Genomic DNA, 575,585 nt, shown 5'->3' with positions numbered 1-575,585 from the left:
TTTTTCACTTTTCAGCACAGATGCCTCAGGACAGGTCATGTGCGGATAACAAGGTGGTGCTGAGCTGTTTCTGACCACTTAATGCAGCTGTTCAGTAATGGATAGGATTAGTATCTTCACTTTTCAAAGTGTTTCACCAGAATCTACTAACTAGAGTACTTTTAGCTGCTTTTAGGAATTTAACTACAAAACCAGAGTACCCTAACTTCCAGTCCCATATCCTGAGCCACTTTCGAGCCACTTCCAAGCTCAAGCCACCTTTGTTAGAATGCATATACTTTTACATTTGCACATCCAGACTAGAACAGCAGAGCCTTTGGATTTTTAATGGCTTGGAGTGCTTTCTTTATTGGTTATATATTTTTTATTGCAACTGATATTTAAGCATTTGCAGGTTTCCTATTTGGATATAAAATAGAAGCTGTCAATACATAGCACACATGAAAACCAAGTATTGCTATAGCCAGGCTGGAGGGGGGGTGGTGAAGATGGAGTTTATCATCTTTATATTGGGATATGTCAGCAAACGCTGCAGCTCTGGTGGGTGAAAGGAAGGTCCCTTAGAGCAATTCTGTGTTAGGTTGTAGGGAAGGGCAATAGCACGGTGTATCTTTAAGGTTAGCCAAACTTTCCTTTGTAAGATCTCAATTTTTGCTGCTTATTGCTGTGACAGACTAACATTTGCACTGACATTTTTGTGCTGGAAAGAGTCAGGGTTTTTAATCTGTTTTTAATTTAAGGTAAAATTTGCTGAACATTTTTCAGACTAAAAGGAAGGATGTGTACTTTGTTATTCTAATGTTAAAGAAGGTTTTCTGTCCTTCCCACAAACAGATCTCAAGCTTACATACCCTAGAGAAACAGGTTGGACTGTGGGGACCAAGGAAGAATGGCCTTTGTTAAGTGAATATGTTCATCCATCCCTACCTAATTCCATCCAAATTTGGTCAAGTTATAAATCTTTAAGGGATCTTTGTGTATGTTCAGCACCCTGTGCAGCTTGCTCACACTTAATGGCTGAGCTCTCTGAAGATCATCTTCAAGTATGTTTGAGCCCCTTACAGACCATGGGTCACTCTGTGGGTTTATTTCAAGGGAAAAGAGTTTTAAAAGGTACTCACAGCCACAGTGGGTTCCAGGAGTAGGGTCATGTCTGTCTGCCCATCACAAACACCCTGCAATAGCACAGCTGCACACAGAACTCACATCTCTCCTGCTAAAAACATGTGTTTGTGCATGCTGGGGAAGTGTATTCCTTCTCCTTAAATAAATCTAGGCCCATCCCCCAGACAAAATCAAACCCTACTGAAATCTCCCCACAGACTCACAATCCATCCTTCCTGCCCCTTCCTTCATCATCAGCCCTTCAAGAGAAGGAACATTTAAAAGCAGGATAAAATAAAAGCTTTGAGGATCTGCTGAAGAGGTAGCGGGTCCTGCTTTGTAAATGAAATAGGACTGCTGCTGGAAGGACAGCACGGAGTACCTGATAATGCACCGAGGCCATTGAAGCAGGCAGATTTCAACTGTTTGATTTAGAAATATTAGAATACAATGTCAGTATATTTGTGTGTCTCATCAAACAATTTTAGATAAAAATTCAGTGAGAGATACAGAAGTACTAAATGCAAACAATTTAAGAAATACATATTTTGCAGTATCTAGAAGCAAAATATCTGAGGATCTTAACACAGAGGAGGAAAAAAGCCCCAAAGAAGAAACAAATTAGCAAATTCACAGGTCTCCCACCTCATAACAGGCTGTTCTCAGCATTGTGCTCCCTGATATTTGTTTGAATTCCATTTAAAAGAAGATGCTTCTCACTTCCCTTAGCAGCTAATGTGCAGCCTGCCAGGCCGTTAGCAATTTGCTATCCTTTGATCCCCATCTACCTTTAGTATAATTTTTTATTCTTTTTTTCTTAATTTAATATTATTTATCTAATATCTTATTTATCTTATTATATTTATCTTATTATTTCTAATTATTTGTTGCCCCGGGAATACATCCTTCTACAGCAGAGGGGTTGAAACTCATTGCTACAAGTGCTCTGCTGAGTAAGGGCATGTTTACAGAGCTATATGCTACCTGTATTCAGAGGCAAGCACAAGCTTCCCCACTTAGCCTTGTTGCAGCCTGGTTCACAGGAACTATCATGATTTAGTGTTTCACAATATAGTCTAAAAATATTTTGGCAGATCTTTACCCCCATTTAACACCACAGCATTCTTGCTCATATTGCTATCGACTCCTTTGAGTCATGCTCAGTTAAAATAAACCTTAGTCATCTCTCATTCTGTATAAACAAGCTCAGGCTATTTAGCAAACCAGATGCTGCTGTCTCTAGATGTCATGGGGAGCAGTGGGTATTGCTTTAGATAATGCTTTGTCAGAATTAATGCACACCAGCTAGCACAGTTCAAGCAGGGGCAGCAGCCCCAGGCAGGACACGGTCAAAGGTGTACACAATGCTGCAAGTGGAAGCCAGTAACCATCCATAAGGTCCCAAAGGCACAGGAAAGGCTTTAGGAATAGATTTTAGCCCATAAACGCATCCTTCTTATATGTATCCTGGGCTGCATCAAAAGTGTGACCAGCAGTCAAAGGGGGCAATTCTCCACCTCTGCTTTCGTGAGACTCCACTTGTAGCACTGTGTGCTGTTCTGGTGTCTTCAATATAAGAACGTGGAGCTGTTGGAACAAGTCCAGAGGAGGGGCATGAGGATGATGAGAGGACTGTGAGGTGAGGTGTCCAGGGCAGAGTTGGACATGTACAAGGACATAGCTGCTGCACCTAGGAAATCTCCAGGTGCGGCAGGCAGCTACCTCCCACTTGAAGGGACAGCTCAGCTGGACAGATCATGGATTGCAAGTCCTGGATGAGGAACTAAAAATCCACTAAAGTCCTATTTTGATCATGCAGCGCATCCAGTCGAATGGAAACCAAACCTACAAGCTTCCAGATAACACTAGGTTCAGAAATTAGTATTCAGGAACTTGATTTCACAACAAATGTAGTAAGAAATATACTTAGACAGGGGCAGTTTCATGCTTTCATTTGTAGCCCAGAGCACGCTGTACTGGAAGGTTAATGAAAATAATAGAATCATAGAATAGTTAGGGTTGGAAAGGACCTTAAGATCATCTAGTTCCAACCCCCCTGCCATAGGCAGGGACCCCTCACACTAAACCATATCACCCAAGGCTTTATCCAACCTGGTCTTGAACACTGCCAGGGATGGAGCATTCACAACCTCCCTGGGCAACCCATTCCAGCACCTCACCACCCTCACAGTAAAGAATTTCTTCCTTATATCCAGTCTAAACTTCCCCTGTTTAAGTTTTAACCCATTACCCCTTGTCCTATCACTACAGGCCCTAATGAATAGTCCCTCCCCAGCATCCCTGTAGGCCCCCTTCAGATACTGGAAGGCTGCTATGAGGTCTCCATGCAGCCTTCTCTTTTCCAGGCTGAACAGCCCCAACTTTCTCAGCCTGTCTTCATACAGGAGGTGCTCCAGTTCCCTGATCATCCTCGTGGCCTCCTCTGGACTTGTTCCAACAGTTCCATGTCCTTTTTATGTTGAGGACACCAGAACTGCACACAATACTCCAAGTGAGGTCTCACAGGAGCAGAGTAGAGGGGCAGGATCACCTCCTTTGACCTGCTGGTCAAGCTCCTTTTGATGCAGCCCAGGATACAGTTGGCTTTCTGGGCTGCAAGTGCACACTGCCGGCGCATGTTCATTTTCTAAAAAATATTCTTTCTTCTTCAATATTCAGAATGTAAGGAGATGAGAGAGGATGAGACTGACCCTATGCAGGAGAACAGATTAGATAGGCTCAGCTTTAAAACAACAGTTTTCCTCATCAGAATCAGAAATCTGAACATGTCTTGATCTTGTGCAATCAGAGGGGGTAGCTATAGACTTAAATCAGGCCACACATTGAGCACCTTACATATGGATTTCCAGAGCTAACACTAAGATCTTGTTTGAAAAGCTGTGTTTACAGCTGCCCCAGCCTGCTAGAATAAAGGGCTTTTGAACATTACTCATTTTAATCCCTGCATTTTCTGCACTCAGCTTTAAAGATTATTGTTGCAAATAAACTCTTCAGAAAATCCTGTCATTTAAATATGCCCTGGGTAGAACAACACCAAAATCAACTGTAAGAAACAGCGCTTCAAAAAAATCACTCTGTAGATAGTCACGAATAAAAGAAGATTGTGATTTACAAGAAATCTACAACCCCTCCTCCTGTTAATCTGTTCCATATTTGAGGATTGAGCATGAATTACAGTTGAAAAATATCCCGAGGGATTACTTAATATACAGCCTAATCCAGCCATCCACCCCCTGCAAAGTACAACCTCATGCGGTTTTGCTTCATTAAGAGTTTCTCTGCAGCTCCAATGTCCCGGCTCAGTTTCACCTCCTGCAAACAGGTCTGAGCATGAAGAAATGGCTTCTGTGGCCAGAACTGTGCAGAAATATGTAATTCTCTACAAGCGTAATTGCACAAGCTGAGCTAATGGAAAAAGCGTACTTTGTCCGGCTACCTTCTAGGCATGGCTGGAGTTACCCCTTCTGCAATCTGAATGGGTGATGTGGTCTTGTATCTCTGGCTTTGCTTTGGCATGTTTTATTTTTCTTAACCCTTAATTTACAGAATCAGATCTGGATAACAGCTTTGCTCCAACTCCAAAGGTTTGCCACTTCTCCTGTTCAACAGCTTTTGTCCTGCTATGAAAGGTGGTCTCATTTCCACTAGACCTTGCCTACCAGTGGGGATGTTACAGTGTCCTTTATCCTCAGTTTATGCCAAAATGTATCTTCACTTTGAAAAGTCATCAGGCTCAGGGCTTCCAGAGATCCTGTCAAAAGATTAATCCTCCCCTTCTAAGCACTGATTACCACAGTACACGAGGCTACAAGCAGCTATAAAATAGCACAGCTCTACAAACCTACACCATCAAGATACAACTCCTTGACGGTATCTTCTATGGGGAGCTTGGGGTGGAAGAGAAATGGTCATAAACTGTAGCTGTGAGTGAATTTGTGCATGAAGAAAAAGCATGGATATATGAAGAATTGTAAAGATTGTAAAGATCATAAAGCTCAGTTAACCCTGACCAGCATGAAAAGGCTGTGTTCCCTCTGAGAGAGTGTGAACTTGCTGAGATAGAACCATAGAATCATAGAATAGTTAGGGTTGGAAAGGACCTTAAGATCATCCAGTTCCAACCCCCCTGCCATGGGCAGGGACACCTCACACTAAACCATGTCACCCAAGGCTTCATCCAACCTGGTCTTGAACACTGCCAGGGATGGAGCATTCGCTACCTCCCTGGTCAACCCATTCCAGTACCTCACCACCATCACAGTAAAGAATTTCTTCCTTATATACAATCTAAACTTCCCCTGTTTAAGTTTCAACCTGTTACCCCTTGTCCTATAACTACAGTCCCTAATGAATAGTCCCTCACCAGCATCCCTGTAGGCCCCCTTCAGATACTGGAAGACTGCTATGGTGTCTCCATGCAGCCTTCTCTTCTCCAGGCTGAACAGCCCCAACTTTCTCAGCCTGTCTTCATATGGGAGGTGCTCCAGTCCCCTGATCATCTTCGTTGCCCTCCTCTGGACTTGTTCCAACAGTTCCATGTCCTTTCTATGTTGAGGACACCAGAACTGCACACAATACTCCAAGTGAGGTCTCACAGGAGCAGAGTAGAGGGGCAGGATCACCTCCTTCGACCTGCTGGTCACGCTTCTTTTGATGCAGCCCAGGATACGGTTGGCTTTCTGGGCTGCAAGCACACACTGAAGCTGGCTCATGTTCATTTTCTCATCGACCAACACCCCCAAGTCCTTCACCGCAGGGCTGCTCCGAATTTCCTTTTTGCCCAACCTGTAGCTGTGCCTGGGATTGCTCCAACCCAGGTGTAGGACCTTGCACTTGGCATGGAGATAGCTTAAAGCTTTATCACTTGGGCCATCATACAAAGCACTCCAGATGACCAGAAATGGGCCACTGGGAGGAGCAGAGAATTACCAGCATTGGGCAAGATCCTGCTCCTTGGCTTGAGGGCTGACACCACAGCTTCTTTATCTCCATTTCACTAAAACATTGCTTTCTACACCTCCTATCCTTGTCTTTCACTCACTGGTTTTCTTGTCCAAGGCCAATCCTCTATGCCCTATCCCAAACAGCATCTCTAATCTAACACAGATACAGCTCATCATACAACTAATTAAATATACAAGCACTTATTATAAATACAGCTCCACCTCACTCTGAAGTTCCTAGTCTTGGTCAGTATGTACAAGTTATGTCATATTCTGCATTCTGAACAAGAAATACAGATTTCTTAAATGAAACAATGAAACAGTAACTTGCAAATTGTAACTAGGGAACACTAGGAATTTCAGTGCTAATCTTTTATCTGCAGCAGAAAATCCAGCGTTGAAACCTTGTTTGTTAAGACTTGAAGAGCGATATTCCACTAGAGATAAGGGATATGTAGATTTTATTATTATTTTTATTTTAACAATGAAACAGTATAAAAGTTACACAATCCCCAAAAATTGCCCCCTTTCCACCAAGGAGCAATGCACCAGATGATAACACTAATCCATAAAGGAGAGTAGCCAACAAAGCCACAAGCACAGCCAACATACCCTAGAGAACTGAAAAGTCAAGAAACTCCAGAGAAGGCTTACAGAGGAAGGAGTGATGACTTCCAAGGGGTTGGACACACAGATGGACTTGCAGGTCATGCAATAAGAGCAGCCTTTGAAGCACAGTGAGGAATTCTGACCAGTCACCAGTTGCTGTGCCAGCACGAATCTGCTGGTCCAACAGCCGTGGCTTGGCTTGGTTATTCATGCACTGTCTGTAATTCAAGACCAGCAGGTTGGCCTCCATCACTATAGTGCATGGATTTCCATCTTTTTGGAAAGAAAGCTATAATTTAGGAAGAATTTAAACATTTCGATCTTTTGGGGGCTAGGGAAATTGGTTGATTTTTTTGGAAGGAAAAAAAATGAATTCTTACTTCTTATTCTTTACAATTGGGGTATAAAACCTATTTCAAGTGAGTGAACAACTCATCCCTGAATTTCAAGTGAAACCCACAGAAAATCCATTCTGAAAGCAAGCTATGAGCCCAGCTACAATGTGGATTAGGGTCTTCTAAGTACTAGACTGAGCAGGTACTGGACTGAGCAGGTAGTGACAATCACAGCTACCCCTGCATCGAAATGCATTCAGTTGTGGAGAAAAAACTGAGAGCAAACTGGCCTGTTTGGGTTTGGATGCTGCAGAGAGAAGCCGCTGTGCAGTGAAGGGTTTTGGGCTACACAAATGATGTTTGACTTGAATTTTACATATAACTGTTTGAGACTTCTAAAAGAACTCCAGTTTGTTTGCAAAGCTTGGTTTATATTCCTGCTTACGATTTATCATCTTCTGCTTTTGATTCCTTACAACATCTGTGTCCTTTTTCCAGACCCCCCTGCATGGTTTTATTCATTAAAGCTTTCAGAGTTTTGTTTTTGTTCTAATGTTTTTGCCTTCTAAGTTGTTTTCATTATGATGTACACCACACTGAGTGCTCTAGCAGCCTGCGAGGGATGTTTTCTAAGAAGAATAAATTATGGGCATTAATAAAACAAAGCACAGAGCTTTTGAACATTTGGTTTCAACGTGGAAGGATTCTCTTTCATATGAGAATCATGTTAAGGATTTATTTCTAGGGGGACTTTTTCTGTTATTAAGATCTAACAAAGCAGTATTTTACTAAAGGCTTTTTGTTTTTTCCTTGCCTACTCTTGTCATGGTTATTGCAAAGCTCTTCTGCTGTTTCTCATTTCACTGCAAGGTACCAATGTGCATATGAAAGGTACACTGTGCAGGGTTCGCTTTCAAGTTTTCAGCTAAATGGGGGATGGGAAGTTTTGGGGGTTTTGTTTGAGCTTCTTTTGTGGAGAGGGAAGGAGTTACAATACAGAAACCAGGGGCAAAATAGTCCTTTAAAATAAATCCAGATCTCCCCTCTGTACAAACAAATATACAAATTACGGCGAATTGGTTGGCTGTGTTCACAACTGGGTTAGTACAAAAAACAAGAACACTATAAGCAGGAGTTACAACATTTCTTTGGACCTCCTTGAAAAGTCTTCCTTTCAGTAGGCTCAGTCCTGCAACATAAGCAATTTAGCTCTCATGAGTACTCCTATTGACTAAAAGCAGGACCTGGATTTACAGGGTCACCTAAACCAACAGAAGAGTTTTGAATGCAACATTTTCCCATAAGTCACTTCCCATTATACGCTTTTGCCACCTGGACTCCATCTCCTTAAATCTGCTTTATTGGTCCCATATGTCTTTATTCAGTGAAGTGCTCAAGCTTTGATGGAATAGAAGGGATGTAAGCGAGCACTGAACAGCTTTCCTGAACCGGTGCTGCAGTCGCGCTCCTGATTAATGCCTCCTTTCATATAGCTGTGTCCCTGCACTGCATGCACGGAACAGCCTCCCATTTGTAGTTCCCAAGCACGCTGGCTTTCTCTTCCAAACCCACTTACAAAATCCACGGTATCCCAGCTGCCTCTAGCTTGTAGCTTTGTCCTTTACACGATGGAAGCACCAATTGCCAAGTACCATTGAGTGCTCAACACCACCAAGTGCTTAAACTCCCGCAGGGTTCCATCCCTTCTGGTTTCCTAGAGCAGCCTCACCTGCAGCCCAGCAGGTCTGGGGGCTGGCAGCAGCCTTGCCCCCTCCTTGTACTAACTCTGGTCACCACAGCATATAATTTATGTTCCCAGAAGATGGAAACACATTTATATACACACACACTTTTGGCTGGATTTGGTTTCTGGCTATTAGCAAGCTGACTTGCCCCATCTAGATGAGCCTCTGGGCTGGTGCACAGGAATCCCTGGAAATCGGAGAAGGATGGGAGAACAGACCACTGTGTCCTGCAGTACTGGATGAGCTGACGCTAGAATCATACCCTAATTAGGAAGGAGACAACATCAGCTCCATATATTCTTCCTGCACCCTATCTCTATGCACCTTTTTGTTTGCATGTCACAATGCAGAAATAGGAGAAAACACTTTGGTGCAGATTTCATAAAAGCAATGGCAATTTTTGTACCTGAATAGATTTTCAGCAGCACCTACATGTATTTTAAAGCTAATGTATATTAGCTATACACCTACTTTTACGTTAAAGATACAGTTTGATTACATCATGCTCAAGATCAAAAAGTGGGGGCTGGGAACCATAAACTCTGCAATGTTTGACTTTAGCTCCAGAGAAAACATCTGAAGACTTTTATGGGTATTTGCATTTCTCAGTGACAGGAATCAAGGTAAAAGCATCTTGATTGTTTCTTTTTATTGCTTTCCAGCCATGGTACAAAACTGAGAATCTGTTAATTGCTTCGGACACTGATGGGGTCGGATTGGCAGCAACAAGCAGCTCTGAGCCTTTTCCTTGTAACTGCTGTCATGAAAAAACTCCCATGTTTCCTTCCTCACTACGTCTCACACAGAGATTTACGGCTGTGCTTTAACCACGTGCCAATGAGCCAGTCAAGATTTACAGCAGCAAATTTGGAGGCTTATCTGCAACAGAATTTTCCCACTGATTTATATTCCAGGTCGTAATTTATAATAAGTGCTTGTATATTTAATTAGTTGTATGATGAGATGAAATACTACAGAACAGTGCCCTAAATGAAGGAGGCAAATCAATGGCTCTGTACCTCTTCCTAGGAGGGTGAGGAGTAAACAGGACCTGATGAATGAGATCAGATTTCTTAGCTGCATCATGCTGCTCACAAGCAGCACCAAATAAATGTATGGGAACACCAAGAAGTGGATGCTTATTTGCATGTCCTGAGGCTTTCCTTCAGTTCTTGCAGGATCTCTTACCATCAATGCTACTTCTGTCAATTTCTTTTCAACTGGACTCTCAGATTCACCAGCAGAGACAAGGACCTATACAGTGAATTTAAGCTGGTGGTTGTGTTGACTTTTTTAGCCACCTTTTACTAAACAAGGGGTTTGAAAGCCATTTCTCCAGCACAGGACTATGAGGCTGGAACAACGAGAGGCAATGGGTTTGTGAGGGGATGACAAAGAAAAGGCCTGGGGCAGGTGAGAGTATAACACCCATATTTTCTTTACATGCCATCTCTTGTCTCTCGGTGCTGTGTTCCTGGACAGCTGTCAGTGATTTAATGAAATACATGCCAGGAATGGGGACAGCAAAGCAAAGAGTCCCTGAAGATTGCCTAAGCCGTACAGTTTCCTGTTACCAAAGCTTAGGTCTTCTCCCAGCTTATTACTTCTCAGCCAACAAAAGCTCAAAGCCAGCTCCTCCCTCTCATCTTTTGGCATGTGCCCAGAGCATAATCTTCCTCCACATTTCAGATGTCAAACCTTTCATTAGGGCTTTGAGCATTTTCAGTTTTAGTTGTTGTAACCTCTTCTGCAACATATCCACGTAGCCAAAAGGGCTTATACAACTCATCCACCAAAGCAACTTGCCAGGCTCAGTTGAGCTCAGTTTCCAGTTCCAGTTGGAGTTTGCTGTTATGGATCTCAATATTGAAATAAGCATATGTCAGACTCCATTAATGAAGAGCTGTTGAGCTGACGCAGAAAACTCAAAAGGCTCTCTCTCCATCACAGCATGATCCCAGGTTAGATTCATTTGGTCCATCTCTAAAGTTGACAAACTATGCTCTGGTCCATTATTCGTAGCACCAGTGCTGATATCGCCCTTTTTGGCTCAAAAGGTAAAAACACTTCCAGGCTCGGCCTGAAATGACTCTTATGATCCCACCTATAAATTCATTACTTCAAAGAGAGAGAAGCATTTAATAGAAGAAGCCCAGGGAAGCCTGACCCAAATGAACAGGTGTCACCATCCGTCCTTCTTCCACTTTCCCCTGTCTCACTGACAGCCACTGCCATATAATGTTTAGCATATGAAGATCTTGGTGCAAAACCTGTATTTTACCTTTTACAAAGTGTTCATAGCACCTTCAGAAAACATGTAATTACTACCAAAGTGGGATTTCACTGTTTGAACTCTCAGTCCTCACACATATTCCAGGGGACCAATATGAACTGCAAAAGTAAAGTAGAAAATATACTTTAAAAGTCAGCTTTCCAAGGTGCTTTCCTGCCTTTTAAAGGATTCACAGAGCACAATGCCAATTTTTTTCCTTCTCAAGTTACCTGCAAGACAATCAGAAGTTTTCAAAGCACAACAAACAGCCAAGGTAGGTATAAAAAGCCCCACATGAACAGGAGAAATAAGACAAGCGCTCCATTTTTATAACTCATTAGTGAAGCATGTACTCTCCAGCAGACTTCACCCCTCTATTAATTCAGCTCGTTCTTTACCAATAGGTAAAACCAGCAGGATCAACACGAACTGTGCAAATAAGAGCAGCAATAATATAACTTGCAAATGGTTCCAAGAAGGTGTCTCCTCTCCCTTGCAAAGCAACAGTCTTCACTCTCTGATCCCTTATGCTTTCGCCATTCACCTAAGGTTGGAAGTAAGATGAAATTGTTGAATCAGAGGCTGGGGAGCACGCCAGGCTTCTGAGCCTGGGCTGTGAAAGGCCCCCTCTGTCCATTGCAGAGCTTTACAGGGACTGCAGACAGCAGACCTGAGACAGCCTTTCAGTCCTGTCTTTATCAGTCAAATCTCCTCTTGTGCTCCACAGGAACCCCCTGGAGAGGCTTCACCCCCCTGATTGTGCTGGCAAGATGGGGCTCAGCAGTGCATCCCCAGCCAGCCAGACCCCCAGGCTGCCAAATGTTCCCTTCACACAGCCAGTTGGCTCTCGAGTAGCACTGTCTTCCCTCTGCTCGCAGGACTGCTCTTTCTTACACCAGTTTCAATGTATGGAAAAATGAGATACCTGTCAGGAGAAGAAATTAAGCCCCTTTCAGTTTTATTACATTCCTTCCATTTTATAGGTAGGCTGTTTCTTTCTCATTTGCTTTGCAAAAGACATTATAATGACAACTAACCAGTCAAAATAGTTTGCTTTTGATTCCTTTGGATGAATTGCCTTAGAGAGGTTGTGTCTGAAGTAGAAGAGATTAGTACTGTATTTACTAACACACCGCAGACTCAGTGAGAGAAGGGGGGAATAATCCCTCAAAAAAAGGCTGTTTGTTATAAAACCCACCACAAGTAATCAATATACCCCAAAAGAGCAAAGGCAGCAATGGAGCAAACCCTTAATGTGAACCAGACTGAATAGCATGAAACAATCAGCTTGATGGGTGAAGTAGTGATTTGGCAAATGTCCTGACGCTCCTTGCCATGGGATTTCCGGACAGTCATGGTGAAAGTAAGTAAACATGCCTCATCATTAGCAACAGGCATAGCAGTAATGCACAGCTGGATCTTTCATTCGAAATAGGGATTCCTTCCTTTACCTGATACTAAAGCTTCCCCTCTGCATGGTGCCACAAAGCAGCTTGGATACAAACTTCATACCAAAAATGCACTTCCATCAAAACACTTTTGAGCTGGAGGTGCAATGATGTGATGGCTGAGTTCATACTTCATTACAAAACCCAGGGGTTCTCTGAATGAATCCATATCCATAATGAATGTTTGAGGAAGCAATCCAGATGCTGGCACTTTCTGGCTCTCAATCTCATGCTCAATCTATTATACTACGAAATTCTGTGTTTCTGTGACAGGATTAGCCAGGCCTTTCTGGGGAGTTTTAAGCCAAATCGATTTTCTCACCCAGAAAATAAGAGGGTTAAAACATGTAATGGGCTTTCAGCATTCACAATGGAAATGCTAATTACTGTTCTCCAATAGCAACTGAATCTTGAGTTTTTCTGTTTATATTTCATTGAAGGAACTCCTCCCATCCCTGGGGTCCATGAACTGTGTGTGCAGAACTGAGAGAGGCAGAAAAGGGATGTCTCATTTTTTTCAAGAGAGGGATTCGGTCCCTCTGGGAAAGGCAATAAAATACACAAAATCACTTTATACTAATCCAGTGTTCCTTTAATCTCTTCAAGCTCAGAGGATATCCTAAAGCCAAGCCCTTCTCTCTGATTAGCTGCAAAGAGATGTGAGTGTTTTTGGTGACACCAAATTTGGGGGGGATTTGAGACAATCCCCTAGACTGGAAATCAACAGCAAAGATTGTATACAAAGGTTTGGATTGTTGGATAAAGCACCAGGGCCCAAGGGGAACATTCCCGCATTAAATGCTGCATTTGATTCCAAAATTTGACATCTCCAAGATGCTCCAGAGCTTTCCAGAAAACAAGACCATCACTCAAAGTGTGACAGGGGCTTCCAACTGTTTCAACATCTTCTCCAACAAGCACTAATGCTAAGCTTTAAACACTGAACACTGGGGTTTGATGCAGCTCCAGGAAAGTGCTTTGCTAAGCTTCGGAGAGGATGTGCTAAATTTGGAACGTTGTCCAAAGAGAAAACCAATTATTTTCACCAGAAGTCCATCTAATGTTTTGCAATGACGTTAAAGCAGGCAGATATAACAAGGGATGGCAAGGTGCCACTGACATGAATTTTGCTTCATCCCAGCTCCAAAGTCATTGTCAAATACAAATAGCGGTCAAATACTGAGGAGACACATGGTATTCAACACGTAGCACAAGGCTGAAGGGAGCTTGCAGTATGGCTGAACAACAACCAGCTTTAGCATGCTCTTAGGGGTATCAGCATGGTCACCTAAATGCAAAATGTATCACCCAAAAGGTACTAAAGTCACACAAACCAGGTTAGATGCCCAATCCTACTGGAGTATGTACTCTGGCAAGACATGATTCACGGCTCTACTGCTCTAACTCCAGTGTGTCCTGTTTATTCAGGTGCCTTCTGCACAGGGACTGGTGCTGTACACCATTGTTTCAGACTGCATCATCCACAGTGACAAACAGAAGTTCTTACAACACCCGTGCTCCATCTGCTCCACACCGAGAACACCCTGCAAACCAAGGTTGGGAGCTGCTCCAGATCACAAATGTTGAGCCAGCTTGCTCTTGTCAAAGCCATTTTGCAATGCTAAATGCTGCCAAGAAGAAGGGGCACAGCACCACACCCTTGCTGTTTGTATGCTGCATAGATGCACATTGGGTCTGCAGGACCAGCTAAATCTTCCAGGTGCTGCCAGTGATACCAACAGCAACACAGAGCAGCCCAGCATGGTCACTGTATAAACATTTCTGACTTCTTTATGGAGCACCATTCAAAACTGTTCTCTGCGCAAGATAATCACAGAATCATAGAATGGTTTGGGTTGGAAAGGACCTTAAGATCATCCAGTTCCAACCCCCCTGCCATGGGCAGGGACACCTCACACTAAACCATGTCACCCAAGGCTCTGTCCAACCTGGGCTTGAACACTGCCAGGGATGGAGCATTCACAGCTTCCCTGGGCAACCTATTCCAGTGCCTCACCACCCTAATAGTAAAGAATTTCTTCCTTATATCTAACCTGAACTTCCCCTGTTTAAGTTTAAACCCATTACCCCTTGTTCTGCTGCTAGTCCCTGATGAAGAGCTCCTCTCCAGCATCTGAACTCAAGAGATGTTTTTACAATAGTGTCCAAGCAATTTCCAAAATACTGTGACAACACTCATTTGAGGTAAAGCAGCATTACCACCATTTTCACATGAAACACAGAGACATCAGCTAACAACACCCACTAATCTCAAGAGTCTGCTTTAAGATTTCAGGAATCCCAGTTTCTAGATTTCATAGCATTATGTAGAACTACTACTACAGTCTGTAACAGGCACTACCAGAGGCTTGCCGTACTGGATGTGTACATCTCCAGATGGAGCCACCAAGATTCTGCAGTTCTCCTCATTAGAGCTGTGCACTTCAAGCTGAGTACTGAACAGAGAAATTAAAAATGACCTTTTCTGAAAATGATAGCTGAAATGACCTGCCATCTTCCCATAGCAATCCTGTGTATGGAGACACAGAAACATGACTCATCTCTGCAGAACAAGACTGAGATCATTTGAGCATGACCTGATTTCTGCTGCAGTTCATTCCCCACTCAAGACACTGCTTTGGGATCATCCCATCATACTTTGATGCCACGGGGCTGAGTACAGTTGCCAAGATGGTCTTATGTCCCTGAATCATATTATTCAGTGTACTTTGTGATTTTTGTCAATGCCCACCTTCTCCGCCTTGTTGCTGTTCCCTCTTGGATCTTCCTTTGTCTTTATTCTCTGTCACCAGTTTGTCGTTCCAGTTCTTGAACACAGAAACTCACAAGGCTTCAATTTCACCAAGCTGGAGTCTCTTCTGGAAATTGGGCAAAGACTTGTAAACCACGTGGATGGTTTGGCCAGTTCTCACATCCACTGAAAACTGCGAGTCTTTTCATGATCTCAGGCAGATGTTAGTGGATGATTCAAGGAGCAGATACACACAGTTGCCAGCCACTGAGCTGAAGAAGTCCAAGAGAGAGTCCAAGAGATTATGAAGTTGAGCAGAACGGAGTTATCCCAAAACTTGTAGCTTGTGCTCAGTTCCCTTGGGAACACAGCACACACTGAGCAACGGATTCCAAAATATTAAGAAATAAGCTAGCGTGTAAGAAAAATAAGGATCTCCTGTTGAATTAAGGAGTTAGGTCATTAATGCTTGTTCATGTTACATTACTCACACTTGAGAGACAAATAACTATCTGTTGCCTCACTAACCCACATATTTATTTGAACAAGTATTTCCCAAGAAGTAGGGAGAGAGAACCATTTCAACAGAAAAGTTCTATATTATGGTCTTATCATAACAAGCCACTTCACAGTACGCTGATGTATATCGTATACAAGCATCCATTGTAAAAAGCAATTAAGTGTATCTCATGTTACGGTGCTGACATGTTCGTTATTCACAGCGGTCATTAGCTCACAACGGGGCCTCTCATTTCCATATGCCTTACTGAGGTTTTGCTATATTTCAGAAATCAAACCTTAGTATGAGCATTATTAGCTCAGAAGGACATGAGCGGTGCCATATAACGTCAATTTATATTGAAATCCTGCAGTCATTCAGAGCTAGTTTTGTATAAAAAAGTCTACAGTCTGAATGGAAAGGACATAGGACATGATTAGCTCAACTTCACACACTCTGTATGTTTAACATAAGGCTGTTCTTCTAAAAAGGAAAAAAAAATACCTAATCCTAAACAAAACTGCCTATTTTCCTCAAGGCTGAAAGTGCTGCTCTGGTGCCTGTTTACAGTCTGGCCTGTGAACAGTGTTGGACACCAGCAGTGCGTGGAGGTGAAGCTCTGCTTATGCTTTGATCAGATACGGAGGTCATTGCTGATGAAGTGCCAGCGTGACCCTCTGCACAGCAAGCTGAACAGGGCCAGGCAGCATCACTGCCCCTCTGCCCATCACACCAAAGCTGTGCTGGGCAGGACACTCCATCTAGGCAGGAGGAAACACCAGAGAGAGTCAAAGCCTCTGAAAAAGTGAATCTACAAGCTCTGGGAGTATACAGTGGCTGGTTAGCAGCCTGCTCTCAGCAACAGTGTGCTCTTGCTAGGTTCTCAATTAACACCAAGGGATACAGCACTCAAGGGCAATGGGCAAAAACTAAGCAACCGTTCTACATTATCAGTGTCTTGGTTTCATTTTATAAATGCATTTGCCTCCAATTCAATTACTGAACTTTTATTGAAAAGAGTGCTGTTTTCAACTGCCCTCTCCACACCATTTTATTTAGGGGTTTTCATATCTCCTCCATCATAGCAGCAACCAAGCAATCACTTGAAATCCTTCCTCAATTCTCCTGCAATATAATTGCACTTCTCTCTTACATGAAGAGATGTAAGAAAAAGCTTTGTTCTCTCTCCTCCATTGTGTCTCCTCCTAGCTTGTAAGTGCTGAATGTTTTATTAAGCACTTGATTAAAGAAGATTTTCAGTGCTGTGGAAACATCTATTTTTAAAAATCTGTCTTAAAATTAAAGCCACTGGAAGTGTTCAGTATTTTGAGATCAGTTGAAGTACTCAACTAATAAACATATCAATTCCAACATTTAAAGATGACTGAATCCTTTGATAAAATCATTTGAGATAAACATTTTTTTTTCATACATACTGCTTCAAACACAAGGAAGATGCTTGCACACACTCTGCCACTTAAGATGCCCATAAGGGACAAGGAACATCCATGCCTATTCCTTAGAGAGGACAATTAAGCTGCAGTAGCCTGCTGGCCACCAAGCTGGAGCAGACCATGGAAAACCAAGAGACTCAAACCCCCAAGTCTAGGGTATCATATGCCAAAGATGCTTAAACCATCTACTTTGGTGGATGTCTTCAAGTGGTGTCCAAGCTTTAACTCTCAGGTGACTATTACATCAATGAACTGGAAGAAGACTTGAAGGTAAAGAAACAGCAGAGAAAAACAAGTGAAGACAGCCACAGCTCCATGGGTGAGCCCATAAAACCTAAAAGCAGTAGAGACTGCCGTAGTAAAGTGAGTGATAGAACTGATGTGAAACCTTCAATCTCTCCAAGTTTCCCTTCAATGTGGTGACAGATAATCTCAGCACCTCCTCTTCCTTTCTTCCTAACTCCAGTTTTTCACTGTACAGAAAAACTAGGAATTGACTAGAACTAGCAAAACAATAATGTACTGTCAAAAACTTTCATGACCACTAGATCAACTTCAAAAGCTGTGCTATTTCCAAACTGCTAAAAAGCCTTCTTCCCCCATATACTTCAGTTCAGCTCCTGGGTGGGAGATGAGCTGTGAAAAGACCAAAGTATTTTCTACAGGCTAAAGCAAAACTTAAAGCTTTAAATATTTAGCAAAATAAGTGACTGGGAGCTCAGCAGAACCAGCAGTGTAAGTAAAACAGACCTGGTACTGCTTGTCTATACCCTGTTGATGGGTGCTGAAGGAATACCATGGCCACCTTTCCATTGCTCTCACAGTGTCTCTTGGGCCCCACACTGAAGCTCACACCCAGGCAGATGCAGCAAGGCTTGGCATGAGCATTTCAACCCCCATGACAAACAGAGGGTTCCTCACAAGAAACAGCTTTTAAATCCTGAGTAAATCTGAGTCATCCCACTTATTCCTGCAAAGGTGGGGAGCAGATTAACTCCCAGAAGAGTCTTTTCTCCCTAAAATAAGTTACTGAAAACAGGAGCAGTCAACCAATCATGTCTCGAAGTGTGCTTTCATTCCTAACATGCCCTCAAGCTTTCTTCTTCAGTTCAGGGCATATGTTCATTTAGAAGTTTTATCAGTTACTTTAGCATATTTTACAGTATGATTTATTTATAAAATAAAGGAACATTCAGAAAATGAGAAGTGCATTATCAGAATGAAATGCTTCACATTAATACCCTTTTGAAACTCAATTCTGTGGATAGAAGTAAAATAGATTAGAATAAAATATAACAATAATAAATTAAAAATAATTAAAATAATTTAACCCCCCCATTTGACCTGACATGACCTTCGGGCTAATTTCTGAAGCATTTCTTTTGCCTTTTCTTGTTGAGACCATTGGTCTTTTAACACAGCATAGAAAAAAATAATGGCCAGTCGTGTCAGCTCATCTCACTCCAGCCTCACAGCATTGCCAAAATGAGTCTGATTCAAAACACTCTCTCAACCAATCCACAACAGAATTACAGCTCCCAAAGAGGCACAGATGTAAAATCTGGAATTCTCCCTATCGCATTGTTTTCTCCCCGTGCAGTCGCAAGGAGCAGCGGAGCCAAGGCTGCTGCTGCCAAAGAGGGTTTTGTTCTGCTTGCGCCTCCCTCCATCTCCCCGCTCCACCCTCAGCTCCACAAGCCGTGCATCAGCCTCACTGCCTACTCAGCCTCTACCCAAAAGCTTCAGCTCAGTAACATAGTGAGAACTACTATGAGTTTATTCACAGGTGAGAGGGTTGTAGGAGGGCATGGAAGAGGCTGGTTGGCACCCAGAAAATCCAACGTGGTCAGGGGCTGGGGGAGAAACAGATCAGCCCACAGCATGCCCACACAGCTTCACTTTCACTCAGAAATGAAAAAGTGTAGCCAAATATGCCTTCAATTTTTGCTGTCACTTCATGGTGTTACCATATCTAAGCACCATACCTACATGAAGCATTTTTTAGTAAAATACAAAGCCTTTTGAATCAAATCCTGACTCATCTACATTAACAGAGGTATGGTATAGAGGTAAACCTAATGGTATAGGTTTAATTGGCAAAAGTAATAATAACAGAAAACCTTGGAAGTGTGGTTAAAAAACTACACTTACGATATCAGGTGACTATGGAATAATGCAGATTTAAATAGTAGCTTAATGCACATGCAAACACTCATTATTTTAATTTAAAAATTATAAAACCAGGAAATATAGATATCATAAATATATTTATGCATATATATATAAAGATAAACATAAAAAAGTAATTATGTCCATCCAAAATATTTCTATTTACCTTGTGTATTCTAAGGACCCTCATGCAGTACTGATGCTCCAGTAAAAAGCAGGTTCTTAAGCTGCTGTGAATAAACAGTCCTAAGGAACTGAAAATAATGACATGACTAAAAATTCCTTATATTAAAATTTACAAAAATTATCATATTTCTATAAACATGAGATCCACCAAAACTAAACAGCTTTTATAGTCGCAAAAGCTACACAGTGTCAGTTGCCTTGTTAGTATTGACATGGGATGGCACAATCTGCGATGGAAAAGTGGAAACACCTCATCCAGTAACTCAGGAGAAGTTGCATCCTGCTGTCCTTCCTCTGCTGCAGCAGCACAAACTGACAGGGCTGGCAGTGAACCCATCTAGGCTAAAATAAATGCTGACTTGGACACCTAAGGAAAGCAGCTATATCCTAATCAGATAGAATCATAGAATGGTCAGATACTTGAGCTAGGATACTTGTCTATGAATCTAAGGGAAGCAGTAGTTACTTCCTAGATGATTTATGCTATAATTGTGCTGAGAAATACAGAAAAACCACACAAAAATAAAACCAAAAAGAAAATTCTGCATTAAAAATGCACATAGGTCTTCTAATAGTATGTGTTTGCCCTACGCTTATGTGTATTACAATGTTTCTAATGAAGACAATAAAGGAATTCATGTTAAAAACTAAATAGTGAAATAAATTCACCAGATTTTGACTGCCTTGCTATCTTAACAACATATGCATTTCTGCTTTATATGTGTAATGTGTATTCTTCCAGTATTTGGATGCTACCACACAAATATTTCTCCTTTTGTTTCAAGCACAGTGTACTGCAAATGAGAAGCTTTAACTGAAAATCAGAACCCAGTCCGGAATCAACCGCACAGGTTACAGCCAACCTGAGGTTTGAAGGTGTTGAGGATAAAAAGCTTAATTCACTGTCCAAATACAAAGTGTTAACTCAAATTGATGTCAGGTTATAACCTTGAAATAGTCATTGATTTTCAGTAGATGAAAAACCCAAGCTAAACTGCCATCAGTCAGATCTCTGGTAGGCAAAGACCTGTGTTACCTGAGCCTTCCAGATGTGCCCATCACATCCAGGGAGCCACCACAATGATTTCACTGACAGAAATGGAGGATCAAAGAAACCACAGAAACAAACTGCAGCAGCAAGTTACTGTGCTGTGGAGAGCAAAGCATCCCATTTACATCCTCTGCAGCCGTTTGCCAATCTGCTGCTTAAAACCCTGCAAGAAGAGAGCCTTCACATCATTGTCCAGTGCCTGTCAAAGTGTTTCCCATCTTAACATTAAACAAAAGTATTTTTTCTTGCCAATAAAGCTAATCTTTCCCACAGGAAATACCAAGAAGAACTGATAAACATTTTCTGTTGTAGCAATCGTTTCAGTATCAGAAGCGAGGGCTCCTTGCTCAGACTTCTTCCATTCTAGACCAGGAATACTGTGCTCCCTTTTATAATTATATATAATGTTGCCCATTGTTCTGATTTAGGGGAATTTCCCCACCTGTTTCTTAAAATGTGTTGCCCAAAACCACTGGCACTTAAGGATTACTTTCAAGTTTTATATTAAAAAATCCTGTTAATCCTTCAGTGAGTTTCACTTTTGTAACAATACCAAGTTGCGCATCTCTACATGACCAAATTCTTTTCCCCTGCCTACACCTTGCAAAACAGTGGGAATCCCTTGCTTTCACACACTTCCATTTTCTCCCAGTTCAGTATTTCACATTCATTCCAACTGAGTTTGACCTTTCTGTTGCTGGATCAGCCGTGTAACCACCTGAAGTATTCTGACTTTGGAGCACATGTGCCAGTTGGAGCTGCTGCCTGTCCACGTCATGATCCTTGCAGACCTCAAAATTCAGTTTGCATTCTATCGAACACATTAGTGGATGTTCTGAACCAGGATCATGCCACAGCCTCAGAAACTGCACTGGAAAGTCTTTTTAGAACTTTTTTGCCTCTCTAGTTTTCTATTAGCAGTGTCTTTGCCCTGTTGCCTTAGTGTATATTCAGTAGTTCATTTGAAGCCATACAGACAAATACCTGATGGTAGAGTTGCCACGTTACAGCTCTGCCTCAGTCCTGCGCCTGCATCACTGAACACCACGGTTCCCCTCAGCACAAGAGTGTAAATCCATGCCTCCAAAAGTAGGAACTCCACCAGCCTAAATTATCCATGACCTCATTTTTAAAACATAAATGCATCTGCCTTAGCTCTCCCAAACAATGCCAGCTTTCATTGCTTATTACCCCAGGTCTCCCACAAACACCTTTGGCACTGTTACCTCACTCCTTAGCCAAGGGAAAAACACCTACAACCATTTCCAACAAGCTGTTACTACAGCCTCCTCACACTCCTCTCCCTGCAATTCACAGCTGATGATGCTCACACAGCAGCTTGCTGGCTAAAAGAGGGTGGTAAACCAAGCTGCACACATGGTTAGTCTACCCCAAACATGCTCAGTACCTCATTCTACCTGTGCTTTTTGGGTGTTTTCCTGTTCCTGTGGTCTTTAGCTCATCTAAGTGCTAAGTAAGAGCTTGCAGTCATTGCTAGAGAGGAAACCCAGCACACCAAGGAGGGCTTCTCCTCATCTGCAGGAAGAGTTGCTGGTGTGGCAGCAGATGAGAAGCCATGATGCTGCCCACATTCATCACAACCAAATCCAGCCCGAGCTTCTCTTAATGTGTACTCCAAATACAATGATTAGCACAACTAGCCACAAAGTATTAAAGGGATACAGTGTCTAAATAACAAAGTGTATGTGTATTACAAAATACCTGGGTCTATCATCTTTCCATTCTAAAGATAATCTGGTATTACAAAAACTACAGGATTCAACAGAGGGTAAGTAATTTAAAAGTTTTTATTAACTTTAATGAAACAGAATATGGCTTAAAGAGTCTTCTTGGATCCCTGTTGAACTTTCTGCCTTTGTCCTAAGAAGGAGAATCAGCTCTCAAAGGAAGCTGGGAAATTTCTTTTAAAAATAGTTACCCCAAATAGAACCATTCCCTAGGAAGCTAAAGGTGAAGTGACCTCTGGGCAACAGAAGTCAACCAGTGCCTGGAAGTCAAACCCCTGCCTCCACATACAAATAGAGAGAACACATAAAAAGTGGCAGAGATTATTTATCTCTATTATCAAAATAACAAAAAAATTTGAGTTTTTAAAACATTTGCTGGGTGTAAATAGTACACTGCATAAACCACAGGTGAAGTAATTTAAATGCATCCACCATTCAAAGTCCCAGACCTGGCTTAACCTCCTAATGTATTTCTCCTGGGGATTCATGAGCTGATCACATAGAATGCTTCCAAAAAGCCCACCCCTTGACAGGAGGAAAGATGTGTTTTTCAATCTGTGAGGTTTATGGTTTTTAAAAATATGGGTTTTTTTATTATTATTTTTTTAATTTTAGCAAAGCCATCTTTCAAAAGTATATCCCAGCATCAAGCTTGAATAAAAAAAAAATCTACCTCTGTCAAAATAACTTGCAAACTTTATTGGAGTTTTAAAAGCCTGATTACAGGTCAAAACATGCATTAAGCATTTGGCTAAAATTCCAAAAACATAATTGCAGAGGGTCATTATATTCAAAGGGTCATGTCCATAATAAAAGCAGCTTTAGAGCAGTTTGGGATTTTTAAGAGTTTTCGTATGTGAAAAAGGCAAATGTTCTGTGTACTGTTTAATTAAAATCCTGACATTACAGCGCAATGGTTAAAGCAAGGAACAGCTCAACTGAAGACTACAGAAAATCCCTGTCTTCTCAGGAGGTCTACACTTGGTAATACAACACCACTCTGGAAACAGCACTTCACCAAAGGCCTGGCAATTGGCTTCTGCTTAAAACATACTCTGCCTCATAATGTTCTTCAAAGGATTAAAACATAATTGGTTCTGGCAGCACACATGGTCAGCATGATGTGCAGGGGGTTGCCAGTGGACACATGCCCTTACATAAAGGGCTGTTTTCTTTGTTTAAAATGGAAAAAAGAGTGGGAGGTGTGGAGAACAGTGAAATGCAAAATGACTCAAGAGTCATAAAACATACTTTTTGAATCAGATTATTTCAACAACCGCATATGCAAATAGAATGCTTCAAAAGAGGACAGTGGCAGAGCTTCTGAATTGCTAAAGCAATTCACATATTGTTATTTCCATAAAAAAAAGATAGACGCTATAGTTATATACATCCTTCTAAGTATTCAGAGAATATTTCAAGTTGAACTCCAGAGAAGCCATTGGTATCAGTCTGAAAGTGACGGGGAACGGATGGATCGTGCACTGGCTGGACTGTTAGAGAAAGCAAAAGGATCCTTTTCCTTTTCTTTACTGTCATGTTTATGTTTATGCTTATGCTTATGCTTGTGCTTCTTCTTCTTCTTCTTGTGCTCATGGTGGTGGTGGTGATGGTGGTCACTATGTTTTGAGGAGTTGGATTCTTTACTGAACACAGACAGAGGAGCTGCTGAGACAGGGTGCATGTTCACCTCTCCTGAAGACTGCTCTTTACCTAAAAGAACAGATATAGGGGGTTAATAAATGCTTAACTTGCATTGTTTTCAAGCAGAAGAAATTCTGAAATATTGGATAAAAACTACTTTATCATTTATATATCAATATCAAATATACAGATAATGTTATCATACTTGTACCATTCACATACTTGGTTTGTTTTTTCAGAAAAGGCTCTGAACATGCCAGGAAAGTTCCTGTACTACTGAGAATTTTGCAGTTATTCCCTCCTTCCTCAGAAGTATAAATGGATCCCAGACAATTAGCAACTATAAAGGCCTAAGAAACTACAAGTAATACTAGCTTCCAGAAATGCATTTTTAAACAGAGTCAGAAGGCCACTATATCATGAATAACAAAAAGATAGCTGCTTGTGAAAACTCTGGTATAAAGTGCTGGACTGGAACCACTGAAGTGCAGGTTTGGGATGTGAATGCCTTTTAGTCATGAGCTAAAGCTCCCTGCAAGAATATACAAACCTTTTGATACTGAACAAAAGTTCTCACAACCAGTTTAGCCTATTTGAATGATTATATGGTTTTATTCCTAAGCAAAAAGCAGATTCCAATAAAGGCAATCATTGTTATTAGTATATATTTCACAAATGCACTAGAACTATTTATATATTGAATAAGCCTTGTATGTGAATCTGAGAAAGGAAAATGTAATCCATGACTTCTCAATTTCTGAATGACTTTCTCATCCTGTCTTTGGCTCGTTTAGTATTTTATTATTTCACACAGACTGCAAAAGCTTCAACAGTATGGATGAAAGGGCAATAATCTAAGAATAACATTGTTAATGATGGGAAACGCTTGGAAGGTAGGAAGGCTGGAATTCCTTTAGGCAGAAATTGAATCAAATGACTCACATTGTAAGAATGTGCTTTAACTACTAGATAAATGTAGAAAAGCACCAACAGATTTTTGAGGGCAACTATTCCTTTTAAAATTGATTTTCTTCACAGATGCTTTAAATGTGTGTTTGTGTTTTGGGGTTTTTCTTCCCTACAGTTTTTGGTGAAAATATCCCTGTTAAATAACATGGAGTTACTTGATATAATTTGTGATTATCTTTTTCTGTATATTTGAAAATGGATGTTTTTTTTCCTGTACATCTTTTTGGTTGGTTGATTTCAATTCTTTAAAGGCAAGAAAGATTCATTTACGGTAATCATTCCTGGAAGTCTGAAGAGCCAGCTCCCTGTAGTATGACAAATAAGCACTGAGAAAGATTTCCATGCAATCTTTCTAGCCTTTTTCCAAAGATGAGGAATTGATTCACTGAAGCATATACATAGGACAGTTTCTAGACTGTAGAGCTGTGCTGGTTTTTGCTTTTAAACATGGCTGGAAAAACAAAATCTACATCTGTTTGCAGTGTTTAGAAGTCAATAAAATACAAAACATTTTTACAGTGAGAATAATCGATGACTTACTGTGGGACATGGTGGAATCCCTACTGCTTGAAGTCCTAAATAGCAAAAATTATGTCTTTCTAGAAATATGTTTGGACTCAACCACAAGATGTGAATATGGTGCAATATAAAATTCTGATGAGGTTATGAAGCAGGCTGTATTAGAGAACAATAGTTTCCTGTAGTTTAAAGTCCTATAAAGTCCCTACTATACAAGTATTTTAAACTTCCACTTGCCAACTTCAGTGGACAGTTAGTACAACTTTTTTTACACTGTCACCTGGAGCCGTTCTCAACACTACAGATAGCATACAAGTATTGCATTTGATGCAGAAAGGTACAAGATGCTTCACAATGTAACTATTTCTAATTATATTTCTTTTAAGGAAATCCTAGCTGTACCTAAATCTATCCAGTAGCGTGAGCTCAGTTCCTCAAAACCATGCAGCTTTTAGACAAGAGCATTTTCTTCAGCAGATGAAAGGATACAAAACCAGCCATTAATCCTAAAACAGATCAGTGGAAAAGAGTGTATCTGACTTGGGTCATTAGAAAAAGAATGATTGGAGGCTGCACCCCAGAAAACCAAAGCACATGGTATTTGACACCATTAAAATAGGTTACAGGTGTTAAAGGTAACCTGTGGCAGGGAAACAAACATAGCTTCTGTAACGCAGAAATAAAGGTCATGGCAAAAAGCCTGAAGACCAATCAGTGTTCATCCATAAAAAATGTAGAGAAGATTATCTAAGGTATGAAAGACATTCTCACATATTCCTAAGCTACAGGCACATGATACATTAAAACATTCAAGGAAAACTAAAGTCAACTTAAAAGAAAACAGAAAACCCACACACATGCCACAAACCCTTAATACTTCATAGCTCCATTAGTTCCAAATAATGGAGCTATTTTTCATGGAAACTGAACCTGTAAGTCTAGACACTACATCTGTAACAACCTCAAACCAAGGTTAAACCTCTGAGCTTTACAAACTTTAACTCAGTATAACTGGTCTAAGGACATGGACTTAAGTCTGCAGGGATGATGGAGCAGGAATGCCAAGTGCCAGCAAAGACCAAGGATGCAATCCAACACACCCTTCTTGCCTCTGTTGTCCTACATGGCATTTGTGCACATTTCCTGCTGTTCACTGAACTACCAACTCTGTTAAAGCATCAGTCTGCATTATCACTTCTTTACTTATTTCAGGTGGGTTATATATATATATGCATATATATATATATATATGTAAATATATATATAAATCTATTCTTTAAAACAGTTAAACACCTCTGACTGGAGCAATTTAGGGAGCAAAGAGAACAGTAACTTAAGCCAACACAACTGAAGGGCTGGTGATGAGTACGTAGGAACTGCAAGTCAGGAAGATCTTCAGGAAGGGGTGAGGTGGGATCCAGCTGCAACTCAAAGGCTGCTGAGGCTTAAGGAGACAGTCAACATTGGCAATATGCTACAAATAAGAAATAAAAGACCCAGCACCTGACAGTACACATACACTGTCTTCACAGAGGTAAATGATAGCTATAAGCTGTTGGTGTTTCAAATCCAAAAATAACTGTCCAGAAAATTTCCTCCTACTCCTAAAGACTGTTTTGAAATCAAGAATCAAATATATTGATCCTGGATAATGGCTCAGACAGGATGCATGCAGACTATCACACTCAGTTCTTTTAAAATGGACAGAGTTGTAAAAGCTCTATGAAAAACTTGCAATTTTTTACCTGTGAAATTCACCTTTAAACTTCTTGCAGAACACTTATTCTTCATTTTAATTTCTTTTTAATAAATACATACTTAGAGCCCATGCCAGGAAGCTGCCAAAGCAGGAAAGCAAAGCTAAGTGGGAATTGCTTTACAGAGCATTAATACTATCCTCATATCGCCAGGGGTAGAGCAGGACTGCTGCGTGGAGGCACGGAGCACTCCCTCTTCCTGCAGGGAACCCATTTCCTTCTGGCAGGGGGAGCACAACTGCAACCTCGGTTTCTCAAATCAAAGAAACCCACAATAAGTGAGGGTGAGCCCAGGAGCTTGCTTCTGAAGTGGTTGGGAGAATTCCTTGGAAGAAAATGCACTTGGATCTCCTTCTGTTTGGGATGTGGGGATTCCAATGTAATTATTGGCTTTGCAGTTTTCCAGCTAGCTGGGTAGGTGTTTAAAATTAGACAGGGTAACTATCCCATGGGAAAAAGATCTGAAACTGTCCTGGGGACCAATGTGAGAGAGAATAAATATGAAAAAATGTATCTTGTAATTTAGTTTTAGAATGAACGAAGGTTAGATCTTGATAAGTTTTAAAGTAACACTTTCTGTTGTAGTAAAAGCTGCTGCCAGATAATTCCAGCATCCTGCTTATCAGTTATCTAGGGTCAATTTTTCCCTTTTAAAGAACCATTGGTACATGAACACTGAACAACAATGTCTGGTAGTGTTCTACCTAATTTACTCTTGCTACTGAACTTGTACAATTTGGAAACACATAACTTGAGACTTTATCATGGCAACAGGCTTTCACAAGATCTTCCATATGGTTTCTCTGGTATTTATAGAATCATAAGAGTAGCTAGGGTTGGAAATGACCTTAAGATCATCCAGTTCCAACCCCCCTGCAATTGGCAGGGGCACCTCCCATTAAACCACGTCACCCAAGGCTCTGTCCAACCTGGCCTTGCACACCGCCAAGGATGGAGCATTCACAACTTCCTTGGGCAACCCATTCCAGTGCCTCACCACCCTAACAGGAAAGAACTTCTTCATTATACCCAATCTAAACTTCCCATGTTTAAGTTTCAACCCTTTACCCCTTGTCCTGCCACTACAGGCCCTAGTGAAGAGTTCCTCTCCAGCATCCTTGTAGGCCCCCTTCAGATACTGGAAGGCTGCTATGAGGTCTCCATGCAGCCTTCTCTTCTTCAGGCTGAACAGCCCCAACTTTCTCAGCCTATCTCTGATTTTGTGTGAAGAGGGCAGGACACCACAGACTTACAGTCTCTATTTCTTTGCATGTACAATCTATTTAAAACAGCTGACTTTTCCAAAGTGACACTGGCTAACAACAACCCCACGTGCACCCTGATTTATTCATGTGTCAGAGAGGGAGAAATCAACTTCACAGAACAAAGCACAGGCTAAGGCCCGTGGATCCAGTGTTTCAGACGAGGACAGGCTAGTGCGCCGGAACCTGACACCAGCCACCTCTGGGAAGAAGGGGACATCAGCACAAGCACATGAGCAATTTGTGTGTCTCCCCCAGAACCTAAAGAAAGGTTGCTAATGAGAACAGCAATGCACTTTGGTCAGCTCTGGCCTTAATCTGCTCTAAAGAGAGAACACTGGGAGATTTTAAGCTGAAAGGAGCTTAAAATTGTTTTGACAATTACCCTGTTTTTCCTTGTTTCTACTTTTCTTTTTTGGTATTGCCCTGGAAACATCCAAGACACACTATTTCTTAATTTAATGCTGTGTTTGTGCGTCTGTTGAACCACCAATGAAGCACATACAAAAAGTTACCAAGCATAAATAATTCCAGGCTTCCAGAGGGCAAGAGTGTCTCGTCATTTGTCTGAATGTAGGAGTAGACTTTTCAAATTACACATATATCTGAAAAAGATTTATCAGTTTTCTGTCTACCAGAATGATCTTTGAAGGACCATATAACATAACTTAAAGTTTGTGAGCGAGAAGTAAAGGTCTAGTTAAAATAAAAATAAAACCACCCAGAATTTTTCTCAGGATGTGCTGAACAAATCAGTTAATTTGGCTTCAACATAAAAAAAAAATAAAAATCGAACTACTTCAAATTTACAGATTCATTTGACTTCACATTTTTAGTGTGATTTATATCCAGATAGATAATTCCCTATACCTACACCAAAGGATAGCATCTGTGAAAGTACTGCATAGATGAGCTGGTGATTTAATCAAAATACAACTTTTAACACATAACTGTTTTATTAATTTCCTCAGTTGAATTTTGCTTCAAAACTACATTGCTTTGTCCTTATATTAAAATACTAGCTTAACTGTGGTGTTATTTTTATGACATATACTTGAATATTCTAGAAAATTCTAGAGTATTTCCTATTCTAGTGAAAAAAGAACATTTAAATTAGTAAGTCAATCCAGAATACACTGTGTGTCCAACGGCTTCAGGTAGTTCACATGAAAATTTAGTTGTTAGCCTTACCCATCTCCTAGGTTTAGAATCACAGAATCAACTAGGCTGGAAAAGACCTTTAAGATAATCAAGTCCAACCATTAACCCACAACTGCCATGATCACCACTAAACTCTATCACTGAGAGCCTCGTTTACACAGTTTTTGAACACTTCCAGGGACAGTGATTCCATTTGAGAGTGATCAGCTCTGTTTCTCAGAGACACACACACAGCTATACAACTAAGTTGCTTTTATTAAACCATGTACTTAACACACTGCAGCCACACACTGATGGAATTTCATTTATCCTGCCACTATCTGCAGGGCTTATGTTTCTATTAAAGCTGCTTTCATGCAGTTTAAGATAAAGCACTTGAAAACAACCTTGCTTGTGAAGTGCGCAATTAACCACATACTATTTCAGTGATGCAAAATTATCTATGCAACCTCAAAACTTGTGAGTCGGCAGTTTGGAAACAGTTATACTTTAGGTAATAAAGTCAACATATGTGTCTCGGATACTACCAAACAGATACTATAGTAGTATTATATGTTATTAAAGGATAGTCTAACAGAACAATTGTGACAATTTTTCCCTCATTAAAAATAGTAGCAACAATCCATCATCAGTATTGTCCTCATATCCACGAAGTGTTTCTTTATGTATTTATGTATTTGTGCTGATACTCTGTAACCCTTCTTGGCAAGAAGCCTCTTTGGCTGAGCTCTGATGTACTGGTGCTCTTATAGCTAACTCGGGTAGTTTCACTGAGCTCCAGAGGAGTGGGCTTTTCATACACCTCATACTGAACTCCTAGTATCTACTATACACTTGAAATGCAGTGATTAGCACCAGAAGCTCAGATATATTGTTGTAAATGCACTGGTTAAACATGACTGCAACAGTTTCCCTCTATACATTATTGCAGTATGTGCTACATCCAGTTTCAAATCATTCCAGAAACAATTCAATCCAGCTAAATCATTATTTCCTGAAACTGCAGACAGTAACTGTGATAAACAAGACCACAATCCTATCAAGAGGTAAGAGTTGGGACTAGGCCATTTAACCTCATGTACATCTACATGGTAAAAAGAGTGACCTACAAGGTCAGCAGTGGAGATTTCCAGTTTGATTATCCTGGAAAACAGCAAAGGATTAATGGAATGGCCAAAGGATTTTTCTGCTCTGCGTCTGAATGCTCAGCATGTGTCTTCAAAGCTCCTGAATGTGATCAGAGAAAGGACTGCCAGTGTACAAAAAGAACATTGCTGTATTTCTTTTTTGTTTTTTTTCTTTCGTAGAAATAAAGAGAGAATTGGACACTGTTCTGTATCAGCTACCTAAGTACCAAAAATAGTTGGGAAAATTCTAACTAAATGTTTATCAGTGATGATCTGTTGAGCCCTAAAGACATATAACTTCACAGGCAGACCACAAAGGCTACAGCTAGGCATTTATTTTGGAAGAAGAAAAGAACATGCCAATCAATAAACACTGACACACGCACCATAACTTTTTAGAAGTTAGTTCTGAACTGCTGTACTTTCAGATAAGCGAAATATTAAAGTAAATATAGAAGTGTTATCTTAATCAGATCCCACTAAAGTCAACAAGTCTTATTGTCTGAAATGAGAGTTTGAATCTACTGCTTATACAAAATCTGATCTTGAAATTCTTTTGATCTGAAGAGTAGGGAGTGTTACTACTATTCTTGGCGACTTAGGAGCAAAAAAAATCTGTTCTCACATTAGAAATGTGAACTTGCACAGCACTAGAGGTTCTAAAACGTCTGCCATGTTCCTAGCCCTTAGGGCAGATGAATAATCAACACAACAGCATTCTTCCAACAGCTCACAACTCTTTCTTTTAATAATGTCTTGAAAAATGTTCGGAATCTCCAGAATCTCTTATAACTACCAGAGTTCACAGTTCTATTATTGTAGACAGAATGGTTCAGTATGATTTAAAAGATTTTGTATATGAACTACAAAAGGTGGTATAATTCTAGTACTAAAACCTGTAATCCTGCATGAGTTGTAGTATAAGACTTCTTTTATTGCCCGTTTAGCATGTCTCAGCCCTAACCTTTCACATCCATGAGCAGAAGCACATAGGGAAGAAAAAAAACCCAAAAAGGCTTTAATGGAAAATGATCTTTTCCTGGCTATAGGGGGGTTACATTAACTTGAACAAACACAAATTATCATTCAGGGTGGTGGGGAGTATAAAAAAAAAAAAAACAAAACCAAAACCAATATAGATAAAGGAATACACAGTCACAGCAGGATTTAGACCCAAATGAACTTCCTCCTGGCAGCTGCTGTTCACAGGCTGTGTTTGGCTCATGACCTAACGCTTCATGTGACATGTAGGGACATAACCCACAGCTGTGAGAGGAAAACAGAGTATGGACTAAGAGCTTGCTGCCTTCCAAGTAAGAGTCACAGTATGGAGGCAGATACAAGATCTTACAGATTTACTAACAGCACTGAGACCATTTCAGAACCTGTTGTCAATCTATTTCACAATAAGCACTCACAGAAGTGGGCCCATCCTCCGTCATCACTGCAAAAACTCCAAGGCCCTCAGGAAACATTATCTGTGATTCCTTTGTAGAACAAAACACTCCTATGCATGAACAATTTTATTTACGTATGCTTTTATTTTTCCCCATCTGTTTCTTCTCAGAAGTATACAATTTCCTAAAGATTGAACTGTCTTTATTTACCCAGCCTGAAATTCATACATCTCTGCTTCTAAGAAAAATGCCATGAATAAGAAACAGGTGAAATTTTAGAAGCAAAGAATATCTGAAGTGGAACTGTTTCTTACTGCACAAACCAAAGAAAATGAAATTAATCTGAAGTGTTTCAAACTAATGCTTTTCAAAGGCTTATTACTGAAAATGAATTATGTGGCAAAGCCACAGCATTTGTCTCATTTATTACCTAAGAAAGAAAATGCATTCCCATGTGCTGAATGCCCGAATGGCAGAGGTGAGAAGGTCATTCAGCACACAAGTGAAACTCGAAGTAGCTTTTGTCTGCCATAGGTCTACAAAAGCAGCAGTCAACTGGCCATTACTCCACTCCTGATCAGGCCTTACCCTTTCTGAACTCTAGTGCAACCTTAATATGCAAGAGCTGGAGCACAGAGCTGGCGTACAGAGGGTCCCATAAGTCCTATTTGTGAAGTATTTGGCAGAGTTTTGTTTATGACTTTATATTCCATAGAGTGTTTAAGTCTGGTAAAAAAAAATTGTTGCAAAATACCATGTAAGAGTTATAAATACTAATCCTCAGTGGATCAGCTTTGCACTCGCGTGCCCTGGATGTGTCATTCTTTGCTATAACAGAAAATCTGATGGTTGCCCATAACACTGAGGACAAACCAAGCAGCTCTGAGAGGTTTAACTTAAAAGTTGAGCAGAATTAGGTTCCTAAGTTTGTAACAGCAACCTATATGCAGCCTTCCCCTTTACTTTGCTGAAATGCCTGTTTTTTAGGCAAAATGGTGTGAGTTTTGCTACACTACATATTTAACAGCAAATCCACCCTGGTGGACCTGGCTGTATAGGCACATGTCATTAACCAAAGGCCATCTGGAACCCAGAAACTAGACCTCCCTGTGTTTTATGTCCCCACATGAACTTGATTTGTTAGCTGAGCAATGACAGCAGTTACCTTTTATTAAAAAAAAAAACCAACAAAACCAAAACAAAACCTCATGGTGGCTACAGCATCTGCCAAGGAAGTAAAACTGTTAAGTCCTAAGCCCTAAGGGAGTATGAGTCTTCAGCTTCCATACCCCCAGCCAGCACCACGGCACCAGCCTCAGCAGGACACCAAGAACAGGAACATCCACCAGTGCTTCTCTTAAATAGGGCCACTAACTTGCCAGGTCCCAGGGGAAGCAGATGAGGTCACCTGTCAGATTACCTCAGGACCTATGGCACTTAAAACTTAATCAACGTTCCAGATCCTGCTGCTAAGATCTACTTGTATTTTAGATTAGGCAACCACTGGATAAAAACAGAAAAACAAGCAAGAGGGTAATTACTATGAATCCTACCTCTAAGGCCAAATACTTCACTTTTACATATTGCAATACTGCAACCTTAAAATCTTGTTTTGGATGCTGTTGTGGTTTAACACCAGCCATCAACTATGTCCCACACAGCTCCTCATTCACTCACCCCCACAATGGGATGAGGGACAGAATCAGAAGGGTAACAGTGAGAAAACTCACAGGCTGAGATTAAGACAGTTTAATTGGGAAAAGAAAAGCCACGCACTCAAGCAAAGGAAAAGAAGGAACTGATTCACTTCCCATGGGCAGGCAGGTGTTCAGCCACCTCCAGGAAAACAGGACTCCATCATGTGTTAATGGTTACTTGGGAAGACAAACGCCATCAATCAAAATGTCTCCCCTCCACTCTTCCCCTAGCTCTATATGCTGAACATGATGACATATGGTATGGAATAACCCTTGGGTGAGTTGGGGTCAGCTGTCCCAGCTGTGTCCCCTTCCAACAACTTGTGTACCCCCCATCTACTCATTGATGGGGCAGAATAAGAGGCAGGAAAGGCCTTGACTCTGTGTAAGCACTGCTCAGCAGTAACTAAAAGATCCCTGGTGTTATCACACTGTGTTCAGCACAAATTGAAAACACAGCCTAGTAATAGCTACTATGAAGAAAATTAACTCTATCCCAGCCAAAAGCAGCACAGCTGAGTACCTAAGGTCTCAAAAATGCTCGTTACACAGTCACAATACCTCAGCTTAGTGCCACTGGTATGTTCTGGAGCTAAACTTAAGAAACGAGGTTAAAATGTTTTGAGAAAAAGAGACTATCCACTGAATTTCTTTGCTCCTGGGCAGGTAAGACCATTCATGTTCATGAATGAAGTTCAGCATGCATTGAGGTTTCTAAAAAACACTGTTCTTTGAGAAATGATTTTGTAAAGTATTTTATTAAAAAAGATACAAAGAGAACTAGTAAAAGTGCTTGAAATTAAACCATTTTACTCATAGATGCAATCTTTTCAACTTTGAAACTTTCTAAGCATCTTTGAGGCCTGCATATTTTTCAAATACTGAAGCTGTTATAAATCACTTTGTCATTCTGAGTAGAGATTTTTTTTACCTTAACAATCTTGCTATTTTTTTTAATTAATTTTCAAAATTAGTTTTTTTAAGTAACAACTATGGCAAAGTAAGTTTGACCCAATTGCTTATGAAGCTCTATTTCAGCTTTATGTAGGTTTATTCTTTCCTGAGCTCTTCACTTTTATAAGCATGATACATACTTGTCTTACTTAGACAATGAAAATACATATGTATACAGTTATCTATAAATATACTGGAAGCTACAGAAATGTTCTTATGCATCCTTTACGCCTGGAAATCAGTTAACATCTAACACTTACCAATACTTTATGTTTGGGAACAATCAGTAGCAAAAAAAAACCCCACCATAAGTGACTGATATAGTTGGAAAAGTCATACTATCATTTTGGCAATAAATTTACTCATACCTGGTGTGGATGGTCTCTCCAACATATTCAAATGATGGTAAATAAAGGCTTGACTGTCATGAACTGTGTCCATATCAATTTCCTCCTCTTCTTGAGAGTTTGAGAACTAAGATATCAGGAAACAAAATATAAGCAGATGCTAATAACTTGCAAGAATATCACTAAATAGAACTTAAAATACTCTATTTTTGTGGTAAACTGGGGGTGAGAGGGAAAGGAAGTGATATCTACCACTGCGAAGGAATAAAAATTCAGTGAAATTAAAAAGGGTCAGTGTGTTTTCTTCATTCTAATTTACCATGAAGCTGTGTGAACAGGAGCATTAACTGTCAATTGTAGTTCTTTTCAGCCAATAAGGAATCTGATGGAAAACGATTTTGCAAAGTAAGCGTAACAACTACTGCACACATACACACAATGTGTCTTTTGTTTGAACACAGCTTTAAGGGAAGTCAGCAGAAGCCACTGCTGTTATTCTGAATATCCTACATATTGTGCAAGTTGAATTTCCATTTCTTACTCTGATTTTGAGTTTGACTTTACTGTCTTCATTCTTCTCTAGTATTTGCCCTGGCTCCAATGGAGACCCGAGTGGCATATCAGCCTTCCTCTTCACCCCCTGCTGATGACCAGAAATGCTGGATGCTGTTTCCTTAATAAGATGATCATCCTCCTGAAGCAGCATTAAAAGACCAAAATTAGAAGATAGCAAGAGCCATGTTTCAGCCTAAAAGAGACCTGATAGCTGAAAACACTTCTGGGTAAAGTGGGTGATTTGAACAAAGTTTTCCCTGTAGTTCTGGTAAAAAGTGTTTTCTAAAACCCTGTATGGATTTGTGCCAACCTCTCCTACAAACATAGTTTCTCTTTACTTCTATCCCTGCTCCTTCTGCATATCTACCATTGGCATCCTTTCTGTTCCTTCTCACAATCATGGTACTGTTGGTGCGCAACAACATTTGCTGTCTCTGAATAGGCTTTCTATAAATCTGTGCCTTGCAGACTCTCCTCAGTCCAAATCATAGTTGAAAAAATGTGATAGCCTCTGATTTACACATGGGATTTAGCTAAATCTTCTTTTAGTTAGCTTTAAAAGCTAATGCTTACTTTGTTGAATACAAATCATAACAAGCACTTATAACTTGGGTTGTTTTTTTTCTTGATTTCACAACAATATAATTAAAAAGTTAAACTTTTGTAAATTACTGCCTAGACTGTCCAGAAAAACAGGGTCAAATGAATATAAAATAGCAGGAGAGTCTACTGAGTTCTACATATAGTCAGTAAAACAGGAGATAGGTGTTATAAGCCCAATACACAAAATATAGAAGGAAAAATACCACAGAAGCAAACATAATTAAGAGCACACTAAAAACTAGATAAAAGCTGTATCACAGACTCTCAAGAGCATAAGCTGCTCCACTGAACTGCTCTTTCCTCTATCCTACAAAGGTCACACAAAAGTCCCACAAATTTGCCCTGAACAATTATAAGTCAATTTTATAAGATGGGTGACTTTTACCATCTTCAGCAAATTCAGTGCCACAAGTCTACGAGTACTGATTTTAACGTTTATGCTGTCAGCATATAGAGTCTGCTTTAAAGAATCTAGTTAATCTGATGTATTCTATCACATGTTAATTCATTTTCCTTCAAATATGTATTCCCCTTTTTTCAATCCTGTTATTTAATCCAACACATAACTGTTGTGAATCACTTTTGGATAAACTTTGGCTATGTGAAAGGCAATCTTTGGTTTATGCTTCTACTTCGATTTTTTTTAACAAAGAAAATCAGTTCCCTGAATTCCGGGGGAGTTATATATAAAATGGTAATCTTAAAGCAAGGGGTAGGAGAATGGAGATAAGGCATAGGAAAAGATACAAGGAATGAAGTATGAATTGAGGCTTATACTAATGCAGTGTTTTCACACTAGCGTACTGCTACTAAAAGAATTAGCCTCCTCCTCTTCCTCACAGATTTCTGTCCTGGACTGCCACAAGTATTTGTCTAAGTACATGACGATCTGGACCAAGAAACTGAATCAGCAGGAACTGTCTGTTCATAAAAAAAGATATTTTTCAACTGAATCCTGCCCTGATGCAGATCACTATGCAGCAACATTCTGCTATCACAAAGGAGAGCAGTATAGGAGGAAGAAGACTTACAAGTAAATTTTTTTATTAAGATTGGCTACAAAAAAAGCTTGGATGCTCACTGAACTGAAGCCTAAAAATCTGCCAACAAAATGTCTACTGCTAGTTAATTCTGATATTTATTAGCAGCAAATTGGGACTTATTATAAATTGTGTAAATATGTAGGATAGCTCTAATGATGTTTGACTCCATTATCATTTTCTCCCCCTACTGGAATTGGCCTGCAAGGTACTGTGATAACTGACACACTTGGTATACTTCTGAATATAAACGATATAGAAATCAACCATGTGACTGAACGTAATAGTAAATCATCCCATTCAGAAGAGTGGAAAGAGTTTCAAACATGCTGACCACGTGTTCACATTCTCTTTCAGGATTTACTCAGAAGCAGTTTCAATCAAATGTAGCTCTTGAATCTCATTATTTCCATGCCTATTGAGTTTTCCCCCTCATGATTAAATCTGTCCAACAAAAAGCCTTGGTCTTGCAGCAGTGGCAGTTATTCGTAAGAAAGGTAAGACCTGAATAAGCTCATAAAATGTATTTTTTAACTATGCAATGGATTCTGTGTTAGGACTGAAGTCTCCACAACCAGAAAGATATGAACCTTAATGTATATGATTTTTCAGAAGTTGTTACAAATCCTTCAGAGCACAATATTAAATAGTCCGATTTATGTGTTCACTGAAGATGTGGTAAAGTTCCAACTTTCACATTTCTTACTGTTGTTTAAAAAGAGGTATATCTATTTTAAGATGTAACAAATTTTTTGATAAAAGGGTTTGTTTTGGAAAATTGCATAACTTGCCCTTAAGCAATATTCTTAGTCTAATAAAAGAGTTTTCATCACAGCATCAAACATTTCTGTGAATTGCTTCATGTCTCACAAGCAATATATAAAAAGTTAAGTTTCATAAAGAACAGAAATAATGAGACTAGAAAAAAAAAGTAAAGGCTTGCATATGCTATGCAAAACAGTTAAAATGCTACGGTATATGCCAGCTTTTCAAATGGAAGGAATAAACAGTAACAAGGTATAAAGGTAGCTTAGCTAAAGCATGAGAAGTTGAACACAATACAAAATTAAACCAGCAAGCAACACAAGCACTCTGAGCCAGCTGAATGGGATGTATGCAGATGGTTTGTGCTTACGGTGTTCTGAAATCCTACTGACTGTCCGTGATTGTTAGTACTATTCACAGGTTCCTGATTATTTACAACCGATTCAGGGATAATCGTTGGATTAAGTACAGCCTTCTTTTCTTTCAGATTAAGAACAAGACCAAGCTCTGGTAATGGTAAACAAGAAGGTCTACTGAGGCCGAAGAGTGTGAAATAGAGATCCACAGCACCACATCGTAATCTCCAGTCATGTGAAGTTCCTAAAATCCAAAAGAGATTATTGTTAATACAGAGACAGTATCTTCCCCTCTCCCCTAAATAAAGCAGTTTAAGTGATCTGGATCCACCAGAGAATGACATTTCTGTGCTTAAGGTACACTTCCCCCAATATTCCTGCCTCTTAGTGACTGCAACTCAGCTGCCACAACCTGTTTAAAAGAAAGGCTCTAAGTTGTTTGGGTTGTAAGCTAAACATGTTTGCAGAACAAGAGTGGGAAACTAAGTGGTATACTAACATAATGAAAACTACAAGGAAAATATCCACATGGATTTTTAAGTTTCACTTGAAGTTTTACTATCAGGCAATTAAATAGAATATCTTGTTACCAAAATGGCTTCCAGCATCAATGGATTTGGGCACACTCACCTGTGTATTCCATGAAATACAGTAGTAGCCTTAAGTGTGACCTTCTGGAAACTACACTGATAAAGAATACAAATGAGCAATGCATAAACATGCTTTCTGATGTCACTACTATGTCATGCATTTCACTGGGTACAGTTTAATGTGGATTCATACTGGAGATATGGATTCTTACTGCACAAAGCAATGCTGCACTGATTTTATTTTTCACTGTAAACTGTGTACTGCTTTTGTTATCTTCACACACAAATGGTCAAAGCACGTTTGGCATCAATCACAACACAAAGACATCATACATCTGGTGCAATGCTGCAAATACAGTGATTCTGGTGTGAACTCAGCCCAGCTCTTGACTGATTGAAAGTTTATTGAACATATTGTTCCACAGCAGGAACAGAACTCTATCTAGTAAACAAGACACAGATGTGCCAATGCCATGTTAATGTGGCTGTGCAAGATTTAGCATAAAATAAAATTATAAGGTTTACCTCTGTAAATACTAAGTTTCAAGGGGCTATATAGTGTTTTGAGTGAGCTTAGCTGTACATACACTTAACTCAGTTAAACCTGAAAGCAACATGAATATTGATCTGGACATTTCTAACATTAAAATACTCTCTAAAGAATTACATATTCATAAATATTAAATTAAAAACTATTCTAATATTGAGTCAAATAATTGACTCAACTTCTTAAACCAGTACATCTTTCAATGTAAGATGAATTCCCACTCAGTATCTCTCTCCTAAGCTTAAATAAAATAGGTTGCAAACTTGTGCTGCAATCTTGGGAACTTGTGAGTGTTATTCACTTAATGCAGATTAACACAGAAGGAAAAAGAAAAAACAGATTATACATACTAAATAGTCTACTTTCCATTGCATGTGCTTATGTAAAATGAAAGCAACTCGTGATTGCAGGATCATGCAGTTTTAAACCTGGCTACTAACTTGTCTCACATTAACAAACATTTTTTCAAGGTACCCTGGAATGCTACAGTTATCCCTTACAGAAAATAAATTGAAACATTATGTCATCTTGATGCATAGAAATTTAAGTACTTAAAGCCCCATGAATCATAATAAGAATGTATACCCTATATGTTACTTGCAAAAAGAGGTAATGGTTATAAGAAACACTACACACACTCTTCTCTCAAGAAAAAGGAAAAACAAACTCTGATGGAAACACCAAAATTGTTTATTTTCTATGCCTGACACTTGGCAAATCCTCTGAAACTGAACTACTGGTGGTAGTTTCCCCACTTCAACCCCTGGAGTGTATCTGTAAACTTTCGAACACTAAAAATAATGGTACATGGAGAACAGACAGCCTTCAATGACCTAAAACAGCTATATAAACATTTATATGTAATCTATGTAGTAATGTGCCAGATGTTAAAGGGCAGTTTGTCAGCACTGGATAAAACTGCTTTAGTAATGAAAAACAGGTCAATGGTAAAGATGCAAGCCCTTCTCTCATCAGGATCTTTCCTAATCACACAAAGCAAATTGAGCCTTGAATTATAACATACTTCTAAAAATTTCGTTTAAATTACCTATACAAATGTTATCCTCTCAAAATCTGAGTTTAGTAAAAGAGGACAGACTATCTAATCCAAAGAAAATTATAAAGCAAAAGGTAGTACAGACACCATCATTTGAGGGAACATTTGCTTTGAACATCTGGGTCAAAGAATAACTCTATGCCAAAGTACATCAAAACATGCTACAGTAGTAGACAAAAGAATGAAAACCAAGGTTTGGTACCCTGTGTCACTGAGACAGTTCTGGAGGTACCTACATGATATTGAACCTCTGAGACTGAATTTTCAATTTTAACTACTGAAACTAAGAGAGCTCTTAGCATATTATAAGTCTAATGCTTATTTCAAAAAAACTTACAACAAAAAGGCAACAAAACAACCAATGAACCAAGAAATAAAAACGAACCTGAATTCATCAGTTTCCAAAGCTGATCTACCAAAGCTTCATTACATAAAGGGGACTCCATGTTCTTGGTAAAAGGTGGATTCTTAGTCAGCATATCCAGAATCTTATGCCTGAAAGAAAAAGAAAACATCTTTATCCAAATGAATACACTAAGAATACAAAGTCTGTTCAGTCTGCCATGTTCTTACAAGCTTATTCAACACAGGAACCTTAATCAATACAGGATTTCTTCAAAAATTTTAACCAGTGTTTTATGCTTGTCCTTCTGTCCACAATATGTATAGACTCAGATTTTCTTGCAAGCAAATATAAGCAAATAATAAAATTTAAAGATAAAAACCAAGGTGCAAAGCAGCAGGACTTATTAGACATTATTTTTAACAGTTAGGTACAAAACTGTGGCTTACATTATGCTCTTCTCTTTAGCAACAATTTTTTTGTACACTGACTTTACAATTACAAACAAGGAGCAAGTCTGGCAAATAAACCCCTTACGTACTGACACCAAAGAATTTTTAATCAACTTTAAACGTTTCTGATTGATGCAAAACATCAGGACCAAAACCAGTGACTTGCACATTTTTCTGGAAAGGAACACTGTCACCTCTGATGTTATGTTGGTGTATAGAGATTCTACACTTACATGTTTGCTTACAGTATTTACACACTGAGATGAAAGCAGACACATTTTTACACACTTTTTCTTTAAACTTGGCCTTGAAAACATTTTATGAATGAGAATAATTATTTGTTCAATTACTTCTTATTTTCAGTATTTTCCCTGTATAGCCAAGCTTTGCTGCCTTATGATTTGGAACAAGAAAAATATTACAGATCTATTTCCTTTTTCTTTCTTTTGGAGGAGGCTTACACAATTTTCACTCAATTCAAAATTTAAACTCCTCTTCAAAAAGATACAAATAAAATTAAATCTCCTTCCTAAACTGAAGCTAAACCTACCCTAATGAGTGCAAATGTACTTACTTTCATTAACAAAAATGACAGAAATAAAACCTAGAACAATCTTGCAGCTATGATCTTTGCAAAAAATCACCTATAGAGTAAAAGTAATACTATTTATTTTTGAAACTCAGTATTTTAATGGTGGCCATAAGAAAAAAGTGTCAGGGGAAAAAATAATTATCATGAATACCTGTATTCAAAGGTTTATAATGAATGTGCTAAAATATCTGCAATTGGTGAAAACAAAGCTGGAACAAGCAATCCTAGAAATTACACCATATTTTCACATGTTATCCTTTCACCCCATCTACAGTCTGACAATTGCTTTACACTTTTTGCTGGCAAAACACTGTGCACTATGCCTCAACCTTTGTCTTTTCTAAGTATCACAAAGCCCTTTTGCTACATGCAACATCAGATCTATTTATGAACAGGACGCAACCTCTAACTTCAGACTTACATCACAGAGGGTGAACATAAAGAAGGAAAGTAATATAATGGAGAGCAAGAAAAGAGTATATTAGTTTCGGAGGTGTGAATTGTTGAAACATCAAAACATGTTTCAATATATATTAACAAGAAAAAACTGTTTTGTGACGAAGTATTAAGCAGTTTAGCATTTGATCTGTTCTAGTAATTCCAGGCCAAGAATTTACTTAGCAGTTCCAGCCTTGTTAAATACTGGCTCTTTATTAACTCACTAACCTTATGTAGGGTACAGGATCATTCTGAACCATGGTAAGTAACCACTGTAGTTCTTCATAGCTCCTATCAACTGCAAATAAAAAGAAAATAAAATGCCTATAAAATGCATAAATTGGAAGGATTTTGATCAAGACAATCACAGGTTCCTGAATTTGAACACAAGCAGCTGGAATCATTGCAACTAAAGAGGAATTTCATTAATTATATTGTGAATTCAAGTAAAAAGTGGTTTACATGGAAATAGGAACATGCACAAAACCCCTTCATGCCTCAGTTGTTTGACAACCACTAACGTGACTATGAGCAGGTAACTCTGTTGCTTGTGAGTGTTGACTGAGATCACAGAGTAAATTATCATCTTGATAGTGTGTGCTTCCTAAAATGAACATATCCACATATCATTTCAATTAGCAAAAACATCCTATTTTCCATAGGTAATAGAGAACCTAAAATTCTCATGCGTAGGAATCTGTGAAAGATTATTATCTATAAACAGAACAGAAAGAGGACAGCTAGAGGGCTTACTCAAAACTGAAGCAAACTCCTCTCAGTAGCCTTCCTTAGTTTTTTAAATCAGTATACTTTGCAATTCAAATGGATTTTGAAACCTGCCAGCACATGCTTCTAGCAAATTGCTGCCTGTCACTGTTAGAAACAAAATCAGCTTGTTTAAAATTTAAATTAGATTAAAAAATTCCTTTGATTGTCCAAGTACCACTGCCAAACAGGAACCAACACAGGCTATCAGCAACACCACTTACACAAACCCTGTTCAGATGCAGAATGTATTAGCTCACGTTCTGCACCACTCAGACCACAGCTACACCATTCTGGATGATGCCACAATCTCAGATTTGACTTAAAACTCAATGAAATTTTTGAGAAGCTATGCCTAGGACATAAATTTAAGGGATTAGTGACTGCCTGTGCTCAAGTCCATACACAGCTGGTTTTACTGGCAGCTCCCTTCTCTGGGATAAAAGGCAGCTAGAATACGGCATATAAAAGTTGTTTTGTGTGTAAGAAAAATATTATTGTATATTGTATATAGTAGTATGATTCACAATCATAAGCAAGCTGTGATTATTTTGACTGCTAACAAAAGGGATTTTGAAATGTTTTTTGATTAGAAAATGAAACCTTTAAGCTGACAGTATTGGATGACAGAACCAAGAAACACCATACTTGTGGTTAACGGAAAGTGGGAAGTCTTTGCCTTTTAAAGTTATTTCTGCTTGAAATAAAGTAAGTCTCTCCTGCTATTTGCCTTATAGTGTAAATGAAGCCTGAGAGACTTTCAAAGCTTTGCTATTAATGCATTTAACCTGCTCTTCAAGTTTATGAAGCAACTACAGAACATTCTGGGGAGCAGTAACAAATCAAACCTGACCTTGGGCAAAACCGATCTTATTAGCCAGAAGAATCACAGAACCATACAACAGCCCAGGCTTGAAGGGACCTCAAAAGATCATCTAGTTCAACCTTTCACAGGGAAGATATAAGATTATCAAGCACCCTGTCCAACTGCATCTTGAAAACCTCCACTGATGGAGATACCACCACGTCCCTGGGGAGATTGTGCCACTGTATGATTGTTCTGTAAAAATGTCTTTCTTGTATCAACATGAAACCTTTCCTGGTGCAACTTTTACCTGTTGCACCTTATCTTCTCCATATGGCTCCTTGTGAAGATTAAGCCTCCATCCTCTGTAGCTGCCCTTTAAGAACCGGATTATTGTGGGGAGTTCCCCATACACCTTCTCTTCTCTAGGGAGAAAAGACCTTCAAAGTCTTCCCTCAGGGGCCAGGTCCTCCAGCCCTCTCATCATCTTTGTAGCCATCTCATCATCTTTGTGGCCCTCCTTTGGACTGTTTCAGTATGCCCACATCTTCCTTGAACTGTGGTGGCCAGAACAGGACACAGTACTGCAGATGCAATCTGACAAACAGGTGAGGAGAGCAGGATGATCACACCTCTATCTCCGCCAGTAATGCCTTTGTGGCTGCAGCCCAGGATCCGGTTTGCTTTCGTTACTGCAGTGTGCACTGATGGCTCACTGTCAGCTGGTTGTCCACCAGGACCCACAGGTCTCCTTCAATGTTGCTGCTCCCCGGCTACACAAATGCCAGCCTGTGCTGGGCTGTTTGGTTCTGTTGTCCCAGATGCAGCACCTTGCACTTGTCTTTGTTCTTCATACAGTTCCTGCTTGCCCACTCTTCCAGCCTGTCTGGGTCCCTCCATAGGATGGCTCTCCCTCCAGACGTGTCCAGCTCACCAACCAGTTCAGCGACCTCAGCAACCTTGGTGAGGCTGCTTTCAATGCCATTGTCCAGATCATTTATGAAGATGCTCCCTTGGGGACCCCACTTGTGACAGGCTGCCAGCCTGAGCAAAGACCATTTATCGCCATCCTCTGAGTGCAGCCCCTGACCCAATTTTCTACCCAGCTCACAGACCACCCATCTTGTCTTTGTCTTGCCAGTTTGTCTAGGAGAAGGCTATGGGAAAAGAAAGATGTGTGGATTTTTATACTTCTGGTAGACATAAAAACAAGTGATTGCTTTCTGAAGTAAAAATCCTCTTGACATTTTTCAGATTACAAGAGATGGTGCATCAATTCTCACTTACTCTCTGAGACCCTAAACAGTCATGACACTTTAGAACAGTTTGTTGTTCCCTCTTCTAAATATGCAACTGCTTGTATATATATAGCTAGTAATAGTCATACAACTTTCAGAAGTGAACTTTAAAAGGTTAATAAGCCCTGTTCACTTCGAGCCAGTTTACATCAACTGTCCAAGTCCTTATATGCTGCCTCAAGCATTTTACAGAGTCACCATGTCTCAAAAAAAGGCTTACTATTAAAGGCAAAGAAAACAACTTATTCAGTTCCATGGAGAGATTATTTCTTTTGAAGTAACTTAAAAAAGGGCAGTGCTATTCCTACCCTGAGAGCTGATAGAAAAACATGGGAGTTCCACAGTGCCCCAGAAAATACAGACTTTCCTTTTTATGGACATTACAAAATCTGTCAGCTTCCTTTACAAGAACTGCTAAAACGCCAGCTTTGGCACAAGTAAGAGGCATTTGATAGCTGCTGGTTTATGGCCAGTATGAACTGGAAACCAGGTAGCCAGGAACAATGAGAATCAGACCTCTTGGCAATAGACAGCAAATGATTTCTCCTTCCAAAGCCAGGTTTAGGCTCAGCGAGACAAGCGCTGCTGACTTCTATATGGGTAGCTGAAGAAGTCAGTCAGCACACTAAGCTTCCAGATTTATCCCTCCATCAAAGACTTGAAGTCTAACAGTAGAAGCTCATGTGGTTAGTACTGGAAGGTTGTACCTGAGAAATGATAAAATGACCACAGTAGGCTGTGTTGTGAACTGTAGTGACTCTATAGCAGATAGATATTTGCATCTGCTACCTCTGCATCAGAGAAAAAAGCCTTTGGCAAGGGGCAAGTCAGTTAGGTACAGTAATATACTAATCCATCATTTCCAGATCTCACAGTGAGCTCAGTCAGAAATTATGTTCAACTTAATCACCAATTTCTTCAAATAATCTTTCTACTACTTTTTACCATTCAAATTTTACTTTCCTTTAGACTATTTCAAGCAACTTATCCTATCTTGCTTATACAGCAACTCATTTGATCAGCTGATTTAAAGTTGCACTGTATTACTTTGCAGTACAAACACTTTCTTATCCAAGTTAATTATTAAATATAAACACCATCCATGAAAGGTCAAGAATTTTATGAGAAAACATTATTTCTATTAGTTTTTCTTTCCAAAAGGTAGGATGAATTAGTGAGGAGATTATTCTAAATGAAGCAAGCTGATGAGTAAGCTTTCCATTCTCCAGCAATCTTTCCACTAACACTCTGTGAAGGGAGGAACAATGCAAGTAGCCTAACAGAGACACAGATGCACAGCACCAGCAGAGTTCTGAATTCTAGCTGGGTATCATTCACAGAGTCACCAAATAGTGTATGTGCAGTGGGTTACGGATACAGAATGTGTGGTGAATTACAAGACTAAGGATCGAGCCCGAGACTGACACTCAGCGCACAGCCTCCCTTGAGGTTAGTAGTTTTTCGGTATGACAGTCTGGATTCAATTTGTAGGCATATGCCTCAATGCCAGATGCATTCACTCAAAGACTACAATCCTTAACACCTCCCACTGCCTATCTAGTTCGAGAAATCTTTGGACAGAATGACAACATTAAGATCAAAGTAATAAAGCCCTCATAAAAAATGAGAAAACAATTATTAGTGCTAAAAGCAAAAGAAACTTTCTGTTGCCCTGAAAATGAAAACATTATATAGTTTTTAACTGCCTCCAGCAAATCTGTCAGGATTGAATCTGAACTACAAATGGCATTTAAGAAAAATACCCAGTATTTTTTCAAGGACCTGCAACAGTCAACTACAATAAAGACAATACTAGAAGAATGGAAACATCTCACAAACATAAGCTGTGTGTAATAAATGGCAAAACAGAACCAGCCAATAATCTAAGTTTTCAAAAGATAACCATAAGATGCATGCAAAAAAGCAAAACCGATTATCAAGAACGTAAAGCAAAACCAAGAACTCTGACCAGCAATTATACCTGAACTCAACTGAATGAAAACCACAGAAAATGAAGTGTTAAAAAGAAATTACCAAAACCCCTTACCACCACTCACTGTGCTGTCTATTCATTATCTCAAAACTTAGGTAGCTGATTCAAACACTGAGAAACAATGATTACCACATCTTCATAAAACTTGTATTTGCTAGGACAAAGCACTAATAGAAATCTTAGCTTTCTACCAACACATCTGTCATCACAAAAACCTCCGGTGTACACTATTTCAACCTATTATTAATGAGGTATTACATTTTTCTACTATATCACGTGTTACAAAGTGTCAAAATACTGACAAAAAGTACCTTTTGTATAATCAACGACAGCATCCAGTGCTGCTATTCGAACATCTATGAAGTGCCCATATTCTGCATATGACTTGAAGAGTGCAGGATCACTTGGGACATGACCATTCTTTTGGAGCACCCGAATAGCTTTTAAACAGCTAGGTAAGGTAGAAAGAGGAAATTTACATTAGACTGATGAAATGCCAGCCAAGAAGAATAAAATTACTTTCTTCAAAATCAAATATTGCACTTTGCTAGAATTATATTATCAAATTAACATGCTAAAATTACTTTCACAACACTAACACATAGCTTTCATTAACTATGAATCAGGTAGAGACACAAACAGAATTCCCCATCATGTCAAATCTGTTGCTTGGTTTCAGTAGAACTAAACTAGCATACAGAGAACACACAGCTCAGATTACATTGTGTTATTGTTACAAGGCAAAACTTTCAAAAAGAGATTTCTCTTTCATACAGAAACTTCTTAAAGAGGCACAAGTATGATCACCTTATGCCTGCTATTAAAAGTCCATGCTGGTACAAATTAATGTTGAAAAAGAAAGCAATCAAAACAAACTTGCACTATCAGCTTTTGGAAACTGGAAGGTATCTGACCCATGATTAAGACCCACAAGCTAAAATCTCAAATATTAAGTATAGAAGCATGCATAAACCCCAAAAAAGTAGCATTAATGTGTCTGTTTCTCTTTATGTGCACAACTATTAAACCACACCTGACTGTAATGGTATGCCTGTAACTGGGAAGAAGCTTCTCCATATTCAGGAAACGAGTAATTTCCTCAAGAATTAGTCGAATGTCAGGATTTAAGTTATCCAACGTTCGGACTTCATTGTTCACGCTGACTGCAGGAGTTACAGAGTTGGCTAAGGCATCTATCAGCTCGGCACGATAGTAATTGTCTGAAAACTAGATAAAACCAGCATTTAAACACAAGTAAATATAATAATATATATTCTCTAAAAGAAAAGAAATGTTGAAGCACTACTACAGAACAAGCTCTTAAAATAAAAATCATGTGAGAAACTGCACAAGAAAAACAAATATAAATTCATTCTGAAAATGGACTGTAATTGAGCAATTAGGCAGTATCAATCATTAATCCTCATTCTGTTATAAAAGCATATTAATAGTAATACATTGCTTTATACAAATGTAAAAATCAGGCATGAAGATTTTCCACGTATGAAAAATTAAAGCCGTTACTCCTAAATGGGAGCATCTAAAACTACATCTCTGTTTCTATATTCCATGTCAAAGTTACCAAAGCTACTGAGTGCTTAGCACCTCAGAAAATCAGGCAGTTTATCTAGATAGCAACTTCATAGGCTTCTGAGGTGAACTAACAGGCTCACTGGTGCTTAGTGTGGAAATTCTTGCTTTTTCATTCACTCCTTTTACCTGGGCTCACCCTCAGGAAGTTCACCCCTTCCATTAAGCTGTCTGGTGTTATTTGTTGGTCTTGTTAGGGAGCAACAAGAAGTACAGAGCTAAAATTTTAAAACCAGGAAAAAGCACTGGACTTAAGTTATTAGTTAATTTAATCTAAACAAACACAATAGCTGTCAGATTCAGTAGAAGATTTCAAATACATGCGTGGAAGGGTTGTGTGGCAAAGTGAGGTGGGGTCTCTCCTTTGGTGGTAGGCAGATGTTAGAACAACTCATCACATTTTCTGACTACCGGTGCTTGCATTCATGTGTCTAACTTTCTACCTCTCTACCCTCTATCATCTCCTTATTTCAGTAGTAATATTGCAACAAGCATCTCGTTACAGTATGTGTTTCTACAGAGAAGAAAGTGAGGCTTAAGATGCTGCAGATTTGTTCCATTTAAGATTTTGCCAGCAATTGTAAACTCCCTCTGTAGCTAGGGAGATGGAATTTTGCATAATCTCAGGATCTTAAAGGTCATCTAATCATCCTTCGGAGGTGGTCTGTGTGGGAAGAAACTTTAGATGACAACACTTCCAACTCAGATGCTTCAATTTATTAATGTGGCTTTCAGCTGTTATTTAACTAAATGAAGACAATCCAGTTATGAAAGCTAGAGCTGACATTCAGAGCCCAGAACCCCAGAGTCCTATGTATTGTTAAAGAATGGTTATTTACTTTCCTTGCTCTTTCAAATATTCTTCTTGACATGAAAAAAAAAAATCAAAACAAAACCAACAAAACGAGTGCGTAACTATGCAGGCTACATGTCAGCCTCACGCACATTTTCTCAAAACACGTGTCTTTCAAATGAGAAACAGTAAAGTAAGAAAAGTATGTGTGTACATGAAGACAGGCAGTTCCTTTGTAAGTCAACAAGCACAAAGACCTTTGAAACATCCAAGAAATGCTGCCATAGAAATGTTACAGAACATTCTGTAACATTTACTGTTTAGCTTAGCGTATCACCTTTTCATCAGCTTTCCCAGCTAGATTTACATTAATAGCATAAACCATCATGCAGTATGTTAACCAAGAGCTTTTTCAACAAGTGAGGGATTCAAATTAACACATTCTTTACCTTATTCTTCCTGTTATCGTTGTACTTGATCAAATCCAAAATAAACATTAAAACCTCCTTAGGACAAAGGTTGTGAACATCTCTCAGAAGGGCCATGGCAACAGGCATAGTCTGTGTAAAAAAATTAACATTGTTCTTATATTAGCGAAATGATAGCTATAGCCTGAAATGAGCAATGAACAATTTAACAATAACGAATCTCTGAAAAGTTGTACAGAAGCGCTTTTTGAAAGTCATACACATGCTATAAAATATTCAGACCAAATGAACTGTGTAATTGTTTAATAGAGCAGAAAAAAACCCTGTACATCCACGAAAAGATTCTGAGGTCAAGGTAACAAATGAAAAAAAATGAAATACAGAAAATGATTCTGGAATTGTCTGAGACAGGAACTGAATTTGGGTATTTTCATGTGAATACAATTTCTAGGTTTCTCTTACCATCTAGAGGTATAGATCTAATACAGTCGGTGAAGCCAGAAGAGTTATTAGCCAGACAGGTATTAGCCTGATCAGGTTATTTATTTTAGAACGAGCTAAGCAGCCCTCTAGGCTCCACTCACACAGATTCAGGAGTGTTACTCTAGATAATAAACTTCAGACATGGGATTCAAAGGGAGAAAGGTGTAAGATTTAGTGTGAAAGAATGAACAATGACAAAAAGAGCAGAAAAATACCAAAGGGCCAAAAAAAGAGACATGGGGAGAAGGATGAAGCAGTTTTGGGCATTGTAAGAAAAAAAAAACCTGAGTTTTCTCCATACTGAGGAAAATGAAATCTGTTGAATAATAACTCAGTCATCCAATAATTATAAAATGAATCTTGAGAGAAAACCATTGTGACTAATTTTTGTGATTCACTGTACAAGCAACAGCTGTAGGTTCCAGTACATGAATCTGCATTAACATCAAAATAAGCTGCAGCAACACATGATATTGACAACTGATAGAGAGAGCAAGAAGGACTATGTAATGCCTTAAACTAAAAAGCCCACCAGTTTAAGGTAATATTTATGGGATTTTATTTGCAACATGGTATCATTGCCAGTAATGAATAAGAACAGCTTCTTAATTCACTTAAAAGACAAAAGGATTAGTTTTGTTAACATGCACTAAATTTTATTTAAGAATGAGCTTATAAATATTCACAAATAATTATTGTATGTATGTGATTTATTAACTGATATTTGACTAAGATGAAACAAACAGATGCCATATAAGAAAAAACTAGTTATTTTGCATTTTTATGAAGGGGTAAAGCAGGACTGTGCTGTCCATGTTCCTATAGTTGTCAACTACAGTTGAAAGTTTTGCATTCTGACATTTCTTTTAAAAGATTCAGTGGAAAAACCCAAATCTTACCTTTTGCAGAAAGTAGCTTTGAAAATTCATGAAGTTGTTGGTCTTCACAATGTTTGGACAAGTCTTACAACAAAACATTCGGGTAAAGAGTGACTTCATGGCTGGTGGTCCTGTCCATGTACTTACCATGGAATTTGCAATCTGTGTAATTAGGGGAAGGGAAATTGTATTAACATCACCACTGCAAATTTAGTTTGGCTGTAGAAGGATACACATTTCCCATAATCAAAAAGAATAATTGCCAAGAACATACTGTGCTTTAAAGAGATACATATTTTCATCAATGTATTATTTTACTTTAGCTAAGCTTTCACTGCCATCTTCAATATACCTTCTCTACAATAAAGGTAAATTTTATAAAAATTGTTCCATTTGGAAGATGTCTGCAAATAATTATCTTTCCACGATAAACTTCTGTTCTGAATTATTCTTTTATATTTTAGATGAAAATTCTGTGTTTGTTAAGCCAAGTTTTTTGACTCTACGGAAGCCAGTGATGGAAGAAGCTTTTGCAATACCAGCCTCCCAAATTTACCTTGCCAGTAACCTCAGCCTAGACTTTAAGTAGATCTCAGCCACCCTTAGACTAAGACCACCCCTAAAGTGAAAGGCAAGTCAGCCACCTCTAACTTCAATCATAATTCACAATAAGACCATGACTGAGACCAGTTTATTGTTATAGTCTGGTTTGGTGTAATGTGGGAAGGTTCCATCAAGAGAAAACTGCTCTTGTGCCTTGACAGCATCCTTGGTTTCATACATTTGCAAAATCTAGAAATGAACAACAGCATTTTCAAATTAAATCAACAGTAGTTAAGTCATCATCTCGTCAGTAAGTTCTACCCTTATAATGTGTTTTGACTCTGAATTTCTCTTTAAATACTGACAATCCAAATTTTCTACTTATTCTACTGATATACACTCTGAATTAAATGTGCTTGCACATTCTCCATACCACAACACAAGTAGCTTGTCTTGCATTATTTCTGCTTAAAAAGACTGAAGGTACATTTAGTTTCTGCATCCTTCAGTTCAGTATAGCATAAAAACCTGGATATAACTGTCATGCACAGCTATGAAACTTCTCAGTGTTGGGGGAGAGGGGGGCTAAGTTTGCGGAGTTGTTCTTTTTTAACACTTGTAGCACATCACCAATACTGCAGTGGATCTGAAAAGGGAAATAAGCCTCCCAGGAATTAATATTGTGACATTGTTTTCTCTTTGTGGGGTTATTTGTCGTGAACTACTCAGCAAAGTGCGTGTGTGCGCACACCCTTTCCCCTGCCTTCTTTATCAATGAGGACTGAGTATGTAACATAGACACTTTATGCCTGAGAGACTAGAGTGGTTTACAACAAAGTATATGGGATATTTAGAAATTGCAGTACATTCAGTTTTGCTTGTCACCTATCCTTCCTCTACATCAACATGTGTTCAACAAGAATGTTTTACAACAGTAGCCACAATCCAGCTAGAAGCTGCAAATCAACAAAAAAGAACTCTCCTCGAAAATAAACATGAGGGACTTTGCTTTTCTTTCACTGAAGAACACAAATCCTTAATACTTACAGGCTGCAAAAATTAAACTGAGTTAATGAAAACAGGAAGTGATTCTTACTAACTGGAACCACTAACAGAATGTATAACACTTCCCTCCTAGGTAACTTACATAAGCACATCTACAACTCCGTCCTACCATGCTCCTTCACCTTGAGTCAGTGTCACAGCCGTATTTTTTACTTAGCTGTCCTGGCTTCAGCAGTAGCAGTCATTTTTCTCCTTCTTAGTAGCTGGAGCAGTGCTGTGATTTTGACTTTTAGCCTGGGAACAGTGCTGATAACACCAATGTTTTTAGTTGTTGCTAAGTAATGTTTACTCTGATCAAGGACTTTCTGAGTCTCATGCTCTGCCACGGAGGAGGGGAAGATGGGAGGAAGCAGAGACAGGACACCCTACCCAAACTAACCAAAGAGGTATTCCATACCACAGCACATCATGCCCACCATATAAACTGGGGGCAGTTATCCAGAAGGGCAGGATCACTGCTGGGGTCGGGCTGGGTATCAGTCGGTGGGTGGTGAGCAGTTGTATTCTCTTTCCTTGTTATTTCCCTTATCATTATTATTGGTGGCAGCAGTAGTAGTTTGTGTTATACCTTAGTTACTGGACTGTTCTTATCTCAACCTGTGAGAGTTACATTCTTTCTATTCTCCCCGTCCCTCCAGGAGCAGTGGGAGAAAGGGGAGGAGTGAGAGAGAGACTGCGTGGCTGAGTTTAAACCATGACATTAGCTTTATAATATTTTTTCTGTAAGTCAACAACCTTCTTTGTAGACCCAAGATTATTCATATAACTGAGCAAAACCAGTTATGATTATCTGCAGCCCAACTGCCTGGTAATTAAAAATAAAGACCAAAAAACCCAAACCCTATTGTGTTTTCTAAACACTGCAACAACTGCTTTTTTAGTATCTACCTGTGAATATCTACTTCCAAATACTCCAAGTGAATTCATATGTGAAGTCAGATACTGACAGTACCAATACAAGTACATACACTGGCAGTATTACATCAGTATTTCATAATATTAAAACACTTTGTCACAAACATTTCTTGGACTTTGACTTTAAAAATATGGCCAAAGGATTTATTTCTAAATTTCAGAACAGGTGCTGAATTATTCTCAACAGGTAAACAGCAGAAAGCAAGCTATATGCCAATAATCTGAATTCCACAAGTGGTGAATAAGTATGCTTTTATGTGCACAAAATACATCAACAACATACCTTTTCACAAATTCTTCTGTTTCCACCCAGTTGTTTCATAAGGTTCTCTAATTTTCATTCTTAATGCTAATTTTGTGTCTAAAGAAAAAAGACCTTTTGATCTCAAGGCAATTATTTGGCTGTTAAATATTTAATTGCAGATCAACATGATGTTTATTTTGTGCCCCTATTCAATATGAAATGATATAAGGCAGCAATGTGAATTCATATTAGACAGATGAATTTCAGTAATTCAGAGTTCTCAACAGAAAGGCCAAGGAACTTCCCAGTAAAATAGAAAAAATATACTTTGGCTCTGAAAAAAATTAAACAGAAGTCTTTTATTTTTGCCACTTAATGAAATCTGGAAAAATCCCTTGTGGTTTTCATGTCTGACATCTCAATTTTGACAATTATGAAAGCCTTCTGCAGTCTCCACTTACAGACTAAAATAATACAGCTTTCCTTTCAAATCAGTCATGTTAAAAATACTTGGCAAACTCTTTTAAGAGGTTAAATATCAAGCCAATTTAAGAACTGTGATGAGTTTTGACCCATTTTCAAACGTTTACAATGTCTAGCAAATTTCTTCCTTTGCTCCCATTCACACTACCTCACCTTTGCAAGGCAGAAGCAAGCCATCATTCTCACTCGGTAGAAACACTGTTCCTGTTCTAGTATATCAGTCAGTGCAAGACGTGATGCTGGAGTGGGGAACTTTTCCAGTGCCAAAATAGCTTCTTCTTGTGCAACCACATCTCTCTCATATCGAAGCTGATACTGCCACATGAAATCAGACTGTTCAAATTCTACCTTCCTCAGTACTGACATATCAGGGTCTATTCTTATCCAGAGCAAAGGGGAATCAGCACTAAGAAAAACATGAAAAACATTAATAGCTTAGAACATTTCAAAACTGTAGAAATTCCATAGATGTATTAACTTGTTACAAGTTATTACATAAATATTTAGATTCAAAGAACCAAAAAACTAATCTAACTTAGAGGGGACTTCTGAAAGTCACCTTTACTGATCTCCTGCTTTCAGGATAGCAATTCTGTAGCCTCCAAGGGCAACCTGTCCAAGCCTCTAATACTTCGAAGTGGATACAGTGGTTTAGTATTTTTAACCTACAAATCTGAGTTCATGGTAAACTACTGTACGATCTCAATATATTTAATGCTATATCCTCAAACACCATAACTTTCTTAAGTGAGCAGCACTCCTACAGTTTAAGACTACAAAAAAAACCAAAGAAAAGCTGGTGGCAAACACCAGTATTTTTAATATATTTTTTAAATCGATAAATATGAAAGTGTTTTACAAACACACACATGATGGGATACTGAAGCTGACAAGGGATAACCATGCGAATGCACAAAACTGCCCAGCCAAATAGTAAAATTTAAAGAATCAACAGAGACGATTCAGGTTTTAGACCTACAGATAAAATTACTTAATTGTATTCCACCCAAACAAACATTTTATACTTTAGTATTCAAACAGCACCATGACAGCGGAAGTAATTTATGGGAGCAACAAGCACTAACTATGTAATAAAGTCTCTTACTCAGTTTTTCACATTAAATTGATAACAACAAAATACAGACATAGAATTAGGAGAGTTTGGAATAGCGAAAAAAGCATCACTGTAAATATAATGTGTGTTTATGTATACATCTGTAGAATATATAGAATTAATGTGAAGATAGTAGCTAGAGAAGAAAGGAGAGTGAAAAGTTCAAACACAGGACTTAGAAGAGTAAAAAAGAATAAACACTATCATATACGCTTGGAAGAGTCCAAACTGGACAAAAGAATGACAGTACTGGAGATTAGGTTATCAGATAAGTAACACAAGTGACTTGCATTAAATCCTATACCACTTGAAAGGTAGTTCCAAGATTATTCTTGAAGGCTCAACTTAGTGTAATGCAATGGCTACCTGAACATAACCAATATTTATGGTAACTGCTCTTAAATATAATTAAAAGACTATTTTACATATGCCAACTATCATATAGAAATTATAACAATAACTTGCCCAATGTAAATATCACTTATTATTTCTCATCATATTTCAGATGAGGTTAAATTTACAACAATCTCCAGCACTTTTAAGGTGACAAGCAATCAATCCTTCTTCAAAGACACACTATTAGTTTTCAAGAGCAGATAATTTACTTCCCTCAGCCAGAAAACAAGGTACCAACACCTTCAGTACTTCTGAGAACATCAGTGGTTCAAACTCTAGGAGGGTAAAGGAGGTTGAGCAAGAATCTGCTTCCCAAGTGCTAAACAATTCCAACCGAAATTAATGCCAGTATGAATTATAGTTACAAAGCATTTTATCACCTATTTTCAACCTAAAAGTATTCTTTTGTAATTAACCACAGATTTCAGGAACTTATGTGCCTTAGTGTCAGTTAAATGGTCTTCACTGAAGTTCAACAAAAATTGCTTGCTCTTTGTTTCAAGCAAATTCTTATTTACATTTTACCTATAAAGCCAGCAGAAAGGTATTAGATATATCTATGAAAGAATCAAGTAATTATATCACCTTATTACACCCAAGTTAATATTAAAAATCTGATTATAGCAGTTAATCCATACATTTACACTTCGCCAACATTTTCCCAGCTACAGAAGAAATGTCTCAAAGGCAAAGAAATGTGGCGTAGTCTTGAAATTTGCCAGTCATATAATGAAGTACATTACTATAAAGCCCTTAAAAATAGCATGCTTTAGACAAGGCAAACACGGCTCAGACTAACACTGAGGAACGCTAACAAGCTCCAACTTACTCCATAGCAGAAAGGTCCATGTCCACCTCTTCTCCATTCATCAGTGGAATCTTTTTCTTCTTATTTCTATTTAAAAAGAAAAAAATAGAAGTAAGTATTAATTACTATACTAGCAAACATATCTTTAGAAATGGAACTTAAGCCTGCAAAAGTTCTCTCTGTATTTCCCCACACTGAAAAATAATGCTCTCTCCAGCAAAAATATTCACAAAGTTGAGCTGTGCATCAGTTTTATTCAAATAATAATCACCAACATTTTAAATTGGCTTAAACTTGACTCCCATTAATTTTTCTAATTACATGTAAGCATACAACTTTGAGAAGCAGACATTAAAGTAGTTATTTAAATTAATAAGGAAGTTGAAAGAAACTATTTGGGAAGTGTGTTACTTTTCTTGCTCATTAGGTTTAGTAAACAGCCCTGGCACTACTAACAGAAAAGGTAAACTATACAAGTGCTCCTTGCATATATCTTCACTTGAAGTACTCCTCTGTCTCACATTAATCTTCTAATTTGTCTTTCCCATTCAGAGGCATTTTTATTTTGATTAATGAGAGTATTTATTTAATTTGTTCTATATAAATAAGTTCTTTAGGAAACTTTAATAAAAATACTTATAATTCAGAATTGCATATAAAATGGAAGGTTACTTGTTCATAAACAGTAGTAAATTCCATTTTCTTGCTTTACTTCACAGGCAAATCTTATTCAGTAAGATTAATAAAACATAAACACAAAATATAAAAAAACATATACTGACCTTCAAATTCACTACATGTTTTCATACATTTATATTAAAAATATTTGCAGTTTGTATTTTTGTTCTTACCTTCTGCTTTTAGAATGGCAAGGTATATCATGTTTAAGACTGTTTTCTTCAATCTGCAATGTATGGTTGAATGATCCATCAAGTTCCTGCACTGTCACTTTAAGAGGACCCTTCAAGTTCATGAGATTTTGTTATTAACATTAAAATTATGCTTATTAATGTATGTATCATACTTGCATGTGTAGGTAAAATATGGAAAATGGACCTTACCACATATTTCTGAGTCCCAGGAGATGTGTAGTCTTGTTTTATTTCCAACTCCAATACATTCCGTTTTCTATTAAATGCAAAGCTACCATAAAATTTTACCACTCCGCTCTGATCCCTATTTAGTAGTATAGGAATTCTAGTTGCACAATGCAATAGTTATAAACCAACAGAATGTTTTCACTCTTTACATTTCCTTTATGCTTCTTTATTCCTACAATTTCCCATCTCAAGAAAAACAGGAAATTAAAATACTGATGTTAATTAATGAACTTTTAAAGATTTTTTTTTCCTTACACAGTTCTCTAACATACAATCATGTATGTGCATTATTAACTTTTTTCCAAGCTATCGTCTTTTGGCTAGACACCTCAGACTGGCTCTGTTCACGGTGGCTGCCTTCATAAAGGTCTGTGACTTTGTTATGAAGTACAGCTTCAGACATTTTTAGTGGTTTCTTTAGCACAGCGTTTAAACTCAGCACCAACACAAGTACTTAACAGCATAAAATGGTACTATTTACGAGTAATACGATATTCTCCCTAATGATACAATGACCTGCTGTGGTCTTACAAGAAAATCTACTATCACAGGTTGCAACAGTGTTTGAGGCATGGTAGGGAGACTGAAACCATAGAATTAAACACCAGTTACAGTTAGCAGGACCAGGCCTGGGGCCGAAGTCCAGAAAAGCTGAAAAGTCCCAAAATCTGAGCTACAAGTCTTCCTTGATTACAGAACAAGATTCACCAGCTCAGACAGTAATGCTAGCATCTAGGTATAGCTGCAGTGTGAATATATGCACGTAGAGAACTCCTATCCTCCTCAAGTACTTGGCACAGCTACACATGGAAATTAAGAGTATGCAGATAAAACACTAACTTCTCATACTAGTTCATAAATATTAATTATGCAGTGGGTTTTAGTTAGATACTGTGTTGCATGAACATTAAGTCTGCCTAAATAAATAATGTCTAAATACTAATACCTACTTCTACTTTCTGTAAGAACAGCAAGGTATGGTTCTAGTTTGCAATCACATTAATTAAAACTACCAGTTAAACCTGTTAAATGGAACAAATTCAAATTAACCCCTATATCAATCCAAAATAAGAAACCCTATTTCTTGACTAATACCACTTAAATTTGAAAAATCAACACACAGAGCTTTAAACTGTAATCTTAACACAAGCTACCAAGCTATTAAATATCAGTGTATTTTAAGCTATCAGCCTGAGCTTTAGGTTTACTTATTTCATGGTGATTTACTGGAAATCACATCTTAAAATGCACCAGACTATAGCATTTTCCATGTCAGACTTCAGCATATTTCTATGGGCAGTGTCCTCTGGAATCTCTTTAGTATAATTTGGCCTTAAATTCCAGCAGAGTTCTTGTGCTTCTTTCAAAGTAGAACCTAAAATCATGAAATACCTTCAAGTAAAGAACATGTGAAAAAACCCCAGCATTCTCTAATTGACTGTGAAAGGAGTGTGAACCATATATATCTAATTCAAAGAATAACGAACCTAACTGCTTTAAGCAAATATATTTCATACCTTTCCTCACATTCCTTTAATAGTGCCAATTAAAAACCAAATTCATTCTCCATATTAACAATCCAGACCAAGAATAAAAAGGATACACCCACTGCTTTATTAAAGGTTGGATGTCTTTGCCAGAGACATTTGAGATAGATTTCAAAAACCCAGATGTGGAAACCAACATCTGACTCCACATGTGTGACTGGAACTTCTGAGATGAAGCAGTGCTGGCCAGACTCAACAACTTGTTGAAAACCTAAAATGATAAAAAGCTATTACTTTCACAAATACTTTAATATATAAAATATGCTTTTCTGTTTAGTTGCAGATGAATTGCAACTAAAGGCCAAAAAACTCATTCTTTGATAACTGACCTCAAAAGAAGTCTTTCAAAATAAAGACATTTAAGAAAATTATTTGCTTGACCATATCAGAAATTCTGATTTGCCAACACAAATGTATTTTTCTTTATGGCAAAGCACCCATGATCCTGAGAAAGCTCTGAAACCCCAGCTTCTGAACATACCAGATCCCCGACTAGATCTGCTTTTTAGAAATAAGAGAGTCATCGGGTTCTCTATTTTGCTATTCCTTTTTAAATATTGCAAAAAAATAATTCAGATTTATGTAAGGAAAGCTTTAAGAAAGGTGCATCTGCTGAGAACTACTTAAAATAGCTTTTACCACAGGCGCATACAAGTTTTCCTTAAAAAAACCCAAAACATGGCATTTCACGAAACATATATAATAAAGAAGAAAAACCTAAAACTCTACAGAAGTTTCTCATTTCAGAATAAAACTACAATTTGCTATTCAACCACTTCTTCTAATATAAAGATCAGTGCTCTTTCTAGCACTGAAAATTTATACAATGGAGAGAGCAAAAGCTGTATGCATTAAGAATTTCATTATCTATAATTTGGTTAGACTAGCTCACATCAACACCAGTTAGGGGCAGTAAAACAGGTCCTCAGTGTTAACAACCGATCGCAATCACTGAAAGCAACCTTAATATTAAAGAGGATATGTAATATATAAGAAGTATTGCAAGTTATGAGTAATAACAATAGCTAACCCATCCTAACACAAATGACCTACATTTTGTTTGTTCTCTCCTGCTAAAACTGAAAATACAAATTGAATACTATAATCTGTGCTGTTCCACCTTACACTTCACTTAATGAATACAAATGCAACTAAAGGCAAAAGCAATATATTCCACATAATCATTTAAATACCTACCTGCAACATGAACTCCATGCTAATCCTGTTCTCAATCAGTCTCATAACAAGATGTGCTTTACATTGGAACATCGTGTAATACTCCCAGGACAATGTATGAGGGTGTTTGATAGAAAAATGTAAATGTGATGCAGGGCTGAAAAATAATAATAAAAAAGCAGCTCTATTTTGCATTTTATGGAATGAAACTTTAAATATATCTTAGTAACCAAGATTATAGCTGCAACAACTATTTAGGATCTCTTCTTCTGCTTTAAAGTTATAAATTATGACATGCTTAAAACAGCCACACACTTTACATTCTGTGTGACACAGGTGTATGCACATGGCATACAGCCAGTGCTGAACAGAGAATAATGGCACATAATACATGCTATGCATTATTGGAAAGACAATGATAGCAGTAGCAACCTGAGCAAGGAAGTTTAGCAAGAAATTTGAGTCCAGAAATTAATCATAAATTGACATTACGAGAAGAGGGTAGATTTAGATTAGATACTAGGGAGAAATTCTTTACTGTGAGGGTGGTGAGGTCCTGGCACAGGTTTCCACAGAGAAGCTGTGGCTGCCCCATCCCTGCCAGTGTTCAAGGCCAGGCTGGATGGAGTTTGGAGCAATCTGATCTAGTGGAAGGTGTCCCTGCCCATGGCAGGCGAGTTGGAAAGAGATGATCTTGAAGGTCCTTTCCAGCACAAACCATTCTGTGATTCCCCCTGCTTCACTTCCATTAAAAGTGACTGTATGTGAAGAATATCTTATATTTAAATTAATAATTGTTGCAATTAAAGTAAACAGACTTTCACGTGAAGAGAAAAGGAATTGGTTTCTATTTTAGCAGCGAATTTTTGCTTTCAATACTTTGGCAAACTGCTGTCTTCTAAATCAGATAACATGCCAAGGAAGACTAGGCAGAGCACCGTGTTACAAGCTGCCACACTGTAACTTGAACTATCTGTGGTGCTTCTTCAGACATATCTTTCATGTCTGTAAGCAAAATATTTTAAATGGTTTAAGCTCATTTCATGTCAAAAGACAAAAAATGCTGAAACCCTAAAACTTTTAAAAACAGAACTGATTTCTGGATTCTGCACAAAAAGCCTTAATTTTGATAAGCTTTCATTTTCTTTACCAAGTTTGACATTTCAGAACACAAGCATTACGACCTACAGGTTATTTCCAAGCAGAAAAGCAGCTGTGATACAGAAATTCTTGAGAAAAATAAGACCTTCCTCCCTTCAATTATTTGAGAAATGGAGATAACTACAAGTTTGACTTCATTTTACTGATAAACCAAGTCTGTGGCTTTTTCTTTTTGATGTGCTATGGTATTTTCATCTAGTTCTTTTCAAAAGGAATTTGAGTTTTCCATTAATGAATAACAAACATCTGCAGAAAATGGACCCGCACCATGTCAGGTGAACTTCTTAGTGTGAATCCAGACATATTTCATGCTGGTTGGTGGAGAATCACAAATTGATCACTGTGACATAGAAAACGCTACCTTCTTAAAATTTCTCAGCTCAGGACTGGATTTTTCCCTGTGATTCTCACTTATAGATAACACAACTGAACCATTTCCAGATGGACCAGACACCTGATTTGTCCAAAGACTTTAGAAGAACACACTACAAGACAGAAGGAAATAATTCACAGATTGTAATGATCAAAGATAAGCACCATAAGCCTGATCTGTCATGCCAGCTACCTCACAAGGACTCTGGTCTTCCAGAACCTTCAAAGACCCATTAAGCTTTTTAAACTCTGACCAATTTTTCAATGCAGTTGAAAGACCTATGGCAGTAAGAACTGTTCTACCAGGACAGAACCACCACTTAGTTGCTTATCTGCAGCTCTTAAGATCTCACAGAACCAGCACTTAGTAGCTTATCTGCAGCACTTAAGATCTCAGGAGATGGCAAGAACCAAGGTAGCTGGAACACCTTGATGTTTTTTTCCATCTTTCTATTTACTGTAAGAATCACTTAACTTTACTCATGAATGTCCATTTAAACACCTTAAGACGATAAAAAAAAGTACTTCTAAATTTAATCAAGTACTACCCTGCTTAGGTATAACAGGTATATGAATAAGAAGGTACTTGGGTTTACTTCTTGCTGTTTCTAGTCGATAGGCAAGTGCTAAAGTTCTCCTTATCCTAATTGTCCTGTTATTTTGGATACTTCTCTGTTCCAAGGTAGAGATGGTTTAGCAACCATAAAAGAATTGAACTGCAATGAGGAAATGGAGGTTGTGGCTCAGACGTTATATAATAATTTGGTCTCAGTATAAAAACTATTTATCCAGCTTCAAATTATACAGTTGATTGACTCTGGTAAAATTCTTTTGTTAAAATTCACAACCAAGCCAGGACCCACATTCTTAGCCTTCTTAAACTGACTAAGTGTTGACTGATCTTGGTACTGGTTACATTATTTAAGTGCAAATCAAAACTTGAGACAAGTTTGCATTTGACCATTACATTTTGCAGCTTATTCAATATTAATATATTTCTTCCAATTCTATTTTTCTTCAATCACTATACTTCTGAAAGTTTTATTGAAATGAGAATTAAAATTAGCAACGTGGACCTAGAAACTTTATCAAAGTGAAAAGTGAACTAGCTCTTCCATGGAAATTCCTAATGCTCATGCTCTCAGACATAATCTTCTCGTTCAACATGAAACTCTCAATATGCTACTTTCATTTAAAATATATCTATATAAATTTCTTGAGCTTTGCAATTTTACGCAGGGGTGGTACCAGCACGAAGACAGAAGAGAACCAAAATCTGAGAGGGAAGAACACAAAATGAAAATATAACACAAAAACTTTTTCTAAAGCTTTCATCCTTACAGCAAAGAGTTAACATGCAGTTTCATCTCTTTCTTTCTCCCAAGGTCTGGGATTTTTTCTTTTGAAGTGCTCTGGAGAGCAGTGGTTTTGTTTCACCAGACTGGAACAGGAAGGATTTGTAAGACTGTGTTTTGCACAGAAGTTAAGTCATGTGTCTAAAAGTTTCTTTAATCCCAATGATTTATTTCTGTATCCTAATTCTAATTTAATTGAAAAAATAGGTTAGTAATTACCCTATTTCTTTCTTCATATGACTATTAATTGGGACTGCTGTAATTCAAATACACTTGGCAGGAAACCGTAACACAAAAACCAGAGCAAGGAAATGCAAAAATATATATGGGTGAGAAAGGCTGTAGACATCAACATGAAAATGCTTCCCCTAAATATAAATAACTTCCTAGAGTCAGGAACATGCACTTAATTTACATATAAGGGAACTTTGTAATCTGTAAGAAACAGCATATTGTAATTCATAGTTAAGTGATGTTATGCTTATTATTAACAAAACATAATACAATGAAGTAGTGAAATAGCTGTAGGAACACAGAGCATTTAACAGCGATACATCACAAATTTAAGAGCATTAGAAAAGGATTTTGTGAAATGTGTCCAATTTTAGAATACATATAATAAAACCAATAAATTTAGCAGTTACAAAAAGATTTTAAGTGAACTTCCTTTTTTAAACGTGCTCTTTTTCTCTAGTTTCATCTGATCCTATTAATGTGAATTTAGTTTCTCTGTATAGGGAAGTACGTTGCCAAGTTGTAATGCTGCAAATTAAAAAGTCTGCCAAGAACTAATTCAAATTCAGTTGTACTCCAAATTTTCCTTAAAAAACCCCAAACAACAGAAGATGACATCACCAACAGGGTGCCCTAATGACTGCTGCTGGCTATAACTTGCTTCTCAGAAGTAAATGTAACAAAAGCATCAAGGTTCTTGGTCTGCTTCACTACTTGCAAGAACACGTCATGAGCTATATCAAGATCCATCATGAGCAGACAAACAAAACTGAGTAATAGCTTGGCACGGATACACATACACAAGATGTATCTGTGATTGCCAGCACCAAGAAAACATGGTAGTTGTTGAGGATTCACCTGGCTGGGAAACCAGACAATATATCCCGTTCCTGGTTTGAGAAAACAATTTATTCTCTTTCATATCTCAAAAAGAGATCACTGTTCAGATTTAAATGAGTCAATTGCATATTCATTCAGTTCTAAATCCAGATTTTTAATTTTAAATTAACAAAATCTGTATTTGCACACACATATATACAAAAGAACCACTGCTGCAGACAATTTTGGTTGTATTTTCATAATACAAGGGCTTCTGCAGCAGTAAAGACATAAGAAATTTACTTATTCTCCCACCCCACTTACACATGCTCAACCTCACAGTGTTGCACATGCTGCTCAGGAGCTTCCAAAGAGAAACCCTTTGTGTGGCTTTGTCATAACTGGATTAAATTTAGCCAAGAAAAGAAAAACCCAGCAAATGGTTGTTGTTGAAATCTGGATCAACTTACCGATCAGATTTCTAGTAATACTTTTCTACCTCCAGCGGTTCACATACTACTCAGTGAGTAGTACGTATCACAAGAGGTTAAGGGGAAAATTCCTAAACTAGCATTACTGAATGCTACAGTTATCGGTGAAAATACAAATCCAGCCAGTTCACAGTTACCAATGGTACTTCACAGATGGCTGATCTAATACTTCTTTCTCCAACTGATTAAGAAATTAGGATAAGATTGCAAGATGGTAAATGAAAGCAAAAAGAAAAAAGAGCAAAGAAAAAGGAAATTGATGGTACTGTAAAAAGCCTAAAGATTACAGACTACGCCAGAAACAGGTCAAAATTCTGGCTCCATATTCCCTCATTCTCTTACTCTTAAGTAGCTGCATAAAAGCTTTAAAAACATTCATTATATTTCATTCCCTTCAAGATTTAAAGTGAAAGAAAAATAAAGCAAACGTAATACAATATATCCAAGATGTACTTTATGAGACTGGTAGTACATGCCCTGGGAAACTGAGTATCTTCAGCCTTTGGCCTTTTGTTACACAACACACTGAAGATATATATTAATGGCCCTATAAAAATAGACCCTGTAATGACTTGTGGCTTAAATAAACATACTTGTCTTTCTCTTTTCCTCCTCCGAATATTGGATGCAGTAAAACTCCACCAGTCTTCAGTTCATATGCCACTATTTGATCTAGCTCCTAAAAAATACAACATACACAAGCAAGCATGACTTTGAAAAGTAGATAAAACATTTAAAGAAGAAAAAGTAGATAAATCATTTAAAGGAAAGTTCTTCATGTCATTGTTTAAGCCATACCTCCTAACTAAACTTGTTTACAAACACAAAGAGCATTTTAAAAATCAGGGATGTTCCTCAGGATGGCAAATAGTAAACTAGTAGAAATTAGCAGTTAATACTTGTTCTGGGTCTGGATTGTGGATCAACCCCCAACAGTATTTAACAACATTATACTTTAAGAGTATTCTTGTTCAATAAGTAAATTATTTTTGATCAAAAGAAATAAAGGTGATCACCATTTCCTTGCAGTGGAAAGTAATACTGGGTATACCTACACAGTGGACAGCAGCCTATAGCAGTTCACCTTGACCCATGCCGAAGCCAGACAGAAGCCAGCTTTTAACTGGAACGAGTCTTAATTTTACATGAACACTTCAAGGCAGGATGTTCGCATAATTCACTATCACCCAACAGCTAATATGGTTTTTGAATCAAACTAGATCAGCATGAGCACAGGGGGAGGGAACTGATGGCTACCTGCAACCCAGTGTTAGTCACTGAATTCCCAAACCTTGATACATATCAGTATTTACTGATTCATATCAAATTTACACTTTTGATATATTGGTAAAACATTCAAAGCAGTAACAGCAGAACTGGAGACTGCAACAGTAACACCTCTTCGTTACGTGTGGAAGCACTTAGCTAACTCATATGGAAGAACATGAGCAATTAATATCCAGAAGCAATTTCTGCTGCAAGCAGCAGTGAACTCTCAAAATAGATGTTCTCCCAGTTCTGCTGCTCTCTAAAGCACCAACACCTTTAGTACAGACAGCATATGATTGCTGAGCTGAATATGCATCAGGCAGATAAGGATATGGTATTGAGACCCAATGTGTGTCAGGGATGTAAATGGAGCCCATGGAGTTAGGAATCTAGATTTTGGAATAGGAAGAGAATATGATGAAGGGAAGAAGATATACATCTTTCTGTGTATTAATGTTACTGGCAAAAAATGAGGAGTCACTGCTGCTAGCACTAGAAATTACATGTCTCAGAGCATTAAATTTGGAAATTCAAGATACAGACAGACATTTCTTCTCCAAAACCAGAAATCCCTTCAACAGGGGTCTTTTACTGTTTCATTATTTAATTTAGCACTTAAATACATATTAAAAGATACCTGATCCACTACTGATACAAGCTAACAATGGAGCCCCCTTCAGAGCTTTACGGGTGTACATCACAGTATAACAAATCCATCAAATACATCTCCTTATTAATCCCATATTCTAGGTATTTACAAAGTACTTTATTATTTTTTCTTTCTGTTTTTGCACAAAAGCCCAAATAACAAGAGCAAAACTACTTGCACAGAGAGACAATGAACATTATTCATAAAGCAGAGAGAAACATTTTAGTTAGTATGCTTGGTGGTTTTTCTTGCAGCAAGTAGTATCTCAGTTCTAAGTTTTGTCACTACTAAACATGTCTTTAGATTGCAATGCAAAACTATATTTATTACATTCTGGTTTTATAGTGCATCTTTTCTTTAATGTAAAATGTCTGAAAGATGTAGAAAATAGTACTATTATATTATTACCTGTTTAATCCAATGGCGATACTCATTAACACCAAAGGTTTTTTTCATCCAAAGGCCATAAATATAACCAGAGATTCCCTTTAGCACCCATTCATCTGACCTATAATAAGAAAGAAGCATGAATTACAGCACTTCAGAAGGTATTTTGTAAGGGATGGTATTTTTGACCAGCTCAAAATAGCCACAAATTTCAGTGAGTTATATAACTTCTCTAAGTCAATAGGAGTCTGATGAGCTGTGAACCAATTTATGGAACTTGGCACCTGGATGGGACCGATAAAACTGAAAAGCCAGTGAAAACTAAACTTCTACCACAGAAGCCCAGGTTAAAATACAAAACCAAACTATTTTAGCTGAAATAGTAACAATAAAACCATAAAAATGGACAATAAAGTTAAAACAACTGCTAATCTATATGATCTAATTTGTTAACAAACATATCAATGCAATGTAGATTTGGTCAGCAAGTAGACAAAATACCTATCTCACAATTTGGTGAACATCCATTTAGACACCTCTTCTGAAAGAGTTATGTTCAGAGAAAAGTAAGAACAAAGCCTACAAAATGATCATGAACTAGAAATCTAACCATAAGAATGACACATGATGATGTCACCTATAATGAAGTGCATAGACATAAAAAGAAGAGTCATTATGACGGAGAAAAAATTGGCTTCACCATGGAAGGAGGCTAGAAATAAGGAGAGCAAAATAAACAGTATAAACATCAATTTAAAAACATGTTGGTTGATTTTTTATTTAAGCCAAGGATACTCTGGGACATACACTTTTGCCATGAAATAAAAGTTCCTGATACAAAGCAAAAGGCTTTAAAATAAATACTGGCCAGAACTCCAAGAGGCAGCGGAAGCGGATTTTCTGGGAGATGTACCTATAGGCAGCTTACTACCACAGTGAATTTGCCCATTTTACACTAATTTCTGCATTACCCCCCCAGACTTCTTCACAATTAGTTTTGTGCCCACAAGTACTTCCTAGGCAAGCTACACTTCACCCAAAATATGACAGAAATTTACTGATGATACAAAAGATTCTCCCTTCTAAAACTTCCAGGTGCCAAAGCACACTACAGCATTCAGTAGCAATAATTTCTGAACAAAGACAAGCTCAGTCTCTGTCTTTAGAACCTTTATATCTCACATTCTCTCTTCAAACAGAAAAACAAACAAAAAAAGAAACCACCAACCACCTAACCTCATGGATTTTCATTTATTGAGTTGGCTTAATTATTTTTCATGTTTTCTTCTTCTACAGTTACTGTTTCATTTTCCCTTCTGATAAAATGCAACATGCGAATTAAAACTGGAGTTTCCCAGATTTTCCCAATTTTCTAGTGAGTTCAATAGTAAAATACTTACCAGGACATTCTGGATATAAAACATCCAAAGAACTGCTGGGCCAGGGCCTGTGCTAAGCATCTCCTTGTCAGTGGAGTTTCATCTATAATCATTGCGCTGTGCAAGAGATTTGTGCTGGAGTCCCGTAAAAAGAAAATAGCACAATATGATCACCAGCTCCAAAGAAACAAAATAGAGACTTTGCTTTAACAGCCAAAACAAATGAAGTAATTCCTTCACTGGTTTTCCAATGAGATAGTAACATCTTTTTGTAATACCCTTAATCCAGGCAGATCTCCTGCTATTATCATCTACATACAACTCTCTGTGTAGTAGTTTGTTTTAACAGGTGAAATTCCTTTGCATTCCTGGTACTCTACTCCAGCTGAAGAAAAAATAAAACTTAATCAAACTTCTTCACTTTTCTTAAATATTTCATACATAGTTTTTCCAATTCAGAAAGAAAACCACTGCCAATTTTTTCTTGAAGAAGATACAAATCCAACATCTTTGTAACAAACAAAATCAGAAATAGTGTTAAAAGTCTGTAATGTCAAAAACTCCTCAGCCTCTTCAAACTAAAGAACCCAAAACTCAGGCTACCAAAATAATAAGAGCTTCACATATTTCTCAATACTTTTGGATCGAGAGCTTCTGGGCTTTTGGATTTAAGAAGGTGCGATTTTCTCAAATACTAACCTGAAAATACTCATGGATGCATAAGCAGCTACTTCAACATAAGCTTCGTCTATAAAAACAGTCTTGAAACAGGAGTACGGATAGCGGCAGGTAAGAATCTCCTCATAAAACTCAAACACCTCATGAAGGTATGATGTGGTATGTTTGAGCAATGGGAGAAGTTGTGGTAAGCAAAAGTGAGTCACCTACAAGCAAAGGAAAATTTGGTACAAGACTGACAACTATATTTAAATCCATAAATATCAAGTATATTACCTAACAGCAAAAAATACCTGAACAAACAGAATTCCAAACCTACCCTAAACAGGAGGAGAAAAAAACCCCCAACCAAACAAAAACCCACAAACCCTCCCCCCCAAAGACAACAGAAATCTAGCTGCTATATATTTCACAGAAAAAAAAAGTACTTTCAAGCTGTGATAATGACTATCTATGACAGAAAAGTGCACCAGGATATTGTGAGAGCAACACCACGAAAATAATCTTAACAGACAACACATGATAACAATGTCTACCCAGAGGTGTGTATCATTTAAGAAATATGTGACATTTCTCTTTCATTTCGCAATCCAACATCTTTTAGAGATAATATTTTTCTTTTAGGCAGTAAAGAATCAGCTATTTTCAAATGAGTCAAGCAGTGCTACTGTTTAAAAGACTTGTTGCGTCTAAAACTGCAAATAACCTTTGATATTACTGTGTTTTCCACAGACTTATGATGTAGCCAATGATATTGCTTCAACAGTGACATGGGAACAAAGTTGAGACTGTACAGTTCAAGAAGTATCATCCAAGAGATCTCTATAGAAGTCAAACTGCACAAATTTATCATCTTGGGTTTTTCAAATAACAACTGATATTTTTAAAGTTATTACCCTTCACAAGTGAGTATGTCCCACCAATAAAAGTCAACAGAACACCATTCTGAGGACGAAAATCTGATTCTTGCCTTTGGATCAAGGAAAACATAGCTATTTACTGGTATATTCCTACCATATTTTCAGAGGAAGAATATACAGGCCAGTCTTTATGCTAAATTGGTACCTTTATCTGCCTGCCAAGTCCATCCTTACCCAATCTGAAACTACAGATGTAAATATAAATGGGTGGATTTCAACATTATGGCAACAATCTGTTAAGAATGAAAACTCAATGTCAAATTCAGCTCAGAAAACTACTCAAATGTGTAGCAAACATTTTAATCTACTACCAGCAACAGGATTGGTTTAAAGCTATTTTGAGAAAAATGCTTTTACCAACTCCAGCCAAACTAGCCCATAAATTTGGGCATAAGTGGAATTATTGCTGATTCAAAGGCTTTACTTTAAGATAAATTTAAATACAGACATTACAAGACAAGTTTACCATATAATTGTATTCATAGAGTTCGTATCTAGACATACGAACATTTGACCAATACATACTGGATGCAATAAAAACAATCACTAATTAGTTACAAAGAAAAAACAAGGCCTCTATGAAAATTATTACCTCATGCATATATGGATCAACAAGGATTTCAAAGGGTCCTATTGCCAAGGAGATGTTAGAAGCTGCAGTTGGAATAGTCAGCATGTAATGAAAAGTCTTCTTTCTCATATCATGGGTATATACAGTTTCCACCAAGTCTCCATTTGAAACAGCCACCATTGCAGCATCTACAGTATACTCAAGTTTCCAGGTACACAACTCAGAATATGAATCAACACAAGGAAACCAAAATCTAGGGAAGTCAAGATTGGTGAAAAATGGTTAACAATTATACTTAACAATAATACTCTCTTTTTCACAGCTGATTTTTCTCTCAAGTTCCAAACTATATTCTTAAATACTCTGAATCATAGAATCACAAAATAGTTAGGGCTGGAAAGGACCTTAAGATCATCTAGTTCCTACCCCCCTGCCATAGGCAGGTACACCTCCCACTAAACCATGTCACCCAAGGCTCTGTCCAACCTGGCCTTGAAAACCTGACTCCCACTGTATATCCATTTTATAAATAATTACAAGTTTCTTTGCCATTACTTCCTGCAGAGCTAGAAAGACTAGAAATCCTAATTACTAATCATTTAGATGCTACTTCACATCCTTTCAAGCTTCTTTTGAAAACAAATTAAGTTTTACTATGTTTCAAACTTACAAGAATTCAAAGAAATTATTTGCATTTCCTACACTTTGAGATTAAATAGGAAATACAGTCTAACATTCAAAAACAGTTTTCTTACCTTGTAGAATTTTGATAACCACATGAAAAGACATGAGCCCCTCTTTCTGCCATGCTGCCCTCCATGTTGGGTACCACAAAATGAAGGCCTCCTTTTGGCTGGTCCAAAGAAAAGTTTATATGCACCTTCAGAACTTTTAACTCTGCAACACCAAGAACAAAATGGGAGTAAACATATACATATTACATGTAATGTATTTCAGAATAATCATTTAGGTTTGGACTCTTGCTCTTTCAAGATTATGTGTTTTCTTCATAGAATCAGCAACCCATTCCAGTGCCTCACCACCCTAACAGTAAAGAACTTCTTCCTTATATCCAATCTAAACTTCTGCTGTTTAAGTTTCAACCAGTTACCCCTTGTCCTATCACTACAGTCCCTAATGAGTTCTCACAGACCTTCAGGTCCACTTACAAAACACAGCTCAAAAGCTTACAAAACTAAGACCTCTTAAGCTTTAACTTACAGGATATGAATTGAAAAGAGTTTTTATTAAGTAATAAAAACTGCAACTGCAGTTACAGTTCATCTTCCAACTCCCCATTAATAAAGAATTGATTATACCATACCCATGACCTCCTTTGTACCTTGCTGAAATAATTTTTCTACAAAAAAAACTGCATGTAATAGGCACATTCTTAAAATACATGTTATTGTCATTTGCAGTTTCTTAAAACCTCTTATTATAGTTTAAAATTTTCCTGTAACTTAAGTGTCTTTGCTTTGGTTTAGTTTCACAGAAATCTCACCTATGAATAGACTGGCAAGAAAAATCAAGCCTATGGTAAAATTTATCCAACAAGTCTCAACATATTTTGTCACTAAGCTTTAAAAAGAAAAATTATACCTGTTTGAATATTTTCCCTTCTAGGCTTGGAAGTAAGGCAACAGGAACTTAAAGCAAAGTTAAAATAAACAAGTGTCTTTCCCATTAAGGTGTATCTGACAACATTGTGTGAGTCAGCTTCATGATACAGTTGTTATTCTCTCACAGGTCGCACAAATGCATGGGAAAACCTGATACAATGATGTAAGAAAACAAAAAACTAACAAAATCCATGTAAGAAAAAGTCAACACTGAAGACTGATTTATTAAAGCACCTACTTGTTTCAGGATCCAGTGTACCAGTTTACAAAACAGGCTACTTTTCTCTACCAAATCAATTTAAAAATGACTGTTCTTCAAAGTGAGATGGGGAAAAAATAATATAGTTTGGTTGTTTTTTTTAAATACATATACAGACATATCCTTGTAAATTATTTTCTTGTTGGATCATATAAATTGTAAACAACTTCAATATCACAAGTTACCAAGTCAGTATACCCCATTACAGCTACTTCCTCATGTATACTTTTGGGCTTGTGATCACTCAAGAGTGTAGAGTGTTGAGAAACCTTGCAACCACTTCTCTACATTACTCAGAAGCATTACGGTATTTTTCAAGCTTCAACTCACCTCATCAGTGAGGAAAAAGGAAACATCATGTCACAAAACAATGTAATGTTACTTCTGTTTATGTAAATCTTTCTATGCAAACTGGTAGCTAACAACCTTGTGCATCTTAAATTAAGCTTTCAGTATAGTCTTTTTACTTTACCATCAACATGTTTCCACAGCTCTGAGGGAACTTTAATGCAGAGTTCTCCATTTCCAGCATCTGGGTCCACAGCACTGACTGCGGCAGCATAGGCATTGGAAAAATAGTTGAGATTCCTCCTGTCAGAAATACCCAGTTAATTCTTAAAGAACATGCTGAACTACAAAAAACAGCTTTATGATTTCTATACTGAATTTCATGGTGCATGTTCAACCAAGTATTCTGTTTTGGTTTTAAAGGAGTAAAGGGAAAAAGGAGGAGTAAAGATTAGATTTCAAACCCCAGAACTTAAACCCAGGCTCTTACAGAAAAGATCTGTAATCGAAAATCTTAAGCAGTAATAAATTAATAAATTAAATGAGAAAAGCTCAGTGTTATTTTCTTCCCAATAGGAGTAATATTTACAGTTATTGGACTAGAAAACGTTTTTTTATAAATTTTGGATTAAACTTGTATGCTTATTCTAAACATCTGTCTTGAAGACGTTCCTCCTCATATACTGCAGTTTTGCTTTCAAGTTGCTTTTCTAAATGTAGTGAGATTTTAGCCTGGCAACGGTATTCCCTTAGCTTGATGGATAGTAATAGTTCTATGCACTTGTAAATATCACATAATAGATGCTAGAGTTTCAGCCTTAACACAAAAACACAGAAATATGCATTATACTTTTAGTGTAATCAGGTTTGATTCAAGCTACTATATATTAGTTCCTACTTCACTGTGCATTTCATTCCAAAGTCATACCATTACTTCAGTTATGACTTAAATTAATTGCTACCTACCGCATATGTCCACTGTTAAAGTGGTTATGAGCAGGATGATATCTTATTATTTAATATGATTATGTTCAAATGCTGGAGGATGACCAGTCAAGTCCAAAACTAACTCTGCTTTTGCATCTTTACATGATAGCTTTCATATTTTTAAAAAATGGATTGTTAAACCATAGAATATGGGAGTAAAACCTTTCTTAATTTTAACCCTCCAGTACAGAGAGCTTTTCAAAAGCTTCCACAACTGAAGGGAAAGTGTTTGAATTACTCATCACAGTTTTTTCCAGAATTTAGGTATCACTGATTAATCCAAGCAATGTGGAGACAAAGCCACAATCTAGCATAAAGCTACCATAGAATCACAGAATAGTTTGGGTTGGAAGGGACCTTTAATGGCCACCTTCTCCAACCCTCCTGCCATGAGCAAGGACCTCTTCAACTAGATCAGGTTGCTCAAAGCCCTGTCCAGCCAATGTTGCCAGGGATGAGGCATCTACCATGTCTCTGAGCAACTTGTGCCAATGTTTCAACACCCTCTGAGAAAAAATAATTCTTTCATATTTCCAGCCTGAATCTGCCCTCTGGTAGTTTAAAGCCATTTAAATACCCCCTGTCCTATTGATACAGGCCCTGCTACAAAGTCTGTCCACATATTTCTTACAGGTCCCCCTGAAGTGTTGAAAGGCCACAATAAGGCCTCCCTAGAGCCTTCTCTTCTCCAGCCTGAACAAGCTCAGCTCTTTCAGCCTGTCTTCACCAGGGAGGTGCTTCAGCACTCTAATCTTCATGGCCTCCTCTGGACTAACCCCAACACGTCCACGTCCTTCTTACACTGGGGGTCCCAGAGCTGGGTGCAGTACTCCAGGTGGGGTCTCATGAGAGTAGAGGGGCAGGATCACCTTCTTTGACCTCCTGGCCACTCTCATTTGACACAGCCCAGGATACAGTTGGCTTTCTGGGCTATGAGCACACACTGCCGGCTCATGTCCAGCTTTTCATCCACCACTAACCCCAAGTCTTTCTACACAGGGCTGCTCTGAATCCATTCATTCCTCAGCCTGCATTGATACCAGGGCTTGTCCCAACCCAGGTGCAGGATTACTGCACCACAACGGAGTTAAGTTTTGGCTGCAGACTCCACTCTTCCATGGAATCTGAAGTCCACACAAAGCAGACATGATCTCATGTCGGGATTTTGCTTTCATCTAACCATTCTCTGTTCACCACCCACAGAGAAAACAGCATTCAACCCAAATTATAGTACCTTATTTGGAAGACTGAAGGGTAATTAACCATCCTATAAGTCTACGTATGTCAACCACCATGGTTATATTCCTAGCTTTTCACATCTAAAAAACTTTGCTAAAACACTGAAATATATTGAGAACATATTTTCATGCAGTTCTTCATCTTTGGCAACAATAGTGCACAAATTCCCTGGCACCACTACCAAGACTGAGAATGTTAGGAGCAGTAAACTTGTCTACTTTGCTTGGAAGCTTCTGAAAATCGGACGTGAATAGTAAGTAAGAGCATATGAGCATAGAAACACCCAAATCACAAGTTTTAATACATAATAATTTTTTCCCTTCAGCGACGGTTCAAGAACAATTCAAACCAAATTAAACTTCAGCTGATGTGTTGTCTCCCAGTCTCAGCCACACATTCCTACTCCATCACTCATTAAGAGGACCACTGTTCATCCGACCCTGTGGTGATGCAGCTGAAAGTGCCAAATGTCAAGGGGAATGAAAAAAGGGGCTTTTTTTCTTTGTAAACAGCTTTCAGTTGGTTTATTGGTTTAGCTCCCTGATCTGACATACTGAGAGGTCAAAGAAGTGTCGCTACCGAGGCACAGAAGACTATGAGTGGAATCATAACCACTCCAATCAATGCTGCTTTAAGTTGCCTTCAAATGGCATCCTAGGAAGTCAAAAGAAATACTATCAGGAAAATGTTCTTTAAGAAAAGACTGCATGACTAAGAACTAGCTTAGCAATTAAAGACACTGGCAAAAGAAAACAACAGTAACATTCTGTTAGACTGTAAAGCCTCAAAGTTTTTAATTTTAATCTAAATTGGTTCTGAAAATTCACTGTTATTGATAGGGGATCCCTTTCCAATACATCAGTGAAAATTTGTTCCAAATTTGGGGATCACGATGAGCTTGTGGTAACATTTTAAACATCAACAGGTTCATAGACAGGAAAAAGTTATGATTTTACAGCAAAAAAAAAAAAAGGTAGATTCCACAGGGCTTAGTATTTTATGGAAAACAGTCTATTCTGATATTTCTATTTTTGTGAAGTGTTCCAATTCAAATGGGTGATTCATTGTAAAAGGAATCCACTGAAGGCTTAGTACCACAGATTAATTTGTTTCATAGGTTGTACTATTCTCAATAAACTCGATACAGCCATTTTAACAAAAACAGAGTGCATGCCAAAAGTTACAGCCCAAGGAACAAAGATCTATTTTCCTAATGCTAAGTGTAGGTTGATAACAGATAATCTCCAGAGGTCCCTTCCAATCCCAAGCATTCTGTATGCAATGTGATTCATATTTTATCCTGATAGAGATACATTTTATTACCATAATTCACCCAAAACACAGTTAATTACAACTCAAATGGATGCTTGTTGATTGCCTGGAAACTAGCTGCAGCAGTGCTACTGAACTGTCACACAGCCCAAACTTACAGTTGATAAACCACTTTTTTCTTACTGTACTGAACATCAACTTGGCAAAATAAGTTATTTGATCCACATATAATTCATTATTCTTCATTACTTGTATTCATTTGCTATTTTACTGTGCTTCCCAGATACAACTAACACTTGATTTTCAAGTCCAACCCCCAAAATATATGATATAGCATATATCTAGCATATTTTAAATATATATATTTGTATGAAATATGCACACATGTAGGTAATTTATTAATAAGGCAATGATTTAAATCTTCGGCACACTGAAAAAACTAATTTTCATTCTTGCTAAAGGTTAAGGGCTTTGTCATCTCTTTCTTCAAAAGTTCTCTACACTTCTGTTTATTTCTAACAAAGTCCACCATGAATTTACAACCAGATAACATCATACCAGTGGAAATGAAAGCTATTTATTGAAGCACAACATATGCTCAGCCCATCAGTTATTTTTCTATTTTGTGTATATGCTAAAGGCTTGATCATTGATTTCTCAGAATATTGCAAGACATGTCCTGAAGGCTACCACACCTTACTGCTGCTTGTAACTGAAGCAACAAGTATGTTAGTGGATATGAAAACATCTTCATATTTTAATGTTCAAAAACTATAGGCTTAAAGTTCAAAAAGAAAAAATAAAGCTGAACTAGTGAATAAACAAATATAAACTGCCAAAGCTAAAACTACTCTGAATAGAGGACCTACACAGAGGAAACACAGGAAAGCATTATGTGTACATTAGCTACCTATAAACCTATCTTCCTTTACACATGAGTAATAATGTCATGCAATAGCTTCTCAACTGTACACCACAGTTATCACACACACACAAACAGGTGAAGCACATAACCAGTCAACAGCAGGATCATCACAAACTTCACTTACCAGAGATCAAACCACTGCACTGAAACTCCAAACATTTGCTGCAGCTATTTAACAGTTTACAATTTGCCTGTTTTAATGTAAATGGGGCTGAGATACAAGCAATTGTCTCAGTAGTCAGAATACACAGTGGGATTTCTAGATACCAGAGCCCAGAAAAATAAATACCACTTACATTATATTGACAAAATTGAGAATGCAACAATTTACAAGAAAAGAGGGAAGATGAGGAGAACGGAGGCAGCTGGAACATTCAACAGCAGTCCTACACCAAGACCCAAACAGGTAGTCTCCAGCATTATCTGCACTTTACAAGATTGCAGACTGTTCCTTAAAGTCTGAATCAGACGAGATTCTCTGCCACCTGGTGTACACATGGCAAAATGATGTGAACTGTTTTCTACCTTACAGCACTGTTCAGAGGTTTGCTCAGTCAGAGAGGAAGTAACTGCATTCTGTAAATTCATCCATCTATGCCAATATGCAAAAGCTATGATGTCCTGAAGCATCAGGAGGAAATGACAAGATGGAAGACTGATGTTATTTCTACATAAAACTTTAAAAGTCCTTTCAATTGTTACCTGAAATTATGGTTTTGGACTGACGAGTAAACTGGCAATGGTATCAAAGCTGAAAATATATTTCATGCACAAATTAAAGATTGCTAACATTTCTGACAAAATCTGCCCGTTTTTAATTCCCTTCTTACTGAGGAGTTTTGTCATTTAGCATAAGTGACAAGAGAAAACAGTTGTTTCACCTTACGCAATGCTGAAAACGTGAAACGACAGAGACCAAGTGCCCATGATTCTTGCATTAATAGATTATAAAACACAAAAGTATTATGTGAACTGAAAATTAGCTGAATATTCAAATTCAGAACACAAAGAGCTGATCTGACACCAGGGTGAGACAGAAACAATTCGGCTGGTGCTGCTTGGATTTCACAGAGAAAGCTCTCTTTAATCTTGACTTTCTCAAACCTCAAAAAACTGTTTTCTTTCATGCCAAAATTTGCACAACATAAACAATTACTCACTTCACTTGGCCTTCACTTCCTATGAGCAAACACTCTCTCAAGTCACAGATGCTGCAGCAAGTCTTCACAAAGAAATAATTATAGTGGCTTTAAATACAGAATTTTCTATTTTAATTGAATTCTCTTACTAAGGGAGTAAGAATTATTTAAAATATTTTAACTTTTATAAAAAAAAGGTAAGAAAGATTCAATTAAATTAATAACTTTTCCTACATACTTTATGTATTCTTTTAGAAATGAACATTTAAGTAAACCAAAAGCTTTATAAAAGCAAGAAAACGTTTATACACAAAACCTTAAAACTTCATTTTTTTTTTATTTGCTACACACCACAGGAAAGACTAAAGATGCAAACCATATTCTTTTAAATAAATAGGTTGCCAAGAACCATCTTAATTTCATACTTACTAGTTCAACAGACTACTGAAAAAAAACATGCAAAAGGTAACTATTTCTATAACATCAGAAACAAAACCTGACGGCTAATCTGTGTCTTGTTCAAAACAACTGATATATCTAATTCAGCTGCAAGGGTACAAAGGACATCATCACTAAACTTGCCATAGCAAATTAGAACTTGGAAGAGATGATAAGGTGATTTGATATAAAGACTACTACAAACCACTATGGTTTCCAGAAGCAGTTCTTCATGAAGAAAGGCAGAGGAAACCCACTGATGATTTTTTTAGGGTCCAATTCTAGAGTTTTTAGCATTTCTGTTTGTAATCCTGCCTTAAGAGCAGAGATGCTGTATTTAATCAAAACTTGGCTATTACCATCATGCTCAATACCCAGTTGTGACCAGGTATGTCCATGGAAAAAATACACATCTGATACTTTGTATACCATGGAATACTTTCTAAATCATGTAATACAACATACAGAAAAGAGGTATACCAGTTTCTCATTAAGAATATTTGGTGACCTCTGTCTTTCATAACTATGAATAACACAGGAATTATGAAATACAGAGACCTTCTATTAAGTTCTAACAGTGATGTGAAAACCTGCAGTAATAAAAACCACAGGCCACTACAGCCCTCTGAGAGACAGTATTTCACTTTGCATGCATTGTTCTCGAATTTCATTCACTGTTCTTAAAAACGGTAATATGGAAAAAGGATGCTGTTCCACTATACACTAGAATGCTAAACAAAACCTCACTTTCTCCACAAAATGACAGAATCCTCTCTCCTGATCCCTTTCTTAACATAATGGAGTACTCACTCTGATAATTTTAAATGCTGCACCTTCCTCACATCTTCCAGCAGTTATTCAGGATAAAGTTACTACAGAATCACAGAATGGCTGAGATTGGAAAGGACCTGTGGACATGATGTGGTCCAATCCCTCTGCTCGAGCAGGGCCACCTAAAGCCAGTTGCCCAGGAACATGTCTAGACGGTTTGTGGATCTCTCCAAGGATGGAGACTCCATAAATTCTCTGGGCAAACTGTCCCAGGCCTCAGTCACCCTCACAGTAAAACTCTTGCATAAGTGATGAATAAAGGAATACAGTGCCATATGCAAACAGTTCAAATCCAAGGATACATAATTTAGGATAAAAAGTAGTACCTGAATTTCAGTAACTCAACAACAATTCAATAATTTTAATACTCTAGTTTACAGTCAGAGAGACTAAGTCAGATTTAACCTGAAAGCTAAAATGGGCTAAGAAATACCTCAAAGGCTCTCTTCAATTAATGACTATTAAGGTAATGGATAGACAATCTCTTATAGATCCACTTCATTTGAGAATGCCACTGTTACTCGCAAATCTAACCAGCACAACTGTAAGAACTCTCTGGAGTTCGCTTCAGAATAAGACTAGCTAGTTCCTATCTGCCTTCATCAGCTATGTGAGCTAACAAAGTTGATGCCACCTCTAAAGCTGCTTACTAAGCCCTCTCCATCTTTTCAGCTAGCAAATCTCTTGGAGCAATCACTGTCCAAGAGGACACAACAAACAGCTGGAGGACGGCATCTTAATTTAGTAGTCTAATAATTAACCTGATACAGTCACATGATTTGCCTTCTTTTATTTGTTTCAAAGTAATAAGTTAATTATACATAAGGCTACCTAGACATACTGAATAAAATCAGAAGCAACTTTTACAAAAACTTGTTAGGAAAACATAAAATATTCCCCAAAACTTTGATACCATATGACTATTCTTATGCTTAAAAATAAGAAGCAAGAAAAACAATCATCCAATCTGACATTGCACATCATGAAAATCACTGAGACTACTACCGATATCCACCACTTTTTCACCATAAAAAAGTTTCACATACTTCTACAAAACTGTAATATAAAGAAATTCTAAAAAATAATAGCACAGAGTCAAAATTATTGCCAAAATTCTCTCCCAGAATTTAGTCCTGATACCAGAAGTTACCATTAGGAAATCACCAGCTAAAACTTGCCAGTACAGTAAAACAGGTCATGCTTGACAGCAACATAATACACTGTTATCTGCAAACTTTTAAAAACAACACTTACTGTTTTGACTCATGGTGACAAACCTCCAGTGTTGGATCATTGTAGATGAAAGCTGCTTCTAAATCATTGACTCTTACTCTGTAAATCCGGCACTGTTTACTGTTCAGCTTGATCCTATTCAAGTTTGCAACCGTGGGAAATATTGTCAGTTCCACATAACCCTATGAAAACACAAGCCAAAACCTGCTATAAAATCTTTAACAACTCACAAAGTGTATAAACTTATTAATGCATTTCAAAGGAAAATTGTCAGTAAGAAAAATATTTTTTCATTTTAAAAGGAAATTGGTTTGCCCTTTTAGAATAGTCTAGAAAACACTCTGTGTCATACCATTGAACAGGTGGATTTTCCTGGCTATGAAGCAAAATAAAATAAAAAAAGGCATCACCGACAATCATGAGACATGATTTAGTGCAAGGTGTCCCTGCCCATAGCAGGGGGGTTGGAACTAGAAGCTCCTTTCCAACCCTAACTATTCTATGATTCTGTGCCTGTTTTAGTGGTAATGACCTGGCTCTAATGACTAGACTTCAAGTTACTGGCATCACTATGTTCTTCATCATTATGTTTTCCATCACTATGTTTTGGTATCTCAGCTCAAGATGATTTTTAAACCTCGGCAGAATCCATTCAGTCAAGTACTGAAATTCAAAAAAAAGCCACAATGACTTCAGGCCTGAAATCATGGCAGTCTCTTCAAAGCCCCAGTGAACCCACATTCAAGCTACCAGAACTCTATAAACCCAACCCCTGACATCAGCTAACCCAGTGCTGAACAACAGTTTTGAATAGCAGATTGCTCTGTAACACTATTTACAATGCAATGCCTTCTTTCAGAAAGCTTTTCCTTACAGAGATTAAAGTGTTCACAAAGTACTTTATTTAAAAATGGTGTACCGAGGAGTGCCAGACTTCAAAGATTAGAAGATATAAAACATAAACAAGCTGAAGAACATAATTAGCTTGTGTGTGAAGTTATTTCCCCTAAAAGCATGAAGAAACCCCAGACATTTAATTTCTATTTTTACATTTTATTAAAAAATACTTACTACAACAGACTTTCTCTGAAAATTTATGTTGTTGATACAAACTACTTGGTGAGTTGTGCTGGAAAAAAATGAAAAAAAAATTAAATAAGTTTTACACAAACAAAAGCATTTAAAATAACATTTTAACACTTTTTTTTTAATAGAGACCTCATACAGGGTGTATGTACATATAGATAAATGCTGTGTATAGCATGTACTTCATAGAATCACAAAATGGTTTGGATTGGTTCTGTAAGTATTCACAACTGTCAAAATCTCTTACATGGTCCAAAATAAATAATGAATGGAAGCTGCACAGAAGGTCAGAAAAGTTTCAGTAAAATCAAATATAGCATCACACCAGGATTCTAGCGATACCGGAAGGTAACAGCATCACTTTCGAACATCATCTACCAGCACGTAAAAAACTTGTATTATTAAAGGCACAGAATCAAGTTCTAACACTTTACTGACATACAGTATTACAATTTGCAAGCAGCTATAATGCCTGCAATGAGATGCCTATAGAAAATTTACCTGGTGAATTGATTCTAAAGTCATTTATGCAAGCAGGTACTATACATAACACATTGCAGTACGGTCTTTTACAATTTCATATCATAAGAATTTCTTGCTTTAAATAATGGTTATATATTAACCAAGATAGGTATTTTAAACAAGTCAAATGCATTTGCTTAGATTTTGAATGACATATTAGAACTCCTGGTAAATAAAACTCAATTTTAAAAAGGAAGATAAAATAGTAATTCTAACCTTTATAAATCTCTGGAAGTTATTTTTATATCTTTTCTGTAGTAGGTGGCATTTTCACCACACTTTGCAGTAATGTTACTTCATTACTAAAGGTACAACATTGTCATGATTTATTTTTCATGCCACCATCTCACATTATATGTACATAATCATGTACCCTGTGCATTAAAAATCGACTTTGCTTCAGCCAGGCAAGCTCAATAAAAAACCTACGCGAGAATGATAACATATAGCATCCAAGATGGATTCAGATATTACCTACATGCTAATATGTATATGAGAACAAGAGTCATTCTATTTATAAATTGTGTTATGGATTTCTAAAGAAATCAAGGAGCCATAAACAGAAATACATAAATATCCATTGAAAACCCCAATCAACTGCTTTAGAATTTGGTTACAACCAAAACAATCCATGTGCAAAAATAACCATTTGTTTAACAAAGCTGCCTGTTGCAAACGCAATAATTTTTTACAAATACGTATATATAAGCCCTTAAGTCAAAAGGGTTTGACAGAGCAGTAGGGATAAGACACAGCAACACAGTCTGCTGTGTTGATAATGTGTGGAAATCTCTAAGGTTTGAAGAGCACAATGTACATATCTTTATCAAACTACATGGTTGACAGACTCACCATCCATGAGTGAGCTATTTACATAAAATACACCTACAACACACATTTTCTGAATGTAAACTATATCATAAGCAGCAGTTCCAGCCTCCTCAGATAAACAGTTATGGATCAGCCTGTGGCCTGTTTCAGTGTGAACTGGTCTCAAATATAGCAACTTAAAAATAAAATAATAAATGGATACTTATAATTTATAAGGTCTTGGGCTCTCAAATCCTTTGTCGCCTTTCTTCCTATTCATCCTGAACAGCAGCACTAGACACACACTGCTGACTGTCAGAATGGCATCAGCATCATCCTCGATCGATATGTCCTTTGATTTTCCCCAGTGTCAAGTCGTACTTCATCACTCATCTAGCCAGTGGATCTGCGGCTCCCACCAGTCAGGCATCTTCAGCTCGGATTAGCACCATAGTTACAGCACAAACCACATGCAGTTTTCTATTTAACCTTTTACGATAACAGAACGCTACCCCTCCCCAATGGGGGTACGGTACCAGTCCAGCGGCGCTGCGTGCTCCCTTTCCGGAGAGGCTACGACAAATAACCGGCTCAACGGACAGCGGAGATGGGCGCTACTCAGTCAGGAAGGCCGCGGCTGGGCAAGCACAGCCAAAGGGTCCCCGATCCGGGACAGCCGGCTGAGGTCGCACCCTCCGCTGGCAGGCAGGGCCAAGGGACGACTGTGGGATGGCCGAGGAGCGCAAGCTGAGCCGCAAAGCCCCCTGCGTCCCTGCCTTATTGTCGCTGCTGGCGGCGGCTGTGCCGGCGGCTCTCACTGCTCGGCTCGGCTCGGTAAGGTGCGGGTGGGGCCCGGCCAGCATGGAGGGCGGGAGCGGAGCACCGGCGCTGAGCGAAGTTCCCCCCTCAGGAACGCTCCCGCCCGGCCTCGCCGGCGGGCTCTCCCTCAGCGGCGGTCGCCATCTTGTGAGCAACCTTTGACACCTAGCAGTTGAAAGGTCACAGCCGATTTAAAGGAGCTTTAGTTCTTTAGGAACAGGAAACGCTCTGGATCCCTGTTTTCCAGACGGGTGGAATAACGGTGGCACAGGCAGCAGTGGCGGAAAATAGAAATAAAGAAGAAAATGCCCTCGCAAGAAAATCCAAGTCTCTCGGGGACGGGTCATATCCCTATGCGCATGCGCGCTGAGCGCCTCCAGCGCAGGGGCGGTAGGTGCGGGGCACCGGTGCACATGCGCAGGCCTTGCGTGGGGCGGGGCAGGGTTTCGCCGCCGGGGAGCGAGCCGGCGGTGTGAGCGGCTGGCGGCCGGCAAACGGCAGTCGTCATCTAGATCACCCTCTGGGGTTCCGTTCAGGTGCAGCAGTGCCTCAGCTCTCCCCGACGGTTGTGGCCGTAAAGCTGCTGTGAACTGGGACCTTCCGCCAGGCCTGCGTCTGGGCCCGCTGCTGACGGCTTAAACAAACGTGGGGTTCCCACCGCCTGCGGTTGCCAGCGTGAAGCTGTGGTCACCGACACTCGGGTTTACGTTAGCGCACACATAAACTACAGCCGAAGTGCTATGGGGCAGGGCTCGCATCCAACACGGGCTCACTGGAGGATACTAAGACACATCGTACAATTCATCATGTACACATCTTGAGTCCCACAGCCTCCTTCAAGAGAAACTGTCACATTATGGTCCTGAGGAGCGGCCTGTGGGGTGGGTGGCGAGCAAGCTGACCAGCCACAGCAAGACATAAGGGTGAATTGCTCCTTGTCTAGCTGATTATTTAGTAGTGTGACCCCCAGGGACCAGTATTGGGTCCAAGACTGTTTAATATTCTCATGAATTATCTGGACAATGAATCACCTGTACCTATGGTTGCCTAAAGTTTGGCAGCCATGAATGAAGTAGGGAAATAGACACTTTCAATGGATGAGTAGGAGAGGGTGGAAGAGTGGGCTAATAAGAACCTCATTAAGTTCAGCAAGTATGAGCATAAGGTCCTGCCCCTCAGTATTTCTTCTCACCCTGCATTAGGTATGCCAGCAGCTCCAAGGCTTTGATATACCTTACATGTAACTTCAGTACAGCAAATGCTTTTTGTATACAAGCCCCATACAATTAAGTTTTTTAAAAATATATGAAAAATGTCTAGTATTAAACTCTGGTTCACTGACATGTAAACAATTCCTTTAATGATTACAAGGCACTCCACATAATGACAGTATCATAAAAAAAATCCTATTTCATTACTTTACACAGTAATATTTCACCTAAGTTTTCAAGGCACATTTTGTATGTGCAGTTATTTGTCACAGCAAAGTAAAAAATCCTATTACAAAGTTTTGTAAGGTTTCTTTAAAAAGCAAAGGTAATCTTCTGTAAAACGAATTTTACCTCAGGTACATTCTAATGGCAGTTCAGAGGAAGCTCATAACAAGATGGACAACTGTTCACTCATACCTTCACTCTTGATTGCAGTTTGGTTTTTTGCAACATGTAAAAAGGCAGCCTGGCAAGTGTTAAAAGTACCAACAGCTTGTGCCAGTGTTATTCACAAATGTGACCATTAAAAGAACCACCTTCCAAAATTAGGATAAGTGCAGTCTCAAGAATAATTTGTTCACAAACTTGTCAAGGTCTGCAGTATTCAACATGTCAACACTGATATGCAATCTTAATCTTTAGGAATGCTGACTAATGGGCAAAAGGCGAAACATTCTATTTTGCTGTTGAAATCAACTGATTCAATTATCATCAAGGATGTTTTAATTTTTAGTGTCAGACTTCAGTTTATGGATATTTCTACGATAGATAACTGAAGTATGTATAAGAAGTAGTTCAACTCCTGGCATAACTACAGACAGAAAGGAAACAGAAGGGGAAACAAGGGAAGGAGAGGGCAAAGGCTGCTGACACTGTAGTTTCTTAGAAGAGGCAAATGCCCTCATGTTCTACTTAGCTGAGCAGAAAGCAGAATTCATTCAAGAGGCTTAGCTGCTTAAACTCAAGAACATTATATGATATTGGTTGACAACTCCTTTCCCCAGAAAGTAACAATAAATAACATTTGCTGTTACTCCATTCAGTATTCTCAGTTCTTAAAACAGTATTTGTTTGGAGATGGGTCTTCTAGAATTGTAAACTTTAACACCATTCTGCATTGAGCAACGAGCGTATTTTGTCAGAAGAACCCCAGTGGTCTGCTTCTCTGCACACAAGTCTCTATAGAGGAAATAAAGCAGATGACATTGGCATTAGAGATACTCTCATACAAAACAAATCCATGAAATACTTGTAAATATAACAAGAAACTGTATCAGGATATTGGAAGAAAAAAACCCACAAAACTGTAACTGTCACATAATGCTTCAAATTACCTCAAGTTTAGAACTTGGCTTTGACATTTAAGTTACTGGCAAAACTACATTATTTACTCCAGAAACAAAGATTTTGGTTTTTATAGGGAGTTGGTTGTTTTTTATTATTACTGTTCTCTAAAGGTTTTCTATCTAGCAAAACAGTTAGCTTTGAACTACTTAATTAGAGTAAATTTAGAGACACTCATTCCAGGAGTCTGATGCAGTTACTTCTGGGTTACCATCTAGATCTGCTCATGTGTACCCTGGCTGAGTATTCCAGACAGCACTGGAATGTGAGTCTTAAAAGAAGGAAGGACACAGCATAGGAAGCATATATAATTCTTGTGTTGTAAATCTGGAGACTGTTTACGGATGTCAGGAGGTTTATCCTTTAAGTGTGCCTCAATCAATAGGACCTGCCTCCAACAGTATGCAACTTTAAATCCAACAAATATAGCTACAGTTCCCATAGGTAGGGATTCTATTCATACAGAATCCATAGTCATTTACAATGGGAAGTATAGTGTCTGAGGCAATCATAGCTGACAAGTCAGCTATGCAAAAAGGGAAGAATATAACACTACTTTTAATAAATATATCCTATGATTCTATGATCTTTACTGTATGTAAGGGGTAATATCCGGTTCCGTCCACTTTTCCCGTATGCTGAATAAGCTGTTGAATCTTTCCTGATTTCCTTCAGGTAAGTCTTCTACTTTTAGCAGAAAGATGGTCTCTGGTCTTGAGCTTCTATCCACAAGAGCCAAGCCCTGTAGATCAGCATCAGAGAGGAAATGTTACATAAAGGCAAAACAATTAAAATTCCTTCTTCCTGGCAATAATCTGTGCAAGTTGCCCTTAAACATCCAGAGCCTTCTAAAACTGCACTGTGAAAGGCAAAGTGAAAAAGTATCATAAAGGTGCTGTCCTACAGGCAGTGTTTATCACTTCCTCTATGACAAGAAAAGAAGGGGAAATCCACTGAGTTCCAGCACCTCTTTGCCTCCTCAAGCAAAAGAATTTTCACAGTGCTTGCTACTCTGTTGGCTGCCACCCCAGTCTGCCCCACAACAGCTTCAGTTTCTGTTCTAGTTACATTTACAGATAGCAACAGCTAAAACTTTTCTCCGAACAGTGAAACATGCCAGACTCACAGAAAGTGCAGTTGTCCAGATTCCAGACCACTGGCACTCATAGAGGATGTGTATAAGCAGTACTTTAAAGCTGACACAAATAACACATCCACAACCATTAATTGATAAAATGTATGTATGACAGAAGGCAGGTAACGGCGTACTTGTGAAAGAACCCATACTTCATGTTTTTACCTGAAGCTGATCAAGCCTTGTTGTCATCCCTTCAGGGACACTTTGTTGCCAGACTTCTTGAAACTCTGATAAATTGAATTTAACTGCGTTTTGCAAAAGCATTTGTGCTATAGCTCTGCATATTTTATCTTCATGCATTTCAAAGTAAACCTCCCCTGCTGAGAAACAAAAAACAGGTTATCTTGGGTTTTCGCCTTTTGATAAAAGAACAGAATAAAGCCTCATGTTTTCATTCTGCTCTATAGTCTTCTACAAACCAAGTACTCTGTTTTTTCTTTTCCTCAGGGAGAATCTGACTATTACTTTGGACAAATGATCGTATCTTCTCATTCTCAAGTGCAAAATATTGTGTGTGTGCAGCACTGCCCCAGCTACAAGTATTAATTCATGTCAATAAATGTATTTGCCCTCCATCTTTTCAACTTGCACAGTAACACTTCTTCGTACATCTTTCATTCCTATTTCAGAATTACTTGTATTAAAGTGCTTGCTGCCTGCAGCTGCACAATTCAACAAAACTTTCATGTCCTTTATCACCTTTAAATTATCATTATTCCCTTCATCAACTCATTATATTTTGTTTCACACTGATTTGACTAAAATTCTCTGAATGACATCAGGCTTAAACACTTACTTTGACTTTTTCAGCCATCTTCCAGCAAACTTGTTTCTTGTACAACCTGTCTGAATATACTAAGATTATAATTTGTGTCACTCCAACTACTTTCTTTTCTCTTGAAAAGTTGAGTGCAACTCCTACTATAGCTAAAGGTGAGCTGAAAGCAACTGTGGGGAAGAAATGAGATTAAGGCACAGAAATATTCCGTCTGTATGTGGGATGGGCAATGGAGATTCAATCAATACAATCAGTGGGTCTTGTGGTGCAGTTCAAGGGACTAAAGGCAGATGTCTACTTCAGGCAGGCTTAATTCAGGGAGATCCATGTGCCAGTCACTATTTACAATAGCACAATTGCTATTTGTTTAATTGCTTAAACATCTGAGACCTCCTACAGGAGATTCCACCTATGTTTTACTGGTCATCTGTGTTTAGTCACAAAATTATACACCTAATAAATGACTCCCAGTACTTCTGTTAGTTTCTGATTTTTCCCCAGTGTCTCATACAGTTTAATAGTCCTTTTTCCTATGAAACTTTCTCTAACCATTTTACTCAGTTTCAGCTCACTCTTGACTCCCTCCTTTTATTGACATTGTAGCAAATTTATTTGTTTGGGCCATCCTCAGAATCTGCATTCACTCATCTATAACCATTTCCTTTATGCAAAATTAAAATACACATGCTTTCCCAAACTTACCATCGTCAAAATATTTCCTTCCATAGCTTAGAAGAATGTGTTCTATCATCTCTCTGGGGAAAAAAAAAAAGAAAAATATCAGAAATTAAGTTTTAAAACTGTTTGTTAGACACTATAGAAACAGTTACCAAGAAAATGAAGAAACAGGTATTGGGGGGCAGGGGTGTGTGTGTGTGTGTGTGTGTCAAGGATAATTGAGGATGTGACATCTTCATGCCTGAAATGAACAAATTCCTAAAAACTTAGAAGCAAAAGAGAACAAAAGGGGACAAAAAGGACAGATAGAAATTAATGCTGTGTGCTGTCATCAAAGGCCTCTTCCACCTTCTAGTTTTAAGTAACAGAGACTAAAAGGCATAAGGAGAATAAGGAAGAGGGACTCTTGCAGTGTCACTTCTTTGTAAATAGAAAGAATTGTTTCAGAAGTAGTGTGGCTGGCAAGGCCAGGGCAGTGATCATCCCCTGTACTCAGCACTGGTGATGTCACCTCAAATCCTGTGTTTCAGTTCTGGGTCCCCGACTATAAGAGAGACATTGAGCTGCTGGAGCAGGTTCAGAGAAGGACAGTGAAGGCGGTGAAGGGTCTGGAGCACAAGTGTGATGGGGAATGGCTGAGGGAAGTGGGGTTGTTTAGTCTGGAAAAGAGAAGGCTTGGGAGACTATCACTTCTACAACTACCTGAAAGGAGGTTGTCATGAGGTGGAGGTTGGTCTCTTTTTTCTCAGGTAAAAAGCAATATGACAGGAGGAAATGATCTTAAGTTGTGCCAAGAGAGGTTTAGATTGGTAATAGGAATTGTTTCCAGAGGGGTTATCAAGCATTAGAACAGGCTGCCCAGGGCAGTGATGGAATCACCATCCCTGGAGGTATTTAAAAACACATGCAGATGTGTCCCTTAGGAACATGGCTTAGTGGTGGACTTGGCAGTGCTCAGTTAACCTTTGGACTTGATGATCTTAAAGGTCTTTTTCCAACCTAAATTATTCTGTGATTCTACCGCAAGTCACAAATTTGGCAGTTAATTATCACTTACTGAATAGTAGGCATTTTTCTAGAACTCTGTCATAACATTACAGCATAACTGCAGACACTAATACTAAAGCAAGATTTCTTTTTCAGCCAAAGCCAAATAAATAGCAAATGCTACATAGTGTAAACTTTAAACCTGTTTGAATGGCAGTCTTCAATTATTTCATGACTCCAAACAGCAGTACAATAAATTCAACTCTTACAATCTGGATTTATTACAGCAGAAAACATGCCACATTTCATATGTATACAAGAAGTAAACTAAACTTTTTTGGCTAGCTATAGCTTCAGAACAAGTACTTCAAGTATCTACAGTTGTAAGACCATAATTCTAAGAAACAGTAATTATTGTAGTTAATGAATAATGATTGTAAACAACTTTAAGTACTAAATGTAAAGGCTTACGTGGGCTCTAGAGATCCAAGTTCCTCAAGGCAGGTACGTAAAGGAACCTTCTTTAAAGACCAGGACTCTGAGTCTATTAGCTGAATCACATGATTCAAGAGTTTCATCTCATAGTCAAATTCCAGAATTCTCCAATATCCTGCCAAATAGAAAACCACAAATCAAGACTTAGGAGAACATTAATACCTTAATTCTGTTCCCCTGTACATATATATTACAAGAGTCTGGACATTTAGATCACACCTTAACAAAGTACAGCAGCAACATTCTGTCTTTTTCAGGATTAAAACTTGGAAACAGAACAGAATAGTAAAAGCAGTTGTAAAGGAGAAAGAAGTTAAATAATCTCAATTATTCATAACTATGTAGATTAACTTCCACAATACCAAGACACTACAAATTCCATACAAAGATGAATCAGACCTGGAAAAAACCGTAATTCATCCAGGCATAGAACTGTATGAAAGGAAGTGGCTGCACTAGCCCTGAAAAGTGACAGCTCAGGTCCATCCTAGTACACAGAAACGTAGATGTGACAAAGCATAGATGAGGTACAAAGGTGCTGTGCAGCTGTACATGACAAGGAAAGGCTCCATGAGATCCTCTCCTACCTAACGGGACAGTACAAATGACCACAAGTCTTTCCAGTAGTGCTCACTGATGGAACAGGAGGCAAAAAAGCGCCAGCTGCAACAAGGGAAATCCCAGCTAGTTACTCCCTTGCAGAGGGTCTAACACAGGAACAGCCTGGACAAAGCTGTCCATACTTGGAAATACTCAGAACAGAACCAGCTAAGGTTGCATGCAGCCATGCCATAAAGGAGGGGTTTGGAGCTGGTAACCTCCAGAGCTCAATTCTGCCCTATATTATTCAGTGACTCCAGGACTACTGTCACCTTATGTCAAAGTGAGGGTTTGGATTTGGCCAAGTAAAGGATGAGTAGGACCTGTCCCAAGGTGAGACACTTGCTCTAGTCTTGCCTCACATGGTAGGAAGACCCCTGAGATAAAAAGTAGTCTGGCATGAAGAAAGAGCTATGAAAGGACTAGGGTTACCCAAGGATTAGCTATCTTTATAACTGCAGACACTGTAGAATTCTTCATCCATGAAGAGGGCAAGCAGCCAAAAAAATATTCATGCTATGGGTGGGATACTCTGATGGCAGTGTTTGTAGCAGTATAGAAGGAATTATCCTGGGAACTGCCAGACTGATCAGTGCCTGCTTGGTTTTATCCCTTAGATCAGCTTCACAGTAGAGGGGAACATAGGAGCTATGGAAGCAGACCTCAGTGCTTTGAAGTAACTTGAACCTTGAAAGACAAGGATGTTAAATGGGCCTCAGAAAAAGGAGACACATATTTTGGTTAAAAAAGCAGGGTTGGCTCCTCATAAGCAATAATATTCTTTAAAATAATACCTTCAATTTTGCGGGCATCTATCACCTGCAAATGGTGCAGTATTTCTTCTTCGCTTGCTTGAATCAGACTTAACAAATCTTCTGTTGTATACTGCAGTAAGAGGAAATAAAAGAAATAAACATGTTATCCTTATTCATGCTTTGCTTCAGCAAAGCATGCTAAATGTATTGTAAGATATAATGAAGAGTAATGTCCCCCTGCCTGCATACTCCAAGTTTTGTAGCATTTACCTCATTCTGAAACCTTTCCTGTAACTTACATTTTCTCAAAGAGTTATTCAGTATAAAAGCCAGTCTAACTACAGGGAAGTCTTTGTGCCATGCACAAGTAATACACCTGTATTCCTAGCGCACAAGTAGGCATCTTAAGTAAAGTATCCCAGGAAGACTGAAAAGTAAATGTGTTCTGTCTTTCTTAAATCACTTATTTTAACCTGTGAGATACAAAGAAAAGGCAAACCAAAAAGCATTCATCCCTTTTGGACAGATGTGAGAACTCCACCCTAGTACCTCCACTGAGGGAAAGACTCCTCCAGCATGACCTCAACAGATATGTGTTTTGGTGCCTGGTAACCAATTAGCAGACATGTAGCACAGCCCTACCCACAATATACACAGCTCCTTGCAGAACAGTTACTTGGAGAGATGAGAGGGTGCTGTAGATACTGTCTGTGGTAAAGTTTTAGGAGATATAGGAGGAACAGAAGGTATCATGAGGAATGAAGTAAAAGGAAAGAACAGACTTAAATCCATAGGAAACAGGGCTTCATAAATTCTTTTATTCACCTTGCAGCCTTTTAAATCAACTTTAATATTAAAATTTTGTTGATTATACTGTAAGAATAGTTCTATCAGAACAGAAAAAATTAGAGTTAAGTACCTGAGATCCATTAGACTATGGGAACACCTATGGAATAAATTAATACTAAGTTTGGAACAGCCACATGTTAAAAAAAACATTTAATAAATACAGGAAGGTCTCTGCTTTTTGCAGTACCATTCCTATTAAACATCATCAGGCTAAGCAGTATTGAACTCACAAGAGTATTTCAGCAAGGGACGACCATATTGTACAGTACTTAAACACTGCTAGTAACTGAGACTGAACATATCCCAAGAGTCATTTATTTTCAAATAACCACTGGCAGGATAAGAACAGTCTATATTTATCAGCTATATCTAGTTTTCTCCAGTAAGTTGATATAGGAAATACATTCTCCTTCAAAATAAACAGAGTCCTCAAACTAGGCACTAATGTCTGGGGAGACACTGACATGTTTTTATAATAGTTGTTCAGTATTAGCAATAAATATCATTCCATATGACACTCCCCCTCCACGTTTCTAGTCTTTGTTAGTGTTTGTACTTTCTGGACACTTTAACCCCTTTTCCCTCTGCCATCCCCTATTCTGTTGTATGTCCCTCTACACCTAGACCAGAGTAGACAGGAGAAGGCAGTGCTGGGGGAAAAAGATTCTGAAACTGTTCAGAAATTAGTCTGTTAATAGTTCAGAAAAAGAGAGGCAGCATTTCTCTCTAAGGGAGAAAAGTACCATCTATGTTTGTACATCCAAGCACAGATGGTTTGCTGGTATCAGCTTCAACCAAGCCTCAACATAAAATACTTTGCAGCAGCCATTTCTGGTTTTAAAGTCAAAACTAACAAAACACCAGGATTTTTATCAGCCTTTTATCTGAGATCACATGCTGCACAGTCCATGGCTTTCCATTACTCTTTAGATCCTAAACTGAATTTTCTGGAAACAGAAAAGGGCAGCAGGACAGGATTTTGTGTTTTCCTTTCTTTAGTGTCAGTCTTATTCTCTGCCACATGCCATCCTTATCATGCATCTCCTTTCATGTAGTATGCAACTCCTTGCTTCTGCTTCACATAATGAATTACTGACTAGCAAATGATTTCCACATGGGTATTTTCCTTTCTTGTAATGTCAGTCTTACTCTCTGCCACATATCACCCTTATCATGCATCTCCTTGCATCTAGTATGCAACTCCTTGCTTCTCCTTCACATAATGAATTACTGATTGGCAAATGGGTGTCCTTCACCCTCATACATGACACGTCAGACATTCAACCCAAGGAAGGAAAGACTGCATTACACCTTAGTGGCTATATAACTTTCAAGGAATTTAGAAAAGTTTCTAGAAACTGTCTTCAAGAAACTTCCCAATTGAAAAGGGAAATCCCCAGTCTCTTTCAGTGTCTTTCCTTTTCCTCTCTTTGCTAAAAACCCCAAAAGGTTGCTTACCTGCCACTCAGCAGAAGTGCTAGTAATCACCAATTTGTACAGACTTAAAAAAATTAACTCAAAGCAGCACTGTGAAACATGGGACGAAAGGCATTTTTCTAGTTAAGAATATATTTTCACTTTAATTTGTCCATTAAAAATTACAAGAAGGTAATTCACGTAGCTGACTGACCTTTGAAAATGTCGAAGCCTGATCTTTCTGACTATCTGGCCCTCCATAGGGATTTTGCATTAAAAGCTTTCTCAGTTTCTTCAGTTTTGGTCGGCATCTCCTTAATTCCCAATAGTTATTGGAGAAACCAGCGATCTACAAGAAAAAGTAAAGACTCTTAAAAACATTTTAATATAGCATTCGGATTCAAATGCTTACCAAAAAGTATCAGCAAAATGTGGTAATCTAGTCACTGAGAACAAGTGCTTCAGAAGGTAAAATACAAGAAGTTATAGAGAGTAAGAAAGCAGAGAATTAAAACAAACAAATAAAAGCCCAGAAAGACACACCTGTGAATGAATAATATTACAAGATGCTTGATCTGCATTCAGCTGTTCTGGAGTTTTGCAACCAGGAACAAACAGCAGCATATTTGAGGTATCCGCTATTTTCATGTCATAGGTTTTATCCTTACTGCACAACACTGCTTGTTCATCCTTTTCACCACGGATTACTAGGCTGGAACAGAAACAGCACAAAAATAAAAATGTATTTTTACCGCTCTTTCAGAATGAATACTATTAAACCTGTCTGATATTTTTTCTTATTTATAAATTGGTAAGGAAGTTATAAGCTGCAGTTCTACTTGGTAACAGCAGTCACAGTGTACCAAAATATAAAGATGTAATTGTCAATTAATCTAAAATATCTTAACTCTATGTTTTCTCTTTTCCTTTTCGAGTTTTCCCTCTCTGAAAGACAATTCAAGGTATTTAAGCAGATCAATTCTGAATCACCTCATCTGCCTGTTCACACAACCCTCCCAAGCACGGATTAAGTGTTGTTTAAAGCCTGAACTAGTTCAGTGATCTTTGAAATTAGATGACAACTACAGTTGTTCTTTAATGTGGACTGAAACTGGCTAAATATGAAACAATAAAGTAAACACAAATTCTGTCTTGTGCAGCACCTGCCAGATAATCCCTTCTCAATAACATACATGTTTTCTTGCAAATAATTCCAAGCAGGAAAGAAAACCATCTTCTAGAGCATTTCAGGACAAATAATACAAACCCCCCTCCCCAGCTCACATACCTGATTAAAAAGAGATTCTTAATGAGGACATTGTAATACCACAGTAGAGGAACGTTCAGGTCTTCCCAACTCTCTGAGGCTATTCTTGTTATAAAGAGTTCTACTATTGTCTCATTTAAGTGTTTTTATTATGTCACTGGCATTGCAGCAAAGGCAAGGTTTCTAAAACCGTATCAAAAACTTACCTAGAATCTGCTCTAGTCCAGAGTTAGATGCCAGGCAACCACCCCATGAAAAGCCTATGCTAACACTGTAGCTTCTTTGCTGTTTGTCTCAGAGGCACCCTGCCATCCACCCGACCTCAACAGCTCCAGCTGGAAAATCTCACTCATAGAATCATAGAATAGGGTTGGAAAGGACCTTAAGATCATCCCATGTGCAGGGACACCTCACACTAAACCATATCACCCAAGGCTTCATTCAACCTGGCCCTGAGCACTGTCAGGGATGGAGCATTCACAACCTTCCTGGGCAACCCATTCCAGTACCTCACCACCCCAACAGTAAAGTATTTCTTCCTTAGATCCAGTCTAAACCTCTGCTGTTTAAGTTTCAACCCGTTACCCCTTGTCCTATCACTACAGTCCCTAATGAAGAGTCCCTCCCCAGCATCCCTGTAGGCCGCCTTCAGATACTGGAAGGCTGCTGTGAAGTCTCCACGCAGCCTTCTCTTCTCCAGCCTGAACAGCCCCAACTTTCTCAGCCTGTCTTCATATGGGAGGTGCTCCAGTCCCCTGATCATCCTCGTGGCCCTCCTCTGGACTTGTTCCAACAGTTCCATGTCCTTTCTATGTTGAGGGACTTCTAAAGACATCATATCCTTTCCTAAACCAAAAGTGTTTGGCCCCTGTATTCATATACCTGATAAGAAACTCTTTTCAGTTTTGGCTAAATGTCTCCTTAGAAGCAATTTTTCCATACGTAAATAAATGAATAAACAGAACGCTTCTTAGGTGTTACTAGTGTAGTTTTCCGTGTAACAGAGCCAGGTTTAAGGGGCAGTTACATCGTTACGCAAACTCTTTTAGAGGAATAGAAGTCTGGAAAAGGCCACGTTTAAAAGCTGTCAGTTACAGATGGAACAGCACAGGCTGCAGCTCTGCCCCATCCTCACGCACAGAGGCCCGAACTCTAAGTGTGGAAAGCTCCCGCCTCCCGCCGCGGGGCGGGCTTGCCCCGGTCCCTCCGCCTAGCTCGGGTCGCTGTCCCGGCCACCGCGGCCGCTGGGCCCCAAGAGATGACGGGGTGGAAGCTGTCACCACCGGCAGGCCGCGCCGCAGCGGACAAGTACCTGCACCCCGCCTCGATCTCCGCGCAGAGGCCCGGTTCCAGCTGCAGCAGGCAGCACTCTCCGGCGGCCGCCTGCGGCCCGAAGCTGAGGCAATGCACGACCGGCAGCAGCTCCGCCGGGTTCACCTTGGCCGTCTGCAGCGTCGCGTCCACTTCCGCGCGGCTCCGCATGGCTCCGCCAGGCCGGCCCGTTCCGAACCCCGCGCTCAACGTTACCCCGCCCCACTCCGAGGCGGAGCCTGTCGCGGCAAGGGGCGGGACGGCGCGGGAGGCGGGCGCAGGCTTTGGGTTGATTCTCTGGTTGACTGCCATTCGCCTGGCCGTGTTCAGCGGGGCGGGCGGCAGCTCCCTGGTATAAAATACAACAAATCCAGGCCCAGTGTATGAGTCCCTACCCAGCTCTGATAGAGGCAGCACCTTCTGGGTACTTCTTTAACACCACTGCATGGGAGCAAGAGTGGAGAGAGGGAGGCCGGCTGCCCGAGCCACCGTTGTCGTGTGGAAGTGAGTGGAAGGCACCCACCAGCATCGCCCATCTCTGCTTCTCCTATCACCACAGCTGCGGGATAGCCTAACCGAGGGCAAGTACCTCGACAGCGATCGTTGGCACATGGTCCCTTAGGAAAGCCTCTGCGTAGTCCCCATGAAGGGGTTAGTGCTGTGGCCTGGCCTAGGGTATGGCAGGGGTGAGTAAAAACCACAGGCAGGTGTGATTAATCCTGAAACTGAAGAAGAAGCTGGCTGGGATACAGAAATTAAAGATGATGTGATTGAGGAATGTAACAAACATGGAGCAGTTATTCACATCTATGTAGACAAGAAATCAGCTCAGGTATGCCTGGTTCCTGACTTACTAGACTGGAGATGAGCTGCTGTGTGGTATATAAAACCACAACTAGTCTTTGACAGGCTGAGAAAATTGGGGCTGTTCAGCCTGGAGAAGAGAAGGCTGCATGGAGACCTCATAGCAGCCTTCCAGTATTTGAAGGGGGCTATAGGGATGCTGGGGAGGCACTATTCATTAGGGACTGCAGTGATAGGACAAGGGGTAACAGGTTGAAACTTAAACAGCAGGGATCTAGACTGGATATAAGGAAGAAATTCTTTACTGTAAGGGTGGTGAGGTACTGGAATGGGTTGCCCAGGGAGGTAGTGAATGCTCCATCCCTGGCAGTGTTCAAGACCAGGTTGGATGAAGCCTTGGGTGATATGGTTTAGTGTGAGGTGTCCCTGCCCATGGCAGGGGGGTTGGAACTAGATGATCTTAAGGTCCTTTCCAATCCTAACTATTCTATGATTCTATGTTTCTATGTTTATTACCATGGAAATAGTCTACAGCTCAGAGGTTCAAGAGGAAATCTACTGACATTCTTAAACCATAAGAGAAACATGAAGCAGAGGTTCAGAAGACAACAGCTGGGTACCACTGGGAATCAGTCCTCCGCAAGGATGCATCTTCCCTGTCTTGTCCGGTTCCCCCAAATGCCAGAGTTCTTGCTGCTAATGCACCTAGCTGCCCTAGCAGACAGCTAGGACTAACACAGGCTAACAGCTAACAAATAGGCATTAGCTAACAAATAATTACTTTGCACTCCAAAGTTGTGCCTATCAGTTGCTGAGTCTGTGTTTGGTATAAACCTGCACTGAATGATCCAGACAAGGAGGTTGGACCATATTCGTGCTGGAACCAGAAGCAGGAGCTGTTGGGATGGGGTTGGCTTGGCTCGGTACCAAGCCCAGCAGAGAGCAAAAGTTGCTGTATGTGACTGAATCAGGCATCTGCCTTCAGAAGGTCCTTGAAGAACTGGAACTGGCTTTGGAGAAAGCTTTGAAGTTACAAGGCAGTTACCTTTATCACATGTGCAGGGGCTTGTTCAAAGACAGCCATCTACTGTATCTTTGCACTTTATTTCAGTTATTGGAAGGTGGAAATAAGAGTTGTGTACCCAGGAAAACTGAGGTACTCTGACTTTAGCTGCTTCTGCTAATGTGTAGGTGCAAACTGATATGTGTACAACCTTATTTGAGACTGTTACATTTTACTTTAGTGTAAATCTGTACCTGAACCCCTCAGAGGTAAACCAGAAAAGTCACTGTTCTACCAAGTAAATGCTACTAGCTGCTTAAATAGTAGCTTCATTATGCTGGATTTAATTTGTACCTTAATCTGTGCAATTTTCCAGTGACCTTGCATGCCTGCTTCTTCTCCTTCCTCCTTTTCATTCTGTGGAATAAAAAAGTGAGATTCTGATACAGCCAAGGAACTGAATCCAAAACATGAATTCACAGGGTTTGTATCTGAAGAGCTCTGCCTCACAACAAAAACACAGTGAGAAGGAAAATCACTGAATGGTATTCAAGAGTTGGCACAGTTCTATGGTCAGGAATATTTGTACCAGTTACTAGTTTTTCCAACCAGTTTTGTTTGTCCTAGTAGTTCTGGTTGTAAATATTTCTTAGCTTGTTTCCTAAGGAGCAGAAGCATGTATGCTTGTGCTGCCTGCCATCTTTCTCTGCCTGTCCTTCACAACTCTGGAAGCTGCTGCTCAAGGTCAGGGAAATTTGGCAAGTAAAGTCCCTAGATGTTTTGTGGAAAGTGATGGCTGGACAATAACTTGGTGCCCTTACTTACGGGAAAGCAGCTCCGATCCATTCTGAGAGGCAGCAGGGAACAGGCCTATCAGCAAAAACATGGACATAAATCTATAGGAAACATGTTTCATTTCTCAGGAAACAGCTTGTATTATGCTTCTGTTTTTACCAAGAATTCTTTAGAGCAGTGACCTGACAAAAACTGCTTTGTGTAGGAACCCATGAAGTTAGTTTCGAGAGACACAGATGAATAATTAACAAATTTGGATTGCAGAGAAAATGAGGAGATTCTGAACTACCAATGATGCTGTCATTTTATAAGGAAATGCTATGGCAAGGGAGCTTGGTAGGATCTTGAAATTATTTTATAATGATCAAAGAAAGGAAGTTCAAATAGCTCCAAAGCTCCACAGCTTAGACATAAAACAATGAACCAGGAGATAACATATGTTATAACAGTGCACATTACCAGTATCAGGCTCTAGTTATCAGGCAGCAGGAAGATGACTTCCCATGTGTGATTTCAGTTCAAGTGGTTGGGAGCTTTACAGTAAAATGTAGTGAGAAAATTGGGCTACATGAAATGATGTGTTTAAATGTCAAAAATATACACAATAGAAACTTAGGAATGTCCTTCAAAGCATAATGAAGGTGGCTGTGAAAACAGAAAGATAATAGAGTGAGCACTAGGGAAACTGGCACAGCATCAGAGTTGAATAGGGTAACATGTTATCAGCCTGGTGATAATTGCACAGTTCACAGTTACAGTTCTTGGAGATTATTCCATAGGAGAGACACAGTTTGATTAAAGCCTCACAAGCTTTAGTTAAAAGATTTTTTTTTTCATCTAAAATGCCCTCTGCAATGTTGAAAATTAGCGTGTATGTTACATTTCCTCTTTGTCAGGGATTGTAGCAATAGGACAAGGGGTAATGGGTAAAACAGGGGAAGTTCAGGTTAGATATAAGGAATTTCTTCCCTGTGAGGGTGGTGAGGCACTGGAACAGGTCGCCCCAAAAGTGGTGAATGCTCCATCCCTAGCAGTGTTCATGGCTTTCACATAGCTTGAATAATAATTGTCTGGTCTGTTTCAAATGTAAGAACTGGAGAATACCACTGAAATTAACAGGTATTTATGGGTAACAGGAGAGAAGACATTTCTATACAACGCATTGTGGAACTTGTGAGGTGTGGTGAAAGTCAAAATGAGTGTGATCCACAAAAAAGTTAGACAAGTTCATAAAGGTTGCATGTGCTTGTCTGTGCTAATTACAGTGTTCAGGTTTTAGTTGTAGCTCAAGACCTTAAATAAACTCAGATCCCCTAAACCACCAGAGCACACACTCTTCTGCTCTCTGTTGGAGTTAGATATTGAGTTAGACTTATTTTTTTGTTTATTTTAATTTATTTTTTTAACTAATAGTTAAAATAGCAAAGCATTGGCTTGCATATTGTGTATTTCAGACACTGAATCATTTGTAATCTCATATCCCAGTAAAACCATCATACCTCATCATGCCAGCCAGCAAAGAACCACAAAACAGGAGATAATGAGTCCAAGATTCAAACAGGGAAAATTTTAGCCAGTTACTAGAATAGCCAGATAGCTCATCCACCGCAGATAAAATCTGTCTTGTCACTCTTAATAGGCCAACAGGGAGATACAAAACAGTTATATTCAAGTTAGGAGAAAATAGTTATAATCAAACCTAAATACTTGTGTAAACTCTACAATAGCTTGGATTATCTCAGTGACATAAAATTGGCCCTGTGCTAGAAACACTGGGGAAGAAACACTCGAAGCTGGAAAATACATGCCAAAATATCCAGGGCACAAACGCTATCAACACAGTTAGGAAATGACTGAGAATTCCATGGTACACAGGTGCAACAAGCAAAAGCAGATGCTCAATGCTTATGAGACAACTAACGCTTGGATACCCATTTCGTTGTTAGGTCATTTCTCTACAAGGGCAGCATATGTAATTGCAAACTAGCCAGAAATCAGCCATGTCACACAGGTGTAATTCATGATGAAGTGATAAGGTGGGGTAGATCTGAACAAGCTGGTATCCAGCTGTCATTCATAGCATTTTCCAGCTTCAGCCAGCCAGCCAGGACATTCTCAGTTATAGAGCACATCCTCACAATGTGCACACTGGTGCAGTGGGTGGGAAGGTGCTAAAATTTCTGTTAACGTTAGCATGAAAGAGCAGGGCATTGTCAATTATGGGGACACCATTCCCTTCTGGGCTTAGAGTATGTGACAGGTATGCATGTCATGTAATACATGAGTACATCATTAAGATCTTTTGGTCCATCTACATTTGCTGGATAGGTCTCCAGAGTGCTTCTACCACAGCAAATATTGTAATTCAGACTCAGCTGATCTTGCTAGTTGGCAAAATTAACAAGGATACTTTACTGTGGGCCCTAAAATTTAATCACATAACACACCTCCTGCTAAAATGATTTTAAACAGTATTATCATTAGTATCTAGGAAATGATTGTCTGTAGATAAATGGAATTAAATGTATTCTTTTTAAAATACTGTATAGAGTGTTTTGTGACTAATTTCAAGGATCAGTCTGGAGACCTTACTAATAGTGAAATCCTTAACATTAGTATGTGTCATCTGGCAAGTTATCTGCCATCCTGCTCCCCACTACAGCTAGGAGTCTGTCTAGTGATACATTCTTTTTAGCCCCAAACCATCTGTCTGACACAAAAGTGGATAAAACTGTGGACATGTCTGCAAGAAACACTTAGTAATACTTGATGAGGGGATAGATGGAAATCTTCTGAACAAAGGCCTATGCCTAAAGCATGAATGTTTCTGTGTCTGTTGGATTTTTTATATTTTTCTGTGGACATCCTAACCATCTGATTTTTTTCTCCTGCTGCTGAATATTACAGGTTGTCTTGAGGTCAGATATTTTTCCATTGTAATCACTGTGTCAGTGAGCAGCTGGAATTTTTTCTTACAGCTCTGTGAGTAATGATTAGTAGTGAGTGTATCACAAGGGATATCGTATGCTAAGCTATAGCTGGCATAACAGAGGTAACTTTCTATTCACTGGATATTTTGGCCTCTCAGATCTCCAATTACTCCTGACTCAGAAAATAAATTAATTGCCTTTACAGTTAGGAGAGATCTTTGTCCTTTCATCTTCTCCCACCTACCTGCTGGAGACTGGGTCATCAGTTTTGGTGCAGCCCTTACCTACTAGGATTGCCTTTCTCCAGGAAATTGTTTGTTAAGTGGGTGATGAGGCTGCTCTCATCATTAACTGCTTCAGAAGAGATGCTGTGTGAGGTTGAGGGGAGGTACCTCCCTCTGGAGATCTAAATGAGCTTCCTCAGTTTAATAATTTGAATGAGAGAAACATCAAAGGCAATTAAGAAACTTAGAAATCTTTGATTAAAAATTCTGTGCAAGTTTCATTCCTGGGGAAATGGGCACTGGGGTCTGACAAACTGGGTTATAAGAAAAGCAGAGGTGTAGCTGATGCTGTTCTGTGGTGGGCACATCCAGTAAGTGGTCTCTTGGGGTGCATCCAGGCCAGTTTTCTACACTACATACATCTTTAAGATTGACAATTCAGAGGGCTCCTCTCCAGAGAGAGGAGTCAGAGCAGCCAGGGAGGAAAGGTCTCATCTCTCTTCTGGTTGCTGTGGAGACAGGCAGCATCCCACTGTGAAGATGGTGTAATACAGAGGAGAAAAGCTCTGAGGGACATCACAAAGACAATTTACCCCTTCAACCTCCTACCTCAGCCTGGCTCTGTTGCTGCTGTCTTCCTTTCAGCTTCCCTTCACTTCCCGATTCTCTTCCCCTCTTCAGCTCAAGTCCCACTTCTGTTCTTAGTGGCACTCTCTTCTCTCCATTCCTTTTCTCTTCACAGCTCTTTACCATTTTATCCTCATTTTCTCTGTGTGAAAGCACCTTGGTGAAGTTTTCTTCCTGGACACAACTACAGACTTTTTCTGATTCTCTTCTTTCTGCTGAGATGTTGAGAGCAGGACAGTGTTTCCACTACAGTTCAGCCCTTGGCAATATTGTTACCTGGTTTTGTATTTTAAGAGATCTGTATTTGTTCTCGTGATAAAACCTTGCTACATTTCTCCTTCATCCCAGTTGTGTTTGTTGGTGCTTCCTTCGTTCACCAGTTCCTTTTGCACTCAGTTCCCCTGATGCACAGCTGCATCAAAACTCATTTTCCATAAAGAATTCTGGTTCTCTGTAGCACCAAACCCCCTTTCGCCTTGGTTCAGTGAAGGGACTGGTCATATCTGATCATTTTACTATGTCTCACCACAATGTGGTATCTGATTTATTTTAGAAGCATGCTCTACTGAGTTTGTCTCATTGCTTCAGCATTCGAAGAAATCCATAAATATTTTGAGTACACAAGAGTGACAAGCACTTCCTTGGAAGGTGCTTTCATAATAGTCAGGATTTTACTGACTTAAACTTTTCATTTTGACTAGATTAGGTACTTATCTTGGTGTTCATTGTGGAGGGAAACCTATGATGGAGTCAATTATGTTTGTGTTTGTAAACCAGTGCAGAGTTTATATTATCTACAGATTATTCCCTTATAAAATTATCATTAATTTGATTTAATAGTTTTTTTCTTCTGTCGAGCATCAATTCAGACCGATTTTCTAGTAGGCATTTTTATACTTAAATTCTTGAACGGACCACAGGGTGGCAGAGTGATTCAACACCTATCTACTGCAGTTTGTTATGAAGACATAGACAAGAGTTAGATGAGCCAGAATAGCTGCTGGCGGCAGTTATCCAGGTGAAGCTGAGCGATGCCATTGGTTTGCAATGTTTCTGATGCCTTGCAGCAGTGGTGCCATAACTGGCATGTGCCGTGCCTGCTGCTTCTGCTCCTGGGAGGCCTGTCAGCTGGAGGAGCAGCTTCTCTGACTGGTGCTCCTCATCTTCAGGATGTCTGTGTGCTGCACAGCCTCACCTAAGAACAGGATGTGATGTGCTTAAGGATGGCAACAATGCTGGAACCTCTCTTTTGGGGAATACTGTTTGGCAAAGACTGTTTTTCTTTATTAAAAGCCTCATCAATCATAGATTAGTATGATTCTGTATCTCATGGAAGCAGCTGTTTGGCACCCTGTCAAACTGCATCAGTTCCTGACACCAGAACCACATATCAACAGATCTGTGTGCACTACATGCTTGCATCCACCACCTACCCCAAACCCTGGCTGTGATGCTCACCCTAGAGCATGGAAGAGCCAGATCATCTGAGGTAGAGTGTGCTCCATCGTGGACAGTGTGGAAAGAGCAACAGTCAACAGAAACTCCATCTGAGAAGCAGGAATAAGTAACAAAGGACTAATGAGGAATACTGTCTTAGACTGAGTCTCAGCTGCCTCAGTGTTGCCTGTCAAAGGACAAAAAATAAGTGTCTGAGTGTTCAGAGCTGGTTATGGTGCAAAGTCCAACTGTGAGTTCAACCTACAGTGGTTTAAGCTGACCTTTTTGATCTTGCAATCAGACATCAGAGCTCATTAGCAGATATAGCTGGAGGACAGCTTAAGAAGCTGGCTTTTACCACTTAGATGTGATCTAGAAAGCAGTTCCTTCTCAGATCTTAATCACACTTCCCAGCTGACTCACACCTCCCAGCCTGTGCACTAAGATGGATACTACAAGTCCCAGACTATGACCTGGACTAAACATACAGTGTAGACACAGCTCGGGCTGAATGAATTCATAACTGCTATCAGTTAAATGTGGAATAAAGAGAAACCAAACAAAAAAAGAACTACTGGAAATACATAGGAAGTCTTCAAAGTTATATTTCAACTGGTTTTGCAGGTGCTTTTTGATGGGTAAATATTTTTGTGATGCTCAACATTAGAAATTATTGCAAAGGAATTAGAAAATATTCCAGGCACAGTAGGTAAGTAGAGGGACTCAAACAAATGTCATCACTGGCATTGGGTAATGCAAAATGCTGTTTTAGCAGAGCATACTGTTAACTTGAGTTACTGGGTCTACTAGTCTGATCTTCTATCTTCCTGAATCTGTTTGTTTCCATAAAATATTTATCTATTCACAGAAGCAAGCACTAAAACATGTACCCATCTCTTGGCTGTGCTTTAGCTGTCAGCCTGCACAGGAATCTCGCAATCTCTGTCTGGCCCTGTTAGTGTTTGAACATTTCATACAAAATGGAAAAGCTGAGTAAGGACAGGCTTAGAAAACTCCTTTCAGATTGTCTCTGGATATCTCAGAATCAAAATCCCTTTTTCTCTGCACTTCAGCTCACTATTATAACAATTACCAAGTCAGTGACACATGAAATGTAAGAATCTAAACAGATATGAGTCTCACCCTGGTGCTGAAATGTTGGACAGATTGTGATAAATTCCTCCTGTTATCTCACTAGGGTGCCTTTTGCAGGAACTTGGATGTTATAATAGAAAAAGAGAAGTTGAAAACATACCTTTTTTTTTTTTTTCTGAAAACTTGCTAACTTTTCCTGTGGTTTCTCACAAGACTAAAATTAGCTTGGCCAGATGCATTCAGTCCTTTGAATCACACAAGCACTGATTCTTCTGACCGGTTGGGGCAGACAACTTAAATTGTTTGAATTTAGAGCAGCAAATGAGCAGTAATGAATGTAATCTGTGCACTGCCAAGAATGGAAAACACTATTGTACATAGCCTGAAAAGAGGAGGAGAGACTGGACAATACCTGGTAGTTCCTCTGGTCCCCCTTGCCAGGCCTCTAGTGCTAAGGAAGTGAACCAATTGAAACACAAAGACAAGTGAGCTCTCTTTGCAAATAAGCATGGGAATATAGGGAAAAAATACTCATTTTCCATGAGTGTTGCAAGAGCTACTTAAATAAAAGGCCAATTTAGAAGCCAAAATCCTCCTTTCTATTTGTCTTCCTTAGTAAGAGAGGGACAAAGAAATTTTAAATTTGATGTTTACATAATGCTGTATACATTCTTATGTTCTTATACAAAAGATGGTAAGAAAACCAAGACTGTTAACCCATTGAGCAGCTCACCTGCTAATGCCTCTTCTCCCTGAAGTGCTTCACATCTTTTGCATGAGATGATCAATGCCTTAATGATTAATTTGTCATTTTCCTGTTTAGAAAGCTCTAGTCATGCCAACAAGAGAAAGACAAACAACCTTAGGAACAATGCTATAGGCGAAATAAGAAATATACACACTAGTATGTAAACCTTTCATGTGAATGTCTCATGCTAAAATAAGCATGCAGAAAATTAATTAATGAGATTAAAGAATTTATTTATCAAATCTCAAATTAATTTATCACATCAAAATTTAGGCTACAGATGCAATATTCTTTAAAGCAGTGAAATCAATATTCTTATTTCACTATGTAAACATTTAATATTTCACCACTTGGACATTTACCTAATGAAATAAGAAAATCCATAAAAATTGCTAGAATATTTTCTAAAACTAGTACACTAATACAAAAATGCCTGTTCATGCCTGTTGTCCCACAGAGCACCATGACCTTGGCGGTTCAAATGTGTAGCCTTATACCTTACTGCCTCCAGCATCATCAAAAGTCATTGGAAGACACTTGAGCTTCCCCTTATGCCTGTGGTACCAACTCTTTACCAGACCTATGCAGCTTTTGTTACTCTCCTGATGTTGTGAAGGATGAGTTTTAAAGTGTCTGAGGGCTCCGGTTCAAAGATCTGCCATGCTTTTGGCAGATGCCTCACTGTTGATAGCTGCCTTCATCTTACTTAACCCCAGCCATGCTAAGGTAAAACACATGTATTCATACCTAAAATAGACACCAACTCTTAAAATTGATCCTATATCTATAAAAAACGAAATCAATCTACTTCCCAGAGGTTATCTCAGAGGGATTTCTCTCTTTTGCTTCCAGGATTTCAGACTCTGCATATGCTGTCCCATCTCTTAAGGCTGCATCTCAGTCTTGGTGGCCATCCTCCTCTGGGAGGAAGGGTCAGTATGGCTTAATCTTTTGCTAGAGCTTATGTTCCATAGCAGTCTGTACACTAAAAACAAAATGCAAACCTCAAATCAGGTTATTTTATGTATCTCATTACTGGCCCTTGGCTGAAATGTTACTCTTTGGGGTTATGTTAATTAACTGTCTGGGGTGAGAGTGGGCTTGGAGTGACTGATACCCAATTCCCTCCTCTTAGGCACACTGTAACTGTAAGAAATTTCAGTGTGAACATGTGGAACAAATTACAAATGGGATATCACTGCACAGAGGCAAACACAGCCATGTATAACCATTAAACAATTCAGTACAGGAAATTGCACTGGCCTGCATTTTCCAAATTGCAAGATATGCAAGGAGAGATAGGCATTTCTGCAGTTCCATAAGAACTCTGAGTCAAGCCAATAGCTTGTCACTGCCCAAAGACAGCTTCTTCCCCTTTTCCTCTCCCTCCTTCTCCTTTGTTGTTCCTGCTCCAAGCTGCTGAGGCCCACTCCACCTCGGTGCCAGTTCTGGCTCTCATTGGACCCCACAGCCATCAGCACAGCTCTGCTCACTAGCCCAGAGGAAACTCCACTTTCTGGTACTCTTCTGCCTGTCAGTGAATTCAACTGCAGAAAGCAGAGGTCCTAAAAGTGGGAAAACCAGCACAACACACATTACAGGTTGTGCTCCCAGAGCTGAGAGGAATGGTGTATCTCCTTTTAGCAGTGGTAAATGGCTGAATCAGCCAAACCCAGGTGATGGAGCCAAGAGCTTACCCAGAAATGGTCTGCAGTGCACAGTAACATTCTCTTGAAATTGTCTTTCCTTCAGTCATGTGACAAAGTGCTTGATAAAAATTACTGTGTAAATTCTTTGTCCTAAAGATAAGGTCAGATGAGATGGTTCTTTCAATTCCCCTTTTGTTTCCAGCTTTGTGAATCCGTACTTTGTATGTTTGCAGTGTAAGTGGAATTAGAGGGTGTTTGCAAGTTGTCAGATTTAGTTTTAGTTTTACAGCAAGCAAGCTCAGGCTGTCCTGTTTACAGTCCTAAGGCGTCCTCTCTCCCTGGCCTCTCCCATGACTGAAATGAAGGCGTTTTTCTCCCTTTGTCATCCATGGATCTCTAGTGCTCTTTGAGACCTGCAGAGATTCTCCTCAGAATGCCTGTCCTGGGTTGAACCAAAGGTCTATCTAGTCCAATATTCATCTCAGTGGCTATAAAGAGATTCTTAGTGAACAGCAAGGAAAGCGTATATGAAACTTCTTGCAACTGCTTGCCTAGCTTCCAATTATTTTTAGAACAGAGAATTTCCTGAGCTGGATGTGGCTGCTGTCTGCTTAGTAATCCTCTGCAGATCTATTTTCCATATATTTGTCCATTTTTTCCTTGACTCCAAGGCTATTCTTTAACACCCAGAACCTCCTGTGGTAATAAATACCACAGGTCTACTATGGGCCATGCAAAGAATCTCCTTCTTCCCATTGTCTGCAGCCTGGTTCCTTCCAGGCCCAGCTGATTCCCTTGTAGTTCTTCTGTTGCTTCTGCAACTAGAATATTGGTCCTGAAAGGATGCCAATATTGCAGTTAAACATAGCAAGTTCCATGCCACAGGGTATGTGCAGGTAGAAATAAAGGCAATGAGTATGCAAACAAGGTGTATCTTTTACATGATAACCATTGTTGGACTGCTACAGAAGGTGCCTCCTGGACTTTTTTTAAAAAGCTGGGTTTATTTCCCCATGAAGAATGTTGACAAACAGTGCTCATGACCTTGTGATTTACTTTCCATTGCCGAGACCAGATGTTCTTCAGCCCTCAAGTATTCTGCATCCGCTGTCACCTGGAGACAAAGAGGTGAGATGGGCAGGGGACCGACGCTTGAAAATACCCCCTGGGAAACGGGCGAGCGGAAACCCGGGCAGCAGGAGGGCAGCCGCAGTTTCTGAAGGGGGAAATCCGGACCAAGAGCTCCCTCTCTGCCCCCTCGTATCGCTAACGCTACCTGGCAAGGCGCGGCGCTCACTGCTGAGCGGGCGCCGTAGCAGCCGCATCCCTCCGGACCCGACAGCGCTCACCCGCGGGGCCGGCCCCTCGGTCCAGAGCGCACCTTTCCCCGCTCCGCCTGGCACTGCGGGAGGGGAGCACTGCGCTCTGCGGCCGCTTCCTGCTCCCTGCCCGGCCCGGGGAGCGGCGGCAGCCCCTGGCCCTCAGCTCCCGGCGGGGAGCCGGCCCCTTCCCGCGGGGGGCGGCAGCGCCAACCCTGCCGTGTGACAGCCGGGGGGGGACGCTGCTGCCTCGGCGAGCCCGGCTGCGGCAGCCGCGGCTGCAGCCATGTGTTTCTCCGCCTGCCCGTGACACAATAACACGGGAAGCGGCGCGGGGGGGATCCGAGCCTGCCGAGGGGACAAGTGACCTGTCCCGCTCAGGTGAGCGGAGCGGCGGTGGAGGCTGCAGCTGCGCCCCCAGACCCGGCCACAAGCTCTGCAGCCGCCGGGGCCAGGCGGGAGGTGGCAGCGCGGGGGGCAGCGGGTCCCGGCCCCCCTCACCCGCGGTGCTGTGCTCGCAGGCCGGCGGCGATGGAGGAGGGCATGAGCAGCATGCAGCAGAAAGCGGCGGAGCTGGAGCACATGGCCGAGGTCCTGCTCACCGGCGAGCAGCTCCGGTAAGCGGTGACTGCCCCTCTCTTCGGCGGGGAACGCGGGGCTCGGCAGCAGCCCCCGTGAAGGCGGGAGGGGGAGCTGCGGGCGGAGGGTGAGGGTCTCTGCTCTCCGGCTTCCCTTGCACCGGAGCACCTGCCCTGCTTCCAGCGCGTCCCCGCTCTCCGACCCCGCTCTCCGCAGCGAGGAGGGGGAGGAGGAAAAGGAAGAGGAAGAGGGGAGGTGGCAGCCGGCGCTGCGAGCCCGGGGAGGTAAGTGAGCGCCTCGGGGGTCCTATACCCCGGGCACCTTCGCTCCCCTGCCTGGGGCTGGAGGCGTCCAGAGGAGAGGCTGCTGCATCCCTAACGACATCAGACGCTGCAGAAGGAGAGTTGCATCTTTAAAGATCAACCCCCCTCAGAGAAACCAGCAGCAATGAAGTGTTTGAACACTCCAGCAAGGACGGAGCGGAGTGCGGGGAAGTTGCCCGGCCCGCAGCCGTGCGGGCAATGCCCTTGCAGAGGTGCATCTTCTCCCCAGGGCTCTGGTTTGTTTTGCTTCAGCTGGTCCCAGCAGATGGACGGGGATCCCCACTGTCAGTGCCAGCAGTAATTAACAGTGTGTGTGACTGGAGATGTGCGCAGCGCAGAAACCTGTCACAAAAATGCCTGACTCCATTAATTTTTAGTTTCAGTGATGTATTTAGTGTGCCATCTGCACCCGTACACCACAGGGGAGAAAAAGAAATCTTAAGGCTTTCAGTCTGTTGACGGAACATCCTGTGATTCGGGAAGAAAAGTCTTACTATTATTGTGTGATATGCATGTAACTAGAGAGTGCATGAATACTTTCTCAGTAGTTTTTGTTTGATTTTTCTTTGAACTTTTTGTTCAAACGGCAGATAAACAAATGATAGAAATTATGCTTGATTTGGAATGTGCCGTCACTGCTGTTAGTACAGACACTGTTACTGTCTCATAGAATCATAGGATCATAGAACAGTTAGGGCTGGAAAGGATCTTAAGGTCATCTAGTTCCAACCCCCCTGCCATGGGCAGGGACACCTCACACTAAACCATATCACCCAAGGATTCGTCCAGCCTGGCCTTGAACACTGCCAGGGATGGAGCATTCACAGCCTCCCTAGGCAACCCATTCCAGTACCTCACCACCCTTACAGTAAAGAACTTCTTTATATCCAATCTAAACCTCTGCTGTTTAAGTTTCAACCCATTACCCCTTGTCCTATCATTACAGTCCCTAATGAACAGTCCCTCACCAGCATCCCTGTAGGCCCCCTTCAGATACTGGAAGGCTGCTATGAGGTCTCCATGCAGCCTTCTCTTCTCCAGGCTGAACAGCCCCAACTTTCTCAGCCTGTCCTCATATGAGAGGTGCTCCAGTCCCCTGATCATCCTTATGGCCTCCTCTGGACTTGTTCCAACAGTTCCATGTCCTTTTTATGTTGTGGGCACCAGAACTGCACACAATACTCCAAGTGAGGTCTCATGAGAGCAGAGTAGCGGGGCAGGATCACCTCCTTCAACCTGCTGGTCACACTCCTTTTGATGCAGCCCAGGATACGGTTGGCTTTCTGGGCTGCAAGCACACACTGAAGCTGGGTCATGTTCATTTTCTCATAGACCAACACCCTCAAGTCCTTCTCCATGAGGTAAAGACCACTGACACCTTGTGGTGCACACCAGGACTTCTGTTTGGGGAGTAAACACTAGTTTAATGGCCTGGCTTCAATACACACCAGTGTCTGCTCCAAGCTTGAGATTCTTCTTCAGAGTAGCCTGAAGTGAAACCTAGAGTGGACTGGCAAGCAGGCTCTGTGTGGTGGGCTTAGCGCAGCTCATCAGGTCCAACCGTTATTCCCCATTCTGTGAAGTTACCTATGGACATTCCTTTGCAACTCTCTAGGAAGTGGCCTAGACCTTTTTGGACTCTGGTTTCATTAACAACTCAGCCTACATAATGTCTAGCTATTCCTGATCAATGAGATCCACTCTCCCCCGACCCTTTTCCTGTTCCCCACTCCCGGCTGTGTGATCCCTCTCCTCCGTTGTGTCTACTCCTGTACTTTTTGCACTTCTTGGGAGCAGTGATCCAGTGGGTGGGTGAGTTTTTTGCTCTGCTGACTGCTGTAACCCACAGAAGATAGGTGGTGGGAATGCAGAGCCAGGAGCAAGAAGAGGAGGTGGTAGAGAAGCGAGATCTCTCATTCTGGCAGCAGTGACTTGTTGGGTCAGCTGGAACTGTCATGTGAAACTGAGCCTAAAATTGCCTTTCTTCCCCCGTTTTTTTGTTAGCTTTGTCCCCTTTCTCTGTTGGGATACTCTATGTGAAGAATTAGTTTTCCTCAGTTTTCTAGACAATAAAAGCCACAAAATATGTGATAGAAAGCTGTCTGGTAGACGAGTTTTAGCCAACCCTGCATTTAAGGTTTCCCTTTTCCTGTCCAAGATAAGTGTATAATTGTTGAGGCTAAATGAAAACATGGAGGGTTTTCAGGATCAAAGACAGGCTATCTCAGCAGTCTTTGGGGCAGGCAAACAAATGACAGAGAACCAGTGTACATATACTCTCAAGGAAACATACTGTACTCTATTCTTAGTGATGCTTACAACTGCAAGCTAAGCCCCCAGCGAGGGTGATGCAGCCGAACAGGTGATTATGTGTGTATTTGGGTGAAAGTGCATGTGAGCAAGTGTTGCATACTACAAGATGAACACATAACTGAGGAGTAAAAGTGTAAAATGAATCTGTGAGTGTGGTGTTGCTTACACAAAGCCAACCAAGTGTAGGTATTTAACACACTCTTGTACTATACCAAACAATGCATGTGTCTAAACTCAAATACTTGAGAGCTGCTTGATTTAAATTCCTTACAAAGTTCCTACTGCCTGTCTCTTCCCAGCCTCCTACAGTGCCTCATAGCCCCCATTCCTGTGGCCTGTTCATTGCACATCTGTCTCTCTCTGGCAGGGACTCCTTCATGCCATGAGGGCTGAAGTCATCTGGGCAGCACCTTGGCAAGCCTGGCTTTGCACACTGGCAGTGCTGGTGGAGCGTTATGGAAGCCCTGTGCCCCCTTCCACTCCCCAGGCACGAGCATGCTGGCTGAGGGCAGGAGAGGAGGAGGCCAAAGAGTTTTTTCCCCCTCCTTGCCCCTATCTCTTGGTTGCTTATGATCTGTTTCTCCTTTGTGAGTTCAGAAGCCTCTGCCCTGTGTGTGCTGGGCTGCTGGCACATGCTGGTGTTGCACTTGCACATACCAGCTTTGGTCATGAGCAGTTAGTGAGAGATGACTCCCTGATGTAAATCCTGGTTCACTGGTGGGATGATTTATGGGGAAATAAACAGTATCTTGAGCTGTCTTTTAGCTAACATGGTACATTTTTGCATCCAGTAGTGTCCTTTGCCTCTGTATCCAGTAGCTGTCTGAGCCAATATCTAACTCTTGATTCATGGAAACATATTTTTTGAAGTGAGGACTTCTGAAGTTTGGATCTTGATGAGATTTTAAATTACCAGGCTAACAGCCATGAAACAAAGCTGAAGATTTCAGCAGTGTGGCATTTCAGGACTGACCCATTGGCAGCTTCTTGCCACTGTACAGGAGACTAAGAAGAGCAAGGCAAGAGCTGGGATGTGCACAATCTGGCTGTTAGCTCTGCAGGCACTGATGGACCTGCAAGGATGAACTGCTTGGCCTCTGGCTGCCTGACAAGCTCCAGCCATTCAAAGTCCCAGCTCTTCCCTCTGCTCTGCTGCAGCTTCATAGACCCTATGTTCAGTGGTGATGGTTGCAACAGAGCTGCCCTTAACAGGCTCTGTAAGTTACAGGGGATGAATATGGACTTGTCTCCTAAAGAAGCTGAGAGCTATGCTTGAGAGGATCGTGACCTTCAGCTTCCTCAGTACCGGAAGAGTCCTTTGAAGCTTCCACCTCAACACAGGTTCATGTGGATGTTTGCCTGGGGCATCCCTTAGGAAGTGAATATCCCTGAGCTTCCTTGGTCTTGCTGGGTGTGCTTGAAGGAAGGTATCACAGCCTTAGTGTTTTGGATAGTCATTATGGAAGCATAATAACGGGAACATGTAACGGCACTACTGAAGTCGATAAGAATTTTATCAGAAGCAGAGCAATTCCAAGGTCATTTCCCTCCCAGTCAAAGGCAGCAGGTTGTGTCCATTTCAGCAGCGTTTGGCAGAAAGATTAAAGTATCTCTGTCTGGGTTTGAGCATTAACTTAAAGCTGATCTTGCCTCTGGCAACCAAGAGCAGTTTCAATGGGCATGCTTTGATACACGTGCTGACTGCCTGCTTTACAAGTCATGGTGTCTGAAGTCTTCCTAGTCTGCTAATTGGTTCTTGGTGCCAGATTGTCAATGGAATCTGGTGTATCGTCCAAGAGTCCCTCATTTCTTGCAGAAAATGTGCCTGATCATTGAGGGTGTCTTCAAGGTTCCGTTACCTGAACAACAATATTAAAAGAGCACCCTTTTTATAAAAAATAGGAAAACCAATGAGAAAAAGATACTGCCATTGTATATGTGGTGCAGTTCTCTATGGTAGGTGTAACTTGAATGTTTAATGTCTCTGCAGACTTTTGGATACCTCTTTATCACCAGCCTTTACAAGAAGCAGCACTTTTCCCCATTCACCCTTCTGTTAAGTAGTTGAGTAAGTGATTAGGAAACTTTTTGGATGAACCAGTGATTTTGATAGAATAGTTCTTACTATTCAGCATCTTCTGTCTTTCGGCTTAGGGAAATATGAAGCATGTTTCTCAGAGACTTTACTTTCTTTTGGAAGAGACAAAATGCAAGATAATGGTTCAACAGAAATTTGTTTACCTTTTTCGTATATGATTTGTATGATTTGTACATGACTTTCATCTTACAAAAGAGGTTTTACATGGTAAACAGCTATATGTTTGGAAGCTGCGAGAAAAGTCAAAACCAGCTTTCACTGGTTGTCCAAAGTTCTCACTTCAGGAAGAGTATCACTTTAAGAAAACTTCTTAACATATTGCAGTGCATAACTTTCAGTCATTAACTTCTGAAGGATGATAGCACCTACAGTTCCATAAATCTTTTTCTTATTCTGAGCAATAAATAGACTTTTTCACGGTGGTAGGATTCAAAAGTTCATTGGTAGTCTAAGGTGCAAAGAGCCCAGGGCACATAACAGTAACAGTTTCTAGTGAAATGTAATCAAGAGAGTCTTAGTGTTAATGTTTTGCTGTAATATAGAAGTATATTAACCATATAGCATATAGCTACATAATTTATTAAATGCTATCATTATGTCTGAAAGTCTATTAACACGCTAGAGTAAGCTTATACGCTAGAAGAAACCTAAAGATTTAAGATTGTCCAGAGGTCACTTCCTCTCTAGTCAGGTCCTGACCAACCTTCAGATATTAAGCAAACATATAAGCCATCTTCAGAGACAGTATTAATTAAGATGCTATTTTCTAATCTGCTTAAACCAGTAATCCAGTACAATATTTTACCTCCACCTAATGTGTTTTGCATGCCCTGCACTTTGTTCTTGCGACCTCCTTAGTTCTCCACCAGTGGTTGCATTTCCCTTAGCCAAGAGGTATAGATCTGGCTGAAAACTAACCCTGGAAAAATAGTTCTCAGTTCTCTTACTTGAGAAGGTTCTCATTTCCTGACTTCTTCAGGGCGGATGGGACACAGGAGATTATAACATCAGATCTGTATGGAACAAAGTGCTCCAGAAGCCTCTGTCCAGATAATTTCACTTTCATTAATTTGTTTTCCAAAATCAAGCAACCAAAAAATTGGCAATCAATCATCTCCTCTGTGAGGTTCCAACAAAGAAAAGGTTTCAAAGTAAAAGTTGGTAGAGCTGCAAAATGAAGTGCTCTGAAATCAAGAAGTTCCCTGCTAACTCTACCCTATCACAGCACTTTCAGTTATATATCTTAATTAATATAAATTATTTTAATTCCATAAAAAGAATGTGTTTCTCCAATGAATATGTTTATTTTTTTTTAGAATCTTTGATACCTGGTGCACCTTGTCATGCACTTCAATCTTGCCCATTTGTACTAATTTTAATGACATCAAGACTCATGTGTACATACATATAATCATGCATGCATGCATAGACATATGTATACATATATGTATAGGGTACGTATATATATATGATTCCTGGTCCAGGAATCTCAATTTCTTCTTTCTCAATTAAGTCCTTCAGTAAACTTTGTGGCTATTCATCAGTTCTAGAAAGATGTAAGGCTTTTGTTTGCTCAGTGCTTTCCTTTAGGCTATGCCTTTTCATAACTCGGTCGTTTCTGGCAGCAGCTTTCCTCAAGCACAACTCAGAGATCAAGTAGTTAACAACTCATGTGCAAATAGTGATTGCTCTTTTGCTATGTACACAAGAAGGCGGATGTTGTTCCAGTGGTTTGTGCTGTATATTTTATGTATTCCATTCCAGACACAGTCAATCATTAACTTTTGTCTCAGGTTAGCAGAGACCAGCAGGCAAGCAAAGGATCTTGGATGTCTGTAGCATGTGCACAAATGTTTGTTATTTATTTTACGTTAGAGGAGCTGCCCATGAGCGGGGGAAGGAAACAGTTTTGATGTTGATACTTGTGCAGGGAAGGCAGAATTAATGTGCTAAAAGCAATCTAGTTTTGCATTCACTACACAATCCCTGTAGTGGCCATAGGCTGACACCATGACAGAGAAGTCCTCCTATCCCTTGTCACTATTATTTACCATTTGTGTAGTGATAGTGCCTAGGAATTTGAGCTGTTTATCAAGTCCCAGCAGGGGTAGGCACTGTATGCTCTGGAGAAAAATAAGGCTCTTGCAACACAAATCTTGGCTGCAGTTGGTAGTGGTTTCCTCCAGCAGCAGCAGGCTATGACTGGCAAGGGAGAGAAAGTCTATGTAAAGCCACCAAATCTGGGGAGCCAAAGTGGAACTCTGTTGAAACTGGGATTTCTGGTTTGGGAGGTCAGACACTGGGACCAAGAGTGGTGTCCCAGAAGAGCAGATAAAAATACCTCCCAAGTGTGAGATGCAGATGCTGTGTGCCAAGATGGGTGGGAGCTTTGGGTGCTGTGTTTGGGAAAGGATCTTCTCTTTTTTCCCTCTGAAGTCATGTCTGTAGAGTGAGAGACCAGACTGAAGACAGGGGAGGTCAGCCACCTTTCCCTAGTGCATCAACAGACAGGGACTACAGAGGCATCAGTGCATCTCATTTTAATTGAGGTATTTCTTATATCTGTAGACTTCAGTACTTTTTGAAGTGTAAAACTTCAAGAATCTCAGGGCTTTGATGTAAAACTTAAGGAAGTGAAGGGTATTGTCACAGCATCAAATGTACCTTCTGTTGTGGTTAACTCTTTTGCTTCTCTCTTCCTGGCAGAGCAGGCTTGTGTGAGTCCTTTTAGTAAATGAAAGATACTTTTTCTCCTGCATTCAACGCCAAGGTTGAACGCCGTCATTTCTTCAAAATAGACTTTTGTGGGAAGAGATTAAATTGATGAAGAGCTGGCAAAGGGGATGAATGCTGGATAAGAAGCAATAGCTAAGCAGGTTTGGTTCCTATACTTGGTCCCTGAAGAAAAATTGCATTGAGGCTCTAAATGTTAATAAAGACAGAAACTGCAAAGCTTCAGGTCTTGGCAGAACTGCTGGCAGTCGTTGAGTGAAGGATGCACTTCACATGTTAGTCATGGGTTGTTCCTGTTTAGTTTTTTTTTTCTTAAGCAAGAGCAGGAAAATAAGCCATATATTTTAATCAATTTTAACATATAAACCACTGGAATTAAAACCAGCTTAAACCTATTTGAACACAGGCTCACAAGGATCCTTAGCCACACTGTTTTGACTAAGACTATTGGTATTAGAATGGAGAGAAGGACAAAGGCAGTTTGCCTCTACTAGCTAGCAGAAGGGAAGCTGAGAAGGGATTTTTAAACAATTTCATAAATATCAACAACAGTCAAGAATTTGAATTAATTTTTTTCATGGTTTGGAGATTCGACTTTTCCATTGAATCCCATATTTTTCCTGAGTCCTTAATGAGAAATGGCTGTATTGTGAATATGCTTTTGCTCCTTGCACTAGAAAGAATAAAACTGAACTCAGAGTTAAAGAAAAATAAACCATTTAAACCTACACTGCCAGGAGAGTGCTGTATAACAGAAGTAAAATAATGTGCAACTTCTTTCTCTTTTTGAAAACTCAGAAGCATTTCATTTCATGGAAGCATGGAGAAATGGGAATGATAGCCCACAGACTCACAGGCTCACCTAGTGTCTAGAGAAACCTGTGAAGCCAAAGGAGTCTCCTCAGGCAGTGATCATCAGCAGGTCTGCTTCTGTTACAGCTTTCTGCACCTCAGCTGGGCTCTTCCTCATGGCACAGGTATGCCTGGAGCTAGAGAAGTGGAGAGAAGCTACTGCTTTGGATGGCTAGGGCTGAGCAAGCATTGCCACTGAAAGGACTGGCCCTTTCTTGTACCCACACTGACATAGGTGTTTCTGGCTCCTTGTTCTTTCCTCTATGCTCCCCCTCCTTAGGACTGTCTTAAGCATCTGTGGGCCATCACCACACAGTGACCTGTACTGGGGAAGTCATCAGCAGGGCTTTTGGATGGCTGATATTTCAGTTGGGTCAGTTTTACAAACAGATTTACTGCATGACCACATGAAAGCTTTCTCTGAAGAAATACGGGGGGAGAAATGGGTGCTGGTTTAACCCATGTCACTGACGAGCAGTTTAAGGCTGTGGTTTTCTGATAGAGTGGGTCTAACTGCAGGCTTCTACTGCCCTGCTCTTATCACGTCCCTTGCACTTTGCACTGGTGTTCGTCTGGGATCAGAAGTTTAGGGAACTAAAGCAACTGAAGCCAAACAAGAAAAAAATTAACTTTCTAAACAGCTCAGCATGAGGGCAGACCAGTGTCAGCACTGGGGTGAGGGAGGCTGCAGACCCATATGGTCAAGGATGGAGAGAGGAAGCAGTGGCAGCAGCCACTGCTGGGTTTGCTCGCCCACCCTCTCAGTGCTTAATTTGCCTAAATTCAACATATGCCAAGCATTTGCTGGATTCACATTAAGAAATTTCAGACTCCAGTAGAAGACTGACTATAAAAATCATGTTGAGTTTAAATGCCTGATGCACATGTTGTTATGAGATAGGAACGTTTGCAATTTGCCTGCATTATTTCCCTTTCAAGGTTTTTACCTTTCTTCCTGCAGTCTTGTCAGGTTATTGTGCATTAATGGAGACAAATGTTGACATTTCATACGTTTTGAAATTGTACTATGAAAGTTATATGACCAGCACACCACAGTGCTGCCAATGTGACAACACTACTTCAGAATGCACCCCCCACCTTAATTATCAGCCCTGTAATTTAACAGTCTTCCTAACAGTGCCTCCATCCAGTAAGTGCATTCAGATCTCAAAGGTGCATTTACAGGTAATTAAAAAATATGCCTGATTGGGCTTGCTAATTCAGAGCAAATATAGAAGCTGGCTTACATATAACAAGGCCATAATTCCCCATTTCCTTGCAATTGTGTGGGTGATTACATGGGCCACCACAGCTGTGCTACAGGGATTTGCAGGCAGATAGGAGTTTTCTGGTTTTGGTGGAGAGCCAGGGGACTGTTGGTTGTGCTGTGGGTATTACAGTGGTGTTGAGCCTGTGTGTCTATCTGCTGCTGCTGCAGAGAAGCTCTGTCAGGATGCAGTTTGGGTGCAGGCTGTTTGGGTGAGGGTGCCTCTGGGTTTATTTAAGGCAGCAAACACAAAGGTTCTCTCTTGAAGATTTAAAACTGAATGGAAAACCTGGAACTAAATGACCAGTCAGGGCAAAAGCCAACACCACCTGACGGATGGTGATAGCAAAGGTGAGAGCTTGAAAGTGAAGATAAGCAGAGTAATACTGTGTTTGATGTAACAAGAGAGGGGGAGGCAGTGAAAGGAATAAGGGAGATGGGCAACATAACTGAGATCAAGAGCTGTGAAAACTCTTTCCAAGAGTATTCCAGCTAGATAAGAGCCAGACAAGACAATGTTTGTCCAGGACAGGGCACAGAGGAAATCTTGAGGTATAAGATAACAGGGAATGAAAACTCTCTGGGGGAGAGATATAGCTGTCCTGGAGGTGCATTGCACAAGGAATCTGCAGAGACCAAAGTTCTTCTGCTGATAAGCAGCACTAACACGACTGTATTTATGCTTTATGGGTCTTATATAATCTACCTGGTTTGGAAAGATTCCTCCACCCCCCATTACTATGTAGCTGTCCTCTAGCACAGTGTCCTTTGACTTGTAGTTTGGAGGGTTATGTGGGTTTGTTTAATTGCTTCTCACACATAGGGCAGAAACAAGCATATTGCTCTAATGTTCCCACTGGTGTTCAGCTGAGTGGTTGTACAATCCACTGGCTCTGTGCTTGCACCACTTTCCTGCATATTGGGCTGAATGAGTTTATTGGCAGGAGTTCAAAAGAAGTGTTTGTGTGCTGTATTTGTTGCTCTTCACATTGTTACTCATGTCTTCAAAGCACTGGGGCTGCTGAAAGCAAGCCTGTGTATTCCTTTGGGTTTTCACGAGCCATTCTTAGCTCTGATTTAAGAGGCAAACCAAACACAAGGCTTAATTATGATATAGTTCTAAACGCAATGATTTTTAATTTCATTCCAGGGAGCACTGCAGAATATTCGCAGGAAGCTGAAGTTGCAAAGTGCTTGTCTGAGGAATCAGTCCCGCGCTTACGCTCATCCTCTTTGGGAGGAGAGTCTGGCAACACATGGCCAGCACGTCACTCAAAGTTAGGATTGCGAATGACGGAAATGACTTCTGAAAAGATATTAGCCAGGCATTATTTATAGCGCTGATTGTCAGCGGTGGAACAATTTCCTTTCATTTTGTGCAGAAAAGATCCTCTTTTGATAATCACACATCCTTTTCTGCAGTAGCGTATAATTGTATAGCTTAGAAATCAGGGTGATATAACAGAAAGCTGTTAATTGTTTCCTGATGTTCAAGATGTAATTAACTTATACTTTCCTTTTTACTAAAATGTAGAAAGAGTAACTCCTAGCTTAAACTGCTATTTTGTTGTTTGGTCTGTGCAGACAGAGGGAGATTGTGATGTGAAGAAGCGTGATAGTGGTGCTATCATGTACGAATCCCAAAAGACATTGTACAAATACAATTTTGAGAATTATTTGAGGCTAGAAGCTTAGAGGCTTGTCTTGGACAGTGCTTTCCAAGCTAATAGCATTTGGACAAAGTCTAGACCTTTCAGGTCTTTTGGGAAACAGTAGAAACAGATGATCTTAAATGAGGTTAATAAGTAGATTTCTCTGATGAGAAAAATGGCTCCATAATAGGAGCCATTGATATCATGCTGCTGCTTGTCTAATTAGATGAGGCGATGAAAGTAGGTTCTTAAACCCACACTGAAAAAAAGAAATGAAGCAAGGTTTATTAAAAGCCTATTTTCGTAATCCTAATTATTTATTTAACATCAATGTATGCAAAATTATGCAATTATCTAAATAGACAGCAAAAAGGTGTCTTTGTACAAGAAGGAAGCTGCAAGGAGGGCTGTCTGTCAAGGTGGGGCTGGGCTGGAGAATGTGATGTACAAAGAGATGCTGAGGGTTGGATCTGCTCAGCCTAGAGAAAAGAAAGCTCAGGGGGATCTTACTGCTGGTTGCAACTACTTCAGTGAGAAATGTTGGGAAACAGAGAGAGAGTCTTTTCCAGGTGCATAGGGGTAGGACATGGGGCATTCAGCAGAATTTGCATGGGAATTTCCAGTTAGATATTTGGAAAGAATTGCTCACTTTGAGGGTAAGTAAAAATTTGGAATAGGAGCCCAGAGAAGCTCAGGGATACTAAAATCTTGCCTGGACATGACCTTGAACAACTTGTACTAACTGGACATGCTTTTAGCTAGGTTGCACTATATGACCTCCAGAGGTTTTTTCCAACCTGAATTACTCTATATTTCATTAAGGCATGGTGTGATGTCTTCTTTAGGCTGTGGCTGCTGATATTATCAGCATTTTGTTGCTGGCTGGTAACCAGAGGTTGTTATCCACTCAGTTGCCCTGGCCGGGTGGCTTGTGAGAATACTTCTAACCTACTTTAGTGAAAAATCAGCTGGACTAGTTTGTGTAATGGATGCAGTGATTGACAGTACCACTCTTTTCACGTTGTCCAGCTTTTCAAGCAAATTTAAGAATGAGAAATGTATCCATTTCCAAATGAATGACCAAGAACTTCTGAAATTTCTCTTTCAAGTGAGATTTTTATGAAGATGTGAAGGTAAGAACACGATTCGTGTGACCACACTGTCTTAAGTCAGCCCAGGATTTTACCCCAGATCATGAGATTCATGAGATACCAACATTGCAACCCTTCCCACCACCAAGAGAGCTTTTCAAGGTGTCTGTGAGGGTATCTGTAGGTGGATTTCTTAAGAACCTGAGGGACAAAAACCAAAGTGTGCTTATTTAGGACATACTGGTTTTATATCAGTCCATACGGAGTAATCCATGCTGGAAGGCCAGTAGATCCTGATGGTGCCAGAAATCCTGCTGGCTATGTCATGTTGGCATTACAAGAGGAGCAGTAATCTTGGGATAAGCCACCTGCTCCTCTATTCTCACTGCCTGCATAGTGGTACAACAAACAGATAAAGAGCTCTCAGATCCTCTCACACTGTGCACAAAGGGCTTAGTTTGGGAATCCATTCCTGTGCATAAATTCTTGAGGAGCAGCTGAGAGAATGAGAAAATGGAGAAAATGAGGTTGAGGGGAGACATCATTGCTCTCTACAGCTACCTGAAAGGAGGTCATAGCAAAGTGGATGTTGGTCTCTTCTCCCAAGTAACAAGTGATAGGACAAGGGGAAATGGCCTCAAGTTTCATCAGGGGAGGTTTAGATTGGATATTATGAAAAATTTCTACCCCAGAAGGGCTGTCAAGCATTGGAACAGGCTGCCCAGGGAAGTCGTGGAGTCACCATCCCTGGAGATAATTGAAAGACATGTAGATGTTGTACTTGGGAGCATTTAGTCATGGATGTAGCCATGCTAGATTAATGGTTGGACTCGATGATGTTAAAGGTCTTTTCCAACCTAAGCGATTCTATGATTCTATAGTTCATCATTCAGAAAGTTCAAGACCTAGCCAGCAGTATTTGTATTGTGTTTTGATAGGTTATGACTTAATGGACTGAACCAAAGAGCATGCCTCCGTGTGTCTGGGTAGCTACAAGAAGCACCCATGGTCCATCTGCCCAACACCATCTGAGGAGCAACCATACTCAGGCTCCTACAAATTCCATCTTTCTTCAGGACAGGTCATGTCAAAGCTTGTCTTGAGTAAATGAATTTGATTTAGTGTTAACAGACAGTGTTGGGCCATTTGCACTGATGAAAGGTGAGTATCTGAGGCTGTGTAAGGCATAGTGCAGGCCCTAACCTCTCACCTCCTCTTGTCCTGTTGCCCATCTAAAGCCTATCCCTAGCTGTCTGTGCAACATGTGTTTTGGATTCAAGTTGAGGCCTGACCCTGACTTTGGAGTATGCTGTAAACATATTGTTGTAATCTAAGTCTACCAGCATTCAACTGAGGCTGATACTGTATGTAAAGCTTATAGCACTACTCGGTGCATGAGGGTCAGGGTGCATGTTCTGAATTATAAAAGCAGTAAGAAGTCACAGTTTGAATTTATTGTCAGAGCACATAAATACCTGTTCACAGAGCTTTCTGCATGTGTGGAGAGAGAATTTTGCCTAGAATGAGAAATGGCAAACACATGGCCCAGCAATGGGAGCAAGCTGTGCAGTAGAGCAGCAGAACTTCTCTGGGCTCCTTCTTGATTTAGTTATTGTGTTAAAGGGAAATTTCCATTTAATCTTAAGAGCAAAGGAAGAATGCTTCTGTAGTATTTATCTTTTCAAAACTCATCTACTTGTGAACATGTAACAAGGTCTAATCAAATAAGACAAGATCCTTGATAGCATCCTGGCAGAAGGAACTATTCATAAAGAGTAGTTATGCAGCAGCTGTGTATCTGTTCATATCATATAACGGATGCAGAAAAATGCTGAACTCATCAAAAGAAACCATCCCCAGGCTAGATTTTTGCAAAAGTAAAGTGATTTAAATTAGTCTTTAACTAGGATGTTTATTAGTACATTCTCTTTAATGATAAATTTCTTCATTAGCTTGCCAGAATTTAAGCAGGGAGTAACTTCATGCCATTTAACTTCATGCCCTTAAATTCATATACCCTAATTCTCCAGGTTACGTGTCTGTATGAACTACATAAAGAAAAAGATTTAAAGTAGATAGGACAATTCTTTATCATTAAAACATTTGTGTCGGAGAACAATAATTTCTGTGTTTGCACAATGGATACAGTAGTCTTATGTTGCAGAATTGTTGAGTAAAATCATTGTTACCATTTGGCATAGGTGTGTTTGGGACTCATTCAATGTAGTTTGGGGCAATCAATAGCTTTCTGAGACATATTTCATTTTTTTTCTCTGTAGATGGTGGTTTATTTCTTCTTTTTCAATAGGCACTTAAAGTGAAGCCCCTATTAAATGCTACAGGTTTCTCCTTAAGAAAAACACATATAAATGAGCAGAATGTTAATTAGGATTATACTGATTTCTTTGCTCCAGCTGGCTGTGAAGGTCATACGGGCTTATGTTTTACACTCACAATGATGTTTTTTTTAAGCAAACATGACAACTTAAGGGAACTGAAAAAGACTGTAACATGAGTCCATTTAGGCTTCTATCCTATTTTGATTTATTTACTTTAATAATTACATACATTATAGTAATCAATAAATAATAATAATAATAAAGTGTCACAATGTAAATTTAGTCAAATTTCAGTCTTAGAAAGGCCTGGCTGACTATGACTGTATGTATAGTCAGGTTCTTCATGGTAGCTTCACAGGGTCTCAGGTGAGGGTCTGGAGGTTCCTGCAAACCTGGTGATTTGGGTCTCAGCAGGATGAGTGGGTATGCACATGGAGACAGGAAAGCCAACTCTGTACAGACATGTAGAGACTTCACCCAAGGGAAAACTGCAGAGTTGCGCCATGGAGCATTATTTAAAGAGCTTTTCTTGCACTCTGCTTTTAACTCACCTGAAAGATTATAGATGTACATCTATTCCTCTCATTTTCTGTTTAGATAAGGCCAGACTTCCAAACCAGTATCTTCTCTCTGCTCATGAGATTGGCTCATAATTCCTCATACCAGCATAGTGCTGCTTCATTGCATCTCTTTGAGCTTATCATTCTTGAATGAGGATGGCATGAAAAATACACCATATTTAGATGATGTCCTGTAGTATCATTTACAACAACATGAACTGGATTTTCCATAATTTCTGGAAACATCTCAGTTAATACAGGCTAGGATTGCCTTTTATTTTTTTTTTGTATGATCTCAGTGGGTGGATAGCCTGTAGTCCATAAGAGTTTAGCTACTGCATAATCAGCTATTTCTTACTCTTTGTTGCTTTCAGCCTCCAAGTTCTCAGTTTTCAGGAGGTCATTTTGTTGTTAGTGCACAGCCTTGCCTTTTATAGTCTTACCTGTTCCTCCATTTCTGTTTTTGCACTGTGAAGGTCATCCACTAACAATTTAATCACCTCTAGGCAATCCAGTCAAATGGATCATTACTTTAAGTGTTTGAAAACTTGCATCAGTTCCAGTTTCATTTTATAGTTTAATGGTCAGACACTGGATTTCAGTAGGCTTCTGGAAGACAGTGGAAACAACTCCCTTGAATCATATCAGTGTAGCGTCCCGCATAGTGCGGTATTGCCAGCCATAGTAGGTAAAACCCCCCTTGTATCAGTGCCAAAATATGGTAAAATTATTTTTTGATTTAAAGAAATTCAATAGAATGCATTTTCTAGTCAGTATGTTTTCATTTGCTGCTTTCACAGCTTCCTTCAAAAATAAAGCCCAGTAATGCAGTTACACTAACCATGAAAAAAGGAAGCTATTCAGTTAGAACTGGAAGAGATAAAGTGTGATGTTTTTAATACACCATACTGTATATTGAAGGACTATTACACCTATGCTTATATTAAGATGAACCTACGTATTTGTTGGAAGTGAGTAAAAAGTCTTGAATCATAGCCTCAATATAAAATTGGGTTTGTTAACAATAGCACATGGCACTAACCATTTTATTACTCATTTTATTTCCTGTCAGGTACTGGCTATTTTTGCTTAAAGACGCTCATGATTACACAGCATAGTAATTGGTTAAGAGTTTTGTGCAGAGATGGGAAACGATTGCTAAAAGCAATTGAGATATTACTGCAGTATGACGTATTATTAATGTTGAGGGCAGATATTTTTTTCTTGCTTGCAGCAGGGTTGCCAAGGGCTGCTGAAAGGAGTGCAGTCAGTGCCCCTTTGAGGAGCATAAAATACTGGGAGAAGATCTGCAGGTCTGCAGTACTCAGGCAGAGAGCAGCCATGCCTGGAAGGACTTTGAGATCAGGGGTTACCCAAAGCCATAGACCATCTTGTCCAAGCTATTTGTCACTCATCGACAGGGTGGGCCCAACATCACAACCGCACCTGAGATAAGGCACTTGGTTAATTTCAGTTCTCGCATGATTTCTGGGTTACCTCTGGCACATAACAACACTTTTTACTATCTGCAGTGGTGTGATGCTTCCTGGGTGTTATGGATCTGCTCTTCCTCAGATCTGCTGTCAAATGGGTGGGTGGAAAGACCTAATTTCTTACACAGTGCAAGAGCATAGCAGGATCATACTCAAGCTTTTCCCTGTAAGTGTAAAAGAAATGCCAGCCTTAGTACATAAAGGCCCTCTGCCTTGTAGCTTTTTTTGGCTCCCCTACCCCCTTGGGGTGTGGGCTTACACAGCAGGGCTTTCTGGTACCCACAGCCCCTTTTGTCCTTACTGCAGCCCCCCTTCTTGACCACAGCAATGCAAACCTGTAGTCCAGCATCCTATTCCCCAGTTCCTGGTCTGTCTCGCCAGGTTTCTGAATGGCAGTGCTAGCAGGAACAGCTGTAGCTGTAGGGCTTCCTGTATTTACCCTGTTTAGCCCATTTCAAAGGAACATTCACCTCTCAGCCATGTTACTGAGAAAACAGGTCTTCATTCCCTGACACAAATTTCATTGATTTTCACTGGCCTCCTACCCTGCTCCTTGCTCAGTTTTCTATCTGTAAAATACTTTCTTTATTGAGAATGATTTTCAGCCAAAGTCCACAAGAGTTAGTGGCTTTTGGCTACTGTGTTAATCCAGGGAAGGGACATCTACAACAACAGTTGTCCCATGTTTTCTGGTATGCACTTTCAGATTTAGGTAATGTATAGTAGAAATCTTCAGTTTAGAATTGGGAAGACATCCCCAAGAAAATTAATCCCCATGGCACTTAGTGATTTAGCAAGTCTAAGAATATCCTTGCAATGGAGACAGAAAAATAGCATGAAAAAACTTAGTTGATGGACATAAGCAAAGATGGTTTGTTCTTAAGTGAAACGTACATTGATTCTTGTGGGGATCCACATAGCAGTATCCCATAGATCTTGATCTGCATGCATTTGTCCTGTGTGTGCATCCCAGCTCATCCATACATGAGTGAGAAGCACAATTATATTTGACTTCCTTGTTAAGAAGGAGAACTGCGAGTTCCTGATTCTGACAGCTTGAGCCCAGAAAGCAAGCAGCTGGAGTGAGACAGGCAGACTTCCAGTTTCTTTATGACTAGGTGCAGGTGAAATAATAGCTTGCCTGCATTTTGTGTCCTTGTCTTTAGAACCTGGTTTTGTGCTTTCCAGTGAGACAGAAGCTTTCACAATTGAAGTGCTCAGGCAGTTGGGAGCATTATTCATGTTTATATACGTTTTGATTAAAAGTGAAATGGAAGTGAAATCGCTCTGCAGGCAGGGAGATCAGCCACTTGTGGACATAAGGAGAAAGTGTTGTTCGATCTGCAACCTTGCAAGATACTGAGTTTTCCTGCTTCTTGAGAAAGAGGTGAAAAAATACTGTTCTGATTTGGTGTTACTGTTAGACTACCCTCACATGTGGGTGTATCACAGCCCAAAGAGAAAAGTGGAGGGGAGTCATTTGCCCCCTGAATACGTTCCTTTCCCTTACAGAGTCAAATCCTAGAAAAATGCCAACATATATATTCCAAAACTTGACATAAAAGTTAATCTAAAGATCTTATTCACATTCAGTGTTTTACCACGTCTACAACATCATGATGTATTGTTTTAAATGAAGACCAGATACAGGCTCAGATTATACACCTTTGAGGTTTAAAAATCCAAACTTGGGTTTTGCAAGTGGTTGCTAGTTTTATGACAGATCGATACAAACACACAGATATAATTTCCTCTCCAGTCTGGAGTACTCACAAGGGAGGCTGTGGGTCTGAATTTCTGGCCTGAATCTGTGGGCTGAAAGAGTGTCTCCAAAAGACAGAACTCTGATTTCATCCTGGATGCTGAGCCGTGCCTGTCTCTGGTCCCCAGAGCTTGCTTTGACCCCTGTCAGTTGAAGTAAGCTATAATGAGTATTGAGGATGTCCCTGCACACACTTGGTTGCAGGCTTAGTGACTTTATTACTTTCTGCACTTATAAAAAAGGGCTTCATAAAAGAGGCAGCCCCAATGTTTTGTTTAAAACCACAGGGGCAGTGGTGAACTGTCACTTCTTTGGAAGCTTTAGGCTTTCCTCTGCAGTGCACCAAGAGATGGTTTATCTGAAATCTCTATCTGGCTCTGTGTTCTGGCATGTCCTCAAGTTGACTACATGGCTTCAGGAAAAAAGTGGAGATGAACACAGTGATGAGATCTGATATCAGGAGCTACTTTGAAGACAACCTCTCTAACCCTATTTCAGAAGGTAGAATTCCTTCTCTGCCACAGCTACCAACTCAGAAATATCTGCATCCTATTTCCAGGATGACCCCATGTTTTAAAGGGTATTTTAGCTCCTGTGAATATCAAGTAACAGAACTGAGTGATTGCAGAGCTGAAGCATAAATAGAAAGAGGAACAGGCAGCAGTGAACTGCTAACACTTCAGCTGGGACTTGGCAAGCCCAGCTGGAAATGCTTGTCCCAGCAATGCACATCACATTTGCAGGGTACCTTCACAGCAGCCTCTTTGTGCAAAGTTTATAACATCATTGACCTATTATTTTATTTTTGCTGACAGCACAATTTAGTTTACAGAATATTTCACACAGTTCTGTGTTTTCCTGGGTGAGTATATAACCACAAACGCCACCATATGATCACTTATTTTGTAATGAACTGGGTCTGCAGCTGACCTGTGAATTCTAACTTTCAGTGGGAATTAAGCTTCTAAGTTACCAAGGTACTTTGGAAAATGCCAGCTTTAGTAAGATGCCTGAGTACCATGCTGTAGGCAGATCATATGCTTACATTCAGAAAACAGCCAAACTTCGTGAGTTCTGGGACAACACAAAACTATTCTGTTTCCTACAGAAGTGGATTATCTAATGGAAAACCCAATTGTACCTGCCAGTGGAGCATCTATTCCACACCTATGAGAAGATGTGTGGAAAGCCTGTGCTCTTCAGTCACAATGAATTCTCCTCATCTTTGTCAAGATATTTTTATGTCCATATGTTTTTATTACAAAGAATGCTGTGACTTGCTTTAATTGGAAATAAGTAAATCTTTCTCAGACAGAAGTTCCAAGTATATGAAACTTATGAATTAATTTGAAGATGGCAGAAACCACCTGCAATGCTTTTCACCTCTGCGTGGCACTGTTAATTTTCAAGGGATCCAGTATGGTTTTGTTCAGAGTTTACCTTGTGGTGATAAAACTGCAGTTGTTCAATGCATGCTGACTGTCAGTGCTGAAGCTGGGACAGTCACTGCAACTAAGGATATATGCTAAAGCAAAGTGTGACGTAGCAGTAACCTGTGAGCATGCTGGGACTCATTAACATGGTCAAACACTGGAACAGGTTGCCCAGAGAAGTGGTGGATGCCCCATCCCTGGCAGCAGGTTAGGTTGGATGGGGCTCTGAGCAACCTGATCTATTTGAAGATGTCCCTGCTCATTGCAAGGGTGGTTGGACTAGATGACCTTTAAAGGTTTCTTCCAACCCAAATTATTCTGTGATTCTATGATGCCATGATAAATGCATATGTATGTGTGTGTGTAATTGCTTCAGGAAGGTTAAAAGAGGTGAATGAGGTGAGCACAGTATGCAAGTCTTCATACCGTGCTGTCTAGTGAGTGTCAGGAACCAATCTGTTCTCTGTACATTTTTACTGAGCCTTGCCAGGATAAACATAGGGTCTATATAGGATGTACTACTAGAAAGTGATAGATGAATTATTCAGAAAACTATCAAGAAGAGCAGGAGGCTTTTTGTCTTCTCATGCATAGAAATCAGCACAGGCTGGTGCTCTGCAAGATCTATGCCAGTCAAGCACAAACTATTGGACTTATTGGAGGGAAATAGCTGAGTGTGATACTTGGACTGTGGTCCAGTTAGTGACATTGTTACTGTCTAAAGCCAGCAGGCCAGTCTTTTCAGGGGTTTAAAAGGAAAGCTGGTCTCTTGTGCAGGCACTGCCTTTGTAAAATACTTATCCAATGGTTCAGAAAAGACAAAGAAACTTCAAAATGCATAATTTCCCTGGAGGAAAACAAAATGGAAGTTTCATGTAGGTGCGAGAGTGATGGCTTCCCAAGTTAGTGCTTGATTCTTTATTTCTAGGCAGAAATTTAGATCTTTCCATTATCATGACTTTTCTGATAGTTGGCAAAGAAAATGCCTAATAACAGCTCAACATATTGTTCCTGATTAACTCTGAACACATTTAGTGCAAAGCAGGAGCAGTATGGCTGGGTTATCCCATTTCATGCTTTGCAGGAGGAAGGCACTTCTATTTGGAGCAAGATTCCCTACATACTGTTAATTAGGAGCAACTCCTGTTTAGACAAGCCCCCAGGAAAACTGTTCTGGCATGCATGCTTGCAAATACAGATTGTCTTTATGTGTTGTAAGTATGAATAAGAGCCATGGATATCAATTGGTAAACATTGAAGGGTTACAGTTCACAGGCAGTGGTTCAAACGCCTTAGTTCTCACATTATTTTCTGCAGGTAAGGGAGACTGTGGCCCCAGGTGCAAAATCTGGCAGGTAATCTTGAATAATACGTAGAATTACACACAGGTGAGGTAGTGGTGGGCATCAGATTGTTCCTGGTGTTGAGCTATTAAGTCATAGAAAGAGGGACAACTTTTCAAAGGCTTGTTTTGAATCAAGGTGTCCCCCCATCATTAGTTCTTGTTTGCCCTCTCTTCTCTCTCTTCTCTCCTCAAACAGGTTAGGGTTTGTCAGTGAGCTAACTCTCCTAAGCAGCTCTTGAGAAAAACTTCTGGAGAGAGAAATGTGACTGATGTCAAGTTAGGTCTTTTCCACTCATCATGCAGAGTACCCGATGAGAAATTGTTAACATTATTTCATGGGAAAACATCAGCGCCTTTCGGTGAGAAGCCTTTTCCCCAGTGTCAAGGGATAAAGATTTTACCACTTCACTTAAGCATTGGTTCCAGTGTATAATTGCATTCACTGCGACATTTTTTTTCCATTTTATCCCATTTGATTTGGCCTCTGATAAATATTTCTGAACACACATTGTTGGAATTCCTACTTTGATTTGCATACTGCGATACATGCTCAATAACTTTACCCAAGTGTTTTATACTTGTAGTTTACACTACGTGCAATTTCAGATTACGGAGGTACTCCTCTTCCAGACAGTTTGATTTTTAGCAGGTTTGTAGGGGTGATGGAGCTCTGACAGAGAGAACAGAATATACCACTGGGGAGAAAATCTGAATTCCCTTTCCGTTCTTTATTCCAAAGAAATTAGCCTGGACATAATTTAGTGTGGATACGATTGCTATGGACTGCAGGAAAGGGTTCCCACTTTCATTTGGAAATTGTGGTAAATTTGTTTCTAAGGTTTCTTGAGGCTTACATGGTCATGCTCTGTTTGACTTTGTGATTTCATAACCTCTTAGCAAATTTGGAGCCACTTTAGCAAGTGGGTAGAGATAATTAATGTAATAAAATTTTTATGAGTTTTATAATTATAGGCAAAAAGGTACAGAGAGAGACCCTATAAATGCTCAGAGTGAGGAAAAGGGTTGCAAGGGGAACGAGTGTCTTTTGACATGACACAGAACATGAAATACTTATAAACCCCCCAACTGCAGGGAAGCCTGCAGTCAGAATTTCAGACATAAATTCTCATTCCTGGGGCTCTTGGCTGCTGGGTTGTTTGTGGAATGCCAGACCAGTCCCGGCACACTCTTATGCAACATTTGGACAAAGAATTTCACAGAAGGGGGTTTCCCTCGTGTATCAGATGAACTCCATCCATTTAGACTTTAACTGATGACTGGAAGCTGGGTCAAAGCATCTGCACATGCATTACACGCTCCCTCCCTAGTTTTGTTCTTGCACATTATTGTGCAACATAATACTGGATTAACATTATCATAACCTGGAATGTATTCTAAATGTAAAGCTCCATCAGACATTCTGATAATTGCATGCTGTATAATTGAAACTGTGTAGGCTTTTCTTTCTAAGTATGGCAACAAGTGTTAGAGCACATCTGGAAAACATGCTTTAAGCAAAGGTATTTTAGCTCAGAGAATTTCACAATGCATGGGATGTTTACCAGCACTTCTTTCCAGAATACTAATCTCATTTATCAGTACTTTTAATACAAAAGTCTTCATTTTTTTGTCATGTTTGCAAAGCTGGTTTTGAATTAATATCACAGGTTGGCTATTCCAGTGTAGTTATAGGCTAAATGCTGCAAAACAAAAACATTGCTTTGCTACTATCTTTAGGTAGGAGCCAAATAAACCTTGTTTAATGCCTTAAGAATATTTTCTTTAATGATTTCAGCCGAACATTTTCCCGTTTTTTGACTCTAAAGACAAAGAATTGTTTCATACTGGAATCACATTGAGAGGAAAATTGGTTGGACCGCTTTGTGCTTCTCAAGGCTCATGTTAACCGCCTTCTAGAAAATAGACATAGTTGTACTCCCTACAATTATTACAGCATTACCCAGAACATCTTTGAAATCAGTGAGAGTTATTACAAGGTAGGATTCTGGCCACTTGGAAATGAATAGCAATATTTTTGCTTGTGGTAGGTGCTCAAGTGTTGTGGTTTCTGTTCCTTCCTCAGAACTGTTGTGTAGAAACGGCACTACAAAACCAGACTTACTGAAATTCTTAATTAAAATGAAAACAAGGAAGCAGAAAATTGTTAAAAAACTTAAAAATCTCTCTCCATTAATTTATTGATAAAGTTACTCATTTTGTTTATTTTGGAAAAAAAAACAACCCAGATTAAAGGCTTCAAAACCCCAGACACTTTACTAACAAGTGATCCCTTACTCTGATCAGGGTCTACATTCTGACCCAAACATCCCAAAACCAGCCAACCAACTTGCTTTCAAGATGATGGGGAGATTTGGCAGATAGATAGCATTTACCACCAACTCCCCAAGTGAGAAATTAGTTCTCCTTTATTTGGAGTAGGAGGCAACTTTCTTATGCTATGTAACATTGCGTTGGAACAGCTTTGTGCCTGAATTTTAAGTCAGAAACGCTATGCTTGTGCAGCTGGAAGCAAAATGCAGTTACTCAACCAAGGAAGAAACTACAGTTAAAAAAATGAATGAGATTTAAAAAAAATAAAACTACAGCAGTGATACCACAAAAATAAAAGAGTAGTATGGATTGTATTAATAATGTGGGAAAATTAATTCCAAATTATTGACAGTTTAATTGAGGTACTGGAAGTATTTTAATGGACTTAGTATGTTGTGCTGTTCTTCATTATTTAGTCCTTCCCACTGGCAGAAAACAAGTTTTTCCCAGTATGGGGTTTGAAGATGTAACAAATGGTTGCTATGGATTGCCTGGTGGTCAGATGCCAGTGGTGACATGTAACCAAGTGTCTTCCTCTTCCATCCAACACCTGCAAAGCCCACCCTGTGAGCAGGGCTTGGGTGCCTCTGTTCCACTCTTATCCCAGTGCTGCTAGTTACAGAGGCTTTTTGCAAATGGTACTCACAAGGTGATTTGACCCCCAGGCTCCGACTGCATGAAGAAAAAGTCATTAAAGATCGGCGACACCACCTCAAGACGTACCCGAACTGCTTTGTTGCCAAAGAGCTGATCGACTGGCTGATTGACCATAAGGAGGCCTCTGACCGAGAGACGGCAATTAAACTGGTGCAGAAATTACTGGATCACAGCATTATCCACCATGGTAAGTGCAATATCAGCTGCTAAAAAGTTCTAAGCTATGTTTTGTTGTGAAACAAAGGGAAATCCTACTCGTGCTGTTCCAAGTACAGGGCAGGTAGGATCCTTTCCTTGCCAGAAAGGGAGCATCTCTCTTGAACTGTGCTGCTCTGCAAGGTCCCCTGTGTCCTGAGGAGAGGCTGGAGAGGTGTGAAGTGATCTTCCCCATGTCAGTACAGGGTAAGAAATTATTGGAGACCATGCTGCTGCTGATCCCCAGCTGGATCATGTCCCCTCTCTCCCTGCTGTCCTCACCTCCCTGCTCCCCAGAGCACGGTTTTCCAGCTGAAAAACCCATCTGAAAAATCAGCTGGCAGAAAAAGATAGTTTTTCTCAGACGGATTAGTTCCTTGGCCCTGTCCCTCACACCAGCTGCACAAACATTAGTGCTGGTACAGCTGCACGAAAGTTAGTGGTCCGACTGTGCCCTGATTAATTTTCTCCTAAACTTGATGCCTCTTTGAGATCTGTTCTTTTCAGCTTCTTGAATAACAATTTATCCTGATGAAAAAGAGAATTCCAATTCAGCAGTAGCATTTAGTTGCCTTTTGGTGCACAAAAAAAGCTAGGAAGCACACAAACAAAGAAGATCCAAGGCCTTTATTTCAAGTGTATAGTATTACCTATTTCAAAAAGGCAGAATGTACCATTTGTTTCTTTTCTAAGAAATACCAAGCGCCTGAGAACAGACGAATGTTGACTTCATGCAGGGGTCACTGTATGTGCAGCAATACTACTGCTCTCTCAATACATGAACAACACCTTAATTAAAGTAAGAAATGCACATATTGAATGAGTGACACTTCTACAGCTTCTGCTTGGCTATTAAATTAAAATGCTGGGTTGTTATGGAAACTGGGACTCACGGTAGATAGTTAAAGAATAAAGTAATTATAGGGTATTCAGATCTGACTACTTAATCCTCTATTGAGAAAATGTCAGTGAAGAGTTGCGTGGATGCCTGAGCGACTTAATTTAATTGAGCAATAGATGTTTCATTGCTGACTGCTTTTTGAAAGCTTTAACAACCTTTAAACGTTTCCTGCCTCAGGATACAGTTGCACACCATAACTTCCATACAAATTTTATATGTATGTGTGCATATAGTACACATAGAGCAGGTGTTTCTTGAAAATGTTCACACATTGCATTCAAATTTAATAAAATAGTTTGTGAAATGAGCTAGGGTAAACTCAGGGAAGTTCAATCAGGTTCTGCAGGATGCTCAGGGCATCCTTTCAACTCCCATGTCCAGTGAAAGGGGTACCACTTCCTGCTCTTGTTGTGGAGCAGGTGAGCCCATGTACATGGTCTGACAACTCTGCCAGTAGCATCTTGGTTGGGATACCTTTGCTATTAATTTATAGCCCTGTTGGAGCTCTGCTCTGCATTTACAAGAGCCCATCACCAGCTACTGTCTTATAAACTTAATTTATCATTCCTTAGCGTGCTCCTGTTGTACCTACCATTTGCTAGTTGTCATGGGTAACTGTTTCTGCAGCAAGTCTTGGGTTTCCTACACTGCTCAACTGATACAAAGAACTTCAAGAAGTTTGTCAATCCTGAAATTATCGGGTGTTCTACATTGGTGACCTTTTAAACAGTTAACAGGCTGTTTTCATCAAAAGGTTTTCTGGGTATATAGCAGATGGATGCTTTTTTGCTCTTTATGTTTGCAATAATACTCACAAAACTGATGAACACATATCTAAAAGTTTTCTCCAGCCTGTCATCAGTTATTAGGACTAAATAAAATTTTATACTCAGAAATACAGGGTTTAGGCTCCATACATGCTTACTTTGTAGTTCAGCAGCGATACCTGCTAAATTGATCCTCAACTCCTTAACATCTATATGAAGATTCTTTTAATCTGTTGTATGTTTCAGTCTGTGATGAGCATAAGGAGTTCAAGGATGTCAAACTGTTCTATCGCTTCCGAAAAGACGACGGGACATTTCCACTGGACAATGAGGTGAAGGTGTTCATGAGAGGACAAAGACTGTATGAGAAGTATGTTGCATTCAGTATCCATCATGTGTTGATAGTAGTGCCACAGGATGTAAATGCGACTTCTTAATCAATTTTTAAATAGTCAGAGGCTTTCAAATTATGCAGAAATGGGTCTGGTTAATCTTGTGACTTTAGTTGATAACTCTTGTCTCTCCCACTTATCTTTTGCTTTTCTCCCACGTTCACTTGTAGCATCTTGTTTAAAATGAAATAGCTTTTTCTGATGTTCTGGGTTGCAAATGAATCCTACATAAGAACCCAATGTGAATTTAAGCCCTTGCACTCCATTCTGTAAAAATAATTCCTAAAAGATGATTTGCTATGTAAAACTGTAGTCACAAGACCTAAACCAGTACATCAAAATGCACTGAACAAGTGGCTACAAGTCTGTTGAGACTCCATATCTACAGCTTCACCAGGAGGTAGGATTTTAAATAATAGGTGAAATTAATCTTCGATGTTCCAATCTGCAAAGCTTTTACATCAGAAAGGTTATATTAAAAGTTGTCTAAAAAAAACCCAACTCCAACCAGCCAAGAGCTTCTAATTAAGATTTGAAACAGATGATTATGATAAGATACTGAATATCCCACTGGATTGCTTCCGTCAAATAACTAGGCAGCTTAACCGTACTTCCCAGTCTATAATTAATGACATTTGCATTCAGGATGTAGAGATTGTGGCACTGTACTTACAGAGAGAATAAAACACATGCTGGCATATACTACAAACTAATGTGAAAGTTGTGACATGTTATTTACCAAAAAGCTTGAAATATTTCTCTAGATGGGATACCACCCATTTTTCTGTTTGGTTAGAGCAGAAGCATGCAGCAGCTGACAAGATGCCATTCTTTCTGGCTGGGGTAATTTTGTTCCCCTCTTAGAATAAAGCACTCAGAAAAATCCCAAGTTTAAAAGCTGAGGATAAATGTTATTTTCAAGGTAAGAAGGCTCTGAAGGTCAATATCATGAAAAAGCAATAAAACTGAAACATAAACCAGTAATTGTAAATGCTATTCCTTTTGTTGCATCTATCATATAAAATTCCCTGAGACTCAGTCACTGTGACTATTTCAAGTAAGAAAAATAAAATAATAAAAAACTATATAAGACACAAGAAAATACGGGAAAAAAATTCTTCATTGGGTGCACTGGGACAGAGGAATAGAATCTCCAAATCTTCTGTACCTTACTAACCATAGCATTTGCTCCTTTAGACTCTGTGACATGCAGTGCTTGCAAGCCTGGCCCATACTATGAAAGCCAGTCAGTGTGTCAACAGTATCAAACCTTCTTTTTTCTATTGGCTTTCTACATTTCTATTTCTGTTTTGTGAGAAAAATCTCTTTTTGTTGGTGTGGCTGATAACAGTCCTGCATGAAAGGAGCCATGGTAGGAAGAACTCTGTACTCCCCTGTCTGCTTCCATCCCCATTTCTCTGCATAGAGAACTAGCCCCAAACCAATGTCTAGTGTCCAGTTTGTCCAACACTATACTAGCAGAAAACTGTTCATAACAGTATGAATTGTTCCCATCCTGAAGAAGGAGATAATGCCAAAAGTAGCACCTATATCTAAATATAGCTGTGATCTCATAAGGTGGTTGCTCCTAGGCAACATATCTAAAGGCTTCAGAAACTTTTAAAACCAGCCCTGAGTGCTAAATATAGAATAGCTTAGAATTAAATGGCATTTCAATACCAGTCTGTGACAGTCAAACCTAGTCAAAATTCTCCATGGATCATTGGAAATATTTTATATTCATGGAAGATAAGAATACATACTTGGGCTGTCTGGGCTCCACTTTATTTATTGTAGCAAATCGAGTGTGCAGACACTCAGATTTCATTAGGTCCCTTGTCCATGCATGCTTATCCTTCAGTTTCATTGGATGCCTTTTACATTTGAACTCTAATACTGATAGTTAGACTATGACAGAAGTTCTGCAGTGAAATGTATGTGTAATATGCCTGTTATATCAGTTTGCTGATAGTGTTGAGAAAGAAGATGCTAATTCAGTGCAATTAAAATAGTAATTAAACAGCAACAACTGGAGAAAAGTATTCATGCACAGACATGAAGTCATGTCCCAGTGTATTCAACTTGTTTATCAAAATGCCTATAGGGCCTAATTTCAAGAGAAGTGCAACCATGCCAAAAGAAATCTATCTGAATCCAACATATTTTGAAAAACTGTGTCTAATTTTGTAGATGTTGCTGCTGTTCACTAGACTTTGCTAGTTTAAGTTAGATATTATAGTAATATTTACTGCTCTTCTCCACCCACCACAGTAGGGTTAGAGTACCATTACATCCCAAAGTTAATGTAGTTTGTGCTTGCTAAAACTGCGGACATGTTATCCAACATCAGTCAATCCACTCAGATTTGTACCCTCAAGGAGTGAAAGGAGCAAAATGCTTTAGGAAGAATAGCAGCTTGTTGCATAGGCAAAGGAATGGATGCATTAGGCAGGTTCTCTGCATTCAGACAGCTGTTTGGGTAAATTCCTTGTGCTCTCCCATGGGACGGTAGTACTGTTCCCCCACTGAGGAGCTTCATTTCCTTGTGCCTCTTAAATGTAGCCACAAAGCTCCTCCTAGCCTGATTATCCTCTCGTGTGGCATTACCTCCTCCATCTGCTCTGGACAGATTTGGTGGCTGTATCGGTGCAATTAGAAGATCTGAAATCAGTCTCTGATTGTATTCTCCTTTCATTTGCACAGAAAACCGTGCATTAGTCCAGATTCTACACACATCATTGCAAACTTTGGTAATCCTTTCTGTGTGTGTGTGTTTTGAGGTTCAAGTATATAACTAGAGATGAAACCTAGGGGATTTCCTACAGATTTCCTGTCTGAAAATTGTTGAATAGTTTATTATTAGGTCCAAGGATGGTATCAGTTTTCTTATCTATAGGGCAATACATATATAGGACCAGATTGAATGAGATAAACATGTTTCCTGTTCAGTGAAAGCCTCCCTGCAAATCTTAACTAAATCCAGCACAGACAGTTCATAGCTTAAAAAAAAAAAAAGGATTTGCAGGCATCCTATTGTTATGACGTTCGCATCTCTCAGTAGGTTTTGGTCAGACAGGATTGTTGTTTCTGGTGCAGTCGGGTTTAGGAACTGTAAGTCATCTCATGATGTTGACTCCAGCTGAGATTTTTCAACCAGATTGCACAGTGACAGGAGTGCAGATTTATGGTTTTAATATCAGGAAATCATTCAGATAATTTTGAGACTGCATTCTTTGAAACAGTTTCGTTTTAACTCATCAGTGGTTAAATCAGATTTATCCTCTGGTGCAGTTATTTAGGTAAAACAAGGTTAAAATTTTCTTTTGAAAAGGGTTTGAATTTCAGTGTTTGGCTAAATACATTCCCTTAATGCAGGATAACAGCAGTTTTAGCAAATAATGTGTTTTGACATGAATAGCCTTGTGTTTTTTTGAAACAAGGAGAAAATGGAAGAGATAGAGACAGTTTCCAATACTGGCTAATGAAAGGCCAGATTTTTGGCTGATGTAGGTTGGTACAGCTTTGTTGACAGCCGGGGTGTTACAGTGATTTACTTCAGAGATGCAAGTCTATAGATTGCTGTTTCTGGGGTTGTTAAACTGTCAATTTGTTGTGTCTGTTTGTTCACAAGTCCAAATCCTTTGCAGTACTATTCTGGGCACATGCAGAAGGGTGTGGAATGTCAAGCATAGTGTTTCTCCAGTTGATATTTTTCCAAATTTCTTTTGTGTCTCTGCAAAAATCTAGCCATTAGCATCTCTTTTTTTCAAGCACCTCTCTATCTGCGACTTCAGTGAGCTGGCCAACTAATTATAGACTCATCAAAGAACAATTAACACAATCCTAAGGTTTTTTTCCTTGGTGCCTGCAGAGCCTGGGTAACCAGTTCTTGGTAACCATGCAGCAGATGGTACAAAAAGACACAAGCTTTAGGTTTGCTTTTTTTTTTTAGGGGAGAAAAAGGGCTGGTGAATGAGACACGTTTAAAGACTGTCTCTTGGAGCACTGTCTGTATCAGATGTGGTTCGTGTGGGACAAAATGTTGCCTTGCGTGCAGATGCTTGTAAATCAAAATATGAAAAGGAATCAAGTCTTTGCAAGAGTTTTGGAGTCAAACCCTTGTCTCCTGTGGCACATATTCTTGCTTTCGGCATCATCCCTGACTTCAGCTTATTTTGACACTTTTAGTTCTTACTCAGCCCAGAGGTGCTGGCAGTGATGCACCAGAGAGCAGTCCATTATCTCTGCCACTGACATACAGCTGTGGCTGAGGAGCCTTTGCCAGGTTTGATGCTTGGCTGTCTGTTGGTCAGGTCCAGTCAGTTCAGGCTTCTAGTTATCTCTCATTAAAGTCAAGGGAATCAGTCTTTCAGGTGAAGTAACAGGGGCTGGATCCTGTCAAACCTCTTCATTGTGATTTCATATTAAATGTCTGTGTTCTTATGGCACAGGTTTTTCTGATGCTTCCCAAAGGAGGTGATGTTATATTCCATGAACTTCGGGCATGCTGGCATTTTAAGAAACAGCCAGCCCATCTATGGATTTACATGAAATTCAGACTTTCGATCAGAAGGGCAAATATCAAGTGCTTCCAGAATATTCCTATTGTACTTCAGTTGTACCCTTAATTTCCAAATAGGGAAAGAAGGGGACTTGTTGGTCTTACATGAAAAAAATAACCATGCCATTCTGCAGCTGTTCTGCTGAAAGTCTTACAACTAGTCCTATTCTTAGCCTGTAATAGATAAAATAATTGTGAAGAAAAATGAAGTTAGTAAGTAAGGATGCATAGTGCCCAAAGTCCCAACAAAACAAAAAATGTGAGATCCTGCTTCATAAGGGAACAATTCTCATTTCTTCTTCCAAATTGCCTTCTCTTTCTGTCAACCTTACTTTTGCATCAAAAAATACTGCAAAATACTTTTTTTTAATGCTGTCATTTGCATAGGTTATTTGAATGGAGAAGGATTTTATTAGTATCTTCAAGCTAGTTGCATGCCACTTGCTAGGAGATTTAGAGACACCTCACAATATTCTTCTGAGCTCTGATATTACAGAGTTGGATGAGCCACAGAGATTCTGAGACTTGGATACTGAAAGGTGTTCAGGTCACTGATTGCAGCTGTATCACTAAATGTTAGATGCTAAATATCTATTAACCACCCAAACCACAGAACTACCCTTTTTTTTTTTCCTCTTGAATTTTAAGCTGTTTTAGAACTTATGGGAAGAATTTTTAAAACCATCTAAATGACTTTGGGGCATAGTCCTGCTAACTGAAAAGCAATTAGGAGTTTTTGAATACATTAGTCCCAATCTCATGCTTTTAGGCTAATTTTGTTTCAAAGTTGATTATACAGTAGCTTTTAGAGAAGCTGAAGAACTAAATAGGGGAAATGTGAAACTGGGAAACCTTGTTTTCTTTTAGAAAAAAAAAAAAGAAAGCATTAACTTCACACGGTTATATAAAGCCTAAATTTCTTGACTAAGCAGTTATAATTCACATCCTAAATTTAGATTAATAGCTTGAGGAAAGATTTAGTAAGTCAGTGAAAGGTCCATGCATGTTTGCTTAATATCAGTGGGATTTGCCAGAAAAGCTGGAATTGCTTTTCTGATGAACTATTTTCCCTACCAATTTCCCCCCCCCCCCCCCCCCCCCCCCCTTCTCTCCCCAACAGGCTGATGAGTTCTGAAAATACTCTTCTGCAAGCCAGGGAAGAGGAAGGAGTGAAGTATGAACGGACCTTCGTGGCATCGGAGTTCATCGACTGGCTGATCCAGGAGGCAGAGGCCACGACACGGACTGAAGCAGAGCAGCTTGGCCGCAGACTTTTGGAGCATGGGATTATACAGCATGGTGAGAAGTTTTTGCCAGGTAGCAAAAGCTACACTTTTTGTAGCACTTTCTTCAGGTCAGATCATGTGGATGAGCTCTTGTCTTCTTGGTCATAATATGGCCAAGTTCTGAATCATTTCAGAGAGAAGTCTAGGTAACTGTTTAATAAGAGTGGGTTTTTCAAAAGCTTGGTCTGTTCTGAAAATTGTGTCTGTAATGCAGAAAAAAGCTAGAATTTAGGGTGTTATAAGAACAACATAAGGATGTGGATAAAAATCAACTCTCCTACACTTGTGGTAATTAACTTGTAGAACTTGTTATCAGTGATAGGTATAATTTGGGTAAACAGCTATGTAATGATCAGGTAGGGATTAGAACCATAAATAAGCTAAATTCTCTAAGTAGAATAAAAATGACACGTTCTTCATATCTTTGTACTTGAGGAAAGGAGCAGAGCACAGTGTGATGCCAGAAAAGCAACTTTCCCCCTTGATCATGTTGCAGAGTTGTTCTAGAATGTTTCATCAAGAAAGAGCTTATAACTTTAGGCCAAAGTGGTGTTATATTTGTCCTGCTGGTATAACTTCTTTGAAGCAGGAATCAAGTATTTCTTCATGGTCCAGCACAATGCGTCTGACAGATTCACCTGCACCAACCCTCTGTTAAGGGCACAGGAGGTGGAGTTCTCTCTCTTGCTGCCCTGAGGATGAAGAAATGAACACCACTGGCACTAAAACCCATTTTACATGTCATCATCTACTCCCAGGGCAAGCTGCCCTTCTGTGACCAGGCTTTTTCCACCACAAATGTGTTGCAGTGCATCTGGGAGTGATGAAGGGATGCCAGGAGATGACAGAACTAGCTGGCAGAAGCTCTTAGCTACGTTGCTTAATACACAACACGAAGTAAGCAGATCCTGGTGACTGAATGTTGTCACATCAACACTAATTCTGACAGAGAACAAACAATTCATGATATTAAGAAGTTGTTAATACACAAGGTGCTAGATTGACTAGGTCGCTTGTTGCTTTGTGAGAAAACCTAGTTTTAAGACTAGTTTAATAGACAAGAATAGGAGTGTAAGTGACCTGCACAGTTCCTTGTGCTTGTAATCATGCTCACATTATCTTTAGCCTTCAATTACTAGGAGCTACTTCTGAATGTTTACAGTAATCAGCTTCCAGTTCTATAATTACCCCTGTGTTTCCTATGATTTATAGGGTGCCAAGTGCTTGGAGCTTGATGGACAGGGAAGGTATGCAACTCCTCCTCTTTGTAGCAGCAATGATTTCATTCCTATTTTTACCCGAGCATTTTGTGTGTATTATATACAAGGTAAACTTTCCTTAAAAAAAAATAGTAAAAAAAGGCAGAAGTGAGATTTATGCTGCGACTGATTTTTTTTTTTTTTGCAGAGGAAATAAAGTCAGGACTTGACAGTCAGTACAAAGCTGGATTTACATTGCAGCTGAAATCTTTGCAGAACTAAGAAATCTTTGCAGAGCTAAGAAAGTCAGGATGTGGCTTTTACTACAGATCAACCATTGTTTCATTGACTAAAGCAAATGCTCAGCAGTGCACCTTGGCAAGGAAATAATTTTGTTCCCATCAAGCTGGGTTGCTGGTGGAATTCCTGAGCAATGCTGGCCCTGCTCACATTTGTGGATTGCCAGTTTTGGAGATCTATCCCCTGCCCTCTTCCAGCAGTCAAGAGCACATGCAAAACACCCTGTTAGAAAGAGATTTGAAGTGACCTCAGGTGGGGCGCTGGGAATTGGTGGATTGCTGAGGAAGTGGCCTTCTCACTGCAAGGTACCATCATCTTCCTCACCTAGCTTTTATCAGGGGAAACGTAACTTAGTGGGGAATTCGCACTGGCTAATGGAGAAGCTGGATGTGAACTCAAACTGAATGATGTCCTTGAGATTTACCTTTACAAGTGGACATGCTCTGTGTATGCTCCTAAACAGATTTCCCTCTTCTCTGGATTTTGCTGAAACAATTTGTCTAGATAGTGTTAGGAATACTGATGAGAGTACTAGCGCAGTTAACACAGAGCTAGTTTGGGGTTCACCTTAGCAACTGGATATAATCTGTGCATTTTGGAGGTTCATGTAATATTGGCTTCCTCTAAGAAGGGAGCTTGAAATGAGAACTCCCAGTAAAGAACTGGGGATACAAACTGTAAAATGGCATGAGTGCTGTTCTCTTTTTTCACCTCATCTTACGGAATTCTAGGTCCAATTAAAAAAAAAAAAAAAGAGTATTTTTCTATCTCTTGGTACAGTAAATTCATTTCACCACACTATGATCCCTTTGTATTGTATCTCATCACCAGCACCAAAATGTTACTTGACACTAATTGTCATCCTTGTTGGTAGAACCAGCAGAAAGACTCTTGACTGAATAGGAGAGGAGAATAAAACATTTTCCTGCCCTAAAGGCAATCTTTGCCAGCAGCAAAGTTTGATAACCACAGTATGGAAAAAAATAAAGCTTGCTCTACTATTCTGGTGAAGTATTTATTACCTTACCTAATGCAACAGAAAGTAATAGAAATAAATTGCATCAAGTTAACAACCGAAGTAGTAATTTTCCAGCCACAACAGAACTGTGCAATTTATTTTTGCTGATACTGACTTTCAGTTACTCATAGAAGCTCTATTTTGCAGCTGAGGTACTGTATTCAAAATAGAGCTTCCTGACACACTTATCTTCACTTTCATTGGTCAGACACAAACCATGTTTCACACAGGAAACAAACACTGATGCTAAGTTTAAAAAGGAAAACAGTGGTTTAAGAGGAATTGTGTAAAAGATGTAAAAACATCAAATGTTTCAGTTTAAAAGTAATCTCCATGTTCTCTTTGGGCATATAAAACTATACATATATCCCCTGCCATATATGAAAATGATGAAACGTGCTTAAGTCCTGAATTGCTTCCTTCCAAAATCCCACTGGCACATACAGATCATAACCCGCATACCACCATTTTCACAAAGAGGAGCCAGATGTCCTTTCCTCTGGACTGGTACTCCCAGGTAATATGGAATAAAAATAAATGTAGCTAGCAGGGTATTATGCACTGTACATTTCTTAAAGGCTTCTGTTGGCAGTGTAATTACCAGTAGTTATTCTGTGTTTGTGAACACTGATGGCCTTCCCCAGAATATAGGAATGAAGACAGGAATAAAGAATTATAAACACAGTGATGCACATCTAATCAGTGCAGGGACAAAAGGTGAACAGAACATGTTTCTCAGCTGTTAAAAAGACCATTTCTATTATCGTGAGGTATGTAAAGCTTTGTAGTATTAACAGATAAAACTTTCCTCCAGGAGAATCGATCTTTCCTGGTTCTTCATATGTAAATGGTGAGACAGATTAGCTACTGCGGTCAAAATTCACATGCAGCAAGAGAGGAAAGAAGTTCTCTTCTGGCTCCAGTATGAATCTGACCAAAGTAAGGATGGGCTGAAGGCAGGCAGAGGACACAGATAATTACAGCCCTTGCTCAGTCTAGAGAACAGAGATATTGAGTTGTCCAAGAAGGAAAGAGGGTATCCACAAAGCTCCTTCTGGCTTCACTTCTTGACTCACACTTGCTTATGACACTTGCTGCAACACTTACCCTGCACCTCAGCAGAAGGGCTCCACTGCTACGACAGGCTAAGCCCTCCTGCGAGGACTCCTTGGGTGCAGAAGCTTGAGGGATGGAGAAACATCTGCATGCCTTGCAAAAAGGCTTAAGTGATGAATACTTTCCATTTTAAAATCTGGTTAATACTGTCAAGAGGAACCTATGCCTTCTTAGGATAGCACCTGCAAGGTGAATATTTGCATTTCCTCCGTGGCAGCAACCAAACCATAGCACATTTAGAAATACTTTTCAGTAGGTTGTGGAGTGTAAACATTATGCCATTTCCCTGCATCGCAGGCAGTACATTGTGTGCTGCAATCCCAGTCAAACCTGCAAGGAATGCAGGTCTAAGCAGCAGCCCTCACCTTCCCATCCCAGATCATATTATCTTTCTTTTACTGTTGCTGTTTCCCAAGCTGCTGCATACCTTCGAGTGCATGTGCTTGGTGCTATTCCTCTCTGTTATCCCTCCTGCACATTCCCCCACGCAGTGACCACAGCACAGTTTGGCACACAGCGGTTTGCATGGCTGTCCATTCTGCTCCAGGAGGGCAGGATGCAGATTCCCAGTTTCAGACCTGCAGAGGAACATATGTATGATGGAGTCTGGAAAGGCCATAGACTGAATGGGCAAGGAGTGGAAAAATCTCTTTTGGCAATGACTGGAAGGTATCTTCCTTGAAGCATTTTATCAGTGGTAGGATTTTATAATGGTAGTAAATGAAGTAAGATGTCCTAGACATGATATGATATTTTCTTTGGATTTGCTTTTCTTCTTTAAAAAGTTTTATTAATTGCACCTGGCCAGACATGGTGTGTTCAAATCAGGCACATATTCTGCAGCAACTCTCAAGAGTTAATCTTTTGTCAGCAAAACTCCACTGTGCAAATTACTTTCAGAGTAGAGAACAAACATTTTGTAGTGACTTAGTGAGAACAGTAAATATTGACATACGCTCTCTCCCTGTCTCTGCAGAAAAGTCTTAAAACATGTATTTAATTTTCCCTGTTCTTTGCAATAACCCTGTGCCCTTATACAGCAGAATTTCCTTTAACAAGATGATCAGCCCATTTAGCTTCGAGCATCAAGATCCATGGTGCAGTTGAAAGTTTGTTGTAATTGTGGAAGTAGATTAAATATCCAGCAAAGTATTTTGCTTTTGTTGAAAAGCTTTCCCTCTCTTATCAAAAATGTCCATAAATTGTGAAGTATGTGTTGTTACATTTACCTTACATGTCCAGTTGCTTATAATTAGCTAACATTTGTAAGTGACATTTGTAACTTACTTGGCAAGTGAAAACTTGCCATATATGTGAAATATATGCTTCTGCCTTAACCAACTGCAGGTAGCAATTTATAAATGCCATTGAACCATCCCATAAATCCTTGACTGAATTGCTCATAGGCTTTCTCCTCCAAAATTAACACACAGATTTTTTTGTATTATTTTTCTAGTTGGTCCAGCACCTGGATCCCATCAGCTGTTGGATCTATCCAAGCTTTCATTGTGTATATTCCATGGTAAAAGTTATAAAGCATCACATTTTTACAGATGGTGCCTTGATTTATCTTGGAGAAACACAAGCCTTCAGTTAGTCTTTGAAGTCCTGCAGCACAGCTTTGTTTTTTATTCTAAGTCCAGTTCCCCCTGAGCCTATGCTTTGCAGAGGCACTCAGCTGTTTGTTTGTGTGGCAGTTCTTCCCTAGCAGTTCCTCCCCCACAGTAATTCAATTGCATATGCTAAATCTGGAGACCACTTTGCATATTTTTCATGATTTTGGCCTGGTAGGAAAGGGAGAGAAGAAGAACTTTGTATGTAATTGTATAATCTTCAAGCTTCCTATTGTACTGGCTTCTCATGCTGCTCCTCTTGCAGTTGTCTTTATCTAAAGCAGGAGTGGGTGTGTTCTTTGAGAGAGCCACACACTCTATGCATTATGTAAATCACATACAAAGTCTCCTTTCCATATTAACTACCGAATTCTGCTTTTCTGACAGAGAATGGGTTTCAGTTTTTAACAGCTGCAACAAAAAAATAGATACCCAGATGGGCTTTTTCATCTTCTGCTTCCCTTGCCGCAGACTGTACTTTCCATACTTTATTTGGAAGCAAAGAAAAGCAGTTGGCTATGTTCTGTAAACTTGCTAAATTAAACACGATAAATCCTCATATACCAATGGAAAAGACTGCTGAGACGCGTGTGATTCCACACTGGCTTTTCATGCTAGAGTAAGCATGTGTATTTGAAAATAGACTGCAAATAGATGACAAGCTTACTGGAAAGACAAAATGTAGATAGAAACACTTATGTGCGTGCCTACTTTAAGGCAGCTGAAATCAAATGTGAATGCCCTGAGCAGAACATATCACTTTACTAAGAGCAGGACACTCTCTATTTCAGTTACTAAAGCACTTTTGACAGTTGTCTGTCGTAATCCTAATGCTTTAAAGGCAGTGTAAAAGTTGTCTAGACTTTTTTGCACTACATGAATATAGCACAGTTCATTAAAACAGCTCAGAAGACATGGGTCTCTAAGTATATCATAGCTTTTTTTTCTGGGCCTACGTACAGGTCCAGGACCTACTTAATTCTGGACACACTAGCTTCAGCCTTATCTAGGATGAGCTGGAACAGCTCTCTGTATTTTGTATTTCAGAGCCAGGATCTGCCTTGCAGTGTTCTATCAGAGGGTCAGTGAAAACTAGAGCAGTTGAGGCTTAGATCCATTGTCTATTCAAAGTGAATTCCTCGTAGAGCTGCACTGCCAAGAGTTTAACATGCTGCTTGAGTATATTCACAGGTGGGCTTATCTACAGTCTTCATAGCATATATACGTGCATAAAAGGTGGAAATGTGTATGTTTATATGGTGCAGGGAATCCAAGATGCAAAGCCCTGTTCTGGCTGAACATCTGTAGCCTCTCTTCCTTGATTTGATGGAGCTCCAAGCAGGTGGAATTCATCAATGTGTAAAAGGAAACTAATCTGAATAGGTGCCATTATTAAAATGCATTTGCAGTGCCAGATTAGCTTTAGAAAAACAGGAAGGCTTTGAGAGGCATGGGAAAAGCATTGTCCAGTGCAGAATAATATGTCGGTTATTCTCCTTCAGCTGCATGTGCATTGGTGCAAGGCAGGACTGGAAGGATCAGGGCAGGAGTGGCAGAGGTGGGCAGCATGGAGCCAGGATGAAGAGCAGCCCCAAGGCCATCAGCTCAGTGGGTCTCAGCAGCTGGTCCATGTTTCCCAACCTAAGGGGCTCAGCCTTGCTCTGTGAAAGCCAAAGTGGACACACACTGCCACTGCTTCTCTGGCCAGAGACCCACCCCGCACTGACAAAAGGCATGAGGCACAGAGGAGCCAGGCTCAGTAAGATGAATGCTATCCGTGGAGAGAGGCATTCTTTAAGGAACCATTATTGTACAGCATTTATTTGTTTCCTTCCCTTCTAAACACTGGTTTTGCTTAGGAGAGAGGAGCAAGAAAGCAAAATGACATGAGGCTGGAGCCAGACTCTTCCCTTATCATGCTCTGGGAGCTGGTAGGAGAAGCTGGGGCTATGTCCTTCTTCAGATAAACCGTCCCTCCCTGCAGCCCACCAGTGTGTCTCAGCATCCTGCTTTTGGTTTTGGTACAACATCAGCTCTTTTGGGGCAGTGTCCTGCCATTCCTGAGGTCAAAACTAGTATGGTCATCTGCGACTTGCTGTGTGAAGGCACAGACTGTTGCAGCCAGTAATAATGAAGGTCCAGAATAATCTCCTCCAACTTTGAACTAGGTTTAACATCATTTTAATAGAGGGAACTACCTCAGTAAAAAGATAAAGTGTTCTTGTGAACAGACTGGGGGCACTGCCTCGTGCAGCTAAAGGCTTGAAAATGTGTTGTGTGCTGCTGGAAAGAGTTCAGTCTACTTTTAAGTTGAGAAAGACATGACATATCCACACTGAAAACTCCATAAACTCTGCTGATGCTTTTATAACCTCTTCCTCTCAACCCCAGCACAAGCACATGCTCACACAAACAAACAGGCGCACACTTCAGCATATTCTCTGCTTTCTTGAGGAGAGCTGCTCATATGGCTCCTTGGGGAACTTGGTTTCTTTCCCACCGCTCCCTCAACATGGGACATCTGTCCCACAGCTCCAGCCATGGGCTTGCTTGGTGACAGCACTGTGTTTGTAGGGATGTGCAGAGCAGCTGGTGTGCATAGCTGGATATGGCCTACTGGGATCTGCAGCTTTTAGCTGGTAGAAAGCATTAATCACTGCAGTGGAGATGCACATAGATTATCAGCGCTAAAAATCACAGGGAATTGAAGTGGTGGGAGGAATTCTGGGGAAAAGCCAGTTATTAAAAGTGGCCTGATTTTAAAGGCATGACTCACGCCATTTATTAAAATAGGCTTTTGTGCTTTCTAAAGCCTCCTCAGTTCTATGAAATCAATGTAAAGCTAATATTTCTATCTCTGCTATGCATCAGCCTCCTTGCAAAAGAAGGAAAGACAAGGCTGTTTGAGGCCCATGCAGAGCCCAGAGTTTTGTGTCAGAATCTGGAGCAGAAAGATTTGCATGGACATTGAAGTTTATATTTTATGTGTCTGGACAGATAATGTGAAGCAGCCAGGCATAAGAAGCACCAAAGCTGCTACACTGGATGCTCCCAATCTGAGAAATGCCAAAATAAATATTCTGATTTTTCTCTTTTTAACAATAATATAAATGGAGAGTGACAAGGTAAAATCCTCACCAGTGAAGATTGTAACCTCTAGATGAGACTGTAAACAAAGAACTGAACTCTATTAATTCAATGGTTATTACTCCTAAAGATGTGTGTTTTGGTGTATCTTGAAGGCAATACATCTAGGAAATGAGGATACAGGCTTTGCACATTGATGTGAAGCAGTCAGGTCACAAGTTGTTCCCATTTTGTGCTTTTTGTGCAGTACAACTGTAGTAACTTGTTCTTATGAGCCTGAGATGTATGAAAAGGACAACAGCAAGTAAGAGAAGGGCAGTGAGGTTGTAACTGAGCATGGAGTTCTGATAACTGAATTTTAGGAAGGATAAAGAAACACTGAAGAGGATTCAAGGAGTTAATTCATAATTTAAGGGGTGTTATTTATTCATATTATCAAAGATGTTTGAGAGTTGGCTTCATCACTTCACAGACTTCTTTACAATGATTTTTTACCAGATCTTCAGTAACTTTGTGATGAAAGTGTGACAAAGTCCAGCTGAAGTTAAACAAATTCAGCCTTGAGTTAAATCTTCATTGCCTGTCAGGGAAAGTGACTGAAGCCTTAAACAGCTCATAAGGGAAAGGATGAAGTGGTCATTATAGGCTGCTTTAAAGTACAAGTAAAATATATGTATATAAGATTAAAAGATAGTTTTAAAATTCTGTTTCAGGGAGAAATTTTGTGGCCTGTGTATGTGGGAGATCAAACCAGTGGATTATGACTGTACCCCCAAAGTTTGGCATTGGTGACTGAACGCATGCTGGTGCCTTTCCCTCAGGACCATAAATGCTCCTGTGCACTTTTATGATTTTGGAAGTTGTAGTTACCATATTTTTACTTAACTGTCTTTAGTACATTTGTTTCTGTTTCATAACATCGTAACGTGGACATGTTGGCACATGAACACTGGTGAATTGAATTGGAATGAGAAACTCATGAAGTCACCCCACCTTGCTCTTTGTATCACCCTCACCATGTACAAATACAGGTCCCGATACTTGCCAGCTGTGGCCTGACTTTTTAAGACAAATGGGTGCCAGTTTGCTTTTCTATGCTCCTTTATGGGGTGCAATGAACTAAGTCAGGAGTGAAGTCAATCCCTATCTGGCGGCAGCAGCTTCCACGAGAGGGACAGATAACTGGAGCAAAAGCCTTGTCAGCTGCCACAAGTTTATCTGCTGCTGCCTGAGTCAACACTTCACATTAGTTTGAGGTAGCAACCTATAAATTACCTTTAAAGAAATCTCTCCTGGGCAAGTCTGTGCAGCCCTCTCAGCATTCCGCAATCAGCTTGGAAAAGTTCTTCACTCCCACTTTTCTCTGCTGATTGCAGCGAAACACAGACTCTTAAAGCAGTTGATCTGAGCACCTATGCGTGCACTAGTACCTCTCACCCAGCGTGTACTAAGTGCCACAAAACCAACCTTCTGTGCGTGCTCTGAGCCCAGCATTCACATAGCTGTGATTTATAAAGGAAAAGAGCAAGTGTAGCTCCTCCTGGTTAACACTGAGAGACACTGCACTGGAGCTGCTTCAGAGGCAGCATGCACTGGTGTCTGCTTCCCCCCTCTCAAACTCTACCTTCTGATCCATGGTCTGGAAATCCCCTTTTCCACACTGTCCCAGATCATAGAATCATGGAAGGGACCTTAAACACTGCCTAGTTCCACTCCACCTGCTATGGGCAGGGACACTTCCAGATGTACTCATCCTTAGGCAGAGTCACAGAATGGACATTTCATCCCAAATCATGAATATGTGCCATGGGGCACACCAGTAATTTTGGTGAGATACTTTATTTGATGATGTATGTACCAGGAGGCAGTCTGAGCTAACAGCCTCTGTTTAGGTTTTTTTAGGCTCTTAAATATGCAAAAGGTTACATGGTGCTACAAATATGTAATCTGCTCAAAGTGAGGATGCAGGCTGTTATTCTAACACTCACATGAAGCATGTACTATCTATAGAAATGAGGAATTAAACTATGAAAGTCAGTGAGCACTCCAGATTCTGTACTAATGCTACTTGTTACAGGCAGTCTGGATACAAACCTTTTGTTTTGTAAATAATGTACAAATATTCTACAACATGCAGTCATTGGGCTTACCTTTTCCACTTGTATTCATTTATCATATGAAAATTCACCCTTCTGTGGACTAAAATAGTTACAGTGGGGATGAATTACTCCAGTGTAAGACCTAAGCTTTGCTATTGTAAGTATATAAATGCTATAGTATTTCAGTCAAAACAAAAATTGTTATTGTAAAATATGCTCAGTATCTCGGCATAAAAAGTTTACATTATCTGGTTTCACAGTCAGTAGCTATTCCAGTATTTCAGAGCTTTATGATGTCTGCAACATGAGTGTGTGCTGATCTCTGATTGCCCTCATTTCTGAGGACCATCAGAGCACTTTGGTTAATGACACAAACAGAACAGAATAGTTTAATGAAAGACGTTAGTGCCATAATATTTAACTTGAATCAGAAACCATTTCTTATATTGCAGACTGTTGGCAACAGTAATTCTGCTTCCAAGGGAGTATTTGTAGGGCCTTCTTTCCTTGAAGATTATGAATCCCAGTAGCATGCTGAATAAGTAAAATTTGTCTTTTTAAGTTTCAGGGAAAATTTTAGGATGTCATTAAAAAAAAGGGTTTTTTTTTAAATTTACATCAGGTTATTCTAATAATGTAGGACATAGCTAGATAGTGCTGCTTTTACTTAATGTGTCAGTGATCTCAGAATGAGACTGGTAGCTGTGAACACCTACATACTAACCGCCTCTGACAGCAAATCCTTTTGTGGATGTAGGCAAGTCTCCAAATCTCTCCTCCTCTATTTCCGTTCTTCAAAAATAGTGATTATTAGTAAGTGCTGTATAATAGTATTGCATACTATATATGTCCAAAATGAGGAGCACAGCAGCAGTGTGTGCCTGCAATAATTAATATGTCAGAACACAGTGAAAATTGCTTGCAATGCTGTATTTGTCTTAGCAAAGCCATTTTTGCTCAAGGAGGATGCATGTGCCTGTTTTGAGGTAACAGCAGATTTAGCACCAAAATGAAGCAGAGAAAAGCCAAGTGGCTCTGGCTCTTCCAAAGTACTTCAACAGAACAGAGGTCTCTTGTGTAGATGGTACGTGAAACATCACAATTTGGCCGGCTGGTGTGACCTTTCTGCTTTATTCATAAGAAAGGTATAGAGGGCCATGCTGTACTAGGACTGGTGTCTTCTTTGTTGTCTGCATGACTTGACATCCCTGGCATGGATATACTGCAGAAGGTGACTGGACTTTTTCTTTGAGGTTATTCCTTCAGCTCACAAGCACCAAATTACATCCTGGTGGTTTATGCCTAAATACAGCCTTTTTTACAAGTCTGTCACATCTGTGCTGTACTTCTGTGGGGCTCATGGAGAACCATCTGAGGTGTTAAGAAGGGGTGAGAGCAAGAAAGTGTGTGTTGGGTATGAAGATTAAGGGAAAGCAGACAAACAGGGTTCCAGGCTTTGGGTCTGGTGTAGCATCCTGGGCTCTGCTGCTTTTGGACCCCACATACTGGGCTGAGCAAAGAGGAAGGCAAAGGTTCAGTGTCTGCAGTAGGAGACTGAGGCCAGCTGACTGAGTCATGTACTCAGAGACTTTGACCTCTGAGTGCAGATCTATCTTGTTGTTTGCACTTTACACATAAATATGTATAACCCACCAGTTCTTCTGATTCAGTATTGAAAGAAATGAGATTTATAAACTAGGTAAATCCAGCATCTAGGTCCTTCATGGAAAAGGTCAACTGTAGGAAATAATTTCTGTGGAACATAATCACAGGAGCTAGGTGAAGATAGATAAAATGCAGCCAGATCTACTGCAGCTATTTAAGATGCTGCAGTACTAATGACGGGAGTACTGCAGAGGGCTTTCTTGTGCTTAGGCCCTGAAGTAGTCAGAGCACTTCTGGGACCTGGCACAATTCTGTCCAACTGCTTCATTTTTCATCACTATTGCGATGCAGTGTCAGTGGCAGCAAACACACAGGCGTTATGGTGATGCTGCAGCCTCTCAGTAGGCTCTGCACTCTCTCTCTGACACTAGCAACCTGGGATTTGCTCTCAGTGTCAAAACAAGTTGTAATTAAGACTTCTTTTCATTATGTAAGAAATGATTTTTGGCTGGGTGCCTGTTCCCAAACCTTGTGTATCCGTGTGAAGGGGGGAAGTGGCCTGCAGGAAGTGTCTGGGACACAGTGTCTGTGGTGAACAAGACAGAGGAAACACACAGGTCTTGCTGCCCTGTAGCTCTGAACAAGGTGGTCAGTCAGAGCTCCCAGGGACTGCTCTAGATCAGTTTACAAAAAGCATGTAAGGAGCTACATCTGGTCTGCAGAGATCAGCATCAGCAAAAGGCATACAGAAGAGGCATGTATGGAGATGGACTATGGTGCAACCTGTCATGGAAAGATAAAGAACTTCCATTTCCACTTGAAAATAAAAAGTGCTTGTCATTAATCAAGGTAGTGTAAAAGTTTTCTCTCAGCAATGGCCACTACAGTTCCTACTTTGTTATCAAGACTATAAAAGCTTGCATATTGAAGATACCTATGTGAAGCTGACCTCTGCAGAGGGGAAGAGGATAGCTCTGAGTGTTGCTTCCTTACAGCAAGGCATACAGTGCACACATTGTAGACAGGTATGCTCTGATTTCAGTTCTACCAGCTATAGACTTTCTTCTACCCATTTCTTTTCCTAGTGTCCAACAAGCACCATTTTATGGACAGCAACTTGCTTTACCAGTGCAGAATGAATTTCCGCCGCCGACGGCGATTAATGGAGCTCCTCACTGAGAAATCTCGCTTGATGCCAGAAAGCCATGACAGCCCATTTTGTCTGCGCAAGCAGAACCATGACAACAGAAAACACACCAGTTTTCTCTCAGGTGACTCATCAACTATACTGCTGTCTGTAGGGTAACTCCATGAGATGTTAAAAAGTCCTTTTTGGACAAGGGGTTTCAGTGTTTAGTTCCCTGGGGTAGTTTTGTATATGGATCAATAGCATTTCAAATGCTGGTCAAAATATGGTGTCCACAAACAAACAGAACTGGTTAAAATCCCCCAAGCCCAACGTAATATGTCATACATTTTATGGGGAGTTTTCAAGAAGAGTAAAAGTGAGGGGAAGGGGTCCTGCCACATTTGCTAGTTAGTAAGAACTAAGAGAATAAATGCAAAGTAAAAAGAAAGATGGAAAAACTTATATTGAAATGCCTTCTAGAAGGCACTGCAATGGGAATAGTTCAGCCATCGTGTTAGCTGCAGTATGCTCATGCAGTGACTTTTCCAGCTGTGTAGAACACACTAACCCATTCCCAGTGTTGTTAGTGAAAGCATGGCTTATTGTTGTTGTTTTAAAGAAACCAGGGAAATGGGTTTAATAACTGATATGGGTTCCCTTTCTCTGTGCATTTTCTCTTTGCTTGTAGTGAGTCCCACCAAGGAGATAAAGATCGTGTCAGCAGTACGGAGAAGCAGCATGAGTAGCTGTGGCAGCAGCGGGTACTTCAGCAGTAGCCCAACGCTCAGCAGCAGTCCCCCAGTGCTCTGCAACCCCAAATCTGGTGAGCACCAGCATCACTTACAGTGCACAGGAACCAGGGCACAGCCATCTGTCTGGGGAGGTGATGTGAAGCATGCCTAGAATCATGCCTAAGTTTATCTTTCTGAAGGATGCATTAAAAATTAACAGTGCCACAGGTTTTGTAGGCCACAGGGCACTATTATCTGCTAGCCTCAAGTCCTGCTGAACACAAGCCAGATGTCTGCCTCCAGTAATCTCTGCATCAAGCCCATAACTGTGGCTTGAGCTGCAGTTTATCTCTTAGGAGGACATGCAGTCAGAGGCCCAGATTTGCCTTTTCATTGCCAAGCTCTGAACTGATTCAAATCCCCTCCTAGAGACATTCCTTCAGTGCAAGTCAGAGAAGAGTTTAACTATCCAGTGGCCGCTTGAGTTGCTATGAAATAACACAACTCAGAAAACAGAAGACTCCAAAGAAAGAGGCAGCATTGTTTCAGCTTGTCAGGGACCATTTCAACATTTTCATTTGTTTAAGCCTTTCACCGGTCTGTTTGGGAAGGTAAAAGTAGTGCTGAAGCTTATTTTCCTTTTGAAAGGATTTCCTATCCCATGCCGGAAGGTTAAACACGCCCATTCTTACACAGTTCACTTAAAATTGTTTCATATTGTACGTCTGGGAAGGGGCAAACAGACCAGGATAGATATTGTTTCAGCCTCTCTGTTCCCCTCAAGAACAACCCTGAATTTCAAAGCAGAATCCCTGCTGCCCTTTGTGCTCGTTATTATTATTTCAAATTTGCCGGGTCTGTGCTCATGGTGTGGGCAGTGTTCTGCAGCACAGGGAGGCTTCATGGGATATGTGCAAGTTCTGCTTTCAAAGGGATGGTGGTATTTGAAGTGATTACTGGAGACTGCCTCAAGCACTGTATAAATCTCATTCAAAACATTTACAATTTGCTCTGGACATGGGTGAGCTAAAGTGCATTTCATTCCTTCTGTGCAGTGGCCACCAGAAAGACAGGCATAGTTACAGCAGTATTTTCTGTCTCTCCTTTTAACACATTTCCTTCCCTCTCCTTAATCTCTGAAGGGAATTCATTATGAAGTTCTAAGCTGAAATAATTTGAAGGACTCAGTAAGGTTGCATGCACAGCAACCATAACCCCCTGCATTAGACCTGCTGTCCAGCTTAGGGGAACGCTCTCAATACCATTGGGCATACAACACCACCTTTTGATGTGTTGACCCCCAGGTGCAATGGATTTGCCTCTGTATGAAGAGTGCCACAGTTTTGGCAGACTATCTCCCAGGTATACTACCTGTAAAAGACTTGTATGGGGAGCTCTTTAGCCTCAGTTCATCATTAATTACATCCTGGAAACTTTTCTGGGACAGATAAAACAACATTCGTGTGCTGTCCATAAATGTGTTTGTTATCTGAAGTATGCTGACTATCCTGTTCGTTTATGGTTCTGATTATATATGAAGTGTCAACCCACGGGTGGTGAGAACAAGTTTATTTTAATGCAGCTGATTACACAACACTGGAAGAAAAAGGAGAGGCTGATGTTGCCCTTGCATAAATTCTTTATTTTTCTTTAATAAATTCTCCTGTAGGACTAATTTTGAAACACCAAATAGCTTTAACAGACTCATATTTGAAAGAAGACAGCAATGGACTTATAAACAGACTTCTTTTTAAGAGCTTTACAATTACTGGCAGTGCAGGGTAATTTCTCCCATAGCACAAGCACAGATCCCCACGTCATCTTGCTTGGTTAACATAAGGCTGTCAGATGTAAATATTAAGGAGGAATTCTTAATCCTCTGCTGGACTATAAAGGGATTTTTTTTACAGATAGTTTCCTGCTCTCCATACCCAGAACGTGTTGCTGAGCTGAGTGCTAACAAACACAAGGCAGAGGTATATTTATTGTCAGATGAGTTCTCTTGCAGGCAAACATTTAAAACCACCCAGGTCATGACTTGACCAGTCACATATCAAAACAGTCATCAAACGAAAAATCCTCCTGGATGTGCAATGAAGGGAGGCATGCAAGGGAGTCCTGCCTGGATAATTTACCTGATTCTGACTTGTAGAATAAGCATAATCATCCAGGGTTTCCACATTGAACAGGCATGCTCTGCAAAGCATAACACCGGCTAAATGGCAATTTGTCAAAATCCATGGGAAAGTAAAACAAATGTGTATTGGTTTGTATGCTAGAATTCTGCCTGCTCCCATGAATGTCATTAGGAAACTCAGGAATGTCTTCAAATACCATCTGTGGGAAATTTTATGCCCCACCTGTGACTGAAAAGGCAGATACAATCAGAGTTATTTATGAAGAAAAACAGCCTTAATTTTAAAGGTGAAGTGGGCACATAGGTTGAACAACATATATCTTTACATTGTCCTCTGTCTTATGAAGCATTTATAGACAGATAAAAAATGGCACACAGAATGGTATTGATTTGGTTTGGCAGAACTATAAATTTACTTGTTCAGAGGAAAATTACCTCATTACACAGCAAGGCAATGTGGAATCACCTGCAGAAACTCACTGGTATTTCCTTTCATGTAAAATCCCAGATGGAGTGAGATGCCTGTGCCTACAGCTGCAGAACTCTCTTGGGATAATTCCTGACCTAACCAGATTTTTTTTGTTACTTGTTACCGTGATGCAAGCCTGACTCAGATGAAATAGCAAAGATCACCCAGCAGGCATAGAGCAGGCTGGGAAGAAAAGCTGCTCCCTATCAGGAAGGTCAGTCCCTTTTTTCAACACTGGAGTCAGGAACAGCCACTTCTGATAGTTGTGATAGTGTTTTGTGGCTCTTGATTGCAGACAACAAAGTCTGTTGGCCAAATGCCCTGATTTTCCAAAGATATCATCATTTGTACTCAGAGTTATTCTGCAGCCTTTTCCTTGGCTCTTTTACTACTTTCAAGCAAATCTGCAGGAACTGAAAGAGTTGTATCCCAAAATTACATTTGATTTATTAGGAGTATTTCCAGAGGAGTGCTTATACTGAATATTCATTTATCTGCCTTCACAGTCTTAAAGAGACCTGTGACTGCTGATGAGCTCTTGATGCCTGGAGCCCCATATGTCAGAAAAACCTTTACGGTATGTCTCCAGTATTTTTCTTAATTTTCTGCATGTTGTATGCATAAGGTAATGCAAACAGACATTTTTCTGGTGGGTTAATTAGAGCTTATTTGCATTTGCTGAGGTTTGTACTTTAAAATCCCAAACTCCGTTATCAGTACTTCCACACATTTCAGGTCTGATTCTGCAGTTGTTTATCCTGTCTTTATGCCAATGTAGTATTGCTGACTTAAATGGAGTGTAAAATTACATAAAGCCAATAAGATTTGTATTATACAAACTCATCTAGACTTTGTGATCCTGGTAAAACTTGCTCTGCAGGAGTGGAGGGGTGGATTACCTACCCAAACTGGAGTCTTCTACTTAGGCATTTGTAGACTGTGATGTGACAGAAATTTTGATTCATATTCATTTTAAGAGAAAATCTTTCAGTAAAGATGTTTTTGAACCCTGTCATTGGAAGCATTGCTTTTTACAGCCTCCTGGTTAAACAAATAAAAACAGAAAGGAGTCAATTAAAAGCAAGAGGAATAACTTGGATAGAGCCTTTCCCATGAGTGCAGCCCGTACACAATGACCTTTACTATGTGTTGGAAGATGCTGAAATTATATCTCGAACCATTTAATGTTACCCCCTTGAGTTTCATGGAGCTTCTTGAAGGTGATCACATCCTTCTTTTCTCTTTCCAGATTGTGGGCGATGCTGTGGGCTGGGGCTTTGTAGTGCGGGGCAGCAAGCCCTGCCACATCCAAGCTGTGGACCCCAGTGGGCCAGCAGCTGCAGCTGGCATGAAGGTGGGTGTTCAAAACAAGTTGATTCACCTGGAGAATGTTTGTGCTGGTCAGTGAAGGCCCTGGGCTGCCTGTATCTGGGGAGGGAGAGGTGCGTTTGTTCCCAGGGTTGAATACCTTTGTCTGAGTTTCACGCATTTGTGCACAGCGAGTTCTGCCCTTCACACCCCTCCTGTTTCTTTTCTTTTGTCCCTGATGTTCTTCAAGTCCCTTTTGACAGAATCACAGAATCCCAAGGGTTGGAAGGGACCTTGAAAGATCATCCAGTCCAACCCCCCTGCAAGAGCAGGGTAACCTAGAGTACATCACACAGGAACTTGTCCAGGTGGGCCTAGAATATCTCCAACGTAAGAGACTCCACAACCCCCCTGGGCAACCTGTTCCAGTGCTCTGTCACTCTTACAGTAAAGAAGTTCTTCCTGATGTAAACGTGGAGAAGTTCTTCCTGATGTTAACGTGGAACCTCCTATGCTCCAGTTTACACCCATTTCCATATGAAACTCATTTATCCTTTCCAAGTTGCTTTCCTGATCTGTTCCCTTCTTCAGGTGGTGGTTTCTTTTCCAGGTTGCTGGCTGGTTTTAGTGGTGGTGTTGAGGGGTATGAGTTGTGTTTTGGGTTTATTTTGTTTTTTCCACCTTTTTGCAGCTCTGCACAACTTTAGTTTCCCTCTTTACTCTGCAGTTTAGGTGATTGCTGGAAAGCTTCTGGGCTTTGCCTGTGTAGAAAGAGGCAGTCAGACATATCTATTGAAAGTGAAGCTAGCATAACCCGTTGTTCGCTGTAAAGTAATTAAGTTTCAAGACATTTTGAAGAGTGTGTGATATTTTAGCATTTCATAAAGAGTTAAATTAATTTCATACATGATTTAAGAAAAATAAATACAAATTCCATGTGAAGGCTCTGGTTAATGCAGAGCCCATTGACTTACCTGTGGGTTTGGGTCATGTCCTGTGTATATCTGTGAATTAATCCCTGCCTTCCACAGTGAGAAAAATTAAAGCAAAGCATTATCCCAAGTACCTAAAAAGGAAGAAAGGGAGATTAGCTGCTACACCTACTCCAGTGTCCATTCTGGGCCAGACACAAAGGCTGATGTATTGGTATATGGCATGTTTTGCCTAACTGTGACAACACAAATGAAGGTTTCAGGAGTACTCCACATGCAGCCGAGTTTGCTATGAATCTTGCACCTGCCTTCTAACTCATCTGCCTTCCCACCACACTCATCCCAGCTGCCTCTCGCTCATATATTCACACCTAGCAAGCTAGAAGCAACTTGTGCTTCCGTGGCTCCAGGGATGCACATCCTGCCTGTCTCACAATGCCAGACCTGCCATGGCACCCTCCTTAGCAAATGTACTACAGGGGCTTCTCTTCTCTGGCTGCTGGCTTTTTTAGAGCAACATTTGCTAGAACCTACTGTCTTCGAAACATTTCCTTTTTTTAGAGTACAGGCAGGCAAAACCCTTGGGAAGAGGGAATGGCAGCTGCAGAGCCTGTTGGAGCATGCAGCACCCTGACATGTCCGGCTGGCAAACAGCTTGATTCCTGAGGGACCTGGAAGTTGTGACATGTTTTATATGATACCTACATAAAATATACAGTTACAACTCTTATATGAAGAGTATAATTTTCAAATAATAATCATACCTAAAATTTCATAGAATCATACTTGGAGTTGGAACCTTGGAGTCAGTTCCAACCCCCCTGCCATGGGCAGGGACACCTCCTGCTAGATCATGTCACCCAAGATCTGTCCAACCTGGCCTTGAACACTGCCAGATAAACTTAAAAGACTTACATTTAAAAACTATTAATTTATTCACATGTATGTTCTAGATCCTGAACTGGGAGTTTTTTGCTTTACAGCATCTTTTACTCTCTGAATATAGGAGCAAGCAATAAAGTAGATCAATTCTGAAACCTAACTTGTAAAAGTAACACTGTGGTGTCATTTGTTGAATCTTCGAGATTTCACTTCTGCTCTTAGTAGCTAGGATCTGAATATAATGGGGCTTTGGTTTGTTTTTACTTTTGGTTTCATGCTGGCTGCCCTGTAACTACACACTCGGATGTTCCAGTTAACCTGTTCTTTCGTATTTCACTTATAAACCTGGTTTCATGTACCAAGTTATGTCCTCGTGTCTTCATTTGTGATCTCCATGCATTCACATACTCTGATAGGGTTGCAAAGCTTCACCTGAACTATTCAAAACATAAGAATGTAAAATAGAGTGGTGTCTTGTGGGGAGCAAACAGTATTTTAGACAGTAAAACTAGGTTATATTGCCTTGAATTTGCACAGGTGCTATCTTTATATAAAACTGCTTTTTAGAGCAGAATTACACATAAACTTTATGGCCATATATTAGATGAGTCCCTGTTTAGACACCAAAATCAGTGCCCCATTTTTAGAAACACTTAATACCTTTAACTCCTGGTGAAAAAATGCCAGTTTTCTTTGAAAATAAGTGGTTTTGTTGAGGTGTTCCCATGGCAATGGGGATGTAAATTATAGTGCAGGATTTGAAATTTTTAAAAATCTATGTCACTTAATCCATCTGTTTACAGAACTGTTCAATCTGGCGAGCTTAAAGGAATCGTATGACAAGCTTTAGATGACGGCTCCTGGAAAATAAACCTTCCCCTGTGTGGAAGCTGCAGGAGGGGCACTTTGAAAATAGACTATTGGGCATGGTAACTTCTGGTGGGCTGGTGCAAGAGGCTTTTGTCTGCCAGTGTTGCTCTGAGCAGTACAGCAAAGAAGTGCTAACAAGCAAAGTTGGCTATGGTGAAAAGAGCAAGAATTTGAGGAGGAGCCAAGACTTGGCGTTGCAGTTTGTAGGAAAGTTCTTGGCAGTAGCAGCAGGGTTTTTCCTCCTTAAGGAGATGTGTCCAGTGTAATTGTTTTTGGAAGTGTCACTATTTGTAAAGCTTGGGATTTTGCATTTATCTCTCTTGAAGCACTATATTCCTGTCTTTGTGTTATGCTGGACAAATTGCCGATAGAGAACTGCTGCCTACAGTCTCATTGTAGGACCTCAGTTTGTGCATTTAGAACTCTAATGTGTAGTATTTAAAGGGCTAAACATTACAGGCTCAACTTACCTGAAAGACTTTGTGGTGTCTTGCTCTCAGTTTGACCTTGGCTGAGCTCCTGGCCTGCTCCAAAGTACTGTGAATTGGGACTCTGAGGAGAAATCTCCATGAGCCCTTACCACTGTGTGGTGGGCACGGTGCTGGGCAACTGGGGTGCACTGGTCTCTGTCACATACCTGCACCTCTGCATGGCAGCACTTGCCATCTCCTTATACATTATAACCTCTTCTGGGGGAATTTTTGGACAAATTTCTTTTTGGGAAAACCCCTGTTAGCATGGTCTGCTGAAGGGAGTGTTTTGTTGTGGGTCTTAATACCTCTTCTGGTGCTGGTAAATGGAATAACCACTGACAGTCTGAGGTTTCACGTATGAAGATGAGCAAATAATTTAATAAATACCTTGTCAATTAGCTTTGTTAAAGTACTTTTAGCCCTGGTTTGTTGAAGCGCAGTTGCCTGTGAAGCGTTGCGAAGAGCATGATTACTGTAAGTGCATGAACAAGTGGCAGCTGGAGGCAACGTGGGGCTATGAAAGGAGTCACTGTTGCAGTACATACTTGTGAGTTACTTACAGCTCTGTTTTGCTGTCTGCTGTTGTCAGCAATGGAAGACAAGAACAGCAGGGTTTCAAAGTTCCCAGGTTACTTTAATATTAAGCATTGACTGGCTGCAAAATTTGGCTCTCTGCGGATGCCAGTGTTAAACATTGCCAGTTGTCAGGAAAACTTTTTCCCTTTTTTCAGTGTTTTATTCTGTAAGTTAATCTCTGTTTTTAAGGTGTGAGTATTCTTTGAAAAGTCACACAACTTGACTTCAAACTAGTGACTTAAATTATGCATCACATGTTTTATTTATCGTGACCCCACTGCGACAAAACGATCAAACCCAGCTTGGTGTGAGTCTTGTGAGAGAGACAGATTAGTTACTGATTTTCCTGATTATCTGTTTTTCTCTGGCTGGAAAAAATCAGTGCCCAGCTCTAACCTTTGAGGAATGCTAAAGAATATCTGATTCCTTAAACTGATTTTGAGAAAATTGGTATTTGTAGCTGTTTACATCCAAGGCCCTTGTGTCATACAAATTGCCAACAACCACTCAAACTTTTCTATCCTATTCTAGTTCATTTCGGTTAGTAGCAGTGAGTTTGGGGGGACCATGTATGGTCACCCGTCTGTTTCAAGCTCTGCTTAGGGATTACAGTATACAGCTAGCATGATTTCAGCTTGATTCTGCTCTCCTCCTGATCTTTAAAAGCTGGTGCAGGGAGGAGGTCAGCCTCATAAATCTTCTGCCTGTGCCATCACCTTTTGCATTTGCTAATGGTTATTTCAGGTTCAGGTTCACAATTTATTTCTCTAGCAGAATAAGACCCAAATCTCAAGTGTAATTGAGTAGCTGCTGTCTCACAGAGCAGATTGCTGCTGGGTTCATCAAGGTCATCAAGCACAGTCTCCCTGCAATCAAAGGCACATAGGTACTATCTGATTAGCCCAAAGATTCCGAATACTGCCACAATCACAAAATATTGCAGGTTTGTAATAGAAAGGACTAAAAGCTACACATTATAAGACGTTAAGTGGTGGGAAAACCAACTCAAAACCATGTGATGTCAGAGGAATCGCCAGTGCCTTAGATTCCTGCAATAGGAAGAAATTTGAACTCTGAGATTCTTGGGAGGTTGAATGTACACCATGAGGCAGAGAAACACAAAACTCTTTCCATGATCCTTGTAAGTCTGACCTCAAACCTGATGACTGCTCAACTGTTCAACAAGCAAGATAAACCCGTCTAAAAACCCTAAAATAAATATAAAAATAAATAATTATTCCCCCAGGAAAAAATAACCCATTTATGGTTGTGGCCAGTCTTCTGTGTTTTACAGGGTAGTGGGAAAAGTAGAGAAACTTGGACATCGTGAGAAACTTCTCTGTAACTCCTAAATGCAGCCTAGTGGGAGCTGCATGACTGGGATTTATATTGTATAAATAAGGCACAATGAACATGCCTTCATTTAACCCTCTCCATGAAGCTCAGGAAAGGGAAAATACCTCAGTGTTTGATGCTGGGAATTTAACTCTTTCAAGCACTGGGGAGATGCTTCAGTGCTAATTGAAGGTATCCAAAGGGTACTTCCACTATCTATCTCATGTGACTGAGCTTTAAATGAGAAGATGAAGCAGGTTTGGATAAATATTTATACTGTGCACTAGCATATGGTGTTGTTGAAGCAGATGCAATTCAGTCTTAGAATTCTTGTCTTATACCAACATGTTACTGATTGTAGAAAAGCATAAATTACACGAGTTGCCATCTGTTTTCAATTACAGCATGAAAACACTGACGCAGGTTGGTATTTTCCTTTAGCTGTGTTATCAGCTCACTGCTGAATTTGATAATTACATTAGGGTGAATTCAGAATGAATGTATTTGGTAATGTGAACACTCAAATAAAGTTGCTGACAAACTGCTTTCATAGCTTGTCCATAAATAGAGAAGCAGCAGAGCTAAATGCATATAGCACTGTATGCAATGAATAGCACTACTGTAGGGCTTGAATATAAATGTATATATAAATTTCAAACATGTCTCCATAAGTAACTGCTTCATTTTCTGATAGTATTTAATTGTAAGCTGTAACATAAAGGTCTATTCTCATCCATACAAATGTGTAAACTGTATTCAAGCACTGATGACTTTAGAGAAATCTAATTTTAAGAAATCAGATTTGATATTTTACTATAAAATAAACTCTGGTTTTGCAAAACCATGAAAATTGAAACAAGATTTTGCTCTGTCTTTAACTTTATGCAGCTGTAACCAGAACCTCAGATTTTATATGCTAATATCCATCACAGAGATTGAAGAGAGTGAGCTGAGTAGGGTAGTCATTAACCTTGAATGTCTTGTAAATAATGCTCAAGAAGAGTGTCTGTCACATTAGGGCATGTTAAGAGCATAGTAAAAACATAATGGTCAATAGTTGGATGATATTTTGTTTTTTCATCTGATCTTTAGCAGAAATCTTTCTAAAAGATTAAAGAAAAATGTAGTAAGGCAGCTGTGCTGGTAGCCTGGTGATTCAACAGAAGCTGGGAGAGATCAAATACTCGTGAATGTGAAAATACTCAGCTCTGCCATCAACATGAAATATGGGTTAGTGGTTGGTTGTCCTTGACAGCTGTTTAACAGCATGCCTAGCAGTCACGGTGCTTTCCCAATCAATGCATGGATCTGTGCCTTGGTGTTCCTACTCTGTGTCTACTTTCTCTTTTTGGTCTGTGGTAATCATTTGCTAATGGAATTTGCTGGTGAGCTGTGGTGACGCCTCTGTAACTGTCCCAGAATTTCCATTTCCAGTGGGGGTGTTTAATTAACCTCAAAGAGTAGGTCCCAACATTTTTAAAGTGAGTCCGGTTACCACGTTTCAATAGGTTGGACTTATCCTAAAACCCCATTACTCTAACTATACTGGAAATACTGACATCAAAATTATCATAGCAACACAGTTCTATGAGTACAGGGATGCCTAATACTGGTATTCTCTTAAGGAAAATGTGATCTGGAAAGCTGCATTGTGTGTCACTGGCAGAATGCTGTCTGGTTGCCAAAGGGAGACAAGTTTTGGCAAGTTTCTGCTTTGCTTTCATTAGAGAATACTACAAGTGCAACAATAGAGCCCTTATGTCCTTGATCATCCTTTGCATTAGCAGTGTCTTTAGGTTGATTGAAATCATTAAACACTTTCTCAGCAGACTCTTTTTCTCCTTGTCATTGGCAATCCCAGTGCAGTGCTGGATGAGCTGCTAATCAGTCTATCTTGTGCCCGTTCACTGCACCAGCTACTCTGTTTTATTCCTTTTCTGTGGTAGAAGCCCTGTCATGATTGAACCTCTCTGAGTGTCAGGAGGCTGTCTTAGAGACACTGTACCACTGGCCTACAAGTTGAACCTACCCATGGTTGCCACATGGAAGACACAATTTGAATTTGGATTCTCTTCTTTACCATGTCATAAATCCTTTGTGCAAATACAGTGACTATTTTCCTACCAGAATACATAGGTATTCTTGTGAAGTAGTTTGGGTTTAAACACATGGAATATGCCAAGAAATCCAACATATTATGCATAATCAAAACATTTGATAAGTTGATCCATTTTGGTACCAGTAGAATTGAAAAAAACCCTGTATGTTTGCTGAAGCTTCCTTGTGTTTCACGGGGCTGTGGGTCACAGCATATCATCTAGATTTCCCGATCTCAGAATAACATGTAGATCAAACTTTGCAGCCTGGACCTACTGACTCCTGTGCAGCAATGTTACACTAGCACAGGCTCCACTGAATTAAAAATTTCAGTCTGTACAACTGTCCTTTTTCTAAGCCATCCTCCCCCAACCCGGATGACAAATTAGTGTTTTATTAGATCTAGATACTTCATTTTCTTGTGCCATCCCTGCCATCCCTGCTCAGGTTGTAACTGTTCTGGGGGTAGCGGATTTCTGTTTCCAGTGCTAACCTATTCCAGTCTCTGACCATTTTTACCAGAATTTTCCTCTGTTTTACTCTGTTTTCCACTAATAAATCATTAGATCCTAAGTATGACATTCTAGTTCTTTCAAAGCCATGATAAAGCCCCTGTCATAGAATCATAGAATCATAGAATAGTTAGGATTAGACAGAACCTCAAGATCATCTAGTTCCAACCCCCCTGCCATGGTTCAGACATGTCAGAATTTCATTCTACATTCCTACTTTTTTTGGTGGATCTCCATTTTTCTACTTGTTTCCTTGGTCTGCCTTGCTTCTTTTCCCACAGAGTTGTTTAAGGATCAGTTTGTTTTGAAGTCATCTCTTCTGAGGACACGGGACTTCTGTCGAAGTAGTTTGGATGGTCAAGTGAACTCCATCTTTGTGTGGATGCCTCTGAGTGTGCTGTCACCACCAAGTCAATGAGGTGTGGAACAGCACACACTTTGGTGGACAATGGTCTTCGGCTTTTCTGAGTCAGTGGACATAATATCAACTATAAAATCATCCAGCATTACACTAGCCTAGAGATACGTGCTTGCTTGTGACTATCAGGGACAGTTCTATGATAAAGGTATCAAAACTCTATGTGTGAAAAGTCATCTCCCTGAGATAAAAGGGGAAAGATCCACTACCATGCAGATGGGCAGCACAGTGCTCAAACATTCCAGCAGGATAAAAGCTACAAACTGCGCACATAAAGAAAAACAACAGAAAAATTATTGTTATGATTTTCAGTCCTGTTTTAGAACAACAGGATCCATGTTACTCACTATAGAGAAAGAAATTAAGGCAGTGGAATTTCCTAGGTGAAATATAAAAGGTGTAGGTTTAGCTTTTTGTGTATAAATCTCACCTTTAACAGTGAATTCTTCCCCCCCACCCCAGCTTAACTTTAGCAAGGTTTTACTTGCTTATCCTAGACCTGAAATTTAGCCTGTAGAACAGTATTAGGTTTCCAATAACTTTGTGTCATTTCTTTCTGAAGACTCTTTTAACAGAGAGAGTTTTACTGGGCAATAGAATTACTTCTTTATTTCTTTACAACAACTGAAACCTTATGCAAATACAGAAAGTTTCATAATAACTCAGAGCTCTTTTTTTCTGCATTCACAGCAGCAGTGTAGTTGATGCTAGATTTGAACTCATAGGCCCATCACCTAAAATGCTGTTGGGTGACAACTGACCTGCTATATTTGTGTCTGTGCATTGGCTCCATCTCATCAATAGCAAATACAATTCAGAAAAAAGAATTGTGAAGGTTTGTAATTGTGGTCAATGGATTTTTAAATTTAGTCACATTATTTCAGTAAAAAGGGGATTTAAAAATTCTTTTGGGGACAAGTGGTGGTTTATGGCAGGATAACCCAGATATCTGAACAGCCTGTGTTTATGAAAGTGCTTTCTTGATTGTTTCTTGGAGTCCTACAGCTGTAGCCATTCAGAAAGAGAGAAAGCAGTCTTGATTTCAGCTGCACTGTAAAACAGGGCAGTGCTTGTGCTCTGATACAGATCCCAAATTCCAGTGTGGTCTATAGCCCATTGAATGGCAAGATCTAGTGCCTGCCAGAACAGCTGGGATCTCAGCCTTGCTCTCTCTATCTTAGGCATTACAGATCACTCTTAGGTGGTCCAGGCTCTCTAAAGAGAGGACTGATCTGAAAAACTTACCTACAGTATGGCTGAAGTCTTCAAAAGATAGAAGTGTCTGTAAAAAATTACATAGAATTAAGAGGCCAATACAGCAAAATACTGGTGTTTTGAACTTCTTTTCCTCTCAATTGTGATGAAAAGCATTCTTTATTATTAGGTTTAGGTGAAATATTCATTTCACTTGAACCTTTGGAGGGGTCCTCAGGTGCCGTTGGGTTTTCAGCGTAGTAGCTGTTGCAGTTCTCTGTCCTGAGTCCTTCAGGGATGCTGCTGCTTTACAGACCCTTACCCTAACTCCTCTGTGTCTTTTCTTGTTGCTGCTCAAGACACAAGCTGACTTCCTTTCATGATATAAGCAAATGATTCGGGAAACATGTTGCGCTAAAGCCAAGGCTCTGTTTAGCTAGTCAAACACATGGACAAACAATTACACTTTTGTCTGTGCAAACAGAGAGCAGCTGTTTGTCCCAAATGGTGCAAGACCGTTCGTGCTCATTACAGTCTTGATGCCGGATGGTGCTGAGGCTGCCCCTCACGGATCTGACTGCCCTGTAGCTCCCTTGTATGGCCTTGCTTAGCTAATAGGGCCTTAAACAAATTGCATTTAGTTAGTTTACCCTAATTATATTTGACCTTGTGAGTAAACTGATATATAGTTTTTAATTTCTTTATTTGTTATGTGTGGGTTTGTTTCAGCAATTCTAGTTTAGGTTTAGATACACAAGAAAAAAAAAATACTTAAACATCAACCCAAGATATTAGGAAGATAATCTTTCCTGTGAGGGTGGTGAGATACTGGAGCAGATTGTCCAGAGAAGCTGTGGATGCCCCATCCCTGACAGTCTTCAAGGCCAGGTTGGACAGGTCTTTGAACAACCTGGTCTAGTGGAAGGTGTCCCTACCATGGCATTGGGGTTGGAACTGGATGGTGTTTAAGGTCCCTTCCAACCTAAATTGTTCCACGATTCTATTTCTAAGCTAAGAGTCCATGTTCTCCTACTGATGCCGTATTTCACCCAGAGCCACCTTTAGCCATTCAGGTTATTAAACATTTTCTGAGCTGTTCTGTGGTAGGTATCGAATAGCAGTATACAATAAAAATGCTTATAAAGTTAAGCATGCAGTCACTGGTTTGCTTTCCTGGTGTGGCCCAGCTTGGCTTTACCTGTGGGTATTTCTCGCAGGGACTCACATTAACTCAGTCATTTTACACACCAATTCCTAATTAGGGCCGTGAGAAGCAGTGACCTATATATTCCTATTCCGTATTTATGAACGTTTGCATTTCAGGGTATGAGGTCCTTATGTTATTACCCTTCAGGTATCTACAGATAGCTTTAAATTCCCTATGTGAGTAACTCCCTTTTGGTATGTTGGCATTTGACCACTCAATCAGTCTGTTGTGGAGATTGCCACTGCAGAGCCAAGACTCGCGTGCAGACTAAACGCCGCCCGCCCCAAAACAAGGGTTGTTCTCATATGCTATTAGGTCAGCTCTTTTCCCCTTCTAATTTGTCCACTCTATTTGTGGAGTTTGTACAGCAATGGTTTTATTTTATTCACAACGAAAAAAAGACTTAAATTGCCATTGATTCCCATCACTGTGAAGAGAGGGCAAGACTGCCTGAACCAATGATAAGGCCCTTTGAGAATCTTTTACTTTGTGTATTATGTGATTTACTATAGTGTAGAATTAGAAGATAATAAAAAGGCATTATAAAGTTATATATATTATCAATTATGAAATTTATTATACGATTGTATTAGCTGCCATATAACTTTTAATGGTATGTTGTTTAATTCCTGATATTTTTTTCAGCTGGAGACTGATGAGTTTGGAATACTATAAAAAATTAAATCTTTTTTTTTTCTTTTAAAGAAGTGTGTAATGAGTGCATGTAATGAAAATGTGTAATGAAGCCTTGCTCAGGCAAACCATCCATACCAGGCTGCAGCCACAGACCAAGATGGAGAGCCAGAATTACAAATAACAAACAGGTTACTTATGTTTGTAACTCTATAAAAGGAGGGTTTTTTCTCTGCTATGCCTTGCACTGTTCTCTGCTGGTACCCAGTTTCCAGCCCACTGATGGAACAGTGGGTCAGCTTAACACTGGTGTAAAGATTGAAGAAATGCATTCCTCTACAGAGAAAATCCTGTGTTTATGCAAGGCCTGGATACTTGCCTACTCCCACACCACCCACTCTACAGCCAATTACACATTTGCTAGAGATATTTACAGAGCTGAACACAGCTGCAGTTTGTTCTGTTTCATCCAGTAACCTCAGTTATGTAGGAAAGGACATTGTGTGATTTTATAACCTTCCGGCGACATGCAGTAGGTTTTGAATTGTTAGGTTCTGAGTGGAAACATAGCTTTTAGGACCTCTGATTTTCACCTCTTTTCCTCATTCCAGTGTGACAATATAAAGCTTCTCAGAGTGGGAGCAAATATTTCAGTTCTGCTTGCATTTGCTTTTATTTAAAAGGTTACTCTTGGGTCCTAGGCTCCTCTGTAACAGCATGTTCAGCATCTCTGTGGCCTGTGCTCTTTGCTGAGCATGGGGATTCCTCTGCTTTAGGGCTATGGTTTACTTGTTAAAATAGAAGAGCCCCTGTATCAACACAAATGCAGGTTGTGTGTGTAAGTCTGTAAAACAAGTTGAGCCCTGTGCCCTCTCTCCTCCACTGTTGATCTCCTGCCTCAGATCTCTCTGTGCTTGTTCCTTTTACTCCAACATCCATCTCACCACTGATTTCACTGGGACTTTGAATTATCTGAAAACTTAAGCTGCAGTTTACTGCTTTAAGTGTAATCTCTTGCCAGAAAGGCTGATCCTATCTTCACTGCCTTTTCATCTCCCTCTTTCCCTTTGCCTCCAACCAGATACGTATCTATTGCCTCCTTCATTCAACCATGTCAGGCACATCAGGGAACTTATTTTGCCCGGAGACAAGTTCTTTCAATTATTTATTTTTGCTGGCACAAGATTGAAAGGGAGCAGTGCCTGGCTTTGGCACATTGCTCCCTGGACAGTACAAAGGGACAGGAGCACCTCTTGGGAGTGCAGCACCAAGTGCTGCTATGAGCCCTCCTCCCCTTTGGATGATATCCAGATCCACAGAATCCTTGGCATTGCAGGCTGAGGATATCACTTTCTGCTGGCAGAAGGGGTTGTGGGGTCCCAGATCAGGTTACCGATACAGCTTTTAATAACCAAACCTTCCCCCCCCCCCATTTCTTTTAAAAGTAAGATTAGTACTTTACACCCAAAGGAGAGGAAACCTCATTGTCTGCTGTTGTCACTAAGGGTTTTGTTTACAAACCTATGGCATGTTGTGGAAGATAGAAGGTGATGATGTGGTAATTACCTTGGAAGATTTTTTCAAGAGATATAACAAGTGGCAGGGCAAATCTGTGGGGTTAGCTGCTTGTAAAGAGCTCCTTTTTAAATGGTAACTGCAATAGAAAGTGCAAACAGTGTAATTTTTTGTTCCTCTGTCACAAAACGACAGCCATAGATGGGAGTGTTTGCTTTCACTCACTTCTCAACTCCTTCATATTTCATATTTAAATTAGATTTTTAAAATGACGCCTTGATTTCCATCTGTTTGCATGAGAGCACAGTGGTGCTTGGGAGGAGGGAGTGGGAGCAGCAGTTCCCAGCATCCCCAGAGGAGCAAGGGGAATGTGAGGGGGGGAAATCCCATTGGAAGGATAACCCTTTAAAATCTTGGAAGCTTGGATATCCCCTTCTTTCTTGCTGAAGGCTGGAAGGATGTGCTTCAGATGTTGCATTCCTGTAGTACTTAAGCCTTCCCCAAATATTGCTGAAACCTGTCAGCAAGACAAGAAAACCAAAGCAGATCTATTGCCTTTTTAAACAAACAATGGTAAAGGTTATATTTTTTCTTTTTTGTTTTGCTTTTTCCTTCTCAGTTTCAGACCAGTAACAGCTGAGAGCTCTGGTTAGACCACAGGAACTAACCTAACTAAGCCTAGAGTTTTAAAAAGCATCTATAAAATGTGAAGAGCTTGATATATTGGATATTCTGCTTAAGACATCTCCAGGTCACTGACAATTGCACTGTGTTAGTCCTTCAGCCCAAGTTTGCAAAGGTGTCTGTAAGGAATGATTCTGACAGCATGGCCTGATGTTTAGCAGAAATCAGGATCTCACAGGTCTCTCCTGGAGACTGTACATGGAAAATAGATGGTTTTGCTAACCCCATGTGAAGAACCTTTTCTTGGAAGATCACAGTGAGTTTCACAATACCATAATGAAACAATTACAAGCTTGGGCTGCTCAGACTGGTCAGGTGATCCTAGTCCCTGTAGGATTAGTAGGACATGAAAAAGCATTTATTTATACTTACTGAGGATATCTCTATAACAGAAATGTAAACAAGCTGTTTCTGTAATGGATTTCATGTTAATTTTCATTAGCAAGAAGCAGAGCGAAACCACTAACATTGGACTATTCTCTTTTAAATAGTTATATTGTCAATTCTGGTATCAATTTTATTCTGTAAAATTGTCAAAATACACTTTTCTTCAGAGAGCTCTGGAAGAAGTTATACTTAGAAGCTTTTATTTTAGTTCTTAGGAAAATTGCTGAAGAACTTTCTGGGGTTGAAAATAACTCCTACATTTGCCTGAATTTATCATTTCTATTTTATTCTAATAAAGTTAAAAGGGAAAAAAAAGACAAATAAAAACCCCAATACTTTTATTCCATGTATTTTGGGAATGCCTTGTCTTCAAGTAAAAATTACCTGTGTGACTTTGGTGTTGTAGCAGATGATAAGAAGAAATAATAGTAAATGCAGCATGTCCTTAACTATGTGATAGATATATGTAAATCAGTGTGTGTCCAAATGATGAACCAAGGGTTAAATCCAGTCTGTCTCCTGGTGGAGGGTTAAGCCAGCCCTGATTCAGACAAAGCTTTCCCATCAACTGCATATATCTGTGCAATTTGCTAATCACTTCTGAAGTACCTTGGTCTCAAGGGGATCTGCTTTGCAACAGGACCTGGCCCTGTTCTGAGCTGCGAGCTGCTGGAAACCTGTTTCTGATCTGCAGAGAGTCCAGGGGTGAAATCCTGGCTGCTCCTGAGAGAAGGATTAGTGCAAGGCTGGATTTCATTCTCTCTCCCCAGTGTTTTTATGACTTTCCTTCAGTTTCCACATGTACAGCAATATTTGCAGTGTCAGTGAAAATTAATTGGTGGCAACGTTTTCAGCATCTCTTTAAGCTGTTAGTAGCCGGTGCCAGAGAAGGTATTGGTGTCAAGCAGCCCATAAAAAACCTTGCTGTTTGGCTGAACCTGGTGATGTTGGAGGCGAAAACTCAAGTGTGATGGCAGAGACTTTGTGCTTTGCAGTCTTAGACCCTGAATTGTCCCACTATTGCCCAAATAATTGGGTAAAATATCAGTACTGCTGAAAAACAGTATTTTTAACATCTCATTACATAACCTAGCTTTGTGTTCAAGAATTTCAAGCCTACCTCATACTTGGTGACATTGATTTCTTTAGTACCTGTTTGTTACATATTTGTAATAACATTTATACTCTCTTAAGAGAAGTCAGAAAAAAAAAAAACCCAGAGTGGATTCTGGACACTGATCCTGCCACTGAAATCTGTAAATCCATAGAGAATTAGAGCCTTAACCCATGGCCACTGCAATGGGACATGGATGTTTGCTGCCATGGAGAAGGACAGTCCCCTCATCACCCCCAGCCATGCTGCCTTCTGTAGGCTGTCATGAGCATTTGTGTTCCTCTTCATCTTTGTGACTGTGTAATCATGGTCTTTTCCTACTATTTTGAGATACATTATCTGTTGACTCTGGACGGCTGTTACTTGCTTCGTGACTAGTGATGAACAGTTATACTCACTGCATCTGTAAATTTAAGGGATATTTACGGTTATCCCACAGAACTTTGCAGTCATCACTTCAGCCAAATTCTGTGGTGAGAATTTCCAGCTCTTTGTGATCTTTCACAACAGCCTTCTAAAAGGTGTACCTCGAAAAAGAGGAGTTTTTTTAAGGGTTAGGTTTTTTTTTGTATATTAAATTGAAAAGAGGCCACCAAGCAAGTCCAGGCTCCACAAGGAGAGGTGACTAAAGCCTACAGTAAATAGTGCCTGAATATCTGAGGATCTAGGCTAACTGCCTATCCTCAAATAATAGTCCTGTAGCATTCATAAATATTAAGGTCACCCTGGGGCAGAACACTACGCAAGAATTAGTGACAGATACACAATAGCTGATCCAATAATTGGCTTTTGGGTAGATGTGTAATTCTACACCCATCCCTGCAGCCAGTCTCTGATATCCCTCGTGAGTGTCCTGCAGTCATTCTCACCATAGCTTCTGGTCAATGCTGGCTCAGCCATCCAGCCGTAGTGCAGGCAGCCCCCTGCGAGGGAGCAGGACTTTGGTTTGACCAGTGGGCAGTTGTCCCACAGGAAAATCGAGGGGTGTGGATGTACAGCAAGATGGGCAGCTTGGAAAGCCCAAGGAGGGGCAGGCAGCTGAAGCTTGCTGTGGAGGGAAGAACAATACCCAGCGAGGGGGAGGAAGGGTTGTACAGCTCCAGGTACAGCACAGTCTTGTGCCATTTAAACATCATGGTACCTAATTATAATTCCTCTCCTTGCCATCTTCAGTTTAAATGGCATGATAAATCTTTTCTAACTGCTTTAAGCAATAGGTGCCCAGATGCTTTCTGTTCAAATGTAAGCCCAAAGTTGAAGTTTTCCTGGGAACACCTGGATTGGGTTAAACATCCTGTACGTGCCAGTGAAAACCCATGGAAAGTCAGAAGTCCCTTTTCTGCTATCCCTCTGTCAGTGGGCTGCTGTATGCCAAGGTGGGAAACTGAAATAGCTGTAAATGTTTATTACTGTAACATTTAAATATTTGAAATTAATCAAGGGAGTCTTTTTCTTTCAATGTTACTTTATTTAACTGTTATTGTTTCAGTGGTTTTTAGATCACCACATCCTGACCAACAAAATGGTTGGAATTTATTCTGGGCTTTGTCATTCCTTGAAGTCTGAGGAATAAAAATGGATACTTATCTCCTGTCAAGCTCCTTGGAGAGCTATGAGGAAATGAGCAATAAAAGGCTCTTTGAGGCTCTTTTAACTTTAGTTTATTATCTATTATAGTTACTGATGTGTGGAAATCAACAGAGAAATTTTATGTGTTTATAGTTACAAAGCCCTTAACAGCTGTAGCTATGGGCTGAGCACTTACAGCCTTGTGAAATGTGCTTTTATAAATGTAACATTAAATCATCATGATTTTGTAAACCAGTCTCCTTAAGAAAATTCTTGAGGTAATAATATGTGTGTTGATATACTCACCCAGTGCTGGTTTGTGGGTACTCACTCGCTCTTGCTTGTGTTGTATCTCCAGCAAGAGAGCAATGTATGATTGTACTTTCTGGGGTGTCATGGTTTAAGCCCAGCTGGTAACCCAGAACCACGCAGCTGCTTGCTCACTCCGCCCCTTCCTTTCCCCGCTCCCAGAGGGAGGCGGAGGAGAATAGAAAGAATGTAACTCTCATGGGTTGAGATAAGAACAGTCCAGTAACTAAGGTATAACACAAACCACTACTGCTGCCACCAGTAATAATAATGATAAGGGAAATAACAAAGGAAGAGAATGCAACCGCTCACCGCCCACCTTGAGCAGTGATCCTGTCCTTCCGGGTAACTGCCCCCAGTTTATATAGTTGGCATGATGTGCTGTGGTATGGAATACCTCTTTGGCTAGTTCGGGTCAGGTGTCCTGTCTCTGCTTCCTCCTGTCTTCCACTCCTCCCTGGCAGAGCATGAGTCTCAAAAAGTCCTTTGTCACAGTAAACATTACTGAGCAGCAACTAAAAACATTGGTGTTATCAGCACTGTTCCCAGGCTGAAAGTCAAAACCACAGCACTGCAGCAGCTACTAAGAAGGAGAAAAATGACTGCTACTGCTGAAGCCAGGACACAGCGGCAGGACTGATGATGGCCAAAATGCATGAAGCAGTGCTGTGTTACGTTTCCCTTTGCTGGATGCAGCACTGGATGGAAGAACAGGGTTGGAAGAATAAAGCTGGGTGATTCGAAGGCTCTCAGCATACTGAAGGGCTCAGGACTGTGCCAAACTACCTCCCCTCCTCAGGACTGCAGGATACAGCAAATGGCTCCACATTTCTTTATCCCTGAGGGAGAATTTATAGACACTCATCCCTTGGACACACTGGCAAGTGATGGCCATGGAGAGCTCCTTCTGTCCCCAGGGTGACTGGCACTTTATTATCATCTCCTGTTCCTCATGAGTTTTCATGCAGTTTTAGGACAGAAGTACTCTCTTCTGTGCATTTTCCTGCTGTCTGCATTTCTCTTCTCATCTGGCTTGGGTGGACTTTTTGCATCTGATCCTCTCTACTGGAAAAAGCAAAACTAATAAACCATTTGGATCCAGTGCAAAGGACGGCACAAAATATGTTCTCAGCCCGTACACATTGCTGATTAATAATACTGCCAAGGGCATACATTAAAGCAAACACATTAAGAATGCAGATGTGTCAACTCTTCTCTTTTACATAAGAAATTCACTCTTTGCTGTCCAAATTGCTGTTCACAACTGCATGACTGTCCCTGGCCAAACACGAGTCCCATGCACTGGGATTCCAGTAACTCGAGAAGTCTGAGAATATGCAGCAGTAAAACAAACACCAGCCATTCAACTTCCCAAAACTGCATTAAGCCAGAAGAAACAATGTTATTCCTGCAGGTCTGTTTTAAATCAAACCAAATATTATTCTGGAGCCAGAGCAATAATTCAGTAAAACTTGATACAATCCTGGAAAGCCATAGAAAGCGTTAGGAAATACCACTAGAAGTTGAGACCTAGAGATACAGTGAAAACTTGCGTTATTAAACTAAATAGACACGTCTCTTAAATACTAATTGAGGCACTCTGCAGAGGATGATGGGTTACCTTTTCAATAAAGATCCTAAATATTCATGAGACTTTCTCTGCATGCAAAATCTAAATCATTTTCCCAGTGGTACTTGCAGCTGAAATATTGCATATGAATGTATAGCAAAGATACATCCATATTGCCATGGAAGCTGGCTAAGTGGTATTGCTGCTTGCCATGCTTTGGTGATCATTTAGACTACCAGTTAGGCGGACTACCAAGATCTTCAGCTCTGCAGAGGAATTCTGAGGGTAAGGGGTAAATTGCAAGAAAGAGGTTTGCTCTCCTTTCAAGGGCTGCTGCTTCCACTCCTCCTGTGCAGAGCCTCTAAGAAGCAGGGATTAAAATCATCATTGGCATTTTTAATGAAATGTTACATTTTTGGGTTGGCTTTGCTTCCTCTATAATCTTCCTTAAATGGAGCATTGATGGCTACATTCTGTACATTTTGCACAAACACCAATTGAGTTTCACCACACATTTCACTTGAGAGGGAAGGCAGTTGGTGTACAAAAGTTAAATGACTTGGCTTCTGAGAATATCTGTTTTAGAGCTAGCACTGGAAAACACCAGAGCTGCTTCCCACCTCTCCTGCATACATTTTTTGTGTTGTGTTTCTGCCTAAATAGGGGAGGTAAAAATATAGTATTTCTGGTGATACTCACATCATTGCTTTTTTCTTAGATTCAAGATGACTTACGAGTAAGATGACCTTCTAGTGAATGTATTGTTGTATTGAAACGTCAGGATGATATTATTGTTGCTCTAGGTTCCATATTTTTATCATTAAAAACACAGATCTAGACACGACGCTACACATTTTTGGCCTTCTTACCAAACACTGTAATATTATGATTAGATACAGAAAAGGCTCAATGTTTTTCAGAAATAAGTATTGTTACCTTTCTTCTCAGTATTTTAGAATACTGATACGAGTTTTTCTCTGATTAACTCTTTTAAGATACACAGTGTTGTTGGTCATAATATTTCTATCAAGACTTTTTGGACAGCAAATGGCCTCTGGCGATACAAGACTTCCAATGTTTGAATTCCTTAGAGCTTTTAAAAAGAAAATATTAGCATATTTGAAATTAATTAATGCACTGCCCTTGCTGAAGAAAACCAAAAACTTCACATGAAGAGTACAAAGAACTAAATCTGTGTAGGAATACCTCCTGAAAATGGTGGTGACATTACAGTCCATCCTGGTACTGATTTCTTCTTCTATGTTATTATTTGCTAGAATTTGGATCCTTTGTGTTGTTCTGGTGGAGGTTTTGGCACTGAATTTAGTGAAGTCATCATCCAGACCTGGAAACATGATGCATATTTTTACTGTGACTACCAAGAGCTGTCTGAAATGGTTTCTATGAAAGTGTTTAAGACAAACTAAGGATAAACAAGACCCTTTGCAATGCCCAGAGCTGTCTTGCCCCATATTGTTTGCAAAACACCACTGATAACAGAAAATGCCTTTGTTATGAGAAAAATGATTGATGTAGAACTTCAAATTCCACAGATTTGAAAGATGCAGTGATATTTCAAAAAATGATGGAAAACGAACTTGTAAGATTAATTCTAAGAAATGCATTTTTCTCAAGAGTGCTGAACGAGAAGGTATAAAGAGTGCTGGAGGGTTTGTGTGCCCACAACTAAGTACATCTATGTAAATAATCTTATAAAAAAGTCCTATGTGTAACTTGTTTTGCTGCTTGCTTTTCTCCACAGGTTTGCCAATTTGTTGTATCTGTCAACGGCCTCAATGTTCTCCATGTGGATTACAGGACAGTGAGCAACCTCATTCTGACTGGCCCTCGAACAATTGTGATGGAAGTCATGGAAGAAATAGAGTCCTGAGAAGGAGAAAAACCTCTTACTGGACATACTTGTGAGAGAAACAGTGGCAACCATGGAGCGGCATGACACAAGGAGGCAGAACATTGCTGTGTCTACATAGATGATTTTGCTTTTAGGGGAGGGGGGCTCTTTCATTTAACAATAATAGCACTGGTGATTATGCTAAGAAGTGAACAATAGATACCAGCGTATTTCCACTTTTTTTTTTTGCTCTATGGAGACAAGGTTGAGGCCTTTAGGTTGTCTGTCCAGCCATGTCTGCATTGGTCAGAATGGTTTCCTACCTAAAGAGGCTGTGCAGATTTCATCACAGTCCATCATTGGAGCAAAGCACTTGAAGAGATGAAAGAACCAAACACTGTGCGGTCAAGATGACAGGGATAGTCTGCATGACATTTACATAGGTAAACATCATCCTGGTGTCCAGCTTTGTCCCAGGAGCACGTGCTGCTGCAATTTGTCTCTCCCTGGGCTGAGAGACAGCTGACTAAATGCTAGCTGATTGCAATCAAACAGAAACAAACTGCAAATGCATGAAAACAGGTGTCCATTCTCTGTAAAGGATACTCTGATATGAATGTTTTGGGCCTGATTGAATGTGCAGATTAGTCTAGAAAGAAAAATCATGCAAATGGAAAAGTGTGTGGTACTTTTACAAAATCTGCCTTTGAAAATTGGGATATTTTTGTTTAGATGCCTACGCACTGGTTTAGATGCTCACGTATAAAATGTTGATTTTGGTTTATTTCCTTATCTGGAAAGGAAGGATGTCTTGGCCTTGCAGTTCATCACTTTGGAGAAATTTTGGGCACCTTTATTACTAGGAGAAGTACAACATTTGGCAGGTCGAAGTGGGAAATTCACAGGGTTGGCATTAGCAGTGGTACATGTAGATGCTCTAAATACATCCAGAGAAAGTACACTTCAAATTGAAGCAATGTACTTGAATGTACATTAAGCTTGTTAGCACTTTCTAGTCATCAAATGTTTTGCAAACTACCAACTTGCCATGAGTTGCATTTGACACTATGACTAATAAAACATAGTATTTAACTGACTCTTAACTCTTTTTCAAACAGTAGTATTTCTTCATTGGTGAATTCGTGAGACAAATCTGGTTTAAAAATGTATATACAAATGCCATATTCTGCGGAGTTAGGTGGCTCCTCAACTCAATCATGAACGGACTGCTTGGGTTTTTTTGATCTTTGAACTGCATAAATGCATCCTTGTGCACAAGCTTACAAATATATATTGCAGACTTCCTCTGCTATTCTAAATTTTGCAATTAAAGCTTGACTTTCTCTATGATCATACCACAACTTGTTCACTTACAGGGTAGGAAAAGTATTTTTTCTTCAAATAATTTTGAAATGTTTTATATTAAAAATTGTTCTCGCTAAATGCATTGCTCTTGCAGTATGTTTTTCACTCAAACACTTTTACGTCAGAAATACAGCAAGTCTTCAAAATCAGATATGCCTGCAGCTTTGTAGGTAGAAGTCCATGTGGTTTTTGTTTCTGATGCAGTTTGTCAGTGGCTGATATTCATCATGAAAACTTCCATATTCCACTAATATGCAGCAGTGCAGAGATGTATAAAACTGCAACTGCCAACTTGATACTACCCAGGCACAAAAGTGTTTGGAGGAGTCTCTCAAACTGCCATTTAACATGACACCTCTTTATCCTGATTTTACCACAAAAAGATTTGGTACACATGTGTAACCCATAGCAGATTAGATTCTACAGCTCATCTAAAATAAGCAGTTCAGCACATAATGTTATATGAGGTTGCAACAGCTGTTGATGGCATCCACTAGGAACAGTTGGGAAAATCCTGTTGTCCCAGAAATGTGTCAGTATGATATAAGTTTTTGATTTTGTGAATCCAGGAATCATTCCTTTCCTTTTCTGCCTCAGTTGTTTTGGTGGCTTGGTCAGTGTATACTTAATACCACTTTAAAATATAAGCTTTACGTTAGGCTAAGTTCAATATAAAACGTGAAGGATTTTCTTAGCAAAATGCTAATGATTATTTCCAACACCATTGTGGTCTGTCTTACATCTCTTGACTTAGTTAATATTCTGCTACTAGTTCTCTGTAGCTTACAGATAATTAAGAATCTGGGTCAGAATTTAGTTTAATAATGCATTACAGTGTGCACTTTAGACTTGAGCAAAAAGAGTGGGAATGGGGGCAGGGAGAAATCTGTGCATATCATTATGTTACAGATTGGAGATGGCATTTTCATTTGTGAGATACATTGTCTCTATCACAATTTAAGCACTGTTACTTGCCTGCTGTTTAGTGGGGATTTCCATATTGTGTTCTCAACTTGATTGGCAATCCAGAGTTTAATTAATTCTTTCCCTCTTCAGTATGACAAAGGTATTCAAATCATCTCTGCAAAGAAGCTTGTATTTTGGAAAAAGGATGTGAAGTTAACAATCGAGTTCTGAAACATATCATCTCCAGTTAAATTGCAGTTTATTTACACATAATGATACATACCCTCTGAGACATCCCACAGGAGTCAGCGTCAAACACTTATACACTTCAGAGGGCATACAAATCTCTATCGTTTCAATGAAGTCATTACTGCTGATGCCAGGGTTCTTTTTTTCCTTTCTGGTTTCTTGCTTCAGTCCACACTGTGATATTCATACATCTCTTGAAATGCCTCACTTCTGTGCATAATCTTACATTTCCCCTGGTACTTTGCAGGAAGCAAAGTACTCTGTTATATTCACAGTGTGGACTGAAGCAAGAAACAGTAAAGGAGAAAAACCCTGGCATCAGCAGTAATAACTTCATTAAAAAGATAGGCATGTTTGTAAGACTTCCTCTCTTATGTAATTGCATTTCTGGTTACTATAGATCTTGTGAGATGCTCTAATAAATCTTTATGCCTTATTAACACAGATTAGTGACAGTCCTTTGCACATGTACATTTGCAAATCATTTATGGAATTTCTTCAAACAATATAATAGTTAATTAAGTTCAGGTGGTAGTTAACCTAATTGGGGCATTAATTCAGTGCCATATTTCTCCTAATTTTCTTCTGTTATATTTCCTACAAGATACATAATTTGTATTATCTTTATTAAGATCAAATACTATATGTATACTATTGAACAAAACTGGTTCCACAACTGGTCCCATGGAAAGCATTTCACTCACAAAGTAATGCAACAACCCACTTCAAGTGTATCAGAATTTGTCTACATTTTAGGTCCCCAGAGAAACTGAAAATAAAATTGTCAGCATCAAAAAGACATAATGCTGTCATAGCAGCATCTGCAATACCAGTGGGCCTGGCTTACTACCGTCTTCTATGAGATAACCTTTAGGAAGAGGTTTGGAAGGAAAAAATCATGCAGTAGCAATATTTCAGTGGGTATTTTCTTCCTTTTCTGTTATATCAATTTGGGCACAGGGGTGCAAGACTTTGTTGTGCCACTTGGCCTTAGAACCACAGAAGAGTACCTGTACCAATTTGATGTACTAACATAGAGCCAAAAAGAGTAGTCTGAAGTTTAAGGAGTGACTGACTACTTTCTTCATCTGCACTGACAGCTATGATGCATGGATGTTTCCGCATGGATGGAGACAGAATGATCAGATTATGGGGTAATGCTCCAATTCAGGTAACACTGTGAATCAAACACCAAGTTTTAATGTTAGTTTTGCTAAATAAGAATTATCCTAATTTTAGAGACAGGAAAAAAAAGAGAGAATATGGCTTCCCAAAATGTTTGAATAATGCAAGACAGACTGAGAAATCAATTGTCACAATTATGAGTATTTTCTTGCCAGTGTATAATTAGAACTAGACCACTTGTATGAGTGAAAAAGCATGTGTATGTCACATGTGTAAGTGAAGCTAGACCACACCACTCTTCAGAGTGAGAGAACTTCTAACCATTTACAATAGAACTGCCCTTAAAGGTTTCCATTAATAATACTTCTTAAATCTGTGTATCTGGTGAGTGATGTGGCTTGTATTTTTCACTAATATGTGTTATTTATAAAAACAGAAACAGTAACTGACAATGTAGTAATTCCTTTTGCATACTCACAGGGCAGCTAAAAATATCACTGATGTTCCAGAGAAGCTCAGTGCTTTTAAACTATTAGATTTCTCTACAAGCTTGTACATAAATAAATATTTAAACATTAATTTTTAAAATGCAAGAGATAATCTAAGAATGCAGGACTCAATGATACAACTACAAAGAGTGTTTCACATATAGCTGCTTAGTCTTTATAGTTGCAGTTCCCCAGGAAAGAGTCAGAAATATTCAAAAGAGAATAGCTGTAACTGTTGAACTGAATGTCCTCTAGAAAAATGGCTGCTGCTTTGCATTTAGGTATCCATTCTCATACTGTCCATGGGAGTTGTGAATTTCCAGTATTGTTTAAACTCATTTTGCATAAGCACATGCTTAAATGCTTAGCTTCAAGAGCACGTTTGAAAGAGGCACTGTATGCTACATAGCACAAATTGTTCTATTGCCTCTTACATAAAAATGCTGCCATACACGTATAGCTTTCACATCCTGTGTCACAGTAGCTCTCACTGAACTCAGAGTACAACAGTTGCCTACAGGTGTTTGTGTGGCCTTGTCAAATAATAATCATAATTTCATTTCAGAATTTGCAGGTGGTTAGAGCCATAGGAATTCTCTTCTTTTTACATGCAACTTCTTGCTTCTGTTCTTAAGGCACTTCTACTCAGAGACTTCTATAGAATGCTCTCTAGGTTATTGTACGTGAACAGCTAGTGGTGTACACCCCACTTCAAAGAGGTATTTACATTGTGCCTGAGCATCTGAACACCTCCTCTACTGGGAAATGCCCCTACTGCTCCTGTTCCTACTGCTGCATGCACCCAAGCAGGCCAAACTAGAGAGCACTGGTCTAAAGGTCAGCCTATGCCCACCAGACTGTTCTGCTTTTAACACAGATTTATGGATGTGTTTTGTTTTCTTTCCTATTCTTCTACTATTTTTTGCCACAGTAAACAACTGTCCTGCATCCAACTCAAAATGGTTCTTGAAGGTCCTGATGGTCCTGCTTTTTTTGTCATTTTTACTAGCCTGTTTTCAAGTGGCTCTTTATCGAGATCATCACTAGCTTTTTATAAATTAGCACTGATTATTCATTAAGCCTAAGATGAATGGCTGAACTATCTGACTAAGGAAAATGGCTGAACTATCAAATTATAACTAACATACAAACAAAGCCTTAAGGTGAAAGAACAAAGTTAAAGTTAACATAATGATGGAATAAAACTCATTCAAAGTATAAAATATCACCCCACCTAGTCCTTAAGAAAGCTGTATGGTTCATAACACAGTAGGGACTGTAGTATTTTGCACTTTGTCAGAGAAAAGGTCAGAGACCTCCAAAGGGTGTTGTTGTCCTCCAGCCCACTGGATGAGCAATACCACATACCCTCTGCTCCCTCCCTCCATCACATCCTGGCTAGAGCACAGCCTCTCAACCATAGCTGGACTTAGAACCACATAAACTCATGTCTTCACTGCAAGCTGTAAATGACTGGAGAATTTAACAGTAGGATTTATGTTTTTCTCTTCAGGTTTTAGAGTATTTTGTGTTAAACAGAAGAAGAAGAAAATACACAAAAATCTCCCTTTATCAAATTAGGAGATGTTTCTTTTTCTTTTTTTTTTTTTCCTTTCTGTGTCCAGGGGAACATGTAATTAATGACCAAAAATCACACTTCTCTGTCTCACCCAGGAATAACTTGGGGAATACTAGTTCATAGCTGCATTTCTCAGGCAAGCCTTCACTGATTCTCCCTGGGAAAATTTTACCTGAGCAAAAGCTGCAATATGATCCTTATCACTAGACTGTAGCTGGGAAGTGGTTAAGTACAAACCATTAGTTCTGGTTTATTTTGTTTGTTATAAAAAAATCAAGTGTTAGCTTGTTTTGAAATGTTTGTTGTTGATTTCAAAGTAGAAACAAAATGAGCAGAACCCAGGAGAGCATCCATCAGGCAGGTGCTGCTATAGGAAGTAGTATGGGAAGCTTCTGTCCTTAACATCACAAAAGAGAAAAATACTTCAGTTTTATGACTAATTTACAATTTAAATTCTTAACTGTCTTCTCGATAAGAACAAAGTTGTAATTAATACCTTAGTATTTAAGTCCATTCAAGCATAAAATGCACTAGTTAGTAAAGATATGTATTTGTCTGTGAAATACTTCAGTTTCAGATATAAGCTACCCAAACAAAATATTTTCTTTAAAGAAAAAACTTTCATTTACATTATGAAGTAATTCAAACTGTTTCATACCTCCCATTTCTAAAACATTTCTAAAATATTAATATATAAATACAAGCACTGCATGTATCAACTAAAAATAAATACACGTGCAGATAAGGCTTGACTGAACAACTGCTTTGTCAATGGAATCCAGCAATGTGCCTAAACTGAGCTCTTCATGTTTATTAGCAAATGTTTAATTAAGCATGATGTTGAGGAAAGCCTGGGAAGTGATTTCACTCAAAGAAGTGCTTAGTATGATGCAGGATCAGGAATCCATTTAATTTCTGTTCTCACAGATCCCTATCATCCTTGCTTTGTCTGCAACGTATTTCTAGAAACAAGATCAGATTTTCTTGAAACTCATTTAAATAATGCAGACAGAACCCAATAGCTTTTATGGGTTAACTTGGAAAGGAAGAAACATGAAAGTATGAGCTGGCAGTGTGTGCTTGCAGCCCAGAAAGCCAACCGTATCCTGGGCTGCATCAAAAGGAGCGTGACCAGCAGGTCAAAGGAGGTGATCCTGCCCCTCTACTCTGCTCTCATGAGACCTCACTTGGTGTATTGTGTGCAGTTCTGGTGCCCTCAACATAAAAAGGACATGGAACTGTTGGAACAAGTCCAGAGGAGGCCACAAGGATGATCAGGGGACTGGAGCACCTCCTGTATGAAGACAGGCTGAGAAAGTTGGGGCTGTTCAGCCTGGAGAAGAGAAGGCTGCGTGGAGACCTCATAGCAGCCTTCCAGTATCTGAAGGGGGCCTACAGGGATGCTGGTAAGGGACTATTCATTAGGGACTGTAGTGATAGGACAAGGGGTAATGGGTTGAAACTTAAACAGCAGAGGTTTAAATTGGATATAAGGAAGAAATTTTTTACTGTTAGGGTGGTGAGGTACTGGAATGGGTTGCCCAGGGAGGCTGTGAATGCTCCATCCCTGGCAGTGTTCAAGACCAGGTTGGATGAAGCCTTGGGTGATATGGTTTAGTGTGAGGTCTCCCTGCCTGTGGCAGGGGGGATGGAACTTGATGATCTTAAGGTCCTTTCCAATGCTAACTATTCTATGATTCTATGATTCTAAGATCTTAATGTTACATCTTCCTGTTGCCTGTTTTGGTTTGTAAGTGCTTGTCAGCTCAACTGCTTTTTGAAGATAACTTACTGCACCCTTTTGTTTGTGGCTGCAGTTTGGGATGTGAGTGTGCTTTGTTTGTTTTGCCAGAACCAACAGATCCTGTTGAATATTTAAAAAAAATCAATATTTTATTTTCTGTTACACTCCACCAGGCACTTGTTTATTACAAAATATGCTTAAAAGAAGCATTCACAAAAGGATGAGAAGTTGCCCTCAAATGTTCAACTTAATGAAAAAATATGCATTACACTATTTCAAATTTTATTTCATTACCCATTGTGCATGTAACTGCATGGCTGCGTTATTGTTCATTCTCCTAAGGGTTCATTCTCCTAAGGGTTCATTCTCCTAAGGGTTACAGATACACCTTCCTTACAGCAGCATCAGTATTCCATTCCAGAGACCATTTAAATATAAATCCCCTTGACCTCATCTCCTACATAGTGAAATGAAAAACTCATCTGGTTCAGATGGAAGCTGCATTTGGAAGATGATGGGGCACAAAGCATTTACATTAACACTTGCTGATTACTCTTTCTTTTGCAAAAACCAGATGATGCTGTTTTAATGAGCAGGGTTTCAGGAAGCCACTTAATAGAGGAATAAAGTTTCATAATTAGGGTCAAGTTGTCCGTATTTTAAAGTCTCTTGGATGATGCCCTTTTCCCATAGTTATCCTGATTAACTCCTAACAATGGGCTTGTAATTGCAAAGATGACCTTTGGCACATGGGCTAATACAGCACTCTTTTCCTCAGTCTGCAGATAATCTGAAAAAGCATCACAGCAGAGCGATGGCATCTACTTGTACTTGCCTAATTCAAGTCTGCACTCAGAAACCAGGGGCTTGGTTCTGTTGCATACACTTAAGTGTCAAGTGACATCAAAGAAACTGTAAGGTATTTAAGACATTCATATGGGGCAGAGAGGACCTATGGGGAAGCCAATGCCCTCTCAAAATCACAGAGGTTGCCTTAAATATTGTATAGGATACTTCAGATGGCACTAGACACCTTTGTGTGAACAACTGAATGACATCCCTAATAACCACCTCTTAATATCAACTAATTCAGTTGTCTTACTGCTGGTAATTTTATTTGAGTTACCCAGCTGTATATTAAATTAGTGCTGTTGATGGTGAAGAACTTCCTGGCTATCCAGCCAATTCTCCGATAAATGGTTGCACAGTTGTATCACACAGAACGGACTGTGATGATGTGCTATTATTGAATGTCCCAAGGAATGTGTCTTCTCTTCCTTTCCTCTTATGTTTTTTGTCAAGATGCAACATGGCCTCTCACCCAAGGACAGCTTTGTATCTGAATTATCTATTACTAGTCAAGGGGACCACAGCCATTTGTCCCCGGAGCTGTAAACTGTGCATATAATCACTTTCTGCATGTTTCCGCAGACTCTTCCTGCTTTTTGGGTGTTACTGTTTTCAAGCTGTCCTGAAAAGTTCTAATTTCACCCAAGGAGTCACAGCAAGGCAGCAACCTGCTCCCATGAGGGAAATGAGATCATAAGGAATTACAGTTACTGAAACCACAGCAGGTGGCAGAGTATTTCCACTTAAACCTGGGTTTTATTCCACTGCTCGCAATATGATGGGTATTTTAGCTCTGGGATCTCCTGCAGTATTTATATACCTCCCATATGCTTCAGTGATGGCTCTCCCTACTGTCTCCTGCACCACAGTCAGTCGTGTAACTCAGTGTTTGACATCTCAGCCCTTGGTACAAGTGTAGCTTCTGCTCACCCCCTGTAGCTGGAGGGGACAAATGAGGAATTCAAAGTGGAATTTATAGAGAATTTAGGTGCTGACATAAAAATGCAGAATAGTTTGTGGCCAGTCAGCACTGAAGATTGCACCAGTAGTTACCTAACATCTTGTGACTGTAGCTTATACATCTTCAATCGGTTTTACAACTGTCCGCACATCCTCAGGTCAGCCACTCCCACATCCACTGTTCTCCAGTGTCACCAATGAGCTCCTAGATCCATCATACAGGTGGTAAAACCCACATGGGTAACCTGGATATATAAGGTCATACAGGAAGCCTGTGGAGGAGCAGAGCTGGAACTTGCTCTCTCAAGACCCTCAAGACCGAAACTAGTTTGCTGCCTGCTGGACAGCCCTTCTGAAGGGAAGCAAGGCTTCATTGACTACAATCCACAGGCTCCATGGCTGTGGAAAAATAATATCCTTTATGTATTATGAATCTTCTGTAGCCAAAACTTTGTTATTTGCAATCCCATATGTTCAGTCTTGGCAGGCTCTTGTCACCAGTGTGCCAGGTACCCATCATGTGCAGTCAACCTGTGAGCTCCACGGTTCTCTCCAAGCTCTTCTCCAAGCTCCTCTTCCTCCCAGCCTCTCCCAGCAAGAGGCTCCCACTGCCGCAAGCCTCAGTGCCAAACTCCACAGGCTGCCAGCTGAGCTTGCTGAGGGCTGGATCAGTGGGAATTTTTAAGTAAATATGACAGGTTAACATCTTTTGAAATATGTCAGCCGTAAAATGTGGGTTTCATTCATGTGAACACATTGAATAATGAAGAGTTCAAGTGTTTAATTTTGCCTCCATCAACAATTTTAATTTTATTGCTCACATTAATCACATATAGAAAGCCCTACACACTCGCGGGGCAAGAGGAGAAAACTCACACTAATTTAGCAAATAGTGTTGGAAATTCTCTGAGAATGCAGTTAGGCAAACAAAAACAGTGAATATGGATATTTATTGTGAACTTTTATTTCATTTACCCACTTGAAAATCAGGAATAATTTAATTAAATGTACAAAACCACCACTTGACTGTGAGAGTAAAAGCAAAATTACAGCCTGACCTTTTATTGGCAGGTTGATTTAAACAGCAGAAAGATGAAAGACTGTTTATATTTAGGAAACTATTTTGTAAATCTGAACTGGACTTGCTCACCAAGTACAGCCCTGGTTTAGTAAGAAATGTTATTCAACATCAGAAGCAGAGATTTGATTATAATGATTCTCTAAATTCTTCTAGGAAGAAAAGACAACAAAAAGAGAGTGGATTCTCATTGTGACTACTGCCAATACAGAATTATGCTCCACTGATAAGAGGTGTTTATTTAGCATTACTACAGCATGAAGTCTTGTTCAGACATGTTACTTTCAGTGTGGCACACTAGGCTCTCACCTAATCCTGTGAACCCAGAACTAAATCATGGCACTGCACTCTTACACTGTTCCTCTGCTGAGAACATTTCATTTACTATGAGATATTTTATATGTTTTATGAGAATTTCTGACATGAACAGAATGTACACAGCAATCTGAACTCACCTGCCCTGTCCTGCGGTTGCAACACTTTCTGAACATGGCAAAAGGCCATGGGTGGATTTTTTTTCTTTAAAGATAAAAAGCAGGAAGAATGTAACACACTGGAGAAACAAATCCCCACTCTCCTCTTACGCAGCTTCCCAGGCTTTCCAGGCTGGCAGTCTGAACAGCTTGGAGAGCAGGGAAAATGAGAGGGAGAGCTTTCCAAAGACTAAATAGTCTGACTCTCCGCTGTAGCGCTACCTGTGCTACTGTATGGGAGACAGGGAGGCAAGTTATTCCTTTGGATGGCATCAGGAAAAGAGAATTGAACAGGATAGAACAGGATCATGAACCATCTTGACTTAACTGAGCTGCTAATTGTCTGTATACTGAGAGTCTTACAGAGGCTAATATTAGTGCCAACGAACCAGGATATGTAGAAGCAATACAAACATACGGTTTGTTACTACAAGGACTCACGCACAATTCCTAGTGCAAGAGCATTCAAGGCTTCCAGATTTTAAGATCTAATTCTCCAAGTCAAACATTGTGAACTTTTGAAGGGACAGATGATGTCCCAGACAGCAGTAAATTCTTTCCACCTGCTTATTAATATCATTATTATAATTATTTCTATTATTTTTATTAACCCAGTGGTCTAAAGCAGATGTTTTGTCTATTCTTCCAAGATTGCAAACCTCAGGAGAGAGTTTCTATATGTGTAAGATAGAGAAGAACGTCTACTATTCTACCAGTATCTCTGAAGATTGTGCTGTAGAAACATTGTGCTCTTCAAGGCTGTATTTTCCTTGTACCCTGTTGTAACCTGATGTAGCCTAAGCACTGTGTTAATCTAAACAGACCACAGACATTTTTCTGTGCACTGTAAGACAAAGAACTCCCTGTGGCCAGTGCCAATATTTCAAGAACATTTGTACTAGCATTTATGAAGGATGCTACAAGAGATTAAAGATTACAATGGCCAAACAATGAAAATCTAAAGGAAACAGCAAAGAAGTGATGACATGCAGATTCAGACCTTGTTAAAAAGCCTTAGATGAAAAGTCAGTTCCCACATTTTAATGAATGGCATGACATCATCGATGGAGTGTTGCTAAAAGTCCCATTTTTACCTTGGTTTTGTGAAGAACATGCATTGATGTTCAGTGCAAGATCCCAGTGCTGCAAAACCTTGTGCACAAAACAGTCTCAAAGTGTTGGGGAGGGAGGGTATAAAGCCTTACCCAAAAGCTTTTGAGATTTTTATCTGCTTTTTGTGGCTGCGACTACTGCCTCTCCTTTTTTCAACTTTCACATTCTGTGTCACAATACCCTGTAATTCTTTAAGTCATAAGATCAATTTGGAGACAAATTACTGCCAGCTGTTTAAGTTTGGTATATGTACTTGCTTTCCTCCTATGCAATTTCCTGTTAGTTTTGGCTTTATATTGAATGTACTTAAATCATATTCTATAGGAAGTGTCCAAGCACTTCCTAGGTGTGTATGCAACACCTAGAGCTAGTTCTGCAACACGTGGAGAGCAGAAACAAAACTTTGCCTCCTTCTTCTCTTTATCTCAACAATTCCTGGCAAATCTTGAGACAGCAAATGGCCATCTCATTCTTAGGGACAGCTCACTGTCAACAGTCACACATGCTCCTGCAGTGTAGGCACAACTCTATGACTTCAGCAGCAAACCTGAGCAGCACCGCAGTCTATGGCATGGCAGCACATTCTCAGTAGAGGAGCTTTGTTTGAGTTGCCTTTGGCTGAGTCGAGCTCTTCTGCACAGAAGATGAGTAATACAGATTGTTACAGCTGATAATTTCTTGACTCTTACAACATAGATCAAAGCACAGGAATGATAAAAAGCGTTGAGTTTTAGCAGAAACAGTGCTTAAAGTTGGATCCTCAGAAGCTAGAAAGTTAAAGGTTTGTTAACACACAGCTTTTTGTCCAAGACTGCCCCCCTCTGTTAATCCTTCACAACTGAAAAAAACCCTGCTGTAAATTGTTTTTCTCGTACTTGATAAAGTGAGATTTCCAGTATATTGATTCTTAGTGTTGATATTTATTGGAAAAAAAATACCCAACAGTTATTGCAACCATTTAAATACACCTGAAAGGTAAGAATGGAAGGCAAACTGAACTTATGCAGTGAGTACTTGAGTAATTTTATTGAGCTGTTTACAACACATAAAAATATTAGCATTTCTCTTGGCTTTCTCCATTCACATTTGGTATAAGACCGCTCTGAAACACAGCCTGTGATTTTTTTTACAATAGCTTTTTCTTTGCCAAATGCAAATCACAATAGCATTTCTTTTCTGTAAAATTTCTGCTAAGGTCAATTCAGTTTTTTATTAGTGAAAAGCTAACTTTATTTGTTTAGCATATGCTTATAGAATCATAGAATCATAGAATAGTTAGCATTGGAAAGGACCTTAAAATCATCTAGTTCCAACCCTCTGCCATGGGCAGGAACACCTCACACTAAATCATGACACCCAAGGCTCTGTCCAACCTGGCCTTGAACACCGCTAGGGATGAAGCATTCACAGCTTCCTTGGGCAACCAAGGAATTATGCCTAAATAAATATTGAAACCCAAGTCCATTCCTGTAAATTAGAATTGTAATACTTAAAAATGAGTAGGGAACCAAAGCATCAATCTCTGAATCTCATCATCCACTTCAAATCTCATAAAACATAAGCAGAAAAGAGAATCAGGCTGTTTAAAACTGAACAAAGGAAAATGTTTAGGTTAGTAAAATATGTGAGCAATATAAAGTGCTATCTTAATGGAGACTTTTGTTTGGGTGTTTATTCAGCAGCTAACACTTCCCCCCCCCCCCCCCCCCCCCCCCCCCGTGTGTGTGTTGTCATGCAATAATATTCTTTGAGAGAGCTCTGTCATTATCTTTCAGAGCCTAATGAAGACATGCTTTTCTAAAAACTGCAAATTAGAAAAACTGAAAACAGTTTTGCATTAATCACCAAGATGGAAAACAGATCATTGGAGAGCATTTAACAAACCTTTTTCCTCATGTCAAGCATTTTACTTTCATGGCCATGTGTGCTAGAAAAGAGCTTAAAGTAGACACCAGAGATGTGTAATCATAGTTCAAAAATGTATAAGGTAGGAGCTCAGACAAGGAGCTCAGTAGGAGACAGACAAGAAGCTCTGCTTCTTTTAGGTAATAGCTTAAGATATATGTTATTTAAAGGAATTCTTCCTCGTCCCACGCATCTCATAAGATTCATTACTCAAGGCATACATTACAGAGACCATCACATTATTGCTCCCAGATCTTGCTGGGTTTAAATATTAATTTCAGCCTGGCTTTCTTTTGAAAGAAAATCACTTCTGGCACAGCCAGCCAGAATCTGTAGGTCTTCTGCTTATTCAGTAGCAAATGGAGGTTTCCTTCCCTCAGTGTGTTATAGAGTACTATTGGTGGACTGCAACTTCATTCGCACCACAGTGTAATCCAGTGATAAGAAAACTGTGCTCACTTTTGCCAGCCTAGTGCTGTGTTTGTATACGTATTTCCAGCTGCTGGTAGATCCAAACATCATAAAGTCTGGTCTTTCCTCATTTCCAGGCACCCTGGCTCTGTGCTGGCAGCCTCCCAGGACCTGCCCATCAAATACAGTGCTCTCTCAGGATAGTTGATGAAGTCTCAGCATGTAGTCTGGGAGCAAATGGAAGCAGTGATTGCAGTTTGGCTGCAATGTTTAATGACACTTTCTCCCATAACTTCCCCATGGACACACTGATGAAGGTAGGTGGACAGTGATGTGAATTGAAAACTGATTGAATTGCTGGGCTCAAGGGGTGGTGACCTGCAGCATGAAGTCCAACTGAAGACTAGTCATCAGAGGTGTATCGCAGGGTTGACACTGAAGCCAGTACTGTTTAACCTCATTAATGGACTGGTCAATGGTAGAAAGTGCACCTTGAACAAGTTTGCAGATACAAAAAGTGGCTGAAATAGAAAAAGTGGCTGAAACACAAGAGGATTCTGCTACCATTCAGTGTCCCCTGCAGGCTGGAGAAATGCTGAAACAGGAACCTCATGGAGTTCAGCATAGGGAAGTGCAAATTCCTGCCCTCAGGAAGGAGTCACCCCAGGCACCAGCACACACTGGTGTCTGACTGACAAGAAAGCAGTTTTGCAGAAAAGGCTCAGGGGGGTGAAGGACCAGCAGCCAGCAGTGTACCCTGGCAGCAAAGGCAGCAAACACCCTCCTGGCCTGCATGGGGAAGAGCATTGCCAGCAGGATGGGAGACCTCATAGCAACCTTCCAGCACCTGAAGGGGGCCTGTAAGGATGCTGAGCAGGGACTCTTCATTAGAGACTGTAGTGACAGGACAAGGGGTAACAGGTTAAAATTTAAACAGGGGAACTTTAGATTGGATATAAAGAAGAAATTCTTTACTGTAAGGGTGGTGAGGTTCTGGAATGGGTTGCCCAAAGAAGTGGTGAATGCTTCATCCCTGGTGGTGTTCAAGGACAGGTTGGACAAAGCAAAGCCTTGGGTGGCATGGTTTAGTGTGAGGTGTCCCTGTCCATGGGAGGGGTTGGAACTGGATGATTAAGGTCATTTCCAACCCTAACTATTCTATGATTCTATGATTCTAAATGATTCTTCCCTCTGCTCAGCCCTGGCAAGGCTGCATCTGGATGCTGGGTCAAGTGCTGGGTTGCCCAGTGCAAGAGAGACAGGGACTTATTGGAGACAGTCCAGTAAAGGACAATGAAGAGGATTAAGGGCTTGGAGCACCTTTCATAAAAAGGAGAGGCTGAGAGAGCTAGGACTGTTCAGCCTAGAGAAGAGAAGGCTCGGGGAGACCTTAGCCATACAGGTAAACACCAGGTGGGAGGGAATGAAGACAAAGCCAGACTCTTCTCATTGTACCAAGCAACAGAATTAAAGAATTCCACCTGAACATAAGAAAACACTTTTTTTTAATGCATATTTTTTCCATTGTGAAGGTGATCAGACATTGGATTAGGTTGCCCAGTGAGGTTGTAGAGTCTGCATTCTTGGAGATGCTCATAACTTGACTTGACAAGGCCCTGGCCAACCTGCTGTAACTGACTCTCCTTGAACAAGGTGGGGTTGGACTAGATGTTCTGCCTTCCAATAATTCTGTGATCCTGTGTAATGCTCATGGGTCCAGAACATTGCCCAGCAGTAGGCTAAAAAACTCCTCCTTTTCCTTGCAGCTATGTGTGCTCATTCTCCCTCCCCATCCAGTGAGCTAAGTTGGGCTCCTGTGGTGTGAGCATATACATACATCAGAGAAAATAACATCACTTCTCTGGTTGATTGCCCTTTCACTGCAGCTGCGAAGCTGCGGGTGCAGGAATTAGTGGCTGGGGCTCCAGTTTCTCTGCAGGCTGCACTCAGCCTCCCTGCTGCTCACAGGCTATAATGTGTGTCTGAACTCCCTCCCTAAATGGATCTGGATAACCTACACTTGTCAGAGGCTAAGAAGAGGGAGCTTATGTCCTGGCTATGTCTCCAAGCTCATAGAGCTACATCTGTTCCTCAGCATGAGCCAGAAAAGGGCTCAGCAGCCAGCTTAGATGTTAAAGTGTAAACACAGGATAGATTAATCTCATCGCACAAATCTGAAGGGATCTAATTTGACTACAGAATGAAAAACTAATTTTACGAAACACTAAACTCGTAATTCTTCCCATTGCCTTCTAGAACCCTCACACTGAGACCTGAACAGAAAAATACATGACCAAGAAATAGTTGTATTTTTTCACCTCCTTATGTTCCCTTTCCCAGTTTGCTCCCTTGCCTGTGTGTTTGGAGGAGCATGACCAACCCTAAACATGAACAGTTACACTTCAATGGCCATGGCATAAATCTGGCTTCTTACATATCTTTTTCACTTACCTCATTATGTGTAATAACCTTCAGATGGATAAACCTAGCAGCTCACTAAAGTGCTGACAGAACTGAGATCTTCTGAAAAGTATGAAGGAAATGAAAATGACTCATCAGACATGCCAACCCATAGCAAAGCAAAGCTGGACTACTCTGACAGTCCCTGCCTGAAAAAAAGAGCTGTAAAAAGCCACGTTTGTGAGGGTGGTACGTGAGAAATGGTAGCACAAAGTAACTAGAAAAAAATATTTCACTGTATATTTGTATTGCAAAATAGCTGTGAAAGTGTTTTAACTAATGAAGACAAGAAAGAGTAAAATGTAAACATGGGTAGTATATTGAAAAGGTGCATCACAATTATATTTTTAATTAAAATATTTTTATCTATTTTTAATTCAGAAGAATACAGTCCTGAGTCCTTCTCTGATCACTCAGCACATGGCTTCACAAATCACTTCATTACTGCAAGTGTTGACAGACTGATCTTGGCAAAGATGTTAGGCATAGGGACTAGATTGAGTCATGCAAATGGATGTCCCATAGTCAAAACCTTTGAATGTGACTGGAGTTCTTAGATGCTGGGGAAGAGAGGACATTAAAAAGTGTACATCTTTTTGTAAAAATTATTAGTTTGGGAGATAAAACCATTATTCCACTTTAAAAGCATCATTGTAATAAACCAATACAACACCTACTTAGTTTTTCATTATTTTAAATTTAAAATACCCGCAAATGTACATTGTCCTTTCACAAGTCTTGTGAAACATGGTATAGCACATAACACTGTGTTCACTAGTATATCAAAAGAGTCAGAGAAATAACCTAAGTATATCCTAAAAACCAGATGATATTCAAAAAAGATGAGGATTGATAATTGTAATGTAATTCTTCCCCACAAACACCAAAATCACACCTTATTTTGGTTTCCTTTCAGGTCCCACAAATACTGCTATTGGTGATCCATTACTTTGTTCAATCATTTCATTAGACATTCAGCCCTGCTCACTTCAAGCTTGCCAGCCTGCATTAATTCTGTTCTTCCCTTGGATTAGTGGAATTATTTCCAGCTGTATCTTCAATATCATTCCCAAGTAATCAGATTTATAGAAATTTTATGGAATCTATACTAGCCAAGCAAAGGATGATCCATATCTTGTTCATATTCTTGCTCAGCCTGGAGAAGAGGAGGCTCTAGGCAGACCTTAACAGCAGCCTTCCAGTACCTAAAGGGGGCCTACAAGAAATCTCGAGAGGGACATCTTAGAAGGGCATGTGGGGATAGGACAAGGGCTAATGCCTTTAAGCATAAATAAGGGAGATTTAGATAAGATATTAGGAAGAATTTCTTCACTGTGAGGATGGTGAGGCACTGGAACAGGTTGCCAAGAGCACCTGTGAATGTCCCATCCCTGGCAGTGTTCAAAGTCAGGTTGGATGAGGCTTAGAGCAACCTGGTCTAGTGGAAGGTGTCCCTGCCTTTGGGAGGGAGTTGGAACTGGGTGAGCTTTAGGGTCCCTTCCAACTCAAACCATTTTGTGATTCTGTGATCCTGTTGGTGTGAATACTTCTAAAATATGGTGGCTATAAATCATCATTGCTCTTTTGAAATGACTGAGGCTTGGCCAATTGGAGGTAAATTCATGGGGCCAATTCACATTCTGTAAATTTCTCCTCCAAATCACAGTTTTTCTTTGGATGGAAGACAAGAAGGAGACATTAGGAAATCATTTGTACGTTTAAATTATGAGTATTATGATGCTATTCTTTTGCCAGATAGAGAGGTTACACAAACTCTTTCAAGGAAGCTTTGCCTTGTAACTTTTGGCTTGAACTTTTGAACAACATGAGCTCTTCCTTATAATCATGCAAGGAAATCTGTGGTGTTTTTCAGAGAAAGCTGAGAAAAGCTAAATGGTAATAAGTGTGATTCACTCTAAAAAATGGGCAGTGTAAAAATAGCATTGCAACTCAGGAAAATAAATTGATATGAATAAAATCAGCCCAGTTACCCTTAATAACATACACTTTATATAACCTTAAAATATTCGTTTCATTTCTGATGTAAAAAGGTGATGAAAAATTAAAGTATAAAGTTATTTGAAGGCTGCAGAGAGTTACAGAATCCACTTACTGATCAATGGGTTCCTCAGAACTTTACACTGAGTCCTAGTACTTTAACTAGATGCAGCCACAGGATGGTGCTCATGGACTTTGCAAACGATGTTATAAATCCGGAAAACAAAACCCGAAAAAAACCCGAGAAAATAAGAAAAAGCTAGAGAGAGGGCGCCAGACTCTCTCTTTGGCAGGCTGTTGCTTGTCCTGCTCTGAAATGCAGGAACCTTCAAACAGTCATGGATTATGATGATTTATTTCTGTATATATATTGAGGCCTCAAGAGCATTGCAAATAGGCCTGTCATCTGCTTCCTTGTCTTCTGGGTATTATTGCTTAGCTAAATACATAAATTAGGGACTGAAATGTACCAAATGTGTCACATTAAGTATCAATGAGCTGAGTATCTTACTGCTTCAGTTTATTGAATGGTTATCTTGCAAGCTACTCTCTTCTTGACAGGTACAATCATTGGTCCTTGCACACAGCTGGCAGTAGCATAACGACAGGGTTTCCCAGATTCCTAGGTCTGGGAGTTGCTCTTTAGATCTAGGAACCTTTGCCATAGAAAAAGGAATCCGGATTTTTCTTTAAAGCTCGAACACTTCTGTAGTTTCAAAAGTGTACTGCACCTGTGAATTTGGACAGGACTGCAGTGGGACCTGGGAGTCTTCTACTCAGCAATAGAAGGTCCTGCACTAGAGGGTTAGTCACAGCCACCTCCCTCTGACATACTGCCTTCCCCTTTCCTAGAAGGGGCTCCAATATACATGAAGAAAAGGATACATATCTCTGTTTCACCTCTGCTTGTTGTTTCTCAACTGCAGTCATTCAGTGATTTCACTTGTAACTTTATGCAGATGACCAGGAACATTACAATGAATATTTTTATTCACCTCTTAAATTCTCCGGACTTACAAACTTTGAGAATAGTAGCCTTAATTGTAAATTCAGTAGGGTATACCATAGGGTGACTCATTTCTATATGAACATAGATTCTGCAGTTCCACATCCCCATTGCAGTGCCTATATATATGGCAAAAAATGTGCATATGTACGACGATGCTTTTAATCAGGGTTTATACCAAGCCAGACAAGTGCTGGAACACTTCAATGTAAATATTTCTCCCATGAATCATGAATCCACACGTCGCAATACCTGGCACTGGGGGATGCTTGCATTCCAACCCGCGCGGTGGAGTAGGCACCTTCTAAATCATTTAAAACATAGTGAACCTGGAACTCCAGGGAGAGGAAAATGAGTTAAAAGGTAGCAAAACCCGAGACAAGAGGACACAGAAGAGCACAGCACCTGCACGGTACCCCCCCCTGCTCCAACGGAGGTCGGGTTCGGGGGCGGGGGGTTGGATCACAAGCACAGCTCAGGCTGCTTTTACTTCCCCCCTTCTTTCCACCTTCTGCTCTATAACTGCCCGCCTCCTTTCGCTCTGCTTTCTCCTTATCGGATGCGGCACAGCGAAGGGAAGAGCTGCCGGAGGGGAGGGAAGCAGCTCTCCCGCAGCCGGCTCCGCACCCACAGCCCCGCGTGAAAGCCCCGCGGAGCCCGCGCAGGTGGGTGTGAGCTCCGCTTCGCCTCCCCGGGGCTGGAGGAGGATCAGCTACACCACAGGGATCGGGATAGGGACCGGGATCATGAGTGCTGCCTACCCACCTGCCGGCAAACCCCGCGGCAGCCGCAGCAGAGCCCGGGAGGGAAAGCGGGGTGCGGGAGATTGGATGGAGGGGGAACAAAGTGTAGATGGGGCGGGCAGCGGAAGCCCTTTATAAACGCCTGCAAAGCTTTACCTTTAACAATAACAACAACAAAGTGGTAACCAGTCGCACCTTAGACTAGAGTGTCCGGCTGCTGCCCGTGCCTCCCCTCCCGCACCCTCCCTCCCCGGCATGTCGGTGAGCCCCGGCTCCTCACGCTTGTTGGGTGCCGGTTTAGCGGGGAATACCCGGGCAGGCGAGACCCCCCCACCGCGACGGTCCCCCGGGGCGCGTCGATCGCCTCGGCTCAGAGGAGGCAGTGACCTCCGCTCTGTTCCTTTCCTAACTGGGGGTGGGGGGGGGGGGAACCACTCTCTTTCAGGAGGGGAACCGGGGGCGCTGCTGGCGGGGGGCCCCTCGAAGAGCAGTCGGGGGTGAGGAGCAGTACTGCTCTTGTGGGCTGCGGTTCCCCGGCCAGGCTACAGCCGCTCTGCGGGGCTGTGGAAGGGGCGGATGAAACGCACCCGCCGAGACCGGGTCCCAGCCTCTCCGTCCTCCATCGCCTTCTCCCACTTCCCGTGATGGGGCTGCGGTGGCGGCGGAGCGGGGCAGGTCACGCTCTGCCTTTCGGGAACCTCCGGGAGGGCGCCCGGGTTCCGCCGAGGCCCCGCGGCCGCGCTGGGCGGTGCGGAGCTCGGAGAGGTGTGCCGCGTGTCTCCGGGGCTGGGAGGCCTCAGGAGAAGGTGCCTTGTTGCAGTGCAGGCGTTCTGGAGCCCACCTGCGAGAAGCACATAGGGAGCGGGGCTCCCCTCGTGGGCAGTGCTCTTGGCCTGGGACGTTTGGGCTCTGCTGCCAGGGCTGTTTGTGAGAGAACTGTTTTACCAAGGAGTTAATAAAAGGTGAAATACGCCTAAAGCTGGAGGGGGGTCTACAGGGATGCTGGTGAGGGACTATTCATTAGGGACTGTAGTGATAGGACAAGGGGTAATGGGTTGAAACTTAAACAGGGGAAGCTTAGATTGGATATAAGAAAGAAATTATTTACTGTTAGGGTGGTGAGGCACTGGAATGGGTTGCCCAGGGAGTTTGTGAATGCTCCATCCCTGGCAGTGTTCAAGGTCAGCTTGGACGAAGCCTTGGGTGACATTGTTTAGTGTGAGGTGTCCCTGCCCATGGCAGGGGGGATGGAACTAGAGGATCTTAAGGTCCTTTCCAACCCTAACTGTTCTGTGATTCTATGATATAGGGTATTTCTTTTAATTCCAGACGATGTCAGCTGCAAGGTGGCTGCAGGCTGGTGGTTGCCTTGCCCAGGTCAGTGAACCCTGAAGCAGGGGTCACTGCAGAGGTGAACTTGTGCCTAGTTTATTCTGGTTGTGTATAACCCAGTTGTGTGTGTCCCAATATTACTTCTCTGTGCAATGGCTTCTCTAAATCCAGAAGTAGGAAGTGTTTTTACGCAGGATTAAATGTCTTACGAATTTTATAGCTCTTACATGGGAGAGGGCTTATCTCAAAGTAGGAGGTTTTATTTTCAAAAATAGGGCTTACTTTAAAGTAGGAGGTTAGCCACCACTGTGAGTGAGCATTTTATATCTTGGTTATTACTTGGAAAGTGACCACGTTGAAGAATGAATTATGTTCTTTAAAGAGGCTACATTTGCTTGCTCTAGGCTATATTTCTGTGTGAGGGAAGAAGCATCAATACCCAATGTGAGATACAAAAAGGGACGATTTCAGATGGTTTAAGACTTAACTCTCTTAGTTTTTTCTATTGCCTGTCACTAGCCATCTGGCTGCTGACTGTGCTGGCTCGTCTGGGTCCAGTCCTTGGGTGTTCATGTAGCAGTATTGGGTTTATGCCATGCAAACCCAATACATGTAGGAAGCCTGGGAACTTTGCTGGGGTTTCCACATCTGGGCTATGTGTCCTGAGAACTGAGCATAGCAACACCTAAGTTTCTGGTGCACGTCTTTGTTACTGGATCTAGTTGCCTCTGCCTTGAGAGATATATACTGTATGAGATGGATAAAAAAATACATTTATGTAGTGTGAAATTCATTGGTAATTTGGCTAAACATTAACTAACCTCCTGTGGGGATGCTATTCACAATGATTAAGCCTCTGATGTATTCCTAGGTGGTACATCAAGCATTCATGACTGGGACTTGCAACAGCAGACCTATCAAATCCTGGGAATAGCTATCACAATTTGTAAATACTTCAAGAGAGGAGATGTAGGTCTTTTCCTGTTATTTGTTTAATAATGGTTGAGGCACTTCAGTCTGCCTTTTGTATTAGAAAGTGATTAAAACATTAACTTTGTGCCTTCCTCAGAAGACAATGAGAACATGGAAGGCAAATTCAATGATGGTATGTTGGGAGTAGCATAGAAAATAACACAAGAGGTAAATGGGAAGGACCTGCACACAGAAATACATAACCCAAAATTTACCAAAGTAAACTTTCAAATGCTGAGTTCTTGCTGACAGAAAGAAATCTATTATAGAAATGTAATTCTGTGAAATACTAACAGGAGAGGGCAGCAAAAATTCTTCTTCCTGGTCCAGAAAATCAGCTAAAACTAGTGCAGTAGTAAAGTTCAGAGATAGATTAATGTTTGTAAGTGGAATGTTATGAACACATTGAGATATCTTGAGAGGTGCTTCTATAAATGTTAAATAACTGTACTGGAAAGTGTTAAAGGCCAAGTTCAGATAATGAAATTTGTACCATTCTTAATCTAGCTTCTGTGGACAGACAGGTTACCCCTTCTGGAACCTGTTCTTTGGCATGAGGATTGCTTTGTGTAATCCAGCTAGTTCACTTAGGACTGCCCTGACTGTTCATATAATGCTCCACTCTGAAGTGTTGGTGTTCCTAACTGATTAAGTTAGAGTATATATTTTTACCTTGGTATTGCCTACAGACAGAATTCATGCTTACTCAGTTGATACCCTGCATGCCTTCTGAGCTGCTTGTGCAGCTGTAAGAGCCAGGTAGTATGACAGAGAGCATGGAATAAGTTGAAAAAGACAGAAAAAGGAAAACCAGTATGCTGGAGAGAGCAGTGAGAAGAGGACTCATGTTTCCTCAGAACAAAGTTTTACCTTTTTTGACAACTTATGCGCAAAGGTCCTCAGCTAAACTGATCAATGACTTTCACTGGGTTTTTGAGTGCATCTATTTGTTATTATATTGGTCTATAATAGGCTTGCAGGGTAGTTCTTATCTGATTCCATTAATTAATTAGTTAATTTTTAATTACAGAATCCTGAAATACATGATTCAACATCCCATTCTGGATGCTTTCTAGATATAAAGTAGAAGACCATTTTAGTCCGACTTTGCTATCGAGAGCTTTAGAGTTATTTTCCACAGGTATCTTGAGAAGGTGCTTACAACAATGGGTGGTATGGAGATACCAATTTAATCTTGCTATGCATAGCATACTTTACTCCAGTACTAATGTAGGCTTAGCAAAGAATACCAATTTTCTCTTTACATGGGCTGAATTTTCATTGAGTACCCCAAATGGGGTTCTTTCAGGTAAAATATGCTTTGGTTCTAAATCTGCTGTCAGGATGCAGTCTTGGTTGTATCAATGTCTTTAGCAAATTCCTGATTTTTTTTTTTAATGGAATCCAGATTTTGCCCATAATTTTCATGAAAGTGGATGCCTCATCTTTGCAGGTTTAATATGTCTTTTGTTCTATGTGTTTTCAGACCTGCTGATACTGTGTGTACTCAGGAGAGGAAGATGCTTTGTCGGTATGAGGCACAGAGCTGTTTCCTCTTGGCTTTTTTAGCTGTTACAGCTGTCTTCATCAGTGATGCTCAGGGCCAAGGTAAGTCACAAAAAAGAAGTTTTTCATTCTGATGTGCAGAATTAAACTTTTTTATTCCAAATGCAAGTGGTACTTCCCTCTTAGGAGGATGTGGATCCATACTTACTACTGAAGTGAAGTGGGAGTTTTGATGCTGATCTTGGCGTGTAGAAGGAGTAGAATTATTTGTTCATGTGTGCTCTTTGAATCTAGGATCTCAAATAGCATTAATCTTTTTGCAAGTTCAGGTGTCTCTCTCTCTATATATATAACTCTTGAAACACTGATCAGAAATTGCTGTGTCTGTTCTCTACATAATCAAGTCTGAAGGACCATCTATAATATTATATTTATATGCAATATATATATATTTTCTTTGTTGGAACAGTAGCTGTTGTAACACATCATTCAATATTGAACAGGACTATTAAATGTCACAGACTACTTCTTCAGTTTTCTTTTTAAAATCTCTTTTGTGGGTATTAAAAGATACTGCTGAGATTGTTAGACTTAAATACTTGTTGGATCACATTGACAGTGGTTTGACTTTTAGAGAAAATATATCCTATTGCTTTCGGAAGGAGGGAGGAAGAATGCCAATGATATTTTATGATTTCTAAAGAAAGATATTTCTCTCAACTTTATATTTATGTAATCCCTTTGATATGAGACTGCGTAGGCATAACTGGGACCAGAATTTGATCCTGAGGCTCTTCTAAAGCGTCTTTTTATAATGCATTATTCATGAGTACATTCAAAGACTAGTTGAAACCTGAGGCTTTCCAAGTTCTGGCAAATGCAAGTAGCAGCGCTGTCCAGCCTGCGTGGCACTCACGTGCTGTGGAAGCATACATACCATCTTGGATGTGTGGGAATCTGGGAGAGCTTTATAGGCCTCTCACAGAACTTAGGAACACGTGTAAGCAGTAATATTTAATGTGGGCAATGTGAGGTGAATGAAGAAATACATGTTCCTGATGTTCAGCACATCAGTTCTGGTCAGAAAAGAGGTTCAGAATGTTTGTGACTTAATGAGCCAATAAAGCAAAGCATATGGTTAGTCCTCTCTCTGTGTTTTTCAGTCCTAATACATATGGTTAAGATTTGCAGAACAGTACTGGGGATTGAGATCCATCTCCAGAAAGTTTTGCAAAATTCCTTGGGCTTGGAAAACCATACTCTTCCCCAGACTTTTATTTATTTATTTTAACTTTGATTTAATCAGCCACCCGTAAGGGAGAAAGCTCTCAACTATTAATACAGTGAAATTAAGGTCAAGGAGAGTTTTTTCCATAGTCACACTAGCAAGGCTAGAGTTGGTGTACTTCATGAATAAAGAACAATACTTCCCTTGTTCTTACACTCTTTCAGCAAGCATTAACTTCTGAATGCTGTCAGCAGGGTCATACTAAGCTAAGTGGGCTATTGCCTTGGCCCAAAATGACTGTATGTTATTGAATGAGGTGATAAGAAGTCTCTATTCCATGTTCACAGAAGAAAAATATCTCTTGCTACACGTAAAGTAAGAAGATATTTCTAAAATTCATTCTTTCCTCAAGGTTGCCACCCCTTGCTGTAAAATCTTCATGCAGCAGGCTATTTAATACATTTTAATACAACACTAACAGTATGGTTGTCTGTTTTAAGACATTGTATACCCTGCCAAGGTGTAGGAAGAGCTGGTATTCGTTCCAGCTTGTTTCCTTCCTTTGGCAAAGATGCTCAGGTAAAGGTGTGTAATGTGACTTCTTGGAAAGGAGAATGTGTTTGGGAGACTGAAATCAACATGCCTGAAGCTACAACTTAATACTTCAGCTGAGGAGTTATCTGCGTTGAGCTACATGGTTTCATCTCATTTATTACCTGAATGCCTTCATAGTGCCATTCAGTTTTTACTCAACAGCAATTATACTTTCATCACTGCTCTTTCTTTCCCATTCATAATGTGACTTAAACAACAGCTTTTGTCTACTTATGTTCTTATATAATACACAAAAATAGTGCTGGGCAAGAAAAATACTAGAATTTTCCATTTATTCATAGAGTAACTTGATTGAAGAATTTTTGTTCTGTATTTACAGATGGGAACTTTTCTTTCTGTAGCATTAATTTCGCTGTGTTACTAATGTAATTGCAGTGCATATTGACTTCTTCAATTCTTATGACAAAAGTAAACTGGAAGCCACATGATTTAGTTAGTATCCAGTATTAGATTATTGGATGTTTTGGAGAACTGCGCATATGCAATTTATGGTATTTTTCCTTTCCATTAAGATACTGAATAGTTCAAAACACTCTTTCCATAGTTGTCCACAAGGCTCATATATTTGGAGTACTAATTTATCTCGTGGCATGAACCAAAGCCTTGACTTTGTCTGAAGTTTTCGTTTGGGTGACTGCTCTAATGTTGCTGACAGCCATTCTCTTTTGCATTCCTGTAAAACCACTTAAGGAGCTCTAGCTACTGATTTTTATCAGTTAACTGACTCAGCTTGGATTAATTTTTTTCCCTTTCTGCAAGAAGTGAGATTTTGTTCCACAGACAATAAAGGTCCAAAGAAATAAAGATATCCTCTTCAGGTTGGTGAATGTGTAGTAATTCCCATCAGTATTTTGTTGTCTGTTCGAGTGTTAGATTTTTAACTTCCTTAGCTATATGTATTTTTCTGTGCCAGAATGTTAGTCTTTGCACAACTAAGACACAGTTGTGTATCTGTCTGGTGAATAATTCTTTTCTTCCTTATGGTTAATTGCTGTGTGGGAATGTCCATTCCCCTGCACTACCACCTTTGATACAAAAAGTACCCAGTGAAAATTGACTAGTTATGTAAAGGCTATCCTGGCACAACTTTTCTAGTCTTTCACGTTGTAACTCTGTAGTAAACAGAAGAACTTTTGGTGATTGTGTCCTTCTTTGCTTGTAAGATCTGTGATTGTTTTTTAGGAGCTCCCAAAGTGTACCTGGTTTGGTGATGGCTAATAGCAATTAGGCCAGAACTATGCTTCTTTGTTACAGGGTGCTTTCACAAACTGTTAAGTTGAAAAGGGTGGAATGGAATAACAGGGGAAGGAAGAAGATGGCAGAGAAAACAAACTCTGAAATTCTGACATGATTTTGTCAATCCTTGGTGTTACTTTGTTGCTCTCTGCTCTGCCTCTTAATCCCCATACAAATTTGCCACTTAATCCTGATAAAACATGCAGCATTATTACACTTGCATACTGTCATTGTTCAAAAGTTTATTTGCTCTTCCTTAGACAAAATAAATAACAAAAGGAGTAGCATATTTTCAAACTCCTAGGCATGATTTGCCAGACTTGGTTCATTCTGCCCCAGTTCATTGTGATTTATGTATAACTCAAAGACAGAATGAATCTTGAGAATGAATTAAAAGCTGTAATCCATAACAACAGTCTGCTTGGCTTGCAAAACTTTTTGCCATAGTGTCTGTCATTTTATTGCAATTATAGCATACTGAATGTTCCTGCAGAAACCTGCCCAGCAAAACAAATTGCAATAAGAGGGCCAAATTTTCAAAGAACTTAATTTGTATCTGCAGGGATTCCGGCACACACTCTTGCTTACAGCCTCTTTCTAAACTTCAGGGAAGTGACAGGCAGCCTGAAGATAAGGTCTGACAAGATTGTGCCCAGAAACTGAGGAAATACCCTGATTGGGTATAAGCCCAGTGCTGTGGATCAGAACACTTTTGAGCGCGTGGAACTGGTGTGCTACCTGTTCTTTCTACCCCTTTGCCTCTCTTCTTTAGCTTGTTCTCTGAAACCTTTGAGAATGTGGTGGAGGTGTTACTAAGCTCTTCTTGGTGCTTATGTACTTTTTTTTCCCTGTTTTGTGATGTTAAGTCCATCAAGGCAGAAAACTGCAGAACCTGCCTGGCAAAACTGTCCCTTACGGATTAAGAGGCTGGATGCAAGGGAATACATCTCTTGTATTATACCTCCAGGTTTTTTCTTCTAAGACCCCAAATGTTTTTAATGATAGATGACATGCAAAAACCACCACCCCACATCTCAAAAAACTACAGCCTGTCTCTTCCCTTCTTCTTTCTTCCCTCAAGCTGTTGGAAAAAGAAACATGCAGGAAAAAGCAATCAGCTTAGGACAGGTCTTTGGCTGCTGCTAGTGCCAGAGCTGCGTTGGCTGTAGCAGGTCAAATGGAGAGTTCAGAAACTTTCTGGCTGGCACATTCTGCCTGTTGACTCAGATGCTCCATATGCTGTAATCCTTGAAACTCAGAAATGTGATGAGAACTGCTGGCTTATTATATCTAGAGGACCAACAAGCCTGGTCACTGGGGAGCTCTGTTGGGTTCTGGGGAAAAGAAATTGCCACTTCCCCACTTCAGATAATTTTACTTATTTCTTAGACTTAGAGAAGCCTTAAGGGTGGTGGTAGAGGCACCAAGGGTTTGGAAAATGGGGAAATTCAGAGAGCTGTGGAGGTGGTGGGTAAGGCTGATGGGGGAGTTTGTTAATCTTTTCTAGCCCTTTCTGTTGCTCAGCCTCTGGGCAGCTTCTCTGGCTGCCTTTCCCTCTAGATGAGTTAGTTCTCTGTGATCCAAACCTCATTTAAATGTGTTTCCCTTACTGAGAGGCTTGGATACCACAGGCTGCACAACTACCAGCTCTGCTGCAGTTGTTTGCTCTGGAGGGATGTGGCTTCCTGAAGAACAGCTAAAATGCTGTGTAGGGTTTTGCCCAGCATCAGTGGAGGTTGTCCGAGCAGAAGAATGTAAAGCTGTGACAAACTAGTTTATGGGCATAGCCACAAAGTTGCTGCTATTGTGGTAACAACATAGGGTAGATTTTCCGCTTGTTCCCTCTGTGTATTGCTTCACTGAAATATCACCTCTTTCTCATTCACTTCATGCTCTTATGCATTTCACCTGCCGTTTTTATTTGAAACGTAGGCACAATATAAATAGAAACTGCTTATCATCCAGATTGCCCCTTGTCTAAATCTTTACTTGCTTATGCATGCCTGCTAGTCTTGATGAGACCGAAGCAGTTCCTGCAGCTGGGCAAGTTTGTGCTGCTTAGGCCAGGTCTGCAAACTGAGCAGCTGATGTTCCCTCTGCCTTGTGCATGCCTGTATTTGCTCTTGGTTATTGTGTCTTCACAAGGCTTCGAAAATTTGGCCCTGACTGAACTTAAGTTTGGGGAAGGGCCCACAGTGATGCAAGGTAAAGGAGGCTGGGCAATGCAGTGTAAGCAAAGAGAGCAATTTTAATTCCCATATATTAACAAAGAGCATTTTTGTTACCAGCTTTGCCTGCTAATCTAGACCCTTAACATCTAACACTGTTTGTCTTTCTGTCCTCTGCTGTTAGGTTGTTAGTTTGTTCTTATAAAGAGATAAATAAAAGATATGTCTGAGGGAAGTAGTGCACCTGGGGATGTCATTTTACAAACTAATAAACTGATGTATGTGATATTTTGAATAACTTGCATCCTTTATCATTAAAATTTTGTGTTGTCTTCCTATATGTTATCTTTGTTTAAAATTGGCAGTTGCTTTTTATTTGAATTTAAAATGTCGTTTTCTTTCCTCCCTCACTTGCAGTGTCCCCACCAACAAGACTAAGATATAATGTAGTCAGTCCTGACAGTGTACAGATCTCTTGGAAAGCCCCCAAAGGGCAATTCACTGGATATAAGCTTCTTGTCACTCCAAGTTCAGGTAAAACAAAAGTCTGTTCTTCTTTAAGGTGAAGGGCTGAACAGTGTTTCAGAGGCTAGTGTCATTTTGCAGGACTAAGGAAGTGTGAGCAAGCTGTGGATAATGGAATATTGGCTGGTCAACAGAAGAGAGAAATCAATTTTACGAGGGGTAAATCACAGGCATAGACTGTGGGAATCAAATGCTTAAGGTAGTAGAATTGGTGGCTCTTCATTTCATATGTAGCCCTTGGGAATTGTCACTGATCATGTCATTATCTTTCTTTCTGTGGGGTTTAAGGAAATCTATGATGTATTCAAGGGAGAGCTGAAATAGGAGCACTATTTTAGCCAAAGCTTTGAGTTGGATCTTCCTGAGCCTTCTCCCATAGTGAGCTCCCCAGAGAAAAGAAAAACAAAAACCAAATGATTTTGGGAAAAAATAAAAATCAAAATAACAATACCCAAAAAAGCCCAAAACCGTTTAAAAGTCTTCTTGAATGAAAATCTAAAATGTAAAGCTAGACAGCAAAATGGCTGTATAAGGCTACTTGTATAGAGGTACTACTTCTGTACACATTTAAATATAGATACACCTTTAGCATAGAGCTAAAATACATATTTGTACATAATCTATGTATATGCATATATATATACATAGAAATGTTTAATATTTGTATTTATACATAAGAATTTCCTCAACCAAATGAAATGGGCAGAAGGTATTCAGAGATGATGTGGGTATGATGGGTTCAGAACTGTCAGCCACTCACAGAGCAGTGTGAAAGCCTGTGGGCATGATGTTAGCAACTTTGACAGCTGTTTGTCAAATGTTTCCTTTTTTCTTAATTAATGGTTTTGTTGGACAAATGGTTTTTAATTACATGCTAGTACTATTATATTACATATATTATATTACATAATATTTAATACATATATTACATGCCAATTACTGTTGTATGAGACCCAGATACACAGGCTGATTGATTGATCTTTGAGTGTTTCTGTCTAAAAAAATTGGTCTGTGTCTTTGGTCATGCTGCCTGAATTCTTGTTTTTATGGGATGCCATCTGGTTGGGCTGTATGGATACTTCTGAAAATGGGAACACTTGGGTAACTGTAGAGCTTGAGGAATTTGTAAGTCATTACATTTACCGTGCTATAAGAAAAGCAAACAAAATTATGCATTTGTGGTTGGTTTTTTTTTTTTTTTGTTTTCTCTTACAGGTGGAAAAACCAATCAATTAATTCTTCAAAACACTGCAACCAAAGCAATCATTCAAGGTCTTATTCCAGATCAAACCTATGCTCTCCAGATCATTGCATTCAGTGAAGACAAGGAGAGTAAACCAGCACAAGGCCAGTTCAGAAGTAGGTGTCTTTATCATGACATTCAGAATTTATCGGATATTTAATGTAATTTATGAAGCTGTAATGAAGTCAGATGCAAAGTGGGATAATAGAAAAACAGTTCCTTCTGTGGTAGAAGGCTAATCACAGATTTTAATTGGTACATGTAGAGCTGGAGGCCTGAATTGATCTAGTCACTCTTCCATAGCACATTCTTGCTTTGGGCTTTCTTTCTAGTGGTTTGAAATTACTTTATTTCCTCATTATGTTATGAAATTAGCCAGTGTCTTGTGGAAAAGAATCTTCAGCGAGCAGAAACAAGAAGGAAAGTACTATATTCTGATAGTTGAAACATTTCCTTCCCTTTCTTCAGCTTTTAATAAAAACATTCTTAGAGCAGTGCCCACTGACAAATAGTTGCTAGTTCAATGATACTATGAAAGGCTGAATTCTTACTGATCTTCAGATGTCAAATATGTTTATGAATTATGGTTAAGACTTTTTATATCTGACCTACACATACTCTCAATGTCTATATCATAGGGATATAATTGTCTTGATCTGCATCTTAAACAGCTCAGCTAAATGAGATTAAAGGAGATTTGGCTGATAAAGACAAAAATGTGACAGTCTGGCAGTACAGTTGAAAGCCTACTGAATTCCCTTGGGATAATACTTCTCGCTGTCATTGCTAAACTGCCTTTCTCTTAAAACCACCACAAGATAAAATATGCTGGCTACTTCATGTGGTATATGTCAAAGTTTTCCTAGCTTTTCACCACTGCAACTGTATCTACTACTTTAAGTTCTGTTTGGTTAGAAAACCCACAAACCCACAGATTATTGTAGCAGTAAAGAGTAGGCCACATAAAGCTACACCGACTTCTATAATTTGAAGTGTTGCTGTTTTTTAAACTACCTCTATTCTTCAGGAGAAGTAGAGCTTGCAACTTGATTTAAGAATAAACGGTTATGTTCTATTTAGTATGCTCTTCCTCTGCTGCAGCTGAAAACGTGTAGTACTTGATGAGGATGCGGTTTCATTTGACAATATGATGCTTTGCATAAATAAAGTTAGATACAGCATATATACAAATCCTTCTGTTTTACTATCTTGTATTCTTGTTCTTTTTCCCCTTCTCTGACAAGTGGCCACTAATTCTTGAGATGAAAAATGGTCAAACATATACAAAGCTTTGAGAATATCCTCTGGTTTAGTGCACTGGAAGTATGTTTAATGCTGCTGAGTTGTAACTGATGTACTAAGAATTCTCAAGCCTACAGTAAAACTTTATGGTTGAAAAAGTATTCTTCTTTATATAGCTGGGTATACTTTCTTATCCTATCTGTAGTATATTCTTACTTTAGTACACAGTATGCAATTAACAAAGATCACTGGGGAATTGTTTTCCTTTTAAATTGCAGCAATAAAATGTGCATTAGATAAGTTTTTTATCTGTGTAAATATGTGAGTAAAACTGGTGTCTTGTCTGTTCTTCCTGTGTGGTTAGAATTTTGACAGAAATCACCTTCCCAAATCCAGAAATCTCTTGTCAGGATGTGACGTTGTCTCCTATGAGCATTTTCAGATTTTGGTATTGGTTCTCTGGAGAGAACAGCACTAGCATTAGAGGAGGCCATCAAGTGGCTCCATAGTTTGCTCTGAGCTTTTCCTCAAAGGAATAATGCTCTGAAGGCCAAGGAATGGCATCCTTTTTGACTAGTAGTATTCTGGTAATTTGAGCTCATTTATTTTATATGGAGTTTTGTTTAAATAAGAATTAAACCCAAACTTCTGAATAAAACCTGATGTCATCTTGCCATTATCTGTAACCCAGCTAATAACCAAGATCTGCCTTGGTAAAAGCTGACTTCTCAGCAAGCTTGTGGACCTGAATTTGCTTCTGAATGACTTTCAAAACCTAAATGTAGAGGTGATGTACAGGTACACATCCTATGTTAGTAAGGAGAGAAGTTAAAAATTCAGTTACTTTTTCACCAATTTCCTTACTTTTATACCTGGAGTGTAAGAGCTCTAGGGTCTGCAGCCCCTAGTAAAGTCACACTCAGATACTTGACAATGATTTGTTGTCTTCCTTAGATGGCAGGATGGTGTTGTGGTTATATTTTGGATTGGAATTTAGAGCACTCTCAGCTGTATCAGATATTCCATATATTACTGGGTAAATTAGTGAAATCCATTTGACTTTTGTCCACTTCTGTAAAACGGAATACTTGTATTGTCTATTTGATATCCTATGTTTCAAGAGAAATAAACTTCTTTCACCCTCTCACAGTGTTTTTTGAACAATGTAGCATAGAGAAACTGATCCTGGCTAGACTCAGTTCCTACTGGAATGAATGTCGGTCATGATCCAGCTTTACATGAACTGAAGATTTTAACTGGAGTAGAATTTTACTTTCTAAGAAAGATATTTCACTATTTTTCATTCTTTTAAGCTCTTCCTGGCCATTGTAGATGCCTGGGGCGTTGACACCAAGCTGACACTAAGGAAATTCTGAAAGGATTATTTTTTTTCCTTATACGTGACTTTATCAATGATTTTGCCAGAATCGTTCACACTGACTAGGGTTATACTGGCTACTAATGTAATATTAAGAATTTTTAATCAACCTGGGTTCTGCTTGGCTGTAATGAGAGATTCGGAATGTAAGAAGGGAGGTATCCCACCCACTTGTGGGACAGGAAACTGTTGAAGGCTGAGCTTTGGAGCAACTTCACTCACAGGGGAGTATTTGGTGCCCTGATCATAGATTTGGGCATGGGATCTAAGCTGATTCTTTAAAGAGGATAATGTAACAGCTGGCTTATGTGCTTTTGTGTTGAATAACTTGGAGTGGAACTCTGCAATGCTGGACTTTCCCCAGCTAGCTTTGCCAATTTTCTGGACTGTACTTCCAGTGCTGGATCTTGTCAGCATGGGCTTAGGTGCTGACATCACTGTATTTGGACTCTCCTGTGTGAGGAGAGTCACTTTTGAGAACTTTAATGATGGTAGGATGGGGAAAGATTCATAAAAAGAATAAACCCAGAGGGAGGGAGGGAAAACCCTGTAATAGTCACTTGTTACCTGAGCATATCACAAGTTGTTGTGTGCACTGTCTTTAAAAACAAAATTACATGCTTCTGACTGCACTGTTTCTAGTTTAATTGATTATGTTTCCCTGCTTTACTTTTCAGTTAAAGATATAGAGAGAAGAAAAGAAACAAGTAAATCCAAGGTGAAGGATCCAGAAAAAACAAATGCGAGTAAACCAGCTCCAGAAGGTCAGATCATAACACACATGACTTATGCAATAATCTGAAAATAATCAGCTTTTTTAGTTAACTTGGCCATTATATAGATTTTTTTTTGTCAGTACTTTAAACCTGGTTTCCAGGGTTAAGTTAAATGGAAGGGAAAAATTAGGGATATTGGAGTGTTGCTACAACAGAGGTATTGCTTTTAGTTCTGTGTTGTGCTTTACCACTTTATACAGTAAGCACTAAGTATCACCATACATAGCATAAAAGCATGTTGCCTGTATTTCCCTACTTGGTGCACTTTGAGTAATGAAAGACTCGCATGTGCATATATATACATAATAATAATTTCAGATTATCTTAGCTGCAAGGCAGACTTGCAGTATTAATTCCTATCTAAGGTTAAATTTGTGGTATTGTATAATTAGACACATAATAACTTCATAACTCTGTTGTAATGTAGGTCATATGAATGAAAACATCTGAAATATTTTGGGGGTTAGGTCTGAAATATTTTGAGGGTTAGGGGGAAAGGAGTTCACTTTGTCTTGTTGCAAGAAGCCAATGTTCTGGTGAAATGCCTGTCATGAGAAGTTTGTCTGGTATGGACAGTAAAACCTATTTCAATCTTAATATATAACTCTATTTCCTGTTATTCCAACATTCAAATAACATAATCTTTATGCAGTAACCCCAACAGTAATTATTCCCTTCAGTGGTTATTTATGATGTTCAGAACAAGCACAGACGAGAATAGCTTAATGACCTTAAATAGTCTCTCTGTGAATAAATTGAACAGTTTCAAGGATCCCATTTATCCTGCTCTTTTTAGCTCTGTTCCCTACTAATGCAAGTATCAAAGACCCTCACCCAAAGCTCCTTGAAGCCCATGCAAATTTTTCTCACTTCAGTGGGTTTTTCTTCTTACCAGACATACTTGTGTCATGTTGTATTTATTAATGTTATACAAGTTTGTTTCCATACAGCATTTCTCAAGCCCAGAGCACCCTGGAATTCATCACACTGAGTGCATTGGGGAAAATGCTAGTAGTTCTAGCACTTAAAAAGCAAGTTATACCTGCTAGTGCGTGATAGGGTAGCGGATAGGTGATCTTTCTTTCATGTCTAGAGGAAGATTGAGTTGGAAGAAATGAGAGCACTAAAGAAGGAAAATGTGATTTGTCTTCTTAATGAAGGACAAAATATGAAGTGATAAAAGTTGAAGGAGGGAAAATTGAGCCTGTAATAGGAAAATGTTGATTAAATGCAGACAGAGAAGTGTCTGCCAGACTGTGGGAGACGATTTATGCTTTTTTACTGAGTAGGGGCAAAAATACAGTTGGCAAGAGGAGACTGGATCTGTAGCCTCTCCCTTTTTAGGATTCATGTTTACTTGTGAAGTCTTGAGCTCAGTCACTTTCCTCCTCTCTGCACAATTTTTAGCCATCTAAACTTCTTCAGTTGTATTGAGTCAGTTTGTATCAGAGCAAAACGCACTTCCATTGGGACTTGTGAAAAGCCGTTGCCTTACACTTAAGAGTAGCAGGTCTTACTAGAAAACTAGGGTACATATTGGAACAGAAGGCAAAACTTACTGACTTCTTGATCAGGAAAACTGACCAAGAAAACACGTTATGCTAATTTTGATGAATTCGTGATTTTGTTCAACCCTATTCCCAACCCAGCTATATTTTAATGTAATGTAATAGACTTTTTTCCTGCTGTCTAGCTATTGCATATTTCTTCCCTTTCCACAGTATAATGATTATTCAGAGTGATGGAGATTCCAACTGAATGACTTCAGTGGGAGTAGAGTGAGAGTACAAGCACAAATGTTGTGCAGAAACAACAGCATCAGCAAAAAAGTGCATAGCCTGGATAGAAGTGAATTAGAACTGATTCACAGAGAGTAATGGTATCAAAACCTTCCTACTTTAACATGCAAAGACCATTCTACCTCAACTTGATATTGGATTAAAAAAAAGTAAAGAAGAGTCTGTGAAAGAAATGGATTAAAGATACAAGAGCAAAATCTTATGGTGAAACCGTGAAGAATAACTTGATGTTCTGCAGATGTTTGACAGGAAATTATTTGAGTATGACCAAATGAATTCAGGCCAGCAGCTAATTGCTTTCATAACAATTTAGTATTTGGCTAACTTTGATGAACTTAATAGCAACCCTGATAGATTCTGTGGCTGTGTTACATCCTTGATCAACTTGGTAAGACCTTGGGATTTAAGAATACAAAAGAAATTATTAGGTAGTACAATAACTTACCTGAAAACAAGAGCAGTGGTGGCCCACAAGAAAAAAAACTGAAACAATTAGTGTTGACAGTGGTTGTGACTTCTGCTCTTGTCTTGGCTGAAAGAACAGAGAAAGCATGTTTTATGTTTCTGCAAGTGTTATAGTCAAGTTTTGATGTAAAGAGGTACCTTCTGTGAACATCTGCCCCACTTGTTACAGGAGGATGTTTACATAGGAAGAAACTATAGGGTCTTTGCAAGCCTTAGAAAGGCAAAGATCATCTCAGTTATGTTCCTGCATATGGAGAATTGTCAGTTTTTGCATTAGTAGGCCAGAAAATCCAAAATCAGTTCTGGGGCAAAACTAATAAAGCGCATCAACATTTGTATTTAAAACGTGTATGTAAAATATGTATGAAATAGCATATGGTCTCTGTCAATAACTCAAGGTCCAATTTGTGTGTTATGATAAATCACATATCCTGCTGATTTTCCTGGAAGGCACACAATTATAGAGATATGTTGTTTATAAATACTTAGCTAATACACTTTCTGTAGGGTCACATAATAAAAGCCAGAAATTTCGCTTTCTATTTCACTGGGACAAAGATTTCACCGTAACTCTTTTACTCATAGAAAACAGCTCTTTGCTAAGAAATACAAGATGAGTATCTGTATTAATGATTCCAGATGGTTTCAAAACTTCTCACTCTTACTTTCATTTGTGGTTTGGATAACTGATTCTGCAGTTCTGTCTGTTTGATTATCAGCTCTCTGAGGCTCTAGGTAGTGCTGGGAGGTCTGGATGTCTTCTCTTAACTTTCCAAATCTAACTTTTTCTTTTGTTTTTAAATTAGATTTTATTTGGGTTTTGCTCTGTCTTTATGGAACTCTCTCAGTCACTCGTGTGGCCTGCTAGTAATTTTTCCAGCAGCTTCACTAACCTAGATTAAAATTTTCCATCTATTTTGTCCTGCCCATTCAAGTAGCTTGAAAAGATTTACTTCTTTCTTTCCTGCTCTAAATACTGTGCTCTTATCTCAAGCAAGCCTTCAGGGTATACCCAGTAATGTCATTGTGCCAAATTAATTCAGGTTTAATGTCTAGCACTCATCCATCAAATGTTCACTTTATATTTGATTTCCAGAAACCTTCTCCAGCTCTACGCAACCACTTTCAAGTCTTGAATCTCCTTTCTTATATTTTTTCAGAACCTGTCAGTTTTCAGCTTAGTGATTTATCACTGCTGTGCACGCTCATATTAATGTCAGAAGCCTTTTCTCTTTCTGTTGAGATAAAGCTCACAGACTCCGCTTCCTTCAACATGCAGATATTTGAGTACTTGTCCCCTGGCACTTCTCCAACTCCCTCATGTACAAAGCTCCTTTCTGCACAGTGACAGGGGTTAATACATTCTGTCCCTTCTCAGATGTTTTGCAGTTTCTCAGATAGCTTCTATGAGTGATTCTCTGATTTAATCCCTTTGGGGAGGGGAGAATCGCAGTGTTTTAACTATATTCCATGACAAATATGCAACTATATCCTTTCTCTGCTGAGTATTTCTGTGTGTCTGAAACGTTTTTAGCCACACACTTGAATAAAACAAACAAAACGAAGAGGGTCAGTTTTATTTTCTTGCTTGTGGACTTTATTTGGGGGGCTTTTAGTTGAAAGATGTGGTGGCTTAGCCTAGGATAGCAGCCAAACTCCCACCTAGCTGCTTCCTCACTCCCCTCCCCAGCAGGACAGGAGAGGAAGGAGAAAGAACAGGAATGAAAAAGATCACGGGTTGAGGCAAAGGTGGGGAGACTGCTTGCCAGTTACTGTGGTAAGCAAAAAGAGTCAACAGGGGGAAAATTTACTTAATTCATTGCCAATTAAGGTAATTTTAACAGAATGCTAATGTGAGTAGTGAAAACAAAAAGGCAAACATTAAAACAACAGTCTTCCTCCCTGCTTTCACAGACTCAACTTGACATCTTCCCTTCTCCCAGACTCCTCTTCTCCCTTGTTACTGCTGCAGGTTACACTGCAGGTCCACTCAGAAAGGAAGCAAACAGTGCAAAAAAGGATGTTGAGGAGTTGTTTCTCTCTACCATTCTTTTCTTCTCTTCCAGTGTGTGTTCCCCAAAGGCTGCAGGGAATACCTGCTCCACCATGGAGCACCTCCTCATCCGAGGGTTCCCTCTGCTGTGTCTCACTCTTCTCCCCTCACACCCCACTTCCTCTACCTGGTATTTTCTGCCCTTTCTGGAATATGTCTTCCCAGAGGTGCTGCCAGCTGTGCACAGGCACAGGGGAGCCCCAGGCCTCTTCTCAAAAGACCACCCTTCCATATCCTCTGCTGCCAAACCTGGGCATGGATACCCAAATTGAGAGGTGCTCTAGTAACACTTTACTAGAGTGAAGCATTTGCACAGTCTTAAACATGTTGTGTTCAGAAATTCCCTTATGCAAATCTCAGATCAGGATGATTTACAACAGCATCAAGCACATATGAACTAGATTTCTCTTCTGAATAAAGTTTTTACAGGATAAGCCTTCTACAGACTATACACTATTAAAATGATGAGCTGTAAGCTCCCATAAAAGATGATGTGATTTATGTACAATGCAACATAACAGTGCATGTAATATAGTCATTTACTAAGTATGAGTTGTTAGGGAGGTCAGAGGTCTTCACTGCACAGTACAGAGCATGCTGCTTAGTTCAGCCTTCCCAAATTAGAACTGTGTTTCATCCCTGGAGAAAATCCATTAGGGGCAGGTGTGGGTTTTTACCAATTCTTATGATGATCTAGTGACATGTGGCCTAGGTAAAAAGCCTGGGAGAACTCCAGCCTTTTAAATCCTTTAGATGCTTCTTCCTGATGGAGTCACCTTTACCACATGCCAGGAATCAAATTGGCAGAATATTACCAGAACTGCCGGGGCCAGTGTGGGACCTGAGATAACCTGAGAAAAGGGGTATTGCCCCTCAGTTCCTGTTCAAATGGAGTATGCAGGTAGAAGCTCTAGGACAAGTCAACTGACAATAAAAGCTAGATCTGCATTTATCATTGTGGAAGACTGAGACAAGCATGTAGAAGCTTAGGAAAGAAAATCTGTTGCTAATCTGTTGGGTCATGGGTATAGAAAGGATAAATGAAAGAATTAGGCACTGGGTGAGTGCAAAATAATATAGAAATCATAGCGGGCCTCAGCGATAGGAAAGAATTGCAGAAGGTTTTTTAATGAGCTGTGTAATGCCATACCTTGGCTTTCACAAAGTATAATAGAAAGGTGTAGATACCAGGTTATATTATCTATATGATGTAGCTAATACAACATGAACTAATGTTAAAAACACTGGATAGTGACTTCATGTGTCTTGACTGATATGTCTGCATTAGTATATTAAATTAAATATAAAAGCTTATGAGGAAGAGGTAAAAAAGACCCATAAGGATAAACAAATATTTCCTTCGAAAGAATTTAACATTACTAGTCATACTGTTAGGATAGTGATATGCTAATTTAGTGATAGACTATAGTCTAGTTATATTCTATTATGCATACAGATGTATATACATAAACATTATAGATCTGTATACACATGCAAGTACATGCAAGTGGAGAGTGTCTTCTCACTCTGAGTTCCTCTGATATATGTCCCATTTTCTTTTATTTCACTACTCAGTGCTGCACAGAGAAGAGATTTTGCTTGTATTGGTTGTATATTTCAAGTTTTTAGTACTTTCAGAGTTTAGTATCATAAAGTCTCCTGTAGAGAGCCCTGAAGCCATCTGTTATGTGATACTTAATCTGCTGAGTATTAACAGGAAGAAGTATGCCTGCAGTTTCTTTCAGGTGGGTGTGCTCTGCCAGTGCTCTGCATCATGCAGAAACGATGTCTCTTTGGTGGTGGATCTTTTGTACCTTTTCTTGTGAACCTAACTTTTAGCTTCCGCGTCTATGTCTGGAAAATAGGCAGACTTCTCAGGTGCCTGTAGAAACTGTGTAGACACATCCAAAATGATTCAGTTTTGCAGTGAGATAGTTTGTCTTCCCAATGTATTTTACATTGTTACTGATGTAATTATTTGTTTCTACAGCCTTTCAAAGTAAATGTTTCCGAGTGACTCTTTTCTAAATATTTTTTTCTTGCAGTGCTATTTACATTATCAGATAATGCAAAAGGCATGTAATCCTCAAAGTAAGATGGTATGCATATCTAAGATCTCTGTTATAACAACTTTTGCAAGTGAGGTTACATCAGCCTTCTGATAGTGGTAGAAGTGAAAGGGGCAATAAACTTCAAAAATACACTGATTTGCTTTCTTCTTCCAATACTGCCATCATCTTTGAGACAAATATGCTTTGACATTCACTCTGCAGCTGTCGAATTGTGCTATTTAAGCAGAGTAGGAAAAAATCCAGGGAAGTATATCAAAATACTATTCAGTAGAGGAGACTAATTATCTAATTTATTAACTTGTCTGTTTAGTTAGTGTCAGATGCTTCAGTAAGTATTACTAGACAGTGTGAAATGAATGCTATGAGGTATTTGACTAAACCACAGGAATTAATACCTTCTGAACTTCTGCTCTGTTGGCTATGTTTCATAGTTTTACTCACTTCATCCTGGCTAATGTAACTGCAAATACTGTGTTTAGTCATGACCTTTTTTATTATTTATCTATTGCTGAACTCCTTTCCTATGGAAATCATTACCTCTGTCTTTACAAAGCCTATAATTGGCCTTACTAACAGCATTTCCCTGAACTTTATGAAGGGCACTTTAACTCTTGTAATATGAGCAAGCAGAAGGAGATCGTAACTATGTTGTGTGGGCATTATTGCCCAGTGCCATTCTTTTCTTCTGAAATAATCCTTATCTTCTCAGCCCTTGCACATTAATCTGCTTCTGGAGTCTGAGGGTAAAAGCAAAGTTTATTGGGAAGTACTTAGTTCTTCCACTACCAATATGATTTGGTTTTTGCCTTGCATTAGGGATCACTGCATCCTGTGCCCACTAGAAGCATGCAGACTTGCCCCAGCTCAATGGCCCCAGTCTATAAAACTGTGAGCTTTGTACATTATAAATTCCTTGTTAGTCATTGGAGGACTTACAGGGGGACTCCAGTGCAATGAAGCTCTTGGGTCAAATCCCTTTTACTGTCCAGAAAGTATAGCTCATTGTACAGTGGATGACCAGCACTTATTCCAGGAGTTCATCATATCAGTTTCTCTGGAGGACATAGATAAGCTCTTGTATTCTTTGACAACTGCTTGCAACTTTGGATTTCATTTTGCAATGACAATATTTTATGGACCTGGCCAGGATCCTTCGGCAGACTCCTGCTTCCTGCCTCCCACAACTGGAAAACCTGATAGGAAGTATCAGCACTGATGTGAACACAATTCTTAAATGCTTTTCCCTTGTCATCGTTTTGGTAGTTGCTTTGGGAAAAAACGAGCAAGCTACATTTAGAGACTGCAGCGTTTACATCTGCCATCTGGCCAAACTAAATAGCCATTAGTTTACTTGCAAGTGTGTTGAAATCATCTGAATAAGAAAGAATATGTTCTTGAGAGAAAGCAAGCTTGAAAGTGAATACCCAAAAGTGGCTATGAAGGCTGGAATTGGGAAAGGGTTTACTTTGAGTTTTCCTTTGGTGCACTTTGATCCTGACAGAAAAAGTCCCTGATTAAAGTGAGATCAGGGAAGAGAGAGAAACACAGAGAGAGCTTAGAACAGAAATGTTGATCTTAACATAAGAAAGGTCTCATATATCTTGTAACTGCCTTGTCTGTTTCAGATATCTCTAAAGTTGTGAATGATTTTCTTTATTTACCTTAGCCTGATTTGAGATTAAGTATTAACATGGAGGTTTCTGGATATCTTCTTCAATTTGGGTATGCCAGACAAACTCTTGCTTTGTTCAGAAAATAGAAAGCTTGGCACTAGAAATTATGGCTAATCTCCATTCTTACTCAAGGATTCCACTTATCTTTTGGCTCCTCCTTTTTGTAGGAGGAACTGCTTTTCTTCCATCTGCCAGTATATTAACATCATATACATGGTTGTGATTGTGCATTACCTCTCATCCTTTCATTCAGCATTTCAGGCCAGGCAGAAGCTGGAAATTGGATAGATTGGCTTTCTGTTATCCACAGTCTCCATCCCATCCCCCTGTAGGAACTCTCTTTGTATGTGTCTCATTCACTGAAAAGTAGACACAGTGTTGACATAGATACCTAGATAATTTGTAGCTCAAGTGAAAAACCCCACAACACCCCACTTCCCCAAAAAGCACACTGTATAGCTCTTTACTCTTTCAGAGCAGAAAAAGAGTAGAAAAAGAAACTCAGCTTATCTTTGACCTAAAGGTAAGTTTCAATTTTGTCATAAAGCAATGCAGCTCCTAATATCAGAACTGCTTATGTTCATAACACTTGAGTTATGTCTGTCCTCCTATCACTGTGTAATAAATATGTATAATGCTTGGTAAATCTGAACCATTACCAGCTGAAAACCTCCTGTCTAGGCTCTTATGTTTTTTTTTTTTCCTTTGGTAGCTTTCCATAAGGCACTGAGCTTTTTTTATGCAATCTGCTCTTAGCTGAAGTGGGAGACTGCTATTCACATACTTGACGACTGATTAATAGAAGCTCAGCTGAATGAAGGGTCTTTCATTCAATTCAGACTCTTTTTTCATCTCTTCAAGTCATTAGCTCTTGGGCATCCACCCAATCCACAATGCGCTGGCATGGGTGGATCTGCTGGCAGCAAGACATTTACCTTAGGTCGGATTCAGGGTCTGTGTTGACATGTTTTGTTATTGAAATACTTTTATTCCTACCATGCTGAGACACTACTTAACAGTTCTTCATCATTTGGCCTTACAACTTCTCTTAATTTGAAGTCTGCAGGCTTGCTCTTGGCTATGTATATTCTAAGCAAATACCTCAGTATATCATGGGTGATGCTTGTCCTTGATAGAATTAACAGTGTTTAAAGTTTGTATGGCAACCTTGAAGGGAGAATCAAAAAAGAGTTAGCAGATACATTAATAAACACTGAACTGCAAGACCAAGACCTTTTTGTAAGAAAGCTATGATCATAAAGGATTTATATATTCATGAGCAAATTTATAATGGATTTGCATTCCAGTTGTACTGAATACCCTGATGAACAAGTTTCATTGCTTTGTGGTCTGGACAGCAAAATAGGAGATTAAGGTTAACATTTTGGTATCTCTTCTCAGGGGCTGTGTTCCTTAAGGTGGCCTTGTCTTGAATGCAACTAGAAGGTGCTGAATCTTTTGCTTTTCAACTGTCTGCTGTACAAATTCACTTTCAAGGCTGTTCCTTGAAACACTATGAGAGGGGGGAGTCTAACTTCACAGTCTCATTCATCTGATACTAACACTGCTGCACAGCATCATGCAGGAGCTTGTACTGAGGCGAGATTATTTCAGGGTCATTTCCACCCTTACTGCATAATTTGAGGTCTTCATGTTCTTTGTGGACTTGCTGACGTAGGACTCCAGTTCTGGGCTGTCTCATGGTCAGCACCCTTTGCCTGATGCCCTGTGTGCTGAGTAGGCCTTGGTGTTATAGCTGTGCTATGGCCCTTTGTTAAAAACACACTGGTTAGTAGCTGAAACTGAACTTACCTGGCTGATTTTTCCATGTTTTCCACATCAAAAGTGTTCTTGCCTGTCTGGTGCACCTGTACTGATTGTACTAGTCTGTCTACATATAATGAGGGAGTCCTGTTTCGTATCTGACTGCTGGGTTTTGTGTGTGCCTCTTTGTCTCATGAAGTGTTTGTTTGGCTCATTATTCCTCAGTAAGTGGAGCCATGGTACTCTTGTAAGAGTACACTCTCCTGGAATTCTCAAAGTAGCTTCTCTGGGGAGCCCGATTGATGCCGAGTGTAGTCAGTCTCCTTGTAGGCAGGAAAGTTGGAAGTAATGTTAGTCTCAGGAGGGTCTTGCTTCGTTTTGGTTTCTTTATGCGGTTAAAAATGTGTGGTAAAATTTCTGGTCTTTCACACTGATCTTTCTAGTAAGTATGATAAAAGGAATGAAAACTTTGAATTGTGAGCATAAAGATGATAGCTCCTTCAAAAAGACTGAATTGGCTGTGGCTTGTGAAATACCACTCATCTCTTGTCTCCCTACACTGTATCTTTCCATACCCTCAGGACCTTGCAAACTCAACATCCAAGTTTAACTCAATACCTAGGGGGCAAGGAAGTCAAACAGTGGCCGATGTTTCTTCCTCAGAGCTTCATAATATTTAGTGGGTTTTTCATTCTTCAAGAAGTAGTAACAAAGCATGAGTTGCAAGCAATAATGATGTATATGTTTCAGGTTGGTTGAGATACTTCTATGACTTTGATGGGCAGTCCTGTTTAGCTGTACCTTAAAAAAAAGAAAATGACACTCAGAAGCTCCTTTTTTGTCTCAACGGGATCACATGCCCTTTGCCAGCCTTGCAACCATTAGTACTTTATTCATCTGGGAATAGAAAACAGATGGTGGGAGGGAAACCCTAAAACTGATGTAATAGAATGTAATTATGCAAAAATCGTTATTTATTGGAAAAAATGAGCAAGAACAACTGAACAATTATATATTAAATATTGAACATTTTTTTCCTTGGAAAAAAAAAATTAATAAGGTCTTCTGTTGAGCTCCATAGGACTATCTTAATAAATTTTTATATAGTTGCTCTCTCCCTGCTTTTTAAGCATCAGGGTAGTTTAACTATGGGTATGCATACTGAAATATGTGGTTTTAGTTTAGCCAGTGGTTTCATTTTGATTATGGCTATTGTGAATAGCCAAGTTGATACTCAACAAACTAAAAATAGGCTCAGATGTCTAAGAAGAGCCTGTACCTTGTGGTAGACTCCACCTTTGGTTTCGACAGTTCCCAGAACAGCTGCATGCTTTGGGTAGCAGCCAGTAATTTGTCTAGATTAATTAAAATAATTGTCTTTTCCTCAGTGTAAATTTTAAATTCACTCTTGCAGATTTAGAATTTGCCCTTGTTTCTGGAAGATCTTCTAAAAACATCCTATGTAATGTAGTCATTAAAGTCTTATTACTTCCTATCAGAGATTTTCTGTTAAATCAGAGTAGTATTTTTCTCATACATCTGCAAGTTAAAGATTAGAAATTAGCCTTCCTATGTAGAGTGAAATTGTTAAGGAAATGTCTGTGCTGAAGTCTTTAGGATAAGGTTCTACATTTGGTTTTTTTGTTTTACTTTTTAAAAATGCAGTTGCATTTAGAGGTAAGACTTGTCGTTTTGTTTTAAAGGTTTTTGAAACACTATAAAATGAAGTAGCTATAAATGGCACTGAATGGAAGAAAGTATTCTTTCACTGAGTGGAAGGAATAATAGAATTATTTTGAGATTTGTCAGTAGTCCTTCTGTGGTTTAAAAATTGAACTATCTGCTGTATATGAGATTGCATAACTGATGTGCCAATATGCATTATTTATCTGTCAAGCTGGGTGATAGTGTAAGTACATGATCAAAGAAATAATAAGTGAATCAAAGAGACTGGAATCTTGAACAGGAATAAACATTGCAGGCTTGAAGACAGGGGTGTAATCTACCTGAAGAGAAAAATACACAAAATGGCTATTTAGTAATTAGTTTATTATGGGGAATAATTAGTGGATGAGAAGAACTTGAAAGTCTATGAACTAGAGGAAAAGAAAATCAAAAAGTTATTTTGAATGCTTAGTTAGGAAAAGACATGTGTGGTATGTTTATTGCTGCTTAGCCCCGTTGAATACTTCAGTACATTGCAGTGGCACAGACTTTTGGAATTCTTTTAAATTGCTCATTGAGACTTAACCAAGCAACCTCAAAATCAAATCCTCTGAGGAAGACACCACTGGCTGGAAAACAGCTTTGCAGAAAAGGTCTTGAAGGTCTTGGTGGACAACAGGTTGACTGGGAGCCAGGAATGTGCCTGTGTAAAGAAGGCTGACAGCTTTCTGGGCTGCATTAGGTAGAAAGTTGTCAGAACATCAAGGGAGGTGATCCTTCCTCTCTGCTCTGTCGTGGTAAAACCATATGTGGAGTTCTGTGTCCAGTGCTGGGCTGTTTCTCCAGTAGAAGATAGACATGGACTTACTGGAGTGAGTCCAGTGAAGGGCCATGAATGTGATTAATGAATATGAATGTGAATAAGGGCTTGGAGCATCTTTCATAAGAAGAGAGGCTGAGACAGCTGGACTGTTTAGATTGTAGTACAGAAGGTTCAAGGGATATTTGTAAAAATACACATTGGAAGGAGTAAAGGAGGCAGAGACTCTTAGTGCTGTTCAGTCAAAGGACAAGAGGCAGTGGACACAAACTGAAATAACTGTAAATTCCATTTAGTCAAAGAATTAATTTAATCAAAGAATTTTTTACTGTGAGGTGGTCAAACACTAAAGAAGATTACTGTGTTAGGGGGCCTCCATGTTTGGAGATGCTTTAACCTGACTGGACACAGCCAGAGCAATCTGCTGGAGTTACCCTTGCTTTGAGCAGGGCAGTTTGACGAGACGGTCTCAATGGTCCCTTCCCACCTCGCTGTGATTCTGGGAGTTAGAGATTCTTCAGAATCACTTCTGATTCTGAAGCCATTCACTTGGACATCTCTGCTAATGAGACAGCGGATGAACTGCTAGATTCGAGAGGACACACAAATTCCATCCCAAGCTTTTGTGGATTGACACGACATCCAAAATTAGTGATGCTTCTGAAGATCACTGCGTATCTATATTTCTATATATAAGCATATACACTAGTTACATTATGATAATATCATTTCAAGAAATGCTTAAGGTATTATAGTGACTTGAATTTGAAAGTCTTCTGTACTGTACCTGTACTGCACCATCTTTTTTTTTCTTCTGCTCACACAGGCCACAACATCCTATGTACCTGGATTTACAGAATCACAGAATGGTTTGAGTTGGAATGATTGGAAAGGGGCCTTCATGATAATGCAGTTGCGGTTGCAACTGCAACAGGCAGGGACACCTCCCGCTAGACCAGGTTGCTCAAAGCCTCATCCAACCTGGCCTTGAACACTTCCAGGGATGGGGCATATATATGTAATGCTGATCTCTAATGTAACAGTGTTGTAGCAGTTTCAACACAGCTTCAACTGATTCTTAATTAGTTCTATATTAATGATTTTCATAGATATACAGCTTGTTTGGTGTTACTTAACCTGTTAAAGTGACAACTTAGTTGCAAGCTCAGGCACAGACCAGCTCTTTATTATGGCTTAAAGGGATTTATACCTACAGCTTAATGTTGAGGGTTTCTGAGTGTCAGTTTTGTCTGCAGCCCCCTGACCTCCAGCCTTCTAGATAGCCAGAGAAAACTGTTTCAGGAATTTCATATTTCACTACAGCTAAGGGAAATAAATTCTGGTGTATTTGTTACATAGCAATGGTGGATGAATATGACCATATTAGTAAAAAATTATAGTTCTCTGCCTTGAAAAGTAATTTAGACTTTGAGACAGCTGTTTCATGTAAAGCATTCCTGCACTCGGATCAGAACTGAGAGCAAAAAGTAGAGCATATCATTGTAATCTGCAGAAGTGTTTCTTAGGTTTCACAGGAGGGTTGTGGACCATCTTCAGTGTGAATCATTATGGCTAAATGGACGCTGTATTTTGCCATGTTTCAGGAAAGATTTCATCAGTATGCTTTGTTCCATCTTGACGTGTTGCCTGTTGGAAGAGAAATATAAATAAATGAACTCTCCATTTAAATGAAGGGGGATTTTTAAACATATTTTTCTATTGAAACTCAAAAGAGTTTAGTGTTGTTGTTTGGAAAACTGCTGTAGGCTTCAGGTGCTTCCATGTTACAAACCTGCAGTGGTCTGCCAGAAAACACACTTTCATAATTACCTTTTATATTTATCCTGTCTTTCAAGTAAATTAAAAAGCTCAGATGTAGGAAGAAAGTCCTAAAAGTTTTTCTAAACTAGTGAATTACTTACTGCAGAAGTACAACTGTCATTGCGTATGTATGGAAAACATTCATGGTCAAATGTGACATTATTAGGCACAACAGATTCAGTAAATCTTAATATTCCAACTCCTCCAAATAACAAATTTGTAGGCCTGCCAGCTGGGCTATATTGGTTTCCTGGAGCAGAACAAGGTGCCTGGGAAAGGGCTGGCTGCTTTATTTTATTTGTTGGGGTTTTTTTCTAGGGAGCAGGGACACACTTCTAACCTCATTGGGCTGCTCTTTCAACCTAATGATGTTCCAGCATTTGAGTCCTTCAAACTCAGGCTTGGTTGGATATAGTTCAAAGAAAAGCTATGTTGTATGCATTTGCCTGGTCCGTAGCCTGACATATGGGATGTATTAAACTGAGGTCTAAGTGCAGTGATGATATCACCAGCACAGTGCAATAATATCAGTGTCAAAAGCGTGGACTAGTGAGTTGCTGAATTTTGGAGCTGAACACTGCTGCACGTCCCTGAATTTTTTTAACCCATTTTTAAAAGTGACATTTTGCTGATGTAGATTTATGTTACCCTTGTCCTCAGTGGTGCTTCTGCTCAGCTGTGGTACTGTCAAACATTGTGGGGGACTGACTTTTCTCTGTCATTCATGCTTTATTCACAAGGTATTTTTCAATCACTTCTGTCATCAAGCTTCTTGACTTTTGTGCTTTGCTACCCCATGAGCGAATTTTCTATTCATGCTGTATTATTACTGACCTCTACTTGAACTTTGCTCCTCTCCTTCCACATATATTATTTGACTTTTCCACTGTGACAAGGAGTAAGAAAGGAAATGACACATTGCAGACTCAGAAAGAATTATAGTCTTTACTTCTAGTAGAAGTGTGTGTTTTGGCTCTTGAAAATGAGAGCAGAGCTTCATACTGAGGGGAGGCAAAATATCATATGTGTTTCTGCAAAATGTATCAGAACTGCATGCAAATTGAACTGGTTCTTCTAAGGCATTAAGTCCTCCCAAGTGGTAGTGTCTGTATTTACTGCTTCTCCTTTTGACTTTCAAAGAACTTCTGAAAGATCCAAGAGTCAAAGAGCCACTATTCTAGTCTAAAAATCATAGTTTTGCATTTGTTCCTAGGAAAGGCTTGCAGGGTTTTTTTTTTGTCAGACTTCTGATTTTTAATACTACTCACTTGGTCACTGAATGCACATGTGAAAGAATAGCAACAGGTTGAAAATGCTGCCTCAGGGAGGTGGTCAGTGTGTACAGAAACTTGCAGACCCTGCTTTGTTCTTTGTATTCCCTGTACTGCTAGAGCTTCACCCAGTCTCCCCTCTGCAGTCCATTCCCTTCAATGGGATGCCGCAAGGATCACATTTTGAAGGCCTCACTAATTCTCCCTCTATCCCAGAAAGTTCTAGCTGGATATTTTTTCCCAGTATTGTCATCATTGTCTTCACAGCTCTGACATGAGTCTTGATAGTGTGATAGCACTTGCATATTAAAATTTCAAGCAAATGCATCACCTTTAATGTCTGAGGGCTTGAGGGATCAAAGGCAGGAAACTTCATTTGGTAGATGCAAAGTTCTTTCAGTATTGGTTATTCTTTGAAACCAAAATTCTTGATGGTGATATGACTGTTGGCAATAATGAAGCAATTTTTTTGCAAACATCTTGTCCTAATACATTGCTGGTAGCCTTTAGTTGTATGCTGATGTCTTTGAAGGTGAAGTTTTGACATGCAGAAATGAGCAGATGACGCCTCTTCCTCCTCATTTAGCTTTCTGGCAGAGTGACATGCTCCTTCTGCCAAATAACGCCAGGAAGACTGTAAATTTGTTATAGAAAGTCCATTAATTTTTTACTTTCTTCCCATCAAATTCCTACTCTCATTGCAGATGGATGCACTGAAGACAGTTGCTGGCGTAAAATATATAAAGTCTTTTTCTGGCTTTAGGATTTTTGCAATTCTATAATTTTCTTTAACCTAAACATAGCAGGCTCTGTTATTATTTGTTGTGGAATGCAGCACTTGAAGTAGAATAATGCTATCTCTATAACATTATACAAAATTCGATAACTGGTCTCCTCTCTATGGCCATGCTCTCAAAACTGGTGAGTACTGTATAAATCAGAGGAAAGTGTCTCACTACTGTTTTCTTGATGACTGAGTACAAGGGGAATATGCAGAACCAGATCACAGTATTTGAAACATCTAGTGGGCTAAAACACTGAGTGTTGGAACCTTTCTTTGTATGGAATTATATACTATCATAATCCTTTGAGAAATGTTTTTGAGAAAATTGCCTCTTGAAGTTACTTTAGGTAGTTGTAACATTTAAAATGATCCTCAGACCTTACATGACCATGTATGGTTGTGTGGAAAGATTACTGAAAAAGACATTTGCTAGAACTGGTAATGGAAACTGGCTAATCTCAGTGGGGTACATGAATTATTTGCTGCACACTGTGTCTTATAGGTTAACCTTATAAATTAGGGTGATGTGGTGTTTGTGTTCCTATCAGGTATTAAAGATTTCTATGCAGCATGTTATTCTGTTTAATATCTCACTGTTGTTTATTCCATTTTAGGGAACTTTCTACAATTCTATTAAGTACAACAAGGAGAAAACATAAGCAAATAGTGGGTGTACAGAAGTAACAAACCCTAAATGTTTTATGCAGAAAAGACTCAACAAGTATCTCCTATCTACGAAGAATGAATCAAATTTTCCCATTCTGTGAGATTGCAGTACAATCTTGGATCAAACCACACATGCTTTTTAAAGAAACAAATAATTGAAAGATACCATTTGCACTGACCTGATGATGTGGAAATAAAATATTGAAAGGAATGCTGTTATTGTTTTCTTTATTCTTTGGGTTTTGCTTCACCGAATGGATTTAACTAAAAGTGATTAAAAGTTTTATTCACAAAGCCATCACTACAGGATTAAAGAAGCCTTATAGGTAAAACTTTCTGATATGAAATGAGTAAGATTTAAGGTGCTAACTGGCTGTCATAGTAAGTATAAAATTTTAGAAGTAGAGAAGGGAAATGCAGCCGCACAAATCCTGTTATCCTCATTGGGCTATATGATTAAACAGCTGGGATCATACTGAAAAGGTACATCTGTGCTATATAGTACAGCTGCTTGGATGGAGTCAGGGGTCCAGTTCTATCATTCTTAGTGGTGTTGAGTAGTGTTTTACTTTGCCAGGAATTCTTTTGAAGCTTAAGAAGCTAATCATGACCAGTGTGAGGATGGCACAATTGAGCTGCATGTTAATGGAAACAAATAGTGCAAGTAATGCAGTATGACCAACAGGAAGTTTATTTGGCAAAGATGTTTAAAACATTAATATTGCCATGACCAGTAAGTTTCTATTTAGTCACAAACCAGATTCCAGTCTTGCTGAAAACAAGGGAAGTTTTCCTGTTGACTTCAGTGATATAAAGATTTGGACCTCTTTTGGATTTATCTTCCAATTTAAGATAATTTTTCTAATGCTTACTAAATGTTCCCCAGTGTTTATACATTAAAATGTGTTGCCAATTCAAATAGCATTGTCTTGTACTGTAAAAACTAAAATAAAATATTTGGTTTGGCATCTTTGTAAGTGGAATTTTTGTCCTGTGTTTAGAACTTATTCCACACTGCTAGCAGCACGTAGGAAATGTTCCCTGCTCTTCTAAAAACAGTTATACTACACGTTTAAGAGATTAACTGTAACTTCATGGATTGGGTTTCTTGCTGAGTGGATTTATGCTATACTACGAATGTAACCCATAATTATTACTAATCACTTAAATTCCTTCTGCACATCAAATTGTTTTTGCTTGTGAGACTATAATTTTGTCTGTAGTGAAAAGGTGGTGATTAATAATATCATGTTAAAGTTTTAAGTTGCTAATCGTGTGGTTTATTCCCTCTATGTAACAGGAGAGCCACTTGTGATCTAACATCAGCACCTTTTGGTTATTTCTCATTGAATTACTTCCTTTATTTGCTGAGCATCTCTGCTCAAGATCAGTTTATTTCTAACAGTGTACTTTGTGATTCTTGTTAGTCTCTTTGGATGTTGGTATCCTTTGTTAATGAATTTATGCAGTGAATCCTGGAAAGAATGGTGATAAAAACTGGGTTCAGCTTACTTCATTAATCTGCAGGTTTTTTACTGTATTAAGGGACATTATTTTTAACTCTAAATGGTTTGTGATGCATAGTACCTTTTCCACTAACATGCTTTGCTTTGACTTCCCTTATTCCATCCTTATTCTATAGTCAGACATGTGGAGAGTCTGCTATTTTTATACTTCAAATATAAATTTTTGTTTAGTATACCCATGTAACATCACTCATTTTTCCAACCCCTACAATATGAATCCACTCTTTCAGTAACCTTACTTTTACAGTCATGCAGCTGCTTCTATGGGATATGGCAATTCCATCTAAGGTTATCAAAAGGTCTTCCTTTGTCTTCCTGTCATTTTCTCAAAATGAACGCTTCTCAATTTCTTAGGAATCTGTATCCCTAAAAAACCTTCTCGTCTTATCTTGTGGTTTGTATCTAATCTTGAGTCCCGTATCCTCTGATTTCCCTGTTGGTTAGCTAAACCTTAGAGACTGTCAATATGCATCTCTGCTAATTCTCATTCTGTTCCTTTTTTTTTCACTTTTGTATTTTTGTGTACTTTTCCATATATGTGTAAGACTAAATACTCATGTGGTGCTAATTCTCATAGAGGTTGTGAACTTGCATCAGAGGTATTTGCTTTTTATCTTTGCTGTGTTGACTGCTTCCTAAGGTTTAATACAGCTTATTCAGATGTATATGATCTTCAGTTTTACTCCAGACTCTCAGGGTGAGATTCACTTCTAACTTTAGAAGTCTAGAATGGCAGCTAAAGAAGTTTTTCTACAGAGTTAATGAGATATTTTGAAACACCTACTTTTATACATTGATTATAAAATCTTGATAACTGTTTTGGGTGTCTGCATCTCTAGGTAGCTCTTGCTGCATTGCCGACACCTAAGATTTAAGTGTCATGAACTGTATACTGTGTGTATATATTCTTGAGAATGAAAATGAGCTGCTGGTTTGATTGTGTAATAAAACATTTGATTTTTTCTTTTCTGGTGTATTATATTCTTAGAAGCAAACCCCTAATTTCGAATAGTTTAATGGAAGAAATGAAGTAGACGATGGCCAAACTGTTCTATGACTGAATTTAGAACAATACATTTAGTAATTTTTTTTATTTCTCACTTTGCCTATGGAAAGAAAGTTGAAGTATTAAGCTTAGTGGAAAGAGAGGAAGTGGAGTAACCTTAGTGGAAATATATTTATTGAGTTACAATTCTATTGTTGAATTAACATTTCTGCTTTTATTTGAATGATTTACAGGAAGCCTGTTTACCTGTAAAACTCCAGCAATTGCAGATATTGTGATACTAGTAGATGGTTCTTGGAGTATTGGCAGATTCAATTTCAGGCTTGTTCGACTGTTCCTGGAAAATCTGGTTTCTGCTTTCAATGTGGGATCTGAGAAAACAAGAGTAGGTAAGGTGCCATATTCTTTTCTTAATGTTTCTGTAGCAATGTAAAAATATGATTTCAGGATAGTTAACAGCTTAATGCTACTTGTTTGTGCAAGATTCATCCTCACGTGGAACTAGCACTTCTCTCATAGGAGTAATACTGCTGGAATGTCTGTAGTATTAATTAATTCCTCAGTTCACTGTTATACTCAGCTTAAGTAAGAGCTAATGTAATGTCAGTAGAAAAGAAAAAGCAATGGAAACAGTCATACTGACTGCTCAGCATTAAATCAAAACCTTGCAGTTTAATTTTCAGAGGAAGAATGTGCCAGTGGATGGTTGAAACTGGCTGAAATGTTATTTCTGTTCTGCTACTTATACTTTAGTCTGTTCAAAAACATATTGAATAAAATTGTTCTTTTTCAAGAACAATTTGTTGGAATCCTGCTAAATTCTGAAAAAGTTTCATGCTCCTCACTTGCTGTCCTAACCACTTGAAAGAAAGTAAATTTAGAAGTTGTCACTAAGCACAGCTTCATACTGTTGGGTTTTTTTTTGCATCAAGCAATGCAGTATTTCTGGTATGGTAGCAAAGCTATTTATGGTAAACATGCTACAGTGAGCTGTTCGTAATCAAGTACATAAAGTGTAGGTACTTGAAAAAATAAAAAGCTTCATTTTCTGATGGATTACCTTAATTTCTGGTTCTTTAGGTCTTGCACAGTACAGTGGTGACCCCCGCATTGAATGGCATTTGAATGCCTATGGCACAAAAGATGCTGTTTTGGATGCAGTTCGTAATCTACCCTATAAGGGAGGGAATACATTAACAGGTACTGTGTATAATTTATCTTTTGCTTTTTATTTAAAAACATATCCTACTGTGTGGACTAAGAAGTGTTAGTGCTTATTATGAAGGGCAAAAAGGATGAGTTTCTGCAGCTTGCTAATGACTGTATCCAGTGTCAGTGAAGTCTGCTCTGAAGCACTTGTCTCATTGGCTTCACTGGGAACCTTTCTGGTCAGGACAGAGTCTCATAAAACAAAGTGTACATGAACTCTCTGTTGGGAGCAAACTCTTACGGCTAGGAAGAAAATGCAAAATCCATTCATAATGCTCACGCACAAAGCTTTATTCTGGAGAAGGAAAGAATGTTGTTTTAATACCTGACAACTGGCAATAGTAACCTTTCAAATGATCACCTGGGGCTTTTACATTTCCATTGACCTTTTAGTATTTAGAGCACTGAAGCCCCAGAAGACACTTAGTGATGGATAAATGGGGGATGCCTGTCAACCTGTGAAAAATACAGTCTCTGAATACAATTCCAGCATCTTCAAAGTAGCAGCTAGTAATACTGGCTGTCTGGCCAGGAGAAAGATATATCCAAAGACCCAGACACAGCTTTAAGTAAATTCTTTTGTCAGGGAGGCAAGGGTGGTAGAAGGAATAATTGCAGTTAAGGGCACAAGGACTCCAGTATGATTCTGGGAATGAGATTACTGTAAGGTAGCAAGTAGTAAATTATCATGATTATTTTATATGGATGTTAGAAGAAGGTGAGTGAAGAACCCTTGCTGTGGGAGGCTTGGGAGAGTTTTCAGAGAGGATCTCATTGTGGTGTGTAAATTTGTCCAGAGGAGATGTTCTTCTTCCTTCACTTGAAATAATTAGCAGTTATTGAAATCAGATCCTCTGTAAGCTTTAAATTATTGTAAATTGGAAAGGACAAACAAGCCAAGAAACAAATTAAAGTAAGATTGTACGTAGTATGGGGATTTACTAAGCTATCCAGAACATGTGCTTTCATGTAAGCAACATAAGTAAAAGGAGAGGAAACTTCCTATTCTGATTTCATAGAGTAAGATAGAAAAGATGGTGCATTCACAGGAAGATCAGTTTAGGTTACCATTGCCAGTTTAAATTGCATTGATTGATCAAAAGGCTGCTAGACATGAATGTTGTCTTCTCTGTAGTTTAGGTTGATTGTTGGAAATGAAACTTTCAATAAATAAATACTTATTTTATACTTCATTAGAAGGTTTCTCATGATCTTAAATTGAGTGAAAAGACAAACACTGTGAAACTAGCTAAAATTAATGGCCATTTTCCTCTCTTAAAGTCTTTTAAAATGTTTCTTTTTTTAGGTCTTGCCTTAACTTACATTTTGGAAAACAGCTTTAAGCCTGAAGCAGGTGCAAGACCTGGGGTGTCTAAAATCGGTATACTGATCACTGATGGGAAGTCCCAAGATGATGTTATCCCTCCTGCTAAAAACCTGCGAGATGCTGGCATTGAGCTGTTTGCTATTGGTGTGTATTCTGCCACGTCCATGTGTTGTGTCCTGTTAAACCCTAATGTATTTGTATTTGTTGCCCTGTATATTAAGAAAGAGCTTTTTTTCTGTCTGTATCCAGTATCATCATTAATGTAAATCTTCTTTATGCATTTTCCAATACATCATGCTGTAACTGAAGTTTAGATATACATGGATGCTACATTATCAGCTGATAAAATGCTGGTTACACTGGCAGAAATTAGCATTTTGAAGTAGCATTTTAACAGAGTAAAATGTAGTTTATCAATCCCTCTATATACAAGATTTTTTCTTTTTAATTGCAAATATTTTCTTTTTCTTTCCTATGAAAGGTGTGAAGAATGCAGATATAAATGAGCTCAAAGAGATTGCCTCTGAACCTGACAGCACACACGTCTACAATGTTGCTGACTTTAATTTCATGCATACCATTGTTGAAGGTCTTACCAGAACAGTGTGCTCACGTGTAGAGGAACAGGAAAAGGAAATCAAAAGTGAGTAAGAAAAAAGATGTAATGTAACTTAATAAGAACTTAGAGCTACAAATCCCATTCCAAGTGCCTGCACTTCTGGGTTGCTCTCTGACATTTGACTCATGCTCTATATTCATTTGCTCACAAGAAAGCACATTGTCAGGGAAGTTATCTTCCTTGGTATGTTTTAAGCTTGCTTTAATATCTTTTGATCTTTTGCTCTCTGTCTTTGATCATGGTAAATATTATGATATTTGGCAGTACCAAAAAATACAAAAATAGACATTAATTTTGCTGTAACTATTTCCGAGTAGTGGGTAAGGAATTTTTTTCCTAATACACCAGTTTGGGGATGAATTACTTTAACAGCTGCACATGGAATTGTTACATTTGTGCTGTGCTTTCCATCTTCTAACTTACTGTTTTTATTGACTCCCAAGTTTTCAATATTTTTTACTACTAAGATTACTTTGTCCCTTCCTCATGATGGAATTTTTCTCTTTCATATTTAATACACAAAAGTATATTTTGGAATATTTCTACCTGTGCAATGAGAGAGTATGCGTTAGTAAGGCTTCATTCCATCTTCTTCCCCTTTTATTCACCTGGAAACTGGAAGGAATACAGAATATTAGCTGTGTCTTGTGAGGGGGAGTAAGCAGTCAGTTGGGAAATTGAGAAGGAAAGGATGGAAAAATACAGAGAAATGAGACATCTTTGTGGAAACAGATGATTGCCAGTGATGACCATTCACTACATCTCTTCAATCTGCTGACAGGCAGCGTATCTGTTTCCAACCTTCAGAAGAGCACAGAATATCACAGGTGTGGATGTCCTTGGAAGATTTTTGTGACTGGAAGGAAAACAACGTGAAGAAAACAAAACAAAACAGAAAGAAAGGGCTCTGAAGAGTAATGGGAGGAAGGACAGGAAGGCTTAGTTTTATATTTCTGTTTCTTTCATGTTAAGGTTTATGCAAGATTAGGGAGACTTAATCCCAGTGCAAACTCCATGTGCAGTACTCATTATTAGTCATTATTTCTATTGAAAATGACCTAAATAAATGTCCAGTAGCCAATTATTTGAAGTTGTGATGAGGAACAATCTTTGGAGTTTCAACAAATACAACAAACCAATAATTACTTTACAGAGGGGAATAAAAAATGTATGTTGTCTCTAACCTAGGAACTATTGTTGCTTCACCTGGGGCTCCTTCGGATTTGGTCACATCTGAGGTATCAGCTAGAGGATTCCGGGTTAGTTGGACCCATGCACCAGGCAAAGTGGAAAAGTACAGGGTTGTGTACTATCCCACTCGAGGAGGACAGCCGGAAGAGGTAATAGGAGGAAAAGCTTCGCAGAATTTTTTAATACAACAGCAAGAACTAACCAGATAGAGAATCCATGGTCATATTTAAATCTACCCTGAAATTCCCTATGTGGGCTCTGAAGCCCACTACAGAAAGCAGATACGTGTATTTAGTTGATTTCTTTCCAAACAGGTTGTGGTAGATGGAAGCTTATCAACAGCAGTTCTGAAAAACCTCATGTCTTTAACTGAATACCAGATAGCTGTATTTGCTATATACCCAAATGCTGCTAGTGAGGGCCTCCGTGGAACTGAAACTACACGTAAGTATCCTTATCATGTTTGTTACGAATTTGACTGTCTGCATTTAATCACACTGTGTAAGCATTAGTCTTTCTGAAAAAGAAACACAGAAGAAGTCTTTTTCAATTTAGCTTCTATTAATACCTTAAATTAATGTCTGTTTGAATCAATTCTGGGCTAAGTTCCTAAATCCAAATGCTCTGTGGATATTTAAACACTGAGAAAAGTTTTATCTCTGGGCTGAACTTTGAAGTCAGTGTATTGAACCCTAAATTAGAACAGTCTTACACTTTGGGTGTGGAGCCAAGCTTCGTAAATTAGGTTTGTGGCTGAAGATGATTTTGTTAGTGGAGGATTAGGTGGGACCGGAAATACCTGCATGTGATTCCCATCAGTGCCAGAGATTTCAAGGTAACTTTTGTAAGTTCCTTTCTCAATGATTCAGTTATTTTCTGTGTGTAAAATGGTGCCTTGGGATATTGTTAGAATTAATTCATTTGCAGTTTTGAGTTCTATAATGAAAACTATGCTACTACCTGACATAATGTACTGCTATTGATTGTAGCAATTTTGTGTATTTGTATACAATATACAATTACTTTTTCTTAGTATGTGTGGCAGATATTAGGAATGGAAATAAAGACTGACTTTTTAGTTCATACTAGGAGCCAGGAAGTCAATATTGATCTATCGATACCTGATATCTTCTGGAAGAATAACACAGTAGGGCCCAAGTGATCTAGAAAATTTCTACAATGCTTTGACAACTTCCTGATGCAAGTGATCAAGAAGACAGCAAGACAAAGTTCTCTGCTGCAGCAAATACTTAAAACCAAGAAAGAACTTTCTGGGAGCAGGAGGTTAAAGTCACAGCTAGCGTTGCTGCAGTGACTATGAGATGGTGGAATTCAGGGTTCTGATAGAACAGAGTAGTGCAAAAAAGCAGGACCACAGCTCTGGGTTTCAGGATAGCAGTCTTCAGTTTCTTCAGAGATGTGGTTGGAAGAATCCCAAGGGATATGGCCCTGATGAAAAGAGGGATCCAGAGCAGGTCGATACCCAAAGACCACATCCTACAAGTTCAAGAAAGGTCTATACTGACAAGCAGGAAATCAAGCAAAGGTGACAGGAGGCTGGCATGGATAACTGCAGTCTTGTCCCTGAGAAGGAATAACTCCATGTGTCGGTGCACAATGGGGGGTGACCACCTGGATGGCAGCTCTGCAGAGGAGGACCTGAGGATCTTGGTACACAACAAGCTAACTGCGAACCAGCAATGCACCCTTGTCACAAAGAAGGCCAAGAGCCTCTTGAATTGCGTTAGAAAAGGATTGCTAGCAGGTTGAAAGAGATGATTCTTCCCCCTGCTCAGCACTGATGAGGGTGGTGAGACACTGGCACATGTTGCCCAGAGGGGTTGTGGCTGCCCCATCCCTGGAAATGTTCAAGAACAGGCTGGACGGGACTTGAAGCAATTTGATGTAGTGGAAGGTGTCCCTGCCCATGGCAGGGAGGTTAGAACTGGATGATCTTTAAGGTCCCTTCCAACGCAAACCGTTCTATGACTCTATGACAATGTTATTTTCATGGTGGTCAACCACTGGAATAGGCTGTCCAGAGAGGTTGTGGAGTCTGCCTCTCTGGCAACATTCAAAGCCCAGCTGGACGTGGTTCTAGCTGACCCTGACTGACCAGGGAAGTTAGTTAAGCTAGATGTCAAAAGGTGACTTTCATCCTCAGTGGTTCTTTCATTCTCTGTCACTGCTAATCTTCCCAATCTGAAAAGAAAATAAAATAGGATCATATAAAATTGAGACTTCTATTTTTGTCTGTCTTCCCAAATGTCATTTCCAGCCATGTTATACACCATAACACAGTGTTAGGATCTGTTTAATTTATTGAGACAGAGAGAACAGTAACATACCAAGCCAACAGAATTGTTTTATATTGCACCTGGTGTTCCTTTGAAGTCACCTAGTCAAGTTCTAACGGAGCCCAGCCCTGCTGGCTTTCTGAGATCTGATCAGATCACACCCCAAGGTCATGCAGCATCAAGCATTTTGTACAGTTGCCTTTGACAGTGTGTTGGAAGTAATAGTCTGACATATTAATCACTCCACATGCTAAAATACCTGCAGTTTGAAAGTATTTTTTGCTATCCTAATGGATAACTATGGAAAACTGTAGTTTACATTCCTGCCTTTGTGTGACATACAGATTAAAATAGCCACCTGTCACATTTGTTCACATACAACACTGAATATAGCTTACAGGTATGTGAAATCTAAATAGACACATTCAATATGCAGAACACACAGACAATTAGAAAGGTTTCCGATTTAATAGTAATTTCTAACTTGAAGTAAATATAAAATGTATTCACATTTTAAACTGCTGCCAATATACTTTTACATGGTTTAGTTTATTCAAGTTGGGTTTTAGTAGGCTTCATTTGTCTCTATGTTACCAGAGTATTAGCATGCTCTGGTAACTGTCCAAGATGCATATCAGCTTTATCTACTGGACATTTATATCTGAGATTCTGAGCTCTTCAGCTACAAATTTCAATAGAAAATACCACTTGTTTCATTTCCAGCCACCTCTTCAGTAATGATTATTTATATTGCCAGAGTATCTAGAAGTTCCTGATGGGAGTTAAAATATGAATCATAATTAAGAGGATATTTTTCTTGTAGATTTTTAGAATCAAAGTAAGGAAAAGGATGGGTGATGTAGCATCTCTGTGATCCTGAGCAGTTTGTACTGGCAATGTAGTAGAAATACAGACAATGTAGTAGAAAGTGCCTTCAGACTATCTCAAATTGCTGTTTCTTTCTGTAGGTATCAAAGGTCTGAAAGCTCTGAAGCTGGAGCTCTGAAAGAGGAGACTGAAGTACATTTGGAAATGTTTATGGGTAGTTTCTCCCTATAATTAGAGGAGTTGTGGGAATTCATATAAGTCACTGCATCAGTGAGGGTCTACATAGGGTGGAGATAGGCTGTGAAAGGCTTGGAAGTGAAGATAGATGAGTAACCTGGAAGCAGAAACCTAAAAAGAGGCCTAGGTCGAAGTTTTGCTCATGTTTACAGACCTGAGCAACAGACTGAGTGAACAGCCTCAATTAATAAGAAAGGATGAGGCTGACATGTTTTGTATACAGGAAGTTAAAAGCTCTGTTGGAGTTTGTTGTACATAATGCAATAGATATTCTGCTCCTTGGAGATGTCAGCTGGACAGGCTGCAGTCTTTGTTTGGACAAGGAGACTAGGAGATTAGAGAAGCTCTGGGAGTTATTAGCATTGTAATTAGAATTGCTTGGTGAATCTGTGTTTGCAGATCAGATTCTTCAGAAACGTGCAGAGCAGAGCTTTGTGGAGGAGCAGCCAATTCCCTTGTATTTCTTCAGTGACTGGGATCCATCAGTAATGTCACAGCAGTGAAAGCCTTGGGATTCTCTTCTGTGAGAGGAAAAAAGTGAGGGCAGTTAGAGAAGCGCAAAATGCTATTCTGAAGAGTTTCGGAAATGCAAAGAAATATTTAGAAACTCACACTGATTCTGGTATCAGTGCCTTAAGTTCACAAGTAAACCTCCTAGTAATGTGTGAATTTCACTCAGCCTGCTCAACTGTACACACCAGGTTAGCATTCACCATGATTTGCAATGGATGATCTTGCCCATATTTACGTAATTCCACTGACAAAGGCCTGGGAGCCAGTTTGGACATCCAGGCCTTAAACACACAGCAGTTTGTGTCAAAATGTTTTGACACGCACAGTGTGCTCATTCGGGGTTTCCTCCAGGGTGTCCTACCTCATGGCTGCCTCTCCCACATTCTGGCTTGGGAACCATTGCCAGAAATAGCCACCTCTGGGGGCTGCTCCTTGTTCCTAATAGCAGCCCTACCCATTCTTCGATGGGGAGCCATCGTCCTCCTGCAGATCAGGAAGAGGGAAGGATGAGATCTGGACAGAGTGATTTAGTGCTTAAAGACCAGAAATCCTCACCCTTGAAACATTCAAAACAATTTAGGACAAGGAGCTAAAATGCTTTGTAAGTGCTAACTTTGCTCTGGCATTAGAATGGGTTAGGTCATCATTTCCTTGTTTCTCTAATCCTGCATTCTTTTATGTACTAATCAGCTCTTCAGTCATGTCACTTCCATGCCTGGAGAAAGCTATATTCCCTTGTGTTCCCTGGGGTAAAACAAACTGTTTGAAAATAGCTGGTTGTTCAAGTGAGACAACTGAAGTCTGTCTCTTGTTCCACTGCAGTTGCCTTGCCAATGGCATCAGATCTGCAATTGTATGATGTGTCACAGAGCAGCATGAGAGCGAAGTGGAATGGAGTACCAGGTGCCACAGGTTACATGATCCTATATGCTCCCCTCACAGAAGGATTGGCAGCGGATGAGAAGGAGGTGATGTATTGTGCTTTCACTTGAATAGCAGTTATTCAAAAACCAGTTCTTTTAAAGAATAAACTAGTACATGGCATTTAACCTCCAATTTGATCAGTGTGTTTTCCATGACTGCCTTTAGTACTGTGTGAGTTATAGACTATGAATAAAATGCAAGTACTGATTATATGTCCTTGCCAAAAAGTGCAACAATTTCAGCTAAAGAGACTAATTTGAAATGATACATGAGGTGAAACTGTATCATCATATAAATTAAACGCTCAAAAGAAGAAAAAACTAAATAAAACTAAGATATTTTCTAAGTGCATTATGAGAAGAATATGAAATTCAGCCTTTGTTCTCATCAGGACCTTTAAAAATGAGTAGAATCTGCAGGTATGACCTTTATTGTGCTTTTTTTTTAAGTTCCATTCAACTTTTATTTTTAAATTTAGAAAAAATGCCTTTCATCATAAGTGATTTTTAGGAGATATTTTTGGAGTGAAAAGAAGGTGAGGCAAGGTAAAGTCCAGTCTTCTGTCACTAAAATAGTAAAAGTAGACTTTTCTAAAGCTGCTAGCATAATTCCAGTGGAAGTTCTGGTCTAGGATTTAAAAGTTTTTATGCTCCAGTTTCTATATGTATAATTAAGATTATACAACATCTCTGTTCAAGCAAGAGCACTAAAAAGCATGCAGGGGCATGTGAACTTGTGGAGAGCGTAGGAAGCTACAGAAAGCTCGCATGGACTTGTGCTCTCTGCTAAATGAGTGACTGTAAGCACATAATTCTGTTAGAAATGGAGCCTTCCTGAAAACTGGCTGATTCAGGAGTGAGCCTCACACCAAAGAAAGACTTTTTTTTCAACAAATAAGTCAGTCCATGGTAATGTGACTTTCAGTAAAGAGATGGAGGAGGAAAGTTAGACATACCTTCAAACAGCAACAGATCTGAGCCTCAATGCGCATGGAAATCAAGGCTTCCTATGAAATTTCAGTCCTATGCCTGAAGATGAAACAAGGTATAGCTGTGAATGTAAAGGTTTTGATAGCTGCATGTTCTAAAGAACATGCTAATGTGACTAGTTACTTTTAAAGCCCTCTTACAAGTATGTTGACTTTTGGCTTTTAGACAATTACTGTGCAAAATCCCCAAATCCTGGGCCAAGTACCTCAGGCACAGTATCAGACAAATGCTTACATTTGATCACATATCTAATTTCAAGTGTGTAAACAGTATTCTTCCCTGTCATGAGCTAATTCAGAAATAACATGTCTTTTTTTATTCATGGTGTTTTTAGATAAAAATTGGGGAGGCCTCAACAGATCTTGAACTGGATGGACTACTGCCGAATACTGAATATACTGTCACAGTTTATGCCATGTTTGGAGAAGAAGCTAGTGATCCCCTTACAGGACAAGAAACTACTTGTAGGTAGCACAAATCTACATTCACTTCATGTTAAGACTTCAGAGTAGTCTGTGCACATACTAGAGCAGACGTCTGTTTTTCAAAACCTGATTTGAATAGTCCACAGGACAAGGTCTTAACTGTACTGAAGTTTCTCAGCACAAATAATTTATAGAGGCTGAGGATGTGAGTTTCTACAAAACAGCTTGGTTTTGAAACAGGACTGTGAACTCCTCTCTCTTGGTGGTGGTGGTGGTACTGTGGAGATCCCCGTTGATCTTGGTGGAACTACTGATGGTTTTCTGAAGTCACTGGAGGTGAATGAATGTCATCACATAGAGCTAAATTGAGACTGCTCTGTTTAGCCCCCTGTAGCCAGAGAACCAGGTGTGTGGGGGAGTCTGCTCAGACGGAGAAGTTCATTCCTCTGGCTCAGTAGTAGTACAGATGGAAAAGAAGCAAAGAGAAGATTTCTGTCCAACCCCTGCTGCCTAACATCTGGTAAATGAAGGGCTGGAAAGAGCCCTTGCACTCATGATAGATAGTGTCTACTTAATAAGCCAGCAAAATTCTGTCCTCTGCTAATTGTACACAGCACTCTGTCAGGTCTCTAAATAGCCTTAGCAATTGGAAGACAATGGAATTGAAAATAAGGGATTGTGTTGCTGGGATGTTTCTGCAACTGCGTTCGGTGACATCTCTATTGCTCCCAGCAGTAGAGAGGTTGCTTCCTCTTGTTTTGTGCTCCTGGCATGAGTAAACCATGTGAAAGTGACTTACATTTAATAGGTGACAGAAGTTCAGGCATGAAAGTGCTAAGAAAAGGAAGGGCCAGAGCAACTGATGTCAGGTCAGCACGTAATAAGGGAGGAGGCCCTAGGAATGCTGTTTGAATTGGGTTGTCTCTCAGAGGACAGTTGTAGATAGACAAGTGCAAATGAGAAACTACTGCAACCTGGGCATATCTGTGGACTTGAAACAAGGGTAGAAGATCCTTAACACTTGGAGAATCAAATCTTTGGCTTTTTGTCCCTCTGTCCCTTGTTTCCCCCCTTTTTTTTGTTTGGTTTTTGTTTGTTTTTATAGGGTTTTTTTGTTTGGGTTTTTTCTTTAGTTTTGTTTTGGAGGGTTTTTTGTATATGTGTCTGTCGTCTGTCCGTCCGTGTCCCCCCACCCCCCCCCCCCCCCCCCCCCCCTCCATGCTTTTGGTCAATTTATGACCAATATCTTGTTTCATTCACCCTGAACAGTAGTTTATGTAGCTTATGACTGTGCCAGCCTGGATTCACTTCATGTCATATGATCGTGGAGGCTGCACAGCTCGAAATCTGGCTAACACATTGGATGGAAGATCACATGCAAATTCCAGATCCATTGGCACAAGCTGAGAATTCATGACTACAGCATTTGATCACAGAAGCTAGTAACATGTATTAGTCAGTTCATCCTCACTGCTGCTACCAGACCAGAATAAAAAAAACCCTAAACTACCCTGCAACCTACATTTGTTTTTAGGGTGACTTCAATGCAGCCAGCTCTGACTGTTTTATAGCACTGTAGTGTGAATGAAAATTGTGTCTAGCCTTCCATAGGAAGCTATTCAAATAAGCACTCTTCTGATAGGCTTTAATTGATAAAACAGTGGGGCAGTCTGGGAAGGAAGAAAGAAAGCTCTTGGTGAGCACACCTGTCCCACATGGTCAGTGTTCAATGGTAATGAAATGGTAATGAAATCCTGTTTGGATTTAGAAGATTTAAGCTACTTTTTTTGTAGTTGGTTTCGGGGTTTTTTTGTTGTCTATTATTAGTATTAGTATTTCTGGCTTCCAACTAATGAATAGGTTACTTAATATTTTCTTCCTGAAGCATATATCTGCCTGGAGAGTGATCTGCCCAATTTGGTGTAGTATTATGCATAGTATCTGATATTCTATATTTAGTAAATAATACTATTCTACACACTGTATCATCTCAGTTACTGTAGTGAAACCTTTCTCTGTGCCAAAGAGAGACATGATCAGCAAACCCATTCTGTGGTGTGGTTTCTTTCTGGGTCCAGAATTTATCCAAGACTCACTGTAAATATGACATGGTTCTGGCATCAGGACTGACTGTTTGAGAACAGTGCTGTCAGGAAGTTGGTTCTAAACGGAAAGAGCTAAGACTGAGGCATTTTGTGGTATGGCCTGGACGGTGAAATGAAGTGCATTCCATGACTGACAGAAAGTAGAAAGGAAAGCCAGCACGTGATACTCCCTTCACTAGACTCAGAGGAATATATTGAATGCCAGAAAGTGTGGCAAACCCATCTAATACAATTCCAATGTGTTCCCGTCTTTTCTCACAGCCAAGTTGACTTGACTGTTCCTATGCTGGTTAGGTGTTTGCTTGCAGATCCTGAGTTGATATATAGTCCTGGCTAAAGATCCCACATAATGTATGGATTTTTTAAATCTTTTGCTTTTTCCCATATGCTCTTGTTTGAGGGAAACTGCTGCTGAAGTGCTGATATTTATCTGTCTACGTGGACTGGTGACAAGCGTGTGTGAAAGCACAATGGATAGAGAAAAGTTTCACAATTCAGAGAAAATTAGCAGATGTTGAGCTAATACAGAGCCCACTGCTGAGAGGAACAGACAGCACACAGAGTTTTCTCTGGTGTGACAGAAAAGTGGATGCAATCTGAGACTCATTTCTTTTAGTTCATGACAGTCAAGGAATATATAGTATATAAATATGACTTTCACCAGGATTGCTGTTAGGAAAGAGCTTCTTTCTGTAATAAAACAGGAAAGGTTAAGCAGAGGTAAAAAAAAACATAGCATCTTTGGAGGTCATCTGAGCTAGTTATGCTTTTTGGACAAACTAACCCCTATATCAGCGGCTTTTAGGATTCAGAAAGATTTTTGACAAAACTTTATTGTCATGAAATATTTTTTCTGGGATACTCATGGAAAACAAATATAGGATAAAGATCTGATTGAATTAAATTAATTTACAAACAGAAATTTCTTGCAGGAATTGTCTAGGCTAGATCTGGCTATGATATTTCCTATGTACAGTAGCATTATTTGTTTCTTTTTCATTGTTAGTTGATATGCACTTAGCAAGACTAAAAGTTCTGTTTCAGCAAAGAGCTAAGCTATTTTACCTTTGAGTACTTGGGTTAACACCGTTGCTGTAGGCCTTTTAATATAAATATTGTTGATAGAACTTTTCAAATAGAAAACATGATGATAATTTTCAAGGCATTAAAAATTTCAAAGCTAAAACCTGTCGTCACTTTCACAATTTCATCTCTTTCCTTTTCAAGTGCCTCTAAGTCCACCAACAAACCTGAAATTTTCTGATGTTAGGCACAACAGTGCTAAGCTAACATGGGATCCTGCTTCCAAAAATGTGAACGGCTATCGCATCATGTACGTTAAAACAGATGGAACAGAAACCAATGAGGTAAGTTATTAGTATCTCTCTTCCCTTAACCAATCTCAGACATCCAATCCCCAAACTTCTGTAATTATTAATGGTAACTTTTATAAACAAAATCTACCTTGCAAGCTGTGAAAATTATTTATTAGAGAAATCTGAAACTGAGTGCAAATAAGAGTTTGCTTAATGTTGGGTGTAGATTTGGAGTGGATCATATATGTGGGGGACATTACTTTGAACATCTTACATACCAGAACAGTCATTGCTATTGCACGTAAACCGAAGGAAACTACTCAAGTGAACAATGGTTTGTATGTGCAGAAACTTGACAATATATGGTGTGGAAATATGTATTCTTGGTTCAATACAGATAATGAGACTTTCAATATATATGTCATGGACCCAAGCTCATTCGAAAAGACTATCTGAAGGCTTCACCACATTTTCTTAACATTTATTGCTTAAATTTATATTAAAAACTCTCTTTCTAGTAACATGATTTGGCTAAGACAGAATGATAATATGATACCAAGATGTTCTAAATTAGACCCTTGCATTTAGTAATTTACTTGTGCAGTTTTAGTTATGCCTTCTTACTAAAGGTGCTTTATAATAGCTTTTAGTAGCATGGATCCTGTGATAGAATGAAGAATGGGATGGAATAATATTAACACAGAAATTAAAAAAATACAGAAAATGCAGTAATCTGGTCCAATTATTAATACAGTCCAGATCCCTTATGTCATAAGTTGCCATGGATAACTTAGCCCTCCAAAACAAGTCTTTAATAGTAGTTATGTGTAATTGTGTTTCTTCTGGGAGACATATCTGGCCTTTCATCCATGCAAGATGGAATATTTGTATTAATTCTGAAGAAGCTGTTCCCAAGTTTCAAAGAAAGCATTCCAGTGCAATGTTTTGTCTTTTCTTTCTGCTAGAATTTAAATTAGAAATCACTTGACTTCTTCCTATTGATTACCCTTAATATAGATAATGCCTCTGGCTGCACTCATCACAATGGTATTTGAATGCCTCAGGTTTCTGTTAATACCCTTCATAGCATGACTGTTCAGTAGGTTATTATTTACTTTTCCTTTATGTCTATCAGAAGGTGTAATTTTTTGTTGCACTGCATCTGTCGAATTTCCCTTTGGTGCCAAGCTAGCGTGACACTGAATAGTTGGACTGATAAACTGTCATTTTATAAAGCCTTGAGCAGTATGTCCTCAGCAAAGTCATGTTGACTGCAGTCTGGGTAATGACCAAATAAAACTGTTATCTTGTCTCTCGACAAATGTAAACCGTAATTGTTTAGGCAATGATTATCTGTTGGGGAACTGGATTCAACAGCCCCTAAGGTTCCTTCCCTTTCTGGGTTTCTGAACATGCAGAGCAGATATGTTAGTGAGTTAGGCTTACTAAAGCTGAATTCTCTTTTACCCTATTTTGTCATAAACAAAATTTGCCTTTTCTCTAGTTTGTGTATTTTACTTGATTTTTTTTTGTCAGCTGTTATGGCCCTGAATTTATACTTGTTCATAGTTTCACAGAATTTACATACTAATAACATGACATTTTCTTTCTGTATCATTACCCAGCAGAATTTCAGACACTGATTGTGTAAAGTGTATGATCAACATCTACTGCAAATTATGCTTTCTCTAGGTGGAAGTTGGTCGTGTTTCAACCCATACTCTACAAAGTCTGGCACCCCTTACAGAGTATACTGCTGCTATTTTCTCTCTGTATGATGAAGGTCAATCTGAGCCACTTACTGGCAGCTTTACCACAAGTAAGTATTACTGAATTTTGAAGGCTTTCCAAGAAGAATTTTTATACTCTCTTACTCTACTGGAAAGTAAGACCAGTAACAGCAAGTATCTCTGGCTGTGAATTTGTATATATGGAATCCTTTTGTTATTTTCATTGGGGTTTTCGGCATTTTTGCTCCCTTATTATGGGACCAGTTATATACTTCCTCATGGGAGAAATCTGTTGACATCTTGAAAACATTTATATGGATAAGGTTTATTTATTACGTTTTTCCACAATCAGCCATTTCAAAGCATCTTTTATGCCATTAGGTAGTAAAGCATTTGTCTCCCCGGCTTTCTGAAGCATCTTTCAGTGTCATGGCATTTGTGTCTTCAGCTAAGTGTGATAAGTTTTGAATCATACAATTAACCAGTGAACTGCCAAGGCAATAAAGGGCAGAACTTCATATAAACAGGAACTGGAACTCCAAAAGGAGAATGTATAAGTAATTTAAGGCTCCTGCAGTCTGTTTAGCGTATTTATAGTTTCTGTAACTATTTCTGCATTAAATAAATGGCTGATGAACTTACTAATGATTTCTAACAAAAGTGGGAAGAGAAAGACTTTGAAGGAGGAAAGAGAAACATGAGGTGGAAAAGAAAGGGAGAATGTATGAGTATGGAAAAAGAGGTTGATATTTGCATGCAAACACCAAGTGGAAATACAGGCAGTATTTCTGGAAAGGACAAAGATTAGGATTTTGCTTTGAGGTAGAGGAAAAGAAAAGAGCATGACGCACAAAGCATGGGACACCTTCAATGGAGAGAGGACACAGAGGCTTGTCCACTTAGAGTAAAGAGCATGTATTGTGCATATTATGCTCCCTCAATTGCAAAATTACTTCCTTAATTTCAAGTAAGTGTGCAAAGAATTCTGCAGAGCCTTTGTTATCTACCTCCCATGTTATACTCTATGCAAGCACATGCTTGATATTGCCATACATGCAAGTCTCAGAGAATAATCTACTCACACTTTTCTTTTGCTTAATATTTTGCAGAAAGAGTTCCTGCTCCCCAGCATTTGGAAATTGATGAAGCATCGACCGATAGTTTTAGGGTCAGCTGGAAGCCCACCTCGTCAGATATTGCTTTTTATAGACTGGCATGGGTTCCTTTGGATGGGGGAGAATCTGAAGAGGTTAGTTGTCTTGACTTTCTGAGGGTGTGAAATGGAAGAGAGAATTCCATTCTGAGGGCACCTATGCTACAACTTTTACCAATTAAATATGACCAACTGATTTACAGAAAAATCTGCCCCAATGCAAAGCTTTCTAAGCCAAAATCAAACCAGTATTCCAAGGGTGGGTTTTTTTATGTTTGTTTTGTTTTTTAAAGAGGTCATGAGGAAAGGTCTTTAGTGAATAATCAATCTAATCTGCAATGTGCCAATTGCCATAGGACTCTGTTTGATGCTACTTCAGCTTTTAGGTATTCATATTCTTTGCTTTGCTATGAAGATAATGACAGTAGCTGAGCCAGAGCAGCAATATCCTCACATAAAGCTCCACATTTGTCTGATGTGCTGGCCATTTAAAATCCCCTGTGAAGCCTTACTTATGTGATGTTACAAAAGGAAAAGTTTGTACATAGTTATTTATTAGATTGTTACTTTATTACCTATTAGATTGTTACTTTATTACCTTTTATTTTTATTTCTTCTTTTCCTTCTCATGTTTTATTTTTTGCTGTAGGCTTTTGTGTGTCTTTGTAGTGTCACTTTTATCAGTCTGAATGTTAAAATGATTTTTCATCCCTTCAGCTTTTAATGTTTTCGTTTCTTTTTCCAAGTAGAAAAATACAGACACTTTCTCTTCCTTTCCCAAATTTCCATCATTCATAGTCTGTCTCATATCCTCTTTCCATTTCTTTTTTAATTTGCTCATTCATTTGGCTTCTTTTGTACTCCTTAATCTCCAATGAGTCTCTCAAACATCTTGCTATGTTGCCATCAGCATTGTGAAGAGAGGCTATGTCTGCAAACTGTTTATCTGGGTGCACAACGCAGTGGGGAAGATGAAGCTTCCCGCCTGGCCTTAGGTTTCATTCATCATTTTGTCACGCATTAGGGCAGAAAGTAGTAGTTGCACCTTAGGTTATGTGGCACTTTTTTCTGTTAGCTTAGTTTAGCCTTATTCTTCCTAACCTTTCACCTAGCAAGAAGTAGTCATGCAAGAAACAAAGAATTAACAGAAGTGTGCAGGGAAAAGAAGGAGTTGGCAGATGAACAAGTGGACACAGGTCTCTAGCATTATCTCCTTCATTAGATGAACTGATTTGTTCTGTTTAAGTCCCTGTGAGTAGCTGTCAGTGAATCCGTTTTTAAGCCATGTGAGATTTAAGATATCTGAGTTCTTTGAGTGTAAGAACAAATAATCAAGAAATATTTGAACTGTTAAGGTTCCTCTTGTTAATTATAGTCAGTAAGAACTGCTGGAGGCCCCAATATTTTAGTACACTGAAATATTAAAAATACCCAAGCAGTTTTCTTGTTCTCCTTGAATGACCTCTGTAATGGGGTCAGGCCGAGGATAGCACAATACCTCCAGGCTGTTGCCTCTTTAAGCTTCTTTCCCAGCTAAGTGATCAGTCATGCAGAGAAATGACATGCACTCCCTCTGTCTTTCTCCCAAGACCCAACTTGCAATTAGCTAAGAGGGGTCAGGGCTGGTGGTGAGAATTACACACCTCTCGGCTTACTTCACCCCACTGCTGGTGAGTGAGGAGTGTATAGTGGGGTGTTGGTGCTAAAAAGCCAGAATAAATTTAAGAGTGGCCTTTCGTTTCTAGGTTACAGTACAGAATGCATGCTGTTTTACTTGTGTGCTTGTTACTATTCTTACTTTGTTATTTGTCCTCTTTACTTGAAAGTTCAGCACTTTGTGTTCTTTTTCTATGGTCTTCTCTGTGGTCTAAATTAGCCGGGATAGGAGGATGATGGAAGTGATGCTTCAGAAAGTTATGTGAGGTACAGTAGTTATGTATAAATATCTGATGCATGACTAGAGGCTCTGGGGAACTTTAAAGGAAGGTGTACTTTGATCTACTTTGTGTACAGCTAGACTCATTCAAGTTTGTTTCTGAATTTTTCCCAAGAAAATCTGTGCCAGATTAGGTGAGGGATGCCCAATTCATTACTTGATAGCTGTAGATGGCATGGCCCCAAATCATTGCTTTCTGCTTTTGGTTTTTCTTTTTGAATCTGAGTTCAGAAGGTCTGTGGTCGTTTTATGGGTCCCTGTTCCCCAGGACCAACTCAGGCAAATGAAAGCATAAAGTGTGATTCACTGTTTCTGATAACTGTTGTAGTAGATTTTAAGCAGCACATATATTTGTTGTTGCATTTCATTATAAGTCTTATTTTGATTCTGTGTATGCAGTGGCCACTTTTAAAAACTTGCCAGTGTTCATCTAGATAAAGGCTGTTTTATTGTAGTATCTGCATAACTCAGAAACTATTCCCAAAACCATTTCATTCAGCTTATTTCAGCAGAATTGCTGCTCAGGCTCCTTGTATTCTACTTTACAGTCCCTTTAGCTCCAACTCTTCCCCATCTATTGATCCTTTCCAATAGAATAAGTGAAGCACACAAAAATCTGAAGTGAAACCTTCTGCTTATAGTTAATGTTGCACACACGAATATTCTGCTGCTGTCATAATTAGAAATTAGGAAAATCACTATTTTAAACATCATACCATATAGCAAACTTCTCATTGGCAGATATCTCCTAATCCCCAAGTGTGCGGCAAATGTTCTTTCAAGTTGAATTCATGTGTGGAACCATAACTTGGATTATAATTCTAGTATAGAAACAGCATTTTGTAAAGCTGTTGAGATGTTAAATACATTTGTCATAATAATACTTGAATGGTAGAAATATAAATGAAAGCTAAGTTACTCTATTTTGCTTTCATTGATGAATGTTTTGAGTTTTAGTGATTTTTCAAATTAAATACTTAGGGTCAGCTTTAGCAACTCATCAGCTGTGGGTGAAAGTGTGAAGACTGCACATTAGAATAATCAAGCTAGTCCCAAAATAATAAATACATTTCAGATATTCTTAACAGTGTTGTTGTTTTTTTTTTTTTCCAGATGTACTCTGTGATACTTTTAATTTCAACATAGCTAATAAATTCTTTGGCAGATCAGAGCATAGATTTCATTTATTTCAAAGGAGAATCCAATTTCCATCTTTCATTTCAGTCAATTCCTAGAAATCAATCACATACAGAACTGACTTTCTTTAATCTTGCTGTGTTACTTAGGTTGTCATCAATGGAGACACAGACAGTCATGTTATTGAGGGTTTGTTGCCCAACACGGAATATGAAGTTTCTTTGCTGGCAGTGTTTGATGATGAAACTGAAAGTGAAGCTGTTGCTGTTCTTGGAGCTACATGTAAGACAAACTCTTGATCGTAATTTTTAGAGATGTTTAGATCATTTAAATTTAGTGCCCATATGTTTCAAATACAGTCTATCATTGGGTATCTGTAATATTGAAGAAAGCAGTGGTTTAGCACCAGGGCTTTGATGACTATTTTTTGCTTTTGTTAATTAATATTACATAGTAGATGGCATTGAATCAAAAAAATGGTTTGGCTCCTTGTCTGATGTGTGCTATTAATAACCTTTGGATCTGGGTAGATATTTTCCCATCCTACCTTTCAGTTTAGTTGCAGGCTTAATCTGGAACCTTCTGTTAAGACCATAGGTCCTTACTTATTCAAATGATACTGATATTGCTCACTGTTGCTGAGTCGACTTTCTGTTTTTCACTTGGACAGAAGTGAAGCACCTTTCAAGAGCTTTCAGTTTAATTCACCTGCCAACCTTACCAAATGATCAAAGTGGAAGATATTATGCATAGTTCAGTCAGAAATTTGGGAAACTATATGAATTTCTACTTAATTGTATAGTGTATAATTATATCTTATCTGTAGATCTAAGTGCTTATCTTGCAAATAGATATGCCTAAAGTAAACTAAATGAATAGTTCCTTTGTAGTTTCTGAAATGCCTGAAGTGTGGGATGCCTGTAGGTGTAAGCACATATTTCCAGTGTCATAGCTGGAAATACAAAGTACTGTGACTTCCATGTCTTGTTGAATTGTTAATGAGCTGAGTATTGTTTTTCAGTTGCAAGGACTACTCCAATACCTACTACTGTGACTACTACCAGTACCACAACTTCTAAGCAAACCACAGCAGGTAAATAGAGCAAGCATCAACAGTTCAAATGCTGAATGCAAAGAGCTGCCCACAAGCATACCCAAGTGTAGAGGCAGAGAGATGTGATATTACCAAGGAGTTGATAACCCCAGTTCTTAATGGTCCATGAGGTTAGGGCACCATAGACCTCAGGCTGGGGACAACACCGGTGAAAGATGCACACTGTTGCGCTCCTGCACCAGCCTTCTGCATGTGGCTGGCTTCCTGCATGTGCTGTGTGTGGAAGGAGCCAACCTGTTACACAGTGTAGGGACTGTGAATGATAGCAGTAATATTACATAGGAAGTAATTTGGAAAATTCATCTCTTTCTTCTCTTTCCCTGAAGAGCTTAGAAACTCTTAGAATTTTGTTTTGTTTTGAGTGTTCTGTTTGTTTTTCCTGGAATTAGAACTGACTTGTAAGGAATAACAGTTCTGGAATGTTTCTCTTCTGTAGCATTCCAGCTGCAGTGGAGTTTTGCTTACTCTAAAGCACCATAAGCCATGTAGTGTAAACAAAGCAGATAGATGGAGTAATATATGTTAATAGTAGTATATGATAGCTATTATTTTATTAAATGTTTAAAGTTTTTGTTATTAAGCCTAAGTGTGACAGAAGTATATGGATTTGCCCCACCAAACCAAAGTATATGGGCTTGCCCCACCAAGGTATATGGGATCTGCAGAACGACTGTGACTTCAGGAGAGCTAACAGCTACTTGATGACAATTTAGAACTATTTTAAATCTAAAAATAGAGTTGAGAAGATCTTAATTAATTTTTTTTTTGCTTTAGTTTTTCGAACAGGAATCAGAAACCTTGTTATAGATGATGAAACAACCTCAAGTCTGAGGGTGGTATGGGACATTTCGGATTACAATGTTCAGCAGTTCAGAGTGACCTACGTCACTGCGAAAGGTGACCGTGCCGAGGAAGCGGTAAGAATGGTCTGTATGGGCTTTATAAATGGCTTCATAAGCTTGAAAAGTTTGTTTAATAACTGCTATGGCATGGTCTTTCCTTTCAAGACACTCGTGTTGCAATTAGCAAAAGATCTGTGTTTGCTATTAGCATGAGATTGAAGTTTTAATTGTACAGCACCAGGCAACAGCAGTCAAATGTAAGATCAAGGCCCAGTCACACAATGATTAAAGAATTCATAATCAAAAGATGAACACCCTGTCCTCCTCTTTCTGTATTGTTAAATCTGTGTAGGTGTTTTTGGGTTTTAGTTGGTTTTGTTGGGTTTTTCTTGTTTGTTTTGGGATTCTTTACTCCTTTGGCTTTTTCTGTCCTGAGGTTGTGCTTGTACAGGACAATCTTACGTAATTATTTATTTCCTTCAGCAATTTCACTCCTTCCCTAAAAGTCTCATTTTATGCTAAAGCCCTGTAACTAAAGTTCAAATGCAGATTTTTCATACCGCTTGTTAAACTGAACTTGTCACAATAAGGACAGCACTTTTTAACCTAAGTGCCTAAGAATACCTGTTATTTTTCTAATACCATGTCATGCTCAAAATTAAAATTGTCTTTCACAGAAAAAAGTTTCTGGTGATGAAGATTTTGGAAAACATTTGAAAGAATGAAGAGTGCTGCATGTGCTCTTTAGTGCATACAGCAAATAAGGAAAAAAGAGAAGTGCTCGCTGCATTATTTTAAGATTTCATAATATTTTAGTTAATTTCAGAATTCTGGGACACAAGTGGGTTTTTTTTTCCCTCTTCTTTCTTCAGTTGGGGAAATCATAGTATTGCAGCACTGTTTCAACAAAAACAACTAAGTTCAAAAATGTTGGGATAGCTCTGTGGACATACATTTAAGAGGTGAAATTGTATAGCTCAAGGTTATTTATACATTTAAGAGGTGAAATTATATAGCTCAAGGTTATTTTATTTTCTCAGTAAATAGCTCAGAATGCAACAATATTGACTGTATTATTCTCTTTTCTGTGTCTGTCACGTGACTGACTTCTGTTCATAGAACAGTTATATAGAAAATATGGGGTATTCTAACAGTTATATAGAAACTAAGGGATATTCTTTTTGATCCTAGCAGCTGACATTTTTAACTCTATATCATACTGTGTCCATAAAAAATGTTGAAAGAAGTTACTTGAATTCCTAGAAAAATATCAGTCTTTTTTCATTTTGGCTTCATTTGTCTTTTATGAGACCTTGGTGGAAGATTACTTTTTAACCATCTCTTTCAACTATAATCTGAAAACGGACTTTTGAGGTAGTGAATTCCTTTTGAACTGGAAAACATCCTTTATGAAGTTAACTTGACTATATGATAGTATGGTATATAATACAGTGGCAAACTTGCACAGCACAATGGCACAAATTGTATTATTCTTCTGGCACTAACACAAAGTTTCTAAAATTCAGATACTAGATTTCAGCTCTGTGAGTTTTAATCAAATTCAGTTGAATGATATAAATGTAGTTCTGATTTGGTATTCAATAACTGTTATTTTTAAAGGAAATTAAACTGTAGGAAAGGTGTTCGAATTTTGGCTACCAGAAAGATATTAGAGTTGGCTCTAAAGCTCATTAAAGAAAATTAGAAAATTGTAAGGTTAGGCAGGCATATTGGCTTTAATTCCAAAAATTCTTTAGTTTTTAATTACACTCTCAAGTCTTATTATCTTTGGTCACAATTCAGCAAACAGGTTAACCACGTGTTTCATCTTTGAAATTAATCACATGCATAAATACTTTACTGAATAAAGAATGATGTAAGATTATCCTTAAAATTACGCACATTTTAAAAAGAAGGAATGTATTTTATCATGTGGCTCCAAGCACCTAAGAGGTACAACACAGATGTCAACAAAATGACACAAATATTCAATTTTGAAAGGGAGTATTTATATGGTTAACTACATTTCTTAAGAAGAACCCAAAAGTTTTATGGAATTTTGGGCTTATATATACCATAGCGTGACAATTCTGTGGTGGATGCTTAGGGTTTTTTGGCTTTGATTTCAGTGATATAAATTTCAGTTACTCCTCCCTTTCCAGAAAAATAGTAATAAGCATTTTAATCCTTGATGCAATTGGCTGGAAATCAGGGACTAGAAAATGTCATAGAATACTTTCACTACAGAAGGCTCAAGCCCTGAATTGCATGTGTGTTCTTGGGTGTGCTGTACATACTGGAAGGGTCACATCTTTTTTCTTCCTTAAAGCCAAGAACATTTCTTGCTGCTGAAGGCTGTGGTGTGCAGTAGAAGATCTCTGCACATGTGGAAAAGAGAGGGTTCTCAATGCTTGCATCCCCTCTCCCGATAAAACAAAAATTTGATTGTTCTGCTTTTCAGAAACTTGGCTTGTGTGTTTTGAGTATGTGTATGGAAGAGTTGAGCATGGAATCTTTCATGCACATGTATTTACATGGTTTTGTCCAGGTTTGATCAGTGAATGAAGTACTTATTTGACAAGTCTCTACACCTGGGTATACTAGATTAATTTCCTGCCATGTAGTACTTGCCAAAATTAGAAGCAGTTTGAATGTATCCTGGAGTGTTAAAACTGGAGAGAGCTTTCTTGTCTGCATATATGCTTCAGAAAAACTTGCTCTGCCATCATCACATGCATCAGTCTTATTTGAAACAGTGAAATACTTTTAGGCTCAGGTTCTGAGTTTTCCCCTTGAGTCTAAGGCTTAAAGGCCTCTCAGTTTTTTGCCAAGTGTGAGTGGTGGCTGGCTCAGGTGATAGATTCACACAACGGACATGTGCCAGAGGGGGTCCAAAATATGAGGCTGGACATTGGGCCTGTTGCTTCCAACAGTGTCACTTCACAGAATAGGTTTACTGAAGAAAAATTAGGATTGGTTTCTTTTATTTACCATGTCCACTCCATGTACTATGTAGGTCTCCTTCAGGCTTTGGGAGCTGTCTGAGATTAAGACAAGGTAGAAGATTGCAAGGCTTTATTGGTTCCTCTACAACCTCTTTTGTGATACTAATTTTTGAGACTCTGACTAAAATACAGTCATCTATTGAAGAGTTTCAGAAACAGCTGCTTATAGGGAAACCATGTACTGTATTAAATGAAGCAGCACTTAATCCAGTGGTTGAAACATTTGCTCTAGCACACCTAAAACTGCTTGGAGGGATTTCTAAAGCTTCTCTACTTCTACTAAGTTGCCTGGTTGGATTCTGCTGCAGATCTTCCACATTTCACGGCAGTTTGGGATCCTTCCCTAATAGCTTCCTTTCCTGAATAGCTATCTTAATTCCCTTGTCCCCAGACTCGATGAGGATGGGACAAACATGTTTTATATCTGCTTGCTTAGTTCATGCCCCATCTCCTGAATTCGTTTTCCTTCCTCCCAGGGAAGGAGAATTTTCTGTCCCCAGAGGACATAACTATCAACCTTTATTAATGGGCATAGCTTTGGACAATCATATTCATGTCAAGAATAAATACAGTAAGAGGTTTTATTTTGTCTGTATAATAAAACTGTTCAAGTACTAACAATCCATATAGTGGTTTGTGGACCTGTAGTGGCTCATAGGTTCAATATAAAACTGTGTTATCCCATAAGCACATTCTCCTTTTTCTATTTATTGCTAAGCTACAGGTAGTAGATGTGTTAAAAGGGTGGATAATTTAATTATATTATTTTACCATAGAACATCAGGAATATTTAAAAAAGCAAGCTATGCAGCAATATTAGTGAAAGGTGGCGTCAGAGATCATGTAAGATATGGAAAGATTTTAGCTCTAGTTATTAAGCTTGATTGTTTCTGGTTTTCTGGCTATCCAGGTAATGGTGCCTGGGAGACAAAACACTCTTCTGCTTCAGCCTCTGCTGTCTGATACAGAATATAAAGTTACCATCACTCCCATCTATTCTGATGGGGAAGGCGTCAGTGTCTCAGCTCCTGGCAAAACCTGTGAGTGCAGATTTTCTTCTTGTCTTTGGCCAGGATATGCATGTAAAAGGCTTACTCTTTTGGCTTTAGTAATATGTTTTAGTATAATTATGGGCTTACATTGCATAACTTCTATGACTCGAGCTCTACATTCATCTCAGTTCTTTCATTTATAAACAATGGGTTGCTTCTAATTGACAAATTGTATTCTATACCCAAATACCCGGAGTTTGCAGAAACTTACTGATTCGTGAAGCTGGTAAGTCCTTGATAGATAGCCTAAAAGGACAAGCCAACTAATGCAAAAAATAAAGTAAACAATGCCTATTGGGATTGTATCAAACCAGCCATTGTACTGTTACATTTTCTTTTGTGTGGGATCGTTACTTCTTAAAGGCCATTAGAAATGCTTCCAAACTCTACAAAAGGGATTGCATCATCTCTAGAGTTCTGACCAAGTACCAAAAGATTACTCAGCTGTAGTTTAAGTTTCTTCTCCACTGTATGTTGGTAAAAAAACATCTCATTGTGTACTGCTAGTCACCATAGTATAATTTTATTGAATTATTCTCTTAATTTACATAATTTCTGCCTAAATTGAAGCGCTATTTGTGCAGACACTTTAATCATTTGTAAAGCATTCCTTTCATTCCATTTGAAAGCGTTAAGTGTTCACAAGAGCATGATTTATACATTAAAAACTTTGGTGTGCTTGGATTGAAAAAGCTGTATAAATGAAAGAAAATTATTTTTGAATTATTTTTCTTTAAAAAATGTTGGGACAAAGTTGGGAATTAATTTTAAAATTCATTGTTGAATAAAGTTCATAATTAATCCTTGATGTAACTTGGTGTACTCAAACACATAAGTGTTAATCCACTGACATAATGCCAAGGCTGAACTTGCTTAAAAGCTTTTCTCCTGCCAATTTTACCTGTAAATCTGAGAGTACTGGGTACTGCACTACTTTCATGTGCACATCTTGAGTTTTATGCATGTGCTCATTTGAGATAGTATTGTAAAAGCTCAATTTGGTTTCCTTTTAGTACCCCTGTCTGCTCCTAGAAATCTACGTATCTCAGATGAATGGTACAACAGATTACGTATCAGTTGGGATGCCCCACCATCACCAACAATGGGTTACAGAATTGTCTACAAACCTATCAACAGTGAGTTTTTAAACTGATTTTTTGTTGTTTTTTTTTTTTTATTGTACCACATCTTGACATCGACTTTTGCTGAATTTTGCACTTATATCTAGGAGTTGCAGTTACAGCACCTGAAAAGTGCTATTTGCTTGGATGTGCCTGGTTTTAAATAGGAAAGTTTTATAGTCACAGAATGATGCAGGTTGGAAGGGGTTGCTGGAGATCATCTAGTCCAACACCATGATCAAAATACGTCCTACTTGGAACAGGTTTCACTGAATTTTGTCCAGTTGAATTTGTAATATCTCAAAGGAAGGAAATTTTAAAGCCACTCTAAGCATGTGTTCCAATTTTGACTACCCTCACTGTGGAGTTGTCTTTCCTAATATCAAATCAAAATTTCCCATGTTGCAAATTTTGTCTGTTTTGTCTTACCATCTTCTTGTTTGCCTCAGAAGATATTGTATTCTCTGTCCCCTCCCATGGGGTAGGAGTAGGCAGCACTGAGATTCCCATTTAGACTCTTCATCTTAAGGCTGATCAAAACCAGCTCTTTCAGTCTGTGCTCTTATGTCATTTTACCATGACTCTTTCTGTTTATTTCAGAGGCTGCATTTGCTCTTTTCCTGTTCTTCTATTCTTCTTCCTTCCTCTCACAATACAAAGTTTTAGTTTCCTGTTCTACACCTCCTAAACACTTTATGTTTTATTCATTGCCCATTTTGTCTGTGCTGCATCTTTGCCCACCTGCACATTGCAGCTAGACAAGGCTCCTTCAAAACTCCTTAGAAAAATATGGTCTTCTATTGAGACAGAAACACAAATGTGTGAGCATTAAGAGTCTAAAACACCATCCAAAGACAATACTGTTGCCTGTTTTCTGAAATGCATCTACAACAACTAAGAGAGGCAACAAAGGAGCTGTTTGCAGTTCTGATTTGGGAAAGTTTTATTCTTTTCTATTTTCATTATCATTTTTGCACAGTGTTAAATGATGCTGTTGTATAAGAACCCCTTAGGGCCTGTATTGCTGGCTGGCATCTGCTGTCCCCCCCCACTGGTCTTGGCACACGATCAAACTGAGGAGATCTTTGGCTGCCTATTTAGAGCAGTAGTAAGTCACTGAAGCAGAACAAAAGGGTCTTCACAGATGCCAGAATCTAACCCTGCCTTAATGAATCCCACTGCTGAATTTCCTAAATGTATTGTGGCTTCTATCCATGCAAGGACTGAGCAGAATGTTTTTGTTCTTCCGTATGGTTGAAAAAATTCCACAAAAAGAACAAGGCAGAAACATAGCAGTAACTTAGGAGCACTTGTAATTTTGGATGTCTTAAGATGTCACTACCTGCTAACACAATGGATGAGCAAATGTTTTTCTAATTTATTCCATTTTTTGCAGTTCCAGGTCCTGCGCTGGAGACCTTTGTAGGGGATGATATTAATACCATTCTCATTCTAAATCTCTTCAGTGGAACGGAGTACAATGTTAAAGTATTTGCTTCATACTCAACAGGCTTCAGTGATGCCCTAACAGGCGTAGCCAAAACCTGTAAGAATGATTTCATGCTGTTCAGATCTGTAGAGGCTGTTTTTCACTATAACTGTGGCTTTGTGCCCTGAATAAATTTTCACATGAAGACTTTCTCAGTTATGTGAAAATTGTTTTTATGAAATGAAAGTCTCTGTTTTTATCAGATTGTATTAGGCTTTAAAAGAATCTGCTAGACATTAGCAAGACAGGAGTCATAAAACAGATGTTGTTATTTATCAGCCAAACATACTTGCCTAGTAGTAGATATAAATGTCCTTAATAGAAAATCTTTTTAGTCTTTTTTTTCCTACTGCCTAAGATCTATATAATGATTTCAGCTTCATGTATCTAAAGCTTAATTTTAAATTAGATTTTAACAGAAATATCACTATTAAAATGATACTTTTATACTTACTTGTAGCAACTGTTTTGCAGTGTTCATTATTTAATCTTAAGCAAAGTTTCGAATTTCTGGTCTAAAGATTCTCCTGGGTTTTTTTTTTCCCCACCCTTCTTGTTTTGCATTTTCTCGACACAATTTTTTTAAGCAGCTTTGAAATGATCCATTAAAATGAATTAGCTCAGGTGTTTCACTGTAACTCTTTTATGGTTTTTTTTCGTGTGTGTCTTACTAGAGGAGTAATTCTAATGTTTTGGTATTTAATTTTCAGTGGACCTGGGTGTGACAGATCTGGATTCCTATCAAGTCCGCATGACTAGCCTCTGTGCTCAGTGGCAACTTCACAGACATGCTACAGCATACAGGGTAGTTATAGAATCACTTGTGGGTAAGTCACTGAATAATTCAATATGCAACCACAGCCTAACCCAGAGAAATTAACTGCATAAGTTAAGAAATTGTATGCAGTTGGACCTGTAGGCTGTCTTCTTAAATACTGGAGAAGATGGACAGGAGAATTGCGTACACACTGAAAGTTTCTGGTGTAGAAGTAGCGCTCTTGTTCTTTTATATCAAACAGATGTTGTTAACTTGCCCTTTTTATAGGAGGGAGTTTTATCCATCAGTAGATGGCAGGTGAATACCTGAGTTTTTCACTGGGTGAGAGACAGACAATGGATAAAGGATGTAAAAAGGATTGTAAATAAACCCTCAGTGATTTCTCTGTAGGATTCAGATGGACATGAGACATAGGAAAAGATAGGTAGAAGGACAGGGAAAGTTTGATTGACTCCAGAGCATGCTCACAGAATCAGAAGAGCATCCAGTTTTGTCCTCATTCTGTTGATTGTTAATTATAGCTTGTAACATTATTCATTGGACAAGCATGACATATTTTTGTGTGACAACACGTTGTATCTTGATGCTTTTAGCACTTGCTGTATAAGAGGTGAATTACAGCCTCTTCTGTCTCACTGATTCTCAGGTGTAGCCAGAAGATGTTAAGGAGAAGTTAGTATTTGTGCAGAATAACTTTCTTATCCCCAGTAGACATCACTGATTTTTTTTGAATAGTGATGAATTAAAAGCTTAGATAACTTGAAAGAAGTGCATTTAGTAACATTTAATGGGATCTATCTAATGTATCATGAGAAATAATACAAATTTGATTGCAAAAAAAAACAATGGCCTTTCTGTGGAATGGCAAATGGCTGGTGATAACTTTCATTTGAAGGCCTAGAATACAGACAAGCTGTTCAAAAAGCAGAGATCTTGGCTGGCAGAAGACAGTACAGATTTCCTTCTCATCTGGGAGCTAGCCAACATTCTGCTTTTCATATAGAAATGCCAAAACTGAGCCAAAAGAGCCTAAATATGAGCAGAATATGCTAAAGTGTGAATAATTGCTTCTTATTAGCATTTATCATAACAAATTTTAATTATCAGAGTGGGTGTTTGTCTTCTACAGGAAGTGACCAATTATTTTTATACTACTGTAACACTTCGTGCTAATCATCAGGTGTTCTTTCCCCCCATCCCACTGGATGACATTTTTTATATATATTCTGTAAAAAGTGAGATCAGTTGCTTGCATTTCACTTCTTTGCTACAGATAATGAATTGTGCTGAAGGTTTTCTTAGAATTACTAAAATATGGCTTATGCCATTTCCAGTATCCAGGCTTTTTCCATTGTCAATATGTTTTTGAATTCAGAGTTTAGAAGAACTAATTTTGGAACCCTGTAAATAATATTCCATAACTGACTTGTTAAGTGATTACTAATGGAAGCTGGAATACAGTACCTAATTCAGTCTCTCTTGCAATTACTAAGCACATTACAGACTCTGAGAACCAGAGACATAGACAAAGGATGCCGTAGGATTACACAATGCAACAATTCCTCATTAGACTCCGATAATTTAGGACCACATCCAAAGCCCATTGATGACAATGTTAGTGATTTTTATTAACCTCAGTGCAAGGGGTGAAATTCATCTTTTTTTCTGCAGATGTCTGATACATTCCTCAGTTCCTACTTACTATGAAGGATGAAATGTTACAGAGACCTCTGCATAGAGGTGATTTCCCAGAAATAAGGCAGCATGTCGTTTATCAACTTATGTCAACCATTTGCCCTTCATCTGCTGTCATGTCCCCGTTATTCCACATTTAATTAAATTACATTATTCAATAAAACAGTAAAGACATGTTTTAATGCTTTGTTTTATAATTCCAGATGGGAAAAAGCAAGAAATAAGTCTTGGTGGAGGGACCCCTAGACATTGCTTCTTTGAGCTGATGCCTGGAACTAAATATAAAATCAGTGTTCATGCACAGCTTCAGGAGATAGAGGGCCCTGCCGTAAGCATCATGGAGACAACATGTGAGTAGAACAGATCAGAGTTCAGCAACAGTGGTAATGCTTGATTGCTTCTAGGGTTTTGCCCTTTGCTCGCAGATGTGCTATGTGGTTTCCTATAATTGAGTTTCTGATTTTTCAACTATACTGTGACTCCTCCACAGAGGCACAGGATTTTTACACCACTGCTGTGTGTTACTTGTGAAGTCACATTCATCAGCTGTATTGGACTTCTTAATGAGAATGAAACAGGAAGGATAGGTTAGCTTTCTTCAATAAAAATCACACTGGGGGACACTGAAAATCTGTGACTTTAGGAAAAAAAACGAATCCAGAAAACGAAGCAGAAAGTTTTGTATCCTGCAGCTCTTGTTATTTTGTAAAATCTCACCAATGTCTGAGTAATTTACAGTTAGATGGGACCTTGACACCCAATCTTCTTATGCATTTTAAAGCAAACAAACAAAACAGCATTTTATTATTATTCTCAGTAACATAACACAGGCAAAAAGCCCCTAACAGCTGTTTTTGCAAGCAAGATTCCGCTCTCATAATTTCAAACACTGCAAAACAAAATACAGAATGAACAAAGTGAATATTTTACATTATCTTGCTTTCTTCAAGCTCTTCAAGTGAGCCCTTCCATGGTTTCACATACAAAAAACTTGCATGAGTCTCCACTTCCCAGTTGTCCATGGCTCATTCTCAGAACAGTGAGGAACAAGCCAAGCTTCTCCTGGTTTTTAGAAGAATGTGTTTGCTTCGCTCTGAAGTCCAGGGAGTTAGGAGACATGAGGATGAACACATCTTGACCTGTATGTCCATTTGAGAAAGATGGTTTGTGATGCAAATTATTTTATCACCTCATAAGAAAACACTCTTCAGGTGACCTGTACCCCTCTGGTGCTTAGAGAGCAGCCTTTCAAGTCACTTTATGCAGCTGTGACCTTTTCTAAGTGGGTTTGATCTTGGTCTGTCTGTGGCCATGGTGGTCCTCAGCCTTAGTTTCTTGTAGGTCTTTCAGAGCACTGGCCCTTTCTCTTGTTGGAGCCAATGGGAAAACCCGCATCAGTTGCAGTGGGAACTAACTCACATGGACATGAGGCTTGTAATGAATCGTGTTTCCAGTAATCTTTCCCAAAGACAGATGCCTTTTTTCAACTTGCCATGTCTATCTATTGCTATAAAAGTAAATTCTTCTATGCTATAGCAAGTAACCAGTAGAGGTTACTTGAAAGAATGATGCTCTGTCACCCCTGGCTTCATACTCTAACTGCTTTGAAAACAACTGGAAAAAATGTGTTTGAATGTAAGTAGAAGCTTTTCCTCAGATACAGTTGTGGAAGTCAACACGCATGTTATCTCTAGGAATTCAGGCAAGACTGTGTTGAAAGGCACTAAACAGAGCTCTTGCAGTCAGCAAAGTTGTCAATCAGTGATCATGTATTCATCTAGGTTTCTGCAAGGTGGTCATTCCAAAGCTGATTTTCTGAAGAAGGATGAAACAGTTTTCAGAAACTCTATATAGTGACTTCAGTACAAGTTGCTGCAGGCAACAGTCCTGTAGAGCTGTGAGTGAAACTGCATTTCTAGCTGGAAACATATCAAGGTCTTCCACTGAATTCAGAAAAATCTTTGTCAGAGCAGGCTCTGATCTGCTCAGAGCACAGGCACTAGCTTGGTTTTGCACTGTGTCTTTACATTGTGGATTGCAGGACTAGTATCTTCTTTGCTGGGTAGGTAAGGAGCTGCTTTTTGTGACTAATGACTGGTTGTAGCCAGAAAGTAAAAGGACTCTTGTCCTTTAACAAAATAAGTTACAGATGCTATGTCAATAATAATGCTGCCACGTGGTCTAGTACATTGGGGAAATCCTCAAAAGCAGCAGTTCCACTAGTACTGAAGTTGTACCATGGTGTCATTCACACTGAAATGTAGCCATCAATTGCTCTGTAACAGTACTATCCTTTTTCAGGTGGTTAGTAGACGAGAACATTACATGCACATGATTTCCTACATTTCTCTCCAACTGCATACATAGTGGATTAGAGATAATGAATTTTAAATGTGGAGTAGAAAATGCTGTATTTAATATAGATACAATACACTGGGATTTTAAGCATTTGTAATATTCCTTTCTTTTATTCTTCAGTACCACTTCCAACTCAACCGCCAACAACACCTTCAACACCACCTCCACCACCTACAATCCCTCCTGCGAAAGAGGGTGAGTGCTGCATGTGTGGGTTTGTAATAATTTTAAGGTGTTGATGCAACATTTCTCTGCTTCTGACACTGTTTTGGACCTGTGTGGATCAGCTTTCAAAATGTATTTGCTACAGTGACACTGCTAAGTCAGGCTGCTTAAATTTTATGAGCCCAAAATCTGACATCATTATTGTGTTGAAATTTGCAGAAAGGTTAAATATGGGTGAGATTTTCTTTTTCCAAAACTCCAAACCCATGCATATTCTGCAATGGAAGCAGACATCCTAGGGTAGATAAAGTTCGTTTATAAAAATATGTCTGCTTTGGATAATGGGAGAAGTTTTGGCCATGTTCAGTCCCTTCCTTCTGTTTATCATTTGAGTATGTAGTGTTTTGTACAGAGTCTCATAAATATTCCCATGTGAGGAGCATTATTATTGGAGACTGAGGGTCAAATCCATCAGCTTGAAGTCAGTGGACCAAACTGACTTATGGCAATTTAGAATTTGACCCATAAATGCAGGAAAAAAGACCTTTTTAGAACCAGAGCAGGAGATATATGTTTTTGGGTTTCTTTTTAATCCAAGGAGCATGCAACAGAAAATGAGAAATACTGGTACCTCTCTTCCTGTCCCATTCTCTGGATTTAGATGAGCATTTTTATTTAGGATTAAATACGTTGAAAGCACAACTTTGCTTTGAGACTCTGTTCCTGACCCCAAGCAACAGACCTGGATTCTGTAGAACATTCAAGGTTCCTAGTTCCCGTGAAAGACTGAGCAACTTGTATGAGGTGTACATCTCTGCAGGCCATTTTGAGTAAGAGCTTGCTGGAATAAGATGAGATGGGGGAAACCTGTGTTGTTACTAGATAGAGCAGTTACAATGGGGAGCATTATGCACTACAGAGCTTAAGGTAACTTTTTGAACAGATTAGTTTCTCACTGGAAACTTCCACAGTTGATGTTCTATCATGTAGCTTACTGTGGCATGCTAGGAGTCTGGGATTGTAGAAGTTCATGTGTGACTTTACTTAACAGCATAAATAAAAAGAACTGCTGTGGCCTTGAAGTGTATTCTGTGATAGGATCTGTCAGTGCAGAACGTTCACCCCTTGCAGAGCTCAGCTGGTTCTACACCTGTACTGAGGTCAACGCCAGCAGGTCTGTTTGCTAAAGCATTATGAACATTAAACAAGGACTTTTCATGACAGTTGCATTTTCTTAAGCAATTTATGAGATTTCCTGAGGAGCTGAGGAATTGCTCTCATTCCAAAATACTTGTTTTTCTTCCTCAGTGTGCAAAGCAGCCAAAGCTGACCTAGCGTTCCTGGTGGATGGGTCGTGGAGTATTGGAGATGACAATTTCAATAAAATCATTAGCTTTCTCTATAGCACTGTTGGAGCTTTGGATAAGATTGGTCCTGATGGAACACAGGTAATCAACCTATAGGGAGATGGAGTGTGTGTGGACTTGACAGGGTGTTTTAGACTAGCACCAGAAGTGAAATGAATACAAAAGTCATTGACATCATTTCACTGTTCTTTTGAAAATATAAGCTACTTTTTGTTTCAATATAACCTTTTATAAACACCATACAGTGAAATTCATTATATTAATTTTGCTAGCATGAAGACTATCATTTCAGTCTCACTGTGATGTTTATTTCCAAATAAGCTAAAAATGGCATTGATAAGGAAAATTAAAGGTTTATTTAAATTCACATGCTCTACAAAATTTACGGTGCTTTAAGTAAAATATAGTACTACAATGATAGTTCTATTTATATATTCGTTTGGAGAGATGCCTTTTCACTGTTTTTTGCTATACAGCTGTTTCGCCACAGTACTGTCTGGGTGCTTTAGAAACTTACGCAAATGTTTAAGCTTAAGCACACGAATAACTGCTTTTAAAGCAGGGACAGCACTCACAGGGTATCAAGTTCAATATATGTTTTGTGAGTTGTAGGAGTGTAAAGTACTGAAATACAAGGTCTGGTCTCATGTGACATCATATTTAGGAGAGGCAATATGTCAGAATATATTCTTGCAGCTTTCTATAGCTCACTTCAGTATTGATCCCTAACTTAAGTTACTTATGTGCAGGTATTAATGCATGGAGAATGAAGAAAGTCCCTGAAGTTCTGTGTATGAGTAACTGTAAACTGTGTATGAGCAGCTGTAACTAGGATTTTGCTTTTGGGCTTGGTTTGCGAGTGCTTTTGCCAAAGTGGGTATTAGTTTTTTCATCCTGTTTGCTGCAAGAGGAAACCAGAAAGTGTTACATGGTTGCCAAGGCTGCAGAGAGTAAAAATAAACTTTGTTTAGTGAAAGCTTCTTAAAGGGAGAAAAAAAAACCCTGGCTTCAGTTTAAGGATGAAGCAAAGTTAGAAGAGAATCCTTGTTTTAACTGTGCCAATTTGCTTTTTGCTTATACACTGGGTGAAACTTTAATAATGAGCACATCTTTGTGCACAGGTGGCAATAATTCAGTTCAGTGATGATCCCAGGACAGAATTTAGGTTGAATGCATACAAAACTAAAGAGACTCTTCTTGAAGCTATTCAGCAAATAGCCTACAAAGGAGGAAATACAAAAACAGGTAAGAAAAGTCATGATTGTGATGAAATTTTCTCCCCGCTACTTTCTGTGCAGTATTTCTTTAACATTTGCTAGGTAGTTTAATGTATCAGTGCAAAACCAATGAGAACATAGTATCTCCATAGCAGAGGTGGTTGGTTGGGCTTCAAAGAAATCTTTGTAATCTGCAGTTTACACCCTTCACTGGTGTACTGCTGGGTACTCACCCTCTGACCAACAGGACTGTCAAGGGTCAGGGAAGAAGGGAGAGAGACAGCTAGGCAGAAGGGGATGACTTTGTGTGTTGTGGAAGGTAGAATGGGGATTAATACAAAATTGGCAAGTGGAAGAGTGGGATGGAGCTTGCAGAGCATGTAGAAAAATGGCCAGAGTGGAGAGTCTGGTTATAAGCCAGGAGAGTTAAGCCTCAGTGGTATGCTCAAGACTGCGCTGGGGAAAGATGTCTGTTAACTGAGTGTAGCTGCATTGTAATTAATCCCTTAAGTTAGCTCTGCGATGTGAAGAAGTCGAAGATGAGTGCTGAAAGGGTTAAAATTTGATTTAGTTGGAAACTGCTTACTCGTGAAAATGCTCCAATGGCACCCTCAGTTATACCTGGACTGTACACTACAATTCAGAAAGGGAAGTTTTTGTACCTTTAACCTGCACAGAATACCCTTTCCCACTGTCATAGTTTAACCCAAGTGGGCAACTATGTACCATGCAGCTGCTCACTCACTCCCCTCACCTTGGTGGGATGGGGAAGAGAACTGGAGAAAGCTAAAACTTGTGGGCTGAGATAAGAATAGTTTGATAATTGAAATAAAGTAAAAATATCATAATAATAGTACTAATAGTAATAATAATTAGTAATAAAAAGGCAGATAATGGCAGATAATGAGAGAGAAGAACAAATCCCAAGAAAAGCAAGTGATGCACAATACATTTGCTCACCACCCACTGACTGATACACATCCTGTCCCCAAACAGTGATTGGTCCCTTTGTGTAACATCTCCCAGTTTATATACTGGGGATGATGCTGTGGTGTGGAATTCCCTTTGGCTAGTTCAGGTCAGTTGTCATGGCTCTGCTCCCTCACAGCTTCCTATACTCCTCCTCACTGGCAGATCATGAGAGACTGAGAAGTCCTTGACCAGAGTAAGTGCTACTTAGCAACAACTGAAACATCAGTGTCCAATGAACATAGTTCTCACACTAAATCCAACACACAGCACTGTATCAGCTAATAGGAAGAAAATTAACTCTATCCCAACCAAAACCAGGGCACTCACACATATCATGTCCTTGATCTTCACTTTCTGGATTGAGAAACAGAGGCCTGAAACAATTAGATTTTCAAAGGTTAGGGTCAAAATTAAACTTGTCTAAGTCTCTATTTTAGTAATTACAAAATGCACCAATTCACAGACTACTTAGGGCCCAACAGATTTCTCTCTTTATTGATGCCTACCACATGATATGAGAAACCAATAGAAATTGGGTTTATGTCACAGTGAAAGTATGCTGTCAATTTTTTTCTGTTTCAGGCAAAGCCATTAAACATGCAAGAGAAGTCTTATTTACCGGAGAGGCAGGCATGAGAAGGGGCATTCCAAAGGTTTTGGTCGTCATTACTGATGGGCGATCACAGGATGATGTGAACAAAGTCTCCAGGGAAATGCAACTAGATGGTAAAATGTGTAGTTTTAAGACCTATTCACATTTTCATTTTTCTCTTTATTTATAACTATATAAGCATGGGCATTAGATAAGGGTAACTTCTGTTCCGTGAAGATTTCCAGTTTAAAAAAACCCAGAGAAATTCAGAATCAGTATGGTTAGATTCTGGATTTGTGTGTGATTAAAGGACTTAGTTTTCATTTTGGTGGCAGTGCTAAAATCATGTAGTAGTCAATGGAACTGTTTCCATGATGAATAATTTAGGGGACATGATCCTGAGAGTCTGGACTGATGTCTATGAAGTGTAGCCTTGTCAGCAAACTGGACAGTTTTATTCTCTATACAAGAGATCCTTTGCAAATCCTTTCATATGTTCTTTTACTGGTTCTGATCTGCTCTCATGTTGCACTAATTACCTTTAGGAATTTCTTTTTAAAGCACCAGTTTTAGAGCTTTAAGCAGCCACGCAGTGTTGTGAGTCTAAGCATAAAACTGGGTTAGTTTTAGAAATGTCTCATACTGAGGCTTGTATAAAAATCCAAAGGCCACAGTGTGCAACTTGGAACAAAAGTAAGGATGGAAGAGAAAAGATATCATCCTTTTAATGTGAGGAGGTTTAACAATTAATTATATTTGTGCTCTTTTATTTGCCTTTAGACTTTGGCAGCTAGGGAGTTACTAGTGTATATTAGTGGTTCCTGAAACCCAGTTCAATCATTGATCATGGCTGCCTGCTTGTGTTACCACTAGGTGCTGCGTGCAGTGCCTTTAAAGTAAAATCACATCACAAAATAGTAGGACATGCATAACTTCTTTTAAGTAGCAATCAAGAAAACCCTGTGGTTGTGAATAAATTGGAGACTAAGTCTGACTACAGAAAAACATTCAACAGTCAGGTAAGTCTTGCAGTTGCCTATTTAACTATTAGACTGGCAATGAGCTTGAAAGGAGAAAGCATACGGTGGGGGTTCAGTTGCTGACTGGGATGTGCCATCTTAAACAAATTACTTCCTCTCTCATTTCCTTTTGTGCATGCTGTATGTTTAGGCTGCTGATAGGTTGGAGCAGGTACTGACTCACATCTGTTATTGAGAATGGCATGAAGAGGTGTCGATCTTGGATGAAACATGATGATATTTTTATAAACATGCAAGTCAAAGTGTTGTTAAGCTAGAAGCTCTGCAGAAGGTGATGAATGCCCCTGAGCTTTATTCAGACTTGAAGACAGTGTTGCTTGACAGAAGTAAATTTGGGAGTGAGCCATGCAAGAACACAATATCATTAACAATATACATCCTCATGTAGACAGGTTTTTTCTTTATCTGTTCTGGAAAGAAAGTGTTGAAAAACTTCTAGCTAGTTTGCTGCTCCTCAAACATATAGGATACAATTTCTTTTTCACTGAAATCTTTGAAGTCAGGGTCAAATTTCAAAATATATTAATGTAGAATATATAGAACATATTCAACCAGTGCAGTTAAGTCACTGATGAAATGAGAATGCATTGATTTCGTTGTTCACTCATGAGGCAGCAGTGGCTTGAAAACTCTGATTAATATCTGCCAGAGTACAAAATCCGTAAAAAACCTATATGAAATTAATTTCTGTGCTTTGTATTTATGATATCTTGATGCATGGATATTTTTGTGTGTAATACAGTATAACATTAAATTAGAAAAACATTTGAACATACACTAAAACTTTACTGAGTAGTCATATGTCTTCAAGGAAACATTTAAGCTTTAACTTATTAACTCATTAAGTATAAATAGCCAAAAGAAATATCTCACAGAGAATGTATTACATTTATTTTAAATTAAAGAGATGCAGGAATTTGTAATAATAAATTTCCACCTTTGTATTTAATTAGGAAAGGAGCCAGTGAAAATACAGTTGTGTTCATGTTGTACTTCCACTCTATAAATGAATGACTCACAAGAGTGTTCTTTTTTGTTTCACAGGTTTCACCTTTTTTGCTATTGGAATAGCCGATGCTGACTATTCAGAGTTAGTTAATATTGGCAGCAAGCCCAGTGAAAGACATGTCTTCTTTGTGGATGACTTTGATGCCTTTACCAAGATTGAAGATGAGCTGGTCACTTTTGTTTGCGAAACTGCATCAGCAAGTTAGCCATTTTGACTTATACTTGCTTCTAAAATAAGTGTTAATTATTAGGTTGTTTGTAGCTATTAATTTTCTATTAAAAGGTATTTTTGATCCTTCTAACATAATTTACTGCAGATGATGTAACTCTACTGTTATTTCCATAAAAGTTTAAGGAAATGAAGCCTTTTGGACTTCAAAACAATTAATGGTTGTTTGCTACAAATCAGGAATACAGTTATTGGTTGTAAAAAAAAATATTTTAGATATGAGACTTTGTTAATGGTTCAGAATTTAGCAATAAATAGTTAATTATATTTTATTTTCTAGACTACTTCAATCGTCTGTAAGAATACAGTTGGCTACATTCATTATTACTCAAATCACACTGTTAATTTATTAATGTAGAGCTAATAAAGTTTCTATTAACAGAGAAAGTAGAAGAGTTGTAGCCTAAGGAAAAGCATAAGCCATACCTAAACTCTTTTAAATCTGTGAAAACACCAGACTTAAAGGCTTTTTATAAAAATGAAAAACATTCTAGAACAACACCTAATGGTTAGAGGTCAATAAGTCCCATGCATTTAGGTGTTTTCCCTCAATATGTTTCCTTATGTATCAGCTAGGAAGTAGACAGTGTGTAGCTTATGTGAATCATTTGTGATTGTAAGGAATCCTCATGCATAGGACTGTGAGTTATCAAAGCTGGTGAACACAAATATGTTGTGTCCCAGTAATTCTGTGGGTTTGACCATAAACTTTACTTTAAATAATAGAGAATGTTGAACATTGAGTGTGCTACTCAACAGTAGCATTTAGTGGTTACTTGTTCTTGTATTCCAAAAGTAATCTCTAAATATAAGGCTCCTGGGGTGCCATATTTGACACCCTGCCTCTTGGTTTATTGATTTCCCAGGGCACCTTTCCTGGAAGAGATTAGTGTGCTTTCTTCTCTGCCACAAAAAAAATATAAACCATATTTAACAGCTATTTAAAATGTGTGCGCACATCTTAAGGACTGTGTGGAATTCTGGTCTCTGTCGCTCATAAAAGCTATTGCAGCAGAGAATGCCAGCTAAAGTAATTGAAGTTGACATGGAGTTAGGTTGGAAAAGGTCATATGCAGAGAACTAGGTTAAAACCCAGTATAAAAAACACAGGTTTTATACAGCAGACAATGAATTTGTTGCCACAAGAGGTTATGAACGCAGGTTCATAGAAGGATGAGACAAATTCATAGACAACAGATCCATAAAATAATATCATATGGAACACATAGGGATGTACCTTTTAATATCTTTGCTACAACCCTTGTGGATCCTAAGGAGCATCAGCTGAATGGAGTAGGGAGTGGCCAGGTTCACATGCCCCTCCTAAACATCATCTCCTTTTGATGTTGTTGGGGATAGAGTACTGGGCTGAGTGGATCATTGCTCTGATCCAGTTGGACATTTCTTGTATCCTTAAATATATCTTTCCTTCTTTTTCAGCCTGCCCATTGGTAATTAAAGATGGCAACAATTTTGCAGGTACAGTATTTTTGTGTTCATATTTGTTCCTGATTTATCGAATAATTTTCGTTACCTAATTTTCACAATACTAGGCAATAAATTTCCCTTTTCGAAAACAGCTGTTAAACAGATGGTAAATGAATCTGATGCAACTGGATTTTTCCTCTTTTTTTAATTTCCTGTAATGCAGCATTAATTTAAATTAATGGAATGTATATTTTGATACCTTCCAGGATTTAAAATGATGGAAATGTTTGGTTTGGTTGAAAAGGAGTTTTCAGCTGTGGAAGGGGTTTCAATGGAACCTGGTACATTTAATGTTTACCCATGTTACAGACTGCACAAGGATGCCCTGGTATCCCAGCCTACCAAGTATGTATTAATCTCTATATATTAGAATCATAGAATCATATTCATAAAACATATGAGAATAATTGTCCAGTGCAGGCAAGTATTCATTTCAGGACCAATATTTTCATGTCAGAAGAGCAGAGATGCTAGATTGTTTGGTGTCCTGAGTCTTAAATCAGTTTCATTCAAAAATAGTAGTTGTGGGTAACACTAAGTAAGCCCACTGGCTCTTTTTAGTTTCCCACATAAGCCAGTTTCAGACTTGTGCCAGTTTAGCACCTAGGAATTTCATACAGGCATATGCCTGGGCAGATTCCAGCATGTAGTACTTTGTGAAAGGTGCCTCTGGAATGCAGGTTGAAGTCTGACACTGTTCAGAATGTTTTTGAAGCAGGGGTCAGAACAAGAACCTGCTTTAGCAGGTCACTTTTACTTCAGTCTATGTCCATTCATTGATTGTAGAGGAAGATTATCTCCTTATGCTGAAATGAATCTGTGTGAGCACCGTCTAGTACCTTCCTGGTAGGCAGGGCATAGTTCAGTCACAAAGGCTGTGTCCTGGGAGAGAAATGGAGGGGGTGATGAAGAAACCTCCCATTGAACTTTTACAGTCATTCCTCAGAGAGGAAGTGATAGAAATTCTCCATTTCTTCTATGAACAGTGTGTATGCTGTGTTTGGTCCCTCTCAGTCCAGTCCCCCACTTTGTAGTAAATGACACCAGAGAAAAGCAGTGACCTTGAAGGATTAAATATGAGAAGATACAAAAAAAAGTATTCTTTAGCTGAGATAAGAAAGAAAGAAATTACTTTAGAGGCTTATATTAGACATTAGTCTTTTTGTGTGATTATTCTGCGATGTCCTAGATGAGGATGTACTTGGACCTGTTTCACATTCTCTGCGTTTAGTTTCGTTCTGCATCTAGATGGGTTGAAATTTCCAAAGATTAATGTTTCTCACTTCTATTTCCCTTTCTGCTTCTTTCTAACTGGATCTGATGCATTTACATGCTCTTCTCCAGTTGCCACCCCAGCCCAATCTTACTGCTTCATTAGGCTTTTACTTCCTTTCATGGTTCAGAGAATACCTTTCTCTTGATGATCTACAGGTATGTCTGAATAATAGTGCTTGTTTTTGTCATCACATCTGTGCACTAAATGTCATTAATGATATCCTCTGCTTTTCTCCCACCCCGCTTATTGACTTTTCTTTCATTCTTTTTACAATGGATATGTTGTATGCCTTTTTTTCTTACACTTACTGAGTTCCCTCTCTTTTCTCAATGGGAAATGTGCAGTCTAATAACACATTTGATCATGTACAGATTCTGTGCAGAATATATTGCTTATGCATCACATTTAACTTATTTGCTAGCATGATTCATATCTATGTATTTTATCTGTGCCAGAAATACTTTAGAAGGAATGGACCGTATCTGGGAGGAAAAGAAATTGATTTAATAACCACTTCAGGCTTCTTTCAGATCCCTTTACCACAATTTTAAGGAATCAGGCTAGTCAGTCATTTCAGACACTCATCCATATGGCCTACTTTGGGTTTTAACAATGAAAGGTTAAGTTAAACTGCAAGTAATAAATGACAAATTCTAGGAAATAGCATAAAATAGCACACCTCTTTTATGTCATAAGCTTCCTGTCTTCAGAAAAAATTCTAGGAGATTGTATTTCTGAAATTTGTGATCTGTTTTGTCTTCTCTTTCTTCTATATTGGATTTGAAATGTATAAATTATATTACTTATTATATTTAAAGCTTCCTGTTACAGTCTCTATCACTCCCAATTTTAATCCATCAGTGATGGTTTAATGACAAAGGACATGTCTATTGAGACTGGTCTTCCAAGCAACTTTTATTTTCATTGTCTGTCAAACCAGACAATAGCAAAGATCTTGCAAGTGGCAACTGGTTTTTAAAAGCTTTAAATATAATTAATTTCAGCTTTATTTCAAATGGACCTCTGATTTGATCTGCAAATTTTTAAAAAAATTAATAATTAAGGGCAATTTTGTAAATTTCAGGAAGAAAAATCTTCTCCTTTGTTCATAAAGTTTCTTTCGATACTCATCAAGTTGAGTAGATTTTGCAAGTACTTTTTCATATCGCTTCAGTCTTGATTTTCAAAGAAATTTACAGAGTAGTAGAAAGCATCTTAAGTGAACATCTGTTGAATAAATCACCAGATTTAATGTTTGTTTCAGTTTAAAAGACATTAATTCTCTTACAGGTATTTGCATCCTGAAGGTCTCCCTTCTGATTACACCATTACGTTTCTCTTTCGCATACTCCCTGACACACCTCAGGAGCCATTTGCTCTTTGGGAGATTTTAAATGAAGGATACGAGCCACTGGTTGGAGTTATTTTAGATAGTAGGTATTTTATGTTTTATCAGTGACTTTGTCTTCAACTGTATGACTTATTAATTCTGTCTCTAGTATTATTCTGTCTTTGTATGTGCCACTGTTTTAATCTGCTGCCAGAGCAACTACCTGAATCTGGATAGTGATAGTTTCCAATGGATGTTTTTTAGATTCAATTTAGCTGAGTTTGATTTGGAGTTAGAGTCAAATTTTGAGGACAATGCTCTCAACTGAGAGGAATGATACTGAAATCCAAAGAGCTGTAACAGATGTAAAATTATGTAAGGCAGGTACTAATTTGCTTTTAACATTTCCACTGGTCTCAATCTGGTTCTAGTAGAATCTATTCTGATATACACCAGTGATGCTTACCTGATGGTATATGCAGAGGCAGTGCAGTCTGGTGGATAGCAAACTTAGAGCTAGAGACTTCAGCTCTTGAGGACTCTTCATTTCTATCTGATTTGACTTCTACAACTGTAAAATAAGGACTACGATTTAGGAGGTTTCCATATTTACAATTGTGAAATGTAGATTCTAAGATAGCTGTTTTTCATAGCCACAAGTTTAAAAGAGGTGTATTAGTACTCATCTTTCCATCTTTCCTGGAATTTTTTAGATATTTCACCTTTAAATAGGTGGGAATTAGGCACTTAGCTAGCTTGAGGATCCATGCCTGCTTTTTCTGTCCAAGTCCCACAGAGAACTAGTGGGAGAGTAGGATCAGGTAGACAGGGGTGAAGTAGACTCCCAACTGTTGGTCCAACCTTCCTGTCAAACCAGGAAAGAGCATTTCTCTTGGATAGCCTGCTACTTTCAGGTCAATATACCACTTATGAATGTGTTTTACTATTTGATAGATTTGATACAATTTGACATAACATCTTTGGTTGTCTTCATTGAACACAAAATTGACACTTTCAAATAATGTACAGGCTTTTTCTTCATCTAACACAGAGCCCTTATTTTTATTCTCACGTAGATGGTGGTAAAACTCTGACTTTCTTCAACTATGACTACAAAGGAGATTTTCAAACTGTGACTTTTGAAGGTCCTGAAATACGAAAGATATTTTATGGGAGTTTTCATAAGGTTAGTAATGGTAACAATTAAAAAAAGAGCACTCTGAATAAAGGTTTAGGAGTTTTTCATGCTTCGAAATCTTCTTTCATGTGGTCAGCCACTGCCAAAAGAAATGTATTTTGCATATTCAGAATCATCTACCAGATTGTCCAAATCTCTTTGCAATATTGAATTAACATTAAACAAGTCATAGTTTCTCTGATGAAGCTGATGTGATCAATGTTCATTTTGTGCTTTGTGCCTGTACTTTAGACTTGATTAAAAATACTTACCTTGAAAAGTAATTTGGAAATAAATTTGCTTTTCCTTTTAAGACTTGGATTAGAAATGTCACTCATAATGGAAATAAAATGTCCAGCAAAAAAAAAAAATCTTTTTTTTTGACCAGAATTGTTATTTTAAAACATATTTCAAAGGCTATGCCATGTTGAACCTTTCTTGGCTGTGAGAGAATTTACACATACTTTTTGAAAGCGGATGAAGTACTGGTGGGATTATAGCACATATTTGTGGTGGAAGGTGCTTTTGTTGTTCACTTTTATTCCTGATGTTTCTATCTTGCCTAAACAAAAAAAAAAGGAGACAGTGGGTTGCGGGATGACATTTACAGAGCTTAACTTTTCTGTACTTCCTTTTTAATTGACAGACCAAGAAAGAGAGAGTAGGTCAGGGCTGGGGTCTAATTCTGACTCTCTTAATTTGTGCTTTGGAAGAATATATGGACAAGAGAGTGTGAGTGAAGGCTTTAGGAAGTAACTCTGTTGCTGTTCTCTGTTTTTCTGCACTGTGTTTGATGTGACTTGGTTTCTTTCAGTATAAAAACTCCATGTTGAAAGATTTTGCTGTGTGGTTAATGCATAATTTGCAGAATAAATTTTATTGCTTAGTTTTGGCTTTTGTAAATGGCTATAAAAGATTCATTGATGAAATCCTATGCTCTATAGTAGGATCATACAAGACCCCAGAATTAATACTGACCACTTAAATCAAAGGCTCTTTGGGATCTGGGTGGTATATGAAGTTAGATAGATTTTTTGTTAAGAATATATTATTTTCCTGCTAGAAAAAAATATGTGAGGTGTCACTTTGTACGCGGATGTTCCATAAACAGAAAAATTAAGTAAACTCATTAAACAGATTAGAGTCATAGAATAATTCAGGTTGAAAGGGACCTCTAGAGGTCATCTGGATGACTTGCTATAGGTTATTTTCTGAGTTTTATTGGCAAACATATAATTTGGAACTTATTTCAAAAAATGTCCCTTCCCCATCCCCCATTTTCCCCAGGATTTTAATATATCCCATGTGCTCCACTGTATGTTAATGCATCTTTTCTTTTGCTTAGTTGCATGTTGTCATCAGCAAGACTACAGCCAAAATAATTATTGACTGCAAGGAAGTGGGAGAGAAGAGCATTAATGCAGCAGGAAATATTAGTTCTGATGGCATAGAAGTGCTGGGGAGAATGGTCAGATCCAGAGGACCAAGAGACAACTCCGCACCAGTAAGTAGAACAAGAACAGCTCTTCAAAACATCTAAAATATCCTAAAAACAAATCTGGGATCTTTGCAGTTAATTTGAAGTTGAAGCACAGTGAACTCATATTTGAAACAGCAAAGCTCCAGCATTTCAGAAATTCTGCAAAAGCCTGCAATAGTTCTCAACTTGGGTAAAATCTATTTTTGATTATTTTAAAAGGAAATATCTAGATCATCATTGTTCAAATGTTATTCTCAAACACATATATGAACACAGTCAATACATTCAGATATGGCTTGTGTTCAAAACTTCATTACATAGAGTAATACAATGTATAACTCCCTTGACTGGAATCATTTAAACTTTGGTTTGAGTGATAATCATTCCACATGTCTCTTATTCATTCCCTGTTACTCTAACAAAGTTTGCCCTCTAGGTCACTGTCTGTTTATTAAATAATTGAACTAGCTTGACACAGATGATCCCCCAAAGCCTCTGTCTTTGTCTATCTACTTCTTTCTATAATCTAAAATATTTTAAATATGAAAGATCTTCCCCAAGATTAAGCACTTTTTCATTCCTCTGAAATTATTTTCCTAAAAGCAGTAATTGATCATCGTGTTTGCATGGCAACCTATGGGGGCCTTTCATTTTGTTTCCATTGTCATTAAGAAGGTTTGTTTGGATTTTTCAGATAGATTTAGTTGTTGAAGAAGAATTTCCAGTCTGGTGATGATCTTAGGAAGGTTTCTTTGCTGTGCAGTATGGTTTGCTAATTTTCTTTGAACTTTCTTGACCCCAGAATGAGATTGCCAAAGAACGTGAACCTTGAACTCAAGGCTTGATTGGAATGGGAATGAGGTTTCAAAATTGTATTTATTTGTTACTATATGGAAATATTCTGGTTTAGTAATAAATAAGCCCTCAGAATATATCTCTGTGCAAAAAAAAAAAAAGAGCCTTCAGGGCTCAAACTTATGGACAATAATTATATGAAGCCTGTAAAGACAATTACACAGAGAAACCTTTGTAGTCACATTCCAATAGAAACAGAAAAAGGCAGACTTAGGAAATCTTGGAATTAGAGAAGGCTTTGTGAAGAAGTGGAAAGAAATGGTGTCTTTTGTTAAACCCAGGAATCTATAAAAGATAAGTCGGACTGCCCACTCACTGAAAAATTTGGTTTTGTTCAAATGCACTGTAAAATTGAAGTAAGGCTACAAATGTGTAGCTGAAGAGGAAAATTCTTTGCTCCATAGTACTGCTTAGCAGCCTTTGAGTATTGCCACGTATACCAAATCACAAGCAAGTTAAGAAAGTGCCCAAATACCATTCTTTAAAGTTTCCGTTCTGTGCATTTTTCCTATTGAGTGGAACTTGTATGAATAGTCACGTTTAAACATGAAGGAGTTGGTTTCTTCTGTTCCAAAAATTAGAGGACATCAAAGAAAGCTGGTAGGAGGCAGACTAGAGGTTCTTCTCACAAGAGGTAGATAGATCAGTGCAGCTTCTTGCCACAGAATTTTGTGGGTGCTAAATACTTATATAGATTGTAAGAAAGCCTGGATAAATGCATAAAAGGGAAATGTTGGTTGTTAAATCTAGGGCAGTGCATCCCTGATCTGAAAGTCATTGGAAAATAATACACTGTACGGTAGGAGTATGACTTACACCTTTGTGCTTCATTACACATCACTTGTGCCACCATTGGAAATAGAATTCTGGGATTTAGTCTGTTCCAGTCTCCTCATAGCTTTAAGAGGCTCATAAAGGCATGAAACAGCAAAAAATTCCTTTTTGCAAAGCATTCTGAAAAGTTGCTTTGAATTTATATGAAAATTGGAATTTGTTGATAGCTCTGTAAGGGTCTTTTTTCATTAGCTGTATTTTCATGGAATGATTTAATCTTAGTGTTAGAGATGCTTATTTCCTAAAATCGAAACAGGCGGGCGATTATTTTGGAATAAAATTGTAGATGTTTTGCTCTGAATTCACGTGGAACAGTTTAATGTAGTCAGAATCCAGTGCATTCGCTTGAATTTTGCAAAACATTTTAATTTTTGGGAATATAATTGTATCAGAGTTTTTTTTTTCCCCATCAATGTGTACGGTGTGCAACAGTTCAATGAACAGGAAAAGTAGAGATAGATAGGACAAAAAGAGGATTAAGCTGAAGGTTCTGTACCCTTTTAACATCCCTTTAATAGTGCGGTGTCTCTGGATTGGGCACTCCAGGCAGCTAGAGCAATGAAACCTGGCTGTGACATGCAACAAAGGATATAATGAAAAATCAAGCTTTAAGATACTGTTTATTTACAATTCACAAACCTTCTCGTTACTGAAGTTTCTTTTTCATTTAAATTTAACTTGTTTACATCCATATACTGTTAAAAAAGTAATGTCTAATGTGGTCTGCTCTCGAGAAATCTTTGCAGAACTGTAGCCTGATCAGAGGACAGGCAGACTTTTCCATCTTATTGGTTCTGCTTACAGGGCTGGATACTTAGAAAGCAAAATCACTATGAATACAGGGAATTATGAATAAATTAAACATGGTAGCAAAGAAAGCTTTGTTTAGTTATTTAGCTTGAGTCAGAGCAACCCACATAATAACATAAGAATACTGAGTCATTCAACATTTGGATGGTGAATACAGCAATTCAGAGAATGCCTATTTGCCCTGTATTTTACACTAACAAGCTTTGTCACTATGGCTCTCGAGGTTGCCTAATCCAGAAAAATGGATGCATATATACGCCTATGCAGGACTGCATAATTTTAGCCATTACTGTTAACCTTCTGTTGTTCAGGATAACAGAATAGCTGGGGACAAACTGGGTTATGGAAAAAACTGGCAATACAACTTACTGCTGAACTCAAGTTTCTTTCTGCACAGCCTTTTCTGGGATGTCTTGTTTGCTTAAGTGTAGCATCATGCAAATGCCCAGAGGCATTCTGAGTCACAGAGCACTATGTTCATGCATGTTCAAATACCCTGTGCTCAAGCTAATTGGTCCTTCCAGAATCAGTAGCTTTGGGATGTGTAGCAAAGAGGCATCTAAGCAGCTCCACGTGGAGCCAGCCTGCATGTGATACAGTAAGAGGCAGACTTGCTGAACTCAGGATAGACCTTTGTGGAGGCAAAACAAGGGGCCAAAAGTTGCCTTTATGTTGCACTTCAGCTGCCTAAGGTGATTAATATGGATACAGCTCATCTGCGTCATCAGCATCTGTAGTAAAGTGTACCTACAAACCACCTAATCTGCTGGCAGCTAAGAAGAATATATATGAAAGTATTCCTTTGTTTAAAATGAAACAGTTGCCTGTATGTAGGAAAAAAAATGAGGCAAAGCTGAAGGTGCATGTATGTAGTTAATTTTAACAGCTTTAGGAGCAATTCAGTTTTAAGAAAATTCCTTCCTTTGTTCTAGTGTTAGAATAATGCCACTGAAAATAATAATGGGAGCAAACCCAAAGAGAGTTCTATCTCTAGCAGTTCCTCAAATTTTTTAACATGTGGGGTTAATTTAATGGGATGTTCTGTTCCATTTCCCTCTCTATTCAGTATGCACATAAATGAGGCATGGAAAAAGAATAGAAATAGTAACAGAAGAAAGCTTCATGTCTCTAGACCCCTTTGTTCAGCTCAAGGCTGTAAAGGAGACAAGTGGTTTTACCACTGAGTCCTATTCAGTATATTGTTTCTGAGTACCTAGCAGCCATTATTTTTACCAAATGTGTATGTTCTTGTAGATTAAATTCTTGCCCAAACCATGTTCCCAGACCTGGGAATTTTCTTTTCTGCCCAATGTTGTCATGTGTTGAGCAAGCTTTTCACCATCCTTAAACTACCATTGCCTGGGGATAATATGGGTAGGAGAGGGCACATTCTAAAGTAAAATAAAACTTGAGAAAATGATAAATATTATTTGTGGCTCAGCTCCAGTGTAAGTAATGCACTACAGAGACCTTGTCCCAGATAAAAGCTGAGCACCAGACAAGTGGGTTAAGAGGAATTACGGTTTTGAGAAACTGAGCTCTCTTTTGCCTTACTCTTAATGCCTCCTTTGCTCGAAAAAGGTATCAGGAGGCACCATTGGGTAAAATCAGGAATTTAATCAAAGAGGTGGGGACAATCCAACAAATGCCTACAGCCTTAAACAGCTTGCTCAATCCATTTAGTGTCTGATAGTTTGGACAAGTTGGCTAGAACACATACATTTAGTAGAAAAAAATGGCTTTTGTTATTTAAATTTGTGTATTTGTGGATAGCTGCTCAAAGCCTGTCTTCTGTCTAACCTGAGTGCTTGAATCAAGGTAGCTTTTCTTGCTGATTGCTCCATTTTGCATTGAGCTTACAACTAACAGTCATTTTGTACATCGATCTTGTTTTAAAACAGTTGCAGTTACAGATGTTTGACATTGTTTGTGCTACCTCATGGGCCAATCGAGACAAATGCTGTGAGCTTCCGGGCTTGGTAAGAACCTTCTTTCAATAACTGTAGAATTCATCTTTTACTTTCCTTTTTATTGAGACAAATGTTCAAATGGAAATGCATGATTAAAAGTTTTCAAAAAAGTCTGCTTGACAGTCAATGAGATGCATGTTTCTAAATCAAGTAGGTGCTTTTGAGGCATCCACACAGTACTATGTCTTAGATTCATAAAATTCTTAACTTCTGAATCAAATTTTGGACATCATTCTCTTCCTGCCTTGATCTTTCCTTAGAGAGATGAAGAAAATTGCCCTGCCCTTCCTCATGCTTGCTCCTGTTCAGAAGCTAGTAAGGGTCCCCTTGGACCTCCTGGACCACCGGTAAGGTTTTACTCAGGTTTGTAGTCAACTGTAGCAAAAAGTGGCCACCTTTATTCCAAGACATGTGAATATACTGTCATTGTATAACTAATATGGTAAATTAGGGTTTAAACTATTGGAAAAGAGATAAAATAACACTCAATTCATACCAAAGTGGCAAAGTAGTAAGTGGTAAAAAATCTTCTCACCCAGTAAGTCAGTCAATGGTTTAACTGAAACCTGAATCAGTTAGGGTAATCTTTAGACCTTGAATCTGTCTATATTATTAGTAGATGCCCTAGTTACTGCCATTTATTATTACTTAAATCACCCACTGTCTGTCTAGTGTAGCACATGTTCATTAAATATAGCTTGTAGTTTAGGTTTTTGAAACGCTCATTTACAGTATTCTTATGAATTAAATATCTGGAGTATGATAATGCCACTTGTATGATAAAAAATGGAAGAAGGCTTTTCTGTCTTAAACACAATACTTATTAGAAAGTACAACTGAAAGTGCTGGTTGTTCAGAGCCTCCTAGAGGTACCTAGAAGAGGTACCTAACTTAACTGTTTGCTAAGTTAGCTTGAAATGGGGCCTTCTTGTGAACAAGGCTGAAGTGGGTGTTTCTCTGCTCATACTGTAAGTATGTAACCTGGATGCTGTCAGAGCATGTTTTGAAGAGAAAGAACCAGTGAAGAATGTGAAAGAAAATGAGTTTCTGAAAAGGTTAAAAATGTGCAAATTACTTGAGGTACATGTTCAACAACAAAATAGATTGGCACGTAAATTACTCATGCAGTAGGTCCTTGCAGACCTTTATTCTGCTAACTCAGAGTTTAGTGTTTCTGCAAAAACTGTTCTTCAAGCTCTAGTACAAAAGCCTGAAGAGGAACTCAGGAGAAAATTCACTGAAGAAGTGTATCTTTAACTAGGAAAATTTACTCTGTTCTCCTATTTGAATGTAGGTTATAAATAAAACATGGATTAAGGTTTTAATTTCTGAATATAGGTGTCCAATTTGTGTTCTGTAAAAGAAACAATGGGCTATTTCACACAAAAATGCAACTGAATTTGAGTAGTTTGGCCACATGCCACAGTAAAATGAAAAATGTTTTAAAATTATTTGACTGGAAGGTTGTGTGTTACTATAGTTCAAAACATACAGATCAGGAACTGCTAAATCTTACCCAGCAGTAAAATAATGTACTTCTATTTATTACATTTAGGATTAGCAATGTTTTGAGTAGCACAGTGCCATGCAAGAGAAGGCTTAAAGTCAAGCAGAATAATCACTGCTTAGGCAGAGTATGTGATTCTGGAACTCAGCTTCTTCTAAGTGATGCTTTTCTGCCAGACAGTTAGGTGGTGTAGCCCTGGAAAGAAGTCAGAGGTCTAGCAAAAAGCAGAGCAACAGAATAATGTTAGTGTTCATCTCTGTGCCAACCAAAAGTCAGAAAGTCACATGCGCTATGTCTGGTCAGTACTGCTCCAAGTCATTAAAATGTCATGTGACTTTTCCCAAAGCCAAGGATTTTTCTGTTTAAGAGATCAGGATTCTACTGTGTAGCCAGTTTTAAACACTAAACTAAAAAGGACACCAAATAAAAGGCTTCCATTTGTTTGGGATAGTAACTCTGGAAATATTTTTCTTAAGCTCTTTTAGGAAGTGGGTCATTTTGGTAAGCCAAAGTGTCATCTAGAGTTAAGATTATGTGGTAGTCTTCATTGCAGGATACTGCTTTTATGAATTCATCTTTGCCAGAATTTGGTCATGCTGTCTGAAGTCCCCCACGCAAAGTAAAAGTAAGATATCACCCAAACCTCACCGCTGCTTCGAAAGGAGAGCTGCAGCACTGGAGAAGGTGAAGCAGGGGGCAGAAAATGTTGGAGGACTGCAAAAGTTTAATCACAAAGAAAAGCTTTCAGTGCTTCATAGTTTTAACTAGTGCAAAGAAATAAGAGTGATTCTGGGGGAGAATCCTGGCTATTAAGAAGTTATTTAAAATAGCGAAAAAAGCATAACAGGAATTCTTGGCTAGAAGTAGAATCCAAAGAAGTGGAAAGTTTGAAATTAGTCACACAAGCTTAAGAGTGCTGCAGAATAACCACCAAAACAGGTTTACAAGAAAAATGAGGAAGGCTTTTGTGCTGTTTTGATCTTAAAGCCTTTCTGGAACTTGTGCTTTCATTAATCAAAACTCAGTGGTTCAAAATATGGATAAGTGTACCAAATTCAGTGTGAATCTTAAAACATAGGATTTAATGGCTCAACATCAGGCTATTTTTAACTCTACTTTCTTACTCAGTAGAAATGTGAACTGTTTCTAGAAGAAAATGGGAGAAAATGGTGTGATTTTGTTAATGTGAAAAACTTGCAGTTATGCTGCTATTTGCATAGGAATTTTTAATCTGAGAGGCAAGAGAAAGGCAGACGCAGGAAAAAGAGCAGAGAGAGCTACTAGGCTGGAATGCAGAAATGCAATGACCTGGAATTTGGGAACTGGCAACTGGAACACAGCTCTGTGGAGAGCGTGGGATGAGATTTTAGGGTCGGAGCTGACCATAATGTGATGGGTCATGGCCAGAGAGCTGTGGGATGGAAGTGAGGAGACGAAAGGAGCTGGGACAGAGAGCAGAAAACTGCTCTGTAAGCCTACATATGAAGACTATGTGATGATACCTTCACTGAAGAGCAAGAGCACTCTGGCATTTCCAAAGATTTTTGTTATTGACATTCCTGTTTAAATTCTCATAAATACTACATGTGCATGTAATCTGATAAGCATATTATCTATTTTCATGTTTTTAATATGTTATTTATATAAGTACTTATTGTAGCCCCAAAGAATGCTATTCAGTTATGGTGCCTAGTTGTACAAGGTCCTTTTGGAGTACAAAGAAGGGCAGAACCCCTGTAAAGTGCATATCCCAAGAGGTTAAGATTAAGGGGAGAGGGAAATTGATTTGAAAAAAAAAAGTGAATAAAAGAATCTTTATTTATGCTGCCTTTGAGGACAAAGCACTTGTAGCCTGTGTATACAAAACACATTCATGGCAGCCATCCACAGATATATGCAACTCTAATATCTCAGATGATGCTAATAGAAAAAGCAACAGTTGGTTAATATACAATTAACAGATGTAGGCATTGCTAAAGAAAGCAAAAAAGAGAAAAATGGGCAAAAGGTACAAATGCTGCACCTAAGAGGAGCTCTAAATTAAACCATAGTAAGTCTAGTAGAACCTAGAGATATTATTACTGAAAAATATTCTTGACTCATTGGAATCATTGACTTATAGAACCATTTAAGTTGGAAAAGACCTTTAAGATCATCAAGTCCAACTCTTAACCCTCGGATTGCCAAGTCCACCACTAAACCATGTCCCAGAGTAATACAAATCTTTTAAATACCTTCAGGGGTGGTGACCCCACCACTTCCCTGGGCAGCCTGTTCCAATGCTTGATAACCCTTTTGGGATATCAATTTTTCATAATATTCCACATAAACCTCCCCTGACATCCTTTGAGACTGTTTCCTCTCATCCTATTGTTTCTTACTTGGAAGAAGAGACCAACCCCACCTCACTACAACCTCCTTTCAGGCAGTTGTAGAGAGCAATAAGGTCCCCCTGAGCCTTCTGCTCTCCAGACTAAAAGCCCCCAGGTTCCTCAGCCGTTCCCCATCACACTTGTGCTCCAGAGCCTTCACCATCTTCATTGCCCTTCTCTGGATCTGCTCCAGCACCTCAATGTCTTTCTTGTAGTGATGGGCTAGAAATGAACACAAGATTTGAAGTGCAGCCTCACCAGTGCGAAGTACAGGGGGATGATCACTGCCCTGGCCCTGCTGGCCACACTATTTCTGATACAGGCCAGGAGGCTGTTGGCCTTCTTGGAAAATCAGAACAATGTAGTGACTTTGGTAAGAACAGACAGATGTGCAGGAGGTTTCAGCAACTGGAAAGAAACCCATAACCACATGTATACATTTCTATCCCTGCTGTAGCTTTCAATGTTATTTTCATGCTTGCGTGATGTGCATTCTTGGCTCTAAAATGCAGTCCCATCTGTGTTTAACTCTGTTCCTGTATATGGTCACATTAACTATGTTCTCAGTTTAATTATTCCAGTGAAGGATATTGACAGGATATTCACTGATTCCTGAACACTGATTCGGGAACAACAAAAAACTGTTTGGGCTTCTCTGGATTTCATTTTTGTTTATTTGAGAGTTTTGGTTTTCAACAAATCCTTTGCTTGTGCTCTGCAGGGTGGTCCAGGTGTCAGAGGTGCCAAAGGTCATCGTGGTGATCCAGGTCCAAAGGTACCTTATACAGCACTTTACAGTTGACAGATGCAGAGGTTCTTGATTTATCTCTGCTGCACGTAAACCTTCAAATGAATTCCAGATTGTTTCTGATGTCACTGAGGAAAAAGCACAGTGAAATGCCATTGGCATTTGGCCTTTCTCTTTTCATAACAATTGCTTGTCCTGTTTGTTCCTTGGTAAAATATATAAAATTCAGAATGCTGCTTTCATAGCATAAAATCTTCCTTTATAAAGGAAGCAGACAGTTTTAAATTGAACCATAACTTCTCAATCAAATGTTAACTCATATTTCAGATGGTTTTGAGTCTATTGTTATTTAATTCTTCAACTAGAAGTCGCCTTTGTCCATATGATAAGAGTTTAACTTATGTCCTATGCTTCTTTAGGGACCAGATGGACCTCGAGGTGAAATTGGTGTTCCTGGACCACAAGGACCTCCAGGACCACAGGGACCCAGTGGACTTTCAATTCAAGGACTTCCAGTGAGACTTATAAAATCAATAGCATTCTTTCCTATGGCATTTTGGGCATATTTTAGACTAGACTGAAATATCTTTTGGTGTTCTGATCAGAATCTGAATTTCAATATTTCATGTGAAATCACAGATTTGGGTTTAGCCTTCAGTGGACATGACAACATTCCTGTTTTAATTTGTATCTGAATTGTTAGTTAGCTGCAGGAATCGAATCACAGGCTGAATATGACCCAGGATATCCTTGAAGCCTGAAGACAAATGAAAAAAAGAACTGCAGTGGGGGCTGTAAAATGGCATCAAACCAAAATGTTAATATTTTATCTTTTCCTGGTTGTGGTATTGCTCATCGCAGATCAGTTCTGACTTGAAAGGTATACCCAAGCAAGAAAACCAAATTGGCTGCCAAAATTAAGCAATGGTATTAACTACTTTACAGAATCTATCATCAGAGGTGGTGATTAGATCTGGAGTTTGCAATACTGTTGTGAAATAAGTCTCAGAATTTCATCATAAAGACACATTGGTATAGTAATGAACTAGTCTTGTTTCATATGTATTTCCAGTGGATGGGTGCACACAAACCTTGAAAGGTAGTAGATGCATATTTGAAAGGTAGTAAATATATACTTTTTTTTCTGGTAGACCTTTTATTTACTACATTATAATGCACTTTCTTCTTTTTACCTTGTCTATATGATACTGCTAGTGCAATATATTGAAGTGGTTGACCAGAACTGTATATTCATGACCATGTTGCCATCAGAGAATGAAACAGAATAATTATAAGAATACTTATTTCATACAGAAATCATGTTCCTGCATAAAATGTAATTAAAATTAGTTTATTATCTAGAAAAGTATATTTTTGTCCTGCGTATGCATTGTAGTTTCTGTAGAAATCCATTAGTTTCATCATTATAGGAAATACTTCTGATGGCTGAAGAGAAACAGATTCCTTTGAGAAGAAAATAACTACTTTCTTTTGTAACGTAATGGCTCCAATTTTGTCAGGTTAATTCTGAAGTACTTTAAAATTATTTTTATTTTCTATATTTGTAAATTCTCAGTTTACAGTTTCGCAAATAAGTCCATAGGTCTGCTTTCAGCAGGAAAAATAGTCTGTTTTCTATAGGCTTGCTTGTTTCTTTGTTTTTTTCTAAAGAAGCTGAAAGGAACTATTAAAACCAGTAAACTAATCACATATTTGGTTTCCTATGTTCTTATTTCTCAGGGGCCACCTGGTGAAAAGGGAGAGAAGGGAGATCTTGGTTTTCCTGGCCTGCAGGTATTCCCTAAGTTACTGTTTAACCTGTTACTTACTAAGTTTGAATGTTGAATTGACCTAATTGTGAATTTAGGGCACACATTCAAAACTACTGAGAAGGAGGTTGTTGCATTCAATGTGAATGAAAGTTTAGAATGGAGACGAATTTAGGGTGTGTTAGTGTGCAGTGACAAAGTCATTCAGGGTCTGAAGGGCTGGTTACTTTCCTGACCCTATTTAACTCTGAAACAGGGTCTATATATAGACTCAAAAAATACCTACATTTAGATTTCTGCTTACAGACTGAATAATCATAATCTGCTTGTTTTCACTTTAAACCCATTAAATTCCTCCTGGAATTATCTAGGAAGAAAGCTCAGGTACTTAATCTTTTTGATGCCATCTTACACAAGATTGGCATCTTAAAAAGCTGTAGTAGTCAGTGAATCTTGGTTTGGTGTTTGGTATTCAGTTTGGAGATTGCATTCCAATTAATTGCTGCTCTTCAGGATCATTTGCATCTTTCCTTTTTAGATGCTTCTCTTCCTCTAATTATATCCTTCTAGTATTTGTTGGTTGTTACCAAGTGCCACTCACGTTCATAGGTGCAACAGATAGTGAACTTGTAGTCTTTCACCATAAATCAGTTTTGTTAGCCTTGTGAAACCTGCAGTAATGGTCCCAGAGTGTTGCTCTGCAGCCCACATGAGCCAGAGAGTGACATTTCATATGGCAAACCGCTGGATGTAACTTGTAGTCCTGCTCAGGCAGGTATTTCCATTTTGATATTGCTGCACTGACTTCAACCAATATGGTAACAGACTTCATTTTAGCAACAAGAAAGTGAGAGAAATGGCAGTTGTATTATTAGGTTAAGGTATTGATACCATGCAGTGGAGTTACACTGACATGACACTGGAATAATGTAGGAAATCAAGCTCTTTTCAGCTTAGTGGCATACAAAGCCTGACTTGATGAAACTGTCAGTGTTCTTAGTATGACAGTATTGAGGTATGAAAGCTGTGCACTTTAACAGTGTGTGTTTAAACCTTTCTCATTTCACAGAAATGACTTTACTGAATCTCTATTGAACTCCCTAGTTCCCTTTATCCAAAAGCATGTCATACAGTTTTGCTGGAAAATGATTTAGTTGGATGCTGTTAACTTGATCTCACCATTTGCTCTCCCTTTATAACACTTAGGGTGTCCCAGGAGCATCAGGTTCACCTGGAAGAGATGGAGCTCAAGGTCAAAGGGTAAGGTAAAATAAACATGTTTTGCATTTGTTTTAGGAGTTTCCATTCCATAATGGATATGTTTCCCAGGTTGATTTATCATGGTTTATGTCACTTGTATTCTACATTTCTGGAGACCTATATGGCTGTGCCAATCAGAGGAGAAGTCAGAGATAGGGTGGAGTATCCTTCCATCTGCTAGATCAGGGTTAAGGAATACTAGATGAGTAATGGAGACCCACGTGCTATGGATGTGTTTAATGCCTTTGATAGGAGTAATTGTCATTTGTGTCCAGCACTGCCAATTAGTCTGTTTGCTGATACTTTTAAAATTAGATTGTGGTTAAATGGCACATAATTAGTATGCAATCTAATGCAACTATCTAAATTTGCTTTCTAGTTAATGAATACAAGAGACAACTATGAAGGAATTTAATACTGAATGTAGAACGATGCCTGTAGAAACTGGTGAGATAAAGAAAAGGTGAAGAATAATACCAAAATTTAGTCAACCTTATTCTGCTTCTGGTAGAGCAAATGAAGGCACTTACAGTCTATCTAGGAATCAGTAAAAACAAATTCATATTCATGTGTGCGGTTAAACCTGTAAGTCCTTTTCCCTGTCTCCTTGGGGAGACTTTTGTTTCACTATTAGTCAGGCAATGGAAAGTTTTTGATAGCATAATACTGGGTTACTGTCTACAGCAGAGGTTTATTATTAAATATGACTTTTCAGTTTCATTTGAACAAGTTTTACATATTCATGATCCTTTTTTGGATATGTTAATGTAACCTGAACTTCAGAGAAATCTGGACCTCGTTTAGATTTCTGGCATTAACCTGAGACCTTGCTGTAAGAAAAGTAATCCCTATAGCAAATGTGTATTTGAGCTTATTATTAGGAACTTAAGCATTGGCATAACTTTATGTATAGAAGTAATTCTAATGAAGTTACTGTAGATTTTGGGCAATATGGTTGTTTTTTTTCTAAAATCTCAAAAATAAAGTAATTTTATTAAAATAAATACACAATATTATCATTAGATAAACAAACTTCTAATCAGAACAATAGTTTTCTAATTTTCAATTAAGTTGTGCTGAAATATGAAGATAAAGATATTAATTTTTCTACTGTATAATGCTGTGATGCCTTCTGCATGGTAGCTCATTTTTCATGTTTTTAATGTCTTCTTTTTGACTGTATTTAAATTTCCCCCTCAAAATTCCCCATGCCTAGTGTCACCTCTTCACCCCAGGTTAATAAAGACCTGGAGCCTGATGGAGGTTTGGATTTTCGGACTATGCCGTCTAATCTTGGTCATAGTCAGGTTGAGGTGACTTGGAGCTAGACGCTGTATGTGTGAGTGATATGTGCCTCCTCTTCCTGCATTCCTGATCACGAGGGACAGGGACCATTGTACAATTCAAGGAGAAGAAAGCTCCATGGTTTTATTGTGTTCTGTAGATAACTTTGTATTCAGCAGTGGAGACCCACAGCCATGTCTTGATGTCAGCCAGCAGTTCAGAAGTGATCTAGTTGTCCCACACGTGGAGGTCAGGAGGCTGTTGCAGAGAGGTGGTATTTCTGAGAAAAGCTATTAGGAAGACTAGGGCAGCAAAGGCATTTGATGCCGCCTGGAAAGGTCATGCAGTGCTTATTCTGTAGAAGACACCAGTATTGTCTGTAATAATGTAGTGCAATTACCTAAATTGCCATTTTTTACGGATATGGTAATAATGCTTCATTCATGTGCTCACTTTCTTCTGGTGTTAATCAAAGGAGCTGGATAAATAGCCTAGATCTCATAAAATTAGGTCTGTTAGCTTGTTATTGTCTCTGTGTGACCCTCATGCAGTATTTTTCCAGCAGTAATTATTCCTATGGCAACAAATAATTATGTTATAGTAATTTCATGGTGCTGTAACTCATTTGAGTCCTGTGAAGTTATGACAACATAAAATTGCTTTTAATGGGTGAAGATTCAAACCGATGATTTCACTGCAGTCTCTTTGGAGGCCAAGTGCTCAAGAAAGGCATAATTCTAAGGGCATAACTGCAGCAACAGCAAAGAAGAGCTGGAAAATTCCTGAAAAGTAAATTGGCATTTTGCATAATGTTCCCTTTGTTCGGCTTCCTCCTTTTAGCTAAGATGCCAAATTGTCTTGCAGCTATTAAACTACTAGAATTGATATTTTCTGTGTTATTCTTAGCTTAGTTGTCATTTCCTCTTTAGTATTTATTGTTCATTGAAATATTTTAATTATGGTGGTACCAGTGCTTTAAAGTAATTAAACAGATGGCCCAATCACACTGATTTTAATGTAAGGTAAGCTTGGGACTGATACCTGTTGAGAGATCTCTGAAAGCTTTGCTGAACTGGGTATAACAGGATGTTAGGCTCAAGAAGTCCTGGAATGGATATTTTTTTTTCCTTACAGTGGCTGGTAGTTGGAATTACTTCACTTTTACAGTTCTTTTCCTTCTCTTTTTTTTTTTTTGATTCTTGGTGTTCAGTTGAGCAAAGGGTTTGTTCTTTTTTTCCTCCTAGTGTATTAATTCACCAATTAGTTTATAAAGGTTCATTTTGCATTTCTGAACTTCTAGTCTTTGGTTTATTTGTTTCTCTTGGATTTTTAGTAACTCATTAAGAAATAGAGCATCTTCTCTCTATCATTTTCTCAATGAAATGCCTTTCATATAAAAAGAGTGGGATGTAATAAAAATAGCATGGGAAGGTTGAATCAGAGTCAAAAATGCATTCTGTCATAATAAAGCAAATTTTCTGAATGTCTATGATAATATTTTATACCTGTCTGGTAACTAGTTTATATCTGCATCTCAGACTACACACAAGGAAGTCTCCTTCCCTCTTATCAGCTTCCAGTTATAAAAGATTTTATAAAATAGAAAGTGGCTTCTTTTTATTTCATGGCTGGGGCTGAGGTTGTTTGGTGTCCTTTCTTGCTGTCCTGTATTTGTAGCTAGCAATATAGAGAGGTTTTACTGAAAAGAACAGATTGTGTTTCTCCACCAACTATCCCAGCCATAAAATGTGGAAAGGTAGAGCTTGACTTGCCCATGTAAGAGAATCCAAACCAGTGTCATGCTTCTATTGCATACATAGACAGTAATCAGACTCTCTTGTGCTCTTGGTTCATCTTTTTCAGCCAAGAGTATAAGGTTTGGAAGCAGACTGAAACTGACCCTTGTTGAGATGTGTGAGTAGAGTGGCGAAAGGTCTTCCCTTTCCCATATCTTCATGGCTACTCTCCAAGGTCAGGTCACAATTGCAGTCCCAATTATTTCTTTCAAAGTGCAGGCCACTTGAGAGGACATATATACAAAGCTGCAGCAAAAGAAACCTAATAGACCATCCTGAGTGGTAAGCATGCTCTGCTTAATGACACAATGGAGGGAGGGTTCTCCACTGTTCTGACTCCCAAGTTTATATCTCTTGCACCCATAATGTTGTTCCTGCTCACTGTTGCCTGGTGGTTTCCTCAGGGTGTTTTGTCCTGGCCAAAATTCCTGGCAAAGACGCATAGTGGTTGTTCCTTAGCAAGTTAAATAGTTCTGGAGGAAGCTCTGTTGGATGTGCTTCCTTCCCTATATGTCTGCTAGGGGTGGGACCACAGAGTCAAACTGTCAAGACACTGGTCTGCAGAAAGATACCTCTAACAGATTGAACCATAGAATTGTTAGGGTGGAAAGGATCTTAAGATCATCCAGTTCCAACCCCCCTGCCATGGGCAGGGACACCTCCCACTAAACCATATCACCCAAGGCTCTATCCAACCTGGCCTTGAACACCGCCAGGGATGGAGCATTCACAACTCCAGAGCAGATGAATCAGTTTCTTTAACATTTCTTCAGCTCCTAATGGCTTCTGTTCAGCTCACTCTGAGAGCTGGAAGACAAAGAGACCAGCTCTGAGACATAAGGCCTTTGTCTAGAGACTAGTAAATTAGATATTGCCAGAACATAATTCTGAGCACTGTCTAGTGACCTTTGCCATCTAATGCTTATCATTCTTGGCAGTGTTGAGCTGGGCCAGCTCTTTTGGGACATTGTTCAGGGGACAGCACAGATCAGAAGCAGGGAGTTTAGATGCTTACTGTTTTAATGGGATTTATAGGATCATAAAATTAAAGTTGGGATGGACCTTCAGAGGTCAGCTAGTTCAACAGTCTGCTCAAAACTGGTCTGATCAGATCAGGTTGCTCAGGTCTGTATTAAGCTGAGTCTTGAAGGCTTCCAAGTATGAAGATTCCACAAGCCCTCTGAGCAACCCATGGCAGTATCAACTTTCATAGTTTCATTGTAACACTTTTTTGCCCCTAACTGTTGACTGTTGTCCCATAGGAACCCCTAGTACTCTTCCACAATGCCACAGAAACGCAGTTATGTATGGTGACCAGAGTTGTGTCACATCTTTTTGTTTAATGACTTGTCTAATATGCAACCAAAGGCATAGTCACAGGAACACAAGGAAGGGAGTGTTATCTTCCAGATGTTAATCTTAAGAGCATACTGCAAATATTGGAGAAGAAGTATGACCAATTAACAACAGATATGCAAGAAATACATATTTTAAATTATGAAGAATTATAATTTCAGACTATCAGCTTCTAAAAGGCTCAGGTAGTTTCACGAGGAAGAGAGGAAATGCTAATACAACGTTATTACATGTTAAAAAACTAGCCTACTTCAGTTAAAGAAAGGCTGTGTGTTCTGAGCAAGATTTAACCCAATGTTTCTGGGTTAGCTTTAATTTAAAATAGCTCATGTTGGTGAAAATCTTTTGCAAGCTACTCCTTGGATTAATAACCCGTAAAGTTTCTCTGGTGCTCACAGTGGTTCAGCTTGAAAGGAGGACCATTAATTTTTTAAATTTTAACCAGAAAAAGAAAATAAATAAATAAAACCATGAGGCAGTCGTGGGTCCCAGGCTGCAGCATTTTCTTAAAGGCTGTGCATGAAAATCTTTCAAGCCTGTGTTCAGTAGCTGCAGTTAAGGTTTTGCCAGTATCTAGTCCTACTTGAAAAATCACCTCTCCACAAGTACCTCTAAAAATTCCAGGTTATCAAAAGCTAAAGAGTTTATAGTGAGGTTAGCAGCAGTGCTGACTTCAGCACACTTGAGTCTTTACAGGGGTTCAAGTGCTGCCTACATTCTCTGGTTCTGTTTTTATTCTGGCAAATAAAATCCCTCATAATAAAATATGTCATAATTAATTATATTTCTCTAAACTTTTTTTCATGCTCTTAGCAAAATATGTCCTGATTTAAGTTAATGATCCAAAATAATATGTGCCTTGATTCTAGGCCATCCTACAACTGGTATCACACATCAAAATCTGTCGCATCCTGCTCTCAGACATGTAGATTCATGGAGGACATTCAGCAGCTCTGTACAGAATAGTTTCTATTGTAGATGAGACGGCATCAGAGGAAGTGCTCTTGTGCTGTATAATTTTCTCAGTCATCTTGGAGAGGGCTAAGCTAAAAGAAGACTTCAGTAAATTGGAGACTAAATAACATCTTTAAGGCTTCAATGCTCAGAATACAACTCCGAATTCTCACAGTGCTCTGTTTGATTTTGCATTACACACACCAAAAGTAATGGGGGAAAGGGCCAGAAGAAATATATTCCCAGTCTTCCTGCCGATTTCCTGGTACCTGCTAGTCTCCTCTGCTCACTACTCACAAGTTCAGAATGAGTATCAGATCCATTCAGGGCACTGGATGGTCTGAGTAACACCATCTTCAAACCCTGTTGGCAGCATAAAAAGTATCTTTGGTTATTTACCTACAAGAGAGAATGGGTATTATCAAATACCTATGCTTGAACCAAACCTTTCTTTGACTTCATCTATAAGCATATAGGAATTTTCACATCTAACAAATGCAGATTTTAAATCTTTGCTTCAAAAAGTGAAACGTATCAGTCTTCCTGAAGGTTTTACTGTGTACTCTCTAGTTTGCATTATCTTTTTAGGCACTTCCATGTTATTATAAAACTGTGACTAGTTATCACTGATTTTTTTAAAACACTGTTCACAATTAAATGCTTCTTCCACAGACTATAAACCCCCCTATTTTATAATTTTTAATGCATTTCAAAGTTCCTTATACTATTCTCTGTTTCCTCTAGAATCACCAATTTTAAAGCCTTGAACAAACTTTCCTTTGCAGATTTATTTAATTGAGCTAGACTTGTAATCTTTTCTCTGTATATGTCTTATAACTACTGTGATACAGACACTATTAGTATCTTTATTACAGTGCCACTTAGCTGTTACATTTTCTTTAGTTCATACTGTGATAGGGGAGCTGCTTTGGTCCTTGAAGTTTCAGGAGCCATCTGGCTACATTGAGAAATAGGAAAGCATTTCCTTATCAACTCCAAGGATGAGTAGATAACATGAATTACTATGATGTGGCTTTATTTATCAGTGAAACACCCTTCTAGTGGAATTGTAAAGAATATTTTCCAGGTACATGGGGGATAACGTTCCCCAGCCACTGTTTCCTGCCATATCATAGCAGGTTTGAACCACAGTTTCCAAATTATGTAAAGCATAGAACTAGTCGTTCACGCTATGTTCATTACTAAAATCATGTCAAATAAAGTTTCAGGAAAAAACAGTACAAATTAAAAAGTTGTAATTTTTCTTTCCTGAAGCTCTAGGAGATACTGAGGCCTAGAATTTTCTTTACTGTGTGTGTCAGCATAAACACTTTCATGTCCTCTCTTCCCTTCTGCTCTCACCTCTTTATTCTGGTCCTGTGCCAGAGATAAGATCACATTTCTCCTTTTTAGGCTGTGTAGTAATTGAGGAATTGACTTATCACCACCCTGGTCAGAAACCTATGCTTTATAGCATGTGGTTACAAAATGTGCATATTGGTTAATTTGCAAGAATACTTTATTAATAGTGTATTTTCTTCTACATCTGGTCAGTCTTTTTTTCTATGATGTGCTTGATTTTCAGTTTCCAAGTTATCTTTAGTTTTTGGCTCTCATTTCTGGAAGCTCTGAAACACGTTCATAATGTAAACCACATGAGCGTTCTTGCTGCTTCCTGAATCAGGACCTTGGTGATAGCTAGTACATATGTAGAGTATTGCAGGGCAGAGAGATAGGCTCTTTCAGCACTTAATCAGTGGGACTGTGAATAGTTGCAGCCAGTGAGAACAGATGTAGAAGTGTGACCCCTGTTGTGGTACAAAGTTTGACAGCAACCCTCTCATTTACCTCATGGCAGCAGCATTGCAAGTTAAATTCACTCAAAGGTAAAAATTGCCAGTACAAAGAGTATTGCATTGCTGCTTCACACTTCAAAAGCATTGTGAGATTAGTTGGATTTTTTATATCCCTGACACCATAGCACCTTTTCAGCAAATAAGGGAATTTTCTTTCACGAAACAACTGGTGCCACTTATTAATTTAAGAAAAAGCAAAAAACAAAAAGGAAAAAAAAATCTTCTGGATGAAATGGAACAAATTCCTGAAGTACATACAAAAGGCTGATAAAACTGCATATATATTTTTCTTTTATAGGGCCTTCCTGGCAAAGATGGACCCACAGGCCCACAAGGACCTCCTGGCCCAACGGTGAGTATGGCCCATAGAATTTGTTACTGTAAAGACAGGATTTGGGAGGATGGCAGGTCACTCTGTTATCTAGGATTCAGTGGATAGACCCAAGGCCAAGGGTTTTCCTTGAAGCTGAAATTCTCATGACACATGGGGTTGGCAGAGAGCTGCTTGTCTCACGTCATTTCTTTCCACTTTTACTTTTTTCTTACTCAGGACAAAACGTTTCACATGGGAAGGAGAGACAGTTCCATCAACAGATTGTTTTACATAGCTTTTTTGTTCTTAGTCAAGTACCTGCACTATATAAAGAGAATTAGTGCTCTTAACATTTGAAACACTTTATTCTGATGAGAAATTCCAATTAGGATTATTAGTTAAATGAACCACCAAGTTTGTTTTGGGGTGGAGATGGGTGCATGTATTCTAATGCTTTCATAGAGTAATCAAGGAAGACAGCAGAGGACACATTCAGCCTTCACAGCAAGACATATGTTGCCTCCAGAATCAGTCTCATCTGATTCTGATTCAGTCTTCTCAGGTCGGGCAGCCGCACAAAGTTAGTGCCTTCTTGGTAGATTTAAGACATTCAGTGAAACTGCTGATTGTATTGAGTATGCTTCAAGAAAATATCTTCTTTTTACAAAGAACATTCAGAGTCATCCCCCTGGAACATGGTAATAATGTCACAGGATTTAGTCCAGGGGTTCAGCAATCTGTGACTGCTCCAGAAAGCAAGCAACACATCAATTTTTCTCAAGTGCTTTTCTCAGAGCTGTGCTTTGGATGCTCTTTTACCTGCAACATGTACTACTTAGTCCTCTCTCCCAGCATCTCCAGTCTTTGACTGGCAGTTCTATTTGTGTGTACTTCCCCATCACAGAGTATTTCTCTCATCAGGATTCATGGATGTCGATTGTCATCACCACTGTTTTGTTTCTCTTTATGTAGGGTATACCTGGTGCTCCAGGTGTTCCAGGTGTTACTGGAAGCCAGGGGCCACAAGGTGATGTTGGAGCTCCTGTGAGTAAAATCTATTACTACTGCTATATTTGTTGTTGTGCATTAATTCATTTCTGACCCCAGCTTCACTGTTTTACAGAACTCCTTCATATTTATAGTTAACTATCTGTTTGCAGTTAGTGGCTAAGGAAAACAGCACATTGGTCCTTCTTTGTTCATTCTTCATGACTAAATTTATTTGTTGATCATAATATGATATCTGCAGTATAGGGATTAGAGAGTCACAACATGTGATTAAATTACGGAAGTTAAAACATAACAGTATGTGAATTTGTAGTCTGTGTGTAATTGCTTTCTCCTTTATTCCCTTTTCACTTCAAACAACTCTGACAATTAAAGTCTGACATTTATTAAGTTGAGTATTTCCAAAATATTATTCTGATTTTCAAATTGTGAAAATATTGCATGAATAAAAACTGACTTTCATGGGTTTACAGTACAAAAACTGAGTAATGGTCAGGGCTTTTTCTAGGATGGTATTATAAATCTGACCGTCAGTTTCACTGAGTAGAAAATTATACCCTCTATACCAAAAATTAGTATTAGGAACCTCTAATGTTAAGTTTGTTTTTCAGATATTCTAATTTATTATAACCCCCCCCCAAAATAGTCTGATTAGAAGAAAGAACTGCAACTCTAAAATGAGAGTGTAGATTACATAAGAGATTTACAGTGGACCTCTTTTGTTCTGTAACAGTTCTGATGACAGATAATATTTTGTATTCACATTTTAACATCTGATCACTTGATTAATTATAAAGCCTTATAATTTTTTTTTTACATGTCACAGTGAATGTTCTATTTAAAGACATGGGACAATTTTGTATTTCTGACTTGATTTGTAGAATAGTTTTATTTTCATTTTTTCTTTCAAAATACAGATTGCTCTGGAGATTTAGTCCAGTACAAGCATTTTTATTTGGTTAGGTGGAAATAAAACAACTGATAATATATGAGCAAAGATAATAACCTAATATCCAATTCTGCATAGTTTCTAAGTAAGTGTAATCATGAGATCTACTGAGGAAGTTTGATGAGCTATGGAACTCATTACTATCAATGTATAACATGCTGACTTTTCAGTTCCTGTCCAAACACATGTTCCAGATATCAAACTAAATATCCTAGAGTGTTGCTGTTCCTGTGAGTTATATAAAAGCTCTGCTGTGACTGTTTGGGCTTTAGTAGTTCTGAAAAAAACATCTAGCTGGGGGAAAAGGTATTGAGCTTCAGTAAGGGCCTTTCTCAAAATGTAGAGTAATAGAAAAGAGACCTTCTTTCCCAGGCCAGAATAAGCTGTGCTTTAACCATGCATCAGTCACGCAGACCTTTCCTTGCTTCAGGAGTTCCTAAAAGGTCATCTAGCTTACCCCCAAAACCTCCACTGGTGAAGCTGTAACTGCTGTAGACAATTTGCTCCATTCCATAATGATTCCTGACATCGCTCTAGTATTACATCATCTGTAAAGTCATACTCAGTTTCCCAGTTTGATCCCATTGCTGACTTTGTTAATAGTGGATGCAGAGTATTGGTGCAATAAATGCTTTGGATTTCAGAATGATATTTTGTCTACCATCAGCCTTCTCTTCCTTAGACTCAGTGATAATTAGACCCATTTCAGCCACGTGAAATGCATCATCTAGTCGCTTGCCCTTGCTGCCATTTTAAACAAGAGAATTCAGTTGTGATAACCCCCTGAGAAAATCGTTGTTGCCATGTAAATTGTTTTGTTGAGTACTGAAACAGAAAAAGTATATTTGTTATTGTCACATAATTTCCTGAAAGCTTGCTTACTTTTTCTGCTTTTGCTGTGATGCTGCAAGGGAGATAATGTTTGGATGTTAAAATTTTTGAGTGAGAACAAAATGAGAATTAATTTTGTATTGAATCTTTCCATAGGGTCCTCCTGGAGCTAAGGGTGAAAGGGGTGAGCGGGTAAGTCTATGTTCCTGTTAGCCACCATTTTTTTTCTTCCCGTCTAGCTTTCTCTCTCATAAAAAGTTTATCTGTCAATTTATCTTTCTCTGTTTACAGGCACAATAATTTTCTCTATGTAATCAAGAAAACTTTTCTTCTTTTCCAGACATTGTCTTATATGTAGCTATATTAATGGTTTGAATGTGAGAAGTATGTGGCATTAAGCATGTTCCCAAATCTATCACTAAGGTTATCTTCTCAGACCTCTTGTTTGCTGGCTAAAAACAGTAATGGGAACCAGGGGAATCTCAAAACTTATTTGGCTTTTCTTCTCATCTGTGAGGATATAATCTCTCAGGGATAGTAAATGCATTTCATTGCTCTAAGCGTTTTCAAGACAGAAATGATGCATACTGTGTTTTGACACTGCTGCTGTCGTTATCCAGGGTGATCTCCAGTCCCAAGCAATGGTGCGTGCTGTTGCTCGTCAAGTGTGTGAACAACTCATCCAAGGTAAGTACATAAATAGTTAATATACTTCTATCTCTAGAATGGATCTTTTCCTGCCACAATTACAAATATGATGCTTTTCAAAGCATCCAGGAGGATCTGTTTGTTTTAGGCTAGATAGTAAAGATTTATATTCCAACTAGATTTATGTTCACCTGGATTTATTTATGTCTAACTACAGCTGATTAGCATCAGCCATCTAACAAAAACCCAACAACCTGAATTGTCTCCAAGCTATTACAATATACAAAAGTTTCTGCTGTAACACTTTTAAATACTTATAGACATGAAAAAAAAACCAAAGTAAGGAAATAAAACCCTACACAATAGTTCTTCCATTTTCTGGGTACTCCCTAAACCAATATTTTTCCACCAACAAGCACACAACTTTTTATTATCAAAGCATGACAGATCACAGCCTTAAGGACCTGCAGTGCTCTGTTCAAACTCATCCGAACTGGATTCTTCACTGAAACTTGAAAATGATGACATTTCTTTTCCTGCCAGGTCATATGGCAAGATATAACTCGATTCTGAACCAGATTCCAAGCCAGTCTGTCTCAACACGAACCATCGCAGGACCTCCTGGTGAGCCAGGTCGGCCAGGGGCTCCAGGGCCACAGGGTGAACAAGGATCACCAGGCATGCAAGGGTTTCCAGGAAGCCCCGGTCAACCAGGAAGACCAGGAGAAAGAGGTACGCTTCTTACTTCATATATACAGAAATGTAACTCCCTTGTCTGATACATTCCGATGGCTTCTGTCTACTGTGTAAATGTGAGAGAAACAGTCTTCTCACTCGCTGGTTGGTGAGCTCAACACAGACCATAATGAAAGTTCTGGAGACATTCAATCATGAAGGCAATGTAGGCTTTGCTGAGCATGATTTGGCAGGATCAGACAGAGGTTTAATGCCTAAACTGCTGAGTGTTGGTGGCACTAATTGGGCACATCCTATCACATCATGCTTTCATCTTAGTAGAACTCTCAACTGAGATTAATCTCTACATGTATATGCAAAGGAGCTTATAAAAGACAAGTAGACAAGAAAGCTGCAAACTGATAAGTCCGTGCTGGGGAAAAACCAAGCTTTTCTGGTAAACTTGAAATGTGTCAGTCTGAATACTTCTAAATTATGATTATCTGGCAGGAGCAAGGTTGATAAGAAAAGGGGAAAATCCTAGTTTATCAGCGGTTGACAGGATTAAGGAGAGGAATTGGTGAGGTCAGAGAGAAGTAATACAATCAGCTGTTGATTTACAGGTATTCACACAGAATCACAGAATCCCAAGGGTTGGAAGGGACCTCAAAAGATCATCCAGTCCAACCCTCCTGCAAGAGCAGGGTAACCTAGAGTACATCACACAGGAACTTGTCCAGGTGGGCCTTGAATATCTCCAACATAGGAGACTCCACAACCTCCCTGGGCAACCTGTTCCAGTGCTCTGTCACTCTTGCAGTAAAGAAGTTCTTCCTGATGTTAACGTGGAATCTCCTATGCTCCAGTTTACACCCATTGTCCCTTGTCTTACCACTGGATATCACTGAAAAAAGCCTGGCTCCATCACCCTGAACCCCACCCTTTGCATATTTGTAAACACTGATGTGGTCACCCCTCAGTCTCCTCCAAGCTAAAGAGACCCAGCTCCCTCAGCCTCTCCTCATAAAGGGAGGTGTTCCACTCCCTTAATAATCTTTGTGGCTCTACGCTGGACTCTTTCAAGCAATTCCCTGTCCTTCTTGAACTGAGGGGCCCAGAACTGGAAGCAATATTCCAGATACGGCCTCACCAAGGCAGAGTAGAGGGGGAGGAGAACCTCTCTTGCCCTACTAACCACACCCTTTCTAATGCACCCTAGGATGCCATTTGCCTTCTTGGCCACAACAAACCTCTTATTTTATATATATGTATATATATATATATATATATATTATTAGTGAGGACAGAGCCTTAACAAAAATGACAAAACACACGTGTTTAAAAAGTTAGGTGTGTACAGCACAGTCCAAATATAAATGAGATCGTCTAGCTCAGTCGACTGAGTTGTGCAGAATAACACAAAACCTAAATTTCTCCTTTTGTGTTTTAAAAGACTTCTAAGAGCAGCAAAATTTACAGGAGAAAATGCCATATAAATTTGCTTCGTGTAGGCTTGATCCTCTCCTTCCCTCCACAGGCATTGTCTAATAAAGAAACAAACTCCATGTTTTAATGTACTCCTTCTCTGTGCAACCCCGGCAATGTCTGGTGCATCAGAGTAGCACTAATCTCACAGAGGTAGTACTGAGTAGATCTGTAATTGTGAAAGCGTTTTTAAGACCATCACACAAGGAAGTGACCAAAAAACCCAAAGTCAAATGTGATATTCAAAAGCAATGAATTGCTGCTGCTGTTAAAATGTCTGCTAACTGGGGTTTTAAAAATGAATTGCTATGAAGACTGTTCAGTTAAGGAGCTTAATAGTTCTAGTTCACAGCAGCCATGATGATCAGAGTTAAAGAATGTCTTTGACTGAACCTGTGAGTCTGTAGTTCCTTTCTTCCCCTCAAGACTGTAATTCTAATTACCATCGTGAAACAAGAAGCAAGGTTTAGGGTACTGACCTTTCAGTCATGCTACTGCCTGCTCCAGCTGAGCAAGGACCAGACATCGCCAAGAAAGAAGGAGAAATGAGAGAGTGTGAGACCAGTAGAGAAGAAAGGCCAGGTTCAATGGGGTTTTGAACAACCTGATCTACTGGAAGGTGTCCCTGCCCATGGCAGGGTGGTTGGAACTGGGCGAGCTTTAAGGTCCCTTCCAACCCAAACCATTCTGTGATTCCATAAAAATTAGAAGAGGCAGCAAATGAGGAGCTAAACTTAAGTGGTGATCTGGAGTGACTGAATGCAGATTTCAGGGTAGTTGTTTCCATACTAATACTAGTGTATTTTAAATGGCGTCTCAGGCAGGGACTGTCACAGAACGTTTTGCTAGGGCTGCAGGAACAGAGGAACCAAAGTGCCAGGCTACGAAAGGGGAAATCTGTCCAGTATTTAGCATCTATTTTCCATTGCATCTGTTGTGCTGATGCCCAGACACACATGTTTTACTACTATGAAATTACAGTGTGATTAGATGTAGTCATTTAAATGAAACATGATGTGGGTTAACCCACTGCTAATGCTTTTGATATGTGAGAAGCAGCACTGGCAATAGTACAGAAAGAGTAAAAACATGTTAAAAAAGAATATTGCTCTTTTCCTCTCTACACAGATAACTGATGTTAGAAGGGACTGGTTGTGGCAGGTTGTGCTTGTGGGGAGTTTATAGTAAGCAGAGAACAAGCTCCTGCTGAGCATCCTTCAAGAACTATAATCAGTCAGCCAGTGCTCTCTGCATATTTTTGTAAAATGTGGTTCCAAATTTTGGGAGTCTTTACAGTATTTACAGCCTAAAGTGAGACTCTTTTAGGAATAAAGAATCCACATGTAAACTTACAGACAAAATAATTGGCTAGTTTATTTGGGTGAAAATGAATTTTAGGACATCCATGTAACTGGAGCCTTGCACAGAATCTGGAAAGAAGACTAAGGAGCTCATTCAGAAGCTAGGTAAAAATGTAGAGTAATTTGTCCTTGAGGATTTAATTTCTTCAGAAACAACTGAAATTTTAGACTGATGTGTGCTTGATGCAGTAGCGGTTTATCTAGCAGGAAGATACCTTTTATGTTGTACAGACCCTAGGGGTATTTCAGAATCATTTCAAGGATTTGCTCTAAGCTAACCCCAAAATGCAGCAGTGAAAAGCGAAAATTATTTTTACCACCTTCATGCTTATGGAGAATGATTGAAAGTTTCTTGTGCATTGTGAATCACTTGGTTCCTAATTACATATCATACAGTGAAGTAGCAGACTAAAATGGCTCTGCTTCTGGATGGAAGAGGTTTTAATTGCCAGTGACTGGATAGAGGAGGGTAAATAGACTCAGACCCCATTCCTTGCTGTGTTCTGGAGCGTTGTTTGTATTTAACTTGCTCAGCAAGTCACAATGTATACTTATATTATATTATATTATACTATACTATACTATACTATACTATACTATATTATTATACTCCCGAGGGAGTGCATAGAGCATACTAAAAGGTAATAGATATTAGAAGGGGAAAAAAGACTTGTTTATCTATTAGTGTTGCTTTTTTCTCCTCACAGTCCAATTTATTGGGATTACTGCAAGAACTTGTTACTGGCTCTAAGCTGAGTGGCAGGGTGCTGGTAGAGTGGGAAGAGAAAAGGTGAGGGGAGGTTAGATGTTTCATCCTACTCGCCTCTCCTGCCCACCAACCATTCAATCCCAGACTGCAAGAACAGGGAAATCCTCAAAGCAGTGTGTGGAACTGGTCAGAAATCACTCACTAAGAGAGCTTTCCTGGAGAACAGCAGCGAGAGATCTTGACATCAGTGAACTTCTCTGCTAACACGCCTGGCCAATGGCTTCTTTTCCTTTGTTTGCCTTGTCACTCTGCCAGGTGTTAATCAGATGCTTTGAAAAGCGGCTTCGATTGAGAGAGCATTCTGGAGTTTTGTTAGAAACCTCCACTTGAACTCCTAGGTCCAGAGTGTCCCGTTCCTGGATATATTCTCCCACAAGTAACACACTGGGCTGGTCCTTCCACAACAGACCACCTCGGTGGGAAAGGATAAGTCATTCTCTTGACAGATTCAGTTCTCGGTGTCTGCTGCTGGCCAAGATCTACTTTCATCCAGTGTAGACATAAGTGAATGGATTAGAATCACACCAAGACATTTGTTATTTAGTTTTCCCAGTTAATTATTGCTTTAACTGTACACTGTGAGATCTTATCTGTTGCATTTTTCTAATGATGTGGAAAGAAACATCCTTGGCAACCTGTGTTTGTTAGCAACAATAACATTTTCTTGGTGCCACAACTGTCCACTTGAATTGGATTAGTGATTTAAAGTTTAAGGAGGTCTACAGTACATAATACCAGACAAATTAACAGAATTTTGTTCTCTTCCATATTTACATAAATACAGGATCTTGGGAAAAAACCCAAACCCAAACACTGATTGTTCACAGCAGTCATCTCTATTTTAATTGTAACTAGTTCACAGCCCTGTTTTCTGGTTTTATTTCAGCTAGTTTGAACATCTTTTGACTGTATTTTGATGAACTGAGACTCAGATAACTCGTGTCCGGCTTCTGAGTGCTCAGGAAGTAGCTGGGACTTTGCAAAATAATATTGAAAAGGAAAGATTCAGCATGGGTTTTTCATCTCATCCCCTCCCCGCTCAGTTATTTTGTAATATCTGGGTAGTTTCCTCAATTTGAGGAAAAATGTGAAAGCTGTAGTAGAAATTATGCTGTGGCACTGCTGCCTTTCAGATGCTGTGAAAGTGTAGCTATTCTACTACTATTGGCTGTACTTCAGCTCTTATGATGTGTCCTGAAGTTATGCACAAAGCCTGTAGCTGCTCACTCCATCCCACTGTGATTAAAATACAATAAATACCTACGCTGTCACTGGGAAAGTCACTATTCTCAAGTACAGCTTTATCCATATTCTCTTCCTGGCTTCATATGAAAGCGTTAGTTAAACATGTGTTATCAAAAGCCTCATGTTTACAGCTCTAATGGCAAAATTCCAATGGAATTATATGGAACTTTTGCCAGTTGAGTCAATTACATATCTTTATTTCCAATTGTAACTTCATCTGAATAATAAGAGACAAAATAATCCTGTGCTATTATACAATATGGTTACAACTGAATATTTTGGAAGGAGATTTTTTGTAGCAGTTTAATTTTTCTTAATTGCAACATTTAATTGCAAATATTTAATTGCAGTTCTCCTCACAGGACAATCTTCTCTTAAAGACATAAATAAACAAGCAATACCTAAGCTTTCCTTTCATGCAGAAATCCTAGACATTAAATTTGCTATAGAATTTGTTCATGATCTTGGGTTTGGCTTTCATAACTGGTGCTATCAGAGATGCCTTTAGTGCAGTGCTGGAAATAATTGATTTCAGTTGCTTGTAATCTCCATGGGACTGAACCTGAGCCATTGCTTATTTTGGATGGGGACAAGACATAAAAAAGTGTTTAGTGTGAAGGGGAGAGACAGTTTGATGGCATTGTTGAAATATGTTCAGAGCACAAATATGAAAGTTACTAGAATTTGAAGCCACTAACTCAAATGACAGATTTTGATACATACTTTTACCCCGACAGTGATTAACCATTGCAGTAACTTAGATGCAGTGATGTCTTGTCTAGTGGACTTTCTTAAGCTAAGCTCCCATGAAATGCAAAGATGACCTCGATATGAAGTTAAAATAGGTGAATTTTGAATCTTCCATCACTTATAGGAGGGAGCCACTAACTATGACCAGGAGGTCTGTAAATCTGTTAACTTACTCCCATTAAAAAGCTTTGGTGGAAAGTCTGTTAGGGAAGCCCATGGAGTGCTCAATTTTAACGCATGTGAGATTCTTGTTGCAGTGTTTATGTTCTCTTTCACTTGGGTAAACTTTACTGGAAATTAGACTAAAAGAAACCTGAAACAGACATGTATCTTGGCCTTCAGCATGTTTGCTTTAGGAACTTGATATCCATGTGATTTCAAAGGTTTGCTCTGCGCAAGAGCTTCATAACTTGCTCCAGAATGAACATTTTCTTCTTAGCCTGAGTGGATTTGTTCCATATTTATAATTCCTTATTGCAGTTTATTCTGTGAGCATCACGTATGGGTGTGTGTTCTTGTGCATGTAAAGCATAATAATGGAGTGTGTGGAAAGCTATGATTTAAAAACGTTGTGGCCATTGTCTTTGAAGTCACCATGTCATGTTATCGTACAGTAGGATGACTAATGGCCCTTGTACTAAACATCTGTGTAGATTCCATATGGTTATCATGGGCCAGTCTTCTTATGATCAAAGCAATCCACACATACAGACTTTGGCTTTACCATTTGGCAAGGATTTCCTTTCAGGTCATATATGGTAAAAGACAATTTAGACATGTTTACCTTGTTAAAAGGCCTGCAGCAGTAGTAGTGAATTTCCACAGAGGAGTCTTTCCATATGTTTGAAGCAAGCCATGAATAAGCAAATACTAGGTAGGAAACTGCATTTGTAATGTAGGACAAGATGTTTGCCTAATAAATTTGTCTTTAAAATGAGTGGAATTCAGTTGCCGATCAAAGATGCTGTAGTTTTTTTGGTAGGCTCCCCCATGAATATAAATGTAGGTTAGAACATATATATGCCACTGGGGACTGCTTACTAGATACACTATACAATGCAATCATTCATCAGAGGTTCTGGATAGCCCTTCTGACTGAAACTGAAACTCTGCTAACCAAATACTAACAAAATTTCAAACAGGAGGTTCATCCTGGCCTTGGATGACAGTCTCTGAGAGCAGGAATCCCATGTGTAGCATTGCTATGAATCCCAGAACAAAAGATATTAGCAAATTCTAAGATGCTTAAGTCATTTAAATACTGAAGACCCATTGACCTTCAGTGAGATTTAGGATATAGGGCTACCAAAGGCCATGGGTTTAAAATTCCTGAAACTTACCTTTTGGACACTTTATAATCCAAAAGTCTGTAACACTCTGCATAAGATCAAGCAGATGAGGCCCTCTATAGACATAGGGGAGCAGCCTCATGTTCACAAGGCCTGGTCCTCATGGGAGCAACAATATCGGTTGGAGAGACAACACATTTATGGTAACTTACTTCTCCAAGTGATAGAAAGAGACAATGAAGAAAGGTGCTGTGCTGGACCTTGAACCTTACCTTACCTTACCTTACTGTTGGGTAATGTGAAGCTCAAGGGCAGCCTTGGCTGCAGGGACCATGAAATGGTGGAATTCAAGATCCTCAGGGCAGTTAGGAGGATGTAAAGCAAGCTTGCTACCCTGGACTTCAGGAGAGCAGACTTTGGTGTCTTCAGGTATGTGCTTGGATGTGTATGTTGGGATAAAGCCCTGGAGGGAAGAGGGGCCCAAGAAAGTTGGATGAATGAAGAAATGCCTGCTGTAGGAGAAAATCGGATTCGAGATCATCTAAGAAGCCCAAAGGTGCACAAGTCCATGGGACCTGATGAGATACATCTGTGAAACCTGAGGGAAATGGCGGATCTAGTTGCCAAGCAATTATCCATCATACTCGAGAAGTTGTGGCACTCCAGTGAAGCTCCTGCTGTTTGGAAAAGGGAAAACATAACCCAATTTTTAAAAAGTGAAAATAAGGAAGGCCCAGGGATCTACAGGGCAGTTAGTTACATCTCGGTACCCAGCAGCACGATGGAGCAGATCCTCTTGGAAACTCTTCTAAGGCACATGGAAAATAAAGAGTGATTGGTGGCAGCCAAGATGGCTTCACTAAGCAAATCCTGTCTGAGAAATTTGGCCATCTTCTGTTGATGGGGTTGCAGCATTGGTGAGTAGGGGAAGAACAACTGATGTCTGCCTGGACTTAGGCAGAGCGTTTGATATTGTCCTGTACAACATCCTTGTGCCTAAACTGGGGAGACATGGATTTGATGGATGGACTGCGTGGTGGATAAGGATTAGTTGGATGGCTGCACTCAAAAAGTTGCAGTCAACAGCTTGATGGCCAAGTGGAAATCAGTGATGAGTAAATTTCCTCAGGGGTGGGTATTATTTAACACGTCTGTCAGTGACATGGACAGTGGGACTGATGCACCCTCAGCAAGTCTGCTGATAGCACCAAGCTGTGTGGTGCAGTCTACATGCTGAAGGGAAGTGATGCCATCCAGAGGGACCTTGTCAGGCTAAGGAGGAGGGCCAATGTGAACCCCCTGAAGTTCAACAAGGCCAATTCCTGCATCTGGATCAGAGCAATAGCAAGCACAAATACAGGCTGGGCAGAGAAGTGATTCAGAGCATCTCTGAGGAGGCTTGGGGTGTCCCCATGGCAGAGGAATGTGGGGGAATTGAAAGCAGATGATCTTTAAGGTCCCTTCCAACCCAAATTATTCTATGATTCTATGGAAAAAGCTCAGGAAGTTAAAAAAATATGGCTTCTTGCAAAACTAAGGTGTCCTCTAGATGTTTTTTCCCAAAGAGATAAGTTACCTGAGCAGAAGGGAAGGAAAGGGGCCGGTCAGTTTAAATTGCAGATAGTACCCCATCAGGGGCAACAACTGTTTTCTTTCTACTTTGTTTTCATGAAGGTGCTCTATACTGGCATTGACTCTGAACGTGTGGAAGTTGTGAAGCAGTGAAAGCAATTACCAGTGCTGGGAGGTCTGGAAAACTGGGGAAATGTCCCACAAACCAGCCTGGATTTGGTGTCTTTGAACCATCCAAATCAAACATAGACTTTATGAGAGTTTCCAATTCACCGGAGGAAACTCAGGGTCTGGAATTCATGGTTTTGACACCTACTTTAGTTTGACACCACTTATTGTGATCGCTATGTATAGAAGGAGTTTTTACAAGATGCCATAGTGGTGGTGCAGAAAGAGATGGAAAGCTGAAAGAAAGTTGCACCTTCTCTGGATTACAAGATCAGTGGTCTCCATGGATCAGACCCTATGATAGAAGTGTAGGGCCATGAGCAAGTGCAGGAACACAGCTCAATGGCTGTACGTATTGAAACATCAGAGTTTCATGAGTGGGAAACTTAGATTGGGTTTTGGGGGGACAGTTTTTGACTGTGCTGAAACTCCTTTCTTGCATTTAACAGGACTGCAGTAACCCATGCTAAATCTCTCCATTTATGTGTAGAACCATCTGATGCTGAATCTCTTTTTGGTGGGTGAATGAAGGAAAATTGGCTGTAGCATTAAAAATCTGACTTTTCAGAGCCACACAGGAATTTATAGGCAGCTTTGTGAAGCTTTGAGGATTCTTCTGACTTACAATAGTTGTTGTACCTTGGTATAGTCCAGAGGCAGCTTTCCAGCAGGAAGTGCAGCCTGGAAACTGGCCAATGCCTCTGCATGCTACCTCGATGAAACCACCATGGCAGCAGGAATGCCATGTTTCCTTTGAGAAGCTGTCAGGGAAGGGAGGGAAAAAGATCTAGATAATGCTTTATTTTTACCTCCTTCCTTCTCTGCCATCTGTTTTTAGATGAAAAATAGCATATGGAACTATAATACTGGTTAAATAATAAACACTGCACACAGTTTTGATCAAAATGTGACTCTGATGAGTACTATTTCTTTAGGTTTACCAGGCGAGAAAGGAGAAAAAGGCAATCCAGGTGTTGGAACACAAGGACCCAGAGGCCCACCAGGATCTACAGGTAAAGTTGTTACGTTAGAAGCACCCAAACTAGACCACTGCGACCCATGTGCAAAGCAGCTGAGACCAGCATGGCTCTGTCCTCTGCTTCTAAGGCTTAATATGCAGAAGATGCAGTAGTTTAGGCCCCTTAACTTACATCACTTAATGTCACAGTGTTCTTACTATGTAATATGATGTGAAGCAACACATGATGGTGTCATCAGTCACACGAGTATTTTCCTTTTCCCTGTGATTAAAGTGCTTCTCCTGAAACTTCTTTTAATGTTTAAAATATAATTTTTCAGAAATGAGGAAAAAAATTATCTGGATTAACTGCATTTGTTTTCTTATTGACTCCAAGTCATATCTAACTGTGACTTGACAGAGAAATGTACATGAATTAAGCACATCAATCACACAGATTTATATTTAGCTCCTGAAAAAGCAGAGGGTGATATCTGGGTCCTGTTGAAACAGTTGTAGAATTGCATTGAATCACAAGGATATTGTGGCCATTAGAGCACCAGTATCAAGGTACAGCATTATCCAGAAGCCGTATGGAAAATGAGTTGGGGAATCAAGAGCTGCGCAGGCACCCAGGGCTGTCCTCCCCCCGTGGAACTGCCTTTCCAAATATCTGATGCTTGCTGAAATGTTTCTCTAGGATAAATTCCTGGCTAAAAGCTGTCTCTGGCAAGGAAGATGAAGCAGAGGCCAGAGAAGGAGGCTCAGCAGGAGCAGGTCTTCTCTCTGGCTGCTGCTTCATCTTCCTTGCCAGAGGAAGGCTGCAGCCTTTCCCTCAGCTTGCCTGGGGGAATCAGAGCCAGGATGCCTAACTCCGCTCAAGCTATCTCCTGGCAGTGTTTGAGGCACGCTCAGTGCCATGGTTTCCAAGCCTGGCAAGGTGGCCTCAACTCCCTGCTTTTATGAAAGACTCTACTCAGATGTTTCATCTCCCTCTTCTACACAGGGCCTCCAGGAGAAAGTCGTACTGGCAGCCCAGGACCACCAGGTTCCCCAGGCCCACGAGGCCCAGCAGGGCACACAGGACCCCCGGGCTTACAGGGTCCTTCTGGCCCACCAGGCTATTGCGATCCATCCTCCTGCGCTGGTTATGGCATGGGAGGTGAGTAGCCAGGAGTCGGGCGGCTGCTGTTTGCAGAGGTGGGGTTGACATCTTCTAACAGCCAAAGTAAGATGGAGGCTACTGGTGAACCTTGTGCTAAAAGAGGGGAGCTCCCTAAAATCTCCATGTCCAGTGCTCCTGTTTTGTGGGACACAAAGAGAAGGTGACCCCAGCACAGTGACCAAAGGAATTCCACCATCCAGTCCCAGCCCGTAAAACTGATTTCGCATGGTGGGTTTTCATCCTGTACATGTCTGTGTAGTTGTATGAGCCTTTTCCATCTCCACAATCTGTGTGTTGAACCCCAGCTCCTAATGTTCATGACAGCAGAAGTTTTACATTTGTTTCAATTCAAATGTGTTGCTCAACTTCCCCGTCCGTGTGCCTCTAAATGGCATGAAAGCATGACCCTTACTAAACCCCTGGTAGTGTAACCTGACACAGGGATGCACGTGTCCTTTATTAACCAGTGAAGCAATCGGGAGAAAATGATCCTTTCTACATCTTCTCTGTATCCTACTTTCCCATCTTATAGCACGGAGAGACTATGGGAGGGAGTTAACACAATTACCAAAAATCATGTCGCCCAACCTAAAATCAAACTCTGTTAGCAAAGCACTAGTTACTACAAATGTTACACGTAAGGCATATTTGTTTGATGTTTATGGTTTAATCTGCCCGTGATTTGTATGTTTTACTTACCTGAATGTTTTTGTTGTCGTCTCTTCCTATCCTTTTCTCCTCACTTCCCCTCCCCGTTGTTCCTTTCCTGTTTTAAGGCCCCATCCCTTACAATGGCTACCAATCCAGAAGGTGAAAGGCTCATTCTGGTTCAGGTCTCATTTGGCTGAAGGTCAGAGATGGATGCTGAACTGCTCTGTGCTTTCCATCAACGATATTGACTACCACTAATGAACTCACTAGCTGCTGTACATGCACTTAGCTTCCTTGCACTGCAAAAAATTATCGCCTGACCTATTTTTGCCTGTTAATCATATATTTTAGACCATAATTGGAATAAGCTAAAGCAGGCAGATTGTGCAGTGTTTAGTTAGCACAGTATTACAACTGGACATTTGACAAATTCTGGTGGTGGTTTCCAACTAACTTGGCTGTCTGTTGGTGGGTTTCCAATTGCTCCAGCTTATTAATTTTGTTAAATGTTTTCACTGTTCCTTCATGTGAATAAAGGATGTGTATTTAAAAGATTCTATATATATACTCACACACACTATATATAGCTATATATAAAATGTCAATTTCCTAATGAGTGCTTTAATTTTCTACTCCCCTTCTCCTGTGTTAACCGTATGAATACTCTTGGTGGTGGTGGGTTAAGGTGGATACGGTGAGCCAACTGATCAAGACATCCCAGTAGTACAGTTGCCACATAACTCCTACCAAATCTATGACCCTGAGGACCTTTATGATGGTGAGCAGCAGCCGTACGTAGTTCACGGGTCCTACCCCTTACCATCCCCATACTCCCAGTCCTCCTATCCATCACCGCATCTTGCTCAACCAGAGTTTACTCCTGTTCGGGAAGAGATGGAAGCCGTTGAACTGAGATCCCCAGGAATTAGTCGCTTCACAAGGAAGATAGCCAAAAGGAGCGCCAAGACTCCGGTACGCAAAAGGGTGAATGGAAATACACCCTCTCAATGAAGTGGTTAAACAAGGGAAACATTTTCTGTGCATCTGGCCTTCTGTTCAGGTGCCTCTCCTGCTGCACAAGGTGCTTACAGCCTTTTTTGATAAAGAAAGGAGGAAAGAATTGTACATGACCAGTTGACACAAGTAATGGTAATTATCTTGCATGCCAGAAACTTAGTATGTTAGTGGGTTGGTGCTAGATGATGATGAAAGGTCACTTGTTGACCCTTCTCTGGAGTACTGTTTCATACACTATTCAAACTGTATCTAAAAAATGCAAGTTGGTTTACATAGGCCCACTCAGAATAGTTATTGTTTTGTTATCCATGTTTTTCCAGTTGATTATGTTCTGTTAGTTGTGGATGATTTGCTTTACTCGCAGAGTAACCTGACTACATTCACTGGCAAACAATGCATCATCAGGTTTCTTTGAACCCAGCTTATTACCCTGCCACAAAGAAGTGTTATGCTAATGGACTATTTTTTTAACCCACATTATATAAATACACCAGAATATTCCATGGGAGCACACTGATAATTTATTGTGAACCTCTTTCCTTTCTGTTTTGTATGCAAATAAAAGTGGCAAGCTTTTATACATTAAGGCTGTGTTTGTTTGATTTTTAACTTGGAACAACTGGATAGATCTTCAGGGGGCAGAATGCAAAGAAAATGTATTTTCTTTTTTCAACACTTTTGGAAAACAGTTTTTGTTTTAAAGAATAGAGGCAGTTAGTATAAGCAATATTTAGCCTAATTTTCCAAATTATATATAAACAAGTCTAGAGAGTAACTGTGAGGTGGTTGTACTGTCTATGCCCATGACATTTTGCATACTGACGTGCCAAAGTCAAAAGACCAGCAGGTAGAGTTGCAAAGGCAACATGGATCAGGTGATGAAAGGAAGGCAAAACCTCAGCCCAAACACTTGAGGAGCACAAAGCAATTCATCATGTTAAAACAAATGAGGTAAATTATGAAGTGACTCAATGAACAGCTCTGAGCAGTACTGTAGAGACTGAGCATCAAAGCAGGATTTAAAGCAGAAGCTCAAAACTGTTAAGTTGAAAGCACAGGTTTGAAACACCTTTAATCCAGCCCTCTAAGGTCATGGAGAGGCCTGTGGATCCAAGGTCTGTTTTCTGGCTCAGCCCTGACTGGGCAGGCTCTGTTTCTGCTCATAAAAGAGAGATCTGTCAGCTCTTGCTTCTGGCTGCTGTCAGCAGTGCTCCCATCTCACCAGGGAGATGAAAAACTTTAACTGGCTCATCTCAGACACTGTGGCCTAGAACTCAACCTTGGTGGCAACACAAACCACTTGCACACATAACCAACGTGCACAGCTTTGCCCATCCCAGGGCAAGTTCTGGCAAGGTGCCTGTACACCTCACTGTGCTGTTTCTGTTTTTCCATTATTTCCCAACTGCCACCACTTTCTTGGAGAAAGGTGAGAAAAGTTGATGAAACATGAGCTGAAGGTCATCTCCTTACCTGGACTTGCCTTTCAAGTACAAGTTGGTAGAAGAGTACAACATAACTAACGGACTTTATGCAGTTTAACCCCAGTTTACAGGATACTCAAGCACCGCATGAGCACAGCTGTGTGCACATGTGTAGGTACCATAGCCTGGCACACGGGGCTGACATTCAGAGAGGTCTTACTGAAATTAAACACAGGTTATGGCTGCATCACATGATTAGTTTCCCTGCTTGCCCTTGGCTGTGAAAACCGAATGTACCCCAAGTGTGACCTCTCTCTGCCCCCTCCCTGGCTGGCATGCTCCCACACCATGTTGTACCAAGACCTCATGGAGTCCCAGTTGAGATACAGCCTGCAGGGCCCTTGGCTGTGGGACACGTGCACCATCAGGTCTCAGTGCAACCAGATTCTGCCCCCCCCACCATATGGGATGTACGTGCAGTGAATTAAACAAAGGAAGAGATTACTTGGGGGTAACAAAGTAGGCACAGTTGTTAAAATTTTATAACTTAATTTATAGACCAAAGCCCAAACTTTAACTGCAGCAGCTAATTTGCTTTAACGTCATAATGACATCTACTGGCACCCCGCTAACCAAAATGCTCCATGCATCATTTGTCATATGTTCACTTCCTGGGTAAACCTTGGCAATAAAAAGTCACTGGTGGGCACCACCGAGTTATAAAAATATGATGTGGGATTTGTATCTGTGCCAAAAAGACGCATATGGTCAACATCTTCTCCAAAAGCCAGTCTCCGAATAAGCAGGAATGGCTCCTGTTTTTCCAGACAGCCTAAGAAACTGAAATTGCTGACTGTGAAGTATTTAGCACAGGACAAACAGCTGATGCCACCCAGCTCTTCCCAATAAAGTATATGTACCGTGTCCTTATGCAAAAAAAGGGCATTTATTTTAACCTATTGCTTTTAAAAATACTTTTACTAGTTCACCAAATGTGGTTACTGACTTGGAAATGAAATCTGCGTGTTCACTGGACAGGAACATTTCCTGGGATAAGCCCATCTGAATGCCAAAGACATGCCTGATAACAACCCATTAGTTCATATGATGAAATATGGTTATAAATAAACCAATGTTTTTCTTCCTATGTAATGCTTGTATAAAACAGATACAGAAAACACTTGAGGGTTTTCTGTGCACAAAATAATGAACTTCAGGGAAATAATCTTCAGAAGCAAAATGATTTTAAACTTACTTTTGCACCATTCAACACTTACTCCAGTTTCCTCATTTGGTTTTCATAATAAATATGCTGCTACTTCATTCTTTTACACATTCTTCAAGTGAGGAAGGTGTGTTCCTGTGACTTGAATCAAAATCAAATTTGGGCTTAAGAGGGGAAAAGAAGGAAGAATATCTCCATATGATCTGCCTTTACTGTCTTTTATTTCAGTAAGGTCTTTAACAATATCTGTGCTGGGCTGCCAGAATTTACTCCTGGGGAGGAACAGCCACTTAAGAAAATACCCTGTACAGCCCCAAATGGGTGGCTTAGATGGTAAACAGCACTGTAAATCCAAAGTGTGCCATCTGTAAAAGCTATGCCTAGATTGGGTGGGGGTCTGCCTGCCTGCTTTCTATGGCAGACAATGTTACATCCCACAAAGAGAGAATGAGTTCTACATGAATAATTCCCTTTTTCTGAACTGAGACTGGTACTCTGCCATTCATCAAGCTGTGTAAGGATGATCACCTCTTTTAGTAGAAGAGCAAATCAGATCATTTACTGACAGTATGCCCCTTGTGGGAGCTCTGCAACCACAACTGCTCTTACTGCACAGAATTCAAGCTTTGCAACCTTTAGTGTGAGATACTCAAATTCAGTAAACAGTTTACTGTTCCCATGAGGTGCAAATATTCATAAAAAGTGTATCAATTCTTTAATAATACAATTAAATCAAATGTAATTAACAAATTCCCCCACACGCACCAGAGTACAGCTGGCATTAACAACACAGTATCTATTCTTAACTGTTTCAAATACAGTAAGTTTTATATCTTTCTAAATAAAGTTTGCTAACACCCATCAGAAACATTCTGTACAGAAGGATTTACAGAGATGCACAGATACTTCCATGGTTAAAGAATTTGGTTTCAAGGAGAAGAGACATTTCTGATGATTCTTCTTCCATTGCTGTTACTTCCACTGAAAATCTTTAGGTCTGGAAAGAAAAAACAACAAAAAAAAGTCTTTAAGAAATGTATTGGACTTTACAAATGTATGACATTGAAAATGAATGTATTGCAGGGACTTTGGTTTAAGGATGCAAGAACACCCACATGTATTTTTATTTCCTTATTCTGGTACTTGAAGTTTTGTGCTAAAGAAGAATAACAGTATTTTTTGGATTACATAAAAAAGACAGAACAAATCAGTTTGCTCAAACCTTTTGGAATTTACAGACATCAGGGCTATTGGTCAAAGTGTTTCTTACAAGCCACTCCTACTTTCCTAAACAAACCAAAAAGCATCCTTAACTGAATGCAGTCTCACAAGGATTTTAAACTCCAGTATTAATTTCTCTCTGCTTTTAACAAATGACTAACCTGTGCATAAGACGGCAAGTTTTAAGTTAAAAGCACAGTACACCACAACACTGCTGGGATAATTAAATCCAATGATTTAAACAAAAACCTACTTTGCATCTTAGAGTTTCTGCCATCCTTTCTGCTTGGATGGCAAATGTGAAAAACATGCAGACAACCGGCTGCTGTTTGTAATCCTCCACAGTTCCCTCTTCAATCACATCACTCACTCTGCCTGCCACACACCTACTAGTGCAGAAGCCACACTCTCCCTGAAACCACGAGGTTCAGACTAGGTAAGAGTTTTAGAAGAATGCTAAGTTTGCAGGCTAGATGCAGGTCTACATTCCTAACAGGCCCTGGAGCGAAGTTAGGGCTCTGCCCAGTTCCTTAAAAAACCCAAACAGCGCAGGGTGATGGCTTCTGACGTGCTCAGGACACAACCTGCATGTGCTCAGCATGAACGGGATGCTCCTCACAGCATCTGCACCCCTGACTCACACTGCCTGTGACAACACAACCTGTTATCAGTGCAGCAGACCTTCGTTCTTGACTCTTCTGACTGCTTCTCTTATACACAGACCAAAACAGGTCACGTGAACTGGCTCTCACTATTGAATTGAACAAGAGATGTAGTAACAAAGGTTTTGGAAACATGTAATGGGACACAGGGTCAGCAGATTTAATGGGAAGTTGAATGAAAACAGCCTGGAGTACATGAAAAGCTGCAATTCACAACAGCAAATAGCGAACCAAGCTAAATTTACAATGGTGGTAAATTTTATCATTAATTTTCTTCATAAATGATTATTAAAAGCAGACAGTGAAGTCATTCATTCAATTCTTGTACAAGCCTGTAGGTTCTCATGCGAAAGCAGCTCCAGAATTCAGTCTGTGCTATTTCAAGTGTATTGTATAAAATTTGATGATTATATGAAATTTAAATAACAACTATAAAGATGAGCGGGTGGTCCCACTGTAATGAATTGTAAAGCTTCTCTGTTTTCCATTTTTAATTCTCTATTAACATTTGGATTTGTATCTTTCATTCATGGAAGGATTGCTATAAGCAGTAATACCTGAACAGTCTCAACATTTGATGGCTTATAGGCACTGAGAAGTCAAGTCACGTTCCCTAGAATCCCCGGTTTCAGTACTCAGATCTCACCCCTGCATACCAGGATATATACTTGTATCACATTGCCTGTGGTGTGTTCAGAGAGCTGGAGTTTGAAAAATTCTCAGCAGAGACTTAGAAGTTTTATCACCACATCCATCCTACACAGGTGGACCTGTGCTGAAAGATTTTACAGATGCCGCATGGTGAAGACATCATTGTCTTGGAGCTTATAGTTATTACTCTTTTTTATAGGCCTATTTGGTCTCTTGCAATTGCTCAAAGGATTTTGCATTTTTATTTGAATGGCACATTTAAAACTTCAATCTCAGGTTAGGCTGGAGTGCTGCAGCGTTAATACTTTGCTCTGGGTGAAAATCCAATTATTGTTTTGTTCTTGCTTGTAATCTGCATTTCAACCTTAATGCTCACTGTCTTAAAAGTTAAATGCATAAAACACTGGACTTTCAGTTTGCAGTCTTACAAAGCTAATGAAGCTTAAAAGCAGGATTTTCTACACTAAAACACTCATGTGAACAAATACAAAAGTTTTTAAAGCCTTTTCTACTGCCACAGTAGGCTTTTATGCTGACTAGTGCTTGCCTGTTGAGGCCACAGACGCTGCTTTTAGAGTCCTTGGCACTAGGAAAGCTAAGCCTTGAAAAACACCGCCTTTGGCAAAAGTGTTATAAATATTTTGTCAGACAAAGAATATGAACCCACAAAAAACCTCGTCTACTCAGAGAGAATTATGTTACTTGTGAACACCAATGGGTAACTGCTCATTGATAAATGACATAAATCCACGCACGAGTGTTCTTCAATGGCAGCACTTTTGCCCTTCCCCAGCAAAGCACCCAGTTAATGCATTTGGAAACAAAGGAAGTAGTTAGTATCTTCTAGAAGAGATGGTTCAGAAATTCACCCAAAGGCAGGGCTTCACATACCTGCTTCTCTTTTTTTTATAATTAAAGATATCATTTGTGGGGAAAAAGCCCTGCTGCATATTGACAGCAGGCTCCAAGACAAGGGGAAATAGGAGGCAGAATGCAGGAAGTAGCATCTCTGAAATCTACTGAAAAAGCAAAGTATAATGGGTTCACTGAAAATACTGAACTTTGCTCTGTGCAGCAGATGTCTGCCACTAAAACATGTAAAAAAATGCATCCTACTGAAGTTTTATACTGCACATAAAATGCATTACAACACAGTTCAGGGTACACTAGGCAAAATACTCTGCAAATTAAATTAACATCCAGTTACACCATGCCTCTCAGTGCTTCTCTCTCTTGAATACTTTAGCACTGAGCACCTCACATCTGAGGACAGGCTGAGAGAGCTGTGACTGTTCAGCCTGTAGAAGGAAAGGCTCAGGGGGATATCATCAAAGAAGTGAGAGTGCACAGAAGATGGGGCCAGGTTCATTTCAGTGGAGCCCAGTGGCAATGGGCACAAACTGAAACACAGGACATACCTTCTGAATATCAGGAAACACTTGTTTTACTATAAGACTTACTGTGAAGGTGACCAAGCACTGGAGCAAGTTGTCCAGAAAGGTTGTGGAGTCTCTGTCCTTAGAGATAATCAAAAGCTGTCTGGAAACTGTCCTGAAAAACTGGCTCTAAGTGGCCCTGCTTGAGCAGATGTCCTGGGTTTAGCAGTAGCAGTCAATTTTTCTCCTTCTTAGTAGCTGGTGCAGTGCTGTGGTTTTTACTTTCGGGCTGGGAACAGAGCTGATAGTTGTTGCTCAGTAATGTCTACTCTGACCAAGGACTTCGTGAGTCTCATGCTCTGCCAGGGAGGAGGGGAGGCCTGGAGGAAGCAGAGACAGGACACCTGACTTGAACTAGCCAAAGAGGTATTCCATGCCACAGCACATCATGGCTGGGGAGGTAACTGGGAGTTATCCGGAAGGGCTTGCTTTCTTCTGGGTCAGGCTCATTTTGGCCGGTGGTATCATATTCTCTTCCCTTGTTATTTCTCTTATCATTATTATTGGTATTAGCAGCAGTGGTTTGTGTTATAACTTAGTTACTGGACTGCTCTTATCTCAACCCATGGGAGTTATATGCTTTTGATTCTCCTCCCCATCCCTCCAAGAACAAGATGACCTCCAGGGGTCCCTTCCAGCCAAATGGTCTGCATCAGTAACAGAATGATGCCATTAGAAATGCTTTTCAGACAAACCTGTAACTGCGTGAAATCTGTGTAGGCACTGAAAACAGAATTCACAATGGCAAGCTTTAGTCTAAGGAGACTCCTCAAGTCATCCCTAAAGTCACTGAGGACAGACAGGGCTTCCCATGAGTACTTTAAGTACAGATCCATTTTATTTATACCAAATGGAGCTTAATACCTGTACTAAATTAATACTGCAGTTTAGTGATCATACTTGTGTTTCCCTAACAACCAACCACCAACTCTAACGTACACCACTTTTTGCAGCTGCATAAAACAAGGTTATCTTTAATTTAGGTCATTTCCCTGATGCTCTTTATTCTCTTGCTACACAAGCAGAACGGTGAAACAGGAAAAGTGATGGATGATACTTGAAAAGCAGCCTTTTTGCCAGAAGAAATGATCACAAAGCTATGACCTCAGCCTCTGAGTATCTCAGATGGCAAACAGAAACTAACAGTACAAAAACAGCTACTTAGATAGTTGCAACTATGACAGGACCCTTCCCCTCCCCAGTATTCAGTATTCTTTTCCAATATGATCTGAAACATGCTCTTCTTAGGCTATTTTTCCTGTCAAGTAGACAGAACAGAGACACTTTCCAAAAGTTAAATGTTCAATTTTCAACTCCTGGAGTGAATATTTATTTCCATCAACTCTGAACAGACTTGCTGCACAGTTCCATCTTTATTAAATTCTTGTCAGCACATTCCAACAAAGATGTTTCTCTTTCCCTAGCAATGTTTTGTAGAGGTAAATCAGCCTCAGAAAAAATAAAATAAGGGGGGGGCAAAGGGGGAGGTGTTACTCCGTGTAGGCCAAATCTAAGTATCACCAATCTGCATTACACTGCAATATCTTGATTAATAAAAAACATATAGGCCAACTTCACTGCCTTATTTCTCACGCGAGAGAACATATTGTAATACAGCCCCTACAGCATGCAGATGAAAAACAGCATTACTTACCTCAAAGAAATAAGGTTAAGGCTCTAGGGTAATGCTTGACACTATTTTATATGCATAGAAGTTAACTTATAAACCTTTGCAGCATTTTGATTTCCGGACAATCCTTTAAAAATCCTTAATTTTTAATAAATCAGAATACTTCTTCAAAATGACATATTTTAATCCAAATTATTCTGTTATTTTTAGAACTTCTACATGCATTGGGACTAGCTATGATATAATTTAGACTAGATGTTCCAAAAGAAGTCACACCCCCACCTATTTTTTTCAACCACATGCTGCTGACAGAATAGCATTTGATAACATGACCTCATCTTTCAAGCTCAAAAAACCTGGACAGTCATCTCTCCATAAAGACTCAGAACAGTTTTGTTATGTTGTAAAGGCTTCAAGGTGCTTCAAAAGAAATTATACAAAGTCAAATTTTATGGAGTTACTACAGCCATTTGTATGCTCACAAGCCTGTATTCATGACTGGTAACTAATGGTTTCAAAGCTGCCTCTGCTAAGGAATAATACCACCAATGCTGCAGAAGTGACCTGTCAATACCTGCTCTTGACTCAGCAATGCACACCTGGTTTGGAGGCTTTGAAGATCTCAAATTACATTTTTCTCTTCACCTGCGGGCAATTATCTCACCATTGGAGAACATGACCCAGGGAGCCAGAGTTCCCTGTACCTTCTCACCACAATAACAATGAGCATTCAGAAGGGAATGCATCAGCACTGTAAAGGGTCAGTGCCTTAAGGCTAACTAACACCACACACTAATAAACTGAGATGAAAGCAGTGGTACAAGAGCAAAAGTTGAAAAGGATAGGCTTAGAATTCTGTGAAGATTTCACTGCATCCATGACTGAGAAAAAAACCACTGCATATACATTAAAACTCCATAAAAATTAATAACCATCCTCTAAGAAAGACACATCCATCTTGCCTGTACAATGCTGTTACTTGAGAAAAAAATCTTGTCTGGTAGTATTCCCACTGTTGTGGCTTATCCATCAAAAAAGTCTTAATTCAAAGTTACCAAATGTTTAAAGAGTATCTCATGGCAGAGGATTTTAGGTCTGTGGTTTATGATGGATTTTTTTTTCTTCCCAGTAGCTTTTTGTCACCTTTTTCCCCTGTTTCCTGCAGAACAGTAGAGTTCCCCAAGCAGCTGAATGAGTCTTCAGGATGACTGGGGAGTTTTGTAGAAGCTCTGCATGATTTTCCTACAGAGATTTCAAGAATTCTAAGTAACAACAGGGATAAAAATCTCTCCAAACTTGGCTGAAAAACTAGAACACAGAGAGAAATGTATTTGAATTGGTGCTGAAGTACTTCTAAAACTACCCCAAATTTGTCAAGTTGTTCACCAATGACTTCCACCGGCTCATAAATGTGTCTTTTAGGAGCATTATAAACAAGATTTGTAACAGAAGATGAGAGATCAGGGAAGACTGATTGTGAAAAGATTTTGTGGACTGATCACACCACTTAGTATCCAGCCCTCTGCTACTCTTTGGTCCAATTACTCTGAGGTAGCAGGCACACTGGGTCTGTACTACTGTAATGCTCTTTGTATTTATAGGAATCACAATCACAGGAATGTGGGATTATTGCTAACTGATGACAGCCAGTGGCTTACACAGTATAAATCCATGGCTCATCTTTCATGTCCACTTATTAATGGAAATGCAAGTTTTTAACCTCTTCTTATAACAAAAGGTTCAGATATATCTTACATAAAACTGTTACACAATACAAATAGCATGAATTTTGTGGTCTGTCTGGCATACTTTTTAAGGTTAATCTATGAATACAACTATAAAATTTTAAGTATCTGAAGATTCATTTTTATAGACAAGCTTAAAAGACAGACTTCAACACAGAGCCAAAATTTATTGTAAACACAAGAGGAATATGTCTATTTTTCAGGTATACTTAGCAAGTTGTGCCAAAGTCAACAGCTAATAGGTAAGTGCACCATAGCTAAAGGGGATTTCTGAACACATTTGATCTGTTTGACTAATCACACCAGTAAATAAACCCCCAAGGATCAGACATGGCTATCATTCTCTGTAAAACCAAATTATGTGGTTACACTCAAATATCAACAAGAGTTTGGAGCTGGGAGGGGGGAGCTGAAAATCTACTCAAGGTGTACCTACTATCCCAGGGTAGCTCTATGCCTCTGGTAAAATCATTAGTGAAACAGCTAATGATATTTAAACTAGGTATTAAATTTCCAATAACCACTTGGCCTATTCTTAGCCATGAACTTCTTGCTCTGCTTGGGGACAAAAGAACCTTTTCCATATTGGTGTAGTTCTCATGCAGACCATCATCTTGGCTAAAAAGACCTTCTACCAGTATACCTTATTTGACTTGAAGAATAAACCACAGTAACAGGAGCTGCATTTAGTAACAAAACAGAGCAAGAAAAGGGGTCTTCACTGATACTGTTATGCCAGAAGAGCCAGAGTGACTAACCATTTCCTGTGCACACAAAGATCAAGATGAATCTTTTGTGGTCCTTGACTGTAGCTTGGACATTTTTCTACATAAAGCTAGCACTTAATTTTTAAAACATGTCTATAAATCAAGTCATCTAAACAGATGCTAAAAATAATTTAGGTACATTTGTGAAATTAAGGATGGCTTATTACACTTTAAATTAAATTGGCTACAACACCACTTTATCTAAAAACATACTAAGTAAAACTGAACTAAGCTGTTTAAAAATTCCTGTCAAGCCCAGATTTTGACCTGGATTATATGACTTCTGTCTGGAAAATTATTTAAGTTAAACCAATGCAATGTATGTGTAAATTTCATCGCAGTGAGAATTTTTGCAAGTGCAAGTTTTTTCTTTAAGTGATATATTCTGCTGAAACCTGTAGGACTGTAGCAATAACAGCACCGTACACTTGGCTTTGTTCAAAGAATGACGTTATTCTTCAAATAAACAGAGAACTGGGTAAAGGAATGGTGAAATCCTTTCCAGACTTACTGTCAGCACCAAAAGTCAAAAAAACAAATCTAGACATTCATAAAGAGCAATTAAAAATTAATTCTAATTTAATCTGTGCAAGTAGTTCAACAGTATGTATACAGCCATTCTCATATTGCTTGTCAAATTACCACTAATTTAGTTTCTATTCTTGCATATGAGATCAACAAATTTTAGCAGAAGGAGAAAGTAGCTTTGGAACTTTCTTTTTGAGAGCCTCTTCAGGCAGCTGAGGTGAAAGCACCCAGTTCCTCTTTTATTAAATCTCTCACCTTCAACTCTGGTTTTAGATACAACCTAAGCTGCCCCCAGGTAAAGGACATGAGAATCAACAGCACTGGTGTGTTTCATGCATGCTAGAGAAAAGCCAGTAATTCACTCTAATAGGCTATACAATCTAAGCATGAATGTGTCAGATTTTTAAGGTGATTAAGCTACTGACCCTTCTAGATTAGTGTTCAGCTGCTGCCTACGGTTAAAACCTAATGTATAGAGCAATTTTCTTCTCAAGTATCTGTGTGGCTTTTTGTCCATGGGAGTTTAGATTCAGCTCTGGTAGCCTGAAATGTGAGACTTAACTACCTCAAAGTCTCCTGTTAAGAAAAATCAGAATCCCGATACATTTTATGCCCTTACTATAAAGTTACCAGTGATAATTCCCAGATTTTAATGAGGGTTAATAATCTCCAGACAGTTACTGGAATTCCTACCAAGAACCTAAAGAGCCACAGAAAAGGAACTTCCAGAGGGATTCCTCGAAGAGTACATTGGAACAGAACTGGGCTGCAGAGGCAGGATAGTTTTCTCCTGGTTTATACCGTTTGTTTTTGGGAAAAAGTAAGACTGGCTCCAGCCTTTCACAGAAGTTTGTGTTGGCCACCTCTTCTCTCAACACTGACACACGGCAGCTTGGATTTGTGAAGGACGAGCATTCAAGTTGGAGGGGCAGTACTTATTACAGAAACACCCCATAACCCAAGGTAAGAACCAAACACTGCCACATAAGGCATGATACAAATACAACCAAACCCCCAGAGGTTGCACACACACACTCTGTAACTAAGCAGGGACTAAGAAAAAGGCTGAAGGAACATGCTTATTTCAGTGCAGAATTTTTAAGGGCTTATGAATAAACTTAAGATGGTCCTTATAAAAATAGCTCAAGACCTCAGCATTTTCAGAGATCTTTATGGTTTTCTTTCTGAGAGTCTCCACAGAGTTGGAGTTAATTACTCCTACAATTTTATCTGAAGAAATTAACAGACAAAAAAAAACATTAAAAAAAAATACCACCTGCCAGCATCTTGCAATTATAGAAGTACTGTTTATAACATCATTTCAGCTCCATAACCAACATCTCTCTGGCATCTTCTTCAGCTCTGCTACTACTACATCCCAGAACTAATTTGGGTAACCAAGAATAGAAACTTACAATAGAATATTAGAATTGTGCAAGACAAGATAACAAGCAGAAAGGGCCAAAAGACTTTCTGTTTACCAGCACCTACAAATTTGTTTGCTAGGAACATCAGCTTCAGGTTGCCAGAGGTTGGCAGGGCTGGTTTTAAGGAACACAAAGCTAGGGAAGAACTGGAAGTTACCATTAGCACAGGATGTGTAAGAGGATCATCAGAGCCATCTGTGGTTCACAGGTGTTCAACATGCTTGTGTTTCATCATCTATACACTTTTCTTTGTGGCAACACTGTGATTCTCTGCTTTCAAAGCCACTGAGCATTGCTGCTGAACTACCAAGAATCTGTGTCCTGTGCCAGGGAGGGGACATTAAGTGTCAATACCGGGATCCTGCCCAGCCCATGCTGCTCAGCTGAAACTGAATTATGACTTCAGGCTAGGCTCTGCAACTCCTGCTTCAAGCAGGATGTACAGATGGGTGCCAGAAACCAAGCAAGTTACTCAGAAAAAATAAACATTAAAAAGGTGTTTGGTTTTCTTAAACCAAATTTCAGCATTTACAATACATCAAGTTTTAAAAACATCAAAAGTGTTCAAGGGTTTTTTTCCCTGAAGGACAAGTAAGAGGCTGTCTGGCCCGAGGAGTGTTCCTATGAAGGCTGGCAGTGGAACAGCCACTCAGTATGCACAACCAGCACCAGCCCCAGTGTACTTCTGGAAATCAGACGGCTCTGCTTTCTTCAGGGAAACTCTCAGGAATGCATCCATCTAACTCGAACAACACAGACTGGCTGTTCTATATATTTGGTAACATTCTTCTTTAAATACTTCTTCAAAAATAATTTCCTGGCTTTAAAAAAGTCTAAAAACACACATATATATATATATACCCAGACAGATAAACAACTTTAAAACGGTATATAACAGGAAAATTTACACGACTCTGACGTATCCTTGCTTTTATGGAACAGAATTGTTTGCTTAGTCATACATGACTGGTGAATTCTGTGATGACTTCTGTTTAAAACTCATTTAAAAGAGATTCACTCTGAAATTTCAAACACACTTGAAATAATGGTTTCATTCATGGTAAGAAGCTACAAAAGCAGACTCTGGCAAAGGAACTAGTTTTTGATCTTTTTCCCCCCTCTTAATGTGTCTGGAAAAGACATAATTTAACTTTCCTGTATCTACATGGTTTTCCACCACACTCATTTCAGACCTCTCCATCAAGGATCTAAGAGAGAAGCTCTGCATAACCTGGGAAGTCAACTGCTCCCAGTTAGGGGTAAAAGGAAAGAATGCTTAAAGAAAACCAATCTCACTGGAAACATTCCGACATTTAATTCTCTGCTTTCATGGAGCAGGATCCTGATGTCCTATCACGAACTCTACTGTGGTGGAAGGAGGGGTGACAGGAAGGCTCTCCACTCTGGAAAACAAACCATTTGCTAGGTTTTCCATACCAGACCTGTGCTTTCCTTAAAAACCATTTCCACCTGGATATTGTATATTTGTCCATGGTGTGTCAGGCTCCAATTACCAGCAAAACAACCTTGAAAAAAGCATCTGTAGAAAGACATTTTGACACAAAAATACAGGCAGACAGTCTAATAAGATCATTAGCAGCACTGAACATGTTCTCTTCACATTCCAAATAAAAACTACTTACATTATTACTTCAGATTATAGAGAAAAAGGCTCTTTTTTTCACCTAATACTTCTCATATAGAATCATAGAATAGTTAGGCTTGGAAAGGACCTTAGCACCATCTAGTTCCAACACCCCTGCCACAGGCAGGGACATCTCACACTAAACCATGTCACCCAAGGCTCTGTCCAACCTGGCCTTGAACACCACCAGGGATGGAGCATTCACAACTTCCCTGGGCAACCCATTCCAGTGCCTCATCACCCTAACAGTAACGAATTTCTTCCTTATATTCACTACTTTATATTCATGCCCTATTACCTGTCTTAGAGTTATTCTATATACAGGGAGGGTACAAGTTGTAATGTAAAATTTTTAAAGATTAATTTTCTTGTTGTAATTGTGTTTACCTCTATAGCCTTGCATACCTTTAACCAAATATGCTTTTAATTTGATTTTTTCCATTAAAGGACACAGCTATTTGTAAAGGGCTAATATCAACTACATTATTTGTTTTTCATACAAAGATGTACCACAAAGAGTGTCTCCCTCTCACTCCTTTTTCCTTAAATCACTTTCAGAGGAATTTAATTCCCCTTTGAACCTCTAACTCTTTTTTAAACAGAATTCCAAGCTCAGATTTCCACAGAAGATAAATAATAACTAAAATCAAGTCATGTAAGGCAGGAAGACCTATTAAAACCCTCTGAAGAAAAGGAAAATTAAATAAGAGTTTATAGTTTTTCTGCTTCCTTCATTTTCTGGTTTATTGTAGGGACTCCTCTTACTGCTTGTAAGCTTTCTACGGGTTCTGCAAAGGCTCACAAACCAAAGTACGCAACAGTAAATACATAGGCCTTTTATACCCTGAATGCAGCACTCAGAGGACAAGAAAAGGCTACTTATTTTAGTACTATGTGCTCTTGCCCAGACTTCCAAGACCTAGGACAGCATGACAATAGCCCAAGTGAAAGCCAAACAGAACAAATACTATTAGCAACATATGCACTGGGGGTTTTAAACAAAGTTTATTAAAATATTGATCTAGTTTAATATCTGCATTTGTTCACTGTCATCATACATAAAAAAAACATAGAATAATTTGCATCAGAAGGGACCACACTCAAAATGGGACTAATTTCAGTATTACATCAGGTTGCTCAGGTCCTCGTGCAGTTAAGTACTGAGCATCTCCAAGGCTGGAGATTCCACAACCTCTCTGGCAGTTGGAAAAGTGTAAGATGATGAGGAACCCAAACAGAAAGCCAGTTTTGTATTCTCAGGTGCAGATGTTTTCCTACAATATTTGGATTTCTGAGTAACAACTCATGTTCCCTTTACAGTTCCTCTTCTAAAACAATTTTGGTGTCAGGTAGTTGGCTTTTTTTGGTACACCTCAAATTATAAAGAATATCAGATTTATACAATGTCATTTTAACTGACTTATCTTAGCTCTGTTGAACAAAGCTGTCAGCATTTTGTCCCTTTTTGACTCATTTTTAAGAGAACATTTTTATATACGCCTCTAAAAAGCTGACATCATTAAAGAACACTTAAATACTTAAATTTTTGTTGCTTTTACAGTCTTTCAAAGGAATAATGCAAACACTACTTCTTCCATGGGCTCACACACACTGCAAAAGTTCAGAACACAGTCTATTACAGTTGGGTATTCATACAGCCTTTCTATTAGTGCCTTTGAAGCAAAGCTGTTTCTTCTCAGACATTTTAGCTGGCACTTTAATCAGAACAGTGACCACTACCATTCACTTTAAGACCCCCTTTACAGACTTCTGATTTTTAATTTATCACATCAGAAAGTTATTTTGCCGAATTTGCTCAATTCTGTACCTTTTATTTCACAATTAATCCCTTCCCCACATGGCACTTTGAGTGACAGAGAGTCACAATAATACATTTATTCCCTCAGTCAGGAAAAGCATTAATGTTTTTCCCATTAATTCAAATTGGAAACTCTTCCCGACATCAAAACTGCCAGAGAAGTGAGCTGAAGGTTAAAGTAAAACTTATCTGACACTAATATTTCACAGCCACAATGGTCTGGTTGCAGGCCAGGACAAGAAGCTGAAATTACAACAGCAAGGAACCCTGCGGCTAGTGGAGATGGCAGATAACCAACCTCCCTTCCTGATCCCTCTGCTAGGACTTACCAGTTTCTGAGAGGTAAAAGAGGGTAGGACTATAGTCCAACACAGCAAAGGTATGATAATATGTTCTTCTGCCTTTAAAAGTGTCTAGCCTCTATAACAGGTATGGAGTAAAAACGGGTGTATACAAATAACACAAAAAATCACTCTGGACTAGACAGCAGAGGAAAGAAATATGAAAAAGTGAATGCATATTTTCTCTGTGCTTTGAATTCCTCCAGAGCAAATGGTTCCAAGAAATTATGGGAGGGGAATTCTAAAGTCAAATCTAGCTTCAAAAGTGTTCTTACTTGCAGACCTCCCCCAAGGATCAACATGCTCAAGTAGTCTTCTTAATGCTGACATGAAGCTATCAGGAAACTTAGTTGACAGCAGTGACTGAATTAGATGGCATCAAGTTTACTTGTCTTCTGCTACACACACTACATGTCAACACAATTAATGTGGCTCAGTGCTGAGGAGGTGAAGTCAGGCAAAACTATGGCAGTGTGTGGGGACAAAGAAGTATTTCAAAAGCTCTGACAGCATAACACCATTTCCTTCGACAAAAGGGACACTCCCAATAAGTTAAAGCTAAGTGCCAGCTTCCAGTTCAATTACTGTGTGAGAATCTTTATTAGTATTAGTACTAAAGACAATTATATGAGAGTATAATATAACATAGGGCATGAGAGGCTTATCAGCTTTAACATACCGCAGAATTCTGATCATTGGTGCAAAGTCTAAAGTTTCTCCAGGGCTAATCCAGTGAGATCTCATAGGAATGAGATCTCAGTATCTGCAACTGCATCCAGTAGTGAGGATAAAACCAAACACAACAATTTGACATAGCTTAGAAAAAGCCAAAACCAATTTCCCTATTTCTACTCTGTAGAAGGCTTAAAGCATTACTGGACTTTGTTCCCTTTCTACAGACTGCAATACTGAGGTGCCTCAGATTACAAAGAACTGATGCAGAGACTATTTTAGTATCTTCTAGGATCATCTAAATACAACTGATTTTTTAATAAACTTTTGAAAATACTACACATATTCATGAGAATATAGGAGAAATACAACAAACCCCAAGTAATTTCCAAAATGCTGTCAGCGACCTCCCCATATTTTAGCACACAGGCCTAAGTCAACCGATCTCAAGCAAGCACTATCAGAAAGGAGAGTTGAGATACTGCTTTTTTTTGTGCGTGCAGAACACACTTTAAGGTGTTCCCCATATTCCACTCACATATTTAGGTGTTCTCTAGGTGATATTTATTTTTTTCCTACCAAAATCCACATTAAATTTTAAATACTGAAAATGAGAAGAAAAGCACAAGTCAATGCTGATCATCTGCAAGACTGGAGATCATACAGTGTCTGCTTCATTCCCATAGCTCTTTGCCTTTTGCATTTAAAAGATCTGCCCTTCTAGATACCACCAAAGTTCCATCATCTCTGTGGCAGATGCACAGAGAAAAAGTTGAAGAAACAAGATAAATACACAACAATATTTACAACTTTCTGAGCCATGAGTCACACCTGGAGAACCATATGTAATAGCCACCGATGGCCATATACTTCCCTTTTTTGAATCCACTTAACTTAAACCTATGCAGTTCTGAGACAAGGCAGAGAAAACATCTAAAAAAAGACAAAATCAGAAGGGTGTGCATCCTTAGGTGTCATATGCTACAGTAAACCCTCACGACATCACATCCTTCAGCAAGTTCAATCACTGAGGAAAAATATTCCACAAATGAAAGGTCCCATCCTGTCTCTGACATGCAAAATCAGTGCAACTCTGTATGACTACTTCGTGTGTGGATGTGCAAAGAAAAACAGACATTGTGCATAAACACAGAGTTCTACACAGACTTTTTCGCTTAGGACTAGATAAATGTCACAGGCTAACTTTTTCCTGTTCTTACAAGGATTTGCAAGCAAAAGCCCACCAAGAGTAAGAACTTTCACTAAAAAAATACTTTGGTTTAAATTAAACATGTAAGAGAACAATGGATCATTACTCAAGTTTTCCTCTCAAAGAAACACAGATCCTATAAATACATGTGAAATGGATACAGACATTTGTCCTACATATATTCCTGGGATTTCTTTGTATTGGTCTGGCTTAAGCAGCGAGAGCTGCTGGTCCATAAAAGGAATTATGAGCTCTGCTTCTGAATTGCAAGAATGATCTATTCAAGTGTTCATTTACTTTATCTTATTACCAGTTTTCCTCTGGATAAATTACATCTCTTGTCCACATATCTCTGCTGCCTGATCCCCACTGCCTACGAAGGGTGAAGGCCCTTATTTGCATGTGCCTTATGATGCAGAGAAAATACATGATGTAATTTAAAATGTTTAATTTACTTTAAAAAAACCAAACAAAACAACAACCCCTACCTCTCCCTTTAATAGTAATCTGACCAAGCAAAAAGCATCAGGCCCCTTTCAAAGGTATACAACAGTTTTGGCCATGCACTGAAAATTACTTGGTTTCTCTTTCCACGGACAAATAATTTTAAAATACTCTTCTGATGTGTGTTTTCCCTTCACTTCGTTAAGCCTCCTCTCTTTGTTAAAGGCTTCCTTTGCTCAAAAGAGGGTTACTGGTTTAGCTATTGTACAGTGATTTTTTTTTCTACTGTACAGGCTTGCTACTATCTAGTCACGATTAGCTACACCTCTAAACCATGTACTCACTGCAGATCATTCTTTAATAGTGTTCTTCAATCAGCTGGACATGAAAATCTCTGCTGAACCTTTTAAATTGCCCCATGAAAATAGGAGGTATTCAGTTCTGGAATTCTGAATTCCTATGATTTGAACAAGACTTAGTGAAACACAAGAGGAACCCCCTGAACATCAGAAAACATATTTTTTACTGTGAGGTTGGCTGAGCAGTGGAACAGGCTGCCCAGAAAGGTTGTAAAGTGTCCATCCTTGGAGATATTAACTAACAATCTGGGCAACCAGCTCTAGATGGCCCTGCTTGAGCCAAGTGGCTGCACCAGGTGACCTCCAGAGGTCCTTTCCCACCTTAACCATTCCGTAATCATTGCCCCACCAAGACACCCCAGAGATCATATCTTAAGCAGAAAGCAGACTCATGAAAAAGAAGTTACTACTACCACTTCAGCATCTGACCTCTCTCCGTGTGCAGCTAACATGTGGTTCAGCAGAACTACTCAATAGGATGACGTATCAGTTGAGATTCATACCAGGTCTATTTTTTAGGATTAGTATATAGTATTAGTGTAGGAGTGAGTGCATAGGAACACTTTTTTTTTAATGGGAGAAAGAGAAACAACCTTTTAAAAGATACTACTAAAATAGAAGTACCAGTAACCTAACTGGAGATAACCACCAAGCTGGTCCTGGAGTTAGCTTATAGACACCTTTCCTCATCTCCCTGCTTGCTACATTTCCTCTGAAATTTCATTAGAATAATCAGGAGAGGAGTAATCTTTCAAAATTAATCTCTGTTAACTATTATAATGGGATCCTGAACCTAAACAGGACTCCCAAAATGAACACAAGAAAAATCATACTGGTACGAATCAGAAAACACCCACAATGTAACGTATTATTTCACTAGTGGGTTGACTCAATGCTGCCTGTGGTGGTATAAAGCAAACCACAAATACTCATTCATATGCCACACAACTATCGTGGAACCGATTTTGCACATGGAAAAAAACCTATTTATCAAAATAAATATGTGGTATATTCCTTGCCAAACCTCCACTCTCCAAGGTCTAATTTAGCAGAATTCTTTCCTTTTCTCTGGAGAAAATCTGAAGGGTCCCCCACCTCCCCTCACAATGAGTCATTCGCTCACAGAGCTGCATAGTGTTTCCTTTGGCTATGAATAGCAGTTACATATTATAAAGCACAAGTCAAATAAAGTAATGAAGTGTTTTACCCATCTTTTACTAAACACACTTTGATGAAGTAAAGAGTTGAAAACATGTTTTTAAGAAAAACTTTTCTCATTAAAAGGCCAGAAATACTAAAGCCTTAGCACCTACTTATTTTAATATGAGCATTCTTTGCTTTAATGATCTCCCCTCTCTCAAGAAAAAAGATAACATAAACAGAAAAAGCATTACTTTTTTTTTATTAACGATAATGTGAGAGTCTATATTGTAAATATTCAGTCAAAGTGTCCTTTAAAAAAAATCTGAGCTACTTACGGAGTCCAAACCCTTGGAAAGGCAGCAATTTCTTCTGGTGTATATTCATCTAACCTCCTGGGGACTACACGTGGCTGAGGAATCTCTTGTAGAAGATTCTTCTCTATATCTTCTGGAATAACCTGAGGAAGGTGAGAACAGTCTTAGCTATCTCCCTATTTTTAAAAAAATGACACCCCTTCCCCCCCAGATCCACACCAAAATCTGTCCACACTACTGCATTCTTCATGCTAAGTTTTTGACCTAAATAGAGGCATGTCTTATATGTAATAATTTTGGGAAATAATAAAGACAAAAGCATAAACGTTTCTGCTACATTTAAATACATAAATAAAAAGCAGCTTTATTTTTCTTAATTTACATTCTTATGACAAGAGTTTTGCTATTGCCAACACTCCCTCTTCACCTTCAAATCACACAAGAATGAAAATATAACTGCACAACTACTCACATCTTCTGGGAACAGGTGCAGTCTCTGCATCATAGTTCTTCTCTGAAGGTTTTTTGGAAGCATTCTATAAACAGTGAGTTTAACAATCTGAGGAAAGATAACATGGTAACAAATAATCAGACAGGCCACAAATAACACAAAAAGGCAATCTGTGTTTCCCTCTGCTCATTCCACAAGTAACTGAACCTGTTTTCAGTCAACTTCTTCCATGCTGATGAACTCTAGCACCACATTCAGAGGTGCTCTAGACTTCTAGACTTCTGTTTTGGCAGAAGAAATACTAACTCTCCATCATATAAACACTTACTCTAACAGCCATACAGAAAATTTCAGTTCAGAAAGGCAAGAGCTATATTTAGCATTGTGGATGACAGCATATGATCATTCAACTTTGGAAAGGAACAAGCAGCTTTTTTATATAAAATAAAAACTGGATAGGTGCTAATAAATTTACCAAGTGTTCCCAGAAACTAGTTTAACATGTACTTGCTGTGTTTGACATTTCTACATAATTAATGCATCCTATCTTAAGCAATGCTGACACACCAAAACACTGCGTTGTGAATATATTATATATATTTATAATTTATTCTCTTGTTATTAGTTCCAGATGAACAATCTCATTTCTGAGCATCAGGAATGAATGGAATTTGTACATCTACACTAGATTGTGCTTATTGAAAAGTAACAAAATTCAACAGGATTTCTCATGGACTCTAGTATAGATGCCTGTAATTTAAATACAAAACACATCATTATAGAGGACATCTGTAAATGTAAAACAAGGCATGCAACTGTAGGAGACAAAAAAGGTTCTATAAAGGACAGCAATGCATTTAGGGGTAGACCTATGTGCAATCTGGTAAGCAGGAGGTGTGCTCCACACCACCCAGATATAAAGTAGCTCCACATCAGGAACTGCCCAGGCATGCTTACTGCAACCTTAAGCTGAAGTTGCTAAGCCACACCGAAATGCAGTGCACTAAGTATAAAAGAATCTCTCAGGCATCCTCGTGTTTTGAAAAAAATATTAAGCAAACTTACTTACTTTTATTAAATGAATTACAGGAATTGAAATTTTACAGACAATGGCTAATACTGATTTCCCAGCTGGAACCATGAAATTATGGTAAAATGATTAATTATTGCAAGTGAAATTAATGAGAAGTACAGGTTCTTCAGCTTGCAGGCATTTCTACTTGAATTCTGAAGTTAGCCAACACTCAAGTTAATTTGGCCCCAATGTTGTTTTCATTTTGCCATGTAACAGACAGTAACATCATCTTAGAATCCTCCTAAATATACATTAAAAGCCTTGAGAAACTCTGAAGTCATTTAGAGAAGCCTCGTGAGGTACTGGAATGGGTTGCCCTGGGAGGTTGTGAATGCTCCATCCCTGGCAGTGTTCAAGGCCAGGTTGGATGAAGCCTTGGGTGATATGGTTTAGTGTGAGGTGTCCCTGCCCATGGCAGGGGGGTTGGAACTAGATGATCTTGAGGTCCTTTCCAACCCTAACTATTCTATGATTCTATGATTCTATAAGGAAGATTCTCAGATGTTATGCAGCCAGTACCACCACCAAACCCATGGACAAATATAATAAAAATATACATATGTAGATAAAGTACATCAGGTTGGGCAGAGTAATTTAAAGTGTTGATACCTTCTCTAATAAAAATTAATAAGCAACTACTAAAAAAAAAAAGAAAACTAATGCTTTTAGGGATAAAGTGTAGCTTGCTTGCACAGCAAACTATAGTTATTTAGTCATGTGCTTAGACAAAGAACATAAGATGAAGACAGAAAATGAACCATGACTGGTTTCCTTCACTGAATACTGAAAATCAAGACAGACAAAGAACAATATAAGAAAACACATAGATATGAGCAGCAGCTCATGCAAACAGCCCTTTTACCACTAATAATCTTCATGTCATATACCTATTTTTCTTTCTACCCAGTATTTTTCCTTATAGCAAATGAAAGATCAAATTAAATCACATCTAAAATGACAGTTCCAGATACTTCACAACACATTTCCTATCTGTGGGGATATTTTTCTTTATCTAAAAATCACTTTTCAGATTGTGACAGAACCAGTGCTAATACCTTAGATTAGTGAACTGTACATACACATGGTCAACGTATGACCTATGAATTAATAATTTCACTCCAATAAAAAAAAAAACTTTAAAATATTTTAATGAACATTGCTAAATGTTTTACTTCTTCAAGCAGCTAATGTTTGTGTGTGATTTTCGATCTTCCTCTACAGCATGTGGCACAGACATCTGTGGAAACAAACCAGTGAGCTGGATGAACAGCTGGTCTATTCTGGTTGGGGATGCTTCTGCCTGGTAAACCCAACCTAATTCTTTTAGTCACACTACAAAGATAACAGTTCAGTTGTAAAAATGAGCCTATTAAAAAGCCATACTGGAAAAGAATGAGTGATTTATATGCTTAAGTTAAACAAGGAAGAAATACTCTCAATGTTCTGTATTGTCACTGCAGAACTGACAACCTCAGGTCACAACAGACTAACATGAAAGCAGGACCTTGAGACTGATATAGGACAATGAATGATTATAGATAATTATATCTTCAATACCCGTCTCTATAGAACAGTAAACTAAGTGCAGTAAGTGTAATCCAAGGTATGCTTTGGTACATCTGCCAATCTCTATGCTGTTCAAGAATTCATTTGGCTTTCTGGGCCCTCTCACACAAGTAAGAAGTACATTACCACAAGATCTGCAATAGAAAAATCACCCCCACATGAATCACAAACCAGTTTTTACTGCCAGGCAGACCACAGAACCATAGAACAGTTTGGGCTGGAAGAGTCCTTAAAGATCATCTGCTTCTGATCCCCTGACATGGAGAGGGACACCTTCCACTAGAGTAGGTTGTTCAAAGCCCCATCCAACCTGACCTTGAACACTTACAGGGATGGGGCATCTACAGCTTCTCAGGACAACCCATTACTGTGTCTCACCACACTCACAGAAAATAATTTCTTCCTAGTATCTATTTTAAATCTATCATTTTTCAGTTTAAAACCATTCCTCCTTGTTCTGTCACTATAGGTCTTGGAAAAAAAAAGTCTTTGTCCATCTCTCTTGTGAAGCCCCCTTTACATATTGAAAGGCCATAAAAAGGTGTCCCCAGAATATTCTCTTCTCCAGGCTAAGCAACTTCAACTCTCTTAGCCTTTCCTCATGTGAGAGTTGCTCCATCCCTCTGATTATTTTCATGGCCTTGCTCTGGTTGGTTTCTGAGCTGTGAGCACACTCTCCACTAGTTTCCCTAAGTCCTTCTCCACAGGGTTGCTCTCAATCCTTTCATCCCTCAGCCTGTACTTATACTGGGGATTGCCCAGACCCAGGTTCAGGACCTTGCACTTGGCCTTGTTGAAATTCACAAGGTTTGCATGATTCAAACTCTAAAGCCTGTCACAGTCCCTCCGGATAGCATCCCTTCACTCTAGTGAATCAACTGTACCATTCAACTTGGTGTTATTCACCAGCTTGCTGAGGGTGCATTTGATCCCACTCTCTATGTCACTTCCTAAGATATTAAATCCTTGCCTGATCCAGAACAGGAAACTGGACTTCACTGTTACAATCTCTCCCATTCTGGAGCTTTGATGCAATTGATTGAACTCTCAGATGAAACAAACTGGTAACTTATTAACAAGACATTCCAAGCAGCTATTTTTTTCATTATGTGGTTTTGTGGTTATCACAAAGCCTTTAATGGCCGAGCCACTTGAAAACATGGCCATCTGTATGTGGAAAACACGAGGAGCAATAATCTTGGATTTCAGCATGCATGTTCCCTGCCCAGGCAACTCACAGTAGAGACAAAAGAGGGAACAAAGCCTCAGTTTCTGCAAGTGATCATAATTTCCCTGCTTGAACAGTTGAAAGGCAGATGCCCACCTCTCACTCCTTGAGCTCACTCATCTTGGTCAAGAAGAGAGAAAAATTAAAAGCAACAAAGAAACCAACAAAACAAACAAAAAAGGTGCATAGAGATGGTGATAACCTATTATTTGAGATTTGTAAAAACCCAACCAAGTGCATTACTAAGCAAACTGGAGTGTAGATTTAAAAGGTTGCACCGTTGTATACCTGCATTATTGATTTATTGCAAGGTTGTCAGTCCACCTACAGAACAGAAGGTCATACAGGGAGCTAGAATGAAGAAAGTAGTGCTGGAAAACCTCTAACTTCCTTCATTGTAATTTCTGCCTCAAAGCCTCCTACAAGCCAAAACAAATCCAAACCCAGCTCCTGGAAAGGCCAAGTTTACATCCAGCTCCTTGCCCCAAATTCTGCCTAGAGCCAGAACCTCACTCTAATTGGTGTGATGACAAGTCAAAGAAGTTAGTAAAGTACAAGCTTAACTGAAGTTGTAAGGACTGCTTTTGCAACCTGAGTTGTGTAACAGAAAAGGCAGATCCAACCAGCAATATTTACAGGGTGTTAAGTAAGGGCTCTCCTGTTACCTGAACATGCTCAAGTTTTACTAAAAATACAACAACCCTAAATTAAAAAGGTATGGAATTGCAAAAATAAGTTTGCTACTGAGCTCAAGCAAAATCCAAACCCAGCTTTGGCTGCTTGAAAGCACACATCTGAAGATGCTGTTTAAGCAATTAACAACACCTTTCTAGATGTTTGTAATAAAAAAAGACAGTTCTCACTGTTTCCTATGTGATTATGTTTACTTTGAACTACTAAATTTGTAAAAGTTTGATTTTACATGAAATGTATAAAACTCGGCTGATATCTGTGGAATTTCATGCTGGCAAAGAGGTCTCCTTACAAACAGGTCTCTGCAACCTCAGTCTCAGGTTAAAACTAAGTAGTACATTTAAACAGTTTATCCAGTTCTTTATGGATTCCATCTGCCTCCTCTCCCCTTTCCTTCACCTTTAGTACTAGCAACCTGAAAAATTCCATCATATCCTCACAAATACTTGCTCTTAAAGGCCATAACACTTTGACCATCAAGAAAATACATCCACTATCAGATGTACACAGTCATCAGAGCAATGATATTTAGGGATTTTTAAAGTACTGGAATGCTGTTTGCCCCAATTTCTTTTTAATTACAAAATTCCTATAGCTCTGGTTACAACTGTCATCTTGAATATTGCATGTTGGCTAACTTCTATACTTACAGCATAGACACGCTCTTAATCACAGTTATATGACATTAGGTTTTTAGTTTCAGTGTAAATGGCTAATTAGGAGGAAAGGAATCTGAAGGCAGCTCTAGAAAAACTCTTGCCCTTTCAGTCCCGTACTACATGGTCTAACATTTTATGAGTACAAATAAATTAAAAATACATTTATTTGAAACACTGTGTGAGGCTTGAACATTTCAAGTTTTGTGATAGGCTTTGGCTCACGTGCAAGTTGCAGACTATGCCTGATGCAAGTTCTAAGAAAGATTCTTTGCCAGATATAACATACTTTAAAGAAGGAAATCAACACAGCAATACCACTCCTAGTCCTGAGAAGCACAAAATAATTGGCTGAATTTCCAGAGGAAAATCTACCCTAGCAGCTGAATGAAGTCCAGTAATCACCAGGAAGCATCTTTAGAACATGGGAAGGACACAGAGTTCCAGAGAAAACAAAATGATTAATTACGGGGCATAAAAAACAAATCCTAGAAGAATTTCAGGAGATATACCCATTACTCGGAGATACAGCTTGATACTACGTCTTCCTTCTACCAGTTCCTGGGTTTCTGTTCTGTACAGGATACTGTTCTTTCCACCATATGTTACAAAAGCATACAAAGGACTTCACCTTTCTGCCTCCGACAGTTGTACAAGTAGTACAGCAATAGTGAATTTATTTAGTACTGTCATAAGAATTATTTGGTCACAGACAAACTTCCAATGCATGGTATTTTGCTTTCCACTACTGTTCATCAATTAAACTTAGAAGCTTATTGTGTTCTTTAAATTAATATAATAATTTGTCTCACAAATTCAAAGAAATGGATTAAGACTTTTTTAAAACAAAGAAGTACTTTTGTCTACTCAGAAGCAAAAGACCAAGCCAGCAATAAGACTTATTCAGAGCACATAGAAGTTTTAAGATAACAGGTTCCATTACAGTATTCTTCTCCCTATGCCGTGTTAACTTCTGGTAAAATCTATGCTTTGAAGTTTTTCTCTAATTAATTAAAAATCTTTCTCCATAGTAATAGAAAAAAAAGCTATTTTATATGGTGTTTCAGTAATTTTCTTTTAGTGTGTACATATTATTGGATCAACCATCCCTTACTGATGCAAAGAAATTAGGCTTTCAAATACCAACAACAATATTTAACTGTGTTTTTTGTCTGAGCTTTTCTTCAAAAGATCATTCTTATGCAGATATAATGGCAAGTCTATACCCGCAAGCATTTGCTAAAGAGCATTCAAAAGGAGACTTGGAACATTTTAAGCCCCTTAGTATCAGTGCCAGCAGCAGAACAAACCAGAACCCTGACACCCCCGAAGGCTTCCTCACTGCACATTTCCACAGAGCTACCCTGCCTGGCTTAATAATCTTCCCTAGCAGGTACCATTCATTCTGAACAATTATTGTCCATTATTTCTTTGTCAGAAGCAATACAGCCTCTGAATACTGCAAAGGTCAGTCCTCTCACTGAGCACTTGGTATTAGCCAAACATGACGTCCCCCTTTTATTTTTTTTGGGGGTGGGGGGGCTGCAATAGAGACTCCTGCCCCCCCCCCCCGCACCCCCCAAAAAAAAGAAAAACTAAGCCAAGTTTTGCTTACTTCTAAAATTAGAAATAGAGTAAGAAATTGATTGAAAACTTTGTCCTAACAGTATTAATAACTGTTTCTACAGATGGGATCTACCAGCATCTTTTGCAAGGATTTTAATTAGAAGCTGTAAGATTTTCCCAGAAAGACTTTTCCAAGTAATTTTTGCTCCCTCTCACATCTGTGAGGTTTAAAAGTACAGCTTTTAGTCTCCTTGTACCTAGTGCTTTGAAGCCCAATTTTGAAAGTGTTGGTCTCATGCCTATCAGCATTTTTCCAGCTAAACAAGACTGCTGCAAATTTAATTAAAAACAAACAAGAAATCCCCAAACTTCTATGCATTCCAAGCACCTCATCTCAAAGCAAAGGTTTACCTGTTTCTTTTCTTTTCAAAAGGCTTTCTTGTCAAAGAAAACACACCAAGCCTTTCCAATAGATTTTTCTTAGCAACCTACAATGGAAATTACTATTGTCTCCTAATATGTATCCTAAGGGAACAGTAGTATCATACAGAGTACTAGCATTGTACTAACCTGAAGAATAGAGGGTGTTTTGAACTACAGCAATAAACTGTTATGCTTCACCTAAAGATATTAAATACTCTTGTCTATGGATGGTCTAAGAATTTACACTAAATCTAAGTAAGAGACAAAAAAAGGCTGAAATGTGAAGAAAATATTTTTTTTTTTCTTCAATAACACTTCCTAAGCAGCCTGGCCAAATTCAACAGACAAGAAGAGCTATTCACTGCTATTCTCCAGAAGAGCACACAACTGAAAATACTACAACAGACATTGAAAATACTGCAGATTCACAGACACTCCTTTCCCCATGCCTCCCAAAGGCACTCAAAGGTGCTAAAGGTAAAAATTAGTGCAGACTATTTAATTTTGATATCTTTTTAGCACACTGTAATTCCAACTCTTCCATAAAATATTTTTTTCTGGAGTGTTGAAAAACTTGGCAGAATGAGCACAGAACTAAGCTCTATACAAACCATCAAATGTGCAGACCACCTTTTATATTCACTGCCCCATATTAACCTAAAAGATACCTGGAAGCAGAAAAAATATAATAATGCTTTGTGAATCTCAGATGCAAAATTATATATCTGAGATTAAACACTTAGAATAGGCACAGGGTTTTTGTGTTTCAACAAAAGAAGGTCATGGTTTGGAAATGGTTGCCATAAGAGGCTCTCAAGACCAGTCTGAATAAGCTCTCAGCAGCCTCATCTTACCTAATAGCTGACATTGCTTTGAGTAGGAGGTTAGACTAGAGATCTCTCAAGGTTCTCTCTCTAACCTGAATTATCCTATGGTCCTACAAAAAAATGCATGTGCATATTCAAAATTCAGCACAAATCCTTCTGATGAACTAACTACTACCCACAAGAACTATGACAGCTCCAAAGCTGGGAAGATAGCTACGATGTCGACCTCTGTTAAGCGAGAATATTAGATCATCCATCCCTATCTTGATGTCTTATGAAGGAACTAGAAATTATCCAGGCCAATAGTGCAGTAAATGTGCCTAAATTCTAGCAAACATACTTATGAATTTCAGTTCCCAGTGTAAGCATAAATTATATCACTTTGCATCAAATTACTCATTATAACCTTTTTAATTAGCAATTAGCTGTGTTCCAGTTTTTCCTAAATCCAGTCTCTCTGTATACTAGAAACAATGTTTAAACAGTAATGGAAAATTATTTATCATGGGGAATTTGTATGTTTGAAGTTAGACATGTAAATAAAAACAGTGCTAGGCAATGTTGCAGTCCTATTATATACACACATACTCACAGAATAATACAAGCTTTAGTCTACCTCTTAAACAAACTGAAAATATCACATCCATTGCTAAACCTCTGTGTAACAACACGGAAGTTTACAAGGTGTTATATCAACATCCTTTTCCTTGGAAGTAATCTCTTCCACTAATTTAATGCATTAATTTCTGTAACACCACTATTTCCAAAAATAATGACTCATTTAATGAACTAGTAGGAGACAATAGGAGCAAGGGCAGAGAAAAAGTAGTAGCCTCCAGGATGAAAACAAGGCTTTACAGAATGAAGATTTTGATTCCATAGAAAGATATAGTCTAGTTCCTTACAACCTACCTATTTCCACTGGCTTTACAAGAATTTAACATGATTAAAAGAGGTCTCTTTTCAATTCAAGATAGTGATTTATGAAAGCATGCACAGTAACTATTCATCACTTAGCTCATATTTTGAAGATCCAAATGTTACTTAGGCTAGGCATTGTTCTCTTTACAGTAATCCTTTTTCAGGTTTTAATAGCCAGCTCTAAATACAAAACATATTAATAAAACACCATCATAATTTCCATCTTTGTTATATCCCAATGCATTTCACACAAAAAAATTCACATGGTGAATAAATAGTTCTTACCCAAAAATCACTTGCAAGTCAAAACCTACATAGCCAAACATACAGAATATATCATGAATAACTGCCATCCACGCCTATTAATATGACAAGAATACATATGAGAGATCTTCAGCAAAGGGACATCTGAATGCTTCACTTGAATAGAATGATTTAACTGCTTGAGAGCTCTCCACAATTACATTTAAAAGAAGTTTCTCTCCCTAAATCAGGCCAAGCCTTGAGCCACATCACCATTAGCCGAGCCTTTGTCCAACATGCTATAGTCATTGGCAATGCATATAACCCTCCTCTGTTTGCACAGAAATTCATCTATGAGTCTGCCAAGCAAAGAGGCATTTCAGAATGAATGCCAGAAGGCAATTTATAAAACATCCAAGTCCCAGGCCGTAACAAACAAGTTGTCCTATACTGCCTCCCAGTGCACAGTGTCTTCTTGAAGCTCAAATGAAAAAGGTCAACAAATACACTTTAGATGTGGAAATATCAATAATTCCCAAAGGAATTACAACTATCTTAGAGCCCGTTCTCAAAAGCATTTAAGTTTCAAAAAATTCTAGACAAAAAATAATATTGAACTGTGGGATTTAATTTCACTTTAAATGAGGAATTTGCAAAAGTAAAAACGAAAACCAGACAAATTCATATGGCAGACTGGTTTTTATTGAGCACAATGTCTCTTGTATAAGAGAGTCTTGGGACAAACCAGGAGTTCTCAATCATAGATGAAAACAAACAAAAAATATCATTATCAAACCCAAGGAATTTTACAGCAGATAAAATTTATTTCTATGAGAAAGAAGCAGCATTTTTCTATTTTATACATAAGGTGACCCAAGCTAAACATTCTCAGAGTAAAAAATAAACATAAATATCTGTTATTTTTCTGTGGGCCTCATACCATGTTCTGAAACACCAGTATTTACAGAACTCATTCCTCCAAAGCTGACCACTCAAACTCCTAGTAAAATTTCCCAACTGCATTAAGTCAACATCTCAGAATGTTTGTATCTAACACTCTATTTTGTTAATCAGTAACAAATACATCAACAGTGATGTTCAGAATTTACAATAGTCTAATACACACATTTAGTAAAGAGGCTTAATTTCAATGTATTCACCATTTCCAGTTCTTTCACAGACCATGCATATAAACACACAGCATGAAAGGATCTACTTTCTATAAAATAATCATTTAACAAATCCTAAAATTTAATTTAACTGAAGAGACAGTTGTACTTTCTAGCACTTTTAAGATCAGCATTATTCTTGCTGGCTCTTAAAAAAGTAGTAGGGTAAATAAGCTGAAGTACAACTTAGCTAAGTCTAACTTGAGGCGGTTGGCTTGTGAGAAAGGTCAGACCCCTGAAACTAAAAGCAAGTGAATCAGTCAAAAATGAGTGAAGCAACGATTTGCTCATCTGGACAGCGTGGAAGAATCACAAAAATGCACAACCTACAGTCTAACCCTCAAAACATGCTGTTTACAAAAACACTGTTACAAGCCAAGCTTCTAAGAGCTGTTAGCAAAATGTGACTTAGCTTTAGACCTGCTAAAAGGTGAGCAATCCCTTTTGTTTAGAGGAACTGATTAAATGAAAACAAAACGTCTTTGCAAGTAAAAGGGAAGAAGGGGAAACACTTACAGCAGTTGGATCCTTTAAATGGAGTTGAGTTGCTGTCACTTGTTTGAAACCACCAGGATAGCTATAAAACCAGAACAAACATAAAAGCTTAAAGCTATATGCTAAAGCACATTGTTAACACAAATATCACTACATCTTGAACAACAGTGCAATGGTATTACAAGCCTTTAAAAAATGAAGTTGTTCTCACTACATTTTATTAGATTCTATCCTGTCAAGTATCCAAGCTCAACAACATTCATACTTTCTTATATACTCACTTGGATTATTAAAATGTCTGTGTTTCACAAGCAGATGGATATGTTTTTAAAACTGCTTATGAAGTAAACCATCATAGTTACAGAATACAGTGGGAGTAAGATATGTAAAACCTGGAAGTATTCCAAAATGATCAAGTCTCGCAACCAGTCTGTGGCTGACATATTAAACAACCATTTTGGACAGTATTTATTATTTTCTTCCTATTTTAAATAAATCTTAGCATGACTTGTCATGTCTACAGTAATAAAATTTGACTTTTACTGTAATGCCTCCATCTTCTTAAAGTCTATGAGCTACAGTGAAGTTGAACTAACTCACACACATATACTTTAAATTAATGATACAATGGTGCAAGAAATGACATGAATATCAAGTAAAGCTGGGTGCCATTTTGATTTAATTACATTATTAGGTATCAACCTGAATGAAATGAAAATAAACCCAACACCATGAGATCACGCCCTCTTCGGAAACTGCACAGACACGAGTATCTGTTTTAATCGCACAATTCTTTTCACTTACTCAAAACTTACACATGACACTTAGAATCATAGAACAGTTAGGGCTGGAAAGGACCTCAGCATCATCTAGTTCCAAACCCCTGCCATGGGCAGAGACACCTCACACTAGACCTTGTCACCCAAGGCTCTGTCTAACCTGGCCTTGAACACCACCAGGGATGGAGCATTCACAACCTCCCTGGGCAACCCATTCCAGTGCCTTACCACCCTAACAGTAAACAACTTCCTCTGATATAAATCCAACCTAAACTTCCCATTTAAGTTTTATCCTGTAACCCCTTGTCCTATCACTACAGTCTCTAATGAAGAGTCCCTTATCAGCATCCCTATAGGCCCCCTTCAGATACTGGAAGGCTGCTATGAGGTCTCCACGCAGCCTTCTCTTCTCCAGGCTGAACAGCCCCAACTTTCTCAGCCTGTCTTCATATGGGAAGTGCTCCAGTCCCCTGATCATCTTCGTGGCCTCCTCTGGACTTGTTCTAATAGTTCCATGTCTTTTTTATGTTGAGGACACCAGAACTGCACATAATATTCCGAGTGAGAGTAGAGGGGCAGGATCACCTCCTTCGACCTGCTGGTCACACTTCTTTTGATGTAGCCCAGGATACTGCTGGCTTCCTGGGCTGCCAGCGCACACTGTAGCCAGCTCATGTTCTTTTTCTCATCCACCAACTCTCCCAAGTCCTCCTCCATAGGGCTGCTCTCAATCTTTTCTCTGCCTAACCTGTAGCTGTGCCTGGGATTGCTCCAAACCAGGTGTAGGACCTTGCACTTGGCATGGTTAAAAGAAAACAACCAAAAAGAAAAAAAAAACAGACTGCCACATGCAGTGCCTCACTTGGATGTCTCTGCAGTCTTGGAAGCTTGACTACCCTACATTTTGCTACAGCTGGACCTTGAGCTTGTCTGGAGGTTCTAGCAGGGGAGTGCAGCTACCATATACCCATGACTGATGAACAGTACTGCCTGTATAAGGGAAGGTTGTCCTCTTCAACTGAGCATGCAGCTTCGGGAGGGATGCATGTGGAGCAGTGAGGGACGAAGGGGACATCCGCCTAGCCAACCAGATCAGCTGGCGATCAATGGGCTGACATGTCGCAGCTGGATCGTCTTAGTGCCCCACTACCACAAATTATGCAGTCGAGTTTCCTGCATTTGGGGAAATCGCAGGGGTCAGAACACCAGTTGTGCAAGGGATAAGCCTTGCCCTGGGAAAACCACCTGCTTGATCATGGTGTCTCCTCTGCCAGGTAAGTATAAGTGCGTAAGCACTTACACAAACTGCTTTAACTTACATAGAAGTTTTGAGTGAAAATTTTTATGGAGTCATAAGGGTGGGGGAGGAATGAAAAAAGTGTATTAGTTTCCATCAATTGAACAAGAACTCAGCAATTCAGCAAAGGAATTTCAGGACTGAAACATAAGTGCTAGCAAAATTAGCTTTCTCAGTATGATTTATTCATCTCATGTCTGCATACATTTGACTTACAGATTCTTATCTAGTTGTCGTCACTGTGAGCATCAAACTGATGGTTGCCATACTGTCTGCAATGAATTATTGCACTTCCATCTGTAAATAAGTTATGCCTCACAGAAAAACATATTGTACACATATATATAGTACACATATATATCAGTGCATCTTGAGAACATTTTATTTCTTACTAGTTTATTCAATTTTTTTTTTCCTCTGATCAATAATCAATCTTAGTATTTACTGTTAGGTAGATAGGTACTTGTAGGATAAAGTAATTGAAGTTGGCAGCTGCATATATCTTATATATAAGGCGTCAATAGGAATTTCTTCTACCACTCATTAAACAGAATAATCCCTATTATTCCATCACTGGGTTCATGGCTTCACACAAAACAACCTGCCCCACCAAATTTGATAACTTTCTCAATTGCTCAGACTACTTTAGATTATTTCCCTAACAACACTGGGCTTGGAGGAAAGAAAGAAAGAAAAAGATGTGCATCACTTTGAACATCATAACACAAGCAAACAAAACTCCAAACATGTAAGTAGGAATTTCCTTTTGAACCGATGTGCTAAAAAAGACTTTAACTATTAAGAAAATACGACATTAAATCAACCACTAGCTTATTTGAATATTGGTTATGAAGCTTACCCAGTATGTGACGAATACACTTTCTGCTCCCATTTGTTACCAGAGAAGGCAATGTGTCTTGTATTTATTATGACAACATGATCTCCACAGTCATCTACAATGCAGAAGTCAGTGGAATGTATTAAAGGAACCATAGGGGCAATCAATCAAAATAACTATTAAGTGTGTGATATATACATCGTAACACATAAATAGGTTTATAACTTCAGTAATTCCTATCATACAGTAAAAATACATACTTCAGGTAAATGCATTTTTCCTCCTACATTTTACTTAGGCCTAAATTGTACATAAATGTACATATTGACAGCTGTTAGCTCACAAGACTGGCAAACTACTTGCCAAATCTTTCATTAGAAGACAAGCCTTTGTGGCTGCTTCTAGCTATTATAGACTAACACTGCGGCCTAGAGTTATACCTGGGCCAGATTGGGTTTGCAGTATACTTCCATCTAGCCTAGTAATTTCCTTTGACGATACAGGGAAGAGCATCAATTCTTATCCAACCAACAGAAGTGGCTTACATATACCTGCTCACAATCCAACATAAGGAAACAGATCACCCCATTTAAAAAAAAATCTGTCCCACTATTTTTCGCTCTCTACTGTGAAGCTGCTTACAAAGACAGGATGCAAAGGGATGAAGGTTGAGAAAAACTGAAGGTGCAGAAGAAACCTAAAAAAATCCAGATTTAAACCTCCTGAACAAGTTTGCATCCCCTTACCTAAGGCATAAGGCCTGACAGCATCTTAAATGTGATACTGGAGAATAAAGATTATCCCTAAACCAGAAAATAAATATACAAGAAGTCAAATTTCTTTCCTTCCCTAACCACAGCATAAATTTCACTTCAGATACTTTTCAACACAATAAATAAATAATGATTTTATGGAAGGGTATTTGGATACCAAATTAAAAACAAACCAAAAAACCACCCCACACTATACTACTCTGTTTAAGGAACTGTTATTTCACAGACATCAAAATAATTCTTGATAGCTTAAAAAAAAGAAAGAAAAAAGTGTTAAATACATCAACCATAAACTCATGCATACTCTGCTCTCTTAGAGAATATCAAATGTCTCTAGTAGTAGCCTATCAATGCCAAACTCAGGTGTAATGCCTTCAGTACTGATTTATAGAATACTTCAGATGAAATAAAGTTATCCTTGAAATGAATTTCCAGGATTTTATAACTTCAGGGACATGAAAGTATCAAATATCTTTCCCACAGGACAATCAAAAACATTTCCTCTCAATGCCTGCTTTATTTTTCATACAGCCTTAGTCTCCAGTGACATCTTGTGGATAAGACATAATTTGCAACAAGCAGAACTTTTATTTAAAACATCTTTAGAACACTACAACTACAACTTTCTATTATGAAAACCAGGTTTTAGTATGTACATTGTAGAAAGTGTAATGCTTCCTTTATATTTCAGTAGTCTCTTGAAAAATTTGTGTAAGAATTACAGGAAACACTGTACCATCAGTGAGCTTTTTATTATCTATAAAGTGCTTATCACTGTGTGACACACACTATGGTATTACAAGTAACAAACAAGATCACAGGTACATCTTCACTGAATTGTCTTATCTGCCAAAGAGCAAAAGGACTTTTTCATGTAAACAAGAAGATATCTGTCAACAATGACTAAATCTCCTATTTAGGAATCAGACAGGTTCCAGCCTCATGGTCACTGAATGTGTGAAGTTGGAAGGGACCTCTGGAGGTTCTGCTGTCCAACCCCTCTGCTCAAGCAGAGCCAGCTTTTGAATATCTCTAAGGACACAGACTCCATAACCTCTTGGGCAATCACTTCAAGCCACCCTCACAGTAAAAAACACCACATTTCCTGATGTTCAGAGAGAACCTCCTGTGTTTCAGTTTGTGCCTTTTGCCTCGTGAAGACAGGACATCTCTACGCTTTATTCAGAATGGAGAACCACTCCAAGACTGTGGTCTAGTCAGAATTGTATTTGTGTTTTACTGTGTGCACTGTGAATTAAATATTTACATCTAAAATCAATGCAATGAACCACATTTCAAGGCTTTAAAAACAATTAAAGCATAACCCACTGTATTTCAGCTACTTAAAATAAACTATACATTCATAATGAGCTTCATATGGTAAAGACAATGGCATAAGATTGTAGAGGAGTAATAAGGAAAGAGATAAGGAAAACAAAGACATTTATGATTTACAAAAGGTAACTTTATGTATCAGGCTTGATTTTAAATCTGAAATCAGAAGAAAGATACAAGTGAAGGAAGACAAATTTGCTTTTAACTACTCAGTAATACTCACTTAGTGCGTGATAAATAGGTTTATGCCTGCCTTCAAGTCTGAGTACAGTCTCAGCTGCTATTTTTCCTGGTGGCTGCAACTTTGCATCAAGGAGATACCAAGCTCTGGCAAAAGTAGCCCATTGCTGAAGAAAAAGAGAGGTAGTGCTTAACAAAGTAAAAAACCACAATTCCACACATAAGTCTACCTTCTCTAATTAGATCAACGTTTTATTAACACTCCAAAATACTAGAAGAAATACTAATATTCAGTAACAACCCCTCCAAATAACCTATTCATGGATGCAGAACTGCTACACACTGTGACACACACACCACTGTGCACGCTTCCAATGTGTGTGATGGCAAAAGCACGGTAAGGTTACTAGCTCTGAGGATTTTGCTTCCATGCAGATCTCCTGCTAACAGCACTAGCAGCAGGCTATTTAACGCCTGGCATCTCCTTCCCTCTCAGAGAAGGGCACAACTTCCCCAAAAGTCGCTTTATGAACACAACCAGCCGGCACTGCCTGCAGCCGGTGGCTATATCCAGCAGATACGCCACACGCTGACCGCTCTCGGGGCTTGCCAGCAGGCTCCTTTGGGCAAACACCGCTCCGCGACAAGGGGAGGGAAGGAGACCGGCCACCACCTCAGGTCACCCATGGGAGCCTTCCGGCCTCCTACCCGCTCCCTCAGGACAGCTCTCCACGCCACTCGCGGGCATCCTCGGAGCAGCGGCCGCCCCGATACAGTCTGTCCCGAAGAGAAGAGGGCCGCGCTCCGTGCTTACCTGGGCTGCCTTGGTGTAACTCGCCATAGCTGCCCCTGCAGCCGCGGCACACGGGAAGCGGAAGTGCCGCTCTGCGAGGGGCGGTGCACAGGCGGTAGCGCGGGCCGTTCGGAATGGCTGCCGCTCCTGCCCGGTCCCGCTGAGCCATGGACCGCTACGTGCTGCTGCTGAGCTGGGGGGAGCGCAGGGCCGAGGGAGCCGCGGCCGGGCCCGGAGCAGGTACTGCTGCAGGGGACGGGGCGGGTGCCGCGCCGTGTGGGGAATCACTGCAGCGGGCCCAGCGGGCTGGCCTGGGGAGGGCTGTGCTTCACGGGGCTGCTCCAGTACCTGCTCCCATGCAGGCTTTCCTGGATCCTACCTCTTTAGCACATACCCCTTAAAATATGTAATGACTTAAACCCCCAGAAATTCAGGGGGTTTGGTGTTTTATTGCGACACTGCTGTAAAACTCTGTGGGGCGTTCCTGAGCACTGCTTTAACGAGAGTTTAACAAGATTCGCCTTTTTTAAACTACAAATCTGTGAAATTTAGGTTTTCTTTTTTGTTTGTTTGATTTGTTGTTGGTTTTATTTTAATTACAAATAATGAACTAAAGTTTATACTGTATTTACAAAAAAAAAGCACGACTGTAATTCAGCAGTTTTAATATTTTTTTTTGTCAGCTGAGACTGCTGCAAGTGTTTATCAGTTCCTGAAAGAAAACTGTAACTCATCTGTAAACGCAGATGTGAGCACATTCCCAGGTAATGTACAGTAAGGTATGGCAAATGTTATCAGGGAATTGGCCTAGGCACATTTTATGATCTAGTTGAAACAAATCAGAAACTGAAGGCAACCCAGTTTTGGCAGTGTGTCTGAACTTGCAGGTGGGACTGCGTCTGCTTGCTGCTGTGTCTGTGGAGAACTGAAGTTTCAGAATGTGAGGTGTTAAGAGGCAGTTAAATGGATTGGTCACAAGAAGTGAAAGGTTTTGAAAGATTGACAAATTTCAGTCCAGATTAGCAAGGAAGAATAGAAATGTGCTTGTTTCTCATTTCAGTGGGCAGCTTGATCATAGAATCATAGAATGGTTTGGGTTGAAAGGGACTTGAAAGATCGTGAAGTTCCAAACCCCCTGCCATGGGCAGGGACACTTTCTGCTAGATGAGGTTGCTTCAAGCTCCATCCAGCATGGCCTTATTATTTTCATTGCTCGTGTGATGGCTTCTAGTTTTTTCAGTGGAAGCGGTATTTGTTTGGTAGCAATTCATAACATTTTCCTGTGAATATTTGTTAAATAATTTTATAATCTTCAAATAGATTTCTGAAGATTTGCAATAGTACTTTCATGGGTTGAGTCTTTGGGTTTTTTTTGTTGTTAAAAATGCTTGCTTAATTCTTTCATTGGTTTGAATATCCAGTGTTGAGCTGTTAAGGCTCATCTTGTCACAGCTATCATATAACTGTTGGGTGTTTTATATATATATGTAAGTGGGGAAATACAGTGTAGTGGGGAAACCACTATAAGCTGTTAAAATTCATAAAGATGGGACTGTTAAGCGTTAAGCTATTTTCAACCTCTGTGCTTTTAATTGCATAGAAAAGTTTAGAGAGCATCTCATTTTGTAAACTGTGTGAACCACGTTTATGGCAGTTGAAATTTACTTCACATATGATACAGCCTCTGCAAATGGAGAGCCATATTGCCTAACATGGAGAAGAAGTCAAAGATTTTCTTTCTTAATAACAGTCAGAGGATCAGAAATGGACACTTGCCAAGATACTTACCTACACCTTAACATGGTTATGGTTAGAATTTAATTATGGTGCTAAAGGAAAGTGGAACTTGAGCACATTAAATTGCATATGTAGATTCTTTCAACAGAGGCGTTCATTGTAATAGGTAGAATTAATTATTGTGGATTTATTATTTTAAATAATTTTCTTATCTCTTTGCAGCATGTTCAGTGGCTGGCGTTCCAGGAGTCAAAAAGTGGTATTTTGCAAGGCATGTTATATGCGGTTACTATCAGGTAAAACTTTTTTTTTCCCCAACAGTGTAAGTTCCTCAGCTGTCTGTCTTTAGAGCATGTTGGAACTGTGATGTTCCAACTTACTTTTGCTTAAATAATTATTTTTGTTTGATCAGTTCTGCAGTTCTGACTGGGAGGAAATAAATTCTGACACACAGAAAAATGAAGACTCTCTCCAGACAAATATTGATGAGTGCCTGGGAGCCATACAGAATTTCGAGGAAGATGACAATAACAGTAGAGAGTCACTCTCTATGACTGAGTATGCATATTGTTATTTTTATTGGAAGTATCGTGATCTGACACTTAACAGAAATAACCCAAAGGAATAAAGAAAATAAGTGAAAGTTATTACCAAAGCAAGAGTTAACTATGAACAATTTTGCCACTGCTACTAAAAATAATTCTGTTGTTTAATATAGCTTTATTTTTTAGCTATAGATAATTTTTACAGAATAAATGAACAGTTTTGTAACAACTGATAGTTATATATAGAAAAAGAAGTTTCTTACTAATCCATCTTGAATCTTGCTTCCAGTTTTACTGCAGATTGTTTTGAAGTCATTTAGCCTACTTCTGCCTCAGTAATAGGGGAGATAAGTATATCTCACTGCTTAGGTATGTTTGTGCAGAATTTTAAAGATACAAGGTACTTACAGCAAGTAGCAGTTATTGATTGTAACCTTTTGATTCTAAATGACTTTATGTTTTGTTTCCAACCATGTTTCTTTTCATTTTCAGTATCTATGATGAAGCTGCAGAATGTCTGCATCAGTTAGCTGATAAACTCCCTGCCCCAGGTAATTTCTCTTAATCTCAAATGAGATTGGTTTTTTATCTCTTTAGTTATTACTCTGAAATTTCAGCTGGTAAAATCAGAGTCAAATGGAAGAATTCAACAGATGCTGGTTTGTTAGTTGAATTAAGTTATATGCTGCTCTTGCAATTAGTTTAAGGAACTTGAGTGTGATTTGCATTGCAGATCGGCTTACAGAGTAGTTTGTTACTCGTCTCTTTGGAAGATTGCATTTCAGTAGGGTTTAAGGTGAATTTTTTAAGATATGTAATTAATTTTTCTGTCTGAAATAGCACCAAAGCAGTAATAGACAATGACCAATACAAAACTTGACATGCAACCATAGAAAGTTTTTATGAAAGAAATGGAAGGTATCATCTTGTCACAGCTAACATATAATTGTTGTTCATGTGGGGAAACCACTGTAAGCTGTTAAAATTCATCTTACGTCTGATTTGACAGATGACTGTTTGTAGGTGGAAGCCAAGGAACATGAAAAAACATACTGCATTCAGATTTTATAAACTTGGGATGTGTATCACCTTGCATGCTGGGGCAGCACAGTAGTGTTGCAGTAGTTGCTTTGGGACAGCAAAGGAACCGAGTGCAGAAAGAATGAGAAATAGCAGTTCAGAGGTGTTAAAAGGAGGAAGGTGACATAGTGTGGTTGCATTGGAAACAACTCTTATCTGTGAAATTCAGTGCTAAGTGAGAGAGGAGAAAGGTACCACTGTACCTGGGTGAATGGCAAAATATTTTGTGCTAATCTAAGAGGAGCAGCAAGAGATGAGCTGAAATGCATGAGAAGTGTTTTAAATCTTGCTAAAGTTGCTTAAGGTTGATCTTTAAGCCCATTTATTCAGTGATGTACTTTTGTATCTTTAAATGACTGAGTAATGAATAATGGTGCTTTGATTCAAATGTAACTGTTTTTACAGGCAGAGCAATGGTTGATGTAATACTGCAGGCTGTTGAACGAGATGGACCCAAGTTGAAAGACTGCTTGCCTGCTGTCGGTGCCCTGAAACACCTGAGAGAATGGCACTCTGCAAAAATCACTATTGTAGCAAATGACTCTAAAGGGTATGCTAGTTATTCTAGGTCTATAGATGGGGTCACTCTTGTTTTGTGTTAGTGTGTATATCAGTGTCTTGAGTCCTTTACATGTATACTTTGAAAATACCTAGGTCTGTATTTTGTTATTGTTTGAGCAGAGGAATTACTCATACTGATTTAGTGTAAATACGTGCCCTAACCAGAGGGGCAGGCAAAAAAGCAAATCTTCTGAAGTTCCTCTTTCTGTGAGAGCAGAACGTAAAATGGAAGTGTTGAAGGCCAGGTTGGATGGGGATTTGGGCAACCTGGTGCAGTGGAGATGTCCCTGCTTATGGCAGAGGGGTTCTAACTAGCTGACCTTGAGGGTCCCTTCCAACCCAACCCATCTGTGATTCTGTGAAAATGTTTTCTCTTTACATTGCTAGTGGATTCAGTGTGCATACAATGTTCTGAAGTTATACTATGCTACATAATACTTTGTATTGATAATAGTGTTACAAGTTATGTAAAATGAATATGTAGCTCTCATGTAAATTCTGTCAAATTACACTTTGTATTAACTTGTAGTGCTAAATTCGGTAAAGTTAATTCTTCCTTGCTTTTACAGTAGCTTGCAAAAGATTGCAGACTATCTATCAGCAGACTTTGTATCTTCAGATAATGTCATGAGTATCATTGATTCAAAGGAACTCTGGAGAGGCAAGATTCAGATATGGGAAAGAAAGGTAAAATTACTTTTCTCAGTCATGGTTGTATTTTTAAAGCATCTGTGTACATCATTTAAAGCATGTATCATACAGTATAGTGCATTTTTGGCTTTAAGCCAAATTTGGTTTTGACAATATAATTCAAAGAGGTAAAGTGAAGTGTAGTCAAGGAGACGCTGGTTGGGGAATTGTGAGGCTGGGTGGGGAAACAACTTGCTTTTTTGGCATGATGAAAGGATAAGTGAGATCAGGGGATTGAGATCTGAATTTCAGAAATCAAGGTGCTCTCCTCTGAAATATTTGCCTTATTGCTGCTTGTTCAAAATTAGATTATTTTGTATCTATCAAAAATCATTCTCATGTAACTGTAAATCACTAACTGTAAATCATTGTTGCACTCATACGTCCAATGTTTCTGCAAAGACTGATAGCTTCTGATTGTGAAAGACGTTTACGTTTTCTGTATTAAGGTTTTGGATATAGTAGTTGGTTATCTAAGCAATATTTTTACCTAGTTTTACAGATCTGTTGGAAACAAATATAATACTAACTGTTTAAAATAGTAATACTGACAACTGGCTGAAGAGAAATAACTTTTTTGTCTCTTTTGACACATTTGTTGTCTGTTTTCCCTTTTTCCAGTTTGGTTCAGAAGTTAGTTTTCCAGACTTTTGTATGAAGAGCACTTCAGCAAAGACATTCAGCACTTCACATTTAAGTTCTTGCTTTGCTGTTAAAAGAGAGCGACAGTCAAGGAATACTGATGCTTTGCCAGAGGCAAGTATTATTCCTGATATCTCTTTGAGCCTTTAGGATTCATGTTTTACTTCCCTGAGAAAATTAGTAACTGGGGAAACCTTAATCAGAATAGAAAATTAAACATGAAAGTAATGATTGTTTAAGACTGAGGAATACTTCCATAGTTCATATGTGTTCTCAAACAGGTTCTTAAACTTTCATCTGTTTGCTCTTATGTGATACCAACTTTTTTTTCAGGTAGAAATTAAGATTGTTCGATCTTAATATTCAAAATATGTAACTTATTGATGAATTTTGTCTTATGTAACTTTTTCTATTTCATTTTTAAAGTTTGTTTATTTGTTTTAAATAACTGGTGTTGTTTCATGTTTTCCATGGGAAGCAGAGACTCGATGGGAACTCCAGAATTGTATTTGTTGATGGGAACTACAGAATTGTATTTGTTGATGAAAACAAAAATGTGTGTTTATGAAAGCCAATACCAGTTAAGAGATTATTATTTTCATAGTTTAAAAAATAAGCATTTTAGATTGCATTTGTCTTCCTGCTAGATAGTATTTCTCTTTGGATTTAGGTAAGAGTTACAACCCACTTGATGTACATGGCTGACATTCTAGAAAGTAATATTTATTAAACAGAATTAAATATCTTCCTTATTTTTTATATATTCATGTTTAATACGGTATTGTGAAATGTTTATCTCTTTACATTCCTCTATACATCTTTCAGATGTACTTGTAAAACAAATGCCTCCAACAGAACACTTGAGAGAATTCCACTGAGATAGCATTATATACAGTTTTACACATTTTTTGGTTTGATCTCTTTTCAGGTTTTTCATTACTATGGTCCTGCACTAGAATTTTTACAGATGGTGCTACTCTCTGACCTCCCTTCCTTTTTTATATCGGATCTGGAATTTGAGCTGTATCCTTTTTTGAGGATCTAAACTATAGTGTAGCAGAAAAAAACAAATCAGGATCTACCTATTTAATCAATGCATGAGGACTGACAAGAGCTTGTTCTATTCTAGCCTGTCAGCATAGTCACAGTGATTTTTCACAACTTGAGTTTTTAATGTTAAAATTTAAATTACACTGATAATAGCCAGCTATTTTTGATACTATTGCTCATATACTTTGTGTGTGCTGTTTGTGGGAAAAGAGAAATATTTACTGCTGTGTAAGTGTAAATGTTTTTATTGTGCAGGTGCAAAATCTGTATCAAGGTATAGCAGAGTTTTCTCTTGGATTGTATATATTGCAGAGATCTCGAGGTGTATTTCGGTTGGTTTTATACTTTTGGTGCAAGTCTCGGTGTAACAACAATAGCTTAGGCTGCATAAGCCTGCCAAGATTATGAATTTATAAATGTCTGTTTATGCCTGCCTATATTAGAGATGTCAGTGGTGCATTTCATCATTCACTTTGCCTGGAAAGGTGACTTTCATATATTTTGCAATACGGGAGCATCAAATGTTAGACACTTGCAGTCTTTTTTTGACACATGACGGTAACACAATTTATAAGATAGAGATATGCAGTTCTTTGTGAAGATGAGGTTTCCTTAAGTTGTTCTGTTCAGGTGTCTGTCAAGAAACAGTATGAAGGAAACATCCATGCTGCTTTTGGACCAGTTTTCTTTTCTCTCTGGGAAGGTAAAATATTTTATTTAGACATAGAAGAAAATGAGAGTAGGTATATTGCTCATAAAAGATACAAAAATAGTATTTTTAAAACTAGTCTCTGTGCAAGCTCTCTGAATAGTTCTATAGCAAATTTGGCTTTAAAGGTGCATGCTGTACAGGTCTGAACAATTTATAAGCCCACTAAATGGTTTTACCTTAGCTAAGTTACAATCTCCTAAACATTTTGTAACTTTAAATCCTGTTTGAACAGATAATTTCTGTGCTATCGTAATTCAACTATTTTTTTATCAAAAGGCAGGCCTGTGTGCAGCGTACAAAATGTATCTAGCTAGTCTGGAGTGGCAAGCTTTTTTATTTGGCACATGAATATTCTGTTTTCTTGTTTTGATTTTGGACAAAAAGTTCTTGAAACATTGTCAGGGCTAATTTTCCACACCACTCTCCCCTCGGAATGATAGCATGGTTATTCACAGCACAGTATTAGTCTGAATGTTTTTCCTGAAAATGTTTAAGGTGGTATATGCTTGTTTAGGAAAGGTTTTTCTAGTGTTTATAAAATAAATCTATGTAAATCAAAACAGAACCTGCAATGCGAAAATGCTCGTGCAGTTACAATGAATAACTTATGTTCTTTATTTACAGTGGAGGTGGTATTCCATTATTAGGCTGCATGTTTCATCTTCAGCTTGTTATTTAGGGTTTTAGTAATCTTTTTTCTTCCCCTGCCACTCTGTTAGGCTTAGCAGAAAAAGTCCTTTTTCTAATGCTATACCAAATGTGCATTTTGGAATAGTTTTATATTAGTACATAAAGTATATAAAGCTCAAGTATATACCAATATATGGTGTATGTTTTTTTGTTTATATTGGTAACTATTCTAGGTAGTTTTCATTTTGTCTTTTACAATCTAAGAGCTTGCATTTCTTCTAGTTGGGTTTTTTAAAAGAAAAAGACAAAACCAATTAAAAAGCACATTCTCAGGCTACTTTATAAAGTCCACAAACCTTGAATTGAATGTGTTTTCAAGGTAATGATTTCTCATAGGCATTTGTTTTCAGTCTATTATTGGAAGTATGATGCATTTATAGGCTTTTCTCATAGCTGTAGAAGCATTGTTTATTGCTTGAATATTCAGATACTTAGGCATTTTCTTCTGTTAGTGCTTACTGGTCTGAAATTTATGTAAAGACATAAGCATAGTCCAGTATCTGATTAACTGAAAGGATAATATGTAGGGAAGAAAAAAATTACACTTTTTTTGAAGGAATGTAGAGTTGCTGATGCTAGCTATATCTTCAAATTCTCTTTTTGTCCCAGTTACTACTCTACAGAAGTGCTTTTAGCCAAATAATTGAAAGACTTGTAATTCATAGCAAATATCTTTTTCTGTATGAAACAGAAGTTCAGCAGTTAATGATTATTCAACTGGAGCAAAAAATAAGTGTATTTTTTACAACTTTGTGTGAGATGCTTTTCCATTTTGATGTGAATGACAAAGTGTTAAGTAAAGAGGTTTTTCTTCAATTGAGGTGCATTTGGAATAGAGCCTAATAGGTAGCTCAAGAATGAAACTTAAACGTGCTAATATTGCATATATTGTATTTTCTCTCATTATTTAGGTGGGAGCTTTATTTACATTGCCATGTAATGTAAGCAGTGTAGTCATCCCATCCCCTGCCCAGCTGAATACCAAGAAATGGAAGGAATATATGACTAGGAAACCCAAGGTCATTACTGGTAGGTAAACCAAAGATGACTACAGGTATATTTTGTTGTGTGTACTTGTATATATATTTATATGGGTTTTTTTTCTATACATTTGGGATGTCTTTTTTCTCCAATGAAATTAAGTTAGTGATTGTAATCTTCATTGACACAAAAAATTTGGTGAGTGTGAGTTCAGCTATGCAGGCATGTAGGGGGAAATTGTTAAATACAGCATGGCAAGCTGTAAGGAAACAATGCAGCTCCTTTAAACCATTTTTTGTATCCTATATGTCAGATAAAATCCTGCTTCCACACACATTTCTAAGGTGATTATACAAGCTATTGGCAAAGAGCTTAGCTTCTGCAGATGGAAATCCAGTGTGCTTCACTTGGGTATTTCCCTTCTCACTTAAGCATTTCCAGAGGTTCCTCAGTGCACTTGCATTTAATTTCTACCTCTTCCTGGTAAAATACAAAACATCAGGAAATGCTGGATGCCTCTGTTCCCCTGAGAGCCAGTGAGCTAAACTACTGATTGAGAATGTGCTCCTTCTTCCTTATGAGGCTCTACTGATGGCAACTGATTCTTCTTACACAGTGTGACAATGCTTAGAAATTTGATTCAGAGAATGGAGTTGCTGCAGATCAAGACTGGCAAGTTTCTCAGTCAGCCAATACATGTACAGGCACAGTACAAGCAATGACTATGAGGTTTGTAGGGCCTTGAAAACATCAGGCTAAAAGGAGCTTTACAATAGCCCACTGCTTAAAGTACTTATCTAGGACAGAATGAGATGTAGGATTTTGCTGCCTTGCGTGATTTTATTATTAGTATGTTGGTCTAATATAAATTCATGCAGATTCCAAGGAACAATGACTTACGTTGCCAGCTAGAGATAGCATTTGTAAACAAGTATGCAGATGAGGATGTCTAACAGACATCTTTCAGGTTGTGGGATCTTAACACATCTTAACAAACATTCTTTCAGGTTTTGGGATAGGCAGAAAATTGTGACAAGTTAGGAAGACCTGTATAGCAGGGCAAGAATCTTAATTCTATGGAGTGAGTGCTGGCAGTATACAGATTTTCATGATCTCTGCATGTTTGGAGGTAGTAGAGCAGAGATTGTGGTTATAGAACTGATCACAGCAGCAGCATTTATGCTGTATTTGAGAGATACTACTGAAGCAGTTAAATGAGGGCAGGATGATTTTAGACTAGAAGAGGGGAGATTCAGACTAGATGTGAGGAAGAAATTTTTTACAATGAGGGTGGAACATGTTGTCCAAGAGGTGGTAGATGCCCCATCCCTAGAGACATTGAAGGCCATGCTGGATGTGGTTCTGGGCAACCTCATCTAGCTGAAGATGTCCCTGCTCATTGCAGGAGGGTTGGACTTAGATGACTTTTGAAGGTTCCTTCCAACCCAAACAGTTCTATGATTCTAAGATCCTCAGTGTCTGCAGGATGATCTTTGGCCTGTGCTCCAGTGGAAGAGTTTTGTACAAGTATTAATTGTAATGTTATCAGTAATAAACAATAGGTTCTTATTAGGGCTCTTGAGCAAAATTTAGAATAGGAGGAAAAACGTGGCCATTTAAAATTATGATTGTTTTGTTGAAACCTACTTAATTTTTTAGTGGTTGCCATTCGTCTGACTGTAGTAAGGATTTGCAAATCCTTAATCTCTTCTGTGTGAAAGTGTAATTCTTTGACTTGGCAATTCACAACTATTAATTAAGATTAAAATGAAAAATAGCCTCTCTCCCATGAGAAGTCAGCTTTGAGATGCCAAGATAAACTGGAAAAGGAAAACATTTCAAAAGACTAAGGAAGTGGGGAATGGTACAATAGCAAATATATGTCTGGAATCTTTTTTTCTTTCTTGTTCTTTTCTTTCTTCTTTTATTGGATTTATATATTGAGGTAGTGGGATTTCCCCACTCTTCCCCCTCCCACTTAAACTCTTCAAGAAAGACACAGATACTTTATACTTGTTCCAAACAAAAACGTGTAATACTAATAAATATCAAGATCCTCTTAAGTTATTTATTGAGAGAGCACTGCAAATATCTTGTGAAATCGATTTGGCTTTTAAAAATTAGTACAGCAAAAAGTTTTCATTCTTTCAATTTCTACATCTACCACTGTGCTATAAAATGTTTTTTATGTCACAAGATAGCAAACCCGTCCTTTCACTGTTACCATCAATTCCTAAATTAATTTATTTTCAAAAGTGCATACTGTATGGCAGTGTTTAAAAATCGAACGTGTTTATCTCTCACCCAAGCTACGCACAAGTGTAAAGCAGTGAGTGAAATTCTTCTAATGAATAACGCGGCTTCCTTGGGAAGAGCCTGTACAGTCTTTCCTTTTTCTTCTACAGATGTATGTTCTTCCAGTGAAAATTTACCATTATTCAATCCACATATGCAAAAAATGCCTGTTCTTAACCTAGCAAAACAGACCGTTCTCTAATCAGTACACATGTAGCACACTATCTGTCTAACTCTTAATTATTTCATGGTTAAAATGTAACCTTTCCAGTTAAACTTTTGCCTTTTACTAAGACCAATTGAAGAACATCTCTTGGTTGGTGGTTAGAGTTCTCAGATGTACTTATAGCCTGCATTGGGAAGTTGGTTGTTGGTACAGTCACAAGAGTTCAGTGTTGGTAACACACTAGCTTTAACTGAGCAGCATAGTCCCACCTATCTTTGTTGCTATAGATCGTTGATTTTTGCATGCTCTTCAGTGTGTAACTTTTGAAGGGGTAAATATCAGCTATAGTTAGTGCATCTTCTAAAATGTTGTCAGTAACATTTCTCACAGAACCCAAGAGAGCAAGTGAAAGAATCTTGGTGGTGGATGATAGCCTGTTTTAAAGTTGTTTTCCTGAGGGTGTTTTTCACAGTTATGTCCTGATGTTTTTAAGTTCCAGAAATTGAACTGAAAGGAGAATCTTGCCGATATTATTTCTTGCTACAAGGGAATGGCTCTGGAGGATGTAAAGCAACCTTGATTCATTCAGCTAGCCAGATCAATGGTACAGCCACTCTTGCTGCGGTAAATGGAAAGCTAAAGACAAAAGCGGAAGAAACAGAGTCAAGTAAGGGTTATTAATTATATACTTGAGAGTATCTGAATGTAAGCAAGTGCTACCAAAATTTATATGTTCCTTTTATTCATTGCAGTCAGTGTTAAAAGGGGGAAAACAGAGGAATAGTACACTCTGAATACTCTTTCAGCAGTATTTTTCAAATTGATAAAAAATATAAGGACTTTTTTATTCACACAATTTACTACTACCATATTTTTTAAATTGACTAGGTGTAATCACTCATTTCTCATAACTGTGTTTAGTTGTAAATGTTTTAATGTACAGGTGCATCCAAGTAATATGAATGCAAAACAAATTTGCAAAAACTTAAAGTTTAAAAAGTAGGTATTGTTGGTGTAAAGAATGTCCAACCCATGCCTAAAATCAAGGCAATTAGCTGTTGACAAGCCTGTTTAGCTGATGATTTAAAACCCACAAGTAAAACCCATAAGGCAAGCAGGCAAGTTAATTTCATGACTATGTTTTCAGTTACTTTGCAGATGTCCATATTACAGAGTGGTTAGGATATGAGCTAGCACTTGTATCAACTGCTCCACTAGGTAAGAGCATGTATGTAGGCATTTATCTTAAAGTAGTTGTCATGTTACAACTACATATAGTAGATAACTCTGCTAATTCCTGTATTTGCCCTCAGCAGCACTGACAAAGAGCACAGTGACCTGCATCTTACCCGCTTATTTCCTTATTATTGAAATAAATCTGTGTGTGATATGACTGACTACTTACCATTTGTCCTAATTAAAATCCCATTAGTACACTGTCAGAATATTGAAAGTCCTAGACCAGATGTTGAGAGAAAACTTCTTCCTTTCTCAGCATCAAATTGGGGATCTTTTTACCTTCCTTAAATGTTAGTTAATTGTGTTGGTACTATATTGGTTTAGTACAGAAATTCAAAAATATTGACAGATATCTATTCCAAGCTATCCCCTGATGTTCAGTTGTAATTAATTGCTTTTTGGTTTTGTTTGTTTTTTTCAAATAATCACCTGTATTTGAAGGTCTGGTTGTTTCCAGTGAGTAGGAAATTTGTGTCTCTTTTGTGTTTCCATCTTCTTAAAAGAAGTAATGACTTGGTGTCTCCAAAGAGTTTTGAGAGAATCTTAATAATAAATTTATCCTAATCTATACAGGCTTTTTTATTGCTGACTTTATCAAGTCTCTGCCAAATTATTGTGGAGAGGAGATTGTATGGAGAGAAAAGAAACTGTCTCGTCTCCAAGGGTTTGTCTTGAAGGAGTATCTCGGTAAGTAACAGGGAGAACACTGGTAGTATTTAAAAGGTCCTTATTTCAAACTGAATGTGACTGCTCACCTTACAGAAGTGAGCTGATCACTTTGTGAAGAAAAAAGTGGAGCTTTAAAAAGACACTTTCTACAGTATGTCTATGATTGTAAGTCAGATAGTGACTTAAACATTGAGAAAAAGAGAAAACTGAACTTTAACGTTGGTGGATGTTTGTTACACTAATACTCTGAATATTTGATCATAGTTTTGGAGTAATTCTGTGGTAATTAACTTTTTCTCTGCTTTATTTTTCTGTTTATGCTTTTTCTCTGCAAAACCGTTTACTGCTGGAGGTGCCTTCTGCAGAAATAATTCTGGTTTGGGGTTTTCAGGAGCTTTTTATTTTTTCTTGCAAAAGTCTGAAACAGCAGAGAAGTATGCATTGGAGGCTTGTTACATTTGTCATAATACATCAGCCTCTGTATATCTTAAATCATATCAGAATTACCTGACACTTGGTATTATGACCAAAGATAATGGAACATGCTATCAGTTATGTTGGAGCTGCACTCCTACAACAACAGTTGTGGGTAGGTGGGTAGGATGTTCTTTACCCTACAACAGTAGGTGGGTAGGATGCTCTTTAGACTGGAGCTTTTCATGTTCAGGTTTAGCAAGTCCAGATGTTTGTCTCTGGGGGATTCAAACCTGGATATACTCAGAAATGTGCATACACAGAAATTAAAGGAGGTAATTCTCATGTGTTTTCAACTGTTCTCACTGCAAGATGTTTTCACTTGCCTATGCAATAGTATAGTGACCAGTTAACTAACTTGTGTTTGTGGGTTTTCTTATTTGGTTGTTTTTTTAGAAAGCTCCAGTAATTCTTTGTTACTTAGCAGCTGCAGTAACTTTTCTTTCTTTCTCTTTCCTTTTATAGAGCAAAAGAAATTGACTGAGCAGCCTCCAGTTATTTCTACTGGTGATCTCAAAAATTTGTTAGAGCTTACAAGAGAATCTTTCTTGGACCTGTGCAACACTGGTCTTCTGAAACCTGTTCTACAGAAGATTGTCGATAAAACTAGGTCATGCACTGTGACTTTTGGTAAGTATTGCTATTTGGAATATACACTGCTTATTCTCTTTCGATGTATTTTCATACCTGTTGCCAATTTTTTTACTGAAAGGAGGAGAGTCTTTTACCAGAAGAGGGAAAAACAGCAAAGTAGCTTTCTAGGCCTTTTTTGTAAACTGAAATTACCCATGCAATAACTGCTTCTTTTCTTTTCCTTGACAAAAAAATGCAGAAAACATTTCTCATCACAGCACCAGACAGATTTTTCCTTATATTTATATGCATATATTTAACACGTATATAAATATAAGGAAATATATATGCATATATGTATATAAATATAAAGAAAAATATATGAAGAAATATCTGTAAAGTAGTTTATATAAATGTATATATCTCTTTAAAGAGTAAGCTGCTTTATTTCTATTAAGGGTTATCCACCATCTGTTTCTTGCAGAACCTGATTTAATGGAGCCAAATCCATTGGAATGGCCAGAAAGACATGTTCTTCAGAATTTGGAAAACTTTGAAAAAAACAAACAAAAAATGAGGTAGGGGTTACATACTGGAGATTTTCTTTGTAGTGGCCATTGAACACCGCTGTAGGCAAACTGTAGATGTTGATAGCCATTCTGTAAACTGTTTTCAAACATATTGATAATCTTTCAGAGGAAACATTGCTTAAGGCAGAAACTAAATTTTTGTCCATTTCCAAACACATATCTTCTGGGTATTTAAAGTATTATTGTTTTGATTTGTATTGATAGAACTGAAAGTTAGCTAAAAGTAACACAGTTCCAAAATTAAATTACCAAAATGGAACTACTGGAAAATAATAGCCAGAGTAGAAATATGTACAACCCCTTCCTCCCAGGTTTTATTTCATAACTGTGCTCTAAAATCTTGAAGAAATAACTTCTTCAGTAGGATGGTAGAGAATTTGCATCAAATATACTTTATCATGAACATTCGTGTAGGTGATCTCAAGGAGCAACCTTGCTCTTTTTACTTTGGAAATGCATTTAATTGCTCCCAGCTAGCACTGATTTTCATTTTTAACTACAATGAGATTACTAACAAAAAGATTGAAGAGGAAAATTATCTTAGATTTGTCTTTTTTTTTTCATTTCCTTTTTTCAGAGTTTCTATGTTTGCACATTCATCTGAGCAATTGCTGGGGCATAAAGATGGCCAGAGGGAGACATTGACGTTGCTTGATGCTAAAGAATTACTGAAATATTTCACACCAGAAGGGCTGCCCATTGGTGATCTTCAACCACTACAAATACCCAAACGGTATGAATTCAGCAGATCAAAACCACACTCAGAATGATGTTGGGGGAATGTGAATAACAACTGAATGAGTGTCTCAGAATGGTCTAACTGGATTTGAGTTTCTAACTTGCAACGTCCTTTCATCACATGCTTGCCAGTGAAAATGAGTTATGGTTCTTTAGCTGGTGCTGCTACTTAGTTCTTTAAGAATCTGAAATGGACAGAGATGATGATGTTGGCCTTGTGAATTTAATTAACAAAGTAATCACCTGATGCCAGCAGACCTTTGCCATGGCTATGCTACAGGCTGTCACCTCCATACTTGTTCATTTCCAAAAGAGTATTTCCAGCAAAGCATAAGTTACTGTGGCAGACCTTTAATTTTATTGGTGTGATTTCTTTCATTCAGTGGAGGGGAGACCAGGTGGGAAGACAAAGTATAAAAAAGGCAATAGCTGAGCCTATTTCACTGTGTTGGTCTGTTTCATGCTGGTCCAGTATTTCTATCAATATTCCTAATGTGATAAATTGCTCTCTAAACAAAGCTTGTCTATTCTGGCTACTTTGCAAGTAGTGTGTCTCTGGGTAGGTTATTAGTGTATTAACCATTGCTTTTTCAGCAGGAAGATTAACACAGGGAGCTAATGGAGTAATTTGCAGGATCTGAACATCTGTTTAAGCCCAACCTGTGTAAGAATCAGATAAGGTTTGTAGATGCAGAGCTTATGCTGTTTGTGAAGTGTGTCATAGACTGCTAGGTAAGCAAGACCATCTTTGCAGTCACTAGTGTTATATTTGTTGACCTTTTAAATGTTGAATAATGGAATGTAAAACAGAATTATTAGATACAGCCCTTGATACTTTTTTAAATTTCATTATATTTAATAAATTAAAAGTTCTTGTGAGAGGGAAAGGTTTGTAGGATTTTGGAGACTTCAGTAAAATACTTACTGGAGTTTTGAAGCTAGCCTAAACATGCTCTGAGCAGAGAATTCAAGCAAGTTAGAAAATACACAGTGGAGATTGAGAGTTCTCTATGGAATTGTTAGTTAAGGCATGCAGATGATTTAGAATTTTAGCTATAGAATCATAGAATCATAGAATAGTTAGGGTTGGAAAAGACCTTAAGATCATCAAGTTCAAACCCCCCTGCCATGGGCAGGGACACCTCACACTAAACCATATCACCCAAGGCTTCATCCAACCTGGCCTTGAACACTGCCAGGGATGGATCATTCACAACCTCCCTGGGCAACCCATTCCAGTGCCTCACCACCCTAACAGTAAAGAATTTCTTCCTTATATCCAATATAAACCTCTGCTGTTTAAGTTTCAACCCATTACCCCTTGTCCTATCACTACAGTCCCTAATGAATAGTCCCTCACCAGCATCCCTGTAGGCCCCCTTCAGATACTGGAAGGCTACTATGAGGTCTCCACGCAGCCTTCTCTTCTCTGAACAGCCCCAACTTTCTCAGCCTATCCTCATATGGGAGGTGCTCCAGTCTCCTGATCATCTTCGTGGCCCTCCTCTGGACTTGTTCCAACAGTTCCATGTCCTTTTTATGTTGAGGACACCAGAACTGCACACAGTACTCCAAGTGAGGTCTCATGAGAGCAGAGTAGAGGGGCAGGATAACCTCCTTTGACCTGCTGGTCACACTTCTTTTGATGCAGACCAGGATGCAGTTGGCTTTCTGGGCTGTAAGGGCACACTGAAGCTGGCTCATGTTCATTTTCTCATTGACCAACACCCCCAAGTCGTTCTCCGCAGGGCTGCCCTGAATTTCCTTTTTGCCCAACCTGCAGCTGTGCCTGAGATTGCTCCAACCCAGGTGTAGGACCTTGCACTTGTCATGGTTAAACTTCTGTAAAACATTTTAATTCCAATGAGTTGTATGGGAAAGAAGTTAATCATTTTTTAGCTACAAAAATGGTTGGCTTTTTTTAATCCCCGATTTTTCAAAAACCTCCAGAGAATCTTCATAGCGTAGAATACTTCAATTCTCTTGAAAAATGGTTTGCACAGTAGATGTGAAAGCAAACTGACAGCAGACTCAAAGGTTTTTCTGACCCACATAAGTTAACAAGTGATTTTATGAGCAGCTAGTGAATTAAAGGCATTTTCACATATTTTGCATGTTTGAACTTAAACAGAGGTTTGATAGACTAAAGCTTTGGCTGACTGTCTTTCTAAATTACCATCCTGCTAAATTCAGTATCACATCTTTCCTGGATGTTTTTCCCAGATTATTTTTCTAGTGGTAATGATGCAGAGACAAGTCTATGTGAATAAAATTTGAAGCAATGTGTAAGTTTCAGATACTGCGACAATCTTGCCATCATCTCTTCCCTTCTTTGGGAAGATTAAATGGGATGTGACTTTATGGGGAATGCTAGGATCTGGCAGCAACATCTTTCTGTCTGTTTTGCTATGGCTTATTCTGTTGAAATACTTTCAAATACATTCCTGTGATTCAGTTGCAGAGAGTTACTAGCTGGAATTCAAACGTCAGAGAAGACAAGTGTTTAGTTATGAAGCCTGGGCGACAGTTAGCTTTGACAACAACTTGAAGCTAAAGGGAAGGAATTCACTGATTATAGCAGAGTTGAGAAATGGGAGATCAGTTTCTGGTTCTTCTCAGGTGTCCCATTGTGAAATGTGGTGATAGTTGCCTGTTTTTTGGATAAAGTATTTGGAACAGTGACCTCTAAACTGGTTGAAATGTCTAAAAGCTTCTGTAATAATAATAGTACAGTAGGTATTATTTAGTTGAACATAAGTTCGCACTTCAGTAAAGCTGTAATATTCCTTTGATACTGTACCCCAGGGCTTAGCTACAACACATGCTGTTTTGGTCTTCCTATGGCAAGGTATTTGTTTCTGACTTCTGGAAGTATAATTTATCCTGACTGTAATTAGTTAAAATAGATCTGAATTTTTTTCCTTTCAGTGAAAACACATTTTTTTTGACACCAGAACTGACTCCTCGGAAGCTCAGAGGTTTGCCTTTTGAAAAAGCAACTGGGTGCCATTATCATGGACTTGAGTAAGTTTCCTTCCTTCAGCTTCTTTTCACAAAATTGTTTTTCATCTTCCAGTCCATGGTATAATTGGAAACATTTCAAGTGACATGAATACTAATTATGGAAAACTTTATGTATCCTTTTCCTTCACTGGAACAACTTAGCCCATAACATCTCTCCTTTCTTACTTTTATTTTATTCACTAGTTTAGATTGTGACACTCCTGTCTTGATGGTAATGTAAAAACACTTAAGGTTGGTTTTTTTTTTTTAAGCTGTGCTGCTGTAGCTATTCTCAATGTCTCTGGAAATTTTAATTCATAATCAGATGTGGCATTTAGAAGAGGGTTCATTAGAACATACAAAGTTCTCTGGAGCTGCACATGGGTGAACTACATATGTAGTTTCTACTTTGATATTAAATTGTAGGTACTTTCAGACAGATAGTCACAAGGTTTATGAAACCCATTGTTAAGCTACCTGTGTGTTTGGAAAACCTGAAAAAACACCAGCAAGCAAGTGTTAGTGGAAGCTTCAAAAGGATCGATACCATTAAGATTGCATTTAGTTCCAGGCAGACAGCATTAGTTATTTATCAAAGCTTCAGATAGGCCAACATCATAATGTAGCTGTATAAAAATTGTTTAGAAAAATTATGAATGTCATTGAGGAGAAGAGGTAAAGGACATACACAAACTCTAGAGCAGATAATTCAACATAACTCTTCTGTGTAGACAGACAGTCTTAGCACAGCAATGGCAGTTTTAGTCTTCCTGCAAATTTCTTCTACCTCCTAAAATTGCATTTTCAGATTATCATAATGTGATTAATGATACTACTGGATTTTTTTTCCCATTCAACTGCTGGTAACCTTGGAGCCTGTTAGCCTTTTAAAGTTTGTAGCAAAAGACATAGAAAGGCAAGTGGGTGTATAGGAGAAATGCAGATTTGTCCTGCCATGTGTGGGAAGAAAGAATTTGTCTGTTGTCTTTTGGGATGTGGTAGGTAGCTTGTTGACCTGCCTACCCTCAGCAGGGGTTGTGCGTGGAGATTCAAATCAGGCACAGCACAACTTGTGCTGCCTCTTCCCATGGCAAAATATGACAGGTAGAGACCACAGCAGGGCCTGAATGTTGTGGACATCAGGGAAACCCTGACATATTGATTTTACAAGGGGCATGTGCTAGCAATAAGGGAGGGAGGAAGCAGAGTGAGATGGTAGAAACTAGTGTGAAAGGGAGGAACCCATCATTAAAGCAAATTTCTCATGTAATGAACCTGTGCCAAACACTTGAATCCTGTGTTGCAAAAAGAAAGTAATCGCTGTTAAAGCAGAGTGAGTAAAACAGCAATTTAAGTTCAAAAGATAAAAACATTTTTATCTTTGTAGGGGATGTGATTACACAGGGGACTGAGAATAGAAATAACGGAAATTAAATACCTTGGAATTTGTGAGTTAAGAGAATGTACTCTTATCAGATAATGAATTTATTTCTAGTGGAAAGTCTTACTCAGCTGTAGAAGTGGATTCAGTGGGTTGCTATTAGAAAAGTGATTTTCTTCCTGAATATGAAAATGCTATGAAGAAAGTGGAAAAATAAGAACCAGCAATCTAACATGACTCTGTGGCAAGGGGTAAAAACAAAGAATATGTCTAGAATTTCTAAGAGTAGGAAACATTCCTAAGTAGTTTGGAGGGTAGGCTTGAGAGATAGCTCACATTGTTCAGAATGCCTCTTAAGAAAAGGATGGGATAATACTGGATAATAGTGTTCTTTCCCTGCAGTAGACGTAGTGGAAGTTAATGGGCAATGAAGCATTGTCTCCTGCAAAGAATCTTTGAAATCATTTACCCGAGATAAAATTCAGTGGAGATGCATTTTGCATTGTTGTAATCTCATGAGTATGTTTTACTGAGTTAGCACTTTTCATTTGTCCTTTTGCAGCTCCACCATATTTAATACAGTTTCTTTTGTTTTGGCTGATTAAACCACTTTTTTTTTTTTTTGTAATCAATAGGAAACTTGTTCAGTGACACTTCTGTATTTTTAGCATTGAAAAAATATGAACCTCTCATATAGCAGTGCTTATCTCAAAGCTAAAAGGTGCATTTCCAGAGAGTGCGGTTAGAAAAGAATCTGTACTAAACAGCATTTCAAACACTTACCATGCTCTGTCTTCCTTATACTTACACTCAGTTAATGCACTCTCACAGCAGCCTAGTTTTGGCACAGCCTGGCTTTCCCTAAAATTAAGTCAGTCTCATTGCATTTTTGGATTCCTGGAGTACTTGTAACTTGCAAATTACATATATTGTACTACAGGATGTTTTCTTCAGATATTTGCTACGTGATTCCCTTATGGTATATGCACTCAAGAAATCTTGGGGTGGTTTTTTTTTGTTTGATTAGGTTTTTTTGCACAAGGGAGGTTGCATTCTTCCAGGAAGAAGTGGAGGTATATTTTATGATCATATTATCATATTAAAGTGTATCACTTTTTATGCAATAACCTGATATTTTTGGGGTCTCAGAGTTTTGGTGGATGCTTGCAAGGTCTGAGGTCTGAAGATACTGTATCCATTGTGGTGTGCTGGGCTCATCATGTATCTGGGTTCAGAGCTGTTCTCACTGCTGTTTTCTTGGAACTTCACACTGGTTAGCATGTTAACAGGGGTAACATATATTAGGTATGGACTGAATGTGAAAACCAGTAAATTCTAAAATAGACTGATGATACAGATGTCAAACAGAGCTGACTATAAGAAGCAAAAAAAATCCATCATCAGTATCCTAATCCATCACTTACTGTTCAAGTAAAATATTCTACTGATGTCCATGGAAATCTTGTGTGTAAGACCGCAGGGTAAAGACTTACAAGTAATACATGATTCAGCTTCTTTATTAGGGTTAATCTTAACTAGCTAAATCCATCAGGCAGGTGTTATTTTACTGGCTGGGTTAAGGTACCTTTCAGAACAATACATGAGTCCAAACACAAAAGCTTTGGAGTTTATATGATGGTCAAAAGTAAGTTTTGTTTCTTTTTTTTTTTTTCAGATTGTAATGAAGCAGAAAATTTCTCTCACAGATTTCTTACCAATTTCAATTTTAGGTACTGTCTAGATAACAGAAGAGCCTTAGAGAGAGATGTGGGATATGCTGAACTTCAAACTCGTCTTATTCGCTATGAAACTCAGACTACTTGCACCAAAGAGTGCTGCCCTGTGCCGGTTGTCTTGAGTCCTCTTGCATCTCCTGCAGTCTTGTCAGAGCCTGGAAGTGTCCCTGATGGAGAGTCTTTACAAAGCGAACTCAAAACAGAGGCTTCAAGGGTAAAACGCAGATCAAAAGACTTGGATTGCTTTTATCCCAATAAAAGGTAAAGCACTGAATAAAAGAAATCTTTAGCATGAAATACTTCAGTAGTTTCTTGTGAAATGCATCTTTTCTTCCATCTTAAAATGTATTTAGTGAAGCTATCTAGACAGATGTTCTAGTTGTGTAAGCCTCTTCTGTAGGTTTGGTTTTCTTCCTCAAGTGTGACCTCTCATTGATAGCATTAAATTAATCAAAACTATGCACCACAGGCACCTTTTATTTAAGAGATTTGGGGTTGTATCTTGCAAAGTCTCAAGTGCCTTTGAAAAGATGACAGCCTCATCTAGGAGCAAAACTGTCAGTGCTGTTGCAGTACAAATAAACAACTAAAGGTTTAGAAAGCTAAGCACTGTATAAACAGAATAATTGACTTACTAATCTAAAGGACTGCTGGTATAAGATGACCTACCAAAACTCAAACTCATTCTCAGCCTTGTTTATTAAAGTATTTTCTAGAAGTTTAGTTTTTAAGACTTCCCTTTGTACCTTGTCCTCGCTCTGAAGTTGCAAACACTTTGCATCAATAAAAAATAACTTCTATGTAACACTACTTCTGAATTTATTTTACTGTAATACTCCATTTCTTCCTTCTTTCCAGTTAGATACCCTTTGCAATCTAATGCCAGTAAGCCTTTGACAGAGGTATAGTTTTAGGAATATCCTTATCTTTTGTAGCTTAGTGAATAGTTACGAGAGCAGATGAGATTGTACTTGGCACTTTGTAAATTGGAGTTTTGGAATTACTAATGCTCTTGCAGTTGAAGTATTACCATGTTCCAGGAGAATTATAATGCCCAACTTCCCATAGTTAAAGATGAGTTGTGACATTCCTGTAGGGCCAAAATAAATTAGATTTTCAGGAAGTTTTGTCTTATCCTAAAACTGGAGGCCAGCAAGCTCTGCTCTTCCTAACTGTCTAGATGAAGGGGCCATGTGCAAAACTCCCTCTTCTTCCAAAGAGTTTCTCTTCTTAGTTATCATGTTTCTTCAGTTTGTTTCTAGGCTTTTCTAAGTGAAGGTACAATGTGTCTATTTATCGGAGACCAAACCAGTCAGTGTTCTTCTAACACAAAAAATGTTTCATAACAGAATCCTGGCTGCTTTCAGATGCTGTTTGCAAGAATGTGCAGTACTTAATTCTTTAAGCAGCAGCTTCTATAGCAGAAGCAAAGGCTCCAAAAGAGTCAGAACAAAATCTAAAAGTTCTTTTACTTTTCTGTTTTGTTTCCAGGCTGACCAAATCTGAGAGCACAGATTCCCTCCTCTCTCAGGCCAGCGGAAGTAGTGGGAGTTTCTCTGCAGTTGCTGTAACGAGGAGGCGCTCTGAAAGATCGGCTTCTTTAGCTTCAGTGCCATTGAAACAGCCTGGTCAGCCCCACAGAGCAGCCCCTAAGGCTGGCTCAGTAAGTCACACAGGTGCAACGGAATCTGAGACTTCAAAGCCAGCTAAGGAATCGAGGTCCCAGAAACATACAAGGGTAAAGAGCTATGCTGTTTGCTTTGTGAAAAATCATCTACTTGACTTCTTTCCACATGACTTGATTTTTTAATTTTTTTTTCAACTCAAATTCTCTTCATCTCTATTTGTTATTATTAAATTTCATTCTGTTCACTTGTGTAAGTGAATCCTGAAGACACTGATGGGAATGCCGTGGAAGCCAGGAGTGAAAGAGTGTGTAAGGAATATTTTGTCATGCCCGGGGACTTAAGGCTGGGAAAGATAACAACTAGGAATAAAAAAGGTGGGAATGGATGTAAATGAATAAGAGTTTTGAAATGTAGAAAATGAATATAAAACATAAAGGCACTAAAAAAAATATCTGTCCTGGAAGGGTCAAAGCATTGTAGAAGAACAGACTACTCTGGGAATAAAAAGTATTCCAATAGTGGTACAAGACCATTAACGGAGATAATTTAACATTTTTGCACCAACATATTTAAGTGTTAATAGCTCTCTATATAAGGAATGCCACTTTTAAAATACTGTACACTAAACTGTTTCTGGCTTGGTGATGCTTGTTTTAAATCAATCCCAGGGTGCTAGAGAGGACACTGCATAAATGTTGATGTTGCACTTTCAAAGGCAAGTTGGGATGACCCAAGTAAGTGCAATTGGTTTGATTCAGTCAGTCCTACAGCAAAGTTTGAACATCTCTGATACAAAGGATGTCAGAGTAAATTTTCTAATCTGATTGTACTGTCTGATTATTTTTTTATTTTAATATGGATGTGTCAAATAAGGGAATATCAATGTGAAGAAAAATTTTATATTTATATGTATATCTGTATGTGTGTATATGTATATTTATAATATGTTGGAGAGGAGAAAACCCAAGCCATTATTAGGTTCTTTTTTAACCTGTGTTCCAAACCCCGTGTGAATATTCACTGATCCTTTATAATGCTATGGCATGTGAACATTTCCTTGATTTTTTGAGATGAAGTGGAAGTAGATTGTTAAATAACTCTGCCCGATTTGGTCAGTGGGTTGACAGCATTGGCCTGTGGAGTAAAGACAAGAGGCAAGATCAAAAAAGATCAGGTGTTCTATTTTTTATTTCTCTTCACTTGGACAATTTTTCATGCTGATAATTGGGATGAACTTTTGAGTGTGTTTCTTGTGTTTCCAAGATGCTGAAGGAGGTGGTTGCTAAGACTCTTCAAAAACATGGAGTTGCAGAGGATCACAAGTGCTTTGCCTCATGCAGCCAGCGTCTTTTTGAGATATCAAAGTTCTACTTAAAGGTAGACACATTCTTACAGTTCTTTGATAAGTGAATGTATTCCTGAATAAAGCTTGAGATTACTGTGGGATATTCAGACTTGATTAAGCTGATAATTCTTAGTGGTGTGTTAGTAGTGTGTGGAGTGTGTGAATAAGCCTTTGGACTTGTTGTCAAGTGAAAAAAACAGTCTTACAGTGTATTTTGATGTTATCTTTCAACTATTAAACAGTAGTATTTTATGTGAGATAAAATGTTAAAGCAATGGACTGTTAGATAAGGTCGTGCTTATACTGTATTGCTTCCTTAGCTGTTGTAGCTATCTCCCAGCCATAGCTGTGACAACTCAGCTTTCCCTTGTTCTGAGACTATTAAACAACTGACTCACAAGTTCAAGCTCCCTCACGCACTCACAAAAGTCTTTATAAATGCACTGTAAATGTGCACAGCTATCTAACACATATGGAGTTGGCAGCACCCTGTGGAATTGTATCAACCTCATTTTTAGGTGGAGATGAGAATTCTTTCCACAACAGTTCCACATGCTTGAGCCCGTGTTAAATAGTCTGGGCACAGAATCAAGTTAAATTACAGTACAGGGTGTTTAAAAGTCGTTGCTCATAAGCTGAGCTGCTGTTTCTGATCATTTGCACGTCTATAGTATTTTATGTCTATAGTCTACCACTCTTTGTGAAGTAATGCTGTTTAGTCAACTTCAGTAAAGTTGTCATTGAAGAGGGCTGAATGCTTACTCAAACCATTAGAACATCTTGCTGATGAGCATCAGCTTCTTAATTAGAGCGCAATTGCTGGACATTCTGTAAGCACTCCCAAAATCTCCCTAACGTATGCCCCTAAAGGAAGATCTTCTAATCTAAAGTCAGAAGCTGTGTGTAGGGAAGAGCAAATAGGGCAAATCAGATGGATTCACAGTTCTATTTCAAGTAGAAAAGCAGAAGGAAAAGTACTGCAATGATCCTGTCCTTTGGGAAGCTGATCTAGAGAAAGGTATAGTGGATTTTGTTCTCCTGAACTCTCCTGTAGCCCCAAGTCTGTAGGAGCTCTTTGAATCCTTTTCTGTGCTATGTACTTCAGAAGCATGGTATCATAGGTATAAATCTTTTTTTGGAGACAAATAGTAAATTAATTTTCTTAGCTTTCTCTTTCAGCAAAGAGATGTGCTTGCTTTGTTTAAGAGAGTAGATTAAGTTGGGCTAATTGGGCAACAAAGCAGACAAGCCATTCTAGGTTTTTCCTTTCTTGCATTTTCTTTCCTGACATCCTCTTTGCTCTTTAACAGAACTCTGTAGTGCAATCTGGGCACACAGTGAATTTTATATAGAAATATGATTTCAATCAAGACTAAGAAATTTTAATATCATTTAAGAGAAATAAGAAAAAATCTCGAAGTGTGTGGGAGGTTAGGAAGGCTCAATCACATGTTTGAGTATTAGGTTTGGACTGCTTTAAGGAATGTTTCAAGCCATTGGAATAGACTCAGTTATTTCTTTTTGAGTTTGTTTTTTTGTTTGTTTTTAAAGAAAAAAGTCAAAGAACTCTTTTGTGGTTCTGGACAAGTTGATAAAAGGGTAACACCCTCCTGGTTATTAGGGCTCTTGTAACTCAAATAAGAGTGAGCATAAGTGTTTGCTAATTTCTGTGGCTTTTTGTTTCCTATTCAGGATCTTAAAACTTCTAGAGGACTCCTTGATGAAATGAAGAAAACAGCAAATAACAATGCTAAACAGGTAAGACCATTGGGGTTTTTTGGTCCTGTAACTAGGCAAGGCTAAATGCAGCTGTGGAGCTTGGCTGGAGGATGGTTTAGTCAGCACCTTTAAGAGATTAAAAGATACTTTCCTTTGGCTTGTTTGGGTCTCGTTTCGCACTCTGATCTCGCAAAAAATTTCAATCAGTAGTCCCATGGCAAAATTTTCAGTTGCATGTATTCAGGTTTTAGATGATGGTCTAGTTATAGCTGCCAATGTGATGTGCATGGTGATAAGCGGAAATGAAGGCAGTAAATGTTTCCACATCACTGGAAAGGAAATAAGAGATCTTTCTTCATTTGAGAGAAGCCTGGGTCATTAGGGAATTCTTTCCTTGTGCTGAGGGAAGTAACATTTATTTTTGAAAGATAGGTAACAATAAAAGGAAATATAAAAGAAAATAAATTTCTTAAAAGAAGCAATGAAAATTAATAATTTTAAGCTTGGGAATAGCTGTAAGCATGAGGGAGATTACATGGGCTTATTGGTGTGTAAGGTGGGACTTATGTGAACAGTAGCACAGAGGAAAGCATGGGAGTAAATACTCCCCCAGAAATTAAGTAACTCTTTGATTTAAATTCTGAAAAACATGCTGAAGTGTCTCCATGATATAAAAAAAGAAAAATATATTATGCATATATACAGTACAGTTTTCAAAATAATAAAATAAATGGGAGGATTTGGTCTGGGAGGGTTAAATAATAAACCCCAGATTCTTGAGGAGCACTGCTAGATCCTCACAGAATTTATTTGATGAGAGCAGTACTTTTCGTGTTCTGTAGTGGTCTTTTGGGAATTGCTTCCTACAGATCATAAGGTTTCAAAAGCTATGTGTGCTGGGATGTTTGGTGTTGAACTGGGATATTATGTTGCCTCGCTGCTTCGTGATCTCTTAAGCTGCCCAACTCTGCCTGTGTTAAGAGAATGCTTCAAAACTACCTTACATGAAATGTAATTGCCCAGGACTAGTCAGTGGTCTGAACAACCACCCTGTTTGGGAAACAGCAGTAATAATGGCAGTAGATACAGCAGAGAATAAATCATCCTTTAGACTTTCTTCTATGGTGTTGAGAATTTTTTCTGGGGAGCTGTTGAGTCTTGTGTGTGCACTTTGTGGCCAGCACATATTGAGAGAGAGAGTGAGCTCAATACAAGGAATCTAAAAATGCCTTTTTCTAAAGACAGAGCATTGTGTAAAATTAAATACAGTTCTTGTATCTCTCAGTTTAATGAAACATTTTCTCCTTTTGAATGGATTATTTTTAAATACTGTCCAGTAAATACCACACAGATGGTGATAAAGAATTGCTAGAGTGTATGGGCTGTTCTTATGTAACTTCAGTCTTGAAAACAACTTAAATCCTTTGTTTTCTCATTCTCCCAGGTGATTGAGTGGGTTTTGGAGAAGAGTGGCAAGTAGAAGTGCTCTGTGGATGCTACTCACACTGTCCTAGAAAGAGCAGAGATGGAGCATGTCCATCTGTGAGAAAGGCATTAAACTGCTTCACACACACGTATCTATACAGCGGGAGGACTTTGGTCAGAGTACTTACAGCAGCACAATAGCAAGTTTTGACAATTTTGTGCTAAAAGTTTTAGTTTTTAAAATAATTTCAAATGAAAAAGGTTTTATATGTGTATTTATTATATTTCATTGTTAAAAGGAATCTAGCTTGGCTTTGTTTGATATAGGTTTGTACGGTTTTTAACTGGTATACTTGTTTTTTATGTGAATAAAACCCCCACCAGATTTGATTTTAATATCAAAACTGCTTTGTTTTACTTTTTTGCATAAATAACTTTATTTATTACTATTTGCTGTTTATAAACAGCTGTTTACAGTATCTACCACTGATATTTTATAGAATAAGTAAGAACAGTTCCTATGCTGCAAGTGCATGAAGTTTCTTTCGAAACGATGAAAATTTCCATTAAAGACAGGATCATTGTTCTACAACCTGAACTTCTGGTATAATTTCATGTGTATTCTTTGTAACACTCCTTAGAAACAATTCATAAGAGAGTTCTGCGATTCCTTTCCTGGAGGAGGAGAAAATCGAGATGATAGCAGTAATGATTATAGTGAGAGCTGTGAAAAGAGCTGGCATGCCAGTGTGAAATGGAATGGAAAGAATTGCAACCTGAGTTGTAAACATAGTAGGTTACTAAATTCAGCTTCAGTTTGCTTAAGTCTCAGGTGTGCATCTGGCTTGTACGAGTGTGATTACTATTCGAGTTGGTATTATGATGAGATGAGGAGTTCCTACCAAAACAAACATATTTTACAGCTTTCAATGTAAATGTTTCCTATTCATCATAGAAACTAACATGATTGAAATTGATAGAGATGCAGTATTATTATTTGCTGTATTCTCTTGAAAGGAGAATGGATTAAGCAATATATAAATGAAACACAATATTATGAAAAAGTAATTGAACTAGAGCACACGTAGACTAGACTTAGCGCTGTGAAACCTCATTCTCTAAAGGACCTTCCTGGTTTTCTGACATTATTCTTTGCTTAATTGTGTTTTGTGTAAAGCCAAGCCCTAAGGAGGTTTTTCAACTCTAATAGGATGTTGCATTTAACTCTTCTGTTCCTTTGTTCCAATGTGTATTGTTCTCGAACTATACGAGACCTCTTCTACATATGGGGTGTGTGTGCTTGCTTTCACTGCACTGAGGGTGGCAGTAGGAAAGCTGTGCAGCTGGTTTATGGTGACACTGGGCTCTTAGCCCTGGACATACCCGGGGCTTGAACACGTATAATCCTACTCCTGAAAATACCACACATCCACAGCATCCAGGTTTTACTGATTTGAGGAAATATAAATGCAGCAAAGGTTGATATTTAAATAATTATTAAATAAGAGCATGGACAGAATTTTCCAATGTATTGGTTTCTGCATATGGCTCCTCTTTCTTTGCAGACAAAACAAGAAATTAATCAAGACATTAATCTTCCTTAATATCTAATATTGACTAAAGAAAGTCTACCTCCAAGTAGGAGGAGAAAAGCCATCAGTAAATTCTTTACTGTTAGGGTGGTGAGGTACTGGAATGGGTTGCCCAGGGAGGTTGTGAATGTTCCATCCCTGGCAGTGTTCAAGACCAGGTTGGATGAAGCCTTGGGTGATATGGTTTAGTGTGAGGTGTCCCTGGGCATGGCAGGGGGGTTGGAACTAGATGATCTTGAGGTCCTTTCCAATCCTAACTATTCTATGATTCTATGATTCTATAATCTCATCTCTTCAGCCTTAATGATGGGACTTTTGTCCAGATACTAAAGCAAGCTACTGAAAGATGTATTTCCTACTTAATTGAGGGGAAGGGATTTAAAAACTTGTAACTACAGAATCTTTGTAGTTAATAAATTATGCAGAAGATGGTAAGTAAAAGTACAGAAACTACATTTCATAAAAACCATAAAGCTAGCTGCCATGAACAAAGAAAATCACTTTCAGAAAAGTAATTAATACTCTTTAACTGGCTTTCTTGATGAAGAACTCTGCACGTATCTGCAGGGCTTCTATAAAAAGGCACTTTGAATATTATTATTATTATCATTATATTCTCATTTGTCCCTTACCTGTCTACAGCGTCCACAGTGAGCCCTGGATTTAGATACTTACTATCTTAATTCTACTGCAAGTAGTCCAATGGTTATTGTTTTAATTCTGTAGACTCAAAGGCTGGCTTGGAATGATCAACAGGAAAGCAGTTAGAGACATAAACCTCCAAATAGGAGGAGGTTACAAACTGGTTACAAATAAGCATTTTGATGTATTGTTTCCATGATTCCCAGTGCTCAACTAATACAAAACTGCCCATGTGTTATCTGTGTTTCTGTTTATTGTCATGGCTTAAGAACACTGTACCCCTTTTAGCTGTGCTAACTGCCCTTCTCCATGCTCTTAACCTACAAAGAACATGTGAAAGAATTTGACCTGGTCTAACGTAACAGCGCTTCTCTTCTCCAGGCTGAACATCCCCAGCTCTCTGCCTGTCCTCACAGGCCACATCCCTGTGGCCTTTCAGTAAATTCTAGCAGCAACACAAAACAAATGCTGCGTGCTTACGCTTTCAGCATGTTGGCAACAGCACTGCTCTCCCATGAACACGGAGCTTACTTAATAGAAAGCACCAGTGCACCATCGACAGTACATTAATACCTTTTTTATTTTAAATCCTTAAAAGTCATTCCATCAATGCGATGAAGAGTTCTCTCAAGTAATTGAGTTCTTAACAGAATGACAGAAGTTGAAAATGTATTTTTCCCCAGGCCAAAACCAGAGGCCAGCCTTCCAAACAGCTTGTTTGGATACAGATTAAGCTCACCTCACAGAAATCCAATAAATGACTTTATTAAATATATTCTTTTCCTCTAAAATATAAATATTCACTATACTCTTATAAATGTGGAGTAGGTCCATATTTCATTTGTCTATCCCTTTCAAATATGAATCAGTCCAAAATCTGAAAATGAAGAAATAGCATCTGTAATTATTATTTTTTCTATAAATATATATAATATGAATTTTCTTCGCAAACTGTTATTCACTTATACTTCATATAGTACTGAGCACCTTAGATTACATATTGTGTCATTTAATTGTTGGTACTAATATAGGAATTTGTAATATTTACAATGCACATACATGTTAGGTATAACATTCCAGTGATCTGTAAGTGTTAAAGGAATAAGGAAATAGTGCAGTATAGTTTACACACATATTTAACCTACCCCACACAAGTTGTCACTTTAATCTCCAGAACTTTTATAGGAGCCTGTATCCAAATCTTTCAGTTATACCTTGGAACAGCAATGAAAATGTCCCAGATTGCTTTTTGAAGTCTTCACACAATGTTTTACTCGCTGTTGTGGTGTGAGATCATATTGAAAGACGCAGACCCCAGCGTACCGACTGCTCTCAGCTTTCCAGGAGGTATTCTCCCAGAAGTTTCTAAGCCAAAGGAGACCCCTAGGAACCGCCACCTACAGTTATGTGAGCAGCAGCAGGGCCTAAAGGAGAAATGTCCATTTGGACAGTGTTGGTAAGTCATGTAACATCTTGTCTCCTACCCTGTGAATTTACACAAGGAATTACTAAGTTTTAAGTGCAAGTACCGTGATAATAAAAACAAAGTCCACAGCTCAGTGAATGCTGGCTTTAGACTGATGAGAGTGCTGGGAGTGGGGCAGCTCCTCTGGTGGGAGGTTTAGCTATTGTTCTTTGATATTCTTTCTGTATTTGTGAATTCAGCCCATCATCTGAATTTTTTAATCAGTCTTAATGATTAAGATACTTGTGGAAACCACCATGAACTAATTCCTATGCTGTGAATAACCAGCATGACTTACACTTAACTCTCAAGACTTAGCTTAAAAACAACACAGAACTGTGTTTTTAATTTTCCTCTTTGCCAGCCAAGTGATGCCAAGTTAAAACTTACATGCTTTCTCAAGACTAAGAGAAGTGTTGTGATACAAGAGCATTTCCACAGACTCTGGATTCATTATTTCCTGTACAGTTCCTGTCCTTCAAAATGTGAATTTAGGGCAAAACTCTTTTAACATCAAACAAAATCCCTCCCCTCTGTGAACCAGTTCTGGTTACAAAGTAGGAGGAACATAAATTCCATCCCTGTTCTGCTGCTCTTTCTTCCCACCCAACCATACTAAGCCAATTTAGCAGTTCCAAGTGCAGGCTGTGTGCATCTATCTCCTCTGATGATGAAGGTCACTGTTCTTGCCTGCTGCCTGCTTTGTACTCCATATAACTGAACTAGGCTGAAACTCAGTGAATTGTGTGTTTTGACTTAATACAGTAGTTGTGTTGCAAAACAGGAACTAGTAAGTTATGAATGTGGAGGTGAGTGTTCTACATTTCACCAGCAGAAATAAATCTGGAGCTGCCAAGTCACGGTCATATGAGCAGTTCCATATTAAGGCTTTTCTGGCATTGCAGCTCATCTTCTCATCCTGGTGTTTTCTCACTGCTGTGGAGCTGCTTGAGTAACTGATGTAATTGAGGAAACCCTAACAAAAATCAAGTCTTCCTCCTTCTCCACATTTTTTCTTCGATGAAGACCACACAATCAGCCTCACCCAAGCTGAGGGGGGGACAAAGTAGGGATAGGAGGACAGGAAGCTTAGCATAGCTTTCTGTTGGAAAACTACCGTGGCAATGTGCTGGCACAAGTTTAGGTCATGCTTCAACATTGATTCAGGTAACTTCCACTTAAGCCAGTGGCCCAGGGAGCTGGAACTCATTAAACCATTCTGGGAAGTACTGTAAAAATACATCCTGTGTGGCCATCAAGAAGTGATGCTCCTACCTATGCTCTACCTGACACCCAGCTCTCAATGCATCACTGAAGCTAGTCCTGTTTTGGGAATGTACACAAAAGAGACTGTAAGTGGTGCACAGGTTAGAACAGGAACAATATTTTACTTCTGGGTGATGGGACAATCTTGTTTGGAGAACTTTGACCTGACTAACATTGAGCTTGCATCACAACCAACACCCACTCTTGTCTGCTTAGCCCTTTACTTATTCTGTATAAACAAGTACATTGAAATAGGCACAATTTATGATTCTGGAACATTTACATATATGGTACTACACGCTTCTACTGTCTCATATGGGATTTAAAAATCCCATTATTTACAATGAAATCCACCATTTTCCTTGTCATGACATCTCTTTAGCTGATCAAAATGAAACCTTGGCCTTGGAAGACTGCAGAAACAACCAAGGCCTGGTACTGAGCCCCAAGCTGGTGTATGCTACTGGCTAGTACAGGTTGCTGCTGTTGACTGTACTTCAGATTAGCATGGTCACTCCATCTCTCCTTGAAGAAACAGATGTATCCCACTTATGCCACCAAGCCAAGTCTTGTAATCTTTGCTGAGAGGAAGGAATGAATGATGAACACAATTGGTTTTGGACAGGAATGAAGGTCCAGTTGCTGAAAGTACAGAAAGAAATGAAGTTGAGAATGATTAGATTAGATTACAGCTCAAATAAGCAATCACTTATGGAGTAGTTGATGAGCTGCTGCCTGGTATTTTGAACAGGCTTCTATTAATCACAGCCCTTTATTATAATATATGGTCTTCCCTTTGCATACAGCTGCAAATATTTATTTTACTAAAAGTAAGTAAGATGCATTTTGAGAGCAGATGAGATCCTGGTGCTTCTGGGGCTTGCATCCACCTGGGTAAGCAGCATAAAACTCAGTCAGATGCTGCAACCACTCCTCCAAGAGATTCAACCCCTCCATCATTTTAGGCTGTTTCTGACTAGAGCTGGTGGCGGGACTGCTGTGGCCAATACCCAGTACAGCTGCTGTTGGTGCAGGCTGAAGCAGGATATTGAACCTTCAGCTGATGCTGCATAGTTGCTCCTCTGTTCACACAGCAAGACTGAATGGAGACTTGCTTTTTCCCTATAGTCATGGTTCGTATGATCTCACCACTGCCTGCTAAGGAAAGCATGACAGACTTGTCATGGACAGCAGGTTCAACAGTAGACTCCTATCAAAACAAACCAGATTTGCCTTTCCACCAGCCATGTATCAACTTTGTTGAGAGTTAGTGACAAATTTCCTTTTGAAAGCCTGACAATAAGCAGTTCACAGAGTATATGTTATCAACGATGACATGAAGAATTAAGCACTCAGGAGCTGCTGAAAAAAATTGTCAGAAAAGACCATGTTTACATGCATAATTTATGGTATGTAAACTGCTTGTAGGAATAAGCACCTTATTTTTAGGGATTGTGACAAGTAATTTAGCAGCTTAAGCAGACAGTTTGCACTACATTTGTAGTCTTTGATTTTTTTTCAGCAACTAGATGTTAAAAAATAAATACGGCTTGTTATAACATAAAGTCCCTATGTGTATATTGGAATTAATAATATCTCATTCTTAGGTTCTTCCACCCACAATCACATAAAAAGTGCAATGGATACATGCAGAAATTCTAACATTTGGCTATTTGGAAATACAATTTATTCTTAAATACAAGAAATCTTTCATCTGGCTTCATATGTTTTTACCATTTAATCTCTCTTTTTAGTTTATCTCCCAAAGCCACACCGACATGGTGCACTAGAAAGCACAGTGTCTAGATACTGGTACTGGAACCTGGTACTGGCTGTTACTAGAACAGATCAGAACAGCACAGAATAGAACATTTCAGGTGGAAGGGGTGTACAACAATCATCTAGTCCATCTTCCATTAGTGTTTCTCCACCCTACAGCGTGAAGGACCACCAAAGGTCATGTGTATCCCTTTGCTGAATGCAATACTTACAATTTCTCCATCCTTTCCTCCAAAGTCTAAATAAAGCATCCTTATCCCATCATCCGAGGACATTTTCAGTTTTTCATAGGGATATTGTGCAATTGTCTTAGAGAAGGCACCATCTTGTGGTTCAGTTGTAAGAGAGAATCCATGTTCATAATGGATGGTCAAGCGGCACTCCTGGCTTTTGTATGTGCAAGCTGGAGAAGAAACAGAATTTAGTCTGTAATGGTCTTAGAAGCAACAAAGTCCATTTGGCTGCAGATATTTGCATCTTAAATTCAATCTCAACACTATCTTGTGGAAACCTTTCCTAAAGCTGGGCTTTAACTGTAAACCTCTAGATCTGAAAAAACAACAACAATCTTTCTGTTGTGCAAGGTCCAAGCAAGCTTTGTTAGTGATGGTGTAAACACACAGACTAAAACTGTCCTTGCCAGTAACAGTCCTGATGTCAGTCCTTTCAGCTATTATTTGCTGCACTCTTTATCTTTCTGCATACATCTACATGCTCACCCCGAACCAATCTAGTGAAGCTTAAGAAGGCTCAGGCTGGCGTTGCCTCCTCCCATGCCTTGACAAAATCACAGCTACTCTTCTTACATCTGACAGACATAGCCAAAATCAATGAATGTGGCGCACAACACATGAGACAAGTAGAAGCTGTAAAGGGCTTCCCTAAAGTATTTTGACAAAGATGAAGACACTCCTGAGGCCTCATTAGTGTCGTCGTAATTGAAAAAGGGCCCAGATAATTGTATATAATAGCTAGTGCAGCAGAAAGTCTGCTTCTTCCCCTCAGCTCAGCAACACAGGCCATGATCCAAGTTAAAAAATGAAGAGTTTAGGTCTTCACATCCCAAATTCTCTTTTCCACCACTTTCCTGTGAACAATTCTGCCAAGAACAGTCCTTTGCACTCACATAAAAACACCACAATAAAAGATGGAGCTGATGCCTTCTGCTTTTGGAAAGAAAGGCACCCGTGTCTCTGTACTGAGGAGATGGACATGCCTCTGAGATGGTTCCAACTCAACGCTGGTTGGTTCCCATGTCAGAGGGGCCTGGCAGCATAGAGGAGAGTGCCTCATGCTCAGCAGCACGTGGCTGTACTTGATGGCTTCATGAAATCAGAGCTGCCCTTTGTCACAGAATGGATCTGTGCTTTAGCTTCTGCTCTCACATTTTTTTGGCAATGAATGGCAATAATGCTCAACTTTAACAGCCCCATCACTTGTAAGCCTAATGGGGGAAGGACTCCCAAGTCATGGAGGCACTCAAGAGAAAGACCCAGCCTCAAAGCCATCCAACCCAGGCTAGCACTACCTGGCCAAACGGGGCATGACTAAACTACTTCTATTCCAGTCCACTTTGCATGTACAGAGTGCTGAGAAGTGACACGCTGGTGCTCAGGGTCAGGAATGGCCAGCTGTCAAAACACGGCTATTGGACTGGTTTGTATTTTTTCACTTTTCTCAAGTGTGAAGAGCTGGGTAAGTAAAATGCTTCTGAGTGTGCCAGAAACCAAGGCAACAGTGTTTTAAACACACAGAACCCTAAATATGCAGTTTTTTAAACGAATCACCTCTAGCAGAAGTACCCATGAGTGTCATGGGGATGTGTGGAGATGTGGCACTGCAGATGTTACTCACATGTGGTGATTTCTGTGATAAGCTCTGCGGAGTTGTGGCAGCCCTGAACAACACTCCTTGTCCACAGTGAGAGGTCTCGGCTAGTCTCCGTTCTGAACAGATGAGTTTCTATCCCTTGCCTCGTACCGGTACGGGTTGCAAAAGATAAATCCATCCCTGACTGCGGTGAGCCTTTTCCTGGGCCAGAATGGACCAATCTGCAATCAGATGTGAGAATATGAGTGAATTATAACACTGACACAGAACACTGCATCTAAATCCACACCTGAGCACAGCTCTGCTCTGTGTGTTCCTAAACGCAAGTGGCTGGGAGCATGAGAACACACATCTCCTTTGTATTTGAGCCTAAGAAAGTGATTCCTAGTGACACTCAGAAGAGTGACAGTGCAAGGCAGTGAGTACAAAACCAGCTGGACACACAGGAACCCTCCAGAATTTCCCAATGGGTTGTACAAACCACACTTTAGATGAGGAACTGAGAGAAGTCACCGACTGCTCCGTGGTGATGGGGTTTTGTCCACAGATACAAGTGATTGCTCAGAGGCGGCAGCTGAATCCAACTTTCACTGTCACACAGCATTTGCCATAAAGCTTAAACAACTGCAGGCAAACTCAGTGATAAATGCTGTTGGATAAAGATGTTCTGTAAAATGCACAGATGCCTAAGTACTGTCTTGTGCATACTCTTCCTATAAGGAATATGTAAAATGCAAGATGTTGCAGCTACTTGTAATCTGAAATTCTCTCCCATTTTGCTGCAATTAACATTTTTTACTAGGCATCAACAGCTGATCTCCTGTGACCAGGAAAGGTTCATTCACCTGGGCAAAGACTAAATTGCAGGGAATATTTTTGAGTGAGAAAATCAATACCTCAGAATATTCAATTCTTCTTTAAGCTTCCCTTTTGTGTTGGTTTTTCCCCTGCAGAAGTGTGGACAGTGAATACAGAATTCACTCAGGGACATGACACTGATTCAGATGAAAACATAATCCAGAGGAGCTCATCAATCTTCGAGGTCCAGGGACTGACCCTCAGAGGGAGTCACAAAACAAATTCTTCTGAAAAGCTTATTTCTGTCTTGTGTCTTCTGTTTCTTTTTCTATAGGCAATCCATATACTTCATGTGAGACTATAAAGTGAGTATGTAGCATAGTAGTAGAATACTTGTGCTGAAGGATAAAACATCAGATTATACTAATCATCTACAGCATGTTAATTCACCCTCAAGTTACTGTTTTGCATCTGGAAGAATAGTTGCCTTTAGCTGACACTCTAGAACTATGCCGGCAAAAAGACATGAAAAAAGCAGAAAGGAAAGAAGCAGCACAACTTTAGCTGTTATTGTGACACTACCATGGGGCATCTGGAATTGTCCCAGTTCCCTGCAGCCCGTGTTGGCATTTGGGATGCACGTTGTGCCAGACAGATGTGTTCCTCTTTCATACCCCTTTAGAAGGTTTGTAAGATTTGTTCACGCTCAGGTTCATGGTAAATTGCTTTGGATTTTCAGCATCTGCCTTGATTTCATGGTCCCAGGAAGCCACGGGGGGTGACATAAGGAGTATCCTGCTCAGTCCTGCCCTGCGCTGTGACTGGGCAGGAAAGCCTCTTTCAAAGAGGCACCACTGCCCTCCCCAAATGCTTTTCTGCCTCTAGAAGGGTTGCTTTAACACCCGCTCACTTTTGGTACTCAAGGCCTCCACCTGCATTGCAATGGGGGACTCAGCAGCAAACAGCCCCAAACCTGTAACCCACTCCCATTTGGCACGAGGAGGCGGAAGCTCTGAGGGGAAGCTGTACCTTGGTAAATAAGGCAGGAGACTGGGATCTGAAATCTCTGGGCCAGTCACCCTGGTGCAGGCACAGCCAGCACTCTCAAGCTGCCTTCTGCTGCTGGGGGTGACTGCAGGACAGCAGCCTGGGAAATCACATCAAGTTTATCACTACAAATAAACCTATTCCAGCTTCTGCCTGTGTCACCCCCTCTCCTTTATACAGTGCTCATCAGCAGTGCTAACAATTCTTCTCTAATACTTATGACACTGACTGTGAAACAGACAGATGGTTCCAGGGTTTTATTTCCCTTCAAATCCACCCCCCAAGCTCCCTTACACCTTCATGCTTTCTCCAAAGCACTGCCATTGTAGGTTTTTCAGCACAGGGATAGAATGAAGATGTACTTTACAAACTAAAATGTGTAGACATATCCAACATGAACATTATTTCTTGCCTGACTTCCCATTTGCATTATTTTGTGTCACTATTTAAAAAGCCTTTTCTGTCATACATCTCCAGACTGTGCTTTGGAACATGCAGTTAAACATGACCTAGACAAATACACAGGGGAACATTTGATACTATTTATGTACCAGCTGTTAGTACTGATGTATTTGGGTACAGGTCAAAGGATTCCTAAGCTTTAATAAAGTTCCGTTCACGTAAGCTGCTTCATTTACATAAACAATATTTTACCCTAAAGACCACAAAAGTACCTCAAAAGGCAAAAAAAAATAGTCTTAGAAACTTCACAGAAGGGTTCCCTTTATCCCTGGCTCCCATCACTCTGATCACAGCAGAGGTTGTGTGCAGGGAGGGCTGGCTCTAGTACCATTCACCTGTGATCCATGAAGGTTACTTTGCTCTGTGGAAGTTTCTGAGATGTCTCCTGTACTCAGGAGCCCGAACACCCCTTCCCAGAGCAGCCAGAGCCGCAAGAGGGCAGGAGAAGGTTGGTCATCGCGATCAAGTCTGTTTGCAAAGAGCACAGATAACAGGCAGCAGCTGTAAAACGCAACTCTCAGCGTGCTCCAGGGGGCAGGGAGACAGTTCCAATCTCACTTCTTCCTTGTCACTCTATGTTTTAGGGGCTTTTTTAGTATTGTTCCTTGCAGCGGTGTGACAGCAAGATGGGAACATGAAGTGCTGGGTGAGATGCACTGCGACCTGCTTTTCATCCAACGCTGTGAGAGGTTTCAATCAGTTACTGCAACAGCAAAGTCTAATGGGCTCTTCAGAAAGGAGAGTGAAAGCAGCACTGACATTCAAAGCAAGTGTTCAGCTGCTCATTCAAGATTTATTTCAGAAGAGCCCATGATACAAGTGCACTGACCGTCTGAAGCTCTGCCCCATCTGCCACTATCATCTTACCTTTCTTATGCTGAAACCACTCCTTACCCTGGCTTAGCATTTGGAACCTGCTCTGGAACGGCTGCACTCTGGAAACCTATGATCTCAGTTTGAGTTCTGCATGGAGGGAGCTACAACCACCCTCACTACCTTGGGAAGATGAACAGAGAACTTGCACAGCACCTTATACATCTGATGTACCCTTCCTGGGGTGCTGGGGGCCCCCAGTGCTCTCCACCTTCCCCTCTGCCAGCTTGCACAGATGACTGATCAGTGCTGAAGCTCCTTCCCCATCTTCCCATGGCATAAACCATCAAACTGCTTTAATACTTTCTGGTTACAGACCTCAGCTTTACACAAAAGCTACTTACCTGATCTTTAATCAGAGTCCAACACAGGCTGCCTTCTTTTCCCCCTTTTATTTCATATCTGGCTATGACAGATAATGGAATTTGATTGCAGACATTTAAGATGTAATTACTTGATCCCTATTCCCAAGCTAGAGGGAGGCACTGTTATTCAGGCATAAAGAAACACTGAAACAGGGATTATGACAGAAAGGTCCTAGGAGTCAGGGCTATGAGCCAGCTACTATGCCTCCCAGTGCAGAGATTTAAAGGAACAACTCAAATCTGATCTCAGTTTTCTGTGAGCTATTACTCATATTCTACACAAAGCTCCAAAAGACTGGAAAGTATTTTTTGGACTTAATAGCATCCATAGGTTAAAGGCAAAGTTATCAACAAACAAGAAGGACATGCTGAAATTCTGCTGCTAAAATACTCTAAGATCGTAATCCTTCTACGGCTTTCCAATTTTCTCTGCTCATTATGTCCTGGGTAGATTAAGCATGACTCTCTACAGTATCTGGCACTGAAGTTTTCCAGTTTCAGCAGCTTTTCAAATATGCATTAGCTAAGCAAAAATGTTTTCCCAAGGACTCATAAAAATCTGAAGGAGGGGAGCAGCCAAGATTACAACATGTGGTCTGCAAACTTTCCAGGTGAAAAGTTCCAAATCACACTGATCAATGCACAGAGGGGATTAAAAAACCTGTCACGAGGAGGGTAATCACTGACCGAGCGTGAGCACAGCAGTCAATACCAAAAGCAATCCCTGTGTATGTCTCTTTTCTTTTCTTGTATAACTGTACTCAGCATGACAGATCATAAAAGCAGGATCCTGCAGGGTTTTAATCACAATAATCCAAAACAGGAGGTATAATAATTTGGGGAATCTGTCAATTTATGTATTCTGCTCACATTGGGGATTCATGTATTTATATGTATTTATCAGATTGCGACTCCATTCTGAATATCAGGTTCTGCATATGTGCTGTCTTTCTACCCAAGTGTTAAATTCACAGTGATATTAGTAAGAAATCACAGAGATGGGGCTGGAATGGCTCTCCGAATGTCATCTGGTGCATCCCCCTTCCCAGAGCATGAACACAGACCTGAGCGTTACCCGTTCTTCAAAGTCCCCACTGATGAGGATTGCACACCTTTCCTAGGGAATCTAATCCAGTACCTCACCTGCACACCAAGTTTTTCCCATGACATACCCCAAACTTCCCCTGCCACAATGGGGCACAGCATTTCCCTGTTAGCATAGCAGCTGTCCATGCCCTGTTGTATCCTGGAGGGGCCTGGTGAATATGCTCTCCTGTCCTCCTTGTGTCTCATTTTCATTCTTGAAAACCATTTACATGTTTTCCATAGACTTCTGTAAATGAGTAAGTATTCCCTACTTATAGTTTTCTGTATCTTATATTTGCATTGATTTCTTCTAGATCCCCCACAGTTAACTGGCACCTCTTTGGAAGCCTCCCATGAAAGTGGTCTATCATCACCTGAGGCTTTACTCATGCTCTGCAGTTGGGTATGATTACTACATCTGCCCAACACACGGCACTTCTGCTAAACCCCAAGATGATTTGTCTTTGTTTTGCCTTCTAAAAAACAGAACACCGCAGATTTAAGCAATTCTGCCACATTGCCCAGACACTTCCTGGCACAGCAATCACTTTGTTGCTTATTTTCCACCCCAAACCAGCATAGCTGATTACTCCCCAGCACTGAACTTTGCAGTTGTTCTTTCTGAATCGCATCCTGTCTTTCTGACAGACCATCTTCCCAGTCTTTAAAGACCCTTCTAATTCTGCTCCAGCCTGAAGGCTGAAGCTCCTCCACTCACAAGGGAATGCCATCAGACAGGGAGGTGATTATCCCCACCCAAGGCAAGCCAGTTGCAATTAAATCTGAACACCTGAGAGAAAGTAAACAACAGGCCCTCCAAGACAAGGGCTTGGATTGTTTAATGTGTTAAGTTGCTGGTCACTGCCCCACCAAAGAGCTGCCTTTACACATGAGAACATGTGGGCAGGAAGGAGCAGGGTGCTCTGCAGGATCTCCAGTCACTTCAAGGAGGAGGATTTGGGTCCATGTACAAATGATATCCCAAAGCAGTGGGGAGAGGCACAGAATCACAAAATCATTCGGGTTGGAAGGGACCTCTGGAGATCATTTAATCCAACCCCCCTGCCAAGGCACAGCCACCTAGAGCAGATTATACAGGAATATACCATAGGATAGTTAGGGGTGGAAAGGACCTTAAGATCATCTAGTTCCCACACACCACCTTTTGCTGGGGAGCTCTTGCTTCACAAACTCTAAGGTTCAGTGACAGACCTGGACACAGCTTCTGGTCCCAGTGCCTTGCCCAGTTGTCATCTGGATCTGTCAACCTTCAGCACCACACCACGTGGCAGGCTGCAAGCTGCAAAGCTTGGGGCTCTCACCTCAAGTGACAGTAACAAAGGGTGAGTCAGAAGCTGGCTTCCCAGGAAGTCTGAAAGCTCCATCATGTGTAGGTAGGCTGAGACAAAACAACCATCTGTGTAATTCACTAAAGGGAGTTTTGGTTTTTTAATATAATGATTTAGCAGCAAAGCCTCAGTTCATTCAGAGAAAGAACCAAGAGACCGAGAACAAAAATTAACTAATGAGAGTGCAATAAGAGACCCACTGCTTTTGACCTTGTGCAACCAGCCCTTCTGAATGAGAACTCATTGAAAATGGTACAATAGAGGCCTGTAGCATGGCCAACACAATGGAAGAGCAGCTCCTTCTCAAGCCCTTTGACCATACTGGCAGAGGAAGGTGATTAAGATTAATGTCAAGAAGCACAGACAGTTTCCACTGCATAAAGATAACCATGGGAAAGCTCACTCTGAATTAGTGTTGATGGATACCTTCGAAATAATGCAGATGGCTAGTTCCAACCTAGATTCAAGAATGAGTCTTCCAAGTGCACCATTTGAAGCTAAAAATGCCAGGAATTCATTTGCTAGAGCAGGAACTGCAGCCATGCTGAAATTAAGCATCTCCATCATGAGTGTGATCCCCAGAAGCCCCAGGCTGTTGGTGCAGAACTGACACACCAGCACATCCAACTCAGGGCAACAATTTCACCTTTTCCAGCCTGGAGGAGCAGCCGAGTGCTTCTTCCAAGCCCTCAGGTCTGCACACTGAGATAGACATCTCAGGAGATAAAGCTCTTGGCTTTTTCAGCACTCCTGCTTCTGCATCTGGGCCAAATGGCCTCATCCATAACCCTTCTGGTGTGCTTCTTTGCTCACCTTTGGTCAGAACTTGAAATAGAGAAGAGAGGAGTTCAGCTGAGCACACTGGCCCATTGAAGAATAACCTGCTTCTCAAACCATGGCATTTCAAGTGTGATATACAGCTATACACCAGCTGTTCCCACCACTCTTGAAGCAGTTGTAACAAAAAAAGCACAGGTACCTGGTGGCTAGCAGGGGGTAGGTATGCAGAGGGCTGAACCAAGCTTCCTTCATCCGTGGCATGCTCTCATATATTAAGAGGTCCTTCTCCGTCAAGACCACTAACACTGGCTTCCAGTGCTTCTCGTTGTCCCCTGGCACCTGAAAAGGAGCAAAGTCTCCATGAAACAAGAGGCAAAGCGGCCATCATACAGATGCTGACAATATGAAAATGTGGAGTCCTGGGTGAGAAAATGAACAAAAGAGAGTTTTACTTCTTTGGCTTTTTGACATCTCCCACATGAATTTCTAACCAGCTGTGGCAGAACTGGAGGAAAGCACAATGATATCTGCTGTTCTACAGCTCTTGCAGCCTTCCCTTACTATAGGCTACCCCTTAAAATGCAGTAGTGAAAGAACTATCGAGACAGAGCTGGCTGTTACTTAGCTGTGGTATGCATGAAAGGACATTAAATGTATATTTATAATGTACACCATTCATGTGTTGCAGGCACCTTAACCTGAGTGCTGGACAGTGCTGCTGCTGTTTCTATTTTCATGTGTGAAAAAAGCTGCAATAAAGTCACTATTAAAGAAGAATGTCAGGTAGTAAAATACAGTGGTTTAGGAGCTTTCTCCTCAGCAGTTCATGATTTTCATTGCTTCTCTTTCCTTCATACCGTTCTTTCAGTTTTACAATTGCCAATTCATAAAAAGATCCAAGTTAAACAAGGTGTTGATCTGAAGTATTTACTTAGTGATAGATCTGCATCCACATTTCAAACTCATCTGTATAAGTTGTCTAAAGACTGAAGTGTCAGAGACCTTTGCTGGCTGCAGGATCCGGATGTGGAATTGTACTTTGCAGGTTAGACATGGCTACACAATTACCATCATGGGGACCAAGTATGGATCCTGGATTTCAATTATTCTACTCTGGCAGCTTAGAAATGTCTTAAAATAGATGGGAATATTAAGGGTCTTAGTCGCAAATACAGTGAAGCTTGTCTTTCATAGACAAAATCATCTTCCTGTCGGTGCCATGCTTTCAAACCCCAATGTCTTGCCTGAGTATTAAAGGGAATGAAACAAATGCTGACATTTACCAGAGAATCTGGTTGTCCACATAAGTCCTTCATTAAGACTTTCTACACAAAAGAGAAGCGGTTGTCTCTGTGTTATGGTTGATGCCAACTCAGTTGCCACAGGCATGTGTCACTGGGCACATCACTGAGTGGAGAAACATATTAGAAGGCTCAATAAAGGTTGGCCAGGCATGGGAGTGGCACAGCCAGGAATGGTGATTCAGATCCTTAAGTTCAATATGCCTTAAGTGATGGATGCAGACTGAGAACCACATTTGAAACACTTGTATTTTATAAGAAGATAGAGTACCACAAAGTTCAAAGCTTCTAAGGACTTTTAAGACAGTTGCAGAGAGCTTCACACCTGAACACACCAGAAACTGTTTACAGTATTACTTGTTCATTGGTCGTTCATGTCTCTGCATTAATCAACTTAAAGTCATAAACGGTTCATCCTTTTAATTTCTTCAGAAGTGTTAATACTTATTCACAGTTTTCTTGTGGTGGCAATTTTCTTGAAGTGCAACCTTTCATTTTCAAATAGGGTCGAATAAAGAAGCCACATAATTAACACACCTATTAATACACTCCAAAAAGAATGTAAAATCCAGAGTTCTCACAGCTCATGTACCATGGAAATCTTCACATGAGCAAAAAGCATCCTCAGATTCTTAATTCCAGTTATTAACTACAGTTAACACCCCAGTTCCTAGCGTGGGAATGTAGAAAGAAATGTTGCAGTTAATGTTAACATTTAATAAATATTATGGCTAATGTTAACATCTAATTTTTGAGCAGATGCCTAGTTAGAAAGAGTTTTAGTACATACTTCTTAAGATTTCCAGAGAAGAAAAATGAATATGAAATCTCTCATAGGACGAAAAGCAGGACTTTCAGATCCATAATCTGGAGGCATAAGTAGGCAGTGTACTGAGATGTTACTTCTTATTTTTCAATTCTGTGACCACAAGCAATTCCCAAGTGGGAAGCTGCTCATTGCTTTTCTGCAGAACCACCCTGCCTGTGTAGCATTTTCAATCCCAGGCTTTGCTAGTAGGTGTCTGCTCAGTCAGCTGTGACTCCAGAACCTTTCGGAAGCACTCTTCCCTATAATGCAATCACAAGAATGGGAATAAAACTTTGCCAGCTGGTCCCAGAACTACTTGCTGGACAGGCATAAATATTGGGAGCCAGAATTTCCAGTGTGGATCCTGTGGGTGCCACCTGCACAGCAGAGCCCACAGCTTTGCCCCTCTCCTTCCCAATAAGCAGCATGATTATAGAGAAGATGTGGCACGGCCATAAGTGACCTTATACTACCTCTCCTTGAAGAATGTACCCCCTGTTGTGGGGTGTATACTGGGAAGGGGAGGGAGAAGAATGACAGTTTGCCTGATGGAAAGCCCTCTCCAGTAAGAACAACCATGCAATACACACACTTTTAAACATGTTTTTTAAACTATGATGGGACCATGGCTGTCTTACTGCTTAGGAATGCTGGTGTAAGCAATACTGCTGACATTTCAGACCTGAAGAAGGATTTGTGTGCCTGAAAGCGTGTCTGTTTTCTTTCCAAATGTAACAGCAGACCTAATAAAAGGCACTGCTTTCCCTTAACTCCCCTGAATTGCATTACTGTTCCCTGGTTTTGTTGGGGCTTGGATCAGGCTTTAACAGCTGATGTTGTGCTGTTTAACAGGCAGTTGACACTGCCAGAAGGTGTCAAAAGAGAATATGCTATTCTGTAAATGGTAATAGCAAATCCTACAAAGGAAGAAGAGAGGCTGCAAATACACTGTTAGCCTGCAGGCACATTCAGAACAAATCAGCACGGGAAATTAATCCAGCTCAAGCAAGTGCCATACCAAGCACAAGTACAAGTACAATAGCAAATTACAAAATAAAGCAAAATCATACTGCTTATGGGCACCTAAGTGAAAGATTTGTTCAAGTTTTAGAGGTTTTATAACTGGACTTATCATAAAGATAACAGGAAATACTTTTGTAAGAGTAAATTTAAGCATCATTATGGATGGTGGGGATGGACTCTTCATTAGGGAATGTATTGAAAGGACAAGGGGTAACGGGTTAAAACTTAAACAGGGGAAGTTTAGATTGGATATAAGGAAGAAATTCTTTACTGTTAGGGTGGTGAGGCACTGGAATGGGTTGCCCAGGGAGGTTGTGAATGCTCCATCCCTGGCAGTGTTCAAGGCCAGGTTGGATGAAGCCTTGGGTGACATGGTTTAGTGTGAGGTGTCCCTGCTCATGGCAGGGGGGGTTGGAACTGGATGATCTTAAGGTCCTTTCCAGCCCTAACTATTCTATGATTCTGTGATTCTATACATTCTAGACAATGGTTAGGGCCAGTTTCCTAGCCAGAATTTTGCAGAATCCTGGCACTTGCACTACAGTTTCTTCGCTCTGGTTCACGTACGGGGACAATCCAGAGTGCATTGATCTGTGCTGCAGACAAATAAGGTTACCATTCACTCCAAAAACTTTTCAAGGTTAGCCCTTTTTCAAAGTCAAAAATGTTAGCTCAAATATGATGAAGTAGAGAAAGAAAAATCAGCACTCCTCAGACCTCCCACCACAATAAAATGCATCAGCACTGTTCCGGTAACTCTAAGCAACAAGTACCAGTGTCCTCCTCCATGCTCTGCTCATCTCAGCTGAGGTCACTGCTTATGTTCCCAGGTGAAATTCCACTTCAAGTCAATGAAGCTGTAAATGTTTATACAAGAAGTAAACTTGGCTTTTTTTTTTCCTTTCCTATACAAACTATGCCTATAGATCAAAGTCTTCATGCACAAACCTGAAAAGGGAGAGCAGAGTCTAACAAAAATCACTAAGTGCAGTGAAGCATCCTTTCTGCTACTTGCAAACCCCTTTGCTCCTCATATACTCACCCCTGAAGTACAAACCCCACTTTTTCCCATATGCACCTCTCTGGTTTACCTTGCCAAATCCAGAAATCATTTTATGCATCAGGGATGAAAACTCATTTATTTGTGTATAAGAATGTGATGGCTGGGCCTGCAATTAACAGCAGAGGAGACGTGTGTTCACAGCTTGCTCAACCTCAGGCTTCCTCTGCAAAATCAATCTAAAGGCTTTGCTTTTCTATATGGACATGGCAGGAACAGACATAAATGTGATGGTGGACAAAAGTCCACAAGGACGGCTGTTGTAGTTCAGCAGCTACATAGAGTCTTGTCCATCACCTTTGTCTGATAGAGGAGCAAAAGTGCTTTGATTTGGTGCTTCGATTCACACAGTATGAGGACCCGCAGATCCCATCACATCAAGGATGCACCTGAGCTCTGGTTGCTTCTGGATGCCTTTTCAGTGGTGGGGCAGCATCGCTCCAGGCATTTTTAGGGTGGGATCTGTGGTCTGAAGGACTGACTGCAAATAAGGATGTAGCAAGCTCAGTGCTACCTGTAGGACTGCTCCTGCTGGTTTTCTGGTAACAGCTCACGTGCTTAAGGCCACTGCTTCCAATGTACCCTTCAAGAGTGACTCCTCTGATACATAGCAAACATTTCAAAGAGGAGCCAGCTTGTTTTCCTGCAGGCAGTGGGAACCCCTGGCCCCTTTGAGGGTGCCACAGCTTCCAGATCTTTAATGATTTTCACACATAATTAGTTGCTGTGGACACAATAGGCATCTCAGTGGAGAAAAATCCTTTTAAAGAGGGTTTGGCCCTTTGCTCTTTCCTCTGCCAGGTCTCCTTTTCATAAGGTTTTTCTCTGAATTTCAGTTATTCACCTACTTCAGGCTGCCAGGGATGGATGAAAGAATACTTTTAATCTATGAGGCTCACAGATAATTCAATTAGAGGCCTTGGTGTACTCTCAAAAGCTGTTTTATATTTTCATTAACTCAAAAGGGACATTCCAATTACATTCCTTGTTTAGTAAACAGATTGTACATTGCCAGCAGGCCACCGCAGCAAGTATCCAAAAGGTGGCTTTTCAGAGAACCGCTGTGAAGGTAGCAAGTTTACACTTACAGTAAGTGTTTTAACCCCTTTTTCTGTCACTCCTTCCCAAATCCCAGAGCTACACTATCCCCTCACACACAGCACAGGAGGAGCAACCAAGAAAGAATGTTTGGAAACCTTTTCCATGCCATTTTTCCTTCTCCCTTACTTAAGATTTCTCCAAAGCTGACAAGAGCCAGCTTTGACACAGACTGGGATATGTTCTACTATGTATTTCTTGTCTCTTCATTGTCTTATGATGAAGGGTTATATCCTTGTTCAGAATAAATGTGATTCATTTACAGAAATCTACTTGTCAGTTCCAGAAAATAACAGCTGGGACTGAAAAGGATTTCTGCAGGATGAACAGCAGTGATGCAGAAATACATCATGCAAACCTCAGCATATGCAACAGGGCTGGTATTTCTGTGAGCTTATTTGATGGGAGGTTATTTGCATTGCAGGAGTGGGTGTAAGTGACAGCCATAGGCAGGGCAGATCAACACCTCCCACGCCACACATAGATGAGATGTGTTTTGCTGTTAAACTTTGTAGCCTTAAACAGGAAATAATGTGTGCATTGTTTAGGGGGAAAAAAGAAAAGCTAATGAAAATGTGTCTGGGTATGTTCTTCTCTCTCTTTGACCTCAGTAAAGGCTCAGAGGTGGCTTATGCCAGTATCAGATCTGGATTATAGTCAATGCAGAGACAAAGGGCACAATATTGCCTCCTGTGAGCAGTGAGCAGCAAGTGATGCACATGCTTGGCCATGGTGCCGCTGCTCTGTGAGCGGCCAGAGCCACACAGGTCAGGAACCACGCTGCTCCAATACTTGCACCATCCCAAGAGGAGTCCAGGGGTACACCAGCAGCTATGGTTACAGGCACTACTGAGTATGGGCAGGGCACCCATTCTCAAGACAGGTCTGTTCCAGTCTGAACTCCTTCTAAATACCCTTTAAAACAACAAGACATGAGCCAGCTTTTGCCAGAAGTAACAGTAACACAGTCAACCATGTCAGCAGGGCAGTATGTACAAGCCAATGTCCTGACTCTCTGGACTAATAGGATTTTAAGACAGCTCTGGCTCATAACCAAATACCTCTAAATGTCAAGAGAAGCACCTCAGCCCTCTGTACTCACCCATGCAAGGTGATCCGAGACCTTTCCTAGAGCCAAGCAAGCATGCCTGATCCCAGTTTTGTAGTGGAAGTTTGCTGCACAGCTTTGATGTCAGCTGGAGTTTTTCTAATAACTTTAGGTTTTGGACTAGGGCCTTAGGAAATGAGCCTGCAGGGTTGCATATCTCCTGTGCTAAAGAGAAGACGAAGCCAAATTCTTCTTGGAGGTGCACAGCAAGAGGATTCAATACCCATGAGTTGAGACAAGGGAAATTACGATTTGATACTAAGAGAAATGCTTTTAGAACATCTGTGTTTCACCCAGAAATCTCTCTTCCAGCATGCTCACACCACACATTCAGGATAAAACTGAAGATGCTATTAGCAGACATCTTTGAATCTATTGCATGCTTTATCCATGAAGTGCTGGGGCTCTTCAGACTGCAATTGAGAATGGCTGCAAACGTGCTTTCTGAAACATGTCCCACGACCATATCACCAAAAAGCTGGTGATAGCAGCTGCATGAAGTTTACTAAAGATTCAAATAAAAATCACAGAATTAAAATGTGGGAGGAATTGTACCTCTAAGACACAGCTCAGTGTGGGAGAGATGAGCAGCTCTGGTGTCTCCAAAATAACCATTGGACCTCCAAGCACAATAATCCCAGTACTGCAGGAAAATCACTGTACTTCCCTTTAAAGTGGAGCTGTCCCCTTCCTCCAGTAAGCCAGGCTTGCCCCAGGGAACACTAAGAAGGACTGTGGCATGGTCCTGTATCATCCTGAGTCCATGGAGCTATTTTGTACATCACAGTCAGCCAAAGAAGAAAGGGATCATACCTGTGAATGGCACTGTTACTCAGTGGTGAGGGAAGAACAATTCCCTCCAGGTATGCTCCAGGATACCAAAAGCAACCACTATTCTCTGCTATGCACTGTAGGTTGCTGCATCACAGAATCACAGAAGAAGAGGTGCTGGAAAAGACCTTCAAGATAATGTAGTCCCAACCCCTCTGCCATGGGCAGGGACACCACAGGGACACCTTCCACTGGATCAGGTTGCTCCAAGCCCCGTCCAACCTGGCCATGAACACCACCAGTGATGGGGCAGCCACAGCTTCTCTGGGCAACTTGTGCCAGTGCCTCAGCATCCTCACAGTAAATAATTTTCTCCTAATATCCAGTCATTCCCTCTTGTCTTATCCCTATACACCATTGTAAAAAGCCCCTCTCCAGCTTTCTCACATGCCCCCTTTAGGTACTGGAAGGCTGCTTTAAGATCTCCCAAAGCCTTCTCTTCTCCAGGCTGAACAATCCCAGCCTTCTCAGCTTGTCATCACAGGAGAGGTGCTCCAGCCCCTTTGGTCTTCTTTGTGGTCCTATGCTGGACTTTTCCTGTGAGCAGTTTTCTGGTCAAGCCAAGGTGATGCATTTTATGATGGAGTTCATCATCACTAGGACAATAATGGTAACTGTACAGGGGTAGAATCAACATAAAGACACCATAGTTTCAACTTGCTGTCTTTAAAGAGTCTATAATTCACAACTGAATCTGACTTCAGCTGATCAAGTGGTTACTACATTAGGATAAAGCAGTACTAGTACTCACTACCTCAAAAGACACACGCAGCTCATCCTTCAATTCAGTAAAAGTGCATGGATTTCTAATAATCAGCTCAAGAACACAGAACATTTGTCAAAAACACCCAATCACATGTGAATGCTGGAGATGGAGTTCTGATTTGAAAGCCGCTTGCAGTCCTTAATGATGGCTCAAACATGTAAAATGCCAACTGAAATTATGACAGTGTCTGTTTGGTGAAGGACAGGTAATCATCAATGTCTACATTAAAACTACAGTGACTGAAATCTGTCCCAGAAGATGTTCTGTGCCTTTCTCTATCACATTGTCTTTCCTAGTGTCCCATCTCAGAAATAATGGTCCATCATGACTGGCACCTTTTGAAGACTGACAGATGTGACTGCTTTACTCAAGGGTCATTATGTATCAGAAGTGCTGGAAGAAAAATCAGTAAGGGAGCAATACAGAGAGAACAAAATGTTTCTTTGTCATTATTATTCTGTTGTCTGAAGGACAGTCCAGAATACTGTGTCATTTCACTCTATTGTGTCATTGATCAATATTCAATAACACTGATGGACGGCGATGAAACTAATGACCTCAAGCAAATGAGTGAATTCACTACACGCCTGGCACAACAATATATTATCTTCCAAAAATACGCTGATAAAATCTATATGGAATGCTTCATCAGCTGGAATTTTGAACATGCTGGGAAATATTCGGAAGCCTTATTGAAAAATTCAAGTAGAATCCTTAATAATTTGGCTTCATTTTGAAAAACTGTGGAGCAGCCACAGCCTTCTAAAAAGTCTGGTGAAAATCAGTCACAATTTGGACTCTTCCAAGCCTATTTGGATGCCTGAGCCAAGATCTATCATGAGAGCTCCTGTATTTGGGGTTTTTTTAGGATTTTTTTTAATTTACCTGCTTGTCATTTTCAAAGCCATTCAATTATTTAAGCCAGTATCTTTTTTAATGAAAAGTCTGTATCTCTAGAGTCAGCACAATGGCAGATCTCCACAACCTAAGAAACTTGAGGAATAGACCTGCTTTCTTGTTGGGGAACAAAAGGGAACTGAAACATGCAATTTTCACTAGAATTAGTTCAAATTCAGAATTTCCTGATGGGTGGGATGATTATTTTTCCCCCAGATAGACAGTGACCCAAGTGCAGGAACTGAGAATTGCTGAACCTCCTAAAACTGGCCTCAGCCCATCAATCCAGCCTGTCCAGATCCCTCTGCAGAGCCTTCCTACCCTCCAGCACATCAACACTCCTGCCTGTCGTGGTTTAAACCAATCTGCACAGTTTGTTCACTCACTCCCCCCCTTGCTCCCCCAACTCCTGAAGGGTTGGGAAGGAGAATCCAAAGAATGTAGCCCCCACGGGTTGAGATAAGCACAGTTTAATAGCTAAGGTATAACACAAATCATTACTGCCACTACTACTACAAACAATAATGATAAAGGAAATAACAAGTGAAGAGAATACAACACCTCACCAGCGACCGACCCATAACTCACCCCACCCTGCCCGACCGAGCACCGACCAATACCTCCTCCATCCCCCCAGAGCTCCAGCCCTTCCAGGTCTCTCCCGGTTACCTCCTGGGTATGACGTGCTATGGTATGGAATACCTCTTTGGCTAGCCTGGGTCAGGTGTCCTGTCTCTCCTTCCTCCCGGCCTCCCCTCCTCCCTGGCAGAGCATGAGGCTCAGAAAGTCCTTGGACAAACCAAACATTTGAGCAGTAACTCAAACCATACTTGCTATCAGCAACTGTTCCCAGCCCAAAAGTCAAAACACAGCACTGCACCAGCTACCAAGAAGGAGAAAAAATGACTGCTACTGCTGAACCCAGGACACCCCCCTATCTTGGTGTCATCTGCGAACTGACTGAGGGTGCACTCCAGAAGCTCAAGGCAGCACTTCTGCTGCCCTCCTCCTTACTGCTCTAAGAACTGAAAACTATCATGTTGTGAGCCCTATGCTTAAGATGGCCTCCAGCCACCACATCACCCACGAGTCCTTCTCTGTTCACAAGCAACAGGTCCAGAGGGTGACTCCCCTAGTTAGCTCCCTCACCAGCTGTGTCAGGAAGTTATCTATCACACACTCCTAGATGACTTAAACGATCAACTCATTCAGCCCCTGCTTAGGAAAGGTCAGACTTTGCTCTCAAGATTTATCTAACCTGTACTGTAAAACCTTCCCCAGCTACTCTATCTTAGCCTTTGGCCAGTTTCACCACTAGGAAATTGTTGCCCATGCAACAGGAGCACATGCCACTGGTCCTGGAAATGCCATGAGGTCAGATATCGTAACATGCTTGGAAAACTAACAGAACATTCAAATCTGGTTTTTAGCTAAATGTTTTTTTAATATAGTTATTGTTCTGACCCTGCTGAAGTAATTTCAGGAGACTGATGGTCACAGAGAACATGGGTAAGTAGCAAGAACTCAGGAGAGAAAGTTTAGAGCTAAAGGATAACTGCAGTTTGTCACTGGTCCTGTGATTTCCTGGAGAGCTGTCACCACTACCTATCTGCTTCATGAAGAAATGCACACACATCCCTAATGTTGCGAAAAATAACTGACAAGGCAGCTTTAATTGGAAACCAGTATTACCAGCTCTAGCCAGCCACAGCTCCCTTGGGGATGTCAAGTGGGGCTTGAAAATCAGCCTGAGGTTTGCTTGGTATTTAAAATACATTTTTAATTCTTGCTGATACATCAAGCCTTTTCACTTTGCTGGCATTCCGTAGTTTTCATGCTTTATGCTGTGGCTAGGAACCTACAATAAAAACAAGGGCTCAGTTTTCATAAAACCTCTTCATTTTAGAAGGCAGTAATAGAAGAACTCTCCCTTGAGTATTCAAGCTATGAGGTCTGGGCCTGTGATCAGGATGCCACTTCTCAAGAGGCATCACTTTCCCAGACCTGATACTGCTAATATTACAATATCTGACAAGATCACAGCCCAGGGGTTTATGGCAACAACTCTTAATTAATCTACTATCTACAACAAAAATGGAGCAAAATTGAAGGGCATGTATTAACAGAAACTATGAATATTCAACAGTCACACAAGGAAGACAAACATAAAGAACCTTCTACTTGGCAGTTATCTATGCTGAGCTTTAAATTAGCCACACAGGACAAATGGATTTAATGCTGTGCCGTGTTATTTCATCTAGATTACTAAAAGATACACAGTGAGGTCCACCAATCTACAAACCCAAATCCTGCAAATATCAGCAAATTACATCATATAAGCTATGCAATTTTGAAATTTAATGCTCTTTATCTGGTTCTAATTCTCAGTGTTTCACAGTTTTGCAATAATCACAGCATTTAACTACCCATAGGACAATTCTACTGAGAAAGGAACATTCCTCTAGAAAAAAACCTTGGGAGGAATAAAGCTGATTTCCAAAGCTGTATAAACCAATTGCATGCTACAGGTTATCTCCCTGGGTCCAGGATGGGAAACTAAGGTTTGAGATGTAACAATTATCCCTGAAATACATAATTGAATAAAATAAAGAACTTCCTGGTAATGGCATTTGAGTTTTACATCTCTTAACAATCACATCACATATCCAAAGAGAAAGGATTTTTGGCATGAGAGACACAGTCTCATGAACTGATTTCCTCAACGGAAGACTCTTCCCTGCTGTGGGCTAATAAGTCACCTCAGGCATCAAGTGTCAGCAATTTACAGTAAGAACTGGCTGAGGGTCACATGAACATCATAGAGCAGCTATGCTTCTGCAGCTACAAGACAGTGAAAACCCCAAAAGGACAAACATGTATGAATATTACAAAGTGACTACACCTAATTCTACTCTTGGTGTTCGAAATCTGTTTGTACTGAAGTCACTGGGAAATTTTACATATAATTTCTTCTGGTTTTATTCCTACTATAGAGACAAATGTTTGTATCTTCATTGGGATCTCTTTTGTAGTTTGCACTGACCTAAACTTCTTAAATATACTGATATAAAAAATCTTAAGTAACTCAGTTGAGTAACACCCGTATAAAACTGCAAAAAGAAAAGTGGAAGCTATGTACTTCATTAACATTGGCATACACTAATATTAACATAACCCGTTTTAGAAGTATAGTAAATGGGATTGGATTGGATATCATACCAGCAGTTTCACACCAAAATTTCTGGGTTTTTAAATACCATGCTTTTTTATTTCCTTAGCCATATGGAAATCAGTCAGGCACAATTAACTATTTGTCAGAAAACAATCCATTAATTAACACCATTCTGTGCGAATGGGCTGAAAATCATGATCTTTGCTTGCCAAAAAGCTTCCATTTCTGCCTCATGTTTGTGCTCAGAACTAAACATAGCTAGAGATATGCTGCCTGACATAACTGACCAAGGCAAAAAAGAACAACTGCTGCCAAGGTTTTTGAGAACTGGCAGCCAGTGAGATTTTCTAAAGATAGGAAGGGGGTCAGGAGGGCTTCACCTCTGCATCTCCTAAAATTCTTTATTGACAGATCTTTGATTAAACTGTGCAGAAATAGACTAAATCCCAATTAAAACATTCATATTTGTGGCAGGGCTTGAAAGAGAAGAGAAAGTGAGGGGGGAGAGTGAGTTACAGGCTTTTCTAGGCTTAACCTTAAAAATATAGGATCTAACTTCAATCATATCTATGTCCACCCAATTCTACTGACGTCAATGGATTTACTCCTAAATTATACCACAGTAGCTATTATCACATTGTCATGCATATAACCAATGCCCCTGTAAAATCACTATTTATTAAAAAGTACATCCTCAGACAGCATGCATCCTCAGATAACCCAGCTAAAATCACAGGAAGGGGCAGTCAGTGACCAGGAATGTCAGGGGAGAACTGCAGAGCGATAGAAGGGGAAGGGAAAGAGGAGGTCTGGAGCCAACCTCATTTGCTGTTATCTACATGTGCCCATAACCTTCACTGCTGTTTGATCCTGGGTACTAAACTGACACAAGAGAACACAGTGACTATTGGCTTCCCTAGCAGAAAAGCAGTCTGTGATGTGTGTTACCCCTGAGAGTGGGGTTCTTACATTTCATTTCTCAGCCAGGCAGCCTGAAATGCTGTTGTTTCCAAAACCCCTTTGCAAGTCCAGGCAGGGCTACAGGTGTGTAACCAGTATCAGTTAGTGGTTGGCTCCTCGTGACTGCTTTTCTGTTCACTCACTTGGATGTGATCCTGTAACCACAGCCCATTCCTTCTGCTTGTGCTTGCAAGCAGCTGTTCCAAGGTATTTGAAGGGTCTAGAGACTGAAGTTTTACTTGACATGTCCAGGCTAATGGAAACTGACGATGTACATGACCTTTGATGAGTGCAAACAGCCCCTCTGTCCAATCTGAAGGGAAAGAAGACAAAGAAGCTAAAATTCCTCTCTTTGAGGTCTCTTTGCAGCTGTGAAGAATTAAACTCAGAGGGTTCTGAAAGGTTCAGAGAAGGCTGATCTTACTCTTGCCAACAGGGGATATTTCAACACCTTCCAGACCACACAATTTGTACACATAACTATGCCCAACAGTCTCCACATCTCATCAATGGGCTGCTCCTGCCAATGTCACTTTCCCTCAGGCTCCAGTTGTTCAGCTTCATCTCCCAATCTGTTCAAGTGCTGCCCCACTCTTTCCTTCTCCCAAGGTCTATTCAGCTTTCTGCACTTGGCCATTTGGCTTATGTCTCACAGGAACAAAAAACACAGCAGAGACACAACATCTAATGCGGGGTTCCATGTTTCCTCCTTCCTTTACTTTGCCCACATAGATGGTTTGATGTTTGGAGCAGGGTCTGCTCCTATTGGTACTATTTATGCTTCAATCTCACACCATGGCATTACAGGTTTGGCTAGGCCCTCATACATGAACATAATTATTAATACTATTTATTATTAGTCAATACTATGTTATTAACCACAACAGCCACCACCAGAATCACTGCTGCTCTCTTCCTCATTTCACACTCTAGCGACAACAAAGCAAGAACCCAACAGTAAATCAGTTCATCCTCAACAACCAACTTTCCCCATAGAACACAAAAGCAGGTGCCCTCAAGATGTCACATAAAAGGTTCTCACACTATCCCCACAGCCATGCTCCTCTTTGCAATACCTCCAGCTTCTTCCATCTCTTCCATTTGTCTTTGCTGTGTTAAAACCTGAATACAGTTTTGGGACAGCAGATTTAAACCTCTGTTTTGGAAGTTGAGGTGTGAAAATTACCGTATTCTTTAACTGTATGATTCAGGGATCCAAAGAACAAGGCAATAATAAGCATTTTTCAAGTGGAATAAACACATGTGTATGGTTAAACCTAATGTTCTAAGTTTTTCACCCTTGAAGTACCCTACAGAAAGTCTCATGGAATGACATGAGGCCGGAGACACCATAAACCACTTCTTTTCATAATAATGTACAGGCCTTTCATTCCATAAACAAATAGCTAAGCTTCTATTTCCATGGCAGGCTTCTCCTCAAAGTGAACTTTTTAGAGCCATTCCCATAAACACCACTGATATTTCCAGTATGAAGCACAAAGAAGCAGCTATATCCATACTACACATTGACAGCCTACTCTGGCCAATGCCTGCAACTATTTTCAGCACAAGATCAACAAACAAATGTCAGCACAGCAGCATCTGCTCAGCAGAAATGCATAAATAAAAAAGGCCCCAACAATAACATGATGCGTTCACACAGTTTTAGGAATCTTCACTGCGCTAACAGCCGTTAGCATCTAGTGATTAAAACCCAGGTGCTTCCTTCCAGCAGGGCTACTGTTACCATCTGAGCACCTGGAACTCCTGGAATCCAAATAACAGCTGAGAAAACCTTTAGTAAGTCCATTTGTCTTCAGTAGCAATATCACTACATTGGGAGCAGCAGGTCCAAACCCCCCTCAGGGTCTCCTGCTGATGTATACATAAAGAAACAACCCCTTTGTACCTTGGCTATTGAACAGGAGCACTGTACAAGCCAATACAAAGGAGGATGTGTAAATCCCTGTACTTAAAAAAGTATTCCAGGGTATCCATCTAGATCTGTGAGATGGTCTTCAACAGTCTTGCAGTTGTAGCTGGAAGAATGGGTGTGCTGTTGCTGAAGTTGCTGACCAGATAGCTCACCCTTCATCATAGCGTGCCATCAAATTGTAACCATTTTTAGCAACTTCTTCTCATCCCTATCTCCCATAAGTTTAACTTCTATTGCTTGTTATACCTGTGACTCTACTGCTGCTTTCTTTTCTGAAAAAAAAAAGACTAAGTTGTTATAAGAGAAAAATACTTAGTGTCACCATTAGACCAGGAAAAATGTGGGACATTTCAGCAAGAGCAGCTCTAAATCAGACTGCAGACTTTTCCATGGATTCTATTGTGTAGTTATTACTAAGGACAGTATACCACATCTCTGTTTCAGAATTGCATTATTTCTGTGTGCTGTGCTAGTGCTGGAAAAAATCCTATGTTATTCCAACAGGGTCTGTCGTGAGGTCAGGTGGGACCCATTTCCTCTACCCCTGGGTATATCTGATAGGATACATCCCAAATGAGGCCACTACTTTCATGTCCACCCTTTCCAGGCCTTTGTAATGCTGCCTGTATGGCAAACTCTACCTGAAACAATACAAGGAGGGGGGACTTCATCACATATCTAGAGAACGTTGCTCTTCATTTTGGATTGTCCTACCCAGTGACCCTACACATTGACCCCTTTCTCACCCTATCCCTTTCAGGCTGTTTTTCCTATCTTTCATCCAAAGTCTAATGTGAACACCAAAGATTACATCTCTATGTACTTTGGGTTTTTCCATCTGATTTCCCTAGATTTTCTGTTCGAAACAGTAACAGTCCTTCATCCTTATTGATCAGTTTTCATTGCACAAAGAGAACATAAAACTGCATGTGACTTGTAGAAATGACATTTATCCCATCCCTATTTCTCTGTCCCCTGCAGCTGGTTATTTAGGACTTACATTAGAACTGGAAACGCTGCTTTCTATGGAGTCATTGTGAAACAAATTCTTTCTTTCCTAATCCTTCAAGTGAGGAAAACTGCCAGGAGAAGGATATTGTGCATATTGGGATTTCTGCCCATCTCTCCCTGTGGATGACTAGCAAAATACTGTGTCTCCCTAAATTTACAATTGTAAAATGAGAGCAGAATCTGGCCCTTCAATGGAAGTTTGCTTTAGGAAGTGATCAGGCACAGCTGCCTTCAAAATCAGTAATACTGGCTGTTTGTGGCAATTCAATATTAGATCTTAAGAATTTTACTAATGAGGACAGAACTTTGCTGAAGTATTGCTAAATAATGTATCTACTCATCAAAAAAATACAGCAATGCTCCCAAATTCCTTGCAATGCCATGATAATCATTAGATGGTAATCTCTGACAAGGTTAAATCTAATGTTATTCAATGGTTTTTCCCCAAAGTAGATTCCCTTTTGGTAGTAAAATCATTATCTTACTGTTTAAACATTCAGGCTTTCCTCTCTATTTCACAGTTCATAAAGCACCTTTATAGTGTTAAGATTATTTTTTTTCCTGAACAGACAGAAGATGGTTTGTTTTTTAATGCTTTGATTAAATTCTACATCCCACAAGCAGTGAACCTGTGATACTGCTCTACTGTTTTTAATTGTCTTCTTCTATGAAGATGCTAGCACTGTATTTCTTTCCTGCAGCCCCAGCACGATTCTGCTCTGTGCCTGGCATTAGCACTGTTGGGTCTGAGGTTAATGTGTATACCATGCAACTCATTAGCTGCACATTACTACCAAAGCCAAAAATCAACATGATTGATCCAACAATATGTTTGGGCTTGGGACTGAGACTCAGATGAGGTCTCACCAAAGGCAAAGGTCAGCAACTTGGCACAAATTTTGCTGTGCACAGAGAAAGCTTTTCTTCCAAACTATTCATCAGGGAAGGTACAAATGACAACTAATATGGGGCTCATTAAAAACGAGAAAAGAAAACCCCTTGGAGAGAGCAAGGAGGCTTCCTCCCTATAATTTTTTTTATTATTCATTCCTTTCCTAAAGCTTTTATTTATATTGCAGTAAAGGCAACGTGGAACTTAAAGGTAGCTGTGGGGCTTAGAGTTTAGGAGACTTGTTAGACTAATTATCGTGATGCGCACTATCAATTACTGCCCAGTTAGGCAGAGAGGATACCTCTGCAGGCAGAAATAAATCTTCAGAACTGAAGGATGTGGAGGAAAGGAATAAAAGATTTCTTTTTCATCAGCACTAGCATTTCTTTTAGTTAAAACTCCAGTGTCAAAACATTTCCCATCTCAAAATAACTAAAATAAAACAGACACTAGTTTAGAAGTGGGAGAGAAAAGAGGAATGATACAAGAAACCTTTTCAATCATGGATTTGTTTCAAGTACAGTTCTTACAAGGATTTCAGTCATAACTCAAGCACACTTGTCACAGTCAGGCCCTGGAATCAGTACTTCAAAATATGCTATTTTACATATGGTATCATCATGTTCTTTCTTCCTCAGTAACCAGGGTGTTGAAAATGCTATTGATACAACAATTAGGCTGTATGAGAAATACTTCCCCACATTCTCCAGAGTTGCTGTGTTGCAATATAATTGTCTAATGACACATTTTTGTAAGGGCTGTCATGGTATTATGGGTGTAATTTTATTTTCACAGGATACAATAATGAGGTAAAAGGCTGGCGTTAATAGCCTTAGGAACCTATTACATAAACAGAGGTTGAGGATTTAAATTGGACTGGATTTGTAGAGTCTGCTTTGAGTGACTTGTCTTGCTACGGTGAAAATTCTAACGCATATAACTTTTCCCTCTCCAGTGTTTTTGTTCAAACTCTATTCTTCTAAAGGTCAACCCCTCTTTCCAACAGAGAACACAGCTTCTCCTCAAGGTATTTTTAGAAAAATCTGTTTATTTTTCTGTGTTAACAGTTGTTTGGCAAAAAAACAGGATACAAGGCATGTACTGCTTCTGCTTGTACCAGCACTGATACTTTGCTCTTCTGCAACACTCCTCAAACATTAACCAGGTCATCTGTCCTAAAAGCACTTGTGAGTAGAGACAACACACCTCTGATTGCAAGCTGAGTGGGCGAGCAGGATGGGGCAACACTGTGCTAAAAGATAGGGGAAAAAAAAACCAAATGTTTTTCTCTAAATTAGGGCATTTTTTTACTAGGAATGCCTCCACTTTTGACAGAAGTATTCTCCTTGGGGATCACTGAGGGTTCTAGGGGGGAAAGGGGTGCAGGGCAGAGAAAAGAGTGTGTTTTTATGGCCTATTCTGCTGTTTTCTAATCTATTTATTCATGCCACCAATCAAAAAGCTAAAATGGCAGTACTGTTGTGCTTGAACACTTCTCCCCCACCCTGATGACTGGGGTGAGAGGAATTCATACTGGGTAGAGCCTGAAGGTCAACATGCCCCTAATGGACCACTTCATTCCCCTGAAGGTGATTTTTAACTTCAGGAGACAAAACCAGAAAATGAGAGCAAGGTAACAGAGAATAGAGAAAACACAGCTTGATGGGAACTCAGTGTTTGGCAAATGTGTGCTTTTCTAAGGTGGACAATACCTTTCCTTTCAAACTTCCTACGTGCAGCCAGTAAGCAGAAAAATGCAGACAAATAGGAAACAGACACGGTACAAGGATGTAGCTCTTGCAAAACCCTGTCTTTCTCAGCAGTGATCACGCCACAGTGATGTGTACTCAGGCCAGATCAGCCCCAGAGATGCAAGACTAAATCTGCTTGTCCTTTACACCTGAAGTGGGATCTAAGGGCTGGAGGGCAAGCTGGGTGTCCACAGCACTTGGGTCAGTGTGGTTGATGTGGTTGATGGGCGGGACTTTCCTATTGCTCAGTCTGCATTTGCCTTGCTTTTTGTTTCAGATGAGTTTGCTCCAAAACACTGCCTTAACTGCAGCTTCCCCACCTTGGATAACTACTCCACAGCATTTCCAGATGCCCAGCACTGGCTGGGGAAGGAGCTCATGTCAACATGCTGGTCTGCTTTCTCCCATCCTGCCTCCTACAGCTGGGCAAGAACAGACATGCACTTTTCCTACCCCACCAACTTGCTGATACCCTAATTGCACCAGCAGAAGGAGGCAAAAACACATTGGGGCAGGAGAACATTTGCTTTGGTGCTACAATAGTTAAAATAACTGGGAAGGGCACTTGTTGCTTATCCCTGTCAGTATGGCTGGATATGGGTTTAGCAGAGGTCTCTGCTTCCTTATGCAACATGTGTTTTATAAGGACAGGCTTATGCTGCATTTAAATCATATTTGAGAACCAAGGAACATTCCTGTCTCCAATTCCATCACTGTCTATCTTGCAACATTTACTGTCAGAGGCTGAGAGAAAAAAGGAGGCCTTTCACCTGCTTCTGATGGAAGGGGATCAAAGCCTTCCTTCACCTCATGCCTGCATCTTTCCTGGCTTTGTTCCAACTGAACTTTACTGCAAATATGTTCAAACACGGGCTTTCAAACCTGCAAAGCCACAAGAGGCAAACTGACCCGGCATATGTGTGACAGGAGATGGACCCTTGGGCAGATCCAGCTGTAGCTGTCAAGGCAAAAGATGGAGAGGGCCAAAATCCTGAAAATTCAGACATCTGGGAAGAAAAAACCTCATCTACCAAAAGTCGTTGCTTGTCCAGCCCAGCCCAGGCAAGCAGCAGTTTGGGTTTGGTTATGTAGAAGAGTTAAGCATGCATGCTGTGCAAAGTGGTCGGTGCTCAGGACCATGCTAGTATGTGCTCCCACAGCCGTCACTGCACCACAGTGGAGGAACTGAGAGGAACAGCTCCCACACCCCGGGAGGCAGTGATCAACCCCTGTTTCCTCTCAGCATTCTCTCCCACTTCCAAGCTACAGCCCATCATTTCCCCTCTCCAACCCTGCTCTGGGTCTGTTGGGAGGACACCTGCAGAGGTCCCTCTTGCAGCAGAGCCATGGACCACCACATGGATGCCACCTACAGTCCATGTCCCCCCTTGCCTAAGTAGGCATGGCTGCCAGAGCAGGAATCATGGCTCCAGGCTCACAGTTCCCCCTGATGCAGGATGGGAGAAGTTAAATAAAACTCCACGGTAGGGTGACATTAACAAGGAACTTTCTCATTGTTCTTGGGGTTCATAGGAACAGTGACAGCAATATGTTAAAACTTCAGTTTTAAAGATGGTTAGATCAAAACTGAGGCAGAAGGAGAGCAAGCAGGATGTGATTACCACTGCTGGGATCCGGCCACAACTCAGACAGCCCTCATGGGAAGGGCGAGGGCCCTGGTTTACACTTCAGCTCCATTTCTGCAAGAATAATTCAACAGCTGAAGGCTACCACAGGCCCAGTGGTGCTCACTCACTCACTGTGCTCTGCAATTACCCGATAGAGGGGTTTTCCTTCACTACAACAACCAAATTGTGCTGCAGAAATACAGACTTTCAAGCTCAGGTGCTTCATGCATTTACCATCAGACTCCTGTAATTTTTCATGATTTATATCCACTTATTCTTCTTTCCAATCCCCTTGCACTGAGCACTTCTGCCTGACTTTGATTTATCATTTGCTCAGCTCCCAGTGGCATGGGCAGAGATAGCATGTGTGTTACAGATAGAGACTGGCAAAGCATTTAAAACAGTATGGTGAATTAAGCGGCTGTTTTCTGCCTGAGTCTTCATTAATGTACCCATTTACTACAGGCACCTACAGCAAGAGGAGAACGATGTTACTGCTGATAAAAGTGGCCTGTGAAGGAACCTCGCTGAAGCTAGGAGAGGAAATTACTCTTCATGCTATTTCAGGTTTACGTCTTTCCTAAGAACAGGCTGATTGCTATCCCAGATAATGAAGACTGTTAATGTAATTAAGAGCTCTGTTGTGGTGTTTCACAAAGCAAACAAATAAGTTCCGGAATTAATAAGCTGCAAGGTTAAGTGACACAGGGCAAAAGCAGGACTCCTCATTTGGATGTAAGTGCTCCACAGCGAGTAATTAGGTGGGATTTAAAAAGCACAATTTCTAATTTAGGACACTCAGAAGATTTTTCCGATTTGGGGGATGTGTAATCTCCAGAAGGTAAGATCAATTTTAAGATTATGACTAGCTGTGTATTGTCAAGATGAGAAATTGTATCTTTCTCCAGCCACTCAAATCGGGAGACCAGGACCAAATTGCCTTGCTCTTCTTCCTGGCATTACAGATGGGTAGTACTTCCAACCATACCTAGATAATTAGTAAAGAAAACAGACTGAAGGGAAAGAACAAAAAAACCCTGCAGAGACTAGAAATTGCAAAGGACATCACACTACAGGAGTGTAAATTCCTTGCAAAGAAATTAGGCATTGCAGCAGTAGTTAGCAAATGCCACGTTTCTACCAGATTATTTATCTGGTTAAACCATACCCAGATTTCCACTGGGGGTTAAGACGCAGTACAACCCAAAGATTGCTGCAGCTTCAGCCTAAACAAGCACATGTATTTTCCACAGCTAGAAGAAAGACATGGGACTTCACATAACCCAGTTTTTATTCCTGAACATGCTGCTGGTTCAGATTGAGCAGTTTGATGAGGCAGCTAGACCAGAGAAAGAATTACACACTACCTAACAAGGCAGCCCTTTTTCATAGAATCATAGAATAGTCAGGGTTGGAAAGGACCTTAAGATCATCCAGTTCCAACCCCCCTGCCATGGGCAGGGACACCTCACACTAAACCATGGCACCCAAGGCTTCATCCAACCTGGCCTTGAACACCAACAGGGATGGAGCATTCACAGCTTCCCTAGGCAACCCATTCCAGTGCCTCACCACCCTAACAATAAAGAACTTCTTATATCCGTCTAAACTTCCCCTGATTAAGTTTTAACCCATTACCCATTGTCAACACTACAGTCCCTAATGAAGAGTCCCTCCCCAGCATCCCTATAGGCCCCCTTCAGATACTGGAAGGTTGCTATGAGGTCTCCACGCAGCCTTCCATTCTCCAGGCTGAACAGCCCCAACTTTCTCAGCCTGTCTTCATATGGGAGGTGCTCCAGTCCCCTGATCATCCTCGTGGCCTCCTCCGGACTTGTTCTAACAGTTCCATGTCCTTTTTATGTTGAGGACATCAGAACTGCACACAATACTCCAAGTGAGGTCTCACGAGAGCAGAGTAGAGGGGCAGGATCACCTCCTTTGACCTGCTGGTCACGCTCCTTTTGATGCAGCCCAGGATACAGTTGGCTTTCTGGGCTGCAAGCACACACTGAAGCTGGCTCATGTTCATTGACCAACACTTCCAAGTCCTTCTCTGCAGGGCTGCTCTGAATTTTCTTATTGCCCGATCTGTAGCTGTGCCTGGGATTGCTCTGACCCAGGTGTAGGACCTTGCACTTGGCATGGTTAAACTTCATGAGGTTGGCATCAGCCCACCTCACAAATGTGTCAAGGTCCCTCTGGATGGCATTCCTTCCCTCCAGTGTATCAACAGAACCACACAGCTTGGTGTTATCGGCAAACTTGGTGAGGGCGCCCTTTGCTTTGTTGCTGACAAAGATGTTGAACAGGATCAGTCCCAACACCCAAAAAGGGACACCACTTGTTACCCGTCTCCAGTTGGACATTGAGCAACTCTGTTTGTGGTCATCCAGCCAGTTCTTTATCCACCATGTGGTCCACCTATCAAACTGATGTCTCCCCAATTTAGAGACAAGGATGTCGTGTGGGACAGTGTCCAGGTAGATGACATCAACTGCTCTACTCCTGTCCATCAGTTCCGTAGCCCCATCACAGAAGGCCACCAAATTGGTCAGGCAGGATTTCGCCGTAGTGAGACCATGCTGGCTGTCACCAACCACCTTGTTGTTTTTTATGTTCCTTAGCATGGTTTCCAGGAGAATCTGCTCCATGATCCTGCCAGGCACCGAGGTTTCCCAGTTCCTTTCCCCTTGCCACAGGCTGTTGCTGCTTCTCTTGTACTGGGACTTGCATTTCTCATAAAACCTGCAGAAAACTTATTCTACCCCACTGAAAGCAACGTGTTTTCTACCAGTGTAACTATCTGATCTGGCTCAGGGTCAGACAAGCACTGCCACCACTGCAATGAAGAGCTGGGAGAGCTAAGGGGGGTGTCAGCAGCCCCAACCATCGACATGATTGTGTGAGGTTTTTTTAAAATGCTGCCTAGCAGCTGCTGTGCTTCAGGGGAAGGTGCTTAAGATCAGATATTCACAATGTTAAATAAGGGCAAAATGTTTTAACTGCGTGATGGGCTGCTGGTTTTCATGTGCAAAGACATTTTAAGCTTGCTTTTACAATTTGGAAATGACATAAAATTTTAAAACTCGAGCTTCTCTTTGCTTATTTGAAAACTCATTTGTCTCTGATGAGAATAACAATGCATGTCTATTGCTATTTGTTTTGTTAACCAGTGAACCTACTTCTAAAGGAAATGGTAAAACAGAAATGTTTTCATTTCATACTGGGGAGAAAAAAAACCTTCAAATACACTGTCATGTTATTTGCCTACATCTTGTTTGGACAGCCTGCACAGCTCATAATCTTGCTGTTATCACTAACTCCACTGAATTAGAGCAAGAGCAGGAAGATAAATATAATACTGCAATAACAGCTCGATATCAAAGATCACTCTGCTGTGACATGCTCACGTTTCAGCTCTAACACCATGATATGGTTGTCTCAGGTTTGAAGAGACTGAACAGCCTGTAATATACTAGCACACTTTTCATTTGAGAGATAGTGTCAGGAGCATAAGAACAACTCTGATTCACTCTGCCGCTTTGATTACTTCCCATCCTATATCAACTGTTTTCTCCTCCCTGATTCCCAGACCAGATTTGTGGTACCAGTGACACACTTGCCCTATGCAGGCAGAGCAACACGAACAGAAAACAAGCACTGGGGTTGCAATCTGGTGAGAAAAGAAAGATTTTTCTGTAGCTTCAAATATTAACATTACAAAAGACAACTTGCAGCAACTCCTATTTTTAAGTTTCTCAAAGGAGCTTTGAGATCATTTTAAGAAGCCTGTACTTACTGCCTGTAAGATATTTGACATCCAGAAAGAACAGTCTCTGGCTGCCAAAGTGCTTTGTGTCTCCTTCAAGCCTACATCTGAAGTGTCACTGGCACAGTAAGGACAGGGAGAGACACACAGCTTAGGGTTTTATTGTTTCTTTTAACTGACCCAGCTACAAGCCTGGCACCCGGCTACAGCTTCACCTTCCCCTAAACCAATCATGTTTTTGCTTATGTGTCTGACTGATGAACTGGCAAAAGCCACCTTCTCAAAACCGCTTTTACCAGAACACCTTTCTGTGTTTGCATTAAAGAGGCAAAAATGTAGATAAAGCTTTTGCCAACAATATCTCAGTCTACTTGAGCAGACATTACAAGTGATAAAATAAACTGCCATTTCCTCAATGTTTCAGCTCTCCAGCGCAAGAGCAAAATGTGCTCCTCACAAAGGAACTCAGTGGTAGGTGGATAAACGTGAGGAGGAAAGCAGTGATGCCTCCTTCAGCTCCTCTACAAGCCATGACATGTGCAGAACTATTAAAAAGTGGGGAACATAAAGGTGGAAAAGTCATTTCTACAAAGACTGGAACCATTCCTGGAAAGAAGACTGACAATGAACACATACATGGAAAAGCTCCTCAGTTAGGATGACGTTCCTAGCTTTTTTTTTTTTTTTTTTTTTGCATTTGGTTACTAAAAGTCTCTTTTTAAGGAGCATTAAAAAAATACCTGGAAAGATTAAAACCCACATGTAGCTATTCCCTCCAGCCCAGCATGGTTGTTAATGCCACAGGTCTTGCTGAAGGGAGGACAAATACAAGAAAGAAAAGGGGATGAGGAGAGCACACACTTACCAAACAGTACTTGACATCTCTCTTTGTTACAGAAAAGTTTTAGGATGTTGGTGACTAATACATTTCCCTAATCTTCGACCAGCTTCAGAAACCCTTCCCATAAAGTCAAGGTCAGGACAAGGCTGGTGCCTTAATAAAAGAGGGAATATGGCATCTCTAATGATTGCTTCTGGCTGTTTTTCTCCTTACCTACAATGACACAGTAAGCATTTGCTTTCTTAAAGTGATGCAGAGCTCTTTGCTTTACCTGCAAGTGGATCTTCCCTCCCCACCCCATGGCACAGCCAGGGACCTGATGGTGGATTTGTGAAATGGATGTGTCATGCTGAAGATGACAAATTTAGAGCTGCCTTCACAGGGAAGTTTGGTGAAGGGGTAAGAAGCCTGTTAGTATGCCATTGCTTAGTACCTTAGATAACCTACTATTTATTTTAATGTTACGCACCTGAGGGAGGTTTTGCTAATGAATCTATTTTTGTAGTACCATAAAGGTTGAAGTTTAAAGCTAAGTTTAGAGCAGAGACATATAAAAAATGTCAAACCAGGAAACAGCTTAATGAAAGCAGAGAGTAATCACAGCAAATTACAGTGAAATTTCTATGGGATTACATTTTGCATTCCCTAAACAAGCCGAGGAATTCATCTCACTTAGCATCGTTCCATTTTGCTGAGAACTCACTGTGAGGATGTGCTATATAAGTAATGTAATGCGATGCCATAAAGGATGCCTTAAAACTTTCACTCTAAGATGCTTTTCGAAACAGTTTAGAATGTCAGAGGAACAGCTCTGCAGACACCAAGGTTAGTGAAGAAGTAAGGGAGGAGGTGCTCCAGGTGCCAGAGCAGAGATTCTGCTGCAGCCCACAGAGGCCCATGGTGGAGCAGACACCCACCTGCAGCCTGGGGAGAACCCCACAATGAAGAAGGGGGAAGCCCAAAGGAGGCTGTGACCCCGTGTGAAGCCCACACTAGAGCAGTCTGATCCTGAAGGATGCATCCCATGGAAGGGACCCACGCTGGAGCAGTTCATGAAGAAATGCAGCCTGCAGGAAGGACTCATGTTGGAGAAGTCCCTGGAGGACTGTCTCCTGTGGGAGGGACCCAATGCTGGAGCAGGGGAAGAGTGTGAGAAGTCCCTTCCTGAGGAGGAAGGAGCGGCAGAGACAAGGTGTGATGAACTGACCACAACCCCCATTGCCTGTCCCCATGCATTGCTGGGGGTGAAGAGGTAGAGAAAACTGGGAGTGAAGTTGAGTCCAGGAGGAAGATGGGAGTAAAACCAAATAAAAAACCAATAAAACCAAACCCTGCTTTTGTTTTATTTCTCATTACCCTATTCTGGTTGGTAATAAATTAAACTGAGTTCCCCAAATTTATTCTGTTTTGCCTGACAGTAACTGGTGAGTGATCTCCCCCTGCTCTTATGTCTACCCCATCAGCCTTTTGTGATATTTTCTCTTGTCTGTTCAGCTGCAAAGGGGAAGTGATGGAGCTGCTCTGGTGGGCACCTGGTGTCCAACCAGTGTCAGCCCACCACTGGGTATATATGGAAGCACACAAGTATTCCTGGTGTGCTTCTAAAAATCACTGCAAAATTTAATCTTTCCCCAGTGGCAAACCCAGGTTTTGCACAAGGAACATCTAGGAACTACCCTGTGCTAACCGTGAACAGCATCTCTAATGTACATCTCTAAAAATATACACTTTGCATATATACAATATATATACCTTCTCCCAAACTGCAGTTTATATTTCTTTAACATAGGCTCTACAAACCACAGTAGAGTAACAAAGGGAAAGCAATTTTGCATCGCTTTTTAACATATGTAGTGATCTTCTCTACTTCTCAACAGGCCTCCAACATGACAGGAAGTTGGGAACTTTTGACCTCACTCATGACTATTGCACAGCTCTGGAAGGTTTGTTTAGTGAAAAAAACATGCTGGCTTTTGGGAAACAATGTCACTGCAAATCTCTCTAATTCTTGGTGACAGCCACTGTAAATATACTGGAACATGCATAGTGCTGCAGCCTGGCTCTATTAAAGGCAACACAAGTTTCAGCACTAAATTCAGCAGGACCTCAAACCAGTCCATAATGAGTAACATGAAATAAGATCTCAGTCCACAAGGCAAAAAAAGGAGAAAGAAATGTGTGAACGGGATGTTGTGGATTAACTGCAAGGAGATGAAATCCATGAAGCAGAAGTGTGCCATGTGTCTGCTTAAAACGACCTGAGTATTTTACATATGAGTTCTGTATGATCTGCTATACAGCAGTTACTCTCTTTCAAATGAGAGGATTTTGAATGGAAAAAGCTTCTTATATTCAGCTTTTCATGAGTGTATGGAAACAGATACAAAAAGGAAAACAAGATTAAAGACCCCATGGCTACACAGTTTAACAATATTTACTTACCAATACGTTGGTGTTTAAATCCCCAATTATTCCCCCCAATTTTTACATTTTCTGTGGCACCAAGCCACAGAGCTGTGCTATCCTCCCCACTCTGCAAACTTGGAGGGAGGGACAAGAAAACATAAAGAAACTGCCTGAAAGGTTTTGCAATCTTTGCCTCACTACAAACGGTGTGGACTGACCCATGTTTTGCTAAAACTTAATGGTGTGTCTTCTAAAAGGACAGTAGAAAGAAATACACGACCTGTATCCCATATTTTAATCTACAAAACCCCAGAGAGAGCTAACATGTACAGTACTTTTTTCATGGCAATCACAGCTTTCCACACCTGTGCTAGATGCAGAGGTTGAGATGGCAGCTGAAGAGGCAAAGATGCTCTGAATGGCCACCCAAGCTCTATGTGGATGTGAGATATTTCTAGGCACAGTCTTGATGTTGTTACCATAGCAAATCCACACTTACCAGTTGATACAGTGCCTAAAACAAATTCTGAGACTACTGATTTAAAACCAGATCATCTCACACTGTCACCATCTCTGTGCACTCATACATCAGCTTTCACCAGGTCAATAGATCCCAAACTACTCTTGAACTGAACACCAGGTTTGCTCTGTGACATAAAATACTTTAAGACTCAAATTGTGCAAGACACGGGTTAAGAGTTGCAATTACAAGCTTGGTCTTCTACAAAGCTCAGCTCAATACAGGGTTGCAATTAAAGAACAAGCTCTCAGGTGCAGTGGGGCCACCACCTCATGCTCGACAATGCCCAGCTCCTGTGGCCAGGCATAGCGGAGGCATGGACCATGGACCAAGTAACTGGTTACTTCCCACACTGAGTAAAAAGGTGACAGCTCATGTACATGAACAGCAGACATAGCAGAGGAGCTCAAGGCTGATGTCAGTTCTTGTGACTTATGCCCCATTACTGAACTTGAATGATCATGAGTTTCGATCCCTCAGGAAAGCCTTTGCTAACTGGCATATAGAAGCAAAGACTCTGGGATATTTTTTAATTTTTAATTTTTTAAAGGAACACAAAAATTGGCACCTTAAGAAAAGAAAGATTTTCATGGAAAGCAAACCCCAGAACCTCATTTACCCTCCACTTGCAGACAAGGCTGAATTCAGGAACAAAGAGAAAGAGGGAAAGAGCAAGCTTAGAAATTAAAATAAGAATGTTTCCATTACCTTTTCTGCAAGCCAGCCTAGATGCCTAATCTCTCGACTTCCAGCAATCCCTGTTTTACCCAGCTGGTCTCTGACCTCTGCAATCACCCTGGGGATGAGCTCATTGACACTGGAGTGGATGGCATTGAACCAGGCCTGGGCCGTAGCTGAATCCTTACTCCTGAGCACCACGGTGTGCTTGGCATCAGGTGAATGAACTTCAATAAGTCTAGAAAAATGGGGGGGAAAAACATTATGTTCACTTAGAGACTGTTAGGCAGCTAAATTTATTACCTTGCTCAGTGTTAGCAGTGAGTTAAAAAGAAAGATACTGATACCAAGATCTAGCACTAGAAACTTACCTTTACCACACCTGAATAGAAGATCATTCTAACTGAAGCCAGGTCTGTACTGGCATTACAGTAAAATCCTTCAGAAGGGGATTTGCTGATGCAACCCCACATATAACATGTCAATAGGAGTTTCAAATAAAGACAACAGGAGCATTCACCCCTTCACATTCACCGACATGGCAATAACCCAGAACTGCATGGGAGATGACTCTGGAGAAGCCAGGGATAAGCTCTTGCCTTCTTTAGCTGGAGTTTCTCAATGTATTTATTTTACATATGCAGAGCTAAATGAAAACCACCCTCATCCCAAATGGAGGAGTTTTCTTAGGATTGCACTGTGGTTTCAGTTACACCACTATGCATCAAACTGAAGCCCACCACAGTTGGCCACCTCCAGGATATACAAACATCCTTAGTGCTCCATTTAGATCCTGCTAATAATGGCAGCAAGAAAGTGCTAACTGCAAATGATTGCTGTTAGCAGGCATCTTTTACAAACTCCTATGGAGAGGTATTTTTTCCCCCAAAACATGCTTACTAGACCATCCTGTGGGCTTCAACCCCATCACTGTGGTTTGAAACTCACAAGTGAACACAGTTTTCAGGAAAATTAATCCTGTCCATCATGGTCATGGGACTTGTGCCAACACCTTTGCTAACAGCAACAAAAATGCTTTGAGAGGCAGCAGCAGCTATTTCAGGTCTGTTCTCAGTGAAGTTATAAGTTATTAGTGGGGCTTTGTGTGCTCTTTATAGCTTGTGGGCCACTTTAACTTGAACATTTATTAAATAACCCACAAAGTAATAGTCTGGTTTATCTTTATATAGCAATTTATAAACCAAGCCCTGGTCACTGCCCATCACTCGACTCTGTATCACACTTGTGTTTTTTCATTACACACATACAGTAACTGTCCCTGAACATTACCCTCACAAATCCAACTTGGGATCTGAGCCTAAACGCATAGTTCTGTCCTGTGTATTGGTGCCCATTCTCTGGGACACACAACGATGCCTTTCTGTAGCAGAAAAGTAATTAGTGGAATTTATTCAGGTTGAGGTTCAAAACAGTACTGTAATGCAAATGCTTGTTATGCAATTACAAAATACGTTTTAATTAATTGGTTAAACCAGAGCAGAGCCCAGAACACAGCGCAACTCAATCTGTGCAGGTCTCTGGGGCTCGGAGAGCAAGGACTGCTGCTCTCATGTTTGTCCATTTTGGGAAGGGGAGGTCGCCACGTAGACACTGCTCTAAAGATAGAAAAGGTCATGATTTTCCAAACTCAGCAGCTGAACAGTTCAGGGTCCTAAATCACTTCTGGATAGCTGAAAAAGTGGGTTGATTTTTCAGAAAGCACTGAGCCAACACAATAATGCATGTTTCCTCAGTAAAACAGCTGCAGCTCAGCACTGTCTGAAAATAAAAGCTATTTAGATGTTCCAGGATGGACTGAGGATTCAACTTCAGGTACCAAAAGAAAAATTCCTTAACAGATGACACCAGGCTGGTGAATGAGAAAACAATGTTCACAGATAGACATGTTCCCAACCACACACTTCTTTTCTGAACTAAGAGAAAAAGCCATCTCTGATGGTTATGATTTGGCCATTTGTGTCCAATGATCATTACAATCACGTACAGCTATCACACACCTGGGTCTGTCTTTCCACTGCTCTTCCATTACCATAAGAACCTGAATTTGAACTTACTCTTGTAGACAACTATTAACAAACTATACAGACCTGGATTTTTAAAGTACATTGTGGTAATCAGTAAAATATTGCTTACTGCATACAGGGCACTTTTTGGTGGGAGATGTTACAAGTAAGGTCAGTGACAGCTTTCCCATTTTACCACCAAAAAGGTGGAAAGGTACATTACCCAGACAAAGCAGGGCAAAAATCATAAGGAGCAGCACTCAAAATTTCCTGCACTCTATCTCCTATCTTAATACTTCTTTTGACAACAAAAATTATTTGGATAGCACAGCAGTATTGTGCTGATTTTGAGAAATGTTAATGCACTGTATGGGTTGTACGAAACAAGGCTCTTTATTAAGCCTGTGGTTTCTATAAGGGAAATCCCACCTCCAAAATCACTGTGTATGGTGCAATAAACAAATTGCTGAACAAGGACTATAAAGACTCATAAGAACATGCTGCTTTTTCAGCTGAAAAGGAACAGCAGCAAACTTGTGTATCTTTTTTAAGTTAGAGTTGTAGCAGGCTTTGGTTTAAAAATACATTATCTAGAGCTGAAAGAGTTTCCAAATGCAGCTCACTTCCCTCCAATTTTGAAAATGCTTAAATTCTTACTTAAAGCAAGTGGATTAATTCATAAACAAGTATTCAGCTTTCATCAAAGTGTATTTCCCCTGACTGTGGCTATTGAAGTATTCAGCATTCTGTCCCTTAAAATAATGAACATCTAGACAGCTCTTAACAATTCTGTTTTAGGGGTTCTAAACTATGCACATTCTAATATATTCACATTCTACTGTGATATCAATGTACATAATCTAGCATATGTATGCATACACACATATGGAACCATGCTTGCAAAAATACTCTTAAAATATCATCCTTTAGTGACTTCTAATGGGGCTATTTTGGGGACCGTTTATTAGTCATCAAAATTTGATGGGGATGCACTGCCAACTGCAGAAAGTGTACCGTGTTCCTTGAGCTGAGTGACAGGAAGATTGGAAAATACGTATTACACTTCTCAAAAGTCAGCTCAAAATGGGAATAAATGCTGCTTTGACAGCCCTGAAATCGTTTCCTTTACCCATGGCACTGGTCCAGCCCAAGGAACATGTCTGTGAACATCACTGATGTGGAAGCTGCTAGGTAGGGCACCTTTCTAATTCATACCTTAAGGATGAAAGTGTAAATCCTCAACTGCCTGAACTCTGCTGCTGGCTACTGCTGTAAGATCTGGGCACTAAACTATGCTTAGGAAACCTGACTTGCAGATTTCCACTAAAGATCCAGGACTCCTGTCTCAGTCAATCAGGATGGAGACACTAAACCAAACTTAAGATCTTCCTGGAAACCCATGGGCTCTGACAGCAATCAGATGCTGAAAGTGTTTTGTACCTATAAACACTCCCCTTTTCTGCTTTCCAGCCTACAGTGCTTTGATTCACCAATCCATTTGGATGATGCTTTATGTGTAACAGCTGACTGATGGCATTTCCATATTTTTTGAAAAGCAAAAACAATACCAATGACCTTAGTAAACTCCAACACTAAAGCACTTAAATGTTTCCAGCAGTCCAGCCATTGTAGCTTTGATTTGCTCCTTGGCTAAACTGACCACTGCTTACTGACTTCTGTTTATCTGCAGTTCAGTGATAAAGTTCCCTTAATTCCCTGCTGAATTGAAATATTTAGGGCAATGCCACAGCTGTGTTTATTCTCACACTCCACCACAGTTATGTAAATACTGCATATGGAGCTGTTTCTGATAAAGCCCATACCAACCCAAAGGAATTATATGTTAGCTCTAGATGGCTGCCAAGATGCGCGGCATCTCTCCAGCTTGGCAATGCATATGAATGATATCACATTTTCTCAGAGATCATTTGGCAAACCTTATAATAAAAGAGTAATTTTCCCTCTCCTTCTCAAAGAGTCCCACTGAGCCGCAATGTTTCCAGCATCCCCTTCTCCACCCGCAGAACACGGGGTGACACAAAACCCAGCACCTCCCAGTGCCATAACCTTGCATGTAAGAGGCCAAAACTAGCTCCCTTGCTTCATTATCCAGGTTTTTTACTTTACAGAGGATCAGAAGTTGAAAGCAAATGTTTGATAGAGCATACTCATTCCACACTTGATAAGGACTCTTTCTGTAGGAGTGTTCATTATCTAAGAAATACCTTTTATCAAATCTCTTGAAAGCACTTCTCCCACCAGCATTGGCTCAGGACCAAATCAGGCACTGATTTACACTTTATACCTCTTCCTGGGTCAGATTATGCATTCAGTGACTGATTAAAGTGTGGAGTAAATCCCTTGAAGTTAATGATAAGCTGGAGCCAGAGTTATTCAAGTTCATCGCGCTACTTTGATATTACACCAGCATAGCCAGAAACAAAACACTCTGCCACAGGCTGCAAACTTAGAAAGGGATCAAGGGCCAAACTGCTCACTCCATCTCCTCTATCATTCTTTGCACGTGAAACCACAGTAAGCACTTTTGTTGATTTCTGAGTGTACAAACACATGAGCCTTTCCAGCATAAGGGGCGGGGGGGACGGGACTTCAAGGAACACAGAGATTATATTTAAATTGTTGTAAGTTTTATTATAAAATAAGTCAAAAAACTGTTTATATCTTCTTTTAATTCTACATGCAGCATCAGGAGATGCATCAGGAATAAAATGCATTAAAATTAACCAATGGAAACTTAGGGTTTAGTCTGCAAGAAAAATATTCCATAGAGAGTATGCTAGACTTGCAATGAATGCCACAGCATACACTGAAAAAGCACCTTCATTTGATACAGCTAAATGGAGGTGAAAGTAATTTTACCAAGGGGTAATTAAGTGGATCTTTTTCTATATGAAAGGCTCTGAGCCCCCTCGCTATCACGAGGGTACCTGCTGTCTTAACTTACAGTGGTAAAAACACTGCATACTCGTTTCTTGGGAGCTGGACTAGACAGGTACAAAGTACAGGTATAGAGGGAGTATGTATCACCAATGAGCTGCCACAGTTGCTTTCATTTCTATTTGACACCATCTGGGCTTTAATAAAAGGGATACCAGTGGAGTTGCACTGCATGCAAGTAAGGAAAGGATCTGATTTTGTAATGGACTTGCTCGCACTGCTGTGTGCTAATGCTGAGCAATCTACAGAGCACATCACACTCTGCCTCCTTCTTTGCCCAGAATAACTACAAAAGTAATTTCATAGTTTTTAAATGTCTGTGGTGCTGAGGAGCAGAACTCTTTCCACTCGTTGCCCCAAAGCCCTCTTATCTTTTTATTGCTTGAATTTTTCATTCATGTTCTGGTTGCAATAGTGCCGAGTGTTGGTAACACAGGAATACACAGTCCAGCCTTCTTCACTTTCCATCACCTAATAGTGGCAAAAGTGCTGTTTCAAGGGGCAGTGAGGTCAGTTACTTGGGAAAAAAAAAACCCGAAAACAAACAGAGGCATGGTAGGAATTTGATATAACCTTTAAAAGATGCTGCCTGAAACTTTCAGACCAGAAGATGTAGTGACTTGTGGGGTCAATACGTTGACCACAAACCCACGACGCAACTCTCACAGCATGTGGGGAAATGTATTAATGCTGGGGAAACGAACTATTGTTTTGGCAAACCTTGTGCAGCTGGTGCTGCATCTGGGCTAAGCAAAGAGCACCTAACTGTAGCTGGTAACAGTGGTAAATGACCCCTTCAGATTTGAGGTGAGAGTGAAGAATCTCATGCTGCTGCATAACTAAGATCTCATGAGAGATGAGAGAAGAATTAGATGTCTTCTGAGAAGACATCTTCTGAGAAGGAACACCACAATTACTGTTGCTGGTAGGGAGTGCTGTAGTAAGACCCAGGGGAAAGAAGGGGCATGTTTCACAAGCATGGATGAAAATGAATTGGGAAATGGGACAAGTGATCAGGGTTGCTGATAGATGAGCTCTGTCTGGGGAATTAATTGTAATGGTAGAAAATCTTGCTGGAAGAGACAAACAGCAGCTCCATCTCATCTAGTAGTCTGTGTCTCAGTGTCTCATTTGTTTATACACCTACTTTTTGGATTCCACAATCAAGAAATCCCAGGGATCACTGCTTAGCTGCCAAGTGAAACAGAACAGAAGCCTGTTCAACAGCCACAACATCAAAACCCCAAATTCCCTGTGGATCAATTCCTGGTCTCTGAGTGCTGGGGACAGAGCACTAGCTGAGAGCCAGCCTCCTGGAGACAATGCCAGCCTTTCAGGGATGGTGGGCATGGGTCACCTCCTGGCACTTTCACTACTGGCAGCAAACTCACCTTCCCATTGAATAGACTGAGAGATTGAAGTAAAAGTTGTATGCAAGTGATGAGAAGGAGTAACAACTTCAGTGTAACTCTTCCCAGTTCCTACTACAGGAAAAGCAGAATTTCCATCAGCAGCAACACATATGAAAGCTAGACGTGACCACAGGGTATTAAAATAGCAATATCTGTTCGTACAAAATAAGCACTAAAGCCCAATCTCAGTACCTACCAACAGTGAGCAGGGCATCTATGATGGCAATCCACCCTGAGGAGCATGCTGTGGCTGTGATTTGCAATGTGCTACTGCACAAGTGATTACACAGGGTGCAGCTTCAAGTACACCAGCTGAAAACCTTGCTCGTTGATTAATGGCAGGTCAGGCCATCAGAGCTGTAAGACTGAAATCCAATTTGCAGACCTGCTGATAAGCAAGGGAAAGCCCAGCACTGAGCACAGGACAACAGCCAGGCAGGAAAAAGGGTCTTGAGGCTGTCACGGGCTCCATGCCATAACACAAAGACTGTGGGGACGAGGAGCATGGCAGTAAACTGAAACCCCTGCATATCAGCTTTCTTAGTTTGGCAAATCTCAAGGGTGTTAAAATTGCTCTCCAACATTATTTAGTGGCAGCTTGGATGTCAGCACATACATACCTTTACAGGCAGACACACATAAAACACGATTAACTGTTTGCCCTCCTCTGTCCTGCCCTGCAGCACTCGCAACTGCTCTTCCTTTCCCTTTAATCTGCCACACATTTCTTGAATCATTTCTCTTTTTCCAACTCTTCAATGCTTCAATTTATCTCCCTTTTTTCAAAAACCTTCACTAGTTAAATCTGCTGCAGTTTTCACTTCCACCAAGTACATCACTTCACATTGCCGGCTGGCTTCTTTGCCCATCACTTTTTCTTAATTTGTTCTTCTCCATTCCCTCCATGCATTTCTCAAGGCAGTTTCTTCTTCTTGTTCCCTCTCCCCTGATTAATTTCCAGTTCCTTTGCTTCTATTTCTCTTCCTCAGCTCAATCCTCTACAGTAGGAGCTGTTTGGAACAATCGAAATTCTCTGATTTCAAAAGTAACTGAAGCAGTGTATGAAGAAAAACCCAAATACAACACAAAACCCACCAACATCTCTTCTTTTCCTCCATAATCTCATCATTTAAATATCTTCACAGAAAAGAATCACTTGGGTAAAGGTTTTTTAATCAAAAATCCATCTGAAAGCATTCTGCCAGCTTCGCTACTGCCACCTCCCCACCACACACATCCTTCTTCGCCACCCACTCACCATCACACATTTGATTCTTGTCAGGCCACATTCGATCCCGCTCACAGACACAGACACAGAGTTTTATTTATGCTCACATATCTGTTTGTATGCACAGACACTTTTTCTGAGTAACATGTGCAGGAGCTTTGCCCTTTCCTGTTCAATTTGTGCTAGATGTGAAGGACACCAGAAGCTCACCTGTCTGACCCAGAAGGATGGGGAGGGGAGAAAGTCCCATGTCATTATGTCAGGGGAAAAGATGCAACTTGTTTTAGAGGAAAATGAGATGGAACTAATCCCAGATTCACCAGGACCTGCACAGACTGAAGGTCAGTCACAACATGCCATAACTGTCCAGCTCTACACTCGTATCTCAAACATCCTGCTGAAAACTACTGTGTCCCCAAATCCTGGCACATTCCCCCAGCAATTCACTTCTCAAAGGCTGCTCAGGGACTACAGCAGGTCACTAGGACATTAGAAAGCTATTTTAACATGATTTGGCAGTATGAAAATTAAGCCTAAAATAAATACAAGTAAATGAACATCCAAAGTTCAGCCTGGTTTGCCAATGTATTTATGTAAATGAATACCCTTGAGGGTGCTCTGGAGAAAATGGCCTTTGGGTTGTTTGGGGTGCATTTTTATTCCAGAAGCTAACCTAGTGATTTGATTTGAGAGACCAAAATGCTTAATCCTACAGAAGGGACAGTGTCTGATCTCAGTGACCTTCCAGAAGCCAGAGAAGGAAGTAAGGCTGAGCTATAGGTTCATATAAACTCGAGCAAACCTGATGACTTGTTTGGCTGGTGGGGAGTTTCACACATGATAGAAAATAATGATTCCAATAATGAAAAATAAACCCCAAAATAAAAAGAAAAAAAAATTGACACTTTCTCCTTGAGGCTTCAGAGCTCCAGTTCCTCCAGGGTTGGAAAATTGCCCCTTATCAAGACAGATGACTACAGCTTCCAAAATGTACCAGCAACTGCAGAGCTGCAGAGAAAGCAGATGATGTAGATGACAGAGGAAAATCAGACAGCCCAGCCTGAGCCAATTAATTCTATCATTTAATGATTGCCCTCTGTTATAAGAGAAGAAATGGAATCTTGCAGGTCTCACATATAACCCTGTGTCTGAAAGCACTGATCCTGGATATGAAGGAGAATCCCACAACCATTAAATTCTTAGAGAGGGCATATAAATATATCAAGGAAGGAGGCCTTCCCCAATGCCCAGCTATTCATCTATCACACTCCTTTCCCCCACATCCCAACTTCTTCCTTCTTCTATCCCCAGGGTATTGAAGGGGATGCTGCAAATGCCATTTTAGCTAAATCACCTAACTTCTGTCAGCTTGAAAGGAGAAAACAGTAGATAAATCTCAAGTGCCGCCTACTTATTCATCCCTTCCAGTAAAGAGCAGATTTTGGGGCAGATAAGCAGTTACAGTACTGTAAGCAAACAAGAACATGACAAGAAACATCCAGCTTTACACAAAAGGAGGATTTGGATCCATACCAGTAAAATAGTCAAGAGCTAAGGTTAAAACCCACATTCACCTTGATCTTAAATTCACAACCCTTTGTAGACAAGGATATAAAGGGCTTCACAGTGGTAGATTATCCTTCTATAACAGCCCATACACACTGTGATAGCATAACAGGGTGATTTAAGGGTGAGAGAAGAGTCAACCAGAGTTTCACCCTGATTATAGTAATTTCTGTTCTTTTCTGGATCTGAATTACATCCTTTCAAGTTGCTTTAATGTTGGATTGTTGATTTCTTCCTTAATTTAACAGTAATCTAAACAGATAATAAACACAGCCCACCAGGGGGGAAAAAAAAGTAACAAAAATTCAGGATATAAATCAGGACTTTGACTCTAGCCAGCTCAGTGGCTTCTTCAAAGGACTTACTTATATTTGAATAGTAAAACGTGTCTGTACCAATAATGATAATTAAGTACTATATGCCTTTCATCCAAAGATCTCCAGCTGTAGCTCACAACAACACTGCAAAATAAGTACAGCCTTTCCATTTCACGGGGATTTTATTTACAGCCAGAGAGCAGCTCAGTAAAGCACAAGGAACAAGGGACAAATTCCTTGAGGAGCTGTGGAGGGAGATTTTTTTTAATACCAGTAATGTGCCCATTATAGTATCTTTACCTTTGCTCTATCCCCCGTGCATACATAAGTCCTGTGTCTTTCTTTCACCCACCTACAGCACATGGCAACAGAGACCTGTTTCCTAAACCAGAGGCCTGCCCTGCTAAATCTGCACTGTCCATTAAGAACAGAAGATTTCCACATCCCCAGGAAGGGCCACAGAACTGCTGGTGTCCACCCAGGGCTGACACAGCTCCAGTGTGCTGTAATAGAAACAGTCCATCACCATAGGCTTGGGTTCCAGACTCAGCCTTTGCTCAGCCCTTCACTCCATCTGTGCTTCTACCAGCAGCCAGTGCCACTGGCTGAGCCCAATATTATCAAACCCCCAAGACAAATGGGACCTAAGCTCCATAGGAGCAGCCATAACTCAGTCTGGGTACCATGGTCACTGTGGCAGCACCCCGCTCTCTGTCAGCCCCACAACAGGTACAGGACTAGGGGGGATCTGCTCCCTCATCAGTTGGTAAAAAAGCTGGCTGTGAAACTGCACACCTAAACTACACTCTGTTCAAGGAGAATCCAAGCTTTTGTTTGTATACCAGTGGCTGCTTGTGCCTGGCAATATCAAAGTATGGTCCTGTTTACCCAGCAGGAAACAGGCAGGGTGGAGGCATGAGTCAGCCCACATGTTCGTCAAGATGTCCATACTCTTCTCCATTGCCTAATACTTGCTTCCCCATCTCCTTGTTCACTCTTGAATTGTACCAGCACAAGCTTGAAGAGGTGCAAGAGCTAAATGGCTATCATTCCTTCTTCGAACAGAATAGACTAGACAAAAACAGTTCAGCTGGAAGGGACCTACAATGATCATCTAGTCCAACTACCTGACCACTTTAGGGTTGACCAAAAGTGAAAGGATGTTACTAAGACTATTGTCCAAATGCCTCTTAAACACTGTCAGGTTTGGGGCATCGGCCACATCTCTAGGAAGCCTGTTCCAGTGTCTGACCACCCTTTTGGTACAAAAATGCTTCTGAACTTCCAGTCTGAATATGTCAAGTCTTGTAGTCCTTTTGAAGAAAAATGTTTGTGCATTGGATCAGCAGTGAACCTGGGAATACTGGCAAGTCCCAACCTACATGCATCTTTTGAGGTTTTACTGAGGATGCATGGAGTTTCCACTAGCACTTCAGACATCACCCTAAATAAACAATTAGCCTCACAGCTGAAAATGGCAAGCATCAGAAACGCATTCATAAAGTCAATCATTGGGCAGTGCTCTATAGCGTATATAGTCCTATGCTAGTATCATAGATTCTTCTACTTAAAGATGTTTGTTTCTTTATTTTATCTTCATGCTCTTCTGCTAACTTCTGATATTTGTTATCAGCATTCACGGATCAAGTGTTTTGGCACAAGGACTAGTTTTCACTATGTCATATGAAACCTGGCTGAAACTCAGTTCTCATTTCAAAGAAACTTCAACTTTTGTTTTCATGCCTTACTGCAACAAAAGTCAAAACATCCAAATTCACCAGAATTTGGGTTTGTATTTAATACTTTGAAATGCCATTTCAGAATTGCACAGGGCTATATTATGCTTGCATAAATGCCTACACGTCAATTACAGTTCAAAACGCTATATCTCACTGACCCTGTTACTGCACATTGCTGACATGTTATTAAATAATGAAATAAAAAACGTGTTAATACGAATGTGTGGATAGGTTCAGTTTTGGAGAGCAACAGCTTTGCAGTAAATATTGCAAGTACTTCTTTCCATGAATCAATGAAAAAAGAAAATTAAAATTAATGAAAGTAATGAAGCAGCTTAAGTCTGTAGCTGCCTTTGGAGCAAACACGTCTCAGTCTGTCTCACACCTCCCTGTCGTCTTGGGAAGCTTGGGTAATTCCCAGATGCAGCTCAACGTGCAGAGCCCAGACTGAATTGATACCAGCCAGTCCTTCTGTCACATTTAACACGTATCTGCTCAATTCTACCTTCCAGTTGTAATTCTCAGTCCAGCTATGAAACAGACAACAGATAAAGGAAGTTCCTTATCTATTCCTCCACGTGTCCTGGTGTGAAGTCTACAAAGCTGCACTGTGCTTGCTGCAGCACTGCCACTGCATGCAGCTGGCACCATGCTGCTGGGAATCTGTCTTGGCTCTTTTTTCCTAGCTTCAAAACCAAGGGAAACCTTTCCCATCTGAGGGCCAAATCCTGCCAATGAGTAACTCAATCCTTAAGACTGGATCCCTGCTGAAGTTCCCTGTAAGGATCACACTGCTCTGGACTCCTGGCAGTGGAAAACTGTGATCTGTGCATACTAAGAGCTGGCAGGATCAAACCCACACTTCCTGGCTCTGGCTGAATGAAAGGCAAGGAGGATTTTAGGGTGATTTCAAAAGCAGATGAGGAAACTTTCAGTCCATGCAGCATGGCCTCCTTCCTCCAGGGAATGTCATGTCTCCTGTGCTGTGTATGTAAGTACCTTTGTATTATGTCCCAAGACTTTAAAAGCACCAACAGAACAAATTTCACCTCAGAGACTTATTTTTTTTCCTATTCCTTAATATCAACATTAGGAGTCAATGAAAAGCTTTTTATTCTGCAGTACGATTAACTGCTTATTGATATTATTAGATGAGACCACTCTCACATGCCCTTTCATTAGAAGGGGATGCTCCTCTTTTTCAGCCTGACATTAACCTTTAATGTTGCCACCAAAGACACTTATCAGTAAAAATTCAGGTAAAAAACCCCAAGAAATAGAGTAAAAGAACAGATTTAAGTATTAATTATTTTAACTTAGTTTCTTCCAGCCTGTGTCTAGAGGAGAATGACACAGATGCCAGTAAGATGCTCTGCATCCGTTCTGCTGTTACCATGTTTGTACCATTAAAAAAAGAAAAATCCCGTACATTAAGTTTGGCATTGGTGTGTATTAAATATCTTCCTCTTGGTACCTTACAGCTTTTTTGATCAAGTAAGAGGCAAGACAATCCCCTACCTCCTTCAGAATGAACCCACAGACAGGTTAGGTGAAAGAGATATCTGAGAACTGCTGGCTCTAAAAGCACTTAACTTTGCTCCCAAACCACCACAGAGTAGACACAGAATCTCTTAACTGAGGCCACTCTTCAAGGAGGAGCAGAAATCCTATGCAGGGCTATCAGATCTAGTGGGAAAACCATATGTGTAGCTTCCTTCAAGCCTATTAAACCCACATTTCACTTTATCTTTCCAACAAGCGGAGATGATTCAGTGCCAACAAGTAGGTATTTCCTTCTGGGTCCTTTAACGCAGATATCTTCTCATGCTGAACACCAAACCAGTTCAAGCCTGGTCCCACAGCCCTGCTATGATATGATCTCCAGCCTGCACTGGAGTAATATCTCTGCTGGAAAACTCATGTTTTCTACGTCCACGCTTGGGCTTAGAGGAAAATTAGCTCAGCTATAGTCCTGAGGAGTCCTTTTATGGACAGCACATGCTTTGGCAGCCTGTCAGCAGTGCTCTTTAAAGCCATCCAGCAAAGTGACACCATCAGTTATAAGATCTATGTGTGTCAGGTCACTGGGTTATGAAACAGAAGTGTCATAAGCATGTAAGGACATGGTTTGGGCTCTGCTGTGAATGAAGATCAAACTATTTTTGTGGAATCAGATTACCATCTTGGGATAATATATTGGGTTTGCATGTCAAGGTTTTGGCAGCGAGGGGGCTACAGGGGTGGCTTCTTTGACAGGCTGCTAGAAGCTCTCCTGATGTCTGACAGAACCAATTCCACACAGCTCAAAGATGTACCCACCACTGGCCAAGGCTGAGCCCAGCAGCAACAGTGGCAGCACCTCTGTAATAAAGTATTTAAGAAGGGGAAAAGTTGCTGCAAAGGAACAACTGCAGACAGAGGGAGGAGTGAGAATGTCAAAGGAACAGCTCTGCAGACACCCAACAACCAGCCAGGGTCAACACACCACTGGTACATTCCAGTGGGAAACCATGGCTGCATTGTAATAGCACTTCTAATAAGCATCCGTCCCAGTATTCAGAATTGTTAAAAAAGCCTGAAAGAGGTAAAGATGCGAATCGATGGGATGCTGCTATTACACTGCAGCTAGCACGACAGGGAGGTACTGTGTGCTCGGATGGAAAAACCTGGCTTAGACTGTACTCTGCACCGTGTTGGACTGCAGTAAAAATCAGAAGTCACTCTTTCCACAGGATGTGACAGCAACAAAAATTAAAACCATGACAACAAGCAGTATGACTCTCCCACATGTTACTTCTTAGTTACACCTAAGAACACATATATTTGTAGCACGCCTTGATAAAGTCAGCTCTGTCGCAGATGTATCATGAGAAATGAGTGTGTCCTTCTGAATCAGTCCCCTTGGCCTTCAAACACAGCTGAGGACCAGGACAGTGACAGAAGCTGAGAACTACAATACAGTTCAAAAAAAAGCAGGGAAAAGTGCTAAAAGAATGAAGCCAACATGCGTAAAGCATCATTACATGGTGCCAATTCAAACAATGCAACCTGTGTGGGCATTTTTACAATACACTCTAAGGCAGAGAGAACTCCAAACTCCCACGCTAGTGGTACAGCTGTCAAACCTCAGCATCTTAAGCTATACATACATATATATATACACACACATATATATATATTTCATGTATATATGAAAAAATAGTGACCTCTATCAATAACCACCTTGATTTAAACTTGAGAAAGAGTGCTTGGGTAATCGCTCTTTTAAATTTGCACTTCGATTGTGGCCAGTTATCACTGACTATGGTGGTAACCACTTGATGAGATGAAATGCAGAAGCAAAGTAAAGCAACACTAAACAATAAAAGGGGGGGGAGGGAGAACTTAAAGTCAGACAAATATTAAAAAAAAAGAAAAAGAAGAAAGAAAATTACACAGATACTGATATAGTTTCTGAATTGCCACACAAGAGATTACAAGGGAAGCCCAAACCCCATTTTGCTTTCTCCTTTTTCCCTTTATCCTTCTGTAAGTGCTGAGAATCAAAAGCATTACACCCAGCTTCTGGGCAAGCCAACACACTAGGAAAACAAAAAGCCCATTATTTGGTTGGAAGAATCAAGTCTGTGTTATTGACTTGACTGGTCCCTTTATACCAGCAGCTGGGAGAGCAGGGATCAGAGAGTGTGCTGGTGTGGTGCAGCTGTTCCACATATGTTATAAATAAGAGCTGGTAAGAGCTCATCCTATTTTTAGCATTATAAAAAAATCCAAACCAAGAATTCACAGAAATTCCCCATTAGTGTCTCGTAAGTGGAACTTTTCTCCTATTCTTGACTTACATGCCCAGAACTGAATGGACAAAACAGGCCATTCTTAAAATAATAATCATTGAAAAAGGAAAGAAAATGTAATTTAGTGCAATTAGATTAAGCCAGCCCCAAGGATGTAACCAATTACTGCGTACAGCATCTCTTACTTCAAAAGCAGGCACTTTATCAGGATGAAAACGAACCCCTGAGATTCTAATAGAAACATTGGATTACTGCACTGAAAGGTTTCTCTAGCACAATGCAAAAGCTGAACCCAGCACCATGTGGCTCAGACACCACCACCCACCCTCCCTGGGTTGCTGTGTGTGTCCAGAGACCACCACCAGCTCCTGCTCATCCACCACAATGCTGAAAAGGCCAAATCCCAGCCCCAGGCAAATCCCCTGCTTACCTGTTTTCAGGGTCTGACACGGCCATGTTGCGCGTCACATAGCACATCTTGAGTGGTATCGTCTTCTTGTCTCTGTGGATGGAGAGCGAAAGCTGCGACAGTGGGTCGGCAGAGGCAGAGCCCAGGCGGGGAGACTCAGGCGGAGGTGTCTCCCACCCAATTTCTGAAACAGGGGAGCCTTTCTTCACATAGGGGGTTGCTTCTCTCATGTATTTCACTGTGGAAAAGGAAAACAAAAAGAAAAGCAATAAATAAATGGATATTCAGTAGTTGCATCCCAAGTGAATTCTTTGAACTGGTATCAACCCTCAGTGCCATTTATTATGTCTACTTGTCCAGCATCAGAGCACTGGAAGCTGTGCAAATAGAGAAGAGGGAGATCTAAGTGCTGACAATCTCAGCATGGTGCAATGAGTAAAACATCGGAAAAGAACAAGAATAGGTGACATAAGAAATATAGCTAGTATAAGGCCAGGAGAGCCATCCAACCACTACTTGACAGGCTGTAAGCCCTCATACATCCATTCCAGCACAGAAGCCATTACCTCATAGTTGAGACATAGGGAAGTTTTTAAGAAAGACATTCAACCAAGTGACAGTGAATCTATTATTCCCCTACCTAAAATGTTCCAGTGATACTCCCAGTGCTGCAAACTCACATCTCACTTCTAGTTCACGCTTGTCATTGTCACGCCACTGATCTCAACAGCTATTTCTGCTTGCTGAGAGGCAGTTTTAGCTGATCTACTTGTACCTATATATGGAATAAACAAGAACGAGTTCACCTCTTAGCCTTCTCTTGGGGAAAAGAAATTAAGTCTGAGCCCTTTGTGAGAGTGGAGGTGTCAGATTAGATCTCTTCTCAGCCTCTTCCAATGCTTTTTTCCAGTGTGTATAGGGAAAGTGAATGTAGAATTCCCAAATGATTTTTAATGTATTCAAAAATACCTCTTTTACACTCATACTTTATATTCCTCTCTTTATGCAGGCAAATAGTAAAGCATTTTCCCTTTTTTTCAGTATTATTTCAGCAGTTCAAGATCAATTCTCCTTTGGCTTTTCATGTGTTTGGCAAATCTGCCAGCCTTCACAAACCTGACAGAACTCAACCAAGAAAGGATTTCACATTTAAGCACCCTGGTTAAACATGTATCTCCAATGTACATCACTGTGGCTGCTTAACTGGTTGTTGCTCCTTGGTTGTACCCATGACTTAAACAGCGACAATGTGAATTGAAAAGGGCAGGAGCACCATGAGCTTAAAGAGTTATGAAAATGCTGTGAGAAAACATTTCAAGGAAATCATTCAGATCATCGTGTGAGCTCGGCTGAAGAAACTAGGAATGACTGAGTAACAAAAAGATGGGTAAATTATAAAAGGGCACTGTGGTGAAAGAGGTTAAATTAGGGAAAGCAGACTGACGTTATTAAGTTCAAAGTGAAAGCAAGGGAAGTATTCAGAGGAGTAGAGAACAACAGTGCTTCTGTCAAAACCACAGATAAGGTGAGTATTTTCAGCAGCACTATTTTCAACGCACTTCATAACAGCTTTACCAAGAGCAGTATCTGTGCAAAACTAGAGTCCAGGCTCTGTGAGCATCTATTGCCATCTTTTCTCTAAAACTCTTTAGTTCACATCTTGCCATTTCTTCTTTTTTTAAAAATCTATTAATTTCCATTATAAGGACTTCAGTGTTTAGGTATTTTACAGGATATTCCTCTGTGAGGAGAACCATTTGTGATTTATCAGAAATGAGGCCCTACCCAACTATGCCGGTTTGATTTCTTTGCCCCACACTATTCTGAGCAATTTTTGCAATTAACTTCTCCCCTGCTAAGGGAAGAGCCAACACAGGATTATTCCAGGCTTCCAGAAACTATTTAAGGCAAAAGGGGCTGAGATTGGTTTTTCTTATCTTTTTGTAGACATCTATCTGGAATCCATTATATAAAAACCTGTGTCACCTAACTCTCAAAACCGGTGCTCATCCTTGAGTATTCCATAAATTAGCTGACTTTCAAAGATGCTGAAAATAAGCCCCTTTAGCTAGTGTCACACGGGTATTGGATGTCAGCATCTCAGTTTGGATGTACCCATAGACTGGGAAACAGGGAGACTGAACACATACAGATGTAGCAAATCTATTCCTGTTTACACTGAATGAATATGACTTTGTCAATAACTTAGATGGAAGGAACAGCTGAAGCGGTAAAAACCCATGTTTGACTCCAAACAAAAATTTGTTCCCTTTAAATTTAGCGATTATGAATTAATCTGTTGAAAAAAGTAATCCAGTCAGCTTTTGAACTCCATTACAGTGACATGGCAGCAGATGCGAGGCTAAATAAAGGTCCAGGTTTCAATAGTGTAGCTATTTCATTTGTGCTATTTTCATCCTTTTTCAGCTGCAGCTACGTGCACTCGACCTGAGCATCTTTTAATTAAGGAAAGGAGAGAGGGGCAGAGGGAGGAAGGAAGTTGAAGTGAAAAACTTGGCTCTAAACCTAAGCAGGAACACAAAATGTGAATTTAATTCCCCAGAGACAGAAGAAAAGAACCGTTCCTTCCATGTGCCAAGAAGCCAAGTTTCCATGTGAAGCACCAGTGAGTTTGTGTCAGGCAGCTGCACCGTTTCAAGGGAACTCCTGCGAAAGAGGAAGCAGGAGAAGGAGAAGAGAGCAGAAACACGACCCTTTTTCCACAAACTGAGTCTCAAACACAGCAAAGGCCAAGAAAATCACCTTGAGGAAAAATGAACTTTTAAAACTCCTGCCAAATACTGAACACCCACACATCCAGTTTCTACAAACTCTCAACAGATGTTTGCTCAGCCCACGAGACTTGTATGACCCATTAATATACTGGTAAACTGCTGAACAGCATCCTCCTACGAAAGTCTATAAAATAATTACAAAATAAAGTGAATATAGGTTTTCTGTCAAAAACCACATTGATTTTAGTAGTTTCTAATTCCTACTTCTGTCTAAATACAAGTACGGCTCTCTATATTCATTGACGAATTCTGCTGGGTCTTACAGCTCAGACTTTCTGGCTCTTGTGTATTCAAATGTGTTTCATATTTTAAAAGCCATCAGATGGATACATATAAATGGAATATGGGAGTGGAACAGCGGCAAAACTGATCCATTTATACACTTTTTTGTATTATTTCAATTTTCAGAACCACTGTTTTCCATTTGCTCCATCAATATCCATAATTACATGTCCATAACCAAAGTCCAGTTTATAAATTTAGCTGCAATAACGCACATCGTGTCCAGATGATTCATAAGTTTTATCAGACATTATTTCCTGTTTACCTCTAAACTCTGGGTGCATATACTGCAGAATGCAAATACTCTGGCTTATCCTAATGCACCAGTAACCCAACTACACACACAGCAATTTATGGTGACCCCACACGTGTCTGCATTTTGCAGCCTGTCCATTACCAATTCTTAATCCACATAGCAAAAAATAAGTTGATACCAATACATATTATAGGCGTATTCCTACTCCACACTGCACAATCTGGGAATCTTGCAGAAAAGTTCAAGTATAAATGAAGTTATACAAATCACTTTCATCATCAAGTTTTAAAAACAGAAAAAACATCATAACGATTACTGGACATTAAAGTAATAATGTGGATAATATTCTGTTTTCAGACCATTACACAATCTAGCAAGAGCTAGATTAGATTGCCCTTTGGATGCAGTAGCACAAATCCAGGTACCACCTGAAAAAGAAAGCTGCTATGCTGAACACTGTTTTTCTACATTGCTTATGAAACTACCTAATGGGTTAAACCACCAAAACATATAATAAAATTAAATAAGGCATGCCATTGCATAGAAACTCTGAATTATGTAAACTATTATATAGGCATGCATGCATATATATGCCTTCAGAACAGACACATGCCTAATGTATATACAAACATCAAATATATATCTTATCAAAATGCTACATTCCTTAAGCCCACCAGAATGTACTCTGCAAACACAGAAGCTAACATTCAGGGATTGAGAAAAAAATCTAATGGTTTCATTATTATAACTCAATTTACTGATAGACTATAATTTCAGTCGAGCATTGCCTAAACTCATCCATTTGATGCTACAGCTCAACCTCAGAGAGCCTTCTATTCAGTACTAATTAATGATCCATACCCTTTTGGTGCACACTAATAAGAAACTGTGGTCAAGTAATTAAAATTCCAATCACCGGAGCACCCCTCCCCACAAAATGAAGAGGAAGGGAAGTGGCAATCAAATTAAATAATCCATTGATACACATTGAAATCTTTTGCATTTATTTTTTGATCTGCAAGACAGCTTCCAAAAAAGCACTTCATTTATTCGCACTTCTGCCAAATCCCAAGTCTCCACAATTCATCTTTTGTTAAGTTCACAATTGACTTTTCTGAGTGGAAGAAGCAGGCTTTTAATGAGAGAAATACTACAGACCAACTTGGTCAGGTTCTTGGCCAGACTCAGTGCTGAGGAACTAGGACTCTTCTGATACATTCAAACTGTTTCCTAGGAGGGAAGACAAAGGACCACTGAAAAGGAGCCAGCACTCCCGAGAAAAGCTCTTTCGTTACTATAGGAATGAGGACAGGATATGTAGGTTTACAATATGAAAGCAAAAGGAACAGCATACCCAAATCTGCTGTCTGAAGAATGATGATCAAGGAATTCCCCTTTGCAGGGGAAAAGAACAGAGTCTCCTCTTTATGCATTTGTTCTCTCCTAAGTAAGTACGCAAAGACAACTACCAAAGATAAATAGAAAACATCACCCAAAAACCTCTTGAGGCTATTTTCAAGTGATTTGATAATGTTACTGCTACCTAAAGCTAAGTTTTCCAAAGTTCCCATAAATCCACCTTCATCTGGTCTGGTTTCTTCCAAGGTAAAAGATGGCCCAGAGATGAGAAGCTAGGCAAGCCCTCCACTATATTTAAGACGGTTTAAGACTGCATGTAGGAATCAACCTTTAGAGTCAACCAAGCCCACAAGTCTAACATAATGAGATCAACTTCTTTTATCAGCTTATTCAGTATGAAGGGGCTGTTTGAATTGTCTGTGCTGAAGTGAGCATGTCAAAACATCTGCAAGAGTATTGCAGGCAACATGGCATACAAAACTTTTCATACAAAAATGATGCTTGGTTAGTTTGAAAAGAGCTGCTAACGCAGAACTAGAGGAGGTCCAACCCGAAGGAATGCAGTTCCCAGCTGGAAAGGAGGTAATCAGTGAAGACAAACACTTATGAGGTTGCAGATAGCACCCCTACAAGTCCAAGCTAATAACACAGAGCCATGTAACAGCTGCTGAAGTGATACTGTCCCAAGAATAAAAAAAGTAGATGGTAGCAAAACCTAGATGTAATCACTGTAGGTACACGGCCTTCAGAAGGGCAAATCAGCCAAGCAAGTCAATCACTCAGCATGACTGTGGTGTTTTGCTTGATGAAACATTAAAAACACAGAATTTGCAGTCTAGCAGCTTCGGTAAGGCACAAATTAAAATCCCCCACATGGTATCAAAGCTACTTGTAACTGAAAGGAGAAGTCTTGCTATAGGTTTTATGAACTGTGCCCACGCAATGACAACATAAATGCAGAGTATTTTATACTGTTGTCAATGGAACGGAAATTAACAGAGCTGGAGAAAGGTCCAGTGTATTAAAATTAATTCAGTATCATGATACCAGAATTTCCCTGCTAGGTTTTACGCTAAGAGATCAAATTTCCATTAAATGTGAGCAAACCTACAGTGAAGATATCTATAAAAATGAGAAGAGAATCTGTCCAGCTGCTTGTACCATCATCAAAACTAAGACCAAATACTTATAGAAAAGAGTTTATTAATCAGATCATCTCAGAAAATGTGTCGCATAACCCTTTCATCAGCTTTAATATGGGCATAAAGCAAAAACCAGTCAACAATCCTGCTTGAGAGTGTTTCCACTCCATTTCCTACAAAAACATCTGTTACTACACTCAGACAGGTAATATCCATTAACATCATCTGCTTTCCCGCTGTGCTGAAAGGGATTTGAAATAGTAAACCTCTTGATCTGCCAAGAGAATCAGATTTCCACCTCTGGGAGATGATACAAATTAGTGAAAATACACACCTTGCGAGAATACAAATCCTCTTTATGCTTTGGCCATTTCTCATAATGTAGTGAGACTAAGCTGAATTTACCTTTTTCTGCTGATTTAAAATTAATTAATCTGAATTCGGAGTATGTTGTTCAGCCCCCAAAGAGACAGGCTTGGATTCAAATTGCAATGCTCTGCTTTTAAAATCCTTTTTAAAATACATTCAGTGTATTCAATCCACTTATTACATTTTTTCATATGGAAGACATGAATTTTTTGAAAGAGTAACTTCAGAAAGATCCAGGAGACAAACACGCCTTTAAGATGAAGCTTACCTAAAGAGAGGGCATTAGCAGTTGGTGCCAGAAGGCTGCTGGTAAGCAACTAGGCTTCAAGTTCAAGCTTTCAGTGGGCTACAGACAGGTTGGGTATCACCATCATACACTTGCACTGAAAAAGTGAAGGCAGTCCTTGTTCATGGCAGCCTGCAATCAGCGATGGTTAAGAGAATTTCTTCATCAATGATGTAATAAGACTTGAGGTCCAGACAGTGGAAGAAGGGACCAGCACATCTAGGCCTCCATCAAATAGAAGAAAATGGGAGAAAACAGGGTTCTCCTGGGAAGCCATGCAAGAATGCAATCTGTGAAACCTCATGGGTTTGATACCCAAACACAGCACAGGAACCAGCCACACTGTGTTATCCACAGCAGGTCTCAAAAAACGTAAACTCCACCAAAGATATCTTAGAACTCAAGAAGCTGTAGGAGGAAACTCAGTGGTGAGTATTGGCAGGAGGCATGGGCAGCCCCTTCTTCCAGTCTGCATCCTGGGACACCGCTTTCCCACTCTGATTTTTGCTGGATACTACATTCCTGGGCCATCCATACTTCTGTATAACACCAACAATTCTTCAGAGAGTTACTTTTCCTGTTCCCTTTCCTGAGATAGTCTCTGTCTGTGTCAGTCTATGATGTAGGCTGATTGAGCCACTGATTCTCCAGGCCTGATATTCCCCTTCAGTAAACATTTGTCTGACCCTTTCTGAGTTTCTTCAATGCAAATGTTTCTAGGGGATGAAGGCTTAAAATATCTTCTTATGTAGCATATCAAATTTGTCAGCTGCAAAACCTAGTGAGTATTTATCCATGTTCATTCCTCCACAAAGCCACAGTTTTTACTCCATATAGAGCAAGGATGAGCAAAGCACACAACTTAGATTCCTCCAGTCTATATTAGACAGCCTGAAAGCTTCACTTGCAGACAGCATTTCCCACCCGCTTCTCCGTGATGTCACTGAGAACATGTCACTGCAGCTACCCCTTTTAAGCGCCTTTGTAAGTTACATTACTGGGTTCTAATAATGAAGTCCATATTTGAGGCTAGGAAGCAGGACTAGTTTCAATGTCAGGGTGAGATTTTTCTGTTTCTGTTAGAAATAAATTAACAGAAACTAAGCAGACACAAAGTTGTTTGACACAGAATCACAATGAAGCCTAAGGCTTCAAAGGTCCAAATACGTGACACTTTCTAGCATTTGAGCTGATGGAGTGATCAAAAGCAGTCACAAGTTGTCAGTAATCTGGCAGAGAAGAATTTCAAACCAGTAAGTTAATAATAAACTAAATGTAGACTCTTTACAGTTGACGTTGCTCAATACTTTCCGTTATAATTTCCATTACTCATATCTACCACAAGGAATTCGTTACAGTTTCCTTCAAGTGATTTAGTTCAGTTTAAATTTCAAACTTTCTGTTTCAATAAATCAGATATATTCAGTTCTGGGTTTTGATATGTTGGTAATGATAAATGCATGAATTCTAGTGGCAAGGTCCCATAAGCTATTCATCAGCCTTCCAAAAACTACATACTCCCCCAGGTTATATGCAGACAGATTTTACCTTGGAAATCTTCTGTAGACTCCAGAAGTACAATGTTTGGTTAAAAAGGAAATGCTTACAGTTTGACCTAGAAGGAGACATTGATGCTATCTTGAAGAGTATGTACTCAAAAACTACTCACTGGAGAACAGGGAGCAGCTACATTGAACAAACGTCCCTTATCTAATAAACTAAAAATCAAAGAAGATTGTTCTCAAAACTTGCAAGCAGTAGCTGTGTAACTTACAGTAGCTTTATAACTTACAATTTAATTTAAAATGTGGCACGGTTCACTCGCTACATCACTGTGTGACATTCTGAACTCCACAATCAGAACTATGCAAATCTTTCATATTGGAAGTGGAAAACATCTGTAACAGGCAATTTGGGAGCTGAACATGAAAATTAGCAGTCACATTTTGAGAAAAAGCATTGTGGGACCTGTGAGTCACTCACTGATAATCAAACCAGAACTGCTGCTTGTCTCCAAGGCAGAATGCTTCATAAGTTAGAAAATGATAAAAAGTAGATTTTAGTCCCATGATAGTACGACTAAGTCTTCATACTGCTAGTAACTCTACTCAAAGTACATCAGAAAAACATGGCTTCACACAAAGCATGGAAATGGAGCAAAATACATTTCTTCAGTGGATCTGCAGTTGGATCTCAAATTCCTAAGGACCATCTCCTACCAATCTTTGTATTTTACATCATAGAATCATAGAATGGTTTGGGTCGGAAGAGACCTTAAAGATCATCCAGTTCCAAATTCCCTACCATGGGCAGGGATACCTTCCCCTAGACCAGGTTGTTCAGTTTTCAAATCCTTTCTCTAAATCCGAGGAATAAATTGATTCAGAATTTATCATGTGCTGCTCATGCTTGTTGTTTCCCCTCTGTTAGTATTTATAGATCCCTCTCCAATCACCCACACATTCAGATGGAATTCAAGGTGTCTGGCATCGCCAGCATGCTGTAATTTTTCTATTTACATGAGTAATCTCAAGTGTCAGAACAAATAATTCAACCACTAGTGATTATGTAAAAAATACATAAGGGCATTACAGTTTTAGAGCTTGGTGTTATTTCAGCAGTCACACAAATCATTAAGTTAGTACAGGATAGACTGAAAATGGCACTCACTGAGGGAAATTATTATGCTGTGTATGATTGTACCTGTTTTACAGATGGCTAAACTGATGCAGACAAGTTTAAAATGCCTTCCTCAAAGTCATGCAGTAAGTCAGTGACAGAATTCTCTACAATAAACTTAAATTTCAACCCCTTTATGACTTTTCATTTTCAAACAACCCAAAGGGACCTCAATGCCAGTGAAAACCAGATTCACAATGCCTACAACCTTCTCCCCAAGTGAAGAACTTGAAGACCTTCCAAGGTCCTTCCAAGATGATTTATTTTGAAGAGCAGGGCTGCAGTCACTTGGAAAACTTCAAAGTTGAGCATTTTCTTTCTTCATTGGACAACACCAAAAGCTTTGAAAATGAACAAACTCAGGGCACTCCTTCAGCTAAGAATTTGCCGTATCTCCTGTGGCTGGGCTATCCATTGAGAGGCATCATATCTCCAAATAAGTCCTTATGTTGGGGAATCTTTTAGTTTGCAACCTTACCAACAGGGGAAAACAAAGGCCATATCCAGAACACTCAAATACCAGTGATCATAGATATCATTACATCTATAACAGTACAGGTATATAAATACAACCAGATAGACAGACTGATAAATATGAACGCTATTGAAGTTCAGTTTCTTGGACTGTAAATGCCTCTGTGCCTGCCTACCTCTTTCTCCTTTTCTCATTTCAACTGGGCATAACACAAGTTTGGTAAATCTGCAGAAGCATGCAACCAGTTTTATACTGTTAGCCCACAGAAATCAATTTGCTCCATCAAAAACCACCATCTCCAGGCTGCAGCAACACCACAGTTCGACAGAAGCACACCAGCTCTGCCCTTTCTCCACCTCAAGACATTTGCCATAGCAGAAGAGTGGCAGACCTGACAGAGGTTTGGCTCTACACATATCTCCTTGCTGGTCTACAGGCTAGGAGAAAACCACCTGAAGCAGACAGATTGCTCACTGAGGCATTGGAAAGAACACAAGACCTCACGACACCACCCCCTGTATTTCAAGAGGTGGAGGAAGCAGGACTGTGTGTTCAGCAAGGACTATGCAAACGGAAGGACAATTAAGCCTTGTACCTCAGTGCTTGGGCTTCCATTTGAATGGAGTCTTTTTCTCCCAGGGATTATGGTTTTCTCTAGGAATAAGCCACCAAACCCCTAACAAACAACACCAATTAAAGAATAAGCACAGTAGTCATTAGCACTGGCTGAAAGATATTCAGAAAGCACAGGAAATTCTCAGAATTGCAGACCCCAAAGAGACCAACTGAAATCCAACTGTGCTGCCACAGGACTATGGCATCATGTGCTGCTTTTTGCAGCTCAGTCTCTTACCAAGATGCCAGATCTATTCTCATCCCTTTACTGTATCTTAAAAAATGCCAATGTTCCCTGATGGAACAGAGATCTCCTGGAACTCCAGTGCATAATACAATATGGAGGTGAAGAGAAAGACTGGGGTTGGGATAGAGCAGGTTTCTTATTTTGAAATACCATCACTTAAAACTATTCTGCAAACAGGATTTCAGAAATGAATTAGTGAACACATGGAACAAGAGAAGCAGTGAAAATCCTCATTTAAATCCTCAATTTAGAAACTGATTTTTATTTTTCCCCATGATTTTGTGGTTTGCTCTGAAAAATACATTCTCATTCAAATTCACTTCTTTCTCTACAAATAAATAGTCCTTTGAATTGACATTTTGATTTAAAATGTCTTTTTAAGATGAAACTCCTTTTCTAATAAATATTGCATGAAGTGTCCCCAGCACCCATTTTGTCAGATGGAAAATTTATATAGTTATGATTCTATTAGGTTTTTTTGAGGTGGACTGGGCATTTAATCAATAGAGCAAAGAGCATCTAAATAGGGTTAGGCCTCAAATTCCTTTCAGTGAGAAGTTAAATCCCCATTAGCTCTGAGCCGTAAGCCCCCATGGGTTTAGCATGCAGCTTAAAAGATAACTCTGCAAGGGGTCATGGCTCTTTAGTGTACTACAGAAAGCCTATTTCACAGATCGCTCTGCAATAATAATGTAAATATAATCCTGTTCCAGTGGACGCTTTATCCATCCAGAGAACAAGCAATGTTTGCTGCTCCAGAAAAAAAATCACATTAATCTTCAATTTAAGGGCAAAGGAATTCCCTGCTTCATTCAAGCCTTTTTACAGAGAATTACTGAGACTCTCCTGGTATCACACCAATGATGGGGCCAGCATGGTCGCCCTGCCTCTCACCAGGACAAGACAGACCCAGGTTGGTCTCAGCAGCTGCTGAGCAGCAAGTGCAGTTGACTCGGCACATCAAAACACATTTGCTCACTACACCAAATGCCAGTTTTGACTGTTCCAGGTTAGGTCAAAGCCAGGTTAAAATAGTACAACCTATTGTTTTTCCAGAGCCCACGATCTGCCTGCCAAGTACTTTTTGGTCAACTAGTACAGGAGGCTGATAACAGAGGCTGGAAAAGAAACCTAGCAATTCCCAGCTGAACTTCCAAGGGCTGTAATGAAATGCAACCCCAGCTGAAATCATCAGAGAGAAAGCCATTTATTTCACCAGTGACAAGAATGCTAATTTGTTTGTATCTCAAATTTACTTGCCATTTGTACTACTGGAGCACTTACCAGGATTAGACAAGAACCAGGGCATGACAGCCTCAGATGCTGTGCAAACACAGAACAAAAGGCTGGTCCCCTCCCAAGGAGCTTAGAAACCAAGTACAAGTTCAGAGACAATAAGGACATGACAAGGAAATAAGCAGGGAGAAGAGCCTACAGGAAAAATCATGCATGTATCTCCCAGTGTTGTTACAGCTGTATTGTATTCCCCTGTAATGGAGACAGCAGTAGCAGGTGCTGTTTGTAAAAACACTGGAAAAACAACATGAAGAAAAGGAAATATGAGTAGAGTGATACAGTTGCTAGGATGCGTTTGCAATTAATAGTGGCTAAAGTTTTCCCTTTTTGGTTATAACTGCTGCTTCCCATGAAGGGATTCTATCAGGACTTGAGCTTTCAGCACTACCTCAGGTTTTTGCCTTGGAGTGGTTGCTTGAGTTCTGCTGATTGGTAAGAGATGATGTAGATAACGTAGATTACATAGATAAAAATGTGTTGTCTGAGGCAAGGGCAGCTCAAGCAAATGGGAGCACCTAGCCAGATGAGGATGGCCACCAGGGCCTCTACGGATGCGGGCATGGACTTAAGGCTCACGTAACACAAGGAAAAGTCCCTAATATATGAGCAGATGAACTGCCACTCTGCTGAACCTCACGCTCATTGCCTTGGCCTCACATGTTCAGGCCAAATCCTAAAATAGGGGGAAAAATCTCTCCCTATCCTGTAAGTCAGAATAATTCTGTTGCAAAAGTAACTAAGTTTGCAAGGTGGAGGGAGCCTGAAAGCCAAGCATGGTGTATGTGTATACTTGCCATTAGCATAACTGGTTTTCTTTATGCTCCAGTGTGGGAGTACCTTTGAAAAGAGGAGCTAAAAGTACAGCTTTACTTCCCATCCAGATTATGTATGCTTTTACAGAGGCTTGGGGATACACAACAGGGATAACTATCTGCTCGAGGCTTGTGTTTGCTTTATTTAGTTCAAGGGCAGGTCTCTCTTGCTACTTGCAGAGAACAGAACCAGATTGTATCAGTGCTGCTTTTTTATTTTTTCTTTTTTTCTTTTTTTTTTTTATTTTTAACAGCAGCACTGATGAGCACAGTGGGAGAGAAAAAAGTCAAGAACAATTTCTGCCTCAAAGGGCTTCTGATCTCAGGGTCATTTACAACTTCTGCTAAAGCCACTGGGTTCATCTTCAATGGGAATTAGCTCAGGTCCAGCTGAAGCTGAAGATGTGAATAGTCTATAAAGTGGGAAAGAATGGGAAGTGGAAGGAAAGCTAACCCTGGCAGGTAGCTGCATGAGTAGAACTCCAGTTCACCAGGAGATATCCCAAATGGAACCATAGCAAAAGAGTTTTGACTTCGCCACACAGGACCATGCCGTGGCGCAGATCACAAACACCAGCATGCCTATGTCCCCACAGTCACGGGGTCTCTCCTCTCATCTTGCATACCAAAGGCCATCAGAATATTGTCAATGTGCCTCTGAAGAGATCACTCACACAAGTAAGCTGACCTTTGGGCTTATTGCCATAGTAGGTTTGTGCTCCAGTTTTTAAAGGGCAACTTTGAAACTCTAGATTTCAGCAAACGTCAGAAACTTATAAACAATATTCATACCGTACTCTCCAGTGCTGTAAAGACAACTTCTGCAGCTGCTTCCGTTGCAGAGGCTGTAAGAAGCTGAAGCAAATTTGGTGGCAGATTGAGAGCCTAAAGCAAAATTTCTGAGGAACACTAAAACCAATCTGCCTGGTTCGTTACTGCATTTAAGAAAATGTGATGGGAGCTGGGAAAAGATTTTAAGCTGGCTGATGGCAGAGGTATGCCAGTGATATTTACATCTCTTCTTCCATAGGAAGTATCAGAAACTTATTCTCTGCCTAGGAAAATTATGGTCAGAAGTTAGGAGCTGAGAATATTGGACCGATGCATACCCTCCTTGTTTAACCAAGGGCTATAGGGGGCTATTGGGATACTGGGGATGTACTCTTCATTAGGGACCGTAGTGACAGGACAAGGGGTAATGGGTTAAAATGTACACAGGGGAAGTTCAGAATGGATATAAGGAAGAAGTTCTTTACCGTAAGGGTGGTGACGAACTGCAATGGGCTGGCTAGGGAAGCTATGAATGCTCCATCCCTGGCAGTTTTCAAGGCCAGGTTGGACAAAGCCTTGGGTGGCATGGTTTAGTGTGAGGTGTCGCTGCCCATGGGGGGGGGGGATTGGAAGTGGATGATCCTTTCCATCCCTAACTATTCTATGATTCCATGATTCTATAACTACATTATTAAATGTATGATAGATTAGGGAGTGTAACAAGCCTATTTACTGCAAAAGGGCAGAGCAGTTCAGAAATATGCACCAGTAAATAGTGTGCTTCTAGATCACTTCAGCTTCCTCAAAATGGCTTTTCACACCATTTATGTTGGAATGCCTTGTCTCAGCTCCCCAAAGGGCCAAGTCATCATCTCCTTCAGAGGCAGGACTGGAAGACTCATGGGATTTTTCCAGATTGAGAGCAGATCCTTCACCTCAGTTTAGTTTACAACCACCAGACCCAGCTCACACTCTGTGGCTCAGAGGATTCATGCTCAATTCATGATCAATAACCAGAAAGCTCTCTCCAAGGGATGTGTTAAGAAGATAATTTAGTAGCAACAAAGCAGCTACATATGTGCAAGACAATATAGTAATATATAGACCTTTGCAAATATATACACATATACATGCATCTTCTCAACACACAGCATATCCCAGGATGCTGTTATACAGCTAGAAGTTCCTGGCTCCCCATCCCTTCAGATGGTACCTGATCACAGTGATCCTACCCTGTCAACCCCTGAGACCAAACCTGGATTTGTTCCTCTGCCAGGAACTGATCAGCAGTGGTCCCCTCTTCATGCTAGCATCTGCCTCAAACCCTTGTCTGCCTCTAACAGGCACATCCTGCACATCCTTCCCTCACCCACCCCAGAAAGTGCCAATTTCTCCCCTCCCTGCCCAAAACACCTCACTTCCCTTCTACCCTTTCCCTCCCACAACAGCAGCCTCTAAACTCTGCTGCAAAGGACGGGAAGGACAGAAAAGAGGAGGAAGAGAGATAACCACCATTGCTGCGTCAAGCTGCCCTCACCCACTTCCACTTCCCTCTGTGTCCAAGTGCACACACAGGGAGCAGCAGTTGATACTGGACCCCAGCACCTCTTCCACCCCAGCAGCACCCTGTGCTGGGGCAGATGCTGCTCGAGACCTCTGTTCTGCAGCTTGCAGAGCTGTCCCCATGGGAAAGCACAGCAGCAAAGGCAGAAGCATCCCCTGACATGTGGAACCACAGTGAACGATGCCAACATGTTCATGCCATAAGTTCTATCTAGCATTACACAGAAATAATGCCTCCCTGACAAAATCTCTTTACAGCACTCAGAGCATTCACTACACGTCAGTGTTTTCAGATCACTTCACAGCAGCTCAGCAGCCACCACAGTCAGATCAAGTTGCAGCAGCAGGTCTGTGCTGCTCCACACGAAGGGAAGCCTCTGATAAAATAGCAGTGAGGTGCCTGTGCCAGACCATGGCATAGCCCACCACCACACTTCTGTCATGCACGGGGAGCTGGAAGAAAATGAAAGGTAAAATACATTTAATCATATATGGTCAAATTAAATTTTGAGAAAGGGATTGTGGATTTAATGGAAAACTATCCAATAAAGGACACCACATCCTAAAACTAAAACAAACAAAAGCCAAAAAGCCAAAACAAAACCTACCAAATGAACAAACAAAACAAACAGAATGGTTATTGGGGCTGTTACAGAGATGCTACCTAACAGCATGAACAAACTCATTACAGCCTGGCTGCCTCCTTGATATTCTTCACTTAGTTTACAGTGCACTTCCACAGCATTAGCTGCAATGGTGAATTCCAACTACATTCAATACAGGCAGTAATTAAATGGTTATAAAATGTGAAGCTGGAATGCTGACAAGCTCTACAAGCAGCATTATCGGCAGTGACGGTCAGGCAGTCAATCTGCTGCACTTCTCCAATGGTTTAAGTAATGCTTGCCAGGATTGCCCAGTCAACGCTTTCTCCCCACGTCTCTTTGCACCATGCCGCAGTAATCGCGCAGATGCCTGCTGTGCTCAGAAGATGGAAAGCTTGAGAGTGTCTTCAGAAGAAGGAAAAAAACCCAACAAAGAAAACCTCATGCAATTAATTAAACCATGTTTCACCTTCCAGCAAGACTAACCCAAGAGGCCACCAACAGCTCCTCTCCCAGTCATGCATCCCCCCATCCCTACAGAACCCCTAATGACCTTGCTATTTCCTTCTTGCGATCACAAATAATAGTATTCTAAAACACTTGGGAATGTGTGGCTGACACGTGCCTGTGAAGCTCAAGAACAAGCAGCTATATTTACCTTAATATTTGTGACTACGGCTTTCAGGATCGACAAGATCCTCCTGAACACCATGGCTGAGGGGAAAATGGGCAACACTACTGCCTTGGCTCCACGCTTCTGACTAAAACCCATTTCCCAAGCCTCCTAAAATGTTTGTGCAGCACCAGAGCCTCTTCTTCCCCCACTGGTGTAGTGAAGAAGGCAAAGCACACATGGACTGGGTGTCCCCCTTCTGCTGTCTGCCCCCCCCCCATCCCTGTGCTTGAGCAAACCTCCGCTGTGACTACAGATGTCTGAAGCCCTGCATCTGAGTCCACACTGTGATGAGAAGCAGGCTCCTTTGGCATGAGCTGTCACGTTTAGAAGCCATTGTTTTTCTTTAAACTCAACAGTTGCTCCTCAAGTGGGAGGAAACAGCAGTTGCACACACACACACACACACCTCACTTCCCGGGCTTGGTCCAGCCTTCCTGCTCACCACCCAGGGCACACATAGAAAAGCCCATCTACTCACACAAATGCGTTCATTAATGCTGCACGTTCCAGTCCTCTATCAGATATAGAAATGTTGGATCAGAAATAGGAGACACAAACATCGATTTTTTTCCTACACTATACACTGTTTACTACTCTATAGTCCTTCAGCAGCCTCAAATAAGCATTTGATTTAAACGATCTTTTCCTTACTGTCTTCTGTTTACAATGCCCTGACTTTATTCCTTTCTAAGGACACCCCTTTATGCTTGTGCTCTGATTCTGCCACAAAACCTACAGGGCTTTCCCAGGTGGTAACCACTAAGAACAGAGATTAGTTCTATTTTACTGTATGATTTGTGTCCTAAGTTCAATCATGGTAAGTCAGGGCTGACTAATTCAATAAAAATAAGTCTATCTATTTGCTTGCTCATCATCTTCCACTATTGTTCTCACCTTTCATCCCTATTTTATTCCCATCAACAGCTGCACACACTTTGCCACACCTCATCTTCAGATGTTGATCTCTCCAAGCAAAGCACTGATTCCTCTGGCTTCCTTCTGCATTGTCCAGCATTGCAGGGAGATGATCCTGATGTATGGTAGGATGAAAAATAATCTGTCTTGCTCTTGGGTTGCAGGCACTACAGCAGTGTAAGCAATCCCACCGAAATCTGGACAGGCAGGAGGAAGGAAAACACACCTCAGGCTGTAGACAATATATTGCACCTCCTTGGAAACAGTGATCAGGAGACCTGATTTAACTGCAGTGCATAGCACAGCAAACATAGCAGAGCCTCCAAACAGGCTCCTCAAACCTTGTAGAACTGCAGAACTGCCTGTTACCAGGCGATGCCATAATGGTATGATCTCTAATGCAGGTGATATTGAGACCATCACTGTTATTTCTAACCAGTTTCCTTCATGCTCCTCTTGGAGCATTTCTGTGTGATTCTATGTGTATCCCAAGTAGCTGAGTAAAACACAAATACATGAGAACAAGCAGAAGTACGAATAGAATTACATTAAATTTCCATTTCTGCACCAAAGTCAACTGCCACATGGTCCATCAAAAAAAATCAGCCTATTAAACATGATAAATATCAGCTTGCTCCTGGTGAGTCCCAGCACAGTGAATGAAATGCAATAAACCAGAACAAAATCCAGCCTAAAACTAATGAAAGTGAACTGGGAGGAAGGAGCATGGGAGGTGAGGGATGGGAGTTTTCAATGTTCTCAGTTTTGACCCAGTGAGACCCAGTCTGAATTCAAATTCTTCTCCACATTAATGACAAAACCTATTTCTCTGAGAAAAGCCTGATAAACACACAGAAGCTCCAAATATTTTGTAGTAGGAAAAGTTTAGATTTCTTCTCAGTGTCAGAGAAAAATTACACTCCTAAATTCTGCCAGCATATTCTGACATGTGTATTTCTACTCACCATGAAACTACATAAATCAGTATATCCATAATATTTAAATACCTTAGACATAGTTTCTAAATCTGGAATCTTAGCCGTAGAAAATATGTTCTTCAGCTTTTACCTTAAGAATAACCAGATCAAAGAATTGGAAAGACTATATAAAAATAATACATTCTTGCACTCCATTTTAGGAATAAGCTGTTCCAAACTGTATGGTCTGCTTAAAGATGAGAAAGTGCAGAACTGCAGCCTCTACACTGCAGTGTGGTCCTCCAACACACAGAGCAAACATTAAATGAAGAAAGCTGCAGAACCATGAGATGGTGCGGATAGGATTCGACTCTTATCTTGAAAGGCAAAACCTTTATCTCCATTTGAAAAAGTTAGTGTGCATTTATGAGGTTAGAAATTAAGCATATTCTGTACAGGTAATACTGACACATGCAACATTTTAGTGCTGTGGAATGTTAGGAATCTCCAGGTTTAGGAAATGCCTGGAGACCTTCCCTTCCCACCCAGTTCCCCACACTATGTGGTTTGCTCCCCCTACCCATCAGGTACATCTGTTACCTACACAAAGGAAGCAGAAAACTGCCACCGTGCCAAGGGAAGTATTTTAATTCTTCTCATTCTCCATGCAGGTAAGTTACTACACACAGCTTAAAGAAGCACATATATGCAATATTGAAACTATTTTGCCAAGGAAACTTTGTCTGATACTGAAAATTGTATTGAGTCTTATCTTACAATGCAGAGAGAGGTGTAGATTTTCAGGAATGGTCCAAGATTCATTCCTAAATTGCATTTGCACTCTCCATGCAAACACTTGATGAAACAAAACTGTTATGTAATTTGAAGAAATACATTGTAAATATACCAAAATAAGTTTAAAAATCAACTCCTCCCCACCCCCAGTTTAAGTCAAAAAACAGTCTTGTAACCTGTTCCTACTAAAAGTAAAGATATAAAAACACATATGGTCACTGAAAGTATGATTCACAGGAAAGCAGAAGTCATGGTATGCAGTGCAAAGTTGACTCACAGCATAATGCAAAGGCTTGTTTTTAAGATCAGTTTCAATATGGTTTATCCCTTGCCCCTTCAGACACAACTCCTGCTTCATTGATTACACCAGCAGAAATCCTGTGGGATGGTGGGAATCATGGGGTGGAAATCAAATGCAGTCTACTTCAGACAGCTAGCAAGAACAAACCTGCATACCATGCATAAACGAACACCAGCTTCTGCTCATCGTCTGCCATCTGATTTTTAAGAGTTAAAAATAAGATCGTTTGATGTGTCAGTTTGATGTGTCATTTGTGACAGTGACAGCAGAAGAGATATTTGTAAAAGATGTCTTACAAACACTGATGCTACTGAAACACTGAATTACCTGAGGCAACTCACGCCTTGCTCTGAAATTGTCCCTGAAATCAAGCACTGTCTTGGGTACTGAGGATGCTGGAAAAGTCTTAGGTGTACAACCCCAAATCCCAGAGACTTACTGCAAAATGACACTGCCATCAGTGTAAAAGTCAGACTTAAAAAAGAACAACAGAGATGCAAGGTGCTGCTGGTGGATACTTCCAAGCCTGGGGAAAGACAGAGAGGAGAAGCTGTAGTATTTCTTATGACATAATCTCTTGGAAGAACACTTGCCACTGGGAAGATTCAATAAAACCCCTAAGCCCAAGTGCTATACAGTCCCCAACCAGAAGGTCTGTTCCCATGGCAAAGAGGAGCAGTGGGGCACCCTATGTTGCTCCTCATTGAAGACGGCAAGGTCCGTAGCCCCCATGGTAAGCAAAAGCTGTTGTTTCATGACCAAAAAGGTCTAGGGCAGGAAATTTGTGTTTATTTTAGCTGGTAGCACATGGAAGGAGGATTTGTACAGTCACACTGAATTAGCCCCTCCTAAAAACAGCAGTCACTGATCAATTTTGATCGAAGATGACAGAAGCTGGCAGATATATTCTCAAACAGAGGAGAGAGACTTTATCAGTAGTCCGCTAAAAGAAATAACCAGAGGCAAACCTTCCTTGGATGCCAGAAGATCTACAGAAGGGGAACGGCATGAAACACTTTCTCCCTTGTGCAGATACTTTGGTAAAGAGATACAGAAGCTCAGCAAAATATTCCCCGTGTTGGGACATTACAAATGTCACTCTTGCCCTGGACTTTGATGTTTACAAGGCGTGAGTTCTCGCCAGAGTCTTATAGTATTTCTGGCTGATTAATTAGATTAATAACTCAATCAACAGGATTCACTGGAAACCAGGCTCCACTAACTCTGGGGCTGTCAGACTTTGTCTTTCTTTCACAAATAACCAGGAAATGCAATTACAAGAACAAAAAAAACCCAGAACATTGGAATCCTCAAAGAATTAACAGAGAGAGCACAAGCCCCACATAACGGTTTGTTTGAGCAGGAACCTGTTCCTTTGCAATGGAAAGAGCCTGACTAGTGTAAGACATGTGGTTGCCTTCAGCTTGTGTCAAGTCCTTGCCAGAAGTACCCATAAACATCCCCACTTAGCAATGCTCCAGACTGGGCCAGATGGAGCCCTTAATGGAAGCTGAGTAGATAACTGGGACCTGAAGAGCTATAAAACCCCTTCTGCCTAGAAGTGCCCTTCAGTTCAGAGGCACAGCGATAGCTGGGCATCACAAGCACCCAGTGCAGCAGTTGGCCCTAACATGCTATCAGATTCGAGTCACCAACGCCACCAATCCCCATGCTTAACCAAGCACGGTGACATTGGTCTTTTAAGACAAAAAATACAAGGAAGTTTTCTTGCAGAGCAGAAACCAGGCGCTGGCTGAGCTCCCAAGACTTCAGGAGACAATTTAACTGTCTCTGCTGCTTTGGCACAGTTAGCTTTTGGTAGACACATGCTGCTGCTATTCCCTTGGTGATCAAGTTGGCAGTATCAAATGACTAAAAACGACAGGTCTGGGGGGAGTGGGAGGGCTTTAATGTGACCTGACACAACTTAAAATCTAAAACAAAGAGAACAGCCAACAATGTGGAATAAAGGGAGGCATCCACCGAGTTTAAATTACTATGTTAGAAACTGGCAATCTTTATAGTTCACAGAGATAAATAGATCTCTCAAGAGGGCAATTCATGCAGCAGTTATTGTAAAGGGGGAAGAAATCAGCTTTCAGAGTTGCCAGGTTTATTCTGATGGCATCTTGCACAGACAATGAGGGATGGATAATAAGAAAACAATAAAATAAAAAAAAATAGGTGTGAAATTGAATAATATTTTTAAAGTCAATATCTGTGTGAGTCAAAGCAAAATAGAAACATAAATTTAAAAGATCATGACTATCAAAGAATAAACAAAGATTGTAAGTGAGACACCAGCAAAGTACTATTTACACCTGACAACCCAAGAGCTGAGCAGGCAATGAGTTCATGGGTGGTTTTCAGCCTCTGTCTGCCTTCATTTCACTAAGCCACTCAGTGACACTACCCAATGAAATTACCAAAAATTAAAAGTAAAGGCCACGCTGTCAAAACACAGCGTAGTCAAACATAGTTCTTCAAATTTAACCAAGTTAGCTGCTCTAATCACTGCCACCAATACAAATTGCAAAGAGCTCTACAGTTGAAACTGATGAACTCATGCATTTGCACTGACTATGGAGGATTCTCTTCAGGAAATAATTAAATTCAGAATCGAATACTACCAAAAAAAAAAGAAAAAGAGTTTACAGGAATTAGACAGCCTCAATCAAAACACAGACAACATGTTTTCTTCTGTTTAAGAGAATGAAGAGATTTTACTTATACAACTAAAGCCTGAACTATACTCCAAAACCTCCTCCATCACTGAATCAGCTACCACATCATTCCATTTTTTATAGGAAAATGACAATAATCAGTCTTAACTGGACAGGAGGCACTGAACCACTTTATTTCTTGTTCAAAAGTGTTTCAGCTATTATAAATTAGCTTTCTCTACTGCAAGCACTAGTCTGGAACACAATTATGTCAGAATTTAATCTGAATTGGTATTCAAGTGTAACAACTTAAACCGTCAAAGCAGAGTCAACTCACTTACCCTCTGAAAAACTCTAGTGTCCACATGGAAATCTTGTTCTAAACAACCACATTAGACAACTGGCACCTATGCCCAAGGTCTTCATTACATTAATTCCCTGGGCTCACATTACTGCTGCATATTTTCCAGTCCAACATGCACATATTCAAGCTACAAGTTAAAGCTATGTGTTAAGGACTTTGAGGACTTGTTTTCTGCAGGGAAGGCAAACCTATATGGATCGTCAACCAATAGTTATTTTGGGAATCATTTCCAAATGCTAAAAAGTGCATATAGAAGAGGAGAGCACAGAACTTGACTTTTCAAGTGAAACAGTTAATGGGTATTTAACAAGTAAAAAATCTGAAGTTATAGGAAAAATAAACAGAAAAAATACCTTAAGCAGGCACGGCATAAATAAAACCAACATAAAACCAAAAATTTCAGAATTTAAAAAAAGTAGAGGTCTAAGCTGCCCAGAGCATGAATGAACTATTTTAGTTTGCATAGACAACCTTTTTTATCTCCTGCAATAAAAACAAAAGCATTGACCTCTCTTCCACAATCCAAGTCAAAGATAGGTGGTTAAAATAATGGTCAGAAACTTAGAGCTCCAAGGAATTTAACAGCTGCACGGGGGGAGACTCAGGGGCTGAAAGTTGTTCTAACAATGAAGCAAATCTGCAGTGCACCCAGACAGCCCCTCCACTGAGACAGTCTCTTGGTTACAACAGAAACAAGATCACAGTTAATCTCCAACAGAGAGCTACATGTCTTGGCTAGATCAAAACCTATACCCCTTTCTGGAGCTCTCTCCGAAAGCCCTGCAGACAGCAGCAGAGCTGACCAAGCATTAGTTATGAGGACATAATAGGGCTCCTAAAATTGAACCAAACTCAATCCTTTCCTCTCTATTTTCATTAGCCTTTTTTCTCGAGGATGCAGTGTCATTTTATAGTGGTAGGTTCATTCCTGTAGCTGTTAGGAGTTGGTTATGAACAGCCTGTGCTCTGCTCCTGGCTTTCCTCCACCTTGTTCCAACTCCTACAGCCGCCTGGAGTTACACAGTTAATTAGAATGATAGAATTATATAATAGTTAGGGTTGGAAAGGACCTCAAGATCATCCAGTTCCAATCCCCCTGCCATGAGCAGGAACACCTCACACTAAACCGTATCACCCAAGGCTTCATCCAACCTGGCCTTGAACACCAACAGGGATGGAGCATTCACAACCTCCCTGGGCAACCCATTCCAGTACCTCACCACTCTTACAGTAAACAAATTCCTCCTTATTTCCAATCTAAACTTCCCTTGTTGAAGCTTTAACCCGTTACCCCTTGTCCTGTCACTACAGTCCCTAATGAAGAATCCCTCCACAGCATCCCTATAGGCCCCCTTCAGATACTGGAAGGCTGCTATGAGGTCTCCATGTAGCCTTCTCTTCTCCAGGCTGAACAGCCCCAACTTTCTCAGCCTGTCTTCATATGGGAGGTGCTCCAGTCCCCTGATCATCCTCATGGCCCTCCTCTGGACTTGTTCCAACAGTTCCATGTCCTTTTTATGTTGAGGACATCAGAACTGCACACAATACTCCAAGTGAGGTCTCACAAGAGCAGAGTAGAGGGGCAGGATCACCTCCTTTGACCTGCTGGTCACGCTCCTTTTGATGCAGCCCAGGATACGGTTGGCTTTCTGGGCTGCAAGCGCACACTGAAGCTGGCTCATGTTCATTTTCTCATTGACCAACACCCCCAAGTCCTTCTCGGCAGGGCTGCTCTGAATCTCTTCTCTGCCCAACCTGCAGCTGTGCCTGGGATTGCTCCGACCCAGGTGTAGGACCTTGCACTTGGCATGGTTAAACTTCATGAGGTTGGCATCAGCCCAGCTCACAAGTCTGTCAAGGTCCCTCTGGATGGCATTCCTTCCCTCTAGCGTATCAACCGAACCACACAGCTTGGTGTCATCAGCAAACTTGCTGAGGGCACACTCAATCCCACTGTCCATGTCACCATCAAAGATGTTGAACAAGACCGGTCACAACACTGATCCCTGAGGAACACCACTCGTTACTGGTCTCCAGCTGGACATTGAGCCATTGACCACAACTCTTTGCGTGTGGGCATCCAGCCAGTTCTTTATCCACTGAGTGGTCCACCTATCAAATTGATGTCTCTCCAATTAGATGTCATTAACTATGGTTGTGTCATTTGATGACTGATCAGTCAGCAGAAGACTGAATTTTGCCCACTCCTCAGTTTAAGGGATTTAGGAGTGAAGGTGAAATTCAGTCCCCAAGTTAACAAGGAATAAAGACTTTATCACTTTGTCCAAGTGGAAGAAAGAAGGTACTGTTAAACAGTACAGGTAATTCTGTAACTTCAACATGTTCTGCTTTTGACTCCTTCCTTAAACATTTCTCATTAAGAAGGTCACCCTGACTCTATACAAAGGCAACAACATGAAACTGGCTACACAGAATAAAAAATACACTAATCCCAGAGAAGGTCACAAAACAGCCATTTATGCTTCTAATACAAAGAACCTTGTCACAGTCAGAGCTCAAAGGAGAACTCGGCTGAGCTTCTACAAACGAGCCTGCAGGGAAGTGCTGCTGTTTCATGCAGGAATTCTTGGGCAAGCATTTGTAAGCTACTTCTTTACAAGATTAAAGAGTTTGAATATCCTCTTGCTAAAGGCTTTGCTAGCACACACAATGAGCAGGCTGCTGCCGTGCATGGGTTTGCTTACCAAAATCAGAGACACAAAAAATGGTCTGAACATACTGAATCTAATTACAGAAACACTTCCAATCCCAAGACAAGACTGAATAAAACCAGCACATACAAGTTCCTCTAGGAAGATAATTAGTCTTTTTCCCTGGCTTTGCACTGGTTGCACTAATATTTGTGGTTAGCAGGAAATTACCCAAAGTAAAACTTTGCCTTCTACAAATTTCTGCCTTCAAGTTCCACACATATATCCCTGAAAATATCTTTTCTAACTGGTAGTAAGATGCTCAGCTTTTCATAAAAGTCCTGAGAAAAGAATCCAAAGAACCTGTATTTACTTTCCTTATCCTGGACTTATTTCACCACCCTCAGAAGACTTTAATTAATCACTGAACAAAAACTTACAAAGCTGCAGGTTGGAAGGGACCTCCGCAGGTCGCCTGGTCCAGCCCCCGCTCAGAGTAGGGCCTACCTCAAAAGCCAAGATCCGGCTGCTTAAGGCTTTGCCCAGGCAAGCTAGGAATTCCTCTGGGGACAATGGCTACACAGACTCTCAGGGCAACTTGTCCCAGTGTTTGACCTCACATTCTGAAGATATTCTGCCTTGTGCTGAATTGGAATTCTCCTTGTTTCAACTTGTAAAATTAAAAAACATCAACTATGGGCCATTTGAAGCCTGAAGAACTGCAAGTGTTGGCAAATCCCAATTCCTCAGTGCCGAGATCTGAAAGTAGAACTCGGGAGAAAAAAGGACTTGGATGAAGCGTATATTCACAAGCTACTAAGGTAAGTAAAGGAGCCCCACACTATTGACCATGACTTCAACCCGGAGCCTGGATCAGTGCCATGAGGAGCACCTGCTTTGTTTGCATTTGTATGCAGTTCTACCATTAATCCACACTTTCGGAAATGTTTAAGTTTCACACACTGTAGATTTTTCACATTAAAGGCTCAAAACATGTTGCCTGGATACCATTGGTTAGATAAGATTTCTGAAGATTATACAAAGAACTACTAGACGCAATGAAACAGCTCAGGAAATTTTGCTGGCAGATTGTTTGCACCATTAAATTTGTCCCCAATGCTTCTATTTTCATCTGCAGAACTATTTTCTTTCTTTTAAAGCCAAGTTTTAAAAGAAAGCAAATAAATTCTGACCAACAGCACAACAGATGGAGAAATGTTCGAGCTGGTCTGAAAATCTTTGAAAGTTTTGTTGGATTAAACAGTCTGCAAGGCAAGTGTTTCCTGGCTATCAGAAGGTATCAGGTCTACAGCTTGCTGGTAATGTCTAACATAGTAGTGACTCAAGTAAAATATGCCAGGATATTTTTATCTCAAGACAATGTCAGTTGACAATTCTATTTCTTAAAAAAATCAGAAGATTTTCTTCATTGCCATAAGGACGGGAATAAGCAAGACAACATTAAAAGCTATTTCCCAAAGTAGGAAGAATGTCAGATGTATGAACTGTATATACCAGCTTTCATAAATAGCTCTATAAAGTTTTTTCCTTTCCTCATTTCCATCAGAAAGGTCTGGTACAAGTCCTGTATCATGCATTTAGGTTGTATGTGAGAGGAATCTTGTCTCTGTTAGAGATCAGTCAGACCAGCCATTTTTAGAATAAACTTAAAACAGATCAGTCAGTTCAGTCACACTATTTGTTTACCGAAGCAAAAATAACAACTAGATTCACTTATGAAGCAAACAACTTCTATCCAGTACTTGCTCAACTCAGTCTGATCAGGTCATTCTGGCAGCTCAGTGATGGCCACAGTCTCCTTTCCATAACAGCATAGGGATGTTTCCTCTTTCACAGGAAAGTGGTTTGTGCAAAGTCTTGTTTTATCAGGGAATTCCGACAATATCAGCACAACAGTACCAAGCCATCTTTGGCTTGCAAAGTTCTCACTGCCTAAGTCTAGATTTCTTATTCTCATTAAGATGTGTCTGTAGACAAATGTAATTTTAAATGCTGAAAAGTCAATGAGTTCACCCTTAAGATGAAACTGAAGTACAGAAGGATGTGCAGAGTCAACAGACGTACTGAAAAACATCCTTGAAACTTTTGGAGCCAAAACATGAAAGTCTTCCAGAAAACTTCTCACTTTTTTAATATATGGGAAATATAAACAGCAAAACACACTCTTTAGTATGAAAAACACACTAAATGTTGGCTTTTGGCAGTCTAATTCTTGAGATCTCTTTGATTGTTCTTCATGGTATCAAACTTCATTATAGTCATCTTCACCTCAAGACAGATGGACAAAATATATTATAAGGAACCCAACTGAGTGAATCTGAGGTGGCAAAACAAGATTGTTAGGGAACAGGAAACATGGATCTGGACTCACTGTTCTAATCTTTATGAAGAATTCTCCTGGGGATATGAGATTATTGAGGTACCCAAGGTACAAAAAGTTTATGGTAGATCTAGAGCAACCATTAGGTTGACAAAAGCACTAAATTTTATCAGCATTATATTGCCAAAATCTATTCAGATGAGGTTTTTCTCTCTGAACCTACATCTCATTAGCATGAACAGAAAAGTAGGAAAGAGGGAGAAACAAGCATGCCCAAGTAACACAGGCAAAACACAACTTCCACGCAACACATGACTCCTGAATTGTTTTGTCCCTCAATCACATTAACAAATGCATTTTGTCATCCACTAAGACCTACAAATTTGTAGGGCACAGCTGTGATTTTGAAAGTCTCTGGCCACCACGGACACTTTGACTTTGTGTTTACTGTTCATCATGCCCATCTGGTCTCGTACCACTGCAAAACAATGCCTGTAATGCAGCCTGCAGGAATCAGACCATTTCAGCAGATACCTTGATGCTCTCTTACCATCACCAGTTCATGGGAAAACACTTAGGACTGTATATGAAATAGTGATAGAAGGCCCCAAAATTCGACAGAGTTTAACCTGCAGCAAAGGCATGAATATAATCACCTGCTACTTGAGAAAGGAAGACTGTGCATAACAAATGAATAAAACATTAAATACACAGCAGGTAATCAAATGACTAAAGCAGTTTTGAAGGGCTCTTTTTCCTTTTACTATTATTATTATTATTATATTTGGCAGGTGGAACTAGTCTGTCTGCTCCTAAACTTGTGTCTCTCAGCTGGAAACACAACGCACAGCTCTTGTGCCGCAAGGCTGAATTAAACTACATTTAAATTCTATACCCAGGTAAAAAAAAAAAAACAAAAAACAACAACTTCCTACAAAACTTTATAGTCAAAGAACACTTAGTTCTTATTCACCTTCATATTTCCAGTTCTGTCTCAAAAAATAAATGCTAAAAGCTTATGATGTGTCAACCCATTCCAGATCTAAGCAGCTCCTGTCCAAGTTATCCAGCACCTGTAATAGGACTGATCTCTGCTTCCTTATATGAAACCACTGATTAATGCAGAAGAAAGGCCTTGGCCTCTCGCCTTTTGGGAGGGCAGAACATAATATTAACAAGGATCCTACCTTTTCATATACAAAAGGCCCTGGCAGGAAAACCCAGCAAGCCTGTAATTTTTATATATTTTTTTTAAACACTTGAAAGACTTTAAGTGCTAGAGGGTGTACTTTCAAAACCCTTACATAACCTGTTCTGCTTCAACAGCAAGGCTTTTCTGTGCTCTGAATAATCCAGCAAGCAGCCTAGGAGCAGGGAGCTGGTGCAGGCTGCAAATAGGACTGGAAGGGAAGCTGCACATCTGGCCACCTCCTGAGTTCAAAAAGACAGGAAAAAAGCTGCACATCTGCATCTGGCAGGAAAAAGGGCATGAGAAACAAATCCCAGTCTGGTCCTCTTAAAAACAAAAGAAATCAAAAAAGGCCCCCGCTGTCTGACACAGCCCACTGAGATGCCTCTAAGCCAGCACAGTGCATATGACAGTTTGGTACTGTCCCACATCCTCCTGTACTCAGTAGAATGGTGGTTTTGTGTTAGCTGTCACATCTTTAGTAAACACCTGCTCCTCCCTACTAATGCAACCAACACTTCAGCAAGCTCTTGCTAGGGCTCAGCACATATAGAGAGGCCATTCCTAAAATTGGATTCGGTGATTGTTTCTCTTCAGAAGTACAAAGCAGGTAAAATCCCTCAGGGAGGAGAAAGAAAACTAAACCATTCACCCCAGCGCCCCTAGGCAAATCAGAAGAGTAACATAAATGAGCAGCTCCTGTAACACAGGTATTTATCCACTGAGAACAACAAGGAAACCAAATGAGCTATTAATTTGTGAAGGTCATTGAACAACCATCAGATAACAGGGTTCAGTCCCCACTGACATGGACTGAATTTCAAGGACCAGTGGAAGGCTGTATTTTTATATTCTTAATTTCATGATCATTTCATGATCAACCCATCAAATGCTCTCAAGACTGCTGGCATGCCAAGAGCTGAGCAAGGGATACATTTTGGGTTAGGGAACATGAGGTCTGCAGTACATTAAAGAGAGTATCTAAAGACTGTGCTATAACATGCCATTTCATGGGGTAAAAGTTTTCATCTTCTGAGCCTGCCAAAGTAGCACTCTTTGCATTAGCACAAACACTCCAGCACCTTTTAGTCCAAATCCTCTGCTCAATTAGACTTTGCATTCACCCTCACAAGCCTGGGTATGAGGGTGGGACAATGAACCATCCTTTATAACACCCAAATTGACAGACCCTCCCAAAACAACCATGGTCACCAGCACAGTAGGATTCCAGTGAGGAAAAATACTAATTGACAGTTGTGAGTAAAAGCAAGATTGGACAGATTAATATAGAGAGAAATGTAAGTGAAATAGGGCTATGAGTTTAACCTCATTCAGTGGCCAAGAGTACATGTGAAGATTATATTTACCTGCTGCAACTGCATAAAGTCCTGGGAGCAGGGGTTTGAGTCCTTATTTCCAAGTTTCTCTCATTAGCATTTTTACAAGGAAAAGAGCTGTTTTTAGGAAACCATTATTTTTTTTAACACGAAAAAGGGAAAAGAGGGAAGATAAAATCAATCCAGAGATAATGCCACCACTGGCATTTGGTCTGTCCAGTAATGACACCATGTACCTAGACCAAAAAAGAAAGCATTTGGTTCTTCTGCAAAATCCCATGTGCTGCAAGCAGAGATGTGCTGCATGCATCAGTTAGAAGAGAAGGGTAACTGCCTCCTGGTTTGCAGGCACTGCATCACCTGTGGCCTTACCTGCTCCCATAAAAGCTGCAGCTGGAGAGTCGGCTGCTATGTGGGCTCCTGCTGCCTGTTACTAGAAGGGCAAAGCCATAAAATGAGGATTAAAAAAGTATAAAAGTTGAGGAGCTAACACAGTGTTAGCACATACTGCTTCACTCACATATACACTGTGCTCCTTCCCTTTCTCCCCCTCTGGTCTTGTTTAGTTGGACTATGGGTGCTTTGAAGAAGGGACACTCCTCCTCCTCCCTACATTTGGATACCAACATGCCAAACTTCATCATGTTTTTTAGCCACATGCCATAACCAAACCAGGACAGGCCATGATGCCAAACAGGTTCAGAAGTTAGGCAGCAGATAAGCTAGTGCGTCTATCTAAAGGGCTTACTTGTTAAGCAACATTACTAAACTACAAACACAAACCAGTCCAAGCAAGTGAGAGCTTGCAAATAAGTAAGTAGTACAGTTTGTTCACAGGCTTAAAGATTATTACACTCAACTGGCTGAGAAGCCACAAAGAGGTTGGCATACACCAGCCTGGTGCAATGAAGGCAGTGGGAAGCCTTGATTTATATGAACATCACATTTTTATCCTATTTTATTTTCTTTCAAGTTTATTTTCTTTCAAATTATAACTTTCTTTCTTAAAGAAAGTCATCTAACAGTGAGCACTGAAATACCAAAATATATTGACATGCAGCTACATACTGTGACATTACATTTGGTACATTTTGTAAGAAGGTAAACTGACGTAGGATAAATATTCTAATTAATAAAATTCACTATTTGTGTCATTTTTTGCTTCAATGGCAATGAGAATCCAATAACAAATAGAAAAGCAGAGCTTTACATAGTGCAGCCACCCTAAACATGACCCTCAGCATCCAGTTAATGTATGGCTTCTAAGCCAGTAACCACCACCACTGCAGCAGTTTGAGTTTCCTTAAACTCCCTGCAGAAAGCACACACTGACAATTCTGGGGAGTCCTGGTTTAATTCTGCTTTTTCAAAAGAAGGTCAATTAAAATAATAATTAAAAAAATAAAAAAAAGAATCCTGTTCCATTAAAATCAACTTCACACAACGAGCCTCTGAACACACTTCCACCAAGGCCGTCCTACTCCCCCCTTCAATTCCTGGCCTTGTACCTCCTCCTGCTCCTTCCAGTTAGATTAAGAGAATAATTAAGAAAACCAAGTTATAGGCTTGAAGCAAACACCCTTAAAGTCACTGAACTTGGAGTTGTACTTGAGAATCAGCTGGAAGGTTAAACCAGACAGCAGCCCTCATGATCGCGCTCCCAGCTCAGAGGGTTTCCATTTGTCTGCTGAAGGACTTCATCTCCTCTCAGATCTCTCTAACTGCATCTCTGTCCCCTCATGAAATTCAGACACAGAGGGTGAAACTGTGCTGTGCAACTCAATGAATTCAAAAGCAGTTTCTTCTCAGTATAATTTAGATGCTCAAATACAGCTGAAGGACACATGCTCTGCTGTATCACCAGGGAATGAGTCTGTGTCAGGGTTTAAGGATGTGGTCAGAGACAGAAGGGCTGCACTGGAGAATTGCTGGTAGAAATACATCAGGGAGTCACAGAGAACTGCTAAAACCTCCCCGTGTGACATACACCATGGCCACTGAAGTTATTCCAGGACTGAAATGAAAATATGACTGATTTCTAGCATGTCTATCAAACAGAGCTGACAGCAGTTTACACAGGACAGTCAAATTCACTCGTCAACTCTTAATCCCTTCTGCTTTCCCTCTGCTGGAGCCTCTGGTGTTTCAGTTCTTCATGGAGATGCTATCTGGCTCCCAGTTCTATGCTGGACAAAAAGTCTTTCAAGGTTATTTTAAACCAATCTGAACAGTCATCAAGATAGTCCTGTAAGGGATTACTGATGAGATTAACATTAGCTATTAACTCCTTGAAGAAATCTAAAGTGATAATGGACAAGGCTCAAAGAATATCAGAACCAGGGACTGCAAGAGAAATACATTGATAGTACGCTTACATCTCCAACACTGCATTCACTCTTGGTCACCTGTCTCAAGAAGGATCTGGAAAAACAAGAAAAGGCATAGAGGATAAAAAGGATGCCTGGAAGTGTGTGCCAGCTTCCAGGCATATCAGAAGACTACGTATACCAGGACATGTTGAAAAAAATGTGTTCGATGATAGAAATGACAGAAAACAAGGACTGTTCATCATTTTTCCTAACAGAGAACTAATGAGCACGCAGGGAAATTACAAGACAGACAGCCTAAAAAATAAGTGGGATTTTTTCATGTGATACATTCACTTGCTGCAAGATATTGTAGGCATGGCTTGGAATATTACAAAGCTTACATAAAAGACTTCAAACAAATCCCTGCGGGTTAGGTTGGTGGTGGCTGTGACATGCAGTGGCTGAGGTACAATGCCTGGCTCCAGAAGGCCAGAGCTGACAACTGCCCAGAGCCAGAAAGGGATACAAAGGGAAGGAGCACCTCGCCCTCAGGCAGGTTTTTATTCTTTTCCCCTTAATATCAGCTTACTGGCCAGTGTAAGAGAGAGGATCCCAGAGTGGCAGACATCCAGCCATATCTGTACCAAAGCTTACATCCATGCACAGGAACAAAGATTTAACATGGTTTATCTAAGGGTGATCCCAGCCAAGGGGGAACTGCAGGATGAGGACACCTTCACCATAGCTTTGGAAAGCAGCTTGCTCATCAGCAACAGCCCTGTACACTTCCTACTCATTACCAATACCAGTCCTTCAGAGAGCATCCAGCAGCTGAGGGTATGCTCATCACCCCAACCCAAACCAGGGGTGAAGCCTTCACCCACTGATGTTCTCCACAGATGCTCTCCAAGTGCTTTCCCCCCAGGAATACGTGGTGCCAAGAGCCAGTAGAACAGCATGAAATGTCTTGTCTCCCAAGGACCAATGCTTTGGTAGTGGCCTGACTCAGCCACTATCTTCTGGATTCACACCATGCAAGGTCCTCAACCGCTATGCACCAGCTCCACACCAAACAGCGGCCTCGCACTCATCAGTCAAGTCCTTCTCCTTCCTAGCTAAGGTAGGAAGAAAAAGAGTTAAAGGCAGGAAGGCAGGCTGAGAGGAGGGACTCAGGAAGCCAGGCTGGAAAAAGAGCACAGACTTGCTGTGATAACTTGGGGAAACAGGATGTCGAAAGGAGGCCAAATACCCACGCTGTTCCCACACCCCAATGCAATGCTGTCCAGACTCCCCACCCCCCCTGAGGTTTGCCTTTATTTTTAACAAGTGCAAAAAAATACCCAAGGCAACACTGTACTGACAAATATAAATGACTCAGCTGGAGACAGACTGCCTGAGTAAGCCCCAAGACTAATTTTCTCTCTAGCTCTCCTCCTCTCAGAGGTAATCTCATACCTTCACAATAACGAGATCAAGACGAAATACATCTCTGGCCTGTCTGCTGGGCTGGGACAACACAATACTTTTGCATCTCCCAGCAGCATTGGAAATGATTGTAAGGCAGGACATTTTTCTCTTAGTCCTACTACAGCCCTAAGTAAGGTTTTGTTACTTCAAGTAATGAAAAAGTACTGACAAAATCAATTCAACCTGTCCTGCAATTAGTATTCTCCTAACCACCGTAAAGATGATTGAAATATCAGTACCCTTTATGGCTCCACATAAAGATAGGCTACTTCCCCAAAATGCTTTTCTTGAGCAAATAGAGGATGTTTGTAAAAGCCCAACCGCTCAAAACTTGCTTCAATTTACGAGCTGCACAAATAAGGAAGAGTCTCATGAGGGTTTTTGATTAGAAGTTCAGAGTACTAAGCCTTACAAAGAATTGGGGTGTCATGTTCCTGACAGTCCATTAGGAGGCCACAAGAAAAAAATGCACAAAATGCTCTTAACCAGTAAAGGTACCTGAAGAGTGCACATTTTCACACAATTAAAATCTTACTTACTTGTCTGTAATGATCCAAAGGAAAACCGAACTGTTTAAAAATGTATAGGCACAAATCCAATTCCGCACATTACTTATGTTTGTATGCTTGTAACAAGAGCAGAATTGTCCAAATTATTTTTTCTTCTGACTCATACAAAGAAACCCGAAGTCAATGAAAAGAATCCTTTCTACTTATCAAATCAAGGCAGCTTTGGATTAGCTTCCAATACCTGACTGAGACTCAAGAAAGCACATGCACTTTCTTTTATTTTTAATCTCCTACAGTCTTGGTGCATTCAAAGGAATCGAACTGATCTGCTAAAGATGCAAACAAAAAATTGTTCTTACAGGAAAAGAAGTGCATTAACACTAAGCATATTTAAAGATCCCATTGAAATGAACCATATTTATTCCTTGGCAATTTCAGGAAGAATAATTTCATGATTAAAAACTCAGTGGCCACAAGGCTTTGCCAGAACAGTTTCTGCAGACTTTATTTTTTGCTTCCATTTTCCACCAGAGAACCCCAATGTGCTTTACTGCCATTAACGTCTACATCTTTGAAAGTCACTGCTGATTTTATAAGGGGGGCAAATTTCTGTTGCTCACCTTCAAAGATGTTAAACTGTGCACAGAAATGCACAAGTACCTGTAGGCAGAACTTCAGCCTTCAATTAATACCACCTTTGTTATATGCTGCTTTGATGGAGAAGTTCTCTCCATATTTTTTTTGGCAACTGAGACAGTAGGTGGGGGGAAAGAGTAGAAAATACCATTGCTCTGAGTATGAGGATGCATTTCTTAGCCAGCTTGCACTGGACCCAATCCTCAAACATGTATTGAGTCCTTAAATTACACTTGCTGTAGGTTTGTGAAAGGCAGAGATGACTACATATTTAGTGTGAAGCAAATATAGACCAAAAATAGCAAACAAAATCATTACATCAAGTGTAGGGCCAAAACAATACATGTGTCAAGCAATTCAACTTCTGAGTTAAAACAAATAAACCAACAGATCCAATGCTTTTGTGAAAGCAACTTGCCCAAGCTCCAGAGGCTGTTTAATCATGTCTGAGTGTCAGAGCAGTGATGAAGGCTTGCTGCAATGATGATGCTGCACCAGGTGACATGCAGGAGAGGGAACCAGGGAAAATAATATGAACAATGGTGACCCGGAAGACATGAAAGCAGAGAGAAAAAGCAAATAGAGAATCATTGGGTTCCTCTTGCACATGGATGAAGGCTCACTTCAGAGAATTTCACAGATGCAGACAGACCAAATGAAGAGGACAGTGCGCTAGCACACACCGCCAAACTCTCTGGGTATCAGCCACACGTATTTTTCAGAGAACATGCTTTGGCTCCTTTTTGTTTTTTACACTGTTTCCTGTTCACCCCTTTTACTGCTTTGGTTTATGAAGCCAAAACCTTTGATCAAGCACCAGATTAAGAGAATGCACATTAGAAAAGCATTCTTAATTCCTGCATTTGAACAAAGCCAACATTTCACATGCATTCGTTACGCCAGTCAGCTAAAAGGGTTTACAGGGCAGATAGGCTCCCGCCCAGGCTGTTTCTGCAACAGATTCTTTACTAAATCTATAAAACAGGGAAGGATGGATTATAGACATTTAAACAGCAAAACTAATTAACGAAACATAACTACTTCTTTTGAAGCTTTAGGAGATGGCAAAGAAATCCATTTATGTATTTTTCGTGTGAATTGGAAACATTTGTGATTCTGTCATGGAAATTAAGAATGGTATTTTCAAGCATAAGTCATCAGAAATCCAGAACTGAAGTGAGGGCTGCTCACTTCTCCATTGTGCTCTGGCAGGTCCCTGGGATTCGATGGCAGATTATTCCTCATCTCTTCATTTCTATTGGTTTTGGAGGTGCATTTTTTACTTTCTCAGAGACATTTCTTTGTAGAAAGAGCACATCTACCTCCTCTCCACATGCACCTTTACTTAAGGAAGAGGTTTCTAGATTTAATAAACATTAATATTTACAAAGATTTCAAGACTGGACACATTTATTAGTGTATACACTAAGCTTGCTTGCCCCAGCATTGAAAGATGCAAATTGCTATGCCACACAAAACCGCACTTTCTGAGGCCCATGCTGCTCCTCCAGGAGCATTTCTGTCTTAAAGAGGGCTTACACTTTTGACAAAATAAATTAAGGCATATTAATGCTGTAATTCCTTTCCAAATTCAGCTTGCCTAATTTTAAGATGAAAAAAAGAGAAATGTTTTGAGTTTCAAACTTGTATTTTGCACCTCCTGCTGCCTTTCTTGTTGCAAGAAAGACGCCAAATCCTCCCACCTACTCTGTCCTGTGCAAAACAGAGATGTTGAACTTTCAAAAGCTTTGTTCTCTCTGATGAGCCGAGAAAGGTATAGCTGATACCTGGGTTTGCCCCACTACTAGAAGGGGGTGAGGAGTTTCTGTAACCAAGGCACAAGGTTCACAAACCAAGAAAGGTTTTACCCAAAGAGCCATTCCTGCTCCAGGAAAAGGCAGAGGCTGCAATCAGCTCAAGTCACTTTGTAGGGAAGGTACAATTTCATGAAAGCAAAGAAACAACAACTTGGGTTGAAAATCGCTGCTTAGGCACTTGGTCTTGGTAGTAGCTTTAAGGGGAAAAAAGAAAGAAAAAAGCAAAGTTTAAGGAAAGAGGGAAGGCAGAAAAATGCCTGTGAGGTCTAGAGAAAATAGCCTGTACAGTCAGGTAAAAGAGCTTGGAAGAGCAAGAACAACTACAGGAGTACACGTAGAGATGCAGCATGAAAAGATTTAATGCTCAAATACAAAAGAAAGAAAAGGAAAGTGAAAAAAACGCCCCCTCCTTATGGGTGCATAAACACAACCATACAGTCTGGTCCTCTACCTTTGCCCTGTTGCCCACCCTGGTGTAAATGGCACCACCCCACAGCATCTCTGAACAAAAGGGACACTGGCAGCTCACAGCAGCCACTGGGAGAGGCACAGAAGGCAAGGAAAGGAGGGGAAAACAAAGTGATTTTACTATATCAACTGTTAAGATAAACTGACAGAGTACCACCACTCAGCTGCTGTACACCCAAAGCTCCCTGAAGGTTTTCAGGCTGCCTCCACTGTGTACTTTCTTGTGGGCACTCAGACTAACACTGTTTAGGGATATTTAAAAGGTAACCTGAAGCCCAGGCACTCACGTGGCTCCGTCATCTCCAAGCTTGCTGCCTTCACTGTTGGCTGTGTCTTCAATGAAAACCTCATAAAAAGTCCAGTTTCTCATTGGGGCAGTCCCTAAAAAGGGCTGACGCAGTTCAATCCTCTCCCAAATGGAAGTTTTAGTGCATATTTCTCAAAGAACATGGCAAAATAGCCTGGAAGGGGACACGAGGTGTCGCAGTCCATCTGGCTACACTGTGAGCCTGGAGAAATGCCATCTGGGCTATTGGGAGCAAGAGGTTTCGATGGCCTCCCCATTCTATTGCTTTTTAGCCATGACTATTAATTCAAATAAGCCCCCCAAAAAGGAGTTAGTCACTGTTTCAGAAACAAAGGTTCTTATTTCTTGTACTTTCCCAGAACTGGAAAGTTTCAGATAAACTGATACTACACTAAAATGTATCAGTTAAGGGGAAAGAAAGTACATGAAGAAGGCTGCTGCCATTGAAACCAATGGGTTCAGAGGCTGCTCACAACACATGCATTCCAGCTGCAGGATGGAACTACTTAGTATCTAATTGTGATTTCTCTAGTAGATTTAATAAGTGCCAGGCCAACTTTTGGTCCTATCCATGAATCATTGTTTGCCATCCCCTCTACTGTAAAAATTGGCCCAAATTTAAGGGAAACAGTCATGCACCATTCAGCAAATCTGACCAGAGAGCAAGCAGGACTCGAGCCAGCAAAGGGATGGGTAAGAGATGCTCAGGTAGGGAAACTTTTTCATCCTATTGACGAAATTACATAAAAGCACACTCTTCATGTTCAACTGGGTGAACCAATTCCATACCGAACTGCAGAAACACTAGTAGTAAGGGATTGGTTCAGGCCTCACCACAAGCTCTCCAACATGCATTAACTTACGCAGTCCAACACACTGCTGCACTTCAGTCTTCCCTTCTGTGTTAATCCAAATCAACATTTAAATATGCACAACTCCTGAGTCTCAGTTGAGTCTGTGCTTTGCTCCTGGGCACCACAAGACTTGGCTGTCCCTCTTCTCACCCACCAGAGGTAGTGGGGGTGTCTAATTCTCTGTCTCTTGCTCCTCACTTCAATTGTAAAATCATTGCTTTTGCTATCAAATCAGCCCAGCCTTTATTCAGGAGAGGTACTTTTAACTTCTGTAGAATTTCCCACTCCCACACACAATCCAGGAGACAGCCTGTATGAAAGATTTATATCAATCCTTTATGCAGCAACACAAAGTTATATAAAAGCTAGGATATGCAGAATACAAAGCAGGTAAGAAGCATACTTTAACTTGCCGGTGACACAGTTAACACTGAAAACTCAAGACTGTCACACACAAGTCTAGCACTTTCCAAATAAAATGAAAAAGTGTGGGTTTTTTTTCTGAACTCTGGCACAGTTTGCAACACTAAGAGAGATCCTGGCCCTGCTCCATCACTGAGTGTTTGAAGTTGGTTTCACCAGGGCAAGATTTCATCCACTGCGTGTTGACAATAACAAGACAAGGCTCAGCACGATGGGTGCAGATTCACAACAGCTTTACAAAGATCACAAACAGGAGCTGCCCCCAAAAGGGACCTCTAATGAACTCAAGCTTCCCCTGACCTTGCTGCCACCCAGGGAGCCAACTTGGAGACCTGGAGCACCCAAACGCACAGCATGGCCACAAGGCATTTGTTAGAGCTCAGGTGGAGGAGCAGGAATGAGCTGCCGAGGCCAGGATGAGGGCAGGAAAGTCCCGTTCAGCTCACGCTGCAGTTTCACAACACGTTGGCTTCAGCAACAAAACCACCTTGCTGGGTCCCTCCTACAACCTCAGCCTTCTGCCCCATGCTGGAGTCCATGGCTCCTTCTGCTGGCAAAATCACTTTCGAATCTGCTCTGTAAACTCCACCACTGAAAACACCAGCATTAGAGATGACATCCTTTCTGGAGCGTACCTTTAGCCCATGTAATTTAAAGAAAAAAAAATCGGCTTCTGGCACAGCATTGCACACAGTTAAATCAGTGCAACCAGAAAGAGGTGACTGCAGCACAGGGATGGGCTTTTCTCATGCAAGTTTCCTGCCAAGTCCAACATACAACACAATTACATGCTAATATTCTCAAACACTATGCATGACGTTTTTTTATATTACCTGCAACAACGATATGTACAACTTTCTGCTCTTCTGCTCTGAACAAATTCCTTTTCCCTCAAAACTCCAGTTCTGGAGGATCAAGTAACTGAGTGGGAACAGAGCAATGAAGAATTGTCCTCTACTTGCAAAGAGAAAGCTGGAAAAATGTGATAAGGGAGAGACCTGACATAACTTTAATCACCTAAGAGGACCATGAAAACAAAGTCAAATGTCTTTTTACAGCTTGATGGGAGCCTAGATTAAAATTTCATTTCCCGTGGCCTCTAGCTCTGCATCCTTGTTACAACACATTCTGTTAGCATATCACACAATTACACAAGAACGTCAAATATTTAGGAGGTAAAGGGTTCTTTTCTGCATTCTCTGAGTGCTAAAACAATGACATCCCCTTCACAGCCCCTCTAAAAAGAAAAAAAATTAAGCCATTAGTATGGTAGTTCTTGATAGCAAATTAAAGCTTACCTAGAAGTCTGGCTCCCGGATGCTGCTGTGGAGCCCAGCAAGGTCTGAAACTGCTGAGGAGACAGATTTCTCTGGCACTTGAGATACAGGGATGGTATCAGCAAGGCATTTTCCCTTGTGCCCCACGGGATATGATGAACATTGTTACATGGTGATAGAGTCCCAGACATAATCCAGTCTCACAGCATGTTGGCCCAGTGCTTCTTCACCCCACAGAGAAGACCACACAGGATCCCACACACCAAGGTGTCATGATTGCATTTCTCCCCTCTGTCGTTATCTCTACACCATGAACATCCAAAACCAGGATCCAAAAGTGAACATGCCAGCTAACGAGGCCTGAAAACACATGTTTTGCTTGGTTTGATTAGCTAAAGCCCAGCCCACATCCGCAGAGTCTCTAACAAGTGAGCTAGAGGTACACAGAATGGACTTTGGCTTCAGCACAAAGCTTCTTCATCACTTGATTTCTAATCAGTGTTACTAGACTTTTAATAATACTGCCTAGCCTGGCAGTCAGCTGCTGAGCCCACCTCTCACAGTCCATCACCATTGCTGCAAATAAACAGACAGAACATTCGGAGGTGATGCATGCATCTCCTATAGGCTCCAGCTTATCAGCTGCCCATGTCCCAAGCCCAGCTCCATGTCATTAATTGAGGTAGAAGGACCTGCACAACCGGCAAACGCAGAACTGAGACCATGCTTCCTAAATTGCAGGTAGGGTGTCAAAAGCATTGGTCTTGGTGATGGAAACACTCCAGATTTTGCTATAGATAGAATCATAGAATGGTTTGGGTTGGAAAGGACCTTAAGACCATCTAGTTCCAACCCCTCTGCCATGGGCAGGGATGCCTCACCCTAGACCATGTCGCCAAAAGCTCTGTCCAACCTGGCCTTGAACACTGCCAAGGATGGAGTGTTTACTACTTCTTTGGGCAACCTGTTCCAGTGTCTCACCATTCTCACAGTAAAGAATTTCTTCCTAATGTCTAATCTAAATCTACACTGTCAGTGTAAAACCATTGCCCCTTGTCCTGTCACTACATGTCCTTGTAAAAAGTCCTTCTCCAGATATCTTGCAGCCCTCCCTTAGGTACTGGAAGCTGTTCTAAGGTCTCCTGGAGACTTCTCCAGGATGAGATAGTCCAACTCCCTCAGCCTGCCTTCATAAGAGAGGTGCTCCAAAAAAAGAGGTGCTGCAAGCTACACCACACTCAGGGAAAACTGTGAATAGCTCTTGGGCCCTGCGAAGTAACTTCAGTTGTACACAGTTCACTTAGGACTCGTAAAAATACCGAGCACTTGAATAGTATCAGTGTAAGGCATCATACAAATGAAAACACGTAAAGATGTCAACTCCAGCTCTCCTCCTAAAGTTTATGAGGGCACACCTTCCAAAGTAACAAACAACGGCAGATGTTATTATTGGCTTTTGTCATTTCTAACTTGTTCTCACAAGACACATTCCCACTGAACGCCTGAAGACTTAAGCTGCCAGAACAAGAAACAACCATCAGGGTCTCCGCTGGGCACCACTTGTGTCTCTCACCACCCGGTGCTCCAGGGCAGTGCAGCAGCTCTGAGCCTCTAACCAGAGAAGAAAACCTCTGCAGAGCAACTTGGGCAGTGTTGTGTCACAGCTGAAATACCTTATTGTCGATGTTAAGCTTTGGTTCATATAGATTCAAACTGTTTAACTGCCTGCTCAATAGTTAGCTCTGCAGCAGCATTTGAACAGAGGAGGCACTTGTCTTCCTCCTCCTGACAGGCAAGCCACAAACAGCCTGTCATGCTGGGTCAGAACCCATTTTCCCCATTCCCTCAGAAAGAAGAGGGATGTTTGTGCTGGGAACACAAAGGCTGATCTGTTCCAAGCTGGCCACAGTCCTCCTGCCTGTTTCCCATTGCTGGCCTGACACAGGCTGGCGTCAAAGGGGGAAGGGTAGAAATGCAAGTCGCATTGCCCCAAAGCCTGTTCCTAGCAAATGTCATTATCTGAAAATGTTGCACTCTGAGAGTATTTGTAGGAAGCACTCATGGAAATCTCAGCTGTGTAAATTAGAGTTTAATTTGTACATTCAACATTGTGCTCTTTAAAAAGAAGTTGAACAGGGCTACATTTTTTTCCAGCTGAAAAGCTGTGATCTAGAAAGCAGTTCTCTCCTTGGCAGTCGCTACCACTTGCTTGTTTTGGTGCAGCGTAGGTTGGGAGGGAGGAATGATAATAAAAACATGAACACTTTTTCTCCTCACCTTGAACGGTGACAGGCTCAACAGCAAGCAGCTTTATATAGTGCAGTCAGCACTCGTATGCCCACAAGAGAGGAAAAACAACATCATGGGTCTTCGTTTTGCAGAACTTTACTCAAAGTTATCTTCAATGAAATCAATTAAGACATGTTACTCAGGCAAAGCTATCCTCATCTATGCAGTTACAGGATCAGAGAACAGGAAATACACAAAACTCCAGCCTGTACACACAAGGCAGAGGACTGGATAGGGCATTCGGCCTAACCTTGCTGGCTGCCCACCCCACTTCAGCCTGCAAAGCAAAGGATCTGTTTTCATATATTTGTATTTTCATATATTGTTATTCTACAATATTTGTTTAAAGGCTGAAGAGGAAGTGTGATCTACTTTTGTTTTGAAAGCACTTCTAGGGAGTACCTGTGCACAAGGACCTGTGGATCCAGCCACATGGATCCTCCCAGCGCAAGGTAGCCATGAGGAAGGCTGGTCTGAGTAGGCCTCCCAGTGCCCTCCATCACCTCCCATACTAAGCAGGAACATGGCAGAAGGTGGTTCTCCAGCCTTCTTGGTTACTGTGGCTCATATACAGCATCCTTCAGCAGGACTACTCAGAGGACTCAGGCTGCACTACAGGGTCCATCAGCCAGAACTGAGCCCCAGAGGAGCTGATGCCAGGGGCACCACAGCTGAAATGTCTGTTGAATCAGACTCACATTATTTTTATTCCCAGCATTTACCAAGGAAATAATGTTCAGAAAACATGGAGTTATCATTGCAGAGCTGTGTCTCACTTGATTTTTCTCAATCAGTTATTATACTCTGTACTCTTCATGTAATACTGTAAGTGCTTTCTTTGCAACACACTTCCAAAGCTATGATTATGGGTTTAAAATTAGGGGTTAGTTTTAACTCACTATATGTCCTAATGATGCCTATATTTGAAAGAGAAAAAAACCCAAACCAACGAAATTGGATTGCATTCCAGGCCTGGAGGCCTCAGGGCTCCTGCGCTAACCCAGCTTCTCCCAAGACCTCAGACACCAAATACAGCAGACTTACAGTTTATGCACTGTTTTGTGATGATACCAATTCTGTCACTCTTCAATCATTCTTAAACTGCAGTTGCAAATTTGCACTGCTTTAGAGATAAAGAAAACCATTAGAGTTGGCTGTTAGCCAGGTGATAGAGCCTGCTTGGACACAGTATTCATCCCCAACAGGGATCTGCCAGCATTCACATACACAAAGCAGCCAGCCGGGATAAAGTCGGCAAGCTAACGTTTTGATTATGCAATTACTTGTTCAGCTACAACTGCAGGTTTTCCTGCATAATCAGGATGATAAACATCAAACTTCTTCTGATGCTGCCCCATATCCTAAATGATGCAGTTAGAAGCCAGAAAAGAGGCAACCGATACCTGGGAAAATGAGGTGGGGAGAGAAGAGTGTTGCATTGTCGGCCCAGGCTTGATGTACTCTTCAAACCCAGAATATCTCTGATGACTGTCACGGTCTGGAATTATACACTGCCATGGCACCAATGAAGTAGCAAACTCTTATTTCTCCTTCAGAGCTATCTATGCATTGACAGTACAACAAAGAGGGTAGGAGGGCACTTACAAACCTCCTGCTCAACCGGAAAAGAGGTCACATTTCTGCTGGGTGCAGCTTTTTGGAGGAAACTACAGACCAGTCTTCACCTGACATTTCACTTTTGTTGTCTCCAAAGACAATGACTGCTTCTGCTCCGGTTAAACATTATTTTTAGTCTGTCTCTGCTATTGCAGATCAGAGCTTTTCTCTGAACAAGAAAGAAGATCTGAAACGCCCTTTGGAAAGCTGTTGATACAGCATCTGTCAGCCTGGAATTTAAGAGAAATGTGGAGGTTTGCAGAAGCAACATTTTGATGCTTCTCTAATTTGAGACAAGGACCCCACAGCTTAGGCACAGATCTGACTGCACTGAATTACTCAACCTTTATGATTAGCCCTGAACAGTAGATTAAGAAATTATTACTGTAATAAATTCTTACTGTACAAAATGACTGAAATCAGAGACTGAACTGCTGCCACATCTATTTTACAATGCTATTGCTCATCATTCTTCACAGGAGCAAGAAGGGAGGAAGGACAAGCTGAAAGGGTTGCAGAGGGGGAGTATGGAGCCAGGTTTGCTAAGCACAGTAAAGCAGCTTCTTAACATAGAGACTCAACTGAAAAGCTTGCAAGCAGGTCTTTTCAGGCATGCAGGAAACCAGCAAAGTGAGTCACTCCGTAAGGACCAAAGATTTGTCCATATTATTTTAAAGGAGAATTAATGCCCATATCAGGGACAGGACAAAGCTGCATCAGCATCATTTTTTCCCCATCAGCGATTTATGTCATTATGGCTTCCTAAAAAGCATCCTAATCCCACTGAAGTCAATGGGAAAATTCATGCCAAATTGAAGACGAGGAAGCTTTCGCTTTCCCAACTTCTACTCCGCATTCACTCCCCTTTCCTGGCACTTGGTCAGATAGGAGGTTATCCCCACCAGCCCAGCCAACATCTGGTCACCACCAGAGGCTCAGCCGGACATAGACAGTGTATAGAGAACACAGACCCTGAGAAAAAACAAATCTGCAGGTGCAGCCTTCTGTGAAGCACTCCAGCAAACGAATCAACACAGAGACTCCTTCTGTGCAGGTATAATCAAGACTTTATTTATTTCCATTTTTACAGAACAATTAATTTAATCTACATAGCACTGACAACAAACAAATTCTGTCTTGGTTATGAGCAGATGCATGTACAACACACACGCAAGCTCTTGGCTTACACTATATGCGTGTACCCATCTGTACCTTGTGCCCATGTAATACTGCTGATAGACATTTATAGTGGTATCCACACCAGGGATAGGTTAGCTCTAGAATTAAACAGCTACATTAAAAAGCATTCTTAAACCAACATCAGCCAACATAATAGCAAACAAAATGCAAGCAAACAAATAAAGAAACAAAAGAATGCATCATATATTCCCCTGCAGAAATAATTTCCCACTCTTTATGATTTCATGATATGGGAAATTTAGATTAGATATAAGGAAGAAGTTCTTTACTGTGAGGGTGGTGAGACACTGGAACAAGCTGCCCAAATAAGTGGTAAATGCTCCATCCTTGGCAGTGTTGAGGGCCAGGCTGGACAGAGCCTTGGGCGACATGGTCTAATGTGAGGCATCCCTGCCCACGGCAGAGGGGCTGGAACTAGATGATCTTAAGGTCCTTTCTGACCCAAACCATCCTACAGTTCTATGAGCACTTCTTGATTCCTTCATATACATACAGTGGTACACAAAGTCTTCAATAAGTCAAACCTAAAAAGGTAGTGGGTCAATTTAATTTACAGCTGCATTGAGGAGATAGCTCTTCTGAGTGCAGTTTTACTATTTCAGGCCAATTTTAGAGACTTGAGAGTTTCCTTCCTCATTTCCATCTGTATTCAAGGCTTCTACTGTGACTTTCATAGAAACAAGGAAGCATGCCCCCAGAACTGTGACTAACTGAGAAGATCAAATGTAAATGTCTTACAGGAATTCATGCAATATATCATTTGTGACTTCTCCACTGAAAGCATATCTGTCTTGGCTCATACCAAATATACATCCTTATCCACCTTGTACAATGCGTATTGATAGAAAAGTAACAGAACAAAGTGATTAAAGAGAACAGTATGTTTAAAGTTTCAGAGAACAGAATGAATACCTGCACTTAAAGAAATGAAATACATATTTTAACAAAATGGGAAGAAACTACTGCATTGAGTTTTCTGGCCACGAAAATTTCCTGTTGATAAATGTGACGTGATTGCAAAGATTTTCCACAAGGAGAAGGTACTTTGGGTAATTCTCCACTACTTCACATAGAAAATTCTACTTAGAAAAGTTTTTGAATGCAAGTTCAAATCAGCCTTTATAACCCAAACCGCTTTCTTTTTAAATATAAAATGCCACTTCAAATTAAAACATCAGAAAGATTCCCACAGAAGCTCGTGTTTTCAAGTCAACCTTTCCTTTCCTTCCTCAGAAATCAAAAGGTGTTTGTTTCTCAGTATTTTTTAAGAGAGTAAACCTTGAAATCTTTCTAAGGTCTAAATCCTATTTATTCACATAGACAGAAAGCTCTGACAGTACTTGAATGAAAACTCAAGCATTAAATACCAACATTTCAAGGTATGCCTAGCAGAAAAGTTCAATATATATATAAAGCAAGATCAACATTGAATGGCCCTAGCATAGCACCGGCAAACCCAGAATCAATTTCAGTTTATTTTTATTGAGTGAAATTTATAATAAGCCCAGACTGACTGTTTATTTCCTCAAGGCTTCACAGACAAAGTGCTGCTCTTTTGATAGTCTGTCCCACATGTTTATTAAAATAGATATAACACAGTGAAAGGACAACATAAAACTGACAGATGATCATTTTTAGTTTCAGAGGTATTTTATACACCGCCTCTTAGAACTTCAATTTATGAGTTCCTTAATGGAACCTTTCAGGGTTGATTTTAATGTGTTAAGTAGAAATTCCACTAGTTTGTTACTGCAATGTTTTCTTTATGACCTGCCCTCATACATCACTTAGGTCTGGCTTACTTATACAGACAGCCGTTCACTGAATGCACTGGGAACACCTTAAAATCAGTTCCTTTCACTTGCATCCTTCCTGAATTTAAACACTGATTTCTTTTATCACCTTTTTGGCTGGACACTTCTCCAGCATTCCACAGACATGAAGAAGACTGGAGTTAATACTAAGTTTTTTCACCTTTTTTTTTTTAAGGCAGGAATACAGATTTCCTCCCCAGGACTAGAAGAGACTCATGCCTACAAACATCCCGGCATCAGTCTGCAACCCAGCTACCCCTGCAAGAAGAGGGCAGCAAAAGCCAAGAGAGAAACTATGGTTTCAGGCAGATTAGCTGTGGCATCTAGCACCCTGGGGTTTGACCGCAGGTTTTTAAGTGTTGCTTTTGTCTTTCCCCAACAGCGTGCTCAGGACTTCCTCAGTTTGAAAGAATTTGAACTATGTTAACCCTCGGACCAGCCATTCACCTGAGCTTCTAAGGTTTAGATGGATTTAATTTAGGCAAAGCACAGTAGTAACACCTGGAGCTGTTCCCAAGGAGCCTGCTGTCATCCAGCTCACTCCAGCTTGAAGCTTTCTCCCGTTCTCTTGCAGTAAGCACATCTTCCTGACTTTGTCAGGGCTCACAACCACATCCCCTGCTCTGGAAGAGGCTTCCAAAGGGTGCAATACGTAAAGCCTCTCCATGCAGTGTTGAGCCAGTACAGCCCAATGTGCTACCCTCAAAGCAGAGAGACCGGATGGGTAACAAAGGCATCAGCTCAGCCCCTCCATACATGACAAAGCCCTAACAACCTAAAGTTAGTACAACCACATTGGCCTCAAGAACATTTGAAGGTCAAGCCCCAAACAAGGGACAACTGTTGATGATGCTGTTCATTACAGAAGTATGTATATAAATATATCTTATGGTGTGTGTCTTCGTGCCTAGGTACATATTTATATGGTAAGTAACCCTACAGGAATCCTGAGTCTCTGGAGACACCCCTCCATCCCAGCCACACATCACTGATGGAATAGGCTGGCTACCAGGAGAGTCTGCCAGTGCATTAGACAGGACAAAAAAGTCTAAAAGGACAGGCATTTACCATGGGTAATACGTTCTTTGGGAAACAACAGTAATTTGGAAGTGTTTTTTTCTGTTCCCAGTATCCCAACAAAAAAACCCACACAGAATCCCATGAAACAAAAAAGCCCTCAACAAAATCAATTAAAAAAAAAACAACCCACAAAGAATTTAAGCAGTGAGTACTGAAGGCAAACCCTGCTCACTTCATTCCTGGAAAATACTCTTGAACATCCAATAATTAAATCCCTTCTTTGGCTTCACATCAGTAAGAGAAGGATCCCGCTGGCTCCTGCCCGGCAAGACTGAATCTGCCTGCTATGAGGAAAATCACATCTGGCACTGCTGTCCTGCCAGTCCCACTACTGACTGTCCTTCAAGGCTGTTTCACAGTGACTAAGCCCAAACTCTGAGATAAACAGATAAACTCTCACTCTCCGAGTTAAAGCTATTAGCTTAAAGCAGCCTCATAAGCTACATGCTGGATAACATTAAATCTCTCCAGCATCTTCACCTTCACAAGCTGCCTCTTTCTCCGCTTACAGAATCAGAGCCAACGGCAGTTAAAACACACGTGCTAGCACAGTAATCATCCTGGAAACATCTATTATCGAAATAACTCAGACAAGAGTGCGGACACATTATTTCCATGCTATAGCTTTCAATACTCTCTCATAACTACTTGATTATGTTAAAAGCCAAAATAGGTATTGCACCAGCAAAATATGTCTACGGCAAATGAAACATAAAGCTTAACTAATGGCCCTATTTCCCTGAAAGGGCACATGAGGCTGATAAATAGTCCCATTAGGTCATGGTATCTGTTAGAGCAAATCAGTTAAGTTGTGCCTCCTTTGCCAGAAGAGGATTCATATTCTGATGCTGTGCTTTTCTAAAGTAAAAAAGTTTTTAAATTCTCTTTTTATGTCACAATATGTCCCTGACTTTCAAATACTTGGGAAAAGGATCACGTTTCTCAAATACTTACACCATACCAGGATTTACCAGTTTTCATCATGCCATTAAAGTGAAGAGAAGCTATTCACACAGATGTGCACACACGCAAGTTACTGACCTGTGTTCTGAAGCAAACTCGTTGCTCAAATACACATCATCTTTAGATGGAGAGATCCCAGAGCAGTGAGGAATAAACATAGCCACAGCCCTAGTTTTGGTGACTTAGAGCTGTGCCAACAAGCATGACTTCCAACAGTTCAGCAAAAAGCTGCACAACACTTCTAGGAGCAGTGTGCTGTATGTTAATCATTTCTAATCAGAAACAGTTTCTCCACCATCTACAGTTCTGGCTCATTCCCTTACAATTAAGAATTCCATTTTACCCAATAGCTACAATTCAGATGTACTGCTTTGGCAGTGACCTACTCTTGTTGTGCGCCTAGTGTATGCACAGCGAAAGTCGTAACCAGTTCAGTAGTTCAAGTTCTAGGCAGACAAAATTAAAGCCAGACTGTAACAGAAGTGTACAGTAGCAGCAGGAAAAAAAATTAAAGTCTGCCAAAGAGTTACGCAGAAATTAAGTCCCATAATTTAATTTACATGAAGTAACAAACTGAACCCAACGCAAGGCTGTATCTAGTGGTGAAGCAATCTGAAGGACTAGTCACAGTTGATTAAACCTTTGGTAAGCAAGGTTGTTAACTTATGTTGTGGAGAAAAGTATGTTTTGATAGCTAAGTGGACGATGGACAAACCAATTTTGTCTTTTTCCAACTGCTCCTGCAAGCAGTTAGGTCAATGAATTTTGTGTCTGCTTTCGTTACTCAGTGTTGCTGGATGCCCTAGTTCCAACAAACCCTCTCACAGAAGTGCAAGACCCAGAAGGCAAGGCCATTAGCCATCTCCTAAAGCATGAAGACCAAGCCTCATAGAGTTACTTTCTTGGTCCTGCAACATAGCAGCTGACAGACATTCATTTAAAAGCATAAATGAGACTCATAACACACCTTCCAATGTGTGGCATAAGTGACAAGTAGCACTCCACACTTCCTACATACCTTGTAGTTACTCACAAACTTCTCTATTCCAAATCAGCCGTGCCTCACTTCAAACATCTTCAAACTCTCTCCTTAAGGCATGCACCAAATGCTGCCATCCTGATGTTCCTTCCCATCTCTACAATGAGCTGTGTGCTCCTGCCAAAACAGACTGTTTATTCCCACCAGAGTCCCAGGTCTTTCCCAGCCTGCCACAACCGTACCATGCCCTCCATGACTGCTCTAAGAACAGATGTCCTGGCAAAGACCATTAGCACAGACACAGATTATACCAAGAGCAGTATTTTTCTCTGCTCAACATAGTTTAAGGTTTGGAGAGGTGATTCAGCTGGGCACAGTGAAGCTCCATTCACACCAGCTACAGCTTCTGTAGGAAGATCAGAAGCACTTACCTACATCCACCATGTCAAGCAAAACCGTGTTATACAGGGTACTCACAAACCCTATATGAGATATGGTTAAAAGACTTTTTGCATGTTCTAGATGTTAAAGTTAAAAGACTTTTGCATGTCCACCACCATCCCTTCTTCACCAATCACTTTACTGGGATGCTTGAAGAATTTTCTTCGGATGGAAAGCCAGCCTCCTGTGCAGCACTGGGACAGCTTTGTTCCCATCGTAGTTTGTTCATTTACGTATTCTATTGCTCTCTTGAACTACTGTTTCCTCCAATTTCCCTTCTAGTGAAGTAGCTGCACAAATTCTAACAAGTAGCCATGGCAACATAATCTTGCAGAATAAAATACAAAATAATCCTATGATCAGAAATCTAAATTCGAAAAATATAATGGAAATTATGCGTTCTTAAAGCCCCAAAGTAGAGTGACCAGTGGAGCAGACTAAAAATAGATACACACTCCAAAACTTATGAACTCTGAATGCACACAAACGGATGCTATACTTCTAAGTCAAATTTACAGACAAATTGCTAGTAGGAGAAGCTCCACACTATAGTGGTATGAAAACACATTAAGAAAGTGAAAAAAGTAAAAATCATTCCCAACTTATCCTTGAAACCATCACCTATTGGGGTCAGCACCTGTATTAGGCTGTCCCAAATCAAAATGCCAGTTTCAATCATAGAGACTCTGCACCAGCTCCCTTAGAGAAGGCAAAACTCAAACCCATCATGTGACAGGGATGGGGCAAGGCCAGTGCCACTGGCAACCAACTGTGCGAAAATGCCTTTCCTGGATGGTGGAAAAAGCCTTCAGTGAAAAGGCACCTTCCACAGTAACACAATATACAAATACTGTTTCATTAACTATGGCAAAAGCCTTCAGCTTTCAATTTTAATCTAATTTTTTAGATTCTTCAAAGAGTTATACTAAGTTTTTAATTTAATTTTCCACACAGGAATTACTGCTGGGATTTTAAAAACATGCTTTTTCCCTAATGATACTTAACGTGTCAACTCTGTACGTGCAATTGAATTCCAGATCCCTAGACATATTTAATCTTCTAAGCACCCTCAAGGAACTGGTACTAAGTCCCTTCTATAGAGCTTAGTATATGATTTCCAAGGTGGATGGGTTGAGGGGGCACGTTGCACTTGGTCCAGATAAATCTAGGAACGTGTTGCCCACAACTGCTTTATTTTCTTTACAGTAACTGAGAAAGAGGACTTGTACAAGATTTACTGCAGAGGATGTACTGATTCTTATCTGTGAAAGGTGATACAGCCTGTCTGGACTGCTAAATTAGCCTGTAATCTAATCTAATCAATGAAAGACACATCAAGTGTTCCCACTCAAGCTTCCCCATCAGCCACAGGCAGCTGAAACAATCAAAACTGAGATTCTGAGGGACTGCTTAGACCTGGTATTCTTGAGAATAAGATTACCTGCTCCTTTCCCTTTCAATTTCAAGCTGATGTGTGCCAAAGGCAGCTACACAGGCTATGAAATGTGGTATAACCTTTAAGTACAAAGTGTTTTCCTAACTGCATATTTGCTGGCACTGAAGAAAAGGTAAATTGTTTTCTCCGTATACTTACTGTGAGTGTAAAGAATAACTGCATACAATTTGCAATCACTGAGATTTACAGTCCTGAATGTAGTAAGTAGTTCTGCCACAAAAGCACTTATCAAGTGCTCTGTGCCTCATTTTTCCCCTATATTTGCAAGAGACGTGCTTTCTTGGATAAATATTGTATTTTGTTAACCCCCACAAATCTCCCGTTGTCTTTACTTTACTGAAAGAAATGTGAAAACATAGATAAGATAGAAAAATACAGCCAACAAGTAGCCTATTTTACACTATTTCAACATGTAATTCACGTAGGCAGAATTGCTTTGCTTCACTCAAAGAAAATATAAAAAGGGTAGGAAGGGAAGAATCCTTACAATTCTTACAGAAGTATTGTCTGGAAAATAATACACGTTACTATGGTACAGACTGCACCATGCTTATTCTTACGTTGCTTTAAATCTGTGGATTACTCCCAAGAGGGCTATAGAAGATGACTGTGTCTACTTGTCTATATGCTAAAGTTTACTGTGTTGGAGGCTGCCTCTCTGTGAGAGATGTCTGCAATCCCAGAGAGGCTGCAAGAGCCAGTTCTCAAGGGAGCTGTGACCCCTACCTTGCAATTGTGTCAGCTTAACAGAGAATCACCCAAAATCAATGAAAAACTCTATCAACACGAAGGAGATGCTTCTTTTCCCTCTACAGACCTTCCATCACCATCATCAGAAGAAGCTTGTTCATACACATCTAGCAAGTTAGGAACTGATGCGATTGAAAAAAACACATCCTGCAACCGGGGAGCAAAAACACACTGATGTGGGTTTGTTTCTCCACATCCAAATGCAGCATCATGCAGAGAGGTACTGCTTGACATTAACACAGGCTACTTCAATTTTTCAGTTTTTCACTGAACACATAGAGATTACAAGTAAAGCACAACCAGCTCACTTACAGAGCATGCCAAGGGGCTACTTTCATCTAATATGCTTTGATAAAAACAAACACCTTTTGTGTCTTGAGAGGCACTTGAATGTAATGTGCTTCACACAGCACAAAGGGGCTGCTTGATTTTCCAAAGTGCTTATTTAACAAGACCCAATTTGACAGAACCTCAGGGAAATTATATGTACAAACAATAGCTGTCATGATAATTCCAGCTACCTTCCATGCCTGCAAATATGCACTGTAAAAGGAGGCTGTCCCATCTCTTGTGTCAGGAAAATCTTTGCACTCCTGAACACTGGCGAGAAGCTCCATGCTGACATACTGAACACCTAAGGAGCCATTCCCAAGCTGACAATCCCAACAGTAGAATTCCCTCTGCCCCTGCTCACTAACAGCTTTGCTCCCCTGCACCCATGCCCAAGCTGTGACAGAAAGCCCACAAGAAATTAAGCCTCGCAGACAGAAAAGGTCCATCCTACAGATGAGGAAAGAGAAGGATTTTTTAGGGCTCAAGTCCTTCCTCACCATCACCATCCCCTCCTCTTGAACTTTCTGCTTTACAGCTCCTCCTGTGACAGTGTCTCTGGTTGCCTTATATCCCTTCCATTTATCAAATCCCACCTGATTTCAAGGCACCCTGGCCAACCCCACAGATCAGACTTGTAAGAAGGAGCTCATTTCTACTTTAGCTTAGTAGCAGAACTACAAAGTTCTACAGAAGTGAGGTCTGCAACAGACTGATATCCTTTATGAAAATGAGAGGACAGAACAAGCCAGCTAAATTTGTTAGAGGAGGACCTCTCTCATGGGTCTTACAGCTGTGGCCCCCACACCAGCACAGCAACTGCAGCTATGCCACCCATGACCCTTCAGTAAGTCATCTCTACTTGGACCAGCTCAGAGACAGCAACTGATGCAGCAAAAATGGCAAGTGCCAAAATAAAACATTGCCCCATCCCCTTCCCATCTTTGCAGACCTTCCTCATCCCATCACCAGCCCCAGTGCCAGCCCTGTAGTCCACACACAGTGCAGAGGGCTGAGGAGGGATTTTCTGTTCCCTTCCTCCCTGCACAGGAATGCAGGAGAGACTACAGTGTAGTGCTGAGCTGGTAAATGGCTCATTTCACTAAGCAAGCAATTTTAGGAAGGACACTATATACCAGACAGGCTCTAGCACTCCAGAGTGTATTGCGTGTATTGAACCGTACTGATCACACCTTCACTGCCAATAACCTCCAGGAATACTCAACCATAAAACCCTTTCCAGGAATGCACAATGCCCAGAGCCCTGGTGCATTGTGAAGTGTGACCCTCATGCTTCTCACCTTTGCCATACCTCTGCAAATTCAGCTTCCTGGGTCTGGAAGTCACCACAAGTCTCAGAATCTCCCTGAAACTGTAAATGTTACTTTCTGACCCTGGAAACACATGCTGGCATTGCTCTGTTAATTGGAGAAAGATCCTAGAAAGGATCTGTGCAGGGGTCTTGTCCTGCCCCAGCACAGACTGCTTTGTGCAATAAACAACTCTCTAAGAAGTCAGGAAAAGGCAAATTCCTATTGTTTGGAAGGAAAGGAAAACCAAGGCTTTCCCTCCTATACATTAAAGAGGGGAAAAAAAAAAAAAAAAACAACCTATTGGATTTTTCTTCCTTTAGTAATAAATTGACCATTTTAGACTGTGCTACTGAAGAAAGAGCTTCAAAGTGGGAAATTGAATTGCAGAGAGCTGTTTCAAACTGCCTGTTTACACAGGCCATTCCCATGGAGAGGTTCCCTCCGAAGGGAGCAGAGCCTCCTGGGGGACCGCTGCAGTCGGCTCTAGTCTTGGTTACTCTCTGAAACAGCAAGAGAAAGGCAGGACAAAACACTGAGTTCAGCATCAGAGTATTTTAACTCTACACAGGGATGACCAGTGAAACATGCTCTCAATTTACAGAGTACAAATTCAATCACAGAAACAACCGCTGAGGCACATCAGCCTTCACAGAGCAAAGAAATGCAAGAAAATAGCTGTGACAATGAACGGAGTGAAGAGAAGGAGGGTGCCAAGAATCCACACTGACACAGCTTCATCTTCACTCCTACCAGGAAGAAAACTGAAGGCTTTTTCAGATTCGTACAAGCAGCAGAGCGTTCAGGTGCTGCTACTGAAGGCACTACAGAGGGAGGGAGACTGTTGCAAGCACTATATACATTACTCATGAGATCACACCAAAGGTCAGATGTTGCTTGGCCTGCACCCCAGGGAGCCCTTGAGCTGTGCAAACAAGCCAGTGACAGAATTCACATCAACAGCTGCAGTTCAGACCTCAAAATGAAGTTCACATTAAGACTTCACAGGTATCTCTATAAGCAATTCAGCTGCAGCGAGGGAGGATGAGACACACGTTGGTCCCAGAGGGGAGAAGTAACTGCCCGGGGCTTCCAAAATCCTCACAGGACACCATTCCTTCAGAGTTTTCACTGTCACACGGACAACACCAAACAGCTCCTCAGCACATACCACTGCAGCTGACATTTTCCCACCTTCCCACCCCTTCAAACTTTTCCCATAACTTTTATGCTCTGATCGGCTGCTCAGGGCTGATCCGCAGCCACATCTCCTACGCAGCAGCAGCAGCAGCAGCAGCATCTCCTCTACTATTTGGAATAAGCACCAAAAAGACACACGTGAAAAAACGCTCAGTAGCAAACAGGCCACAGGCACAGCGAGGTGGGAGGAAGGCGATGGCCCTGGGGAAGCAGCACAGCAGCATGCCTCGATGCCACTGACCTCCGGTTAAATGAACTAGTGGGCAAACATGTAATCACTTTATCGAACACGCGCCAAGGGCGTTGCTGAAGCTGTTCATTCTCTCACGTGGAGCACGTAAATTAGTGCTTGTGAGGAGACAAGGATTAAACACCTGCGAATGCCTCTTGCTGTGCTGCGGAACCCGGCTCTGCTTCTACTCGCTCCCTCCTCAACATCCGTCCCGTTCTGGAGGGACACCCTCCCACCAGGACTCCCCCACACACACCGACGTCCGCTCCCTACTCCAGGCTCAGTTTCTAAGGCTACTTCTTATAAAAGTGTTTCAGTTACCATTGAGAAAGGAAGTGAAAGCCATTGCTTTGCAAGGATGGTTAATGTATTAGTGAGGTGCTGCCAGCTTCAGTCAGAGCTCTTTGCCCCCATCATCCCTATTGGGAGCAGGATTGTGGAAAGGGGAAGAAGGAATTGGAGGGAGGGAAGGCAGTGTCGAGCGTTTCCAGATGCCCAGGGAAAAGTCCCCAGTCCTGTCCCTTACAGCCCGGAGGGGGTTCCTTTACTCCTTTAACCCTTCCTCTGCCGGTACCCAGCTCCCCAAGTCTTTCTTGGGCTGAAGAGCTGCGAGAACACGCAGACTCCTGAAGACCCTTCAGCCCAGAAAGGGGTCGGCGAGGCTCCTACGGGAGAACTCAACGAGGGAGTATACCCGGGAGCTGCGGGGCTCCGCGGCTGATGTGAGGACAGAAACTTAACGCCCGGCTTTCCGGCAGCCCGACCGGCACTTCCCGAGGGGCCACGGCCTCCGCGCACGTCGGGGCTCCCAGCGCGGCTCGGAGCAGCGGGATATGAACCCTCCCACCTGTAAAGGCGCCCGGGGAGAGGTACAAGAGGAGCGAATACACCGTTTCACTCCCCCGCTCGGCTCCACCGCCCCTCGGGCAGCCGAGCTGACATGCCCCATAGGCTCCCATCCCGGGCTGTCCCCCGTTCCCTACCTTCCAGCAGCACCTCCTTGCCGGCCCGCTTGAGCGCCTGCACCGCCTCGTCGTGGGTGGCGTCCCGCAGGTCGGTGCCGTTGACGGCCAGGATGGCATCACCCACATAGAGCGCCTGGGTCTGGTCGGCCGCCAGCCCCTTGAAGATCTTGCTGATGAGGATGGGCATCTTATTCTCCTTGCCCCCCTTGATGCTGATGCCCAGCCCGCCCAGCTCCTGCTTCAGAACCTTCACGCACCGCTTCTTGTTGGAGACGGCCTCGGGCACCTGCTCGGGGGGGTCGGTGAAGGCGGTGCGCACCGCCGCCGCCCCGCCGCCGCCCTCGGCTCCGCGGCACGCCGCCCCATCGCCTCCCAGGCCATTGTGTGCCGCGCCGTCGGGGCGCTCCTCGCCGCTCAGCACCAGCGCCTCTCCGCACAAGTTGGCCAGCACTTTGTGCCAGCGGTCCCGCACCAAAACTTCCAGCCAGCCGCTGCGCTGCGCCCGGCCGCCGCCCGCCGCCGCTACCGCCATCTTAGGAGCATGCTTGAAGCGCCGAGTGACGGCACCCCCGGCACGGCACGGCGGCACCGGACTTCAGCCGGGGGGCGGCGAGCTCCCGGCGCGGCGGGGTGGGGCGAGGAGCCGCGGCCGCCCCTACGGGGCCGCGCCGGGGCGGGCGTACCTGGAGGCACCGCCCGCTGCTGCCGCTCCTGGTGCGGGTGTGTGTGGGGTGCGTGAGTGTGCCCGTGCCTGGGTGCGGGTCTGTGCGCGTCCGCGGGTGTCCCCTCGCTCACGGACACCTCTTGGGGACACGTCCTGGAGGAGCCGCCTCTCCCTCCGAGCAGGGGCTGTGATGGCATTTCTCGCTTCATAGGGGAGGTGAAGGAAATCGGCGGCAGAGTAAAAGAAAGTGCAAACTTCGCTTTTCCCATTAGTTTCTTATGAAGTGGATTCAAACTAATAGTTAGCACAAAGGTAGCTATATTCTTCTGAGTGAAAGTAGAATCCAAGTGGTTTCACAGCTTTGAAGGCTGGAGGTGGTGAGTGATGGTCAGGGATACTTCTGCACATTTTGAAATTGGTTTGTTTGCCCTGAACGGGCAAACAAATTTTTTCAGCCCCATTGCCCATTTTACAGCTTTTCCCATGCTCACTTTCTTTTAGGAGGCAATTCAGTGCCTGATGAGGGACTCAAGGCTCCAACTCAGGAATCAGAGAGGACAATGGGCTCACACTGTTGGTTTTAGCAGAGATCTGGCTCTATGGACACCAAGCACCTCCTGGCTTGCCTTTGTTCTTCTCTTTGCAGAGCAGCCTGGCTCCTTCCCAAGCCAGGCTGAAAACTCCAGTGTTTCTGAACCATTCAGTGTACGTAGGAGCAACAGTTTGGGGAGTTTGGGGCGGGCACTGAGGTTATAGACCCATTCATGTTGGTCACATGAGTCATGCAGGTCCTCTCTGAAGCGATGCCATTCATTTCTGACACCGTGTTTTGCCCCCAGGTACACACAAGCGCCCCAGGTTAACGCGGGCTGGGCAACTTGGGACACACCTCCTCAGTGTTGATGGGACCTACGTACAGCAGCATCATCACTGGACAAACTTGCCTTGGTTTAGTAGGGTCTCTGAGACAGTGCCCTTCGCTGGGCTACACAGACCTTCCCCTCCAAAAGACAGCAGCTGGATGCCTCAACCCTCGTTCGTTTGCAGCCTCACCCAAGCTCCTCCCCGGTAGGAATGCACTCCCTGCACCTAGGGAGAGCGGGAACCCCCAGGATATGGGTTATTCAAGGACAACGGGTGGGTTGGGTGTTTATTAATGCAAGGTGAAAAGCTGTAATTAAGTTTTCAGGACTGCGAATCTGGAGTGAAAAGCAGCAGGTCCCACTAAACCTGAACAAGGCACCCAAGCCCTAGAGAGGAGGAGGCTGTAACACACCCTTTTCTCCAACATTTCTCACTCGCTAATTTTGGTAGCTCATGTACAGCACCCTGGATGTTTAGATTGGTGGGTTTTATTAAATCCCAATCCCAGCTGCTAGGCGTAGTGAATGAGAATGCTTGTTTGGTTCCAGCAGCTTCAGGTAGTGAGAGCAGGATGGGGAGGAAAGAGCAGGCATGCAAAATGCCGGCTGTTGGAGCATTCACATTCCTGTGTGTCTCCCAGCCCAAGTGACCAGGCTGAGTTATAAAACCAAGCATCTTTCCTTCCTAAGGGATCAGCTCTTACCAATTATTTAATTATTTCTTTTCTTCATGAATTAGTAAAGAATCAGTGCTGCTGCTGCTGCTGATGGAAACGTGTCTCTAAGTACTTTGAAAACCTCATTTCAGAGAGTTTACAAGTAAAAAATATTCAGATAGTTTCTGTCCTGTTGTGAAAAGGTAATAGAGAAAGGAAAGGAAATGTTTAACACCTCACACTTCTCCTTGAGCACTCTGTGCGCTCAGCTGTGTTTGCTGAGTGTGTCTGGTTCTCTAGTGGAGTTCCCATGGAGCTGCCTTGTGTAGACAATTGTGCCACATGTATCTGAGAGCTGTGCGTGTTCCAGCTATTTTCCTTTCCCATTCCAGCAGATGTAAATAATAAAGTTTCCTAGGGTTAGCATCTGACAGATTGGTCCCTGGTATGAAAAAGTCTTTATAGCTGTCTTCATTGCCTCCTCCTCCCCACCCTGGAGTTGTAGGAAAACAGAGGTGATGTTTTAATCTTGAAAATAGAAGAAGGTAGTCTGAGAGATGCTAAGGCACAGACCCAAGGCAAACAGTCTTCCAGATCATCTCCCTGCCTGGAAACAGTGTGATACCTGATGTCTGTGCTTCCCTGCCCTAGGAGTGCAGGCTCCTATTAATTGTGTTTGTGTACTCCGAGTCTTTGGATACCCCAGGAGCAACTAGTGGCAAGCAACTACAAAGGTGAGAAACAAATTGTGCTTTGAGACTTCTCTGCTGCTAGCCCTGCGAACTTTACCACCCTCAGCCCTGCCTCAGGTCTGCTAATCATACCTGCAGGGACAGTTTCTGAAATACAGATTCATGCAGCAGGATGGGAACAGAAGATAAAACCAGGTGTTTAACCGGGTGTGCAGCTATTGAACACTGAGGTTTGCAACAGAGAGTACTGTTACTCCAAAGTCAGCTGCTGGTCCCTAGTGGTGTCCATTGTATGGCAGAGTGCAAACTCTTCATTTCAGCTACAAGCTTCTCCTCACAGTGATGTTTCTGACAGAATTGGTAAATACACACACTTCGATTGCAGTGTTTGGTGTGACTATTTGAGAGGAAGCCAGGATGTTAAGTGGGATGGGCAGAACACGTGGTACTTCCAAGCTCCTGTCTCTAGTCACTGGAAAGGCTTCCAGTGCACACAAAGCTTAGCAAAAATCTCTCTCCATCACTTGCCCTTTTGAAAGGGACAGCTGTGAAAAGAACACCTTTTCAAACAAGTCAAATGATCACCTTTTACCATTTGTATTTTAGCAGCATGTAAAAACCTGAACTAGATTCGGGCCCCTTTCACTGGTGCTGTATAAACAAGTTCTTAGGCAAGATAATGCCAGTAGCTGCTGTTGAGTAGGTATTTGTTCTGCCGGGGACTGTGGGTTCAGCTAAAGTCAAGAGGCTAAGTGGAAGAAGCAATTCATTGAAGCGGAAGAAGTGAAGGGAGTGGAAAGCACAGAAACTGCCTCCCAGGACAAGGAGCACCAAAGCACAACCAGGTCAGAAGTGCAGCAGTGATGTCTAAAGAACTGCCTGGGTGTCCAAGTAAGGTGAAGGGGCTTGTTTGTGCATGCACACAGGAAAAACATCACAGCAAGGGTTGTGAGGGTGATGCTGAGGAGGTTCTTCAGGCTCAGCCTCACTAGAGGGGCTACTGTAGACAGTCTGGACACTGCCTGTTCTTAGGGTTTTCCCCTCTTTCCAGGCAAAGAGGTAAGTATTCACATCTTATGTAAATAAACTGGCCTTCTGATAGCAAAACCATTGCAAGGCTACATATGCAAGCTTCCCATTCAGACAGCAGTGCAGAGAACACAGCTCCTATCCCACTTCAGGCAGAGAAGGTAAGGACACAAGACAGCCTTTTTATAGCTATGGCTCCTTTACAATTGTCTGTGCTATTCTATAGCAGAGATGAAATTTTTGAAGGACTTTTGGGACATGCTTGAACCCTTCTAGTGCTGTTTTTTTCTTCCTTTTTGTATTATCAGTGTGGCAGCAATAGCTCAAAGCCAGCTCATCCAAAATTCCTTTAAATTGGAAACAGGGTTGTGATCTTTGAGCATGCCTCAGATAATGGAGGTTAGACAAAATCAAGTCTGGATAATGACGTTCCCATCTTGTTACCCTGACACCGACCAGCTCAGCAGACGGATCTAGACAGGAAGGAAGTCCAGTGCTGGAAACCCGACAAGTAATGAAAGAACTGGAAGGGAGTCCAGTTCCTCCAGTGATCCCAAACACTGCAGCAGCCAAGTTTAAGCAAGTCTTCCTGAGGAACATGCCTGAACTAACCCTACTTGTTCCCCCATGGCAGCCCCTCCTATGTGTATGTGTGCTGGGATGCAGGGGATCAGGATCCAGCCCTGATGCACATGTACCTGTTGCATGGTGGTAGGACCTCTCACCTACCCGGTGTCGTGCCTTGCAAAAGGTACTGCTGGTGGGGGCTGGCAACCTGCCTAATCCCCCCAAGCAATCCACCCCTTCCTTAGTGTTGAGGGAGCCTGTTGGCTGTAAGGTCAGCATTCACCAGTCATTACTCATTGGCGCTGGTTATGAAGGTGTCAAGAATGCCTGAAGATCTTCACAGTCTGGAGGTTGCATTGTGGCTTAACTTTAAAACTATGAAAGCATTGTTTTTCTTTTCCTAGCTTGGAGCTACCCAGGTTTTTATGCACATCACGGCATCTGAAAGTGAAATTAATGCGTAGCTCTTTCCCAGCAAACGCTTTATGCATTCAGTTTTTCAAAGCAGGAACCTACTTGTGTGTACATGAAAGAAGTTTGTGTGTGAAATCTTTATGTGCACCCGAGTCACATGTTAGCTAGGCAAGCTAAGAAAGTGTTCCCACTGCCAGGGATTTGTGGGCCAGGCTGCAAATGAACACGTTTCCCTTCTGCAAATACAACTTTGGCGCAAGTGAATGCAGAAGCGGGTGCCAGGAAGCATTCAGGTTACTTGTGCTCACAGACCTGGGGCTAGTTCCTGCTGCTGTTAAAATGACTCTAAAACAGACAGGATCAAGCTCAAAACTCCAGAAACCTTTGCCTTGGTTTCAAGCAATTCTATGAAACTGAAACCAACAAACTCCGAAAATAAAAGCTCATAACTATGGTGTTGACACTGTAGCAGAGTAGTGTTTTCCTGTCGTGCTGTCCTGCACTTGCTCTGCAGCGCTCTTTCAGTACATTGGTTTCTTAACTTTTGCATTCCAAGTTACTTTGATCCCATCACTTTGCAGTTTCTTGAAGTAGTTTTTTATCTCTTGCATACCAATGTCCCCCCACTCCCTAGACTAAGTCCAACATGTTTGAAATGCCGAGATCAGAGATCTGCATTGCAGTTAGTTCTTGAACATATAATAAATAATGAGGAAAAAAGGTGTTGGAATTCCAGATTTCATCCAACATGTTTCAGCCCTGGTTTTCCTTTTCGTCAGAAACAAGTTAATCTGGTTGGGTGTCAAAGCAACAAAAGCATTTTTTACTACCACGTTCTTTCCTGGTCTTACCCTATTTTTTTAATGCTTCAGAGGTGTGATATGTTGTCTGTTACAAACATGTGGTTCCGACCCCACAACCCAAATACTTCATGCCCATGTCCTCGACCTTTCAAACCCTGTGCATTACTGCAAGACCCACTCTGAGGTGCCCTGCCTCCCACCCCACTCATGCAATGGCACCTGGAAATGCATGCTGTCTGTGGGGTCTTTGGGCTTTGCCTGCCCTGGGATCTCCTGTGGTATTTGCTGCTCATCTAACCCCAGACGTGTGCCTGCAGCCTGCTTCCCCACAGCAGGAGAGGCTGTGCTGAAGTGCAGGTGCCAAAAGCATTTGCTTCCTTTGTGCAAAGCAGTTTGGCTAGAAAAGCTAGTTTGCTCCTTCTGTAGCCTTGAGCTCCATCTGTACCTTGGCATGAAAAGATGAACTAAGGTCATCTTTCCCCTTTCCATATCACTCCCAGGACCATAAATCAACCTGTTAGAGTGGTGGGAAACAGAGATGGTCTGCTAGTACAGAAGGGAAATGAAGAGAGCTCTTTATTGCTTGGAAACAGGCAACTTTTCACATCCCTCAAAGACAATGCTGAGATCATACTGTGACTTCAGAACAAGTTTGTCTCCCAAGAGCAGCCCCCAGCCCAAGAGAAGGAAGTAGCATGGTCCTGCTGGTCACTGGAGGAGAAGGACTCCAGGACTTTAGCAAGGCTCACCTATGTGCCCAATCTCATGAGAGCAGCAACTTGGTACTCCAGACAGGAGCACCTTGCACCCTCATTGCCATTGCAAGAAAGGGCAAGGAGGCCAGGCAGCCTCTCTGAGCTCTGCACTGTAGCAACGAATATAAGCTTCAAACCAGCAGCTGGGCTCTTGCTCCCATGCATTGCACAACAGAACTGCATTGGAGGGGAAGTAGTGGATTTCCTAAGAAGTGCCTTGTGTTGCATCGGCAATGCATGGACAAGCACAAAGCCTGCTCCACTGAGGAATGGGAGAGTCCAAAGCTACCATGGGAACACTGGGAAGAAGAGTGCTCACCTTCACATCCTGTAGAATTTTTTTTTTGGCATATGTTTGTGACACTGCAATATCCTTTTTGTTTCACTTTAGAGCTATGCAAAGGCTTAGTTCCTCCTCTTCCATCAGATGACATCTATACTAGTTCTCTTCTCACAGCATTGTAAATCAGGTGTAAGTCCAGGGAGGAAAATGGAAGACTGATCTCAAGGAAAAGAGAACCAGCTTCGGTGTATTTTTGGCTCTTGGATGTTTGTCTTGTGCTCTAGAAGTAAGATAATTAAGATGAGAACCATCACATTCAGGTGAATTATGGCAATGTGTTTGTTTGCCCAGATCAAATTATAAGGCAGGTCTAGGAAGTAAACTTTGCAAGTATGTTCTAATTTAGTGTAAACAGTCGGAGTGAGTTTTCTGTGGGCAGGAATCACCTGAAAGAAAAGTAGGGTCAGACACAAGCAAGGTAGGGATGATTTTATAGGAGCAGATTCTTTACACACAACAGATCCTTTCACTGCTAAGTTTGTAAAATGGATCCACAGTTCTCTGTTAAATAAGAGATCTGAGTGGAAGTGAACCCACCATATTTACAAATCCCAAAGTTGCTTTAAATGCCATTTTGAAAAACTGTGAAGGTATTTGACACTGAGATCTAAGTGACATAACTTACGTAACATTAAAACATCTTTTGTTAATCCCACATGTTGCACAACAGATCCTAGGAGAGATGTCTGAGCATTTTTCCTATCTACCTGGAAGATTCCTCAAGCCAATTTGCTAAGTGGAATAGCTGCTGACAGGGGGGTTGTGGTTTGTTGTTGTTGTGATTGGGTTTGGGGTTTTGTTGCTTCTTTTGGTGTTGATTTTTTATTTTTTTTTATTTTATGTCCAACTGTGTGGCCATGGACAAATCCTTGTTTTGTGTCCTAGCTCCCTATCCAATAATGGGCAAAATAATACCGTCTTTCTTTACAAAGCACTTTGGCTTTCTTTAATGAGACTATCATTTGAGCTAGACGATGACATTTCTTAATAGTCAGGGTAGAATGAAAAGGTGAGAAAATCACAGAGGATACAGGAACCTCTAGATGTTATCTCTTCACCACCCACTACTGCCAAGCCACATCCCCATCAGATTTTCAACACCTGTCTCTGGTTATGTGATAAGGGAACATGGTGCCCTATCTTATCCTACCCTATCCTATCCTATCCTATCCTATCCTATCCTATCCTATCCTATCCTATCCTATCCTATCCCATCCCATCCCATCCCATCCCATCCCATCCTATCCTATCCTATCCCATCCCATCCCATCCCATCCTATCCTATCCTACCCTACCCTACCCTACCCTACCCTACCCTATCCTGTCCTACCTTTTTCTACCTTACCCCGTCCCATCCTATCCTATCTTATCCTACCCTACTCTATCCTATCCTACCTTATTCTACCTTATCCCACCCCATTCTATCATATCCTATCTTATCCTACCCTATCCTATCCTATCCCATCCTATCCTATCCTAACACATCCCATCCTATCCTACCTTATCCCATCCTATCCCATCCTATCCTATCATATCCTACCCTGCCTTATCCCATCCTATCCTACCCTACCCTATCCTACTCTGCCCTATCCCATCCTATCCTATTCTACCCTATCCTATCCTATCCCTCACTGATGCTGTTGTTACTGCTTCTGTCCAAAGGGTCTACCTAGATTTGGAGTAGAATCTTAATAGTAGGAGCTTCATGGTACATGACTAATACATATAATGTACTAACCAGTTGTATTTTAATATGCTTAATACCACTCCCTTCCAGAATTAAAGCTCCTGTTGAGCTTGGCACACACTGAATAATTTTCTGGTGGAACAGAATGAATCCTTTTTAAAATTAGGGTCACGGTGAAGGTGAATATTTTGCATCTTTGCGTAAGAAGTTTGGTCTTTTGGTAAGTTTTATTAGTTAGACTGTGCTGAAACACACTGTTGGAGGAAAATTTTGTTTCAAACTTGGGTGGTTTCGGAACTTTTTGGGTTTTATTTAGAATATATACAGTATAAATCAGAATCATGTTGTTAAAATGAGAGTAGTGTTAGAAACTGCACAATGTGTTTAACAACTGGTGGGATAGTCACCGCAGTTATTTAGCCAAGTACACTTCCTCTGGGAATCTGGTTCAACCATTTGTGATGAGACAAAACACATGGGAGAGAAGGGAGTGATTTTAGCAGAATATTCTCTTTCATGCTAATGCAAATACAGAATAACTTTCTTACTAGATTTGAACTGAGACAAATAAGCGTGAGCCTCTGAAATCCAGCACCAAGAACACACAGAGGGTAGCTCTGGACTGCTTCCCAGTTGCCTACAGCAGCGTTTCATTTTTTTTCTGGGTGGCAATCCATTATTAAAACATAAACAATAAAAGCACAATTGCCGTGCATTTACTATAAGAGTAAAAATGTATTCATGATAGCATCAATAAATTTGTGTAACGAGACAGTATGCTTGGCCAGACAATATGAAATTCCTACAGACAGTGGTGTTTTGAGCCTATGGGAGTGATTTTTTTTTTTTTTTTTAAATCCAGACTATTTAATGTTTTTTTAAGGCTGGGATAGAATAAAAGTAGGGAAGTGTGACCAGCAGAGCTGGGAGCAGTCTGGCAAAGCATCTACAGCCCCACGGAGGGGCCCACATGGTGATCAGTACCACTGATCCAGGGCAGTGAAGAGTGAGTCCTGGAGCACAGTGCAAAGACCTGAAGAAGGACTTGAAGGAGGACATGGACCACACACAACTGAAGATCCACTTATACAGCAATCTAAAGTCTATTCCTGTTGAGTGTGGCAGCTACAGCTTACTGAAAAACAACATTATTTGTGGCAGGATCTTTTTTCTTTATCATTTTGTTCATGCAATACTGTATTCAAATCCCTTTCACTGCCAGGAAGCTCTCTGGGCACACTGCTGGCAGCGGTAGTAAAATCAGCGTGAATATTTATAGATCTGAACATCTGTAAATGTTCACCAAGGTTTGTAACAACCAGACAGCCCCAGCCCCAAAAGACCAAAGATTTACAGACTTCCATATACCCTTCTGCAGACAGTCTAGCAGCTCTGAGGGTTCATGCCTCACTGACATTTGCAGGGCTCCCATGATCCCTTTGTGCGGTGATGGACGAGATCTAGATGGAGACAACTGTAGAGCTCTAAGGCTTCAAGTCTTTAACATCTGCACAACAAATGTGCAACATCTGTTGTCCCATGGACAGAATTTGTTTCTTAAAGAAAATTCCTACTTTATTGGGGTCTTAGCATAGGTAATGCTCACATGGGAAATCAGATATCTTGGATGGGATGTTTGGCTCAATATCTGCATGGGAAATGGAGTTGCTATTGTGAGGGTCTCTGCAACAGTGTCTTCTGGTGGATGGGGTGGGAGTGCCTGAACTACCATCCTGCTCAGTTCCTGTAATCCAGCTGGGTTGAATCCTACATGGCCAGATTCTCAGTGCTAATACATCCACAGACCAAACAGTGTCTATAAAGTGATTCAAGCACAGCAGGATCTGTCAGGTAGAACCTCTGGGACCACCCAGAATTCCTTTATGGACTGCCACCTAATTCCTTCTGCATAAATTAGGCAAAGGCTTTTCCATGAGGGTGTTGAGGAGCTCAGGCAATCACTTTGTTTCAGATCAGTCCCTCCTGTCACCTCCACAGAGACTGGCTGGGAGCTCTGGGACCACCAGGGAACATTTGTAGCTGGTTCTAGTTCAGGTTTCAAGCTGGTCTCAAGCTGTGAATTTAATCTGTGCTCTGGTCACTGTGCCACTTTCGGATTCTGTTTGAAAGCCAGCTTTGGATGCGGTGAACTGCCATTGCGACTGTGCTCAGTGCATTGACGTGTTTGAGTAAAATGTGTCAGCTTTTCTTGAGAGTCACTGATTGGGAAATACAGAGATTTCATGCTTCTCATCCTTGGAATTATCCTCAGAAGGTTTTCCCCAGTGGAATAATTAAATTCAAGGTTCGTATTCATTTTCTTGAAATACTACTCTGGCTTCCTAGGAAGCTTTGAAGGAAACACCATTGTCCAACAGATGGGTGTAGCAGAAGGGAATGTAAGACCATAAATAAAGCAAATTTCCTTTTCTGCTTTCCTAGCCCATAACACATCATTTTCTCCCACACATTTTCCAAACAGCATGTTTCCCTGTGTTGCCCATGATCACTTTATCTCAAAAGTCACCCATGTGGTGAGATACGGACTAGATGAATGGATGACAAGGAGAGGGGGAAATTAAAGTGTCAGTGATCCTGGCCTGGAGTAACTGGCAACCAGTTACTAGTGGTTTATCTCAGGGATTGATAGTGGGGCCAATACTGCTTAATGTCTTTCCTTTATGGGAGGATGGGATAAAGTGCACTCTCAGTGAGTTTGTAGCTAGGCATTCGATACCCTGGAGCACAGGGCTGCTATTCAGATGGACCTGGAAAGGCTGGAGAGATAAGCTGACAGCTACCCATGAAGTTCAGCAAATGTCAATGCAGATTCCTGCAACTGGACTAGAATAACCAACTGCACCAGTACAGGCTGGGGGCTGACTGAATAGGAACCAGCTTTGCAAAGAAAAACCCTGGGGACTTGCTTGAACATTGTGTCTTTACAGTAATGATATACTGGGCTGTATTACTGAAAATGTAGCTAGCAGGAAGGAAGTGATTCTTTCTCCTTTATTTAGTACCTTTAAGGCTGCATCTGGAACAGCATGACCAGTTTTGGGCTCCACGGTGCAAGAAAGACATTAACAAACCAAAGCAAGTCCCATGGATGAGATGGTCAGGGACTGAAACACATATTGTAAGAGAGTTGTGCTTGCTCAGACTGGAGGAGGCTGAGGATGATCTTAATGTGGTTTAGAGTTACTTAATAGGTGGGTTTAGACATGACACAGCCAGGCTCTTCTCAGGCTTCTCAGGGAAGCAATGACTCAATTTTGAAATGAGGGAAATTGATACAAGGATATAAGGATTCCTAAGGAGAGGAAAGATCCTACAAGAGTGGCCAAACATTAAAGCAGCCACTCAGAGAGATCACAGTCCTTGTAGACACTGCAACTGGACGCAGTCCTCAGCAACCTGTGCAAACCTAACCCCGCTCTGAGCAGAAGACTGGACTAGAGACCTCCAGAGGGTCTGTGATTTTGTGACTCTGAGTTAGCTGAAGGAAAGATGGGTTCAGAAATGATCTGTGCTCTCCTGTGTCAGTCAGCTTGCTCTTCAGAGACAGCAGGTCAGCAGAACATACTCCACTGCACGTATCAGTTGTGCCTTCCCTGTTTTTAGCGAATACTGGAAAATGACTGAGTGATAGATACAATCATGTTGTATGACATCATATGTATGAGGCCATCCTGACCTCAGTGCTGGAGGTCATGGATCAGATGATCCCGAGATCATAAAGCATGTGCAGGTGTGGGAAAAAAGGAAGAATCAGGCCCAGTCAGCATGAAGGTCCTGCTTGCCCAACCTGATCTTCTACAATAAGATGACTCACCTGGTTGATGAGGGAAAGGCTGTGGACATTGTGTATTTGGAAAGCATCTGACACTGCATACCATAGAATTCTTCTGGAGAAATTGGCTGCTCACATCCTGGATAGGTGTATTCTTCACTGTGTTGGAGACTGGCTGGATGGCTGATCCCAAAGAGTGGTGGTAAATGGTATCGCATTGATATATAGGTGACTGGTCACTAGGGCTGTCCCTCAGGTGTTAGGGCCAGTGTTGTTTAACATCGTCATTGATCTGGATGAGGGGATTGAATGTACCCTCAGTAAATTTGTGGGTGACACCAACTTGGGTGGGAGTGTTGATCTGCTGAAGGATAGAAAGGCTCTGCAGAGGTCAGGCTGGATGCATGGGCTGAGGCCATTTCTATGGGTTCAACAAGGCAAAATGATGGGTCCTGCACCAGCTACAACAGTCCCACATAACGCTACAGGCTTGGAGCAGAATGACTGGAAAGCTGCTCAGTGGAAAAGGACCTGGGGGTGCTGGTTGACAGAGCTGAACACAAGCAGCTTGTGGCCAGGCAGCCAAGAAAACCAACAGCATCCTGGCTTGTATCAGCACGAGTATGACAGCAGGGCCAGGGCAGTGATCATCCTCCTGTACCGGGCACTGGTGAGGCTGCACCTCGAATCCTGTGTTCTGTTCTGGACCTGTCACTACAAGAGGGACATTGAGGTGCTGGAGCGGGGCCAGGGAAGGGCAGCAGAGTTGATGAAGGGTCTGGAGCACAAGTGTGATGGGAAACAGCTGAGGGAACTGGGGGGAGAGGGTTTAGTCTGGAGAAAAGAAGGCTCAAGGGGGACCTTATCACTCTCTATAAGTACCTGAAAGGAGGTTGCAGTGAGGTGGGATCTGTCTCTTCTCCCAAGTAACAAGCGATAGGACAAGTCACACCAGGGGAAGTTTACATTGTATATTAGGAAAAATTTCTTCACAGAGAGGGTGCTCAGGCATTGGAGCAGGCTGCCCAGGGCAGTGCTGGAATCACCATCCCTGGAAGTGGTCAAAACCCATGTAGATGAGGCCCTCAGTGATGTGGTCTTGGCAGTCCTGGGGTAATGGTTGGACTTGATGATCTTGAAGGTCTTCTCCAATGTAGCTGAATCTATGATTCTATGTTGACTGTCCATTGACACCATTTAGTGACCTGGATCTAATCTGCCTTCCACTGAAACCCACTGTAAGATTCCCATCTATGTAATGGGATTTGATGTGGGTCCCATGAAAACAGGAGGATTAAAAGAGCTACAGCATTAGAGGCAAGAGTCATAGAAGCTCTACAGAATTTCTCCCAGCTTTCCATCACATACACATACTCATCCACACACATTCAGTCTCTTTTGTGATATCTGCAGTTCTGTACTGTAAATCCTGCAGTGCTAAAATTAATTAAAATGGAGATGCATGTTTACTGTCAATAAGAGAATGATGCTCTGTTCATTACAGATAAAACCGGTTTAAATCTGTAAGAATGCCATGGGAAAGCAGAAAGGTTGAGTCTATAAAAGAAATGATCAAAGAATACTCATTTCAGCAACCTGTGTTGTTTCATGATATTCATAACTCAGGACAGAGTGTAGCTAGTCAACTGTGATTAGCTTCTTCTGGGATCTGACATCTTACTGCCCTCTTTTGCAGCAAGAACTGGAGTACGCAATGTTCACGGGAGAAAACCAATCAATGGAAGCATATCATTACCTGAAAAAATATGTTCTTTTGATTCTCTTCTTCTGCTGAACAAGTGTCTTTTGTTCCTTGAGTAGAAGAGCAACATAAAGGGCTTTGCACAGTATAACATAAAGAAGAAATAGGCCTTATATAACATTTTTGGCAGGAAAAGGACAATTTGAGGAGGGGTTTTGTTAATGTCCAAATCCCTGCTAGAAGCTCAGTTGGGAGGAAGGGAAGAGAAGCGAATACAAACAATCAGACATTTGTTGGGTAATGTGGGACATATGAGCATATGAGAGACTGCTCTTCCATTCAGACAGTGCAGTAAAATAAACAGAGTGTAACAGCGAAAGATGAATGGGAAGTTAATTCTATTCGCATTTACAATATTTCAATGGCAATATTTTCTGAACAATGGTCCCTATTGATGCTACAAGTGCTTGCACATTGTGCCTGCTACTTGCTGAACAGACATGACACTATTTGAGCAGCTGTATTCTCTAATTGGGAAAGGGAAGTTTCCAAAAGAGATGAAAGGCTGTATCTCATCTGTGCTGAAACTGTTTGGAACCTAACTCGTTTTGGTGCCTCATGTCCCCACACACACCTTTTTTTTTTTCTTCCTAATACAGATCTCTGGGCAGATTCATTCTCTCAAGTGGCAGAGCAACCAGAGTACAAACCTTGACAACTTCAAATCTGATACTTTAGCATTTTATCACAGACTAGTGCATATTGGAATAACAAAATAAATAGTAGTTTGTCCACATTAAAAGGAGTTTGCTGTTGTGAGCATCCATTTAAGTATACATCTCCTTCACCTCTATATACTGTGTCTCCACTAAGAGGAATTGAGTGTCTGCTTGGTTTGCCTCAACTGGCAAACTTACACTGGTGCATGCAAAGTCCTTGGACACTTTCTTATTCTAAGAAAGCAGTTAGCTATGATAAAATACTTGGGAATTAAGGGGTTGGAGGGGAGAAAAAGCTAAAAGAACACAGAAATTCAATTTCCAGTGAAATAACTTATTACTCCTGTTATTAATGGAGCTTCTATACACAGATGTGCTGTTTAAGGGTATAAATTCATTATACTCTCAAACAACATAACTCTGCCAGCAAAAACTTGAACTGTAGAGAAGGCAAACCTCTGTCGTGGACTCTGAGCCAAGTTTAACACCATCTGTCTGGCTTGAAGACCATTTTTTTAACACCATTTGGCTACAAAAGCAAATCTACATTAATACTGTGGATCCTGCATGTTTGCTTGCTAGCTGCCTGTACACAAAGCTGCCTGATGTTCCCAACGTGTTGTGCTAAAACTGGCCCCCTCCCTGGCCGCAGGGACAACATACTTCTGTAAGCAGGCCCAAATGCTGACTGACATCTGGAGAAAGTCTAGGTCATTTCTAGTTTGGGATCTAAAATTCACCAAGCACAGCTCCAGCTTCTTACCTCATGCCTTCGTTTTGATGCAGCCCAGCCCTCGATTTTGAAACCACTGCTTCTAATTTCTTGGGTCCCCAAGGGCTTACACAGGCTCCCTGGAATTCAGTCCCATGCCAGGACCAGTGGCTGGTGGTTTAACCCTTGACAGACACAGCAGGGAAGGGCAGGAAGCTTTACAAAGGATTTTATTAACTATGGAAAGGTGTTCTTGCATTGTGTCAAATCAGCAGAAATCCTCCCACCATCCCTTCCACTTGGTCATAAACATTTGTCTCTTGAAAATTGTGCTTGTTTTGATGGTCTGTACCTTGCTCAGAATAACACCTTGTCTTTTAATCCCTCCTTTAGCAGTGGCCACATGCATAGCTCTCCTGTAAAAGGGCCATAGCAATAACAGAATGGGGAATAAGACTCCAGGAGGCATGTCATGTTGCTGTAGATGAAAACCTGAAAATTAAGAGGAATAATTGTCATTTTCCACCTTCACGGTGACTTTGTTTTATACTGCCTTAGATTTCCAACACAATGAATGGTGGATTTTCACAACAACCAGGGGATTAGTTACAGAGATTATTATTATCTCTGAACTAGATTGAAAGAAATGATTTTGTAGTGACAGGACACCTCTACAAACAAAAAAGATATTGCTTTGATTCAGAGAGGTCTGAGACTCTGGACTAGTAATTTAATTTCCATGCTTCGATTTCTCCATCTTATTGAAGCAGGAGCACCGATATTCATCTGCTATAGAAAGACATGCTGATGAGGATGAGCAAGGGAGAGCAGGGCTTTTACAGCAGGAAGCACAAGCACAGAAATGAAATTAAAATGTAAGAGATGAAGAAAAATGGCAGGTGCAGAAAGGCTGGAGCAGCTCGTGGAGGTCTGTGCAGCAAACCATCTGTGGAGGCAGGACAACGATGTAAGAGCTGCCAGATACTGCTCCTATGGCAAATAGCTTCTGGCTGGAACCATGGGCTTTGCAGAGCCTCCGGAGAATAAAAGTACAGGGCTTTTTTTTTCCCTGGGCAGGTTATTTTCTGCTAATTATTACAGATCATGACTTGCCAAGCGTCACAACCTTGGCCGTGTGAATGTTGATGCTTTGTAGTGGTGGGTGCCATGGTTAGCAACATGCCTTTTAGCGAAGCGCAAGGAATATTGCTGGTTGACCTTTTGGTTAAGACATCTGTCCCAGACTACTCCTTACGTTAGGTAAAAGACAGACTCATGCTTCTTGTCCACTTTTTCATATATTTTTTCACACCAGAAAATCCTGAAGCCTCTGACTCATTAAAAACATTTCATTAAATGCTTTGAAGGAGTCATTTTTTTGCATTATTGTAAAAGAAACAGAAAAAGCTCTAACTTTCACAGGGAGTTAAAGAGAGGGGAAAGACAGACTGACAGCTTGGATAGGGCAGGTTATCAGTGGTCTCCCACAAGCAGATGTCCCAAGGGATGGCAGAGATACTGGGCTGAATTCAGCTTCTGTGCCTCCACAAAATCCTATTGCAACCCTAGCTCTGGGACTGTTTCACAGCTGGTGCTCTGGGTTCAGTGTTAAGTCAAGGCCAACCATGTCTATGGATCCTGAAGACAGGACCCTCTGCTTCTGCTGCTTGGAATGATGATTTTTTTTTGGTGAAACTTCCCTTTGCTTGTGTGTATGTTTGCTTTTTTCCTTTTTTTTTTCCTTCCCATTTCAGATTAGCATCTGTCGTGGTTTAACCCTGCTCAAACCAGGACGGCATCCATTCTTTGGTTCAGTCACGTGCCCTTTTCTCCCTCTCTAAAATAATTAAGGCATATATATACAGATATATTTTCACTTTTTGCTCAGAAGTCAGCACTAGGATGAACTCAAGCATGTAAAAGGCAGGCATGTAAGTGCCATCCTGATTTCACATCTGAATGTCTGTGCAGGGATATGAGTTTAATCACCGGCAGTTTAGTGATTCTGAAGTAGGCTGTGAGAAGTCTGTCTTCATCAAGGTTAATCGGGAGACTCCAGGTGGCTGCTATCACTCAGGCTTTACTCTTTTCATGGCCATTTCTGAAGAGACTTTTGTGTGTGGACATGTGTGTGAGAAAGAGTGCAGCTTGAGCTTGCAGCAGGACTTGTTCAGACACAGCTCTAATCCATGCTGATGACAAAATCCAACCTGTTTTGAATAGAAATAGTAACAGTTTACAGATGTTAAGTTTTCCAGTTGGGAAAGGAATCAATACCACAGAATCACAGAATGGGGTTGGGAGGGGCCTTTGGAGATCATCTTGTCCAACCCCCTGCTAAAGCAGGTTCATCTAGAGAAGGTTGCAGAGGATCATGTGCACACAGGTTTTAAACATCTCCAGAGAAGGAGACTCCACAGCCTCTCTGGGCAGCCTGTTCCAGTGCTCTGTCACCTTAAAGAAGCTCTTCCTCATATTTCCGCATATTTTCCTCATATTCCTCATAACAGGAATGCTGGGGAATCCTCATACAGGGATGCTGGGGAGGGACTATTCATTAGGGACTGTAGTGATAGGACAAGGGGTAACGGGTTGAAACTTAAACAGCAGAGGTTTAGACTGGATATAAAGAAGAAATTCTTTACTGTTAGGGTGGTGAGGCACTGGAATGGGTTGCCCAGGGAGGTTGTGAATGCTCATCCCTGGCAGTGTTCAAGACCAGGTTGGATGAAACCTTGGGTGATATGGTTTAGTGTGAGGTGTCCCTGCCCATGGCAGGGGGTTGGAACTAGATGATCATGAGGTCCTTTCCAATCCTAACTATTCTATGATTCTATGACTCTATGATAACTTTCAGTGTTTCTGTTTGTGCCTGTTGACCCCTCTCCTGTCACTGAGCACCACTGAGAAGAGTCTGGCCCCATCTTCTTGACACCCACCCTTGAGATATTTTTATGCATTGATAAGATTCCCTCTCAGTCGTCTCTTCTCCAGGCTAAACAGGCCCAGCTCTCTCAACATTTTCACATAAAAGAGATGCTCTAGACCCCTAATCATCTTTCTATACCTCCACTGGGCCCCCTCCAGTAGTTCCTTGTCTTTCTTGTACTGGGAAGCCCAGAACTGGATGCAGTCTTCCAGATATGGCCTCACTAGGGCAGAGTAGAGGGGGAGGGTCGCTTCCCTTGACCTGTTTGCCACAGTCTTCCTAATACACCCCAGGACACCACTGGCCTTCTTGTCCATGAGGATGCATGGCTGGCTCATGGGCAACTTGTTGCCCACCAGGACCCCCAGGTCCTTTTCCATAGACCTGCTTTCCAGCAGGTCAACCACTAATCTATACTGGTGCATAGGGTAATTCCTCCCCAGATGCAGGACTTGGCTTTGTTGAACTTCATTAGGTTCCTCTCTGCCCAACTCTGTAGCATGCCCAGGTCTTGGTGAATGGTAGCACAGTTGCATCATGTACCTTAGGTGACTGAGGGCAGAGCTTGAATGCCAGAAATAAATGTTCAGTCTGCAAACAGCTCACAGAATTGATTGTACTCAAACAAGTTCTCTTTGACAAGCTATTTAAATAGCTTTTGGTAGACAACAAATAAAAACACTGCTGTCTGTCTGCAGAAATGTGTCTAAATTTCCCTGCTAATTTTTTACTGTGAGATGTTCACCAGAAGATATTCTTTCATTTCTCATGTGTTCCGTGAAACATGGGAAAGAAATCCCTTTTTCTCCCAAAAGCCTATACACAGCTGATAATAATTTTTCAAAGGTTTGCTCTGAACTTGTTTGAAATGTGGGGTTTTTTCAGACTGAAGAGTAGACAGTAATAGGAATGAAGTGACGCTAATAGTGCAATATCACTTCTTTTCTTCTTTCTTCTTTGCCTCAATATGCAAAGTCTGAGAGTTGCTGAAGTATTTTCAGTCCTGAAGGACAAAATGGGGAGCTGGAAAAAACAAGTGGCTGAGTAGGAACATTGACAGTGGTTGTGAATTTTCCAAACTTCTTCACATCTCAGAGTTTTCACTTGCAAATCAAAGATAAATTATCACTGCTCCACAGTAGATCACTTCATTGATAAGTGGATATGCAATTAAGCTCATACTAAAGCACTCATTACCCATCACATCTATAGTTCTTTAATTATGGGGATGGGAGATGGCAGTCAACTATATGAGTTAATCATTAAAAATTGCCTGTCATTAATTCCTCACTGTTTGGGAGCTAGAGCTTGCAGGGTGAGCCTTTAATCAATCAAAACCCCCAGTGAGAAAACGTGGCCTTGGTCAGACAGGGTCAAGTGGAAGTGAATGGGTGTTTTGCCTGAGTTAAGAATACATGCATTTTGTCATGGTTCAGACTTCTCACTTCCCCTCAGTGCTGTACAGAATCCCATCAGTCAGACTCTGCTGCTGCAGAGAGTTTTTGCAACGTGGATTTTGAAATTGCCTGAATGAGCAATAGATTATGAACCTATGGTATGTAGCAGTTTTCTATGGGCACCATGTCCCTTCTCTGATATATCAAGCAGTAGGCCTTCCTGCTTTTCTCCCCTCCCTGGTGAAGATTCCCTCTGCACAGGAGGCATTAGCTTTGGAAAAGGGTTTCACTTTCAGCTGCTCTGCTCTGTTCTGCAGGCTGCAGAAGATGCTCCTGCTGCTAAACTGCTCCCGGGTCTTACAAACAGAATGGCAGCTTGCTGCCCAGATGCTTGATTAATAAATACATATGAATTTAGTATAAATTCAGGGCTTTTTTTCTGCAGTGACAAAGCTCAGTGTCAGTCAGTAGTGAAGTGCCTTCTCTTTACCACATACTCCTCACACTTTTTCTCTATACAGTCCTGCCTGATAGCTTTGTCAAAATGTAAGCTAGTTTTGTGCCATGGGCAAAGGTTTCTAAAGAACAGGACTGGCAATTGAAATAATTTGTTCCATTTACTTAAACTAGTTTTTTAATCTTAAATTGCGAGGAATAAAAAAAAAACCCTCAGACAATCTAAGAAAAACAGAAGCCAGGGTAAAACTAGTACATTAGAACAGCAATGATTATCCTGCAATAGTAAAAAAGAGAAACAGACCATAAAAAACCTTTTAAGGTAAGATTTACTTTCTTTTTTTCATTAGCATTACTCACTGATGCTATGTTCATTGCTATTTGAATTTATATTCTGTACTAAAAGCAGCTTTTGTGTGGTTTTGTTTCTTTCATGGAGCACCTCAGCAGAACAGAGCATTTCTAACAGAAAACTTGGGGATAAATGATATCCCAACATACAGACACAACCTTATTAGAAGAAGGGAACAGCTTTTTCTGGAAAACAATGGAAGCTCAAAGAAGTTCCTGAGGTAAGAAGCAAAGTTTGCTGTACATGAAAGAGCTCAGCATTTTAAGGTGATGACTAAACTAGCTCTGGCCCAGCAAAAGAGTTCAGCATGTATTGGGCTGACATTTCTGGAGGAGCTCCGATGCCAGTTAGACTGGGGCTCTGCCTGAGGCTGACCTGAGCTTGGGTGTGTTTTGTGGTGGCGTATACAAAAGCAGGGAAGTGGACATGTGAGCTTTATGTCCCTTGTAGCTTTTACATTTCATGAACTTACTGTCACGCCTTATTTCACATAAAACCACTGTCCTGAGCAGCCTGTTGGGCTGCAGCTGGAGCATCCATCCCAGGGGGACTGAGCTGTTTTCTCCTCCTCTAATACTACAGAGGCTTGTAATTTTGTGTGTTGGACTTGCTCAGGAGGTCAGGGTAATTCAGCCTGAGCTATTGCACATGCCAAACCACAGGCTTAGGTATTAAAATGATTGCCTGACTTGACATAGCTCTGGCTCAAACCTGTAAAGGCTGCAATTAATGCTGAGAAGGTGGAGGGTGGCAGAGGGAGCTGGTAGGGCTGCTTCCACAGTTCAACCACCCTGAAGAGACTACCCAAATTGGCAGGTTTTTCATACCTTTGGCAGGACTGGTGCATGATTGTTATTTTCTAAGGCAGGGAAACTGCTGAGAAAACACAGCATAGGAACACATGGTAGCATTGCTGCAGATAAGGATGGTGTGGTTATTAATCCATTTTAACACATGCCAAGGCTATAATGCCCTATTTTAAGGCAAATGGCAGATGCAGCTATTGTCACATCAGTGGATTGTTTGGTTATGATTGTTTGCATTACAGGAGGGCCCAGAGGCCCAAACTGTGTTGAAATACCTATTTGCTATGCATAGGGCATACTTTTAGGGAGATCATCCCTGCCTGGAAGAGCTTCTTCTGCACACACAAAGCTGATCATACAGAGCTGGAGAAAAGAAAAAATGGGTGGTTTATCTGAATTTGTAACTCAGGAAGTCCTTGACAGAGCTGTAAATCTCTCTGAGGACAGACCTGTTACTTAAGCAAGCTAGAGACACAGCATATATGAGCAGCTGATGTTTTGGTTTTGAGTCTAGGAAGAAAAAGTGGCATATGCTCAGAACAATCTCTGTTAAATAGGGTAGTGGAGGTATCCATTCCACTTCTTAAGGAAGCAGACCTATCATGTGAGGCTTAAGGATTTTTGTGCACTTCTTTTGTAATGATCCCTTTAATTACTTGCTGTAAGTCATCTGGAATGAAAACACAGTCATACTCATTTAAAGAAGAAAGGTTTTATAATGCTGTGTAATATCTATGGATTTAGGGCACCGTGGATTAAGTTTGTCAATTTCCAGCATTCAAAGTTACTAATCCACACTTTGTCTATAAAAAATAAGAAGTGAGGCAGGCTGATTCCCCAAGGATGGAGGAGGAGTTCCACACATGACTGTCTTCTGGAACTCTTGTGCAGGCAGTTAACATTAACATCAGTGTTGTAATATTTACAGGCATATGAAAGGGACACACTTGCAGTAAAGCATAGGTGGTTTCATTAGATACTTCTCTTTTCTGACATTTCCTCTCTTCCACTTTCCTCATGTTTTTAAGTATGTATTTGTCACATTTGATTCTGTTTTCCTGTAATAGCTTCATCCACAGAGAATTCTCTTGGAGAACAGCCCAGAGATTTTCCTGTTTCTTCCTATGCCTTTATTTTCCCTGCATCTGCTATTACATCATTTATAAGAGTTACATTCACATAATTTTAGCTTTTATATCAGAGTTACAATGCCATAGTCAGGCTGCCAAAATGGCTAAGTCCTGAGGATTTTATTCCAGCAGAATTTGCACTGAATTTTCTGTGATTGCTTCAATAAGTTCAATGCTGTAATAGTCCTAGTAGGTAGGTCAAAATGTAGGTAGGTCAAAATAATGTAGGTATAAGAATAGTGCACAAGTAAAAAATCATTTTAGAGGCCAGTAAATTAAATCACATTGTGCAGTTTTCAAAAGGTCAATGATAAACTCTTAGAAATCAAGGAATCTTGATTTTGGGTTCAGTTTTAAACCTTTGACTACACTTTTTTTGTTCTATAATTAAAATGCTTATTGTTAAGTTTCATTTAATACTAAATTTAATAAATTCTGTAATTCTTTTCCTGCATATCAGTAATAGATGCTGGAATCTTGTATGAAGTAATTGGTTTAAGCTCCCTGTTTGTAGTGCAGATGCCTTTCAAAGATCAGTGTCTGTCCCCCCATCCATCACCTGTGGCTGTCCCACCTGGGACTCAGCATTTGAGATTTAGTGTGTGTAGCAAAACACAAGAAAGAGGTAGGAGGATTATACTAGATTTACAGAACCTTGTAACTACTGTTGCATATCTGAAGATCCTACCACTGAGTAGGAGCTGCTCGAGGGCAAGACCCTGCAGTGCCTACAGGGAACAAGTCACAGTTTCTGAAAACTGTGGGGGTTTCCCCTCCACCCTTCCCCTGCCTTTCTCTCCTTCCTTCTTCCTCTCTCTGAATCTCATTCTCTGACTGGGAATTGCTTGTTTAACTTAATTCAGCAAGTTGAGAACAGATTAAGGATACTCACACACCCACACCCCAGAAGTAATTAAGTGGAATAAAGGCAATTACAGATTTAATTTTGCTTGCTCAGACTCCATCTATCCCCCTGTTTTCACGTGTGATCAACCTATCAGATGCTTCAATTTCTTTCTCAGCCCCCTCCCACCCGACTTAACTGGAATTATTAGTAACCAAGTGTGAATTTTGTCGGAGGATGAATTACATATGTGTTGCTGCCAGGTTATTCACAGTATCTTTATTCAAAAGTCACACTTCATAAAAGAAGTGAGGTGTCATGTTGGAGTGTATCTGAAAAGCAAGCCATGGGTAGGTTTTATGGGTAACACACATGTTGTGTGGCACCCTGTTTTTATGATGAGCTCTTTGACCACCCAGCTTCTTTGTATTACCATCTCCTCTTGTGTCTGTCTTCTTTCAAAAGGAAATGGTGACTGTCAGTGCTGTATGCATGCAGCCTGAGGTATGGGAGAACTACACCTAGCAGTTTTAGGAGAAATTCGTGATTGATGGACCATGATGTGAGCAGGCTCTGGGCCACCCAGGATGGGGGGTCCCACCCATGTGCAGGCTTAAGTGAAGGTATTAGCTGGGCCTTTGGGATTAGTGCTCTGGATTCGCCCTCTGAATTTCTCTCTTCATCTCATTCTGGTAGCCTCAGTTGTTGAATTTGATCCAAGCAGATTCCCGAGAAAACGGAGTACTTGTAAAAGCAGTTGCAAATTACAGGAGATTAGGAAAGGTTTATAAATTATGCTGGTCAAGTTCACTGCACAAATGGTGTTCGAACTGATGAAGAAAGGAACATAGGCACTCTGGGTTGGTTGGCTCATTTTTAATGTCCCTGTATAAGTAGGTGTTAGTGACAACATTAAAAGGGCCTGCCTGGATAACAGATTTGATGGAATAGCAAATCCTTTAAGACTGAGGGTCAAATGCAGCTCAGATTTGCACACCTGGTAATCCCACTCTATGTTAATGATATCACATAGCTAGATTTCAGCCTTAATACACTGCAGCACTGTTTGCTTGATATGGAATACCTGCTGTCAAATAACTTCCAGGAGCTGAGGAGGGATCCAGATTACAGATTTGCCCACCAATAACATGTCTCCTTAAACAAACATCCCACAGTAAGCAAATTTCCCACTGCTGGAGTGGTACAGTTCTAATGGCTCCTTGGGTAAAGTGAAGAACAGGAAAAGACATGCAGAAAGGAGAATAATACAAAGAGGCAGAAGCAGTGCAGCTTTCCTGGCCCGTTTGGAGAGGAATCATGAGGTGCTGGATAAGATTTGAAAGGAAGACTTTTGTCTGCAGTGTCATTGCTCTTGGGACATACACACATGATCCCTTGCAGCTAGATACCACTTCTCCACAGGGCAGGGGACAAGTTGCAGAACAGGACTAAGTGCTGAAAAGAGCTTTACCATCTTCTACTGCAATTAGTTGTGTAATTTGTGGCTGTTTGCACAGCACACTTCATCCACTGGTCTCTGCATGTTGTTAATGGGGATCACTGGGCAGGGTTATTTCCCAGTACGTGTCATCTTCACTATCTCTCTGACTCATATTTCTTCCGCTGTGTCTGCACCCACTGTATAACACTACAGCATCAAGGGCAGTCATTTCCATTAGCACTAGAGGAATCCACTCTAGCAAGCAGCCAGGCTGAGTTATCAGTCTGGAGAGCTTCAAATGGTTCATAATCAAGTCTTCAAAATACAGGGGCCCCATTTTTCATACAGTAGACTCTTCTGAGGCTTGTTCAGTTGGTCATTTTAGAGAGACATCTCTGCTCATTTGAGTGAGAACAAGGACATTACATTCACTTTATATTAGTATATAAAATCCTCCATTAGTAGGTGAGTTACAGAGCAGATGATTAAATGCACATCATTCCTATCCATATATGAAACTGAGATTTTGGTGCTTTAAACCATAACACATTTAAATACTTTGATAATTTAAAATCTAAGCAATTGGGGTATATTATTTTGCAGAGTGTGAAACAAAATAGGGGCCAGGGTACTATAGGCAGGGATAGCCCCCAACAGGGTCTTGGGTTCAAATGCTGCTCCACATTAACATATACACAAACCCCTTCTGCTTCTTAAAAGGTTTGTGCTTATGTTTCCTGCCACACTTATTGGTGATAAATTATTACAAAAATAGGCCATGAGTTTAGGTGCTTCCATAACGTTCTGCTAGGCTAAATTTGTCTGTGGCAAGTTACTTTATTTGTCTGTTTGCTGAGGCACATCCCTCACATTTCCTCAGCAGTTCTGTTTTCTTAGTTCTTATGGAAATGAAGGAGTTAAAAACTGCTCCATATTGAAGAGGATGTAAAGAGAAATAATTTGAATATTTACTTTGGTTTTCCTGGAAAGGTGGAGAAAAGAGTAACAAGTTTTCTTTTAGCTGCTGCAAGTGCTTTGTTGCCCTTGCTAATACTTTCAGTCAACGAATCTTAAGATATTGTGTAATCAGGAACAGAATGTGCTGCCAGCGGATGCTTAACTTTTTGCACCTAGTTCACAGCCAGGCAAACTGAAGCAGACCTAAGGGGTGAAATAGGACCAGCATCTGAGTTTCCCTACTCCTTCCTCACGCACTATCACTACGTTATTCATTGTGAGAAATTACTGTGTTCTCCATTTAAGACACTTCATGAAATACAGGATAAAGACCTCTATAGTTGTAAAAGGTCACCTAGGTGAAAAATAAAAACACACTTAAAAAATGCAGATAAATATTAAATAATACTAAAAAAATACATAAAAATCCATAGAGATTCTTTCTCATTTTGAAGATTCAGTGTCTTTGGGCACATTACTATGACGTTCACAAGACCAAGTCTGAAATGAGTGGATATCTCCTTGAAAGATTCTTCTGCTCCTAAAGTTTGATAGTAAACACATTGAGCAATATCCCTGCTGAGTGTAATGGCTGCCTGCTGGACAGTTGAGAAGAGATTGGTGCTGACAGCTCAGAAACAGCAGTGCATGGATACCTGCTCCAGATGCTCTTCCTTCAGTGCTCCACCTCCCGAGTCTTATGTACATTGTCATCTTCATTGGAGTGGTCCTAAACCAAAGCAAACAACTGACATAACTAGCTGTGCAAGTGCAGTAAAGACACTGGTGCACTCAAAGTTAAATTTGCAGTGATTAACCTGAATGCTAGTCTTAGACCCGTGTTTGAGCTGCTCTTCCTCCTGTTGAAGTTGGTAGAGGAATGTGTCTTGATGGGCTGTGTAAATTTATGGCAAGGATCCTCCTCAATATGCTTAGGGAAGGTTGGATCTCAGTGTTTGAATATGCTGAGCCTATTTCTGATCACTATAAATCAATGATCTGACACTGTTGTGGTTATACAGAAGGAGGTTTAGATTCCGATCTGATTTCCTAACAGGGTCTTTTCTGGCTGCCTCAGCAAATGCCTATGATACAGACAAGTGGCACTTTACAGCAAAAGGGTGCTGCTTCCCTGCCTTTGAGACCACTGAGTTTCAAATGGCTGGTTGCCCTTAGTGTTATAGTTTTCATCTGGATCATTTGTCTGTGCAAGAGGTTTAATTTATTGGAATTAATTTCATACAGCTGCTGGAATACATCAAAGTGCAGAGAGAGGGAGTTGAGCAAACTCAGCCCCCACAGTGCCTGTTGGGATGGAAGCTGCCATCTGTCTCCCTGACAAGCTGCATTAAGGTTTTTTTGCCTGAGAAATCTGTGTGGTTTGTTTCAGTGTCAGACACTGTTCCTCAAAGGTGCTCTCTTGAAGTGGCTGATGTCCGATGACAGTGAGCCCTGAGTGGGGTAATCACTGCAGGTAAAAACACAGAAAAGCTGCAGCTCAGATTGAAAACTCACCTCTATGGTAAGGTAAGAGGAAACCTGCTGATGGCAGATAGCAGGTGGGGCTATGTGGCTCCTTTAAGGGCTTCACACATACTCTGCTGAGCCAAACCATTCTGGGGGCAGATCTTCACCAAGTCTTGTACTGTCATTTTTCCCCTATAGCATTTTTGTTATAGACCCAAAGTGGTCTCTAACACTGCCTGGTGGGAGAAAGACAGTCTCTACCTGAGACACTCTGTGAGATAAAAGGCAACAGAGAATCTCATTTCTAGCAGAACCTTGTTCACTCTTGTTCTCTCAGCATTTGAGTATTTGTTGATGATTTTGACTTTTTTTAATCTAATCAGAAAGCAAACCTGTGCTAGTTCAGCTAAAGGCCAGGCTGGATGGGGCTTTGAATAACCTGGTCTCAACCAGATTGCTCCCATGGCAGGAGAGCTGGAACCAGATGATCTTTAAGGTCCTTTCCAACCCATTCTACAAAATCAATGGAAACACTTATTATTGCAGAGGTGGGAGCCCTATGCATGTACTGATCCCACAGATACACAGTACCTTTGCTCAGGAAGGCTTAAAGTACCAACATTGCTCAAATGGTGAGGTCAGATGAACAGTTTGGAAACATAGTGTTGCCTCTGAGCTGTGCTCTGCTGAGTGACAACATGACATTGCTAAGCCACTGCAGGACAAAGTGTCTTTGCTTCATCCCTGCTGAAGATGTTGCTGAGAACCAATAGCTTCGAGGGTGGGAAACATGAGTTGTTCAGCACTTTACTTTAGGAGCAGAAGTGACTGCTTGGCCATACCACAATGAAACATAAATATATATATTTATTTTTTTACACCTGCAGAGCTGTTTGCATGGATTGGGCTTTAACGGGTACAATGGTATGGATGGAAGATCCTATAGGCTTTAGATATTTTGTGGGGAAACATAAAGAATTGTCAATCATGCATTTGAGTAGAGCTCAGCACGTGGAGTCCTGACATAATGCAAACATCTAGATATCACTGCAATATAAATGATAAGTAGTGGAAAAGCAATGTCCTACTAAGACTAAGAAGGAAATTGCTACTTCAATGATATGATAACAGCATTTTGTGACATAAAGGCATTATAGTTCAACAAATAGGTAGTCAGTTGTAAACCAGAGTAATCAGGAATCTAAGTGCTCATTGTAGGATGCTTTTAAAGTGGTCACTGATTGCTATAATGTGTACCTGTGCTTCAGTCAGCAGGAGGAAAAGGTCCATCACATCCTTGGACTGTGACAGTGCTTCTCTGTGTTTGTCCCCTTTCCTTGTTGAAATGCCAGTCCCTGTCTGTGCATTTTAGGGCATATGGTTAGCACTGAGATAGGAAAGACGTTAGAAGCGTATGTGCTTAGTGTTTTCCTTCAAAATGACATCAAGAGCATAGGAGCATAGGAAGGGGAAGGACCTCATGTGCTTCTGGGTCCTCTCCAGCTACAGACTGTCATTTTAGGTAATCCACTCCTTAATGGAACAAGTCCCATTTTAGTATTTTTATATCTGTCATCCCTGTTTGGAGTTGTTTCGGATGCCCACTTCCTTAATGGATAGAACCCTGCATCAAATTTCCAGCTTAAATTTATTCATGGATAGATAGTTCATAACAGTTTGCTCTTCTGCCAACATAATCTTTTCATTAAATAGCTCTTTCCCTTCACTGACAATTAACCTCCTGATGTATTTGTACAGAGCAATCATATAATTTCTATATCTATTTGGCCAAGCTTTTCTAGGTCCCCTGGTACTGTTAACTTTCAGTTAACACAGACATGAAACAGTTGAAGGTCCTATGGGGAGAGATAACAGAAACCTCCCTGTGAACCATACCATGGTGGCACCTGAAGAGCTGAGACATGGGAAAGAGAGTACAGCTCACATACCCATCTATGGAGCCTTGATGGGTACTCAGAAATATGCCCAAACCTTGGAATATGTGAGACAAAAATCCGTGTTTCTCCAAGGACAGTGAGTAGAAAGGAACTTCCACCCATTGGTTGAATGAGGACTTTTGCAAAGCTCTCCAAGATAAGGTAGATTTCCTACTGGATGTTCCCTTCCTGGAATTATTTTAACCTGCACTTGCACATTCATATTTGTCACTGTGGAGCCTGTCTGAAGGAAGATATTCTTGTGCAGCATCTTGTTTTCCTGGGTGTGCATTCAATATGCCAAGAGTTACTAAATGGGTATTTCTTGGATGGTGGCTTTTCCTGGATTGTGTGGTTGGCTGGTATGCACAGATAAGGTAATCACCACTGCCATTGCAAGGAAAAACAAAACTGTACAAAGCAGGAAGGCTGCAAATCTACTTTCTATTCTTGGTCATTTTTGTTAGTATAGCAGCTGATTCACTTTCTGCTGGCTGCCTTTGGGAGAATTGCTTGGTGCTGGAACCACTCACTCCAAATCCCTTGGAGTTACTGGCCTGCCCATCTGATTGGCCCAAATGATGGAGCCAAAATATACTCTGGCAAAAAAAGAGCAAAATAATACCCAGCTGAGCAGGTTTTGCTACAAGTAAATCCAACCACCTTTCCTTTTCAATAATCCTTTCCCTACCTCTAATCCGTTATTTTTCAGAAATGAAACTAGTCCTTCACTTGCTAAGTACAGTGCTTTGTGGACGAAGGTCAGCTGAGCCGGGAAGGAGGTGCCGCATACTGAATTTGCACTGAGAAGTGCGCAAAACAAGTCCCATTTTACTACCCTGAAACATAGGCACAACATTTTCTTTGTGCCACAGGGTCTTCAAGTACCCAGCTGCACTGATGGGAAAAGAACAAGCATTGCTGAATGGTGAAGGATGAAGAAGGTGCCTCTATTCTAAAGTTTTCTCTGTCATGAAGTCTGCAGGTTCAAACAAATCAGCACATTTTGGTCACGTTATTTGTCTCTGTTGCTCTGCTGAGTCACACCAACCCTCCAGTTTCCTTCCCAAAGACTCCCATATACGAAGTTCTTCTGTGCTTCACCCACAAGGCATGACTCTCTAGCTCGATGAGCTGTTGCTTTCCTACACCAAATTCCTCACACAGTCCTTAAAGAAATGTTGAAAACTGTGACCCTTGGGAATTTCCATTTTGTAACTGCCTCTGTCTTTAAATTGCCTCACCGTTGCACATGAAGCATCTGAGAAAATAGTGGGAACACTGGAGAGCTGTTCCACAGCCCTGATATCAGTATCCGTCACTTCTGGCTGTGGAGGAGGAGGCAGATGGTTTGCATGTGGTGTTTACAGCACTCTTTTGGGGATGCATCCACTACACACTGCGGAGGATGTGTTTTGGAATGCTCTATAAGTAAGCAAGTCATGGCAATGAACATGTGTAGTCAGCATAGAGGCCATATCCTCACTTGGGCAGGTATTCCCACATCAAGCTAAATTCCACTTTGAAATACTTTGTTTCCTTCCTAGTTAGATTACACCCTGTTTAGTCTTCAGCAAAGAAAGCCTACCAAGAGAGATGGTGACAGGCATGACAACGGATGTGGGAAGGAGAAGACTTGCTACCACCACCCTTAAGCCTCAGGAAAAGGAGGCCAGGTTTGGTAGGAGCCATGAAGGGCAGTAGAGCTATCTCCTGATGGAGGGGCTGCGTCCAGGAAGAGCTGGCAGGAAAGCAGGGAAGAATGGACTTATTCCAATGGGCACCTAAACACCCCTGGCTCTGCAATACCCAGCAGAGCTACCTTCTCCATAGCCTCACTTTCCCTATACTGTCTGGGAATCCGCTCTGCTGTCACTAATAAAACAAATTCGGGGGCTCTCATGAGGATAAGGACTGTGTATATTTATCCTTATGGCTGGGAAAAATCCTCTATTGCTACATGCCTGAAAAGCCTTGAGACAGCTCTGACTGTCCCAGAGCAGCCAGCAGCAGGATTTATCATGAGCCTTCCTTGCGGAAGGGTGGAACTCCTGGGAAACAAGGTAAAATGATACCTTTGCAATGAACATGACTTGGCTTTTCTATTCTTTTGCTTTTTTGAGCTGAATCATCCAAATATCAGCATTTGCACAGCCAGGCTATCGCAAAAGCAGCAGATCTAACAGCACATCATTTTTTAAGGGTTTATGTTTTGAGGCTGACTTTCTGTGGGAATTGCCCAGTTTCTGCAAGGAGTTGAAGTCACAGTACTGTCCTTCTCTCAGTGGGGGTATTAGTGAGGTTTCTCCTCTCTCTCTGATTACTTAGTACTTCTACAGAACTTGCCAGAAGCTTGATAATACTGAGACCTTTATCCCTTTATTAAATCTGGCTGCTGTGAGCCAAAAGATTAAAAAAATATTTGGGAGGAGCTGACTGTTCCACAAACACAAATTAATGACATCATTCAGCTGGAAAATGGGCCAAAAAAGACTGAGGAATGATGAGGAATTTAGTCAACTCACTAATAATGTTCAGGATCATGGTTGGTCCTAGGTGGGAAAACACAGGTGGGTTCTTTTACATGCAAATTGTCCTAATAAGGCCGAAAAGACTTGAAAACCCTTTACCTAAGTGTAGGAAAAGTGCTTCCTTGTTCTGCTGCAGAATGAATGTCTTTTCCTCCCTGTGTCAATTGCCTTTCCCAGTATATGCACGTTTTCTCTGCTCAGATCAGAAGCATTCCTGGCAGGAGCTGTTTGCTGCTGTGTGCTTGTACAGCACCTCTGATAATGAGAACTTATTCTTGGTTCAAACTGTTAAACATTCCTATAACCCCAGTAATGTATACTAATAAATAATTAAAGTAAGAGCATAGAAACTATCAAGAGAGCTGAAGCTTGTTTAGGTGGATAAACAGCGTTCAATTGCACTTCTAAGAACATTTTGAAAGTGAACTAAAGTTTTCATTACTTGCCAAGATCTGTGTCATGGCCATCACTATAACACCTAAAGCAGTGCAGAGCTCTCTTCCAGAGCCTGCGTAGCTACCTCAGCCACTCTAATAAACATATCTGCTATGATAGATTGCCCTAGGTCTGATCTCTGATCATGACAGATAAGCAAAGGAAGAAGTGATCTGAAACAAGTTAATTTAAAAATATATTTATTCCTGCTGGGGTTTGCTAGTCTCTGCTTGCTGCATAGGATCAGAGGAGTTAGCCGGGCTTGCTTCTGAGGATGACTTCCCCAATTTTGCTTCACATTTTTTGGACTACTTTAACTTAATTTCCCCAGGTTACAAATGGTCCCACCACTCCTTTGTGGAAAATATTTTTCCATGCAGTTATCTGCTGTCTCTTTTTGTGTGTTTGCTATGGTAAGTTTTCCCTTTTTTACTTAGCACAGGCTCTGTAGGCTTCTGCTGCTAATGGAAGTTCTGTAATGCCAGTGGGATAAGGACTGTGTGTATGTGTGTGTATGGTGAGGAGAATGTATGGCATGGCACAAATTGGACAGAAGTACGTAAGTGCTATAGGAAGGTCAGGGAGTGTTTCTGCTTCATGTTCGCGGTCAGAGGAATAGGAACTTGAGCTGCTTCACTTCTCGGCTGGTTCATATGACAAACTGCCCCCTTATGTGGGCTGTGTCTGGCAAATGGGGGGTTAAACTGTAAGTGCTGTGAAGAACCATTATAAAAAGACTTGGGAAAAATCTGTCTCATCTGTGGCAGGGCCCACCCTCCAAGGCTGGGGAGGGCTGGGTCAGCAGCTCTCTCACACTGGGAGCAGCTCTGAGGATTGAATAATTACAGCCAAAATTGGGCAGCTTTGAGATGTCATTTTACCTCTCTGCAGATTGGCTGTGCCCAGTAACATCTGATGTCCTGGGGTTTTACATGGATACTGAAAATAATTGTATGGACAATTTAATGCACAACCTTTAAATATGCTATATAATGAAGTAAAATGTCTGTTTTTCCTGAGTAGCTTTAAGTATTTTCATGCAGCTATAAAATCCCCTATTTTTAAATAGCTGTATCTTTGCAGATCTTTTTCTCAGAAAGATTTAATTTTATTACTTATATTTTACTTTTTTTAACTTTCATTTAATATCCTGTTGGTCTATTTCGAAACATTTCCTAAGCCTGAACACCAAAGCTAATACTTTATAAGACTCCTTTGCTATTCCCACTGAACGCACATCTTGCCGAGCAAGCGACAGCTTCACAGGCAACACTCAGCATCATCAGATCTTTGCTGAAGCCTGGCAGAGGCTGCCTGTGACCTGACCATATTTGATGGACCTTCAGTTAGCTTGGATCTACTGCCAAACCTTCTGGGGAGACAAGCTTCGTTCCCACCTCATCCCATAGCATTTTGAGCAGGACCAGCTGAAGGCATGGCAGGTCAATCTGGGGAGTATGAGTATTAGGACTAGTGATGATTTTTTTGCTGTCATTTAGTGTTCCTCATGTGAGAGTAGGCTGTCCTCAACATGCTGGCTGACCCCATGACACTTTATGTAAAGTGGAGGTATTAGTATGTATAATTTGTATCTGGATATCCAAATGCAGATTATTTCTTCTCCATAGTTTAAGACCTGGTCCCTATGATGGATTGTGCTGTTTAACACGACTGCCTTAATAATAAGATAGTAAATTTTGCTCTCTACACACATAGTTCATCCTCCATGCATGCAACTACAGCTACATGCCAGCTGATTTTAAGAGGAAGATGGTCCCAGAAGACAAACACACATAGTTTACCACAAAAGCTTGAAGATTCCCTGTTGATATAAAATTTCTCTTTGCAGAATCCATCTAAGCATGGCTAACCCTCAGGACAAAGAGATTCAGCCCTACCAGTGGTTCTCAACACTGGGCGCTTCTACCCCAGCTATGTCACAGAAAGATGGACATGACCTGCAGGTGTTTGTTTTCATGGGGAAAGCTGCTTTTTTTGCTTCTCGTTTCTGTTTCTCTGCCTGCTGCTTGCCCATCAGTAGAGTGGGCAATGTAACACTTGCTTCTATTACTTGGCTGTGCCAGGAGTCTGGATAAATACTTGCACAAGTACTTTTGGGATCTTTGGTTCAAGTGTCCTCTCTGTGGGCTGAAGCCTTCAGTGTCAGTCTGAGGGCAAGGTATGGACCAAGTGGGTCAGAGACACATATGGACCTCCCTGAGCACCAAGCTCCATACCAAACAAAGCTGCTTTGTCTTCTCTTTCCCAGATGCTGTTATGACTGTTATTTCACACCCTTATATATCTATATACATATATCTTTAAAATGTTCATCACACAGACTTGTCTGCAGAAGTGAATTCCTCTTGGTTCAACATATTTCAGTGAGTTGTCTGATAATCAAGACAAGCACCTAACTGACACATTTCTGCTTCAGGTGGGGCAATTAAGGAAATTTGGTGTTGAGAGCAGACATTGTTTTGACAGAGCAAGTCTGAAGGAAAAAAAGAGACAGTATTGTTAAATCATGTAACTTCTGAAGATGAAAAAGAAGTCTTTTGTTTGCCTGGATGTCCCTCTAGTCTTAAAGTCAATAGAGCTGAAGCACGGTAATGAAAAAGATCATGTTGAAAATGCCTTGTCTCATTCAATTCTCTTGCCTTGTCTTTCCAACCTGCACTGAATAAAAATGTTCTTCACTTCTGGACAGATTATAAAATTTAAAGTGTATTAGCAGCCACCAGCTGTGTGCTGTAATTATTTGGCTGAATCTTCTGATGTTAGATGAGAAAATCTGAGTTAATGGCTCAGATGCTCTCCTGCCTGCTTCCCTAATATCCCCCACCTTGCACCTGGTGCATCTGTGCAGTGGGGATAAAGCAGCAGGAGGGCAGAAAGGGACTGTCAGGGACATGCAGCACAGAGGGACAGATGACTACTCATGCTGCAAGAGCTTTTAGCAAAATATTAACTATTCTCTGTTAATAGTCCCAAGTGAGGAAAGAAAGACTCAGTTGTACTTCTTTCCAGATGGCTGTAATGTTGTTAACAATAGTCAGGCAGGACTGGAATCAGCTATATAGAGAGAGATCCAAAGCTTTTGTAAATGCCCAAGAGCAGTGATGGATTTGTGCATCTTGGGTGAGTTTCATGGAGGTGCAGCTCCAGCCAAATTGCTGATCCCAGGGATGGAGAAGGTGGGCGAGGGAACAAGGTTGGGTGACATCACCATAGTTTGTTAACTTCTTTGCCTTTGTTTAGTTAAATGAAGAACAGCAAAATATATTGCACTTTTAAATCAGTAATTCTTATTGGTGGAAGCTAATTCAGAGCAGTAGGAGAGGACCAGCGGATAAAGCAGTGGGTGCTGAGGCTTTTCATCTGCACTTTGTGTTGTTCGGATCTTCTGCCTGGGACTAGGCTGAGTCTTATTATCTGACCTGATTGTCCCCCTGCATGTGGATATTGATCCTCTCTGCAGAGCCAGTTACACCTCCTACCTCCACAATTGGCTTAAGTGCTCTGGAGCACACTTAGTTTGATTTCTCCTGAAAAGAGTTTAGTTCATGTGCACCAAAACTACTCTGGAAGCTGAGCCAACATGGAGAAAACAGGGGTGATGACTGGAAAATTTGCTTTGCAACTGCATGACAACAATGAACCAAACCCTAAAGTGAGAGGTATGGGGTATCTGTAGCAAATTCCTTATCCATCTCCAGTAACTTGAATGCTTTTAACCAACATTATGTGGTATTTTAAATAATCTGTTTATCACCTGTAAATATAGGGACAGATGTTCATTGCTGAAAAGGATTGTATTGACACCTTTGGACTGTTCACATTTTGAGGAGCATTCTTTGATTGACAAATGCCAAGTGGGCTCTACAAGCGTGCATCAGCAAACCCAGCCTGGCAGAATCAAGCAGCTGTTTTATAATAGCATATTCTGAATTCTGTTTAGTTGCCAATCTATCCCCATCCTTTGGTGGCACATGTTTTTCCTCTTAAAGCTTTTTCCTCTAGCCATGGGGGATGGAAACTTACCTTAGAAATGAAAGCTGAACCTTTGGGGAAAGATTTCTATTTTACCAGTGGGGCCTTCGGGCAGGAAACTACAGAATAGGATGAGACTGGAGATAGAATTGCAGAAGTTGGCAGCCTTTGCATGTATATATTACAGGGATACCAGAGCAGTGTTTGCTAGTATTGAAAAAGCCAAAAGGTTTTGACATAGCAGCTCTTGACCTTCAAATATAAGCCTTTAGGAACAGGGTACAGCATGTACACAGGCAGTGCTATACTAATAATAATTTCCTTTTTTGTGCTGGTGTCCATCTTTGCCTCACCTCTCTTAGTGAGCAGGGCTTTCAGTAGTAATAATTAGAAAAGCAATAGCTCCTCTGTTGCTCTGAACGTATTGAATAAGAAAATACTCAAAACCTTATAGATCACTATGTGAATCAAGGAATTGCATGTGAAATCTTGTGCAAATGCTACTTGAAGTCAGTTATTCATGGCAAAAGTATTTGTAAAGTTAATAATGTAAACAGTGGGCAAAATAGAAATCTGATATGAAATTTACTTGTTCTACCATTTGGAAAAGGGCCAGTAAGTTAAATTGGAAATGCTGGTATGATTTGCCATGATACATCCATTTTGTCTACATGTTGTAAATATCCACTGGCTGATTAAAAGAACAGAGTACTTGGCAGACCACCTGGAGCTTTCTGTCACAGAAGAGAGGAATTCTGGAAATTCCAAGGTAAATTACATATGAAGCAAGCCAAAGGAGATTTTGTAAATGGTTCATTGATGTCAAATTGAGAAGAATCCAATAAATAATACACAGTCTGGGCTACTTCTTGTTCCACATGCTCTGCATCATTACCAATGATTGTGCAAAGAGAATGCCAAATATCCTTGTCTAGAAAATGCAGAATTCTTTCTGTAACCTTTTTACATCAAACACAGCTAGGAATAAATTTCTGAATAGGTTATGAGACAGGTTACTCAGAATCCTTTTTGCACTGAGATTAGAATGAGAGCTGCTAGTCTATAGTCACATTCAGTTATTCACAGGGAGTCTTGCATTTTGTCCCAGGCTTTACAGGCTAGGCATGTATCCACCTTTGCTTTGTCTCTGAAAAAAACAGCTCATTCTCTCAGTCACAAAGCATTTGGAAAGAAAGTGATTCCTAGATGGGGGTCTGTTTCATTAAGACTATATTATGCATGTGGAATTAAAGTAATTTATTCTTTTTCTGCACAGTTTTCGTAAGCCACAGTCATAATGAAACTCAATAAGGATTCATAGGAGGATGTCTTGTAAAGCAGGGACACACTTTAAGGCTTTACAGTTTTCTTCAGTCTTGTGGTGTAATAAACTGGGAAAGAAAATGCAACCTAATGTCTAGTGCAAAGTGCTTAATGGTACGATGTCCATATTTATTCCTGGTTCTGGCGCTGACTCTTGTGCTCTTGAGTGAGTCATTGCTTCACCTGTGAATGAGATGGCAATGATAAAAACCAATTTTATCTATATCTAATGGAGGCAGTGATTTCACAAGGTCTCATTCTGCTTTTAAAGCATGTTTTGAAACACTCTAATAAAATATTGCAATGAGATATTGTGTTTCAAATAAAAAACCCTACAGGTTTCATAGTTTAACAATTCTAGTTTTGCCCACAAAATGCCTCAGCCCTTGTGAAACATCAACATTTGAGCTACAAATCACTGGTCTGTTTCTAAGAGACTTTTTAATATAACTTAATATAGAATCAGATGTAAATTTTACATTGTTTGAACTTACCTTTCAAATGAAGGTGACACCAAGGTTTGTTTTTTTTAAGGGGTCTAAGGTAAACTGTTGAGGTTACAGAGCACTAAATCTGATCTCTACTCACAAATTAGTGGAAGTATACTATGAACGACTAGAATTACTAATCATACATAAATGTTATAAACTAAGGAAGATCCCAATTGAACTTTTATAAAGGAAAATTATATTACATATATTTACTAGACTTCTTTGAAGAACTCACCATGTATCATAGAATTATAGAATCACAGAATCGTAGAAGGGTTAGTGTTGGAAAGGACCTTAAGATCATCTAGTTCCAACCTTCTTCCAACCCTGCCATGGGCAGGGACACCTCACTCTGGACCATGTTGCCCAAGACTGTCCAACCTGGCTTTGAACACAGCCAGGGATGGAGCATTTACTGCTTCTCTGAGCAACCCATTTCAGTGCCTCACCACCCTCAGAGTAAAGAATTACACCAAGAAGAGCACACTTTCATACAATGGGTGGGCAAATTACGAGCTGCCTTGCAACATGCATTTCTATAGATCAGGTGCATGTATAAGCTGAAGATGGGAAAAGACAAACTTAAGGAGGATTAAACACTAGTCTTTAGTTACTAAAAATCATGGTTTAGATACCACCCATCCTAAAGTTAAATCTGTAATGCAGAGCAGACAATGATCACTTTATATTTGTCCTGTTTTGTAACGTATTTTCTCCTTCTGGCCACTGCTGGCTGTTGTAGCAGGTGGATCTTTTGTCCAAGTACAGGAAGTCTCTCCCTAGTATGTATTTATATCTGGACAAACCTCATTCCAATGCAGTTCATCTATTGCTCTGTTTGGATTGTATATTCTTTGCAGCAACTTGGTTACGAGAGGTAAGATCATTGAAAAGCAATTTTTATAGTGTGCCTCTTCATGTGAAGAGACAGTGGGCTAGAATACACACATGCAAATATTCTGACTACAACCCCAGGGGCTCAATTTTTGGTCATTTCTGTCCATTAGCTCTATCTGGGAGCCAGAAGCTAAAACCAAGTAGCAGCAGTTTCTGTCTTCTGTTTCCTTCTCTGCTTCCCTGGTAATGTTCAAAGGCTTGTCTAGAAAACATTCAGACACAAAGACAAAATGGGCCTAAATTAAATCTAAAAAATCAACAAGAAAAAAGACTATGATACTATTCTGGTGATTCTTTTCAGAAGCTGTTAGTTCCTAATGGCACTCTGGAGACAGCCAGGGAGGGACAACTGAAGCTCTCCATTGCACAATAGTTTCCATGTTATGTATATGATTCTGGAATGGGAAGGACTCATAAATCTTTAGCAAATTGAATCCTGCACGGGATTCACAGGATGCTTGAGAGAAGCACGGAATAAGACCAGCCCATAAACCTGACCTAAATAACTGACAGTGAATTTTAAAGCAGTCCACTTCTAATAGTTTTCTGAATCTACCACCACAGACCAGAGAAATCTTTCTTTAAAACACATTTTTCTGGAGTTTAATGAAAGTAGTAGGAGCTGAAGACAAAATTAATGAAACAGTGAAAAAAAAAATCCAAATTAAAGTCACGGCCCCTAAAAGTGATCTGTTACACTTTCTGTTCAGTACAGCTACGTGCCATATAATTTGTCCCATGTTCTTTCTATAATAAGCTAATAAAGGAGAGCTGGAAGTGGCTGTGGAAGGCAGTCTGCCTATGTGGGAATGACCCCACACCCAAATGCCAGAGGATACTGAGAGTGGCATGACTTAGCAAAGCTATCCCTTTGACATTTTCATCAAGCAAGCTTCTCCTTCTGTTACTTTTTTAATGTGACTTCTCTGGTTTTTAACAGAGAGAGTGTCTTGAGCAGAATGTAACCATATACAGCCATTAGGCAGACACATGTCCAACTGTGAGTGACTTTCTGCTTTAATTAGGTTGACTTGGTGGTGATTTCCATCATAGTGCTGCAGCTTTCATATCATCCAGCTCCATTTACTTGTTTTGAACCCACACTGGGTTTGACGCCTCACTAGCTTTATACTTTATACTGCCTCAAGCATGACTTCTGTAATGCAAAGCAGAAAGAGTTTTGTGAAGATATTGAGGAAAGACACTGACTGAACATTGTATTAGGTTGAAGGGGCCTCTCAGTCTAAAGGTTCTTCCTGCTGTGAAGCAGATTCTGCAGAGCACTACTTTAGAGAAAACTTGTAGGATTCATAAATGCATTGAATTTTACGCCATGAAGTCTTTTCCATTGAATTTTACGCCATGAAGTCTTTTCTCATACTTTAAAAGGATAGATTCTTTAAAAAGTCCATCCTTCCTAAAGGAAGTTTCAAGTAAACCAGACCAATTCCCCCCAGCAGCATCTGTGTTTCTTAAGGGGCCCCCAGGTAACATATATAGCCCTGCACTGGGAGAGGTGAGAGACTCAGCTTTCCTGGCCCTCTGCCACCCCAGGGACCAGCAGGCACATCCAGAGAGCCCTCAGGCTGCCTGATGCAGGGCTCTCAGATGGGTTGAATGAGTGATCAAGGGGATGGATTTATGTTTCTCTCCTCATCACTGGGGGAATTTCTAATCTAAATTAGCCAGGTTTAAATGGTGAAATCCCACTGTAACCACATAGATGATCCACTGCAGTGCATAAGCGCTGAAGCACATATATTTTACTTTCATTTCAGTGGGACGTTACCAAGTGTTTATAGTCAAATACTGTCTTAAGTTCTTTACTGGCTAGAGGCAGTTGAGATATGACTTCCAAAATCTGGGCCACAATGCAAAGAGGGAACTACAACTTTTTGTGTAGTTTTTATTTGCCTTTATCTAGCACTTATGAGGGTAGCTGGTATAAAAGGAGATATATATAAACCTGAGTTTCTATAGCTAACAGTAACCTGAGTCTGAAGCAAATAATGGGCATTTTTCAGAATCAAAATATATTGTTGATAAGAAGCAACGCAGCAGAAAAGGGTTGGCAAATACACTGAACCAATAGTCTGACAACAGTATTACTTCTGCAAGCTTTGAACAAGCTATGAACTGCAACCATTTTCAACTGTACCTAAATGAGCCCTTAGTTGGTTTGAGTTAACTAGATGTTTGTCCTTGCACCTGGAAGTGAACTCCAGTAAAAAAATGCTTGGAATTAGTCAATATATGAACCACATGATGAAAAAAACCTCTAGGTGACCACACTGGTTGTGCAGCTTTGTACAAACATTTGTCTTTCCTGGGATTGATGTGTATCGAACGTAGCTGGCTATTCCACTCACTCGTTTTACTCTTAAAGAGTCTATTGTTCTGCAGGCACGGTAAGTATCTGTTCTGATCTGCCGTCCTAAGAGTTGCAGCAAGTGTCCCTTTATATCTTTCTCATAACTGTTAGGACAACAAGAGGAATTTTTTGTTGTGATTGGGGTTGTGCCAATCCATTGCTTTGCTAAAAGGGTGTTACTGAGGTTCAAGAGGGCAAAGGGTGTACCTGTGGTTGGCGTTATATATCAAGTGATTGCATATGACTCCAATTGCAGCAACCATCCTTAAAACTATTTTTTATTATTTATTGAAGTTAAGGGAGAAAAAAGAAGAATGTAGCTGAAGAATTTGACATATAATACATGAAATGTGGTTTTGACATAAGGTTTTCCTTCCTTTGTGAAAAAAGTTATTGTAGGAACATCTCTTGGTTAGAATGAAAGGTAGTAGGAAATTTCATTTAGGCCCATTTTGTCTTTGTGTCTGCCCATGGGGAGGAAAAAAGAAGTTAATTTGCATTGTTTGGAACTTTAGTTTTGAAGTTCGATCCTCTTTCCTTAGGTAAAGCAAGACCAGCAAGTAGAAGAAATGTCAGGGAGAAAATGTATCTTGTGCTGGCTGTGGGAAGGCTGGACCCAGCTTCTGGTCTGAAAAAACACTTGGGGAAATCGAAAGCTTTTACCAGCATTGCACTGCTTAAGACATTGCTCTATCCTGGCCTCTCTAGGATCTTCAACAGGAGTCAGGTTTTGTGTCTGTATATTGCCAGAAGCTGGGATTTGAGTTTTCCTAGAAACTGACATCCTTTGGGGGCTCTTCCATGCAAAGCTGGGCAGGAGTACTCACAGCCTCTCCAGTGACTTCCAAGTTGTCCAGGAGACGGTGACAAAGGAACCAGCCAGGGTTACACTGTGCTTCTTCCAGTTGTTTTCTATATAGTGACCACATCAGCACTACCACCTAAGGAAACATGCCCATAAGCCTGACTGTGATCATGTCTCACATCTCTACCATTCCTGATTGTTATCTCACCAGTAGATAGCATTACTGCAAAACACTTTGTTGAAATCAATCGTGCTTGTACCACAAGTTTTATCCTCAGCTCTTAAAGCAATGTGAGACTACAGTCATTCACAAACCCTACTTTAAATATCAGATTCCTTAGTGTGGAGAGTGAAGCTGTAGGGCCCTCTTGTGGGAAGAAAACAGCAGTCCTGCTTGTTGTGAAATTTGTGTACTGGGGTGAAAACCTGCAGTGAATGCGTGCTGTCATCTGTTGAAGCATTATACTGTGGTACACGATGTGTGGCATCTTCCATCGGTTCTCAAATCTGATTCCCATCTGCAAGCTTGGCAACGAAGAAGGGGTGTATTTATAAACCTCAGCCCTGCATATGGCTGCTGACCTCTCCACCTCTCCCCCTGGTCTTCCAGAGAGATTTTTTCTCTACCCTAGTCATCAATATTAACTCTTGAAATCAATCTTTCTGCTCCATTCAGCTATGCCCAGCAGTGATTGCATTTCATTCCTATATGGATGAGTTGAGTCTATGCTACGGTTATGTCCTGACCTGAGGACCTGCCACATCCCCTTCTCTCCTCCAGCTGCTGTTCCTGCACAGTTCCTTGGGCCCCGAAGCCACTGCTCTCCCATTAGGGAGGAGTGTGGCTCTGTGACCTCACTCCCTTGCAATGTGCCCTCTTCAGCTCTTGCCTCCTGTCCTGGAAAGACCCTGGCATGGCTCCCTGGAGACTTCAAGCACTTTTTGCATCTTTATGCATGCTCCAAGGACTTGGAGGCCTCATATTGGCCAATGGTGTGTTTAGAGATGAGCTGGCTGCAAGCAGTGAAGAATCCTGGAGCTGGGGCCCACAGGCAGACAGAATTAGGGCAGGCACCTGCTTTATGTCAGATCCATGGACAGGGGATGTTGAGTTTTACTTCTTGAGAATGCCTAAAAAGGTTAGTGAAAGGAGCTGTGTCTGGTGTCACTCTGGGCAGGCAATGGCAGGAGCTGGACTTTGGATCTTTTGTACTGACTCACAGTAAAGTGGCTAATGGAGCAGTGACAGGCAAGGCATGACAGCAATTCAGAAATCATTGACCCAAGCCTTGCATAGCTCCCAGCACAAAACGTTTCACACTGAGCATCCTAAGCATATATGAGTGTCTAACTCTGCCACATTCAGAAGGCCTGATCCTTTTTATATAGACTGAGACCCATTTCTGACATCAAACGCTCTTCTTTGAGGGGGGACAATGCCTGTTACTTAGTACTCTAATAGCTGTGTGGTGCAAGAACAGAACAAAACAACAACCAATCCCTCTGCATCTCAAGATAGGAGGAAGATCATTGTCATTATGATATCATTTTTATTACTATATTGATAGGTGTTTGCATATTTTCACCTCCTGTTCTGATCTCAGTCATGTCTGCCTCTTTGACAGCTGCATATCCTCAGGCATCCCATCCATTTAGCTGCAGCAAATAATCTGAACTACAGCCCAACCACACTCTTTAATACATACAGTTAAAACATTCTACTCCAGAAATCTTTAAATATTTAACTTAAAAACATATAAACCAATCAAGGAATTCTTGGGAATATTTATATTATTACAAATTCTAAGAATCAAAAATATCAGAAGTGAGATACTGTGAGTATACTTGGAAAGGATAACATATCAATTATTCTAAGTATACAGTATGAACTTTTGTCTTTCTTAGACTATTTTCTGGAGTTGCATTTTATTTTTTTTCTGATGTCAAAATGATTAATTAGGATTAATTTTTCATGAAGAAATAGTCAAAACCACTAATGAATGTGGGTCAGTGTTGTAGATACATATTCTATTGGTTTATTAGAAACTGTATTAATGCATTCTAAAATCTACCTGAGTCTGACCTGGACAGTTTGCTGCTTTTCCTAGTTAAAGCATTCCCTTGACGATCCCTCCTTGCTACTGTTTTGGAAGGATGTAGATAGTAAAGAGATGTCTCTTGAAAGAGTTGTCAAGAATTTACAAGCAATTGATGTGTTGAGGAGGCTGCTTTGAGAGAGGAGGTCATTTACCTTTTCTAATTTGGTGGTTTTGGATGGATGTACAAGGTTTTTAGAAGCCAAACCTGTGTTTTGGCAGGATATCTTGTCCTTGTCAAGGAATCCATGAAAGCAGAAACAGTGGGCATGAAGTTTTACAGGTCAGAATAAGTAGTGCTAGTAGGAACATTATGAGGATTTAAAGGGAAATGTTGCTGGTTCTGGAACAAAAGCTGTTAATGAGCTGTTGAAGCCTGTTGATCCCAAAACATTGAACCATACTGTGTATGCTGCTGACATCGACCCTGAACCTCACAAACTGAAATAAGAGGCCAAAAGATAGAGCAAACCTTTCATCACCTCCAGCAACAAAGAAATACAGATCACAAGATTTGGAACTAGCATGGGACATCAGTGAACACCTAGCAGTATTACACCAAAACCTGTTACACACATGGCTGCATCTTTAAACTGTTTTGTTCATTGGATTACCACAAACTAAGTCAAAAAAAGTATCTTTAGTTTCTAATATGATCTGCTAAACACGAGAGCTTGAATTCTAGGAAAGCCAGCATGACTCAGGAGACTAGTTTATTTGAATTAGTAGCAAATCTTATGAAGAAGTATCAGGCAGCTTATTGTTCTGCCCCTGGGGCAATCATTTATAATACTGCAAAATCCCAAATCTGTGTAGCTGTGGTAGAGCTTTAAATTTATTTTGTGTGCTGTGCAAGGTATTAGAAGAAGAAACTCAATTCACCTTAATTCACTTCTCTCCCTCTAGGGCAAAAAATGCTTTGAAAATTAAATTCCATTTGATTTCTGCAGTGTACTTTGCCTAAAATGCTATGTGGAATCTATAAACCAGTGCAGGAATTGTACTTACAGCACTGACATAACATTTTGTTCTTTTGTTATTTCTTTCCGCAGTAGTGCTTTGATGGGCCTGCCTTGTATCTAACAGACGATGGCACAGCATTAAGAGTCCTCTTGCTCTTATTCCACCCTATGCCTTGCTGGCAAAGTCCCCAGTTTTCCAGGCTGCAGGGAGCCATTCCCTTTGTGTGCCCTTTACAAGCCAGCCCAAGTGTTTAGAGTTGCATTCCAAATCTGTAGTTGTAATGGAGACCCAGGTTATGGAGCTGTTCCATTGGTATATATTTAGATTCAGTTCAGCAAAGGTCTAAAAATGTGTCTAAATCAAACTGTGACAAGGCAGCACCACCCAGAGATACCCTAGCTGTCTTGGAACAAGCTAATGCCTTGCTGGCAGCAGTACAGCCATGGTGGTACAATGGTCTCCTGGGGACACTTTAGCTCTGTTGGGGCCATGCACGTTAGCCTTGGTACAGTGTTTGTGGAAACCTGACACATACTCTAGGCACTCGCACTAATTTGTTCAGACCAAGTCTAGGTAACACTCACTATACAACATTGTAGGTATGATTTCTGTGGGGGTATTGCCTTTCCTACACCCTGAAACTAAAGGATGTATTACTGGCTTGAGTTAGGATATTGCTGTCTGGTTTTCAGTATTGCAGCTCAAAAGTAATGCACTCATTTTAAATACACTCTAAATGCAGCTCAAAATTAATGGGCTTATTTGCACTCAAACTCAAAATTAAAATGCACTCATTTTAGTGGGAAATGTGGTGCTGAAAACAGTGCACAAAGTACAAAATCCTGCACTGCTGAACTCAGTTTGGGATTCACTATTGATTCCATTGGGCAAAAATCAGGGATCCCAACAGCTGCCGCTGCAATATTACTGTAAGATAGTTGTAGGTAACTGCAGGCAGTGTGATTTGCAAGAACAAATTTGAGCAGACAAGGGTTAGATCAATATCTGAAGGATGATTATCTTGGTCAGCACAGTAATTTCCATAGCCTAATCCAATCTAAACAATCTCTAAATATATCACAGACTGTGAAATTTCAATCCCTGTCCTGTCAGCATGTTCATGTGAAGATGGATGACATGCCTGATGAAGTCAAAGGGCCTGATCCTGCTAATGCTGAAGTAACTAATAAATCTCCCATTAACTACAGAGAAGCCCTTCAAGAGTCACTTTTTCAAATTGCACAATTAAACAGAGGTAGCAGATCCCTTCCAGGTGTAATTGCTTCACAGCTGTTGCATGTGCACATGCCTTCTCCCCAAAGGAAAAGGTCATCTCTGCAAGCTTTTGGAAGTTAAAAAACAAGGCAAAAAGAATTTGAGATGATGTTCAGAATGAGAGGCTGCCCTTGACCAGGACAAACTGCACAGGGACTTAGTGAAAGCCACTTATAGTAATATTTTTTTGCAGGGGCCGGATGCTCTCAGATATGTGCAGATGTGCTCCACTACAACCCCTTGCCTATGACCAGGCATGTGCTTAGAGGAGGGAGGCACCTCTGGACAGCAAAATCTTCATCTGGGATGACATGAAGTTAATGAAATGAGAAAAATGGACAAAATTTGGCTTTCACATTGAGAAGTTTCCTGGAACTGAGCTGAGGTTCTTGCAGTAAAGGTGGCCATCAGGGCTGACAGTTTGGACAACCAAAAGCTGGGCAGCGGCCCAAGGTGCAGATCTGGGGCAGGTTTTGGGATGGTGTTCCTGAGTTTCCTGAGCAATCCTATGGGCTGATTAAGAAAGGAGTGAAGTGTGTGTTTGAAGACTCGTGATAGATCTAAGACCAGATGCAATTAATTGCTGTTGCAGTAATAAGCTTGTGGATGGTCTTACAGCAGTACTCATTAAGTACCTCTCTGGGAAGAAATCTCTTTCTTCAGCCAAAAGGAACCTCCCAGCCAGCATTAAAAGAAGTTTTCACTGTCACAGTGTGAAGGATATATTAAAAAAGAAGTCAAAATTCACTCAGCAGTCAACAGGCTGGAACTGTAATTCTGGCTCCCACCATCTCTACTTTGCTCTCCATGCAATTATATATATAGACATCTGAGACTCTTCCTGTTTATTGTAATAAATACATATTTTACTGAACTGAAAAAAAGACCCTTATTATCATGAGGTTAAAGTTTCAGGTACAAATATAGCCGTCTTCTTTTAAAAGGCTTTAAACCCCTTTCACACTGCTCACAGGAATTCATTCTAACTGCTACTAAACGGCTAGCGCCTTAATTATATTAATCATTCAAAACCTTTAACTGCTGCATGTTACTTAAAACTTAAAAAGCTACAAACAACTTTGGATGTCTGTAAGGCTTTGGTGGGTTTTTTTCTTATTATTACAGTACATTCTTTTTTATTTGTCACTTCCAAAATATTATCAAATATTGCCCAATTGTGCAAAATTAAAACAAAATATGAAAGTTGAGCTTACTAGTACTGGGAAAAATCAGTCACTATTCACCTTTCAGGGTGTCTGGTCAAGTGGCAAAGTAATGGATTTTGAAAACACTCCTGTTAGCAGTTCAGGGATGGAGCCAGTCTACCTGCTGATGCCCAGTATGGAGATGAAATCAGTACCTCCCGAGGGATCCATGCCATGCTCTTCAGGATTTTTTAGGTGTTGTGATAACAATTAATTCTCTAGAGCAATAGCATTTGTAAGTAAAGTACACCAGAGATGTTGGCCAACTTGTTAGTTAAAATAGGGGGGAAAAACGCATTTGAAGACACATGCAGGGTAATAGCTGCATCATTCCTTTATAATTTACAGTGCAGAGATTACTCAAGCCAGCTTCTGCATTCACAAATTCAGTAGCAATTTTGCCATTGGTTCAGCACCAATGGGATGAAACCTGCTTCAGGCTACTCTGAAATCCTAAGATAAGGCTAATATACACAAACATATATTTTAGTTCCAGTTAAGGTTTAGCAATAGATGAAGCATTTTTCAATACTAATAATTCAAAACGGTATAGTTGCAGGGTGGCTAACACTGTTTTGTACCCATGGTGCAGCAGTACCTGTGCTGGGCTCAGCTTGTTCTTCACAGAAAGTGGATGCATCCAATGATTACATGATGGGGGTGAAATATAAAGAGAAGCTTGAGGTTGGTAGTAGAGGTGGTTCATGGTAGCCCCATGACCAAGAGAAGCATTTTTCTTTGCTCCTGGTCAGGACACTGAAGCAGTGCTGCCTGGGGACAGTCAGGTAGCTAGGTCACTAATACCTGTGTGACTGGAGCACCTCCCATATGAAGACAGGCTGAGAAAGTTGGGGCTGTTCAGCCTGGAGAAGAGAAGGCTGCATGGAGACCTCATAGCAGCCTTCCAGTATCTGAAGGAGGCCTACAGGGATGTTGGGGAGGGACTATTCATTAGGGACTGTAGTGATAGGACAAGGGGTAACGGGTTGAAACTTAAACAGGGGAAGTTTAGATTGGATATAAGGAAGAAATTCTTTCCTGTTAGGGTGGTGAGGTACTGGAATGGGTTGCCCAGTGAGGTTGTGAATGCTCCATCCCTGGCAGTGCTCAAGGCCAGGCTGGATGAAGCCCTGGGTGGAATGGTTTAGCGTGAGGTGTCTCTGTCCATGGCAGGGGGGTTGGAACTGGATGATCTTAAGGTCCTTTCCAACCCTAACTATTCTATGATTCTATGATTCTATGACCTGTTCTGGGCAAGATCAGCATCTTGGTTTGAAATGAACTAGTTTACACTGAGAATTAAAACTCACTTTTAAGAGAAGGGATTTTGATTTGTGCCGTTGTTTAAGAGTGGAGTTGATGTACTGGCTGATGAGTTGGCTTTTTAGCTATAGTTTACATTAATTTTACTTCGGTTTTTCAAAAAGATTAAATCAAATTGTCCATATCTGCCACATGTTGGATTATGCTATATGCATGCTGTTATTTCTACAATGACAATTAGGTGATGTCATGTCTACTTTGTTCTTTGGGCATTCTTCCCCACATCTGGTATTTTGGGAAGAACTTAGCATTCACTAAACCAGCAATAGATTGCTCTAACAACTAATTCTTCTTGCACAAATTAGGGCTTTAGTCCTATGAAGATCTATGCATATGCTTGCTTTCATGTACAATGGGTTGTCCCACTGAACTTGCAAAATGAATGACGTTATGCATATGCATAAGTGCTGGAAGGATTTGTGCCTAAATAATGAAACTGAACACTGAGCGTATATAATTATCCATAAGATTTGGCTACAAGCACAGCAGAATCCACCTCTAAAATAAATGCAGGAAATGGAATGAAATGGAGAAGTCAGTGGGAGTATTTCTACTTTGCCTCATTCACAGTAATTTTGCACTATTAGTAATAACCAAACTGGTAATCTAAATTGCTTGCTGCTTGTGCTACATATGAACTCTGGCACATGATTTGGTTTCTGCATCCTTTTAGGCATTTACTATTGATGTTAAAAATGAAAGAGGGGTGGAAATAGGTCTCTAAATAATTCCAATGTATCTTAGAGACGCAAATTTACTGCTAATAGACAACCATTACTTTAAGAATATTTATAGACATGATTCTCACCATACAAAGAGTCCCTTGCTTTCAGAATGATTCTAACATTGCCAGTCTAGATATATTTTGTCACTTATATGTCCTTAGTCCTCAGGTTTTGCACCAATTCAGGTTTACTCAGAGTTGGCTGAAATACAGAATTTCAAGTTGGCAGACAACAATAACTGTTGCTCAATAATATCTAATGGAGTGGAACTTTGAAAGCAAAAATTGCTCACAGAGTCCCCATGGTGTGAATGAAAATTGCATTGCTATTTCTTTCACCACTGCCAAGAGAGGAGTGTTGAATGCACAAGCTCCAGAGGTCTCCAGGTTGACTGTCCATCGCATTCCTTGGGCTGGGTAGAACACTCCCAGGCTCCTGGGCCATCATCTTGTGATTTCAATGCTGTAGTGTTAGGCTGTGAAGTTCTAAAGGTCAAGAAATAGATTTTCTGTCCATGAATGGACCAGGAGAGATTGTGCAACTACTTCCAGATTTATCATCTTGGGTTTGTGATCAAAACTTCACAGCAGTTGCCTCTCTCATCCAAAAAGCACCACTCAAGGGCGTCATGCACGCAAGGGACTCCATCCTGCTGCTCTGAAGCCAAAACCCTGAGATGTCTCCAAGGGCAAACAGGCCCAGGTCTTGGCTCTTGGAGGCAGGGCTGAGAAAACCTAGTTTGCCTGGGTCTCTCCATCTTCTTGTAAAAGCTTTAAGTCCTTGTCATTACTCTCTGAAGCCAGGCAAGTCTGTGGTCTACCAAGGGCTCAAAAAACTTCAGGTGTTACAGTTGAAGGATTTCAGCTCAAGCTCCAACTTTTTCAGTGAATTTCATCAAAGCTTTTCTGACTTGCTCAAGCAAGGCCATGTGCTGGACTCAGAAAATGCATTACATGAACATGGGTGACGTGTTTGATTGTTGATTTCTTTACTTTTTTTAGTTAGGAACTGGGGACAGGTAACCAAATGTTCTCTGTTTAAGGAGAACATTCAGAAAGACCAAGCAATTCTAAACAGTAAACAGCATACAGATTGATGGTTAATGGTTGAAGACACCTTTCCTACAATGTATATGATGGTGTAAATAGTTTATTAGCTTTCTAGAGATTAAAGATATTTAAAGGTATTTCGTATTTCTGCTACTCACAAATTACTGAGGCCAGAGAAAACAGGGAGCTGGAACACTTTTAGAATACCTTTTACAAAAGACAGGTCTTTGTAAGCGTGTTTTTAGAACATTTTAGTTTCTTATTTTTCAGAAAGTCCTCTAGGAGTAAGATGGAGATGCAATTACCAGCAAATGCTGCAAAACGAAAGCAGCTCTAAAGCACTACCATGTGTCTGCTCTATGGTGCAGCTCATCACAGTTTCTCTTGTCAAGGTCTAAGCTCTTTCCAAAGGCTTTGAAGGTCTTTGTAAATTATCCTTGATATCTGGTAAGGTAAATGTCTGTCTTTTGCAAACAGATCAGAATTTCATACAGACTCCTGTGCATGCCTCCCCATCCGTCCTGTGTTATGGGAATGGAAAAGTAAAAGGCTTTTGTCTGCAGTGTGATTTTTGTGGAAATAGCACAGCTCAATTCAGAAAACCACTGCACTTACTTAGTTTAAGTAACATGGATTTTCCCTTGGGTCCCCATCCTATTCTGTGCAATACTCCCAGATCCCACACATTTTCCCATTTCTTTCCCATTTCTTTCATGGGTGCAGAAGAATCTTCATTTCTCTTTACCCTGGCAAGGGTCAAAGTTTGGCAGCATACTTCCAAATGACGTGAAAGGCAGAGACGACTTGGAATAGCATCCTAGCACAGGGTGCTTAGGTACAGACAGAAAATACACAATGAGTTCATCTGATTTTGTCTCCTGCTAAAGCAATGCAGTAGGATGGCTACAGGAGCTTTGGATTTCAACATATATGCTAATTGCCACTCTGCTTTCAGTAAAAGCTCATATGAACAACTGCAGCCTTCCTCGAAGACCCGGGAAGACTGTTGCGAATTCCTGAGCTTCATGGTTTGACATTTTGAATTTTTACTTCAATTTCCTTTCCAAATTGTAAAAATGAAGAGGGTCTAATTATTTTTCAATTACTTAGGTACTTTACAAGTAATATACTTAATATTATAAATACTAGCATGAACCTTTATGAGGAGATTGGGAAAAATATGGTCAGATTTGTCTCCTTCCCCTTTGCATAAAATGACAGTATGCCGTAACACCTCAGATATTAAAGAATGATACTTATTCTGTGTTGGCTTAGCATTCTGTACTGAATTGCTTTAATTTCTATTATTGCTTGTTTGTTTGTTTTCTTCCCATAAAGATACTGGGGGTAGTTTGTGATTAACTTTAACCTTAATGGAACTTCTGTATTTGGAAAACAGTTTGTGGGTAGATGTTCCTTCATGCTTCCACTTCAGAGCAAAACATTTATTTTATTTTCCATGAAGTATATGTCTCAATATTTTGTAGAAACCACAATTCTGAAATTGATACGTATTTGTTGAAACTTTAAGGATTTCAGTCTTGTACTTTCATGCTGGATTATTTCTGATTCTAGTGAAGGATTCTGTGTCAATCACAGATTTCTTTTGTGTTGTTGACTCAATCTTTAAAGTTATGTCTACAGTATATTGATCCACTAATATAATCTACATGAGGCATTGCATGCAGCTAGGGTGATAGGCAGTCATGTAATTAAAGATTGTTCCATGATGCATCTGCGCAGGGAGACTAATTTAATATGACAAGGACAATCTGAAGTCTGGCACTTCCTTGGTTTAGAGCTTGTCTTTACAAGTTTTAAATGAATGAATCCTGTTTGGCAATTTCATACCTTTTTTGTCCTCGAGTCCTCAAAGTTAGAGTATATGTTTCTAGAACAAATTAATTATTACATCTAATGAATTATTACATAAACCAAAAAGCACTCAAATTTTAGTTCATCAGTTTTCCTAAATTATTTCTCCAGTTTAGTATTTTCCTTCAGACCAGCTGGTGCACAAAGTAGGATTTAATAGACTGGGCAATTTTATTTGGCAAAGCTAAAAGTTTGCTTTCATTTGCTCTGCTGGGAAAAGAGTGTGCTTAGATATTTGTGAGTCACCCAAACAGCTATCCCAAATATTGTTGAAATAAGAGTCTATTGTATGAGATGCACCTATTAAGTGAAGCAATAGTTGAAAAAAAGAAAAGCTCTTTTTGCTATATTTGGCATAAGCTGAAGCTGCCTGAAAACTGCTGTTCATGTCCAATATGGCAAATACTTCTATCAGATAAATATCCCCATTCTTAGCTTTTGAAGCACTATGGCTGTGACCTGTGCCCTACTCTTGCTGACTGGCAGCTAAGATTGGACTAGGACAGTTTCTGGGTGGCTGAGGGGAGGGCTTTCAGAACAACAGAGCTTTCTAAAGCAAGTTTATCTAAATATGTACTGAAGCAGCAGTTTCAAAATGTTGAAGAAGATAAGGAACTTGTTGTCAATTTGTGCTGTCTTTGTCTGAGGTTTCCAAACACAGCTCAGCTTTGCATTTTTGAACCAAGGTAAAATTAACCAGAACAGATGTATTTATACTTTCCCTCTTGGGCATTTGATAAGCAGAAGCAGGAGGGGTATATTTTTCAGGTATAGGTCTCTGGTTTTTGGCTCACACCAAGCTGATCCACCTACAGAGCTTGGGACTGAAGGTGCCATGCAACAGGCCAGCTCAGAGCACAGATAAAGGGGGTGTATGCTCCTCCCTAATCACCCATAACTTATGTGACCTATTTTATTGAAGTAATCCTTGATTATCTGAGTAATATCTGATTTGCTCTTTCCTTAATCTGCCACCAGATCTCCTGCAGTGATTGGCTATGGGTTTGCTGTCCAGTGACAACCAGCTGTTCTAGTAAAGACATACAGATACTATTTCATGAGAACTTCTGTTCCTTGATTTCCTTTTTCACCAAGCATGGCAAGATCATTTCCATTACCTTCCTTTATTTAATAGACATATAGTGTTTTCTTCTTACTTCTTACATTGCTTGATAATTGCATCTGTATTGATTTTCATATCTTTTTATGCTTCTGTTTTCCTTTAATTCTCGTCTTTAGCTGTTTGAGCCTTGTTTTGCTGTCTGGTTCTTCTTATTTTTCAGGTTATTGAAGACTCCTCATTCTGCTGTGTGCCTCTTGTTTCCTCTGGTTTTTATGTTTTTTTTTTTTTTTTTTCCCTCAGGATACTTTATTCCAATGCTTCTAATTTTCTCTAATTTTATTTTTTAATGGAATTGCCAGTTGGCCTGATCCTTTTCTTTTACATATATTTCTATAGGATGTTAACTGCCAGCTCTTTGAATTTACTGTGCTTAGCTTTCTTGAAGGCTTCTTTTCTGTATTTCTTTTTTGTTATTAGAAGCCTCCCTAATTCTCTCTAGTCAGTCTAAACCCCTGCCTGAAAATTTCCCTGTTGGTGAAAACAGATCCAGAAAAGCCTGTCTTCCAGATGCTTTTTCTATAATGCACCCACAACACCTGCTGAGAAATCTGAGTGAGATTCCTCAGACCCAACAGAGATATACGTGAGAAAATGAACTTAAGTGCAGGCTTGAGATCACTGCCTGATTTTCCTTACAGACATTATTAAAATGTAATTTGTAGTAAGCAGTAGTAGTAAATAGTAATTTGTTTTGAGTGTCATTCATCTCATCCTAAATTAGTATCTGAATCAACAACTGATGACTAAAAAGTGCCCATTTCTCACCCCTGAGTATGAAGAGAGCCTTGGGTTGCTAGTTCATATATAGATTTCAATGATGCAGATCTCCCAGGTCACACCTTCGCCTTCTGCTGCAGCCCTTGGAGAAAATGTCCCATTAATGCCCAGCCTTGTGCTTTGCATGTCCCTATTAGCTGTAGAGAAAGAAAAAGCTTTATATAACCAGTGCCAGGTTTGGTGGACAATAATGTGGAGAGGTCCACTCAGCATCCTATGCTTTAGTTTGGTGGTTGCAGTCTATTTCTTGTGGGTAGGATATGGCTCACAGAGGTATCCCTGATGTTTTCATAGTCACACTGCAACATAAAATGACAGGGAGAACTAAGCATGTTGGTTACCTGCAGTTACCAGCTTCTCAGCATTGCCATCCAACAGGCAGAGAATGTTAAGACCTCACCAGATTAGTTACCATATACTACTCTTATTTCTTTATTTGGACCTGATTAATTTCAATGGCTGCTTAAGGTACCAGTTGTCTTGTGTTCAAGAGGTTCTCTGAGCTTACACAAGGGAAGTGAAAGCCAAAAGCCATTTCAGCATTGATCCCAAGGCTGTTGTCACTGTTGGAACAAGTCCCAGCTGAGTGTAATTTCTTCTTAACACAAGGACTCCGATCTTGGGAACAAACCCAAGTGTTGTCAGACTGTAAGACTATTGACTTTTCTGGTTACAATGTAATGAATGCTTTTTAAATCTCAGAAAAGAAAGCAAAGAAACCACAAAAGGTTCAAGTTTAGGACTATGCACCTTTCTTTCACTACCTATCTCAAGGGAAGTGAATCCATTAGAAATACAGTTCCAGATGCCAAAAACAATAAAAATGCAGACTTTAAGGTCTAGCCAAATTGTGGTTAAAGTTATTTCTCTGTGGATCATACTCATTAATTTTAAGGCTGGACATTCTCCAAACTCTGTGACTGCTTTGCAACAAGGTGTAAGATCCCAGTGATTAGATGCTTTCCATTTCACTTTTTTTCCTAATATATCCAGTTGAATGAAAATTAGGATTTCAAAACTCTGTTTTTTTTCTGAAGGAAAAGCAGAAGAGTATTGTAAGCCTGTTGAAAATGGACACAAGCACTCAAAATAGAGCAAATCCATTTAGATTATATAAATTAATGTGGCTCAATGTTTTGGATCATGTGTATGTGATATGGTCTTACAGGATTTTAATTTTAATAGATAGAAAAGTGCTGTAGTCAGATGCTTTCAACATAATTAAATTCATTGGAAATCATTTAATTTCAACATGGATTGTCAGGAAAATAATGATTCTTTTGGAGAACATAGGAAAAAAGTGCTTTTGTGTAAAGTATTGTGAAGTGCACTGTTCTTCAGAAGCATCTGCGTAAAGAAATCAGTAAACAAACAGCAGAACAGTGTGCTTCCAAAGCAAAAATAATTCTTTATGAAAGACCATCCAAAAATTAAGCTCTTGTGTTAAAAGGATACCATAAGGAAGTTTGTAGTTGCTTTGAAAGCTGTTTGTTTGTTCATTTGTTTTCAATACTGAGCCAGTAGAAGTAATTTATATTTTAAACTTCAAAAGGCTACAGTGAATAGAATTATAGGTCACATTGCTAAGAAGCATAGTAATTTTATGGCAAACTTATTCTACATACTATTTTAGGATGTACTTATTTTTCTTTGAAAGACCAAAATTATGGTAAGTTCATGTTTAAAAGTCTGAGATATCTTGCTAAGGGTTTTTTTCTCTAATATTTTTTACTTCTGCTTGCAGTCTTTTTATTGTATGAAAAAATGGCATTTCAGGTAATCTAAAGATATTTGGTCACATTAAAATATTACAATTGTAAGATAAAACTTCTAAAAGAAGATTAAGGTTTTGCTCAGAAAATTGATCACTGTAATGCAGAATCTCCATAACAAAGCTTCTTCTTATAGTCCTAAGCTCTTATACTCTTAAACACTTCTTAATGTCTGCTAATGGCCATTATGGTAAAAATGACACTAGATTAAACAGGTTTAGATCTGAGCATTGCAAATTTTTGCACAAGAGACTTCCTGGGCCTATTGAAGTCAGTGTCAAAATTCCCACTCAGAGTAGGTGAACATCCTGGCATGATTTGTGTGGTGTCTGTGCATTCAGGATATGAAACAAGCTGAATGCTACTGGTACCGCACGCAAGCAGCAACATAACCCCTGTTGTTCTTGAGCAACTATAGGAGCACCCTCTCCTCTCCCATTTGAAAGAGGATTCAGATGTCTCCTTGCCTGTTATCTCACTCCACAGTTTGGTGTAAATCCCCCAAATGTCACTGGGCTAGAACTGGTATGACCCCACTACCAATCTGGCCTGACCCCATCCCTGCCTGGGCTATCCCCACCTTCCCTTGTCCTTGGTCCTGTGCCAGGTCAGCAGCTCCCCTACATTTCCATATTGCAGATACCCCATAGCTGTGCCATTAGCTCTGTAGGATGTTAGCCCTGATCTCTTTCTCACATACCCCATCCCTTCAGTTGCTGTTAAAATGGCAGTGACTCAGACAGGGTAGTTAACTTTGAATTCTCATGCTCAGCTTTAAACAGCCAGGCTTTAGCTAGTTTAAGGAAGACCTTTTATATCACTTTCCTGTATCTCTGGTGGTATTATTTCCTTTCTCTTTTTTAACCCCAAAGCTATTTAAAACTGAAAAAAAAGTCATAACTCTCATTAAACATCAAATAATATGCAAAGCACCCTCCATAAAGCTGTGTGAATAATTCTATGTGTCAAATGCTTGCTTCTTAGGAACTGTTACAGTCTGTGAAATAATGGCTGGATATTTTTAAATATTTTATTCACTTAATAGTTTGGGAAGTATTCTTTATGTACATCAATTGTACAAAATTATGTTACTGTCCATATAGACTATAAGCTATATTAAAAGTAAAATAAACTAAATTATTTTAGGCATAAAAATAGATCTCAGCTGGATCCTGTCAGTGTACCGATGGTTGCTGAAGTTATAGGACCATATGAAACTCCCTATAAGCATAGGCTACAGGTGCTCTCACTAATTTTTTATTTCCATTTTCCAAGTGGATGAACCATAGGAAAAAGGAAAGTCTTAAACAGCTAATTAGCCCAGGGCTTTATAAATAAACCAATCATTTAGCTAAAACATCTAGGAAAGATTTGCTCACTAAGGTGCAAATGCTGCAAGTATTGAGTTCCCCTCTTGCAGGAGCTCCTTTGCAGATAAACATGAATATCCAGCTTTGTGGCACTTTAGAGAGGACAGGCAAACCCAGAAATGCTCAGGGCCACCAACCTTTTCTGAAAGGCTTTGATGGAAGTTGGCATCCCAAATGGTAGGTAGCAGCAGTCTGTAACTTCAGGGCAAGAAGCACATGCTGTGATTTCCATTAATGTGGCTGTAGGGAATATGCAGGGATCCAAAAGCCTGCATGGGAATATCTTGCCCCAGATGTGCTTAAAGCACTGATCTAATTTTCAGTCCTGTAAACCTTGTGCATGTACTTAATTTTAAACCTACAAATAAATCCTATCGATACACAGCATCTCCCTCCCTAGGAGCTATAAACTGGTATCAGGTTTTTTTCTTGGTTTTATTTCAAAGTTTGTATATCTCTATTACTGAGCTGATTGTAAGACCCAGTTGACATTGAGTCATTTTTTCCAGCACTTATTTTGTTACTTGGAAAAGTATGACTGCAGGATGGAAAATTGAACATCTCTGTGCTACAAATTCAAGCTGGATGATTTATGAACGATGTGTGGGGTAAGATTTTAAAGAACTATAAATTATACCTGTTCATCATGTCAACTTATTTTAATGTTTCCCACATGTTACTATGACAACATTCATGGGATATATATTTTAATTTCTGTTGCTCAGAGGAAGTGTGTCGGGTCTGCACATTTCATTTGATTTTATGGCTGAGTGCTGTGTCTAATGTAGGTTGTAAATCTTCTTGGAAAAATATATAAGAGGGTTTTCATCACAGTGTCTCTCCTGGCAATTCTAAAGTTTTTAATAGGCATAATTTAAATCTTAAAAGAACTTTTACACCCCTTGTGATGTGGAAACTTCTAAAGTGGGGGCAGCAAATGCTGTACAGAAAAGCAGAAGCTTCATGGTAACAACTGCTGAATGCGTTACACACTTAAACACATTGTTAAAACCCTTACATCCATAAACTTTGGAAACATATCTTGTGGCCAATATTTAATTTCCTGTTTTCCTTATAGTGGGTACAGGATAGTTTTTAAACCTCCAGGGTTTTTTTTACTTGTGGAAAAAGCGGCTTTAAAAGTTCTTTATATTTCTCTAAACACATTTTCCCTGGGATTTGAGGTTTCTCATGACAGTGAGATTTTTCTTCAAGAAAAAAATAGATACAAAACTAGCTGGAACTTTCTGGACTAGGTTAGACAGGCTCAGTTTCTGCACCATAAGCTGTTATTCTACATGGCAATTAGTTTTCATATGCATCACCAGCACCAAGAAAAGGGACAGCGAGTTATGCTGATAAGTGGTTGAATGGAATTATTCAGCAGGCCAAAACCCATTAATCACAAGGAACGTTCTCCCCGTGATACTTCAGTGTGCAGTTAAACAAGACTCCAGTTATTTATTTACTCTTTGGTGTAATTTTTTAATCAGAGTGGAAACATTAACTGCAGAGATTACCCCAAAAGTAAAATCTCCTCCAAATCACGAAGTTAGAACTGAAACACAATTACCCATGAAGAGTGAAGAGTTTTAGTAATTTCCTGTAATTTCCTACCAAATTAATTTTTTTCCTTGCAATACTTCTGCACAGAAACATCAGTCCTATCTCATGTATTCTGAGCAGAACACCCTGTATGAAGGCTTCATTCTCACTTCTTTTGTTGTTCTAACACACACATGCTTATAAAGGAAAGGAGAAAATTCAGTTTCCATTATTCTTCCAGGCTATTTTTTTATGTCACTTTTGTCTTGTCCTCATAGCTGCCATAGCTTTTGCATTTGGGCACCTAATAAGTCAGTGGAATATCAGCTTGCTTAAGAGAGATGGCTGCAGCTGTTTTTATTCACATATGCTAGAGACTGTATTTGTATAATGGTATACTTGTCTTTCTAAGTATTCAGCCTGTGTTCATTGCCTGCGGCCCATGCTGTGTTATACCTGTGGGCATACTTTTGTTCTGTTCTCCTATAATTTTATTACTTCTTGTAAAGTTGTGCCATTTTTAAAAAGCATGGCTCTAGGAGAATTTACACCCTAGAAACACCTGACAAATGCAGTTAGCAAAGGGGTTTTTGACCCCCCCCCCAATAGTTCTCACCTAACCTCCCACCAGTGGGAAGTACCACAGCTTGAAGATTAGCTGATGCTTCATCACTGCACCAGAAACAGCTCTGAGGGCCACCTGAGGAGCATAAGTGACCTCCCACATGCTGCCCACCCCTGCTTTCAGAATGGCTGCTATCAACAGGATAACACATTCAGAATGGGCTGCCCAGCTGCAGCAGAGCTTTTATACAAGAGTGGGCCTTTATTGTGATTCCTGAAAGTGCAGACATGCTGCTAAGCTTTCATCACAGGCTCTGTGACCTGTCTGGGATCTCCTGTCCAACAGACTATTAGGATAGTCCCTTCCTAGAGCCCATCAGAGTATGAGCAGAGATATGTTGCCTCCTTTCCTCACAATGCCAGCTGCTAGAACATGATTTCTTTGTCCTCTTCAGCAGCAGTGCAATAGCATAAATCATTCCATGGCTTTCTTTTCAGTTTATGCCTGGCCTGTTTGGATTGTTGCAGATGTCTCAAATTCACCCTGTGCTTTGACTGAGGGTTTTTTTCCTCATTTGGAAAGTTATACAAGCTTCTTTTAGCAGAAGAGGCTTGCTTCATTTGGTAACACCAGACAAACTGGCAGAAGGAAAAAAAAGTTTTTAGTAGAGCTTCACAATTTCTTCATAAGAATATAGACACTCATTTTCCACTTCACTCTGGCCATACCAGGTTCACCTGGTTATGTACAACCTGTCATCTGGCAGGCCTAGACACAAATTGCAAGTGTACGTCAAAGAGCAGAATTATGTGTGGCAACTTCAGTCTATTCTGCTAATCCTGTCTGTAGACAACTTTTATGGACATCAGTTGAAAAGTGAACAAAATTTTGGCAGGGTCAAGTTTCACCACCTGTGCTGTGGAGGCAGCCTGGTAGTAAGGATGTATATATTCTACTGGAGATGCTGCAAAAGCCAGTGGTGCTTTGAACTGTGTTAAATGGCATAGGAAGAAATGAATAAGCATTCTGATGTGCGTTTTCTCTGAAGATATGCTGAAAATTATAAAGGAGTACAGTATAATATACATTTCTGTTTGTTTTTTCTCCAAGGGATCATGTCAACGTATGAGAATATTGTTAAGCATTCCTCAGATGGAATCACACAGCTTAAATGTTGCAGAGGAATAGGAACAGGGAGAACTTAACTTCAGTCTGTTTGTCCTATTCTGTTTCCTTCTGTGAAGGAAAGAGAATTTTCAAAGCATGAAAGGGATTTAGGTACCTCAGTCCACTGGAAGTGGCTTGTTTTAAAATCTCCCATCCCCAGTATATCAGGGGGGTTCAAGGAAAGATTTAGGAAGTTTCATTTACAGCAATGTAGGAGGAAAACAAAAGCACAGTTTTAGCAAAGATAATTGTTTTGATGAGGAGCCAGGCATTAGGGTAGATCTTTGGCAGCTATTTTAAATAGCTTGCTTAGCTGTCATACTTTAGCCACATCAGGCTAAATGTATGTTCACCTTTCCTGATCCTGCAGCTCCAGCACCCTCAGCGTCTCTCATATTTGGATAGGAAGCCAGCTAGAAATGCCAGGCACAAAACTCTCTAAGACACAGTATGACAATTCTTGTTCAGATCATGCTTCTGCTCAAAAACTGAAAAAACACTTAAGTGTGTTTGTTTCTGACACTGGAATTGGGATAAAAACAGGGAGAATGAGAAGGATCTCATTCTGGGATTAAGGATTGTATAGAACTACAAAATAATGTAAAATAATATGAAATAATACAAAATAATATAAAATAATACAAAATAGAGACATGATCCCTAACAAGACAGTTCATCACCTTTGTAGGTGATATACAGCTAACAGAGGGAAATGATAGGTAAGCACCTCACAGAGACTGAAGGAAAACAGGAAATCATGAACTGACTGCAGTGAAATACTCTGTCACGACCCTACCACTACTGCCTTGTGATTGCAGCTGTAAATGGAAAATGGCACAGAAATCTGAAGACTGAGTCTATGGCAAAAGATTAGCATCTTACTGAAGTGTGATGCAAGATGCAAAATGTGTTTATCATTTAAAATTGCTTTCTGACTACAAACATTTTTAAAGTGCATAGAAAATGTATGTGCCTCTCAAGGAGTCATTAGACAGTAGTGGTTTTAGGCTTGGTGCTATAATGGTTCAGCTCCACGAATGAAGCAAATAGATTTGTAATGTGATAAAGTCATGGGAGCCATCAACACTTTTGCACCACGTGACTTTTCCCCAGCTGATAATTCTGTAGTTTATGGTGGATTTTGGCTGAACTCAAACAAGAAAAGTCAGAAGTTAGAAGAAACTGCAACATAATGAAAGCACATCTGTGTGCAAGTTTGGAAGTTAAGCAGAAGTATAGCAAGGATAGAAAAGGTCACATATATCTTTACAGTCTTAGTAAATTTGAGAGGTATGTTCCAGGGACTGAAGTGTGACTCCTGGCTGAAGGAAGCTTCACATTAAGATCTGCATAGGAGTGGCCAAACATACTTTCATTTTTTTTTCTGCTAATGTTTGTTGGCGTAACAAACATCTCCCTGTATTATACCTGTTCTGCTTTCAGAGCAGAGCTGCCTAGTGACAGCTAAGCACATATGCTGCTGCCACTGGGAAAGTTAACCATCCAAAAGACTCAGTAGGCAGCCCATATGGTGGGTGGATGTCTAAACTGACAACAGACACCAGAAAGATTGTCCGTCTGACCCCTGGATTATGAATTAGTTATCTGTATGAGATGGTCATTTGTAAATCCAATGCATTTCCTGCACTTCAAAGTCTAAATTGTGGGTTTGGATACAGACTGTTTTAAAACGTTGGGTTATGCTTGACACTGATATGCTGACCTAGCAGAATGCAAACCTCAGAGGAGGCAGACTTTAATCTTTGTTCAGCCTTAAGAGCTTCAAATATGCAGATATCACCTAAATTCAAATGAGCATCTTAGTTATTCACAGTCTTGTATCAAACGAAACGTAACCAGCAAGCTGAGGGAGACAATTCTCCCCCTCTGCTCTCCTCTACTCTCCTCTAGTGAGACCCCACATCGAGTACTGTGTCCAGCTCTGGGCGCCAAACATAAGAAGGACTTGGACCTGTTGGACTGAGTTCAGAGGAGGGCCATGAAGACAATCAGGGGGGCTGGAGCACCTCCCCTATGAGGAGAGGCTGGGAGAGTTGGGCTTGCTTATCCTGGAGAAGTGAAGGCTGCAGGGAGACATTACAGCAGCCTTTCAGTAGCTAAAGGGGACCTAAAAGAAATCTGGAGAGAGACTTCTTACAAGGACACGTAGGGATGAGACAAGTGGTAATGGCTTTAAACTGAAAGAGGGCAGGTTTAGCCTAGATATTAGGAAGAAGTTCTTTACTGTACGGGTGGTGAGGCACTGAAATAGTTTGTCCAGAGAAGCTGTAGCTGCTCCCTCCCTGGCAGTGTTCAGGGCCAGGTGTGATGGGGCTTGGAGCAACCTGGTCTAGTTGGGTGGTTGGAACTACATGACCATGAAGATCCCTTCCAATACAATTCTATGATAAATAAAATTTCTAAAGTAAGCATTTTTGGAAAGCTTGAGACCAAGCATACCTCAGTGCCCTTGTTCCTGGGTGCACAGATTTGTGTTCACCTGAAAAAGAAATGGAAAGTGCTCTGTCTTTTCTATCTTCTTTATCGTACGGTAAATAAGGTTGTTCTGGAGTTCTGTGTAGTGGTCAGAGATCTTAATACCCTGTGGACATCATCCTTTCCATAAGGGACAGTGGGAGTGAATATTTTACTGTGTGGACATTAATACCAGTACCTTCTTTTAGCAAAGCTTATAAAATACTGAAATTTGACTCAGATATAAATTCACCCTATTGAATTATTTCATTCTCAGGCCTTCTTTTTTGTTAAGAAACTCTAGATGGCAGGGTGGAGGTTTTGCAGTGTTCCTACTAAACTTGGTTAAGACTACTCAGGTAACAATATTAAATGTCTGTCATGTCGGGTGCTGGTACTGCCAATATGAAGACATTAATCAGTAGTTTGTGAGACGATCTTAGTTTAGTTCATTCCTGTGCTATTCCTGTGCTATTATGCTGCGACACCATAGTGACAGATACTTTAGAAACTCCCATGAAAGATTTCTTTCATATTGTTGAAACTTTGAGAAAATGAGAAATTTATTCTTCTGTCCTCTACACAACAGAATTTTCTTGACACCATGCATTAAAATTGTCCAAATAGCTGCAAAGGTGTATTACTAATAGTCAAAATTTCTATTCGAAGGTATCCTGTTGCTGGTTCAAAACAGTGAAACAAAAACGTAACTATGGATGTCAGCTAAATCAAATATGACACATATTATTGTCTAGGCAAACGACTCTGGCAGCTCTGATGCAGAGAATTGATATGTACTGCCTCAGGCAGAGAAGAAATGTTGACACACCTGGATAGTCACATTTTATCAAGGAGTCAAACCTGCAGTTTCATGCTCTGGTAGAAAGTGGCATTTCTCATCCCAAAACTATTTGATTCCTCAAAAGACTAGGACCTGGGCTAGAGGTACATTAAATCTGAAATTCAGTTTATGCTCCTTTATATTCAATATCCTAAAAAAAAAAGACATCCTGTTGGGAGTTCAAAGATTTTCTTTTCTTTTTTACTTTTGTATAAACAAAAGCAAACATAGGAAACTAAGTAATAAGATTGTTATTATCAAGTACCAACATTTTTGAAACTTGATCTTACTAAATAGCTCCATCTCTGTCCCTGGTGGCTATCAGTAGTAAAGATACAATTGCATTTTGTCATACAGTTAAAATACAATTATTGACAGGCAATTTATCCGTCTTTGGCTTAATTTACTGCATATGGAAAGACATAAATTGGCTGTGTGCAGTCAGGTGTGGTCTGTATGTACTCAGGTGCAGTGCCATGAAATGCAGGTGATCTGTCCAGTAACACTTTATATCCCAGCACAAAGCCAGAGCAGGAAAAGCCCACAAGGGAATGTCTTCAAGAGACTTCCAGATGGCTCTGTACATGCAGTTTGGGTGCAGCTTGATTTATTTGCTTTGGCTAAGTATGGATATAACATTCAACTGAACTAAAACGACATTAAAAAGCCTGGAGCACTGGGAAACACAGTACAGTAAACAAATACAACTCTGCTATATGATTCTTAGTGTCTGCTTTTGTAACTGCTACACTCCTGGTTCTTTCATGACTCAGGCAACACACATCCCTTTATGTATAACATAGAGATAAACATATGGGAACATGTCAAATGCATAAAGAAATATCTTCTTATTTTCTTCTCCTGGTGATATATTGAGTACTGCCTGGCATAATTTTTGTTTATCAAATTCAAGGTGGTGATAATTTCTCTTTTTCTTCCTATTGCATTTGTCCTCCTGTCTTTCACCACATGGTTTTATTTTCATTTTGTCCAGGGTATCCAGAAACCCTTGCACCAAGGTGCTGGTAATTTAAAAGAAATAGCTAAGATTTTTTAGCTTAAGAGATAACTTCTCAGTACATTGTGCCCCAAATTCAAGATTGCCTATAGCACAGTAGCTGGGCAAGTATGAGCTCACATCTGGGCTGTTGCATGAGCATGATTCTACAGCTTTGAAATAGCCACTTGTGACTGCCATTAGAGAGGCACTGCAGGAATCACTGACTGACACCTTGCTTCAGGAGCACAAGGCTGTTGACACACAGATGTGGATGCTGCTCTTCACTGTCCACTGAGTGCATCTTGTAAGCAGAAAACTGTTATTTCAGTTTTTCTGAGTCTGAATAGGAATAATTAGCATGTACCAGAAGACCTGATAGATTTCAAATTCTCAGGTCATGCTTGGCCAGAACAGGATTTGGGCAGTATTTCTTAATGGTTTGCATTGTTCTTATCCTTTGTATCTAACTCTAGGCAAAGAAGAGCCAGTAGGAATGAAGTGCAGCCTGAAAAGCAGATTCCACTGGGATGAGGCAGAATTACTGCAGCTGGTCCAGAGATTTATCCAGGAACAGAAAGGCTTCAGTGATGAGACTGTAGCTGCATGATTGAACATGCCCTTCATCAATGTGGAGTAACATCAGCTTCAGAGGGATTTTGCTGGTCCGATGTGGAAAGTGCAAGGGTTCAAGAAATCCTTTCCCAAAAGGTATTTTCTCTGTGAAGTGATGGACTTGAAAGTAGGTTTGAAAGGGATATTCTTTTTCTATGATATGTGATATGCCGTTTTTTTCACTAAATGAAATTAATGAGCTGATTCCTTGGGTGCAACCAGGCCCCGAGAGTCAGCCTGTTTAGGGCAAATGCTCTTGTGAAATTACTGGAGGGACCACTTCAGAAAAGTGTGTTTGGTGTGACTTGTAGAATATTTCATGCTATTTCTCTTTGCAAGACTATATTCCTTACAATGTTTTTAATTATGTATAGCCAGGCAGGGCTTGTCTATGGGGAGAATGAAGCTGGCTTCAGACTTCTGAATTTTACAAGGACTGAGGGCTGGACCTCAGTCCCTTCTGCTGCTTGTGGGTGGATGAAGAGATGATGGCAGTGCCTCTGGAGTACCACCTGCCTCTGCCTGCTAAAGCAGACACCAGCCTGTACAGCCTACCTCTCACCAGGTGAGTAGCAAGCCTGACTTAGTAGAGCTGCTCTTGTCCTTGTCTGGCCAAACCTAATAAATGGTGGCTCTAACTGTATGCAAATTAGTGTAGATGAGAAAATGAGGGGGAAATAAAACCTCTGAATTTAAAGATAGCAGTTTAAGTACTCTTTGAGAGGACACTTGGACAAAGAGACTTGCATGGGAAATGGATTAAAATACCCATGCATCAATAATCCCTAACCCCATCTTCTTAGTGCAGTACCCAGTGTGCTGTTCTGTCATAATGCACAGCAATCTAGTCAGTTCAGTTTGAAACTGAATGAAGAAATGGGGCCATAGTCACACACTGAGATCAATGTATCTTTCTGCAAAAAGTGTTATGAGACCATTACTGTTCATAGGTGGTCAGGATGACCAAACATCCATCACATCTGGATGAGAGCTGACAGCACTTTGAAGAAAGGTACCTGCTTGCTGCTCTCCATGCCGTGCAATACCAAATATCCTTCTTAACCATTGAAAGCAACAGGACCTCTGGCATGAAAGATCTTCCCAGTCTTGACACTGAAATAACTGACAAGTTCTTCAGAGCATGAGTTTCTATTGCATGTCCCCAGAGAGAAATAGGTTTGACTATTCAGAGTCAAGACTTCTGAAATATGTTGCAGTTCAGTACAATGACTTTATCAAACTTACATGCATACTATTCTATAGACTACATAATGTTTAAAAAATATCCTATCGTTTATAACGTCTTGAAAAACAAGTTTGTTTCATTTACAGACCCGTTAAGAATTACAAACCAATATGGCTAATGCATTAATTTCCTATGAGGCTTTGCTACCATAATCCATCATGATCAGGCCCAGAAGTAGAAAGCCAGCATGACATTTAATGGTATATAGAGACATAAAATCTGGAAACTGCTGCAACTTCTTACAAGCCAAGTAGAATAAAACATTAATCAAAAAGGTCATAAAGAGCAAATGATAAATGGTTATGCGAGAAAGCAAACCACATACATCACTACTATTCCCTTCTCACTTCTTTAGCAAAGAAACCCCAAACTGGCAATAACTGCTCAAAACTGCTATCAAGACTGTTAAAGCTGAACATATTTAAAAAATCAACAAGAATGGACTAAGAATTGTGCAAGAGCTATTTGGAATAGGGACCTTTACAACTGGAGGAAAAGGAGCACTGCAGAAAGATGAATCTTGTCTTTGGGAAGGGTTGAAGGTGTGCTAAAGTGGAAGGCAAGAGGCTCTAGTAGGTAGCAGGAGGGGTCAAAAAGATTTACCGTCATTCATAGGAGGAGTTCTTGCTTCATGTTTTACATGATGGAGGTTACAATGGAAGCTAGTCATTCTGGTGGCACTGGCAACAAAGAAGGGAAGGGCTAGGACTGGGTGTTGAGATACCCCACTCCTGCTCCTACCTCTGCTCAGGTTCTCTTTCTTTTCCATGTCCTCTTCTTTCAGGAGGAGTCTGAGGGACACAAATGGGGGAAGAAGAACTAAGGCATACTGAAGGAGAGATTTTTTTGGTGCTTGCTCTTTCCAGACACTCTACCCAAATGATAGTCCCTCCCGAGTTTGGTTCCCTCCCTCTCAAGATGCTCCCATCTGCCTTATCTCTATAAGCATTTATGGCCACAGCCAGCAGTACCAACAGGTGGAATGCATTCTGTAGGCTCCTAGATATACATTCTTCTCTGCATAACTCTACCTCTGTACCTAGACAGACTGTTTGTTGTTTTCAGAAACTTGGCTCCCATTCAGACCCATAATGTAGCTAAATAACATCCTGGAGACAAAGCTAGCTTTAAAAGTTCCTGCCTACTGGCTACATATTTCTTTACACTCTTTCTTTTCCTGTTGCAATTAAATGCCCTCTCAGCTATGCTGGTACAGATGTTCCTGAGGTTATAAACACAGAAAGAGTCCTTGCTAAAATAACTTCTTATTTCAAAACAAATGGAACTTGTGGAGTCTCCATCCTTGGAGATACTCAAAAGCTGTCTGGACATCATCCTGTGCAACCTGCTTTAGGTGGCCCTGCTTGAGCAAAGTGTTGGACTAGATAATCTCCAGAAGTCTCTTCTGTCATTCTGTGATGTTGCTAAATGAGGTTAAAACCCTGTTACTTGTATACTAATGGCAGAAAGGTAACAGAATTAGTGGGACTAAGAGCTTAAAAGGCCTGTGTGTTTCATCAGTGTGTCTCAGCATGGCCTGGTTATGCTGAAGTTTGGTTTTGCATATACAGCTGGAAGAAATGGGTTTTTCAGGAGTTCGTGTCACAGTCAGGCAGCAGGATCTGGCCTGACTCCCTTGCATGGGTGTATCAGGTTGGTTGTATCCAGGAGCAGAATTTACAAGGATGCTGATACAGCAGAGTAGGAATTGCACTGTTGGTACATGGATATAATTTTCATCTTGAAAACAGTTGGCTCACAAACTGCCTTGGTTCTGTCATGTCAATTTGCATCAGGAGGTACTGGTAAGTCATCTTCTGCAACCAACACATTTATGACCTTTTAAATATTTCTTTTGCTGAGAGGCAGTGAATACCAAGATCAAAGCTTATCCAGTGATTAAACTGGAGAGATTTAAGCCATGAGCAGGAAACTGATATCAAATGGTTTGAGAGGGTAATGTATCTTGGAAACTCACTGAAGAAATGGCAACAAATCAAGGCTGTGAAGCCTAATTGGAACTGTGATGAGGGACAGAAAATTTCAAAGAGATCTGAGAGTGCACATGCATTTGAAAGCACTTGGAAAAATAAGCTGTTACTTTAAAAATTATTCCCACTATAATATTGTGAACTCACTGCAGTTTCATACATTAAACATCTAGAATCCAGATTCACTCAGGTATGATTAGTGGTATGAATAGCACTGCATTAGTCTGACTGTGTTTCCACATAATCATTTGCTTTAGGGAATGCTTTCGAATGTGAAGGAATGGTATTCCTTGGCAATATATATAAACATTAAAATCAACTTAAGCCTCAAAGAAAGATGCATTAGGTTTTTTGTCCGCAGCTGTTTCTGCCACCACATTTTGTGTGCTTTCTTTTCTGGACTGATAGCAAAAGCAGAAATTCACTTCACTTTGGATTTGATACTTAACTGAAGTATCTTAATGCAGGGAAAGGATTCCCAGGATACATTCCTAATGAAGGTGAGGTGATGTCAGTGGAGCAGGATTTAACACATTGGTGCACCTCAGGGAGACAAATTAATACACTGGTAGGCTAAATCGCCTCACTGTCTCTCTTGCCTACAATGATAGCTAGAATTTCGAGGATCCTGAAGTGCAGCAACTCATTTCCATCTAAACCCTGGTGGGAGGGGTTTGGGTACAAGTCCTTGATTATTTGCAAGTAATCTGCCTGTGGCTATGCATTTTTTCTGGTGTATATCACGGTAAACGTTGCAGGAATTGCCACACACAGAAGTATAACTTCTCACTGTTGCTCCCTGGTTGTCTCTAGCTGCAACATTAATATCCCCTTCATATGTGACAAGGCAATTCAGACAGGCACGGACCTAGGATTTTCTTTCAAGGATCAGTATGTGATCCTTGGGGCAGTCAGCCACAGACACAGCTATTTGTTCATTGTGCAATGGAAACTCTGTTGGTTCTGTTTCCCCTATAGTCCTCTAAGAGGAATTGATGGTAAAATTAGAAAGCTTATTTTATTTTTGTTATCTTAACACCAGGAAATAAAATATCCAGTGAAAACTGGGTAAGGCATAACAACCCTACCTCTGGATCAAATGTGTTGTTTGGCTTCTGTGTTATTGAGAATTTATCTAGGAAATTCCTTGTGAGGAACAAAAATATATGATAAAGGTGAACTACATTAGCTGTTCTTCTCCTGAAAGAGTGATAGCCAGGGACTTCACGCTCAGCCAATCTGATACTTATAGATAACCACCTAGATAACACTTCCCATATCACCTTTGGAATTGCTGCTAATAGAAAACATAATTAGATTTCCTACTCACTTTCTGCATCTCATGAAAATGGTAAAATACTGGAAAAACTAGAAGCAATGCCTTTAAAATGCGGCATAATATATTTTATTCTGAAAAAAAGATAAAACTAACTTATCTCTAAGTAATAGCAATATGATGTGACTAGTGATCTAAGAAGTAACAGAGCTTTAAGAGGATTTTGAAGTGGTGAAAGGAGTTTATAAAAAAAAGGTTTAGAAAAAAAAGCAGTTTAATTCCCTTATTAGTAGGGCCATGCTCCTAAAGCTCATTTTCCCCTTGATATGAATGACAGAACATTTAAATTCATTTGAAATAATAAAATACAGAGCCAGAAGAACTCTTATCTAGCAATCAATTACACTGAAGATAATTGTAACTTTGCGTATTAATAAGCGCACAGAAGAGTGAAGAGCAACTTCATAGTTCGTCCAGGAGATGTCTCTCTCTCCCTAAAATACGCCTAAAGCGTTTGTGTTTCAAGGGCTCTTTCTTGCATCACAGATGTTGGCTCCCTCGTCCTGCAGTTGTGACCTCGGAAGAAAGCAATACGCAGTCTGACCGCTGCGTATGCTGTGTTCTGTTGTGGGGTTTGGCTCTCGTTTCCAGTGCAAACGCCTCATTTTTAGGTCAATGTTTTTAAAAACCATGGGAGCTGAACAAACATTTGTGCTGCAGCCTTGTTTTTTCTCATGCACTTCAAACTTCTGCAGTGGGCCTAATTTGCTTGATTTGCACAACCGAATAATTTATTATACAGTTCTATCACTGCAACCAAAGAACACACAGTGATATCAGTGGATTTTAGCTACAGAAACAGTTTATGGGAGCCAGAATATGTGCTATTACTTGCTACTAACATAAAGAATATAATGTGAACAGTAAGTAATTCAATATTCTCATTAAAATACATCACAAAGGAATCTAATCCAGAGGCACATATTTTGAAATGTTTCCAGTTCTGCTCCACAGAGCATGTAGTATAGCAGATAGTCCTATGACAGCCAATAAATTTTAGTTTTGTTGATGGCACAGTAAAAGAATTTATGCTTTAAGAAATTGCTTAATTTTTAGCAGTATTCAGAATAGCCAAACACTTGCAGTCCTAAGTCCTTTGGATCTACTATATTTTATTGTCATGATTACAGTGGCTTTACCCTGTATTTTGTGATGTCGGCTCAGGTGAACCAAGCTTCTCTTTTGATGAGACAGACACAAAAATCTCTTTTTTCTTCTGGGCAGAGCAAGCCAACAGCCTGGTTTGCCCAATGGTTTTATTAATGTGTATTTTTTTAATGAGGATCACTGACTTAGAATCTTCATTGGGAATTACAGGAATTGCTACATAACAGTATTTTTTTTTCTCATGGGAGAAATAATGAAATATGGTATGAAATTTTAAGCTTGTAAATAGGACCTGGGGATTTCTGGTGATTTAGAGGAAAAATAATTGGATTTATATGAGCATTTACTGACTACTGTCATTGGAGAATGAAGTACTGATCCATGCAGTGGTCCCAGGTGAATCAGTGTACCTGTGGATTGGTTGCCTGGAGATCTTTGTGAAGAATAAGAAGGAGACAGGACAGGAGGACGCTTTAGCAGAGTTACTCTACTTCTGGAAAGAAACAGCTAAGCAGACACTTTTCCCACAAAAAAAAATTCCCTCAAAAAAAGAAAAGAAGATGCCCCCAGCAAAAAGTGGGGACAAAGAAGCAAAGTTGAGTCTTTGTCCAAAAACTCAGGCTATTCCCACTAAACATGGATTTAGTTCAGAGGGACATCTAGGTTTAATTTGAAGTCCCTGGTGTCAGCAGCTGTTCTGTGGCAAGTCTGTCTCCCTTGGCAATAATATTTCTGCTGGCAAGCTGAGCGATGGTACTCAGGGGTAAGAAAAGAGAAGTTTCACTTTAGGCTTCTTCTGCTCAAAGAATCAAGACCAAATGCTATTCACTTGTGTTGATCTTTAATGACATGATTCCCCTCAGGGACTGGAAAGTTCACTAAAAAGTCATTGAGATACCTGAGCTTAAGTTAAATAAAAAAGGAGCCACTTGTAGCTTTCAGAGGTTGGCTTCAGGGTCTATAAAATCAGATTAGATCAAAATCAGATCAGATCAAAACTGTAAAGATACAGTTTTCCCACAATTTTGGGGACATCTTTTTGATTCTAACAGCAAACCCCTTCTCAATAGTCTTTAGAACACCACCAAGCAGCAAAGGTATTGCATGGTAGCTATGGAGACCTGTTGAATATCACATTTCTTGGACCCTCTGAATGAAGGCACAGTCCTGTTGTTGTGGAAATGTTTCTATTACTCATCTGGCTGACATGGAAGATTCTATTGTTGGTGGTTTTGTTTTCGTGTTCTGCTTTGCAGCTGCAGTTCCCCCAGGAAGAAATGCTGGTGCTTCTGCTGACTCAGTATTAGGCAGAGTCCCCTTGATGCTCTAGAGCCACCTGATTCTTGGAGAGCCTGGAAGCAATTTTCAGCCTAGTATGTTCATTTTGAAGTTTAGTCAACTGGCCCAGCCAGATAGAGCTCTATGCTGTCCTGGAAAAAACAAAATCCGTAAGTGGAATTTTAAATTGAAATATAAAAGAGAGATTGAAAACTAGGGAAGGAGGGGAGGAAGCTAACTTTGTGATGTCCCTAGAAAAGCAAAAGCTTTATCTCAAATGCCAGAGTGATGTGAGCTGCTGGAAGGACAGGATTAAAGGGTTGAACTTTTAGGTGGACATTTGGGGGTCTAAGGAGTATAGGTGCAAGCCACTCCCTCTGTCATCAGCCAACCTGAACCCAGCTGCATTTCTACTGCCTTGAAAGGCCTAGTCTAAACTGCACTCCTGCTCTTCTGACACTACACTCAAACCACAGTCTTGGAGCTTCTGCCATTAATACATTAAGCAGCTTCTCGGATTTGGTGGCCATCAGGCCATCAAATTTATGATGTTATCTACCCACAAAAAGTTATCCACCCACAAAGATCAGGGTGGATAACAGGGTCCAGACCCCCTCTGACTGAATTCACCTGTGAACTATTTCCTGTCCCTTAAAAAACGTAGATGTTAAAATTCCCACATGGGGAGAATTCACCAGTAATCTAGGTATGTTGTACCAGGTATTAGTTATCCTTGCTGTTAAAATAGAACCATAGAATAGTTTGGGTCGGAAGGGACCTTCAAAGGTCATCTAGGCCAACTCCCTGCAATAAGTCATCATCAACTAAATCTTATGTCTAGTATATTTGGTAACTTGGCTGTAAGTAGTTTCCACCCTATCACAAGTAGATGTTTACACTTTTGCTTTGAGGAGAGTGGAACTCAAGGTTCGAATCAAAATAGGAATAAGCATTATCTAGCTAAATGTCTTATTATTTATTTAGGTGGCTCTGAAAATGGTGTCATGTGTTTTACAGTACGAAAATATTGTCCTGCTCCAAACAGCTCACACAGAACACAGCAGTACAAAAAATTATAAAATGGGAGATCCTGGCTGTGTCTGAATTGGTACTTTTTACCATACTTTGCCCTGAAAACTTAGAAATTCTAAATCTGGTTAAAGGAAGACCTAAGTGGGCAGTGGAAATTGGAAACAGATGATCTTTAAGGTCCTTTCCAACCCAAACCATCCTGTGATGCTGATTCAGAGCTGTAGAAAGAAGACAACCTGAAAAATGGCCACATTTACCTGCCTCCACATTAGCTCTGCTCAGGCATTACTACCTTAATTCAGCTTGTTTAGGAAGAAAGCTCCCTAGAGATGGGGATGGACCTGCATACTGAGGTGTGCTGTGGCACCTGAGTGACCTGGGCCAGTGTGGTGTCACACGTAAATATTCCAAACAATTCTAAGTTACCTACCAGCTTATTTATCAGGAGCAATATTATTCTACTAGCACAGTGCTGTCTCCAAGTAAGCTGTCATCCCATAAAGCTTCCTATATATAAGCTGAGCTTACATCCCAGTGCCCTGCTAGCTGGGTTAACAGGGTGAGCTGGGCAGGAGGCAAAGTGTGAGGGGTTTACCTGGGGTAGTGCTCTCAGGGGCTGTACACAAGACAAAGAGCAGAGAGTGAATGCTGCCTCCCACCATGCCAGAAAGAGCAGTCAGAGGAACATCTGGAAAGTGGTAGGAGGAGCAATGGGATCCATTCTAGGACACGGAACACTGCTTACACTGGCAGTATTTAAATAACCTCTAACATGAGCATCATTTCAGCTCTGCAGAGCCTGCCTGAGTGAATAGTAGTGGTGTTTTTCTCTATTTTTTGTATCTTGTGTGACTGGATTTTTAACTGTTTGTGAGTATATCTGTTTACTGAAGCCTGTCTTCTAAAATAATAATTTATCTGTATTAAACTTCCTCCAGTGCTCAGCCAATGGTTCTCATTTGTGTGCATATATTTGCAGACACTCTCAATGTTTATTTTACAGAGCTATATGTTTGCAGATCCTATTTTACTGTCTAATAGCACTGGATCTTATCCATCTCTTTCGTCATCTCATTTTTTTTCCCCGAGAAACTCACTGTAAGAATTCCAAATTCCTAATTTCATCCTCATGTAGTTATTGCAAGACTCCTGCTCGGGAACAATGGGAGAATGAGCAAAATTTAAGTACACCTCTTGAATGTTTGTATTAGTGACTTCTGTAGCGTTTTTCCTCACAATTATACCAGCCAGTATTACAAGCCTTTGCATACTTCTTATGCTGTGCAAAGGTGTAGACACATGATCAAGTTACCATGGTCTAAGCAAGTTACTACAAGTCAGCTGAGTAGTAATTATCTGCATATGCAGTACAAACTACTATGAAACTGTGTGACTTCAGTAATTCTCTTTTCTTAAACACACTCTTTAAACAAATTAGTTTGTATCTGACAAGCCTGAAAATGCACATCTAAGTAGTGTCTATTTGGTGCCTAGTGACTTCAAAATCACTGTGAATGGGCAACATATATCAGCCTTATCATTGTGTAAAACGTAAAATTATATCAATTTCAGTACTGAAGCCAGGAAAGTGGTCCTTCAGCTACTACTGGACTAGCTGGCTGCAGTCTTTTAAAATGACATGAAGGTGCTATTAGAAAGTTTGTTGTGTTTCATGTGCTGTTTTGCAGCCTGCTGTGCAGGTACCATGCTCTGAATGCTCTAACAAAGATGGTGCCACCTGCAGCCATGGGGTTTTCTATTTTCTATTATCTTAAAGTGGCTGGAGCAGTTGAAACCCTTCAGCAGGAGGGGCAATCTTTTGGGCCAAATGGATTGTGAGAAGTAAATTTTCCTAGGGACACAGAGAGGATTCTATGATTCTTACTGAAGCTAAGAGACCACTGAAAGATGATGGAGTGCAGAGCAAGAATGAGGAAAGTGCCTACCATACAGGGACACGCTGGGCAAGAGAGACTGGTTTTCACATCCTTTATTTAACATCTTATGTAAAATTTCAGAGCCTTGACAATTTAAATTTTCCTTGTAATAATGAAAGCTCTTACTAGAGGCTGGGAATATTTGAGTCTTTCTTGAGTTCCTTTCACACCCTTTTGTTCAGTCACTATCATATATTAACAGTGTGGATAGCCCCTGTGCTCCCTCTCTAACTTGAATGGCACTCAGTTGCAAACAAAAGGGGCTTTTGGCACAAGACCGTGACCTCTATTTGGAAAGATGAGACTTTGTGGAGCGGCTGATGAGCTCCTGAAAGTTTATGGATTAGCTCCTGAAAGCTGTTCATTTTGAATTTTCCACACAGAGAAGGAAGTGTGATAGCTGAGAAACTGCCTTCAAGGGTACATGTTCGGGTATGTTTGACTGAGAGGACTTCCCAGGCCAACACTTCTGAGCCTTCACTTGCAATGATGGAGCATGAAGGTATAGAACACCTTCATGCATGCTGCTTGGCTGGAGACATAGGAAGATGAGGACCATGCAGGGACATCTGTCCACAAGAGCCTGAGTGACGCTTTGAATTGCAGCATAAACAGGGTTGTCTGTTCTTCAGAC

General features: G+C 40.1%; 7 protein-coding genes and 1 non-coding gene across 19 annotated transcripts; 3 read left to right on the top strand and 5 right to left on the bottom strand.

Moving 5' to 3' along the window:
* Nucleotides 1-23,014: 23,014 nt before the first annotated feature.
* Nucleotides 23,015-85,016, bottom strand: TAF2 (TATA-box binding protein associated factor 2). 3 transcript variants are annotated; one of them, XM_034061440.1, is made up of 26 exons: nt 84,096-85,016; nt 82,522-82,576; nt 81,472-81,632; nt 73,571-73,689; nt 71,973-72,114; nt 71,239-71,470; nt 69,748-69,932; nt 69,070-69,183; nt 67,691-67,790; nt 65,958-66,043; nt 60,954-61,089; nt 59,813-59,967; nt 58,171-58,285; nt 57,961-58,070; nt 57,131-57,196; nt 54,945-55,197; nt 51,563-51,703; nt 50,202-50,312; nt 48,403-48,596; nt 47,681-47,820; nt 42,737-42,806; nt 41,069-41,178; nt 38,504-38,733; nt 35,712-35,864; nt 35,192-35,297; nt 23,015-24,049 (listed from the first exon to the last, which is right to left on the bottom strand). In XM_034061440.1, the coding sequence occupies exons 1-26, from the start codon at nt 84,146-84,148 to the stop codon at nt 23,784-23,786; spliced, it is 3,603 nt and encodes a 1,200-aa protein (XP_033917331.1). In that variant the 5' UTR covers nt 84,149-85,016; the 3' UTR covers nt 23,015-23,783. The 3 variants fall into 3 exon arrangements, with proteins under 3 accessions (XP_033917331.1, XP_033917337.1, XP_033917338.1); XM_034061446.1 differs by having other exon boundaries at nt 73,571-73,686; XM_034061447.1 differs by lacking the exon at nt 35,712-35,864.
* A 1,004-nt stretch (nt 85,017-86,020) lies between these two features.
* DSCC1 (DNA replication and sister chromatid cohesion 1) lies at nt 86,021-97,722 on the bottom strand. 2 transcript variants are annotated; one of them, XM_034063132.1, is made up of 9 exons: nt 97,518-97,722; nt 95,482-95,650; nt 95,153-95,287; nt 92,713-92,803; nt 91,295-91,433; nt 89,861-89,913; nt 88,543-88,700; nt 87,836-87,984; nt 86,021-87,077 (listed from the first exon to the last, which is right to left on the bottom strand). In XM_034063132.1, the coding sequence occupies exons 1-9, from the start codon at nt 97,685-97,687 to the stop codon at nt 86,954-86,956; spliced, it is 1,188 nt and encodes a 395-aa protein (XP_033919023.1). In that variant the 5' UTR covers nt 97,688-97,722; the 3' UTR covers nt 86,021-86,953. The 2 variants fall into 2 exon arrangements, with proteins under 2 accessions (XP_033919023.1, XP_033919024.1); XM_034063133.1 differs by having other exon boundaries at nt 88,543-88,697.
* A 12,508-nt stretch (nt 97,723-110,230) lies between these two features.
* DEPTOR (DEP domain containing MTOR interacting protein) lies at nt 110,231-182,460 on the top strand. 2 transcript variants are annotated; one of them, XM_031044451.2, is made up of 10 exons: nt 110,231-110,528; nt 110,669-110,764; nt 134,984-135,162; nt 137,085-137,208; nt 142,912-143,090; nt 156,200-156,385; nt 156,932-157,066; nt 160,087-160,157; nt 160,830-160,934; nt 180,928-182,460. In XM_031044451.2, the coding sequence occupies exons 2-10, from the start codon at nt 110,679-110,681 to the stop codon at nt 181,054-181,056; spliced, it is 1,194 nt and encodes a 397-aa protein (XP_030900311.2). In that variant the 5' UTR covers nt 110,231-110,528; nt 110,669-110,678; the 3' UTR covers nt 181,057-182,460. The 2 variants fall into 2 exon arrangements, with proteins under 2 accessions (XP_030900311.2, XP_005143887.2); XM_005143830.3 differs by having other exon boundaries at nt 110,231-110,764.
* Nucleotides 182,461-201,030: 18,570 nt separating this feature from the next.
* On the top strand, nt 201,031-318,617 carry COL14A1 (collagen type XIV alpha 1 chain). 6 transcript variants are annotated; one of them, XM_034061486.1, is made up of 49 exons: nt 201,031-201,138; nt 205,260-205,381; nt 210,944-211,060; nt 212,267-212,410; nt 215,592-215,678; nt 235,309-235,464; nt 236,156-236,275; nt 237,591-237,755; nt 238,093-238,254; nt 239,419-239,570; nt 239,736-239,865; nt 244,119-244,264; nt 245,544-245,673; nt 248,967-249,106; nt 250,748-250,874; nt 251,895-252,034; nt 255,161-255,293; nt 256,033-256,104; nt 256,900-257,051; nt 260,883-261,012; nt 262,038-262,160; nt 263,542-263,691; nt 264,345-264,461; nt 266,311-266,457; nt 268,586-268,660; nt 269,939-270,078; nt 271,119-271,242; nt 272,769-272,912; nt 274,863-275,027; nt 276,496-276,534; nt 276,750-276,888; nt 279,110-279,252; nt 280,226-280,335; nt 281,672-281,830; nt 286,207-286,284; nt 286,536-286,622; nt 290,876-290,929; nt 291,322-291,417; nt 292,643-292,696; nt 293,878-293,931; nt 301,476-301,529; nt 302,463-302,534; nt 304,435-304,470; nt 304,899-304,965; nt 305,470-305,658; nt 315,176-315,253; nt 316,205-316,360; nt 317,140-317,213; nt 317,700-317,809. In XM_034061486.1, exons 2-48 carry the CDS (start codon nt 205,294-205,296, stop codon nt 317,175-317,177), a joined length of 5,379 nt encoding a protein of 1,792 aa, XP_033917377.1. In that variant the 5' UTR covers nt 201,031-201,138; nt 205,260-205,293; the 3' UTR covers nt 317,178-317,213; nt 317,700-317,809. The 6 variants fall into 6 exon arrangements, with proteins under 6 accessions (XP_033917377.1, XP_033917290.1, XP_033917219.1 ...); XM_034061399.1 differs by lacking the exon at nt 317,140-317,213 and having other exon boundaries at nt 256,900-257,042; nt 317,700-318,617; XM_034061328.1 differs by lacking the exon at nt 317,140-317,213 and having other exon boundaries at nt 317,700-318,617.
* A 2,755-nt stretch (nt 318,618-321,372) lies between these two features.
* On the bottom strand, nt 321,373-356,129 carry MRPL13 (mitochondrial ribosomal protein L13). 2 transcript variants are annotated; one of them, XM_005143831.3, is made up of 7 exons: nt 356,024-356,129; nt 355,253-355,376; nt 352,943-353,036; nt 350,029-350,089; nt 339,167-339,253; nt 338,716-338,837; nt 321,373-321,677 (listed from the first exon to the last, which is right to left on the bottom strand). In XM_005143831.3, the coding sequence occupies exons 1-7, from the start codon at nt 356,048-356,050 to the stop codon at nt 321,653-321,655; spliced, it is 540 nt and encodes a 179-aa protein (XP_005143888.2). In that variant the 5' UTR covers nt 356,051-356,129; the 3' UTR covers nt 321,373-321,652. The 2 variants fall into 2 exon arrangements, with proteins under 2 accessions (XP_005143888.2, XP_033917665.1); XM_034061774.1 differs by lacking the exon at nt 321,373-321,677 and having other exon boundaries at nt 338,712-338,837.
* LOC115945614 (U1 spliceosomal RNA) lies at nt 351,912-352,068 on the bottom strand. The gene has a single exon (XR_004079923.2). It is a non-coding gene; the product is annotated as a U1 spliceosomal RNA (small nuclear RNA).
* Nucleotides 356,130-384,258, top strand: MTBP (MDM2 binding protein). 2 transcript variants are annotated; one of them, XM_034061676.1, is made up of 22 exons: nt 356,130-356,242; nt 356,686-356,766; nt 357,962-358,035; nt 358,152-358,297; nt 358,777-358,835; nt 359,770-359,914; nt 360,498-360,612; nt 361,237-361,371; nt 362,186-362,280; nt 362,938-363,010; nt 364,621-364,738; nt 367,645-367,818; nt 368,964-369,077; nt 369,999-370,163; nt 370,591-370,684; nt 371,274-371,429; nt 374,363-374,458; nt 377,549-377,815; nt 379,046-379,292; nt 380,446-380,559; nt 382,220-382,285; nt 383,691-384,258. In XM_034061676.1, the coding sequence occupies exons 1-22, from the start codon at nt 356,170-356,172 to the stop codon at nt 383,724-383,726; spliced, it is 2,643 nt and encodes an 880-aa protein (XP_033917567.1). In that variant the 5' UTR covers nt 356,130-356,169; the 3' UTR covers nt 383,727-384,258. The 2 variants fall into 2 exon arrangements, with proteins under 2 accessions (XP_033917567.1, XP_033917534.1); XM_034061643.1 differs by having other exon boundaries at nt 360,495-360,612.
* A 2,204-nt stretch (nt 384,259-386,462) lies between these two features.
* Nucleotides 386,463-499,880, bottom strand: SNTB1 (syntrophin beta 1). The gene is made up of 7 exons (XM_005143832.3): nt 499,324-499,880; nt 442,933-443,149; nt 427,495-427,702; nt 399,205-399,344; nt 392,270-392,466; nt 390,628-390,818; nt 386,463-389,278 (listed from the first exon to the last, which is right to left on the bottom strand). The coding sequence occupies exons 1-7, from the start codon at nt 499,835-499,837 to the stop codon at nt 389,186-389,188; spliced, it is 1,560 nt and encodes a 519-aa protein (XP_005143889.1). The 5' UTR covers nt 499,838-499,880; the 3' UTR covers nt 386,463-389,185.
* Between the last annotated feature and the right edge of the window lie 75,705 nt (nt 499,881-575,585).

Source organism: Melopsittacus undulatus, chromosome 1 (genome assembly GCF_012275295.1).
Source record: "Melopsittacus undulatus isolate bMelUnd1 chromosome 1, bMelUnd1.mat.Z, whole genome shotgun sequence".
NCBI classification, from domain to species: Eukaryota; Metazoa; Chordata; class Aves; order Psittaciformes; family Psittaculidae; genus Melopsittacus; species Melopsittacus undulatus.
Note: the sequence above shows the minus strand (reverse complement) of the source record. Positions and strands in the feature narration are given on the sequence as shown.

Bases quoted from the DNA above. Each gene is read 5' to 3' on its own strand.
- DSCC1 (XM_034063132.1), bottom strand. From the start codon at position 97,687: ATGCGGAGCCGCGCGGAAGTGGACGCGACGCTGCAGACGGCCAAGGTG. The intron at 92,804-95,152 runs GTCAGTCAGCTA...CTCTTACTGCAG, and splicing joins AGGCTTCGACATTTTCAAAG to TATACAACAGAAGATTTGTT. The intron at 89,914-91,294 runs GTAAGCCTTTAC...TTTTTTCCCCAG, and splicing joins CTTGGATCTCTAGAGCCCAC to AGAGATGATAGAACACATTC.
- TAF2 (XM_034061440.1), bottom strand. From the start codon at position 84,148: ATGAATAGGAAGAAAGGCGACAAAGGATTTGAGAGCCCAAGACCTTAT. The intron at 82,577-84,095 runs ATAAGTATCCAT...TTTTTCCAGCAC, and splicing joins AGCCCAAGACCTTATAAATT to AACTCACCAAGTAGTTTGTA. The intron at 47,821-48,402 runs GTGTGGTTTAAT...TACCTTACCTAG, and splicing joins AGGCATACCATTACAGTCAG to CTGTTTAAAAGCTATTCGGG.
- DEPTOR (XM_031044451.2), top strand. From the start codon at position 110,679: ATGGAGGAGGGCATGAGCAGCATGCAGCAGAAAGCGGCGGAGCTGGAG. The intron at 137,209-142,911 runs GTATGTTGCATT...TCTCCCCAACAG, and splicing joins GGACAAAGACTGTATGAGAA to GCTGATGAGTTCTGAAAATA. The intron at 157,067-160,086 runs GTGAGCACCAGC...CTGCCTTCACAG, and splicing joins GCTCTGCAACCCCAAATCTG to TCTTAAAGAGACCTGTGACT.
- MRPL13 (XM_005143831.3), bottom strand. From the start codon at position 356,050: ATGGCGAGTTACACCAAGGCAGCCCAG. The intron at 350,090-352,942 runs GTAAGCTTCATA...CTGGTTTTATAG, and splicing joins GTGTATTCGTCACATACTGG to CTATCCTGGTGGTTTCAAAC. The intron at 321,678-338,715 runs GTAAGTAGCTCA...TTTTCTTTCCAG, and splicing joins TTTCCAAGGGTTTGGACTCC to ACCTAAAGATTTTCAGTGGA.
- COL14A1 (XM_034061328.1), top strand. From the start codon at position 205,294: ATGCTTTGTCGGTATGAGGCACAGAGCTGTTTCCTCTTGGCTTTTTTA. The intron at 238,255-239,418 runs GTGAGTAAGAAA...TCTCTAACCTAG, and splicing joins ACAGGAAAAGGAAATCAAAA to GAACTATTGTTGCTTCACCT. The intron at 304,471-304,898 runs GTAAGTCTATGT...GTCGTTATCCAG, and splicing joins AGGGTGAAAGGGGTGAGCGG to GGTGATCTCCAGTCCCAAGC.
- SNTB1 (XM_005143832.3), bottom strand. From the start codon at position 499,837: ATGGCGGTAGCGGCGGCGGGCGGCGGCCGGGCGCAGCGCAGCGGCTGG. The intron at 427,703-442,932 runs GTAAGCAGGGGA...CCATTTTTCTAG, and splicing joins GTGTCAGACCCTGAAAACAG to ACTTATTGAAGTTCATTCAC. The intron at 399,345-427,494 runs GTAATGGAAACA...GCTCCTTTTCAG, and splicing joins TAGGCTGGCTTGCAGAAAAG to GTGCCAGGGGACAACGAGAA.
- MTBP (XM_034061643.1), top strand. From the start codon at position 356,170: ATGGACCGCTACGTGCTGCTGCTGAGCTGGGGGGAGCGCAGGGCCGAG. The intron at 361,372-362,185 runs GCAAGTATTATT...ATCTCTTTTCAG, and splicing joins ATACTGATGCTTTGCCAGAG to GTTTTTCATTACTATGGTCC. The intron at 382,286-383,690 runs GTAAGACCATTG...TCATTCTCCCAG, and splicing joins CAAATAACAATGCTAAACAG to GTGATTGAGTGGGTTTTGGA.